The sequence below is a fragment of the Scyliorhinus torazame genome, chromosome 8 (genome assembly GCF_047496885.1).
Source record: "Scyliorhinus torazame isolate Kashiwa2021f chromosome 8, sScyTor2.1, whole genome shotgun sequence".
In the NCBI taxonomy this organism is placed as follows: domain Eukaryota; kingdom Metazoa; phylum Chordata; class Chondrichthyes; order Carcharhiniformes; family Scyliorhinidae; genus Scyliorhinus; species Scyliorhinus torazame.
Genome location: NC_092714.1, coordinates 74,630,831 through 75,207,546, shown reverse-complemented (window position 1 = coordinate 75,207,546; position 576,716 = coordinate 74,630,831). Strand labels below are relative to the sequence as shown.

Below are 576,716 nucleotides of genomic sequence, written 5' to 3'. Positions count from 1 at the left end.
CCCCGTTCTCCATCTTGTGGGACAGGACGGCCCCAATACCTTATGGGGATGCATCACATGTGATGAGCAAAGGCTTCCCAGGATCATAGTGGGTTAGTAACCCCGACGACGACAATTGCTGTTTTATCCACTGGAAAGCGGTTTCGTGTGGCTGACCCCAAACCCAGGTGTGATTGTTCTTTAGCAGAAGGTGCAACGGGGCCAGCGTACTTGCCAGATTGGGGAGGGACTTCCCGTAATAATTTACGAGGCCGAGAAAAGAACGAAGATGCGAAGTGTCAGTTGGGGCGGGGGCCTGTTGAATTGGCGCATCTTCTCTGCGACGGGGTGCAAACCTTTGCGGTCCATCCGATAACCCAGGTAGACCACTTCCTTCGCCTGAAAGACGCACTTTGTACGACGTAAACGGACTCCAGGCTCTGAGACGCGTCTAAGGACAGCCTCCAAATTTTCCAAATGTTCCTGCTCCGCGTCCCTGTAATCAAAACGTAGTCTTAGTAGACAGCAGCAAACCTCTCAAGATGCCCTCCATGATGCGTTGAAAGATAGCGCGGGCAGAGGATACCCCAAAGGGCAATCGTGTATATTCATACAGGTCCTTGCGTGTATTAATAGTTATATATGGCCAGGAGGCAGGGTCCAGCTCCAACTGTGGGTAGGCGTGACTCATATCTAATTTTGTGAATGACAGTCCGCCTGCAAGCTTCACGTAGAGATCTTCTATGCGGGGCATTGGATATCGGTCGAGCCGGGAAGCCGTATTCACTGTAAGTTTATAGTCGCCGCACAAGCGAACTGTGGCATCTGGCTTCATTACAGGTACAATTGGCGCTGCCCAGTCAGCGAAACGGACGGGCCTGATAATACCCAAGGATTCCAAATGAGTGAGCTCCCCTTCTACCTTCTCGAGCAAAGCGTAAGGCACCGGACGCACCCGGAAATAGCGCAGCGTGACTCCTGGTTCAACCTGGATACAGGCTACGGCACCTTTTATCTTCCCCAAACCGGGCTGGAATACATCTGGGTACCGTCCTAGTACCTCCGTCAACCCTCCAGAACCTGTTTGAAGGATGTGCTGCCACTGCAGCCGCAAATGGTGCAACCAGTCCTGACCCAACAGGCTAGGCCCGTGTCCGCGCACCACAATAAGTTAGAAACACCCCTCTTGGCGTCCATAAACAACAGGGGTCATCGTAGTTCCAGCGATGTCCAATGGTTCCCCCGTGTAGGTTGCCAACCAGGCCTGTGTATCGGTTAATGTAAGGGTCTGTATACCCTGGGTAAGGGTCTGTATACCCTGTCTGACGTGGTCGAATGTCCTCTGGACGATCACGGAGACCGCTGCGCCAGTGTCCAACTCCATCTCAAGCGGGTGACCATTGACCCGTACTGTCACCTTAATGGGGGCCACACAGGGAGCTGCCACATAATGCAGCTGCAGGCAGTCGTCCTCCATCTCCACATCCTTGGGAGTAGTCCCCGCAGGTTCATCCAAATGGAAGGTACGGCCCCTGGGCTGGCCCCAGTTTCTGTCGGAACGACGGCGCCTCTTGCGCCCCCAGGACCGGTGTCCGCGACGGGGTCGGTGTCCACAAGTCTGACACTGACATGGCTCCACATCCATCGGTTCTCGATGAAGGCTTCCTTCGGGGAGGAAAGTCCGGCGGCCACTGGCGTTGATACGGACGCTGCCCCACCCAAGGTACGGCATGGGTGCGGGGAGACACTTTGGGACGGAAGCGGTTGCGCCCTAAAGCGTGCACCTCCATTCCCTGTAGCTCCTGCACTCCCGTTCTGCGCTCTCTCGGGACAATACTATCAGAATGGCCTGTTGAAAAGTCAACGTTGGCTCAGCTAACAACTTTCTCTGGGTGGCTGCATTGTTAATACTGCAAACTAAACGGTCGCGTAACATTTCTGACAATGTCTCACCATAGTCACAGTACTCCGCAATCCTACGTAGCCTGGATAGAAACTCTGCAAGGGATTCTCCTGGGGTCCTCTCAGCGGTATTAAACTGGTAACGCTGGACTATCGTGGACGGGGTTGGGTTAAAATGTTACCCCACTAAGGTCACAAGTTCATCAAACGTCTTGGTGTTCGGCGCAGCTGGGTATGTAAGGCTCCTTATCACTCCAAACGTATGAGGGCCGCAGGCGGTGAGCAAAATGACCACCTGGTGCTCGTTTTTGGTCATGTTGTTTGCCCGGAAATAGTAACGCAGCCGTTGTGCGTACTGGTTCCAATACTCCAGCGCAGCATCAAAGACATCCAAATGTCCATCAAGAGGCATGGTGTAACAGAAAAAAAACTTCCAACCTGTATCCATCAAAAATCCAGGGAGGTGGCTTCAGCAGCGTAGACAGCTATTCACTTTAACCCTCGTCACCAGTTTTGTGAGGGCCACAAAGAATCCAGCTCGAGTTTGTAGAACAGAAAGAAAATTTTGTTTACAATAACATATAAATATATATATATATATATATATATATATACAACAGCAGCAGCAACTCCCTTGCTGCTCACTCCTCTCTAGCTGGTTCCATACTGGCCAGCTTTATTTATGCAGGGACCTGCTAATGATTTCTCCGCCCCCCTTATTGGGGAAGCTCATACTCCCCTAAGGATTGTGAGATTGCCATTAGTCCCCAGCCAGTGGTAAGCAGGCAGGTTATAACAGAAAGTAATTCATGGAATGTACAAAATGATTTGAAGAGGTTTTTGAAAATGAGGAGCGAAATACCACGGTGCTAAGGTTTAGGCAGTAAAGTTTAATGGTACAGTGGAGTAATTATTGATGGCTCTGCCACTAATGTTACAACAAAGTGAATTGATGGGCAGCACGGTGGCGCAGTGGGTTAGCACTGCTGCCTCACGGCGCCAAGGTCCCAGTTTCGATCCCGGCTCGTGTGAATTTTTCACATTCTCCCCGTGTTTGCGTGGGCTTCGCCCCCACAACCCAAAGATATGCAGGCTAGGTGGATTGGCCACGCTAAATTGTCCCTTAATTGGAAAAAAAATTAATTGGGTACTCTAAATTTAAAAAAAAAAGTGAATTGAGAACTGAAGACAACTATAACAAAAAGAATAGAGGGTGAATGCTGTTAAGAAGAGAAAAAATTACAAAGACTAGAAAACGTTTCACAGATTGAGCTGTGTAATGGAATTTGATCGTTACAGACTATCCACACATGCATACTTTCAGCAAGAAGCACTTTATTTTAGATGTTTCACTTGGAACTAACATACTAAAGCATACCTGTTTGTCAAAGACAACCCACGCTGGTGCATCACTACCCTGTCCCTTTGGGAATACACTGAACTTAGGTTTCAGCTTCTGACCAAGCAGTGGTTCGCCGCCAATGCCTGGTTTTTCCTCTCCCACCATGGTAGGGACATCATTTGGGAAGTCAAAGTGATGAGATTTATGAAATTTTTCCTTTCCTAACTATAATAAGGAAACAAACAACTATTAGCATTGGAAAAAAATCAACACAGGTTTCACTTTCACTTTGAATTCTAAAATAAACACTATTGGGTGACATTTTAACTCAGTCAAAACCCATTTAACTTACATAGAATTCAAATCAAAAATTCAGCTGGTTCTTTGAGGTCCTTTCAGGAAAGAAACACACACAGTATCTTATTCAGTATGTCTGTATATGGCTGCAGTCCAACAATAATTTACTTGACATTTAGCTGGCTTCTGAAGAATCCGATCAAGCCACCCCATTCTATAAAACTGCCTGTCATCTGTCATGTTCAAAAACTGCCATCTCCTAAGGGCAATGAGGGATAGGCAATAAATGCTTACTTTGACTCCCATATCGTGAGTTCCAGATCGTGGGAATCAATTTTAAGAAGTATGCACCTCACCTGTCCAGCATTAGGATTGCCAAGATTTTATTTCCTGAACAATTTCCCCCTTCTTTGTGCTGGTGGATAATTTTGATCTATGCACCTTGTTATTCATCAACCGTCCAAAACACAATCTTTCACATTTTACCCTCTCACAAAAACTTCCAGAATTTTCAAAACTTTCATCAGATCTCCATCATCTTTCTCTGTTCTGGTGGGAAAACTAATTTCCCCCCCATTTTTCAACATATTACTTCTGATAGCATTCTTCTGAACCTTTGTAACCCTTTATAATGTTCTGTAAACAATGGCAGAATCTTGTGGAGGTGACATGGTCTCAGCAGCTGGTTGGAGAGCCAGTGAGACCACCGATCGCCTCTTTCAGGAAAGTCCCATTACATCTTGTGCCACTCTGGCGCTTGACAGGCGAGCAGCAGGCCTTCCCTGAGATCAAGACTCCATGGCCCGAAATGCTGACCGCTGAGAGCTGCCAGCCAATCAGAGACTGGTAGCTGTTATGTACTCAGCAATGCCACTGGGGAGTTGGTGGATGCTGCTGGTACCACACCCACTTGAGGCTTCAGATTGAGGAGGGGGACAGGCTTAGGTGGGTTATGACAGGCAGGGGATTGGACAGCGTAGGTTGCGGGAGAGGGGGCTCGGCAGCAAGGGGATAGAGGTGATTCTCAGCAGGCTCTCTGCTTCCCCATGTCAGAATCAGGATCTAACTGCCCTTGAATGAGGAGAAAAACTGCCCCCCCCCTCCCCAAGGAGTCCACAAGCAAACATGCCAGGGTTTGTTTGTTGTGTTTCCTGAATGGTGAACCCTCCACACGCTGTTGGGTTCATACCAGTGGCAGCAAATCTTTAAGTGGGCATTAACTGCCCACATTCGTGACTGGTCTGGGCCTTGGGTGAATCCCAGTGAAGTTGGAAGTGTAGAATTGTGATTCATGTTGAAAATGTTTTAAGTGCGGTACAGCTGTAAGACCTTACAGGCTTCAAAGTTGGTGCCCCCATTCACTGCAAAAAAATGGATTTCCCACGCTTGCTGCTTTTGATAGACTTTGCAAAATGGCAGCAGCGCACTTCTGGAGGGGCACGGGTCTGCTGATTTGATTTACTCAGCGATGTAGAGTTGTGAGTAGTGAGTCAGGTAAATTAACTGCACATTTACTGTTTAAGGATTTGGACAGTCGCCAGATTCCCGAGATTGAGCAAGTTAATATTCTTCATTTCAACCCAGAGTTGGGAATCGAGATTAGTGCTGGGTTTCATACAAATTTTTTTAAGGGGCTTCTTGGACTGGCTGTAGCCTGGAAGATAAAAAGATTTATCTCACCATTGCAGGTTATAGACTCTGTGTGCTGAAGTTAGACTTCCAAAGGACATTTAATGGTGCCTTCTGTCTCAGTAAAACAGTTCCCTTCAGCTTCTAGACTCTTCTGTCTTGAGCTTTTCTGACAGATTTTCTCAGCATTGGTAACTTCAGTTAGGAGCTTCTATCAGTTCAAAATCTGTGGAATATTTTCTTTTTCTTAGTTTTTCAGCATTCTTGTATGATTGAGGGTTTTTGATCCCAAGCTGACATGACGTAGTAATGGTGTTGGTTATAGAACTTGGCTGTTAAGGGAGTCTTCGAAGTCTTCTGTATGTTCACAGCAAGTTTTTACTAACTATTTGTAACTACATATGTACAATGAAAACTACACGAAAGGATCTATCTCCGTGTCTAGGTCTCAACACATCTCTTGTATACAGCAGGAGTTATCGGTCACATTAAAAGATTAACAAGGAGGCAGCACGGTGGCACAGTGGTTAGCACAGCTGCATCACGGCGCCAAGGTGTCAGGTTCGATCCCGGCTCTGGGTCACTGTCCGTGTGGAGTTTGCACATTCTCCCCATGTTTGCATGGGTTTCGCCCCCACAATCCAAAGATGTGCAGGGTAGGTGGATTGGCCTCGCTACATTGCCCCTTAATTGGAAAAAATGAATTGGGTACTCTAAAAAATTTTTAAAAAAGATTAACAAGGGTTATCTTTTCAGTACATTAAAGTATTAGTTACCTACTATATAACATGTTAGTCATATTGCTTTTAGTTTGTTTGTTACAGTTAGGTTTAAAACTTGAAATCTTGTGAGGTTCCTTTAAGTCTGTCACTGGACAGACTGTTACGGGGATCATAACAGTGTTCCCATGCATATGCTGTCCTTGTCCTTCCAGGTCGTAACAGCCGCGGGTTTGGAAGATGCTGTTGAAGGACATCCATGCTGCCCGCTCCATGGTCTGGAAATGCTTCTTAAAAGATGGCATTACAAAATGGGGCAAAGCATCCTAACTGTGCAGTGGCCAATGATTTGAATAGGCTCAGCATTTCTTTTGACTTTATGTTTTATAATCCAAGAAAGAAACCTGGAATGTTATATCGATGTGATGTTTTGTTTATTTGAATTCCCAAATTTATCTGCTCCTCTGCCTCTTCTAAAGGTTTAGGGCTTGGTCTATATATCCTCCTTTTTTTCTTCCTCGCAGAATGCACCCATCACATTTCTCTCTATTAAAATTCATGACATGTACTAAATTAACATATCTATAAACTTCTGAAGTTACCTGGTCCAGGAAAAATAACACCTAAACAGAGACTATGATCTCTGAGTGTTACACTCCTCCATGGCAATGTGGTAGGGAGAGGGGCCCTTCCTCAGTTCTAATTTCTCTTTAAAATGAGTGGATGGACATGGGTTGTGGCTTAGAACTCTAAAGAGGGAAAGTTTAATTTTTTTCTTGTAAGCTTGTCAAAAGGCCGTGGGCGCGATTTAATAGGGAAAAAGGAATCCCGTTTTGAACCCGTTTGGTGGGGTGTTTCTCGAAGCCTGCAGCGCCGAGAACAACCCCGCTAATAAACGGGATTCTGCTTCTTTTCTGGGTCGCTGTGAGGAATGTCCCGCCGAGGCCACACTTATACTCATTTCCTGAACTGGAGTCGCAATCTCTCGACCTCCCCACCGCTGCCTCTGGACCTCTCCAATGACCCAACTTATCAATTAGGGGGTCCTCAAGGCCCCCTGCACCCCATCTCAAATGGGCAGGGCATTCCAAATCCCATCAGATCCTTCCCAATGACCTGCGGGAGACACACCTCCAACCTGAGCGGCAACACATTAACTAAAATCTTTGCGTCCATGTTCAACAACGAGATTGGTTGATATGACCAACATTCCACGGGGCCCCTATATTCCTTCACAAGGAGTGAAATGGAGGCCTGGCTATTGTTTCTGGGAGCACTCCCCAAGCCACCGCATCCTCAAATGCTTCCATCAGCAGCGAGACCAACCTGTCCATTAACTTTTTATGAAACTCCACCAAGAATCCATCCGGCCCATTGCCTTTCCCTTCTGCATATTCCCAATTGTATTCCTAACTGCCTCTGCCCTCAGTGGCTCATCCAATCCCTCCCAATCATTCTCCACCCTTGGACACTTCAACCCCTCCAAAAAAATCAACCATATCTGTCTTTTTAAAAATAAATTTAGAGTACCCAATTATTTCTTTGCAATTAAGGGGCAATTTAGCATGGCAAATCCACCTAACCTGCACATCTTTGGGTTGTGGGGGTGAAACCCACGCAGCCACGGGGAGAATGTACAAAGTGCTCACAGACAGTGACCTGGGGCCCAGATGGAACCAGGATCCTCAGCGCCATAGGCAGCAGTGCTAACCATTGCGCCACAGTGCTGCCCCGATTGTGTCTGTCTGAATCATCCTCCAGAGGTTCCAAGCTTTACACATTTTGTAAAACCCCTCAAGCACTCTATTCACATTCTCCAGGGCCTAAGCCAACTCATCCCTCTGATCTGATATCCGCCAATTCACCTTATAGAGATCTTTAAGTAATGACTAGCTCTCTATTTTTCATTCATCTTTCTCAACCAATGTCTAGTGCCTTTGACATTGTCAACTACAACACTCCTCTTCCAAATCTCCTCTTCCATCCACTACTTGGATTCTGCTTTTACATCATTTGAGACAGATAATGTAATGTCCCCACAGCTCCCTAAGTGAGATCAACTAAGTCAACACAGACCATGGATTGAATCAGTGAACTTTTTGCTCTATGTGGCCCAGACATTTTCTCCTTAACTGCGGCTTTAGTCTAGGTAAGATTAAACATCCTGCTCTATGATGGTTCAACTGGAATTGCAGGCTAAAAATAAGGAGAAAATCTGACTCTATCAGCTTCCAGGATAGATAGAGATCATTCATACATCAGACGGGGTACCCATGCAAGTAACAATATATTTTGAGCACATGTGGCTGGCTTTCTTGTCACAGGAGGAGGGACTGTACAGGGAAAGGCAAAGGCTACATGTAGAATTTGACTTGCTGACTACAGGCACTGCAGAGGCACAATGGAGGAAGGCACAGGGTGTACAGTACGAATATGGGGAGAAGGCGAGCAGGTTGCTGGCACACCAATTGAGGAAAAGGGGAGCAGCGAGGGAAATAGGGGGAGTGAGGGATGAGGAAGGAGAGATGGAGCGGGGAGCGGAGAGAGTGAATGGAGTGTTCAAGACATTTTATAAAAAATTATATGAAGCTCAACCCCCGGATGGGAGGGAGAGAATGATGGGCTTCTTGGATCGGCTGGAATTTCCCAAGGTGGAAGAGCAGGAAAGGGTGGGACTGGGAGCACAGATCGAGGTAGAAGAAGTGGTGAAAGGAATTAGGAGCATGCAGGCGGGAAAGGCCCCGGGACCGGATGGATTCCCAGTCGAATTTTATAGAAAATATGTGGACTTGCTCGCCCCGGTATTGACGAGGACCTTTAATGAGGCAAAGGAAAGGGGACAACTGCCCCCGACTATGTTTGAAGCAACGATATCGCTTCTCTTAAAGAAGGAAAAGGACCCGCTACAATGCGGGTCCTATAGACCTATTTCCCTCCTAAATGTAGATGCCAAGATCCTGGCCAAGGTAATGGCAATGAGAATAGAGGAATGTGTCCCGGGGGTGGTCCACGAGGACCAAACTGGGTTTGTGAAGGGGAGACAGCTGAACACGAATATACGGAGGCTGTTAGGGGTAATGATGATGCCCCCACCAGAGGGGGAAACGGAGATAGTAGTGGCGATGGATGCCGAGAAAGCATTTGATAGAGTGGAGTGGGATTATTTGTGGGAGGTGTTGAGGAGATTTGGTTTTGGAGAGGGGTATGTTAGATGGGTGCAGCTGTTGTATAGGGCCCCGATGGCGAGCGTGGTTACGAATGGACGGGGATCTGCATATTTTCGGCTCCATAGAGGGACAAGGCAGGGATGTCCTCTGTCCCCATTATTGTTTGCGCTGGCGATTGAGCCCCTGGCGATAGCGTTGAGGGGTTCCAAGAAGTGGAGGGGAGTACTTAGAGGAGAAGAACACCGGGTATCTTTGTATGCGGACGATTTGCTACTATACGTGGCAGACCCGGCGGAGGGGATGCCAGAAATAATGCAGATACTTGGGGAGTTTGGGGATTTTTCAGGGTATAAATTGAACATGGGGAAAAGTGAGTTGTTTGTGGTGCATCCAGGGGAGCAGAGTGGAGAAATAGAGGACCTACCGTTGGGGAAGGTAACAAGGGACTTTCGTTACCTGGGGATCCAGATAGCCAAGAATTGGGGCACATTGCATAGGTTAAATTTAACGCGGTTGGTGGAACAAATGGAGGAGGATTTTAAGAGATGGGATATGGTATCCCTGTCACTGGCAGGGAGGGTGCAGGCGGTTAAGATGGTGGTCCTCCCGAGATTCCTCTTTGTGTTTCAGTGCCTCCCGGTGGTGATCACGAAGACTTTTTTAAAAAGGATTGAAAAGTGCATCATGGGTTTTGTGTGGGCCGGGAAGACCCCGAGAGTGAGGAAGGGATTCTTACAGCGTAGCAGGGATAGGGGGGGCTGGCACTACCGAGCCTAAGTGAGTATTATTGGGCCGCTAATATTTCAATGGTGAGTAAGTGGATGGGAGAGGAGGAGGGAGTGGCGTGGAAGAGATTAGAGAGGGCGTCCTGTAGGGGGACTAGCCTACAGGCTATGGTGACAGCCCCATTGCCGTTCTCACCGAGGAACTACACCACAAGCCCGGTGGTGGTGGCTACACTGAAGATTTGGGGACAGTGGAGACGGCATAGGGGAAAGACTGGAGCCTTGGGGGGGTCCCCGATAAGAAACAACCATTGGTTTGCCCCGGGGGGAATGGATGGGGGATATGGAATGTGGCAAAGAGCAGGAATAACGCAACTGAAAGATCTGTTTGTGAATGGGAAGTTCGCGAGTCTGGGAGCGCTGACCGAGAAATATGGGTTGCCCCAAGGGAATGCATTCAGGTATATGCAACTGAGGGCTTTTGCGAGGCAACAGGTGAGGGAATTCCCGCAGCTCCCGACACGGATCTATTAAAAAGAGGTGCAGGACAGAGTGATCTCAAAGACATGGGTGGGGGATGGTAAGGTGTCAGATATATATAGGGAAATGAGGGACGAAGGGGAGACTATGGTCGATGAACTAAAAGGGAAATGGGAAGAAGAGCTGGGGGAGGAGATCGAGGAGGGGCTGTGGGCAGATGCCCTAAGCAGGGTAAACTCGTCGTCCTCGTGTGCCAGGCTAAGCCTGATTCAGTTTAAGGTATTACACAGGGCGCATATGACTGGAGCACAGCTCAGTAAATTTTTTGGGGTGGAGGATAGGTGTGCGAGGTGCTCGAGAAGCCCGGCGAATCATACCCATATGTTTTGGTCATGCCCGGCACTACAGGGGTTTTGGATGGGGGTGACAAAGGTGCTTTCAAAAGTAGTGGGGGTCCGGGTCGAACCAAGCTGGGGGTGGCTATATTTGGGGTTGCACAAGAGCCGGGAGTGCAGGAGGCGAGAGAGGCCGAATTTTTGGCCTTTGCGTCCCTAGTAGCCCGGCGCAGGATATTGTTAATATGGAAAGAAGCCAAGCCCCCGGGGGTGGAGACCTGGATAAATGACATGGCAGGGTTTATAAAGCTAGAGCGGATTAAGTTCGTTCTAAGGGGGTCGGCTCAAGGGTTCACCAGGCGGTGGCAACCGTTCGTCGAATACCTCGCAGAAAGATAGATGGAATGGAAAAAAGAAGGCAGCAGCAGCAGCCCAGGATCGGGGGGGGGGGAGGAGGAGGAATCAGAAGGACTCTCAGGGTTGTTAATATATACTGTATAATATGTATAGGTCGTTGCGACAGATAATTATATATTGGTCTGTTAAATTATATTTTTGGAGAGTGTTACTTGTGATAAGGCAGTTGCCAATTAGGGTTAGTTTTCATTTTTGTTATTTATTATTTATTCATTTTTTGTTTATAAAATAGGTCATTGTTATTTGTGTTGTTATAATATTGTGTAAAGGATGCACAATGTACTGTGTTGGTTGACCAAAAATTTTCAATAAAATATTTATTTTTTAAAAAAGTTCTTGCAGCAACCGCTCCCGTTCCTTACTCTCCTGCTTCCCTTTATGTGCCCTTATTGATATCAGCTCCCCTCTAACCACCGCCTTCAGCGCCTCCCAGACCACTCCCACCTGGACCTCCCCATTATCATTGAGTTCCAAGTACTTTTCAATGCACCCCCTCACCCTTAGACACACCCCCTCATCTGCCATTAGTCCCATGTCCATTCTCCAGGGTGGGCGCCCTCCTGTTTCCTCCCCTATCTCCAAGTCTACCCAGTGTGGAACGTGATCCGAAATGGCTATAGCCGTATACTCCGTTCCCCTCACCTTCGGGATCAACGCCCTTCCCAGCACAAAAAAGTCTATTCGCGAGTAGACTTTATGGACATAGGAGAAAAACGAGAACTGCTTACTCCTAGGTCTGCTAAATCTCCACGGGTCTGCACCTCCCATCTGCTCCATAAAATCTTTAAGTACCTTGGCTGCTGCCGGCCTCCTTCCAGTCCTGGACTTCGACCCATCCAGCCCTGGTTCCAACACCGTATTAAAATCTCCCCCCATTATCAGCTTTCCCATCTCTAGGTCCGGAATGCGTCCTAGCATCCGCCTCATAAAATTGGCATCATCCCAGTTCGGGGCATATACGTTTACCAAAACCACCGTCTCCCCCTGTAGTTTGCCACTCACCATCACGTATCTGCCCCCGTTATCCGCCACTATAGTCTTTGCCTCGAACATTACCCGCTTCCCCACTAATATAGCCACCCCCCCTGTTTTTCGCATCTAGCCCCGAATGGAACACCTGCCCCACCCATCCTATGCGTAGCCTAACCTGGTCTATCAGTTTCAGGTGCGTTTCCTGTAACATAACCACATCTGCCTTAGGTTTCTTAAGGTGTGCGAGTACCCGTGCCCTCTTTATCGGCCCGTTCAGCCCTCTCACGTTCCACGTGATCAGCCGGGTTGCGGGGCTTCCTACCGCCCCCCCCCCCCCCCCCCCCCCCCCCCGCCCCCCCCTTGTCGATTAGCCATCCCCTTTTTCCAGCTCCTCACCCGGTTCCCACGCAGCTGTATCTCCCCCAGGCGGTGCCCCCCCGCCCATCCCCTCCCATACCAGCTCCCCCCTCTCCCCAGCAGCAGCAACCGAGTAATTCCCCCCTCCCACCCCCCCCCCGCTAGATCCCCCGCTAGCGTAATTACTCCCCCCATGTTGCTCCCGAAAGTCAGCAAACTCTGGCCAACCTCGGCTTCCCCCGTGACCTCGGCTCGCACCGTGCGACGCCCCCTCCTTCCTGCTTCTCTATTCCCGCCATGATTATCATAGCGCGGGAACCAAGCCCGCGCTTCTCCCTTGGCCCCGCCCCAATGGCCAACGCCCCATCTCCTCCACCACCCCTCCTCACCACCTGTGGAAGAGAGAAAAGTTACCACATCGCAGGATTAGTACATAAAACTCCTCTTTCCCCCCTTTTTAACCCCCTTCTTCGCCCCCCACATTCGCCCCACCACTTTGTTCAAACGTTCTTTTTAATAACCCGCTCATTCCAGTTTTTCTTCCACAATAAAAGTCCACGCTTCATCCGCTGTCTCAAAGTAGTGGTGCTTTCCTCGATATGTGACCCACAGTCTTGCCGGTTGCAGCATTCCAAATTTTATCTTCTTTTTATGAAGCACCGCCTTGGCCCGATTAAAGCTCGCCCTCCTTCTCGCCACCTTCGCACTCCAGTCTTGATAAACGCGGATCACCGTGTTCTCCCATTTACTGCTCCGAATTTTCTTTGCCCATCTAAGGACCATTTCTCTATCCTTAAGATGGAGGAATCTCACCACTATGGCTCTGGGAATTTCTCCTGCTCTCGGTCCTCGCGCCATCACTCGGTATGCTCCCTCCACCTCCAACGGACCCGCCGGGGCCTCCGCTCCCATTAACGAGTGCAGCATCGTGCTCACATATGCCCCGACGTCCGCTCCCTCCACACATTCAGGAAGACCAAGAATCCTCAGGTTGTTCCTCCTTGCATTGTTCTCCAGTGCCTCCAACCTTTCCACACATCGTTTCTGATGTGCCTCATGCATCTCCGTCTTCACCACCAGGCCCTGTATGTCATCCTCATTCTCGGCTGCCTTTGCCTTCACGACCCGAAGCTCCCGCTCCTGGGTCTTTTGTTCCTCCTTTAGCCCTTCGATCGCCTGTAGTATCGGGGCCAACAGCTCTTTCTTCATTTCCTTTTTGAGCTCTTCCACACAGCATTTCAAGAACTCTTGTTGTTCAGGGCCCCATGTTAAACTGCCACCTTCCGACGCCATCTTGGTTTTTGCTTGCCTTCCTTGCCGCTGTTCTAAAGGATCCACTGCAATCCGGCCACTTTCTCCTCCTTTTTTCATCCGTATCCAGGGGGGATTCCCTTCTGGTTTACCGCACAGTGTTTTTAGCCGTCAAAATTGCCGTTGGGGCTCCTATCAAGAGTCCAAAAGTCCGTTTCACCGGGAGCTGCCGAAACGTGCGACTCAGCTGGTCATCGCCGCACCCGGAAGTGACAGTGAACATCTTAACAACCATTAATTCAAATACAACCCCCAAAGACTACAACACTAAGTAAACCTTTAAGCTTTCTTTTTTAACATCCATAAGACTTGAAACACCTTTTACCAGAAGCAGATCAGGTTAAAGTCACTACTGTTATTAGTTTTAAACACCAGAATCGATTTACAGTCTTTAGATTGGAGAGAAAGATTCATACACCTTCTGGCTGTGACTGCAGCTATCCAGCTCTGAAAACTAAATTAAAACACACCCTGCAGCAAACAGCCTAAAATGAAAGTAAAAAGCTGACAGACAGCCCAGCTCCACACACTCTCTGACATCACTACAGTAATAAACACCCATTTCTTAAAGGTACTCACACTACAGATATTTATACATACCCATTTATAAACACTCATTTTTTAAAGGCACTCTTACATGACACCTCCCCCCAAGAAAAACAAATAAGCCATCAACTTCAAGATGGTTTCATTTTTCACCTTTTCACTATCCTTTAAGAAATCATAGATTATCATAGAATTTACAGTGCAGAAGGAGGTCATTCGGCCCATCGAGTCTGCACCGGCTCTTGGAAAGAGCACCCTACCCAAGGTCAACACCTCCACCCTATCCCCATAACCCAGTAACCCCACCCAACACAGAATTTACAGTGCAGAAGGAGGCCATTCGGCCCATAGAGTCTGCACCGGCTCTTGGAAAGAGCACCCTACCCAAGGTCAACACCTCCACCCTATCCTCATAACCCAGTAACCCCACCCAACACTTAAGGGCAATTTTGGACACTAAGGGCAATTTATCATGGCCAATCCACCTCACCTGCACATCTTTGGACTGTGGGAGGAAACTGGAGCACCCGGAGGAAACCCACGCACACACGGGGAGGATGTGCAGACTCTGCACAGGCAGTGACCCAAGCCGGAATCGAACCTGGGACCCTGGAGCTGTGAAGCAAGTGTGCTAGCCACAATGCTACTGTGCTGCCCACAGTAAATATACTTTTTCGGTTCAAAAAAACAACACGCGCAAACAGGTATAATAATATAGTCCTTTTTTTTTTGTTTTCCTTCCTCCAACTGAAATCCTTCTCGATTGACAGTCTTTTTGAACAAGAAGGTGTCTGCACGATCCGTCCATTTCTCTACGCCTTGGCATTTCTCTTTAAAGTCAGATACTTTAGTTCAATCTGATCACAGAGTCCCTTGCAATTCTCCAACACAGGAGCATTGGTTATCACAGTTTTCAGGCAGTCAAATGCCTGTTGACACTCCGCTGACCACTGGAATTTGTTACGCTTCTTCAGCAAGTCCAGCAGTGGAGCAGTCACGCTACACAACTTTTGCACAAATGTTCGATCAAATCCACGCATGCCAAGAACTCGCATTATTTCCCTTCGTCTTGAGGTTATCGGATACTCCTCAATAACTGTTGGTTCCACATCCCATGTGACCATTCGATCCTGTCTGATTGTATGGCCAAGGAAAGTGAGTTTGGGCCTTTCCAAATTCACTTTTGGCTAGGTTTATCACCAAACCTGCCTCCTGAAGTCGATCAAATAACTCCATCAGATGTTTTAAATGTTCTTTCCATGTCTGGCTGAAAATTACCAGATCGTCGATGTATACCGCACAATTGAATAATCCTGAAACAACTTTGTTAGTTTTTTTTTTTACAAATATATTTATTCAAATTTTTCAACAAATTTTCAACAAACCGCCCCCCCCAACAAAAATAAAGAAACAAGAACACAACAATCAGAAATTATACATTGGATTTCCCCCATGGACAATAACCCCCCATATAACAATTAAAAACACAAATAGGGGGGAAAAAAACACCTTCACCCAAACGCCACCCCAAGAGAAACCCCCCCTCTTGGGCTGCTGCTGCTGCTGACCTCCTCCTAACGCTCCACGAGATAGTCTAGGAACGGTTGCCACCGCCTGAGGAACACTTGCACAGACCCTTGCAAGGCAAACTTTATCCTCTCCAGCTTGATGAACCCTGCCATGTCACTGATCCAAGCTTCCACACTCGGGGGCTTCGCATCCTTCCAGATCCAAGCTTCCACACTGGGGGGCTTTGCATCCTTCCAGAGTAGCAAAATCCTCTGCCGGGCTACCAGGGACACAAAGGCCAGAATACCGGCCTCTTTCGCCTCCTGCACTCCCGGCTCGTCCGATACCCCAAATAATGCCAATCCCCAGCTCGGCTTGACCCAGGCGTTCACCACCAAGGACATAGTTCTCGCAAAACCCCTCCAAAACCCATCCAGCGCCGGGCATGACCAGAACATATGGACGTGATTTGCCGGGCTCCCGGAGCACCTCCCACATCTGTCTTCCACCCCAAAGAACCTACTCAACCTCGCCCCTGTCATGTGCGCTCTGTGAGTAACTTTGAAGTATATTAGGCTGAGCCAGGCGCAAGAGGAGGAAGAATTAACCCTACTCAGGGCATCAGCCCACAGACCCTCATCTATCTCCTCCCCAAGCTCCTCCTCCCCCCACTTGCCCTTTAACTTCTCCACCGAGGCCTCCTCCTCTTCCTTCAGCTCCTGGTAAATCGCCGAAACCTTGCCTTCACCGAACCATACATCCGAAATGACCCTGTCCTGAATCCCACGTACCTCGGGAATTCCCTCACCTGCCGCCCCCCAAACTTCTCCTCCAGCGCCCTTAGGCTCGCAAACGTCCCATCGATGAACAGGTCCCCCATTCTTCTAATCCCTGCCCGATGCCAGCTCCGAAACCCCCCATCCATCCTTCCCGGGACGAACCGATGATTCTCCCGAATCGGGGACCAAACCAAGGCTCCCACCTCGCCCCTGTGTCGCCTCCACTGCCCCCAGATCTTCAGCGTCGCCGCCACCACCGGACCCGTGGTGTACCTTGTCGGTGAGAGCGGCAGCGGTGCCGTCACCAGCGCCCTCAGGCTCGTGCCCACACAGGACGACATCTCTAGCCTCTTCCACGCCGCCCCCTCTCCCTCCAGCACCCACTTATGGATCATCGCCACATTGGCTGCCCAATAATAGCCACACAAATTTGGCAGCGCCAGCCCCCCCCCCACCCCGTCCCTGCTATGCTCCAGAAACACTCTCTTCACCCTCGGGGTCTTATTCGCCCACACAAATCCCATGATGCTCCTGCTCACCCGTTTGAAAAAGGCCTTGGGGATCATAATGGGAAGGCACTGGAACACAAAGAGAAACCTCGGGAGGACCGTCATTTTGACCGACTGCACCCTACCCGCTAGTGAGAGTGGCAGCATATCCCATCTTCTAAAATCCTCCTCCATCTGCTTCACCAACCGCAAATTGAGCTTGTGCAGGGCCCCCCAGCTACTTGGATCCCTAGGTACAGAAAGCTCCTTTCCGCCCTCTCCAGCGGTAGCTCATCTATCCCCCTTACCTGGTCCCCTGAGTGCACCACAAAGAGCTCGCTCTTCCCTACATTGAGTTTATACCCCGAAAAGTCCCCAAACTCCCTAAGGATCTGCATGACCTCCGCCATCCCCTCCACTGGATCTGCCACATACAACAACAGGTCATCAGCATACAACGACACCCAGTGTTCCTCTCCCCCCCGGACCAGTCCCCTCCATTTCCTGGACTCCCTCAGTGCTTGGCCAACGGCTCAATTGCCGACCTGTAAAACCAATCTAAAGTCCATCTACACTATTCCATTACCATCCATATGTTTATCCAATGACCATTTAAATGCTCTTAATGTTGGCGAGTCCACTACTGTTGCAGGCAGGGCATTCCACGTCATTACTACTCTGAATAAAGAACATACCTCTGACATCTGTCCTATATCCATCTCCCCTCAATTTAAAGCTATGTCGCCTCATGCTAGCCATCACCATCTGAGGAAAGAGGCTCTCACTGTCCACCCTATCTAATCCTCTGATCATCTTGTATGCCTCTATTAAGTCACCTCTGAACATTCTTATAACGAAAACAGCCTCAAGTTCCTCAGCCTTTCCTCATACGATCATACGATCCACATTGCAATGGATCCTTGTCCCACTTCAAGATCAAGGAAATCAGCACCCTGGACATTGTCGGGGGCAAGGTCCCCCCCTCCCTCGCCTTATTAAAAGTCCTCACTAGCAACGGGACCAGCAGGTCCACGTATTTCCTGCAGAATTCAACCGGGAACCCATCAGCCCTGGGGCCTTCCCCGTTTGCATGCTCCCCAATCCTTTGACCAGCTCCTCCAGCCCAATCGGCGCCCCCAAACCAGCCACCTCCTCCTCCTCCACCCTCGGGAACCTCAGCTGATCTAGGAATCGGCGCATCCCCTCCTCCCCTGCTGGGGGGGCTCAGACCTGTACAGATCCCCATAGAAGTCTCTAATTACCTTGTTTATTCTCACCGCACTCCGCACCGTATTCCCCCCTCTATCCTTAACTCCACCGATCTCCCTCGCTGCCTCCCTCTTACGAAGCTGATATGCCAGCATCTGACTCACCTTCTCCCCATACTCATACGTTGCCCCCTGCGCTTTCCTCCACTGTGCCTCTGCTTTCCCCGTGGTCAACAAGTCGAATTCCGTCTGGAGGTTCCGTCGCTCCCTAAGTAGGGGCTACTCCTCGGGGGCCTCTGCATACCTCCTGTCTACCCTTAGAATCTCCCCCACCAACCTCTCCCTCCCCTCGCTCTCCTCCCTGCGGGCCCTAATGGGGATTAGCTCTCCCCTGACCACCGCCTTCAACGCCTCCCACACTACCCCCACCTGCACCTCCCCGTTGTCGTTGGCCTCCAAATATCTTTCAATACACCCCCGCACCCGCCCGCACACACCCTCATCCGCCAACAGTCCCACATTGAGGCGCCACAGTGGGCGCCGGTCCCTCTCCTCCCCCAACCCCAGCTCCACCCAATGCGGGACGTGGTCCGAGATGGCTATGGCTGAATATTCCATTCCCTCCACTTTCTGGATTAGCGCCCTACTCAAAATGAAAAAAATCTATCCGGGAATAGGCTATAATGACGTGGGAAAAGAAGGAAAATTCCCTGGCCAGCGGCCTGGCAAACCTCCATGGATCCACTCCCCCCATCTAGTCCATAAACCCCCTGAGCACCTTGGCCGCAGCCGGCCTCTTACCCGTCCTGGAGGTCCAGTGCTGGGTCCGGCACCGTGTTGAAGGCCCCCCCCCCCCCCCGGCCGCATTATCAAGCATCCTACCTCCAGATCCGGAACCGACCGAACATGCGTTTCATAAATCCGGCATCATCCCAATTCGGGGCATATACGTTCACCAGTACCACCCACACCCTCTGCAACCTACCACTCACCATCACATATCGACCTCCATTATCCACTACAATATTCAGTGCCTCGAACGACACCCGCTTCATCACCAGTATTGCAACCACTCTGTTCTTCGCATCCAGCCCTGAATGAAAGATCTGCCCTACCCATCCCTTTCTCAACCTAACCTGATCTGCCACCTTCAGATGTGTCTCCTGGAGCATAACCACGTCTGCCTTCAGTCCCTTTACGTGCACAAACACCCGGGCCCTCTTGACCAGCCCGTTCAGGCCCCTCACATTCCAAGTTATCAGCCGGATCGGAGGGCTACTCCTCCTCCTCCTCCTCCTCCCCCCCCCCCCCCCCCCCCCCTCCCACCGACTAGCCATCTCCTTTTCTGGGCCAGCCACGTGCCCGTGCCTCCCGCACCCTCCAGTCCCCCAGGCGGTGGACCCCAGCCCCGACTACCTCTCCTACTTCCAGTTCCCTTTTGGCCAATGCAGCAGCAACTCAGTTCCCCCCCTGCCCCCTCCCCCCGCTAGATCCTCATCTAGCCATTTTGCTCCCCCCATGACACTCCCGTAAGTCAGCTGACTCCTGCTGACCCCGGCCTCTCCCGCCATTCCATCGACCCCCCAGTGTGAGAATCCCCCCACCCCTTGGCAGTCAGTGTGCACTCCTCTCCAGCACCGCACTTCCGCCCCCCCCCCCCACCCGCCCCTGCCCCCATCCTTCCCTAACGCTGGAAAAAGCCCGCGCTTTCCTGAGCCGGCCCCGCCCCCTCTGGCGCAGCTCATTTTTGCTGCCTTACCCCAACTCCCCATCCCCGGGCCTCCACCCCCTCTCTTCCTCCGTGGGGCCCTGCCCCTCCAACACCGATGCCCACACTCTCCCACAGCCCCCACATCAAATCCATTCACCCATCCCCACCCAGCACTCAAACAAAAAGAACATTCCCCAAACACGGTAAACACAGTAAACATCCCCCCACGACAAACCCTCAATTTGAGTCCAACTTTTCAGTCTGTATAAAGTTCCATGTCTCATCGGGCGTTTCAAAATAGTGGTGCCGATCTTGGAACGTGACCCACAATCGCGCTGACTGCAGCATCCCGAACTTCACCCCCTTCCGATGGAGCATCGCCTTAGCCCGGTTGAAACCAGCCCTCTTCTTAGCCACCACCGCACTCCAGTCCTGATAAATTTGGATCTCCGTGTTCTCCCACCTGCTGCTCCGCTCTTTTTTGGCCCATCTCAGGACACACTCTCTGTCCATAAGGTGGTGGAACCTCACCACTACAGCTCTTGGCGGCTCGTTGGCTTTGGGTCTCCTTGCCAGGACCCGATGAGCCCCATCCAACTCCAGGGGCCTCGGGAAAGCTCCCGCGCCCATCAGCGAATTGAGCATCGTGCTCATATATGCCCTGGCATCGGGCCCCTCCACTCCTTCAGGGAGACCCAGAATCCGAAGATTCTTCCTCCTCGACCTATTCTCCAGGTCCTCGAATTTTTCCGCCCACCTCTTGTGCAGCACCTTGTGCGCCTCCACCTTCACTGCCAGGCCCAAGATTTCGTCCTCGTTCTCTGAAACTTTTTGCCGCACCTCCCGGATCGCCGCCCCTTGAGCTTTCTGGGTCTCCACAATATTCTCAATCGCCGCCTCCATTGGCGCCAGCATTTCTGTCTTCAGCTCCTCAAAGCAGCGTTTAAGAAACTGCTGCTGCTCCTGCGACCACTGCGCCCATGGTGCTTGGTCTCCACCCGTCGCCATCTTGCTTTTCCTCCCTCGCACTTTTCGCTGCACCAGGATCACTTTTTGAGCCACTCCACTCCTGGTCCAATCTATATAATGTCGGGAGGACCTTGCTGTCACCTTCCCACACTGGAAGCCGTCGAACAACTGTCGTTGGGGCCCCTCTGAAGAGCCCAAAAGTCCGTTCCCGGCGGGAGCTGCCGAACGTGCAACCGACCTCGGCATAGTCACAACCGGAAGTCGACTTTGTTAGTTAACCGTTGAAATGTGGCTGGTGCATTTTTTATGCCAAATGGCATAACTTTTAATTGGTACATACCATCTGTAGTCACAAAAGCTGAAATCTCCTTTGCCCTTTCGGATAAAGGTACCTGCCAGTAACCTTTAAGTAAATCCAGTTTGGAAATAAAAGCTGATTGTCCCACTTTCTCAATCCAATCCTCCAAACCTGGGATAGGATAAGAGTCCGTTCTTGTAACTGCATTAACCTTTCTATAGTGCACACACAACCGTTGGGCACCGTCTGGTTCAGGCTCCATCACTATGGGTGAGCTCCATTGGCTGCAACCCACTTCAATTATGCCATTTTTAAGCATACTCTCAATCTCTGTGTTAACCTGTGCCAATTTTAAAGGGTTAAGTCTATATGGATGTTGTTTGATTGGAATAGCCTTTCCCACATCTACATTTTAGTACATCCCAATTTATCTCCACAAACTTGCCCATGTGATATCAATAACTCTTTCAGGTCAATCCGTTTTTCCTCTGGAAGGTAACTCAACAGTTTATCCCAATTTTTAAGAACATCCTCATTTTCCAATTTAATTTGAGGTATGTCAAATTCACAGTCATCTGGATTTGGTTCGTCACTTCGAGTTAGAATCAATAAAACCTCCTCCTTCTCTCCTTCCCTTTCAAAGTACCTTTTAAGCATATTCGGTGAGGTTTCCTTCTATCTGATGTTTTTACCACATAATTCACCTCACTTAATTTCCTTTCAATCTGATAAGGTCCACAAAAGCTTGGTTTTAAAGGTTCACCTACCACTGGCAACAATACTAAAACTTTATTTCCACTGGCAAAACTACGACCTTTGGATTTCTTGCCCGCTACCCGTTTCACCACATTTTGTCTAGCTAATTCACCAGCTCTATTTAATCCTTCCCTAAAATTTGACACGTAATCCAATAATGTAATTTCTGTATTCACACTGTTGCTCCCTTTGGTTGGCTCTGAATATGGTGGTCAATATGGTCGCCTTCCTTAATCCTAATTATATTTGCTCTAGAGTCGCCAGGTATCTTTCGATACCGCCACAAGGTTCAAACCCGAATACTGATCAAAAGAGCCAATACACCAGTTAGTTAGTTCAAAGTCAATACTATTTATTTACACACACAGTAATATCTACTCATGCACGAAATACTACAGACTAAACTATCACTACTGCTAAAACCTATACTTAGCTTCGGGCGCCCACTCTGTCAGAGGAATAATGGCCGTTGTTTGGATCTGAGGTCGAAGTGGTAGAGGGGAAACAGCTAAGATCGTCCGTCTGGTAGCGAGCGTTGACCTTGGATTTACTTGCTTCTGGTGCAGCTGGTGGACGGGTCTCTCCGCTATGAGAGCCAAGTCCAAGAGAACGATTCTCTCTTGGGGCCTTCTTCTTATACCTGAAGGGGGCTTTGCGCGCTTTTGGGCGAGCCTTGAACTTGGCCCCAATTAATTGGACCGCATCTTGATCATCCGCATTGATCCTGACCAATAAAGGGGTGGGTGCCCCGATGGCTCGGCGTGTCCTAGGTGGCCGTTGGCCTGCTTTGTTTTCTGCTTTCGGTTTGGAGGAACTGGCGCCGCGAAGTCTGGAGCCAGATTGGTTACTTAAGTATCTCCCTTTGTTCACGGAGATGGGCCATCCATATGCTAATGGGCCTACAGTTTCAGTCTTGTCTGGGAGCTACGGCTCCAATATGCAGACAGGCTCTGTGCCTGCTTGCTTTCTTAACATTGTCCATTTTTCCCTGCAATTCCTTTATCCTTACCCTCTGGATAATCGTGACAATAAGCCCTCAACATTGTCTTTAATGTCTGATGCCAACTTTCTAATGCTCCCTGCGATTCTGGATGGTACGCAGTTGATTTAAATTGTTTTATTCCTAAGTTATCCATAACTTCTTTGAATAACCTTGAGGTAAAATTTGATCCTTGATCCGATTGTATTTCTGTGGGTAGTCCATATATAATAAAGAATTTAAGTAACTCCTCCACAATCTTTTTAGTTGTAATATTACGTACTGGAATGGCCTCTGGAAACCTCGTACAGTGTTCTTCAAAGTCGGGGGCTCGACCCGCGGGTGGGTCGCGGGCGGGTGTCGGGAGGGTCGCGAGGCCTTTCTCCGTGGCGCTCCCGATCGCGCAAATCCCCGCGCAGCAGCCGGCTTCTCATAACTCCGGCTGCAAGCGGCGCCGAACATGTAAAAAAAAAAAAATTTGGCCGCATTGCGCATGATGATCGGCGCGCATGCCAGGCACGCATACGTAGTGTGGCCGCTATTTTTTTTAATGGTTGCAGCTTTTTGTTTTACAAGTTCGGTAGTGGTTTTTATTCAATTATTCATTTATTTTACTCATTTAATATTTTTTTTCATTTATTTTATTCATTTTATTTTTTTTACAAGTTCGGAGGGGGGGTTTATTCATTTTTCTAATTTATTTTATTCTTTTTTTTTTTACAAGTTATGGGGGGGGGGGTTTATTTGGAAACATTTTACAGGAAAAAAATTCAGAACGTTGGACAGATGGAGATTCCATACTTTCCGACACCAGAAGGCTTCACCTTCATCCAGCAGGTTCCATTGGAGGAGCGTGTACGAGGTCCAAAGGGACCCAAAACCATTTCCTCCATTTTTGTCAGCAGCAAACAAGGTAAGAGAAAATGGTGGGTCACGCAGGTCGGCCGGCGTGGGTCGCGAAGGTCGGCCGGCGTGGGTCGCGAAGGTCGGCCGGTTGGTAAAAATGGGTCCCCAGAAAAATAGTTTGAGGAACGCTGATCTAGTAGACACATCATTATCGTCAAAAGATATTGATTCCCACTTTTTGTTTTTGGAAGCGATCCTACACAATCAATTAGGACCCTTGTGAAAGGTTCCTCAAATGCTGGAATGGGTATGAAGGGCGCTGGTTTTATCACTGCTTGAGGTTTCCCTATCACTTGACATGTGTGACATGATTGACAAAATTTAACTACATCTTTATGTAGTCCAGGCCAATAAAAATGTTTCTGGATTTTAGCTTGAGTTTTCCTTATTCCCAAATGAACTCCCACTGGTACCTCATGTGCAACTCGCAACACCTCCTTGCTATACCCTACCGGCAATACTACTTGATGAACTTCTGCCCACTTCTCATCCGCCTGCATATGTAAAGGTCTCTGTTTTCTCATCAAGACATCACTTTTACGGTAATAACACTCTGGTATCCACTCAGATTCCTCTTCCGTGTATGCTCTCTGATACATGTGTTTTATTTCTACATCTTTCTGTTGTAACTGCCAATTTTCCTGAATTAAAAATATCCACCTCATCCTCCACCTGTTCTTGTTCTTTTTCAACCATCTGATCAAAAATCGTTTCTGATAATTGCACTTCAACTTCACTCTTTGATTTCTCCTCTAGTCTTAACCTGTGGCTTTGCAACCTTGTCACTACACAATCCGGAAAAATCCCAGGATATTCGTCCTTCAACACTTCAGGTGTCTGATTTTCCACTGGCTTATCAACCACAGTAGGCATCACTCCCACCTGCAATCAAGCTATATCATTACCCAAGATAAACTGTATTCCTGGACAAGATAGTTTCTCTATTACTCCTACTACCACTTCACCACTCTTCACTGGACTTTCCAACCTTACCTTATATAATTGAACACGATTCCTCTCACCTTGAATTCCACCTATTAACACCTTTTTTGGCAACATTCTTCCCAAACTACATAACTCCTCATCTCTTACCACTAAAGATTGACTAGCTCCCGTATCTCTTAAAATTGTGACTTCTTTACCTGCTCTTCCTGATACACGAGTAAACTTTACCCACACAAGTAAATTGTTTAAAGAGATCTGGCACCTTCTTATCAATCACCTCTTGATCAGGCTGTACAATCTTTTGCACCTCCTTCGCTTCACTTGGGCTTCCTTTACCACTTTCACAAACCCCACTGTCTTATCCTGTTTTACCATATCAGCCTTCCCAGTGCTTTTCTTCAACCACCAACACTGAGTTTACATGGCCTAGTTTATTACAGTGAAAACATTTGAAATTTTTCATTTCTTTTCCACCCTCCTGGATTTCTTTTTTAATCTGAGGTACACTCTCCTTATTATCTCCCTTCAGATCACCTTTACCTTTACCACTTGAGTATTTCTCATGTCCCCAGTTTCTATCCCTCACAGGCTGAAACTGATGTCGGAAACCAAGCTTTGATTTATGAACTAATTCATAATCATCTGCCATTTCTGCAGCTAACCTCGCAGTTTTAACCCTCGATTGTTCCACATGAGTTCTCACTACATCAGGAATTAAATTTTTAAACTCCTCCAAAAGTATAATTTCTCTGAGAGCTTCATACGTTTGGTCTATTTTCAAAGCCCTTATCCACCTATCAAAATTACTCTGAGCCTTTCAAACTCCATGTATGTTTGACCAAATTATTTCCTTAAATTTCTAAATCTTTTGTCTGTAGGCTTCAGGCACTAATTCATATGCACCCGAGATGGATTTTTTCACCTCCTCATATGACTCAGATACCTCCTCTGATAGTGTTACATACACTTTACTAGCCCTACCTACCAGCTTTGTTTGAATAATACCCACTTCTCCTGCATTCTCAAATGAAATGGAAAAGGCTTCCACTTCCTTCTCATCAAACCTTGGCAATGCTTGTACATATTTAAATAGATCCCCACCAAGCATTCGACTATGATGCTCTTTCTCACTATCCTCATCACTATCATCCAACTGTATGTTTCCCTTTATGCCTGCCAATTTTAACTGACTGTCATGTTTCATGGCCATTTTCTGAAGTTCAAACTCTCTCTCTTTATCTTTTTCCCTGATCTGTATCTCCCTTTTTCTTTATTTTTATTCTGCTAGGGCTATTCTTTCTGTTTTCCTTTCTTCTCTCTCTTTTTCTTCTCGCTCTTTCTCTTTCCCTTTCTTTTTCCTCTCTCTCTCTTTCGTATTCAAGCTGCTTTAATTCTTTCTCATGTTCCATTTGTTTAATTTGCAACTGAATTTTTGATATTTCCAATGAGTCGAACTGTATCTCAGGCAACTTTAAATGCTTAGCCACCACCATATTACCTCATCTTTTCGCATTTTGTCAAGTAATGTTAACAGCAATGTTTTTGCCAAATCTAACAGTCTGCTTTTAGTCTTGGTCTGTAAGGTACTGCGTGTGACCGTCTCCACCCCCAAAAACCTCAGAGCCTCTGAAAGCCATTGTCCACAATGCACTCACTACTTAAACTAAAATACCACACCAGAAAAGTCTCCACACCCACAATATGCTCACCCCTCACTGTCTTTAGGTTCACTAAGCCAGTCCAATAGATAGACTTTTATCCCGGACGAGCCCCCAATTTGTTATGGGCCAGGGTTTAGAGAACCCCAAAGTGTGTCATGGAGTTCACCTGACACACAAGTTTTACTAGATTGTATTGGGTGCACACGGCCCACTCTACTGGTGTGGTACAGCAGGAATGGGAAAGTATTTTCTAAAGCAAAACAATGTTTATTCTATGAACTCAAGTTTCCCTTTTTAAAACATAGTGAACATCTTAGCAACCATTAATTCAAATACAACCCCCAAAGACTACAACACTAAGTAAACCTTTAAGCTTTCCTTTTTAACATCCATAAGACTTAAAACACCTTTTACGAAAAGCACATTAGGTTAAAGTCACTACTGTTATTAGTTTTAAATCACCAGGATCAATTTACAGTCTTTAGATTACAGAGAGAGATTCATACACCTTCTGGCTGTGACTGCAGCTATCCAGCTCTGAAAACTAAACTAAAAAGCTGACACAGCCCAGCTCCATCCACTCTCTGACATCACTGCAATAATAAACACCCATTTCTTAAAGGTACTCTCACTACAGATATTTATACACATACCCATTTATAAACACCCATTTCTTAAAGGTACTCTCACATGACAGTATAGCACTGGTGGAAATCTGCCCCTTTGTGTATCAGCGATAACCTCAGTGCTGAAACATCATTAAGGCTGTCCATGATGTTGCTTTCCACTGGACATTGGTATCTTGTCGGAAAGCAGTATCCTCAGGGCAGACAGGTACAGTGTGAACCCCAGTGGATGATACACCTTTCCAGCAGCAAATGGAACATCTACCCACCCCCAGTCCCCACAAGAAACTCCAACGCATTTCTCCTAAGAGATAGAACCTGGACATGATCAACACTTAACAAAGAACCCAGCACACGCACCACTGGTCGGTCCGGAGGAAAGACAAGGCCTTTTTACAGTGGTACATTTCAATGTTTCCTGTGCAGTGCTTCCCACACCCACCGCGCTGACCAGCCTGTCACAGCTTCAACACAGCTTCAGACAGTGTTGTGTCAGCTACCCAAACACTTGCAGAAAACATGTCCTATTAGCGCACAGAAAACAAAAGTAAAACTGTAGAATGTCATCAACACATAAAACTAATTAGCAGACAGACAGAAATTTAGATGCCTGTGATTTCCTCCAGAGTTAGGGTTGGGGGAACCCAGTTCGAAAAGCTGTTTTGAAGGAGAAATCAGTTTCTACAACGTGTAGACTTATTAGTTGGAGAAAAGATGTGTGGGTTTGTTACTCACATTCCTGTTGAATGTGTTCCCTGGTAAGAGTGGTAAAGTCATGTTCCCTGTGCTCTGCAGTCTCAGTGGGAGCTTTGTTTGATTCCCCCGTTGCCTCGGTAACGGTGACGTCGCCACGCTGGCTGTTCGCGCGCGCTGCTCCGAGTCGAACATTCCGCCATTAAAGGAAGGGCTTTAAACAAATTCCATTTTTACCCGCAAACTCTTGCGCAGTGACCTCTCTTCCCCGGCTTCAGTTTCTTGCTTGCACCCGATATCTCGGGTCTCATGCTTAACTCGCAATCCGTTGTTGTTTTATTTCTTCGAATGCATGTTTCGTTCGAAAAAGCCGAACGGAGTTGATCGCCATCTTAAGAAGGTCAGTGTATTCGGGCGGGACCTGCTGCCTGGGCTCCTCTCCATTGGCAAACACTCCATCCACATAACTCACCAACTCTTCACTACTCGTTCCGCTTTTACCACACCCGCACTGGAGACGGATACAGCCCCATCTCCAGTTGAGATGAACTGAAAGCACAGGCAATGGATTGAATATTATAAGTTTGAGCAGCAACTTGCATTTATATAGCGCCTTCAACTTCAAAAAAATGTCCAGAGATTCAATGTGACAACTAACAGGACTGCGAGTCAGAAAATAGAATAGTAGCAGGGGTTGAAAAAGCACCGAGACCCAACTACCATCGTGCAAAGGTAAAGACATCTAAAGTGGGAGGATGCAATCGGGATAGGGTCTCTCGAATACAGAGTTCCTGAGGTAATGGGAGAGATGGAGAGATGAAAAGTGTTGAAGTAAAAACATGAGGATGAGAGTTTTAGATTAGAGGCAACGTATGTCACCAATGACAGGCATAGGGTTGCCAATCCTCCAGGATTGCCTGGCGTCTCCAGAAATAAGATCAATCTCCAGGACACAGCTCTGCAAAAAAGACGTATTTTCTTTTGAATTGTTCATACATTTTTGCCCTTCCTCCAGTCGATCGTGCAGCCTGTACAGCTGATGATCTGTGGCTCATCTACGCACAATTTCAGCGGCAGAGAGTCCAACTAATACACTTCAGTGATTACCTCATTCGTGAAATACTCATTAGGCCTGAATGTAAACTCCAGAGTGAAGCTCCACTGCTTGTCAATCTCTGTCCATTTAACACTCATCTCTCAGATGCTTTAATAGGGTTCATCATATCCTCGTTTCATGCCATTGAGTCTATGCACGCTTTTTAAGACTTAACCAGAATTGCGGAATGCTCACCGGCAGTTCTGTCCCTGGTTTGACGTCTTCCACTATGATTTCTTCTAAATCCTCATACACATGCATTCCGTAATGCCTTGCAGTGATTCACTGTGCTCAGGTGACCAGCTATCGCCTAGGAGATTTAGCCGTTCCACTAGATTCAAGGATTCACACGATTTTATGCCAACTACTGAGTCCACATCCAAATCTACAATATGAAAGAGTATTGTGTGCTTTATGCCTGCCACTGAGAGCACTAATTTGCAAACATCAAAGGTGTCTAGAGTTCTTGTGCCGAAGTCTATCATGATCCCTGACCGATTAGCAAAGTCTCACTGCACATTTAGCTTCTGCAAAGCATGTTGACTTACGAGGTTGGCTGTCGCTTTAGGGTCAAAGTCACACCGAACGAAAGTATCATTGAGCATTACCTTCGATTTGAGTACGGACATAAAAGTTTTCAGAACATTCTGATTGTCTTCATACTTTGTTCCGATTATTCTTCCATTTTTGTTTCTGTTAGTCGTGTAGTTTCTGTTAGTCATGTGGTTTCTCAGCACAATGAGAAAAAAAAATGGTTCTGTGTCTATCTCATCTACTGCATGCATCGCCTGCGCATGATCTATGGTGGATTGCGCAAAGCATTGCTTTGCGAAGTGCCCAACACGGCCGCATCTGGAACAAACCTTTCTATACACCGGACATTGCCGTGGGGGATGTCGTGTGCCACATAGGTGCTTAAAATGGCCGCCCACTCTAAGACAACGTTTCTTTATGATGTTCGTCACAGCACTAATGGCGCTGGCTTCCTTCATCCATGTTGGCGCCAAAATTGTTTGAGCAGAGTGCACCTATTCTTTGTGCAGCAACCTCGCTCGCCTGGCAAATCTTCACTGCCTTTTCTAGCACCGAATCTTCATCTCCCAATAATATCGCCCAAAGCTTATCATCAAGCAAACAAAGAAAATTTGGTTGCGGATTAAATCTCCAAAGTTGCATGACTGGGCCTTCAGCCTCAAGTCTGTGACAAAACTGTCAAATGATACGCCAGGTCTCCGAGTACGCATACAAAACATATAGCGCTCAAACGTTTCATTCTTCTTGGGGGAACAATGCTGATCAAAGCACTTTATCAAGTCATCAAAATTCTTCTGATCCCCCTCGCGTTCAAAGACAAACAAGTTATATGGTTTGAGCGCTTGTAAACCTGCCAATGTTAGCAGCAGTGCGATTCGTCTTTCATCAGGGTGGGCCTGCAAGCCCACGGCCGAAACATAAAGTTCAAACTGTTGTTTGAACAGCCACGTTATTGGATATCTGAAGCTAGTGGGGGTCCTCAGTCCATCCATCTCGAGCTTCAGCATTTTTACGCGTTGGTTCGCCTCAGGTTGCAATTCACCAGACCGGTCTTCAAGCTGAATGCCTAACGTTTTCACTGCCGTTGCCAACTTCAAATCTTCAGCACTCGTGGTACCATGTTGTGTTTGGCCCCTTGTACTTTATGAAGTAACTCACCAAATACTTCGATCTGTCCAAACAAGGATCCTTTTATTGTGTCACGTAGGGTAAAATAGCAATCTGATACAGAGCACGTTATCACAGAGTCTTGCTACTCCTCTGGAACTTACACCTAGCACTGACCAATTACATGCACATCTATTATCCTCTCAATCTTCTTCTGAAGATGGCTGGATGTGTCTCCCTTTATATCTGGAGCCCAGGTCATATGACCTTGGTCTGGAGACCACATGGGGTATCTGTACCACCATCTGCTGGTTGGAGGTCGCACACCATTCAAATATGATATAGCCCATAGGCATATCACCACAGGGACATTAAAAAGATTGTTCTTTTTGTCATTGTTACAACTTGCACGGGTCATATGGGGTGGGAATGGTTACTTACAGACTACAAGCTCCTCTGATAAGAGGGCCGGGAACCTTTAACAATGTCTGGCTATAGAGTCGGCCAGTAAGCACTGACTCAGGAAAACCCCAGGAGGGAGATACTGGAGCTGTGTACAATAGTAATTATAAATTAAGTTTTTTGTTTCTACAAAACTCGGTGTGCACTCATTGTGGCATTATTAAAGTCATTTTTCTGAACATTTCTCTTTACCAGATATAAAAATATTGAAATTGGTGGGGGATGGGGAGAAGGCTGTTTGGATGACAATCAAGCATCATCCAATTGGGTAATGAATCTTTTTGCTTGACCAATGGGAATAATCATGTGATGAAATCTCTTCACTCAGAATCATTTACTTTTAGCTCTTTAAACAACATTTTGAACAGGAAGACAAAACTACGGCTTGTAACATATACTCAACAAACATAATGCTGATCTGTCATACTTGTTGAAGGTAGCCGCGATGTGGAGATGCCGGCGTTGGACTGGGGTGAGCACAGTAAGAAGTCTTACAACACCAGATTAAAGTCCAACAGATTTGTTTTGAATCACTAGCTTTCAGAGCACTGCTCCATCCTCGGATGAATGGGGAAGGAGCAGTGCTCCGAAAGCTAGTGATTCGAAACAAACCTGTTGGACTTTAACCTGGTGTTGTAAGACTTCTTACTATATTTGTTGAAGGGATAGGGCGGTACTTGGCACAGTGGTTAGCACTGCTGCCTCATGGCACTGAGGACCCAGATTCCCAGCCCTGGGTCACTGTCCGTGTGGAGTTTGCACATTCTCCCCGTATCTGCGTGGGTTTCACCCCCACAACCCAAAGATGTACAAGTTAGGTGGATTGGCCACGCTAAATTGCCACTTAATTGGAAAGAAATAACTGGGCACTCTAAATTTTTTTAAAAAATATCTTGTTGAAGGGATAAATTGACACAAGCAATGAGGAATATAGGAACAGGAACAACAAAAAATGTTTCCCCAGAAAAACAAATTACAATTTTGTTTTTTCTACATCTTCTAAAGAAAATTAATTTCCTAAGTGCTTTTGATCAGAGTTTTGATTATTTTATATCTGAGATATATTATTTTATCTCTTTCTCCTGACTGCCATGCAAATGTGCTAACAATCATTTAGCAAGGTGCGTAACCATTTTGTGATCGTTATTTGAACTGTACTGGAGAAATTAATCTTAAAAATTAATAACAATTACTTTTTAATAGAGTTAAAGCAACTCTTGTGGGACAAAGGTAAAGGTGGAAACAAAGAAAGTAGCAAGCAATGATTACAGCCAGAAGGATAAATAGGGCAGCACGGTAGCATAGTGGTTAGCACTGTTGCTTCACAGCGCCAGGGTCCCAGGTTCGATTCCCGGTTTGCGCACTGGCTGTGCGGAGTCTGCACATTCTCCCTGTGTCTTCGTGGGTTTCCTCCGGCTGCTCCGGTTTCCTCCCACAAGTCCCGAAAGACTTGGGGCAGGATTCTCCCCTACCTGGCGGGGCGGGGGGTTCCGGCGTATTGGAGTGGCGAGAACCACTCCGGCGTCGGGCTGCCCCAAAGGTGCAGAGCCCTCACCTTGAGGTGCTAGGCCCGCGCCGGAGTGGTTTGCGCTCCGCCGGCTGGCGGGAAAGGCTTTTGGCGCCACGCCAACCGGGGCCGAAAGGTCTTCGCCGGGCGCCGCATGCGCGGGAGCGTCAGCAGCTGCAGGGGAGGGGGTCCCTTCCGCCTCTGCCATAGTGAAGACCATGGCGAAGGCAGAAGAAAAAGAGTGCACCTCCAGGGCCAGATTGCTCCGCGCTCCCCCCAGGACCCTGGAGCCTGCCTGCGCCGCCTTGTCCCGCCGTTCAAAAGGTGGTTTAATCCACACTAGCGGGACAGGCATTTCAGCAGCGGAACGTCGGCCCATCGCAGGCCGGAGAATCGGCGGGGGTGGGCCCGCCGACCGGCGCGGTGCGATTCCCGCCCCCGCCGAATCTCTGGTGGCGGAGACTTCGGGACATGGCGGGGGTGGGATTCACTCCAGCCCCCGGCGATTCTCCGACCCGGCGTGGGGTCGGAGAATCCCACCCATGGTGTTAGCTGAATTGGACATTCTGAATTCTTCCTCCGTGTACCCCACCGGAATATGGTGACCAGGGGCTTTTCACAGTAACTTCATTGCAATGTTAATGTAAGCCTATTTGTGACAAAGATTATTATTATTAAATGTTGCTTGTAGGGGAGGTGGTGTAACTGTGGTATTTTCACTGGACGAGGACTCCAGGTAATGCTCTGGAGATCAAGGTTCAGGTGAAATCCAAATTCAGTAAAACTCTGGAATTAAAAGTCTAATGATGACTGCAAAACTTGTTGATTGTCACAAAAACTCATCTAGTTCACTAATATCCTTTAGGGAAGGAAATCTGCATTTGACATCCTTACCTGGCCGACATGTGACTCCAGACAATGAAATGGTCTAGCAAGACACTAAGTTCAAAGGCCAGTACATGCTGGCCCAGCCAGCACCACCAACGTCTCATAATTTTTTAAAAAATTGACTCCTGGGAACTTTGAGCACCACTTTCTTACATAGCGCTCACACTACTATATTGCAGGTTCTTCCTGAACTGTTTGACACTAACTGATGTACCATCAAACTCAGCTTATCAATGTTTCTATAAACACCACATTATGAGATAAAATTTACCACCTCTTGCTGTGCTTGCTGTAAACTTGGTTTATTTGAAGGATTACGATATAACCTACAAATTGTTACTTTTCTCAGGGTCACCTTCTGCTACGAAGCTTAACTTCACTGAGGCAACAGTCCTAGGAGTTCCACCAGCCATTTTGTCCATTAACAATCTCCAGAAAAACTGCTGCCCTCCCTCTGTTGAGACTACAACACCTTTTAAGGTTGCTCTCCCATTGCCACTCCCCCCCCCCCCCCCCCACCAAAATGTCCCCCACTCCCACCCCCAAACGTTGCCTTGCTTGAAAAATACAAAGATTATTGAAATTACATAAAATAGCTGCCTCTGGAAATTTTACTGAACTGGCCATCCACTAAACCATCATAGGTGTGTTTTATGCTAGAATGTCCACTATGTTTTTTTTGCCTCAATAGTGGATTGTGTACTCTGCTATTCTCCATTTTACTGCTAATAGGGGTCTATCTGTGCTGTTCTAAAGCTATTCCTTAAAATGATGTGTCAACAGCCTGAGAACGCATACTCTCTTACCTTTATCAGCAAGGCCCAGATCAGGAGTTCAGTGTGTAGTATTATAACTTTCAACTAACCTCACTTTGTGCTACAGTGCATTCAAGAATTCGCCAGCCAACTATTTGCTTTCAGAGTTTCCTGTTTTAATGAACTTAATGCAATACCGATTTTAATTAATTTATCACATCCATTATTTGCATATCTGTTTGATCTAGATACAACAATATTTTAAAAATTGTTACAACCACTCATAACCTGAAAGCAAATAGGCAAGTCCATAGAATCCCTACAGTGCAAAAAGTTGCCATTCGTCCCATCAAATCTGCACCAACCCCTCTGAAAGAGCACCCTACCTAGGCCCACTCCCCACCCTATCCTCATAACCCCACACAACCTACACATCTTTGGAGACTAAGGGGCAATTTTAGCATAGCCAATCCACCTAACCTGCACAACTTTGGACTATGGGAGGAAACCAGAGCACCCAAAGGAAACAGACACAGGAAGAAAGTGCAAACTCCACACGGTACCCAAGGTTGGAATTGAGTCGGGTCCCTGGTGCTGTGAGCCAGCAGTGCTAACCACTGTGCCACCATGCTGCCCAAGTTGTACGGATCAGCAAGGTGATGGGTTTGGTTACTGGTGTGCGTTACATAGTATTCAAGGAGGCAGGCAGGAACTTTATAATGGTGAAGAGGCTACAAGCCTCACTGTTCTATTTTTTAATTTTAACTCTGGCCGTCTGGGCTTCTTGATTTTCCTAAACCTGGCGTCTTCATCGAGGTGAGGATTTGGCAGATTTCATACAGGAAGTAAGTGACTTTACACCTTTCTCCTGGATCAAAATGCCTTGCTGATGGGTCTTAGTGAATAGGCATCCCTCTTAATTCCCTCACTGACTTTCCTCCACAGCCTCCAATCCCTCCATAAGGCCTCTGGTTCCACCCTACCATCAACAGACCTCTGATTTTCACCCTTCATCACCAAACTTCCAGTGTCATCCTTCACGACCCGAGGCCTCTGACCTTGTTCCGTATGCAGCCCATTCCCATCCTTCAAAATCCCCCTTGCCTGCCAGAATCCAGCAAGAACCAATCGATGACATCATATGCAATGTGGAATTAAAACTCCATACTCTACGAGAATCCTGATGTACGGGTTTCCCATGACTTTCTGATTCATCTGTTCAGTGCACCAGGTAAATAAGAATTCAATCTGATGTGTGGTCTACTGTACATTGTATACAAGTTAAACATCTCTGCTTTTCAATTCTGTCCCTCCGGAAAGAGACCTTGGTGCTTTGTTTGCTTTTTCTATGGCCTTATTAACTTGTATCGCTTATGTATGTGTACCTCCAGATCCCTCTGCCTGCCTACTTTAATTCCAGAGTATGTGGCTTCTTACTTCTTCCCACCAAAATGCACCATCTCACAGTTGCCCATTCAGCAAGTTTACTCGTATTGTATTTTGCCAGTCTTCCTCTGTAATATCTATTTTGAAGTCACAATTGAGTCCAAAATCAGTTATGTCAATTCTGAACAATTGTGGTCTCAGCAGTGGTCTTTATGAAACATAATTTGGAACCTTTTTCCCATCTGAGAATTACCTTTAAATCTTTACTCACTGTTTTGTAGCTAGTAGGCTATCCAGCCTGCTATCTGTCCCGATTCTACATGTTCTGACCTTAGTCATGAGTCCACTATGTCTTACCAAAGGTGCTGCATGACCTCAGCTGGGATACTGCTCGGAGGGCTAAAACGTTGTTTGACGTGGGAAGGAAATTGGCTCACGTTTCTGCTGCACAACAATATTCACTATTGCTGGAAGAGGATGTGATGAAAATGAAATGAAATGAAAATCGCTTATTGTCACAAGTAGGCTTCAAATGAAGTTACTGTGAAAAGCCCCTAGTCGCCACATTCCGCGCCTGTTCGGGGAGGCTGGTACGGGAATCGAACCGTGCTGCTAGCCTGCCTTGGTCTGCTTTAAAAGCCAGCGATTTAACCCAGTGTGCTAAACCAGCCCCGGTCTGGCTCCCACTCAAATAACTGCAGTCATTCATTAACACTACTTACACCTGAATAATAGTTATTTAGGTAAGAAACCAAAAGTGATCAGTGCCTATAAAGCCACAGCCAGAAAAGCATCAACATCTCAGAAAATTACATGAAAACTTCCTCCTGTTTTGAAATGAGGCACATATAACCATTAAGTGTAACTGATTTAAGCTTTCCTGGCAATTCATGTTTAGTCTTTTATTCCCTTGAAAAACTGTACTTTTTCGAACAAAAAAAATTATTTCTGAAATAAAGAATGAGGGCAGGAAATTCAGTCAAAATAAAATATTGAGATTGGAGAAGATGGACAAATTTACTGGTGAGGAGACATACCATGCCTAACTTCTCCCAGGTCAATTTATAGATATATTCTTGGAATGTGAGCCTTGTTGGCAGGGCCTGCATTTACTGTCCATCCCTAATTGTCCTTGACAAGATAATGGTGCATTGTCTTCTTGAACCTCAGCAGTCCATGTGGTGTAGGTAAACCCACAGTGCTGTTGGGAGCGAGTTCCAGGATTTTGACCCTGTGATCAGTGAAGGCGTAATTTTATGGTCCTCCAGGGGGCATTAAAAACTGAGCACCATGGCAATGGCGCCATGCCCATCTGCCTTCCTCATGTATTTTACCCGTAGTGGGGGGTAGGCAGCTTTGAAACTGGACTTCCTCTTTGAAGAGGCCAGAAGTCCCACTTCAAGCCAATTAAAGGCCCAACAACTGTTAAAATGGCTATGGGGCAAACCGGCCAAGCTCTGGAGGACTCACCCCAACTTAGATTGGGGACTAGTCACCCCACTCCCAAAGTAAAATTTAGCCTGTAGTTCCAAGTAACAATGCTATGTAAATTAGAGGGAAACTTGCAAGTGGTGATGCTTCCCTGCATCTGTGCCCTTGTCCTTCTAAGTGATAGAGGTTGTGGTTTGGAGGTTGCTGTCAAAGAAGCCTTGGTGAGTTGCTGCAGTGCATCTTGTAGATGGTACACATTGTTGCCACTGTTCACCAGTGGTGAAGGGAGTGAACGTTTAAGGTGGTAGATGGGATGCCAGTGAAGCAGACTGCTTTTCCGGATGGTGTTGAGTTTCTTGAGTGTTGTTGGGACTGCACCGGAAAGTAAGAATATTCCATGACATTTCTGACTTGTGCAATGTTAATATATAACAAACACTGGGGAATCATGAGATGAGTTACTCATCACAGAATTCCCAGCTTCTTACCTGTTCTTGCAGCCATAGAATTTATATTAGGTGGTCCAGTTAAGTTTCTGGTCATTGGTAAGCACCAGGATGTTGATGGATGGGGTTTCAGCAATGGTAATCCCATTGAACATCATGGGAGATGGTTAGATCTCTCTTGTTGGAGATGTTTGTTGCCTGGCAATTGTGTGTATGAACATTACTTATCACTTAACAGCCTTAATGTTGTACCTGCACGTGGGTATAGACTCCTTCAGTATCTGAGGAGTTGTAATGGTACTGAACATTACAATCATGAACAAACATCCCCACTTGAGTTTATGATACATATTTACATCACATTATTAGCTCAGGCACCAGCAGTGAAGGAATTAAACTTGCTATGACCTTGAAGTAAGTCTCAGTAACTTTGTGATCTCTCTGATGAGAACTTCACCTCTTATCATCATGCAACCGATTGCAGAATTCTCATGTGGAGCTGGAGTGTTGTTATCAAGCTGTCAAAGAATCCAATTTCACAGACGCCTAAAACAAGAAAAATGCTGCAAAACAAAATAACTTGAATTTTTTTGAAAGATTAAGCTATACAAAGGGATGAAGGTAGATGCTAAAATATCCCAAGGGGCCTTTTTAAAATGTACTAATCTACTATTTACTAAAATCTACTAATTATTCATTTAAATAAGCAGTCCACAAATATACAGTTATGTTTTCACGGCCAGCTCTGTTCTCTGTTGGCTCCACAGCATAGCTGGTGGTGGAGCACGGAGTGCTAGACTGCAATATGCTCAACATTTTCAGAGAGATAAAGATGGAAAATGCTAACAGTTGGCTGCAAAATCAAGGCCATTTTATGTAGTATTTTTAGTTCAACAATATAACTTTTCACTCTGGAACTCCCTCTCCTGTGCTCTCTTTCTCACTTTCAGGTTACTTTCTTCTAATCTCCTTTTAAGTTTTCTGAGCTCCATCTTACAGAAATTCTAACTCATCTATATGTCAGCAGTTTGTATCCAGCCCATGTAAAATCCCTTATTATCCATTCCTAGGGCCTTGGGGAGTCCTGGCCAACATATATGCCGTTTATATATGTTTAATGGTTGCTGGTTGAAGGATTTCATGTTGTACATATATCCTTCGACCAGCAGCCATTAAACAAATGGTTTTATTGTTAATTTATCGCATCATGGTCTGTGGGATCATGCTGTGTGACTATTGGCTGTCACATTTCCTTGCATCACAGCAGTGATACACTTTAAAATGAGCTTATTGGATGTAAAGCAATTTAAGATGTTCTGAGATTCTGAAGTCCACTATGTGAGTGTGAGTTTTTTCTTTCCTCTCTGAAGGACTATAGTGAACCTGTGGAGCTTTTACAACAATCTGGTAGCTTCCTTTGGTCATTTTCTGGTCTCTTGAATTCAGTTTCACAAGTTGCCAATGCAGATTTGAATTCAAGACTGCTACGTTGTTACTACCACTGTCACCACAATATTTCATCAGGCCATTGATCTGAAATGATAATTGTTTCTCTCTACAGATGCTGCCTGACCTGAGTATTTTTAGCATTTTCTATTTTTATTCCAGTATCTGCTTAATTTTGTTTTTGCCTAAAGTGAAGTAGTTCAAACACTGTAACAATGGCTTTGTAACATAACAATTGTTAGTAAAATTGCTGATTAGCAATTAGCTCAGTTAGAACAATTCAAAAGTTAATTATTCCCTCAAAACATTTATAGCTGACAAGTAGGAAGGATACAAATTGAAATAAATTACCAAAATTATATTTTTAATTTAAAATCAATATTCTATGAAATTTGAAGCAGAGTCTTTAATTCATATTCAATCAACTAACTGAATTGTACAAATGTGGAGCTATGACTGACCCGAAGTCCCAATTGCAGCCAAACAATAATAAGGTTTTTATACTTTAATCAGATCCATCATCCTAATTAGTACATTTTGAATAATATATTTACTAAGTCTATACAACAGAAAATACAGCATTTACTTGGCTTGATCTGAAATTGCAAAGAGATTTACAGCATAATAATTATGGATATAGCAGGAGAAACTATACAAAAACTTTTAAAACTCAACTGAGAAAAATTAGCTTTCTTTGACAATATAAGTTGTATAAATTGATGCAAAACAGGCCAAATCGTTTTGTTTTTGTGTCCTTTTAATATTTAGTGGTGTCCATGAACACTGTGATGTTACTCTTAGTGAACTGTTGATACTGATGCGCTAGTTTTGCTCACTGTTTTGGATTTTCAGGACCAAATTGTAGCATTGTCTTCATTGTTGACATTGTGTCTGTACGTTGCTGGAAATTCTTAGGAAGCCAGTCCCAATAAAAAGCCTCCAACAAAACCACTGGTCAGCACGATATTCTTCTTGACAAATTCAGCTGACTACAAGGGGGAAAATGTTTAACAGACTTAGAACCTGGAAATTTTCTTATAAATACATAATATTGCAACATTACCAATAATCCTAGTGTCAAAGAACAAAGAACAAAGAAATGTACAGCACAGGAACAGGCCCTTCGGCCCTCCAAGCCCGTGCCGACCATACTGCCCGACTAAACTACAATCTTCTACACTTCCTGGGTCCGTATCCTTCTATTCCCATCCTATTCATATATTTGTCAAGATGCCCCTTAAATGTCCCTATCGTCCCTGCCTCCACTACCTCCTCCGGTAGTGAGTTCCAGGCACCCACTACCCTCTGCGTAAAAAACTTGCCTCGTACATCTACTCTAAACTTTGCCCCTCTCACCTTAAACCTATGCCCCCTAGTAATTGACCCCTCTACCCTGGGGAAAAGCCTCTGACTATCCACTCTGTCTATGCCCCTCATAATTTTGTATACCTCTATCAGGTCATAAGATTGTTAAACAAAAGGCAGTTACATTCATTTATTAGATAGGTTGCATTACTAATTTTCACAAAGCATACACTGATTTATCTAGTGTTAAGATTATCAAAGTTCTAATAAGTTTTTTATTTTATTTATGTGAATCAATTGTCAATTCAAATCTGGGGATTTAAAGAAACATTGCATTTACAGATGTCAAACATGTTGAGTTAATGACCACAATCCCAGAGGACCATAGCTGATTTAACCCGAGGGTCACCAAAGTCGAGGGGCAAGGCTGAGAACGAATCACCTGAGCTGGTAGGGGAATTGAACCCATGCTATTGGCATCGCTCTGGATCACGAACTGCGCTAACCACAGAGTACAGCCTTTTAAAATAATCTTGTTCATGTTCTTGGTTGAAAAAACATCCTGACTTCCGGTTGCGGCGATGCGGAGCTAAGGTTAATGCGGAGCTCTAGGTTAATCCCAGAGCTGAAGGGGTTGGATTACGAGGAGAGGTTGAGTAGACTGGGACTGTACTCGTTGGAATTTAGAAGGATGAGGGGGGATCTTATAGAAACATATAAGATTATGAAGGGAATAGATAGGATAGATGCGGGCAGGTTGTTTCCACTGGCGGGTGAAAGCAGAACTAGGGGGCATAGCCTCAAAATAAGGGGAAGTAGATTTAGGACTGAGTTTAGGAGGAACTTCTTCACCCAAAGGGTTGTGAATCTATGGAATTCCTTGCCCAGTGAAGCAGTAGAGGCTCCTTCATTGAATGTTTTTAAGATAAAGATAGATAGTTTTTTGAAGAATAAAGGGATTAAGGGTTATGGTGTTCGGGCCGGAAAGTGGAGCTGAGTCCACAAAAGATCAGCCATGATCTCATTGAATGGCGGAGCAGGCTCGAGGGGCCAGATGGCCTACTCCTGCTCCTAGTTCTTATGTTCTTATGTGTCACCAGGAAAAGCTCATTTGCTTGCTGTTACTGTAATTGTGGCTTATGGTTTCATCCTCTTCCATGACTGCTCTTTGTTCTTTAATACCATTTTTTGCATGCTCCTCCAACAGCTTTCAAAGTCCAACTCTGGTTTCAATTGGCTACACTGCTCTATTCCATTTCCACAGCTAAACTCTAATCCATGTGCCTATCACACCAGACTTTGAAATGTCTACTTAACAGCATCCTTCACCATCAGATACTACTTTTTTCAAGGTCAAGTAGGAAGGGCTATAAATAGTGGTCTTTCCATTCAAAGGTATATTCAGAATATGAATAATAAAAAGCCCATATGATTTTTACATTCCCATTTTTATAACCTTGCCTTGACAGGTTGCTGCTGGTAATATGCAGCTTTGTGCAGGAGCTTTAATATGTGGATTGATAAGACTAGCCGGGGAGCATTAGAAAAGTGAAGCTGGGAAGAGCTGATGACAAATACAACCTCAAAAGTGAGACCAGTCTGGATTCAAACCTTACCAGGACAGAGGGAGACAGAAGCAAGATTCAGATTTATTTTGGAAAAAGTTAAAATTATAAGAGCTCAGAGTTAGAGTGATGATGAAGGAAGCAACAAAGCCTGGTGCAGAAGCTTGGAGGGGTCAGCTAAATAGACTGTTATTTCTTGGCAACAGGAATATTAGTGTTTTGGTTCATTTCAACTTAGCGGACTATCCAACTTTGAGGAAAATCATAGCAAGCTTAATTTTGTGTGCACTGTACATCCATTCATGCACTTCCCAGGGGATTGTTTTAAAAAAAAAAATTTAGAGTACCCAATTATTTCTTTCCAATTATTCGCAATTTAGCATGGCCAATCCACCTAACCTGCACATCTTTGGGTATGGGGGTGAAACCCACGCAAACACGGGGAGAATGTGCAAACTCCACACGGACAGTGACCCAGAGCCGGGATCAAACCTGGGACTTCGGCGCCGTGAAGCAGCAATGCTAACCACTGTGCCACCGTGCTGCCCTAGAATGGCAACTATAACTGTTTTCTTCTCCATCAGGTGTGACAGGCCTAGAGGATTAATCCTATTTCAGATGACGAGCTTTTGGATTATATAGGAATATGTGCAATACTGACATTAGTTGCAAACTTCAAAATATCTTCTGTGACTGCTTTCTCGGAGAAAAGACGCAACTGTTCATTGTATGTACATGCCTATTTCAAAGTAAGATCATTCACTCCTGATTATGCAGATTTTGTAACAAATATTAGAAAAACAAAGACTATTAATTGTTTATATTTAATCTACTGAATTTGCAATTATAGCATTCTCTATTGGTCATTCAAGAAGAATCCTGTGAGCAAAAGCCTGTGTGCAGCTTTACTTGGTCCAGAAGATGAAAACTGCTTGAAAAGCTGCTCACATATCTCTAAAATGTTCTTGATTTGACAGCTTTGATTAATTGTGAAATGTACTTTTTAATCTTGTGTTTTGCTATTCTGCAATGTAAGCTGGCAGCAAATGTGGCACTTTCTGGCTTCAGCTGACATGTAAATCTTTTCATCATAGATGCATAGTTTAATGTTACTGGAAAGGACTGCAAAAATATTGAGTTTTAATGCTATTGGAACAAGAGTGAAAAAGTAAGGCAAGTCCTGTAATTTACCAAATGATCTATTTGTTAGATGACAATATGGTCCCTGCCTCAATCGCTAACTCCAGTAAGTGTATTTGAGTCTGACAGCTCACTTAAAAATGTTTCTCCTACTCTTTCTCCTAAATAGCTTTTCATATGATTTTGTATTTATGACATTTCTCTCTCGATCCCTGAACCATTAGAAATTGTGCATTTTTACCTACTTTGTTGCATTCCTTCATAATTTTCAAAACCTCTATTAAATCGTACCAGTGTTTTATGACAGCCTCATTTCCAAAGTGACAGCATTATCCATCATGTAATTGGTACTTCTCACATGTTAAATGAGACTTGGACTAAAAAAAACTATCTAGCATCCCAAAACCGGGCATCCATGAGGTTTTTCAGTTGTCAGTAACAACAGAATTGTGCACCACCACAATCTGCAACCTTGTCACCCCGCACCAAATCTTCAATTGTTATCAGCTCTGGAGTATACCTTTTAGAATTATGAAGATATTTCTGCAGGCTACAGACAACTAAGGGGTCCCATAACAAACGAGCAAAACAAAGCAATCTAGTCTTTTACATATCCAGTTTGGAATGGTGGTGGACAATTAACAGGAGAAGGCTACATGAATATTATTGCTCACTCGGGAGAGGTCAACTCAGTACCAGAAGAGGCAAAGTCCTTTGTTGTGAATGAGAGGGAGAGAGATAGCACGTTACTTTACAATACTTGTGTGGAAAATTTCTAACACACAATTGCTCTATCTTTTTGTTCTAATTATTGAATTTATATTGAACAAGAATTTCATTTTAAAGTTACTTCTTTTAAAAAGGATAATCAAGGGCTGCCTTCAAGATTGTTCTGTATTACTAAACCATATTGATCTAGAAACTGGTAGGTTTGATTTTTGGTCGTGGTAAATTTTATGGTTTCAGTCAGGACGTTGTGTGGGAACTTCTATGGGTTCAACCCCTGACCTTTACAAATTGGCTTTTCTAATTTGAGACGATAATCTAGACACAGAGATGGATGGACAAATAAATGTGTCATGCCTATTGCTTCTATCCATTGGAGCCTACTGCTTCTACCCTTTGGAGCATACAGAATAAACATTTGGTTGAGATACTGGAGGCCTGCCAACAGCTTGTGGAACTGCACCATACAGAAGTCTAGAAATTATGGGAAGAATGAAATAAAAGTTTGTGGGAAAATGCTGCCAAAGCTGTGCATGAAATACCGTACTTGAAACAGAGAAAATGTAAGTGCACTTTTCTCACCTCTTCAATAAAGCTGTTGATTTCAGGAGCAGCTTTATTTGCTTTCTTTCTCAACTGTCGTTTGGCTTTATTTACATCTTTTTCAACTCTTTTCCAATCCACTTTAATATAGCCACTGTAATTTGCAACCTGAGGGAAAATATGCACAAATTAGTCAAGGTATATTAATCATAGAATTTACAGTGCAGAAGGAGGCCATTTGGCCCATCGAGTCTGTACTGGCTCTTGGAAAGAGCACCCTACCCAATGTCAACACCTCCACCCTATTCCCGTAACCCAGTAACCCCACCCAACACTAAGGGCAATTTTGGACACTAAGGGCAATTTATCATGGCCAATCCACCTAACCTGCACATCTTTGGACTGTGGGAGGAAACCAGAGCACCTGGAGGAAACCCACGCACACACTGGGAGGATGTGCAGACTCCGCACAGACAGTGACCCAAGCCGAAATCGAACCTGGGACCCTGGAGCTGTGAAGCAGTTGTGCTATCCACAATGCTACCGTGCTGCCCTTCCAGTATCTAATATTTATAAATAATTTCTATGGATTTTTCAACTAACTTGCTATGTGAGAGAACCAGTACTCTAATTCGCTGCAACCAATGTGATACTAAAGCAGCAAATCATGCTACAGGAGGCAAATATAGAAAATTGAAGGGTTTTTTGCACAATTTTAGTGGATAATTCAAATTTAGCAGATTTAAATTGATGAAGTGATTGCAGCTGGATTTGCACAACAGTGTATACTAGTTTGTAGCTTTAAGTTCTAAACAATTTTAAAAACTGAATTTGTGATAGATCCATAGCATTAAGTTTGGTCCCTCTGATGTAGTGCTGTTCCTTGGCCAACTGGACTGCAGAATCAGAGACTATTGTCCTGCCAACCATATCCAATTGTTGATTTAAAATTAAATTTTATAGATTAGGCACTGGACCTCTGACTTTAGCTCTGGACTCCTTTCTATTGTCTGCTCTCTATTACTCATTATATTTGTTACATAACCAGGCATTTGGGTCTTGTCAGTCTAATGATGACCATGACATCTTTGCCAATTGTTTTAAAAATCCATCTGGTTCACAAATCTTTTTAGGGAAGGAAATCTGCCATCCTTATCTGGTCTGGCCTACATGTGACCCCAGATCCACAGCAACGTGGGTGACTTTTAAATGCTAAGTCGCTGGCTTTGAAAGCAGACCAAGGCAGGCCAGAAGCACGGTTCGATTCCCGTAACAGCCTCCCCGAACAGGCGCCGGAATGTGGCGACTAGGGGCTTTTCACAGTAACTTCATTTGAAGCCTACTTGTGACAATTAGCAATTTTCATTTCAAATGGCCCAGCAAGCCACACAATTCAAGGGCAATTGGAATGGGCAATAAATGCTGGTCCAGCCAGTGATACCCACATCCCATGAAGGAATAAAAACTTAAAATACTAAAAGTCAGGCAGTATCTATGGAAAGAGAAGCCATTAAAATTTCTGGTTGATGACTTGGTCTCAAAACTGAAAATGTTAGAGATGTAACAGATTTTAAGCAAGTACAAAGGACGGAGATGAGGGGAAGAACAAAACAGGATGTTTGTAATAGAGCAGGTGAGGTTAAATGACGAAAAGGATGATGATGTAAGATGGGAGATGCTACGAGGACAAGAAAAGAAATAAAAAATGGGACTAAAGGAGATGTAAAAGGTAAAGCAAAATCATCACCATGGCTTCCATCCAAAAGGAATGGGGGTCGAGGTTATGATTTGGAACTACAGATCTCAATTTTGTGTCTGGAAGTCTGTGCACCTAATTGAAATTGAGATGCTGTTCCTTGAGCTTACGTTGACCTTAATTGTGATAGTGTAGGAGACTGAGGAAAGATAGGCCAGATGAGAAAACAGCAGAGAATTAAAATAATAGGCGAATGGAAGGTCAAGGTTACATTTTCAGACTAAATGTAGGCGCTCTAGAAAGCGATCACCCCAGCCATGTTTTATCTCAATGCAAAGAAAACCTTGTCGCGAGCAGCAAATATGGTATACTAAATTGAAAGTACAAGTAAACTGCTGTGTTGGCTGGAAACATTATTTTGAGCTCTGGATGCTGGGAAGGGAGGAGGTAAATATTCAGGTGCTGCACCTCCTGTGCTTGCATGGGAAGGTACTGCGTAATAGGGTGGGAGTTATGGGAGTGATTAAGGAGTGAACCTGGGTGTCATGGAGGAAATAGTCCCTTTGAAATTCTGAAAAGGGAAGAGAGGGGAAGATGTGTTTGGTATTGGTGGTGGCAGAAATGGTAGGGGAGGGTCCACTTAACAAAAGACCAAGAGTCATGCATCCAATTTTGCTGATGTTACAAAACTAGGTGGGAATGCAAGCTGTGAGGACACAGAGGCTGCAAAGCAATAGAAACAGGTTAAATAAGTGGGCAACAAGGTGACTGATAGAGTACAATTTGGGGAGATGTGAGGTTATTCACTTCAGTAGTAAGAATAGAAAAGTAGAATTTTGTTTTTAAAGGTGTGGATGATTGCATTGACATCATGGCCTTGAAGGACATCTGGCTGAGAGGTAATGGCATCTCTTCCCAAAATGAAAGCTCCCCGCCTGGCTATGCTTTACATCACTTGCCCTACTTAGACTGTCACTCTGATGTTGTGGCTCTTAACATCAAATTGCACTTTGGTTGGACCCCTTACTTCTTTGGCACATTCTTCTCCTGAGCATCTCACATTATTCCACCCTTCCTGCCTCTCGCTTGAAATCCTCATTCGCTACTGCCCAATCAAATATCGTAAAAACTTACTATAGCCATGTTTGCAGATGACATTAAAATAGGTGGGATAGTAAGTTGCAATGAGGAAATAAGAAGCTCGTGCACACTCCCGGGAAGCATGCACTATCTTCATCGGGTTGTTGCACATGACTTGTATGGAGTGAAACCCCTTTCAGTTAACATAGGGCACCCCCATGATGGCCCGGTGAGCGTAGGGCAACATGCATCGCATCTAAGTCCCCCTGGACCTGGGGCATCCAGCGATGGTGGAGAAACCTGCTGCACAGGCATCCTGATGGGATTGGTCCATGTTAAAGTCGATGTAGTTTTCTGCCCGGGCATACAGGGCATCGGTATGCCCGAGCATAAATGCCACACAGGTTGCTGCTCGAACCCTGGAATGATCTTGAGGTGTAAAAGTTCAGGGCTGCAGTTACCTTGACGGCCACCAGGAGCGGGTATCCTCCTCCTCTTCCATGTGGTGCCAAGTCCGCGAGGACATGGCACAGGACCCTCCATTCCCCCATTGATCCCCCTCCCTGTCCGGAACACCCTGGCAACACACACCTGGCTGCAGCTGGCCCCTCTCAGTAGACCCCAGACAACGTCACCTGGACCGGGTTATGGTCCCCTCCCCATGGCATTCGCCCACCCTTGTGGGTTGTGTGAAGTGCTTACTTATCCAAGATTGTCAATTCCCTAATAGCGATAGCCTTCAGCCATGCGGCCAGAGGTCTCGGCGGGCGGCGGGGGTTATAGGTGATCGTTGGAGCAGACGGGCAGGGACAAGGGTTTCCCCCGGAACGGGTACACAATTTCCAGGGGTTGGCCTGGTGGCGCCGTGAGCAGTTGCCTCCGCCACCACCAATCCCATGGTGACCCACCCCTGCGGAGGGCCCCCCCCCAGCCCCACCCGAATGTCGACTCCCACCGAACATGGGGCAGCAAGCCCAGCGCCCTTGGGCTCTTTGCTGTGAGCAAAAATACTCACTCACCTCCTCAGCTCCCCATAGGTTCACGTTTTTAAAAAGGAGTATTAATAGGCGTCAACATGACCACTTGCTGGGAAGGACGATGAATGACAGAAAGCAGTTGGTTATGGGGTGGCTCTCGTTAATTGTATGGAAATATTCTCCCCCTGTCTGTGTGGGTTTCACCCCCACAGCTCAAAGATGTGCATGTTAGGTGGATTGGTCTCGCTAAATTGCCCCTTAATTGGAAAAAAATAATTGTGTACTCTAAAGTTATTTTTTTTTTAATTGTATGGAAATAGGGCTTAAGTGGTGATAATTGGTATCTTGCCACGCTTACGGCAAGATCCCGTTTTCATCGCAAACTGTTTGGCGCCTGGCACGATTCTCATTTTTGGCCACTCCCGCTATTCACCGACCTCGTTTCGCTTGAGTTTAATGAGGCTAGAGAATAACACCCTCTGTCTCCTCTTGCTGGTGGGATTTTCTGATCCCGCTGAAGTTAATGAATTTCTGAATGACTCAATGCATTTCACAGCCCTGCCTCTGTTGCAGCGGGGCCATATAATCCTGTCCCTGGTTTGCAAGTGATTAGAAAATACATTTTGCATTCTCTTATGTTTTTATTACATTGTTTTAGCAATTGCAGTCATTATTAAGGCATAGGCGTGTAAAACAATAGAATTAGCAAAACTGCCATTAGATCTAACAGCTCCCCTCTTCGTAATGCAACACCCCCCACTACCATCTTCTCAATTTAATTTCAATCGAAGTGAAGTCACCGACTGCGTGCCTTCTATTTCTAAAGATTTGTTTCTTGTTGAATCGCTGCCCACTGGCAACATCAGATCATGGTTCCCCAATTTCCTTCATCTCTTCTCTGTCCAGAGGGCCATCTCATTATCTACTGAACTCATTTAAACTGTAGAACACCACTACTTAATTTAAAAAAACTTCCCTTGAGCAGTTGTGCTGTTACGTTTCACAGTTTACAGCACAAATATTACAAAGCTGCAACATTATTGGCAAAATTACCAAGATACATTAAACTCAAGAAAATCAAATGAATAAAATAAAGCCCAATAGCTATTTGTTCCTTTTGAAGTCACCATTTGAAAACATATTACCTACATTTAAATAAATATAATGGAGCCATAATGGAGCCATTAGGATTCAAAATACCTTATCAAGGTGCAAATTAGGGTTTTGCTCTTGTTAAATTTTCTTTCAAGGTATTACTACACTCCCAAATGATTTTACTAATGCTTAGGTGCAAAAGAACCACCTTCTTGGGTTATTTTTGGCACCTCCATAATGATATCAGAACCTTTACGTGCAAAGATTTTTTAAATTCTTTCATGGGATGTCGGTGTTCTTAGGCCAGCATTTTTGCTCATCCCTAATTTCCCTTGAAAAGATGGTGTTAGCCACTTTATTGTATTGTTGCAATTCATGTAGGTACACTCAGTGTTAGGGAGTTCCAGGATTTTGATCTGGTGACAATAAAGGAACGATGATATAGTTCCAAGTAAGCATGTTTTCCATTTGGCGGGTAACTTGCAGGCGGTGGTATTCCCATGCATCTGCTGCACTTGCCCTAGGTAGTAGAGATCATGGGTTTGAAAGGTGCTGTTAAAGGAGCCTTAGTGAGTTGCTGCAGTGCATCTTGTAGATGGTATGTACACACTGCTGCCATTGTGCATTGGGTGTGGTGGGAATGAATGTTGAAGGTTGTGGATGGAGTGCCAATGAAATCCCAGCCAAGGTTTCAAGTCTAATATGACTCTGCTTTGGAATCCAGTTCTGAAGAAACTTCACCTTGAATTTGAAATGTTATTCGAACATGGATTTGAAAAGATGAAAGAATTGTTTGGAGAAGCCATTTATAAAAACACATTTAGTTTGGTCTTTCAAAAGCTATTTGATTTCAACAGGAATTTTGAGTACATTAAGATATATATTTTTTAAACTTTAGAGTATCGTATTCTTTTTTGTCCAATAAGGGGCAATTTACCTGGCCAATCCACCTACCCTGCACATTCTTTTGGGGGTGAAACCGACGCAGACACGTGGAGAATGTGCAAACTCCACACAGACAGTGACCCGGGACTGGGATCGAACACAGGTCCTCGGCACCGTGAAGCAGCTAACCACTGCGCCACCGTGCTGCCCCAAGTACATTAATATTAACCTTTACCATCACACTTTTGATTCAGGCCTCAACAGGGAATGCCCCACCGAGGCTGCACTCAGCCACATATTTTGCACAGGAAGAGATCGGGCGGCATTTTTCAATGGCGCCCCGATCTCTCGACCTCCCTGATGCAACCCCCCAATACCCAGCTCACCTATTGGGAGGGTCTTCGAGTTCCCGCACCCCAACTCACATGGGAAAGACACACCCAGGCCTGATCCCTGGCATGGGCAAAATGCCACTCGGGCAGAGCCAGCCTGGCACCCTGGCAGTGCCAGCCTGGCCAGGAAAGTGGGGGGGGTCTCAGCGAGGCTGGTGGATCCCTGGAGCCGGTTTGATCTGGCACCGGCAGAGTTAAGTGAGTTTTGCAGCTCACTTAACTGAGTCTGTGTCCCACCCAATATGGGCGGGATCCAGATCGCAATGTCTTACAAGGTCCCGCGAGGTGTAACGACCATCGTGAATTCTGGGAGAGGCCTCTCCTGGGATCTACAGTCCACGTCCCGCTCTGATTCCGGTGGGTCAAGTCTGGTAATTCGCACTCTTGGTGTTCTACAATTTAATAGAAACTCAGTAAATGCAAAATGGATGACTTCCCCAATTAAAAGGAACAGATGCCTGGGTTAACATTAAAAATGTTGGGCTGCACAGTGGCGCAGTGCTTAGCTGCTTCTCGGCGCTGAGGACCCAGGTTCGATCCCGGCCCGGGTCACTGTTCGTGTGGAGTTTACACATTCTACCCGAGTCTGTGGGTTTCACCCCCACAACCCAAAGATGTGTAGAGTAGGTGGATTGACCTAGGGGGCAACACTGTAGCATTGTGGATAGCACAATTGCTTCACAGCTCCAGGGTCCCAGGTTCGATTCCAGCTTGGGTCACTGTCTGTGCGGAGTCTGCACATCCTCCCCGTGTGTGCGTGGGTTTCCTCCGTGTGTTCCGGTTTCCTCCCACAGTCCAAAGATGTGCAGGTTAGGTGGATTGGCCATGATAAATTGCCCTTAGTGTCCAAAATCGCCCTTAGTGTTGGGTGGGGTTACTGGGTTATGGGGATAAGGTGGAGGTGTTGACCTTGGGTAGGGTGCTCTTTCCAAGAGCCGGTGTAGACCTCGCTGGGCCGAATGGCCTCCTTCTGCACTGTAAATTCTATGATCTATGACCACGCTAAATTGCCTCTTAATTGTAAAAAAAAAAGAATTGGGTACTCTAAATTCATTTTAAAAACGCATTAAAAATGTAGTAAAATTCTTGAAATTAGCTACTTTTAATAATAATAATCGTTTATTGTCACAAGTAGGCTTCAATGAAGTTACTGTGAAAAGCTCCTAGTCGCCACATTCCGGCGCCTGTTCGGGGAGGCCGGTATGGGAATTGAACCCGCGCTGCTGCCTTGTTCTGCATTACAAGCCAGCTGTTTAGCCCACTGTGCTAAACCAGTCCCTATAACTTTTATAAGTTACTCTGTTTTTGCTGCTGTGGTATTCTTCAGCAATGGCCTGCTGTACCACTGCTTTTCAGGCATTCCCGCAATTGATTTAATTTGAATAACAATGCGCCTTACTAATGTGAAACCAGTTTACCAACATTTATGAAAATTAACATGCTGAATGCAACTAATATTGAAATTAACTTTTATTTACCTGCATCAATAGGAACCCACCACCAATGGCTGTAGCTGCCAGCTTGCCAATCTTCTGAAAGACAAAACCTGCACACCTGAAAGTGAGGACAACAGAACCATGTAAAAGTCCTTCCTGTTTATTTCCTTTGTTTCCATTTCTTTAATGTTATTTTATTACTTTGGTCCGTGCCTTTAAACAGAAGATTGAAATTGAAGCAGCCTACTTGTCAGGACATTGTGCTCCCAGGTTTTGTTTTTGGAAAGGAGAGGTCCGACTCCTCGGCACTGAGTGGATCTTAGGAACCAGAGTTGGATAGATTGGTTAGCAGCCAACCGTTGGGTTGGCCAGGTACAACGTTCTGCTGACAACGGTCAATGACTGATTCCTGGATGTTGCTTTCTAGAGAACTGGGCAGAAGCCTTTATACTTTAGAGGTGAAATGAATGCTTTCTCTCCTGCTTACTGAAGTGAAAGCATTGCTCTATCAGGGCAGCACGGTGGTGCAGTGGTTAGCACTACTGCCTCACAGCGCTCAGGACCCGGGTTCGATCCTGGCCCCGGGTCATTAACCGCGTGGAGTTGGCACATTCTCCCCATGTCTGTGTGGGTCTCACCCCCACAACCCAAAAAGGTGTGCAGGGTAGGTGAATTGGTCATGGTAAATTGCCCCTTAATTGAAAAACAAAATTGGGTAATCTAAATTTTTTTTTTTAAAAAAGAAAGAACTGCTCTATTGTTCTGAACGCGGGTTGTGCCCGGCACATCCTTTGCTGTGAACTTGGAATGATGCTGAGTTTGCAGAAAAAGTAGACAACCTGGCCAGAGAAAACTATCTCAACCTAGCAAGCAGAAAGAAGTATCAAAATTAAAGCTAAACATTGGTGAGATGCTAACCGGAAATCATCCTAGCGCATCAAAGATCTTTACCCTTTTATTATATCAATATTTTCCTTACCTTTCCACCACCTTTTCCCACCTGTGTGTGTGTGGAATGGGATGGTGGGGGGGGGGGGGGGGGGGGGGGGGGGGGGGGGGTTGGGAAAGGTGTATTATATAGTCAGTTATATTTTCTGTCTGTTTAATTATAATACTATACATAATAAAAGATCATTACTTGTTTTAAAGTTACAGACCTTGTGACTGCAGTTTAAGAGGCTCGGCCAAGAACCTTGGGTAATTTAAATAAAATCTAATTTTACCTAGCTTGCAACTCCGGATCCAGTGGGGCTGGAATTGATCGCGCACAAGCCCAGGGTGTCATGACAACGAAGTATTAATTTTCATTGAGGGGAGCGTGAAAGTGGAAGGGAATCTCAAAGCCACAGGAAGGACTGAAAGCAATCATGCGGATCCTAAGAGAGTTTGGAACCTTCTCAGGTTACGAACTCAACATGGGCAAAAGCGAGGCATTCCCAGTGAACCCAAACTGGGGAGGGACAGAGCTGGAGGGACTCCCATTCAAAATAGCCCAAAACAGATGCCGATACCTGGGGATCCAAATAGCCAGAGACTGGACACAGATCCATAAGTGGAACCTAATGCTGAGGACATTGTGGATAGCACGTTTAGCGAGTTGGTCACACCGCAGGTGAAAGGTACTGAGGGAGATAGAAAATGGGTGGCCAAAAGACAGAGCAAGAGTAGGAAGGCAGTGCAGGTGTCCTCTGCGGTTATCTCCCTGCAAAACAGATATACCGCTTTGGATACTGTTGAGGGAGATGGCTCACCAGGGGAAGGCAGCAGCAGCCAGGTTCATGGCACCGTGGCTGGATCTGCTGCGCAGCTGGGCAGGAAGAAGAATGGCAGGGCTATAGTGATAGGGGATTCAATTGTAAGGGGAATAGACAGGCGGTTCTGCGGACGCAATCGAGACTCCAGGATGGTATGTTGCCTCCCTGATGCAAGGGTCGAGGATGTCTTGGAGCGGCTGCAGGACATTCTGGGGGGGGGGGGGGTGAACAGCCAGCTGTCGTGGTGGTGCACATAGGCACCAACGATATAGGTTTAAAAAAATGGGACGAGGTCCTACAAGCTGAATTCAGGGAGTTAGGAGTTAAACTAAAAGGTAGGACCTCAAAGTTAGTAATCTCAGGATTGCTACCAGTGCCATGAGCTAGAGTAGGAATGTCAGGATAGATTGGATGAATGCGTGGTTCGAGAGATGGTGCAAGAGGGAGGAATTCAAATTCCTGGGGCATTGGAACCGGTTCTGGGGGAGGTGGGACCAGTACAAACCGGACGGTCTGCACCTGGGCAGGACTGGAACCGATGTCCGAGGCGGGGTGTTTGCTAGAGCTGTTGGGGAGAGTTTAAACTAATGTGGCAGGGGGATGGGAACTGATGCAGGAAGTTGGAAGGTAGTAAAACAGGGACAGAAACAAAAGGCCGTAAGGGGGAAAGTGTAAGGCAGAGAAGCCATAGTCAAAAATCAAAAAGGGCGACAGTACAAGGTACAGTGACTGAGGGGAGCTCAGTGAATAGGACCAGGAATACTAAAAGGAATAAAACGGGAAGTGAAAACATTAATGGGAAGCAACGCGGCAGGTTGTTACATGAAGATATGGGTTCAACGACAAGGAAAATTAGGAGAAAGGTTAAGAGGAAATATAACTTAGGAGAGGTTACTGATCGAGGTGTTAAGATTCAGAACAGAGGTAAAAAAAAGCCAACATAAGTGTACTTTACCTGAATGCTCGTAGTATTCGGAATAAGGTAAATGAGTTGATGGCGCAAATCATCGTGAATGACTATGATTTAGTGGCCATTACTGAAACATGGTTAAAGGATGGTCACGACTGGGAGTTAAATATCCAAGGGTATCAAACTATTCGGAAGGACAGAGTGGATGGTAAGGGAGGTGGTGTAGCTCTGTTATTTAAGGATGACATCCGGGCAACATTAAGGGATGACATCGGTGCTATGGAGGATAAGGTTGAATCCATTTGGGTGGAAATCAGGAATAGTAAGGCGAAATAGTCACTGATAGGAGTAGTCAATAGGCCACCAAATAGTAACATTATGGTGGGGAAGGCAATAAACAAAGAAATAACTGATGCATGTAGAAATGGTACAGCAGTTATCATGCGGGATTTTAATCTACATGTCGATTGGTTTAACCAGGTCGGTCAAGGCAGCCTTGAGGAGGAGTTTATAGAATGTATCCGCGATAGTTTCCCACAACAGTATGTAATGGAACCTACGAGGGAACAAGCGGTCCTAGATCTAGTCCTGTGTAATGAGACAGGATTGATTAACGATCTCATAGTTAGGGATCCTCTCGGAAGGAGCGATCACAATATGGTGGAATTTAAAATACAGATGGAGGGTGAGAAGGTAAAATCAAGCACTAGTGTTTTGTGCTTAAACAAAGGAGATTACAATGGGATGAGAGAAGAACTAGCTAAGGTAGACTGGGAGCAAAGACTTTATGGTGAAACAGTTGAGGAACAGTGGAGAACCTTCCAAGCGATTTTTCACAGTGCTCAGCAAAGGTTTATACCAACAAAAAGGAAGGACGGTAGAAAGAGGGAAAATCGACCGTGGATATCTAAGGAAATAAGGGAGAGTATCAAATTGAAGGAAAAAGCATATAAAGTAGCAAAGATTAGTGGGAGACTAGAGGACTGAGAAATCTTTAGGGGGCAACAGAAAGCTACTAAAAAAGCTATAAAGAAGAGTAAGATTGATTATGAGAGTAAACTTGCTCAGAATATAAAAACAGATAGTAAAGGTTTCTACAAATATATAAAACAAAAAAGAGTGGCTAAGGTAAATATTGGTCCTTTAGAGGATGAGAAGGGAGATTTAATAATGGGAGATGAGGAAATGGCTGAGGAACTGAACAGGTTTTTTGGGTCGGTCTTCACAGTGGAAGACACAAAAAACATGCCAGTGACTGATGGAAATGAGGACCATGACAGGTGAGGACCTTGAGAGGATTGTTATCACCCACCAAGGAGGGAGTGATGGGCAAGCTAATGGGGCTAAAGGTAGACAAGTCTCCTGGCCCTGATGGAATGCATCCCAGAGTGCTAAAAGAGATGGCTAGGGAAATTGCAAATGCACTAGTGATAATTTATCAAAATTCACTAGACTCTGGGCTGGTCCAGGCGGATTGGAAATTAGCAAACGTGACACCACTGTTTAAAAAAGGAGGTAGGCAGAAAGCGGGTAATTATAGGCCAGTGAGCTTAACTTCGGTAGTAGGGAAGATGCTGGAATCTATCATCAAGGAAGAAATAGCGAGGCAACTGGATGGAAATTGTCCCATTGGGCAGACGCAGCGTGGGGTCATAAAGGGCAGGTCATGCCTAACTAATTTAGTGGAATTTTTTGAGGACATTACCAGTGCGGTAGATAACGGGGAGCCAATGGATGTGGTATATCTGGATTTCCAGAAAGCCTTTGACAAGGTGCCACACAAAAGGTTGCTGCATAAGATAAAGATGCATGGCATTAAGGGGAAAGTAGTAGCATGCATAGAGGATTGGTTAATTAATAGAAAGCAAAGAGTGGGGATTAATGGGTGTTTCTCTGGTTGGCAATCAGTAGCTAGTGGTGTCCCTCAGGTATCAGTGTTGGGCCCACAACTGTTCACAATTTACATAGATGATTTGGAGTTGGGGACCAAGGGCAATGTGTCCAAGTTTGCAAACGACACTAAGATAAGTGGTAAAGCAAAAAGTGCAGAGGGATTTGGATAGGCTAAGTGAATGGGCTAGGATCTGGCAGATGGAATATAATGTTGACAAATGTGAGGTTATCCATTTTGGTAGGAACAACAGCAAAAGGGATTATTATTTAAATGATAAAATATTAAAACATGCTGCTGTGCAGAGAGACCTGGGTGTGCTAGTGCATGAGTCGCAAAAAGTTAGTTTACAGGTGCAACAGGTGATTAAGAAGGCAAATGGAATTTTGTCCTTCATTGCTAGGGGGATGGAATTTAAGACTAGGGAGGTTATGCTGCAATTGTATAAGGTGTTAGTGAGGCTACACCTGGAGTATTGTGTTCAGTTTTGGTCTCCTTATTTGAGAAAGGACGTACTGGAGGGTGTGCAGAGGAGATTCACTAGGTTAATCCCAGAGCTGAAGGGGTTGGATTACAAGGAGAGGTTGAGTAGACTGGGACTGTACTCGTTGAAATTTAGAAGGATGAGGGGGGATCTTATAGACACATATAAAATTATGAAAGGAATAGATAGGATAGATGCGGGCAGGTTGTTTCCACTGGCGGGTGAAAGCAGAACTAGGGGGCATAGCCTCAAAATAAGGGGAAGTAGATTTAGGACTGAGTTTAGGAGGAATTTCTTCACCCAAAGGGTTGTGAATCTATGGAATTCCTTGCCTAGTGAAACAGTAGAGGCTCCTTCATTAAATGTTTTTAAGATAAAGATAGATAGGTTTTTGAAGAATAAAGGGATTAAGGGTTCTGGTGTTCGGGCCGGAAAGTGGAGCCGAGTCCACAAAAGATCAGCCATGATCTCATTGAATGGTGGAGCGGGCTCGAGGGGCCAGAAGGCCTACTCCTTCTTCTAGTTCTTATGTTTTGACCACCCTGGTGGAGGAAGTCAAAAAGGACCTACAGAGTTGGGCCGCACTCCCACTCTCCCTGGCAGGGAGAGTGCAGATGATCAAAATATACGTGCTGCCGAGGTTTCCCTTTCTGTGTAGGTCCATACCGATCTTCATCCCCAAGGCCTTCTTCCAGAACCTAGATAGCTTAATTATGGTGTGTGTGTGTGTGTGGGGGGGGGGGGGGGGGGGAAGGACCCCAAATCAACACTGCAGAGGAGGAAATTTAAGGGAGGCCTGACACTGCCAAACCTGCAGTGTTGGGGCCACAGCTGTTCTCTTTATATATGAACGATCTAGATGAATGATCCCAGAAATGGTAGGCCTAACATACGATGAACGTCTGAGGATCCTGGGATTATATTCATTGGAGTTTAGGAGGTTGAGGGGAGATCTAATAGAAACTTACAAGATAATGAATGGCTTAGATAGGGTGGATGTAGGGAAGTTGTTTCCATTAGCAGGGGAGACTAGGACCCGGGGGCACAGCCTTAGAATAAAAGGGAGTCACTTTAGAACAGAGATGAGGAGAAATTTCTTCAGCCAGAGAGTGGTGGGTCTGTGGAATTCATTGCCACAGAGGGCGGTGGAGGCCGGGACGTTGAGTGTCTTTAAGACAGAAGTTGATAAATTCTTGATTTCTCGAGGAATTAAGGGCTATGGAGAGAGAGCGGGTAAATGGAGTTGAAATCAGCCATGATTGAATGGCGGAGTGGACTCGATGGGCCGAATGGCCTTACTTACGCTCCCATGTCTTATGGTCTTATGGTCTTATTACCACGGGGCAAAAGCAGCGGAAAGAGTGAGGCGATGGGTGCAAGAATCCAACTCGGAGTGGGTACAGATGGAGGAGGCCTCCTGCAAGGGAACGACCCTCTGGGCCCTGACCACGGCAGCACTCCCATCCCCCTCGGCAAAATACACATCGAGCCCATTGGGTAGCGGCCACACTGAAAACATGGGGCCAACTAAGACCAGAATGGCCCCATCTGCATTAACCACACATTCCCACCAGCCATGTTGGACACAATGTTTTAAAAAATGGAAACAGGATGGGGGAATGCTGACAGTTAGGGACTTCTAGGTAGGGCACAGACTAGCAACGCTGAATAAACCGACAGAGGAATGGGAATTGCCAACAGGAGAGGAATTGAGACACTTACAGATAAAACATTTCCTCTGCAAAGAGACAGTAGGATACCCCTGGGCCCCGGAGGCCAGGGGTATCCTATTGAGTGGTGGCATGAATTCCATTTGCATCTCATGAATGCTTATTAAAACAGTCGCCCGCCAGCATCCCGCCAGATCATCCAATCTTGCGCCACACTAGCGTGAAGTTACATTGGTCTAAAACCCGATTGCTAAAGAATGGCATGCACAAGACAGTCCTCAGTTCACAAATGACTTGAGGTGAAGGTAAAAAAGCCTTTCTGCCAGAGTGCTCCGCTGCACCTGATGTGCGGTTCACCACTCTGTTGGGGCCTACGTCCCCATGCCAAGCTGGACTTCATGAACAGCATTGTGCTCCTGGACCTATGGACCCTCCTATTTCACCATCTTGGATCAGTACTGCACCTGGAGTTGGGGAGTGTAGGGATCTCCTTTCCCCCAGTGCCATGCACCAGTGTCTATCTGGACAGAACTGTACTTACACAGCCACCACAATGAAGGTCTGAATTTTGACCAGGGTGGTGGCCTGATGAAGCCAAGGGAGGTAATGTGGAAGGAGGGCTGTGCAAGGAGAGATGGTGTGCGGGCTCATGGCAGGCAGAAGGGCAAGGAAGTGGATGAAGACAATGGAAGGTAGAGGGAAGACCGAGAGGATGGAAACTGGACCCCGACAAGGCTGCATGAAAATGTCACAAACAAGGGGTCAAAAGAATACCGGATTGTTCACTGGAAAGGGATGGGAGAAGACTCCAGATGCAGTGGGTAAAGGTCCAAGTGGGGCTTGGGCGTCTCGCATATGATGGGCTCAGGGAGAGGGTGGCTGAATCAAGGAACAGTCTTTTTCTTGAAGTTGCTAGCCTTTTCCTCAGGGTTGCTGACATCCTACACGATCTGGTGAAGACAGATGGGCTGGAGAAAGTGACGAGGGTGCTGGACAAGTATTTAAATATGGTGCCGGGAAGTAACTGGAATGCTCTATACAAACTCTGGCGTGGACTCAATGAGTCAAATGGCCTCCTTGTGTGCTGTTGTAACTCTGACCTTCAGGAGGGAAAAAATACACTGCGAGAAAGCTAGCTAGAAATATGAAGACGGATAGTCAGAGTTTCTCTGGATATTTAGAGAAGAAATGAGTTAACAAACGAGTGTTGGTCCCCTCCCCTCCCGCTGGCAACAAATAGATCCTCAAATAGGAACAGAAAGAGCCTCCGTCTCACATAGAACAACTCTTCTGACCCCCGAGAGGGAACTTGATCTTCTCCAGTTTTAAAAATTCATACAAATTCCCCAGCCATGCCGAAACCCGCTGCGGCACTGCTGACATCCAACTCAGTAAGATTCACTGCTGGGCAACCAGAGAGATGAAGGCCACGACATTGGCCCCCTTCCCCTCCAGCAGATCCGAAACACCAAAAATCGCCACCAAAGGGTACGCCGACATCCTCATCCCCACTATTTCCGACAGAGTCTCGAAAACCACTGCCCAGAAACTTTGTGCATCCCCAGAATATATGAGCGTGATTCCCCCTCCCCCTCCCATATGTCTCTCATTCAAAGAACAATACAACACAGGAACAGGTCCTTCGGCACTCCAAGCCTGTACCGGTCATGCTACCTCCACTTCCAAAAGAAACCGAGCCCGATCATATGAGCCCTCTGCACCACCTTGAACTGCATAGCACAGAATTAGGTTGAATTTATCTGGTGCATTATTTCACTCCAGGATCCCCCCCCCTCCCCCCGCCCAAGCCATATCCCCAGTTCCTCCTCTGGCGTCTTATCTTCTCCAAAAGCCATTCATAAATATCCCCAATCCTCCCCGCCCCTCCCAGCTCATCCTGAGTGAACAACTTATCTAACAGCGTATGCTTTGACAGCTGAAGGAACAAGGGCAGCTCCTTACATGCAAAATCCCAGACCTGGGTGTCTTACCTGCCCAAACAAATTCCAAAATTAATTTACCCACCCTCCGGAAAAACACCATGGGAAGGAATATTGGAAGGAACTGAAAAATAAATAAAAACCTCGGCCAAACATTCATCTTCGCGGTCTGTACCCTCCCTGGCAGAGAGAGTGGCAGGGCTTCCTACCTCTTCAAATCCGTTTTGACCCCTCTATCATTTATGCATTGTGGCCCAATCATGGGCCACTTAAATACCCAGATACTGAAATCTTATCCTGGCCACCTTGAATGGCAGGGCACCCACATTTGCACTCCTCGCCTGGGCGTTCACCGGACATACCTCACTTTTCACTACCCAGTTATACCCTGAAAATGCACCGAAATTCCCCAGTCGGTCCATTATTTTCCCCATACACTCCAGCGGGTTTGAGATGTAAAACAATAAATCATCCGCATACAATAGCACCTTGTGCTCCCTACCTCCCCTCAGAATGCCCTTTCACTCTTGAAGCCCTTAGCGCAATTGCCAAGGGCTCACTAGCCAACGCAAATAACAATGGGGACAGCGGACTTCCCTACTTTGTTGCCCTATGCAACCCAAAATATCCCAAATTCTTCTTGTTCGTTCTCACATTCGCCGTGAAGGATGCAGACAACTGCACCCATGCAACAAACGTCAGTCCAAACCCAAACCTCCTCAGGATCTCGAACAATTACCTCCATTCTACCCAGTCAACAATTTTCTCCGCGTCCATTGATATGATAACCTCCGGCGCTCTACCCCTTGACAGGGTGTTTATCACATTCAAAATCCTCCTGATGTTGCTTGAGAACTGCCTCCCCTTGACAAACCTCTGTTCCTCTGAGACCACATCTGGCACATACACGTCCAACCTCCTCGCCAGCATCGTAGCCAATAATAATAATCTTTAATGTTGTCACAAGTAGGCTTACATTAACACTGAAATGAAGTTACTGTGAAAATCCCCTTGTCGCCACAATACAGCGCCTGTTCAGGTACACTGAGGGAGAATTCAAAATGTCCAATTCACCTAACAAGCACATCTTTTGGGACTTGCAGGAGGAAACCGGAGCACCCGGAGGAAACCCATACAGACAGGGGTAGAAAGTGCAGACTTTGCACAGACAGTGACTCAAGCTGGGAATCGAACTCAGCACTCTGGCGCTGTGAAACAACAATGCTAACACTGTGCTACTGTGCTGCTCTTTCATACCTCCACATTTGTATTCAGAAGGGAGATGGACCTGCAAGACCCACACTTTGTTGGGTATTTATCCTTCTTTGGGATCAACAAAATAGAAGCTTGCACAAGTGTGGCCGGCAACTCCCGCTTCGTCAACAATTCATTATACATCTCCAGGAGATGGGGCATCAACTCGGCCAAAAACAGGGTTTATAAAATTCTACTTGAAAGCCCCGGTGCCTTTCTCAATTGCAACAAACGCCATACACTCCATTATCACCTGCAACCCCAATGGTACCTCAAATCCATGTCTCTTCCCATTCTCCACCTTCATAAACACCAACCCACCCCCAAAATGCCCCATATTATCCCCCCCCCCCGGGACTCAGACGTATACAGCCCCTGATAGAAGGCCTCAAAAAGCCTCATTGATTTTTTTCCGGCGTCGTCACCAACCCTCCTCCTGCCTCCCTCACCTGCACAATCACCCGCGCAGCCGCCTGTCGCCTCAACTGATGGACTAGCAGCCGATTAGCCTTCTCCCAATACTCATACTGAACCCCTCTTTTTTTTTTTTAAGAATATTTTATTGAAAATTTTTGGTCGACCATCACAGTACATTGTGTATCCTTTACACAATAATATAACAGTATAAATAACAATGACCTGTTTTATAAACAAGGAATAAATAATATATAACAAAAACTAAAACTAAAACTAAATGGCAACTGCCTTGTCTCAGAAAAACACTCTCCAAAAATATGGTTTAACAATCCAATATACAATTATTTATAGCAATGACCTATACATATTATAAATATATATTAATAACCCTGAGACTCCTTCTGGTTCCTCCCCCCCCCCCCCTCCCCCCTGGGCTGCTGCTGCTGCCTTCTTTTCCATTCCCTCTATCTTTCTGTGAGGTATTCGACGAACGGTTGCCACCGCCTGGTGAACCCTTGAGCCGATCCCCTTAGGACGAACTTAATCCGTTCCAGCTTTATAAACCCTGCCATGTCATTTATCCAGGTCTCCACCCCCGGGGGCTTGGCTTCCTTCCACATCAACAGTATCCTGCGCCGGGCTACTAGGGACGCAAAGGCCAAAACATCGGCCTCTCTCGCCTCCTGCACTCCCGGCTCTTGTGCAACCCCAAATATAGCCAACCCCCAGCTTGGTTCGACCTGGACCCCCACTACTTTCGAAAGCACCTTTGTCACCCCCACCCAGAACCCCTGTAGTGCCGGACATGACCAGAACATGTGGGTGTGATTCGCTGGGCTTCTCGAGCATCTCGCACACCTATCCTCTACCCCAAAAAATTTACTGAGCCGTGCTCCAGTCATATGCGCCCTGTGTAACACCTTAAATTGAATCAGGCTTAGCCTGGCACACGAGGACGATGAGTTTACCCTACTTAAGGCATCCGCCCACACCCCCTCCTCAATCTCCTCCCCCAGCTCTTCTTCCCATTTCCCTTTCAGCTCATCTACCATAATCTCCCCCTCGTCCCTCATTTCCCTATATATATCTGACACCTTACCGTCCCCCACCCATGTCTTTGAGATTACTCTGTCCTGCACCTCATACGTCAGGAGCTGCGGGAATTCCCTCACCTGCTGCCTCGCAAAAGCCCTCAGTTGCATATACCGGAATGCATTCCCTTGGGGCAACCCATATTTCTCGGTCAGCGCTCCCAGACTTGCGAACTTCCCATCCACAAACAGATCTTTCAATTGTGTTACTCCTGCTCTTTGCCATATTCCAAATCCCCCATCCATTCTCCCCGGGGCAAACCTATGGTTGTTTCTTATCGGGGACCCCACCAAGGCTCCCGTCTTTCCCCTATGCCGTCTCCACTGTCCCCAAATTTTCAAAGTCGCCACCACCACCGGGCTTGTGGTGTATTTCTTCGGTGAGAACGGCAATGGGGCCGTCACCATAGCTTGTAGGCTAGTCCCCCTACAGGACGCCCTCTCCAATCTCTTCCACGCCGCTCCCTCCTCTTCCCCCATCCACTTACTCACCATTGAGATATTGGCGGCCCAGTAGTACTCACTTAGGCTCGGTAGTGCCAGCACCCCCCTATCCCTACTACGCTGTAAGAATCCCTTCCTCACTCTCGGGGTCTTCCCGGCCCACACAAAACTCATGATACTCTTTTCGATCCTTTTGAAAAAAGCCTTCGTGATCACCACCGGGAGGCACTGAAACACAGAGGAATCTCGGGAGGACTACCATTTTAACTGCCTGCACCCTCCCTGCCAGTGACAGGGATACCATGTCCCATCTCTTGAAGTCCTCCTCCATTTGTTCCACCAATCGCGTTAAATTTAACCTATGCAATGTACCCCAATTCTTGGCTATCTGGATCCCCAAGTAACGAAAGTCCCTTGTTACCTTCCTCAGCGGAAAGTCCTCTATTTCTCTGCTCTGCTCCCCTGGATGCACCACAAACAACTCACTTTTCCCCATGTTCAGTTTATATCCTGAGAATTCTCCAAACTCCCGAAGTGTCCGCATTATCTCTGGCATCCCCTCCGCCGGGTCCGCTACATATAACAAATCATCCGCATACAGAGATACCCGGTGTTCTTCTCCTCCTCTAAGTACTCCCCTCCACTTCTTGGCACCCCTCAATGCTATTGCCAGGGGCTCAATCGCCAGTGCAAACAGTAATGGGGACAGAGGGCATCCCTGCCTTGTCCCTCTATGGAGCCGAAAGTATGCAGATCCCCGTCCATTCGTGACCACACTCGCCACTGGGGCCCTATACAACAGCTGCACCCATCCAACATACTCATCTCCAAAACCAAATCTCCTCAGCACCTCCCACAAATAATCCCACTCCACTCTATCAAATGCTTTCTCGGCATCCATCACCACCACTATCTCCGCTTCCCCCTCTGGTGGGGGCATCATCATTACCCCTAGCAGCCTCCGTATATTCGTATTCAGCTGTCTCCCCTTCACAAACCCAGTTTGGTCCTCATGGACCACCCTCGGGACACAATCCTCTATCCTCATTGCCATTACCTTGGCCAGAATCTTAGCGTCTACATTTAGGAGGGAAATAGGTCTATAGGACCCGCATTGCAGCGGGTCCTTTTCCTTCTTTAGGAGAAGCGATATCGTTGCCTCAGACATAGTCGGGGGCAGCTGTCCCCTTTCCTTTGCCTCATTAAAGGTCCTCATCAGTAGCGGGGCGAGCAAGTCCACAAATTTCCTGTAAAATTCAACTGGGAATCCATCCGGTCCCGGAGCCTTCCCCGCCTGCATGCTCCTAATTCCTTTCACTACTTCCTCTATTTCAATCTGTGCTCCCAGTCCCACCCTTTCCTGCTCCACCACCTTGGGAAATTCCAGCCGGTCTAGAAAGCCCATCATTCTCTCCCTCCCATCCGGGGGTTGAGCTTCGTATAATTTTTTATAAAATGCCTTGAACACTCCATTCACTCTCTCCGCTCTCCGCTCCCCGCTCCATCTCTCCTTCCTCATCCCTCACTCCCCCTATTTCCCTCGCTGCTCCCCTTTTCCTCAATTGGTGGGCCAGCAACCTTCTCCCCATATTCGTACTGTACACCCTGTGCCTTCCTCCACTGTGCCTCTGCAGTACCCGTTGTCAGCAAGTCAAATTCTACGTGTAGCCTTTGCCTTTCCCTGTACAGTCCCTCTTCCGGTGCCTCCGCATATTGCCTGTCCACCCTCAGAAGTTCTTGCAGCAACCGCTCCCGTTCCCTACTCTCCTGCTTTCCTTTATGTGCCCTTATTGATATCAGCTCCCCTCTAACCACTGCCTTCAGCGCCTCCCAGACCACTCCCACCTGGACCTCCCCATTGTCATTGAGTTCCAAGTACTTTTCAATGCACCCCCTCACCCTTAGACACACCCCCTCATCTGCCATTAGTCCCATGTCCATTCTCCAGGGTGGGCGCCCTTTTGTTTCCTCCCCTATCTCTAAGTCCACCCAATGTGGAGCGTGATCCGAAATGGCTATAGCCGTATACTCCGTTCCCCTCACCTTCGGGATCAACGCCCTTCCCAAAACAAAAAAGTCTATTCGCGAATAGACTTTGTGGACATAGGAGAAAAACGAAAACTCCTTACTCCTAGGTCTGCTAAATCTCCACGGGTCTACTCCTCCCATCTGCTCCATAAAATCTTTAAGCACCTTGGCTGCTGCCGGCCTCCTTCCAGTCCTGGACCTCGACCTGTCCAGCCCTGGTTCCAACACCGTATTGAAATCTCCCCCCATTACCAACTTTCCCACCTCTAGGTCCGGGAGGCGTCCTAGCATACGCCTCATAAAATTGGCATCATCCCAGTTCGGGGCATGTACGTTTACCAAAACCACCGTCTCCCCCTGTAGTTTGCCACTCACCATCACGTATCTGCCCCCGTTAACCGCCACTATAGTCTTTGCCTCAAACATTACCCGCTTCCCCACTAATATAGCCACCCCCCTGTTTTTCGCATCTAGCCCCGAATGGAACACCTGCCCCACCCAACCTTTGCGTAGTCTCACCTGGTCTATCAGTTTCAAATGCGTTTCCTGTAACATAACCACGTCTGCCTTAAGTTTCTTAAGGTGTGCGAGTACCCGTGCCCTCTTTATCGGCCCGTTCAGCCCTCTCACGTTCCACGTGATCAGCCGGGTTGGGGGGCTTTTTACCCCTCCCCCCCTTGTCGATTAGCCATCCCCTTTTTCCAGCTCCTCACCCGGTTCCCACGCAGCTGTGTCCCCCCCAGGCGGTGCCCCCCCGCCCATCCCACCCCATACCAGCTCCCCCCTCTCCCCAGCAGCAGCAGCCCAATAATTCCCCCCTCCCACCCCCCCCGCTAGATCCCCCACTAGCGTAGTTACACCCCCCATGTTGCTCCCAGAAGTCAGCAAACTCTGGCCGACCTCGGCTTCCCCCCGTGACCTCGGCTCGCACCGTGCGATGCCCCCTCCTTCCTGCTTCCCTATTCCCGCCATGATTGTCATAGCGCGAGAACCGAGCCCGCGCTTCCCCCTTGGCCCCGCCCCCAATGGCCAACGCCCCATCTCTTCCACCTCCTTTCCTCCCCCCACCACCTCCTGTGGAAGAGAGAAAAGTTACCACATCGCAGGATTAATAACATAAAACTCCTCTTTCCCCCCTTCTTCGCCCCCCATACTCGCCCCACCACTTTGTTTCAAACGTTCTTTTTTTTTAATAACCCGCTCATTCCAATTTTTCTTCCACGATAAAAGTCCACGCCTCATCCGCCGTCTCAAAGTAGTGGTGCCTCCCTTGATATGTGACCCACAGTCTTGCCGGTTGCAGCATTCCGAATTTTATCTTCTTTTTGTGAAGCACCGCCTTGGCCCGATTAAAGCTCGCCCTCCTTCTCGCCACCTCCGCACTCCAGTCTTGGTATACGCGGATCACCGCGTTCTCCCACTTACTGCTCCGAGTTTTCTTTGCCCATCTAAGGACCATCTCTCTGTCCTTAAAACGGAGGAATCTCACCACTATGGCTCTAGGAATTTCTCCTGCTCTCGGTCCTAGCGCCATCACTCGGTATGCTCCCTCCACCTCCAGCGGACCCGCCGGGGCCTCCGCTCCCATTAACGAGTGCAGCATCGTGCTCACATATGCCCCGACGTCCGCTCCCTCCGCACCTTCAGGAAGGCCAAGAATCCTTAGGTTGTTCCTCCTCGCGTTGTTCTCCAGCGCCTCCAGCCTTTTCACACATCGTTTATGGTGTGCCTCGTGCATCTCCGTCTTCACCACCAGGCCCTGTATGTCGTCCTCATTCTCGGCTGCCTTTGCCTTCACGACCCGAAGCTCCCGCTCCTGGGTCTTTTGCTCCTCCTTTAGCCCTTCGATCGCCTGTAATATCGGGGCCAACAGCTCCTTCTTCATTTCCTTTTTGAGTTCTTCCACGCAGCGTTTCAAAAACTCGTGTTGTTCAGGGCCCCATATTAAACTGCCACCTTCCGGCGCCATCTTGGTTTTTGCTTGCCTTCCTTGCCGCTGCTCTAAAGGATCCACCGCAATCCGGCCACCTTCCTCTCCTTTTTCCATCCGTTTCCAGGGGGGATTCCCTTCTGGTTCACCGCATAGTACTTTTAGCCATTAAAATTGCCGTTGGGGCTCTTATTAAGAGCCCAAAAGTCCGTTACACCGGGAGCTGCCGAAACGTGTGACTCAGCTGGTCATCGCCGCACCCGGAAGTCCATACTGAACCCCTCTTGAGCAGTGAAGCTGACCCACCAACTTCCCTGTTGTCAATAGGTCAAAGTGGGCATCCGGTGGCAGCCATGGAGTAGGAGGTTGCGTATTTGGTAGCTCCCACTCGCGACGGACCTTTTCTCCCGACCCTTTTGGAATGTTATTGGAAAAATCGGTGGCAGGTGAGGCAGTGAGGAAGAATCCCCCACCAGTATATGGAGACGTGGACTAGAAGTGGTCTTATAAGAAGAAATAGCCAAGCAAAGAAGGCGCATGCAGAACCTACAGCACAGGAAAACATGGCGGAGGTGCAGGATCCTGGCTTGGCGGCCCAGTGGTCAACCGTACAGTTGGTGAAATTCATTCAGGAGAGTTTCGCCAAGCAAAAGAAGGAAGGTTTAGACCCGATCAAGACACCAATCGATCAGGTGGAATCGGATCTAGAAGCCCACGGACTGGCGATCTAGAAGGTGGAGGAGAAGGTGGCTGAGCACGAGGACCAGCTAACCGCACTGGAGGCGGAGGTGGGGCTAATGAGGGACCACCAGGAAAGGCTGCAGGAGAAGGTGAAGGACCTGGAGAATAAGTCCGTAGGCAGAATATGAGGATCGTCAGCCTCCCGGAGGGCAGCGAGAGATAGGATGTTTGCACGTATGTGGCAAGTATGCTTGAAAAGTTAATGGGTGATGGGGCATTTGCTCGACTCTTGGAAGTGGACAGAGCGCATAGAGCGTTTGCGAGGAAGCCGCGTGTGAATGAGCCGCCGAGGGCGATGGCGGTGCGAATGCACCAGTTCCTGGAAAAGGAACAGATTTTGTGGTGGGCCAAGCAACATGGAGCTGCAAGTGGGAAAACAGCGAGCTGCGCATCTACCAGGACCTGGGTGCGAAACTGGCCAAATGAAGAGCAGGATTTAATAGAGTAAAATCGGCCCTCTTCAAGAAGGGGGTGAAGTTTGGAATGCTACATCCAGCCCATTTGTGGGTCACCTATGAGGGTCAGGAGCATTATTTTGGATCGCCGGACAAGGCGATGGACTTTGGTAAAGATAAAAGGCTGGCAGGTGACTGAAGACTCTGAACTCTGGGGGCGGGTAATGCTGTATCAATTCTGTAAAAGTTATTTTTGTTTTGAATTGTACATAGAGTGCTTTCTGTATCAACGTTTGGGCCGTTGCTCAGTTTTGGAGGTCAACTTTGTTCTTGTGGGGGGAAGGGGGTGGATTTTTTTCTTTGTGTGTTTGTTGGGGACTGTGCTGTTTTGAATATGTATGTTCGAGCGGGGGGTGGGGGTGGGGGTGAACAGTAGTGGGTAGGATGTTTAGCGCCATGGGCGGGGGCTACCAGGCTAGCTGGGCGGGCTAGCCCACGAAAGCGCAGTGGGGGGCGAGCAGGTGATATGTTTGTTGAGGGGATTGTTGTTCTGTTAATGGGGGGGGGAATTGTTGTTGGGAGACAAATGGGAGGTCGAGGATGGTGGGGGCCTGAGGGCGGGCCTGGGACGTGAGCTGGAGGCTGACCTAAGAAGGGTGATGGTTGATCGGCCGGGTGGGGGGGGGGGGGGGGGGGGGGGGGGGGATGCCTCCCGACCAGGCTGATCCCATGGAACGTCAGAGGGCTGAATGGGCCAGTTAAGAGGGTTCGCGTGTTCGCACATTTGAGGTGATTGAAGGCGGACGTGGCAATGCTACAGGAGACACACCTGAGGGTGATAGATCAGACCAGATTGAGGAAGGCGTGGGTCGGGCAAGTATTTCACTCGGGATTGGATTCTAAGACAAGGGGGGGTCGCGATCGTGATCAATAAGCGGGTCTCATTTGAGACAGGGAATATAGTTGCGGATGCGGGGGTAGGTATATCATGATGAGCAGGAAGCTGGAGGGGATGCCGGTGGTGTTCGTGAATATTTACACACCAAACTGGGACGATGCGGAGTTTATGAGACGGGTGTTAGGGAAGACCCCGGACTAAGCTGATCATGGGGGGGCGGAACTTTAATACGGTCATTGATCCAAGGTTGGACCGGTCAAGGTCAAAGACAGGGAGGGTGCCTGCAGTGGCGAAGGAACTAAAGGGGTTCATGGAGCAGATGGGGGCGGTAGACCCATGGGAGGTTCGGGCGGCCAAGAGCAAAGAAGTTTTCTTTCTTTTCCCATGTACAAAGTATACTCACGGATCGATTTTTAAAATCTTGAACAGGGCTTTACTGGAAGGAGTGGTTGATACAGAGTATTCGCCGATTGAGCAAGGAGAGTGGTCAGCGCCCGCAATGGAGATTGGACGTAGGACTGTTAGCGGACGAGGGAGTGTGCGGGCATGTGAGGGATTCCATCCAGAACTATCTGGAAATAAATGACACGGGGGAGTTTCAGCAGCAACGGTTTGGGAAGCGCTGAAGGCAGTGGTTAGGTGGGAGCTAATATCGATACGGGCCCATAGGGAGAAGGTGGAGCGAGCAGAGATAGATAGTTTGGTTGGGAAAATACTCCAGGTAGACAGGAGATATTCTGAGGCCCTGGAGGCAGGATTATTGAAGGAGTGGCAGAAGCTACAGATGGAGTTTGGTCTGTTGTCTACAGGGAAAGGGGTGGAGCAGTTGAGGAAGGCGAGGAGGGCGATATACGAGAATGGAGAGAAGGCCAGGAGGATGCTTGCACATCAGCTAAGGAAAAGGGAGGTGGCCATGGAGATAGGAAGAGTGAAGGACAGAGGAGGGAATACGGTCTTGGACCCAGCAGGGGTGAACGGGGTGTTTAAGGAGTTTTATAGTTGGCTATATGAGTCGGAACCCCCAGCTGGGGTGGAGGGGATGAGGCAGTTTTTGGGAGAGTTGAAGTTCCTGAAGGTGGAAGAAGGGTTGGTGGAGGGGTTGGGAGCCCCGATCGAGATTGATTGGAGTCCATGCTGGAGTCGGGTAAGGCCCCAGGACCGGACGGCTACCCAGTGGAATACTACAAAAAGTTCTGAGATGTTGGGCCTGCTGCTGGTGAGTGCATTGAATGAGGTAAGGAAGCGGGGTGTTATTCCCCAACAATGTCACAGGCCTCGATCTCACTGATCCTGAAGCAGAAGGACCCAGAGCGAAGCGGGTCATACAGGCCAATCTGCCTATTGAATGTCGATGCCAAATTGTTGGCTAAAATCTTGGCCTCAAGGATAGACGATTGTGTCCTGGAGGTGATAGGGGAAGACCAGAAGGGGTCTCGTTATACGCTGACGACCTGCTCTTGTATATTTAGGGGGGGTGGGGGAGATTATGCGGATCTTAGGGGAATTTGGCCGGTTTTCAGGGTACTAATTGAATATGGGGAAAAGTGAGATGTTTGCGATCCAGGCAAGGAGGCAGGAGAGGAGACTGGGAGAGCTGCCGTTCAGAGTGGTGGGAGGGAGCTTCTGTTATTTGGGAATCCAGGTGGCACGAGAATGGGAGCTGTTACATGAACTAAATTTGACCCGGCTAGTGGAACAAATGAAGGAGGATTTTCGAAGGTGGGACATGCTCCCGCTGTCATTGGCGGGGAGGGTACAGACCGTGAAAATGACAGTCCTCCCGAGATTTCTGTTTGTTTTCCAGTGCCTCTCCGTCTTTATCCCAAAGGCCTTTTTAAACGGGTAAGTAAGGTGATTTCTGGTTTTGTGTGGGTGGGTGAATCCCCGTGAATGAAGAAATTGCTGCTGGAGCGTAGTCGGGGGGAGGGTGGGTTGGCGCTGCCAAACTTTAGCAACTATTACTGGGCGGCAAACATAGCCATGATTAGGAAGTGGGTAGTGGGGGGGGGGGGGGGGGGGGGGGCGTCGTCGGTGTGGGAGCGAGTAGAGGCGGCATCATGTAAGGACACAAGTCTGGGGGCATTGATAACCACACCTCTGCCGTTCTCGCCAGCCCGATACTCTACAAGCATAGTGGTGGTAGTGGCGGCCCTGAGAGTCTGGGGGCAGTGGAGGAAGCATATAAGAGTGGAGGGCGCATCGGTCTGGGCTCCAATTTGTAACAATCATCGGTTTGTTCCGGGGAGGCTAGATGGGGGGTTTCGGAGATGGCAGGGATCGAGAGGATGGGAGATGTATTCATAGATGGGAGCTTTCCCTGTTTGGAGTTTTTAAAGAGGAGAAATTTGAATTGCCGAGAGGGAATGGGTTTAGATATCTGCGGACACGGGATTATTTGCGATTTTCAACCTTTCCGCTCCTAGCGCCACGGGGGATACAGGACAGGTAGTTTCTAGAAGGGGGGTGGGAGAGGGGAGGTCTCAGATATTGATAGATCTGTACTTGGTTAATATATCTTATGTGTCGCCGCACTATATATCACTCGACAGAACTTAAAACTGAGCTTAATTCGTGAAGTAAATTGTAGCTTTATTCAGTTAGTTTCAAATGTCTCTTGATCAGGTCAGTTTGCTTGCAAATACAGAGCTTTTAAAAAGTTTGTTTTGTCCAAGCAAATACAGATGACTCAGTTGAATTCAATACAAATTACAGTTCTTGATGATTTCTTCAAATTAAAATACACAATACAGAGAAATTGGAAATAGACAAAATGGCGGCTTTCAGAGCAAAGTGCAGGAAATAGTTAAAGAAATTAAGTAAGATGATTCCGGAATGAATTGTTCAAATTCGGCACCTCTGTTTAAGGTAATTGCTATTGTTAATGTTCTGTCCCCTTGCTGTCTGTGATTGGGCCATAATAACTATAGTTCATTCAATTTGATAGAAATGGCTGTCCATCAAATTTTGATATGGTGTGACTGTGATATTCCGTTCCAACCAAACTTTATCCGTTGTCATGAAAACTGAGCTAGGAACGCTGCCCAGATTTACATACTAACGAATGTGTCCTTGCTTTTGTCTGGAGTTTTAATCTGATCATTCTCATGCTATTCAGCAGTTTTCACTGTCTGTCTGTTTGAACTGTGTGACCTTAATAAACCATTTTAATTCTGAATAAACCATTTTGATTCTGAACCATTTCTTCCTTTAAACGTATTATATATTAAAAGTTATATTTCTATCAGATATCTATAAAGAACTCATGGAGTCGGAAGTAACTCAGATAGAGGACCTAAAGTCCAAATGGGGGGGACTAGGGGGAGGGGGGAGATAGAGGCGGGTCTGTGGGCGGATGCTTTGATTAGAGTCAACACATCCTCATCATGTGTCAGGCTCAGCCTGGTACAATTCAAGGTGGTACACTAGGCACACATGACGGTGGCCCGGATGAGCAGGTTTTTTGGGATAGAGGACAGGTGTGCGAGGTGTGCGGGAGGGCCAGCAAACCATGTCCATATGTTTTGGGCATGTTCGAAGCTGAGGGGATTCTGGCAGGGATTTGCAGAGGTCATGATCCCGGTGCTAAAAACAAGGGTGGTGCCGAGTCCAGAGGTGCCGATTTTTGGAGTGTCGGAAGATCCGGGAGTCCAGGGGCGAGAGAGGCTGACGTCTTGACCGCTGCCTCCTTGGTAGCCCAGAGATGGATATTGCTAGCGTAGAGGGACTCAAAGCCCCCAAAATCAGAGATCTGGGTTAGTGGCATGCCCAGATTTCTCAGACTTGAGCAAATTAAGTCCGCCCCAATGCTCGGGTTCGTCTGGAGGTGGCAGCTGTTTGTCGACTTCTTCGGGGAAAACAAACTATCAGCAGAGGCAATAAGAAAAAGGGAGAGTAGGGGAGGGGAGTTAGACTATTTTCTGTTTAGGGTAGGTGGGATTTGTTAGGGATGGAGATGGTTTATGCACTGTTTATTATTATTATAAAATTATGAATACCCTAATAAAATGTTTTACAAAAAAAAAGTGTCGAAGTGTCCCTATAGTTTCTTCCTTTCCGCTAAAAACTCCCGAGTCCGATCCACCTCAACAATAGCATCCACCAACCTCTGCTTCTCATCTTTCTCAACTTTATCCCTGTCGGCCTGATAAGAAATAACCTTCCCCTGGATCACCACCTTCAATGCCTCCCAGAACGTAGAGGAGGAAACCTCCCTCTTCTGATTAAGCTCCATGTAGTTCTTTATCGCCAATGCCACGTTCTCACAGAAGCCTGGTCTCTGTGCCCCGCCCATTTCGCACATCATATCCACAAAGTATGATGCATGGTCCGTAATTACTATCCTTGAGTATTCCGCCCCCAGGACCACTGACAGCACCGATTTCCCCATCACAAAAAAAATCCATACGGTAGTATTCTCAATATACATGATGAAAAGGAATACTCCCTCTCTCCCGGATGCCTAAACCGCGACAGATCCACCCCCTCCCCATCCCCCCATCTGATCCATAAATGCCCCCAGCTCCTTTGCCACTCCCGACCTGACCATTGAATTGGTGCTAGACCTATCCACCTTAGGGTCCATCACACAAATAAAATCGCCCCCCATCCCCTCATTATCAACTGATGTGAATCCAAGTCCCGGATTTGTTAGCTTCTTAACAAAATCTGCGTTGTCCAAATTGGGTGCATATACATTACCTGAGACAACGACGCCCCTGCCCAGGACCCCACACCATCACGAACCGGGTCCTGCACCTTCATGATCACCACAAATGTCACCTTTTTACTAAACAGGACCGCAACCCCCCTTGACTTAGAGTCAAACCCTGAAAGAAACGTTCGCCCCACCCATCCCTTCCTTAACTGCATCTGGTCCTTCACCTGCAGATATGTCTCCCAAAGGAAAACCACAGCTGCCCTTAAACTTTTTAGGCGCACAAACATCTAACCAGACCATTCAGACCGTACATGTTCCACATTACAATCCTTATTGGGGGCTTCTAACCTTCCCCCTTAAGGTCCGCCATCCCCTCCTAACACAGATCCTGCCCAACCATCTGGTTCCCCTCTTGTCTGGGTCCACCCAAAATCCTTTCCTAAATTCTCCCTGAGTACCTCAACAGGAGTTGGAATGTGGCGACTAGGGGCTTTTCACAGTAACTTCATTGCAGTATTAATGTAAGCCTACTTGTGACAATAAAAAGATTATTGTTATTAAACCCAGCCAGCAAGTCATCTGCGTCACCAGCCTCCACCCTCCAACCACTCCCCCCCCCCCCCCCCCCCCCCAAACCCCTCTGGCTACCCACTGCACCCCCTTCCTCACACTGCTTCCATTTACTACCATTCCCTGCTATCACGTGACTCCCAGCTGGAGATCATTACAAACTACCCCAACCAAACCGCCCAAACTACACCATCCCCACTATCCTTCCACCAGCTTACTCTTTCAAAATGTCCCTCCCCAGGTCCGCCCCTACCAGAGTCCCCTCCCCCCTTCGCTCCAGCAGGAACACGCAACTCAAAACTCTGTATTGTTCCCTCATCGACCCAGAACAATGCATAACCAACATGTGCAAAGACAACCAAACACTTACACGCAAGGGGGCGGCATGGTGGTGCAGTGGTTAGCACTGCTGCCTCACGGCGCCGAAGACCCGGGTTCGATCTCGGCCCCGGGTCACTGTCCGTGTGGAGTTTACACATTCTCCCCGTGTCTGCGTGGGTCTCATCCCCACAATCTAAAGATGTGCAGGCTAGGTGGATTGGCAATGTTAAATTGCCCCTTAATGGGAAAAAAAAGAATTGGGTACTCTAAATTTATATTTAAAAAAACACTTGCACATATTGCATACACATATCACTTCATAAAAGAAGAAAAAGGCAGCACGGTGGTGTAGTGGCGAGGTCGCAGCTTCGATCCCGGCTCTGGGACACTGTCCGTGTGGAGTTTGCACATTCTCCCCGTGTTTGCGTGGGTTTCGCCCCCACAACACAAAGATGTGCAGGGTAGGTGGATTGGACGCGCTAAATTGCCCCTTAATTGGAAAAAATTAATTGGGTACTCTAAATTTATATTTAAAAAAAGAATAAAAGAAGAAACTTGAAAGTTCCAACCAAACTAAACCCAAAACTCAGAACAAACCCCCCTTCAACCTACCCCAATACAAAACCAACATGCAAAAGAGAGAAAGACAACACACCAATTACAAAATTTGTATATACATAAAAACTGTTTAAAAAAAAAAAAGAAAAAAATCCCAACATTAGCCCCCCCCCTCATGCTCCTTGACGCAGTTATCTGCCTCCTCCAGCGTTGTAATGTAATGTACCCTGCCCTTAAACGTTGTCCATAGTTTGGCCAGACCTTGCTCCAAAAGAGCACCACCGTGGCCTTATTAAACCCTGCCCTCCGTTTGGCCACTTCTGCACCAATGTCTTGGTAAATTTGGATCGGATTTGCCTCCCAGCGACAGTCTCGCGTTTCCTTCGCCTACCTCAGAATATTCTCCTTCTCCTGAAATGTGATCATACGCACAATCACCACCCATGGCGGCTCACCAGCTCTCGGCCTCTGTTGTAGTGACCGATGGGCACAATCCACCTCCAGGGCTTTCTCAAAGACCCCCGCCTCGATCAGCTGCTCGAACATATTAGAAATGTAGTCTGTGGCACTCATTCCCTCCACACCCTCCGGCAGACCTGCAATTCATAAATTCTGCTTCCTGGACCGATTCTCCTGGTGGTCCACCTTTGACCTCAGCACCTCAGAGATGTCCCCCAGCATCTCTGCCTCCGACGTAATCTGGTCGCTATGGTCCGATACCACCCTTTCCACCTCTTGGATCGTTGCACCTTGCAACTCCAGGCGCTTCTCCATCTGATCCAAAGTCCTACGAAGAGGGGCTACTGCTCTCTCAGATACTCTGGACCAGTCCTCCTGCATCTCTTTTCTCTGTTGCCGAAACTCCCCCTTGATAAGCACAGTGGTTAGCACTGTTGCTTCAAAGCGCCAGGGACCCGGGTTCGATTCCCGGCTTGGGTCACTGTCTGTGCAGAGTCTGCACATTCTCCCCGTATCTGTGTGGGTTTCCCCTGGGTGCTCCGGTTACCTGTCACAAGTCCCAAAAGACATGCTTGTTGGGCGAATTGGACATTCTGAGTTCTCCCTCAGTGTACCCGAACAGGCACCGGAGTGTGGCGATTTGGGGATTTTCACAGTAACTTCATTGCAGTGTTAATGTAAGCCGACTTGTGACACTAATAAAGATTGTTGTTATAAAGTCCATCGACCGCTCCACAGGCAGGGTGACAAATGAGGGCGACTCTTCCCCCTCTGCCATTTTCTTCGTTAGTGCTGCGCCACGTGTGTCCTCCAACTCTTGAGCTAGGGCACTTACCAACTTTTGCTGGGTAGTACACTCGGGGAGAAACCAACACCCTCTGCTCATTTCACACTTTTTGCACAAAAAAACCCATGAACTAGGTAGAAAGGGCCAAAAACAACTCCTCCAAGCAGGAGCCACTTTGTGTGCGACCAATCAGCTCATGGCCGCCACCAGAAGTCGACAGTATCTGTTCTTTTTTTTTCAAATTTAGAGTACCCAATTCATTTTTTCCAATCAAGGGGCAATTTAGCATGGCCAATCCACCTAGCCTGCACATCTTTGGGTTGTGGGGGCGAAACCCACACAAACACTGGGAGAATGTGCAAACTCAACACAGACAGTGACCCAGAGCCGGGATCGAACCTGGGACCTCGGCGCCGTGAGGCTGCAGGGCTAACCCACTGCACCACCGTGCTGCCCTGACAGTATCTGTTCTTGAAGCAAAGTACCAAAAGTATAAGGTAGCAGAGCAAACAGCCTGGGAACTGTACTTCAGGTAGAACAAGTAACTTCTAAAGTGGAACTGGAACAATTAATTTTAAGTAATCACTCCTGGTAACACTAATGCAATCATAGAATTCCTACTGTGCAGAAGGAGGCCATTCAGCCCATCGAGTCTGCACCGACTCTCCAAACTGGCACCCTACCCAGGCCCACTCCTCTGCCTCATCCCTGCAACCTACCTGCACATCTTTGGACACTAAGGGGCAATTTAGCATAGCCAATCCACCTAAACTGCACATTTTTGGACTGTGGGAGGAAATCCACGCAGACACGGGAGAATGTGCAAACTCCACACAGTCACCTAAGGTTGGAATCGAACCTAGCCCTGTGAGGCAGCAGCATAAGGTATAAACCTTGCAGAACAATGTTGCCTGTGATAAAATGCATAAATGAAAGCTAATACTATTGACAGAAGACTTCCGGTTGCGGCAGGGATGAGCTAGCCGCACGTTTCGGCGGCTCCAGCTCCGACGGAACTTCGGGCTCTTTTAAGAGCCCCAACGGGGACTTTGACGGCCGAAAAACCCGGTGCGAGGCGCGAGGGAAGGGAGTCCCCCCCGAACGATGGAGGGAAAAACCGGCGGCGGCGGCTGCAGCCCGAAGAATCTGCAACCAGAAGGTCAGAGGGAGTGGAACAAAATGGCGGCGGAGAAACCACAGGTGACATGGGGGCCTGAGCAGGACGAGGTGGTGAGACGGTGCGTGGACCTGTTGAAGAAGGAGGTAATGACCCCGTTGTTACAGGCAATTGAGGGGCTTAAGGAGACTTTAAAGACCCAGGAGACGGAACTTCACGTGGTGGAGCAGAAGGTGTCAGGTATTGAGGACGAGGTCCTGGGCCTGGCGGTCAAGACTCAGACGCACGAGGCACTTCATAAAAAGTGTGCTGATAGGATTGAGGCCCTTGAAAATGGAGCGCGAAGGAAGAACCTCAGGATACTACGTCTCCCGGAGGGTGTGGAAGGAGTGGACTGTGGAGCGTACGCAAGTAAGATGCTGAGCTCACTGATGGGTGCTGAGGCCCCTGCGGGCCCCATGGAGGTGGAGTGGGCAAATCGGATCCCGGCGAGAAGACCAAAAGCGGGAGAACCACCGAGGGCGATAATCATGCGATTCTACCGCCTTAAGGACAGAGAAGAGGTCCTGAGATGGGCTAAAAAGGTGCGGAGTAGCAGATGGGAGAATGCGGTGGTAAGGATCTACCAGGATTGGAGTGCGGAGGTGGCGAGAAGGAGGGCGAGCTTCAACCGAGCCAAAGAGGTTTTGCACAAAAGGAAGGTGAAGTTTGGGATGCTGCAGCCGGCAAGACTATGGGTCACGCATCAGGAGAGACACTATTATTTCGAGACGGCGGAGGAAGCATGGTCCTTCATCAATGAAGAGAAACTGGACAGGAACTGAGGGACTGATGCTGCAGGGAACTGTTATTGTTGTTATTATTGTTTTTGTTAATGGGATGGTGAAAGTTAATCGAGAAGTAAACAGGGAAGGTGGGGGACACTGGGGAAATGTGGGCGCCGGTGAGGGGGGAGAGGCGGGACATAGTCGGAGAATGGGGAAGGAGAGGGGGAGGGGAAAGGGAGCTGCGCCATAAGAGGCGGGTCAGGTAAAGGGATGTTCCCGCGCCAGAAAGAATAAGGCGGGAAAACGGGCGCAAGGCGGATGGGAGTTCCCTCACATCGGGGGGGTCGAGGAGCGAGCAGGAGTAGCCGGGGTCAGTTGAAGTCAGCTGACTTACGGAAGTGATATGGGGGGAGCAATCAAGCTAGATAGGGATCTAGCGGGGGGGTGGGGGGAGGGGGGAAGGGGACAACTGGGTTGCTGCTGCGGAAATCCAAAAGGAAATGGCTAAAGAGAGGGTGGTCGGGGGCGGAATGTGACGCTGGGGGAGCGAGCGGGAGCGCGGAGGCGGGATATGGGACTGGCCTAGAGAAGGTAATGGCTAGTCGACACGGGAGGGGGGCAGGTAGCCCCCAGTGAGGCTGATCACGTGGAACGTGAGAGGCCTGAATGGACCGATAAAAAGGGCCCGAGCGCTCGCGCATTTGAAAGGACTAAGGGCAGACGTGGTTATGCTCCAAGAGACGCACCTAAAGGTGGCGGACCAAGTTAGGCGAAGGAAAGGATGGGTGGGACAGGTGTTCCACTCAGGACTGGACGCAAAGAACAGAGGGGTGGCCATTTTGGTGGGGAAACAGGTAGCATTTGAAGCAAAGACCATCGTAGCAGATAGTGGAGGTAGATATGTAATGGTGAGTGGTAGGCTGGAGGGAATGGAGGTCGTGTTGGCTAATGTGTATGCCCCAAATTGGGACGATGCGGGGTTCATGAGACGGATGCTGGGGCGTATTCCGGACCTGGAGGCAGGAAATTTGATTTTAGGAGGGGACTTCAATACGGTGCTGGACCCGGGGCTAGATAGATCCAGCTCAAGGACTGGAAGAAGGCCGGCAGCGGCCAAGGTACTTAAGGGGTTTATGGACCAAATGGGGGGAGTGGATCCATGGCGATTTCTTAGACCCAGGGCTAGGGAGTATTCCTTCTTCTCCCACGTCAATAAAGTGTACTCCCGGATAGATTTTTTTGTTTTAGGAAGGTCGTTGATCTCTAGGGTGGAAGAAGCTGAATACTCAGCCATAGCGGTTTCGGATCATGCCCCACATTGGGTGGACCTGGAAGTAGGAGAGGACAGGGAGCAGAGAACACTCTGGCGATTAGATGTGGGACTGGTGGCGGATGAGGGAGTGTGTGCAAGAGTGAGGGGGTGTATCGAGAGATACCTGGAGGTCAATGACGACAGCGAGGTCCCTGTGGGAGTGGTCTGGGAAGCACTAAAAGCGGTGGTCACAGGAGACCTGATTTCTATTGGGACCCACAAAAGGAAAACAGAGGCCAAGGAAAGGGATAGATTACTGGGGGAGATTTTAAGGGTGGACAGGGAATTTGCAGAGACCCCGGAGGAGGAGCTGTACAGGGAGAGGAGACGACTCCAGACCGAGTTTGACCTTCTGACCACCAGAAAGGCGGAGGTACTGTGGAGGAAGTTAGAGATGAAAGGGGAGACACTGTGCGAAGGGCAGGAAAGATAAATGAGGTGTTTAAGACCTTTTATGAAGAACTGTATAGGTCTCAGCCCCCAGAGGGAGAGGAGGGGATGCGGCAGTTCCTGGACCAGTTGAGGTTCCCGAAAGTGGAGGAGCAGGCGGTGGCAGGCCTGGGGGCGCCGATTGAGGTGGACGGGGTTGTTAAGGGACTGGGAAGCATGCAAGCAGGGAAGGCCCCGGGGCCGGACGGGTTCCCGGTGGAATTCTACAGAAAATATGTGGACTTGTTGGCCCCGTTGTTGGCGAGGACGTTCAATGAGGCCAGGGAAGGGGGGACACTACCCCCGACAATGTCAGAGGCGACGATATCGCTAATTTTGAAGAGGGACAAAGATCGGATGCAGTGTGGGTCCTATAGACCTATTTCACTATTGAATGTGGACGCCAAACTGCTAGCAAAGGTGCTGGCATCGAGGATAGAGGACTGTGTCCCAGGGGTGGTGCACGAAGACCAGACAGGGTTCGTAAAAGGGAGACAATTGAATGTTAACGTGCGACGGCTATTAGGGGTGATAATGATGCCCTCAGTGGAGGGGGAGGCAGAGATAGTGGCGGCAATGGACGCAGAGAAGGCATTTGATAGGGTGGAGTGGGAGTATTTATGGGAAGTGTTAAGGAGGTTTGGGTTTGGGAACGGATTTATTCGCTGGGTTAGACTACTTTATGGGGCACCAACGGCAAGCGTAGTTACAGGTCGACATAGATCGGAGTATTTCCGATTATATAGGGGAACAAGACAGGGATGCCCGCTGTCTCCATTGTTGTTTGCGCTGGCAATTGAACCTCTGGCCATGGCGCTGAGAGACTCCAGGAAATGGAGAGGGGTGACTAGAGGGTGAGAAGAACACCGAGTCTCGTTATACGCGGATGACCTATTGCTATACGTGTCGGACCCAGCGGGGGGGATGATAGAGGTTATGCGAATCTTGAGGAGGTTCAGGGAATTTTCGGGGTATAGGTTAAACATGGGGAAGAGTGAATTATATGTGATACATCCAGGGGACCAGAGTAGAGAGATAGAAGGCTTACCGCTAAGGAAAGTGGAAAGAAACTTCCGATACTTGGGGATTCAGATCGCTAGGAGCTGGGGAACCTTGCACAGACTTAATCTGACACGGCTGGTAGAACAAATGGAGGAGGACTTTAAGAGGTGGGACATGCAGCCTTTATCGCTGGCGGGCAGGGTGCAAGCAATTAAGATGATGGTCCTCCCGAGGTTCTTATTTGTATTTCAATGTCTCCCTATTTTAATCACCAGGACCTTTTTAAATAAAATAGATAGGAGCATTACGAGCTTTGTGTGGGCAGGGAAAGTTCCGAGAGTAAGGAGGGGGTTCCTTCAGCGCAGTAGGGACAGAGGAGGACTGGCACTACCGAACTTGGGAGATTATTATTGGGCCGCCAATGTGGCAATGATACGTAGATGGATGATGGAGGGTGAGGGAGCGGCGTGGAAAAGGCTGGAGAGAAGGTCCTGTAAAGGGACGAGTCTAGAGGCGCTGGTGACGGCACCGCTACCGTTCTCACCGAAAAAGTACACCACGAACCCGGTGGTGGCGGCAACACTGAACATATGGGGACAGTGGAGGCGACAGAGAGGGGTGCGGGGAGCCCTGGTGGGGTCCCCTATCAGGAACAACCATAGGTTCGCCCCAGGAAGAATGGATGGAGGATTTCAGAGCTGGTACCAGTTGGGAATTAGGAAGATGGGAGATTTATTCATAGATGGGACTTTTGCGAGCTTGGGAGCACTGGAGGAAAAGTATAAGTTACCCCGGGGGAATTTCTTGAGATATATGCAGGTGAGGGCGTTTACTAGACAACAGGTGAGGGAATTTCCGCGGCTTCCGACACAGGGGATACAGGACAGGGTGCTTTCAGGGGTGTGGGTCGGAGAGGGCAAGGTGTCAGAGATTTATAGAGAGATGAGGGAAGAGGGGGAGGAGTCGGTGGGCGAACTAAAAAGAAAGTGGGAAGAAGAATTAGGGGAGGAGATAGAGGAGGGTATGTGGGCTGATGCCCTAAGCGGGTTAATTCCTCTTCCTCATGCGCCAGGCTTAGCCTGATTCAATTTAAGGTGCTACATAGAGCACACATAACGGGGGCAAGATTAAGCAGGTTCTTTGGAGTGGAGGACAAATGTGGGAGGTGTGGCGGGAGCACACCACGTGGCAAACCACGCACATATGTTTTGGGCGTGCCCGGCACTGGAAGGGTATTGGACGGGAGTGACGGGAGTGATTTCGCAGGTGGTGAAGGCCCGGGTCAAACCAGGCTGGGGGGTAGCTCTATTTGGAGTTGCGGAAGAGCCGGGAGTTCAGGAGGTGAAAGAGGCCGATGTCGTGGCCTTTGCGTCCCTCGTAGCCCGGCGCAGGATCCTACTCATGTGGAAGGAGGCGAAACCCCCCCCGGACTGGAGGCCTGGGTAAACGATATGGCGGGGTTCATTAAACTGGAGCAGATAAAGTTTGCCCTGAGAGGATCGGCTCAAGGGTTCACCAGGCGGTGGCAGCCATTTCTCGACTACCTAGGGGAACATTAGAGGGAAGACAGATGACCAGCAGCAGCAACCCAGGGGGGAGGGGGGAGGGGGGGAGGAGGCTTAGTTGGGTATTGGTCAATAGAGTACGAGGTTTTGTTACTTGTATATTATTATTATTATTGTTAAAAAGTTTTTAAAATTCTGTTTTGTTATTGTTATCGTTTCGCTTGTTTTGTAAGCGGGAAAAATGTTGCTCAGGGGAAAAAAATTTCAATAAAATATATATTTTTTTTAAAAATACTATTGACAGAAAAGAGGAAATGTTACCTGAAAACAGTCAATATAAATTAAAGAACTCCTCTACTGTAATAGTAATTATTTTCCAAGACACATACCAGCAACCTAGCAATCTCATTTGAGGGAACATTTTAGTGCAAATTGATACCAAGTTAGACACAGTTTTGTGCTATGTACCCAGGAACTGAATTAATATTATCCGACTTCGAATAGGACTTTAAAAGCCAGCAGTTTCAGGAGATTTTCATCCTTCAATTTGGGTTTAATTCAAAGTGAAATGATAAAGTTAAAAGGACAGAGCTTTGATCACTGTGTGACCCTAAAATCCACAAGGTTAGAACATTTGCAAAGTTCTACTGGGCACTCCATTTTAAAATTCATGTGATTATTAACCATATTAAAAAATCTCACTTTTTATTCAATTTATATATTCCAAGGTTTTTGGTTTGCAGTTCCTTCTTAATTGTGCCTGTGCAGTGGGGGGAGAGAGAAAGAGAATTACAGTGGTACATATAGCTTTGGCAACATACAGAAGAGTACACTCACCAGCCAGTTACACCACCCATCATTAATTGAGTAGCTACTGAATATTTCTCTGCAACTGGTCCAGAATTCTGTCCAAAAATACGACCCCACCACTCATGTCGCCCTGAATATTCCAACAGATCTACGACTTCATAGGAATCATCATCACCGTTTTGACCTAAGGAAAGTGAATAGTACAAACAGTGGTGTATTTTTCGAATGCACAATAGGCAAGCTCTTGTGAGAAAAAAGAGGTATGATAAAGAGAAGCTAAAGGTAGAAATATGGTATTGGTTTCAGTTTGGCCAATTCTTTTGATCTCCATCGCTCGCACTGAGATAAGGAGAGAACAAAGATAACACTAAATTATTCTGGCTTATATCAGGTAAGCACAATCTTGATCATTATGTTGTTGTACTTTTCCACTCCATTGGTGGGGTCAAGGACCTTTTTCTTTTACTCAAAAGCTATGTCCTGGACTTCCTGATGGTTTATTGAGATTACCATGCTTTGATTACCATCTGCAAAACTGACCGAACCAAGGGCAATATGAGTGGTACCAGTTAGTCTTAGTGTCTTTGATTAGGGAAGGGACACTTTCAGGCTTTCTGCTCCTAATGCTACTTGTATCTACTGTTAAATAATGTGCACTGGGAAATGGATCAAAAACAAAATCAGATTTGGCCATATCCCTGAAGCTGTGAGACTATCCTCAAGCAAGGAGCTTACATTTCCAAGCAAGAAAATATATTAAAAACAGGATTGGTGAAAAGGGGATTAAGCTCAGCCGCTATGTTTCCCATAATCAAATGACCTGCCAACATTCACCAGAAAAGGGCTAATTTATAAATAATGGCCAAGTGGACAACATGGCAGTGGCACCCAACATTCATACAAATACATCATAGAGTCAATTCCATGTGAAAGAGTGGGGTAAGAATTGAAGAGAACATTTTAAAATGTTATGTCCCTTAAATTTTCTTAATTTAGGGCGGCAGTGGTTAGCACTGGGACTACAACGCTGAGGACCCGGGTTCAAATCCCGGCCCTGGAACATTGTCCGTGTGGAGTTTGCACATTCTCCCGTGTCTGCGTGGGTTTCACCCCGGCAACCCAAAGATGTGCAGGTTAGGTGGACTGGCCACGCTAAATTGCCCCTTAATTGTAGAAAAAAATAATTGGGGGGTACTCTAAATTTTTTTTAAAAGTTTTCTTAATTTAATAAGTTAGACGGGGTGGCACGGGCGCAGTGGTTAGCACTGGGACTACAGCACTGAGGACCAGGGTTCGAATCCCGGCCCTGGGTCACTGTCCATGTGGAGTTTGCACATTCTCCCCGTGTCTACGTGGGTTTCACCCCCACAACCCACAGATGTGCAGGTTAGGTGGATTGGCCATGCTAAATTGCTCCTTAATTGGAAAGAAATTATTGGGTACTCTAAATTTTAAAGCAAATGAATAAATTACTCAAGAAAATGAAACCTTGCTTTAGTATGAAAACTATAGTGATGTCATAATTTACAATATGGATTTGTTTATTGTCACGTGTACCGAGGTACAGTGAAAAGTATTTTTCTCTCGAGCAGCTCAAACAGATCATTTAGTACATGAAAAGAAAAGAAAATACGTAATAGGGCAACAAAAGGTACACAATGTAAATACATAGACATTGGCATCGGGTGAAGCATACAGGGGTGTAGTATTATCATATATCATATAATTTACAGTGCAGAAGTAGGCCATTCGGCCCCTCGAGTCTGCACCGGCTCTTGGAAAGAGCACCCCACCTAAGGTCAACATCTCCACCCTATCCCCACAACCCAGTAACCCCACCCAACACTACGGACAATTTTGGACACGAAGGGCAATTTATCATGGCCAATCCACCTAACCTGCACATCTTTGGACTGTGGGAGGAAACCGGAGCACCCGGAGGAAACCCACGCACACATGGGGAGGATGTGCAGACTCCGCACAGACAGTGACCCAAGCCGGAATCGAACTTGGGACCCTGGAGCTGTGAAGCAATTGTGCTATCCACAATGCTACCGTGCTGCCCTTAATCAGGTCAGTCCATAAGAAGGTTATGTAGGAGTCTGGTAACAACAGAGAAGAAGCTGTTTTTGAATCTGTTGTGCGTGTTCTCAGACTTTTGTATCTCCTGCCCGATGGAAGAAGTTGGAAGAGTGAGTAAGCCGGGTGGGAGGGGTCTTTGATTATGCTGCCCACTTTCCCAAGGCAGCGGGAGGCTGTGTTCACGACTCTCTGAGGTTTCTTGCGGTCTTGGGCCAAGCAGTTGTTATACCAGACTGTGATGCAGCCAGATAGGATGCTGTCTATGGTGCATCTGTAAAAGTTGGTAAGAGTCAGCATGGACAAGCCAAATTTCCTTAGTTTCCAGAGGAAGTATAGACGCTGTTGTGCTTTCTTGGTGGTAGCGTCGACGTGGGTGACCAGGACAGATTTTTGGTGATGTGCACACCTAGGAATTTGTGCACACCTATCAATATATGAATACGCAAAGGTAAATACAGCAAAGAAATTAATAGTTACATTTTACCACTCCCAAAATGACATACTGCACAGTAGCATCAGAAAGTAAAAATAGAAAATGCTGGAAAATCTCAGCAGGTCTGACAGCATCTGTGGAGAGAGAACAGAGCTAATGTTGCAAGCCTGGATGACTGTCAGAGCACCCAGCTCTGGATTCTAACTCCGACAGTCATCGAGACTCAAAATGTTAGCTCTGTTCTCTTTCCACAGACATTAGCTCTATTCTCTTTCCACAGATGTTGTGACTTGCTGAGACTTTCCAGCATTTTCTGTTTTTGTTTCAGATTTCAGCATCCGCAGTAATTTGTTTTATCTTAGCATCAAAAAGTAATTTGGTTCCCACCTGTTGTGTAGGATCAAGGTTTCTAAATATTTTAAAGGAGAAGGATGAGCAAATCATTTTTTCTTTCATGTTTCGGCCCAGCACATTGGTAACACTTAAGAATCATCTTGAGGTTCTGTGTTCCAGCTCCACTAGGTGTTCACTTTGTTGCAGTATTAAGCAAGTGCTGTGTTGGAGGTGTTACCTTTTAAATGAGACATCAAACTAAGACCCTGTCTGCACATTCAGCTGAATATAATCCAACAGAACATTCCCCATGCTTTCCTATACTCTTAGTTTTTTTTGTAAATTTAGATGTTTTTTTCCCAATTAAGGGGCAATTTAGTGTGGCTAATTCACCTACCCTGCCCATCGTTTTGGGTTGTGGGGGTGAGACCCATGCAGACACGGGGAGAACGTGTAAACACCACATGGACAGTGACCCGGGGCCGGGATCGAACCCGGGTCCTCAACACCGTGAGGCAGCAGTGCTAACCACTGCACCACCATGCTGCCCTTTTCCCTATACTCAAGTACAAACACTGTAGCAGTTTTTGTTACTATTTTCGTTGGTGTGAAGCAACCATTTGACAGTGCTCCAGTGCCCTTGGTCATTTATGTTGAAACACTTGAAAAAAAACCATCAGGGTTTCTGCATTTTAATAATAACTTACATTTACATAGCACCAAAATATAAGATCCCACTGTACTTCACTGAAGCATTATTAAACAAAAGTTTATATATCAGCCACTTATAGAACGATTAGGGAAGATGACTAAAAGCTTGGCCGAAGAGGTAGGTTTTAAGGGATGTCTTAAAGGAGGAAAGAGAGGAATGGTATATAGGGAGGGAATTCCAGAGGTTAGGACCTTGACAGCTGAAGGTATGACTACCAATGATGATGTGATTAAAAGCAGGAATGGTCAAGAGGCCAGAATAAGAGGAACACAGGTATGAAGATTGTAGAGCTGAAGTTGGTAACAGAAATCGAGAGGAGTGAGACCATGGAGGAATTTGAAAACAGTGCTGGGTATTTTAAAATGAAGATGGTGTTTATCTGAGAGTCAATGTATAGGATAATGGATGAATGGAACTTGGTGCAAATTAGGATACAGGTTGCAGATTTTTGGATATCCGCCTTTTTTAACATAGAATGTCGGCTTACAACACTGATGTCCTCACTTTCCATTTTGTCTTGCTTCATACACCAGGCTCACAGTTCACAGCTACACAGGTGTCAATACTTTCAGATCACAATAATTCAATGATTTCTCATTAAAATAAGGTGTTAAAATACATATTTAGTATTTCAACACCTATCTAATATTAACTCTGAATGTTTCTATCCACAGAAATCTTCAATAAAAGGTGGATGTTTTATACGATCTGAAGATTCTACTCTAGACAGCCAGGTGGCGAGAGTTAGAACTGGAAACAATCTTTACACCACATTAATTTAGAGAACTACATTACAAACATACACCTTCTTAGCAAACAATGGCAGTTTTAATCTATTCCTTTTTATAGGGGCACAAGTGAATATTTAGTTAATGTCCAACACCAGCACACAATTTTACAGATGGACAGCTTTATTTAGCTTTTTACAGAGTGAGAAATGTTTATTCTGTTATATCTTTGGTAAAAGAATAACTAGAAATCCTACAGTGAAAATGCAACTGCAATAAAGCTATTAATTTGGCTGCAATGTTTTGTGGGCCTCTGCAGGTATACAAGTAATGCTGTGCACTATCATCTGTCCCACCATTTACCCAAGGCATTCTTCCAATTAAACCCAACTCCAACCACAAGTGTCGTATGTACTGACAGCAACAAGACATGTTACTGTACTATTCAGAAAAGCTACATAACAAAGAAAAATGTGTAAATGTTGGTTTCCCTTTACAATCAAAGAGGGCTGATTTTTGCATGGATTGAATCATCTGTTGTGCGTTCTAACACGGCCGTGGAGCCTGATTTCAGACCTGCATGGCTTTCCACAGTGTGGACAAGGTTGAATTGTCCGATTTTGTTGAGATTACCTGTTTTTTCGAGCTTGCCTTTTGTCCTTAGCTACCCACATTTGCTTTTTGAAGGAAACAACAGAACTACTTGAGACTGCTCCGTGGTTAGTTTTTGAGCATTTGTATCCCAGTCTGGTGGATATGCCACAATTCCTGATGTTCACCTTCAAAGATTACTTGTACCTTAATCTTGCCCTATTTTGTATGCAGTGTCCAAGTTTAAGTTGTGAATACATTCAGGGATTTTATAATCAGTCTTACATACTGCATGTCCACTCCATCTGAGCTTGGCTCTGATGATGAATTCTTAAATTACAACCATTTCTGCTCTTTGAAGTACCTCAGTGTTGGATACTTTGTACTCCTATTTGTTACCCATGATGTTTCAAATGCATCTCGTGTGGAACAAAAACAGAAACAAAGAATCATCCAGACTCGAAACGTTAGCTCCCTTTTCTTTCCACAGATGCTGTCAGGCCTGTTGAGATTGTACAGTATTTTCTGTTTTTGTTTCAGATTCCAGCATTCGTAGTAATTTGCTTTTAGCATCTCATGTGGAACCTGTCCAACTGTCTAATATGTCTAGAGTTGGTAGTCTGTCTCACAGGCATATTGGAGGATAGCTGACCACAGCTTTGTACACAGCAAGTTTTGTTATAAGTTTGATACCTTGTTTCCTCCACGGTGTCTTGGGTAAATCGGTAAATGCTGAGTTTGCTCTGGCAATTCTATCTGCCACCTTCAATCAATGCAGACACTTCCAGAGACAGCTTTCGGCGCCACGGTGGGGCAGTGGTTAGCACTGCTGCCTCATGCAGCAGGGGCATGGGAACCTGGATTGTAGTTTTAGGGTAAGGGAGAATGAGAGTATAGAGGTCAGGAGCACAGATTTGACGTCGCAGGAGGGGGCCAGTGTTCAGGTAGGTGGTTTGAAGTGTGTCTACTTCAATGCCAGGAGTATACGAAACAAGGTAGGGGAACTGGCAGCATGGGTTGGTACCTGGGACTTCGATGTTGTGGCCGTTTCGGAGACATGGATAGAGCAGGGACAGGAATGGATGTTGCAGGTTCCGGGGTTTAGGTGTTTTAGTAAGCTCAGAGAAGGAGGCAAAAGAGGGGGAGGTGTGGCGCTGCTAGTCAAGAGCAGTATTACGGTGGCGGAGAGGATGCTAGATGGGGACTCTTCTTCCGAGGTAGTATGGGCTGAAGTTAGAAACAGGAAAGGAGAGGTCACCCTGTTGGGAGTTTTTTATAGGCCTCCTAATAGTTCCAGGGATGTAGAGGAAAGGATGGCGAAGATGATTCTGGATATGAGTGAAAGTAACAGGGTAGTTATTATGGGAGACTTTAACTTTCCAAATATTGACTGGAAAAGATATAGTTCGAGTACAATAGATGGGTCGTTTTTTGTACAGTGTGTGCAGGAGGGTTTCCTGAAACAATATGTTGACAGGCCAACAAGAGGCGAGGCCACGTTGGATTTGGTTTTGGGTAATGAACCAGGCCAGGTGTTGGATTTGGAGGTAGGAGAGCACTTTGGGGACAGTGACCACAATTCGGTGACGTTTACGTTAATGATGGAAAGGGATAAGTATACACCGCAGGGCAAGAGTTATAGCTGGGGGAAGGGCAATTATGATGCCATTAGACGTGACTTGGGGGGGATAAGGTGGAGAAGTAGGCTGCAAGTGTTGGGCACACTGGATAAGTGGGGCTTGTTCAAGGATCAGCTACTGCGTGTTCTTGATAAGTATGTACCGGTCAGACAGGGAGGAAGGCGTCGAGCGAGGGAACCGTGGTTTACCAAGGAAGTGGAATCTCTTGTTAAGAGGAAGAAGGAGGCCTATGTGAAGATGAAGTGTGAAGTTTCGGTTGGGGCGATGGATAGTTACAAGGTAGCGAGGAAGGATCTAAAGAGAGAGCTAAGACGAGCAAGGAGGGGACATGAGAAGTATTTGGCAGGAAGGATCAAGGAAAACCCAAAAGCTTTCTATAGGTATGTCAGGAATAAGCGAATGACTAGGGAAAGAGTAGGACCAGTCAAGGACAGGGATGGGAAATTGTGTGTGGAGTCTGAAGAGATAGGCGAGATACTAAATGAATATTTTTCGTCAGTATTCACTCAGGAAAAAGATAATGTTGTGGAGGAGAATGCTGAGCCCCAGGCTAATAGAATAGATGGCATTGAGGTACGTAGGGAAGAGGTGTTGGCAATTCTGGACAGGCTGAAAATAGATAAGTCCCCGGGACCTAATGGGATTTATCCTAGGATTCTCTGGGAGGCCAGGGAATAGATTGCTGGACCTTTGGCTTTGATTTTTATGTCATCATTGGCTACAGGAATAGTGCCAGAGGACTGGAGGACAGCAAATGTGGTCCCTTTGTTCAAAAAGGGGAGCAGAGACAACCCCGGCAACTATAGACCGGTGAGCCTCACGTCTGTAGTGGGTAAAGTCTTGGAGGGGATTATAAGAGACAAGATTTATAATCATCTAGATAGGAATAATATGATCAGGGATAGTCAGCATGACTTTGTGAAGGGTAGGTCGTGCCTCACAAACCTTATTGAGTTCTTTGAGAAGGTGACTGAACAGGTAGACGAGGGTAGAGCAGTTGATGTGGTGTATATGGATTTCAGCAAAGCGTTTGATAAGGTTCCCCACAGTAGGCTATTGCAAAAAATACGGAGGCTGGGGATTGAGGGTGATTTAGAGATGTGGATCAGAAATTGGCTAGCTGAAAGAAGACAGAGGGTGGTGGTTGATGGGAAATGTTCAGAATGGAGTACAGTCACAAGTGGAGTACCACAAGGATCTGTTCTGGGGCCGTTGCTGTTTGTCATTTTTATCAATGACCTAGAGGAAGGCGCAGAAGGGTGGGTGAGTAAATTTGCAGACGATACTAAAGTCGGTGGTGTTGTCGATAGTGTGGAAGGATGTAGCAGGTTACAGAGGGATATAGATAAGCTGCAGAGCTGGGCTGAGAGGTGGCAAATGGAGTTTAATGTAGAGAAGTGTGAGGTGATTCACTTTGGAAGGAATAACAGGAATGCGGAATATTTGGCTAATGGTAAAGTTCTTGAAAGTGTGGATGAGCAGAGGGATCTAGGTGTCCATGTACATAGATCCCTGAAAGTTGCCACCCAGGTTGATAGGGTTGTGAAGAAGGCCTATGGAGTGTTGGCCTTTATTGGTAGAGGGATTGAGTTCCGGAGTCGGGAGGTCATGTTGCAGCTGTACAGAACTCTGGTACGGCCGCATTTGGAGTATTGCGTACAGTTCTGGTCACCGCATTATAGGAAGGACGTGGAGGCTTTGGAGCGGGTGCAGAGGAGATTTACCAGGATGTTGCCTGGTATGGAGGGAAAATCTTATGAGGAAAGGCTGATGGACTTGAGGTTGTTTTCGTTGGAGAGAAGAAGGTTAAGAGGAGACTTAATAGAGGCATACAAAATGATCAGGGGGTTGGATAGGGTGGACAGTGAGAGCCTTCTCCCGCGGATGGATATGGCTGGCACGAGGGGACATAACTTTAAACTGAGGGGTAATAGATATAGGACAGAGGTCAGAGGTAGGTTCTTTACGCAAAGAGTAGTGAGGCCGTGGAATGCCCTACCTGCTACAGTAGTGAACTCGCCAACATTGAGGGCATTTAAAAGTTTATTGGATAAACATATGGATGATAATGGGATAGTGTAGGTCAGATGGCTTTTGTTTCGGTGCAACATCGTGGGCCGAAGGGCCTGTACTGCGCTGTATTGTTCTATGTTCTATGTTCTATGGCGCCGAGGTCCCAGGTTCCATCTCGGCCCTGGGTCACTGCTCGAATGGAGTTTGCACGTTCTCCCCATGTCTGCATGGGTCTCACCCCCACAACCCAAAAGATATGCAGGGTAGGTGGGTTGGCCACGCTAAATTGCCCCTTAATTAAAACAATTAAAAACAATTTTAAAAGACAGCTTTCATGATAGGTACTTAACAAGCAAGAATGCAATACAATGCAAAATGTGTAAAACAAAAAACACGTTATAAAGATCACATGCAAGATAGATGCTTGTTAATGAAAAAAATATTTACTTTTTAAATCAAAATAGAGCAAAGAAAAATTTTAATAGAAAACAGTAATTTAAAATATCAACACATCCACCTTCTTAAAACACTAGTTCGGCTTGAACTAGGGTATTGTGTCCAATTCCGGAGAATGTGAAGGATGTGAAGGCATTAATGAGGGGGCAGAAAAGATTTATGACAATGGCTCTAGGGATGAGGGACTTCCGTTACCTGGATACACTGAAGATCTGAGGCTGTTCTCTTGAGAGAACATAGAACATTACAGCGCAGTACAGGCCCTTCGGCCCTCAATGTTGCGCCGACCTGTGAAACCACTCTAAAGACCATCTACACTATTCCCTTATCGTCCATATGTCTATCCAATGACCATTTGAATTCCCTTAGTGTTGGCGAGTCCACTACTGTTGCAGGCAGGGCATTCCATGCCCTTACTACTCTCTGAGTAAAGAACCTACCTCTGACATCTGTCTTATATCTATCTCCCCTCAATTTAAAGCTATGTCCCCTCCTGCTAGACATCGCCATCTGAGGAAGAAGGCTCTCACTGTCCACCCTATCCAATCATCTGATCATCTTGTATGCCTCAATTAAGTCACCTCTTAACCTTCTTCTCTCTAACGAAAACAGCCTCAAGTCCCTCAGCCTTTCCTCATAAGATCTTCCCTCCATACCAGGCAACATTCTGGTAAATCTCCTCTGCACCCTTTCCAATGCTTCCACATCCTTCCTATAATGCGGCGACCAGAACTGCACTCTAAATGTGGTCTAACCAAGGTCTTGTATAGTTGCAGCATAACCTCATGGCTCTTAAACTCAATCCCCCTGTTAATAAATGCTAACACACGATAGGCTTTCTTCACGGCTCTATCCACTTGGGTGGCAACTTTCAGAGATCAATGGACATGAACTCCGAGATCTCTCTGCTCCTCCACATTCTTCAGAAGCCTGCCGTTAACCCTGTAATCCGCATTCAAATTTGTCCTACCAAAATGAATCACCTCACACTTATCAGGATTAAACTCCATCTGCCACATTTCAGCCCGGTTCTGCATCCTATTAATGTCTCTTTGCAGCCTACAACAGCCCTCCACATTATCCACTATTCCACCAATCTTGGTGTCATCAGCAAATTTACTAACCCAACCTTCAACCTTTATGAAAAATTAAAGGGGGACAAAACTTCTTTGAATTAATGCCAATTGCAAGGACGTTTCTGAGATTTTGAATTAGGAGTTGAGGTTTGGTGAAATGGTGATATGAGTTGTAGAACATAGAAAAATACAGCACAGAACAGGCCCTTCGGCCCACGATGTTGTGCCGAACCTTTGTCCTAGATTAATCATAGATTATCATTGAATTTACAGTGCAGAAGGAGGCCATTCGGCCCATTGATTCTGCACCGGCTCTTGGAAAGAGCACCCTACCCAAAGTCAACACCTTCACCCAACACTAAGGGCAATTTATCATGGCCAATCCACCTAACCTGCACATCTTTGGACTGTGGGAGGAAACCGGAGCACCCGGAGGAAACCCACGCAGACACGGGGAGGATGTGCAGACTCCGCACAGACAGTGACCCAAGCCGGAATCGAACCTTGGACCCTGGAGCTGTGAAGCAATTGTGCTATCCACAATGCTACCGTGCTGCCCTTAAGAACAAATAAATCTACACTATATCATTTTACCATAATCCATGTACCTATCCAATAGCTGCTTGAAGGTCCCTAATGTTTCCGACTCAACTACTTCCACAGGCAGTGCATTCCATGCCCCCACTACTCTCTGGGTAAAGAACCTACCTCTGACATCCCCCCTATATCTTCCACCATCCACCCTAAATTTATGTCCCCTTGTAATGGTTTGTTCCACCCGGGGAAAAAGTCTCTGTCTACTCTATTCCCCTGATCATCTTATAAACCTCTATCAAGTCGCCCCTCATCCTTTTCCGTTCTAATGAGAAAAGGCCTAGCACCCTCAACCTTTCCTCGTAAGACCTACTCTCCATTCCAGGCAACATCCTGGTAAATTTCCTTTGCACCTTTTCCAAAGCTTCCACATCCTTCCTAAAATGAGGCGACCAGAACTGTACACAGTACTCCAAATGTGGCCTTACCAAAGTTTTGTACAGCTGCATCATCACCTCAAGGCTCTTAAATTCAATCCCTCTGTTAATGAACGCTAGCACACCATAGGCCTTCTTCACAGCTCAATCCATTTGAGTGGCAACTTTCAAAGATGCATGGACATAGACCCCAAGATCTCTCTGCTCCTCCACATTGCCAAGAACTCTACCGTTAACCCTGTATTCTGCATTCATATTTGTCCTTCCAAAATGGACAACCTCACACTTTTCAGGGTTAAACTCCATCTGCCACTTCTCAGCCCAGCTCTGCATCCTATCTATGTCTCTTTGCAGCCGACAACAGCCCTCCTCACTATCCACAACTCCACCAATCTTCGTATTGTCTGCAAATTTACTGACCCACCCTTCAACTCCCTCATCCAAGTTGTTAATGAAAATCACAAACAGTAGAGGACCCAGAACTGATCCCTGCGGTACGCCACTGGTAACTGGGATCCAGGCTGAATATTTGCCATCCACCACCACTCTCTGACTTCTATCGGTTAGCCAGTTTGTTATCCAACTGGCCAAATTTCCCACTATCCCATGCCTCCTTACTTTCTGCAGAAGTCTACCATGGGGAACCGTATCAAATATGTGTGCTAGTGCATGAGTCGCAGAAAGTTGGTTTACAGGTGCAACAGGTGATTAAGAAGGCAAATGGAATTTTGTCCTTCATTGCTAGAGGGATGGAGTTTAAGACTAGGGAGGTTATGCTGCAATTGTATAAGGTGTTAGTGAGGCCACACCTGGAGTATTGTGTTCAGTTTTGGTCTCCTTACTTGAGAAAGGACGTACTGGCACTGGAGGGTGTGCAGAGGAGATTCACTAGGTTAATCCCAGAGCTGAAGGGGTTGGATTACGAGGAGAGGTTGAGTAGACTGGGACTGTACTTGTTGGAATTTAGAAGGATGAGGGGGGATCTTATAGAAACATATAAGATTATGAAGGGAATAGATAGGATAGATGCGGGCAGGTTGTTTCCACTGGCGGGTCAAAGCAGAACTAGGGGGCATAGCCTCAAAATAAGGGGAAGTAGATTTAGGACTGAGTTTAGGAGGAACTTCTTCACCCAAAGGGTTGTGAATCTATGGAATTCCTTGCCCAGTGAAGCAGTAGAGGCTCCTTCATTAAATGTTTTTAAGATAAAGATAGATAGTTTTTTGAAGAATAAAGGGATTAAGGGTTATGGTGTTCGGGCCGGAAAGTGGAGCTGAGTCCACAAAAGATCAGCCATGATCTCATTGAATGGTGGAGCAGGCTCGAGGGGCCAGATGGCCTACTCCTGCTCCTAGTTCTTATAAATGCCTTACTAAAATCCATGTACACTACATCCACTGCTTTACCTTCATCCACATGCTTGGTCACCTCCTCAAAGAATTCAATAAGACTTGTGAGGCAAGACCTACCCCTCACAAATCTGTGCTGACTATCCCTAATCAAGCAGTGTCTTTCCAGATGCTCAGAAATCCTATCCTTCAGTACCCTTTCCATGACTTTGCCTACCATCGAAGTAAGACTAACTGGCCTGTAATTCCCAGGGTTATCCCTAGTCCCTTTTTTGAACAGGGGCATGACATTCGCCACTCTCCAATCCCCTGGTACCACCCCTGTTGACAGTGAGGATGAAAAGATCATTGCCAACGGCTCTGCAATTTCATCTCTTGCTTCCCATAGAATCCTTGGATATATCCCGTCAGGCCCGGGGGACTTGTCTATCCTCAAGTTTTTCAAAATGCCCAACACATCTTCCTTCCTAACAAGTATTTCCTCGAGCTTACCAGTCTGTTTCACACTGTCCTCTCCAACAAAATGGCCACTCTCATTTGTAAATACAGAAGAAAAGTAGAGTTACATCATACAGCCATTCAGCCCATCAAGTCCATGCTGGCAATCTGTAGAGGCACCCAGTCAACTCTATCCCCATAGCCCTGCATATATATTCCCCTAAAGTGCCTATCCAATTTAGTTTTGCAATCATCAATTATCTTCGCTTCCATCACCCTCGTAGGCATTTATTTCCAAGTCATTACCATTTGCTGTGTAAAAAATGTTCTTCCTCTAATCCACGTGACAAAGGAGGAAGTTTGAAAATGTGGATATCAGAAACTTCAGCTGGACTAAAACACCTTTGCTAACTATAATAATTTGAAAGCATGATAGATTAAAATCACACAAGCATGGGATTGATTATATGTTAATGAAAAGCTGCATAAAACATAGTCATGTCATGTGTTCTCTGCTCGAAGGCAGGTCTTTGGATCATTGTCTGCTGATGCTTCATCATGATTTGTTTTCTTAGCAGCTTTTGTCAGTGGTGATTTGCCACTGCCTTCCACTCTCAGGGGCAGGACAAGAAGGCAGGTCCTAACTCTACTTCAGCCAGAACGGGAATCAAATCCGCAATGTTGGTGTTATTCTGAACCACACGCTCGGCATTTAGCGAAATATGAGCTAACTCCGGCCCCCAAAAGCCATGTTTCAAATGAATGATTACAAAGAAAGTAGTTGCTGTATACTTGTCAGACTTACTAAGGATTAATTTTGCACAAAAATGATGCACCACCAACACCCAGTGAGACCTGATCAGACAGATGAAGTAGTTTTTAAAGATTCTTTCCTGGGACATGAGTGTCGCTGGGAAGCGCACATCTATTGCCCATCCCTAATTATCCTCGAGAGGACGGTGAACCTTTTACATTGTTGTGGAGAACAAGTACAATAAAGACAAACACCCTCCACAGCCTCTTTTATGTCTTCAAGGTTTTTGTATGTCTGTTACCAACACAGAGGTAATAGAGAAGGGCGGCCAAGGGGTGCAGTGGTTAGCACTGCTGCCTCACTGAGCCAAGGATCTTGGTTTGATTCTGGCCGTGTGGAGTTTGCACATTCTCCCCGTATCTGCGTGGGTCTCACCCCCACAATCCAAATATGTACAGGGTAGGTGGATTGGCCACGCTAAATTGCCCCTTAATTGGAAAAAAATGGGCACTTTAAATTTTTTTTAAAGTACTCGAGATAGTAAATATAATCTATTATCATTGGCTGAAAAGATTATGATCCATAAGCCTCAGATAGTTAACAACTTCACAACATCCTATTCAACTCCAAGGTTTCAATCCATACGCTCTCTACCACCAACTGCCATCATAAACAACATTTACGTCTGCCTCCGAGCTGAAATTCCCATCTATGTCTCTGTCATGTTCAGAATTAAGTATTTCAATGCTCCCCTGGATGTCCTCCTAGTCTCTACACTCTAACGTTCCAGCTCAACTCTGCTTCCCTTATCTCATCCTTCGCCAAGTTTGTCACACTATTACTCTTGTCCTTTAACATCGCATAAGCTCCTGGCCCCAATATTAACTTTTCATCCTTCTGTTTAAATCCCATCATGACCTTGTCACTTCCTATTTCTATCACCTCTTCTAACCCACCAACTGCCATCACCACCACACTCCTACCATCTAATTTTCTTTGTGCAAACTTTTGCTCTTTATGCAAATAAACTTGCATTTCTTCAGCACCTTTCATTACCACTGGATGTCCTAAAGCAGTTTACAGCCAATGAAGTACTTTTGAAATGTAGTCACCATTGTAATGTACAACAGTGACAGCCAAATTGTACAAAGCAAATCCCCACAAACATGATAATGGCCAGATAATCTATTTGTGTAATGTTTATTGAAAAACAAGTATTGGTCAGGACACTAGGGATACCTCCTTTGCTCCTCACAAGATTATGTCATGGGATCTTTTATGCCCACCTCAGAGAGAAGATTTAATGGCTCAGGCATTTCTGACAGTGCAGCACCCCTTTAATAATGCACTGGAGTGTCAGCCTAGATTGCTGTGTCCATGTCTTGGAATGGAACCTAAACCCATAACCTTCTGATTCAAAGGCATACTACTGTAACTAGTGATGGCTGACATACTGCATCACTTTGCCTCACAACTGGCAGCTAGCTATGCCTTCAACCACTTGGGCCCCATGCTTTGAAAGTTCTTCTGAACATGCCTTCAGGAACTTCCTTAAATCCATCTCTGATTAAGGCTACCCCAGCTAATATCCTCCTCCTTTGGTTTGGTGTAAATTTTTGTCTGATTATGTGTGTGACTTGTCTTGTGATGTTTCATTAATGGCCCTATCTAAATGCAAGTTGTTGTCATATCTGTGTAACAATCACCAATTTGGCTTAAATTTGGAACATACCTGCCTTAAAATACATTTCTATATGTTTAAATGTTTGCAAATGGTATTTTTTCTTTTCGTTACTGACTATGCCATCTGTTCACACCAAAAAGCTTAAATGACCTACCTACAAAGCTTTGTTGAATATTTAAGAACCCAAGATGAAGAGCCCGAAGACAACACAAAAGAAACTAATAAGATATTAGATAGCAGTTCAATAGGCTTGAGCTTTTAAAACCCGAAGATTGTAGAAAGAAACAACAACCGAGTGAACAAAGAGTTTGGCAGTTTTGCGGTCCTGGGGTGAAAAAAACCAAATTTCGAGTACTGTAGGCTTCACTTCAACATCGAAAAACATCTAATCAGGCTAAAGAGCATCTGGCACTTGGAAGAAAATGCATTGATCACACAAACTGCTCAATATGACACCTTTCCTTCAATGAGCAAACATCGCATTCAATCAACAACTTTCTGTGCAGATCCTCCAGGTTGTCAGATTTATAATCCACTGGAGATTTCATTGGGGGGTGGGCACTCTCAAATGCGAAGGTCATGTTAAATTGCTGCCCGCATCTTCACGCCTATGACCTGAAATACATTTTAAATCCTGATTTATATCAGAAACTAACTGTTGTAATTTTGATAGCACGTCTAACAGTGGGGGATAAACTTCACTTTCCATGGCAAATGTGAGGGGCTCCGAGATCTGTTTGCTATGAACTCAATGGAACGGTCTTTAGAAAACAGTGAATTGCATGTTTCGTGCATTATAACTGAAATTAAAACACGCATCTACTTAAAAGCCAAGGATCAGACCGAAAGCGGACATATTCCGCCTGATCATCGCCAAATTAATCCGAGCAGATGCACCTTCTCCATTCTCAATCCGGCCTGTCCAGCCACTCCGCATAAACCCCCTGACACAGAAATACATTTAACCGACTGGAGGAGCTCGCTGCTTCCAGCCCAGCTTACCTCCACGGTCCGCCATACTGTAGCTGGTCTTAATGCTGATAGATCAATAACTCCAGCTCCTCACCCGGAAACACATCCTGTATGGGGTCAGAATGACGGGCCCAGGCACCATGGTGATGGGGCCTGGCACCACCCGCGCAGTCCAGGCGCACCTCAGCTCGGAAGTGTAATTTTAAAAAAGTACATTCCTGTTGGAATATGCGTAAAAATTGTGATTTTTAAACCCCATGTTTTCAAGGGAGCTACCTCGAGACCTAGTTCCAACGAGTAACTGGTCAGTGCGATATTTCACCATTACTTCTAAAACTCTGCTGCCTGTGTTCTAACTTGCACCGTCCAATTTGCCCATCACTCCCATGCTCCCTGATCTACATTGGTTCCTGGCCCAGTAATAAGACCATAAGACATAGGAGCAGAATTAGGCCACTCAGCGCATCGAGTCTGCTCCGCCATTCAATGGTAGCTGATATTTTTCTCATCCCCATTCTCCTGCCTTCTCCCCATAACCCCTGGTCCCCTTGTTAATGTCTTAGTATTTTTTTAAGTGCCTTTGTTTTCAAATCTGTCGGTGGCTCATCACTAATTTCCTCCATCCACATCTCTGGGTAACTCAAATCCTGACTTCCTGTGAATCCGATATTAAATTTTTTTTAAGAGTACCCAATTCTATTTTGGATGGATTGGATTGGATTTGTTTATTGTCACATGTACCGAGGTACAGTGAAAAGTATTTTTCTGCGAGCAGCTCAACAGATCATTAAATACATGAGAAGAAAAGGGAATAAAAGAAAGTACATAATAGGGCAACACAACATATACAATGTAACTACATAAGCACTGGCATCGGATGAAGCATACAGGGTGTAGTGTTAATGAAGTCAGTCCATAAGAGGGTCATTTAGGAGTCTGGTGACAGTGGGGAAGAAGCTGTTTTTGAGTCTGGTCGTGCGAGTTCTCAGACTTCTGTATCTCCTGCCCGATGGAAGAAGTTGGAAGAGTGAGTAAGCCGGGTGGGAGGAATCTTTGATTATACTGCCCGCTTTCCCCAGGCAGCGGGAGGTGTAGATGGAGTCAATGGATGGGAGGCAGTTTCGTGTGATGGACTGGGCGGTGTTCACGACTCTCTGAAGTTTCTTGCGGTCCTGGGCCGAGCAGTTGCCATACCAGGCTGTGATGCAGCCCGATAGGATGCTTTCTATGGTGCATCTGTAAAAGTTGGTAAGGGTTAATGTGGACATGCCGAATTTCCTTAGTTTTCTGAGGAAGTATAGGCACTGTTGTGCTTTCTTGGTGGTAGCGTCGACGTGGGTGGACCAGGACAGATTTTTGGAGATGTGCACCCCTAGGAATTTGAAACTGCTAACCATCTCCACCTCAGCCGCGTTGATGCTGATAGGGGTGTGTACAGTACTTTGCTTCCTGAAGTCAATTACCAGCTCTTTAGTTTTGCTGGCATTGAGGGAGAGATTGTTGTCGCTACACCACTCCACTAGGTTCTCTATCTCCCTCCTGTGTTCGGACTCATCGTTATTCGAGATCTGGCCCACTATGGTCGTATCGTCAGCAATCTTGTGGATGAAGTTGGAACCAAGTTTTGCCACGCAGTCGTGTGTGTACAGGGAGTAGAGTAGGGGGCTAAGTACGCAGCCTTGCGGGGTGCCGGTGTTGAGGACTATTGTAGAGGGAGGTTTTGTTGTTCATTCTTACTGATTGTGGTCTGTTGGTCAGAAAATCGAGGATCCAGTTGCAGAGTGGGGAGCCAAGTCCTAGGTTTTGGAGCTTTGATATGAGCTTGGCTGGGATTATGGTGTTGAAGGCGGAGCTGTAGTCAATAAATAGGAGTCTAATGTAGGAGTCCTTGTTTTCGAGATGCTCTAGGGATGAGTGTAGGGCCAGGGAAATGGTGTCTGATGTGGAGCGGTTGCAGCAGTATGCCAGTTGCAGTGGATCAAGGCGTTCTGGGAGTATGGAGGTGATGCGCTTCATGATCAACCTCTCGAAGCACTTCATTACGACTGAAGTCAGGGCCACTGGTCGGTAGTCATTGAGGCACGTTGCCTGGTTCTTCTTTGGTACCGGTATGATGGTGGTCTTCTTGAAGCAGGTGGGGATCTCGGAGTGGAGTAGGGACAGGTTAAAGATGTCCGTGAATACCTCTGCCAGCTGGTCCGCGCAGGCTCTTGAGTGCACGACCAGGGATCCCGTCTGGGCCCGTCGCCTTCCGAGGGTTCACTTTCAGGAAGGCCAATCTGACTTCGGAAGCTGTGATGGTGGGTATGGGTGAATCTTTTCCAATTAAGGGGCAATTTAGCATGGCCTATCCATCTAACCTGCACGTCTTTGGGTTGTGGGGGTGTGGTATTATAGGTATTACGGTACCTGATAGGCTGGAGCACCATTGGTGGAAACTGTATGCTTTCTATTGGTTAGGATGTATGGTAGCTCTGCCCTGCTAGGCGGGGTATAAGAGCCCATGCTGCCCCAGCAGCCTTCATTCTGTACCTAAGCTGCTGGGGGAAACATCTAGCTTATTAAAGCCTTCAGTTGGACTACAACCTCGCTTTAGTGGTCATTGATCGTGCATCAATTTAATAAGCTATTTTTTTTTTAAGATGAAAGGATGGAGCTCCGAATCAAGCCGGAGTGTCTGCAACTCAGCCCCCACGCGGCGAACTCAGCGGCAATCTTCAAGCACTGGCTGGCGTGCTTTAAAGGGTATCTCGGGACAGCCGAAAACACACCCACGGGAGAGCAGAAACTGCAAGTCCTGCACTCAAGGGTGAGCCCGGAGATTTACACCCTCATCGAGGAAGCGGAAGACTTTGATGCAGCAATAGAGCTGCTAAAAGGACACGATATTCGCCTGGTAAACCAGGTCTACGCCCGGCACCTGCTTGCAACAAGACGACAAACCCCTGGGGAAATCGCTGGAAGAATTCTACTGTGCACTCCTGTTGTTGGGGAGAAGCTGCAGCTGCCCGCAAGTTTCGGCGAGCGAACACATTGAACTCTTAGTCCGGGACACTTTCGTGGCAGGTATGCTATCCTCACAAATCCACCACCGACTTAGAAAAAGACACTCTGGGTCTCAGTCAGGCACGGGCCCTTGCAGGCTCCCTGGACGTGGCCTCCAGGAACGCTCGCGCTTACGTTCCCGACCGCGCGGCAGCCCCCTGGGCAGCGTGGAACCCCTCCGCGGCCGACCCCGAGACTTCCCCCATCCCCCCACAGGCCTGCGCTGCAAGGCGGCCTGGCAACCCTGGGGGACTCCGCTGCTACTTTTGCGGGCAGGCCAAGCACCCCCACCAGCGCTGCCCGGCCTGCGCATCCACCTGCAAGGGATGCGGCAAAAAGGGCCATTTCGTGGGGGTATGTCAGGCCCGTGCGGTTGCCGCGGTCTCTGGCGGCGAATGCGGACCGCAACCACAAACCTCTCCACGGTCCCCATGCGGCCAGCGGTCGCCGCCATCTTCTTATTCCAGGGCCACGTACGGACCCCGGGCGCCGCCATCTTGTTCCGCGGACGCCACGTTAGAGGAATGGGCGCCGCCACTTTGTGCACCCCCAGCCATGTGTGACCAATGGGAGCCGCCATCTTGGATGCACCCCCAGGGCCCCAGCTCGGCTGACCACGCACTGCCCCAAGAGAACGCTCAACTGCTGCGATTAGCCTCGGTGACCCTGGATCAGTCCCGGCCTTGAACACTCTCAATTGCTACAACGACCATATTCATCAACGGGCACGAGACGTCCTGCTTAATCGATTCTGGGAGCACGGAGACCTTCACACACCCCAACACCGTAAGGCGCTGTTCTCTCCTCATCCACCCCGTTAATCAAAACATCTCCCTGGCCTCTGGTTCACACTCAGTGGAGATAAAGGAGTTTTGTATAGCAAACCTCACAGTCCAGGGAAGGGAGTTCAAAAATTTCCGTCTCTACGTCCTTCCCCACCTCTGCGCGGCTACACTCCTGGGTTTAGACTTCCAGTGTAACCTCCAAAGTCTAACCTTCAAATTCGGCTGCCCTATACCCCCCTTACTGTCTGCGGCCTCGCGACCCTCAAGGTCGACCCGCCTTCCCTGTTTGCGAACCTCACCCCGGATTGCAAACCCGTCGCCACCAGGAGCAGACGTTACAGTGCCCAGGACCGGATCTTTATTAGGTCAGAGGTCCAAAGGCTACTGAGGGAAGGGGTCATTGAAGCCAGTAACAGCCCCTGGAGAGCTCATGTAGTGGTGGTAAAGACTGGGGAGAAGCATAGGATGATCTTTGACTACAGTCAGACCATCAACAGGTTTACGCAGCTGGACGCGTACCCTTTCCCCCGCATATCCGACCTGGTAAACAGGATCGCGCATTATAAAGTCTTCTCCACGGTGGATCTCAAGTCCGCCTACCACCAGCTCCCCATCTGCACTAGTGACCGCAAACACACTGCCTTCGAGACAGATGGGCGGCTCTACCACTTCTTAAGGGTTCCCTTCGGTGTCACCAATGGGGTCTCGGTCTTCCAGCGCGAGATGGACCGAATGGTTGACCGGTACGGTTTACGGGCAACATTCCCGTATCTCGATAATGTCACCATCTGCGGCCATGACCAGCAGGACCATGTCACTAACCTCCGAAAATTCCTCCAGACCGCAAAAATCCTTAACCTTACATACAACAAGGATAAATGCGTGTTTAGCACCGACCGCCTAGCCATCCTCAGCTACGTAGTGCAAAATGGAGTTATAGGCCCCGACCCTGAACGCATGTGCCCCCTTGTGGAGTTCCCCCTCCCTCACTGCTCCAAGGCCCTGAAACGTTGCCTCGGGTTTTTCAGCTACTACGCACAGTGGGTCCCCAACTATGCGGACAAGGCACATCCCCTGATCCAATCCACAGCTTTTCCCCTGTCGATAGAGGCCCGCCAGGCCTGCAGTCCGATCAAAGCAGACATTGCCGTGCATCGTGGCCTTTGCATCGACGAGTCCCTCCCCTTCCAGGTCGAGAGCGATGCGTCCGACTTAACTCAGGCGGCCACCCTCAACCAAGCGGGCAGACCGGTGTCCTTCTTCTCTCGTATCCTCCATGCTTCCGAAATCCGCCACTCCTCAGTCGAAAAGAAGGCCCAGGCCATAGTAGAAGCTGTGCGACATTGGAGGCATTACCTGGCCGGCAGAAGATTTACTCTCCTCACGGACCAACGGTCGGTGGCTTCCATGTTTGATAATGCACAGCGGGGCAAGATAAAAAACGACAAGATCTTGCGGTGGAGGATCGAACTCTCCACCTACAACTACGAGATCTTGTATCGTCCTGGGAAGCTAAATGAGCTTCCTGACGCCCTGTCCAACGGCACATGTGCCACCGCACAAGTGGACCGCCTCCGAGCCCTCCACGAGGACCTCTGCCACCCGGGGGGGGGGGGGTCACTCGATTTTTCCATTTGTCAAGACCCGCAACCTGCCCTACTCCATCGAGGATGCCAGGACAGCCACCAGAGACTGCCAAATCTGCGCGGAGTGCAAACCGCACTTCTACCGGCCAGAGAAAGCGCACCTGATAAAGGCTTCCAGTCCCTTTGAACGCTACAGCATGGACTTCAAAGGCCCCCTCCCCTCCACCGACCGCAACACGTATTTCCTGAACGTGATTGATGAGTACTCCCGGTTCCCATTCGCCATCCCCTGCCCCGACATGACCGCAACCACCGTCATCAAGGCCCTCCATAGCATCTTTGCACTGTTCGGGTTCCCCGCTTACATACATAGTGATAGGGGGTCCTCTTATGAGCGACGAACTGCGTCAATTCCTGCTCAGCAAGGGCATCGCCTCGAGCAGGGCGACCAGTTACAACCCCCGGGCTAACGGACAGGTAGAGAGGGAGAACGGAACGGTCTGGAAGACTGTCCTAACTGGCCCTACGGTCCAGGAACCTCCCAGTCTCCCGCTGGCAGGAAGTCCCCCCGGATGCCCTCCACTCCATCCGGTCACTGCTTTGTATGACCACCAACCAGACACCTCACAAACGTCTCCTTGTCTTCCCCAGGAAATCCTCCTCTGGGACCTCGCTCCCGACCTAGCTGGCAGCACCTGGACCCATCCTGCTCTGAAAACACGTGTGGGCGCACAAGTCTGACCCTTTGGTCGAGAGGGTCCATCTGCTCCATGCTAACCCCCAGTACGCCTACGTGGCGTACCCAGACGGCCGACAAGATACGGTCTCCCTACGAGACCTGGCACCCGCCGGAACCCCACACACAACCCAGCCTCCAGTCCCACCCTCCCCTCCACCAGGGCATCTTACAGGAGGATCGGTCCTTCCGCCGGCCCTGTCTACGCCCCTCCCACCCACCGACGCTCCCCGCAGGGGCTTCTTTCCCAGGTCAACCGTTTTCCCCACCAGCGCTGTCTAGGGGTGCCGAAGCTGCTATGGAGATCAAAGCCACGCTCCTGGAGTCACAGACGCCCGAGCCTCCACCGGAGTCACCGCTGAAGCTCTGACGATCATAGAGGACGACCAGGGCCCCCGATCGACTGATTGCTTCATTTTAAATTGTATACTGTAAACTGATTGCTCCATTTTAAATTGTAAACTGTAAATCATCAAATGCACATCGCTATCAGAATTGTAAATAGTTACAAAACACTATACGGAGGTATAACGGTACCTCCATAACTAATTCTACTGTAGTATCAGGCCAACATCACCGCCGGACTCTTTTTTAACGGGGGGTGAATGTGGTATTATAGGTATTACGGTACCTGATAGGCTGGAGCACCATTGGTGGAAACTGTATGCTTTCTATCGGTTAGGATGTATGGTAGCTCCGCCATGCTAGGCAGTGTATAAGAGCCCGTGCCGCCCCAGCAGCCTTCATTCTGTACCTGAGCTGCTGGGGGAAACATCTAGCTTATTAAAGCCTTCAGTTGGACTACAACCTCTCTTTTGTGGCCATTGATCGTGCATCAGGGGGTGAAACCCACGCCGATACGGGGAGAATGTGCAAACTCCACACGGACAGTGATCCAGGGCCGGGATTCGAACCTGGTCCTCAGCGCCATAGTCCCAGTGCTAACCACTGCGCCACCATGTCGTCCATGAATCCGATATTTTGGAACGCTTCCATCTATTTCTGGATATCTCTCTCCTGACCTCTCATCTGCTTTGTGATGTTCCTGGTAAAACCTATCTGTTTGACTAATCTTTTGGTCATCTATCTGAATATGTGTGTGGGTCAGTATCAAGTTTAGTTTTAAAATCATCCTCCTGTGAAGCACCTTGGATATGTTTTACTGTATTAAAAGGTGATATATAAATTCACCTGATGAAGGAGCTGCACGCCAAAAGCTAGTGATTCGAAACAAACCGGTTAGACTTTAACCTGGCGTTGCAAGACTTCTTACTGTGCCCACCCCAGTCCACACTGGCATCTCCACATCATATAAATTCAACTTATGTGTAGAAAATAAGTGCTTTCCTTTAAGGTAGTGTCAAGGTTGTGTCTTGCTCTTATCAGTAGACACTGCTGCTACTCCGAAATTGTGAACAAATTGGCAAGAAATAGATGAATTTAGCAAACCTGATTAATCTGAAATGAAATATTTATTTTGATTGAAAGGTATCAAAATGTCTTCACTGCCAAAAGTATCTCACATATTCTTAAATGTTCACTGACTCTAATATTTATAGGATTACCAAAATTACCAGATTGTCTTGGAATGGGCTGTGATTTTCCCATGCATTTCTGCCAGCAGCATCAGAACTTGTTAAATCTATTGCACTCCCATATACTTTATCCTCCAGTACTACTTCATAACATAGTCAATTGGTGCAGGGCACAAAGGCTTTTATAAATATGATGAATCACACATTTTCTGCATAAATATGTGGGAAATATGTTTCTAACAGCAACTGTGCTTTTCTGAAATACATTTTTGAAAATCATATTTCTCTTTTTGATCCTATTCCAAGTGCTAGAAAATGGGATTAAAATAGATAGGTGTTTGATGGCCAGCACACACACGATGGGCCAAATGGCCTCTTTCTGTGCTGTAAACTGACTCTTCAAGAACAAGTACCTCTTTAAGGGTGGCACGGTAGCACAGTGGTTCGCACTGGGTTAACACCCATTTATTGCTTATGCTTTGTTTGGCCCCTTGTTCCGCACTGTAACCAATCACTGTTTGTCGATGTACCATTTGTCAATGTTCTCTGTCGATTATCCTTTTTTTGTCTACTATATACGTACTGTGTACGTTCCCTTGGCCGCAGATAAATACTTTTCACTGTACTTCGGTACATGTATCAATAAATCAAATCAAACTATCGCTCCGCAGTGCCAAGGTCCCAGGTTCGATTCCTGCCGTGGGTCACTGCCTGTGCGGAGTCTGCGCGTTCTCCTGGTGCTCCGATTTCCTCCCGCAAATCCCAAAGACGTGCTTGTTCGGTGAATTGGATATTCTGAAATCTCCCTCCGTGTATCCGAATAGCTGCTGGAGTGTGGCGACTAGGGGATGTTCACAGTAACTTGCAGTGTTAATGCAAGCCTACTCGTGACAGTAATAAAGATTATTATTTTGTTTGCTTTCTCTGTACAATCTTCCACTTAAGTTAACTTATGGCAGGAGATTGGGAGAACTTCCATGGAGATTCCAGATGACTATTGTTGGCTGCTATTTTAATTTGGATTTTTAATAAATTAGGGGCTAATTTAGCACACTGGGTGTAATAATCCACAGGAGGCAGGGGTTCTGTCACCACACCAGTATTTATTTGCAATAACTTATATACACGAGCAGCTCCAAACAGTGTGCTAGCATTCCAGTCAACTTAAGAATGCCTCACAAAGCCTGCACAGGTGCTTATATGGGCACCCTCAATGAGCTATCATTGAGGGAGCCCATACTCCAATAGGCCAACCAATAATGCCAATTGGAGGTCATTACACCCCTTCCCCCCAAGGTCCGAGGAATTCCTGCCAGCTGGCATTCCTCGGAGCTTCTTCCAGCTCCTTCTGTCCGGGTCGGTCACCTCTGTGTCGTCCGCTGGGTCGTTCTCCGACGTGGGTGGGGTGTACCTTATAGGTGTCCGTCTTTTCCTTGACGACCTCCTTGGAAGTTGTACTTCCTCCTCCTCAGGAAGAGGTGTCGCGGCGGCCTCGTCAAACGTGTCCATCTCCGGCTCTGATGACTGGATGACGGGGTCTGGAGAAATTGCTCGGGGCTGGGGTGTGGGTATCCTTCCCGGCTGAGCTATCCCAGCTTGAGGCGGTCCTGCTTCAACTGCCTCCAGGTGTGGTTCCGTTGCCCTTATTTGGTCTAGGTGTTTCTTCAGCATCTTACCTCCTATTGAAACTTCATATGATATGGACCCTGTTTGGGACTCTACCGTGCCTTTGACCCATGTTGGTCCATTCCCATAATTCTTGACCCAAACCGGTGCCCCCACCTGGAAATGTCTCTGCTGCCGACTATTATCATGCCCCCTGCGTTGGATCTCCTGTTGTTTCTCCACTTTCCCCGCTAAATTTGGCAAAAGGAGACTCAGCCTCATTTGCAGCCGCCTTCCCATTAAGAGTTCAGCTGGCGGTATGCCCGTTGTGGAATGCGGTGTGGTCCTGCAATCAAACAGCCAGCGGGAGAGCTTTGTGTCCATTGATGCTGCCGGCTGCTTCTGGAGTCCCGCTTTTAGTGTCTGGACCGCTCGCTCTGACAGGCCGTTGGATGGTAAGGGGCCGTTTTGATGTGGCAGACTCAGTTTCGCTTTAGGAGTTTTCCAAATTCCCCACTTGTGAATGCCGTTCCGTTGTCCGATACCAATACCTCCGGAAGTCCATGTGTTGCAAACGAGGCCCTGAGCTTTTCAATTGTCGATGCTGTGCTTGCCGCGTTTACCCGGTGGACGTCCAACCATTTGGAGTGAGCGTCCACTATCACCAAAAACATTGAGCCCATGAAAGGGCCGGCGTGGTCAATATGCAGGCGGGTCCACGGTCTGCCTGGCCATTCCCACGGGTGCAATGGTGCAGCTGCTGGCACTCTTTGCCCCTGTTGGCACTCCTGGCACCGACGTACCAAGGCTGCTATGTCTGTGTCCAATCCTGGCCACCAAACGTAGCTTCGAGCTAGCATCTTCATTTTAGACACCCCTGGGTATCCGTGATGTAACTCGGTTAAGATTGCCCAACGGCCCTGAGCTGGGACTATTACCCGGGCTCATCATAATAGGATATCGTCTTCTACGGTTATTTGGTCCCTTCTGCTCCAGTATGGGTGCAACTGGGGCTCCACTGGACTCTCCAGTTCCCCTGTTAGCAGTAAATGCTTCATCTTGGCTAAAACTGGGTCTTTTTGCATCCACAACCGAATATGTTGTGCGTCCACTGGTAGGGTGTCCAAAAAATTTAGAGTCATTACTGTCTCCTCTACTTTCGGTATTAACGGCGGCGTGTCTGGGAGGGGAAGTCTGCTCAAGGCATCTGCATTTGCTACTCGCGTTCCCGGTTTGTGTTCCAGAACGTATCTATACGCCGCCAGTAGCAACGCCCAGCGTTGGATTCTAGCTGATGCAATCGGGGGGGTATTGACTTGTCTTCTTTTAATAACCCTAATAACGGCTTATGGTCCGTCACTATGGTGAATTTCCGCCCGTACAGATACTGGTGAAATTTTTTTACTGCAAATATCATCGCCAGTCCTTCCTTCTTGATTTGGGCGTACTTTCTCTCAGCCATCGCCAAGGTCCTCGAAGCATAGGCTATTGGCCGTTCTTCCCCATTCCTTCCTCCATGGGCTAAGACGGCTCCTACCCCTCAAGGTGATGCATCACACGTGACCACCAACTCCTTCCTTGGGTCATAATGCTCTAGGACATTTTCGGGTGACAGCTGTTCCTTAATGTCCCTAAATGCTCGGTTTTGGCGGGCGGACCATTTCCATTCTTGTCCCTTTTTTAGTAGCTGGTGGAGGGGTTCTAGGATGGAAGCCCTATTTTCAATAAATTTGCCATAATATGTTACCAATCCTAGAAATGATCGTAGCTCCTGGACCGTGGTGGGAGCTGGGGCTTCTTTTATTGCCCTTACTTGGTCTTCCAATGGGTGTAAGCCCGACTCGTCTACTTTACATCCCAGGTACGTCACTTGTGGGGCCAGAAAAACACATTTTTCTCTTTTCAGCCGTACGCCTGCCTTTGCGAAACGCCTGAGCACTTCCTCCAGGTTCCTTAAGTGTTCCCTGTTTGTCCTACCCGTGATTAAGACATCGTCCAAATAAATCGCCACCTGCGGTAGTCTCTGCAGAATATTTTCCATCGTACGCTGGAATATAGCGCAGGCTGATGACACTCCAAAGGGTAGCCTAGTATAACGAAAAAGTCCCTTCAGGGTGTTGATCGTAGCAAACTTCTGGGAGTCCTTGTCCAGTTTTAACTGCAGGTAGGCGTGGCTCATGTCCAGTTTCGTGAACAAAAGCCCACCTGCCAATTTGCCATATAGGTCGTCTATTTTCGGGATCGGGTATTTGTCCAGCAGTGCATATATGTTTACCGTCTGTTTGAAATCTCCACAAGAGACGTATCGAGCCGTCTGGCTTCAAAATTGGTACCACCGGCGCTGTCCATTCCGAGAACTACACTGGTCTGATAATGCCGTCGCGCCGTAACCTTTCTATTTCGACATCTACTTTCTTCCTTAATGCAAAAGGTACCGGCCTGGCCTTACAAAATTTCGGAAGGGCTTCTGGGTCCATGTGAAAACTTGCTTTGGCGCCTATAATTTCCCCCAAACCTTCTTGGAAGACCTCCGGATTTTTGGAGTACTCCACTCAACTGCCCGCTTCCACTCTGGAAAATTTTCACCCAATCTAAGTTTAGGTCTTTCAGCCAGTTCAGTCCTATTAAGTTTGGTCTGGAGCCCTCTACTATAGTCAATGGTAATCTGAGCAATTGTTTGTCATATTCCACGGGTACATAAGTCGTGCCTAGAACTTCCAGGGGTTCCCCGGTGTAGGTTTTAAGTTTTGTCGATGTTTTTGTTAGGGTTAGTGGCTGGAGTCCATCTTTGATTTTTAAAAATGCTGCCACTCCCATTACTGATACGGCCGCACCCGTGTCTATTTCCATTGTCGGCCGACCGTTCACCCGTGGGGTAATCTTAATAGGTTCTGCTTTCTTCGTCGCAAAATTATATAACTGTTCCCCTTCGGAGGAGGATGGGGCATCTAGGTTGTGTACTTCCCTGCGTCCCCACCTGCTATTCCTCTTTTGCCACCTCCTTCTAGGGTTTCTGTCACTGTTACCCCACTCTGTCTGGTGCCAGAAACGGTCCTTCTCTGTTGGGGGAGCCTCAGCCGGTAGTTCCCTCTGTCTCCAGTTAGTCCTAGCAGACTTGGGGAAGTTCTGGGGTTTTCCTTTGGCCCTCTGTTCCTCAGGCTTTTCCTGAGGGCGGCTATCTGGTAGCTGGACCCATTGTGGTAGTCCCTCTCCCAGCTATCTACCTCCATTGGCGTGCCCTGTAGTTCCTGCGCCCCACTTGCTGCCTTTTCTAGGGACAGTGCGAGCTGTAACACCCGCCTGCAGTCTAGCTGCATTTCCGCAAACAGGCATTTCTGTATTGGGAGGTCATTTATGCCACACACTAACCGGTCCCGAAGCATTTCATTTAGCATCAGGCCAAAATCACATTTTTCCGCCAGCCTTCTCAGGCGAGTCAAGAAATTTGTGACTGATTCTCTGTCTTCCCGCTTCGTTGTGTAGAATCTGTACCTACGCAAAATGAGGGGTGGTTTTGGGTCATAGTGCTCTTCCATCAATTTTGTTAATTCTTGGAAAGGTATCGTGTCCGGCGTATCGGGATAAGTTAGACTACGTATAATGGCGAAAGCTGAGGGTCCGCACGCCAACAGCAGTATAACCCGTTTCCTTCCGTCCTCCGTTATCTCATTGGCTAGGAAAAAGTAACACATTCTCGCCACATACTGGGACCAGTCCTCAATAGTCGGGTCGAATGCATCCAACTTCCCAAAAAGAGGCATTTTTTTGGGAAGTGCGGCAGCTGGTCTCCGCAAGGTTCTTTGTTTACCTCGTCACCATGTAATAATCCACAGGAGGCAGGGGTTCTGTCACCACACCAGTATTTATTTGCAATAACTTATATACACAAGCAGCTCCCAACAGTGCTGCTAGCATTCCAGTCAACTTAAGACTGTCTCACAAAGTCTACACAGGTGCTTATATGGGCCCCCTCAATGAGCTATCATTGAGGGAGCTCATACTCCAAATGGCCAACCAATAATGTCAATTGGAGGTCATTACACTGGGCTAAATCACTGGCTTTTAAAGCAGACCAAGGCAGGCCAGCAGCATGGTTCGATTCCCGTACCAGCCTCCCCGAACAGGCGCCGGAATGTGGCGACTAGGGGCTTTTCACAGTAACTTCATTGAAGCCTACTTGTGACAATAAGCGATTTTCAATTTCATTTCATTTCAAATGGCTTCCTCACTCAAATGGATTGATAGTTCCATTGACAGTTTCCATGCCTTATGAAATAAAATCTTTATTGTTTTCTTTCAGAATTAATAAATCTAACAATTGATACTGATTGAACAGAATGAGTGAATTATCAAAAGTTATTCTGGTTATAAACTCTTAATTCTTTGCAGATAAGGCTAAAATCAGTGTGATCAAAGTGACACAATTTGCATAGATGCTCATCTGTTTGAAGGTTAAACACAATATCATTGTTAAAAAGCTCAAGGTTTGGAGCCTAAATTTGTTTTAACACTACAATCCCAGGATACCTAAAATTAGCTCTTAATAACAATTCTGATGGAAAAATCTTTGACCTAAAACTACTGTCACTTCGTAGAGGCTGCCTGACCAACTGAGTTTTTCACCAATTTTATACTTTTAGTAACAATTTAAAACTCCAATTCATACATAAAGGTAAATTTAGGAGATTAATTGGCTGTAATTCACATGTTAATTCTGAGCACACTTATTGAATCTAAGATTGTGGTTTGAAATCCCATTGCAGAGACTGGACTACAAAGGTTGATACTTTGGTGCAGTAGTGCGAAAGTTATTTATTCTTCCATGGGATGTGGTGTTGATAGCTAAGCCAACATTTATTGCCCATCCTAACTGCCCTTGAGAAGGTGGTGATGAGCCACCTTCTTGAACTGTTGGAGTCCATGTGATGTAAGTACATCCACAGTGTTATCTGGGAGTTACATGATTTTGATCCAGTGACAAATATTTTAAAATTCATTTGCTGGATGTAGGCATCGCTGGTTAGGCCAGCATTTATTGCCCATCCCTAGTTGCCCTTCAGAAGGTGGTGGTGAGTTGCCTTCTTGAACCGCTGCAGTCTTTGAGGTGTAAGTACACCCACTGTGCTGTTCGGGAGGGAGGGATGTTGCCCCAGCGACAGTGAAGGAACGGCAGTACATTTCCAAGTCAGGGTGGTGAGTAACTTGGAGGAGAACCTCCAGGTGGTGGGATTCCCAGGTAGCTGCTGCTCTTGCCCTAGATAGTATTAATCTGATGTGAAATATTTATTTTGATTGAAAGGAACCTTGGTGAGTTATTGCAGTGCATCTTGTAGATGGTACACACGCCTGCCACTGTTCTGTAGTGGTGGAGGGAAGGAGAAATAATCAAGCGGACTGCTTTGTCCTGGATGGTATTGAGCTTCTTGAGTGTTGTTGGAGCTGCACACATCCAGGCAAGGAATAGTTCCAAGTCAGGATGGTGTGTGGCTTAAAGGGGAACTTTGAGGGGCGGTATTCCCATATATCTGATGCCCTTGTTCTCCTCAGTGGCAGAGATCATCGGTTTAGAAGGTGCTTTCGAAGGAGAAGTGCTGCAGTGTTAAAGGTGCCATCTTTCAAATGAGGCATTAAATGGACAGAAATGTGCTGTTCATATTTCCTTCTCAGGTGGGCATAAAAGATTCTTGAAGAAATGAAGGAAAGTTTTCCTTGTGTTTAGGTCAGCATTTACCCTTAAACTCACACCTTAAAATTCAGAAGATCTGGTATTTCATTTCATTGCTGTTTGTGAGAGTTTGCTGTGTGCAAATTGCCGAAGATGTTTCCTACATTACAACAGTGACTACTCTGCAAAAGCACTTAATTGGTTGTAAAGTGCTATCGGACATCCTGAGGTCAAGAAAAATCCGCTATAAACACATTTCTATTTAGATTTTGACAAAGTTAGTGAAATCTAGCCTAGCTTTGGATTCCCACATCTTTTATGCATTCTGTTAAATGTTAAACCCATTTAGTTGTATTCAACACAGTAGTGCAGCACTTTGGAGCAGCAACAAATGATATCACCGCAACGGAAGTTAAGATTTTTCTCACCAATCTCTTGTGGGGATGTTCCTGAGCAAAAGAGTTGGATTGAGATAGAAAATCAGGATAGCCGAGCCTTGGCTACTCTTATTTCTAAAGTGTCATTAGCAAAGATTTTGGAGTAAGTCTCATATTATCATAGATAATAGCTCTCAGCTAAAAAGGTTAGACCAGAATGAGAACCTTATGCATCCTCAAAAACATTATATAATGATAATACAGAGGCATTATGTCAGTTGAGTGCACTCATTTGGCTTGGAATTTACACACTTTTATTCCTAAGATGTTGTGATTCTCTCATCATCCATTGTTAACCTTCACAGTGGATTTATACAGTGGTTAGCACTGTTGCTTCATAGCGCCAGGGTCCCAGGTTCGATTTCCGCCTGGGTCATTGTCTGTGTGGAGTCTGTACGTTCTCCCCGTGCCTGCGTGGGTTTCCTCCAGGTGCTCTAGTTTCCTCCCACAAGTCCCAACTGAGGGTGTTGCCTCAGGATCAATGTGGATTATTGCTTTGATATCCTGTATCTTGCCCAGTATATTCTGAGATACGTATTGGTATTTCCTTATATTCCATGGAAATTGCCTTCATTAATGCTGAAAATGTCAAACCATTTCAATTTGATTTGACAAAGCCAGTCTCAGCCCATAAAACTGGGTTCTTCGCCCTTTACCACGATGATGAACTACTGGGCTGACTGATGGCATGTTATTGTTGGTGCTGTTGTCCCCAATATCCTTAAAGCTTCTCCAGTGTTCATGGCCAGTCTGACCATTGTACATTTTAATTTCAAGGCTGGATCCACCTTGCAAATATCGATACATCTGCTCTCCTATGACAATGGCAAAAGTTCCTGTATCCACTTACATACTTAGTGGTCGACCATTCGCCATTAACACTATTGCGATTGAGGCTGACTTGTTTAATGTTGTTCAATCTATAAATTTCAAACTCTTTGGAGTAATTCTCTAAACTATGCACTGGAGTTGGAGTTTATCCCTAGCAGGCTTTGTTTGGCTCTGCTTTTAATCCTGCTGTGTCCTTTTGCTACAGACAAAATGAATGAATGAAAATCGCTTTTTGTCACAAGTAGGCTTCAAATGAAGTTACTGTGAAAAGTCCCTCGTCGCCACATTCCGGCGCCTGTTCGGAGAGGCTGGTATGGGAATTGAACCGTGCTGCTGGCGTGCCTTGGTCTGCTTTAAAAGCCAGCGATTTAGCCCAGTGTGCTAAACCAGCCCGTCACGTTGCAGCTTTAAATTTATATCTTTCTTGGTGGGTGCATTCTCCTGCATTGGGAGCATTTGACTAAGCTCCAGGTCTGCTGACCTGATTTTCTATAACTCTGCTTATTACTCTTCTGATGTGGAGATGCCGGTCCTTCCTCAGGTGAGGAAGGAGCAGCGCTCCGAAAACTAGTGACATCGAAACAAACCTGTTGGACTTTAACCTGGTGTTGTAAGACTTCTTACTATTACTCTTCTGCTCAGTTTTCTGCCTCCTCATCCTTGGCGCCATGACTACCAGCAGTTTCCCGCCAAAGTTGGTTTACCTCGCCTGCCTGCACTCTTTGCAAATCTAATGTACCTCCTTGAGTGCTTTCTATAGCCTGAGCAATTTCCAATGCTCCAGCCAAGTTAATTTGTCTCTGCTAATTTTTTTTTTTGTATATTGAGGTTATTCACACCACAAGCTCATCTATCTGTCAACATATCATTGAGTATTGACCTGAATTTACACTACTCAGCCAAATGACCTAAACCGTGCCATGAACGCTGCGATCGTCTCCTTTGGATTTCTCATTGTCAAATTAAATTTATATAGCTGCATAATCACTGATGGTTTTGGCTTGAAGTGTTCCTTGACTAATGCAACAAGTTGCTCGAATGTTTTTCGGGGGCCTCTAGAGATGTTAGATTTCAAATAATATTGTAAGTCTGAGCCCCACAGGATGTTTGCTCATTATCTTGGACCCAGTTCTATTTCAGGGTTAAATTGTTCGAATTTCCCGATCAATGGCATTTTAGCACTTACAAGTTGTTGCAGAAATGTTATTTAAAGATGTTCAATGCAAGGACTGCTCTCCCGATTTGTAGCAGACGACAGAAAATGCTCTGATTTACCTCTTTGCCAGTTGTAATAGCTGCAAAGTGAAGCCGCCAGCTTGGCAGATAAATTAACGAGGTGTTTATTGGGGGAAACTATATACGGGACAGAGATAAGAATGCTTCTGAACTCCACGACTCCCAGACTCCAACTGTAAAAGAATCGCCTCTCCCAATTGACCTGATGGGTCATGTGACCCACATTAACTCTCCCCCCCGACAAAGGACACATCACCACAATTTCCATCAAAGCTTTTGTTTTTTGTTAGTGCCCAAAAAGGGCACTTCATAATCATAGAAATGCTACAATGCAGGAGGCCATTCAGCCCATCGAGTCTGCACCAACCCTCCAAAGGAGCATCTCACCAGGCCCCCCCCTATTGCCATAACTCCACTTAACCTGTTTTTTGAGACACTAAGGGGCAGTTTAACTTGGCCAATCCACCTAATCTTTGGACTGTGGGAGGAAACCGAGGCACCCTGAGGAAACCCACACAGACACGTGGAGAACTTACAAACTCCAGTCACCCAAGGTCGAAATTGAACCTGGGTCCCAGGTGCTGTGAGGCAGCAGTGCTAACCACTGTGCCACCGTGCCGTTCCTCTTAATTGGCTACATTCTGGCTGGAGCAAAAAGAGGCAAGGTAGGACTTTTGGAATACATGTAAATGTCTTAAATCATGACCTTTTGAATGCTGTGGGGTAAATCTTAATATGTATACTTGGATTTTTAAATTTGTGATAAATTTACGAAAGCATGTTTTCATACTATTCCAGAGACACAGGAAATGGCCCATATTTGCCTCTTTTTATATTTAATCTATTCCCCCTCCATACTGCTTAATCCTGTCCCTCCAATCAACACTAAAGCTGCAAGCTCATGTAGTAAATGCCCAAGGAACTTAATAGGAGCATTGTCAGATAAAATTTGACACATTCACTTTGAAAACTCCTGTCTCTTGTTATGTTTGGATTATTCTAGGCCAGCATTGCTCCTGGCTTTGCTGGGCCTGAGCCATTTCTTCACTACTGCTATGATGTGATGTGTCAAAGCTAATTTCCACTCTCCAATTCAAGTATGGCACTGGCCTGTTACGAGTCTATTTTCAGTGGGCATTGCTACTTACGCCCATCCATTCTCTTTTATCCACCCAACTCAGTCTAATTGTCTGATAATCAGACTGCCAGTTCCGAAAATAAAGTGTTGGTTGTTAGTTTACTGTTGAGTAATGCTTACCAATTAGAAGGGACATATATAAAAGAGCTTGTCCAATACCTTATGCTTTACACAAAAAAGTAGAAGCTGAGCTCAAACTGCTGGAGGACTTGAGAATAATTAAGCCTGTGCAGTTTTCTGATTGGGCTGTCCCAATTGTACCTATGGTTAAGTCGGATGGGACTGCCAGAATCTGGCAGATGACAATCAATCAAGCTGCGAAATTGGATTGGTACCCAATACCTAGAATTGAAGACCAATATGCCAAATTAGCTGGGGGTTTCACTTATATGAAACTTGACATGAGTCATGCCTACCGCAGTTGGGAGTTAGACAAGGCATCGAGGGAAGTCATGACAATTAACACCCACAAAAGCTTATTTCAATTTACCCGGCTGTCATTTGAAATATCTTCAGCGTGTCCAATATTCCAATATACAATGGAAAGCCTCTTTCAGGATTTAATAATAATAATCTTTATTAGTGTCACAAGTAGGCTTACATTACACTGCAATGAAGTTACTGTGAAAATCCCCTCGTCGAAACACTCCGGCACTAGTTCGGGTACACAGAGAATTCAGAATGTCCAATTCACCTAAAAAGCAGGTCTTTCAGGACTTGTGGGGGGAAACCAGAGCACCCGGAGGAATCCCATGCAGACACAGGGAGAACGTGCAAACTGTGCACTTACAGTGACCAAGCCGGGAATCGAACCTGGGACCCTGGCGCTGGGAAGCAACAGTGCTAACCACTGTGCTACTGTTTACCCAAGCTAGTAGTCTATTTAGATGACGTGTTAATTACAGGAGCTTTTGAGGAAGAACATTTAGCAAATTTTGAGGAAGTCCTGCAAATTTTTTAAAAAAAGGAATAACACTAAAAAATGCTCAAGAAGTCACTTGTCTTGGATTCAGGGTCGGCACCCAGGGACTTCATCCTAAGTGGTGGTGGGGGGGGGGGGGGGGGGGGTAGATTTGGACAATCAAGGAAGCACTGTCCCCCCAAAACATATCAGAATCAAAATCTTTCTCAGGCATGGTGAATTATTATGACCAATTCATCCCCGACCGTTCAACATTGCATATGCTTCTTAAAAAGTACCAGAGCAGGTATTGGAGTGAACCTCAAAAAGAAGCCTTTGAACGAGTCTAATTAGAGTTGTAGCCATCAAACCTCATGGTTCATTTTGATCTGTTGAAAGAAATAGTTCGAACCTGCGATGCTTCACCCTGTGGGATAGGAGCAGTATTGTCCCACAAAATGGAAGACGATATGGAGAGACCTATTGCTTATCCTTCTTGAACACTGAAAGATGTTGAGACGATTCTCAAATAGAAAAGGAAGGTTTGGCTGTTATTTATGGAATGAAAAATTTTCATTAATACGTTTTATGGATGTCACTTTGGGATAGTTACCAACCATAAGTCACTCTTTTGACCATTTCATCTCAGAAAAGTTAAGTTACGACTTAGACCGGCTTGTTTCCTATTCACATACAAAACACCTTGTGCAACTACAGGTGTGACCCCGCTGAGTTGCTCATGGGAAGGCATCTTCGAACAAGATTTGATTTAACATTTCCGAATTTGGCGGTGAGATAAAGGCAAAACAGAATGCACAGAAGAAATACCATGATTCTACAAAGCGTGAGAATGCTTTTGTGGTAAATGATTTAGTATATTTAAGAAACTTCAGTGCTGGTCCTGATTGGGTCCCTGGGAAGATCGCGGCCAAGACAGGTCCAGAATCATATGTGGTTGACATACAAGAAAAGAAAATGAAGAAGCATGTGGACCATCTGAGGAAAAAGAACCATGTACCGCAACAATTGACCAGTCTGTTCCTGCTACGCCTGTTAATGTGACTCCAGCAATTGTAAGTGGAACCAAATCCAGTAACCCTGAGGAGGGGTCGAGTAACATTCCGGTGGGAATTGGAGAGGTTACCAGTACTAGAGCACCTGTGCAAACTAGAAGCCTTCCTACTGTCATTTCAGATGAAACTACTTCGACTGCTAAAGAATTGCAACACTCTAAATGATTTAGAAGATCGAGATAGACATACTTATTGAGAGACTGTGTTCAGGTTTCCCCCCTTTTGCTGTGTAATATTGTAAAGTTTATTGTAAAAAATTAAGAAATTGAAGGGGAGGGATGTGGTGAGATGCCCCTTTTCTTTTTTGGGGGGGGAGAAAAGGAAAGAGTTCAGGCATCACATGACCCATCAGGCCAATTGCAGAGGCGATTGTTTGACAGTTGGAGTCTGGGAGTCATGGAGTTTGGAAGTATTCTTAACTCAGTCCTGTAATTCGTTGTTTCCTCCAATAAACCCGTTAGTCTATCTGTCGAGTGAGTGGTCATCTTTGCAGCTATTACAGCAAGTTAGCTTAATCAAATTAAGACAATATTTCCAAGGGCGATGATGCACTCCTGTTCCCGATGCCACTAGTTGTGGAAGACCTCAAGCATGTTGGCGGACACTGTCTGTTCCCTAGTCAGGGACATGCAGGTGAGACATAGCCGTGGGAGAGAGTCAAACAAAAGTAATTGACCCACTCAAATGCCTACTGCCTGGAACTGCTGATGGTTCAGTAGCCAGCCACTCCAAGCCATCTGAATGTTACCAAAGTCAAAGACTTTCATAAACAGAGCTTTGCACATTCTCAGGTCAGCACATGACAGCCGATGAAGTAATTATGTTCTGATGGTCATCAACCTCAAATGTTAACTATTTTCCACCCTAGATGTGGCCTGACCTGCTGGGTATTTCCAGGATTTTGTTTTTAATTTTGAAATGTAGTCAGTTGTATACAGGAGGATATAGATAGGCTGAAAAATTAGATGGAGAAAGGGCAGATGGAAATTAACCCGGACAAATGCAAGGTGATGTGGCGACTAGGGGCTTTTCACAGTAACTTCATTTGAAGCCTACTTGTGACAATAAGCGATTTTCATTTTTCATTTCATGATGCATTTTGGGACATCCAATTCAGGTGGGAGCTATAAAATAAATGGCTGAACCATCAGGAGCATAGACACAGAGCCATGGGCGTGCAGGTCCACAGTTCCTTAAAAGTGACAGCACAGGTAGAAATGGTGGTAAAGAAGGCATATGGCATGTTTGCCTTCATCGGACAGGGTATAGAGTATAAAAGCTCGCAAATTATGTTAGTTATATAGAATGTTGGTTAGGCCATGTTTGGAATACTGTGTCCAATTCTGGTCACCACATTGCCAGGACGTGGAGGCTTTGGAGAGTACAGAAAAGGTTTACCAGGATATTGCCTGGTATGGAGGGTATTAGCGAAGAGGAGAAATTGAATAAACTGGAATTGTTCTCCCTAGAGAGACGGAGGCTGAGGGGCAACCTTATAGAAATTTATAAAATTGGGGGGTCTAGTTAGGGTGAACAGTTGGAAATGACAATTACAAGGGGGCACAAGTTCAAGGTGAGGTGGGAATAGGTTCAGTGGAGGTGTGGGAAGTTTTTCTTTTTTTTAAAAACAGAGGGTGGTGGTGGCTTGGAATGCACTGCCAAATAATAATAATCACTTGTCACAAGTAGGCTTCAATGAAGTTATGGTGAAAAGCCTCTAGTCACCACATTCCGGCACCTGTTCGGGGAGGCCGGTACGTGGATTTTGATTACAAGTCAGCTAATTAGCCCACTGTGCTAAAACAATGAGGTTGAGGCAGATACGTTAGCAACCTTTAAGACTTATCTGGATAGACACATGAAGGATATAGGCAGTTGGCCTAGATAGGACACGTGATCGGTGGAGGTTTGGGAGGGCTGAAGGGCCTGTTCCTGTGCTATACCGTTCTTTGTAATGCAAGGCTATACAGCCACCAATATGCACGCATATCCAACTAACAGCAATAAGATAAATTTTAGTCGTTCGTGGACCGCAAATTACTGGAGAAACATCAATGAGAACCCCTACACTTCTTTGAATAATGCCACCATACCTTTCACACAAATTGGAGGGACCAAATGGGGACTGGTAGAACTTCTGAAAGATAGAACTTGGCAGTGCACCTCCAACCACAGTACTCCCCTCACTATTGAAGTGGGGTAGAGCTCGATTCCAGTCATTCATGCTGACCGGAGGGGGGGGGGGGTCACCGTCCATGTGGAGTTTGTATATTTGCCCAGTGTTTGCGTGGATTTCACCCCCACAACCCAAAGATGTGCAAGGTAGGTGGATTGGCTATGCTAAATTGCCCCTTAATTGGAAAAAATGAATTGGGTACTCTAATTTTTTTAAAACCATGCTGACCCAGGACTCTGCCCCAAATGATGGTTGAATTTGTGTATTCCATAAATCCTAAGTCAGTTTTTCTAATAGGCCTAAACAGAGGCTATCCAATGACTTGCTGGAAAAATGTTTGACATTTTGTTTTGAGGTCAAGACAGTTTTGCGATGCTCAATCAATTACAGAATGTACAGATTCACCTAGAGATGGTTTAATAGCATCCCAGATTATACCAGTGTCTTTCATAATATATCGAGTGCAAATGTACATAATCAAAAATAACTTTCACCTATACAGCACCTTGAACAGTAAAAGTCAAGATGCACTTCTTGGGAAGGAGACATCTCAAGCCATGATGGAGCTGAAAGTTTTGCAAAAATAACTAGGTAGGATGCAATTATACACCCTTTTAAAAACAAGACATTAAAACTGCATTAATTCCCAACACGTCAATACAAGTACCACGGCAAAAAGGCTCTGATGCTCGACAAGACCGATGTTCACACTAATCAGGGTGAATAAAAACCAAACCATCATTCTGAAAGGCATATGGCGATGGATAGAATAAGTAGAATTTGTTCAGGACAACTTGAGGCATTGAAGTCAATCATGGGGAGCAGCAAAACTAATGGCTGGCAAAACAAAATCCATCGCCCGCCACCGCAAAGAAACGGAGACGCAAACATCTTAGAAGTACAATTAAAAATATACATTTTCCATCGCCTGAAATTAAACCTTCTGCTGATCTTACTTCCAGGGAACACAGGTTAACTTAAATTATGCTAGAACATTCCCGACTGTCGGACGCGCGCTCCGGGTTAGACGGGGGTGGGGTGGAAACGATCAAGACTCAAATTTCACAAGGCGACTCCCTGTTTGTCGGATCCCATTTTGTGCCGCGTCACCCCTCCCGTTTAATATGAACAGTTGGAGAAACGAACGAAATAAATTTATTAAGTCATCAAACTGCAACAGTGATTTACTTTGGAAAGTGTGGGGGACCACATCGCTTTTGTTGGCAGGCAATGTTTCTTCCCCCCCCCTTTGAAAATAAATCCCCACCGCCAAAACATTACCGCTGCTACCACTAACTGTCCGACTGAAGGAAGCAGCAAACACACCTAACCGTTCCCACACATCGTGCCCCGCTCCCTCTGTGCCACCCACCGGGCCCCAATCACAACCAAACAAACATGGAGCAAAACTAAAGTTGTGCGTAGCGAACATTCCTTTTATATCCCGACGAACCCTAACCTTGCTGACGTGAGTGGTGGTCTCGGTGATTGGCAGCCGCGCAGCCCAATGGGACGCCGGCTGACCCCGGTGCTCCTCCCAAAGGTGGCCGGGCGCTGGGCGATGGGGCCAATGGGAGCGGGCGGAGGCCGGAAGGGGCGGTTCCTCGTGCCAGTTGATCCCGCAGCACGGACTGACGTAAATCAACACAGCGGCACGTGGGGCGGGCCGCCGCTGCCCATTGGCCGGGAGTGGGTTTGCTGTTTGTGCGCTTACGGCGTGGATTCGGTGTGACACAATTACAACTTTCTGCTTTGAAGTTTTTTATTTTTTTCCCTAATATCCTTTCAATGCTATTTTAATTCTTCCCCTTCTGAAAATAAGGACTCCAGCAACGCATGATAGGAAGGAAGCAAGAGCCTGAAGGATGTGAAAAAAACCAAAAAAATCCACGGAAATAATAAAGCATAACAAAAATAAATTGCAAATTTTTTTTTTCATCTCTGTCTGTAAACCCATGAAATCCTGTGGAGTATCATTCGGTGATGAGGAAAAGAAAATGGCGGCGGGAAAACCGAGCGAAATTGAGGATGACTTTCCAACTCTGACGCCCCAGGAGAGAGACTCTATTGCAACTCTCGATAGGTTAGAAAATTCTGCAAGTTTTGTCTTGTGTTTTTGATTAAGTTTTAGTGTTTGTGCATAAATTAAAACAGATTTTAACGTATGTCATCTGTCTGTCGCTATCGCACAGCCGACTGTTTGGATTTCTGAAGGTTCATGAAGATGGCGCCAGAACGAAGGCCTTGTTAATAAAGGTAAGAGCTGAGAGATATCAGTCTTTAAAAAAAATATTTTGCATTTTTGTTCCTATGTAGTAATACCAAACTAATGCAGTAACCGCCCTCCCACCATAAAGCAAGGTTTGTGAAAGCCTTCCCACTTTACATGGGGTTAGGCTCATTGAGGGGTTTTCTTTTATATATGTACTAACTTGAGAAGCAAGGGTGCATATGAGCAGAAACGTCCACATATATTGACCGTGTAGTATGAACGACGACTTTTCATTTTTGCCTGTGGTGTGCATTACATTTGGTTACACGTTGCGCATGTCCTCCCTCTATATGCTTTGCCTCTCAAGTCTCCAAGCTCTATCGTGTGGGTTTTGTGTTGTGTATGGGTTGAAGTTTTGCTCCGCGTTAAAAATGGCTGCTTCTCTCCAAGATGGCGGGACAGGGAGGAGAGAGAAAAATAGTGAGTGATTGGTAGGAGAGGACAACAAAAAAAACTCGGGCCAATTTCAGCAGTAACTGATCTGAAATCTGCATTGTGTTGTGTGAAAGAAATTTACTTATTAAAGTGCCGAAATAAGGCCCGTTGACGAGATTGTTTATGCGTTTTTGAGAAAAAATACACAATGTGGTTCACTCAACCTGTAGCACCAAGCAGTTAAATGTAAAACATAATGAAATGGCTGTTATGCCACAGAATGTGTGTGACATTGCATGAAACATACGTATTTTAAGTCGCCTATATATGTATTGGTTGCAATTGCTCAGATGATGGGACTATATTTGTTCCAGGAAAACTTTTGTTAAAAAAATGGATATTTGCAGGACTCTGGCTATCTGCACCGCAGTATACGCGTTTTTAAACCAATTTTGTAATTGATAATTTTCGTATACGTTGTGAACAGAATGTCCGTTTTCTCCAGTTTTTTTTTATTGTATACTTGAAATGTTTCTTTCCGATTAGAATTGCGTCTGTTTTTGTTTTTAATCGGGTGGCAGAGGTAGAAACCTAGTTTACGTAAGTGCTGTGCCCGGCATGTTCCTATCGCGCTATAATGGCTTCCATTGGTTCGATTTTAGTTAAATTGTTTTTTTTTTGTTGAATTCATGTTTTGTCCTAGTGCGTTTTTGTAATGTGTTTGAGACATCACTCGTTTCTTAATTCACCTTCCAAATGATCAATGTATACCATCAAAGTTTTATTCACTCACTAGGTAATCCTTTATAGGGGGTCACTTCATTTAACTGTAACACAGTGTAATGTCATTGTGTTAGCTAATTAAAACAATTGTCATTGTGAGCCTATAAACAAAAAAAATCCATTAACTGTCAATGACAGTTGTGTGTGAAAATTGACACACTGGACACAGTATTAAGGTCTGGTTGAAAGCGTTTGACTGTTTGCCTTGTGTAATCAAAATGCTTTTTTGATAGAATTCTGTGAGACTCCTTTCATGTGAATCATCGCATTGCACCCATACCTGACTAGTCTGTTCTAAGGAAATCATAGATATTCCAGTGCATTGGATGCAAAACTTCCTTTTGTCCTCTTAACTGTTCTGGTTGGAAAATATGAAGTTTCCATGTGACTTATTGCGCTTGTCTAGTCATACAAATAAGCAAGGTTCCAAGTTTGATCTTGAATTTGTGCTAAATATGCTATTAATCATGGTTGAGGTAGTGGTGCTACAGATATTCTTACTGAGGAATGATAAAAATAGTCCTGCATCTGACAGCTATTCAGTGACTCTGCTTGTTCTATGGATGTTGGATAAGATGGGATTGTATTATGATACACTCTTGTCATTCAGTTAGTTCAGAGGCTCCCCTCCCAAGTCTCACCACCCTGCAGGAATAAGCCATATGGCTTGTCGAGTCTTTTCTGTCATTCAGTACTAATGTGGCTGCTCTTGGGCTTCAACTCCATTTTCCTGCCCATTCCCCATATTCCTTGAATCACCAAAGATCTGTCTATCCCAGCCTTAAATGTTTTCAACAATAGAGTATTCACATCCCTCTGGGGCAGAGAATTCCAAACATTCACAACCCTTGAATGAAATAATTTTTCCTCATTGAAGTTCTAAATGATCCGCCCCTTATCCTGAGACTGTGCCCCCGGACATCTACCTTCAAAATCTTGACTGTTTAATTGGGATCACCTCTAAACCCCAGAGAAAATAGACCCAATTTGCTCAGTCTCATCATACAACAGCGAACTCATCACCAGGACCAATTTAGTGAGTCTTTGGTATACGGCCTCCAATGCAAGTATATCCTTTTAGTTTCAAAGTTATTCACTTTGGTCAAAAGTGTAAAAGAGTTCAATGTTTTTTGAAAGATGAGGCATTTGTAAGTGTCGATGCTCAATGAGACTCATGTGCTCGTACAAGGAATGCAAAAAGTTAGCATGCAGGTATATGTGAAGATCAAAAATATGCACACTACTCTAGATGCAGTCTCGTGAAAACGCTGTACAACTGTGGCGAGAGTTCTTTATATTTGTACTCCAATCCCCTTGCAAGAAAGGCCAGAATGCCATTTAGCTTCCTTATTGCATGTTCCAACTGAATGCTAACATTTTGTGTTCATGTACAGTGTCTCATTGAACATCAACACTTAACAAGTTTCTCACTTTTCAGAAAATATTCAGCTCTTCTATTCTTTCGACCAAAGTGAATAACTTCACACTTTTTACATTATAATCCTGTCTATAGCTCTTTGCAACCTCTGTCTGTCTTCCCACAGTTTGCCTTTCCATCTTGCTTTGTGTCATCAGCAAACTTAGATACCTTTCTCTCTCTTCATCTAAGTGATTAATAAAGATTGGAATTAGCTGAAGCCCCAGCACTGACCCTTGCTGTTCTTCACTATTGAATACTTGCTAACTTTGAAAAAGTACCATTTATATCCACTCTTTGCTTCCTACCCGTTAACCAATCCTCTATCCTTGCTAATATATTACCTCCGACTCTGTATGCATGCTTATCTTGTCCGTTAACCTTTTGTGTGGTACCTTATCGATCCATTTTGGAAAACCTAGGTATATTACATCTACCTTACTGGTTACAGCCTCAAAAAAACACCTTTTATTAAACGGGAATTTCCTTTAGTAAAACAATGCTACTTGTTTTAATCGCACCCTGCTTTTATTTCCTTGAAATATATTGCTGCTGTTTCATTGTCAGTGTTAAAATGTTGAACTCCCTTCTTGTCATTTACTACATGGATTGCAGCAGTTCAAGATGACTTGCCATGACCTTCTTGAAGACAATTGGGAATAGGCAGTAAATGCTGTCTTTGCCAGTTACATCTACATACCATGTATGAATTAAAAGAAAGTAACTTTAGACTTGCACATGAAGAATGGCATCAAAATGCAATGCCCATGGAGTCATACTCCCATCAAGGAGTCAAACAGTTGCGAAGAAAAATAATTTTCAGAAGCAGTTTTACATAACCAACTACATGTATAAAAAAAACAAAAAATAACATTGCATTTGTTGAGAATCGGTACAGTGTATTGTTCTTTATACTTCTCTCTTTAATATATCCTTAGTCTAACTTTCATCACTGCCATTGACAATTTAGTGGTTTCAAAAATATACTGCTCCGTGTAGACTAGTCAAATTCATTAGTGAGTTGTCCAATATTTGAAACTTAACTGCGAATGTAAAATTCTAATCTTTGTAAGTTATCTATTGTATATAGTTGTGGCATATTTTTGTTTATCCAAGTAGTGTAGTGCTGTTTACGGGCAGCACGGTAGCATAGTGGTTAGCACTGTGGCTTCACAGCGCCAGGGTCCCAGGTTCAATTCCCCGCTGGGTCACTATCTGCGGAGGCTGCACGTTCTCCCCATGTCTGCATGAGTTTCCTCCGGGTGCTCCGGTTTCCTCCCACAGTCCAAAGACATGCAGGTTCGGTGGATTGGCGATGGTAAATTGTCCTTGGTGTCCAAAAAGATTCGATGGGGTTATTGGGATACGGGGATAATGTGGAAGTGAGGGCTTCAAGTGGGTCAGTGCAGACTTGATGGGCCGAATGACCTCCTTCTGCCCTCTTATGTTCTTTGCTAGTTGTAAAATTATGGCAATATATCCAAGTTTTGATTCAGCATGTGCAGAAGAGACCTAAATTAAATTTTTTTAGTTTTACAGGGGGATTTAAAAAAAAATTGAGTACCCAATTATTATTGTTTTTCCAATTAAGGGGCAATTTAGCGTGGCATATCTGCATAAACTGCACATCTTTTGGGGTGTGGGGGGGGGGGGGGGGGGTGAGAACCATGCAGACACGGGGAGAATGTGCAAACTCCACACACACGCTGAACCTGGGCCTGGATCGAACCCAGGTCCTCCGGGCCATAGGTAGCAGTGCTAACCACTGCACCATCGTGTCGCCATTCACGGGAAATAGATGGTATTTTGAACACTTATGTTTGCTTAGTTTAAGTATTTTCTGAATACTGCTTTGTTCACTGGCACATTTTCTGTGTACACATATATAGCTCCTATTCCATGTGCAGCTGCCTAATAGCAATAAATCAATAACAGTGTCTTAAGGGTAAAAATTCAGATACTCTGATAGGGGTGAAGGGAAATGGTGGGATGTTGCATTTTTTTTTAGGGAACCTTCTAGAGTGTCCCTGTAGCATTTCATCTGCCCTCCTAGTGATTGCTTACCATTGCGGAATTCGGAGTAGAACATTTGCTTAGGGAGTCTTGTGTCACGCATGCGGACAAATGCTGGGGATATTAGCCTGGGAGAGGGTGGTCACGTTGTTACGCCTGTCCTGCCAGTGGATTTGCAGGTTGTTCTGGCGGCAACGCTGGTGATATTTCTCCAGGGATTTGAAGTGTATGCTGTCGATTGTCCATGTTTCTGATGCATACAGGAGGGCGTGGACCATGGCTGCTCTGTATAACATGAGTTTGGTGCTGGGTTTGTGGTCTTCGTCTTGTGGTCTTCGTCTTGGAACACTGTTTGTCAGGTGTCCGAAGGCTGCACTGGCGCATTAGAGTCGATGTTGGATTTCATTGTCGATGTCTGCTAACGCTGTGACGAGACCTCTTGAGGTATGGGAAATGGTCCATGTTGTTTAGGGGCTCGCTGTGGATCTTAATGGCCGGGGGCAGTGTTCATGGAATTTACAGTGCAGAAGGAGGCCATTCGGCCCATCGAGTCTGCACCAGCCCTTGGAAATAGCACCCTACCCAAGCCTGCACCTCCACCCTATCCGCGAAAACCAGTAATCCCACCTACCCTAAGGGCAATTTACCATGGCCAAGCCACCTAACCTGCACATCTTTGGACTATGGGAGGAAACCCGAGCACCCAGAGGAAACCCACGCGCACACGGGGAGAACGTGCAGACTCCTCACAGACAGTGACCCAAGTCAGGAATCGAACCTGGTACCCTGGAGCTGTGAAGTAACTGTGCTAACCACTGTGCCGCCCGTGTTGCATGGCAGGAACGGGCTGGTAGAGAACCTTTATTTTCTGGATGTTTAGCCTGAGGTCCATTCCCTCATAAAGCCTCGGTGAATGCGTCGATGATGGTTTGTAGTTTGACCTCTGAGCAGACGCAGACATTTACGCACTGCAACTTGATGGAAGAAATTGGGCTGCTGTTGGTTCAGTCCTCTAGACTTCGGAGCTTGAACAGTTTTCCACTTGTCCTGTTGGTTAGCTCCACTCCAGCAGGGAGCTTCTTGGTGATGGGATGAATGTTGGAATGAGGAAGACTGGAGAAGAGCATTAGTGCAACGATGTAGTCTTGCTTGGATTCCACTTTGCATTCGTATTGGGTCTGTGGTGGATCTGTTGGTGAGGATCACTGCTTGCATGTCATTGTGGAGTAAGCGGAGGATGGTGACTAATTTCTGCTGGACCCAGATTTGAGGAGGATGTTCCGCAATCACTCGTGGTTGGCAGTGTCTAAAGGCCTTTGCGAGATCCAAGAAGGGTTGGTCCTGCTCCCTGCACTTTCATGATTTGTTGCATGCTGAAGATCATATCCATTGTGCTTCTTGATATTTAGAAGCCACATTGAGACTGAGGGACTCGTCAGCTACAGGGAGGAGGCAGTTGAGGAGGATTCTCACTTATCCTGTGATGAAATGCTTTTGTAATATCTGCAGGCGGACCTGTCTCCTTTCATGAAGATGGTCGCAGTTACAGCATCTCTCAGAACTCCCGGCAGGCTCTCTTTTCCCAGACAACGGTGATGAGTTTGTGCATTTGAGTGTCTCTCGTCCGTGCTTTAGTACTTCAGCGGGGATTCTATTTGTGGCAGAAGCTTTGTTGTTTTTCAGCTGTTGGATGGCTTTTTTGACCTCTTGGTGCGCTGGTGTTGTGCTGAGATGGTGGCAGGTAGTGATTTGTAAGATGTCGCTAGCGCTACGTCTTGATTGAGGCAGTCTGCGAAATACGCTCTTTGGCGGGCTTGACTGCCTCCTCTGTCTTTGAACGTCTCTCTGTTTTCAGCTCAGTGGGGTAGGTCCCTGCGTACGCTGACAGTAGGTGACTTTAATTGCATGGAAGAAGCTGTGCACCTTATGGATGTCGGTGAGTTGTTGAGTCTACTGTGCTCCTTCCACTCACCATCTGTTCTTTAGGTTCCTTTGTTTCGGTTGCCTGTAGGCCTGTTTCCTCGCTTGAGCTTTGGTGGAGCTGCCAATTCAAGAACGCCTTGCATTTGCGGTCTAGAAGATTCTGGATCTCCTGATGGTTCTCGGCTAAACAGTCTTGGTCGGGAGACCGAGCATCTCCTTGAAGGTGCTGACTAAGGTGGCTTATAAGATGCTGTAGGTCGTCACCAGGTTGACTTGTGAGGCATCGGCTGAGTAGGTCTTCTCCAGGTGAGTCCAGTGACATTGAGTCTCCTGCTGTAGTTTGTTGCCTCTGCAGGTTTTGGGCCAGGTTGATGGAGATGGTAGAGCGGATTAGTCAGTGGTCAGTCCAGCAGTTGGTGGCTCTGGTCATGGCTCGGGTGTTGTGGGGCATCTTTGCGGGCCCTCATTCGGATGATGATGTAGTCGGTTAGGTGCCGGTGCTTGGAACAGGGATCTTGCCTTGAGGTCTTATGCTTGTCTCGCTGGCGGAACAGGGTCATCGTTATGACAAAGTCATGTTCGAGGTATTTTGTCAGGAGGAGGACTTGGGTGGGGTTGTTTTCCCCGAGCCTTCCCTGCCTATGGTATCACAGTGGTTAGCCCAGTTGCTTCACAGTTCCAGGTTTGATTCCTGGCTTGGACACTGTCTGTGAGGAGCCTGCACGTTCTCCTCATTTATGCGTGGGTTTCCTCCGGGTGCTCCGGTTTCCTCCCAGTCCAAGATGTGCAGGTTAGGTGGATTGGCCATGATAAATTGCCCTTCATATCCAAAAACGTTGGGCTGGGTTACGGGGATAGGGTGGCGGCGTGGGTTTAAGATGGGTGCTGTTTCCAAGGGCCGGTGCAGACTCGATGGGCTAAATGGCCTCCTTCTGCACTGCAAATTGTAACATATCTTTCTAAAGGTTTGCGTCGCTACCGACTCTGACATTGAAGGTGTTGAGGAAAATCGTCTCGTCTCCCATTGGGATGTTGGACAGTGTTTCTTCGAGGCTGGAGTAGAACTGCCCTTCAGGTGCACGTAAAAGATCCTGTGAAAGTAGATTGATGAAGAGTGGGTTTTGATGGTCAATATTTACCCCTGAATTAATATCATAAAAACAGATTGTCACTATCACATAGCTGTTTTTGGGACCTTTATATAAGTAAATTAGCTAGTTTTATATATTTGTTCACGGGATGTGGGTGTCGCTGACTGTACCAGCATTTATCGTCCTTGAGAAGGTGGTGGTAAGCTGCCCTCTTTGAGCCATTACAATCCATGTGGCATAGGTACACCCACCGTCCAATTTAGTTTCTGGTCCGTGGTACTCCTGCAGGATGCTGATAAAGCATTCCGCGATGGTAATGCTGCAGAATATCATGGGGGAATGGTTGGAGGTGATCATTGCCTGGCATTTGTGTGGTGCAAATGTTACTTGCCACTTAAGCAGCCTAAGACTGAATGTTGTCCTGGTCTTGCTGTGTATGGACACGGACTGCTTCAGTATCTGAAGTGAATGGTGTTGAGCAGTATGCAATTACCGCACCACTTCTTCCCTTATGATGGAGGGAAGGTCATTGATGAAGCAGCTGAAGATGGTTGGTCCTAGGACACTCCCTGAGGAGCTCCTGCAGCCATGTTCTGCGACTGCTTTGATTCACCCCCAATATTTGCAATCGTTTTGTTTTGCACAAGTAATGACTCCAATCATTCGAGAGGATTCCCATTGCCTTCAGTTTTGCGAGAGCAACTTGATGCCACGCTCAGTCAAATGCTACCTTGATGCCCAGAGCAGTCACTCTCACAGCACCTCTGGCATTCAGCTCTTTTGTCCATGTTTGAATTAAGGCTGTAATGAGGTCAGGAGCTGTTTGTCCCTAGCGGAACTATGAGCATTATTGCTGGGTGGCGCAGAGGTTATCACTGCGGCCTCATGGCGCTGAGGACCTGGGTTCGATCTGGACCCCTATCCGTGTGGAGTTTGCACATTCTCCCCGTGCTTGTGTGGGTCTCACCCCCACAACCCAAAGATGTGCAGGGTAGGTGGATTGGCTACTCTAAATTGGCACTTTAAAAAAAAACAAAATTGGGTACTTTAAATTTATAAAAAAGAAGTGAGCAAGTGAGAATGATTGCTGAGGAAGTGTCGCTTCAGAGCGCTGTTAATGATCCCTTCCATCACTTTGATAATTGGTTAAATTGATTTCTCCTGCCAATGGTGGACAGGACATAACTGGGCAGTTTTCAAGGCTTGAGGGGCGGGCAGATAGGGCTACTCCTGCTCCTGTTTGTATGTCCCAGAAGCATTTTACAACCAGTGAGACATTCTGAAGCATAGTCATTGTTGTAGCGAACACAGCAGCAAATTAGAACATAGAACATTACAGCACAGTACAGGCCCTTCAGCCCTCGATGTTGCACCGACCTGTGAAACCTCTCTAAAGCCCATCTACACTATTCCCTTATCGTCCATATGTCTATCCAATGACCATTTGAATGCCCTTCGTGTTGGCGAGTCCACTACTGTTGCAGGCAGGGCATTCCACGCTGTTACGACTCTGAGTAAAGAACCTACCTCTGACGTCTGTCTTATATCTATCTCCCCTCAATTTAAAGGTATGTCCCCTCGTGCTAGACATCACCATCCGAGGAAAAAGGCTCTCACTGTCCACCCTATCTAATCCTCTGATCATCTTGTATGCCTCAATTAAGTCATCTCTTAACCTCCTCCTTCTCTAACGAAAACAGCCTCATGTCCCTCAGCCTTCCCTCATAAGATCTTCCCTCCATACCAGGCAACATTCTGGTAAATCTCCTCTGCACCCTTTCCAATGCTTCCACATCCTTCCTATAATGCGGCGACCAGAATTACACGCAATACTCCAAATGCGGCCGCACCAGTTGATACATAGCAAGATCCCATAAATGGTCATGCAATCACAACTGACCACCCATGTTAGTTAAGTGAAAAACATTGACCACACTGAATGGTGTCTTTTGGTTCTCTTGTAACCCCTCAAACAGTCGGGGGATAGGGGGAGAAGCTGTCTCACCTGAGAGATGTTACTTCAGACAGTGTTGCAAACTCTTAGCACAGCCCAGGGGTGAGTCTAGATTCCATGCTCAAGCCCTGGAATGGTTCTCAAACCTGTAATCTTTGAACTGAGTAGCAAGTGCCACAGCCAACCACTGATGGGAACAGTTGATAGAGAGAGAAAAATATATAATGACTAAAGTAGGAGAAGATTGAAAAAAGAAGAAGAATAAAACATTGGGGATCATAAATCAATAAACTATGGTTCAGGTAGGAAATAACTAAAACAAGAGGGAAATTAGAAAATCATCTTTAAAATTTATATTACCCAATTTCTTTTCCAATTAAGGGGCAATTTAGCATGGCCAATCCACCTAGCCTGCACATCTTTGGGTTTTGCGGGTGAAAACTACGCAGACACGAGGAGAATGCAAACTCCACATGGACAGTGACCCAGGGTCGGCATTCAAACCGGGGTCCAGTGCCGTAGGCAGCAGTGCTCACCACTGAGCCACCGTGCCGCCCTGGGAAATTATTATAATAATATAATTGCTTATTTTCACAAGTAGGCTTCAATTAAGTTACTGTGAAAAGCCCCCAGTCGCCACATCCGGTGCCTGTTCGGGGAGGCCGGTACGTGAATTGAACCCGCGCTGCTGGCATTGTTCTGCATTACAAATTCGAAAATCAAAGACAAATTAAGCAGTAAAAATAAAATGGGATGAATAATAGTCAGGGTTTGGAAAATGAGAGTGAGTGGATAGACTTTATACACTCAAAAGGGTTTTGAATCTTTGGTATTCTCTTCCTCTAGGGTTGTGGATGCTCCATCAATGAATATATTTAAGGCTGGAATCGGCAGACATTTGGTTTCTTAGAAAATTAAGGGGAATGAGGAGTGGGTGGGAAAATGGAGTTGAAGCCCAAGATGGAGATGATTGTATTGAATGGAGGAACAGGCTCGATGGGCCGTATTGTCTATTCCTGCTTTTATTTCTTGTGTTCTGTATAAAAGAAAATTAAACTCATTTCTGTTGTCAGGTAGATGCTGGTATTGTAGCTGTAGTGGGCAGTTTGCCTAAGTGTGTGGCAGGTTCTGGAGCACAAGCCTTTACTACTATTGCTGGAATGTTGTCTGGGTCCATAGCCGTTGCATTATCCAGTGCCTTCAGCCATTTCTTAATATCATGCAGAGTGCATTGAATTGGCTTAAAACTGGCATCTGTAATGCTGGGAATTTTGGGAGGGGGCTGAGATGGATCGTCCAATTGGACCCTCTGACTGACTATGACTGCAAATGCCTTGCCTTTTGCACTGATACGCTGCTGCTGCACCAAAACTACCCCCTGTTTTGTTTTGCAGGTAGCCCTTTTGTAGCTTCACCAGGTTGACACCTAATATTTATATATTTGTGGTGCTGCTCCTGGCATGCTCTCCTGGTCTATTCTTTGAATCCGGATTGAGCCAGCAGCTGGGTGGTAATGGTTGAGTGGCAGATATGTAGGGCCTACAGATTGTGGTTGAATACAATTCTGTTGCTGATGGCCCACAGCACCTCGTATGTGCCTTGTTTTGAGTCAAAATCTATCTTATTTATCATAGTGGTAGTGCTGCGCAACACAATGGAGGGTATACATCTTCTATGTGAAGGCAGAACTTCAGCTCCACAAGGACATTTGCCGTGGTCACTCCTACTAGTACTGTCTAGGAAAGATGCATCTATGACAGGCAGATTGGTGAGGAGGAGATCGAGTAGGATTTTTCCTCTTGGTTCCCTCACCACCTGCCGCAAGACCCTGATGAAGCAGCTGTGCTCCGAAAGCTAGTGACTCCAAGCAAACCTGTTTGACTTTAACCTGGTGTTGTAAGACTTCTTACTTTTGAGAAGGTGATGTCATCTTGAATACAGCTGCATTGCTTGCTAGAAAGTTTGAGGGCAAGAAAGAGTCAACCACATTGCTGTGGGTCTGCAGTCACGTTGGTAGGTAGGCCAAGTAAGGATGGCAGATTTCCTTCCCTAAAGAACATTAGTGAACCAAATGGGGTTTTGTTTTACAACAATCCGGGGATTTCAACATTACTTTAAAAAAAAAAATATAGAGTACCCAATTCAATTTTTCCAATTAAGGGGCAATTTTAGCATGGCCAATCCACCTACCCTGCACATCTTTGGGCTGTGGGGGTGAAACTATGCAAACACGGGGAGAATGTGCAAATTCCACACGAACAGTGACCCAGGGTCGGGATCGAACCTGGGACTTTGTGAGGTAGCAATGCTAACCACTGCGCCACCGTGCTGCCCCGGATTTCAACATTACTGATGCCAGGTTTTTAAAAAGTTTTAGATTTAACTAATTCTGTGCCTACTAGTATGTGAACATTTCCAAGGCAGAGATATTAGATTTGTTCACTGGCTTTTTTTTGAGAAAACTGTTACTGCAATAGTCTTTCATATGACTTATTGTGGTGTCAAAAATATTTTGTATTCAAAATAAATGCAATATTTTGAAACTCTGAAAGGTTAAATGGAATTAATAGAATGATAAACATAAATATGGTACAGATACCTGGGCCATTTTGAAAATGATACTTTTTGATGTTTAATACACTTGTGAATGATTGTTTTCTGTATATTTGTTCAATTTTAGGGAATTATTTGTGCTTTTTTTGTTGCATTTTTATCTAGCGAACTTAAGTGGGGACTATAAATGAAGATTATTATGTCGAGCGACAAATTCTTGTTGAAATGACTAATTTCTGGCTATTTAGCGACTTCATTCATAGAGTAAAATTAACCCTGCTTGAAGATTAAGTGGCACATTAGTACCTGCATGAACTATTTGCTTGACCAATTCTATTGATTTTAAATCTGGCAAATTACAATGGAATTGAAATTCTTGTTTTGAAATTCTAGATGATTGTGAAAGTTAGTTTACATCAATGAAATTGAAGCAATTCCTACGATGCACAAAATTGCATAAAGCAAATGCTCATATTCATTGCGATAAGAGGGGAGGATAAGTTATATTGTTTATATTCTGAGGTTATGTCTCTAGCAGCTGGATCTATAAACTTCAAAACATTGGCTCTGTTGCTGGAGAAGGTTTGTGTGTGATTAAGATGGGTAAAGTTGCTTTACCGACCTGTTCAGGGCAGCTTGAAATACTGTTTAACTAGCTGCAACAGCATGTAAATTGGAATCTGACCTACTGAAAATAGTCCGGTTTAGTGCATGTTGCCATAAGCAGTTGAAATACAACTTTATTTCATCCTTTACTTCAGAAGTAACCTCAGTGAACTTTTAAATAATCTATTAAAAACTGTTGTTTATCTGTAATAGTTCAGATAGCCTGAAAAATGTCCGTATGTCAGTTGTAGTGGTTGGTAAGTAAATGTAAAGTCGCCATAGACTGCTTTCCACTTTGAGGGAAGGAGCTGACTAGTGGTGATTTAACCTGAGGATTACCACATCTCGGCTCGCCGGGCAAGGTTGAGAAGGTTTAGGAATAACCTCAGCCGGTGCAGGGATTGAACCTGTGCTGTTGGCCTTGCTCTGCATCCCGAGCCAGCTGTTCAGCCAACTGAGCTAAACCACCCTCTTTGATAAGTAACAAGATGTCAGCCACTCCATTTTTGAAAATAAAGAAGGGTGTGTGGTGCTTTCATTGTATAAAATTGTGCACTTAAATAAAAATCACAATTAACACTGAAATGCTCCTATTTTCTGTTTTGAATATTTTTATATTAATGCAAGCAATCGAGTACAAGTCAAATTTTGTCAAATATCCCAGTTTTAAACACAGCAGTGAAGATTTGTTAACCTTTGCATCACTTGCTTTGAATTTACTCACTATTGTTGATGGTTGAAACTTAATGGAGAATTGTGACCAACTGAAATAATGTAGGCCGTGACTGGAAATGATTGGACAATCCTTACCATTGGATTTTTTTCGTCAGCTTTATTTAAATAGTTTATATATATATGGGCAATGCTATCTTTGCAGATAAAGTGGAATGGAGTAGATGGCATGAGGAAAATGGATGGGATTGGATGGCAGGTGTGAGAGAGTGATGGCATGGAGAGTGAACATGAGAATAGAATTTATGAGCAGCAGTAAACCATTTGGCCCTTTGAGTCTCCTCTGTCATTCGATAAGATTATGGCACGTCATATTGTGGCCCCAACACTACCTTGCCTGCCCCCCATAATCCTCAACTGTCCTCTCTATCAAACATCTATCTAATTTAGCCCTGAACTTACTGAAATGACCTAACCTCCACTGCTTTCCGGGGAAAGAATTCCACAACGTTCCTGAGGAAATATTTTTTGCCATGAAAGGGAGACTTGTTTCTAAATGGTGTCCCCTAGTTATAGTCTACCCCACAAGAGGAAAACCCTCTCAGTATTCACCCTATCAAGTCGCGTCGGGATTTTGTATGTTTCAAGAAGATCACCGCTCATTCTTCTAAATGCCATTGGGTCTAGCCCTAACCTGTTCAGCTTTCATAAAATAAGCCCTTAACTCCAGGGCTTGAATGGCATGGGATGGCTGGATGATGGAATTGGTTAATTATACTAATCCAACTGCAAATGTTTTGAGGGCCTCTATTAGTCTTTCATGTTTCTCTCTTCTATAACAGGCCCGACTCCACCATTACTGCCCTGGTATTGGCAGGATGAGTCCGGTACTGCTTGTGTTTTTTTCCTATGCAGTCTAGTACACTCCTGACCACATTTGTAGCTACATTGCTTGATATTGAACAACTGACGTATGGAACTTGTGGCTGATTCATGTTCTTTTCCATGCACTAATTGGTGGTTGCATATATTCTTCACAAATGGAGAATCATATGATTGTATTATTGAGCTCAGGCAACATAATTCATGGACTGTATAACTGGACAACCGAGTGGTACTATAATGCACTTTATTAATTGACTCCAAATTCCTTTAATTTACAGTTTGAAGTTGTTCAATTAGGTCTTTGTTTTGGACACGAGGTGCAAACTTGATTTCCAAAATGGTCAGTTTGACATGATGCAAAGTTTGATAGCTGTGAAAAGGACATGGTGTTTGGCTGAAATATGGTCTAGACTGATCAATTTTATTGAAAACTTTACTTTTCATTGTTTAAATGGTTTTTAAAAAAAAAAAAGTCTAGGTAAATCAACTTTGTTTAAAAGCATTTTTTGAACCTGTCGAGGAATGTTTCCTTCAGTGCTGTAATAAAGCTTTGACTCAATGCAGCAATGTTATTTTGGATCCTGTCCTGATCTGCACACCAGAGCTAGAACCGGTTGTTACTTTTAAAGCAAAAGTATTTTACAGGAACACCTGTGCATATTTTTTTGAAATATAGTGATGCCTTAAAGTGTGACTTCCGAATTGATGTGGTGTACCTCTTTTAGGAGCAGTGGAGTATCTTGAGACCTATGGAGCATCTAAAACTGTGAATAATTGCAAATAATTTGAAAATAATAGTGACATATGTAGACCTAGTTTTCAGGAGTTCCAGAACGCATTTTGGATCAGGACTAATTTGATTCCTGCTGTTTTAATTCCAACAGTGTTTTTGCCTCCTGTAACTTTTTCTTTCATGCAAATATTGATCTTAATACTTCTTCTCACTATCTTATTTGTTCTTCAGAATGTTCTCTTTGAACAATTCTCCCATATATACATTTGCAAAACAGAATTGTCTATGAAGTGTCTCATGATATCATAAAATCATCAAAAATGGTATATAAATGAAAGTTCTTAGGGCAGCACGGTGGTACAGTGGTTAGCACTGCTGCCTCACACCGCCTAGGTTTGATCCCGGCCCTGGGTCACTTTGTGTGGAATTTGCACATTCTCCCTTGTTTGCGTGAGTCTCACCCCCACAACCTAAAGATGTGCAGAGTCGGTGGATTGACCACGCTAAATTGCCCCTTAATTGGGAAAAAATGAATTGGGTACTCTAAATTTATTTATTTTTTAATCAAATTTTTATTGTCGTATTTTCATTTAATCCCCTATCTATGTGTCTTTAATTATTTTTTTCTTGTTTTCATGATTTACATGTTTATGTAAATGTATAAACTCTGAATTGTGAGAATCTGGAATGCTGCACCTGTAAAGTTACTGGAAGCTGATTCAATTAATTTAAAAAAGAAACTTGACTTTTTCAAGGGACGTAATTACTACACTGTTTTTAAAGAAAAGTGAGAGGCAGGTGCCACATAGCACCATTGCGAAGACTGGGTGAGTCACCCCAACCTCATTATCTGCAGAATGGGTAGCTCTTCTGAAAGGTTTTTCTCTCTCTCCTTCCTATGCTTTTCCGGCTTCTCTTTAATTTTAGACTTTGCCTTTTATTTGTGTCTCCCCCCTATCATTACTCTTCCTTCTTAGTCTTGATTTGCTGTTACTTCTGATGAGAGGGTGGATCACGTTAGTTTTCTTTTTCTGGAATGATTATTTGTAAAAAAAAAAAGCAGGGTAGTCCTTTCAAATGGAATTCAAGGAGTGAGCTACATTATAAAGTTTCTACTCTCCATCATCAGCAAAGTGATGGAAGGAGTCATCAACAGTGCTATCAAGTGGCATTTAACAGCAATAACCTACTCACGGACACTCAGTTTGGGTTCCGCCAGGGTCATTCTGCTCCTGACCTCATTACAATCTTGGTTCAAACATGATCAAAAGAGCTGAATGCCAGAGGTGAGGTGAGAGTGATTGTCCTTGACATCTATGTAGCATTTAACCTAGTATGCCATCAAGGAGCCTTAGCAAAGTTGGAATCAATGGGAATCAGGGGGAAAACTCTCCCACTGGTTGGAGTCATACCTGGCACAGGAGCTCCTCAGGATCGTGTCCTAGGCCCAACCATCTTCAAATGCTTCAGCAGTGATCTCCCTTCCATCATAAGGTCAGAAGTGGGGGTGTTCGCAGATTACTGCATAATGTTCAGCACCCTTCGTGACTCTTCAGATAATTTAAAAAAAAAAAAATTCTTCTCCTTTTTCAAATTTTCTCCCAAATTTACACCCACCAACAATAATCAGTAATAAATATGTCAATCCCCATATCAATAACAATGATCCCATCCTCCCACCAAACCCCAAGCATTAGCCAGCATGTTCACACAAACAAATGACAAAAAGGAATTAGGGATCACCCATAGTCGCCATTAACACACACCGCCCCCCTCCCCTCAACCCTCCCACCGACACACCCCAACTAATGTTCGATGTTATCCAGTTCTTGAAAGTGCATAATGAATAATGCCCATGAATTGTAGACCCCCTCCATCCTTCCCCTCAGTTCAAACTTAACCTTCTCAAGAGTCAAGAATTCCAACAGGTCCTCCCGCCACGCCAGGGCACAGGGTGGAGAGGTTGCTCTCCAATCTGTCAGGATTCGCCTTCGGGCAATCAACGAGGCGAAGGCTACAACATCTGCCTCCGCACCCGTTTCCAACCCTGGCTGGTCCGACACCCCGAATATGGCCTCCCGGGGGCCCGGGTCCAGTGCACCACTTTAGAAATGACCCTAAAAACCTCCTTCCAGTAATCCTCTAGCTTTGGACAGGACCAAAACATATGAACGTGATTTCCCCCCCCCCACCCCACCCCGGTGCAACGTTCACACACATCTTCTGCCCCTTCAAAGAATTGGCTCATCCTCGCCCTCGTGAGGTGTGCTCTGTATACCACCTTCAGCTGTATCAGCCCCAACCTTGTGCACGAGGTGGAGGTATTCACTCTCCGCTGCACTTCCCACCAGAACCCCTCCATATCCTCTCCCAACTCTTCCTCCCACTTTGTTTTGATCCCTTCCAGTGGTGCCTTCTCCTCTTCCAAAATAGCTCCGTAAACCGCTGACACTACCTCCTTTTCCAGTCCCCCTGTCGTCAGCACCTCCTCCAGCAATGTGGAAGCCGGCTCCACCGGGAAGCTCTGTATCTCCTTTCTGGCAAAATCTCGAACCTGCATGTATCTAAACATTTCCCTCTGCTCCAGCCCATACTTCGCTTCCAGCTCCTTCAATCCTGCAAATCGACCCCTAAGAAACAAATTTTTAGTGTCTTAATCCCCTTCTCCCATTTCTGAAAATTTCCATCCCACCTCCCTGGCTCAAATCTGTGGTTCCCCCGAATCGACATTTCCCTTGACCCTGCCCCCAACCTGAAGTGTTGACGAAACTGCCACCAAATTCTCAATGAAGCTATTATTACCGGACTCCCTGAGTATTTCCCCGGGGCTATCGGGAGCGGTGCTGTTGCTAGTGCTTTCAATCCCGACCCCCTGCACAAACACTCCTCCATTCTGACCCACTGGGAATCAACCACTCTGACCAGGGGGCTGGTTTAGCACACTGGGCTAAATTGCTGGCTTTTAAAGCAGGCCAGCAGCACGGTTCAATTCCCGTACCAGCCTCCCCGAACAGGCGCCGGAATGTGGCGACTAGGGGCTTTTCACAGTAACTTCATTTGACGTACATAAAAAGCAAGAGGGTAGCCAGGGAAAGGGTTGGCCCACTGAAGGATAGGCAAGGGAATCTATGTGTGGAGCCAGAGGAAATGGGCGAGGTACTAAATGAATACTTTGCATCAGTATTCACCAAAGAGAAGAAATTGGTAGATGTTGAGTCTGGAGAAGGGTGTGTAGATAGACTGGGTCACATTGAGATCCAAAAAGACGAGGTGTTGGGTGTCTTAAAAAATATTAAGGTAGATAAGTCCCCAGGGCCTAATGGGATCTACCCCAGAATACTGAAGGAGGCTGGAGAGGAAATTGCTGAGGCCTTGACAGAAATCTTTGGATCCTCACTGGCTATTCCCCAGTCCTCTGGGACATCCCCTGAAGACAATGTTGTTCCTCTGTTTAAGAAGGGTAGCAAGGATAATCCAGGGAACTACAGGCCGGTGAGCCTTACTTCAGTGGTAGGGAAATTACTGGAGAGAATTCTTCGAGACAGGATCTACTCCCATTTGGAAGCAAATGGACGTATTAGTGAGAGGCAGCATGGTTTTGTGAAGGGGAGGTCGTGTCTCACTAACTTGATAGAGTTTTTCGAGGAGGTCACTAAGATGATTGATGCAGGTAGGGCAGTGGATGTTGTCTATATGGACTTCAGTAAGGCCTTTGACAAGGTCCCTCATGGTAGACTAGTACAAAAGGTGAAGTCACACGGGATCAGGGGTGAGCTGGCAAGGTGGATACAGAACTGGCTAGGTCATAGAAGGCAGAGAGTAGCAATGGAAGGATGCTTTTCTAATTGGAGGGCTGTGACTAGTGGTGTTCCACAGGGATCAGTGCTGGGACCTTTGCTCTTTGTAGTAAATATGAATGATTTGGAGGAAAATGTAACTGGTCTGATTAGTAAGTTTGCAGACGACACAAAGGTTGGTGGAATTGCGGATAGCGATGAGGTCTGTCAGAGGATACAGCAGGATTTAGATTGTTTGGAGACTTGGGCGGAGAGATGGCAGATGGAGTTTAATCCGGACAAATGTGAGGTAATGCATTTTGGAAGGTCTAATGCAGGTAGGGAATATACAGTGAATGGTAGAACCCTCAAGAGTATTGAAAGTCAAAGAGATCTAGGAGTACAGGTCCACAGGTCATTGAAAGGGGCAACACAGGTGGAGAAGGTAGTCAAGAAGGCATACGGCATGCTTGCCTTCATTGGCCGGGGCATTGAGTATAAGAATTGGCAAGTCATGTTGCAGCTGTATAGAACATTAGTTAGGCCACAGGAGTATAGTGTTCAATTCTGGTCGCCACACTACCAGAAGGCTGTGGAGGCTTTAGAGAGGGTGCAGAAGAGATTTACCAGAATGTTGCCTGGTATGGAGGGCATTAGCTATGAGGAGCGGTTGAATAAACTCGGTTTGTTCTCACTGGAACGAAGGAGGTTGAGGGGAGACCTGATAGAGGTCTACAAAATTATGAGGGGCATAGACAGAGTGGATAGTCAGAGGCTTTTCCCCAGGGTAGAGGGGTCAATTACTAGGGGGCATAGGTTTAAGGTGAGAGGGGCAAGGTTTAGAGTAGATGTATGAGGCAAGTTTTTTACGCAGAGGGTAGTGGGTGCCTGGAACTCGCTACCGGAGGAGGTGGTGGAAGCAGGGACGATAGTGACATTTAAGGGGCATCTTGACAAATACATAAATAGGATGGGAATAGAGGGATACGGACCCAAGAAGTGTAGAAGATTGTAGTTTAGTCTGGCAGCATGGTCGGCACGGGCCTGGAGGGCTGAAGGGCCTGTTCCTGTGCTGTACATTTCTTTGTTCTTTGTTGGTTCTTTGACCCAGCTCCGCACCTTCTCCACATTCGCCGCCCAGTAGTAATACATCAGGTTTGGGAGACCCAAACCTCCTGCCTGCCTTCCCCTCTGTAGCAGCACCTTTCTAACTCTGGCCACCTTCCCTCCCCATATGAACGAAGTAATCCTTCCCTCAATCTCTCTGAAAAAAGCCTTTGGCAGGAAATGTGGAAGCCGGCATTGAAAAATATACAGAAATCGCGGCAACACGCTCAATTTAACTGCCGGTACCTGACCCGCCAGTGATAGAGGGAGACCATCCCACCTTGCCAGATCAGCTTTCACTCTCCCCACCAAACTAGAAATGTTGTACCTGCGGTGCCGCCCCCCCACCCCCACCCCAGGGCAACCTGCACCCCCAGGTACCTAAAGCGAGTCCCTGCCCTATGGAATGGCAGGCCCCCCACCCCTGCCCCCACCCCCGGCCAAGACACCACAAAATACTCACTCTTTTCTAGATTTAGTTTGTACCCCGCGAAAGACCCAAACACTCGAAGCAGCTCCAATATTCCCCCTATCGACACACTCTGTTCCGACACGTATAACAGCAAGTCATCGGCATATAAGGACACCCTATGCTCTATCTCCTCCTCTCCTCCCCCCCCCCCCGCACTATTCCTTTCCATACCCCGGAACTTCTTAATGCGATGGCCAACGGCTCAATTGCGAGTGCAAATAGCAGGGGGGACATAGGACACGGTGGAGACAAAAGTATCTCGAGCTGATGTTGTTTGTGCGGACACTCGCCCTCGGCTCCTTATATCGTAGCTTTACCCAGTTCACATATCTTGGTCCAATCCCAAACCGCTCCAGAACTGCCATCAAGTACCCCCATTTTATCCGGTCAAACGCCTTCTCAGCGTCCAGTGCCACAACCACCTCTGTTTCCTTCCCCTATGCCGGTGCCATAACGACGTTCAATACCCTTCTAACGTTTGAAAAGAGCTGCCTCCCTCTCACGAACCCCGTCTGATCTTCACCTATCACCTTCGGGAGGCACTCCTACAGCCTACCCGCCAGTACCTTCACCAATACTTTTGTGTCCACATTCAGAAGTCATATGGGCCTATAAGACCCACACTCCGTATGATCCTCATCTTTTTTTAGCAACAGGGAAATAGATGCCTTCCCCAAAGTTTGTAGCAACACCCCCTTCCCTATCGCCTCTTCAAACATCCCCACCATCAGGGGTGCCAGCTTATCCTTGAATTTTTTATAATATTCCACCGGAAACCCATCCGGCCCTGCCACCTTCCCCGACTGCATCCTCCCAATTGCAACCTTTATCTCCTGCTCCACTATCACTCCTTCTAATGTAGCCCTGTCCCCCTCTCCTAACCTCGGGTCCTCCAACCCATCCAGAAAATGACATACTCTCCATGTTCAAAAACTGCTCCCCTTGCTCGTCTCAGTTGGCGCACCGCCTTCCTGGTAGATATTCGGTCAAAGCTCGCCTGTAGTTCCTTCCTCTTTTCCAGCTTCGCTGGGTCCCCATCTTTTGCATAACTCCTATCTACCTCCAACATCTCATCTATTACCCTCTGCCCCTCCAACCTCTCCTCTTTGTCCTCCCTGGCCTTAAACAAAATCACCTCACCGCTCACCACCGCCTTTAGAGCCTCCCAGACAACTGCCTTCGACACCTCGCTCGCACAGTTGAAACCTACATATTCCTTAATTACCTTTTCAATTTTGTCACAGAACCCTTGGTCCCCCAAAAGTCCCACATCTAATTTCCACCCCGGCCTCTGCGCTCCCCCCTTCCCCTTCTCCAGTACCATAGCCACCCAATGTGGAGCATAATCTGACACTGCAATTGCCGAGTATTCCGATCCCTTAACCCCAGCCAGCAAAGCCTTCCCCACCACGAAAAAGTCGATCTGCGAGTATACCTGATCGCCTGCTGAGAAAAACGACTACTCCTGTTCTCTCGGGTGCAGAAACCTCCAAGGGTCCCCCCCCCCCTCCTCCCCTCCACCCCCCCCAAACACACACTTCCACCATTAGTCCAGCCAATGCCTTCGGCCCCCCTGATGGGACCAGCGAGGGCGGCTGGGACCTGTCCAACCTCCACACTATCAGTTGACTCTTCAGATAATGAAGCAGTCCATGTCCAAATGCAACAAGACCTGGACAATATCCAGGCCTGGTCTGACAAGTGGAAGTTTACATTTGTTTCACACACATACCAGGCAATGACCATCTCCTACAAGACCATTGCCTCTTGACATTCAATGGCCTTACCATCACTGAACCCCCCGCAATCACCATCCTGGGGGTTACCATCGATCATAAACTGAACTGGACTAGCCATATTAATAGTATGGCTACCAGAGCAGGTCAAAGGCTAGGAATCCTGTAGCGAGTAAAAAAAACACCCCCCCCCCCCGGGCTATACTCCTATACACCAGTCTGCTCTCTACTGTAGCCATTCCCCTAAAGGTCTGTTACTCCTATTCAGCTATCTCTCTTCCACCCCCACCCTCCACGTCTCGGCTTGTATTCCTCCTGCCCTTTTCGATCTCTTGCAGGCCGCGTTCTGGCCCCTGCCCAGTCCATTTTTCTGGACAAACCTGTTAGCCTCCTCCAGTGCGTTAAAATAATGCTCTTTCCCCTGATTAGTGACCCATCGTTTGGCAGGGTAGAGCATGCCAACCACACACCACTTTTGTAGTGCACGTTTGGCACCGTTGTATTCTGCCCAGTGCTTGGCGAGGTCTGCACCAATGTCCTGTTACAAGCAGATGGAACGTCCTTCCCACTTGCACTCTCTCATGCTTTTCGGCCACCTCCGGATCCACTCTTTATCTTCATAACTGTGGAGCCGCACGATTATCGCATGTGGTGTTTCCCTGGCCCACTGTCGAAGCGACATTTGGGTACGGTTACTTCCAGGAGATTGGCGAGGCCCTCCTCGCTGACCAGTTTCCCGACCATCGCTGCTACATATTCTGTGGGGTTTCTCCCCTCCATTCCCTTTTGCCGTCTCACGTTTCTCCGGTTCTGCTGATGTGATCGGTCCACCTGGTCATCGATTTTGTCCGTTAGCGTCTTCTCACCCCTGACCAGGCTCACTACCTTGCCATTGAGTGCCGCGATCTAGTTCGCTTGGTCCGTGGCAGATGTTTTAAGGTCCCTAGTCGTCCTCTCCTGGGCCTCTAGTCCCCGCTCCATATTTGTTCTTGCCTCCTTTATGGGGGCTGCCGCGGCTTCCACTGCCGTCTCGAAGGCTGTCAGGAGGTCTTTTCTCATCTCCTTCCTGTGTCTCTGGAGCTCCAAAGTGATGAGGTTTGTCAATCTGTCCATCAGCGGCTGGGAGCTCTGTAGGGTCGATCCTCACCAACTACGCGCCTCCACGTGCAGTTCCCTGCTCCGAGTTTGAAGTTTCCCTCCCCTTGTTTATTGGGGTTAAAAGAATGTAGTCGTGATTCTCCATTACAAGCATGCCGGTTTAGCGCAGTTGGCTGGACGGCTGGTTCGTGATGCAGAGCGAGGCCAACAGCGTGGGTTTAATCCTCGTACCTGCTGAGGTTCCTTATGAAGGCCCGGTCATCTACCTGAGGCATGCTGACCCTCGGGTTAAATCACCACCAGCCGGGGCAACACGACGCCGAGGACCCAGGTTTGATCCCGGCTCTGGGTCACTGTCCGTGTGGAGTTTGCACATTCTCCCCGTGTTTGCATGGGTTTTGCCCCATAACCCAAAGATGTGCAGGGTTAGGTGGATTGAGCACGCTAAATTGCCCCTAAAAATCGGAAAAAATTAATTGGGCACACTAAATTTGAAGACATTTTTAAAAAAAATCACCACCAGCCAGCTCTACCCCTCAAAGAGGAAGCAGCCTATGGTCATCTGGGACTATGGCGACTTTATTTACTTACTAAAGGCCACAAAGTAGTTTACCTATTAGCCAGGATGCTAAGATCATTGCCAAAATGCCCCATAGATAAAAATGTGATGGTTTTAAAATGGTTGAGAAGTGCCCAACTACAATGTGGCCGGTCAAATTCTTGGTTGGTATGGTCACAGATGTTATGGTGTACTATCCACTCCATGCAGTGAGTTGGCAAGGAAAAGTCAAAGAAACCAGGACTTGTAGCTGTTCGCAACGTGGATGGAGTATTTTTCAGAATTCAAATTCAACCATCTACTGTGGTGAGATTTGAACATGGAACCCCAGAGCATTGCTCTAGGTTTGTGCTTTACCAGTTCAGTGACCTATACCTTCTGGGCCACAGGAGGAACTAAAGCCAACTGCAATTCTGATTAATTCACAAATCAGTGGTTTCTCTGGGGAGCTGAGGAGCCAATCTCACACGCTGCAACCAGGAAAGGTTTGGCAATATTAGGTGATTTTAAAAGAGCAGTCTAACTAGCTAATAGAACAAATCAGTGAATTGGCAACATAATTATGTCACAAAGTCTCCTCACTAATTTTGTTACCACAAGCGAGTGCTAAAGATTTGGAGAAGCTGTATTGTGGAGGAGTGATATTCCACTGGGGAGTAGAGCATAATGTGTTTTACGAAATGCTTTGTAGCTTGCAGTTGAGTATTCACTAGCTTAGGGTGTGACGAGCGAACCCAATGGGAACGATGAGTGAACCCAAACAGGAACATGGTATTCTGCAATTGTATAAAAAATTGCGAGTAGAAGTGTTAAATGGGAGACATTTGCCCTCTCGCTAGAATTGGCAAGTTTAGCGATTGGCACTTGCTCAGCTGTTTTCAGTAGATTTCTTTTGTAGGTTAATGACTGAGGGTGTACTAGGAAGGTGGAGGTGCAGTGGAGGAAGGCCCAGGGGGTGGTCTACGAGTATGGGGAAAAGGCCAGCCGGATGCTGACGCATCAGCTTCGGAAGCGGGACGCAGCTAGGGAGATCGGGGGAGTTAAGGACAGGGGAGGGAGCATGGTGCGGAGTGGGGTTGGCATCAATGGGGTCTTCAGGGACTTCTACGAGGAATTGTACCGATCCGAGCCCCCACGGGAGGAGGGAGGGATGGGCCGTTTCCTGGACCAATTGAGGTTTCCAAAGGTGGAAGAGGGACTGGGGGCCCCGATTGAGCTGGAGGAACTGATAAAAGGGATAGGAAGCATGCAGGCGGGGAAGGCACCGGGGCCGGACGGTTTCCCGGTCGAGTTCTATAAAACATATATGGACCTGTTGGGCCCGCTGTTAGTTAGGACCTTTAACGAGGCAAGGGAGGGGGTGGTTTTACCCCTGACAATGTCCCGGCACGGACCTCCTTGATCCTGAAGCGGGACAAGGATCCCCTGCAATGTGGGTCTTACAGACCGATTTCCTTGCTAAATGTAGGTGCCAAGGTGCTGGCGAAGGTCTTAGCCACGAGGATTGAGGATTGTGTGCCGCAGATCATCCATGAAGACCAGACAGGGTTTGTGAAGGGAAGACAGTTGAATGCGAATGTGCGGAGGTTTTTGAACGTTATCATGATGCCGGCGAGGGAGGGGGAGGCGGAGATAGTGGTGGCGATGGACGCTGAGAAAGCCTTCAATAGGGTAGAGTGGAGGTACCTGTGGGAGGTACTGAAGAGGTTCTGATTTGGGGAGGGGTTTGTCAGGTGGGTTAGGCTGTTGTATGAGGTCCCGATGGCGAGTGTGGCCACAAATAGGAGGAGCTCCGAGTACCTTTGGTTGCACCGAGGGACGAGACAGGGGTGTCCCCTGTCCCCCCTGTTCTTCGCACTGGCGATTGAACCCCTGGCTATGGCACTGAGAGAGTCGAGGAACTGGAGGGGGTTGGTGTGAGGTGGGGAGGAGCATAGGGTGTTGCTTTATGTGGACGACCTGCTGTTGTATGTGGCGGACCCGGTGGGAGGAATGCCAGAGGTAATGAGGATCCTTAGGGAATTCGGGGACTTTTCGGGGTACAAGCTCAATATGGGGAAGAGCGAGCTGTTCGTAGTTCAGCTAGGGGACCAGGAGAGGGGGAATAGGCGAGCTCCCACTAAAAAGGGCGGAGAGGAGCTTCAGATATTTGGGGGTCCAGGTGGCCAGGAGCTGGGGGGCCCTGCATAGGCTTAACTTTACAAGGCTGGTGGAGCAAATGGAGGAGGAGTTCAAGAGGTGAGTCGCGTTGCCGCTGTCCTTGGTGGGTTGGGTGCAGTCAATCAAAATGACGGTGCTCCCAAGGTTTTTGTTCCTGTTCCAGTGCCTCCCCGTGTTTATCCCAACGGCTTTTTTCAGGCGGGTCAATCAGGAGTATATTGGGGTTTGTGTGGGCGCGAGGGATTCCGAGGGTGAGAAGGGTGTTCCTGGAGCGGAGTAGAGATAGGAGGGGGGGGGGGTTGGCGCTGCCCAACCTCTGGATACTACTGGGCCACCAATGCGACGATGGTGCGCAAGTGGGTGATGGAGGGGGAGGGGGCTGCATGGAAGAGGCTGGAGACGGCGTCCTGTGTGGGTACGAGTCTGGGGGCGCTGGTAACGGCGCCGCTGCCGCTCCCTCCAAGGAGATATACCACGAGCCCGGTGGTGGTGGCGGCCTCAAAATTTGGGGGCAGTGGAGGTGGCATAGGGGGGAAGTTGGGGCCTTCGGCGTGGACCCCATTACGGGGGAACCACCAGTTCGCCCCGGAAGAACAGGGGGACGGTTTTCGGGGTGGCACAGGGCAGGGATACAAAAGTTGGGGGACCTGTTTGTGGACGGGAAGTTCGTGAGCTGGAGGAGAAGTACGGGCTCCCATCGGGGAACACCTTCAGGTACTTACAGGTAAGGGCGTTTGCCAGGCGGCAGGTGGTGGAATTCCCACGGCTACTGCCACACACAGTACAGGACAGTGTGCTCTCGGGGGGGGGGGGGGGGGGGGGGGGGAGAGTGGGGAAGATCTCGGAAACTTACCAGGTGATGCAGGAGGAGGAGGCCTCGGTGGTGGAGTTGAAAGGTAAGTGGGAGAGGAGATCGAAGAGGGGATGTGGGCAGATGCCCTAGGGAGGGTGAATTCTTCCTCATCGTGCGCGAGGCTCCGCCTCATACAGTTTAAGGTGCTGCACAGGGCACACATGACCGGGACAAGGATGAGCCGGTTTTTTGGGGGTGAGGACAGGTGTGTTAGGTGCTCAGGGAGCCCAGCAAACAACTCCCATATGTTCTGGGCATGCCGAGCACTGGAGGAATTTTGGAAGGGCGTAGCGAGGACGGTGTCAAGGGTGGTAGGATCCAGGGTGCTGGGGGCTCACAATATTTGGGGTGGCAGAGGAGCCAGGAGTGCAGGAGGCGAAAGAGATCGGAATTCTGGCCTTTGCGTCCCTGGTAGCCCGACGAGGGATTCTCCTTCAGTGGAAAGATGCGAGGCTCCCAAGCGTGGAATCCTGGATCAGCGATATGGCAGGGTTCATTAAATTGGAGAGGGTGAAATTCGCCTTGAGAGGGTCGGTACAAGGGTTCTTTAGGCGGTGGCAACCATTCTTAGACTTTCTGGCAGAACGCTAGACATTGGTCAATGGCAGCAGCAGCTCTAGGGGGGGGTGGGGGTTTGCTTTATTTTTGTTTATGTTATTTACACTGGAGGGTCTGAGGGGGTGTATACACCTGTTGTGTTAAGTCGGGGTGTTAATGTTAATTTATTATTTATGTACAGGGGGGAGGGGTTTGGGGGGTTGCTTTTTTAGATTGTGTTTTGTACTTAACCCTGTTGGGTTCTTTGTTCTTTCTCATTTTGTTATTGATATTTTATGAAAACTTTTAATCAAAATTATTTTTTTAAAAAATGACTGAGGGTCATGTTCAAGTAAATTAGGTGACAGCATGTTTGAGATGTTAACCACTTAGGATAGTAGTATGTTCATGAGAGACAACTGTCATGTGCAAGTGAAAAATGGAAGCTGTGGTCTTTGTTTTATTTGATTGTAGGTGTAATTTCAGTCATTATTCTGCTATATAATTAGTGACCAGCATTTTGAATAGCATCAGTATTGAATTTCTGCAATTAAAACGCAAGTGGATAATTTATGCATAGGTTAAAATGTAGTGCTATAGTTGATCCTTGATGGAGGCAATTAATCTATCTTCATCTATTAGATGTGGCTGGCCATGTGTACTCTGAAACATTGTCCCACAGCAGTAATTCAACCAAGTATCTTGCACTCTTAGCAGAACTTTCACCAGAAGACCAGGATGGCACACGCAATTAATGTTAAGATTATTCTGAAAGGTATTTGGGGCAAGTTTTTGGTCACAAGTGCTGTGACCATGGCAGAAACCAGGTATGATTGGGCTACTTTTGGAGGCCTGTGACCTATTGCTTAAGCCTCTGAGAAACAGAACACCCGGAGGCCTTGTTCATTGTGGCCGGGGACTTCAACAAGGCCAACCTCAAGAGTGTACTGCCAAAATTCCACCAGCACATCTCCTATCCCACCTTCGGCGACAACACTCTTGACCACTGCTAGTCAAAAATCAAGGGCTCCTACTGTTCCATCCCTCAACCGCACATTGGGAAGTCAGACCAGACGACTGTGCTCCTTCTCCCAGCATACAAGTAGAAATTCAAGCGGGAGAATCCAGCTAAGAAGGTCGTCAGTGCTGGTCTGAGGAAACCAAAGAGCTCCTACGTGACTGCTGAGAGACAGTGGACTGGTCCATATTTAAGAACTCAGCGACCAACTTAAATGAGTATGCCACCACCGTCACAGACTTCATCAGCAAATGTGCGGACGACGGCGTGCCAAAGAAAGCAGTATGTACGTTCCCCAACCGGAAACCATGGCTCAATCGCGGGATTGACTCCCTACTGAAGGACAGGTCTGAGGCATTCAAGTCAGGCAACCTGACCTATACAAGAAATCCAGGTACGACCTCCGCAAAGCCATCCGAGATACCAAGAGAGAATATCAGACCAAGCTAGAGTTACAGACTTTCGGGTGTTTTGGCAAGGCCTAAACAACATACCTACATAGCTACAAAGTGAAGCCGAGCAATATCTCCAGCAGCAGTTGACCCCTCCCCGATGAACTCAATGCATTTTATGCTCGGTTCAAGCAGTCAACCAACGATCCGCTGTCGAGTGCCACAGCAGCCCATAACACACCCATACCCACCATCACAGCTTCCGAAGTCGGATCAGCCTTCCTGAAAGTGAGCCCTCGGAAGGCGACAGGTTCGGACGGGATCCCAGGTCGTGCACTCGGAGCCTGATTGGACCGCTGATAGATGTGTTCGCGGGCATCTTTAACCTGTCCCTACTCCACTCTGAGGTGCCCACCTGCTTCAAGAAGACCACCATCATACTGGTGCCAAAGAATTACCAAGCAACGTGCCTCAATGACTACCGTCTGGTGGCGCTGACTTCAATCGTAATGCAGTGTTTTGAGAGGTTGGTCATGAAGCGCATCAACTCCCCATACTCCCAGAACGCCTTGATCCACTGCAATTCGCATACCGCCATAACCGGTCCACAGCAGACGCCATCTGCCTGGCCCTACACTCATCCCTAGAGCATCTCGGCAACAAGGACTCCTACATCAGACTCCTATTTGTTGACTACAGCTCTGCCTTCAACACCATAATCCCAGCCAAGCTCATATCAAAGCTCCAAAACCTAGGACTTGGCTCCTCACTCTGCAACTGGATCCTCTACTTTCTGACCCACCGATCACAATCAGTAAGAATAAACAACAACACCTCCTCCACAATAGTCCTCAATACTGGGGCCCCGCAAGGCTGCTTACTTAGCCCCCTATTTTACTCCCTGCACACGACTGCGTGGCAAAATTTGGTTCCAACTCTCATCTACAAGGTTGCTGACGATATGACCATAGTGGGCCCGATCTCGAATAACGACGTGTCAGAATACAGGAGGGAGATAGAGAACCTAGTGGAGTGGTGCAGTGACAATAATCTATTCCTCAATGCCAGCAAAGCTAAAGAGCAAGTCATTGACTTCAGGAAGCAAAGTACTGTACGCACCCCTGTCAGCATCAACGGGGCCAAGGTGGAGATGGTTAGCAGCTTCAAATTCCTAAGGGTACACATCATGGAAAATCTGTCCTGGTTGACCCACGTCGACGCTACCACCAAGAAAGCACAACAGCGCCTATACTTCCTCAGGAAACTAAGGCAATTCGGCATGTCCACTATAACTCTTACCAACTTACAGATGCACCATAGAAAGCACCCCACCTGGCTGCTTCATAGCCTAGTATAGCAACTGCTTGCCCCAAACCGCAAGAAACTACAGAGAGTCGTGAACTCAGCCCAGTCCATCACATGAACCTGCCTCCCATCCATTGACTCCATCTAAACCTCCTGCTGCCTGGGGAAAGCAGGCAGCTTAATAAAGATCCCTCCCACCTAGCTTACTCACTCTTCCAACTTCTTCCATTGGGCAGGAGATACAAAAATCTGAGAACACCCACGAACAGACTCAAAAACAGCTTCTTTCCCGCTGTTACCAGACTCCTAAATGACCCTCTTATGGACTGACCTGATCAACACTACACCCCTGTATGCTTCATCCAATGCCGGTGTTATGTAGTTACATTGTGTATCTTGTGTTGCCCTATTATGTATTTTTCTTTTCTTTTCATGTACTTAATGATCTGTTGAGCTGTTCGCAGAAAAATTATTTTCTCTGAACCTCGGTACACGTGACAATAAACCAATCCAATTCAATCTTGCGGCACAGATTCTCAGGGCATGTGTGCAGTAATTTGCTACTTTTACTCAATGTAGAGATGTTTATAGATAGAACAGGGGCAACCTCGGGTAAACTTAATTGTATTTTTCATCACTGATTAGACATGCATTCCAAGAGTTGCTGAATAACCAACACCACGTGTGTCCAAATTTTCTTTTCTCAAGACATTTGTGCTGGGGTTAATAGTGTATTCCATTTGAAATTGCAAATTCACCAAAAGTATGTGATTAGACCATGCTATATGCTGTACAGCTCAGTGCAATGCCACATGTTTCTGCAAAGAGCTAAGAAACTAATTTTAAATTCTCTGAAACTGCGATTGGAACACGTGACCTGTATTGTCTAGTACAACATACAAAAGCTTCATGCTACCAGAAAAATGAAAGTCCCTGATTTGTGGCTAGTTGGTTGGGGTTTCAGTGGAGGAACTGCATGTGGCCTAATTGCCGCTAGCTTGCATGGGAGAAAAACCATTGAGGGTTCCCTGGTCCTGATTGCTGCCAGTAACATTCTTTCTTTGTTTGCAGTTGTGTGAGGGCAGGTTGGTGCTTGACTGATGGCTTCCCGTGTTTGGATTGTATTATCGGCAGTCTTGATTTTTATTGCTTGCAGGAAGAATAGAGTTAGACACTAGAGGGTTGTCAGCACCTGTGACATTTCAATAAAAATACTTACCTTCAATTGAGGGTGGGGGGAAAACTGTGTACCAAATCTGTTTTGTTGTGTGTCCTCACCTGCTTACTTTTGTCCTGGTTCCAATTTCTTGATATTTATACCCACCAAAAATGTGATGATATTTTAGATGGTTGTAAGTTTGGGGCTCCAGGCTTGAGATGGATTTGTTAAATTTGGATCAAATCAACACACTTCCAAGAATTGAATTGATGTGGCTGTAATTTTGTCTCATCGTCCATTTTAATGAATTACTTAGTTGCATTGACCAGGATGATATGTTCAGTAATGGGGATTATGATGTTTGCCTGCATTCTGAAAGTTAATTTGTGCTGATGAATATTTTGCCACTAGTCAGTGTGAACACTTTTAAATAAGTGTAATTCTTTGAGTTTTTTTGCGAGTCTAAATTGTAGGGTTGAAAGTTGACTGTATAATTGTTGATTGTGGCTGATTTCCAATTGCATTAATAGGAATAGTAGACTAGCTACATGGCGTAAAGCACTCCGCTTTCCTTTCATCGGTTGGTCTCTTGCTCAACCTGTCCTATGTCACAGTGCATAGAAAATTAATGTAAGTATACCTTTTGAGAGTATGAAAGAATAATGGCACGACACATGAATTTCTTCAATAATTTAATTGCACTTTAAACAATTAAAACATGGATTCTTGTTACATAACGGTAGAATTTTTTAGTGTTCAACTGAAAATATTGACATGTATTCATAGATACATATATAGAAACATAGAAGATAGGAGCAGGAGGAGGCCTTTAGGCCCTTTGAGCCTGCTCCGCCATTCATCACAATCATGGCTGATCATCCAACTCAATAGCCAAATCCTGCTTTTCCCCGTAGCCCTTGATCCCATTCTCCCCATGTGCTATATTCAGCCGTCTCTTGAATATATTCAAGGTTCTAGCATCAACTACTTCCTGTAGGCTCACCATTCTGTGTGTGAAGAAATGTCTCCTTATCTCTGTCTGAAATGGTTTACCTTGAATCCTCAGACTGTGACCCCTGATTCTGGACACACCCATCATTGGTAACATCTTCCCTGCATCTACCCTGTCTAGTCCTGTTAGAATTTTATAAGTCTCTATGAGATCCCCGCCCTCATTCTTCTGAACTCCAGTGAGAACAATCCCAACCTAGTCAGTCTCTCCTTATATGACAGTCCCGTCATCCCTGGAATCAGTCTGGTAAACCTTCGATGCACTCCCTCGAGAGCAAGAACATCTTTCCTCAGAGAAGACTAAAACTCACACAATACTCCCAAGTGTGGCCTCACCAAGTCCCTGCATAAATGCAGCAATACATCCCTGCTTCTATACTCAAAACCTCTTGCAATGAAGGCCAACATACCATTAGCAATCTATACCGCCTGCTGCACCTGCATGCTTACCTTCAGCGAATGATGCACAAGGACACCCAGGTCCCGCAACACACTCCCCTCTTCCAATTTACAACCATTCAGGTAGTAATCTGCCTTCCTGTTTTTGCTTCCAAAATGAATAACCTCACACTTATCCAAATTATACTACATCTGCCATTGGTTTGCCCACTCGCCCAACCTGTCCAGATCTTGCTGTAGGATCCCTGCATCCTTGTCACAATTCACCCTCCCACCTAATTTGGTATCATCTGCAAACTTTGAGATGTTACAGTTTGTTCCTTCATCCAAGTCAGTAATATATATTGTGAATAGCTGGGGTCCCAGCACCGATCCCTGTGGTACCCCACTGGTTACTGCCTGCCAATTTGAAAATGACCCATTAATCCCTACTCTTTGTTTCCTCTCTGCCAACCAGTTTTCTATCCACCTCAATATATTTCCCCAGTCCCATGTGCTTTAATTTTGCACAGTAATCTCTTATGCGGGACTTTGTCAAAAGCCTTCTGAAAGTCCAAATATACCACATCGACTGGCTCTCCCTTGTCGACTGTACTGGTTACCTTTTCAAAGAATTCCAACAGATGTCAAGCATGATTTTCCCTTCAGATGTCCATGCTGACTCTGACTGATCCTGCCACTTTTCTAAATGTTCCGCTATAAAGTCCTTGATAATGGATTCAAGCATTTCCCCCACTACCAATGTTAGGCTTACTGGTCTATAATTCCCTGCTTTCTCTCTACCAACCTTTTTGAATATTGGAGTGATGTGAGCTACCCTCCAATCTGCAGGGACAGTTCCAGAGTCTTCAGAATCCAAGAAGATGACCACAAATGCATCCACTATTTCCAGAGTAACCTTTTTTTAAAAAAAAAAACAAATTTTTATGAAAGGTTTTCATAAAATATCAATAACAAAATAAAAAAGGAACCCAACAGGGTTAAGTACAAAACACAGTCCAGAAAAACAACCCTCCATACCCCCCTCCCCCCCCCCCCCCCCCCTGTACATAAATAATAAATTCACATTAACACCCCGACTTAATACAACAAATATATACCCTCAGACCCTCCAGTGTGAATAACAAAAAAAAAAAAATAATAAAGTGACCCCACCCCCCCAGCCCCGAGTTGCTGCTGCCATTACCGCTCTGCCAGGAAGTCTAAGAACAGTTGCCACCGCCTAAAGAACCCTTGTACCGACCTTCTCAAGGCGAATTTCACCCTCTCCAACTTAATAAACCCCGCCATATCGTTGAACCAGGATTCCACGCTTGGGGGCCTCGCATCCTTCCACTGAAGAAGAATCCTTCGCCGGGCTACCAGGGACGCAAAGGCCAGAATTCCGGCCTCTTTCACCTCCTGCACTCCCAGCTCCTCTGCCACACCAAATATTGCGAGCCCCCAGCCCGGTTTGACCCTGGATCCTACCACCCTCGACACCGTCCTCACTATGCCCTTCCAAAATTGCTCCAGCGCTGGGCATGCCCAGAACATATGGGTGTGATTTGCCGGGCTCCCTGAGCACCTAACACACCTGCCCTCACCCCCAAAAAACCGGCTCATCCTTGTCCCGGTCATGTGTGCCCTGTGCAGCACCTTAAACTGTATGAGGCTGAGCCTCGTGCACGATGAGGAAGAGTTCACCCTCCCCAGGGTATCTGCCCACGTCCCTTCCTCAATTTCCTCTCCCAACTCCTCCTCCCACTTACCTTTTACCTCCACCACCAAGGCCTCCTCCTCCTGCATCACCTGGTAAGTTTGCGAGATCTTCCCCACTCCCACCCACCCCCCCCCCCCGAGAGCACCCTGTCCTGTACTGTGTGTGGCCATAGCCATGGGAATTCCGCCACCTGCCGTCTGGCAAACGCCCTTACCTGTAAGTACCTGAAGGTGTTCCCCGGGGGGAGCCCGTACTTCTCCTCCAGCTCACCCAGGCTTGCGAACTTCCCGTCCACAAACAGGTCCCCCAACTTTCGTATCCCTGCCCTGTGCCACCCCGCAAACCCTCCACCTGTTCTTCCTGGGGCGAACCGGTGGTTCCCCCGTAATGGGGTCCCCGCCGAGGCGCCCCCCCCCCCCCCGTGCCGCCTCCAATGCCCCCAAATTCTGAGGGCCGCCACCACCACCGGGCTCGTGGTATATCTCCTTGGAGGGAGCGGCAGCGGCGCCGTTGCCCGCGCCCCCAGACTCGTACCCACACAGGACGCCGTCTCCAGCCTCTTCCATGCAGCCCCCTCCATCACCCACTTGCGCACCATCGTCGCATTGGCGGCCTGGTAGTATCCACAGAGGTTGGGCATCGCCAGCCCCCCCCCCCTATCTCTACTCCGCTCCAGGAACACCCTTCTCACCCTCTGAGTCTCTCGTGCCCACACAACCCCATTATACTCCTGTTAACCCGCCTGAAAAAAGCCTTTGGGATAAACACGGGGAGGCACTGGAACAGGAACAAAAACCTTGGGAGCACCGTCATTTTGATTGACTGCACCCTACCCGCCAAGGACAGCGGCAACGGGTCCCACCTCTTGAACTCCTCCTCCATTTGCTCCACCAGCCTTGTAAAATTAAGCCTATGCAGGGCCCCCCAGCTCCTGGCCACCTGGACTCCCAGATACCTGAAGCTCCTCTCTGCCTTTTTTCGTGGGAGCTCGCCACTCCCCCTCTCCTGGTCCCTTGGATGAACTACGAACAGCTCGCTCTTCCCCATGTTGAGCTTGTACCCTGAATTCCCTAAGACTCCTCATTACCTCTGACATTCCTCCCACTGGGTCCGCCACTTACAGCAGCAGGTCGTCCGCATAAAGTGACACCCTGTGCTCCTCCCCACCGCGCACCAACCCCCTCTAGTTCCTTGACTCCCTCAGTGCCATAGCCAGGGGTTCAATCGCCAGCGTGAAGAGCAGGGGGGATAATGGACACCCCTGTCTCGTCCTTCGGTAAACCGAAAGTACTCTGACCTCCTCCTGTTTGTGGCCACACTCGCCATCGGGACCTCATACAACAGCCTAACCCACCTGACAAACCCCTCCCCAAACCCGAACCTCTTCAGCACCTCTCACAGGTACCCCCACTCTACCCTATCGAAGGCTTTCTCAGCGTCCATCGCCACTATTATTTCCGCCTCCCCCTCCCTCGCTGGCATCATGATAACGTTCAAAAGCCTCCGCACCTTTGCGTTCAACTGCCTCCCTTTCACAAACCCCATCTGGGCTTCGTGGATGATCTGCGGCACACAATCCTCAGTCCTCATGGCTAAGAGCTTCGCCAGCACCTTGGCATCTACGTTTAGCAACGAAATCGGCCTGTAAGACCCACACTGCAGGACATCCTTGTCCCGCTTCAGGGTCAAGGCGATCAGTGCCCGGGAGATCGTCGGGGCAAAGCCCCCCCTTCCTTTGCCTCATTGAACATCCTTACTAACAGCAGGCCCAACAGGTCCATATATTTTTTTAGAGAATTCGACCGGGAAACCGTCCGGCCCCGGTGCCTTCCCAGCCTGCATGCTTCCTATCCCTTTAATCAGCTCCTCCAGCCCAGTCGGGGCCCCCAATCCTGCCACCAGTCCCTCTTCCACCTTTGGAAACCTCAATTGGTCCAGGAAGCGGCCCATCCCTCCCTCCTCCCATAGGGGCTCGGATTGATACAATTCCTCGTAGAAGTCCCTGAAGACCCCATTGATGCCAGCTCCACTCCGCACCACACTCCCTCCCCTGTCCTTAACTCCCCTTATCTCCCTAGCTGCGTCCCGCTTCCGAAGCTGATGCGCCAGCATCCGGCTTGCCTTTTCCCCATACTCTTAAATCGCCCCCTGGGCCTTCCTCCACTGCTCCTCCATCTTCCTGGTGGTCACCAGGTCGAATTTGGCCTGGAGGCTACGCCTCTTCCTCAACAATCCTTCCTCGGGCTCCTCCGCATACCTCATGTCTACTCTCACCATCTCCCCCACCAGCCTCTGCCTCTCCCCCCGCTCCTTGTGGGCCCTAATGGAGATCAGCCCTCCACTCACCGCCTTCAGTGCCTCCCATACCATCCCCACTCGGACCTCCCCATTGTCGTTGGTCTCCAGGTACCTCTCTATACTTCCTCGGACCCGCTCGCTCACCTCCTCGTCCGCCAACAGCCTCACCTCCAAGCGCCACAGCGGGCGCTGGTCCCTCTCCTCCCCCATCTCCAAGTCCACCCAATGCTGGGCGTGGTCCGAAATGGCTTTTGCCGAATACTCAATATCCTCTACTCTCGCTATCAGCAGCTTACTCAATATGAAAAAGTCAATTCGGGAATAAGCCTTATGGACATGTGAGAAGAATGAAAATTCCCTAGCCCCCGGCCTTGCAAATCTCTAAGGGTCCACCCCTCCCATCTGGTCCATAAACCCCCTCAGCACTTTAGCCGCCGCCAGCTTCCTACCTGTCCTAGACCTGGAACGATCCAGTGCCGGATCCAGCACCGTGTTAAAGTCTCCCCCCTTTATCAGGCCCCCACTTCCAAGTCTGGGATGCGACCCAACATATGCCGCAGAAAACCCGCATCGTCCCAGTTCGGGGCATACACATTGACCAGTACCACCCTCTCTCCCTGCAACATACCACTTACCATTATGTACCTGCCACCATTATCTGCCACAATGCTCGACGCCTCAAACGACACCTTCTTTCCCACCAAGATCACCACCCCTCGATTTTTAGCATCCAGCCCCGAGTGAAACACCTGACCTACCCACCCTTTCCTCAATCTTACCTGGTCTGCCACCTTCAGGTGTGTCTCTTGAAGCATAGCCACATCCACCTTGAGCCCCTTCAGGTGCGCGAACACGCGGGCCTGCTTAACCGGCCCATTCAGTCCCCGTACATTCCAGGTTATCAGCCGGATCAGGGGGCTACCCGCCCCCCTCCCCCGCCGACTAGCCATGACCCCTCCTCGGCCAGCCACGTGCCCGCACCCCACACCCGGCCCGTTCCCCACAGCGGCATACCCCCCCCCCACTCGCTCCAGCTCCTCCTTGACCATAGCAACAGCAACTCGATTCCGAACCTTCGCGTTCTTCCACCTGCTGCTGCTCCTCCTCCTTGGCCCATCTGAGCACACACTCCCGATCGACGAACCGCTGGAACCTCACCAGCACCGTCCGCGGAGGCTCGTTAGCCTTGGGTCTCCTCGCCAGCACTCTATGGGCCCCTTCCAGCTCCAGGGGCCCCTGGAAGGACCCCGCTTCCATCAGCGAGTTCAACATGGTGACCACATAAGCCCCCACGTCCAGCCCCTCCAGGAGGCCCAGAATCCGCAGATTCTTCCGCCTCGACCGATTCTCCATCTCCTCGAACCGCTCCTGCCATTTCTTGTGGAGCGCCTCGTGCGCCTCCACCTTTACCGCCAGGCCTAAGATCTCGTCCTCATTGTCAGAGATCTTTTGTCAAGCCTCGCGGATCGCCACTCCCTGGGCCATCTGTGTCTCCAGCAGCCTATCAATAGACTCCTTCATCGGCTCTAGCAGATCCGTTTTAATCTCTCTGAAGCAGCGCTGGATACCCTCCTGCTGCTCTTCCGCCCGCTGCAACCACGCTGCCTGGTCTCTGCCCGCCGCCATTTTGTCGTCCTTCCCTCGCACCTTCTTCGGGTCCACCACCACCTTTTTTGTCGCCCCTCTCCTAGTTGAAACCATATACTGATGGGGAGCTGTTGTAGACTCCTTCCCACACCGGGAAACGTCGAAAAAGTGCCGTTGGGGGCCCTGAAAAGAGCCCAAAAGTCCGTTGTTGCGGGAGCTGCCGAATGTGCGACTTAGCTTCGCACAGCCGCAACCGGAAGTCTCAGAGTAACCTTCTTAAGCACTCTGGGATGCAAATTTTCAGGCCCTGGGGATTTATCCGCCCTGTAACCCAATAGGTTGCACACCTCAGGTCAAATCCAGGTGTTTTTGAAATGTGATGAGGGTTTCTGCCTCTACCTCCCATTCAAGCAGTGAGTTCCCGAAACCCACCACCCTCTGGGTGATTTAAAAAAAATAGCTCCACTCCCTTCTAATCCTTTTATCCTTTGAAGTTCCTCCCATTTGTTCTTTCTAGGTCCCTTATAATTTTGTATACCTCAATTAAAATCTCCCATTGACCTTCTCTGTTCCAAAGGAAATAATCCTAACCTATCCAATCTTTCTTCAGCGCTACAATTCTCCAATCCTGGCAACATCCTTGTTAATTTAAGAAATAATAAATTTTTTCACAATTACAGGGCAATTTAGCACGGCCAATCCACCTAACCTGCACATCTTTGGGTTGTTAAAGTGAAACCCACGTAAGACCCTTGTTAATCTTGTCTGCACCTTCTCTAATTTGATCACATTCTTCCTGTGTTGACAGAAATGTGTGGCTGTGGTTTGAAACCGACCAAAGCCTGCTTTTCCCTTTTGAGGGGGATAGCTGACTGGTGGTGCTTTAACCTGAGGATCACTACACCTCGGGCAAGGTTGAGAAGGCGGGGCCTTCATGAATAACCCAGCTGGTATGGAAATTCAACCCGTGGTGCTGTCCTTGCTCGAACCAGCTGTCTAGCCAACTGAGCTAAACCGGCCCCCACACCCCATTGGAAACAACATTTCAGTCACAAAAGCTCTGTCAACCATTATCCTTTCCTTCTTGCCACTTTATCTTGGATCCCATGGATTTATAATTTTATGTCCAGTCTGCCATAATTTGTCAAAATCCTTGCTAAAGTCCATGGAAATTATATCAACTGTGTTTCCCTCCTAGAACCACTTCTGCAAAAATACCACGGTGGTCAGACATGACCTAATAATCTATGCTCGCTGCTCTATGCCCCTCTCAATGTTGCACATAATTTGCCCACCAACTGACCTATAATTATTCCCACTTTAAACGGTGCAATGTTGGCAATCCCCTGGCACCATGTCTGTAGCCAGGGTGGATTGGAAAATGATGGTCAGAGCTTCCACTATTTCTTCCCTTGATTCACTTAGCAGTTTTAGGATTGCTTTATAGAAAGTAAAAACATTGAGAAACCATGTATAGAATTCTGTTGGAGAAAACGGTTGCTTTTAGAACACTTGGGCGATTCATCTTTCGATTAGAAATGACATTGAGATGTGTGTAACTTGCATTTATATAATGCTTTTATCATAGGAAGACATTTATCAGTGCTCCATAGTGGTATGAGGGGAAAATGGATGTGAACCAAAACAGGTTTAGGAGAGGTGACTAAATGTTCGGTCAGAGCAGGCGAAAGGGAAAGCGGATGAAGAATGGAAATTTCATATATTGGGACAGAAGCCGATATGAAGGCATTGTCCACCAGTATGTACACAAGGTCAGAGTCTGAGGAACAGTGTTTGGCTGTATGGAGTTTAACTTCGTGCAAGATCAAGGAGGAGCTTAAAACATTTTTTAAAACAAAAGTGTTTTTATGGAATTTTAACACTTAATATCAAATTTACACAAAACATAAGTATAACAAAAAAAAATTCAGAGCAACAGCTCCATCAACAACATATCACAGGTTGTCAAAGCGTCTGTGATCATGGTCTTCATAATTATGTTTCTTTATTTACAATGGTGTACATAGTTACATAGAGGATATTTTATTTACATTAGAATCATGTCGAACTGTTGACTTTAGAGAATAAGTAGGAATTCTGCTTCCCCGGTTTGTTACATGTGGGAGGGGCCGGTACCCCTCCAGGCACAGCCCCAGTTGCAGGTTACGCACAGGGCGGTTGGTAAACCTTCTCCACGTGTTGTGAAATCTCTCCTCTAACTCCCTGATTGAGAATTTTATTTTTTCTAGCTTCAGGAATTCAGCCAGACCTGAGAGCCATTCTGATGCTGAGTGATGCTGCCGACTTCCAACCTAGCAGAAGTCTCATGCTGGGCGATCAGAGAGAAGCGAAGGCCAGGGTGTCCGCCCCTTTCCCTGTGAAGAGCTCTGGATGCTTTGACACCCTGAAGATTGTTACAAGTGGGCATGGCTCCATTTTAACCCCCACAACCCTGGACATGGCCTCGATGAAGGCTGTCCAGAACTCCGGGGCAGGACCAGAACATGTGGGTGTGGTTGGCCAGGCCCCCTGACACGTCTTGCACTTGTCCTCCACCTCCCAGGAAGAATCCGCTCATCCTTTTCTTAGTTCGATGCACTCTGTGCACCACCTTGAGCTGCACCAGGATTAGCCCTGCACATGAGGAGATGAAGTTGATCCAGAGCATGCCCAGCTCTCTTCCCCCCCCCCCCCCCCCCCCCATTTCACGTGTTTTGTCTAGTGGGGTCCTGACCATTTCTATGAGTCGTCCGTGTATGTTGCCACATTAACATTCCCCTAGCAAGTCCAGCCCTACCATTGTGTCCAAATCTGTGTGTCCAGGTAGCTGGGGGGACTTTGACTCTGCGGAGAAAATCTCTCAGTTGCAAGTACTGAAGCTCATTCCCTTTCGGGAGTTGGAGCTTCTCCAATAGTCTTCCAGGATTGCTACTCTACTGTAAATGTACAGGTCCTTTAATCTCAAGGTCCCTCTCTCCTCCTTCCATGTCCTAAACGTGGTGTCAATCCTAGCAGGTGTGAACTTGCGATTATTGCAGATGGGGGCCTCTATAAACTTACCACTGAATTTAGTGACGCCTGAACTGGTTCCAGGTCTTTAATGTGGCTACTACCACCGGGTTCCTAGAGTACGTGTGCGGCGGTGGACAGCGCCGGGAGAGAAGTCCCCATGCAGGAGGCCTCCTCCATTTGGACCCAGTCCACCTCCGGGTTCCTTCAGCCACCCCCTCACCCGCTCTGCTTTTGCTGGCCAGTGGTAGAATAGGAGGTTTGGCCAGGGGGTTCGACACGCAGAGGAGCAGGTCATCTGCATAGAGGGAAACTCTGTGCTCCCTGTCCCATCTACGATTGCCGGTCCACCACTCTGCCGATTTAAGGGCGATTGCAAGTGGCTCAGTTGCCAGTGCGAACAGGAGCAGGAATAACGGACACCCCTGGCTAATTCCCCCGTGCAGCCAAAAGTACTCTGAGCAGATGAAGTTCGTCTGCACGCTCGCCATGGGAGCTCTGGACAGAAGTTTCACCTACGTGGTGAACCCTGCTCCACCCCATTCGAGCACCTCCATATGAGGTACCTCCATTCTACTCGATCAAAGGCTTTTGCGGTGTCCAGGGAAATGATCACCTCTGGTGTCTCCTCCCCAGATGGGGTCATTATTTGCGTCATGTAGCACAGTGATTAACACTGTTGCTTCACAGCACCAGGGTCCCAGATTCGATTCCCGGCTTGAGTCACTGTCTGTGCGGAGTCTGCACGTTCTCTCCGTGTCTCCGTGGGTTTCCTCCGGGTGCTCTGGTTTCCTCCCACAAGTCCCGAAAGACCTGTTTGTTTGGTGAATTGGCCATGCTGAATTCTTCCTCTGTGTACCCGAACAGGCGCCGGAGTATGGTGACGGGGATTTTCACAGTAATTTCATTGCAGTATTAATGCAAGCCTACTTGTGACACTACTAAAGATTATTATTTTTATTGCACTCAACAGGCACCTGATATTTTCTGTTGGCAGTCTTCCCTTGACAAACCCGGTCTGATCTTCTTGGCCATTTCTGGCAGGCAACTCTCCAGGAGCCTCGCCAGTGCTTTCGCCATGACTTTAGTGCTGGTGTTTAACAGAGAGATGGGTCTGTATGACCCACACTCTTCGCGTCCCTGTGTTTTTTTTGGGATCGGTGAGATTGAGGCCTGTTCCAGCGTGGGTGACAGGGCGCCCTTTGACAGTGAATTGTAGAACATCTCCAGCAGGTGCGGGGGTAGCGCTGTTGAAAACTTTTTGTAAAGGTCTACCAGGAACCTATCTGGTCTCGGCGCTTTCCCTGACTGCATGGAATTAATGCACTTCCTGATCACATTGAGCCTATCGATGCTTCCAGCCCTTGTTTCTGATCCTCCCCCACCACTGGTATTCAGTCCATCGAGGAATTGTTAATCTCTCAGTCCCCTTCCTCGGGCTCAGGTGTACAGTTTGCAACTGTCTCATTAACCTCGTTCAGGATCACAACGATCCTACCATTCCTGTCCCAGACTGGCACTAATTATTTCATTGCAGCCTGCTCCCTTAGTTGGTGCAGAAGTATTCGATTGGCCTTGGCACGTTCGCAAAAGGCCACCACAACTGCTGGAGATAGTGGACTGGATACATGGAGAGCAGATCAAATTCCATCTGCAGCTTTTTCCACTCCGCCAGCAGTTCCATGGTTGGGGCCGTGGAGTACTGCAGATCCACCTCCAGTATGGAGTTGATCAGCTGCTGCCTGGTTATCCTGTCCTTCTTACCTCTAAGGGTCCCAGAATCTATTATTTCCCACCTGATCACTGCCTTCAGTGCCTCCCAGAGTGTGAAGGGGGAGACCCACTTCAGCATGTTTCAGCTCACCTGCTAATCACACTCTTCTGAACTTCTTGGAAAGAAACTGCTAATCTAGCTACATACATATCTTTTAACTGAGCTCAAATGCTTGACTTCTGTTCGCATCTCCAACTAACGCTCAGCTAACACTGCTTTTCTGCAAAATGCCTTTTTTTGAAAATGTTTTTTTATTAGGGTTTTCTTTTCATACAAAACAAAGATGAAAGTGAACATATTCAAATTTTTATACATGGGTTACATTTCACATTTTTTTCAAGTGCCCAGCTTTGACTTGGTCTCTTAAGCCCAACTCCCCTTTCTTCCAAATCCCCCTCCCTTTGCTATCTAGTGTGTTTTCTTTGTTTGTTGGTTCATCAAACCTGGAACTGTTGGGGTAGCCTAGTGGTACTTATGCTGCTTTGTGTTAGTCTGCTCGTGTGGGGTACGGTTGGGTTCTTTGCCTCTTTGTTCCCTCCCTCCCTCCCTCCTTCTCCCTACCGTTATCTTTCTGTTTGTGCCTGTGGTTCTTCTGTGGATCCCCCCCTCCCCCTGGATTATTGCCTGCTGGCTACAAATGGGTCTTGAAACAGGTTGGTGTCCACATGTCCTGTGGAAGCCCTCTTTCCATCTCCGGATGATTAATTTGGTTTTCTCCATTTTGAGAAATCCCAATAGGTTGGACAGCCAGTCTGCAACTTTGGGTGGTGCTGCCGAACGCCAGCCGAGCAGGATTCCTCGGCAGGCGATTAGGGAGGCAAAGGCTTGGGCGTCTGCCCTCCTCTCCATAAAGAGCTCTGGCTGTTCTGATAACTCGAAGATTGCCACTTTCGGGCATGGCTCCACCCTCATCCCCACAACCATGGACATCGCCTCGAAGAAGGCTGCCCAGAACCTAACAAGTCTTGGGCATGACAATATGTGGGGGTGTTTGGCTGGGCCTACCTGGCACCATCCACATTTGTCCTTCACCTCAGGGAAGAACCTGCTCCTTTGGGTTCTGGTTAAGTGTGCTCTGTGTAACACTTTCAGCTGCATTAGGATTAGCCTTGCTCAAGATCCCGAAAGGGCTATAGATCGCAAATCCACTCAAGTACCCCTATCTCTGGATCTGTAAAGACTTTATTACCTGCAAATGCTCGCATTCAAAGCATTGTCTTGCATCTTTGACTTTGTCGATATATATGTTTCTGGAACCTACCTCTTCATTCACCTCAGGAAGGAGCAGTGCTCTGAAAGCTAGTGATTTGAAACAAATCTGTTGGACTTTAACCTGGTGTTGTAAGACTTCTTGCCTTGCTCAAGTGGTGGTGGAGTTGACCCATGCAGTGCTTTGCTCCAGAGTCGCCATCCTATTTCAAACCATGGGTCTTCTCCAATTCTTCTCTTGCCTTGTCCAATGGAGAGCATGCCTTTCCCAGAAGTTGCCCTAATAGGTCCCCACAGTCCCATCCCTCCCCCCAGTTTGTCCGCATCCAATAGGTCCTCTAATAACTGGATGCTGTGCCCGTGGGTATGTCTTTTTTTCCCTACGTAGGAAGTTGTAATTTGCATGCATCTTAATTTGTTTCCCCAGCTAGTTGTAACTTCTCTGTCAGTTCCTTTCGTATTGTCAGTCTGTTGACTATATAGAAGTCCCTAACTGTAATTGTTCTCCCGTCCTGTCTCCATCTTTTGAAATGATGTCCATTTTGGCTGGCGCGATCCTGTGGTTGTTGCAGATGGGGGCCTTGATGGACATTGCGATTAGACCGAAGTGCTGTCTTAGTTGGTTCCACGACCCGAATGTGGCTACCACCACTGGGCTCTTTGTGTGCTTAGTCGTTGGGGAGGGCAGCGCTCCTGTAGCTCGGGCCTGGAGAGATGTCCCCATACATGGGTCCCCCTCCATCTCTATTTCAATGAAAATGTGACCAAAAGAATAAACTCCCTCTCAACTATCCTCCCAACTATCTGATTCAATTTCTTTTGCTCCTTAATAATTTATGCCCAAGTTTATTGGCAGCCACCAGACCAGCCTGTTCATGAGGACTTCTGGTTTTCCACTTGTTCCAAGATTATTCTGTGGTCTTTATTCAATTATGGGGAATCTATTCAAGCTATGGCCTCTACTGGCACCTGTGTTTTTTTGGAACTACTATGATGAGATCTCCCTTTTGCGCTATCGGAGGCTCTTTCTCTGATCTGTGATCATTTTCTGATGCAAGAATCACTTGCACACTCCCTATCCGGACTTGCATTGTACTTATCCACTCTTTCATCCTTTTTTGCCAGACGTATTACTTGTCATTAACATGAACATTCAACCGATATTTAAACTTGTCTGTACCTTTTTCTGTGCATTTCAGTTGTCACATCTTCCATTCACTTAACCTCTCTGGAATGTATGTAACCCGAATACACATTCTAGATAATTGTACTTTGGACTGGATCATGATCACTTATCCTTTGATTTGCTGTATTCTGATCCTCCGGACCTTCATCACAAAACAAGTTAGCAGTTGAGTTAAAAGATGCCCCTTTTTGTTTGATCAGTTGCTCAGAGTCTGGAGTTTTGTAATTAGTTTGGATTAATTATGAGAAATTCAACTTTAACAGTTTAATTGCTGTGTTTGATTAGTACTGCCTTGACATCTTGATCTGTTCTCTTATCAGGGTCTTTGCATTCCCTATAACCCACTCCTTTTATAATGCACCAAATCTGGATTAAATTACATCTCAGATGGTGCTTAAAGGATGCCTCGTGCTCTTTAGCACACTGGGCTAAATAGCTGGTTTGTATTGCAGAACACAGCCAACATCATGGGTTCAATTCCCGTATCAGCCTCCCCGAACAGGCGCCGGAATGTGGCGACTAGGGGCTTTTCACAGTAACTTCATTGAAGCTTACTCGCGACAATAAGTGATTATTATTATTATTTTAAGATCCAAGCCTTCATTAAAGTCGATCATCCTACATGCAAAGCATTCAAAAGTGATAAAAGCTAGTTGTTGTAACTGTTAGAATGGGAAGACAATTTCACGGCACACAAGGCTTTTGGGGATTTCAGCATAGGTTAATTGTTAATGACTGTCCCGTCGACCATCTAAAGTAAATTCTTTGAACCGCCCATGCCAGGAGAGCATCAACTTGCAGTTTGGTTAACCAGCTAAAATTTGATGCAGCGATTCATTCGTTACTGCCTTAAAACATTGCTTAAAGGATTTTAAGCTGTGATAGCCATGACTTTGATGATCATGTTTTCATGTGTCTCTGAACTTATAATTGGCAAATTTCCTTCAATAATCAGTCAGAAACATTTGCTGGTGTCCCAAGTCCAGTTCCTATTCATTTCTCCATAATGTTGTCTATTGTAACCCTATTATACTTAGCAAGTATTATATTGGAAAGACTAAATCTGGTTGCCTGGTCTTCAAAATGTAGAATGAAAATATTTCTGTTTTTGCCCCATAGATTTTGGATCCATTGTACCTCAAAAAAAAGTTGCATGACAATGCTTACTGTAGATGCACCACGTCCTTCATTATGTTTTACAGATTTCGCACTAACCTTTATAAACCCTTGTGTGTTCTTCTACTACACATGCATCTTTTAGTAGGTTTTAAAAAAAAAAATATTTAGAGTACCCAATTATTATTTTTTAATTTTCCAATTAAGGGGCAATTTAGCGTGGCCAATCCACCTAATCTGCACATCTTTGGGTTGTCAGGGTGAAACCCACACAGACATGGGGAGAATGTGCAAACTCCACAGGGACAGTGACCCAGGGCCGGGATTCGAACCCAGGTCCTCAGCGCCGCAGTCCCAGTGCTATCCACTGCGCCACATGCCGCCCCCTCTTTTAGTAGGTTTTAAACTTTGATAAGTATGGTGAGCAGATTTTCGTAGCTTAAGATAATTTGCTTCCCCCCATTTGATTCTTATCACCTGATGCCATTAATACTTGTCTAACACTCTTAAGGGATACAGTAATATCCTAACTGGGTAAACTGCAGTTTTACTGAATTTCAAAAATTAATTGCCTCTCCTTGCTGCAGGGCAAGTTTCATTTGTGCCTTCTTTATCGAAGGTTTACTCAACAGCATAGATGTCTAACTAGAGACCATATAATTGCTTTAAAAATGGTTTACTGCAGCTATTTTACATGAAATTACAAACCTAAAGTAAGTAGTACTTTTATATTCCTTAACTTTGCTTGGATCCTCACTACTTCATAAATCAAGTTAACATTTTAACCGGTCTGTTGCACAAACTATCAATTTAGAATCCCACAGTTAAAGAAATCCACAGCGAACAAATTCTTCCAAGGGCTAAAACCCCTTCTGACCATTATAGTTTATTTCTATCTGTGACACACCTGAAGCATTTATTTGCCCATGGGCATTCCTGGGATTCATTTGTCTTTATTGCTGTTCCAGTTCCATCTTTTGTTGTAATAACCAGACCTCCTAAAGATGTTTTAATTCTGCCCGTTTTTAATCATTCCATTGTATTGAGGCCTGCATCCAGTTGAAATCTGGCAATCATTGAGTCGCTTTGTGTCACTGCAGATTGTCCCATTTGTTCCATGAAGGCATAAGGAAATGACTGCTGCCTTTAATAAAAAATAAAGAAACAGACATCTGATCCTTTGGATTTCCTTTACCAAGAACTTAATACCAGTTAAAACCAGTAACCTGACTATAGAAAACATCATAGCAAATCAAGCAATCCAGTTACTAGCACTGATTTCATTTTTTTTTCATAGAATCTGTTAAAGTCCATGATCTATTCCTTGTTGGCCATCGTTTTTCCAAAATTTATCAAAGTCTGACTATGCCCCATGAGCATTTAACAATTCCTTTTAAGAAGAGATGAATTTTCCAGCAACCGACGGAAAGAACCAAACGAAGAAATTTCATGTTTTAAGTATTTTACTGAACAAACTAGATTCAACATAAATCGTGCACTACTCGACAGGATACCAGTTCATCAAACTAAAGAAAAGGTACTTCCGCATTAACTGACGCATACAAAATATATCTTCACCATGCCAGATTTATAGCATCCCTGGAACCATCCGACAGCCATTCCCAATGTCCTTGCATCATCACTTCTCATAGATCATAGTATCGTAGAATTTACAGTGCAGAAGGAGGCCATTCGGCCCATCAAGTCTGCACCGGCTCTTGGAAAGAGCACCCTACCCAAGCCCACACCTCCACCCTATCCCCATAACGCAGCAACCCCACCCAACACTAAGGGAAATTTTGGACACTAAGAGCAATTCAGCATGGCCAATCCACCTAACCTGCACATCTTTGGACTGTGAGAGGAAACCCACGCACACATGGGGAGAACGTGCAGACTCTGCACAGACAGTGGCCCAAGCTGGGAATCGAACCTGGGACCCTGGAACTGTGAAGCAATTGCGCTAACCACTATGCTACCGTGCTGCCATGTTAAAATTTCCAGTATCCTTCCATTCTCCAACTGAAGTTTACAGATCTAATTATCATCAGGAAGACGTACCTCAGTGACTCCCCATTCCCTAAATCTTCAAGAGTCTTGTCTGTTCTGTTCCCTTTTGTGTCTTTTTTTGGGAAATCCAGTGAAAGGTGTTAAAACTGGCACGCAATATTTCCGTGGCTTTGTTTAAGCTTCACTCACCAAGCAAACCAGATCACATGGGCACGTCTCTGAGAAAGGTGTTTTACCATGACTCCATCATCCTGTTTTTCAGAACATTCTGTTTCACCTTGAAGTAAAGGGAACATTTTAAAACTGTTTTATAAAGTTCAGTGTTCATGACACATCACCTTTGGTCTCATCCAAGAACTCAAATAGGAGATTCCCACTTTCATTATTATCCAACTGAGAGGTATCCATTTCCTATCAGAAATATCAAAGCCTCTACTACCTTTCATCTTTGGTAGAAATAAATCCATAAGCTGTCCACCAATCCACACAATGGTCATACAGTGAAGTCATATGGTTTAAACTCAGAGAACATTGGAGAGTAATTATAACGTATCAGTTTACATTTGGTTTCTGCCGTGTCTATTACGGTAGTAGCTTTCAATCTTATTTTCTTTAGCTTCCAACTTTCCAACCATCACCTTTTATGCAACCATCCTCTGCTACCATGTTATAGTTCAGAATGCTAGTTGGTGGATAGAACTTCAGTTGATCTTGATACGTTTTGAGCATTTATTTAAACTGATACTGATCAAAGGCAAGTACTTCCTAGTCCAGCAATCACAATTGAGTCAGTGTCTAACTAGAGTTACAAATGAATCCCACAAATTGCCTATAGTTAGAACTATTTTGCATTTAATAAATATTATGGACTGGAAGCCAAGCCGTCAACAATAGAGATGATGTGCCGTCACGGGGTTTGAAGCTGAGTTTGGGATGAAACGTCCTCTCCAGTATTCTGCTCATCTTTTAAAATCTGCTGTTATCAGCCCTCTTCAAAAACCAACCCTGGACCTCTCCGCTCTTGCAATCTATCGTTACATCCTCGAGCTGTCTTTTCTCTCAAGTCCTTGAACGTGTTTAGTGTCTTCCCAATTCATGCTTATACATGCAGGAACACCAGTTTTTGATCCCTCAATTTGGGTTTCCATCGTTACCACAGTTGCCAGTATATTGGAGTCACAGATGATAGCTATTAATATCCCTGTGAGGGAAACCATAAACCAAAACAACCAAATAGATTCCAATCTTTGTAACTTTTACTTTAAAATAAATCTGAATCAACATAAATTGCACATGAATTAACAGGCAAATGACAATTCAAATAAAAAAACTATAAATAGTTGAAACAACGAAGATGTGTCTTCAGCAGCCACACAGGTGTCAGTCTTCAGCCAGTTTGATTCACTCCACGTGATATCAAGAAACGGCTGAAGGCACTAGATACTGCAAAGGTTATGGGCCCTGACAATGTTAGAATCAAACAGTGCAGAAGAGGCCCTTTGGCCTCTTCTGGCCAAATTACTCGGAATTCTACACTAATCCCACTTCCCAGCACTTGGCCCAGAGCCTTGAATGTTGTGACATTTCAAGTGCTCATCCAAGTATTTTTTAAAAATTGTGAGGTTTCCTGCCTCAACTACCTTCCCAGGCAGTACATTCCAGATTCTCACCACCATCTGAGAGGAAAGAAAATCCTCAAGTCCCCACTAAACCTCCTGCTTATCACCTCAAAATTAATGTTCTGGCAAGAATGCTGAAGACTTGTGTTTCAGAACTTGCCTCGCCCCCCTAGCCAAACTGTCCCAATACCTTTCAATGTGGAAAATTGCCCAGGATGTCCTGTTTCTTGTGTACAGGACAAATCCAACCTGGTCAATCACCACCCCATCAGTCTACTCTCCATCATCGTTAAAGTGATGGAAGGGGTCACCAGCAGTGATATCAAGCAGCACTTATTTAGCAATAGCCTGCTTAGGGTCACTCTGCTCCTGACCTCATTATAGCCTTGGTTCAAACATGGACAAAAGCTGAACGCCTGAGGTGAGAGTGATTGCTCTTGACATCAAGGCAGCATTTGACCGAGTATGGCATCAAAGAGCCCTAGCAAAATTTGAGTCAATGGGAATTTGGGGAAACTCTCCACTGGCTGGAGTCATACCGGGCACAAAGTAAGATACTTGCGGTGGTTCGTGGTCAATCAACTCAGCTCCAGGATATCACTGCAGGGTGGTGTCCTAGGTGCAACCATCTTTAGCTGCTTCATCAATAACCTATCGTAAAGTCAGTCGTGGGGAATTGAAGCAGTCCAATGGCCAAATGCAGCAAGACCTAGACAATATCCAGGCTTGGGCTGACAATGGCAAGAAACCTTTGTGTCACACAAGCACAAGAAAATAGACATCTCAAACAACAGAGGATGTAACCATCACCCCATGATATTCAATAGCATAACCATCACTGTGTCCCCTAGTATCACCATCCTGGGGGTTACCATTGACCGGAAACAAAACTGGACTACTAGCCATGGGTCAAAGGCTAGGAATCCTTCAGCGAGTAACTCACTCTTGACTCCCCAAATCCTGTTCACAATTTATAAGACACAATTCAGGAGTGTAATGGAAGGGCAGCACGGTGGCGCAGTGGGTTAGCCCTGCAGCCCCATGGCGCCGAGGTCCCAGGTTCGATCCCGGCTTTGGGTCACTGTCCGTGTGGAGTTTTCACATTCTCCCCGTGTTTGCGTGGGTTTCACCCCCATAACCCAAAGATGTGCAGGGTAGGCGGATTGGCCACACTAAACTGCCCCAAAATTGGAAAAAACGAATTGGGTCCTCTAAAATTTTTTTTTTTTTTTTTTAAAGTGTGTAATGGAATACTCTCCACTTGCCTGCATGAGAGCAGCTGCAACTACACTCCGCACCATCCAGTACAAAGCAGCCCACTCGATTGCTTCCCCTTCTACAAACATTCAATCCCTCCACCACTGACTAACAGTGGCAGCCATGTACCATCTACAAGATGCACTGCAGGAACTCACCAAGGTTCCTTCAGTAGCATTTTCGAAACCCAAGATCACTACCATCTAGAAAGAAAAGGGCAGCAGATATATGGGAAACAACAGCGCTGTGGGTGTACCTCCGCAGCAGGGACTGTAGCGGTTCAAGAAGGCAGCTCACCACTACCTTAAGAAGGGCAACTAGAGATGGGCAATAAATGCTGGCCTAGCCAGTGATGCCCACAGTGATTAAAACATTCTCATCACTCCCATGGAAATATCGCACACTTATAGCTACACAGTTCCACAATATGCTGTTCTTTGTTCATTCAGGGTAGCACGGGAATCTTATTCGACAATAGCTTTCATCTTGAAATTTTGCAGGTGCAATTATCATCAGTAAGGCACATTTCTTCAGACACACTCTCCCTCGGATCATGACAGCCCTGATGGTATAGCTTTCCAGAGTTTCTTTTCCACCAACCGACCATTAGCACCCTGATTTATGATTGATCACTTCTGGGAAAATGCCCAGCTCTTTAGCGTCTGCGAGCTATTCACACAGCTTTCCAGGTTTTAAACGTTATTAACCAGCTTGCACAGTGTATCCAAGTACCCTGTTGTTTTTTCTCCCAAACTAAAACTGACCACTTCCCGAGAGTGATTTGCTGCTTCTCCTCATGAGTTTTCTTTGCCCCACTTTCTGTCTCTGCTGCTTTCTCTTTGTGTCTGCATCTGTGCGCTGATTGCCTTCACCCTCCATCTCCTCTGCTTGTAGCATCCCTTTGAGTCTGGCCACACAGCTTTTGGTTATAGCATCCTGTTGGTACTGCTTCCAAGTCAAGGGTCATGAGACCACAAGGGGCAGTATCTTAAAAAAATTACAATTGATCCAATCTCCAAACAAGTTCTTTTTCAAGCATTCTTAAAAAAAAAGCAATTACAGATTCCACAGACATTTTGAAGAAATTGTATATGTTTCTTCCCATATTGCTTCTGGGTGAAAGGTCGCCACACATGGCATAATCTCCCTCGTTTGCGCTCTCAATCTGTCTGCAGCCTTTGATGCGGTTGACCGCCCCACCCTTCAACGCCTTTCCACTGTCGTCTAACTTAATGTGACCAAACTTGCTTGCAGTTCTTAGCTATCTAATCGTAGACAGAGAACCACCCTCAATTCCTACTATTTACTTTTCTGTGGTGTTCACTGAGAAACCATTTTAATCATCCTCCTACTTATCAGCTACACGCTGCCCTTCAGTACCATCATCTGAAAACAAGTATCAGTTTCCATATCTATGCTGATGGCACCCAGCTTTACTTCATGACCACCTCTTTGATTTGTTCACTGCCTCTAAATTGTCAGATTGCTTGTCTGACTTCCAGTAGTGGATGAACAGAAAATTCTTCCAATTAAATATTGGGAAGACTAAAGCTTTGACTGTCAAAAACTTGAATGACTCCAGAAAGCCAGTTGATAAAGCATTGAATTGGAGCCAATCTTTACTCTGTCTGACACTGATTACAGGATAAAACATTACAAGCATATACCTCCTAACTGAATCACATAAGAACTAGGAACAGGAGTAGGCCATCTGGCCCCTCGAGCCTGCTCCACCATTTAATGAGATCATGGCTGATCTTTGTGGACTCAGCTCCACTCTCCGGCCCGTACACCATATCCCCGAATCCCTTTATTCTTTAGAAAGGTATCTATCTTTTTCTTTAAAAAGTTTAAAGAAGGAGCCTCAACTGCTTCACTGGGCAAGGAATTCCAGAGATTCACAACCCTTTGGGTGAAGAAGTTCCTCCTACACTCCGTCCTAAATCTACTTCCCCTTATTTTGAGGCTATGCCCCCTAGTTCTGCTTTCCCCGACCAGTGGAAACAACCTGCCCGCATCTATCCTATCTATTCCCTTCATAATTTTATATGTTTCAATAAGATCCCCCCGCGTCCTTCTAAACGCCAATGAGTACAGTCCCAGTCTACTCAACCTCTCGTCATAATCTAATCCCCTCAATTCTGGGATCAACCTAGTGAATCTCCTCTGCACTCCCTCCAGTGCCAATATGTCCTTTACACAATACTCCAGATGCGGCCTCACCAACACCCTATACAATTGCAGCATACCCTCCCTAGTCTTGAACTCCATCCCTCTAGCAACGAAAGACAACTCGATTAGCCTTCTTAATCACCTGTTGCACCTGCACACCAACTTTTTGCGACTCGTGCACCAGCACACCCAGGTCCCTCTGCACAGCAGCATGTTTTAACATCTTACTGTTTAAATAATAATCCATTCTGCTGTTATTCCTCACAAAATGGATAGCCTCACACTTGGCAACATTATATTCCATCTGCCAGACCCTAGCCCATTCACCTAACCTATCCAAATCCTTCTGCAGACTTCCGGTATCCTCTGCACTTTTTGCTTTACCACTCATCTTAGTGTCGTCTGCAAAATTTGACACATTGCACTTGGTCCCCAACTCCAAATCGTCCATGCAAATTGTGAACAACTGCGGGCCCAACACTGATCCTTGAGGGACCCCACTAGTTACAGGTTGCCAACCAGAGAAACACCCATTTATCCCCACTCTCTGCTTTCTGTTAGTTAACCAATCCTCTACCCATGCTACCACTTTACCCTCAATGTCATGCATCTTTAGTTTATGCAGCAACCTTTTGTGTGGCACCTTGTCAAAAGCTTTCTGGCAATCCAGATATACCACATCCATTGGCTCCCCGTTATCTCCTGCACTGGTAACGTCCTCAAAAAATTCTACCAAATTAGTCAGACACGACCTACCCTTTGTGTACCCATGCTGCGTCTGCCCAATGGGACAATTTCCCTCCAGGTGACCCGCTATTTCCTCCTTAATGATCGATTCCAGCATTTTCCCTACAACCGAAGTTAAGCTTACCGGCCTATAATTACCCGCTTTCTGCCGACCTCCTTTTTTAAACAGTGGTGTCACGTTTGCTACTTTCCAATCCTCTGGGACCACCCCAGAGTCTAGTGAATTTTGATAAATTATCACTAGTGCGTTTACAATTTCCCTAGCCATCTCTTTTAACACTCTGGGATGCATTCCATCAGGGCCAGGAGACTTGTCTACCTTTAGCCCCATTAGCTTGCCCAATACTGCCTCCTTAGTGATTACAATCATCTCAAGGTCCTCACCTATCATATCTTTATTTCCATCAGTCACTGGCATGTTATTTGTGTCCTCCACTGTGAAGACTGACCCAAAAAACCTGTTCAGCTCCTCAGCCATTTCCCCGTCTCCTATTATTAAATCTCCCTTCTCACCTTCCAAAGGACTAATATTTACCTTAGCCACTCTTTTTTGTCTTATATATTTGTAGAAGCTTTTACTATCTGCTTTTATGCTCTGAGCCAGTTTACTTTCATAGTCTACCGTACTCTTCTTTATAGCTTTTTTATTAGGTTTCTGTTGTCCCCTAAAGACTTCCCAGTCCTCTAGTCTCCCACTAATTTTTACCACTTTGTATGTTTTTTCCTTCAATTTGATACTCTCCCTCACCTCCTTAGATATCCACGGTCGATTTTTCCCCTTTCTACCGTCTTTCTTTTTTGTCGGTATGAACCTTTTCTGAACACTGTGAAAGATCGCTCGGAAGGTTCTCCACAGTCCCTCAACTGCTTCACCATGAAGTCTTTGCTCCCAGTCTACCTTAGCTAGTTCTTCTCTCATCCCATTGTAATTGCCTTTGTTTAAGCACAAAACACTAGTGTTTGATTTTACCTTGTCATTCTCCAACTGTATTTTAAATTCCACCATATTGTGGTCGCTCCTTCCAAGAGGATCCCGAACTATGAGATCATTAATCAATCCTGCCTCATTACACAGGACCAGATCTAGGACCGCTTGTTCCCTTGTAGGTTCCATTACATACTGTTCCAGGAAATTATCCCAGGCACATTCTATAAACTCCTCCTCAAGGCTGCCTTTACCAACCTGGTTAAACCAATCGATATGCAGATTAAAATCTCCCATGATAACCGCTGTACCATTTCTACATGCATCCGTTATTTCTTTGCTTATTGCCTGCCCTACCATCTTGTTACTATTTGGTGGCCTATAGACTACTCCTATCAGTGACCTTTTCGCCTTACTATTCCTGATTTCCACCCAAATTAATTCAACTTTGTCCTCCATAGCACCAATATCACCCCTTACTATTGCCCGGATGCCATCCTTAAACAACAACCCCAGTTTCAGTGAGTGTCTCTTTATACTCTTTGTAAAAAAATAAAACAAAGCCCTTTACAGGGCATTTCAAACAAAAACATACTTTCAAAGGCACCTTAAGATTTAATTAAAATATGGTTTTCAGGGCTGATGATGCAATCCAGCCCCTGCGAGGTCCACTGGTTGCAGAAAGCCTCAAGCGTACCAGTGGACTGAGTCCTCCTCCTCTAAGAACATCCAGGTGCAAACGGAAGAGAGGCAGTCTGTTGGGTCTTTTGACGTTTTCCATGGTCTACTGCCTAAACCTGATAGTGGCCACCTTGGTCAGGCCGAGGAACAGATTCTGAAAGAGTGTCCTTTATATCTGCTCATGCAAAACCCAAATCGATGCCCTCCACCTTCATGTAATTAAACGTGGACTGCTTCCTCACCACTGACTCCCACCCTTCTCTTTTACAACTTTGAGGTGGAACCAGATTGTTTGCATCCTCTATTGCTTTATTTTGTTATTTTCGATTCCTGTAGTGTTAGTTGCCTCTCCCATTCCTTTGTGCATCTTGATACTGCTTTCTAATGCTGCAGCCCCTTCTAAGTTCATCATCTGGCTTAATATCCCCCTATGTGGCTTAGTATCATGTTTTATAACGCTCCTGTGAAGCACCTTGGGATATTTTATTACATTAAAGGTGCAATATTAATGCATGTGGTCTTTATTGTAACAAATACTGCTACTACAGGATGCCAGTCCCTAACAATATGGTTCAACTTGAGACAATGACCAGGAAATTAGATGGTAGTCAGTAAGGATCAAAGGCATTGGCTTTTGTATTCTCAGTGCTGGAGGAAAATCTGGCACTTAGACAGGGTATTGAAAAGGTGCCTATGAGTGCATATGGGCAATGGAGTGGATGGTAATGGTGATTATGTGAAAGCTAACATCATGTCTGTGGGGAATGCTACTGAGAAGGATCATGCATAAGGAGAGGTGAGATAACCAAAGGTGAATCCTTGGGAGACCTTGAGGTGACGTTGCAGTGGTTGAAATTCATTTGTTAAAGCTATCTTAAAGAATACCAACAATTTGTTCCTAGAATCTAAAATGGCCCTGTACAACCTGCAGGCCTTTTCTGACGATGTGTGATCATGGCTGATCTGTGACCTAACCCCATATAGCCACCTTTGCCCCTAAATATCTCTATGTTTTGGTTGACAAAACGTCAGTCGACAAAACGTCAGTCTATCTCCAGTTTAAAAATAACAATTGATCTAGCATCAATTGCTGTTTACAGCAGAGTTCTAAAATTCTTCTTCCCTGATTTGTGTAGTGATTTCCTAATTTCACTACACTGCTTCTTGTTTTTAAACTATGTCCTCAAGACCCAGAATTAACAATCCTCAAAAATAGTGCTTCTCTATTTAACATCAGTTCCCCAGACTTTGATTAACTCGGACCTTAATCGGGAATACAACCCTGGTTTATATAGACATAGACATAGAATTTACAGTGCAGAAGGAGGCCATTCGGCCCATCGAGACTGCACCGGCTCTTGGAAAGAGCACCCTACCCAAGGTTAACACCTCCACCCGATCCCCATAACCCAGTAACCCCACCCAACACTAAGGGCAATTTTGGATACTAAGGGCAATTTATCATGGCCAATCCACCTAACCTGCACATCTTTGGACTGTGGGAGGAAACCGGAGCACCTGGAGGAAACCCACGCACACACTGGGAGGATGTGCAGACTCCGCACAGACAGTGACCCAAGCCGGGAATCGAACTTGGGACCCTGGAGCTATGAAGCAATTGTGCTATCCACAATGCTACCGAGCTGCCCCTATGTAATCTCTCCTTGGGTATTCCTTAGAATCTAAGTATGATTACAGTAAATCTACTCTGCATGCCCTCAAAGATAAGTATATCCGTTCTAGAGTGTAGTGCCCAGAACCTCTGTGTTCCAGGTGTGGTCTAACCAGACTTTTGTACAGCTGTGGCTGTATTTTAATTTTCTCGATAAAGTTCATTAGTCATCTGATTATTTTATGGACCTATTCTTGACATTTAAAAAAAAAAAAATTTAGGGCATCCAATTCATTTTTTCCAATTAAGGGGCAATTTAGCGTGGCCAATCTACCTACCCTGCACATCTTTTGGATAGTGGGGGTGAGACCCACGCAAACACGGGGAGAATGTGCAAACTCCACACGGACAGTGACCCAGAGCCGGGATCGAACCTGGGACCTCGACGCCGTGAGACAGCAGTGCTGCCCTCGTTTCTTGACATTCTAATTATCTGTGTACATGGACCTCTAAGTCTCTGTGGACCTCAACTGTTTCTAGATTTTGACTATCTAAAGAGTACCCTGTTCTAGCGCTTTTAGGTCCACTGGGTGACCTCCCATTTGCTTATTTTGAAATTATTTGCCATAATTTTTCCCATTTACTTAATCCCTTTGCAATGTTATGCTTCCATCTACACTTATGGAATGTTGCCTATTGTGCTATTGCCAAACTTGAAAATGTGGCTCCCCTATCAGCTAAGTCATTATTTGAATTTTACCAATGTTCATATTTATTAAAGTAAGCTCAGTAAGCCAAAGAAAGAGAGAGAGAAAAAGTTAAATATCATGACAATCCACAATTATTTACCCTATGTATAAGATGTTGAAGGCTCAGTTATACCTTTTTTAAAAATGGAATATTGGCATACATTTCCTTCAAAATAAATTTGTAAACGCACCTGCACCGTGTTGTTTTCCATTATTTTAAGACAATGTATAACTTGTCGCCTGTGATTGGAAAAAAATATTTTTAGAGGACACAAACAAAACTCCCATGAAATCCTCATGAAGTTTCTTAAGCTAACTTCCCTGAACGACATGATTTTCAGTACCAAGGCTATGGATAGTTCTACCAATTCATCAAAGACAGTCGCGGCATGGTTGCACAGTGATTAGCACAGTTGCTTCACAGCTCCAGGGTCCCAGGTTTGATTCCCGGCTTGGATCACTGTCTGCGGAGTCTGCACGTTCTCCCCGTGTCTGGGTGGGTTTCCTCCGGATGCTCTGGTTTCCTCCCACAGTCCAAAGATGTGCAGGATAGGTGGATTGGCCGTGCTAAATTGCCCTTGGTGTCCAAAAAGGTTCGGTAGGGTTACGAGGATAGGGTGGAGGTGTGGGCTTAGGTAGGATGCCCTTTCCAAGGGCTGGTTCAGACTCGATTGGCCAAATGGCCTCCTCCTGCACTGTAAATTCTATGATTACATGAAATTATTATCTGTGCCATCTTTGATGCAGGCAGCAGTTGTCAGTGATGTCACAGGCACTAACATTGCATTTACAGGGAGTATACCCTCTGTAGTTGTGGCATCAGCAAACACAACCCCCCCCCCCCCCAAACCTTCCATTGCACTTTGTTTTAAGAAGAGGAAAAGACCTTTAAGTATGAGACATCTTCAGACACTCATTTCAAATTTTGCTTGTCTTGTAACTAGTTCAATTATTTTTTAGAATGACCGTACATTTATATGTTAAAGCCCATCAGGGTATCCTAAGAAGATTCTTGTACAAATTTGTGAAGGGACGAAGAATAGTTACTTTGGTTATGTAACTTCGTGATTTGGTTTTAGTTATCTCCGTCTGCCTTTAGCTAAATTGGTTGACCTTTGGGTGCAGCCATGACATATCAATTTGATGCTTCCGAAGACATTTTTGTAAAATTAATTCAGCAGTGGAAGAGCAATGTATAGACTAGCAAACTGTCAGTGAATTAGAATTTTATTTTGTGTATGAATTAGATTTCAGCTGGCAAAGGATTTTGTGACCAAAATGAACGGGCTTTGTTGCAGACATGAAAGCTCATTGAACACAGGGCGCAGACATGAGACACAGCATTGTGTTCGTTTCAGTGCCCCAAACTCGTCTAATGAGGCTACACTTTGACAGCAAAATATTGCAATTCTTCTGTTTTGTCTACAATTAACCATAGATAGAGTCATAGATGTTTGCAACATGGAAACAGGCCCTTAGGTCCACCTTGTCCATGCCGCCCAGTTTCTATCACTAAGCCAGTCCCACTTGCCCGCATTTGGTCCATATCCCTCTATACCCTCCCTGCCCATGTAACTGTCAAACTGCTTTTTAAAGGAAAAAATTGTACTTGCCTCGACCACTGCCTCTGGCAGCTCGTTCCAGATGCTCACCACCCTCTGTGAAAGTTTTTCCCTCTGGTCTCTTTTGTATCTTTCCCTACTCACCATAAACCTATGCCCTCTAGTTCTAGACTCCTCTACCTTTGCAAAAAGATGTTTACTATCTACCTTATCCATGCCCCTCATTATTTTATAGACCTCTTTAAGATCACCCCTAAGCCTCCTACGTTCCAGGGAAAAAAAAGTCTCAGCCTATCCAGCCTCTCCTTATAACTCAGACCAACAAGTCCTGACAGCATCCTCGTAAATCTCTTCACTCTTTTTAGTTTAACAATATCCTTCCGATAATAGGGTGACCAGAACTGAACACCGTATTCCATGTGTAGTTTTTCCAAAGTCTTGTACAACTTCAACAAGACATCCCAACGCCTTAATTGAATATTCTGACCAATAAAACCTAGCATGCTGAATGCCTTCTTCACCACCCTGTCCACCTGTGACTCCACCGTCAAGGAGCTGTGAACCTGTACCCCTAGATCTCTTTGTTCTGTAACTCTCCCCAATTCCCTACTGTTAACTGAGTAGGTTCTGCTCTGATTTGATCTCTCAAAATGCATCACCTCCCATTTATCTAAATTAAACTCCATCTGCCATTCATCGGCTCACTGGCCCAATTGGTCAAGATCCTGTTGCAATCTTATATAACCTTCTTCACTATCCACTATGCCCCCAATCTTGGTGTCATCTGCAAACTTACTAACCATGTCTCCTACATTCTGATCCAAATCATTAATATATATAACAAATAACAGTGAACCCAGCACCGATCCCTGAGGCACACCGCTGGTCACAGGCCTTCAGTTTAAAAAACAACCCTCCACAACAACCTTTTGACTCCGGTCGCCACGCCAATTTTGTATCCAATTGGCTACCTCACCCTGGATTCCGGGAGATTTGACCTTTTGCAACAACCTGCCATACGGTTTTCAAAGGCCTTGCTAAAGTCCTTGTAGACACCGTCGACTGCACTGCCCTCATCTACCTTGGTTACCGTATCTTCAAAAAACTCAATCAATCAACCATGAGTTGCCAAGAAGGCTGTTTAGTCGGGAACATATTTGCCTTGATTGCATTTGATGTAAATTTTCAGCGAAGGCAGCTGTGCTTACTCAGCACGTAACTGGAGCTCCATAATGAAATTGACAATTTGAAAAATTTTACTACTGCTGCCTTGTCTACTGTAAAGTGGCCCTCTTTTCTGCCCCACCTCCTTCAAATTCACAGTCATACCTGTTTTCCAAATTGTCCCTCAATTTTATTGTGGTACTTCAGCCTAGTCCGTTTCTCTTCAGCGCTCCTTGCCTTGTGCTGCAGCTACTTCAAATGGTCGATATTGGGAATCTCCCCATTCATCATGCATCCAGTTAAATCAAATGAACAGGATGTGGGGATTAGCAGGGTGAGAGAAGAAATTTGGAGCTGTGCTGGAAATATTCCCAAATGGCATGTCAGTCAGCTATGCACAAGTTTCCTATGATATTGCCGGTGGTTCAAGATTATGTCCCATAATATAGGTTGTTATACCAGAAGGGGATAACATCAGGATGATTTGAGTAGACAAATTCTCCTTTAAATAAATGGTTCTACAGAGGTTTTGATGTTGCTTTGGAGATTGAATTCCACGACTGTACTGTGTGCTGATGTGAAGTTTTAATTTATCTTTGGGCGCCTAGATAGTTTTTCAAAAATAAATTTAAAGTACCCAATAATTTTTTTTCAATTATGGGGCAATATAGCATGGCCAATCCACCTACCCAGCACATCTTTGGGTTGTGGGGGTGAGGCCCACGCAGACACTGGGAGAATGTGCAAACTCCACACGGACAGTAATCTGGGGCCGGGATCGAACCTGGCCCTCGGCGCCGTGAGGCAACAGTGCTAACCACCGCCACCGTGCTGCCCTGGTAGTTGATGCCAGGGAACTTCGTTGGTGCATTTTGGACATACAAGATAGGAGAGCAGCCGCAACCTCATCCCAGAAAGGCTGAGCGCCATATTTTGTGATGAGCAGTTATTTTCTTTGGGGGGGGGGAAATCGCTGGACACAACCGAATGAGACTGTGATACAAGGCCCTCATTGAATGTGACTTTCATTTAAACTAGGTTTTGTGCAGAATATTACAATTGTGGGCACTCTGTGAGTGATTACATTGGGAGCCTAGCCTGTTCAAGTAAGTAGCTTGAGCATTGAGGCTAAGAAGTTGCTGCTGTGAGTGATTACATTGGGAGCCTAGCCTGTTCAAATAAGTAGCTTGAGCATGGAGGCTAAGAAGTTGCTGAAGTGTGTTCATTTTTTGTGCTCAATTATATTTTGTACCAGGTTGTAAATTGGTTTTAGAGTAGTTTGCAATTTGGTTTTATTTCTACCGCTACTTCCTTTCGTTACTTTTGGTCGCAGCTTCCATTCAGTTAGCATTGAAAGAGTGAGAATGAAAATTCCTTTGGGAGGTTTCATAATGCAACATGATATATTTTAAATGAGGAAGAGAAATTTATGGGGAACAACATATATGGGTGCAACAATACCCATAGTCAATTAGCCTAGGTCCTGCCTTCATGGCGATTCCAGATTCTCTCTTCATTGTTGCTGCTTCATAAAAGGCTATCACAGAGCAGTATTATTTGTTGCAGGATGGCTGCACAATATTTTTAACGGGGGAAGACACTTCCAGTAAAATTAAAAATTACTTCAACATGAGATAGACAAATAAGCCGGTCCAGGGCTAGGGAAAAAGAGGTAGAGAGTCAAGGAAAGGAGCAAAAGGGGAAGATCTGTGATTGTTTGGAAGGTGTGAATGATTAAATAACAAAAGGCATTTATGCATTTAAGGAAGCAAAGGAGTATGAAAAAAATGGGATCACGAAGAAAGAAAAGATTGCTCCAGAGAATGTGTAAATGGCAACAACGGAACCATTACCAGAACTCTGAGAAAATGGAGTGGTTGTTATGATCTGGAATTGTTAAATTCGAAGTTGAGGTTAGAAGGTTGTAAAGTGGCTAATCAAAAGATGAGGTTCAGTTCCTTGAGCAGCTTATGTTGAGTTTCATTCGCTTAGCGTTGAAGGCTAAAGACAGAAATGTGGCAATTGGATGGATGATTAAAATTGCAAGCTATTAAAAGCTCAGTCACGGTTATGGACTGAACAGTGGTGTTAACTGTATGATCATTCTGCATTTATTTATCACAAAGTAGCAGAGCCAGATTGTCAATAGTGAATACAGTTTACAGAAATACAAGTATTGGAAATTTTTCCTTTGTTCACAACTTTTTTGTGACTTCGTATTTGCTTACTAAATGTTCAGTATCTTAGCTACTTTCAGTTCTGATGAAAGGCTGGACCCTGTTTCATGCTCAGCTGGTGCTGAGTTTTCTAGCAATTTTGTTTTCATATCTAATTTCTAGCATTGCAATATTTTGCTTTTGAAGTTTTCATGTTGGATCCTTCCAAACCACTATAAGGACTATTTGCTACTCAAGATGGTCTACCATGCACATACATTGAGCAAGTGAAAACATTCCTCTTTCCAGAAGACAAAAGCGTCAATGCTTTTCCTGTGTAAAGAAGATATCAACTGGGAAAGATGCAGAGCTTTCATCGGATGGCCAGATACGCTTGAGTGTATGGTGTTGTAGATGGGTACCAGTATGGGGTGCAGGGGTCGATCCATGATCTTCTTGAATAGAACGTTTACACTTCATTAATTTGCTAAATGACCATAGAAATATCAGTGTACAAGTAGCCCATATCTGTAGAGCAACCTTAAATTTGCACAGATCTATTTGAAGGATTGAAAGCAAACACTGTGGTTGTAGGTGTGTGAGTAGTGTTGGGTGGTTGTCGGTGAGGTTAAGTATAATGGCTCATTTTTCTATTGACCATATGGTCTAGGAGCTTTGGAAATCTGCCATCCTTACCTGGTCTGGTCTACATGTGACTCCAGACGCACAGCAATGTGGTTGACTTTTAAATGCCCCCTGAAATGGCCTAGCAAACCACTCTACTATATTCAACTGCTACGAAAACACAGTAAAGAAATGTAACTGGATGGACCGCCCTACATCGACCTAGACACCAGAACCGACAACAGCAAACCCAGCATGGTTGATCCTGCAAGGTCCTCCTGACTAACATCAGCTGCCTCGCGGCGCTGAGGATTCAGGTTCGATCCCGGCCCCAGCGGTTCACTGTCCGTGTGGAGTTTGCACATTTACCCCCACAACCCAAAGATGTGCAGGATATGTGAATTGGCCACGCTAAATTACTCCTTAATTGGAAATAAAAAAGAATTGGGTACTCTTTTTAAAACATTTTTTTTAAAAAAATGGTTGAAGGCACTGGGTACTGCAAAGGCTGTGTCCTGACAGCATTCTGGCAATAGTACTGTAGACTTGTGCTCCAGACCTTTCCACAGCCCTAGCCAAGCTGTTCCGGTGCAGCAGCTACAACACGGGCATCTAGTCGACAATGTGGAAAATTGCCCCAGTGTGTCCTGTACACAAGAAACTGGACAAATCCAACCCAGCGACTACTCTCCATCAGCAAAGTGATGGAAGGAGTCACAACAGTGCTATCAAGTGGCACTTAATCAGCAATAACCTGTTCACGGACGCTCTGTTTGGGTTCCATCTCGTTACCTCATTACAGCCTTGGTTCGAACATGGACAAAAAAGCTGAATGCCAGAGGTGAGGTGAGAGTGACTGCCCTTGACATCAATCCGCTGGTTGGAGTCTTACCTGGCACAAAAGAAGAGGGCTGTGGTAGTTGGAGGTCAATCATCTCCGCTCCAGGACATCACTGCAGGAGTTCTCAGTAGTGTCCTAGGCCCAACCATCTTTAGCTGCTTCATCAATGACCTCCCTGCCATGATAAGGTCAGAAATGGGTGTGTTTGACTGTTCACCATTCGTGACTCGTCAGATAATGATGCAGTCCATGTCCAAATGCAGCAAGAACTGGACAATATCCAGGCTTGGGCTGACGAGGGGCAATTAAAGGTAAGCGAACGTGATGTTGGGTGTGAAGGTAGGCCGGCGGGAGCGGCGGAAGTAGGCTGGATGGCAAAAGTGAGTGCAGGAGAATATTCTAGGAGCAGCACTTAAAAAGGTGCTAAACCGGTTAAGCTAACACATGTATGCTAAAAAGAGGAAGCAGCATCCAATAGACCGAGAAGCTCTGCAGACCTGCCACATCCAGTCACGAATAGGAGGTGCACAATTAAAAAAAATAAAGTACCCAATTCATTTTTTGTCCGATTAAGGGGCAATTTAGCATTGCTACCCCACCTACCTGCACATCTTTGGTGTGTGTGTGTCATTGCGCCGCCACCGTGCCGCTCCAGGCGTGCACAATTAAACAACTAATTGGAGAGCACGGTCTGCAGATATCCTTGATAGAATGCTCTTTCAGAAAGCCAGTGCAGACTCGATGGGCCGATGGCTGCATCCTGTGCTGTAAAGATTCTGTGAATCAACGGGCAGCACGGTGGCGCAAATGGTTAGCACGGTTGCCTCACGGCGCCGAGGTCCCAGGTTCGATCCCAGCTCTGGATCACTGTCCGTGTGGAGTTTGCACATTCTCCCTGTGTTTGCGTGGGTTTCGCCCCCACAACCCAAAGATGTGCATGGTAGGCGGATTGGCCACGCTAAATTGCCCCTTAATTGGTAAAAATGAATTTGATATTCTAAAATTTACAAAAAAGTTTCTGTGAATCTATCCTCTATGCTGGGGAAGTCGAGACCAAAAGATGTGCAACCATTTTCAGTTAGAAATGGCAACTGGATGATCTATCGTGGCGGCCTCCTGAAGTCCGAGCATCACAAGTATTCAGCCAATTTAGTTCACTTGCCCGATATCAAGAAAAGGCTGCAGGTGCTAAATACATCAAAGGCAAAGGGGCTTCGTTATTCTTTAATGCCCCACTTATTGACAAGGTCTCAGGTTCTGTGTCAGGTCAGTCCTGACAGAACAACCAGCTATAGTGCTGAAGACCTGAACTCGAGAACTAGCTGTGCTTCTAGTCTCACTGTTCCAGTGTGATTATGACACGAGAATGTCCCTGACAATGTACAAAATTGGCTTCACATTGAGGATACCCTCCATCCTGTTGTGTGGCACTACTACTATTCTAAACTTGAGATTCAACACATCTTTGTTCAATATGTCCTTTGTCCAAAGCCCAGGAGAAGTTGTTGGAGGTGTGACACATAGAATCATCATAGAACTTACAGTGCAGAAGGAGACCATTCAGCCCACCGGACCTTGGAAAGAGCACCCCAATTAAACCCACACCTCCACCCTATCCTCTTAACCCAGTAACCCCACTTAACCTTTTCTGGACACTAAGGCAATTTAGCATGGCCATTGCACCTAACCTGCACATCTTCGGACTATTGGAGGAAACCCACGCAGACACGGGGAGAATTTGCAGACTCCGCTCAGACAGTGACCCAAGCCAAGAATTGAACCTGGGACCCTGGAGCTGTGAAGCAACAGTGCTAACCACTGTACTACTGTGCCCACCCTCGAGCTGCTAGGACCTGTAATTTTGCCATGTAAAACTGAACCAGGTAGTCTACCATTTGACCACCCAACAGGTGGCAGCAGAAAGAGCCTCTGTTCAGGTACGTTGACTGGCACTCATTTACAATGTGTGCGACTGGAACATCGATACTCCTGTATTGGCGCCTATTAGACTAATTCATCTTGGTGCATGCCTTCCATTGTGCAAGTCCCAACTTCTGGAAAGGTAGATCATCCTGCAACAAATTAATCCCCCTCCTGTCCGTTCAGACAGGACTTTGGAGCATTCATGGTTTAGACTAAGCCAGTTATTTTATCTGGAAGGAACATGTTTGAACTGCTGTTCATGAAAATGAAGCATCTCCAATCTTCTCTTCCATGTATTAGGACACATATGCAATGTTAAGATATCTTTGAAATCGTGCTAGCATTCCATGTTCATTTTGTACATTAACTGCATTCATGGTGATTTTGAATATGCAGCACTTTGGTTTTGCCAATGTTCTCTTTCATTCCAAAATTCAAGCCTTCTATTACGAGTCTATCGACTAGTTCTAGTAATCCTCCTCCTGTGCTTGTTTCAAGTGCTTTGTTACCTGCAAATCTAACCATCATCATTCTGCCCTCAATTTTAACACCAAATTCTGTCTTTGAATGCTTCCGAGATCATTGTTCCTGTATTTGATGAGGACTGGTGATGAACAATACCCTTGTCGAACTCTTCTTCCAATGACGCATGGTTTGAACTCCCCATTGGCTACTTTCACTGTTGCTGTTTGTGCTATGTACAGGTTTCTTGCATGTCATCCAACAATTCAATAAATTATTTATTAACACAAACTATGGGTCAACAATATACAAAACGACAGATGACTAACCGTATGATCGTGCACAAGCAACCTCTCCAGTCAGTCTGAGGTCACCTGACTCCAACATTCACTTATATACTAGTGAGACTCCTAGTGGTCAGTCGGTGAATTACAACACAACCATGATATCACTACACACACACACACACACACACCCATGTATAATTCCTGTCCAAACTCTGAATTGTAATCACTCATTAATCTTATTTTTCCTCTTGCCCCTCTTCCCTGGAAACCAAAGTGGTCAACTCCAATGTAGTTCTGCCTTGATCATTTTTCTTTAAAACCGTGCGCTATTTGTACTTTCTTCCTTTTAAAAAAAAAGTATTTAGCGTGCCCAATTCATTTTTTCCAATTAAAGGGCAATTTATCGTGGCCAATCCACCTAATCTGCGCACAGGACAGTGACCCAGAGCCGGGATCGAACCTATGATCTCGGCGCCATGAGACAGCAGTGCTAATCACTGCGTCACCGTGCTGCCCCTTGTCCATTCTTCCTTGACAGATTCCATTTAACCCGTTTCCATTGCTCACCCATATTTAATAATGATAATCTTTATTATTGTCACAAATAGGCTGACATTAACACTGCAATGAAGTTACTGTGAAAATCCCCTAGTCGCCACACTCTGACGCCTGTCCGGGTACACTGAGGGAGAAATCAGGATGTCCAAATTACCTACCATATTGGTGGTGTCCTTACTTTTTCTAGTTGGTGCTTTATTTACAACATTTACAAATTGTTCCTTCACTTATTTTAGCCTCTGGGTTTCGCTGTTTTCTGTACACTCTGGATCATCTTCAGCTGGAATACTGTTTCCATTTTTACAAGATGCGTATACACCTGGCTGGTACTTTTGAGTTCTTAACACTAGTTCTGTATCTTTGTCTCTCCATGATGTAGCCCAGTTGATAATCTTCCTATTGTTACGATCTGGACCAGACCCCAACATTTGCTAGAATACTGGACAGAAACCCAAATCACTTTTTAATTTGTAAGAACTGAGAAGAAATTTTACTTTGTTCCAGGAGTGGTTCCACACATATATAGCGATATGGTATATTAAAACAAACTTTGTTATTAACACTGTATTAAACTACCTTAACATCACAGAAATATAGCTTACAATTCCAATTAAACAATACTTAACAACAAAAGGAAACACGTTAACTTCTAACTGATACCTCCTTTATCTACAATCAAGCAAAACCCATCCCAGGTTAAAAAAAAAAACATTTTAAAATAAAAACACAGGATTACTTGCCATTCTTTGGATAGGGCCTTCCTTGAAAGACAGCTTGGACAGAGGGAGATCCTTTCAGTAAACAGCCTGCAGATCCCTGTCAGTCAGATTAATGCTGAATCTGGCATCCTTTTGCAAAAACTGTTGTTCAGTTCACAGTTTCCAGAAAATTAACTAAAACTGACTGCTACAGACCTGGCTCCCCCAATTACTTACATCACCTTTATTCCACTCAAATCCCATGACTTACTTAAGTTTCAACACTGTCTCTAATTGCCTACTCCCCAGAAATCTAACACAATCCCATTCGTCCTCGAGCATGGCTTGAACAGATTATCATCTCACTTTTACAGCATTTTAATTGCACATTGTGCAGCCACAAAGAGTGTCTGACTTTTAAACTAGAATTTAAACAAATATATTACTAGCAGATATATGCACCCTGACCCAGGCTTTTAAAAGATTATTGCAACAAATACATATACCATATAGATACACATTTCTTGGATTTATCACGCTGTATCGTCAAACCTTTTTCCATGTATATCGTGTCTTTTATGATGCGTAAACCATGTGTTTGTTATCATGAGACCAAGTCTGCAAAAATGACCAGTTTTTGGCCTTGCCCTTTTATTTTTCCAATGGTCCTGCTACTTTGTCATCACTCCTTGCTTGAACAATACTGTCCAATCTCCCATAACAGTCACATCATTCTTTCCACTCTCCTGTTCAATTAGTTTTCCAATTCTGTCACTTTTCACCAGCCTTCTCATCTAGATCTTTACTGATGTATATTTGAATGATAATGTCCACTGGTTGCCACATTAGTTTCGACAGCTTCAGCCAATCTGAATCATATTCACACTCCTATTTGACATTCTTTGTCTCTCATTACTACCGCTCTTGTTCCTTTTCATATCATTTGCATTTCATCACTCGTGGAGTCACCTTCTGTCTGCCATATTTCACATAAACGTAGGATTTTGAATTACTCCTTTTCCACTGCTTATTTTAGGTAATTTGGCTTTCCTTTCCTGTTAATTGTTCATGCATTCCATATTCCTATTTTGATACAACCAAGCTTGTATATATGAAGATTTCGCAGGATGGCAACCTGGGAGACCTCGTTCCCTCCCTTGCTGAACATGGCAACATCTGCCCTTTGACAGGGGCTTATGTCTATGCCATTGGTGTTTATTTGTGCTGATGCCACTCTGAGCTGTCTTATTCACTGATTTTAGTGGCCTTCCACTGTGGTTCGGTTTAGTGGTGGATAATTAACCATTAGGACAAGTAGTACTGGACTACAGTGATGCCAGCAGCAGACCTCGCATGTCTGACCTGACACGCAATTTGACACCTCGAAAAGACAATACTCCAGTATTTCAGTTGAATCTCCCAATTTCGCATCCCCTAGATTAAGATCTGCAAGTACTTTTTCATTAGATGCTGCTCTTTTGTTTAGTTTGAATTTTACAATTGCGGCAATATATAATTAAGTCCTTGTTTTAAGTTGATTTGCTTCAATAGGCTGGTATTCATGTTTAGCATTAATGTTGTTTTGCACCGCATCTGACATAGGATTGTGTAACCAAATCTATGCCACCAGGCCACCGTCTCCCTCTGTTAATGAGAAGAGTGAGCTGCTCTTGCCAGATAATTGCCTACAATGGTTTTCTCTTCGCACTCTTCCATTACCTCCACCAGGACCTATCTTTCGCCCCTTGCTGCTCATCTACATGCTGTCCCTAAGTGATATCCAAAAATACGGTTAAGTTCCACATATTTGCTGGCAACATATAACTCAATGTTAGCACTGCCTATTCGACTCATCCATCATCTCTGAATTGTCAGACTGCTTGTTCAACATCCAGTACAAGAGCAGAAATTTGCTCTCATTAGATATTGGAACGTCTCTGTGCCAGAAGCTCCTGAGCCACTGGTGAATCCCTCCAATCCTCTCCCTGCCACCTGCCTTGAGGGTGAACTGGACTGCTTGTAACATTGGTATTGTATTTGACACCAAGGTGAGCTTCTTGGAGGCATTGAGTTTTACAGCACAGAAAGAGTACCTTTAGTCCATCATGTCTGTGCCAACTATCAACACCCATCTATTATCCCATTTTCTATAGCCTTGTATGCAATGGAATTTCAGGTGCTAATCTATATACTTCTTAAATGTAAGGGTTCCCATCTCTACCACTCTTTCAGGCAATGAGTTCTAGATTCACACTACCCTCTGGGTGAAAAGATTTTTCCTCAAATCCCCTCTAAATCTCCTCCTTGACGTAAATCTTTGCCCCTTGATTATTGCCCCCTCTACTAAGGAGAAACGTTTCTCTACCGTAATCCCTCACAATTTTGTACACCTCGATGAGATCCCCACTCCGCCTTCTCTGCCCTAAGGAAAACAACCCCAGCCTATAGAGCCTCTTCTGACCACATTTCTGCTCCATCACTAAGACTGTTTTCCCTTCAGTAACATTGCCAGACTCTGCCCTGCCCCATTCATCTGGTGCTGAAACCTCATTCAGGACTTTCTTAACTCTAGACTTGACTATTTCACCGCCACCATGCATGTTGACCTATGGTCAAGCAACATCTTGACTTTTAAATTCTCATCCTTATTTTCAAATCTTTCCATGAACTTGTCCCTTCTTGTCTCTAATCTATTCCACTTAGGGAAACCTCTGAGGTAGGTATCTGTGCTCATCTAATTCTAGCCGTTTAAGCTGGAAGCAAGTTTTCATAAATTGTGCTTAAGGATATTGGGGTTAAAGCATTTTAGGGACCCAATGTTTTTAAATCTGAGGCATTAGGAGCAAGAGGTCATAAGATAGCAACAGAAGTAAGCCAATAGACTTTCACCATTCAAGAGGTTTCTAATGATATCCATTCAAGTGCCTGATAAGTGAACTCCATTGTTTTTTTTCCGTAGAATATCATAGAATTTACAGTGCAGTAGGAGGCCATTCGGCCCACCGAGTCTGCACGGGCCTTGGAAAGAGCACCCCACCCAAGCCCACAACTCCACCCTATCCTAGTAACCCCCCCCCGAATCTTTTTGGACACTAGGGGAATTTAACCTGCACATCTTTTGACTGTGGGAGGAAACCAGAGCACCCGGAGGAAACCCACGCAGCCACGAGGAGAATGTGCAGACTCCGCACAGACAGTGATCCAAGCTGGGAATCTAACCTGGGACCCTGGCGCTGTGAAGTAACTGTGCTAATCATTATGTTACCGTGCTAGCCCCTATTGATCTTCTATCTTCCAGCAATTTCAGATAATTTAAACAAATTATATCGTGGTAGTTGTGTGGAATGTTATCGAGCTGGCATTGTGGACTCATAACCTAGGCAATGGATGCAGTGGCATCCCTGACTCACCTCTTCACTTAGGACAGCTGTTCAGCTGTTTCCAGTGAGTTAATTTGACATGCATCATTGACATTCTTTTATGTCTGTTGCTTCTGTGACAGCATAGAAGGGGCTGATCTGCAACTGTCTTTCTGTTTCATTGCTGACCTGTTTCATTTAACAGGATGGTGATAGTTGTGTGCTACCTGGTATTGTAGAGTCAATGAGATCTGAGCACTTGAAATCAGGCTAAAGTCGCAGAATGGATAGGAGGCTGGCAACATAACAGATCTGGGGTTAAGGTAGTACTTAGGCCGACTGAAGGTGGGAAGTCATGTTCCTCAGAGACCTGTGTTAGGAGCAGTGCTGTGCACCATTAATTTAACTGACTCTGGTTCGGCAATTGGAAATACAAGATCAAAGTTGTAGACTTTACAAATTGAAACGTACTGTAATTACTGAGCAAGATGGACATTTGGCAAATTAATTCATTATAGGTAAGTGCAGGTTTATGCTACCTATTTCGATAGAAATAAGGAAGACAACTACTTCACAAATAGAGTCTAATTGGGGTACAGCAGCAAAGGGATCTGGGGTGCAGATTCACAACTTCACAAATCATCAAAAGTAGTAGTGTGGGAAACAAAGCCAGAAAAATGCACTCGAAAGCAGTCTGGTTCACTTCTCGAGGAATTAAATTGTGAGGAAGAGAAGTTATGTTAAAGTTGCATAGACCCTTGGTTAGCTAGATCATATGGAGGAGTCATGTGCTCCATTCTGATCTCTCGGTTACAAATAAAGAGATACTAAAGAAGATGCAAAGAAATATTTGAAAGGCTAATATTAGAATAATATCCTAATTATAATTAGAATAACATACATTAGGGGGGCAGCATGGTAGCTTAGTGGGGAGCACTGCTGCCTCACGGCGCCGAGGTCACAGGTTCGATCCCGGCCCTAGGTCATTGTCTGTGTGGAGTTTGCACATTCTCCCCGTGTTTGCATAGGTTTCGCTCCCACAACCCAAAAGATGTGCAGGGTAGGTGGATTGGCCACGCTAAATTGCTCCTTAATTGAAAAAATGAATTGGTACTCTTAACTTTAAATTAAAAAAAAAAAAAAGAATATACATTAGAATGATATTAGAACAATATACATTAATGATTTAGACCGAGGAATTGCATGCAATATCTCCAAATTTGCAGACGGCACTAAGCTGGGTGACTGCTGTGAGGAAGATGCAAAGAGGCTGCAGGGTGATTGAAATGCAATATATTGTGGGCAAATGTGAGGTTATCCACTTTGTTGGCAAAACAGGAAGGCAGATTATTATCTGAATGGTGGCAGTTTAGGAAAAGGGGAAGATCAACAAGACCTGGGCGTCATGGTAGAACAGTCGCTGAAGGTTAGCATGCAGGTGGTGAGGAAAGCTAAGGGCGTGCTGGCCTTCATAGCGATAGGATTTGATTATAGGAGTAGGGATGTCTTGCTGCAGTTATATAGGCCCTTGTTGAGGCCACACCTCGAGTATTGTGTGCAGTTTTGGTCTCCTAGTTTGAAGAAGGACATTCTTGCTATTGAGGGTGTCTAGCGAAGGTTCAGCAGACTAATTCCAGGGATGGCAGGACTAATATATGAAAAAAGACTGGATCGACTGGGCTTGTACTCCCTCGAGTTTAGAAGAATGAGAGGGGATCTCATAGAAACATATAAAATCCTGATGGGACTGGACAGGCTAGGTGCGGAAGAATGTTCCCGATGTTGGGGATGTCCAGAACTAGGGGTCACAGACTAAGAATAAGAGGTAAGCTATTCAGGACTGAGTTGAGGAAGAATTTCTTAAAGTTGTAAAATTGTGGAATTCTGTACCACTGAAAGCTGTTGGGGCCAGTTGGTTGGATATGTTCAAGAGGGAGCTGGACGTGGCCCTTGCAGCTAAAGGGATCAAGGGCTATGGAGAGAAAAGGAGTGGGATACTGAATTTGCATGATCAGCCATGATGATATTGAATGATGGAGCAAGCTCGAAGGGCCGAATGGCATACTCCTGCACCTATTTCCTATGTTTCTATGTTTAGAACGGAGTATCCTAACTATCAGGAAAGGTTGAACAAGTCAGGGCTCTGTTCTCTAGAAAAGGAAGTTTGAGAAGTAATCTGATGTGTCATGGATGTGCCACACTCATGGTATCTGTGAGGGCATCTCAACTTTAAACACCGGTTCGTATAGTTTTGTTTTTGGAATGGTGTGAGGAGTCTCGAGAACCCCCAGTGAGAATAACCAGCCCAGTCATGTAAGAATTACTAAAGACTATTTATTAAATTAAATAAATGGCAAATACACACTAACAGAACTAAATATTCTAAGACAGTTAAGTATATGAATCACTAAGCAACTTGGATACCGCACAATACAGGACTGATAATCAGCTCTTGAGAAACTTCTTTTCTTGGTCCAGTAAAGATATTTAAACTGCCTTTACAAAGGTTTCTGTATGGCCTTGGTTCTAAGACTTCGATGCAGGCCTAGCCTCCTGGCTGTGAGTGGTGGACAGGCCTCGAGCTGTTGAATGTAAACTGGCCTGTCTGCTTCTGAGGGTGATGGCAATTATACTATTTCTCCCCTTTTGCTTCTTCATTCTGTGTATTTGGCTATCTGCCTGTCTCAAATTCCTTGATTCTAGAATTGGCATGAGAATGCCTCCACTGATCACTCAATCGTCAAGGTAAGCCGTTGCTACTAAAAGGACGATGTACACCTGATGCTGTCTAGGTAATTGCTAATCTTGTTACTGGAAAAGTTGATTCTTTCTATACCCTTTGAAAGCTGACTATTCCTGTCGCTAGGCAGATTTCTTCCTATTGCTGGGCAGCTCGCATCCCATCATATCTTGTTAAATTTGTTTTACTGCTGTGACTCAACAGGTCCAAAACAAATGGAAGTCTTTATAATTATGACGAAGTTCGATAAGGTGGACGTGGAGAAGGGTGCTTCCATTTGGGGTGGAGCCCAAAACTAGGGATCACATAAGATGGTCACCAATAAATCCAATAGAGAGTTCAGGAAAAGGTTACTTAAGAGAATATTTAGAATGTGGAATTGTCTACCACATGAAGTAGTTGGGGTGAATAACATCGATGCATTTAAAGGCAATTTAGGTAAGAGGATATATTGATGCAGTTAGATGAAGTGAGGTGGCTTGTGTGGCGTATAGTATTACCATAGAACACTGTTAATTTTTTAAAAATCTTTTAGTTTCACTGCAATGAAGTTACTGTGAGAATCCCCTAGTCGCCACACCAAGGTGCCTGTTCCGGTACACTGAGGGAGAATTCAGAATGACCAATTCACCTAACATGCACGACTTTCGTTACTTGTGGGAGGAAACCAGTGCACCCGGAGGAAACCCACACAGACACTGGGAGGACGTGCAGACTCGGCAGACAGTGGCCCAAGCTGGGAATCGAATCCGGGTCCCTGGCACTGTGAAGCAACGGTGCTAACCACTGTGCTACCGTGTCACCCTATTCTGTGCTATATATGTACTATGTAGAATTTAGGTCATTTTTAATGAAAACTATGGCAACAGACTGGTGTCCACACTGGGGCAGTGCTTGAACAACGTGTGCAATTTGCACATTGCACTTCTTTTCCTAATTAAGAGTATGTTTTGTTGATCTGTATCCAGGTTCCTCTTAAGAGTGTTGAACTGATTAATAAGGTTCAACCAGTACATATTTGCTTAACTTGGTTTATATTTACAGCCTTGCTTTTTCCTATGGAAACTACTAACTTCTGTTTAAACTAAGATTAAAAGCTTGCAGTACAGGCTTATAGTACAGGGTATCAGTGGGAGAATGAGAGCTACGTTTCCTATCGTGTGGCATGCTCTATTTGGTTGACACATTGCAGCAGATATTGGCTGTACCATTCTTGCCTTTACACTGTCTCTGACGTAATTTAGGACTACAAATAGCTATTCAAAAGAGCAGATCTGTCTCTGCTTTCTCAAACACTTATTTTAATGTGATAACATTTATTTTAATATGATAGTGTACTTCTAGGAAACGCCAAACCTTCAAGCTAAAATCAGTGACGAGAAATCTAATTGAACAATGCTGGTGCCCTCAAACTTAAATATCCCATTACCCAAGCCTAGTTTTGTTTATGAGAAAAAACAAATGCAGAAATGTTATATGTTTTTGTGATGTAACGTCCTCCCTCTCAGTGCCATTTATGTGGGATTGACAAGTACCATTGCCAGTATTTTGATTGAGTGAAACAGTGGTCATAATTATCTGTAGTTCTGTTGCTTTATGGGAAGGTAGAAAACTCCTGAGGGGAGCTTTACCTGCACCCAACATGTTCTACACATCACAATTCTTGTGATCGCTACATTGTGTTGCAGGAACTACAGGTGTTGGCTGGTGTCGAGCTATTTTTGACTTTGGCATGAAAGATCTTGTATTTTTTTGATCTGTCAAATTACAGTAGCTGTAAGCTTTGCAAGTACCTCATGGCCAGCTATCCAAAACTGTATGTCCTCTTTATCGCTGAGGCAGTGATGTCTTCTGAGAAGCGTAACAGTCCCTGCTGATGTATCATATGCAACCCACTTCTTTGAGTTTGCAAGAAACAAAAAGGCTATCTTGTGGATGAAATGTAGCATGAAATTGTGGTGCCTTAGATGAACTTAAGAGTCTTGAAGATAAATGCCCATGGGAGCGAAGTCCGTGCTTTCTGGCGATGTCCACCTGAATCCTTTGTTTGATGATCTGTTGAATCTTCCTCAGCTTGCTAGACTCATTTACTCAGGTTCTCTTGGACAATTCCAGGTGACTTGCTGTTGACTTGAACATTTGTATTATGCATTAAAGGACTCTGCCCTGGCACTAGACAAGCCTGGCTGACAATGTTTTCAGTAAAGCCTCTGCTACTGCACACTGTTCTTGATGTCCGATTTTCCAGGCTTGGCATTCTCTCAGTTAAGCAAAGTGGATTCAAGTTAATAGCTTTAATCCTTTTAGCTAATAAGCATTGTATGGATGGCTACTGAAACTTCTGATTTATTTACACCTGTCCAAATCTAATACTTCACCAGTATTTAAGTGGAGAATGAATATGAGAAATTCTTGTTTCATTGTATGAATTTTTTTGCACAAAACATGCGTATCAGTTTAAAAACTGCACCCAGTATTGTGTAAACCTTTATGCTGGTACACATGTACAGTCTTGTGGAAACATAAAAAGTAGAAGCAGGAGTAGGCCGTTCGGTCCATCAGGCCTGCTCTGCCATTCAGTGTGATCATGGCTGAACATCTATCTCAATGCCATACTCCTGCTTTCTCCCCATATCTCTTGATGCTTTGTGTCTTGAAATTTATTTCTTCCTGAAATACATTCAGTGACTTGGCCTCCACAGCCTTCTGAGGTGGAGAATTCCATAGATTCACCGCCCTCTGAGTGAAGAGATTTCTCCTCATCTCAGCCCTAAATGGCCTACCCCATATCCGATGACCCCTATTGCCAGACCACTCATCATGTCTTTCTATCCCCTATCTATTGCAGCCAACTCGCCCCTTATGCATTTGTAGTGTCATACTGCATCACTAGTCGTGTCCAGTCTTCCTGACTGTACCAAAGACATTCTTCCAGAGTTGTGGTTGCTTACTTAGTTTCCCATTTTACTGCATCTTTATTATTTATTTCTTTATTTATTTTTTTCAATATAAATTTAGAGTACCCAATTCTTTTTTTTCCAATTAAGGGGCAATTTAGTGTGGCCGATTCACCTACCCTGCACATCTTTTTGGGTTGTGGGGGTGAGGCCCATGCAGACACTGGGAGAATGTGCAAACTCCACACGGAGAGTGACCTGGGGCCGGGATCGAACCTGGGTCCACGGTGCCGTGAGGCAGCAGTGCTAACCACCACCGTGCTGCCCTTGCTGCACCTCGATATCATTTAATTTCCCTTGTATTGCTCCTCTGATTAGTTTGACATTTTTACAGGGGACAGTTTGATCATTCTGATCTGCTAAGGGAAGGCATTTAAATTCCATACAGCCTGACTCCTCAGTGCTTAAAATGCCACTTAATGATTAGCTCAGCCAATGAGCTTATTCAGGTTCCTGTGATGGAATTACTTCCAGAAAACGATGTAACACCATTTTTTTTGTAAGACATGAAAAGTTATCCTCCTAGTCATTCTGTTCATATCATCCATTTTTCTATGACAGTTCTCTGACGACATTGCAGAGCTTTCTATAAACCTTAAAATTTCTACCTGTAAGCTTCTAGTGTCAAGTCTTAAACCACAAGCATCACTTATTTTACAGCATCATAATCTGCATTGTCAATCCAGTCTTTACTATTAATTATGGAGAACAGGGAAAATGGTGGAGTAGTGGTATTTCCCTCGACAATCCAGTGGCCAGGCTCATTCCCACCATGGCAGCTGGTGGAATTGAAATTCAATTAATTAATACATTCAACAAAAAAGGTCTAGAATTGAAAGCTAGTTTCAGTAAAGGATAGCTGCTGTCCTGAACTGTCTAGCATACACGTATCCATAGCAATGTAAAAGGCGAAAGATTTATACGATCTGAAGAGAAACCAGTGTACTATCCATAGCAATGTAGTTGACTCTTAGCTGCCCTCTGAAATGGCTCAACAAGTCAGTCCATTATGCCAATTAGGGGATGAAAATATTTTTTTTAATTTAAAAAAAAAAAAAAAATTATTAAAGGTTTTCATAAAATATCAATAACAAAATGAGAAAGAAATAAACCCCAACAGGGTTAAGTACAAAACACAATCTAAAAAAGCAACCCCCTCAAACCCCCCCCCGTACCTAAATAATAAATTAACATTAACATTAACACCCCGACTTAAGGCAACAGGTGTATACACCCCCTCAGTCCCTTCCAGTGTAAATAATGTAAACAAAAATAAAGTTTAAACCCCACCCCCCGAGCTGCTGCTGCCATTGACCAATGTCTATCGTTCTGCCAGAAAGTCTAAGAACGGTTGCCACCGCCTAAAGAACCCTTGTACCGACCCTCTCGAGGCGAATTTCACCCTCTCCAATTTAATGAACCCTGCCATATCGCTGATCCAGGATTCCACGCTTGGGGGGCCTCGTATCTTTCCACTGAAGGAGAATCCTTCGCCGGGCTACCAGGGACGCAAAGGCCAGAATTCCGGCCTCTTTCGCCTCCTGCACTCCCGGCTCCTCTGCCACCCCAAATATTGCGAGCCCCCAGCCCGGTTTGACCCTGGATCCTACCACCCTCGACACCGTCCTCGCTACGCCCTTCCAAAATTGCTCCAGCGCTGGGCATGCCCAGAACATATGGGTGTGATTTGCTGGGCTCCCTGAGCACCTAACACATCTGTCCTCACCCCCAAAGAACCTGCTCATCCTTGACCCGGTCATGTGTGCCCTGTGCAGCACCTTAAAATGTATGAGGCTGAGCCTCGCGCATGAAGAGGAAGAGTTCACCCTCCCTAGGGCATCTGCCCACGTCCCCTCTTCGATCTCCTCTCCCAACTCCTCCTCCCACTTACCTTTCAACTCCACCACCGAGGCCTCCTCCTGCATCACCTGGTAAGTTTCCGAGATCTTCCCCACTCCCACCCACCCCCCTGAGAGCACCCTGTCCTGTACTGTGTGTGGCAGTAGCCGTGGGAATTCCACCACCTGCCGTCTGGCAAATGCCCTTACCTGTAAGTACTTGAAGGTGTTCCCCGGGGGGAGCCTGTACTTCTCCTCCGAAAACCCTCCCTCCACCTGTTCTTCCTGGGGCAAACCGGTGGTTCCCCCGTAATGGGGTCCACGCCGAGGCCCTAACTTCCCCCCTATGCCGCCTCCACTGCCCTCAGATTTTGAGGGCCGCCACCACCATCGGGCTCGTGGTATACCTCCTTGGAGGGAGCGGCAGCGGCGCCGTTGCCAGCGCCCCCAGACTCGTACCCACACAGGACGCCGTCTCCAGCCTCTTCCATGCAGCCCCCTCCCCCTCCACCACCCACTTGCGCACCATTGTCGCATTGGCGGCCCAGTAGTACCCACAGAGGTTGGGCAGCGCCAGCCCCCCCTATCTCTACTCCGCTCCAGGAACACCCTTCTCACCCTCGGAGTCCCTCGCGCCCACACAAACCCCATTATACTCCTGTTAACCCGCCTTCGGGATAAACACGGGGAGGCACTGGAACAGGAACAAAAACCTTGGGAGCACCGTCATTTTGATTGACTGCACCCTACCCGCCAGGGACAGCGGCAACGCGTCCCACCTCTTGAACTCCTCCTCCATTTGCTCCACCAGCCTTGTAAAGTTAAGCCTATGCAGGGCCCCCCAGCTCCTGGCCACCTGGACCTCCAAATATCTGAAGCTCCTCTCCGCCCTTTTTAGTGGGAGCTTGCCATTCCCCCTCTCCTGGTCCCCTAGCTGAACTACGAACAGCTCGCTCTTCCCCATATTGAGCTTGTACCCCGAAAAGTCCCCGAATTCCCTAAGGATCCTCATTACCTCTGGCATTCCTCCCACCGGGTCCGCCACATACAGCAGCAGGTCGTCCGCATAAAGCGACACCCTATGCTCCTCCCCACCCCACACCAACCCCCTCCAGTTCCTCGACTCTCTCAGTGCCATAGCCAGGGGTTCAGTCGCCAGTGCGAAGAGCAGGGGGGACAGGGGACACCCCTGTCTCGTCCCTCGGTGCAACCGAAAGTACTCTGACCTCCTCCTATTTGTGGCCACACTCGCCATCGGGACCTCATACAACAGCCTAACCCACCTGACAAACCCCTCCCCAAACCCGAACCTCTTCAGCACCTCCCACAGGTACCCCCACTCTACCCTATCGAAGGCTTTCTCAGCGTCCATCGCCACCACTATCTCCGCCTCCCCCTCCCTCGCCGGCATCATGATAACGTTCAAAAGCCTCCGCGCATTCGTGTTCAACTGTCTCCCCTTCACAAACCCCGTCTGGTCTTCATGGATGATCTGTGGCACACAATCCTCAATCCTCGTGGCTAAGACCTTCGCCAGCATCTTGGCATCTACATTTAGCAAGGAAATCGGTCTGTAAGACCCACATTGCAGGGGATCCTTGTCCCGCTTCAGGATCAAGGAGATCAGTGCCAGGGACGTCGTCGGGGGTAAAGCCCCCCCCTCCCTTGCCTCATTGAAGGTCCTAATTAACAGCGGGCCCAACAGGTTCATATATTTTTTATAGAACTCTACCGGGAAACCGTCCGGCCCCGGTGCCTTTCCCGCCTGCATGCTTCCTATCCCTTTGATCGGCTCCTCCAGCCCAATCGGGGCCCCCAGTCCCGCCACCAGTCCCTCTTCCACCTTTGGAAACCTCAATTGGACCAGGAAACGGCCCATCCCTCCCTTCTCCCGTGGGGGATCGGATCGGTACAATTTCTTGTAGAAGTCCCTGAAGACCCCATTGATGCCAACCCCACTCCGCACCATGCTCCCTCCCCTGTCCTTAACTCCCCCGATCTCCCTAGCTGCGTCCCGCTTCCGAATCTGATGCGCCAGCATCCGGCTTGCCTTTTCCCCATACTCGTAGACCGCCCCCTGGGCCTTCCTCCACTGCACCTCCGCCTTCCTGGTGGTCACCAGGTCGAATTCGGCCTGGAGGCTGCGCCCCTTCCTCAACAATCCTTCCTCAGGTTCTTCCGCATACCTCCTGTCTACCCTCACCATCTCCCCCACCAGCCTCTCCCTCGCCCCCCGCTCCCTCCGCTCCTTGTGGGCCCTGATGGAGATCAGCTCTCCCCTCACCACCGCCTTCAGTGCCTCCCATACCATCCCCACTCGGACCTCCCTGTTGTCGTTGGTCTCCAAGTACCTCTCTATACTTCCTCGGACCCGCTCGCTCACCTCCTCGTCCGCCAACAGCCCCACCTCCAAGCGCCACAGTGGGCGCTGGTCCCTCTCCTCCCCCATCTCCAAGTCCACCCAATGCGGGGCGTGGTCCGAAATGGCTATTGCCGAATACTCGATATCCTCTACTCTCGCTATCAGTGCCCTACTCAAAATGAAAAAGTCGATTCGAGAATAAGCGTTATGGACATGTGAGAAGAATGAAAATTCTTGCAAATCTCCAAGGGTCCACCCCTCCCATTTGGTCCATAAATCCCCTTAACACTCTAGCCGCCGCCGGCTTCCTACCCGTCCTAGACCTGGAGCGATCCAGTGCAGGATCCAACACCGTGTTAAAGTCTCCCCCCATTATCAGGCCCCCCACTTCCAAGTCTGGGATCCGACCCAACATACGCCGCATAAAACCTGCATCGTCCCAGTTCGGAGCATACACATTGACCAGTACCACCCTCTCTCCCTGCAACTTACCACTTACCATTATGTACCTACCGCCATTATCTGCCACAATGCTCGACGCCTCGAATAACACCTTCTTTCCCACCAAGATCGCCACCCCTCGATTTTTGGCATCTAGCCCCGAGTGAAACACCTGACCTACCCACCCTTTCCTCAGTCTTACCTCGTCTGCCACCTTCAGGTGTGTCTCCTGGAGCATAACCACATCCGCCTTGAGCCCCTTCAGGTGCGCGAACACGCGGGCCCGCTTAACCGGCCCATTCAGTCCCCTTACATTCCAGGTTATCAGCCGGATCAGGGGACTACCCGCCCCCCTCCCCCGCCGACTAGCCATGACCCAGCTGGAGTGACTGCTGCTTCCGGATGTGGAAAGGGGGGGAAGAATTGGGGATATGTACAAGTGGCTGGGGAAGCAGGGAGGTGAGCGGGTGATGAAGATCAAGGAGAAATGGGAAGCGGAGTTGGGAGGAGAGATCAATTGGGAAGCATGGAATGAGGCACTGCGTAGGGTAAACGGGATCTCCTCTTGTGCAAGGATGAGCCTGATACAGTTTAAGATGGTGCACAGGGTGCATATGACTCTGGCGAGAATGAGTGGGTTCTTTCAGCTGGTAGCAGATGAGAGGTGTGGGTGGGGGCCAGCGAATCACGCACGTATGTTTTGGGGTTGTGAAAAATTGGGAAGATTCTGGGCGGGAGTGTTCGCGGTCTTAGCCAGGATAGTGGAGGAGGAGGTAGACCCGCACCCTTTGGTGCTGATATTTGGGGTTTCAGAGAAGTCGGAGCTCATGGAGAGGAGGAAGGCCAATGTCTTGGTCTTTGCCTCTCTGATTTCATGGCGGCGAATTTTGCTCAAGTGGCGGTCGGCATCGCCACTGGGGTAGCGGCTTGGTTGGGTGACCTGTATGACTTTCTGTGTTGCGATTAGGGAAGTTAAAGTACGAATTAAGGGGCTCTTCACGGGGATTTGAGGAAAGGTGGGGAGTGTTTGTGACTGTGTTTGAGGGGCAGTTTGTCGCGGGGGAGGGGTGGGGGGTGAAAAAGGGGAAAAATCTATAGTTTGTTGTTGGGAAGTATGTTTCCCGGGGTGTTTATTGGCTGTAACCTGTTTCGATACATGTTTGTAAGAAAATACATTTTTAAAAAAAACAAAAACAAATGAAGTTCAATATAGATCAGTTTTCAATAGTATGGTTTGGGAGAAAGAATAGGAAGGCCACACACTCCTTGGAAAATAAGCCTTTAAATGAGATAGAGAAGCATTGGAATGTGGTACCACAGGTAGCACAAACCACTAAAATGAACAACGTACTTTAAGAAAGCATTTTAAAATCGCAAATCACTTGTGTCATTTCCAGAGGGATAGAATTAAAAAGCAGAGTTGTATTCAATTTGTATAGAATCTTTTCAAATAGGGGTGCAGTGAACAGTTCTGATCTCCATATTATGAAAAGTACACTGAAGCACTGCTGAGTTGCAGATTCAATTTACTGGAATGATATTGGAACTGAGAAGTTATATCTATCAAGCAAGCTTTTTATAGAAAGAGTAACCCGAGAAGTTTTTCAGGTTCTGAAAGGGTTTGATAGGGTAAATGTGCAAGACATGAATGTACTAAAACGTTACAAAGCTCTTCACAGGTACATTATAAAATAAAATATGTCACTCAGCCACGTGGCATATGTTTCATAAGCTTGATGGTCAAAGAGGAGGAGTGTTTGAAAGGAGGAATGGACAGTATTCGAGAAGGAGAAACCTAAGGGCCTTGGCAGCTGAAGGCACCACCTGCCTACCATTGATGGAGGAAGTAAAATTATTGATGTTCAAGAAGCCTTCATTAGGAATGTAAATATCTGAGGGCTGTGGGACTGGAGGAGATGAGAGATGGTGAGGTCACGGAGGGAATCAAAAACCGACATGCGAATTTTAAAATAGAGGTGTTTCTTAAACTGCAGTCAGTGTAGGTCAACAAGCATAGGAATAGATTAAGCACAAGTTTTCGCTTGTGAGGAAGAACAGAAACTGAGGTCCTAAGTATAAGACTAAGGCTAATGAATCCAATAAGGAATTTGGGGTTAGAATATGGAAATATCTACTGCAAGTGTTTTTTTAAATTGTTCTTTCATGAGATGTAGGTGCTGCTGGTAAGGCCAGCACTTGTTGACCGTCACTAATTGTCCTTGAACTGAATTTCACCAGGCAGTTAAGAGCACCCACGTTGTTGTGGGTCTGGAGTTACAGGTAGGCCAGACATGATAAGGATGGCAGATTTCATTAAAGGACATCAGTGAACTAGATGTGTTTTTACAACATCAGTGTTTTTTTCACAACTCTTTGATCGCATTCCAGATTTATTAATTGAACCACCAGCTGCCATGGTGTGATTTGAACCCCATGTCCCTGGGGCATTAGCCTGGATATCTAATCCGATGATATTCCCACTATGCCACCATGACTTGTATCACATTCAAGTGGAAGCTGATAACCATGAGTGAGAAAGGAATAGAAAGATGTGCTGATGGAGTTAAATAAAAAGAGTTGAGTGCAACATAAACACCCTGTGAACTTGTTGGGTCAACTGTCCTACTTATGTGCTGCTGAAAATATATAATGCATATGGCTAAAAATAGCTTTGCAACACCAGGTTAAAGTCGAACAGGTTTGTTTTGAATCACTAGCTTTCGGAGCATTGCTCCTTCCTCGGGTTCCATTCACCTGAGGAAGGAGCAGTGCACCGAAAGCTAGTGATTCGAAACAAACCTGTTGGACTTTAACCTGGTGGTGTAAGGCAGCACGGTAGCACAAGTGGATAGCATTGTGGCTTCACAGCACCAGGGTCCCAGGTTCGATTCCCCGCTGGGTCACTGTCTGTGAGGAGTCTGCACGTTCTCCCCGTGTCTGCGTGGGTTTCCTCTGGATGCTCCGGTTTCTTCCCACAGTCCAAAGATGCGCAGGTTAGGTGGATTGGCCATGATAAATTGCCCTTAGTGACCAAAAAGGGTAGGAGGTGTTATTGGGTTACGGGGATAGGGTGGAAGTGAGGGCTTAAGTGGGTCGGTGCAGACTCGATGGGACAAATGGCCTCCTTCTGCACTGTTCTGTGTAATTTGTAGGGCAGCATGGTAGCATAATGGTTAGCACTGTGGCTTCACAGCGCCAGGGTCCCAGGTTCGATTCCCTGCTTGGTCACTGTCTGTGCAGAGTCTGCACGTTCTCTCCGTGTCTGCGTGGGTTTCCTCCGGGTTCTCCGGTTTCCTCCCACAGTCGAAAGACGTGCAGGTTAGGTGCATGCTAAATTTCCCTTCGTGTCCAAAAAGGTTAGGAGGGGTTTGTGGGTTAAGGAAATAGGGTTGAAGTGAGGGCTTAAGTGGGTCGGTGCAGACTCGATGGGCCGAATGGCCTCCTACACTGTGTTCTATGTTCTTACTGTGCTCACCCCAGTCCAACGCCGGCATCTCCAAATCATAAAAATAGCTTGTGGGAGATATCCTCTTAGCAGCATTGTTCGCACTGCTGCTCCAGGGAGTTGCATTCATGGTGTAGGTTATGGATGTATTGGGTTTGTGGCTTTGTTGGAAAAATGGAATTACTGTTCGAGTCTGGCTTGGATATTTTCATGGAGATGTCAGTCTGAAGGAGTCATTTTTGGCTGATTATGCAGTAAATATATGCAATTGGTACAAGCTTCAAATTTTATGCCCTTCAATTAATTCCAACCACTGACCTGGTCTTCTGTTTAGAATTTATCTTAACACACCTGTACTTTGCAGAGATGAAATTACATTATGGGGATATCTAAAACAATAGGTCATGGGAGGAAAGGGAGATGAAATCGTAGTATATGAAGATTTTGTCCAACAGGAAGGAAGTCACTTTGCATTGCCATTTTACTAAGTTATTAGTCATTGCACACTATAATGGCCCAAAAGGGAACAAACTATTTTGGTAATGATAAACCCTTTCAATTTGTCTTGGAAATAGATTCTCACAGAGCATGTACTTTTTTGTTTGCAGTTGTAAGAACTATTTAGTGCAGTTTTAATTAACTTAATTAACACCATCTCAATATAAATATTTCACTTGCAGTAATGATATCCACATGAACTAAACTTAATTATTGCATCAGCGTAAAATATAAAGAACTAGTACCACAAATAGATCAGATTTCACTGGAACAACTGCAGCCCATACATATCCGTTTAGTTTCCCTCTAAAATTTTTATAATTTTAATTTCTCTAATATAGTGTGAAGGATATGTTGGTTAGTGTAAGATGTAATTTATTAACTCGAATACTGACCATAACTCATCATTTTGAATGTGCCATTAAGTGCAGTTCACTGTCTTCCCAATTTGTCATTTATGTACAACTTTTAATCTACTCTCAATAAAAATTCTGGAAATAAAGTCTAAAATATGTTTTTAAGGACTCCATCCAGAAACAATTGCTATGTTACTCATGATAGACATTTTGGATTGAGTAAACCTAGGCATACAGCCATTTCTCTGAGGTGACAAGTGAATTCAAATCTTTTAAGTATACACTATTTGTAAATGCTCCATTCCTTTGGTCCTTTAAACACCTTCATAGTGAAGAGATCCCGAATTCTGGAATTAAATCATTGTCCCTAGCTTATGTACTCTGTGCATTAGCATTTAAATACTGACTTGCTCCTAAATTGTTAACCTTAACTCTGAAGGTAGGATTATTGCAATGATCTTTCATTACTCTCAATTCTCATTTTTCATTCTTGTATTGTTTTGTTTAGGCTATTCACTGCTTTGAGTCAGTGATCAAGAAGTGTGAGGGAAAAGTTGACCCTGACTTGTTTTGCCAGCTTGGCCATTTCAACCTCCTGTTGGAGGATTATCCAAAAGGTAAGCAATATTATTTCTTAAATTTACATTCCTGTTCAATTTTTGGGGGGTTACAAACTGCAAGGAAAAGAGGCCACTCTAACTTTCCTCAAATAAGGGGACCAAAACTGTGTACAATACTCAAGGTGCGATCTTACCAATGCCTTGTATAGTTGCAACAACACTTCCTGACCGTTGTACTCAATTCCTATAATGACAGCATTCCATTTTCTTTCCTCATTACCTGCTTCACCTGCATGCTATTTTTCTGTGACTCATGCATGAGGGCACCCAGATCCCTCCGCATCGGAGCACCCCGAAGTGTCTCCCCATTCCGATAACAAGTTGCCTTTCCATTTTTTTTGTCCAAAATGTATGACCTCAGATTTATCGACGTTAAACTCCATGTGCCACATCTTGGCCCACTCTCCTAACCTATCTATGTCCATTTGTAAGGTTCTCATTTCCTCATTGTAACTTTTTATTTATCTGCAAATTTGGCTATAGAACCTTCCATCCGTGTATCTGAGTCGTTAATATAGATTGTAAATAGCTGGGCACAAGGACAACCCTGTGGCACCCCATTAGTTATAACAATAATAATCTCTTATTGTCACAAGTAGGCTTCAATGAAGTTACTGTGAAAAGCCCCTAGTCGCCACTTTCCGGAGCCCGTTCGGTGAGGCCAGTACGGGAATTGAACCCGCGCTGCTGGCCTTGTTCTGCATTACAAGCCAGCTGTTTAGCCCACTGTGCTAAACCAGTTATACCTTGCCTTCCAGAAAAAAGACTTATTTCTCCCGACACACACTCTCCTGTCTGTTGACCAGTCTTCTATCCAAGCGAATAAGTTTCTCCTAATCCTATGTGATCGCGCCTTCCGGAAATCCAGATATCTACCAGATCCCCATCATCCATGTTGCTTGTTAAAGGGACAGAGCATACAAACAAGTATACACCAGCAAATAGTGTCATTGGAGAATGCTAAAAAGACAGAATTAAAGGCTCTTCATCCGAATAAATGACTCATTAATACTGATAGATGAATTGATGGCGTAGACCGAAATAAGTAGACATGGCATGGTAGCCATTACAGACATGTGTCATAAAAAGTGACCATGGCTGGCAACTTAATATTCAAGTACATTGGACTTCTTGTAAGGATGGGAAGAAAGGGCAAGAATGTGGAGTAAGCCTGTTATTAAAGGATGAGATCAGTGTAGTAGTGATAAATTATCTTAACTTTTAATCTATTTTCCCAGTCAAGATGGTAGATAGGTCGTGATAGACAATTATATCTGTTCTAAGGATCTGTTCTGGGGCCGTTGCTGTTTGTCATTTTTATCAATGACCTAGAGGAGGGCGCAGAAGGGTGGGTGAGTAAATTTGCGGACGACACTAAAGTCGGTGGTGTTGTCGACAGTGCGGAAGGATGTAGCAGGTTACAGAAGTTCTTGGAAGTGTGGATGAGCAGAGGGATCTAGGTGTCCATGTACATAGATCCCTGAAAGTTGCCACCCAGGTTGATAGGGTTGTGAAGAAGGCCTATGGAGTGTTGGCCTTTATTGGTAGAGGAATTGAGTTCCGGAGTCATGAGGTCATGTTGCAGCTGTACAAAACTCTGGTACGGCCGCATTTGGAGTATTGCGTACAGTTCTGGTCACCGCATTATAGGAAGGACATGGAAGCTTTGGAGCGGGTGCAGAGGAGATTTACCAGGATGTTGCCTGGTATGGAGGGAAAATCTTATGAGGAAAGGCTGATGGACTTGAGGTTGTTTTCGTTGGAGAGAAGAAGGTTAAGAGGAGACTTAATAGAGGCATACAAAATGATCAGGGGGTTGGATAGGGTGGACAGTGAGAGTCTTCTCCCGCGGATGGAAATGGCTAGCACGAGGGGACGTAGCTTTAAACTGAGGGGTAATAGATATAGGACAGAGGTCAGAGGTAGGTTCTTTACGCAAAGAGTGGTGAGGCTGTGGAATGCCCTACCTGCAACAGTAGTGAACTCGCCAACATTGAGGGCATTTAAAAGTTTATTGGATAAGCATATGGATGATAATGGCATAGTGTAGGTTAGATGGCTTTTTGTTTCGGTGCAACATCGTCGGCCGAAGGGCCTGTACTGCGCTGTATCGTTCTATGTTCTATATGGCGATTCAACAGAAGAAAAACCCTGGTCACCATAAGCAATCTACTGATTAATTAGCTTCCTCCGTCGTCTTGCAGAAATGATCTCTGGAATTGTGAGTGGCTCTTGAGGAAAGGTTGCGCAGGTTGGTCCTGTATTCATTGGAGCCAAGAAGAAATAGAGGTGATCTTATTGAAACATAAAATTCTGAGGGATGTGGGCAGGGTAGATGTTGAGAAGGTGGTTCCCCTAGTTGAGGGATTTAGAACTTCGGGGCATAGTTTCAGAATGAGGGTGTCCCATCTAAGATGAATATGAGGAGGCATTTCTTCTCTCCAAGAATCGTTAACCGCTGGAAATCTTTACCCTACTGAGCAGTGGATGCTGGGTAATTGAAATTCAAGGCTGTGTTAAAGATTTTTGATCGGGGGGGGGGTGGGGTGGCAGGCAGGAAAGTGGAGTTGATACCACAATCAGATCAGGTATTAATGAGTAGTAGAACTGGCTTGAGGGTCAAAATGGCCTACTATTCCTCCCCCTCCTCTGTTCTTGTCAGCATGTTTGTAGTGCCACATTACATGTACATAAAAATGTAGAAGCTCTTTGCTCCTTTCGTAAGCTAATTGTCTTTGTGTTTTGCCTGTTTGCATGGGCTTCTAAATACCCAAGCCTTTGTTGATAATGCTGTGATTGGTCAGATTGAGCTGCTCCTTGGTCTTGCACCATCTTCTGGAAGCCTTGCTTCCCAGCAAAACACTTGAACATCTGTGAACCCCGACATAAAATTGTTGCCAAATCCAGAAATTCCATCCTTGGTTTCAAATGGTGCAGAAATATGTTATGTCTGGGGATTGGACTTGTCAATCTCAGGTTCTGTATAAAATCATATATCCAGGGTTTTGTGCTCCCGTGATTCGGTTATAGAGAAGCTGTTATACTGTCTTATGTCTAACCTCTGTACATACAGAACTGAAAAATGTCCTTCCTGAAACAATGGTTTGCTTTCTTGTATGTTGTACACTCATTTGACCAGAAAATAAAGTGGCAGAAGTGTCCTAATACTTTAATCTACGTGGAAAAGCTGCCAAAAGTATTGATTCCCCGCCCCAAAAATAGATTTTCTATTGCCATTGTAGTCCTCTGAGAAAATTGAAATCCAAAAAAAGGCATCTGCTTGAACTCCTGCCTTGTGCTGCAGACTTGCTCACAGACAGCCTGCTCTAACTAATTTTCATCTTCCAGGAATGCTTTACTGCACAGCGCACTGCCACATGATGTTTGTGGGAGCTTGCTTTGTACAAATTGTTTGCCATATTTTCTACAATGCAATAGTGACTACACTTCAAAGACACCCCATTAATTGTAATGCACTTTTGAATGTCATCTGTAGTTGTGTAAGGTGCTATATCAATGGAAGCCTAGTTCTTGACCTCCGGCATTGTCTACTTTGTCTAGAGCCCCTTGCCTCCCCGCCCATGTCATTTGCTGCGATCCATTCATGTTCGTTCAGTGCTGATCAACCTATGTACAGCTGCTTTGTTTCTTGAATTCCAGTTCAGGAACATAGTGAACATTTCTTCTCGGCCTCAACTTCTCTTCTGATCCTCAAGTTATTCTTTCACCTGTGTGTTTCCTCCATTACAGATAAGTAGACATGGAATAGATATTTGAATCTGGCTCAATTGCAATGAGATGACCATGCTTGAGTGGACATTCAAATTCTTGTGTCCTTCCCCACTTTTTTCCGGCGCTAGCCCTGTCCTCAAATATAAATGAGTGAAAGAGACATGAAAGAGAGAGAGAGCAGGGAAAAAGTGAGTCAAGATATCGAATCAGTGAATCGTTCCGAAGCATACAGATAAATTAACAAAGAAATGAGATTGCACACAATCGGCGATGTTCGCTGGGAAAGTTTCTAATATTTTTTTACCATGTAAAATCAAATTTATTTTGCAGCATAGACCAAGTGGAATGTTACATCATTCTTGCTCTATTTCAGCTTTAGTTTTGCTTTTCATTTTGTCTTTTCAACCATCGTGGTTTTCAGTTATCGCAGGTGAAAGGTTATTGGTAAAAGCAAATTACAGTGGAATCTGAAACAAAAACAGAAAATACTGGACAATCTCAACAGGTCTGACAGCATCTGTGGCGAGAGAAGGGAGCTAACGCTTCGAGTCTGGATGACTCTTTGGTTGTTTGACATTTGAAGAGATTCTTGAGAATTCATGTGCTGGTGATATTTTCAAGGATTCTTGAATCCCTCCGGTGCAGAAGGAGGCCATTTGGCCCATCGAGTCTGCACTGACCCTCTAAAAGAGCACCCTACCTAGGCTTAATCGCTGTAACTCTACCTAGGGGAATTTAGCATAGCCAATCCAACTAACCTGAATATCTTTGGACTAGAGAGGAAACCTAAGCACCCGGAGGAAACCCACGCAGACACCGGGAGAAAGTGCAAACTCCACACAGACAGTCACCAAGGCTGGAATTGAATCCGGGTCTCGGATGCTGTGAGGCAGCAGTGCTAACCACTGTGATACCATGCTGCCAACGTTTTTGAGAGCCAAGCAATGTAAAACTGGGACAAATTGCAGGATTGTTTTATAATGAACAACTGTCTGATCTTTAAGGTACAGTTGTAAAATATTCAGCAATTAATATTTCAGTTGCTCACTTTGTTGCTAAAATATTTAGTGCTGTGCTTGGTAGATAAATGACAACAGCAATTATGAAGACTATGTCTCCTCTTGAAGACATTCCCAATTTAAATGTATGTCTTTTCAATGTTTGTTACTTAAATTGATTGTGGGGGTATGCAGTTTTGAATATCCTCCCAACTACCACTTCTGAATCCATATGCTAACTGATGCAGTTTCCCAAAGGCCCCATCCCTCTTCTTTTCAAAATGACTGGTGTCACCTCATAATTGGATATATATATCGCCGTTCCTTCACTGTCGCTGGGACAACATCCTGCAACTCCCTTCCTAACAGCACTGTGGGTGTACCTACACCTCCGGGACCGCAGCGGTTCAAGAAGGCAGCTCGCCACCAATTTCTGAAGGGCAACTTGGGAAGGGCAATAAATGCTGGCCTAGCCAATGACACCCGCATCCCATAAATGAGTAAGAAAAAAAATACACAAAATACCCCCTTTGACCCATTATGTAGTAATGCTTTAACTCTTCTGTAATAGTTGAATCTCTAACCTTTACTTTTGGGGGTTAGGTAGTGTTATAACCTCCCTGCTGTGTTCCCACCTCAATGGATTTTCGGGTTCAAATCGCTCCAATCTGCCTTTTGTAATGCAGTGCTGAGGCTGCCCTGGCCAAAATTCTGAATGATGTTTTCTGTTGGAACCATGACATATTGTGTTTCCTAACCTTCCACTATTATTTCACATGGTTTATTTTGTTATCTTCCACCACTCCTCAACCACCGAGCTGATTGTACAGTTCCCCCTCCTCTCTCTCTCCCCCAAACCCCTCCCTCCTTTCTCTCTCTCTCTCTCTCTCTCCCTCTCTCTCTCTCTCTCTCTCTCTCTCTCTCTCTCTCTCTCTCTCTCTCTTCTCCTTTTCCTTCTCTCTTTCCCCCCCCCCCCCCTTGGGACAAGTAGTCGATGACCGGCTTCTACTTCTATCTCCGGGCAAACCACTCCGCAGTCCCTCTCAAGACGAACTTGATCTTTTCCAATCTTAGGAATCCTGTGAGGTCGCTCAACAAAGCCCCTGGTTTCGGCAGCCCCAAGTCCCTCCATTCCACAAGATCCGTCTTCGGGATACCTGGAAGGCCAAGGCCAAGACATCAGCTTCTCTCGCCCCCTGGAACCCCGGGTCTTCCGACAGTCCAAAGATTGCCACTTCTGCACTCTGAATAAAGATCGGGAGGTCCTGGAAGACGAATAAGAACCCCAGAAGAACCATTATCTTCACAGACTGCACCCGCCCCACCAGTAACAGTGGGAGCACATCCCACCTCTTAAGATTCCCCCCTCATCTGCTCCACCAGCTGAGCCAAATTCAACTTGTGTAACTGCACCCACCCCCGTGCCACCTGAATGCCCAGATACCTGAAACTCGCCCCACTACCTTGAATGGCAACTCACCCAACCTCTCCTGCCCCCTCGCCTAGATAGGGCAAACCTCACTCTTTCCCATGTTTAATTTGTACCCAGAGAACTGGCCGAATTCCTTCAGTATGACCATAATCCCCTCCATACCTTCCAGTGGGTTTGATATATAGAGCAACAAATTGTCTGCATACAGCGAGACCCTATGCTCCACCCCGCACTATCCCCTGCCAACCCCTTGACGCTCTAAGTGTCATTGCCAATGACTCTTTTCACCAAGGCAAAGAGCAATGGGGAGAGCGGGCATCCCTGCCTCGCCCACGATGCAACCCAAAATACCCTGAACTCACCCGGTTCGTCTGCACACTCACTGCTGGAGCCCGGTACAACAGCCGGACCCAATCGACAAACCCCTGCCCAAACCCAAACCGCCCCAGCACCCCTATCACTCCCGGCATACAGTCCTCAATCTGTGAAGCCATGATCTTGGCCAGCAACTTGGCATCCACATTCAGCCATGACATTTGGTGGTAGGGCCTGCACTGCTCCGGGTCCTAACCCCTCTTTAAAATTAAGGAAATAGAGGCCTGTGACAACATTGGGTAGGGGGGCTCCTCCTTCTTCTTTGCCTCATTTAATGCTCTTACCAGCAGAAGCCCCAGGCCCCCCCCAAAACTTTTTATGAAATTCCACAGGGAGGTTGAGGGGCGACCTGATAGAGGTATACAAAATTATGAGGGGCATAGACAGAGTGGATAGTCAGAGGCTTTTCCCCAGGGTAGAGGGGTCAATTACTAGGGGGCATAGGTTTAAGATGAGAGGGGCAAGGTTTAGAGTAGATGTACGAGGCAAGTTTTTTACGCAGAGGGTAGTGGGTGCCTGGAACTCACTACCGGAGGAGGTAGTGGAAGCAGGGACGATAGGGACATTTAAGGGGCATCTTGACAAATATATGAATAGGATGGGGATAGAAGGATACGGACCCAGGAAGTGTAGAAGATTGTAGTTTAGTCGGGCAGTATGGTCGGCACGGGCTTGGAGGGCCGAAGGGCCTGTTCCTGTGCTGTACATTTCTTTGTTCTTTGTTTTGTTCTTGGAAGCCATCCGGGCCTGGGGCCTTCCCTGCCTGCATCGCCCCCATACTCTTCAGCACCTCCACCATTCCAATGGGCGCTCCCATCCCCTCCACCAGGCCGTCCTCCCCCTGGGGAACTCCAACCCATCTAAGAAACGCCTCATTCCCTCCATCCCGGCTGGGGGTTCCGAATCATATAGCCTCTGATAAAAATCCTCAAAAACCCATTGACCCCTACCGGGTCTACGACCGTATTACCTCTCCTATCCTTCACCTTTCCAATTTCCCTCGCCGCCTCCTGCTTCCTCAATTGGTGTGCCAACATCCTACTCGCCTTTTCCCCCATATTCATAGACTGCCCCCCTGGCCTTCCTCAGCTGCCCCATCGCCTTACCTGTAGATATCCAAGCTCCATCTGGAGTTTCTGCTGCTCTTTCAACAACCCAGCCTCTGGGTCCTCCGAATACCTCCAGGAGTAACTGCAGGAGCTTATCCACTAACCTAGCCATCTCAGTCCGCTCCATCTTGTCCCGATGAGCCCGTATCGATATAAACTCCCCCTGAACACTGCTTTGAGCGCCTCCCATAGTGTAGCGGGCGAAACCTCCCCCATGTCATTCAGCTCAACATACCCCCAATTAACAGCCCTGACCTGCTCACAAACCTCTCCATCTGCTAATAATTCCACATCTAACCTCCACTGCAGGCGCTCAAATGTGCAAACAAGTGGGACCTGTTGACCGGCCCTTTCAGCCCTCTCCCAGTCCAGTGATCAGCCTGGTCGTCTCTTCTTCTCTCTCTCTCTCTCTCTCTCTCTCTCTCTCTCTCTCTCTCTCTCTCTCTCTCTCTCTCTCTCTCTCTCTCTCTCTTCCCCCCCACCACCACCACCACCACCACATAGTCCCTCTTGGGTCAGCCTGCGTCACACGACCCTCCAGGCCCGCCCTCAGATGTCTACCGTCATCAACCTCCCTCCCATCGTACTTCAAAATCCCCACCCCTGCCAGCAGTCTCCCCCTCCCCCAAACAAAACAACAATCCCAGCCCTCACTATCTGCCTGCTTAGCCCCCCTCTCCCCCTGAGCTCCTGTGAACTAGCTAGCCTGGAAGCCCCCGCATTTGGCACCTAACATCCTACCCCCCACTGATTTTCTCCCCCCTCCACCTCGCACACTCCCATGGTGCAAACAACAATAACAAGAAGGAACGAGAAAAAAGGAAAATAACACCCGGAGAAGAAAAAACATAGGGTGCACTCATCCAGCTTGCCCCCCCAGCGTCCCATCAAATAACTCAGAGTAAGGGGGGGGGGGAGGGGGGGGGGGAGAGGAGAGGGAAAGCAAAGAGGGTTCGCTGTTGACACGTCCAAAGTGTGGCTACTTTTATCTTATCCTGGACTAACTCCTGCTTGTCCATTTACTTCTCTCCTATAAACCTGCATTAGCCTTGCCTCCTGACTTCCAACGTTTTAAATTTAAAATCCTCATCTTTGGAAGAATCTGGTCTCTTTAGATTCTGGCTGATCTGTTGTAGGACTTCTTTAAGTTTCTGCCATTTTGCTTTTTCTTATTTCATACCATTTTCGCATAATTAGATCTTTTTTCTCTTTTGTCTTTCAGCATTATCTGCATACCAGAGGTACTACAGTTTGCAATCTGACTACTGGAAGGTTTGTAGCATTTGAAAGATTCTTACTGCAATTTAATCACTTGCTATTTATTGAACAATGTTTTGTGTTCAGCATTCTCAAGTCACAAAGTAGTTAGTGCTGGTAGCTGAAGGTTCTTTTTCTTCTCCCACCCCTTTGATCCCATTATTTGTGCGACTGCATTTTTTCATTTTATTTGTTAAAAATATAAAGAAATGGTAGCACAGAAGATCATCGTTAAGCATTGGAAATTCTGTATTATTACATGGCACATACATAGCAGCTTTATCTGGTTTGTTATGCATGGTGATTGCAAATGCGCTGTGAACAATTGTGCTAATCTTTGGACATGAATATTTTACTAATTTTATGATTTGGCAAGTGAGACAAGCTTTGAGTTGCCATGCATCAAGGAAATGACAGGTCTCTTTCACTCTCTACTCAGTTGAGGGACCCAAGCTCCAATCCCAGTCTCAATTTTGGGCATCATGGCAGAAAAGAAAATGGTGCATAAATTTAATTGTGCTTTAATTGTCTTCAGTTTGTTCAATTTTTAACTCTTATTGACCGCACAACCGGAAAAGAATACTTCAGTATATATTTACACAGTAGATGTGAAAGCTCATCACCAATTTCAGCAGATGGATGTCTGAAAATTATGTAATTATCCAGATTAGCCATTGGAATCTCAAAAATTACTGGAGTCACATTATGAACTCAACTGATTATCTTAAATTGGTTGTTAATGTAGCTATTAGCGCATGCAGGATTGTTCATTTATGCTTGATAGAAGCAATATACATTCTTAGCAAAGAGAAGAAATAATGTGCAAACCGTGTGCCTTTTTTGAATTACCCAGGAACTTGAAGCTATATTTTCCCATTGCTTTCTCCATGGCAGCACCATTGACCAATTAGTCGGCTTGCCAACCAGTCAGCTCCTGTAGTATTAAAATGTTGTGATTGTTTGAAATTTGTCATTTTTTGCATTCGTCCGAATGAGTGCAAGATGGAAATGTTTGGCAATATGTCTCTCTTTTCAGCAATATCTTATTTGGTAAGAATGATAAATCAATTAAATAGATTTAATGTATCTATTAATGTTTATTGGTAAAGGAACAGACTGCACGTCCATCAAAATTGTATTTGTATATTGCTGATTTTTCAGAATGTTGCTTTTCCCCCTCGATTCTAGGTTAGAGATACAAATGTCGATACAGATGTACAATGATTGAACAACTTTGTACATTTAATATAATGTAGAAATTAGAAAGTATAAAATTAAATCATCTAATGTAAGTCACAGAAAGCCCAGCAGGATATACATTTTTTGGTGTCAACTTTTCCGATATAGAACATACAGTGCAGAAGGAGGCCATTCGGCCCATCGCGTCTGCACCGACCCACTTAAGCCTTCACGTCTACCCTATTCCCGTAACCCAATAGCCCATCCTAACCCTTTTGGCCACAAAGGGCAATTTATCATGGCCAATCCACCTAACCTCCACATCTTTGAACTATGGGAGGAAACCGGAGCACCCGGAGGAATCCCACGCAGGCACTGGGAGAACGTGCAGATTCCGCACAGACAGTGTCCCAGCGGGGAATTGAATCTGGAACCCTGGCGCTGTGAAGCCACAGTGCTATCCACTTGGTGGGGTCGATTGTATTTTGAGTCACCGAATAAAGCTATTGAAAATTTATACATGTCTCTGTTTACCCAATGTGCAGTGTAAACACTCCCATCTAGCAAGGGAATGTGGGAGTACTGCTGGACATAACTATCTAAAACTGCACAATGTACCAGCACCAAATACTCCAAGCTTGCTGTTCAGCAATGTGTGTCCTACTGTTTAGAGCATTCATTAATGAATTATTTGCACCAGTGAGAAGAATTCCAGGCTGAGGCATACTCTGCCCCTTTAAATTCTAATAATGATCCACCAGACTTGTTGGTCACTGATGTGCCCTTGACTACTATGGATCATGATGTGGAGATGCCGGCGTTGGACTGGGGTGGGCACAGTAAGGAGTCTTACAACACCAGGTTAAAGTCCAACAAATTTATTTGGAATCACTAGCCTTTGGCGAGTGACGAGGTAGGTTACACAAACACGCATATAGACAAAGCCAATGATGCAAGATATTTTGAATGCAAGTCTTTGCAGGCAATTAAGTCTTTACCGGTCCAGACGATACGACTGGAGAGAGGGATAATCACAGGTTAAAGAGGTGTGACATTTATTTCCTTTGGATCCATGGCGAAGAATCATTGAAACAACTACACAATGACATCAATACGTTCTATCCCACCATCAGACTCACCATGGACTCTCTCCAGGATCGATTTCATTCTTGGACACACGCATCTCCATCAAGGACGGCCACCTCAGCACTTTGTTTTACCGCAAGCCCACAGATAATCTCACGATGCTCCATTTCTCCAGCTTCCACCCTAAACACATGAAAGAAGCCATCCCCAATGGACAAGCCCTCCGTATACACAGGATCTGCTCAGACGAGGAGGAACGTAACCGACATCTACAGACGCTGAAAGACGCCCTCGTAAAAATGGGATATGGCGCTCAACTCATCAATTGACAGTGCCAATGCGCCAAAGCAAAAAACCGCACCAACTTCCTCAGAAGATAAATTTGGGACACAACCGACAGAGTACCCTTCGTCGACCAGTACATCCCCAGAGCAGAGAAACTACAACATCTTTGGAACCTTCCATCGATGAAGATGAACATCTTGCCAAGGCCATCCCCACACCCCCACTACTTGCCTTCAAACAACCGCGCAACTTCAAACAGATCATTGTTTGCAACAAACTACCCAGCCTTTGGAGAACAGCGAACATGACACTGCACAACACTGCCATGGCAATCTCTGCAAGACGTGCCAGATCATCGACATGGTTGCCACCATTACACGTGAGAACAACACCCACGTGGTACATAATTGTGCGGCTCGGCCAATTTTGTCTACCTCATACGATACAGGAAAGGATGTCCTGAGACATGGTACATTGGCGAGACCATGCAGTTGCTGCGAGAACGGATGACTGGACATCGCACGACAATCGCCAGGCAGGAATGTACTCTTCCAGTCAGGGAACACTTCAGTAGTCAAGGGCATCCAGCCTCTGATCTTCGGGTAAGCTTTCACAACGCAGGATTGCAGAGCAGAAACTGATGGGCAAGTTCCGCACACATGAGTACGGCCTCAACTGGGACCTTGGATTCATGCTGCATTACATTTAAACTCCAACCATCTGGCCTGGGCTTGCAAAATCCTACCTACTGTCCTGGCTTGAGACAATTCACACCCCTTTAACCTGTGATTATCCCTCTCTTCAGTCGCACCGTCTGGACCTGTAAAACATTTAATTACCTGCAAAGACTCGCATTCAAAAGTATTATCGTGCATCATTGGCTTTGTGTATATATGTGTTTGTGTAACCTACCTCTTCACTGACCTGATGAAGGAGCTACGCTCCAAAAGCCACTGATTCCAAATAAACCGGTTGGACTTTAACCTGGTATTGTAAGACTTCTTACTGAACTATGGATCAGGTATTGAATTACTGTTTACATTACAGAGAATCGATTTGGTTCAGAATTTGTATAATAAGGTATATTATCTTGGAGGCGTTTTGACTCAAATGAAATCCTGCCTGCCCTCGTCCTCAAAGGTGGTCATTAGCTGGCCATTTCACAACTGGACCTATGGTGTTGAGCCCTTCCCAGGTAAACGAAGATACCAGAAAAGCAGGACAGCTTGAGAAATAAGAGGGCATTGTCACCAATCTCCTTGTCTATGCCAAGAACACACACCATATCCTATTGAATAACAGCACCACCTGTTGGAAAGCCAAAATTTCAGCCGGAGCTGCCAACCAGTGATATGCGCGTCTGCTTTCATACCAAATTTGCTCTTGAGCCTTCCATGAAAACATGGCAACCTTTATGATGATATAATACAGGTCTCTTAATTAAGGCTGACTGCAGTCAACTCAAAGGAACATCAAATGGAATTCTTTAATGGAAATAATATATTTGAGGTCGAACTAATGAATTTGGTACAAGGTTATTTTCTGACTTAATGTGATGGGAGATCACATTAAGCACAGCTTACAGGTAAGCCTAGTTCTTGCAAAAATCAAGAAAGCATCAGTAGTATCAAAATACTGTTATTGCGAGGGAATTATTATTTTATAATTAAATTTCAGAATTTTGAGTGAAAACTTGGACGATTTTGCATAGGGAAATTAAAAGAATAAAGGAAAAATTACACGAATTGAATAGCAATTTAAATTATCTTTTCTAGCTAATACATCTACAAAATATTCAATTATTTCAATTACTGTTATGTCTCCCTGTAAACTTGATTGCCTCTTTTGCCTCAAGATGACTTCTATTAGACCTTTCCACTATATTGATGCAGAAAGAACTCATTAACCTTACCTTCACTGATGTTTTCTCTTGAATGTATCCCTGCACAACTAATGCATTGAATACCTCAGTATTCAAGATCAAAGGTCTTCTGCAACTTGTCTATCCTGACCCTAAATGGCAAATATGAGAAGTTCCTGAATTCTTGGTACTGAATATTAAAACCATCCATGCACCTTCCTCCTCATTCTCTTTTTAAAAAAAATTTAGAGTACCCAATTCATGTTTTCCAATTAAGGGGCAATTTAAAATAGCCAATCCACCTACCCTGCACATCTTTGGGTTGTGGGGACGAAACCCATGCAAACACGGGGAGAATGTGCAAACTCCACAAGGACAGTACCCAGAGCCGGGATCGAACCTGGGACCTTGGCGCCGTGAGGCAGCAGTGCTACACACTGCGCCACCATGCTGCCCCCCTCCTCATTCTCTTGTCCCCATTGCAACTTCCCGTTTCCTGCCCACTTACTCCTTCATCCTCAACATTTTGCATTTTACCCTCTATTTCACAATTTACAAACTCGCCTCCAGAAACCCATCACTTGCTCACTCAATCCCTTCAGTACTGAAATACAGGTTTAATGCCTTTAACAATTTTACTATCTTTTCTTGCTCATGGGCAGATATTGTCAATGTTGCCCTTTATGTGGGCAATATCTCCTTTTAATCACTTGCGCAGTTAATATTTAAAAAAAATAAACCAACTTACTTTTTTCTAGTTCCCACATGCTTCCTCTTGTGGAGTATTCTAAAATGCGAGGTCATAATCTTGGAATAAGAGGTAGCAAATTTAAAACAGATTTGAGGAGAAAGTACTTCTCCCAAAGCGTTGTGTAATCTGTGGAATTTGCTACCCCAGATTGCAATGGATGCAGTGGATGCAGGGGCAGTGAGTAAATTTAAGGAGGAGTTAAGACAGATTTTTAATTGGGAATGGATTGAAGGGTTATTTAGAATGGGCAGGAAAGTGGAGTTGAGGTCATGGATGTGATCAACCATGATCACATTGAAGGTGTTTAGGTTTGCCTACTCCTGCTCCTATTTCATGTGTTCGAGGGAGGAGATGTCCTGGCTGATTTTGCAATCCACCTCTTGGTAGCATTGCAGGGAACAGATAAGGAACATATCAGCCATGATAAAATGGTGGAGCAGACTCAAAGGGCTAAATGGTCTAATTCTGCTCCTATTTCTTATGAACTCATGAACATTTCTTCTCCAATTAAAGGCCTCTGAATGCACAATCACCATTTAACTCTTTGCCTCTCAGTTTAAACGTTCATTGCTGCAATCTGGAGTCTACATAAAATTGCATAGGATATACAGCACAGACGGGTGGCATGGTGATGCAGTGGTTAGGACTGCTGCCTCACCCGGGTTCGATCCTGTCATTGTCCGAGTGGAGTTTGCACATTCTCTCCGTGCTTGCGTGGGTTTCACCCCCACAGCCCGAAGATGCCCCACAGCCCAAACAAAACAGTACAAAAATTTTCCCTTTTTACAACAATAAAACAATATAAATAATAGTGACCGTTTTTTAACAAATAAATAAATAATATATAAACTAAATGGCAACTGCCATAACAAAGTATTAACTCTCCCAAATAATAAAGTCAAACAAGCCAATATACATATCCAAGTAAAAATATCCATACAAAAACACCCCTGAGGACCCCCCCCCCCTCCCCCCCTGGGTTGCTGCTGCTACTTTCCCAGCTCTTTTATCGTTCTGCGAGATAGTCAATGAACGGTTGCCACCGCCTGGTGAACCCTTGAGCCGAACCCCTTAGTGCGAACTTTATCCGTTCTAGTTTTATAAACTCTGCCATGTCATTTATCCAGGTCTCCACGTCCGGGGGTTTGGCTTCCTTCCACATAAGCAATATCCTTCGTCGGGCTACTAGGGACGCAAAGGCCAAGACATCAGCCTCTTTCGCCTCCTGCACTCCCGGCTCTTCTGCAACCCCAAATATAGCCAACCCCCAGCCTGGCTCGACCCGGACCCCCACCACCTTCGAAAGCACCTTTGCCACCCCCACCCAGAACTCCTGCAGTGCCGGACATGACCAAAACATGTGGGTGTGGTTTGCTGGGCTTCTCGAGCATCTCCCACACCTATCCTCTACCCCGAAAAATTTACTGAGCCTTGCTCCGGTCATATGTGCCCTGTGCAAAACCTTGAATTGTATCAGGCTTAGCCTGGCGCACGAGGACGAAGAGTTTACCCTACGTAGGGCATCTGCCCGCAGCCCCTCTTCAATCTCTTCCCCCAGCTCTTCTTCCCATTTTCCCTTCAGCTCATCCACCATGATCTTCCCCCTCGTCCCTCATTTCCCTGTATATATCCGACACCCTACCATCCCCCACCCATGTCCCTGAGATCACTCTATCCTGAACCTCCTGCGTCGGGAGCTGCGGGAATTCCCTCACCTGTTGCCTCGCAAAAGCCCTCAGTTGCATGTACCGAAATGCATTCCCTTGGGGCAACCCATATTTTTCCGTCAGCGCTCCCAGACTCGCAAACGTCCCGTCTACGAACAGATCTCTCAGTTGCACAACCCCAGCTCTCTGCCATGCTCCAAATCCCCCATCTATTCTCCCCGGGACAAACCTATGGTTATTTCGTATCGGGGACCGCACCGAGGCTCCCGTCCTTTCCCTATGTCGTCTCCACTGCCCCCAAATTTTTAGTGTTGCCACCACCACTGGACTTGTGATGTATTTCTTCGGGGAGAACGGCAACGGCGCCGTCACCATTGCTTGTAGGCTGGTTCCCTTGCAGGACGCCGTCTCCAATCTCTTCCACGCCGCTTCCTCCCCTTCTCCCATCCACTTACACACCATTGAGATATTGGCGGCACAGTAGTATTCACTTAGGCTCGGTAGTGCCAGCCCCCCCCTATCCCTGCTACGCTGCAAGAACTCCCTCCTCACTCTGGGTCTTCCCGGCCCACACAAAACTCATGACACTTTTCTCAATTCTCTTGAAAAATCCTTCGTGACCATCACCGGAAGGCACTGAAACACAAAGAGGAATCTCGGGAGGACTACCATTTTGACCGCCTGCACCCTACCCACCAGTGACAGGGGCACCATGTCCCATCTCTTAAAATCCTCCTCCATCTGTTCCACCAAACTTGTTAAATTAAGCCGGTGTAAGGTTCCCCAACTCCTGGCTATCTGAATCCCTAAGTACCGGAAATCTCTTGTTACCTTCCTCAGCGGTAAGTCATCTATTCCCCTGCTCTGCTCCCCCGGATGCACCACAAACAACTCACTCTTACCCATATTCAATTTGTACCCCGAAAATTCCCCAAACTCCCTGAGTGTCTGCATTATCTCAGGCATCCCCTCCACTGGGTCCGCCACATACAGCAATAAATCATCTGCATACAAGGATACCCGGTGTTCTTCTCCTCCCCTGAGTACTCCCCTCCACTTCCTGGAACCCCTCAGTGCTATGGCCAGGGGCTCAATCGCCAGTGCAAACAGTAACGGAGACAGGGGACACCCCTGCCTCGTCCCTCTATGAAGACGGAAGTAATCAGACCTCTGTCTGTTCGTGGCCACGCTCGCCACCGGGGCCCTATACAGCAGCTGTATCCATCCAATATACCCTTCTCCAAAACCAAATCTCCTCAGCACCTCCCACAAATAATCCCACTCCACTCTGTCAAATGCTTTCTCGGAGTCTATCGCCACCACTATCTCCGCCTCCCCCTCTGGTGGGGGCATCATCATTACCCCTAGCAACCTCCTTATGTTCGTGTTCAGCTGTCTCACCTTAACGAACCCAGTTTGATCCTCGTGGACCACCTCTGATACACAGTCCTCTATCCTCGTCGCCATCACCTTGGCCAGGAGCTTAGCATCTACATTTAAAAGGGAAATGGGCCTGTAGGACCCACACTGCAGCGGGTATTTTTCCTTCTGCAAAAGGAGCAATATCGTTGCCTCCAACATAGTCGGGGGCAGCTGCCCCCTTTCCCTCGCCTCATTAAAGGTTCTCGTCAAAAGCGGGGCCAGTAAGTCCATATACTTCCTATAAAATTGCACCGGGAATCTCCGGTCCCGGGGCCTTCCCCGCCTGCATGCTCCCAATCCCTTTTACCACCACCTCCATCTCAATCTGTGCTCCCAGTCCCGCCCTCTCCTGCTCCTCCACCTTAGGGAATTCCAGCTGATCCAAGAAACACATCATTCCCTCCTTCCCTTCCGGGGGATGAGCCTTATATAGCCCCTCATAAAATGCCTTGAACACCCCGTTCACACTCTCCGCTCCCCGTTCCATCTCTCCCTCCTCATCTCTCACCCCACCTATCTCCCTCGCTGCTGCCCTCTTCCTCAATTGGTGGGCCAGTAGCCGACTCGCCTTCTCTCCATACTCCTACTGTACACCCTGTGCCCTCCTCCACTGTGTCTCTGCCTTACCCGTGGTCAGCAGGTCAAATTCCACATGCAGCCTTTGTCTTTCCCTGTACAGTCCCTCCTCCGGTGCCTCCGCATATTGCCTGTCCACCCTCAGAAGTTCTTTCAGCAATCGCTCCCTTTCTTTACCCTCTTGCTTCCCTTTATGTGCCCTTATGGATATCAGTTCCCCTCTAACCACCGCCTTCAACGCCTCCCAGACCACTCCGACCTGAACCTCTCCATTGTCATTAAGCTCCAAGTACCTTTCGATGCACCCCCTCACCCTTAAACATACCCCCTCATCCGCCAATAAGCCCATATCCATTCTCCAGAGTGGGTGCTGTTCTTTTTCCTCTCCTACCTCCAGGTCTACCCAATGTGGAGCGTGGTCCGAAATAGCTATGGCCGTATATTCCGTCCCTGTCACCTTCGGAATCAGTGCCCTTCCCAAGACAAAAAAGTCTATCCGTGAGTATACTTTGTGGACATGGGAGAAAAATGAGAACTCCTTACTCCTAGGCCTACTAAATCTCCAGGGGTCTACCCCTCCCATCTGCTCCATGAAGTCCTTGAGCACCCTGGCCGCTGCCGGCCTCCTCCCAGTCCTGGACCTCAATCGGTCCAGCCCTGGATCAAGCACCGTATTGAAGTCTCCCCCCATTACCAACTTTCCCGCCTCCAGGTCCGGGATACGTCCCAACATACGCCTCATAAAATTTGCATCATCCCAGTTCGGGGCATATACGTTCACCAGAACCACCGCCTCCCCTTGCAATCTGCCACTCACCATCACATATCTACCCCCACTATCTGCCACTATGGTCTTTGCCTCAAACAGTACCCGTTTCCCCACTAAGATAGCCACCCCCCTGTTCTTCGCATCCAAACCCGAATGAAACACCTACCCCACCCATCCTTTACGTAGCCTGACCTGGTCTATCAGTTTCAGATGCGTCTCCTGCAACATAACCACATCTGCCTTTAATTTCTTTAGGTGTGCGAGTACCCGTGCCCTTTTAATCGGCCCGTTCAGCCCTCTCACGTTCCATGTGATCAGCCGGGTTGGGGGGCTCTTTACCCCCCCCCCCCATTGTCGACTAGCCATCCCCTTTTTTAACCCAGCTCCTCACCCGGTTCCCACGTACCCGTGTATCCCCCGACGGCGCCCCCCTGCATCGACCACCCCATCCCATAACAGCTCCCCCTTCTCCTTAGCAGCAGCAACCCAGTTAACCCCCCCCCCCGCTAGATCCCTTTCTAGCGTAGTTGCACCCCCATGTTGCTCCCAGAAGTCAGCGAACTCTGGCTGACCTCGGCTTCCCCCCTTGTCATCGGCCCCCACTGTGCGAGGCCCCCTCCTTCCTGCGTCCCTGTTCCCGCCATAATTACCACAGCGCGGGAACAAAGCCCGCGTTTCCCACTCGGCCCCGCCCCTAATGGCCGGCGCCCACAGTTCCTCATAATCTCTCTCCCCCCCCCCCCCCCCCCCCCCCCCCCAACATGGGGAAGAGAGAAAAGTTACAGGATCGCAAGATTAACAAATTGAAAAATCATCACCCCCCCCCCCCCCCCCCTTTTCCCTCGCCCCACATAATCACCCCACCACTTTGTCCCAAAAGTTCTTTCTCTCGCCAGACTATTCCAGCTTCTCGTCCACAATGAATGTCCACGCCTCTTCTGCCGTCTCAAAGTAGTGGTGCTTCCCTTGGTGTGTGACCCACAATCTCGCCGGTTGTAACATCCCAAACTGGATCTTCTTTTTGTGAAGCACCGCCTTAGCCCGATTAAAACTTGCCCTCCTTCTCGCCACCTCCGCACCCCAATCCTGGTATACGTGGATCACCGCGTTCTCCCACCTACAGCTCTGAGTTTTCTTCGCCCATCTGAGGACCGTCTCTCTGTCATTATAGCGGAGAAACCTCACCACTATAACTCGAGGTATTTCTCCAGCCCTCGGTCTTCGCGCCAAAACTCGATAAAGCTCCCTCCACCTCCAAAGGGCCCGTCGGGGCCTCCGATCCCATTAGCGAGTGAAGCATCGTGCTCACATATGTCCCGACGTCCGCCCCTTCTGCGCCTTCGGGAAGACCCAGAACCCTTAAATTCTTCCTCCTCGAATTATTCTCCAGTACTTCCAGCCTTTCCACACACCTTTTATGCTGTGCCTCGTGCGTCTCTGTCTTCACCACCAGGCCCTGTATTTCGTCTTCATTTTCAGCAGCCTTTGCCTTCACGACCCGAAGCTCCTGCTCTTGGGTCTTCTGCTCCTCCTTTAGCCCTTCAATCGCATGTAATATCGGGGCCAACAGCTCCTTCTTCAACTCCTTTTTCAGCTCTTCCACACAGCGCCGCATGAACTCTTATTGGTCCAGGCCCCATAACAAACGGCCACCTTCCGACGCCATCTTGCTTTGAGCTTGCCTTCCTTGCCGCTGCTCCAGAGGATCCTCCGCAATCCGGCCGCTATACTCTCCCTTATCCATGCGTGTCCGGGGAGATTCCCTTCTGGTTTACCGCACAGTGTTTTTGGCCGTTTAAATTGCCGTTGGGGCTCCTGTTAAGAGCCCAAAAGTCCGTTCCACTGGGAGCAGCCGAAACGTGCGACTTAGCTGGTCATCGCCGCACCCGGAAGTGCCTTGGGCTTTTTAATCAAACATTACCACCCCTCACCCTGTTCTAGCCTGATGTATGGTTTTGAAGCTTGGCATATATAAATCACAATACTTTATATGAGTATTAACAGTAATTTTCATTACTGATCTGCGTACCTGTTGGCGGATTCATTGAAATATTTTTGAAATAGCAAAGTGTCATCTTTTGAGAATTCCAAGATGATCCAAAACATTTCAGGTACAGACAGGTTTAGGTGGATGAATTTAGATTAATACTTTACCCCTTCTGTTTGTCCAATCCACTGCAACATTTCTGAATAATATGTCTGGCACAGTATTGTTTATCCTAGTTCTGAACTTTAGAAATATAAATCTCTGGAATATATACCACATTGCCCTAGGGTGACCAGATGGTTTTGAATGGGCAAGAAGTGTAAGGTAACAACCTGAAATCAAGTTCTGTCAAGCTATGACTACAAGCATCTTATAACCCAAATAGCCTGCATGTATTAGAATCCTATAACACAGGAGGTCATTCAACTCAATATGCCTGTGTTAGCTCTTTGGTAGAGCTATGTAATAAATCCGAATCGCTTTCTCCACAGCCCTGTTAATTATGTCCCCTTTGTGTTTATCCAGTTGTTTTTGTGAATGTTATTATTTACTTCCACCTCCCTTTCAGTAGTGCATTCCAGATCACAGCAACTTGGTTTTTCTTGTTGTCCCTTCCTCTTTGTCCAGCACTGTGGTTGCTAACACGTCCACGGGCACAGTTGTAAATCAGATATAGAACATACATAGAACATAGAACATACAGTGCAGAAGGAGGCCATTCGGCCCATCGAGTCTGCACCGACCCACTTCAGCCCTCTCTTCCACCCTATCCCCGTAACCCAATAACCCCTCCTAACCTTTTTGGTCACTAAGGGCAATTTAGCATGGCCAATCCACCTAACCTGCACGTCTTTGGACTGTGGGAGGAAACCGGAGCACCCGGAGGAAACCCACGCAGACATGGGGAGAACGTGCAGACTCCGCACAGACAGTGACCCAGCGGGGAATCGAACCTGGGACCCTGGCGCTGTGAAGCCACAGTGCTATCCACTTGTGCTACCATGCTGCCCCACATCGGCCAACACATTCGTAAAAAGTTCACAACCCAAATAGAAATGCATTGGCATTCTATTTAGGACATTCGGCTACTTGACACTGCCCAGTGGCCAGGCCCTACTTGTAACAGGTTTGTTTCGAATCACTAGCTTTCGGAGCACAGCTCCTTCCTCAGGTGAATTCACTTTAACCTGGTGTTGTAAGACTTCTTACTGTGCTCACCCCAGTCCAATGCCAGCAACTCCACATCATGGCTTTTATTTATTTATTATTATTTTTTAAAATTTAGAGTACCCAATTCATTTTTCCTATTAAGGGGCAATTTAGCGTGTTCAATCCACCTACCTTGCACATCTTTGGGTTGTGGGAGTGAAACCCACGCAAACACGGGGCGAATGTGCAAACTCCACATGGACAGTGCCCCAGAGCCGGGATCGAACCTGGGACCTCGGCGCCGTGAGACTGCAGTGGGATTAGACTGGGTGGGATATTATAGGGTGCGGCCCCCATCATCATGGCTTTAATACTTGGGACTTTGAATGTCATTCACTTGACATGTTGTATGTTTGCCGTTGGCTGTCACTTTGTTCATGTAGTTGATGCAAAATCTAACCTTTCTAGATTTTGACCACAGAAAGTACTTATGAGTCTGAGGATTGCCCATTAATATCATCTTGCAATTTTTCAACATACTGGCCTACTATGCTTATGCAAATTTCACTAAGAGGTTGTGTCAGTGGGTCACTATAATGTAATTGGGTCACTCCATCCTGGTTTGTCTGAAAACACCATTGAAACATCCAAATTAATCCTTCAATCTTTATTTTACGCTAGTACATTGCCAGGGTTCCAGAAGGTGAAGCAACTGACGTGAAATTATTTCTCCAAATAATTGCCTGGCTACCATGTGATGCAATTCTCATGCCTGTTATGGAGTAACTGTAGCAGTTGTTTGGTGTATAGAACATAGAACTGTACCGCACAGTACAAGCCCTTCGGCCCACGATGTTGTGACAAACTAGTCTGAAACTAAGATCAAATCACCCTACTCCCAATCATTCTAGTGCACTCCACATGCCTATCCAATAACCGCTTGAAATTTCCTAAAGGGTCCACCTCCACTACCATAGCTGGGAGTGCGTTCCACGCCCCAACCACTCTCTGAGTAAAGAACCCTACCTCTGACATTCCTCCTATATCTTCCACCATGAACTTTATAGTTATGCCCCCTTGTAACAGCTACATCCACCCGAGGAAAAAGTCGCTGAACGTCCACTCTATCTATCTCTCTCATCATCTTATACAGCTCAATTAAGTCACCTCTCATCCTCCTTCGCTCCAATGAGAAAAGCCCTATCTCCCTCAACCTTTCCTCCTAAGACCCACCCACCACACAGGGCTAAATCGCTGGCTTTGAAAGCAGACCAAGGCAGGCTAGCAGCACGGTTCAATTCCCGTAACAGCCTCCCCGAACAGGCTCCGGAATGTGGCGACTAGGGGCTTTTCACAGTAACTTCATTTGAAGCCTACTTGTGACAGTAAGTGATTTTCATTTCATTTCATTTCAATCCAGGCAGCATCCTGGTAAATCTCCTTTGCACCCTTTCCAATGCTTCCACTTCCTTCCTATAATGAGGTGACCAGAACTGCACACAATACTCCAAATGCGGTCTAACCAAGGTCCTGTACAGTTGCAGCATAACCTCACGGCACTTAAACTCAGTCCCCCTGTTAATAAATGCTAACACACTATAGGCTTTCTTCACGGCTCTATCCACTTGGGTGGCAACTTTCAGAGATCTATGGACATGATCTCCGACATCTCTCTGCTCCTCCACATTCTTCAGAACCCTGCCGTTAACCATGTAATCCGCATTCAAATTTGTCCTACCAAAATGAATCACCTCACACTTATCAGGGTTAAACTCCATCTGCCACTTTTCAGCCCAGCTCTGCATCCTATCAATGTCTCTGTCTCTGTGCAACCTACAACAGCCCTCCACATTATCCACTACTCCACAATCTTGGTGTCATCAGCAAATTTACTAACCCAACCTTCAACTCCATCATCCAAGTCATTGATAAAAATCACAAATAGCAGAGGACCCAGCACTGATCCTTGTGGTACACCGCTGGTGACTGGGCTCCAGGTTGAAAATTTACCATCTACCACCAACCTCTGTCTTCTATGTGATAGCCAGTTACTGATCCAATCGGCCAAATTACCCTCTATGCCATGCCTCCTTACTTTCTGCATGAGCCGACCATGGGGCACCTTATCAAACGCATTACTAAAATCCATGTATACGACATCAACTGCTCTACCTTCATCTATGTACTTGGTTACCTCCTCAAAGAATACAATCAAACTTGTGAGGCAAGACTTACCCCTCACAAATCCGTGCTGACTATCCTGGATTAAGCTGTATCTTTCCAAATGATCATAAATCCTATCCCTCAGGACCCTTTCCAATAATTTACCGATGACCGAAGTGAGACTAATCGGCATATAATTCCCAGGGTTATACCTATTCCCTTTCGTGAACAAGGGGACAACATTCGCCTCTCTCCAGTCTTCTGGCACTATTCCTGTAGACAGTGAGGACATAAAGATCAAAGCCAAAGGCTCTGCAATCTCACCCCTCTCCTCCCAAAGAATCCTAGGATATATCTCATCAGGCCCAGGGGGACTCAGGTTTCTCAAAATTTCTAACACATCTTCCTTCCGAATATCTACCTCCTCCATCCTACCAGCCTGTATCGCACTATCCTCCTCAACAACATGACCCCTCTCCTTTGTGAACACTGAAGAAAAGTATTCATTTAGGGCCACTCCTATATCTTCAGTCTCCATGCACACGTTCCCACTACTGCCCTTGACCGGCCCTAACTTCACCTTGGTCATTCTTTTATTCCTCACATCCTTGATCCTACCCGCCAAGGACTTCTCATGCCCCCTCCTAGCTCTCCTAAGCCCTTTCTTGAGCTCCTTCCTAGCTATCGTGTATCCCTCAAGTGCCCTAACTGAACCTTGTTTTCTCATCCTTACATAAGCCCCCTTTTTCCTCATGACAAGACATTCAACTTCTTTTGTAAACCATGGTTCCCTCACTCGACCATTTCCTCCCTGCCTGACAGGGACATACATATCAAGGACATGCGGTATTTGCTCCTTGAACAGCACCACATCTCAATTGTGCCTATCCCTGACAGTTACTGATTCCATCTTGTGCTCCCCAATTCTTGCCTAATCGCATCGTAATTCCACTTCCCCCAGTTATAAACCTTGCCCTGCCATATGTTCCTATCCCTGTCCATTGCTATAGTGAAAATCACCGAATTGTGGTCACTATCTCCAAAGTGCTCTTCCACAACCAAATCTAACACTTGGCCCGGTTCATTACCCAGTACCAAATCCAATGTGGCCCCGCCTCTTGTCAGTCTATCCACATATTGTATGAGGAAACCCTCCTGCACACACTGGATAAAAACAGCCCCATCCAAACTATTCGAATTATAGTGGTTCCAATCAATATTTGGAAAGTTAAAGTCACCATGCCAACTACCCTGTGACTACTGCACCTATCCAAAATCTGCATTGCAATTTTTTCCTCCACCTCTCTGTTATTGTTTGGTGGCCTATAGAAAACTCCTAACCAAGTGGCTGCTCAATTCCTATTTCTAACTTCAGCCCACACTACCTCATTAGACAGATCCTCTCAAACTGCCTTTCTGCAGCCATTATGCTATCCTTGATTAACAATGTTACTCCTCCACCTCTTTTACCACCTTCCCTAATCTCACTGAAACATCTAAACCCCGGAACCTCCAACAACCATTCCTGCCCCTGTTATATCCACGTCTCCGTAATGGCCACAACATCGTAGTCCCAGGTACCAGTCCATGCTTCAAGCTCACCAACCTTATTCCTGATGCTCCTCGCATTGAAGTAGACACACTTCAAACCACCTTCATGCCTGCAGGTCCACTCTTGTGACCTTGGTACCTTCCTCAGTACTGCACTACCCTCAACTTTGTGAACTCCAGCAACGCTATCTCCTGGACTACAAATCAGTTTCCCATCCTCCTGCCAAATTAGTTTAAACCCCGAAGAGCTGTAGCAAATTTCTCTCCCAGGATATTGGTGCCACTCTGGTTCAGGTGTAACCCATCCTGTTTGTACAGGTCCCACCTTCCCCAGAATGTGCTCCAATTATCCAAGTAACTGAAACCCTCCATCCTACACCATCCCTGTAGCCATGTGTTAAACTGCACTCTCCCCCTGTTCCTCACCTCGCTAGCACGTGGCACTGGCAGCAAACCATAGATGACAACACGGTCTGTAGTGGCTCTCAGCTTCCACCCTAGCTCCCTGAATTCCTGTTTTACATCCCCGTCCCTTTTCCTTCCCATGTCGTTGGTACCGATGTGTACCAAGACTTGTGGCTGCTCTCCCTCCCCCTTAAGGATCTTGAAAACACGATCAGCGACGTCACGAATCTTGGCACCCGGGAGGCAACACCAACCTTGAGCCTCTATCGTTGCCACAGAACCACCTATCTGTACCTCTAACTATAGAGTCTCCAATAACTGATGCTTTCCTGCTCTCTCCCTTCCCTTCTATCTGAGGAACCTCCTTTCTCTGCAAGAAGCCCCCTACCTTATTGAATTGCCCCTTATTGAATGGTCATATGGTCAAACCAGGATTCTTTAAGGACAATTTAAATCATACAGTGACGCAATAGGTACTGACTAGTTCCGAAGTAAAGATGGGATTTATTTTGGGATTGTCCCAGTAGCATGCTAATTACCCTTCTGGGCCTGGCACTCATGGGTTCAACTCCAACATTGGCAAATACAATGTAAGATGTTGCATTGAAACCTGTAATATCATATAATCCTTCCCTGGTATAAAGCTGGTATACATGCCCAAAAATGACTCTCTAATTGGCCCGAAAGTGGCATATTTGAATTCTGTTATCATGGATGGCCATTTTGCATTAACCCCCACAGCAAACCTTTATTGGGGATGAATTGCCTTTTCGAGTTTGGCTTCCCTGATTTATTGGTATCTGTGGGGGAAAAAAGGTTTTTGAAGAATCAGTGTAGACTGAAGTTGAGCACTCAGTAGTAGTTCAGCTTATCCCTTGTCAAAGTTGCATATCAATTATTGATATATTTTCTTCCCATGTGCGTGTAAAACCTAATTACATTTACTCTTGAACAACATCAGTTTGGGCAGGGTTGCCAAATCCATAAATTTGTGTGCAATTTGGTGTTTCTTGATGAGCCCTCTTAAATCACTGACATGTGATACGAGTTTGAAAAAACTAATTTTGAGCTGTGCTGCCATGGAGTACATGAATGTTGAATAATGCTTCCTCGGACCAATGTATTCGAACTAAGATTTTCTGTTGGGTAAGATTATCCCTTATCAGTAGGTAAGCATGCAGACAACTTGGGAGAGTTCATCCTGGTCCTAATTGTCTCTAGGAAAACTACTGAACACGATTGAGGATCCCCTGCCATAGAGTAATGAATTTGGTAAATTATCCCTGTCACGCTTCACCATTCTTTACTTGCTGATATACAATTCAGACGGTCACTGCCACTATGCCCCATCATTGTTAAATATTATGGACTCTTTCTTAAATATGTTTCTGACAGAGAAGAGCAATTGTCACTTCTAACAACAGTTTTCTATCACGTGCCTTGTTTCCCATTTCATTTTACTGCTGTTCTTTGGGATATCTGTTGCAGTACTGTAACTCATTGTTTCCTGATTACACTTCAAAAAGTATTTCATTGGCTGTGAACGTGTTTTTGAGACGTCTGGTGGTTGTAAAAAAACACTGTAAATTCATGTTTTAGTTTCTTGCTTTTCGTTGATTAAATATTCCCTTGTCCAGTTGCCAAATCAAGACGGCACAGAATGACTTGGACTTGCTTGATGATGTTCGAAACAACTTCCAAAAAGAACCAAATTACCTTCTCTCATTTCCACTCCGACCACCTTTTTTACTCTAGGTAGCTTGAATCGGTGTCTCACTTTTTGTGCATCTTAGATTGACTGAAATTCGCATTTTGTTCAAACTGTTTAATTCTTCAAAATGACTTGTGCACTTTTAATGCAAGATCAAGAATTCCTCCCCCACCCTGTTGAGCAAAGAAATAAGAAACAGCCTTGGTGCTACAGGAGAAGTACAATATTAGATCTCCTGTGGCGTTATCAGGAAAGTAAGAGGACATGTTGTTTAATAACAGTAAGATGTTATGCCATGTAATGCACCATGTTGTATCAGTGCCATTTATTTATGATATAGAATATGGTCATTCTACCTTTTTTAGTAATGTGAGATTATTACCTCCGTTTTGGGGAATTGATTTCTGGATTCTCCATTTATTCTGTTTGAAAGGAAAATTAAATTAGATTTGTCTGTATCTAGTGTCTCATCCCCACTTGTATATCTGCCTGCTCTCATTCTCCCAGTTGCCCTCATGCCAATGTTCATCTCTCTCGCCATAACTCACTTTGGTTCTTTCTTTGTGACCTTTTATGCCAGTTAAAATCATTGTAGAATCCATAGAGTGTAGAAGGAAGCCATTCCGCCCATCAAGTCTGCATCGACTCTGAAAGAGCACCGTACCTAGACCCAATCCCCCGTCCTATCCCGCAAGCTCACCTAACCTTTGGACACTTGACGGGAAATTTAGCATTGCCAATCCACCTGACCTGCACATCTTTGGACTGAGGGAAGACACTGGAGCACCCAGAGGAAACCCACAAAGACACAGGAAGAATGTGCAAACTCCATGCAGTCACTCGAGGTCGCAATCGAACCTGGGTTCCTGACGCTGAGAAATTTGTGACTCACTTTCAATGCATTTTGCTTCATTCTCCATTGATCCATCACATCCTCTACTCGTTTGGCTACTCAAAACATTCCTCCTTAACTGCAGCTCACCCCATTGCTTCCCTACTCCTTATTGAAATATCTGTTCAATCTTTATATCCTCCCTCTTCCATCCCCTTTTGCCCAGTCATTTAATTGATCATTTTTGGCTTCCATTCAACACTTGCTTTCCTCCTTGAGGTTTGATAACTGGAGCTACCCTCATCACTACCCAGCTTTCATGATGTCCTTTGTCCCCATTATCTATTATGATTCTCATATTGTCCCTCCATTTCTCCCTCCGCTTCAGTACTAAGCGACTTTGAACGGTGATTTTAATCACGATTGCTGGTCTTCTTTGCCCCCTTCTCTAATTTTGCTGCTTTCTCTGAACCCATTCCTCCATGTGAACTCTCCTACCCATTTTTACTTCCACCCTCTCAACATTGTATCTCGTGCAACTGCTTTACTCCCAGGGTCTTAAGCATAGGGTCATCTCCAATGACTTATTTTTATTTATTACCACCCACACCCCATTTCCTTTTGCATCGACTGCTGGAAAAGATCGCTCATCAAGTGACTTCGAATTGCATTTTGAAATTCCCAGCTGCCCATCCTTTGACCTGCCATTAACCACAATATTTTTGGAGTGGTCAGTCTGCTCAACCATTGATTTTTTTTATTTTTACGCCATCTCCTGCTATCCTTGTCAGTTTAGCTGATTTGCCTTCATTCTTGCTCATGTACAATGGAGGTGCAAACTTGAGCATATCGTGCAACTAGTTTAGCTATCCATCACCAGATCTGGTTGGGCCAAATTAAATGTCATCAGATATCACACTCTCTTGCTAAGTTTGTTCAATACTAAGGCCGATCCTGGCCTTTCCATTCGAAGATCAGCCATCTGCATAAAACCTACCCTTTCCTCAAACAAGAAGCTTGGGGAGCTCATGGACTTTGTCCGAAAGAATGAGACCAGAGCTGCTGCATTCCCCCAATGCCAGCTTCTCTATCCAAGCTCAGATCGCAAATATTTCTTGCTCCTCCAAATGGTCTGTCATCAGCACCCTCCTTGACTGTATTGCCTTGAAAATCTGTGTCCCTCTTTCTACAACAACATATTTGAATTTCCCTATTGAGGTTTTGCCATTGTCTTTGACTCTTGACAGAAACTCTGTACACTGGCCTCGCATTTAATCTCTCTGCCTGACCGCTGCTCCAGGATGTTATTTTGCAGTCCTGTTTGACCACAAGCTGAGCTTCTGACTATATCCATTTCGTCAAAGACTACCTCCACATTCTTTGCTTTCCTGTGCCCCTGCTTCAGTTCTGTGTGCCACTAAATTCTCTCACTCATGCTTTTGTTACCCTTCAAGCTCGATTATCCTAATGCTTTCACATTCTGTAAACTAAATTGTTTGCAATATTTTAACTGTCATGACGTCTACCTCATTCACATCCTGGGTGAGAAGCATTGGCTCTAGTTATCCAATTTAACATTCTGATTTTGGTTTTGAAGCCTTACGTCTACAGTCCGCAGGAAACTCTCTTATTCTGTTTTGTTATGCATCACTCCCTTATTGCCATTGCATCTTCATCTGCCTGTCCCCCATAATTAGTGGTTGTCTCCCTAAATCCTCTTCACCTTCCCATCATCCTTGAAGGCTTTCCTTAAAGCATTTCTTTTTATAAATGAATTTTAAGTCATCCTTTTCATATCCCTTTTGGCTTATCATTTATTTTTGTCTGATCATGGCTATATGGAACACTGGGATGCTAATTATGCTATATACTTGCAACTTTCCGGTGAGTTGCCTAATGTTGACCTAATGCACGATATAACTTCTCAAAATGCTGCATTTGCTGCTCGTTTGAAATGCAGTGACACTGTTATATAATTATTTTGCATGTAGATTCTACATAGAGAAATCAAATGAATAAGTTGATCCATATATGATAGTGTTGGTCTGTTGCAACAAATCATAAAGCGAAAACTGGAGTTTGTTGACTTCATTACATTGTTAAAATTTTTCTCCCCATAGAATGCTGCCTTTTTATATGGCCTTGGTCTTGTCTACTTCCATTATAATGCATTTCAATGGTGAGTAAAATATTTATCGTTCTTTAGTTGCAAATACACGCATACGTACAATAAGATAAAATCTGGACATTAGTTAAATCTGTTTATTTAGGGCAATGCATCTGCTTTTGTGTGAGGTATACAAGTTTCTGTTTTGCTGTTGCCGTGGATATGTCCCTTGTAAAATAGTCTAACTGGAGTTTCTAGTCTGCTTGTGTTTCAAGTTGAAAATGTGGGTACTTCTACCATTTTTCCTTGCCCAATTCTGGCTAATTTGACATGCCGCTACTACTGTAAGCCTGTTAAGATGGGAAGCAGTATTTACTGCATTAATTTTCCCATTTTTGCTCCCTTATCCTATCATCTTCCTCTTTTAATCACTGGAAATGGGGCTAGGAAGAAACATTGGATTGAATCTTGCCCTCCATCCTTCTACACTTGTACTCTACTCTCCTTGCCACCCTGTCCTCCTTTGCATACCCACATTCCTTTTTCACACTTCTCTTTCAATCTCACCTCCATCTCCAACAGATCCACCTTCTACTTCTGCTTGAAGTAAATAGTGCATTTTGTCTTTGGTGGAACATCACCGGAATCAACTAAAAATTAAATAAAGACTGCTTGTCTAGTATTTCTCAGAATAATGGTCAGTTATGGCATTCAATCCCTAAAGCAGCAAATGTCCTAGAAAACAAAATTAAATTTGAATTCATCAGTCACTACAAATGGCTTTGTATACATGACACAAGCACCTCATTGTTGTGCCACAGCATGTCCTTCGATATGTGTGAGATCTGCTATATTAACAAAATTTGTGTGAACCAAATCAAATCCTACAAACTGCAGAAATTCCATATTACCCAGCTATTGAAATATTTACTGACTTCTACACAAATTGCAGTTAGTCTTGATTGGGTAAAATTGTTGAATCTGCATTGTTCAAGTCTGTTAGATTGGCGGCCGGGGTGGTTTCTGGAACTGAACATGTATGTGCTGTGTAGGAAGGGTTAAGAGTACTGTATTAGTACAATATGAGAAAATACTCCCAATAACAATTGGACACTGGAAATCAGCAAAATGAGAGATCCCCATTCTCTGCTATATTTGCAGGATATTCCCACCATTGGCACGTAATGGAAATAGGTAAATAATTGAGATTCTGGTGTTCTGTATGTAATTATCTGTCTCCAATAACTCTTGCATTTGATGCTTTAATTTTGTGGAAAGTGAGCAAATATGTTTGATTATTTTTTACATAGTTGAAGGTTAGCATGCTGCATTTTACTGCACACTCAATTTCAGACTGATTTTATGATTACTCATTTTGTGGATGTAAGCAATGTGAATAAAATATATCTTTATTCCAAACCAGTTGCTTGAGAAGTTAGATATTGACAAATTTCATTAACCTTTGTATTTGAAGAACTGGTTGCCCTTGCTGACGGTCATGTAGGCTATCTAGTGGAGGTTGTGGTACAGTGAAAACATTGTAGTGCACAGGGACTTCGCTTTCCAGAATTGCCAGGGCTGTCTACTGATATAACTTGTGGCGCTTTTCCCTTAGATGGAGTCACTACCACATTCAACAGTCACCTAATATTGCTAGACAACTGCCGCCCCTTAACAAAACGTATCTTTGATTCTTAGCGACAACCTCTGGCATGCACACCTCCTCGCCATCACCTTACGCACGAGGAGGCATTTCGGCCCTTTGAGCCTGCTCTGCCATTCATTATGATCACGGCTAATCATCAAGTTCACTGCCCTGATCTCTCTTTCTCTCTCCCCCCCCCTCTCTCCCCCCCCCTCCCCTCTCTCCCCCCCTCTCTCCCCCCCTCTCTCCCCCCCTCTCTCCCCCCCTCTCTCCCCCCCTCTCTCCCCCCCTCTCTCCCCCCCTCTCTCCCCCCCTCTCTCCCCCCCTCTCTCCCCCCCTCTCTCCCCCCCTCTCTCCCCCCCTCTCTCCCCCCCTCTCTCCCCCCCTCTCTCCCCCCTCTCTCCCCCCCTCTCTCCCCCCCTCTCTCTCCCCCTCTCTCTCCCCCTCTCTCTCCCCCTCTCTCTCCCCCTCTCTCTCCCCCTCTCTCTCCCCCTCTCTCCCCCCCTCTCTCCCCCCCTCTCTCCCCCCCTCTCTCCCCCCCTCTCTCCCCCCCTCTCTCCCCCCCTCTCTCCCCCCCTCTCTCCCCCCCTCTCTCCCCCCTCTCTCCCCCCCTCTCTCCCCCCTCTCTCCCCCCCTCTCTCCCCCCCCTCTCTTCCCCCCCCTCTCTTCCCCCCCTCTCTTCCCCCCCCTCTCTCTCCCCCCTTTCTCTCCCCCCCTCTCTCTCCCCCCTCTCTCTCTCCTTTCTCTCTCTCTTTAGCCTCAAGAGCTATACCTCTCTCTCTCTCTCATTAGCCTCAAGAGCTATATCTAATTCCTGTTTTGAAATTATGCAACGTGTGCCTACAAGACCCACACTCCGTCCTTAGTTGGGATTAAAGAGATCAATGCCTGAGTCACCATGGCCGGCAACTCCCCCTGCACCAACCAATCAATCATTATACATCCCTAGGAGATGGGGCGTCAATGCTGCCTAGTTGTTTATAAAATACAATCAGAAAGCCACCGGGCCCCGGTGCCTTCCCTGACTTCATCAACTCGATGCACTCCATTGTCCCCTGCAGTCCCAATGGCGCCTGCAATCCCTGACCCTCCCCCCTCTCCACCTCTGGGAATATCAACCCACCCATCTAAATAGTGCCCCATTTCCGCTTCCTCCCATCGGGGCTCGAACCTGTACAGTCCCACAGTACAGGAGGCCTCGAATGCCTCGTTAATTTTCTCCGGCATCGTTGCCAATCCTCCTCCCCCATCCCTTGCCTGCGCTATCTCCCGCCTGTCGACTTGACTGATGGGCTAACAAGGTCGGCCCCAATGTTTTGGTAGATCTAAATCCGCTGACCCTCTGAACTACAGCTTTGCGTTGATTTCACCCACCTCTAAATCCTCTCCTTTTCTTGAAACCTATGCATCTGGACGATCACCGCCCGTGGCGGCTGCCTTTGTCACAGCGATCGGTGGGCCTGATCCACCTCTAGGGATTTCTCGAAGACCACTGCTCGAGCAGCTTCGCGAGCATTCTCGACAGGTAGTCTATGGCACTCGTTCCCCCTACCCGCACGAGCAGTCCCATGATTCCTAAGTTCTGCTTACTGGGCCGTTTCTCCTGATCTGATTTGCCTTAAACATCTTGCAGACCTTTCCCAGCACCTGCACCTCTGCCTCCAACAACACAACCGAGTCACTGTGGTCAGATACCACCATTTCCACCTGCTGGATCGTCGCACTTTGCGACTCCATTTCTCCACCCGTTCCAAAGTCCCATGAAGAACTACTGCTCCCTCAAATCACCTTGGACAAGTCCCCTTGCATCTCTTGCCAATGGTGCCTAAACTTCACCTTGATGAACTCTATTAACTGCTCCACAGGCAGTGGGGTAGGCGATGACGAATCTCCCGACTCTGCCATACCCCTGCGCCACACGGATCCTCCACCTCTTGAAGCCAAGGCTTTACTCGACGTTTGCCGGGTGTTGTAACCCACCGACATTGCACTTTGTAGGAGAAACCAACTCCCTCCTTGTGTGCGACTGGATCAGCTCATGTCCGCCACCAGAAGTCTTATCATGTTAATAAGGGAGGCGTGGAATTTATTTTTTGATTTTGAAAATTGGGCAAAATGGAAAAATTGCACTGGGAAAATGAATTTTGCTTCTATACCATATTTATTTTTAAAAAATGAATGTTTTGTTTTGTAGCTGTGATTGTGTTAAAGTTCTGATAAGATCTTTTACATTAATGTGAAATGCAAATTGTGTTGTCCTTGCTGAGTCAGTTATAGTATTAAATTGTTGTGACAACAGTCAGTCTGAAATCTTACTGAATTTTCTTGATGTTGCTGTGAACATGGCAAGATTCAACTAAATCTCTAATTAGCACAGTATTTAAGTTGAGCTCTTGACTTCCTTAAAAACTTTGCACTGAAACCGTAGAATTAAGGAACTATCGTTTGCAGTCTGTTTTGAATCCAGCTGACATTCATTAGGCGAAAGATGCTTTCCTTCTTGATTGTAATGGTCCTGCATGAAACGTTTTTGAAAGATGCCTGCATAACATTTTAATGATCACTGACATCTAGCCTGCTATCTAGCAGTTGTTGATACTAATGTAGTGCATACCCAACTAATTTTTGTCGGGCTACCTATTAATGATGACTCGCCCATTAGAGATATTAGCCTGGATTTTGTGGTAGTTAAAACCGCAAAATTGTCAGCATTTATCATTATTACTCTAAAACCAACAGAAACTCCTAGAACCCAAACATTCTATCAGTACACCTGAAATCTCCACAGATGGAAATTAATTAGAAATCACTGAACTGACAAGGACTTTACCTTTTACATTGTGAGATACACCTTGTTATTGAACCTCACTGGCCCTGGCAAACTAATTTAATATTTTTATAATATCAGTTTTTTCCATTGATTTCATGGCTTTGTAATTTTCAAAAGTTTGTTTGATATTTCAGCATTAAAATGTATGTCCCAATCTGTATTTTGCTCTGTATTTAAAATTATATAAAAAATGCAGGGATAATTGGTGAATTTTGCTTTCTGGTTTGCTGTCTGAGAATTTGTCAGTGTTTCTGCTTACCCTGATTGATGACATCACTGTTGCTGGATACCTGGAGAGCATATTAAAATTTTTCTTTATTAATCAAAACAACCTGAAACAATCATAGCAAAATGGAAGAGAAAAACTTAAAAGCTAAAACACACATAGCATCTAATTAATTTTGATGCAAAAACTAATGTTGACACAAAAACTAACCTCAACCTCCTAACAGTTGACAGTGACTAACTCCTTAAAAAAAAGAAAATGAATGCTTGCCATCTTGGGTAGAACCTCTCCACCGACCCCCTGATGGTGTACTTGACCTTCTCCAAATGCAGAAATGACATGAGGTCACTCAGCCAAGTCGAGGCACTAGGTGGAGTAGGAAACCTTCATCCACGCAGAATTTGCCTCCGGGCTATCAACGACGTCCTCGCCTTTGCGTCTGTTTGCACCCTAGACTCGAGCACCGGCCAATCTGACACCCCAAACATTGGCACCAATGGGCATGGATCCAAATCTACACGGAGTATCTCCGATGTGGTTTAACGAAAGAAGCCTAGATGTTTATGAATTTGGGACAGGACCAGATCATGTGGTTAGCTGGCCCCCGAGAGCAGTGCTCACATTTATCCTCTAATTGTCTTAGCTCTGGTCAGGTGTGTCCTATGCAAAACCTTGAATTGAATCAGACTCCGCCGGGCACGTGAAGATGGGGAGTTGGAGTTGACCCTGTGAAGGGCCTCACTCCATACCTCACTATTAAGAATGTGACCCAATTCGCGCTCCCATTTCATCCTCGTATCACTCAACGGAACAGAATCCATTGTAAGGATATGGCCATATACGTCTGAAGTAATAGACCCCTCTGTTTTGCACAAAAAGTCATGAATTTGAAAATACCCGTGAAGACTGGAACCAAGCAGTTGGACTTTTGCAGCTTTACTCCTTAAAGGTTGAAAACCTCCCCTCCACGAACAGGTCCCCAAACTTCTCCAGACCTTTCCCCTCCCAAAACTTAAGCATTGAATCCAAACCAGTTGGTAGGAAATGGTAGATATTGCAAATGGGGGCTAACAAAGTCCAGAAAAGGAGTTTGAAATGTTGCCCAAACTGCTTCCAAATTCTCAAGGTGTAGACCACCACTGAATTAGAGGAAATTCGAATTGAAGAAAAAGGCAATGGTGCAGTTTTGGCAAGGCAAAACTATAACGTCCCCAGTTGGGCTTTTCTCCAAGGGATTTTCAGGGAAACATTCACCTTTGTCAAAGTTCAGCTTTAACCCAGAAAAGATGAGAAAAATGCTAAGCAGCTTTACTATGTCATCCATGGAGGTACTGGGTCTGTAATATGGAGAAGTAGGTCATCCGTGTAAAGGGACACCCCTCCCCTGATTTATCCGCCCCCAATTAACAGAGGACCTCAGCGCGATAGCAAGTGGCTCTATTGTCAAAGCAAACATGAGCAGGGGCAGCGGACAGCCCTGCCTAGTGCCCTTGTTCAATGGAAAATAACCAGAGTTCAGGACGAACACCTGCAGTGGGGGCCTTATACAATAGCCAAATCCAAGAAATAAATTTGTAGCCAAAACCAAGCCACCCAAGATTCACAAATAGATACTCCCACTTCATTTTATCAAATGCCTATTCGGCATCCAGAGAAACAATCACGTCTGTTTGGGCACCGAGCAGGGCAGAAGGACACAATTTAACAGGCTGTGTATATTGGCCGACAATTATTGACTCTTCACAAAGCCGGTCTGATCTTCTGAGATTACCTTTGGGAGGCAAGGCTCTCGCTGAAGCACCAACACCGTGGCAAATAACTTGATCTCTGCGGTCAACAGTGAGTTAGGCCGGTACGATCCACACTCTGTTGGGTCTTTGTCCTTCTTCAGAATCAAAGAGGCAAAGGCCTGTGTGAGGGTTGAGGTCAACGAACCGCAGGATAAGGAGTGATTAAACATATCCAGAATTAAAGGCACGAGCTGCTCCGAGAACTTTTGATAAAATTCAGTTTGGATGCCCTCTGGACAAGGCACTTTGCCAGCTTGTATGAATCCAATGCATTTCAAAATTTCATCAGGGTTTAACGGTGATTCCAACTCACAGCTCCGCTCCACCTCACTGCTCCGCTCCACCTCAACCGTTGGGATGGTTAGGCCATCCAAAACGTCAGACATGGCTGATCCATCTGCCGGAGGTTCTGATCTTTAAAGATCACGATAGAACGATTCAAAAGTTGCGGTAACCTGAGGAGGGGTGAAAACGAGGTTACTGCTCGAATTGCATATTTCTGTGATCTCCAGGGAGGCAGCCTGCCATTTAAGTTGGTGAGCCAAAAGACGAGTGGCCTTCTCCCCATATTCATAGCACATGCCCCTTGAGTGTCACAACTTTCTTACCGCCATGCCAGCCGACAGTAATTCGAACTGTGTTTGCAGCTTTTTCCTTCTTGTCAGCAACTCCTGGGTAGGATCAAGTGAGTACTGGTGGTCCACCACAAGAATGGAATCCACCAGCCTCTGCTGCTCCACCCTTGCTATCCTTGCCAAATGTGCTTTATAGAAGACCATTCCCCCCCCCCCCCCCCTCCCCTCAGGACCACCTTGAGGAACCCCCAGAGGTGGAAGGTGATATTGACTCTTTTTTTTGTTAAATTTTATAAAGTCTTCTATGGCAGTGGGCATACGCTCACAAAATGTCTTAGTCACTAATAGAACATAGAACATTACAGCGCAGTACAGGCCCTTCAGCCCTCTATGTTGCACCGACCTGTGAAACAACTCTAAAACCCATCTACACTATTCCCTTATCGTCCATGTGTCTATCCAATGACCATTTGAATGCCCTTCGTGTTGGCGAGTCCACTACTGTTGCAGGCAGGGCATTCCACGCCCTTACTACTCTCTGAGTAAAGAACTTACCTCTGACATCTGTCTTATATCTATCTCCCCTCAATTTAAAGCTATGTCCCCTCGTGCTAGACATCAGCATCTGAGGAAAAAGGCTCTCACTGTCCACCCTATCCAATCCTCTGATCATCTTGAATACCTCAATTAAGTCACCTCTTCACCTTCTTCTCTCTAATGAAAACAGCCTCAAGTCCCTCAGCCTTTCCTCATAAGATCTTCCCTCCATACTAGGCAACATTCTGGTAAATCTCCTCTGCACCCTTTCCAATGCTTCCACAGCCTTCCTATAATGCGGCGACCAGAATTGCACGCAATACTCCAAATGTGGCCGCACCAGAGTTTTGTACAGCTGCAACATGACCTCATGGCTCCGAAACTCAATCCCATTACCAATAAAAGCTAACACACCGTATGCCTTCTTAACAACCCTCTCAACCTGGGTGGCAACTTTCAGGGATCTATGTACATGGGACACCAAGATCTCTCTGCTCATCCACACTGCCAAGAATCTTACCATTAGCCCAGTACTCTGCCTTCCTGTTATTCCTTCCAAAATGAATCACCTCACACTTTTCTGCATTAAACTCCATTTGCCACCACTCAGCCCAGGGCTGCAGCTTATCTATGTCCCTTTGTAACTTGTAACATCCTTCCGCACTGTCCACAACTCCACCGACTTTAGTGTCATCTGCAAATTTACTCACCCATCCTTCTACGCCCTCCAGGTCATTTATAAAAATGACAAACAGCAATGGCCCCAAAAGAGATCCTTGTGGTACACCACTAGTAACTAGACTCCAGTCTGAACATTTCCCATCAACCTCCACCCTTGGTCGTCTTCCAGCTAGCCAATTTCTGATCCAAACTGCTAAATCACCCTGAATCCCATGCCTCCGTATTTTCTGCAGTAGCCTACCGTGGTGAACCTTATCAAATGCTTTACTAAAATCCATATACACCACATCAACTGTTTTACCCTCATCCACCTGTTTGGTCACCTTCTCAAAGAACTCAATAAGGTTTGTGAGGCACGACCTACCCTTCACAAAACCGTGTTGACTATCTCAAATCAAATTATTCCTTTCCAGATGATTATACATCCTATCTCTTATAAACCTTTCCAAGATTTTGCCCACAACAGAAGTAAGGCTCACTGGTCTATAGTTACCGGGGTTGTCTCTAGTCCCCTTCTTGAACAAGGGGACAACATTTGCTATCCTCCAGTCTTCTGGCACTATCCCTGTAGACAAAGATGACTTAAAGATCAAAGCCAAAGGCTCAGCAATCTCCTCCCTAGCTTCCCGACGAATCCCATCCGGCCCAGGGGACTTATCTGTTTTCACACTTTCCAGAATTACTAACACCTCCTCCTTATGAACCTCAAGCCCTTCTAGTCTAGTAGCCTGAATCTCCGTATTCTCCTCAACAACATTGTCTTTTTCCTGTGTGAATACTGATGAAAAATATTCATTTAGCACCTCTCCTATCTCCTCGGACTCCAAGCACAACTTCCCACTACTGTCCTTGACCGGCCCTACTCTTACCCTAGTCATTCTTTTATTCCTGACATATCTATGGAAAGCTTTAGGGTTATCCTTGATCCTACCTGCCAAAGACTTCTCATGTCCCCTCCTGGCTCTTCTTAGCTCTCTCTTTAGGTCCTTCCTAGCTAACTTGTAACTCTCGAGCGCCCTAACTGAACTTTCATGTGTTGTGTCTATTCTCCATGATGGACTTTGGGAGGAGCCAGATTCTAGTGGCAAATCAACAAAGTGCAGGGCATGGTCCAAAATAACAGTCGCTAAGTACTCAGCCGCCAACACTGAAGGAAGGAGAGACCTATCTACAAGAAGAAAAATCAAACCGCGAATATCTGTTTTTGTAAAAAAAAAAAAAAATAATTTGTATTCAAAAATTTTCACAGATTATCACAACAGAAAAATAGAAACCCCCCCCTTTACACAAATGATAAAACAACAAGAACAAAAATGAATAAATAGACAGATAAATGTTAAATAGTAAACAATAGTGCACCCCCTACCAGACACAACCCCCCCCCCCCTCTTCCGGGTTGCTGCTGCTGACCATCTCCTAACGCTCCACCAGGAAGTCTAGGAACGGCTGCCACTGCCTGAAGAACCCTTGCACAGACCCCCTTAAGGCAAATTTCACCTTCTCCAATTTAATAAACCCTGCCATGTTGTTAATCCAGAATTCCACGCTTGGGGGGCCTCGCATCCTTCCACTGAAACAGAATCCTTCGTCGGGCTACCAGGGACGCAAAGGCCAGAATACCGGCCTCTTTCGCCTACTACACTCCCGGCTTGTCCGACACCCCAATTATTGCGAGCCCCCAGCTGGGCCTAACCCTGGAATTCACTACCCTTGACACCGTACTCGCTACCCCCCTCCAGAACTCCTCCAACGCTGGAACTGCCTAGAACATGTAGGTGTGGTTTGCTGGGCTCCCCGAACACCTCGCACATCTGCCCTCACTCCCAAAAAAACGGCTTAGCCTTGCCCCGGTCATGTGCGTCCTGTGCAGCACCTTAAATTGTATCAGGCTGAGTCTCGCGCAAGACGAGGAAGAGTTTACCCTTCCCAGGGCATCCACCCACATACCCTCGTCGATCTCCTCCCCCAGCTCCTTCCACTTACCTTTTAACTCCTCCGCCGAAGCCTCCTCCTCCTCCTGCATCACCTGATAAGTTGACGAGATCCCACCCTGTCCTGGACCCTGCGCGCCAGCAGCAGCGGAAACGCCACCACCTGTTGCCTAACGAACACCCTTACCTGCATATATCTGAAAGCATTCTCGGGGGGAGCCCGAATTTCTCCTCCAGCTCGCCAAGGCTCACAAACTTCCCATCTATGAACAGGCCCCCCCCATCTTCCTAATACCTGCCCTGTGCCAACTCGGGAACCCCCCAACCATTTTCCCCGTGACAAACCGATGGTTCTCCCGTATCGGGGACCACACCGAAGCCCCCATCTCCCCCCTGTGGTGTCTTCATTGCCCCCAGATTTTGAGGGTCGCCGCTACCACCGGGCTCGTGGTGTACCTCGTCGGAAGAAGCGGCAGCGGTGCCGTCACCAGTGGCCCCAGGCTCGTGCCCACACAGGACGCCATCTCCAGCCTCTTCCACGCCGCCCCCTCCCCCTCCATTACCCACTTGCGTATCATCGCCACATTGGCAACCCAATAGTACCCACATAAGTTTGGCAACGCTAACCCCCCCCCCCCCCCTGTCCCTGCTCCGCTCCAAGGACACCCTTCCCAACCTCGGGGTCTTCTTCGCCCATACGAACCCCATAATAATCCTGTTAACCCGCTTAAAGAAGGCCTTGGGGATCAGGATGGGGAGGCACTGAAACAAAATCAAAATCCTCGGGAGCACCGTCATTTTAACCGACTGCACCCTACCCGCCAGGGAGAGCGGCAGCATATCCCACCTTTTGAAGTCCTCCTCCATTTGCTCCACCAGCCTCGTTAAGTTGAGCTTATGCAGGGCCCCCCAGCTCCTAGCCACCTGAACCCCCAGGTATCTAAAACTTCTTTCTGCCCTTTTTAGCGGAAGCTCACCAATACCCCTTTCCTAGTCTCCCTGGTGCACCATGAACAGCTCGCTCTTCCCCATGTTGAGCTTATACCCGGAGAAATCCCCAAACTCCCTAAGGATCCGCATCACCTCCGGCACTCCCCCCACCGGGTCCGCCACATACAATAGCAGATCGTCCGCATACAACGATACCCGGTGTCCCCCGCACCAACCCCCTCCAGTTCCTAGACTCCCTCAAAGCCATGGCCAGGGGCTCAATCGCCAGCGCAAAGAGCAGGGGGGATAGAGGACCCCCCTGCCTCGTCCCTTGGTATAGCCGGAAATATTCCGACCTCCTCCTGTTCGTGGTCACACTCGCCACCGGGGCCTCGTACAGCAACGTCACCGAGCTGACGAACCCCTCCCCGAAGCCAAACCACCTCAACACCTCCCACAGGTACCCCCACTCCACCCTATCAAAGGCCTTCTCCGCGTCCATAGCCGCCACTATCTCTGCCTCCCCCTCCACCGCTGGCATCATAATTACATTCGGGAGCCTCCGTACGTTGGTGTTCAACTGCCTCCCTTTCACAAAACCCGTCTGATCCTAGTGTATGACCCCCGGAACACAGTCCTCAATCCTCATGGCCAATACCTCTGCTCGCAGTTTCGCATCCACATTAAGGAGTGAAGTCGGCCCATACGATCCGCACTGTACAGGGTCCTTGTCCCGCTTCAGAATTCGAGAAATCAGCGCCCTAGCCCTTGACCAGTTCCTCCAACCCAACCGGCACCCCAGCCCTGCCACCTGCCCCTCCTCTACCCTCAGGAACCTCAGCCAGTCCAGAAAGCGACCCATCTCCCCCTCCTCCGATGGGGCTCAGACCGATACAGTCCCTCGTAAAACCCCATTAATACCCACCGCACTTCGCACCGTGCTCCCCCCTCCATCCCTAACTCCCCCGATCTCCCTCGCTGCCTCCCGCTTCCGAAGCTGGTGTGCCAGCATCCGGCTTGCCTTCTCTCCGTACTCGTACACCGCCCCTTGCGCCTTCCTCCACTGCACCTCCGCCTTCCTGGTGGTCAACAGGTTGAACTCGGCCTGGAGGCTTCGTCGCTCCTTGAGTAGTCCCTCCTCGGGTGCCTCTGAATACCTCCTATCCACCCTTACCATCTCCCCCACTAGCCTCTCCCTCTCTCCTCTCCTTTCCCACTCTGGGCCCTAATGGAGATCAACTCACCCCTGATCACCCCCTTCAGCGCCTCCCAGACCACCCCTACCTGCACCTTCCCATTATCATTGGCCTCCAGGTACCTTTCTATACACCCCCGGACCCGCCTGCTCATCTCCTCGTCCGCCAACAACTCCACCTCCAAGCACAACAGCGGGCGCTGGTCCCTCTCCTCCCCCAGCTCGAGGTCCACCCAATGCAGGGCATGGTCAGAGATGGCTATCGCTGAATACTCCGTGTCCTCCACCCTCGGAATCAACACCCTGCTCATTACAAAAAAGTCAATCCGAGAGTAGTCCTTATGAACATGGGAGAAGAATGAGAATTCCCTGGCCCCCGGCCTCGCAAACCTCCACGGATCCACTCCTCCCATCTGGCCCATAAACCCCCTCAGCACCTTGGCCGGCCCATCCCAGACCTAGAGCGATCCAATGCCGGATCCAGCACCGTGTTGAAGTCCCCCTCCGATTATCAAGCCCCCTGTCTCCAAGTACGGGATCCGGCCCAACATGCGCTGCATGAACCCCACATCGTTCCAATTCGGGGCGTATACATTTACCAAGACCACCCGCACCCCCTGCAGCTTACCACTCACCATCACATACCTACCTCCATTGTCTTCCATGATGCACAACGCCTCAAACGACACCCGCCTCCCCACCAAAATCGCCCCCCCCCCCCCGATTTTTTGCATCCAGCCCCGAATGGAACACCTGCCCTACCCACCCCTTTCTTAGCCTTACCGGATCTGCCACCCGCAGATGCGTTTCCTGGAGCATGACCACATCTGCCTTCAGCCCATTCAGTGCGCGAACACACGGGCCCGTTTGACCGGCCCGTTCAGGCCTCTTGCATTCCAAGTTATCAGCTGTATCAGGGGGCTGCCCGCCGATTAGCCATAACCCTTTCTAGGCAAGCCACGTGCCCGTGCCCCCCGCACTTCCTGTTCCCCCCCAGCGGCAGACCCCCCCCTCCTCCTCCTCTACAGACTCCAGCTCCCCCTTGGCCATTCCAGCAGCAACCCCCCCCAGCTAGATCTCCCCCTCGCAGCATTGCTCCTCCCATTGCACTCCCGTGAGTCAGCCGACACCTGCTGACCCTGGCCGCTCCATCGACCCCCCCCCCAATGTGGGAGTCTCCCCTCCCCCTTCGGACCCTCCCCTCCCCCTTCCATGCTCAGCGCGGGAAAAAGCCCGTGCTTTCCAGCACTGACCCTGCCCCTTTCCACCCTTAGCACGGGAAAAAGCCTGTGCTTTCCACCCACTCGACCCCGCCTTCTCTGGCGCAGCTCCTTTTTCAGGCCCAGCCCCAATTCCCCCGGCTCTCTCTTTCCTCCTTCCCCCACCCCCCCACCCCCCAATGCAGGGCCCCACCTCCATTTCCAGCCACCGACGCCCACAGGCTTTTACCTGCCCCCCCCCCCCCCCCCCCCCCCTCGAACCCACCCGACAGACAGAGAAGAAACCTTGCCCAACCAACCGCACAATCCCCCCAAAACACAACACAACAGTCCCAACCATCCCCCTTCAGCATCGCCTTGTCCCCAGCCCTCAATCCGAGTCAAATTTTGCGGCCCGACTAAAGGTCCACGCCTCCTCCGGCGTCTCGAAGTAATGGTGACGGTCCCTGTAGGTGACCCACAGTCGCGCCGACTACAACATGCCGAACTTCACCCCTCTCCGATGCAGCACCGCCTTAGCCCGATTGTACCCGGCCCTCTTTTTAGCCACCTCCGCGCTCCAGTCCTGATAAATCCAGACCTCTGCATTCTCCCACCTGCTGCTCCGCTCTTTCTTGGCCCACCTTTTGTGAGGGCCACGAAGAATCCAGCACGAGTTTTAAGGATACAAAGTAATAACATTTATTTACAATAACATATATATATAACAGCAGCAGCAACTTCCCTTGCTGCATACTCCTTCCTGCTGGTTCCTGAACTGGCCAGCTTTATTTATACGAGGAGTTTACTAATGGTTTCTCCGCCCCCCTCATTGGGGAAGCTCATACTCCCACAAGATTGTGGGATTGTCATTCGTCCCCAGCCAATGGTAAGTAGGCAGGTTATAACATCCCTCCCCCCCAAAGTCCAAGGAATCCACCGAAGACCTGGCGAAGGAGGGCGTCAGACTCGTTTGGCCGCAGGCCGGACACCATTTGCACGCGGCGCTGGATCAGGCGGCGTGTAACGAGACGGAGACCGGCGCTTCCGTGATGAACGGCGCAACGGTTGTACATCCACGGCCCGTGGACCCGAGGATTCCCCCTCTGATGCATCCTATGTCTCCATCTCGGACTCAGAGTCTGCTGCCTCTGTCATGTCAGCGTCTCTATCTCCATTCGGTTCCGTAACGACCTGCGCAGGCTTCGAGTGAGGCACCAGTGGAAGATTGTGAGAACTCCCTTCCCTTGTCTCTGGTCTCTGCGGCTGTAGAAATGAGCTCCGGGGGCGAGGAATTTTTTGAGGGGATGGTCTTCTGGACCGAAAGTGGTCCACATGGTTGCGCTGGAGACGACCCTGGGCTTGCACCTGGTAAGATATAGGGCCCGTTTGGCGAAACATTACACCAGGAACCCATTGGGCACCACCAGCAAAATTCCGAACGAACACTGGGTCACCGGGCGCAAACTGCCGAATCGGCCGATGCCGAGAAAATCCCTGTCCCTGCCGTTCTTGTGTGCGGCGTACTTTTGCGCCAATGTCCGGGAAAACCATACTAAGGCGGGAGCGAAGTCTCCGGCCCATTAGGAGTTCTGCGGGAGCTACCCCAGTCACCGCATGGGGGGTGGTCCTATACGTAACCAAAAAGCGAGCCAGTCTCGTGTCCGTTGATCCGGAAGACTGCTTCTTTAGGCCTCTTTTGAATGTCTGCACTGCGCGCTCTGCCAACCCATTTGAAGCCGGGTGGTATGGGGCAGTGCGGATATGGCGTATGCCGTTCATCTTCGTGTACCTCGCAAACTCCTCACTCGTGAATGGAGTGCCGTTATCCGTGACCAGCACCTCGGGGAGGCCATGCGTACTAAACGACAAACACATCTTTTCAATTGTTGCGCAGGACGTTGTCCCCTGCATCTTATGCACCTCTAGCCATTTAGACTGGGCGTCAATTAATAGAAGGAACATGGATCCTTGAAAAGGGCCTGCGAAATCTGCATGCAAGCGTGCCCAAGGCCGCCCTGGCCATTCCCAGTGATTCTCAGTGAGCTTCTGATGCTCCTGGCAAATGGAGCAGTTTTGGGCCATCTTCTCAATGTCGGTATCGAGGCCTGACCACCAGACATAACACCGGGTCAACATTTTCATTTTGGTCACACCTAGATGCCCATTGTGCAAGTCTCTTAGTATCAGCTCCTGGCCTTTTTCCGGGACAATCACACGCATCCCCCACAAGAGGATGCCGTCTTCCACACTGAATTCTGACAGCTTGGAGGAAAATGCCTGCAACTCGCCTGGGAGCTGTCTATGATGCCCACCATACAGGACTATGTGCCGAACCTTTGACAGGACTGGCTCCAGCTGGGTCCACTCACGGATCTGTGATGCCGTAACAGGCAAGGTGTCCATAAAATTTAGGGTTGCAACCACCTCACCGGTCGTGGGGGTCGACATGGGGCCGGTCGATAAAGGCAATCGGCTCAGTGCATCGGCATTTGCTATCTGCGTTCTTGGTTTGTGCTCCAGAGAATACTCGTATGCAGCAAGCAACAAAGCCCAGCGCTGGATCCGTGTGGAAGCAATGGGCGGTATTGGCTTATCCTCTCTGAAAAGTCCCAGCAGAGGCTTATGATCAGTCACGATAGTGAAATGGCGGCCATACACATACTGGTGGAAGTGTTTCACCGCAAAAACCACTGCCAGGCCCTCCTTCTCGATCTGCGCGTACTTTTTCTCCGCTGCAGTCAATGTGCGGGAGGCGAAAGCTTTCGGTCGTTCGGCCTCGTTCTCCATCTTGCGGGACAGGACGGCCCCAATACCATACGGGGATGCATCACATGTGACGAGCAAAGGCTTTCCAGGATCATTGTGGGTTAGTAACTCAGACGACGACAATTGTTGCTTTACCCGCCGGAAAGCGGTTTCTTGCGGCTGACCCCAAATCCAGGTGTGATTTTTCATTAGCAGAAAGTGCAACGGGGCCAGCGTAGTTGCCAGATTGGGGAGGAACTTCCCGTAATAGTTTACGAGACCGAGAAAAGAACGAAGATGCGAAGTGTCAGTCGGGGCGGGGGCATGTTGAATTGCACGCACCTTCTCTGCGACGGGGTACAAACCTTCGCGGTCCACCCGTTAACCCGGGTAGACTACTTCCTTTGCCTGAAATACGCACTTTGTGTGACGTAAGCGGACTCCAGCCACCGAAAAGCGTCTAAGGACAGCCTCCAGATTTTCCAAATGTTCCTGCTCCGACGTCCCTGTAATCAAAAGGTCATCTAAGTAGACAGCAACACGTGGTAAACCTCTCAAAATGCCCTCCATAACACGTTGAAAAATAGCACAGGCAGAGGATACTCCAAAGTGCAACCATGTATATTCATACAGGCCCCGGTGTGTATTAATCGTTACATATGGTCGGGAGGCAGGGTCCAGCTCCAACTGCAGATAGGCGTGACTCATATCTAATTTTGTGAACGCGAGTCCACCTGCAAGCTTCGTGTAGAGATCCTCTATGCGAGGCATTGGATATCGGTCGAGTCGTGAAGCCGTATTCACTGTAAGTGTATAGTCGCCACACAAGCGAACTGTGGCATCTGGCTTCATTACAGGTACAATTGGTGCTGCCCAGTCAGCAAAACAGACGGGCCTGATAATACCCAAACTCTCTAAACGAGTGAGCTCCCCTTCTACCTTCTCGAGCAAGGCGTAAGGCACCGGGCGCGCCCGGAAATAGCGCGGCGTGGCTCCTGGTTCGACTTGGATACGGGCTACGGCCCCTTTTATTTTCCCCAAACCAGGCTGGAATACATCTGGGTATCGTCCTAGCACCTCAGTCAACCCTTCAGAAACTGTTTGGAGGATGTGCTGCCATTGCAACTGCAAATGGCGCAACCAGTCCCGACCCAACAGGCTGGGCCCATGGCCGCGCACCACGATAAGTGGGAAACGCCCCTCCTGACGTCCATAAACAACAGGGGTCATTGTAGTTCCTGCAATGTCCAGTGGTTCCCCCGTGTAGGTTGCCAACCTGGCCTGTGAGTCGGTTAATGCAAGGGTCTGTATACCCTGCTTGATGCGGTCGAATGTCCTCTGGGCGATCACGGAGACCGCTGCGCCAGTGTCCAACTCCATCTCAAGCGGGTGACCATTGACCCATACTGTCACCTTAATGGGGGCCACACGGGGAGCTGCCACACAATGCAGCTGCAGGCAGTCGTCCTCCGTCTCCACGTCCTCAGGAGTAGTCGCCGCAGGTTCATCCACATGGAAGGTACGGCCCCTGGGCTGGTCCCAGTTACGGCCCCTGGGCTGTTCCCAGTTTCCGTCGGAACGACGGCGCCTCTGTCGCCCCCAGGACCGCCGTCCGCGACGGGGTCGGCGCCTACAAGTCTGACACGGACATGGCTCCTCATCCATTGGTTCTGGAGAAGGCTCCCTTCGGGGAGGAATGTCCGATGGCCACTGGCGTCGGTCCGGACGTTGCCTCGCCCAAGGTACCGCAGGAGTGCGGGGGGACGTTTTCGGACGGAAGGGGTTGCGCCCCAAGGCATGCACTTCCATTCCCTGTAGCTCCTGCACGCCTCGTTCTGCGCTCTCTCGGGACAATACTATTTGAATGGCCTGTTGAAAAGTCAACGTTGGCTCAGCTAACAACTTTCTCTGTGTTAATACCGCAAACCAAACGGTCGCTTAACATTTCTGACAAGGTCTCACCATAGTCACAGTACTCCGCAATCCTGCGTAGCCTGGATAGAAAGTCGGCAAGGGATTCTCCAGGGGTCCTCTCAGCGGTATTAAACCGGTAACGCAGGACTATCGTGGACGGGGTTGGGTTAAAATGTTGCCCCACTTTATTCCCAAGTTCATCAAACGTTTTGGTGTCCGGCGCAGCTGGGTACGTAAGGCTCCTAATCACCCCAAACGTATGCGGGCCGCAGGCGGTGAGCAATATGACCACCTGGTGCTCGTTTTCGGTGATATTGTTTGCCCGGAAATAGTAACGCATCCATTGTGTGTACTGGTTCCAGCTTTCCAGCGCAACATCAAAAACATCCAAACGTCCGTACAGAGGCATGGTATAATAGAAAACAACTTCCAACCTGTATCCAACAAAAATCCAGGGAGGTGGCTTCAGCAGTGTAGACAGCTATTCACTTTAACCTTCGTCGCCAGTTTTGTGAGGGCCACGAAGAATCCAGCATGAGTTTTAAGGATACAAAGTAATAACATTTATTTACAATAACAACAGCAGCAGCAACTTCCCTTGCTGCACACTCCTTCCTGCTGGTTCCTGAACTGGCCAGCTTTATTTATACTAGGAGTTTACTAATGGTTTCTCCGCCCCCCACATTGGGGAAGCTCATACTTTCACAGGATTGTGGGATTGTCATTCGTCCCCAGCCAATGGTAAGTAGGCAGGTTATAACACCACCTTAAGACACATTCTCTGTCCACGAAATGGTGGAACCGCACCAGCACCGCCCGTGGCAGCTCGCTGGGCTTGGGCCTCCTTGCCAGCACTGGATGGGCCCCCTCCAGCTCCAGGGGCCCCTGGAAGGCCCCCGTGCCCATCAGCGTGTTCAACATGGTGACCACATAGGTTCCGACATCCGATCCTTCCAGCCCCTCCGGGAGTACCAGAATCCGCAGATTCTTTCTTCTCGACTGGTTCTCCATGTCCTCGAACTTCGCCTGCCATTTCTTATGGAGCGCCTCGTGCGCCTCCACCTTCACCGCCAGGCCCAAGCTCTCGTCCTCATTCTCAGAGACTTTTTGCCGGAAATTCCGGATCGCCGCCCCTTGGGCAGCCTGAGTCTCAAGCTTGTCAATTGACGCCTTCATCGGCTCCAGCAGCTCTGCCTTCAGCTCCGTGAAGCAGCGCTGGAGAAACTCCTGCTGCTCCTGTGACCACTGCGCCCAAACTGCCTGCTCTCCACCCGCCGCCATCTTGGTCTTCCTCCCTCGCATCTTTCTCTGCTCCAATTCCACTTTTTTCACCGCTCCGCTCCTGGTCCAATCCATACAGTGCCGGGGGAATATTGCTGTCCCCTTCCCACACTCGGAATTGTCGGAAAAGTACCATTTGGGGACCCTAAAAGGAGCCCAAAAGTCAGTTTCCAGCGGGAGCTGCCAAACGTGCGACTTAGCTCCCCATAGCCGCAACCGGAAGTCATCCGTGAATATCTCTGATGAACATACGGAGGAAAAAAAAATCTTTATCACTTGGATACAAGATACACCAGGAATCTAAATCCCCCCCCCCCCCAAATCTGCTCCATGAAAGACTAGGCCACCCCGATGGAGCAAGAGATTCGGGCTTGAAACGATCCAATCTAGGGTCCAAGACACAGTTCGGGTTCCCACGCAAAATGAATTGATGTGAGTCTAAATCTGGGAGGGAGGCCACCAGGGTATTAATAAAATTTGTATCCTCCCAGTTCGAGGTGTAAATATTAAACATAACCACAACCAGTGGGGTGCCCACCAGGGAGCCACAGACAATACCGTGTCTGCTGTTGGGGTTGGCCAAAATCTTAGAGGCAGGAAACGGAACACGTTTATTTATTTATATCGCTGCACCTCTGGCCCTACCATTGAAACCTGAATGAAAGACCTGTCGTATCCACCCCTTTCGATTTTTAAAATAAATTTAGAGTACCCAATTCATTTTTTCCAATTAAGGGGCAATTTAGTGTGGCCAATCCAACTACCGTGCACATCTTTGTGTTGTGGGGTGAAACCCACGCAAACCCAGGGAGAATATGCAAACTCCACCGGACAGTGACCCAGAGCCGGGCTCAAACCTGGGACCTGTTAAATTAAAGGTTGGACATTTTTATTTAAAATTACAAACGATAACGATTTGGAGTTGGGGACCAAGTGCAATGTGTCAAAGTTTGCAGACGACACGAAGATGAGTGGTAAAGCAAAAAGTGCAGAGGATACCGGAAGTCTGCAGAAGGATTTGGATAGGTTAGGTGAATGGGCTAGGGTCTGGCAGATGGAATTCAATGTTGCCAAGTGTGAGGCTATCCATTTTGGGAGGAATAACAGCAGAATGGATTATTATTTAAACGGTAAGATGTTAAAACATGCTGCTGTGCAGAGGGACCTGGGTGTGCTGGTGCACGAGTCGCAAAAAGTTGGTGTGCAGGTGCAACAGGTGATTAAGAAGGTTAATCGAGTTTTGTCTTTCATTGCTAGAGGGATGGAGTTCAAGACTAGTGAGGTTATTCTGCAATTGTATAGGGTGTTGGTGAGGCCGCATCTGGAGTATTGTGTTCAGTTTTGGTCTCCTTACCTGAGAAAGGACATATTGGCACTGGAGGGAGTGCAGAGGAGATTCACTAGGTTGATCCCAGAGTTGAGGGGATTTGATTATAACGATTATGACAATCCATGATACTAAGAAAAGGGGCAAAAAGTGCAGTACACTGGCAGGAGCCACCTTGTGTATGTCTTCCCTCTACATTACTCCACCAGAAGTCACCACCTGGAGATCAAATTAATGTTGCAATAGGTGAAATAGGTTGGCAGCTTTCTTTGAGGTCAGTGATGAAAGTCTTTGCATTGCTGCTGATTGCAAAATTCAGGCCAACAGTTATAGCTGTAAGCTTGCATTCTATTACACCCATATAACAAAAAACAATAAATAATATTCCTTTCAAACATCCAGTTGATGGACAGTTCAAAAACTTACTAGGGTATTAAAAATTGTAGATCCAGGTGATAAACAGCAGCTTAGATTCCATTGTGTGTAAAATTACTTTTTAAAAGCTGAAGGTGGCCTAGCTTATTTATAATGGGGGATAAAATAATTTAGAATGAAGAGAAAAATAACATGAAGCAGGTTGGAATCCACTCTGTCATAATCTACTTTGAATGTTGCATACCACGATGATGATTTTTCAGTCATCACAGCCTGTGATCTTTGGAGATTATCATAGATTATCATGATGGGCATACATTACAAAAGATGAGTTTCTAACCTGGGCATAGGAAACTGCAAATTAAACCGCTGTTTGCACATCCTTTTATTTTTCTTTCAGACTCCTCCTACTATCCCTCTTCTAAATGCAGTGGTTTATATTGGAGTGTGGTTCCATATATAAATGACTGCCAATGATGTGCCAGCTAATCCGATGAACTGAATCTGCATCCCATCCCCAGTATCTATACATGTGAATGTGACCATAGCTGAGTTCAAATACTGTATTCTCCCACCATGCATGCACGTTCATATACATACTTTAGGGATTTTCTAGACATTCATCTAGTAGTAAAAGCTGACCTACGATTTCTATGTTCGAGGCAGAACAATTGAACATTTTCATTCAAGATTTTGGCAAGAATTTGGGATCATGAATTGCAAATATGTTGCTGACATCAATCTCAGGATTTGACGAATAGTGTACCTTGAAATTCCGTTGTCTGATTTTGATTATGTGCATCGAGGTAAACAGGCTGGAATATGGCCAGTCCCTAACCATGTGAGTACCCTGTGTTATTCTCGGCATCTTTGCATTGCTCCAGTAGGGCATTCTAAAAGATGTAGTCAGCACTAATTGGTGAAACAAATCAATGTGACGCAAAGTAAGTAAACAAGGGACAATCAATTAATTTATAATTTGTTCATACATTTTATTCGGATTACTCTGAATTTTATATTAGCACAACATAGAATGCTGACAACTATCCCGTCTAAGCTCAAATTAATTAGTTTTTCACACCTAGTCCATTTGAATTGAATCACGATGCCCAAACTAGTGTCTCTTACCATCACCACCAACTACTTGCTTTTATATAGGCCTTTAATGTAATAAACTGGTCAAAGACACTTCACAAGAGTGTTAAAACAGTTCGACACAGCCATATAAGGAAATACTCGATAAATCTACCCCTTTGACCAAGTTTTCAGGGGGGGTCCTAAAGGTAGGAAGGCAAAATTTTGTGGAAGAAATTCCAAAGCTTAGGAACTTGGCAGTTGAAGGTACAGTCATCAATGATCGAGTGACTAAAAATAGGGATGCACAAAAGGCCAGAATTGACAGTACTGTTATTTTGAGGGTTGGGGGTTATAGAGCTGCAGGTTGTTAGAGATTGGAAGGGATGAGGCCATGGAGGGATTTGAAAACTACGGTCAGAACTTTAAAGCAGTGATGTTGCTCAGCTGGGAACAGTCAAAGAGATCGGTGAATAGGACTTGATGTCAGTTAGAAAGCGGGTAGCTATGATTTGGATATGTTTCAGTTTAAGTATGCTGGATTATATGCCCGATCTGAATACTGTTACATATATTTTAACACTGCTATCCTTTGAATTTAACTCGAGCAAAGTTTAACTTAATTTTAGCATATAGGAGCATATGCAAGCAAGACTTAAAGGTCACCCCATGGCGGTGGGTTTGATTGTCTTGTCTTGAAGCACTTTGCATATGCTCCAAAGCATGGAACTGCCAAACTAACAGCATTGTGGACATATCTCACTACAGAGTGTTGTGGTTTAAGAAGAGGATCGCCACCACAAAGTCAATTAAGGATGGGTAGTACATGCTGGGCTTGCTAGAGGTGCTCACATGCTGACGGCAAATAATTTAGAAAGGACACTGCTTTCCTTTGCCACATTTTTTGGAATGAGCACTTCTGTAACCTGGTCATCAATTGGTGTGTAAGACCTGGATACCTTACCTTACATTTTGCAACAGGATGACATGGCTAACCATGGTTTGCTCCTCTCTGCACAAATTAAATATTTCATGGCTCTCAAATCATTTAGCAGCTGATTAGCTCAATGATGACTTGGCTAGTCCATTGATTGGCTTGGTGTGCTAGAGTTATAGTATAGAATTTTCTCCTGCAGTTTAAGCAGCAACATTAGGGAGTTAAAGGGAGGAATACATTTTGGAAGCTGTCAGTAACCCACCAGTAATCTCCAAATAGCTCAGCAACAATAATTCCAGGCAAGTGTTTCTTCAGATTGCTTCTAAACAGATCCGGTTGTTTTTGCTTCGACTTAATTGTAAACCACTGGTGAATAAGAAGAACAAGGTGCACAGCTTTGCGAATAGAGTATTGGCCAACAATATTAAGTACCCGTTCCCGCCGGCGCAGTACTCCACCAGCCCTGTGGTGGTGGTGGTCTTGAGAGTCTGGGGGCAATGGAGAAGGTATGTGGGAGCATCGGTCTTGATCCCAATTTGCGATAATCACCGGTTTGCCCCGGGGAGGATGGACGGGGGCTTCCGAATATGGCAGAGAGCGGGGATTGAGAGGATGGGGGACTTGTTTATAGAGGGGAGCTTTCCGAGTACGAGGGCGCTGGGGGAGAAGTTTGCGATATCTGCAGGTGCGGGACTTTCTGCGTAGACAGGTATCAACCTTCCCACTCCTGCCGCTAAGGGGGATTCAGGACCGGGTAGTTTCCAGAGGTTGGATAGGTGAGGGGAGCGTTTCTGACATTTACAAGGAACTTATGGGATCAGAGGAGACGCAGACCGAGGAGTTGAAGAGAAAGTGGGAGGAGGAGCTGGGGGGAGAGATAGAGGATGGTCTATGGGCGGACGCGTTGAGTAGAGTCAACGCGACCGCAACTTGTGCCAGACTCGGCCTGATTCAATTCAAGGTTGTTCACCGGGCCCACATGACAGTGGCCCGGCTGAGCAGATTCTTTGGGGTGGAAGACAGGTGCGCAAACTGTGCGGGAGGACCAGTGAACCATGTCCACATGTTCTGGGCATGTCCAAAGCTGAGGGGATTTTGGCAGTGGTTTGTTGATGTCATGTCCAAGATATTAAAAACAAGGGTGGCATTGAGTCCAGAGGTGGTGATTTTTGGGGTGTCGCAGGATCCGGGAATCCAGGAGGAGAAAGAGGCAGACCTTTTGGCCTTTGCTTCCCAGGTAGCCCGGAGGCGGATATTACTAGCATGGAGGGACTCGAGGCCCCTGAAGTCGGAGACCTGGCTATCGGACATGGCTGGCTTTCTCTGGAGAAAATTAAGTTCGCCTTGAGAGGGTCACTGTTCGGGTTCACCCGGAGGTGGCAACCATTCATCGACTTCTTCGAGGAGAATTAATCGTCAGCAGAGAGGGTGGGGGGGGGGGTGGGGGGAGAGAGAAGAGAAGAGAGAGGGGGTTAGGTTAGCGGAGAGTATGTTTATATTGCTGCTGTTACAATGCCAAAAATATACCTCAATAAAATGTTTATTTAAAAAAAAAAACAATATTAAGTACCTCCGCAATAGTGATTGTTCTAATTTGGAAATTAATTTGATGAGATGTGCTGTTGATGCATAACTCTAGCATATTGGACATATAGCCACCCTCTTTTAAATTATTCTAAAAATGCTCTATTCGCCCACACGCACTATGCTGTCTTTTGAGGGTACTGGACCCCTTTCCTGATTGTAGTATACTTCTGCAGTGGCTCCAAGAATGGATGTCAATTGTCGTCAGTGCAAAGAAACAAAGCCAGTTATTTCCATAAATGTGTGACAGATCAGTCAGCATCTTTAAAGGGGAAAAGCATTGTCTATTGTGTTCATTTGAACTGGTAACTGAAAAATAGACATTATAGTAGGGTTGAGGTGGGAAGTTAATGGGTTGAATGGCTTTTCAACTACCTAAAAGTTAGTACTGTTAAGAACCATGCTGATGCTATCTGCAAAGGTGACTCAAAACCCTGAAGGATAGCTTGAAATGCTGGTTCTTAGTGGTGTATTTTTGTTCAGAATAATGACGGAAAAATGTACAACGCAATGAGGAACCAGTCCTGTCGTTTAGGTAAGCAATTAATAAAGGATATTTATTAAAGTAAAAGAAAAGAAAGAAAACACACAACAAAAGACTGATATACATCATGGCACTTAAGTATATGAATAACTAAATAGGCCGTGCTATTTGAAGTTACCTCTTGTTCCCAAAATATACCTACGCTCCCTGAACTCTGTGTCATCTCTTTCCCCAAGCAAAATCCAATTTTACTCTACAGGCCAACTTCAGTTAATAGTTACCACACAATACCGCTTAGGTGACCAAGCCTGAGAGACCATCACTTTCTGGTTCAGTGAAGGCACAAAGCTGCATCTTTTAGAGGAGAATAGCGACAATCTGCCGTTAGATCGAACAAGACCCCATTGTCAGGACTGTCATATGAGGAGAGATTGACTAGGTTAGGATTGTTATCGCTGAAGTTCAGAAGAATGAGGAGAGACTTATAAAATTCGAATAGGACTAGACAGGGTAGATGCAGGGAAGATGCTCCCGATGGTGGGTGTGTCCAGAACCAGGGGTCACAGTCTGAGGATTCTGGGTAAACTATTTCGGACAGAGATGAGACATTTCTTCACCCAAAGAATGGTGAGCCTGTGGAATTCATTACTACAGGAAGTAGTTCGTGCTAAAACAATGAATATATTTGAGGCAGCGAAATATAGCACTTGGGGCGAATGAGATCAAAGGTTATGGGGAGAAAGCAGGATTAGGCTATTGAATTGGATGATCAGCCATGATCGTGATAAATGGCGGAGCAGGCTCAAAGGGCCAAAAGGCCTCCACCTGTTCCTTTTTTCTATGTATCTACGTATTGGCTTGGATCCTCGATGGAATTGGCCTGTCAGACTGCTGGATGGAAAACTAGACCTCCTTCCCAGACAGTGCTTAGTCTCTTTGATATTCCTCTTGGGATTCTGCTGCCTGCCTCCTAAATTCCTTACCTTTAGAAGTTATCATCTCTATAGCCCCACGATCTCTGGTAAACTGTTTCTGATATGGCCGTTTGTGCCTCAATTTCTCTAGACTCCTCATCTTGTCACTGGGAAAATCACATCTCGTTATTCCTCTGGATGCCTGCTAGTCTTGTTACTTGACTTTTATTTTCAGCTCAAATTTACTGTTAATCTTGTTATTTTCCCACATTCCTAATAGTATTTTTTAAATTAAGGAGCAATTTAGCATGATCAATCCCCCTGCCCTGTGCATCTTTGGGTCGTGGGGGTTGTTTGTGTTGTAGTCCTGCTAAAGATGCACACAGACCATCTAGTTTGTTGACTCGTAACATAGTTTATTAACAATGTGAGTGCGCGGATAGATAACTAACGAACTATCATACAAGCAGTAACAAATAATTGAACTCTCGTGGAACTATTTGTAATGCGACTGTCCTTTAGTATAACTTAGCGCCAACTGCCATATCTCTAGCGCCACATGGTGTATCTCTATTGCCACTTGCTGGTCAGAGGTCGTATAGATAACTATAGACATAATTATTTATTACTATAGACATAAATGTGTACATATCAGTACAGGGGTGAGACCCACGCAGACACTGGGAGAATGTGCAAACTCCACACAGACAGCTGGGCAGCACGTTAGCACAAGTGGATCGCACTGTGGCTTCACAGCGCCAGGGTCCCAGGTTCGATTCCCCGCTGGGTCACTGTCTGTGCGGAGTCTGCACGTTCTCCCCGTGCCTGCATAGGTTTCCTCCGGGTGCTCCGGTTTCCTCCCACAGTCCAAAGATGTGCAGGTTAGGTGGATTGGCCATGCTAAATTGCTCTTATTGTCCAAAAAGGTTAGGAGGGGTTATTGGGTTACGGGGATAGGGTGGAAGTGAGGGCTTAAGTGGGTTGGTGCAGACTCGATGGGCCGATTGGCCTCCTTCTGCACTATGTTCAATGTTCAGACAGTAACCCGGGGTCGGGCAAACCCGGGTCCTCGGCTCCGTGAGACAGCAGTATAGAAAAGTTATGTGAGACAATAAAAAGTCATTAAGAAATGGAGAATGTGAAAATAACTGATCGGCGTGGAGAGGCCCACACAAGGGAATGGCGCCAATCAGAGTAAGAAAAATAACAGGAGATCTAAAATGAAAGTTTGTTGAGTAGAACAAAGCCAATTTTTTCACTCCCCTCAATATTTAATAGGTTTAATAATGCATCCTGATTGGGATGTGTTAAGCAATACTTCCACTTTAAAAAAAAAAAAAAAAAATTATTAAACTTGTGCATATGGACTAATGGAGTCTCTGCTTGCCAGAACATATTTACACTGCATGGACTGCTAAGGTACAACTTGACTTGTCACGTACAGAAGGAGCCATTAAACTGGGGATTCCTCCCTTTCCCCATTAAAAATCAATCAGTGCAGCAGATGTATGCTGGGGTGAGCACTTTACATGAAAATTATCCCATTACTGGTGTTTCTTTTTAAAGAATGAAGTATGTGTATATGCACAAGCATCAGTCTTTTCTGCATGTTGGCATCCATATTGACATGCATTTAATAGCTGGTTTAGCACACTGGGCTAAATCTCTGGCTTTTAAAGCAGACCAAGGCAGGCCAGCAGCACGGTTCAATTCCCGTACCAGCCTCCCTGAACAGGCGCCGGAATGTGGCGACTAGAGACTTTCCACAGTAACTTAATTGAAGCCTACTCGTGACAAGCAATTTTCATTTCATTTCATTTCATTCAACATATACCTTTTTTAAAAAATATATATTTTATTCAAAAAAAAATTTCCGGCCAAACAAAACAGTACAAAAATTTTCCCTTTTTACAACAATAAAACAATATAAATAATAGTGACCATTTTTTTAACAAATAAATAAATAATATATAAACTAAATGGCAACTGCCATAACAAAGTATTAACTCTCCCAAATAATAAAGTCAAACAAGCCAATATACATATCCAAGTAAAAATATCCATACAAAAACACCCCTGAGGACCCCCCCCCCCGTCCCCCCCTGGGTTGCTGCTGCTACTTTCCCAGTTCTTTTATCGTTCTGCGAGATAGTCAATGAACAGTTGCCACCGCCTGGTGAACCCTTGAGCCGAACCTCTTAGTGCGAACTTTATCCGTTCCAGTTTTATAAACCCTGCCACGTTGTTTATCCAGGCCTCCACGCCCGGGGGTTTAGCTTCCTTCCACATTAACAATATCCTTCGCCGGGCTACTAGGGACGCAAAGGCCAAAACATCAGCCTCTCTCGCCTCCTGCACTCCCGGCTCTTCTGCAACCCCAAATATAGCCAACCCCCAGCTTGGCTCGACCCGGACCCCCACCACCTTCGAAAGGACATTTGCCACCCCCACCCAGAACCCATGCAGTGCCGAGCATGACCAAAACATGTGGGTGTGGTTCGCTGGGCTTCTCGCGCATCTCCCGCACCTATCCTCTACCCCAAAAAATTTACTGAGCCTTGCTCCGGTCATGTGCGCCCTGTGCAAGACCTTGAATTGTACCAGGCTAAGCCTGGCACACGAGGACAAAGAGTTTACCCTGCGTAGGGCATCTGCCCACAGCCCCTCTTCGATCTCTTCCCCCAGCTCTTCTTCCCATTTTCCCTTCAGCTCATCCACCATGATCTCCCCCTCGTCTCTCATTTCCCTGTATATATCTGACACCCTACCACCCCCCACCCATGCCCCCGAAATCACTCTATCCTGAATCTCCTGCGTCGGGAGCTGCGGAAATTCCCTCACCTGTTGCCTCACAAAAGCCCTCAATTGCATATACCGAAATGCATTCCCCTGGGGCAACCCGTATTTTTCCGTCAGCGCTCCCAGACTCGCAAAGGCCCGCCTAGGAACAGATCCCTCAGTTGCACAATCCCAGCTCTGCCATGTTCTAAATCCCCCATCTATTCTCCCCGGGACAAACCTATGATTATTCCTTATCGGGGTCCGCACCGAGGCACCCGTCATTCCCTTATGCCGTCTCCACTGCCCCCAAATTTTCAGTGTTGCCACCACCACTGGACTTGTGGTGTATTTCTTCGGGGAGAACGGCAACAGCGCCGTCGCCAATGCTTGTAGGCTGGTTCCTTTACAGGACGCCATTTCCAGTCTCGTCCACGCCGCTCCCTCCCCTTCTCCCATCCACTTACACACCATTGAGATATTGGCGAACCAATAATAATCACTTAAGCTCGGCAGTGCCAGTCCCCCCCTATCCCTGCTACGCTGCAAAAACCCCCTCCTCACTCTCGGGGTCTTCCCAGCCCACACAAAGCTCATAACACCCTTCTCAATTTTTTTGAAAAAAGCCCTCGGAACTATCACCGGGAGGCACTGGAACACGAAAAGAAATCTCGGGAGGACTACCATTTTGACCGCCTGCACCCTACCCACCAGTGACAGGGACACCATGTCCCATCTCTTAAAATCCTTCTCCATCTGTTCCACCAATCGTGTTAAATTAAGCCTATGTAGGGTTCCCCAGCTCCTGGCTATCTGGATCCCTAAGTACCGGAAATCTCTTATTACCTTCCTCAGCGGTAAATCATCTATTCCCCTGCTCTGCTCCCCCGGATGCACCACAAACAACTCACTCTTCCCCATATTCAATTTGTACCCCGAAAATTCCCCAAACTCCCTGAGTGTCCGCATTATCTCAGGCATCCCCTCCACTGGGTCCGCAACATACAGCAATAGATCATCTGCATACAATGATACCCGGTGTTCTTCTCCCCTGAGTACTCCCCTCCACTTCCCAGAGCCCCTCAGTGCTATGGCCAGCGGCTCAATTGCCAATGCAAACAGTAACGGGGACAGGGGACACCCCTGTCTTGTCCCTCTATAAAGACGGAAGTAGTCGGACCTCTGCCTGTTCGTGATCACACTTGCCACCGGGGCCCTATACAGCAGCTGTACCCATCCAATAAACCCCTCTCCAAAACCAAATCTCCTCAACACTTCCCACAGGTAGTCCCACTCCACTCTGTCAAATGCTTTCTCAGCGTCCATCGCCACCACTATCTCCGCCTCCCCCTCCGGCGGGGGCATCATCATCACCCCTAGCAGCCTCCGTATATTCGTGTTCAGCTGTCTCCCCTTAACGAACCCAGTTTGATCCTCGTGGACCACACCCGGGACACAATCCTCTATCCTTGTCGCCATCACCTTGGCCAGGAGCTTAGCATCCACGTTCAGGAGGGAAATAGGCCTGTAAGACCCGCACTGCAGCGGGTCTTTTTCCTTCTTTAAGAGTAACGATATCGTCGCCTCCGACATAGTCGGGGGCAACTTCCCCCTTTCCCTGGCCTCATTAAAGGTTCTCGTCAAAAGCGGGTCCAGTAGATCCATGTATTTCCTATAAAATTCCACCGGGAGCCCATCTGGTCCCGGGGCCTTCCCCGCCTGCATGCTCCCAATCCCCTTTACCACCTCCTCCACCTCAATCCGTGCTCCCAGTCCCGCCCTCTCCTGCTCCTCCACCTTCGGGAATTCCAGCCGATCTAGGAAATGAATCATTCCCTCCTTCCCTTCCGGGGGCTGAGCCTTATACAGCCTCTCGTAGAATGCCTTAAACACCCCGTTCACCCTCTCCGCTCCCCGTTCCATCTCACCTTCCTCATCCCTCACCCCACCTATCTTCCTCGCCGCTCCCCTCTTCCTCAGTTGTTGGGCCAGTAACCGGCTCGCCTTCTCTCCATACTCATACTGTACTCCCTGTGCCTTCCTCCACTGTGCTTCTGCCTTGCCCGTGGTCAGCAGGTCAAATTCCATATGTAGCCTTTGTCTTTCCCTGTACAGTCCCTCCTCCGGAGCCTCTGCATATTGCCTGTCTACCCTCCGAAGTTCTCTCAACAGTCGCTCCCTTTCTTTGCTCTCTTGCTTCCCTTTTGGGCCCTTATGTATATCAGTTCCCCTCTGACCACCGCCTTCAGCGCCTCCCAGACCACTCCCACCTGGACCTCTCCGTTATCATTAAGCTCCAGGTACCTTTTGAGACACCCTTAGACATACCCCCTCATCCACCAACAACCCCATATCCAATCTCCAGAGTGGGTGCTGCTCCTTTTCCTCTCCTATCTCCAGATCTACCCAATGTGGAGCGTGGTCCGAAATGGCTATGGCCATGTACTCTGTCCCTGTCACCTTCGTAATCAGTGCCTCTCCCAGGACAAAAAAGTCTATCCGTGAATACACCTTGTGAACATGGGAGAAAAATGAAAACTCCTTACTCCTAGGCCTAATAAATCTCCAGGGGTCTACTCCTCCCATCTGCTCCATGAAGGCCTTAAGCACCTTGGCCACTGCCGGCCTCCTCCCGGTCTTAGACCTAGACCGGTCCAGCCCTGGATCAAGCACCGTATTGAAGTCTCCCCCCATTACCAGCTTTCCCGCCTCCAGGTCCGGGATACGCCCCAGCATACGCTTCATGAAGTTTGCATCATCCCAGTTCGGGGCGTATACGTTCACCAGAACCACCGCCTCCCCTTGCAATCTGCCACTCACCATCACGTATCTACCCCCACTGTCCGCCACTATGGTCTTTGCCTCAAACTGTATCCGTTTCCCCACTAAGATAGCCACCCCCCTATTCTTCGCATCTAAGCCCGAATGGAACACCTGCCCCACCCATCCTTTACGTAGCCTGACCTGGTCTATCAGTTTCAGATGCGTCTCCTGCAACATGACCACATCTGCCTTTAAGTTCTTTAGGTGTGCGAGTACCTGTGCCCTTTTAATCGGCCCATTCAGCCCTCTCACGTTCCACGTGATCAGCCGGGTTGGGGGGCTCTTTACCCCCCCCACCATGTGACTAGCCATCCTCTTTTCTAACCCAGCTCCTCACCCGTTCCCATATATCCCACCGACGGTGCTCTCCCGTCCCGACCACCCCGCCCCATAACAGCTCCCCTTTCCCCTTAGCAGCAGCAACCCAGTTAACCCCCCCCCCCCTCCCTCGCTAGATCCCTTTCTAGTGTAGTTGCACCCCCCATGTTGCTCCCAGAAGTCAGCAAACTCTGGCTGACCTCGGCTTCCCCCGTTTGTCCTCGGCCCCTCATTGTGCGAGGCCCCCTCCTTCCTGCGTCCCCGTTCCCCACTCTGCCCCGCCCCTGATGGCGCAGTTCCCTTCTCCTTCCCCTTTCTTTCCCACCGGCGCCCACAGTTCCCCATACCCCCCCCCCCCACGATGGGAAAAGAGAAAAGTTGAAAAATTGTATTAAAAATTTTTTTTAAAAATAAAATTTTAAAAAAAAATTCCCCCCCCCCCCCTCCTCGTCCCACATAATCACCCCACCACTTTATTACAGAAGCTTTTTCTCTCACCAGACTATTCCAGCTTCTCATCCACAATGAATGTCCACGCCTCTTCTGCCGTCTCAAAGTAGTGGTGCTTCCCTTGGTGTGTGACCCACAGTCTCGCCGGCTGCAAGATTCCAAATTTAACCTTTTTGTGGAGCACCGCCTTGGCCCGGTTGAAACTTGCCCTCCTTCTCGCCACCTCCGCACTCCAATCCTGGAACACGCGGATCACCGCATTCTCCCACCTGCAGCTCCGAGTTTTCTTCACCCATCTTAGAACCATCTATCTGTCATTGTAGCGGTGAAACCTCACCACTATGGCTCGAGGTACTTCTCCTGCCTTTGGTCTTCGCGCCAGAACTCGGTAAGCTCCCTCCACCTCCAAAGGGCCCGTCGGAGCCTCCGATCCCATTAGCGAGTGAAGCATCGTGCTCACATATGCCCCAACGTCCGCCCCCTCTGTGCCTTCGGGAAGACCCAAGACTCTTAAATTCTTCCTCCTCGAGTTATTCTCCATGGCTTCCAACCTCTCTACACACCTTTTGTGCTGTGCCTCGTGCGTCTCTGTCTTTACCACCAGGCCCTGTATTTCATCCTCATTCTCCGCAGCCTTTGCCTTCACGACCCGAAGCTCCAACTCCTGGGTCCTCTGCGCCTCCTTTAGCCCTTCAATCGCCTGTAGCATCGGGGCCAACACCTCCTTCTTCAGCTCTTCCACACAGCGCCGCAGGAACTCTTGTTGCTCCGGGCCCCATACCGAACAGCCACCTTCCAACGCCATCTTGCTTCGAGCTTCCCTTCTTTGCCGCTGCTCCAGTGGATCCACTGCAATCCGGCCGCTATCCTCTCCTTTATCCATATTTATCCGGGGGGATTCCCTCCTATTTCACCGCACAATGATTTTGGCCGTTAAAATTTGCCGTTGGGGCTCTTAATAAGAGCCCAAAAGTCCGTTTCAACGGGAGGAGCCGAAACGTGCGACTTAGCTGGTCATCGCCGCACCCGGAAGTCCCATATACCTTTTTTTAACTGTAAAGTTCTACTTTGATTGACAAAAATATACTTTTATGATGTATTTCTTGAGTGTGAAAATGAGGATTTGCCTGAAGAAGGATAAGGTTTTTCTAAAATTAGTAATCGGGTTGCAGTGGAGGGCAGTGAGAGCATATGCTAAGGGTTGCAATGTGTTTGAAAGGTTTGAGATTATTACAGGATGAGTAGCTTTGAGATGTGTGTGGGAAAGCAGAGTGAGTGAGGGAGGGATGGGAAAGCAGAGTGAGTGTGGTAGGGAGAGCGAGAGTGGGAGGGAGGGAGGGAGGGGGGAGGGAGGGGGTGGTGGGGGGGTTGGGAGGGAGGGGGTGTGGGTGGGAGGGAGGGAGGGAGGGGGTGGTGTGGGAGGGAGGGAGTGGTGTGCCATGGATCCGTGCTGGGCCTTAACCTTTTACTATTGATATAAATGACGAGATGAATGGACGAAAATTGTTGGTGACGCACATAGGTAAGAAAGTAAATTGTGAAGCGGGCATAAGGGGCGCGATTCTCTGAAATGGAGACAGAGTGTTCGCGCCGTCGTGAACGCCGTCGAGGTTCACGACAGCGCGAAACAGCCCCTATCCCAACTGATTCAGGGCCCGAAAATGGGCTAGGAGCAGCGCCGCGTCATTTATGCGCGGCCAGGCCTTGGCGCCGCGTAAAGGCCGGCCGGCGCCGCATAACTGCCGTCAGCCGAGCATGTGCGGGTTGGCCGGCGCCAACCCGCGCATGCGTGGTTGCCGTCCTCCCCGAGTCCGCCCTGCAAGAAGATTTTGTTCAGACCCTGATCTTGCAGGGCTGCGGAAGAAAGGAGGTCTGCCTTCAGAGAGGCCGGCTCGACGGTCGGTGGGCACCGATTGCGGGCCAGACTGCATTTGAGGCCCCCCCCCTGTGCAGGATTCTCCCCCCCCCCCCCCCCCCCTCCCAGCGTTCCAGGTGTGGATGGCGCCAGGGGGAACCCGCCGTTTTGGGCAGGCCGCTCGGCCCATCCGGCACTGAGAATCGCGGGGGTACCGGTGAATCGCCATTTTGGCTGTCTCGGGCGATTCACTGGACCGCGCCGCGCAAAACGCGATTGTGCCGATCTGGCTGCTTCCGTGAATCGCGGGAGGGGCGTCGGACCGGCGTCGCGGGAAAATTTGGCGACCCAGTCGATTCTCTGAAACGGCGCGGGAGCAGAGAATCACGCCCAAGGAGTCTACAAAGGGACATCCATTTTGGCATAAAGAATATAAAATTAAGCAAATTACCTAAATGGTTGCAGAGCTCTGAGATTCGGCCCATTGAGTCTGCATCTGCCCTTAGAAAGAGCACCCTACTTAAGCCCACACTTCCACCCTATCCCAGCAACTCACCTAACCTTTTGGACACTGAGAGGCATTTTACCATGGCCAATCCACCGAACTTGCACATCTTTGGACTGTAGGTGGAAACCGAAGCACCCTGAGGAAACACACGCAGACACGGGGGCACCTCTCTCTCTCTCTCGCGCACCTCTCACTCTCTCTCGCGCACCTCTCTCTCTCGCGCACCTCTCTCTCTCGCGCACCTCTCTCTCTCGCGCACCTCTCTCTCTCGCGCACCTCTCTCTCTCGCGCACCTCTCTCTCTCACGCACCTCTCTCTCTCGCGCACCTCTCTCTCTCGCGCACCTCTCTCTCTCGCGCACCTCTCTCTCTCGCGCACCTCTCTCTCTCGCGCACCTCTCTCTCTCGCGCACCTCTCTCTCTCGCGCACCTCTCTCTCTCGCGCACCTCTCCCTCTCGCGCACCTCTCCCTCTCGCGCACCTCTCCCTCTCGCGCACCTCTCTCTCTCGCGCATCTCTCTCTCTCGCGCATCTCTCTCTCTCGCGCATCTCTCTCTCTCGCGCATCTATCTCTCTCGCGCGCATCTCTCTCTCGCGCGCATCTCTCTCTCGCGCGCATCTCTCTCGCGCGCATCTCTCTCTCGCGCGCATCTCTCTCTCGCGCGCATCTCTCTCTCGCGCGCATCTCTCTCTCGCGCGCATCTCTCTCTCGCGCGCATTACTCTCTCGCGCGCATCTCTCTCGCGCGCATCTCTCTCTCTCGCGCATCTCTCTCTCGCGCGCATCTCTCTCTCGCGCGCATCTCTCTCTCTCGTGCGCATCTCTCTCTCTCGCGCGCATCTCTCTCTCGCGCACCGCTCTCTCGCTCGCACCTCTCTCTCGCTCGCGCACCGCTCTCTCGCGCACCGCTCTCTCGCGCACCGCTCTCTCGCGCACCGCTCTCTCGCGCACCGCTCTCTCGCGCACCGCTCTCTCGCGCACCGCTCTCTCGCGCACCGCTCTCTCGCGCACCGCTCTCTCGCGCACCGCTCTCTCGCGCACCGCTCTCTCGCGCACCGCTCTCTCGCGCACCGCTCTCTCGCGCACCGCTCTCTCGCGCACCGCTCTCTCGCGCACCGCTCTATCGCGCACCGCTCTCTCGCGCACCGCTCTCTCGCGCACCGCTCTCTCTCTCGCGCACCTCTCTCTCTCTCGCGCACCTCTCTCTCTCTCGCGCACCTCTCTTTCTCTCGCGCACCTCTCTTTCTCTCGCGCACCTCTCTTTCTCTCGCGCACCTCTCTTTCTCTCGCGCACCTCTCTTTCTCTCGCGCACCTCTCTTTCTCTCGCGCACCTCTCTTTCTCTCGCTCACCTCTCTCTCTCTCTCGCGCACCTCTCTCTCTCTCGCGCACCTCTCTCTCTCTCGCGCACCTCTCTCTCTCACTCTCGCGCACCTCTCTCTCTCACTCTCGCGCACCTCTCTCTCTCACTCTCGCGCACCTCTCTCTCTCACTCTCGCGCACCCTCTCTCTCACTCTCGCGCACCTCTCCCTCTCACACTCGCGCACCTCTCTCTCTCACTCTCGCGCACCTCTCTCTCTCTCGCGCACCTCTCTCTCTCTCGCGCACCTCTCTCTCTCTCTCGCGCACCTCTCTCTCTCTCTCTCTCTCGCGCACCTCTCTCTCTCGCGCACCTCTCTCTCTCTCACCTCTCTCTCTCTCTCTCTCTCGCTCGCGCACCTCTCTCTCTCTCCGCGCACCTCTCTCTCTCTCGCGCACCTCTCTCTCGCGCACCTCTCTCTCTCTCTCTCGCGCACCTCTCTCTCTCTCTCTCGCGCGCACCTCTCACTCTCGCGCACCTCTCTCTCTCACTCTCGCGCACCTCTCTCTCTCACTCTCGCGCACCCCTCTCTCTCACTCTCGCGCACCCCTCTCTCTCACTCTCGCGCACCTCTCTCTCTCACACTCGCGCACCTCTCTCTCACACTCGCGCACCTCTCTCTCACACTCGCGCACCTCTCTCTCTCACTCTCGCGCACCTCTCTCTCTCTCACGCACCTCTCTCTCTCTCGCGCACCTCTCTCTCTCTCGCGCACCTCTCTCTCTCTCTCTCTCGCGCACCTCTCTCTCTCGCGCACCTCTCTCTCTCTCGCGCACCTCTCTCTCTCTCGCGCACCTCTCTCTCTCTCGCGCACCTCTCTCTCTCTCTCGCGCACCTCTCTCTCTCTCGCGCACCTCTCTCTCTCTCTCTCGCGCACCTCTCTCTCGCGCACCTCTCTCTCGCGCACCTCTCTCTCTCTCGCGCACCTCTCTCTCTCGCGCACCTCTCTCTCTCTCGCGCACCTCTCTCTCTCTCTCGCGCACCTCTCTCTCTCTCGCGCACCTCTCTCTCTCTCGCGCACCTCTCTCTCTCTCTCTCGCGCACCTCTCTCTCTCTCTCTCGCGCACCTCTCTCTCTCTCTCTCTCTCTCGCGCACCTCTCTCTCTCTCACTCTCGCGCACCTCTCTCTCTCACTCTCGCGCACCTCTCTCTCTCTCTCTCGCGCACCTCTCTCGCGCACCTCTCTCGCGCACCTCTCTCTCTCTCGCGCACCTCTCTCTCTCTCGCGCACCTCTCTCTCTCTCGCGCACCTCTCTCTCTCTCGCGCACCTCTCTCTCTCTCGCGCACCTCTCTCTCGCGCACCTCTCTCTCTCTCTCGCGCACCTATCTCTCTCGCGCACCTCTCTCTCTCGCGCACCTCTCTCTCTCGCGCACCTCTCTCTCTCTCTCTCGCGCACCTCTCTCTCTCTCTCGCGCACCTCTCTCTCTCTCTCGCGCGCAACTCTCTCTCTCTCGCGCGCAACTCTCTCGCGCACCTCTCTCTCTCTCTCGCGCGCACCTCTCTCTCTCTCTCGCGCACCTCTCTCTCTCGCGCACCTCTCTCTCTCGCGCACCTCTCTCTCTCGCGCACCTCTCTCTCTCGCGCACCTCTCTCTCTCTCTCGCGCACCTCTCTCTCTCTCTCGCGCACCTCTCTCTCTCTCGCGCACCTCTCTCTCTCTCGCGCACCTCTCTCTCTCTCGCGCACCTCTCTCTCTCTCGCGCACCTCTCTCTCTCTCTCACCTCTCTCTCTCTCTCTCTCGCGCACCTCTCTCTCTCTCTCGCGCACCTCTCTCTCTCTCTCTCTCTCGCGCACCTCTCTCTCGCGCACCTCTCTCTCTCTCGCGCACCTCTCTCTCTCTCGCGCACCTCTCTCTCTCTCGCGCACCTCTCTCTCTCTCGCGCACCTCTCTCTCTCTCTCGCGCACCTCTCTCTCTCTCTCTCTCTCTCTCTCGTGCACCTCTCTCTCTCGCGCACCTCTCTCTCGCGCACCTCTCTCTCTCTCTCTCGCCCACCTCTCTCTCTCGCGCACCTCTCTCTCTCTCTCTCGCGACCTCTCTCTCTCTCTCGCGCACCTCTCTCTCTCTCTCGCGCACCTCTCTCTCTCTCTCGCGCACCTCTCTCTCTCGCGCACCTCTCTCTCTCGCGCACCTCTCTCTCTCGCGCACCTCTCTCTCTCGCGCACCTCTCTCTCTCGCGCACCTCTCTCTCTCTCTCGCGCACCTCTCTCTCTCGCGCACCTCTCTCTCTCTCTCGCGCACCTCTCTCTCTCTCTCGCGCACCTCTCTCTCTCTCTCTCGCGCACCTCTCTCTCTCTCTCGCGCACCTCTCTCTCTCTCTCGCGCACCTCTCTCTCTCTCTCGCGCACCTCTCTCTCTCTCTCGCGCACCTCTCTCTCTCTCTCGCGCACCTCTCTCTCTCTCTCGCGCACCTCTCTCTCTCTCTCGCGCACCTCTCTCTCTCTCTCGCGCACCTCTCTCTCTCTCTCGCGCACCTCTCTCTCTCTCTCGCGCACCTCTCTCTCTCTCTCGCGCACCTCTCTCTCTCTCGCGCACCTCTCTCTCTCTCGCGCACCCCTCTCTCGCGCACCTCTCTCTCTCTCGCGCACCTCTCTCTCTCTCTCTCTCTCGCGCACCTCTCTCTCTCTCTCTCTCTCGCGCACCTCTCTCTCTCTCTCTCTCGCGCACCTCTCTCTCTCACTCTCGCGCACCTCTCTCTCTCTCTCGCGCACCTCTCTCTCTCTCGCGCACCTCTCTCTCTCTCGCGCACCTCTCTCTCTCTCGCGCACCTCTCTCTCTCTCGCGCACCTCTCTCTCTCTCGCGCACCTCTCTCTCTCGCGCACCTCTCTCTCTCTCTCGCGCACCTCTCTCTCTCTCTCGCGCACCTCTCTCTCTCTCGCGCACCTCTCTCTCTCTCTCTCTCTCGCGCACCTCTCTCTCTCTCACTCTCTCTCGCGCACCTCTCTCTCTCTCTCGCGCACCTCTCTCTCTCTCGCGCACCTCTCTCTCGCGCACCTCTCTCTCTCTCGCGCACCTCTCTCTCTCTCGCGCACCTCTCTCTCTCTCGCGCACCTCTCTCTCTCTTGCACACCTCTCTCTCTCGCGCACCTCTCTCTCTCGCGCACCTCTCTCTCTCGCGCACCTCTCTCTCTCTCGCGCACCTCTCTCTCTCTCGCGCACCTCTCTCTCTCTCGCGCACCTCTCTCTCTCTCACCTCTCTCTCTCTCTCTCTCTCGCGCACCTCTCTCTCTCTCTCGCGCACCTCTCTCTCTCTCTCTCTCGTGCACCTCTCTCTCGCGCACCTCTCTCTCTCTCGCGCACCTCTCTCTCTCTCTCACTCTCGCGCACCTCTCTCTCGCTCTCTCGCGCACCTCTCTCTCGCTCTCTCGCGCACCTCTCTCTCTCTCGCGCACCTCTCTCTCTCTCGCGCACCTCTCTCTCTCTCTCGCGCACCTCTCTCTCTCTCTCTCGCGCACCTCTCTCTCTCTCTCTCTCGCGCACCTCTCTCTCTCTCTCTCTCTCGCGCACCTCTCTCTCTCTCGCGCACCTCTCTCTCTCTCTCGCGCACCTCTCTCTCTCTCGCGCACCTCTCTCTCTCGCGCACCTCTCTCTCTCGCGCACCTCTCTCTCTCGCGCACCTCTCTCTCTCTCTCGCGCACCTCTCTCTCTCGCGCACCTCTCTCTCTCGCGCACCTCTCTCTCTCTCGCGCACCTCTCTCTCTCGCGCACCTCTCTCTCTCTCGCGCACCTCTCTCTCTCTCGCGCACCTCTCTCTCTCTCGCGCACCTCTCTCTCTCTCGCGCACCTCTCTCTCTCTCTCTCTCTCTCTCGCGCACCTCTCTCTCTCTCTCTCTCTCTCGCGCACCTCTCTCTCTCGCGCACCTCTCTCTCTCGCGCACCTCTCTCTCTCTCTCGCGCACCTCTCTCTCTCTCTCGCGCACCTCTCTCTCTCTCTCGCGCACCTCTCTCTCTCGCGCACCTCTCTCTCTCTCTCGCGCACCTCTCTCTCTCTCTCTCGCGCACCTCTCTCTCTCTCGCGCACCTCTCTCTCTCTCTCTCGCGCACCTCTCTCTCTCTCTCGCGCACCTCTCTCTCGCGCACCTCTCTCTCTCTCTCTCTCTCGCGCACCTCTCTCGCACCTCTCTCTCTCTCTCTCTCGCGCACCTCTCTCTCGCACACCTCTCTCTCTCGCATCTCTCTCTCTCGCATCTCTCTCTTTCGCACATTTCTCTCTCTCTCGCACATTTCTCTCTCTCTCGCGCACCTCTCTCTCTCTCGCGCACCTCTCTCTCTCTCTCGCGCACCTCTCTCTCTCTCTCTCGCGCACCTCTCTCTCTCTCTCTCTCGCGCACCTCTCTCTCTCTCTCTCTCTCGCGCACCTCTCTCTCTCTCGCGCACCTCTCTCTCTCTCTCGCGCACCTCTCTCTCTCTCGCGCACCTCTCTCTCTCTCGCGCACCTCTCTCTCTCGCGCACCTCTCTCTCTCGCGCACCTCTCTCTCTCGCGCACCTCTCTCTCTCGCGCACCTCTCTCTCTCTCTCGCGCACCTCTCTCTCTCGCGCACCTCTCTCTCTCGCGCACCTCTCTCTCTCTCGCGCACCTCTCTCTCTCGCGCACCTCTCTCTCTCTCGCGCACCTCTCTCTCTCTCGCGCACCTCTCTCTCTCTCGCGCACCTCTCTCTCTCTCGCGCACCTCTCTCTCTCTCTCTCTCTCTCTCGCGCACCTCTCTCTCTCTCTCTCTCTCTCGCGCACCTCTCTCTCTCGCGCACCTCTCTCTCTCGCGCACCTCTCTCTCTCTCTCGCGCACCTCTCTCTCTCTCTCGCGCACCTCTCTCTCTCTCTCGCGCACCTCTCTCTCTCGCGCACCTCTCTCTCTCTCTCGCGCACCTCTCTCTCTCTCTCTCGCGCACCTCTCTCTCTCTCTCTCGCGCACCTCTCTCTCTCTCTCTCGCGCACCTCTCTCTCTCTCTCGCGCACCTCTCTCTCGCGCACCTCTCTCTCTCTCTCTCTCTCGCGCACCTCTCTCTCGCACACCTCTCTCTCTCGCATCTCTCTCTCTCGCATCTCTCTCTTTCGCACATTTCTCTCTCTCTCGCACATTTCTCTCTCTCTCGCACATTTCTCTCTCTCTCGCACATTTCTCTCTCTCTCGCACATTTCTCTCTCGCACATCTCTCTCTCTCTCGCACATCTCTCTCTCTCTCGCACATCTCTCTCTCTCACACATCTCTCTCTCTCTCACATCTCTCTCTCTCGCACATCTCTCTCACAAATCTCTCTCTCGCATCTCTCTCTCTCTCTCGTATCTCTCTCTCTTGCATCTCTCTCTCTCTTGCATCTCTCTCTCTCTCTCGCACATCTCTCTCTCTCTCGCACCTCTCTCTCTCTCGCACCTCTCTCTCTCGCACCTCTCTCTCTCTCTCGCACCTCTCTCTCTCTCTCGCACCTCTCTCTCTCTCTCTCTCTCGCACATCTCTCTCTCACATCTCTCTCTCGCACATCTCTCTCTCGCACATCTCTCTCTCGCACATCTCTCTCTCGCACATCTCTCTCTCGCATCTCTCTCTCTCGCATCTCTCTCTCTCGCATCTCTCTCTCTCGCATCTCTCTCTCTCGCATCTCTCTCGCACACATCTCGCATCTCTCTCGCACACCTCTCTCTCTCTCTCTCTCTCGCACACCTCTCTCTCTCTCTCTCTCTCGCACACCTCTCTCTCTCTTTCTCGCACATCTCTCTCTCTCTCTCTCTCTCTCGCACATCTCTCTCTCTCTCTCGCACATCTCTCTCTCTCGCACATCTCTCTCTCTCTCGCACATCTCTCTCTCTCTCGCACATCTCTCTCTCTCTCGCACATCTCTCTCTCTCTCGCACATCTCTCTCTCTCTCGCACATCTCTCTCTCTCTCGCACATCTCTCTCTCGCACATCTCTCTCTCTCTCGCACATCTCTCTCTCTCTCGCACATCTCTCTCTCTCTCGCACATCTCTCTCTCTCTCGCACATCTCTCTCTCTCTCGCACATCTCTCTCTCTCTCGCACATCTCTCTCTCTCTCGCACATCTCTCTCTCTCTCGCACATCTCTCTCTCTCTCGCACATCTCTCTCTCTCTCGCACATCTCTCTCTCTCTCGCACATCTCTCTCTCTCTCTCGCACATCTCTCTCTCTCTCTCGCACATCTCTCTCTCTCTCTCGCACATCTCTCTCTCGCACATCTCTCTCTCTCGCACATCTCTCTCTCTCTCGCACATCTCTCTCTCGCACATCTCTCTCTCTCGCACATCTCTCTCTCTCGCACATCTCTCTCTCTCGCACATCTCTCTCTCTCGCACATCTCTCTCTCTCGCACATCTCTCTCTCTCTCGCACATCTCTCTCTCTCTCGCACATCTCTCTCTCTCTCGCACCTCTCTCTCTCTCTCTCTCTCGCACCTCTCTCTCTCTCTCTCGCACCTCTCTCTCTCTCTCTCTCGCACATCTCTCTCTCTCTCTCGCACATCTCTCTCTCTCTCGCACCTCTCTCTCTCTCTCTCTCGCACCTCTCTCTCTCTCTCGCACCTCTCTCTCTCTCTCTCGCACCTCTCTCTCTCTCTCGCACCTCTCTCTCTCTCGCCCATCTCTCTCTCTCTCTTGCACCTCTCTCTCTCTCTCTCGCACATCTCTCTCTCACATCTCTCTCTCTCTCTCTCACATCTCTCTCTCTCTCGCACATCTCTCTCTCTCATCTCTCTCTCTCTCATCTCTCTCTCTCGCATCTCTCTCTCTCGCATCTCTCTCTCTCGCATCTCTCTCTCTCGCATCTCTCTCTCTCGCATCTCTCTCTCTCTCGCATCTCTCTCTCTCTCGCATCTCTCTCGCACACATCTCGCATCTCTCTCGCACACATCTCGCATCTCTCTCGCACACATCTCGCATCTCTCTCGCACACCTCTCTCTCTCTCGCACATCTCTCTCTCTCGCACATCTCTCTCTCTCTCTCTCGCACATCTCTCTCTCTCTCTCTCGCACATCTCTCTCTCTCTCTCGCACATCTCTCTCTCTCTCTCGCACATCTCTCTCTCTCTCGCACATCTCTCTCTCTCTCGCACCTCTCTCTCTCTCTCGCACCTCTCTCTCTCTCTCTCTCTCGCACATCTCTCTCTCTCTCTTTCTCACCCATCTCTCTCTCTCTCTCTCGCACACACACACGGGACCTTATCAAACATTTCCTCCCCGAACAGGCGCCGGAATGTGGCGAGTAGGGCCTTTTCACAGTAACTTCATTTGAAGCTTACTTGTGACAATAAGCGATTTTCATTCATTTGATTCATCTGACCTATTTGAAAATTCAATCAAGTTGGTCAGACATGACCTCCTTTTAACAAAACTATGCTAACTGTTTTTAATTATTCCCTGCCTCTCCAAAAGCAGATTAATTCTGTTCCTCAGAATTACTTCCAATAGTTTCCCCACCACTGAGGTTAGACTGAGTGGCCTGTAATTTTCTGGTTTATCCCTTCCTTCCTCCTTGAATAATGGTCCCACATTGGCTGTCCTCCGGCAACTCACCTGTGGCCAGAGAGGAATTTAAGATTTTTGCCAGCGCCCCTGATATTTCCTCCCATGTGTCACTCAACATTTCATCTGGCCCTGGAGATGTATCTAGACCACTCAGAACCTGCTCTCTGTCTGTGTTAATCTCTTTAATTTTATTGCAGTCCCTCACCCTGATTTCTGTACCCACGCTGTCCCTTTCATGAGTGAACACCGACACAAAGTATTTATTTAGAACCGTATCTCATGCTCTACACACAAATTACCATTGTGGTCCTTAACAGGCCCTATTATTTCTCTAGTTATCCTTTTACCCTTAATGTATTTGTAAAACAGCTTTGGATTTTCCTTTATTTTACCAGTCACGAATCTCAATGTTAGTATGCAGGTGCAGTGAGTCATGAGGAAAGCTAATAGAATGCTATTGTTTGGGGCAGTACAATGGTGCAGTGGTTAGCACTGTTGCCTCACGTCGCTGAGGACCCGGGTTCAATCCTGGCCCTGGGTCACTGTCCGTGTGGAGTTTGCACATTCTCCCCGTGTCTGCGTGGGTCTCACCCCCACAACCCAAAAATATGGGCAGGGTAGGTGGTTTGGTCACACTTCATTGCTCCTTAATTGAAAAAAAGAATTGGGTACTCTTAAGTTTATATTTTTAAAAAAGTACAATTGTTTATTGCAAGGGGAATTGATTGCAAATGTATCAAGGTTATTCTTCAGTTGTACAGGGTATTGGTGAAGCTACATCTGTAGTACTCTGTACAGTATTGGTCTTCTCATTTAAGGTGATAGTAATGCGCTAGAAGCCATATGAATTGGATGGGTTGTCTTGTGAGGAAATGTTGCACAGGTTAGGCTTCTATTCATTGGACTTTAGAAGAGTTAAGAGGTGATTTGATTGAAACTCAAGATCCTGAAAGGTCTTGACATGGTAAATGTGAAGAGGATGTTTCATCTTGTGGGAGGATCTCGAACTAGGGGTCAAATGTTTAAAAATAAGGTGTTGCTCATTTAAGACAGTGAGGAGAATTTTGTTTCTGAGGGCTGAGAGTCTGTAACTCTTCCTCAAAAGGCCATAGAAGCAGTGTCTTTATTTTTAAAGCAGAGCTAGATAGATTCATGATGAATAAGGGAACAAAAGGTTATCAGGGTAGGCAGGTATGTGGGATTGAGGTCACAATCGGATCAGCCATGGTCTTATTGAATGGCAGAACAGGCTCGAAGGGCCGAGTGGCCTACTCCTCATAATTCCTATAGTCATATGATCCCAATAAAAGCTTGGTGTAAATGTGAAATCTTGCAACAAGTGTTTCTTGTGATCTCTTGAATTTGGTTAAACTTATACATTTGACAGTAATTTTTGGGATCGTATAGTCTCACAAAATCACTTCAGATACTTTTCTTTTGACGCTACAGCTTTCAGCAGACCATGAATTGATCATGCAAAGGTTACAAATTCACTGCATGATGTTTGGCAATTACATTTTAATTACAGTTCAGCCTTAATGAGATCGACATGGCACCTGTTTCTTTAACCACTCTGCTTTTGCTCCATCAAAGAAACCCGTCCGACTTGTGTATTTGATGGGGGTATGCTTAATGCAAATTGACCATAGGTATGGATTTCTCAAATGCTTGCCTGCTCTAAATATCTGCATCCATTGCTCCGAAACTGGTTTGTCCTGATGAACATCCTTTAACAGGTGATGTAAGAATACATTATTCATCGTGAACAACATCAATTTACTGTGCCTTGAAGCTGTCTTCCATATATTCAACTACAAAGTCAAACTTGAGATATTTATTTAAGTTTAGACATCTCTGACAAAACAGTGTAGTGTTAGTTGTCGGGTCAAACCACTTTTCAAGACACTAACATGCTGCCTGGATGCAAACCCCAGTCCAACGCCGGCATCTCCACATCATGGCAAATAATAAAGTTTTATTATTTCTTCCTGTCAGGAAGCTGAGCTAGTGTTTGGCAACCATTGATTCTTGAAAGTTCTTTCATGGGATGTGGACATCAATGACTCGGCCAGCATCCCTGATTGTCCTCGGGAAGGTGGTCGTGAGCCGTCTTCTTGAACTGCTGCGGTTCATGTAGTGCAGGTACTGTTAGGATGGGAGCTCCAGGATTGTGACCCGGCGACAGTGAAGGAACGGCGATATAGTTATTTGTCAAGATGGTGTGTGGCTTGTGGGGGGAGCTTGCAGGTGGTGCTCTTATACAACTGCTGCTCTTGTCCTTCTAGGTGATAGAGGTTGTGGGTTTGAAAGGTGCTGGTGAAGAAGCCTTGGTGAGTTGCTGCAGTGGTACTGTGCATTGGGAGAGGGAGTGAACATTTAAGGTGGTAGATGGGTGCCAATCAAGTGGGCTGCTTTGTCCTGGATGGTACCAATCATCCTGTGTTGCTGGAACAGCATTTATCCAAGCAAGTGGAGAGTATTTTATCACACACCTGACATGTGCCTTACAGGTGGTGGATAGGCTTTGTGAGTCAGGATGTGAGTTACTTGCAGTTCCTCGCTTCTGACTTTCTCCTGTAATCACCGTATTTATATGACTCGTCCAGCTCAGTTTCTGGTCAATGATAACCCCAGGATATTGATAGCGGGTATTCAGCGATGGTAATGCCATTGAATGTCATGGGAAGATGTTAGTTCCCCTCATGTAGGCAGTGGTTACTGCTTGGCGGTGTGTGGCACAATGTTATCTCTGTGGAGCTTACTATATAATTGCTGAATGACATTGTGAAGCTCAGGTGTGGATGTTTCCATGGGCTGTAGCTTTGTTGGTTTCATCAAACTCTGGGGATAAGTTGCCGCAGAACAGCAGGTAGATGTTCTAGCTCATTCGTTATCACCTTCATGATCCTCTTCATTTGTAAATGTTGTGTACAATCTGTACTGCTGAAGCATAAGAACAAAGAAAGCCACACTTTCAAGAAACCTTTTCTGCTTCTGCGGACTCTTTGGTGTGGGTCAAAGCTTAGATTCCTTGCCCTCAGCTAACAGTCACCCTTACTTTTATTTTGTGCTGCTTGACTTTTCTCAACCCTCCATGACTTGTGGAGAAACTTTTGGAACGAGCAGTGCAGTATGCTTCATGCTCATTTTCAGTGTAGAATTTCAGCCTGCCATTACAGTCGCTCCATTCCTCCCGAAGCATAAACTATTAATTTTTTGTGGTGGGGCAGTATAATCACAGAAAAATACATGATGTGGAGATGCCGGCGTTGGACTGGGGTGGTCACAGTAAGAAGTCTTACGACACCAGATTAAAGTCCAATAGGTTTACGTGGAATTACTAGCTTTCGGAGCGGAGCAATCAGGTGATTGTAAATGAACTACGCTCCCTGGCCAACTGTGTTTTCGAGAAGTATTGACTGGCCATATCTGGAAGAAACATCCGTGGATATATGGCTTGTATTTGAAAAATGGTTGCGTAATAAAATATTTTGAAGTCTTAAAATTGTTTTCTGTCGCAATAGTTCACAGATGAGCATTCAATAACATTGCTTCATTCATTTAGAGATGGTGTGACTTTTATTTCTTTGTGCAACTAGACATATCTCTCTGCTGTGCAGATTTTGGCCACATGGTGTCACTAAATCACATGCTGTTTTGTGTCTGTGTGTCCAATATGTGTGGAAGTTTGTGATTTTGTGCTATAACCATGGTAGTATAATCTAACAGTTCAATCGTATCTGAAAGATAGTCTCATGCTCCAAAGAAAAGATGTGCAGACTTTGATACCAATATGGTACTAAACCTAAAAGGTAATGGTAAAGGAACAAAAGCTGCCTCTAGATGTTGTGTGAATGGATAGAGATCAACTGTCCGAATGCAAAGCTCTATTGCTCACCCCTAATTGCCCTGGAGAAGATGGTGGTGAACTGCCTATAATGCTAATAAGTAGTTCCAGGATTTTGACCCATTGTCAAAATCTGCACACCAGAGAAATATGTATATTTGCACAAAGAAATAAAAGTCACACCATCTCTAAATGAAAGAAGCAATGTTATTGAATGCTCATCTGTGAACTATTGCGACAGAAAACAATTTTCTATATTACAAAAACAAACAAAACCCATCCCAACCAGGTTTTATACCAAGCCCCCCGCCTCCCACCGAACACAAAAACGACCCCATTAGACTGACCTAGCACCCCCCCCAACAGCTGACTGTAACCAGCTCCCTGAAAAGGACAATGAACCTCTCCCACCCGAGTAAAACCCGTCCATTGACCCCCCCTCATTACTTACTTTATCTTCTCATAGCACAGAAATTCCTCGTGGGGGTTCTGACCCCCAGTCATAATGCCCTGCCAACCCAAGGGGTCTTACCCACTAAAACAAAAGTAAATATTAACTTTTAAAAATATATTTATGGAGTACCCAATTTTTGTTTTTCCAGTTAAGGGGAAATTTAGCGTGGCCAATCCACCTACCCTGCACATCTTTTGAGTTGTGGGGGTAGGACACATGCAGACACTGGGAGAATGTGGAAACTCCGCACAGGCAGTGATCTGGGGCCGGGATCGAACCCGGGTCCTCGGTGCTGTGAGACAGCAGTGCTAACCACTGTATATTCAGCTTCACTGTCTGTACTCTTCCTGCCAGGGTCCGAGGACGGGCATCCCACCTATTCAAATCTGTCTTCACTCCATCCACCAGACTAGCAAAGTTTAAGTTTATGGAATGAGGGCCAATCATGGGCATCCCAAACTTCTAGATACCGGAAACTAGTCCTTGTCAGGCGAAACGATAGCCTCCCCAGATCCTCTCCCCTCCTTGGGGGGGGGGGGGGGGGGGGGGGGGGTCACCGGAAACAATTCACTCTTGCTTATACCTTGAAATTGAGCCAAGCTCCCTGACCACCTCCATTATCTCCACCACATTGGAAAGTGGGTCAATGATGTATAACAGCAAATCATCCGCATACAAGGGCAGCCTATGTTCCTTCCCACCACGCTGTTTCCCTTCCAACTGGTAGAGGATTTCAGCGCGATGGCTAGCAGCTCAATCGCGATGGCTAGCAGCTCAATCACGAAGGCAAACAGCAATGCAAATAGTGGGCACCACTGCCTTGCATCCCTGATCAGTTTAAAGTACCCTGAGCACAGGCCATTGTATGGGCACTCGCAGTGAGGGCCCTATACAGAAGTCTAATCCAAGATATAAATTTTGTCCCAAGGCAAAACACCCCAAAACCTCAAAGAAGGACCACCACTGAACCCTGTTGAACGCTTTTTCTGCGTCCATCAAAATAATGGCCTCTGGCCCGGCCACTGAGGAGGGCGACAACACCACATTCAATAATCTCCTAATGTTGGCTGACAACTGCCGGCCCATAACAGATCCTCTCTGCTCCTCTGAAATCACCCCTGCCTGCACGTTCTCCCTGTGTCTGTGTGGGTTTCTCGGGTTTCCTCCCACAAGTCCCGAAAGACGTGCTGTTAGGTGAATTGGACATTCTGAATTCTCCCTCTTTGTACCCGAACAGGTGCCGCAATGTGGCGACTCGGGGCTTTTCACAGTAACTTCATTACAGTGTTAGTGTCAGCCTACTTGTGACAATAAACATTATTATTATTATAATAACACCTGTCATGGGAATGTCACTTTAAGAAATGTTTGTCTTCTTAAGTGGCTGCAGTGATGTCAGTATGTGGGTTGAGCTGGGCTCTGGCTCTGCTTTGTACTTTCATTTTGAGCTGGAAACTGTTTTGGCTCTGTGATTTAGTTTCGTTTTCAGTTGGAAAGCTGCATTCAAACCAATAAGGTATATTTGGTGTCTCTCTACATGCTAAAGAATGTCTCCAGATCACTTGCTGATTTCAAAGTAATACCTGTTTCTGTAAAGAATGCAAACCTACGGTCCTTGTTAAAAAGGGTCTTTGACTTATGGATGTTGTTAGGAAAGTTACTAAGGGTTACCTATAGTACTGTATCTTTGCGGGGGGGTATCAGTGTTGGTAGTTGATAAGATGTTTACTGTGTGTTTATAAAATGTTAACTGGATTTATAGAATAAACATTGTTTTGTTTAAAAATACTTTAGATCTCTGTTGCATCGCACATGTAAAGTGGGCCCTTGTGCTCCCCATAAACAAAATCTATTAAATGTTGTGGGTCAGATGAGCTCCATGATACACTTTGGTGTTCTCTAAACCCTAACGCATAATAAATTGGGGGCTCGTGGGGTAAAAGTCTATCTTTCGTGATTGGGTTGGCTTAGTAAACTTAAAGACAGTGAGGGGTGAGCATATTTGTGTTTGCTTTTCAGGTGTGGTATTCCAGTTTAAGTAAGGAGTGTGTTGTGGACAATGGCTGTTTCAGAGGCTCGGAAGTTTTTGGGGGTGGAGAAGGTCACACGCAGTACCTTACGAACAGAGACTAAAGAAAGGCTTTTAGATTTGGCAAAAACATTGCAGTTAACGTTACCTGACATCACACAAAAAGAAGAGGTACTTAAGGGGGCAACTGAGCATTTAAAATTGCCTGAGATACAGTCTGACTCATTAGAAATGGCAAAAATTCAGTTAAACAACTTGAACATGACAAAGAATTAAAGCAGCTTAAATATGAAATGAGGGATAAAGAAAGAATAGTCTTAGTAGAACACCAAGAAAGAGAAAGGGAGGTACAGATCAGGGAAAAAGAAAAAGAGAGAGAGTTTGAACTTCAGAAAATGGCCATGAAACATGACAGTCAGTTAAAATTGACGGATGGAAAGGGAAACGTACAGTTTGAGGATAGTGATGAGGATAAAGAGAAAGAGCGTCATAGTCAAAGGCTTGGTGGGGATCTATTTAAATATGTCCAAGCATTGCCAAGGTTTGATGAGAAGAAGGTAGATGCCTTTTTCATTTCATTTGAGAAGGTAGCTAAACAAATGAAATGGCCACAGGATCTGTGGGTATTACTGATTCAAACAAAGTTGGTAGGTAGAGCTAGTGAAGTGTTTGCATCACTATCAGTGGAGGTATCTGGGACGTATGAGGAGGTGAAAAAATCCATCTTGGGTGCATATGAACTAGTGCCTGAAGCCTATAAACAAAGGTTTAGAAATTTAAGAAAATAACCTGGTCAAACATGCATCGAGTTTGAAAGGATCAAACTGAGTAATTTTGATAGGTGGATAAGGGCTTTGGAAATAGACCAAATGTATGAAGCTCTCAGAGAAATTATACTTTTGGAGGAGTTTAAAAATTCACTTCCTGATGTAGTGAGAACTCATGTGGAAGAGCAGAGGGTTAAAACTGCGAGATTAGCAGCAGAAACAGCAGATGATTATGATTTAGTTCATAAATCATAGCTTGGTTTCCGACATCAGTTTCAGCTTGTGAGGGATAGAAACTGGGGACATGAGAAATACTCAAGTGGTAGAGGTAAAGGAGATCTGATGGGAGATAATAAGGAGAGTGTACCTCAAATTAAAAAAGAAATCCAGGAGGGTGGAAGAGAAATGAAAAGTTTCAAATGTTTTCACTGTAATAAACTAGGCCATGTAAAGTCACAGTGTTGGTGGTTGAAGAAAAGCACTTGGAAGGCTGATGTGATAAAACAGGATAAGTCAGTGGGGTTTGTTGAAGCGAAGGCGGTGCAAAAGATTGTACAGCCTGATCAAGAGGTGATTGATAAGAAGGTGCCAGATCTCTTTAAAGAATTTACTTGTGTGGGTAAAGTTTACTCCGGTGTAACATGAGGAGTAGGTGAAGAAGTCACAATTTTAAGAGATACGGGAGCTAGTCACTCTTTGATGGTAAGAGATGAGGAGTTACGTAGTTTGGCAGGAATATTGCCAGAAAAGGTAGTAATATGTGGAATTCGGGGTGAGAAGAGTAGTGCTCCATTATATAAGGTAAGGTTGGAAAGTCCAATGAAGAGTGGCAAAGTGGTAGTAGGAGTAATAGAGAAACTATCTTGTCCAGGAATACAGTTTATCTTGGGGTAATGATATAGCTGGATCGCAGGGGGGAGTGATGCCTACCGTGGTTGATCAGCCAGTGGAAAATCAGACAACTGAAGTGTTGAAGGACGAATATTCTGGGATTTTTCCGGATTGTGTAGTAACAAGGTTGCAAAGTCACAGGTTAAGACGAGGAGAAATTCAAGAGTGAAGATAAAGTTGAAGTTCAATTATCAGAAACCATTTTTGAGCAGATGGTGGGAAAAGAACAAGAACTGGTGGAGGATGAGGCGGATATTTTTAGTTCAGGAAAATTGGCGGAGTTACAACAGAAAGCTATAGAAATAAAACGGATGTATCAGAAAGCATACACGGAAGAGGAATCTGAGTGTCTACCAGAATTACCGTAAAAATGATGTCTTGAAGAGAAAATGGAGACCTTTACATGTGCAGCCGGATGAAAAGTGGGCAGACGTTCATCAAGTGGTATTGCCGGTAGGGTATAGAAAGGAGGTGTTGCGAGTAGCACATGAAGTACCAGTGGGAGGTCATTTGGGAGTAAGGAAAACTCAAGCTAAAATACAAAAACATTTTTCTTGGCCTGGACTACATAAAGATGTAGTTAAATTTTGTCGATCATGGCACACATGTCAAGTGATGGGGAAACCTCAAGCAGTGATAAAACCAGCACCCTTGCTACCCATTCCAGCATTTGAGGAACCTTTTACAAGGGTCTTAATTGATTGCGAAGGACCACTTCCAAAAGCGAAAAGTGGGAATCTATATCTTTGGACTATAATGGATGTGTCTACTAGGTTTCCAGAGGCCATTCCAGTACGCAATATTACAGCAAGATTGTGGAGGAGTTACTTAAATTCTTTACTCGATATGGACTACCCACAGAAATACAATCTGATCAAGGATCAAATTTTGCCTCAAGGTTATTCAAAGAAGTTATGGATAGTTTAGGAATAAAACAATAGAAATCAACTGCCTACCATCCAGAATCGCAGGGAGCGTTAGAAAGGTGGCATCAGATATTAAAGACAATGTTGAGGGCTTATTGTCAAGATTATCCAGAGGATTGGGATAAAGGAATTCCATTTGTACTGTTTGCAATTAGGTCAATGTTTGTAATGAGTCTACCAAATTCAGTCCTTTTGAACTAATTGTTGGTCATGAGGTAAGAGGACCACTTAAATTGATTTGAGGAAAAATTGGTGAGTGAGCAGTCGGAACTTACATTATTGGATCACATATCAAATTTTAGGGATCGATTAAATAGAGCAGGGGAATTGGCTTGGCAACATTTAAAAGTTGCACAGCATGTGTTGAAACGGGTAGCGGACAAGAAAGCAAATGTTTGCCGTTTTGCCAGTGGAGATAAAGTTTTAGTATTGTTACCAGTGGTAGGTGAACCTTTAAAAGCAAGGTTTTGTGGACCTTATCAGATTGAAAGGAAATTAAGTGAGGTGAATTATGTGGTAAGAACGCCAGATAGAAGGAAAACTCACCGAGTGTCATGTGAATATGCTTAAAAGGTACTTTGAAAGGGAAGGAGAGCAATTAGAGGAGGTTTTAATGATTCTATCTCAAAGTGAGGAACCAAATCCAGATGACTTTGAATTTGACATCCCTCAAAATAAATTGGAAAATGAGGATGTTCTTAAAAATTGGGATAAATTGTTGAGTTAGCATCCAGAGGAAATACGAACTGACCTGAAAGAGTTATTGATATAGAATTATAGAATTTGCAGTGCAGAAGAAGGGTATTCAGCCCATCAAGTCTGCATCGGCCCTTACAAAGAGCACCCTACTCAAGCCCACGTATCTACCCTATCCCCTTAACCCCCACTTAACCTTTTTGTACACGAGCAATTTGGCATGGCCAATCCACCTAACCCGCACATCTTTCGACTGGGAGGAAACCGGAGCACCCGGAGGAAGCCCACGCGCACACAGGGAGAACGTGCAGACTCCGCACAGACAGTGACCCAAGCCGGGAATCGAACCTGGGACCCTGGAGCTGTGAAGCAACTGTGCTAATCACTATGCTACCGTGCTGCCCTCCTTTATCCCCATATCACATGGGCAAATTTGTGGAGATAAGTTGAGAAGTACTAAAATGGCTATATATGGTGTAGATGTGGGAAATGCTGTTCCAATTAAACAACATCCATATTGACTTAACCCTTTAAAATTGGCACAGGTTAACAAGGAAATTGAAAGTATGCTTATAAATGGCATAATTGAAGTAGGTTGCAGCCAATGGAACTCACTCATAGTGATGGTACTGAAACCGGACGGTACCCAGCGGTTGTGTGTGGACTATAGAAAGGTTAATGCAGTTACAAGAACGGACTCTTATCCTATCCCACATTTGGAGGATTGCATTGAGAAGGTGGAACAATCAGCTTTTATTTCCAAACTGGATTTATTTCAATGTTACTGGCAGGTACCTTTATCCGAAAGGGTGAAGGAGATTTCAGCTTTTGTGACTCCAGATGATATATACCAATTCAAAGTTATGCTGTTAGGCATGAAAACGCTCCAGCCGCATTTCAACAGTTAACTATCAAAGTCATTTCAGTATTATCCAATTGTGCGGTATACAACGACGATCTGATAATTTTTAGCCAGACATGGAAAGAACATTTGAAGCATCTGATGGAGTTATTCGATCGATCGAGGGCAGTACGGTAGCTTATGGATAGCACAATTGCTTCATAGCTCCGGTTCGATTCCGGCTTGGATCACTGTCTGTGTGGAGTCTGCACATTCTCCCCATGTGTGCGTGGGTTTCCTCCGGGTGCTCCAGTTTCCTCCCACAGCCCAAAGATGTGCAGGTTAGGTGGATTGGCCGTGATAAATTGCCCTAAGTGTCCAAAATTGCCCTTCGTGTTGTGTGGGGTTACTGGGTTATGGGGATAGGGTGGAGGTATTGACCTTGGGTAGGGTGCTCTTTCCAAGAGCCGGTGCAGACTTGATGGGCCGAGTGGCCTCCTTCTGCACTGTAAATTCTATGATAATCGATGACTTCAGGAGGCGGGTTTGGTGATAAACCTAGCCCAAAGTGAATTTGGAAAAGCCCAAGTCACTTTCCTTGGCCATACAATTGGACAGGGTCGAATGGTCCCACGGGAAGTGAAATCAAAAGTTATTGGGGAGTTTCCAATACCCTCGACACAAAGGGAAATAATGCGATTTCTTGGCATGAGTGGATTTTACCAGAAATTTGTGCCGAATTTTAGCAGTGTGGTTGCTCCACTGACGGACTTGCTAAAGAAGCGTAGCAAATTTCAGTGGATAGCGGAGTGTCAACAGGCATTTGACTGCCTGACGGTTGTGTTACCAATGCTCCTGTGTTGGAGAATTACATGGGGCTCTGTGATCGGATTGGACTAAAGTATCTGACCTTGAAGAGAAATGGCGAGGTGTAGAGAAATGGATGGATCGTACAGAGACCTTCTTGTCCAAAGAAACTGTCAATCAATAGGGATTCCAGTTGCAGGAAGAAGAACTAAAATGGACTATGTTATTATAAATGTTTGAGTGTTTTGTTTTGTTGAACAAAAAAGTATCTTAAAGTTGATGGTTTATTATTTTTTTCTTGGGGGAGGTGGGGGGGAAGGTGTCATGGGAATGTCACTTCAAGAAATGTTGGTCTAAGTGGCTGCAGCGATGTCAGTGTGTGGGTAGAGCTGGGCTCTGGCTCTGCTTTTTACTTTCGTTTTGAGCTGGAAGCTGTTTTTGGCTCTTGAGTTTTAGTTTCATTTTCTGTTGGAGAGCTGCATTCAAACCAAGGAGGTGTGTTTTGGTCTCTCTGCATGCTAAAGAATGTCTCCAGATCACTTGATGATTTCAAAGTAATACCTGTTTATGTGAGGAATGCAAACTTACTGTCTTTATTAAAAAGTGTCTTTGACTTATGGCTGTTGTTAGGAAAGTTACTAAGGATTACCTATAGTACTGTATCTTTGCGGGGGGGTATTAGTGTTGGTAGTTGATAAGATGTTCACGGTGTTTATATAAAATGTTAACTGGATTTATAGAATAAACATTGTTTTGTTTAAAAATACTTTAGATCTCTGTTGCATCACACCTGTAAAGTGGGCCCTTGTGCTCCCATAACTAAAATCTATAAAAAGTTGTGGGTCAGGTGAACGCCGTGATATACTTCGGTGTTATACTTTGGTGTTCTCTAAAGCCTGGCCCATAATACACCATAGCCAACAACTTAGTGTCAGCGTTTAGCTGAGAAATAGCTTGGTGCAACCATACATTGTGGGATCTTTGCCCTTTTTCAGAATCGAGGAAATCTATGCCTGACCCCGCAGAAGTCGAACCAACAGACCTGCAAACTGTTTATAAAGTTCAATAGGGAATCCATCGATGGGCGGTACGGTGGCGCAGTGGTTTGTTTGTCATGAATGGTAGTTGTCAATTATCAGTCCAATTTCAAATGCCCTACATGTCTTATTGCAAGTGGATATGGACTGCTTTGGCATCTGGGGAATTGTGAATGACAATGACACAGCACCCTGGAATCATCAACAAACATCTGGACTTGTGGCTTTATGGTGGAGGCAAGATCATTTATGAAATAGTTGATAATGGCTGAGCTGATACCACCTGCAGTGGTATACTGGGACAGAGATGATTGACATCTACAATGACCACCGGATTCTCATTGACTTCAATTTTACTAGAACTATTTAATGTCACATTGGGTCAAATGCTGCCTTGATCTCAGGCAGTCACTTGTGCCTGATCTCTAGAATTCAACTCTTTTGCCCATGTTTGGATCGCAGCGAAAACAAAGTCTAGAGCTGTGTGGTCTTGGCAATGTCCAAACTGGACTTCAGTGAGCAGGTTATTGATGGATATCTGCTGCTTGAGAGCAATGCTGACATTACCTTCCATCATTTGCTGATGATTGAGTGTACACTGATGGGACAATAATTGGCTGGATTCAATTTGACTTGGTATTTGTGGACAGGATATACTTGGGTGAGATTCTACTTCGAGTAGATTCCACCCTTGTAGTTGTACTGACACAGCTTGGCTGGGGGCCCAGTTTTCAGGGCCTGTTGCCTTTGCTGTAAACAATGTACAGAACTGCTCCTTGACATCACTTGGAGTTAAGAGCATTTCCTGAAGACTGCCAGCTGTGATGGTGCAAACCTCAGGAGGAAACGGAGGTGGATAATCCACTTGGCATTTTGGCTGATGATAGTTCCAAGCTCTTCAATATGGTCTTTTTCACTCTAGTGGACACTGATCTTTGAGAATGAGGATGTGACTTCCGGGTGCGGCGATGACCAGCTGAGTCGCACGTTTCGGCAGCTCCCGGTGAAACGGACTTTTGGGCTCTTGATAGGAGCCCCAACGGCAATTTTGATGGCTAAAAGCACTGTGCGGTAAACCAGAAGGGAATCCCCCCTGGATACGGATGAAAAAAGGAGGAGAAAGTGGCCGGATTGCAGTGGATCCTTTAGAACAGCGGCAAGGAAGGCAAGCAAAAACCAAGATGGCGTCGGAAGGTGGCAGTTTAACATGGGGCCCTGAACAACAAGAGTTCTTGAAATGCTGTGTGGAAGAGCTCAAAAAGGAAATGAAGAAAGAGCTGTTGGCCCCGATACTACAGGCGATCGAAGGGCTAAAGGAGGAACAAAAGACCCAGGAGCGGGAGCTTCGGGTCGTGAAGGCAAAGGCAGCCGAGAATGAGGACGACATACAGGGCCTGGTGGTGAAGACGGAGACGCATGAGGCACATCAGAAACTATGTGTGGAAAGGTTGGAGGCACTGGAGAACAACGCAAGGAGGAACAACCTGAGGATTCTTGGTCTTCCTGAAGGTGTGGAGGGAGCGGACGTCGGGGCATATGTGAGCACGATGCTGCACTCGTTAATGGGAGCGGAGGCCCCGGCGGGTCCGTTGGAGGTGGAGGGAGCATACCGAGTGATGGCGCGAGGGCCGAGAGCAGGAGAAATTCCCAGAGCCATAGTGGTGAGATTCCTCCGTTTTAAGGATAGAGAAATGGTCCTTAGATGGGCAAAGAAAACTCGGAGCAGTAAATGGGAGAACGCGGTGATCCGCGTTTATCAAGACTGGAGTGAAGGAGGGCGAGCTTTAATCGGGCCAAGGCGGGGCTTCATAAAAAGAAGATAAAATTTGGAATGCTGCAACCGGCAAGACTGTGGGTCACATATCGAGGGAGGCACCACTACTTTGAGACGGCGGATGAAGCGTGGACTTTTATTGTGGAAGAAAAACTGGAATGAGCGGGTTATTAAAAAGAACGTTTGAACAAAGTGGTGGGGCGAAGGTGGGGGGGCGAAGAGGGGGGTTAAAAAGGGGGGAAAAGAGGAGTTTTATGTACTAATCCTGCGATGTGGTAACTTTTCTCTCTTCCACAGGTGGTGATGGGGGGGGAGGAGGGGAGGTGGAGGAGATGGGGCGTTGGCCATTGGGGGCGGGGCCAAAGGAGAAGCGCGGGCTTGGTTCCCGCGCTATGATAATCATGGCGGGAATAGAGAAGCAGGAAGGAGGGGGCGTCGCACGGTGTGAGCCGAGGTCACGGGGGGGAAGCCGAGGTCGGCCAGAGTTTGCTGACTTCTGGGAGCAACATGGGGGGAGTAATTACGCTAGCGGGGGATCTAGCGGGGGGGGGGGGGAATTACTGGGTTGCTGCTGCTGGGGAGAGGGGGGAGCTGGTATGGGAGGGGATGGGCGGGGGGGCACTGCCTGGGGGAGATACAGCTGCGTGGGAACCGGGCGAGGAGCTGGAAAAAGGGGATGGCTAATCGACAAGGGGGGGGTAGGAAGCCCCCCAACCCGGCTGATCACGTGGAACGTGAGAGGGGTGAACGGGCCGATAAAGAGGGCACGGGTACTCGCACACCTTAAGAAACTTAAGGCAGATGTGGTTATGTTACAGGAAACGCACCTGAAACTGATAGACCAGGTTAGGCTACGCAAAGGATGGGTGGGGCAGGTGTTCCATTCGGGGCTAGATGCGAAAAACAGGGGGGTGGCTATATTAGTGGGGAAGCGGGTAATGTTCGAGGCAAAGACTATAGTGGCGGATAACGGGGGCAGATACGTGATGGTGAGTGGCAAACTACAGGGGGAGACGGTGGTTTTGGTAAACGTATATGCCCCGAACTGGGATGATGCCAATTTTATGAGGCGGATGCTAGGACGCATTCCGGACCTAGAGATGGGAAAGCTGATAATGGGGGGAGATTTTAATACGGTGTTGGAACCAGGGCTGGATAGGTCGAAGTCCAGGACTGGAAGGAGGCCGGCAGCAGCCAAGGTACTTAAAGATTTTATGGAGCAGATGGGAGGTGTAGACCCGTGGAGATTTAGCAGACCTAGGAGTAAGGAGTTCACGTTTTTCTCCTATGTCCATAAAGTCTACTCGCGAATAGACTTTTTTGTGCTGGGAAGAGCGTTGATCCCGAAGGTGAGGGGAACGGAGTATACGGCTATAGCCATTTCGGATCACGCTCCACACTGGGTAGACTTGGAGATAGGGGAGGAAACAGGAGGGCGCCCACCCTGGAGAATGGACATGGGACTAATGGCAGATGAGGGGGTGTGTCTAAGGGTGAGGGGGTGCATTGAAAAGTACTTGGGACTCAATGATAATGGGGAGGTCCAGGTGGGAGTGGTCTGGGAGGCGCTGAAGGCGGTGGTTAGAGGGGAGCTGATATCAATAAGGGCACATAAAGGGAAGCAGGAGAGTAAGGAACGGGAGCGGTTACTGCAAGAACTTTTGAGGGTGGACAGACAATATGCGGAAGCACCGGAGGGACTGTACAGGGAAAGGCAAAGGCTACATGTAGAATTTGACTCGCTGACTACGGGCACTGCAGAGGCACAATGGAGGAAGGCACAGGGTGTACAGTACGAATATGGGGAGAAGGCGAGCAGGTTGCTGGCACACCAATTGAGGAAAAGGGTAGCAGCGAGGGAAATAGGGGGAGTGAGGGATGAGGAAGGAGAGATGGAGCGGAGAGCGGAGAGAGTGAATGGAGTGTTCAAGACATTTTATAAAAAATTATATGAAGCTCAACCCCCGGATGGGAGGGAGAGAATGATGGGATTTTTGGATCGGCTGGAATTTCCCAAGGTGGAAGAGCAGGAAAGGGTGGGACTGGGAGCACAGATCGAGGTAGAAGAAGTGGTGAAAGGAATTAGGAGCATGCAGGCGGGAAAGACCCCGGGACCAGATGGATTCCCAGTCGAATTCTATAGAAAATATGTGGACTTGCTCGCCCCGGTATTGACGAGGACCTTTAATGAGGCAAAGGAAAGGGGACAACTGCCCCCGACTATGTCTGAAGCAACGATATCGCTTCTCTTAAAGAAGGAAAAGGACCCGCTACAATGCGGGTCCTATAGACCTATTTCCCTCCTAAATGTAGATGCCAAGATCCTGGCCAAGGTAATGGCAATGAGAATAGAGGAATGTGTCCCGGGGGTGGTCCACGAGGACCAAACTGGGCTTGTGAAGGGGAGACAGCTGAACACGAATATACGGAGGCTGTTAGGGGTAATGATGGTGCCCCCACCAGAGGGGGAAACGGAGATAGTAGTGGCGATGGATGCCGAGAAAGCATTTGCTAGAGTGGAGGGGGATTATTTGTGGGAAGTGTTGAGGAGATTTGGTTTTGGAGAGGGGTATGTTAGATGGGTGCAGCTGTTGTATAGGGCCCCAATGGCGAGCGTGGTCACGAATGGACGGGGATCTGCATATTTTCGGCTCCATAGAGGGACAAGGCAGGGATGCCCTCTGTCCCCATTATTGTTTGCACTGGCGATTGAGCCCCTGGCGATAGCGTTGAGGGGTTCCAAGAAGTGGAGGGGAGTACTTAGAGGAGGAGAAGAACACCGGGTACCTTTGTATGCGGACGATTTGTTACTATATGTGGCAGACCCGGCGGAGGGGATGCCAGAAATAATGCGGATACTTGGGGAGTTTGGGGATTTTTCAGGGTATAAATTGAACATGGGGAAAAGTGAGTTGTTTGTGGTGCATCCAGGGGAGCAGAGTAGAGAAATAGAGGACCTACCGTTGAGGAAGGTAACAAGGGACTTTCGTTACCTGGGGATCCAGACAGCCAAGAATTGGGGCACATTGCATAGGTTAAATTTAACGCGGTTGGTGGAACAAATGGAGGAGGATTTCAAGAGATGGGATATGGTATCCCTGTCACTGGCAGGGAGGGTGCAGGCGGTTAAGATGGTGGTCCTCCCGAGATTCCTCTTTGTGTTTCAGTGCCTCCCGGTGGTGATCACGAAGGCTTTTTTTTTATATAAAGGATTGACAAGAGCATCATGGGTTTTGTGTGGGCCGGGAAGACCCCGAGAGTGAGGAAGGGATTCTTACAGCGTAGCAGGGATAGGGGGGGGCTGGCACTTCCGAGCCTAAGTGAGTATTATTGGGCCGCTAATATTTCAATGGTGAGTAAGTGGATGGGAGAGGAGGAGGGAGCGGCGTGGAAGAGATTAGAGAGGGCGTCCTGTAGGGGGACTAGCCTACAGGCTACGGTGACAGCCCCATTGCCATTCTCACCGAGGAACTACACCACAAGCCCGGTGGTGGTGGCTACACTGAAGATTTGGGGACAGTGGAGACGGCATAGGGGAAAGACTGGAGCCTTGGGGGGGTCCCCGATAAGAAACAACCATAGGTTTGCCCCGGGGGGAATGGATGGGGGATATGGAATGTGGCAAAGAGCAGGAATAACGCAACTGAAAGATCTGTTTGTGGATGGGAAGTTCGCGAGTCTGGGAGCGCTGACCGAGAAATATGGGTTGCCCCAAGGGAATGCATTCAGGTATATGTAACTGAGGGCTTTTGCGAGGCAACAGGTGAGGGAATTCCCGCAGCTCCCGACACAAGAGGTGCAGGACAGAGTGATCTCAAAGACATGGGTGGGGGATGGTAAGGTGTCAGATATATATAGGGAAATGAGGGACGAAGGGGAGACTATGGTAGATGAACTAAAAGGGAAATGGGAAGAAGAGCTGGGGGAGGAGATCGAGGAGGGGCTGTGGGCAGATGCCCTAAGCAGGGTAAACTCGTCGTCCTCGTGTGCCAGGCTAAGCCTGATTCAGTTTAAGGTATTACACAGGGCGCATATGACTGGAGCACGGCTCAGTAAATTTTTTGGGGTGGAGGATAGGTGTGCGAGGTGCTCGAGAAGCCCAGCGAATCATACCCATATGTTTTGGTCATGGCCGGCACTACAGGGGTTTTGGATGGGGGTGACAAAGGTGCTTTCAAAAGTAGTGGGGGTCCGGGTCGAACCAAGCTGGGGGTTGGCTATATTTGGGGTTGCACAAGAGCCGGGAGTGCAGGAGGCGAGAGAGGCCGATGTTTTGGCCTTTGCGTCCCTAGTAGCCCGGCGCAGGATATTGTTAATGTGGAAAGAAGCCAGGCCCCCGGGGGTGGAGACCTGGATAAATTACATGGCAGGGTTTATAAAGCTAGAGCGGATTAAGTTCGTTCTAAGGGGGTTGGCTCAAGGGTTCACCAGGCGGTGGCAACCGTTCGTCGAATACCTCGCAGAAAGATAGATGGAATGGAAAAAAGAAGGCAGCAGCTGCAGCCCAGGATCGGGGAGGGGGGGGGAGGGGAGGAGGAACCAGAAGGACTCTCAGGGTTGTTAATATATACTGTATAATATGTATAGGTCGTTGCGACAGATAATTGTATATTGGACTGTTAAATTATATTTTTGGAGAGTGTTACTTGTGATAAGGCAGTTGCCAATTAGGGTTAGTTTTCATTTTTGTTATTTATTATTTATTCATTTTTTGTTTATAAAATAGGTCATTGTTATTTGTGTTTTTATAATATTGTGTAAAGGATGCACAATGTACTGTGTTGGTTGACCAAAAATTTTCAATAAAATATTTATTAAAAAAAAGAGAATGAGGATGTCACTTCCAGTTGCGGCTATGCGGAGCTAAGTCGCACGTTCGGCAGCTCCCGCAAAAAACTGACTTTTGGGCTCTTCTCAGGGGCCCCAACGGCATTTTTTCGACGTTTCCCACTGTGGAAAGCAGAGTACAATAGTTCCCCAACAGAAAATGGCTTTTGCCAGGATCAGGGCAACTAAAAAAAAGTGGTGGTGGACCCGAAGAATGTGCGAGGGAAGAAGAACAAAATGGCAGCGGGCGGGGACCAGGCAGCGTGGATGCAGTGGACGCAGGAGCAACAGGAGGTTATCCAGCGCTGCTTTAGGGAGATTAAAGCGGACCTGCTTGGGCCGCTGAAGGCTTCTATCGATAAGCTGCTGGAGACCCAGACGGCCCAGGGGGTGGCGATCCGCGAGGCCCGACAAAAGATCTCCGACAACGAGGATGAGATCTTAGGCCTGGCGGTAAAAGTGGAGGCGCACGAGGCGCTCCACAAGAAATGGCAGGAGCGGTTCGAGGAGATGGAGAATCGGTCGAGGCGGAAGAACTTGCGGATTCTGGGCCTCCCGGAGGGGCTGGAGGGGCCGGATGTGGGGGCCTATGTGGTCACCATCTTGAACTTGCTGATGGGAGCGGGGTCCTTCCAGGGGCCCCTGGAGCTGGAAGGGGCCCATAGAGTGCTGGCGAGGAGGCCCAAGGCTAACGAGCCTGGTCAGGCGGTGCTGGTGCGGTTTCATCGGTTCGCTGATCGGGAGTGTGCTCAGGTGGGCCAAGAAGGAGAGGAGCAGCAGGTGGGAGAACACGGTGGTTCGAATATACCAGGACTGGAGTGCGGAGGTGGCGATGAGGAGGGCCTGGTACAATCGAGCGAAGGTGGTGCTGCACAGGAAGGGGGTGAAGTTTGGCATGTTGCAGCCGGCGCGACTGTGGATCACCTACGAGGACCGGCACCATTATTTTGAGTCTCCGGAGGAGGCGCGGACCTTTGTTCAGGCCGAGAAGTTGGACACAGATTGAGGGTCGGGATGGGCGTTTGGGGATTGCGGTTGATATGTCACTTTTTGAGGGGGGGTCCTTTGCTCTTGTTTTTTTCTTTCTGGTTGGGTGAGGGTGGTTAGGGCGGGCTGGGCACTGTTTTGGTTGGGTTGGTCGGGGGGGCTCTTGGAGGGGGGGTAAGCAAATGGAACAGGGGTGGATGGCCGGCAGTGTGATGGCGGGGAGGGGAGGTCCGAGTCGGGGGTGAGGGGACTGGGCTTGTAAAAGGAGCTGCGTCAGAGGTGGCGGGGCCGGGTAGGTGGTAAGTGCGGGCTTTTTCCCGAGCTGAAGACTGGAGGGGGCGGGGCCGGGACGGGGAAGCGAGGGTTGTTACCTGTGCTTGGGATGTAAGGGGGAGGTGGGGAGCCTGCGGATGGGGAATGGAAGAGGAGGGTGTGTCAACAATGGGGGGAGTCGAAGGAGAGGCGGGAGTGGCCGGGTTCAGCAGGAGCCAACTGACTTGCGGAAGTGCAATGGGGGGAGTAAAGCAGCTAGGAGGGGTCCAAGCCGAGGGGTGTGTGGGTGGGGGGGAATAGAATTGCTGCTGCTATGGTCAAGGGGGGGGGGTCAAGGGGGAGTAGAGACGGGGGTCTGCCGCCGTGGGGAACGGCTCGGGCGTGAGGTGCGGGCGCGTGGCTGGCCAAGGAGGGGTTATGGCTAGTCGGTGGGGGAGGGGGCGGGTAGTCCCCTGATCCGGATGATAACCTGGAATGTAAGGGGACTGAACGGCCGGTCAAGCGGGCCCGCGTGTTCGCACACCTGAAGGTGCTGAAGGCGGTTGTTGTCATGCTCCAGGAGACGCACCTGAAGGTGGCAGACCAGGTAAGATTGAGGAAAGGTTGGGTAGGTCAGGTGTTTTTCGGGGCTGGATGCCAAAAATTGAGGGGTGGCGATCTTGGTGAGGAAGAAGGTGTCGTTCGAGGCGTTGAGCATTGTGGCAGACAATGGCGGTAGGTACGTAAGCTGCAGGGAGAGAGGGTGGTACTGGTCAATGTGTATGCCCCGAACTGGGACGATGCGCGTTTTATGCGGTGCATCTTGGGTCGGATCCCAGATATGGAAGTGGGGGGCCTGATAATGGGGGGAGACATTAACACGGTGTTGGATCCGGCACTGGATCGCTCCAGGTCTAGGACGGGTAGGAAGCTGGCGGCGGCTAAGGTGCTGAGGGGGTTTATGGACCAGATGGGAGGAGTGGACCCTTGGAGATTTGCAAGGCCGGGGGCTAGGGAATTTTCATTCTTCTCACATGTCCGTAAGGCTTATTCCCGGATCGACTTTTTTATTATGAGCAGGGCGCTGTTAGCGAGAGTAGAGGATACTGAGTACTCGGCGATAGCCATTTCGGATCACGCCCCGCATTGGGTGGACTTAGAGCTGGGGGAGGAGAGGGACCAGCGCCCGTTGTGGCGTTTGGAGGTGGGGCTGCTGGCGGACGAGGAGGTGAGTGAACAGGTCCGAGCCAGCATAGAAAGGTACCTGGAGGCCAACGATAACAGGGAGGTCCGAGTGATGATGGTATGGGAGGCGCTGAAGGCGGTGGTTAGGGGTGAGCTGATCTCCATTAGGGCCCGCAAGAAGAGGAGGGAGCAGAGGGAGAGGCTGGTGGGAGAGATGGTGAGGGTAGACAGGAGGAATGAGGAGGTGCCTGAGGAAGGACTGTTGAGGAAGAGGCACAGCCTCCAGGCCGAATTCGACCTGGTGTCCACCAGGAAGGCGGAGGTACAGTGGAGGAAGGACCACGGGGCGATTTATGAGTATGGGGAAAAGGCAAGCCGGATGCTGGCGCATCAGCTCCGGAAGCGGGACGCAGCTAGGGAGATCGGAGGAGTTAAGAACAGGGGAGGGAGTTTGGTGCGGAGTGGGGTTGGTATCAATGGGGTCTTCAGGGACTTTTATGAGGAATTGTATCGGTCCGGTCCTCCACTGTAGGAGGGAGGGATGGAACGCTTTCTGGACCAATTGAGGTTTCCGAAGGTGGAGGAGGGACTGGTGGCAGGATTGGGGGCCCCAATTGGGTTGGAGGAGCTGACCAAAGGGATAGGGAGCATGCAGGCGGGGAAGGCACCGGGGCCGGATGGTTTTCCGGTCGAATTTTATAAAAAATATATGGACCTGTTGCGGCCGTTGCTAGTTAGGACCTTTAATGAGGCAAGGTGGGGGCGGCATTGCCCCCGACGATGTCCCGGGCACTGATCTCCTTGATCCTGAAGCGGGACAAGGATCCCCTGCAGTGTGGGTCTTGCAGTTTCGCTGCTAAACGTAGTTCCAAGGTGCTTGCGAAGGTCTTAGCCACGAGGATTGAGGATTGTGTGCCGCAGGTCATCCACGAAGACCAGACTGGGTTCGTGAAGGGGAGGCAGTTGAACGCGCATGTGCGGAGGCTTCTGAACGTTATCATGATGTCGGCGAGGGAGGGGGGAGGCGGAGATAGTGGTGGCGATTGACACTGAGAAAGCCTTCGATAGGGTAGAGTGGGGGTACCTCTGGGTGGTGCTGAAGAGGTTTGGGTTTGGGGAGTGGTTTGTCAGGTGGGTCAGGCTGTTGTATGAGGTCCCGATGGCGAGTGTGGCCACGAACAGGAGGAGGTCTGAGTACTTTCGGTTGCACCGAGGGACGAGGCAGGGGTGTCCCCTGTCCCGCCTGCTCTTCGTGCTGGCGATTGAACCCCTGGCTATGGCACTGAGGGAGCCGAGGAACTGGAGGGGGTTGGTGCAGTGTGGGGAGGAGCATATGGCATCGCTCTCTGCGGACGACTTGCTGTTATATGTGGCGGATCCGGTGGGGGGAATGCCAGAGGTAATGAGGATCCTCAGGGAATTTGGGGATTTCTCTGGGTACAAGCTCAGCATGGGGAAGAGCTATCTGTTCGTGGTCACCCAGGGGACCAGGAGAGGGGGTTTGGCGAGCTCCCACTAAAAAGGGCGGAGAGGAGCTTTAGATATTTGGGGATCCAGGTGGCCAGGAGCTGGGGGGGCCCTGCATAGGCTTAATTTCACAAGGCTGGTGGAGCAAATGGAGGAGGAGTTCAAGAGGTGGGACGCATTGCCGCTGTCCTTGGCGGGTAGGGTGCAGTCAGTCAAAGTGACGGTGCTCCCAAGGTTTTTGTTCCTGTTCCAGTGCCTCCCCGTGTTTATCCCGAAGGCCTTTTTAGGCGGGTCAAAATGAGCATAATGGGGTTTGTGTGGACGCGAGGGACTCCGAGGGTGAGACGGGTGTTCCTGGAGCGGAGTAGAGATATGGGGGGGGGGGGGGGGGGGGGGCTGGCGCTGCCAACCTCTGTGGGTAGTACTGGGCCGCCAATGTGACAATGGTGCGTAAGTGGGTGATGGAGGGGGAGAGGGCTGCATGGAAGAGGCTGGAGACGGCGTCCTGTGTGGGTACGAGTCTGGGGGCGCTGGCAACGGCACCGCTGCCGCTCCCTCCAAGGAGGTATACCACGAGCCCGGTGGTGGTGGCTGCCCTCAAAATCTGGGGGCAGTGGAGGCGGCACGGGGAAGTTGGGGCCTCTGTGTTGACCCCAATATGGGGAACCACCAGTTCGTCCCAGGGGATGGATGGTTTTCAGGGTGGCACAGGGCAGGGATACGAAGGTTGGGAGACCTGTTTGTGGACGGGAAATTCGCGAGCCTGGGTGAGTTGGAGGAGAAGTACGGGCTCCCCCCGGGGAACACCTTCAGGTACTTACAGGTAAGGGCGTTTGCCAGACGGCAGGTGGTGGAATTCCTGCGGCTGCTGCCACGCACAGTACAGGACAGGGTGCTCTCGGGGGTGGGGGGGGGGGAGAACTCGGAAACGTACCAGTTGATGCAGGAGGAGGAGCCTCGGTGGTGGAGGTGAAAGGCAAGTGGGAGGAGGAGTTGGGAGAGGAGATCGAGGAAGGGACGTGGCAGATGCCCCTGGGGAGGGTGAACTCTTCATCTTCGTGTGCGAGGCTCAGCCTCATACAGTTTAAGGTGCTGCACAGGGCACACATGACCGGACAAGGATGAGCCGGTTTTTTGGGGATGAGGACAGGTGTGTTAGGTGCTCAGGGAGCCCAGCGAACCACACCCATATGTTCTGGGCATGCCCAGAGCTCGAGGAATTTTGGAAGGGCGTAGCGAGGACGGTGTCGAGGGTGGTAGGATCCAGGGTCAAACCGGCTGGGGGCTCGCAATATTTGGGGTGGCAGAGGAGCCGGGAGTGCAGGAGGGGAAAGAGGCCGGTATTCTGGCCTTTGCGTCCCTGGTAGCCCGGCGGAGGATTCTTCTTCAGGAAGTTCGCGAGGCCCCCAAGCGTGGAATCCTGGATCAAGGATATGGCGGGGTTTATTAAGTTGGAGAGGGTGATATTCGCCTTGAGAGGGTCGGTACAAGGGTTCTTCAGGCGGTAGCAACCGTTCTTAGACTTCCTGACAGAACGGTAGACATTGGTCAATGGCAGCAGCAACTCGTTGGGGGGGGTTTACTTTATGTTTATTTACACTGGGGGATCTGAGGGGGTGTATATATTTGCTATGTTGGCTCTGTGTTAAGTTGGGTGTTAATTTATTATTTTCGTACATGGGGAGGGAGATATGGAGGGTTGTTTTTTCACTGTTTTGTATTTAACCCTGTTGGGTCCCTTTTTCATTTTGTTATTGATATTCTGTGAAAACCTTAATAAAAATTATTTTTTAACAACAGAATGAGGATGTTCATGGTGCCTCCTCCTCCCATTAATAGTTTGACTGTTAACTAGACATGACAGTACTGCAGATATTTGATCTGATTTGTTGGTTGGGATCACTTGCCTCTGAACAATTGAATCCGATTATTCATACCGGATTTCCCATCACAAATCCATATTTAGTCCTTAATCAGCGGATACATGTCCAAGTGCTAATCGCTCCTCTGATAGATTACTTTAACTTCTCAAACTGATGGGTGTGTAGTTACCGCATTGGTGCTCATTCCATGCTATTAAAATAATCAGGTCTCGGGCGTTTGTGTAGCTTTAGCCCCATTTTCTCTATTTACCATTTTGTAATGCACTGAATTCGCTAAGTTCTTTGTTAATTATTGTTTAGATTTCCTTTGTACCACTGGAGTGAGAGACTTGAAGGGGCAATTTTATCTACCTACCTACTCATCATCTGCACATTACTTCAAAGGATCTTAATGGAAATCATTATGCAAAAAGAATTTCAATCCCTTTCATATTGCTAAATAATAAAGAATTTGAATCATTTCCACAGTTTTCAGTTTCCGTCACATTATGGCCACTATTTGCAAGATGTTCTCTTACCTTTGGATTGTTAACCACTTCTGGTTTATTACCCAGCACCACTACCTAGTAGTACATCGTGTTGTGTTTTAACATTCTAAAACATATATTGTCCAAAAGCACGAGCGAGGGTACAAAGAAGATTTATGAGGACATTGGCAGGAATGAAGACTTTTATCTACAGGGAATGGTTGGAAAGGCTGAAGTTGTTTTCTTTTGGAACAGAGGGGATTGCAAGGAGATTTAATTATGAGGCCCTAGATAGAGTGGCTATGAAGATCAATAACCTAGGGCCAGATATAACTAACTGGTACGATGATTAGAAAGGAGTTGAGAAATGTTTTCACCCAAAGGGTGGCAGGGACAGAGAACTTGAACGGGTGGCTGAAGCAAGAACTCATTGCAATTACAAAGTATTTTAACATGCAATTGAAGTTCCATAATCTTGAAGGCCTTTAATCAAGAGCTTTAATATGGGATTTGGTTGGATAGCTCAGCACGATGGGCTGTATAGCCGCCTGCTGTGCTGTGAATGTTCTATGTCTGTTTGTTTCTAATATACTCTAGATATTAATTTTGTTTCTTAAACAGTTGCCTGGTCTAGATGTATATTAAGATAACCTATTGCAAATGTATTGGTTTGTTGCATGTTTCCTTGGTCTCTCTATACATCTTCCCCAAAACTACATCACTAATACAGGGGCTCCATAGGCAACTTCTATCAGAGTATTGTGTCCTTTTCTTTTTCTTTTGACCTGCCCGTGGTGTTTCTACTGCGTGTTTGCCCTTATTGGTATATTCAAGGGGCTGCATGACCTTCTTTGCTCTTTTGCTTGCTGAGATTGTATTCTAGCAATGTCTATTCCCCTCCATTTTTAAAGACATGGTCTCGTCAGTCAGTCCTTGCAAATTGCAGAATCTGTACTCTCGTAAGAAGTCACAGCTGCTCTTTTGACAGAACACATCCTTAGGAGTCCCAATTTCAAATAAGAAGGGCTTGATTGCGGTCTTTCTGGTGCAGTGAATTGAGCTTGGGTTCTTCACAGCATGCCCACGTTGTGGGGCTGTTGCCCACTGCCATTCCTCAGCTACTGTACAATTGGTCATGGGATGCTGGCTGTAGATTAGATACATGAGATGTGGTAGCACTCTATATACTTGTATTGTGAGGTTGAGCCAGTCAGGAGAATGGTGGAGGGGTTTTTCAAACTGTGGGTCGCGACCGGGTGGGTGTCGGGAGGCACGTGCCATTCCCGCTCGCTGGAAAAACGGCCAATCGCTGCGAGAGGTTGAAATTAAGAATGCCGGCCGCGACCGGCTTTTAAATTGAGAATGTTGGCCGCCACCAGCTTTTAAATGGAACGTTGCAGTCTTCTGGGCAGAAGCAGCAGCAGAGAGCATGTTACTCACCCAGCACATGCACTGATGTCATGTGCCCTATACGTCTGTACTTTTAAGAGGTTCCTCCATTTTCTTGCTGCGAGCAAGCAAGGCAACAGGCCTGTGAAGAACTAAAAATGGATAGTTTTAAACAAAGAAAAACATTAACATTGGAAACAAAGCAGGATAAAGATGATTTCTCGAAGTATGGCTTTGTTAATTGTTAATTGTGCCAATGCAAATCAGGATGTTATATGCAGGGAAGTACTGGTAAATGAAAGATTAAAGCCCTCAAAACTTCAACGCCATTTGAAGATTAAGCATGGCAAATTGGAGGACAAAGTTTTCAAAGGATGCAACGAGAATTTAAATTATCAGCTGAACAAAGAACTGGCCCTTCGACCCTCCAAGCCTGTGCCGGCCGCGTGTCCTATCTAGACCAACCGCCTGTAACCTTCTATACCCAGTCTGTTCATGTGTCTGTCTTGATAAGTCTTAACGGTCGCTAACGTATCTGCCTCAACCACCTCACTTGGCAGTGCATTCCAGGCCACCACCACCCTCTGTGTAAAAAGACTCTTTCACCATCACCACTACAACCACCACCACACATCTCCACTTAACCTATTCCTCTGCCCCCCCAACCTTGAACTTGTGCCCCCTTGTAAGTGTAATTTCCGCCCTGGGAAAAAGCCTCCCATTGTCCACCCCTTCTAATTTTATAAACTCCTATCAGGTCGCCCCTCAGCCTCCATCTTTCTAGGAAAAACAATCCCAGTTTGTTCAATACCCTCCATACATCCTGGGAAACCTTTTCTGTACTCTCTCCAAAGCCTCCATGTCCTTCTGGTAGTGTGGTAACCAGAATTGGACACAATATTCCAAATGTGGCCAAACTAGCGTTCTATATAACTAACATAATTAGTGAACTTTTATACTTGATGCCCCATCCAATGAAGGCAAGCATGCCGTATGCTTTCTTTACCACCATTTCCACCTGTGCTGCCACTTTTAAGGATCTGTGGACCTGCACCCCCAGATCTGTCTGTGTGTTTATGCTCCTGATGGTTCTGCCATTTATTTTATAGCTCCCACTTGAATTGGATGTAACAAAATGCATCACCTCGCATTTGTCCGTGTTAAATTCCATCTGCCATTTCTCCGCCCAATTTTTCTGACAATTCCTGCTGTATTCTCTGACAATCTTCATCACTATCTGCAACTTCTGCAATCTTGGTATCATCCGCAAACTTGCTAATTAGACCAGCTATGCTTTCTTCCAAGTCATTTCTGTATGTATATATATATTATATATATATATATATTACAAACAGCAGAGGTTCCAGTACTGATCCCTGTGGAACACCATTAATTGCAGACCTCCATTCGGAAAAAACACTCTTCCATTGCTACCCTCTGTCTTCTATGGCCAAGCCAGTTCTGAATCCATCTAGCTGTTCACCCCTGACCCTGTGTGAGTTAATCTTTTGCAGCGGCCTGCCATGAGGGACCTTGTCAAATACTTTAATAAAGTCCATGTCGGCAACATCCACAGCCCTTCCCTCGTCAATCATTCTGTCACCTCCTCAAAAAACTCAATTAAATTAGGGAGACATGACCACCCTTGTACAAAACCATGATGTATGTCGCTAATAAGACCATTCACTTCCAAATGTGCATAGATCCTATCACTGAGAATCTTTTCCAACAATTTCACTACTGCTGTCAAGTTCACTGGCCTATAAATAGCCGGGTTATCCTTGCCACCCTTTAAAAAAAAATTTTTTTCATTAAAGGTTTTCATAAAATATCAATAACAAAATGAGAAAGAAAAAAGAACCCAACAGGGTTAAGTACAAAACACAATCTAAAAAAGCAACCCCCCAAACCCCCCCCCCCATACATAAATAATAAATTAATATTAACACCCCGACTTAACACAACAGGTGTGTACACCGCCTCAGACCCTCCAGTGTAAATATCATAAACAAAAATAAAGTAAACCCCCCCCCCCCCCGAGCTGCTGCTGCCATTGACCAATGTCTATCGTTCTGCCAGAAAGTCTAAGAACGGTTGCCACCGCCTAAAGAACCCTTGTACCAACCCTCTCAAGGCGAATTTCACCCTCTCCAATTTAATGACCCCTGCCATATCGCTGATCCAGGATTCCACGCTTGGGGGGCCTCGTATCTTTCCACTGAAGGAGAATCCTTCGCCGGGCTACCAGGGACGCAAAGGCCAGAATTCCGGCCTCTTTCGCCTCCTGGCTCCTCTGCCACCCCAAATATTGCGAGCCCCCAGCCCGGTCTGACCCTGGATCCTACCACCCTCGACACCGTCCTCGCTACACCCTTCCAAAATTCCTCGAGCGCTGGGCATGCCCAGAACATATGGGTGTGATTTGCTGGGCTCCCTGAGCACCTAACACACTTGTCCTCATCCCCAAAGAACCCAGTCATGTGTGCCCTGTGCTGCACCTTAAACTGTATGAGGCTGAGCCTCGCGCACGAAGAGGAAGAATTCACCCTCCCTAGGGCATCTGCCCACGTCCCCTCTTCGATCTCCTTTCCCAACTCCTCCTCCCACTTACCTTTCAACTCCACCACCGAGGCCTCCTCCTCCTCCTGCATCACCTGGTAAGTTTCCGAGATCTTCCTCACTCTCTCTTCCCCCCCCCCCCCCCCCCCCCCCCCGAGAGCACCCTGTCCTGTACTGTGTGTGGCAGTAGCCGCGGGAATTCCACCACCTGCCGTCTGGCAAACGCCCTTACCTGTAAGTACCTGAAGGTGTTCTCCTCCACCTCACCCAAGCTTGCGAACTTCCCGCCCACAAACAGGTCCCCCAACTTTCGTATCCCTGCCCTGTGCCACCCGAAAACCTTCCACCTGTTCTTCCTGGGGCGAACCGGTGGTTCCCCTGTAATGGGGTCCACGCCGAGGCCCAACTTCCCCCCCTGTGCCGCCTCCACTGCCCCAAATTTTGAGGGCCGCCACCACCACCGGGCTCGTGGTATACCTTCTTGGAGGGAGCGGCAGCGGTGCCGTTGCCAGCGCCCCCAGACTCGTACCCACACAGGACGCCGTCTCTAGCCTCTTCCATGCAGTCCCCTCCCCCTCCATCACCCACTTGCACACCATCGTCGCATTGGCGGCCCAGTAGTACCCACAGAGGTTGGGCAGCGCCAGCCCCCCCCATCTCTACTCCGCTCCAGGAACACCCTTCTTACCCTCGGAGTCCCTCGCGCCCACACAAACCCCATTATACTCCTGTTGACCCGCCTGAAAAAAGCCTTCGGGATAAACACGGGGAGGCACTGGAACAGGAACAAAAACCTTGGGAGCGCCGTCATTTGATTGACTGCACCCTACCCGCCAAGGACAGCGGCAACGCGTCCCACCTCTTGAACTCCTCCTCCATTTGCTCCACCAGCCTTGTAAAGTTAAGCCGATGCAGGGCCCCCCAGCTCCTGGCCACCTGGACCCCCAAATATCTGAAGCTCCTCTCCACCGATTTTAGTGGGAGCTCGCCAATCCCCCTCTCCTGGTCCCCTAGCAGAACTACGAACAGCTCGCTCTTCCCCATATTGAGCTTGTACCCTGAAAAGTCACCGATTTCCCTAAGGATCCTCATTACCTCTGGCATTCCTCCCACCGGGTCCGCCACACCATGTCGTCCGCATAAAGCGACACCCTATGCTCCTCCCCACCCCGCACCAATCCCCTCCAGTTCCTCGACTCTCTCAGTGCCATAGCCAGGGTTCAATCGCCAGTGCGAAGAGCAGGGTGGACAGGGGACACCCCTCTCCCGTCCCTCGGTGCAACCAAAAGTACTCTGACTTCCTCCTATTTGTGGCCACACTCACCATCGGGACCTCATACAACAGCCTAACCCACCTGACAAACCCCTTCCCAAACCCGAACCTCTTCAGCACCTCCCACAGGTACCCCCACTCTACCCTATCGAAGGCTTTCTCAGCATTCATCGCCACCACTATCTCCGCCTCCCCCACCCCTCGCCGGCATCATGATAACGTTCAAAAGCCTCCGCACATTCGCGTTCAACTGTCTCCCCTTCACAAACCCCGTCTGGTCTTCATGGATGATCTGCGGCACACAATCCTCAATCCTCGTGGCTAAGAGCTTCGCCAGCACCTTGGCATCTACATTTAGCAAGGAAATTGGTCTGTAAGACCCACATTGCAGGGGATCCTTGTCCCGCTTCAGGATCAAGGAGATCAGTGCCCGGGACATCGTCGGGGGTAAAGCCCCACCCTCCCAGCCTCATTAAAGGTCCTAACTAACAGCGGCACAACAGGTCCATATATTTTTATAGAACTCGACTGGGAAACCGTCCGGCCCCGGTGCCTTCCCCGCCTGCATGCTTCCTATCCCTTTGATCAGCTCCTCCAGCCCAATCGGGGCCCCCAGTCCCGCCACCAGTCCCTCTTCCACCTTTGGAAACCTCAATTGGTCCAGGAAACGGCCCATCCCTCTCTCCTCCCGTGGGGCCTCGGATCGGTACAATTCCTCATGGAAGTCCCTGTAGACTCCTTGATGCCAACTCCACTCCGCACCACGATCCCTCCCTTGTCCTTAACTCCCCCGATCTCCCTAGCTGCGTCTCGCTTCCGAAGCTGATGCGCCAGCATCCGGCTTGCCTTTTCCCCATACTCGTAGACCGCCCCCTGGGCCTTCCTCCACTGCACCTCCGCCTTCCTGGTGGTCACCAGGTCGAATTCGGCCTGGAGGCTGCACCTCTTCCTCAACAATCCTTCCTCAGGCTCTTCAGCATACCCCCTGTCTACCCTCACCATCTCTCCCACCAGCCTCTCCCTCTCCCCCCGCTCCCTTCGCTCCTTGTGGGCCCTAATGGAGATCAGCACTCCCCTCACCACCCGCCTTCAGTGCCTCCCATACCATCCCCACTCAGACCTCCCCGTTGTCGTTGGTCTCCAAGTACCTCTCTATACTTCCTCGGACCCGCTCGCTCACCACCTCGTCCGCCAACAGCCCCAACTCCAAGCGCCACAGCGGGCGCTGGTCCCTCTCCTCTCCCATCTCCAAGTCCACCCAATGCGGGGCGTGGTCCGAAATGGCTATTGCCGAATACTCGGTATCCTCTACTCCTGCTATCAACGCCCTACTCAAAATGAAAAAGTCGATTCGAGAATAAGCCTTATGGACATGTGAGAAGCCCCCGGCCTTGCAAATCTCCAAGGGTCCACCCCTCCCATTTGGTCCATAAATCCCCTCAACACTCTAGCCGCCGCCGGCTTCCTACCCGTCCTAGACTTGGAGCGATCCACTGCCGGATCCAACACCGTGTGAAAATCTCCCCCCATTATCAGGCCCCCACTTCCAAGTCTGGATCCAACCGAACATACACCGCATAAAACCTGCATCGTCCCAGTTCGGAGCATACACATTGACCAGTACCACCCTCTCTCCCTGCAACTTACCACTTACCATTATGTACCTACCGCCATTATCTGCCACAATGCTCGACGCCTCGAATGACCCCTTCTTTCCCACCAAGATCGCCACCCCTCGATTTTTGGCAGTGAAACGCCTGACCTACCCACCCTTTCCTCAGTCTTACCTGGTCTGCCACCTTCAGGTGTGTCTCCTGGAGCATAACCACATCCGCCTTGAGCCCCTTCAGGTGCGCGAACACGCGGGCCCGCTTAACCGGCCCATTCAGTCCCCTTACCCGCCAACTAGCCATGACCCCTCCTCGGCCAGCCACGCGCCCGCACCCAACACCCGGCCCGTTTCCCACAGCGGCACCCCCCCCCCCCCCCCCAAACTCGCTCCAGCTCCTCCTTGGCCTTAGCAGCAGCAACTCGTCCCCCCCCCGGGGGCTAGGACCCATCCAAGCTAGTTTACTCCCCCCATTGCACTTCCGCCAGTCAGCTGACTCCTGCTGACCCCGGCCACTCCCGCCTCCCCTTCGACTACTCCCATTGTTGCACATCCTCCTCTCCCGCGCCCCATCCACAGGCTCTCCCCTACCCCCTCCGTTCTAAACGTGGGAAACAATCCTCGCTTCCCGGCCCCTCCCCCACCCCAGTCTTCGGCGCAGAAAAAAAGCCTGCGCTCTCCACCTACCAGGCCCCGCCACCAACCAAAACAGTGCCCAACCCGCCCCATCCACCCTTCCCAACCCGAAAGAGAAAAACACAGAGAAAAAGAAACCCAAAACAATGTAAAGGCCCCCCCCCGAACCAAAAATAGGCATAACATATCCACCGCAGTCCCCAATCGCCCATCCCGACCCTCAATCTGTGTCCAGCTTCTCGGCCTGAACAAGAGCCTCCTCCGGAGACTCAAAATAATGGTGCCGGTCCTTGTAGGTAACCCACAGTCGTGCCGGCTGCAACATGCCAAACTTCACCCCCTTCCTGTGCAGTACCGCCTTAGCTCGATTGTACCCGGCCCTGCTCTTCGCCACCTCCGCACTCCAGTCCTGGTATATCCGTACCTCTGCGTTCTCCCACCTGCTGCTCCTTTCCTTGGCCCACCTGAGCACACACTCCCGATCGACGAACCGATGGAACCGCACCAGCACCGCCCGCGGAGGCTCGTTAGCCTTGGGCCTCCTCGCCAACACTCTTTGGGCCCCTTCCAGCTCCAGGGGCCCCTGGAAGGACCCCGCTCCGATCAGCGAGTTCAACATGGTAACCACATAGGCCCCCACGTCCAGCCCCTCCGGGAGGCCCAGAATCCGCAGATTCTTCCGCCTCGACCGATTCTCCAGCTCCTCGAACTGCTCCTGCCATTTCTTGTGGAGCGCCTCGTGCGCCTCCACCTTTACCGCCAGGCCTAAGATCTCGTCCTCATTGTCAGAGATCTTTTGTTGAGCCTCTCGGATCGCCACCCCCTGGGCCGTCTGTGTCTCCAGCAGCTTATCAATAGAAGCCTTCATCGGCTCTAGCAGGGCCGTTTTAATCTCTCTGAGGCAGCGCTTGATACCCTCCTGTTGCTCCTCCGCCCACTGCCTCCACGCTGCCTGGTCTCCGCCCGCCGCCATTTTGTCCTTCCCTCCCTTCTTCTGGTCCACCACCACCTTTTTAACCTCTCCTAGTTAAAGCCATATACTGACAGGGAGCTATTGTTAACTCCTTCCCACACCGGGAAACGTCGAAAAAGTGCCCTTGGGGGCCCTGAAAAGAGCCCAAAAGTCCGTTTTTGCGGGAGCCGCCGAATGTCTCGAGAGGGAATCCTTTTGGCAGTGTTCGCTTCACCAATCTGCCCCAAAATGTCTGTGGAAACTCCTGAAAAAGGTCTGAGAGTCCGTTCCAGACGGGAGCTGCCGAATGCGCGACCTACTCCTCCATGGCCGCCACCGGAAGCCTCGTCCCCGCTTCGTCAATGGCCTTGGTAGATCTTTTCACAGTTGATCCCTCTGCTGCTAGAATTCACCTTTGATAAAGGCCCTCAGGTCAGCTTGCAGCCTCTAAGCTTGCCCTTCCCCCTCCTGCATGCTGGAAGAGGCTTTGTTTATCCTGCAGTTAAAGCCAAATCTTTTACTGTTTCTGCCAGGTCTGGTAACCAAGAGACGTACCATTCCTGGGGGACACTGTCGGGGGAATGTTGCAGTCTTCTTCCCACACCGGGAAATGTCAAACAAATGCCGTGGGGGCCCTGTAAAGAGCCCAAAAGTCCGTTCCAAGCGGGAGCTACCGAACATGCGCCTTGCTCTGCATAGCCGTACCCGGAAGCCTTGCCACCCTTCTTAAACAACAGGATAACATTGGCTATCCTCCAATCCTCTGGGACCACATGTGGCCAACAGGGAAACAAAGATTTCTGTGAGAGGCTCAGCGAGTTCATCTCTCGTTTCCCTCAAAAATCTGGGATAGAAGCCATCTGGCCCTGGGGATTTGTCTAATCTTAATGTTTTTTAACACACCTAACACTTCCTCCCTCATAATAATGACTTGTTCTAAAGTGTTTACATATCCCTCTGAGACACCACCAATCAACGCGTCCCTCCTTTGTGAATTCCGATGCAAAGTAGTCATTAAGGATCTCGCCTACGTCCTTTGGTTTTACGCATAATTTCCCTCCTTTGTCCTTGAGTGGACCAACTCTTTCTCTAGCTACCCTCTTGTTCCGAATATACATTTATAAAATGCCTTGGGGTTCTCCTTAATCCTGTCTGCCAAGGACATTTTGTGACCCCTTTTTGCCCTCCTAACTCCCTGTTTGAGCTCTTTTCTACTTTCCCTGTATTCTTCAAGTGCTTCATCTGTTATTAATTGCCTAGATCTCATGTATGCATCCTTTTTCTTTTTGACTAGATTCCCAATTTCCCTGGTTATCCACGGTTCCTGAATCCTGCCGTTCCTATCTTTCCCTTCTTCGGCACATGCCTGTCCTGCACTCCCATCAACTGCTCCTTAAAAGACTCCCACATGCCAAATGTGGATTTAACCTCAAAACAGTCTCTCCCAAACAACTGTCTCTAAATTCTGCCCAATCTGATTGTAGTTAGCATTCCCCCAATTTAGCACCTTCACCCTAGGACAACACTCGTCCTTTGCCATGAGTATCCGAAAGCTTACGGAATTGTGGTCTCTGTTCGCCACACAATCTATTATTATTGTCACAAGTAGGCTTACATTAATACTGCAATGAAGTTACTGTGAAAAGCCCCTAGTCGCCACACTATGTTGCCTGTTCGGGTACACAGGGTGAATTAAGATGTACAATGCACCTAACAGCACGTCCTTCGGGACTTGTGGGAGGAAACCGGAGCACCCGGAAGAAACCCATGCAGCCACTGGGAGAACGTGCAGGCTTCGCAGACAGTGACCAAAGCCTGGAATTGGACCTGAGACCCTGGTGTTGTGAAGCAACAGTGCTAACCACAGTGCTACCGTGCTGCCCACATGTTCCCCCACTGCAATTTTGATGACCTGGATGGGCTTGTTCCCTAGTACTTGGTCTAGTATAGCCCTCTCTCTAGTCGGACTACCCACATATTGTTCCAAAAGACTTTCCTGGACACACTTAACAAATTCCTCACCATCCAAACCCCTAGCCCTAATGGCTTTCCAGTCAAAATGGGAAAATTGAAGTCTCCCACTACAACAACCCTATTATTTCTACATCTATCCAGAATCTACTTAGCTATCTGTTCTTCAACTTCCCATGGGCTGTTGGGAGGCCTGTAGTACACCCCCATCATAGTGACTGCCTCCTTCCTGAGTTCTACCCACCGTGTCTTGTTACTTTATTCTTCCAAGGTGTCCTCCCTCTGTACAGCTGTAATATGTTCCCTAACCAGTATTGCAACCCCCCCACCTCTTTTACCTTCCCCTCTGTCTCGCCTAAAACACCTATATCTGGAATAGCTACCAGTCCTGCCCCTTTTTTAACCAAGACTCCGTTACCCCATCACATCCAAGTTCTGCGCATGAATCAAGGCTCTTAAATTCACCTGTCTTACCTGTCATACTCCGTGCATTGAAGCAGATGCACTCCAGACCTCCAGGCCACTGAGTTTGACCTCTCCCAGCCTGCACTTCCTCTTAGCCAACCTGACCGTTGCACCATGCTCATCCCGTTTCTGGACTTGCTGGCTTACTGTTCTGATTCCCACCCCCCTGTCACATTAGTTTAAACCCACCCGGACCATACTCGCAAACCTCCCAGCCAGGATATTGGTGCCCCTCCAGTTCAGGTGTAACCTGTCCTTCTTGTACAGGCCCCACCTTCCCTGGTATATATCCCAGTCATCCAAAAAACTGAAGCTCTCCCTCCTTCACTGGTTCTTAAGCCACATATTCAACTGCATTATCTCCCTGTTCCTAGCCTTACTAGCACGTGGCATGTGGAATAATCCTGAGATTTCTACCCTTGAGGTCCTGATTTTTAATCTTCTACCTAACTCCCTAAATTGACATTGCAGGACCTTGCTACTCTTTCTACCTATGTCATTCGTGCCACTGTGGACAATGACCGTTTATATGACTTCCCTCCCATTTTAGGATGCTTTGCACCCGCTCACAGACATAGATACACAGAAGATAGGAGCAGGAGGAGGCCTTTGGCTCTTCGAGCCTGCACTGCTATTCATCACAATCATGGCTGATCATCCAACTCAATAGCCTAATCCTGCTTTCTCCCCATAGCCTTTGATCCCATTCTCCCCAAGTGCTATATCCAGCCCCTCTTGAACATATTCAAAGTTTTAGCATCAACTACTTCCTGTGGTAATGAATTCCACAGGCTCACCACTCTGTGTGTGAAGAAGTGTCTCCTGACATCCAGGATTCTGGCACCAAGGAGGCAAACTATCATCCTGGAGTCCCTTTCACGGCCACAGAGCGCCTATTTGTGCCCCTGACTATTGAATCCCCTACCACTATTGCTTTGCTGTGCATTGTACCACCTGTCTGTGCAGCAGGGCTCTGGCCACTTCTGCTGTCCTTTGCAGAAATGTAACATTGAATGACAAAGCAAGTGAGATTGTGAGGACCTGCCGTATTTAAGGTAGGTGAAAATGGTGTGTTGCGAAGATCGCCCGGCTGGTGTGGCTTGCGAAGGTCAGCTGGTTGGTAAAAGTGGGAACCCCGGGGGGAAATCCACTGGTGTAGAGTAGTGCAGATATCATTGGACTACACTATAGCAGTGGTTTAATACATAAAAGACATGGTGAGAGTGGAAGAAAGACTTTGAATGTGATACTATCCTTCACTTGTGCAGAAACATTGCAAATCTGACACTGGTACAGTCAGGATTCATTAACCCTATTATTACAAACAGATGTAAACGAGATTACAGACAGTGGGGTTCATATGTATATGCATAAGTGAACCTTTCACAAGCAGACAACAAACACCTAGTACAGGTGGGTTTATATGTCATCGTTGGCAGTTCCCCAGCACAAACGACAAATGTTTTTGGGGTCTCGGGTGGACTGTTGATCTTCTTGCGGACAAGATTCCAGAAAACTATTCCCAGTTTTGCTCATAAAATTAGATTTTTAAAAGCTTTGCGAGCAAACGATGGTGATATTTATTGGATATCAGCAGAGGTAAATTTGTTCTTGGATCTGTTATGAGCTGTCCTTGGAAGGTTCCATACAGCGATGATTCCTTGACCAATATAAACAAATGAAGTGGCATGTTGAGTAGTACGTCTTCCGCGTGACTACAAAAGAGACACGCACGTTTGGAGGGAACTAACTTGGAAGAAACCAACGCAAAGAGAAATAGAAGAAATTTAAGAAGATAGTCAAATTACACTCAGTAATCCTGGGATCATTTCTATTTTCATAAGTGTATTGCTTCCTCTGTTTCCTCACTCCTTGGCAATACCCTCTCCTAGCCAACATACAAACCTAAGCTTACATTTCCTGCTGTTGCCAGCAGTGTCGTATCTGTATATAGATTGTGGGATCTTGCTGTACAGAGTGTTACTTTTGGAAAGGAAGGTTGAGTAGCTACAATTATTTTACCAATGACGCTTGTTCTCTTGAATACACATGATTAGCATTGGACTATTTGGAACAGAATCTCCATTCCCCTTCAAAACGTTAACTGCACAGTCTGGTTCAACAAATACCAAGTGCTATAAAATAATGTGCTCATATAATTGCTATTCTTATATGAGCATAGACAGAGAATAATTGCAGATCAATCAGCTATTAGGGCATTGCAGCCAAACTAAAGTATGTTCTCAATGACACCCTTGCGTAGGCAATGGTGAGCCATCTTCTCGAATGGCTGCAGTCCATGAGGTTTTGGTACACCCACAGTGCTGTTGGTAATTGTGGACATGAAGAAAATATACTTTTCCAAGTCAACATGATCAGTGAATTGGAGGGAGATTTGAAGGTGGTTGGACAGCATGTTCTCTCTTAATGCTCCTACAGACACAAACTGTGAAGAGGTGCAGAATTCCAAGTGCATTGCCCCCTACTGAGATTGCCAAAGCGTATGCCTCTTACGCTTGCATTCTAGCAAGTAACAGTTAGCATAGCACAGTCAAAAGATCAGTGCAGATATGTTCCTTGCTGTTGTGGTTCATTTTTAATACCTTCTGAGCATGTGATGGAACTGGGTGTTCGATTTGGAATGCAATGTCCTTGCATAGATTGATTCACACTGATGCTAGCCAAGAAGATAGGAAGTAACCTTCACCAATGTACTTTGAATTTCTCTGTTACTTGTGCTCTATGGGGATGTGCCCAATTTCTGCTTGACACTTAATATTTTTCATTTTTAAAAAAAATTAACAGTTGAAGGGAAATGCTGAGTGAAATGTACAAATCTGGATCTAGTCTCGCCCATGATTCAGTTCTTGAAATATTTTACCTTTAATATTGTGTTCTTTTGTTATTTTTCATTTCCTCTGAAACAAATTATAGTTTTGTTTGATCTAATCTGAATGCAGCTTTGATACAGCAACGAGTACCTGTGGCTTTTCTTTATGGTTTTACTGTTAGGCACAGATGGTGTTAAGCAGATGTGAGGTTGACTGCAGGAGGTGAGCAAGCAGGTATTTATTTTGTTATATGTGACATGTTTACCAGCCTGAAGCAGTGTGTGTATAACGTATTGGGGAGGAAGAAGTTGCAGCTCAACACCCAAATTATAAAATTTAGAAGCATTTCAATTTAGACAGCAGGTGCAGCATTGTTATGTTAACATGTCGGCTTGAAACAAGGTTTATTCTCCAACTTTTGTAATAGTATAGTTGAAATGGTTGAGCTGGGTGAAGAAAATGAGGTTAAGGCATATGTGCTGTCCCCATCACTTGCACTGCTTCTACTATATTGGGCAAATGAGGCTAATCATTTGTCAGTACAATAGGTGTCCATTTTAAGCACCCAACTATTTCAGCTAGTTCATGCAGCTGTTTTTACTTGTTCTAAAGTGCTGTCAGGTAGCCCCACTGAGGCCCCATGTCCTCCAGAACTCCTGAAATTGCTGCTCACAAGTAAGTAACAATGATAAACCCACCTTATGTCAAAGCCTACTGAAACTTGAGCTGTGCTTGTCAGTTGCAGTGGTGAAACTGACCAGACTACTGCTTAGTTCTTCTCTCTTCAGCATCCTAAAGTTGAATTAGATGAAAAACTCCCACAGTACATATCATGTCTATAGACGGGAACACTCTTGATTATCAAAAAAATTGAGAAATAAAGAAGTTAAGTGACTTGATGCTCTTAATTAAATTTTGCACACGTGATTCTTTGGAACATAAAGTACGAAGTTAAAGCTTTTTTGTTAAGCCGTACAGCAGAATTTAATGTATATCTGTGAGAACAGTTATATATAATTGCTTTGTTCTACAGTGGCTAGGAGCAGAAAAGTGGAGGTACAAAGCTCCATGTTTCACGACTGCATATAATGGACAACTAATATTTGTACGAATGAATCGCCAATAAATGGTGGGGGCTGTACCTCTGCATATATATTTACGTATTACAGTTTAGGAAATGTAATGTTAACCAGAAGCCTGGTATTTCACTTCCATGTTCAAAGGTTTATTTTGCTCAAGAATTTGTTTAGAACCTTCTAGAAAATAGATACTGTGGATGCTTTGATTAGCTTTAACTGTTGTTACAGAATTCATATTGGGGGAGAAAAAATTCTGTTATCCTGTTCATTATTAATGGAGACAAAGCTATGAAGAAAATTCCTCCTTTAAATAAATCTAACAAAAAGAATACTAAGTTATTTTTGTTCTACTTTCAGGGCAATTAAAGCATTTCAAGAGGTGCTTTATATTGATCCCAGCTTCTCTCGGGCCAATGAGATTCACTTGCGTCTTGGGTTGATGTTTAAAGTGAACACGGACTATGAGTCAAGTCTTAAGGTAAGTAAAGAATGCAATGTAACTGCAGAAGATTATTTCGGGTGAAACTGTGAGAACATTTCCATTAAAGTTCCTGTAAAGTGGCAAAACTTCAATTTTTCAGGCGATTAGTAGCCTTTTTGTATATTAAAAAGCTGATTCGATTCGTAGGAAATCTTCAGTTTTGCAGGGAGCCCTCCTTTTTTCTGGCATTTGTCATCCCCCGCAAAGACTTGTTTTTAAATATTTATTAAACACATTGTTATCACTTCCCCAGTTCCAATTGGGATTTACATATGACAGACAGCTTGTTCAGTGGAATTGGACTGTAGCTGGAATGGTACTTTAAACATGTAGCCTAACTTTTATTTTTGTTGCACGTTAAAGAGAGCTTGATCATGTTCATTCAGATGGAGAATTTACATTATTAAATGGGGAAATGAAATTAATGTATTCACCGTATTCTTTTAAATTAATTTCTAATTTCTGTGCTATCAATTTCTTAAGTATAGATGAGAGCTCGTCGTGGCAATTAATATTGCTTATGATTTGGGAAACTGCAACATTTATAGAACTCCTTTAAGCTTGTATATCTACAGAGAACGATGTCTGTGTTTTTAGATTGTTTCAGGGTTTTGTTTTGAATTGGTTTTCTTAATTATCGACCAATGTGGTACCTTCAATTTTTTATTTCAACGTTGAACTCTTGGGTACAATATACAGACGCAAATACAAAGTAAAATATAGTGTTATTGCAGTTATGAGAGTGGGATGAAGATGGTGGGTTTTAATATATTAAAGGATATATTTTACATGCATTTTTCTGTGGGGGTGAAATTGAAAAATCTCATTATTATTGATTGGAGTACACTTTGTTGAAGATTATTTCAGATTTCTATTGTAGGCATAATGCTGTTCATACTTTTGCTTCCTCTTGTGCGCCCTTTGATTATGCAGTATCAGAGAATCCATTAGATTTGAATTTATTTCACTGTTAAAATAAAATAGTTTTATCCATATGTACAGTTTTGGGACAAAGTTAGTTGATTTTAGTTGAAAGAAAATACTGCAATTTGACTTCAGGAGATAAACATACATGTATCAAATATTGCAGTTCATTGAAACAAAAGTCACTCTATCTCATTTCTGAGCTGAATTGGATGAGTAATTTACTAATGCTGCATCTTCAGAATTGTCACATTTTTGACAACTGGCAGGTAACATACTCGCCACATGCTTACCTTAAACAAAAGAAGCCCAGCTATCTTGTTATCGCTGAGTGCTCATCCATATTGGGCATACTATGGGGTGGGGACTAGAAACTGGTTTGACATTGAAAAGGACTAGCCACATCAACACTGACTACAAGAGCAAGATGGAGACTGGGTGTTTTGTGATGAGTGGCTCACCGCCTGAGCTGTCAACCTCATCGCCATGTGCAAGGCTCCAAGTCAAGAGTGTGAATGTTTTTTTAAAATAAAATATTTTATTGAAAATATTTGGTCAACCAACACAGTACATTGTGCATCCTTTACACAATATTATAACAACACAAATAACAATGACCTATTTTATAAACAGAAAATGAATAAATAATAAATAACAAAAATGAAAACTAACCCTAATTGGCAACTGCCTTATCACAAGTAACACTCTTCAAAAAATATAATTTAACAGTCCAATATATAATTATCTGTAGCAACGACCTATACATATTATACAGTATATATTAACAACCCTGAGAGTCCTTCTGGTTCCTCCTCCCACCCCCTCTCTCTCTTCCCCCCCCCCCCCCCCCCCCCCCCCCCCCTCCCACCCCCTCTCCCCCCATCCTGGGCTGCTGCTGCTGCCTTCTTTTTTCCATTCCATCTATCTTTCTGCGAGGTATTCGACGAACGGTTGCCACCACCTGGTGAACCCTTGAGCCGACCCCCTTAGAACGAACTTAATCCGCTCTAGCTTTATAAACCCTGCCATGTCATTTATCCAGGTCTCCACCCCCGGGGGCTTGGCTTCTTTCCACATTAACAATATCCTGCGCCGGGCTACTAGGGACGCAAAGGCCAAAACACCGGCCTCTCTCTCCTCCTGCACTCCCGGCTCTTGTGCAACCCCAAATATAGCCAACCTCCAGCTTGGTTCGACCCGGACCCCCACTACTTTTGAAAGCACCTTTGTCACCCCCATCCAAAACCCCTGTAGTGCCGGCCATGACCAAAACATATGGGTATGATTCGCTGGGCTTCTCGAGCACCTCGCACACCTATCCTCCACCCCAAAAAATTTACTGAGCCGTGCTCCAGTCATATGCGCCCTGTGTAATACCTTAAACTGAATCAGGCTTAGCCTGGCACACGAGGACGAGGCGTTTACCCTGCTTAGGGCATCTGCCCACAGCCCCTCCTCGACCTCCTCCCCCAGCTCTTCTTCCCATTTCCCTTTTAGTTCATCTACCATAGTCTCCCCTTCGTCCCTCATTTCCCTATATATATCTGACACCTTACCATCCCCCACCCATGTCTTTGAGATCACTCTGTCCTGCACCTCTTGTGTCGGGAGCTGCGGGAATTCCCTCACCTGTTGCCTCGCAAAAGCCCTCAGTTGCATATACCTGAATGCATTCCCTTGGGGCAACCCATATTTCTCGGTCAGCGCTCCCAGACTCGCGAACTTCCCATCCACAAACAGATCTTTCAGTTGCGTTATTCCTGCTCTTTGCCACATTCCATATCCCCCATCCATTTCCCCCGGGGCAAACCTATGGTTGTTTCTTATCGGGGACCCCCCCAAGGCTCCAGTCTTTCCCCTATGCCGTCTCCACTGTCCCCAAATCTTCAGTGTAGCCACCACCACCGGGCTTGTGGTGTAGTTCCTCGGTGAGAACGGCAATGGGGCTGTCACCATAGCCTGTAGGCTAGTCCCCCTACAGGACGCCCTCTCTAATCTCTTCCACACCGCTCCCTCCTCCTCTCCCATCCACTTACTCACCATTGAAATATTAGCGGCCCAATAATACTCACTTAGGCTCGGAAGTGCCAGCCCCCCCCTATCCCTGCTACGCTGTAAGAATTCCTTCCTCACTCTCGGGGTCTTCCCGGCCCACACAAAACCCATGATGCTCTTGTCAATCCTTTTTAAAAAAAAAAGCCTTCGTGATCACCACCGGGAGGCACTGAAACACAAAGAGGAATCTCGGGAGGACCACCATCTTAACCGCCTGCACCCTCCCTGCCAGTGACAGGGATACCATATCCCATCTCTTGAAATCCTCCTCCATTTGTTCCACCAACCGCGTTAAATTTAACCTATGCAATGTGCCCCAATTCTTGGCTATCTGGATCCCCAGGTAACGAAAGTCCCTTGTTACCTTCCTCAACGGTAGGTCCTCTATTTCTCTACTCTGCTCCCCTGGATGCACCACAAACAACTCACTTTTCCCCATGTTCAATTTATACCCTGAAAAATCCCCAAACTCCCCAAGTATCCGCATTATTTCTGGCATCCCCTCCGCCGGGTCTGCCACATATAGTAACAAATCGTCCGCATACAAAGGTACCCGGTGTTCTTCTCCTCCTCTAAGTACTCCCCTCCACTTCTTGGAACCCCTCAACGCTATCGCCAGGGGCTCAATCGCCAGTGCAAACAATAATGGGGACAGAGGGCATCCCTGCCTTGTCCCTCTATGGAGCCGAAAATATGCAGATCCCCGTCCATTCGTGACCACGCTCGCCATTGGGGCCCTATACAACAGCTGCACCCATCTAACATACCCCTCTCCAAAACCAAATCTCCTCAACACTTCCCACAAATAATCCCACTCCACTCTATCAAATGCTTTCTCGGCATCCATCGCCACTACTATCTCCGTTTCTCCCTCTGGTGGGGGCACCATCATTACCCCTAACAGCCTCCGTATATTCGTGTTCAGCTGTCTCCCCTTCACAAACCCAGTTTGGTCCTCGTGGACCACCCCCGGGACACATTCCTCTATTCTCATTGCCATTACCTTGGCCAGGATCTTGGCATCTACATTTAGGAGGGAAATAGGTCTATAGGACCCGCATTGTAGCGGGTCCTTTTCCTTCTTTAAGAGAAGCGATATCGTTGCTTCAGACATAGTCGGGGGCAGTTGTCCCCTTTCCTTTGCCTCATTAAAGGTCCTCGTCAATACCGGGGCGAGCAAGTCCACATATTTTCTATAGAATTCGACTGGGAATCCATCTGGTCCCGGGGTCTTTCCCGCCTGCATGCTCCTAATTCCTTTCACCACTTCTTCTACCTCGATCTGTGCTCCCAGTCCCACCCTTTCCTGCTCTTCCACCTTGGGAAATTCCAGCCGATCCAAGAAGCCCATCATTCTCTCCCTCCCATCCGGGGGTTGAGCTTCATATAATTTTTTATAAAATGTCTTGAACACTCCATTCACTCTCTCCGCTCTCCGCTCCATCTCTCCTTCCTCATCCCTCACTCCCCCTATTTCCCTCGCTGCTCCCCTTTTCCTCAATTGGTGTGCCAGCAACCTGCTCGCCTTCTCCCCATATTCGTACTGTACACCCTGTGCCTTCCTCCATTGTGCCTCTGCAGTGCCCGTAGTCAGCAAGTCAAATTCTACATGTAGCCTTTGCCTTTACCTGTACAGTCCCTCCTCCGGTGCTTCCGCATATTGTCTGTCCACCCTCAAAAGTTCTTGCAGCAACCGCTCCCGTTCCTTACTCTCCTGCTTCCCTTTATGTGCCCTTATTGATATCAGCTCCCCTCTAACCACCGCCTTCAGTGCCTCCCAGACCACTCCCACCCGGACCTCCCCATTATCATTGAGTTCCAAGTACTTTTCAATGCACCCTCTCACCCTTAGACACACCCCCTCATCTGCCATTAGTCCCATGTCCATTCTCCAGGGTGGGCGCCCTCCTGTTTCCTCCCCTATCTCCAAGTCTACCCAGTGTGGAGCGTGATCCGAAATGGCTATAGCCGTATACTCCGTTCCCCTCACCTTCGGGATCAACGCCCTTCCCAGCACAAAAAAGTCTATTCGCGAGTAGACTTTATGGACATAGGAGAAAAACGTGAACTCCTTACTCCTAGGTCTGCTAAATCTCCACGGGTCTACACCTCCCATCTGCTCCATAAAATCTTTAAGTACCTTGGCTGCTGCCGGCCTCCTTCCAGTCCTGGACTTCGACCTATCCAGCCCTGGTTCCAACACCGTATTAAAATCTCCCCCCATTATCAGCTTTCCCATCTCTAGGTCCGGAATGCGTCCTAGCATCCGCCTCATAAAATTGGCATCATCCCAGTTCGGGGCATATACGTTTACCAAAACCACCGTCTCCCCCTGTAGTTTGCCACTCACCATCACGTATCTGCCCCTGTTATCTGCCACTATAGTCTTTGCCTCGAACATTACCCGCTTCCCCACTAATATAGCCACCCCCCTGTTTTTCGCATCTAGCCCCGAATGGAACACCTGCCCCACCCATCCTTTGCGTAGCCTAACCTGGTCTATCAGTTTCAGGTGCGTTTCCTGTAACATAACCACATCTGCCTTAAGTTTCTTAAGGTGTGCGAGTACCCGTGCCCTCTTTATCGGCCCGTTCAGCCCTCTCACGTTCCACGTGATCAGCCGGGTTGGGGGGCTTCCTACCCCCCCCTTGTCGATTAGCTTCCTACCCCCCCCCCCCCCCCCCCGCTAGATCCCCCGCTAGCGTAATTACTCCCCCCATGTTGCTCCCAGAAGTCAGCAAACTCTGGCCGACCTCGGCTTCCCCCCCCGTGACCTCGGCTCACACCGTGCGACGCCCCCTCCTTCCTGCTTCTCTATTCCCGCCATGATTATCATAGCGCGGGAACCAAGCCCGCGCTTCTCCTTTGGCCCCGCCCCCAATGGCCAACGCCCCATCTCCTCCACCTCCCCTCCTCCCCTCCATCACCACCTGTGGAAGAGAGAAAAGTTACCACATCGCAGGATTAGTACATAAAACTCCTCTTTTCCCCCCTTTTTAACCCCCCTCTTCGCCCCCCCACCTTCGCCCCACCACTTTGTTCAAACGTTCTTTTTAATAACCCGCTCATTCCAGTTTTTCTTCCACAATAAAAGTCCACGCTTCATCCGACGTCTCAAAGTAGTGGTGCCTCCCTCGATATGTGACCCACAGTCTTGCCGGTTGCAGCATTCCAAATTTTATCTTCTTTTTATGAAGCACCGCCTTGGCCCGATTAAATCTCGTCCTCCTTCTCGCCACCTCCGCACTCCAGTCTTGATAAACGCGGATCACCGCGTTCTCCCATTTACTGCTCCGAGTTTTCTTTGCCCATCTAAGGACCATTTCTCTATCCTTAAAACGGAGGAATCTCACCACTATGGCTCTGGGAATTTCTCCTGCTCTCGGTCCTCGCGCCATCACTCGGTATGCTCCCTCCACCTCCAACGGACCCGCCGGGGCCTCCGCTCCCATTAACGAGTGCAGCATCGTGCTCACATATGCCCCGACGTCCGCTCCCTCCGCACCTTCAGGAAGACCAAGAATCCTCAAGTTGTTCCTCCTTGCGTTGTTCTCCAGCGCCTCCAATCTTTCCACACATCGTTTCTGATGTGCCTCATGCATCTCCGTCTTCACCACCAGGCCCTGTATGTCGTCCTCATTCTCGGCTGCCTTTGCCTTCACGACCCGAAGCTCCCACTCCTGGGTCTTTTGTTCCTCCTTTAGCCCTTCGATTGCCTGTAGTATCGGGGCCAACAGCTCTTTCTTCATTTCCTTTTTAAGCTCTTCCACACAGCATTTCAAAAACTCGTGTTGTTCAGGGCCCCATATTAAACTGCCACCTTCCGACGCCATCTTGGTTTTTGCTTGCCTTCCTTGCCGCTGTTCTAAAGGATCCACTGCAATCCGGCCACTTTCTCCTTTTTTCATCCGTATCCGGGGGGATTCCCTTCTGGTTTACCGCACAGTGTTTTTAGCCGTCAAAATTGCCGTTGGGGCTCCTATCAAGAGCCCAAAAGTCCGTTTCACCGGGAGCTGCCGAAACGTGCGACTCAGCTGGTCATCGCCGCACCCGGAAGTCCAAGAGTGTGAATGTTAACTGCTTGCCCGATGGTTGCAGTGCAGTAACACTTTGAAAGCACTACACTATCCAAAATAGAACAGTTTGTCTGTTAGCACTGCTGCCTCATGGCGCCGAGGTCCCAGGTTCAACCCCGTATCTGCGTGGATTTCGCCCCCACAACCCTAAAATGTGCAGAGTAGGTGGATTGGCCACGCTAAATTTCCCCTTACTTGGGAAAAATTAATTGAGTACTCTAAATTTATTTTTAATAAAGAAAAGTTTGTCTGATTGATGCACCTATCACTGGACTTACCCCCACCACTGTTTCAGTGTGCCTGCAGAATATACTACAATAACTCAATGACCATGAAAGCATTCCATCCCCTGCAATCTCTACATCCGGGGAGAATAAAATGACAGATGTGAAGCTATTAAAGGACTCTCTTGCAATATTTTTGAGGGGATCATCCAAGATTAATCCTCAATCTGCTGAGTTAGTTGGGATAGTGAGTTATAATTGGCCTCAAAAGCTTTCAGTAAGAGAGAACAAAATTGGTTAAGATTCTAGCTCCTAAAACAATCCAGATATTTCAAATTCAAATGTGGGGCCAGGTTGAACTTCAATGTGATGTTCCTCATGACCATGAAATTGTTTCTACCAATGGGTTGACCTCAGAAGACTGGAATAATTCTTTTTTTTAAAAAAAAATATGCTAATTGAAAATTTGTCATTATCAACAAAATAATATAAACAAGAATTTCAAGTTACAATGACACACAACATTACAAACAATCAAAAGCACTAATTAACTTAGCCCCCCCCCCCCCCAAACTAAACAAAACACCTTAACAATTGACAGTGACAAGTGCTTTAAAAAAGGAACTGAATGGCTGTCATCTTGGGTAGAACCTTGTAATTGCCCGTCTCCAAATGTCAGAATGATATGAGGTCACCCAACCAGGCCGAGGCACTGGTGGAGCAGGAGACCTCCACCCAAGCTGAACTCCTCTCTGGGCTATTAACAAAGCAAAAATGAGGACATCTGCCTTCAACCCCGTCTGCAGCACCGGTGAGTCAGATAGACCGGAAATGGCCACCCGTGGACATGGTTCCAGATCGGTATTAAGTGTCTCTGACATGGTGTAGAGGAAAGAGACCCAAAAGCTTACTAACTTGGGTCAAGAGCAGAACGTATGAGTGTGGTTAGCCAGTCTCCGAGAACAGTGCTCACACCTGTCCTCCACTCCGGCGAAGAATCCTCGCCTTGGTCAGATGAGCCCTGTGCACCTCCTTGAATTGGATCAGACTAAGCCGAGCACACGAGGGTGTGGGGTTGACCCTATGAAGGCCTTGCCCCATATCTCATGCAGAATGGGACCCAACTCACCCTCCCTTTTCACCTTTTCTTCATTCAACAGAGCCGATTCCACTAATGTGATCTGGCCCTATATGCACAAAATAATCTCCAAACAGACCTGGTCAAAGAAAAATCCTCTTCAACAGGGAGAAGGGTGGTGCCAAGGGGAAAGAGAGAAAAGTCTTGCGTGAAAGATCACGTATCCGAAAGTATCTGAACGGATTGGAAGCAGGAAACTGAAATTTTTCCGACAGCTCTTTAAAGTGGTCAAACCTTCCCTCCACGAACAAAGAACAAAGAAAAGGACAGCACAGGAACAGGCCCTTCGGCACTCCCAAGCGCTGCCTATCTAAACTAAAATCTTCTTCACTTCCGGAGTCCGTATCCCAACCTATTCATGTATTTGTCAAGATGCCCCTTAAACATCTCTATCGTCTCTGCTTCCACCACCTCCTCCGGCACCGAGTTCCAGGCACCCACTACCCTCTGTGTAAAAAAAAAAAAAAAAAAAAAACCTTGCCTCGTACATCTCCTCGAAACCTTGCCCCTCGCATCTTAAACCTATGCCCCCGAGTAATTGACCCCTCTACCCTGGGAAAAAGTCTCTGGCTATCCACTCTTATCTATGCCCCTCATAATTTTGTAGACCTCTATCAGGTCGCCCCTCAACCTCCTTCGTTCCAGTGAGAACAAACCATGTTTATTCAATCTCTCCTCATAGCTAATGCCCTCCGTACCAGGCAACATCCTGGTAAATCTCTTCTGCACCCTCTCTAAACAGGGCCCCAAATTTCTCCAAACCCTTGCCCTCCCAAGACCGAACATAGAGTCCAAACCCGCTGGGAAAAAAAGGTGATTATTGTAGACCGGGACCAGCAAAGACATGGAACTAAGTTTAAAATGCTGTCTGAACTTCTTCCAGATTCTCGGCTACCGAACACTACTACCAGATTCGAGGAGAATCATAGAATGTATATTGCAGAAGGAGGCCATTCGGCCCATCGAGTCTGCGCCGGCCCTTGGAAAGAGCACCCTACTTAACCCACACATCCACCCTATCCCATTAACCCCAGCTAACCTTTTTGGACACTATGGGCAATTTAGCATGGCCAATCCACCTAACCTGCACATCTTTAGACTGTGGGAGGAAACCAGAGCACCCGGAGGAAGCCCACGCAGCCACAGGGAGAACGTGCAGACTCTGCACAGACAGTGACCCAAGCCGGGAATCGAACCTGGGACCCTGTAGCTATGAAGCAACTGTGCTAACCACTGTGCTACCACACTGCTCAAAATTTGTGAATTATTACAATGGTGGCTCAAACCCATGATGAATGAAATGGGTCATGCAGATTCTGAATGTTAAGATTGAAATGAATTGGGGAAAAAGAACTTCTGATTTGTCTTACGACTAGTAGCAAGCAACAGTAGTTTAGAGGCCATTTTCAAATAGTACTCCGCTTGTGTTTCAGGCCGAAGCAGTGTTTCACTTTAGTCTGACTTGGATTTTGGATTTCCCGATGAAAATATCTTTCTTTTTCAAGTCACTTTTATTTACTAAATTTCTAATAATATTGCAAGACTTCAGTGGTATTTTAATTTACATTTTAAAAACTTGTGTAAAATAAACTTGCAAGAGGTAGGTGCAGTAATTATATTAATTACTCATGCAATTAAAGCCAAGATGAATGGATTAATGTTAATTGTAGTTAATACTCTTTATCACTTGCCAGTGCTAGTTACTACCATATCCGAACACTGAGAATAGGTGATAACTGATTCTATCTTCAGATATGAAACCAAAGGATCTTCCAGGATTTCGGGTATGGCTTTGTGATATTAGTGATGGATGCTACCAGACAGATTAAGGATTAATTCTTGTACTGCTCGGTAATATTTCTGAAGTCCATATTCATGACTATGTTAATGGAAAAACTGTTCCCCTCGATGCTCAAGAACGTACAAATTTAAGTAGTGTGATTAACCAATTTGCTGGCCTGTGATGCATCAAAATACAAATAAATGGATAAGCTGTTCAGGAATGACTGAAATATTTTCCAAGTTTTGTGAATTATAAAGAGGTAGATTGTTTCTATGCTGACAAACAACTTGGTTCTCATATTGCATAAGGGTAAAAGGCAGGCTGACGTGCATGCTTAACAATTTGTTTGAAGAGTGCTATAAAGATTAGAGTTAGATAGTTCTAATAATCGCATGTTCTCTCTGGTCTGAAAGTCTGAGTTTTGAATACTGCTGATCCTATCTCACTTGTGTAGAAGTTTATTGTTCAGTAACTAAATAGGAAAATGACTGCTCTGTTAGCTGTGTGATTGAAGAAAGTTTCAGAATTCCAAAATGATGTTAGATTCTTGTACTAAATTACTGAACTGATTTCTTGAATCTGATTATGCCATATTCAGATCTTTTCTCTTATTCATAGCTCTGTATAACTTGCATAAACAGATGGAGTTCCTTCGCATTGAAACTTGTGTCTTCTCTGTTGTAAACATGGAATATTCACCATGATCTCTTGTCTCAGGAGATAGAAATCTTAAATGACACACATCTTGTAGGTTAAGCTGCTTGACTGGGACCCAATTCAGCTGAATAGTTTGACAGTGGAGCTTCTTGGCCAGTAAGTATTCCGTGGGTGTCAACGTAGACCACACATACTGTAAAAACTTTTACTCCACCATAATGTCACATGCCAAGTCACTTTGGTTTGTGTCCTGATTCCCTTTGCTGCTGCATACTGACTGACCAGACTGAGTCATGTAGAAGCGTTTCATATGTCCCATCAATTCACATTTGTTGAGATCTCCCCTTCCCACCCTCTGCTCTTGTCCTTCTTTGAAATGACCATCACTCATGCTTGAACCTAGCTATTTCTTCGTGAGCACATCAGAGCCAACTTCATGATTCAATAGCTTGAGTAACTTAATAGCTGTGGGAACAGTGGCTTTCCATCCAATAAAATAGGCCATGATGATGTGACGAGGTTGCTCATGTTGCAGTATGTAAAATGGAGTTTACTCATGGGTCACAGCCCTCCACCATGTAGCATTTCCACTTGCTTCCATCCTACCCCTTCTTTCATACTGTCAAGTTGTACTGACTTTGGCTTTGACATTCATTCATTCACTCTTGTTATAACGCGTGAAAATTAAGACCAAATGTTGGAGGAAAAACCTAAATCTATCAGTGCTACTAGTGGAAGAAATGCAAATTATAATTTTCAGCCCACATGGCATTGGCTTCTCTAAAAAGATAAGAGTACAGCCCCTTCCAGTTATGTAACTGTGCTAGTCTCCAACTTTGCATTGCCTCATCCTCACCATCCTGCATCTAAATTTCACTTTACTCTCCATGTCTTTGGCTGCAAATTTTAGGAAATATCTTTGTACAAAGAACCAGATTTAAAATATTTAAATAATAGTAATGGCTAATAATTCTTACGGTTCCCACTCCGGATTAATCCCAGTTTAACGACACAAAGCAAATTGCCAAATCATTTAAAAACAGAAGGCTTTGCAGTGTGATATTGGATTTGTTGAGTACTTCCAAATTTGTTCACTTGGACTATATTTAATTAACCAAGTAAGCGGAATAATTTTCTTGCGGTGCAAGCATTGTAACTACAGTAAATGCATTATGGTTGTTGAAAATATATTAGACTGCAGTATGAACTACAATTAAGACGTCAACGATTGCATGTAAGATACTGCTTTGCAAATAAACTAACATTTGCCTTTGTGTGGTGGGAGACTTTGATTTTCTAATGACCACGTGAAGTGAGGGGCTGTGTTACTGAGGCCTGTTTCTTGAAAGACAAACAAATCTTGATTTGTGAGGACCCAAGAGAGCTTAATAATGAGACAGTTCTGCTGCACGTGCTGCACGTCCTCCCTCCCTCTTTCCCTCCTTCTTTCTCTCTCTTTCTCTCTGCTAAATGGAGCTTGGCTGACTTCCAGCAGTGTGATTACAAATAGCTTGATGTCCTAGTCATTTGAACAAAGAGTAATCTTGAACAAAAAAGGAGTATCGCTCTACAACCGAATATGCAGTAAAAGCTCTCTCTGGTGACAGATTCAGCTTCCTCCTCCTCCCCTGTGGTAAGTTTGAATAAACATTGTGTGCCATTCTTCTGGTTAGAGCAAACATTATGTCTCTGTTCATTTGACAAAGTGTCCCTTTATTTTTTAGGTAGTTGCATGAGTGTTCACAATCAAATCTGAAATCACCTGTGTAATGAAATGATCCTTAAAAAGTATTTTTTGGATTTGTTTTGTGGTGTTGACTCCATGGAAAACTAGTACATCTGTAATGGAATAACAATTTACTGATCTGTTATTTGTGATCAGTCAGATTGAACATATAATTTTTGTATCATGCTATACGGTAAAGTACTGGTATAATCTGTAATGTTTAGTGGCGGAGAAAAACCTAGTTTTATCGGTAGGATTTATAGATTTTGAAGGTTTGCCTTGTTAATGTGGCCGAAAATGATGTAATTGGGACTGTTTGCACAAGGAAAGGTGCACAATCAAATGGTTTACTGTGCGTGTTATAAGTGATGGGCGGTAAAATGTATTATCCGTACTTGCTCTGGGAATGCGAGGTGCCAGTTAATCAAAAATGGCAGTTAACTAAGATGCAAGATGAGTTCTGCGTTTTCATCCAGTTGGAAAAATCCTGGGTGATCTTGCAATGATGCGGGTGTTGAGGTCTTGCGAGAGGTGCAGAAACAGAACGAGGGTAGGCCACGGATAACTATCTGTGAGTTTCACAATTATTAATCATTGTGAGAGTGGAACTGATGGGAAGTGATGAACATATAACCACTTAGCAACAAGAATTAGCATCAAAGATGAGATACATCTCCGTCGGAAAGAATTTCTGTTACTAGAGAGTGCTGATTGGTACAATGCCAGGTAACAGAAATTTTACTGTAATTGGAATGCTTGGGCTTCATGCAACCATTCCGTACTTGTTATAGTGATATTTTAACGGGCATTTTTTATTCTTATGCAGCTGTGCTACACAGGTGTGTAAACTGTGATCTCCTCCATTGACCATTGTCTGCTTAGCTAGAAACGCTATACACAAACTTGGAATTGCTATTGACCTCTTTCTTGACACATTTTTGAGGAATCAAAAGACAACTTCCTAATTGAAATACTTTTGTATATATGGCTGTTGCATAGTTGGGCTGCATATGATGTAAAAGGTGCCTTTTGTTCAATTATAAAAAAATTAACTGTTGATCTAGTAATCTACAACTTTTTATCAGCATTTTATAAATTTTTATCTGCCCAATACCTTATTGCTGCACAGCATGATCTATCAGCAGTAGAATGAAAATAAAGATGCAACACTGGCCATGTGTTGTTTATAGTGATTCCCAATGTTCCCTCTGAGATATGCATGACCAGGCAGCAATCTGAGATGTATCATGCATTGAAATAAACAGGCTGCTCAGAACTTTTAAATTGGTCAGGATAAATTCCAAGCTTAATGTAAATCATGCAAACTGCCCTTTGGAGAAAAAAGTAGTGCTCGAAGGAGTTTGTAGCCTAACTAGTATAGAATAAATTAGAGGGAACGTTGGTGATCTCTTTCCCCCCCCCCCCTAAAAGTCTGACCTGTTGAATCCTACTCTGAACTGCCAGACCCGATTTCAGGAACCAGTGGAGGAATGCAGTTGCTGTAGGGTTCTTATTAAGGCATGTGGCTGCCAGGGACATCACCCATTAACAGAGCTTCTAGAATTACAAACATTTCAGTCTCTGTCAAATATAGTTTTGTTTGAAAGACATTAAAACCTGAGTAGTGCAAGGTGGAATTACTTCAGTGCTCTCTTTCCTTCCATCCATGTGGTCTGTATCACCTGAATGGAAAGTGCTGTTTGGAGATTGGACACTTTTTCATTGATAGAATTTTGGTGCCACGACATTAAGGGGGGGGGGGTACTTTTTTGCACGGGCAGATACTGTGTCAGTCACAGTGACTTTACCAATTGCAACTAAATAGCCACCCTAAATTAAGTTTTGAGAGACAAACTGAAATTTGGTATTACAAAATAAATTAAAACAGAATCATAATAGGATTAACTGTTCCCCAAATTTTGTTCATCTGTCAGTCGTTATTAAAATTCTCAACGTGAATACATGAGGATATTGCTTTTTTTAAACAGAATTTTTGTAGGGATGCTATCAGGTTCTATTTTCCACAAATTAATATATTCTTCAGTAAATAAATAAACAATATTAAATAAAAATGACTGACCAATGTGGGGGTTGAGACCATGACTCTGGACTTGGGATCCCCATTAACTAACTGAGTTAGCCAGCAATTGTTTCCATACAGTATTTCCAACTTGCTTCAGAGAATTGCAATCACTATTTACATTTTGTATATCTATATTGCACTGCAAATTCAGCAAGTAATAATAATAAATTAGAAATCCAGTGGAATTTGATGTGTGAAAGCCGCTGATGCTGGTGCCAAATGAAAAGGCATCAGGATCAGATGTGCATGCACCGATGGCCGCAGTGCTGGCAAGTGTACATGCACAACCGTTCTTGGCTCCTTTCTGATTAGCAGCAAGAGTTACAGTTATGTTTGCTTGAAGGCTGCTCTTGCACACTTTGAAGCTAGTGGGAAGATAATTGCTGTGAACATACCCACTTGGGAAAGAGTTGGAAATTTTGTGAATATTACTCTCTCTGCTATGGATGGATAGAGTGCTGGGTGATGGACCAACTTGCTATTTCGGTTTTGGTCATTGTTCGCAGACTGAGTGGAAATTCTGTATTTTTTAAAAAAGTGTATTTCTATTCCAAATTTTCCAACGTTTTGCATTTTACAACAGCAATAAATCCACCCAGCACATTAAACACCCTCCCTCCCACCCATATCTCCCTCCGCAGTCAGCGGTAACCATACTCCAAAATGCAGAATGAACAAACACCAACTTTTGTAGAACCCATCACCCCCCACCCCAAAAAACAAAATAAGCAAATTTCACCTTCTCCAGGGCTAAGAATTCCAGCAGGTCCCCCCGTCATCATAGAATTTACAGTGCAGAAGGAGGCCATTCAGCCCATCAAGTCTGCACCGGCTCTTGGAAAGAGCATCCTACCCAAGGTCAACACCTCCCCATAACCCAGTAACCCCACCCAACGCTAAAGGCAATTTTGGACACTAAGGGCAATTTATCATGGCCAATCCACCTAAACCTGCACATCTTTGGACTGTGGGAGGAAACCGGAGCACCCGGAGGAAACCCACGCACACACGGGGAGGATGTGCAGACTCCGCACAGACAGTGACCCAAGCCGGAATCGAACTTGGGACCCTAGAGCTGTGAAACAATTGTGCTATTCACAATGCTACCGTGCCTCATGCCGAGGCACAGGGTGGAGAAGTTGACCTCCTCCCCAGCAAGACCCGCCTGCGAGCAATTCTAGCCAGTCCGACATCCTGAATATGGCTTCCAGGGGACTAGGCTCCACATCTACATGCAAAACCCTGAAATTATCATAGAATTTACAGTGCAGAAGGAGGCTATTCGGCCCACCGAGTCTGCTCTTGGAAAAAGCACCCTACTTAACTCCATACCTCCACCCTATTCCCGTAACCCTGCAACTGCAACCGCATCTACCCTAAGGGCAATTTGACCTAATCCACCTAACCTGCACATCTTTGGACTGTGGGAGGAAACCGGAGCACCCGGAAGAAACCCATGCACACACTGGGAGAACGTACAGACTCCACAGTCAGTGACCCAAGCTGGGAATCAAACCTGGGACCCTGGTGCTGTAAAGGCATAGTGCTAACCACTATGCTACTGTGCTGCCCCTTATGCTGAAAACCCGCCCTCCAAAACCTTTCCAGCTTCGGACAGGACCAAAACACACATGCACTTGATTAGCAGGGCCCCTCCCACACCACTCACAAATGTCCTCTACCCCCTCAAACAGCCAGCTCATCCTTGACTTTGTCAGGTGTGCCCTCTACACCACATTCAGCTGCATCAGGCCCAGCCTCGCACATGGAAGTCGAGGCATTCACCCTCCAAAGCACCACTCAACACCGCCCCCAGCTCTTCCTCACATTTCGCCTTAACCCCTCCATGGATCCCTTATCCTCCTCCAAAATTGTCTCATAATTTGACGACCCTCCACTCTGACAGCACCCCCTCCAACAATGAAGAGGCAGGCACAATCGAAAAGGTCAGGAAGCGGTAAAGTCCCGCACTTGCGGTTACCGGAAACTCCCCGCACCAGCCCAAACTTCTCACTCGCAAACCACCCTCCCAGAAACAGATACTTCATCTCCCTGATTCCCCTCACCTCCCATCCCTAGAACCTCTCCTCCAACCTCCCCAGCCCAAATCCGTGAGTTGCCCTGATTGGCAACCTCCCTGACCCCTCTCCCAACCTAAAATGCTGCTGAGACGGCCTCCACCACCAGACGGTGGCCACCACCACCAGACTCACTGAATACTTGCCTGGGGTCAGTGGGAGTGGCACCATTGCCAGCGGCCGTAACCCTGACCCCCTCCATCCTTACCCACAAAGCCCCCACCTCCCTATTCCATCCCTGAACCTTCTTTGCATTCACCACCCAATAATAGTGCATCCGATTCGGGAGCCACCATCCGACAGCCATCTCTTCTGCAGCACCACCTTCCTTATCCTGGACACCTTCCCTACCCTTACAAACAAAGAGATCAGCCTATCCCTTGAAAAACACTTTCTGCAAAAAGACCGTCAGGCACTGAAACAAAAACAAAAATCGCGGTAGAAAATTCATCTTCATTGCCTGTACCCAGCCCACCAATGACACAGGAAGATTATCCCACCTCAACAAATGAGTCTTCATGTTCCCCACCAGGCTAGAGAAATTCTTCTTCTGAAGACCTGCCCCCTCCTGAGCCACCTGCACCCCAAATACCTGAAGTGAGACACTGCCACATGGAATGGCAACCCACCACCCCAGCCCCTGCCCCAGGAGAGGAAACCACAAAATACTCACTTTTCCCCAAATTCAGCTTCTACCCTGAAAACGTCCCAAATCTTTGAAACAAACCCACCAAGGATCCCGACTCCGAAATGAAAAACAACAAATCATCTGCGTACAAGGACACCCTATGTTTCACACCCTCCCTCAATATCCCCTTTTACAACTCCGAGCTCCTCAGCAGAATGGCCAAGGGCACTACTGCCAACGCAAACAGAAGGGAGTTCATGGGACACCCCTGCCTCATTCCCTGGTGCAATGAAAAATACCCTGAATTCATATCATTCGAGCGTACGCACACCATTGGCTCTTTATACAGCAACTCCAACCATGCCACAAACTTTGTCCCAATCCCAAACTTCTCCAACACGCAATCCGATAACTCCACTTCACCCTTCTCCGTATGTAATGCCACCACCATCTACAACCCCCTTCCCTCTGCGGGAGAAAGCATCACATTCAGCAGCTGCCTTACATTCAATGACAACTGTCTGCCTTTAATGAACCCCGCCTGATCCTCCACAATCACCCTCTGAAGACACACCTCCAACCTTAACGGCAGCACCGTTGCCAATATATTGCCGTCCACATACAGCAGAGATGATCCACACTCCACCGATCTTTATCATTCTTCAGCAGGAACAAGATGGAGGCCTGTCCCATCGTTTTCGGCACGGTCCCCCTGACTATCACTTTCTCGAGCATTTCCATTAGCAACGCCGCCAGTTTATCCTTGTGTATCTTGTAAAATTCAACCGGGAAACCATCCTGCTCCACCGCCTTCCCCGCCTGCAGCTTCCCGACTGCCACTTTCACTTCCTCTACACCCACCTGCTCCTCCAGCCGCGCATTCTCCACTTCATCCAAACCCAGGCACACTAAATCCCCCACCCCCCAAACAAAAACTCCCTCATCTCCTGCTCATCCTTTGCTGGCTCCAACTTGTACAAGTCCCCATGGAACTCATCAAGCACCTTGTTAATCTGCTCCACGGCCACCACCAACTCCCCCGACCTATCCCGAACCTGAACTATCTCCCTCGCTGCGGCCTGCCTATGGAGCTGACCTGCCAACATACAACCCGCCTTCTCCTCGTACGCATAGACAGCCCACCTCACCCTTCTCAGCTGACGCACCGCTTTCCTGGTGGATAGCATGTCGAATCTCGCCTGCAGCTGAAAATTCTGTTTTGGTTGTACTGGCTAGTCTTGATGTAATTTCTTCTAGGCTATGTAGCTACAGCATAAAATTATCCATAATAGCCTTGATGTACCGATGCAGGCTGTCACCAAAAAGGCAACTATTTGAAAAAAGTTACTGATCTCAACGCCATTCAACGTTTCCGTCACCATCCGTTTCCTGCTTGGACCTATGACCCATTCGCCACCTCTTTTGATTTCCTTTCCAATTAAGTGCTGATTTGAGAACTATTGCCTTCCTTTGCCCTGAAAGCCAAAGCCCCCTTACTGGCCTGCTGCCTGGCAACACCCAGTAGGTGCTGATTGGTAATTGGGCTCATTTAAATGAGATCTGAAGTCCAATATCTGGTGCAACTTGGGCCAGGTTCTCTGGGTGCAGGGTGTGTTTCTCTGCTCCAAATCAATTAAGACTAAAATTTTGAACAATGCCATCATAATTTATTCATCATAAAGTAGCTTTCAAAATCTTCACAGGCAGACCCTTTGACAAAGGGTCATCTGGACTCGAAACGTTAGCGGGGAAGGCGGTGGAGCAGGATGGTTTCCCTACAGATGCTGCGAGACCTGCTGAGATTTTCCAGCATTTTCTCTTTGATTTCAGACTCCAGCATCCGCAGTAATTTGCTTTTATGCAAATATTGGTTACTAGCTGGTCTCCTGTAGCATTGCTACAAAGCTGAAACCTGATGTATAGTTGCCAGCATTAGCTGTTAACCTATCCCTTTGTGGTGACTGATTGATTAGGTGCTCCTAGAGGAAGAGTCTGAACAGCCATATTTTCAGTCAATTAAAGGCTGTCCTGGTGATTGAAGTCCCTGGAGTGACGGGTACTTTGTTTTCTCTCACTGGGAAGGGATTAAATTATCTAATTTTTTTTAAAAAAAACAAAGTAACTGAAGATGATATCTTTTTTTAAATATCTTTTTAAAGTTTGTACAAATTTGCATGCATGACAAAATGAGCTGGACTCTACGGTCCCCCAGCCACGTGTTTCTCAGCGACGCACCGTAGTGATGGTGGGATTCACTACTCCTGCCACCTGTCAATGGGATTTCCCATTGAAACCACCCCACGCTGCCAGGAAAACCGTGGATGGGGATGCGTTGCCAGCGGGAACAGTGAATCGCAGTGGCCGGAGAATTCTGGCCAATGTATCAGTTAAATGTGGTAGATGAATGTTTTGGATTTAGTATTGTGTAATGAGATGGGATTAATTAACGATTCGGTACTAAAGGATCCTCTGGGGAAGAGTGATCATTGCATCATTGCTTAAATTGCAAATTTCGTTTGAGGGCATTAAACTTTCCCCCACTAGTGTTATGGTGTTAAACCAAGGAAATTGCTTAGGCATGAGGACAGATTTAGCACCAGTGGATTGGGCAGAAAGACTAAAAGGTAGGACAGTTGATGAACAGTGGCAAATATTTAAGGAGATATTCAATTCCTCCCAACTAAAAAATATTCTCGAGAGAAAGATGGATTATAAGAGGGAGAAAATGCATCTGTGGCTCAGCAAGGAGGCTAAAGATAACATAAAGGCAAAAGCTAAGGCATAGCATATTGTAACGGTCAGTGGTAGGATGGAGGATTGGGAATCGAAGATCAACAGAAGGTTACCAAAAAAGTAATGAAAAGAGAAAGGTAAATTATGAAAGAAATTAGCGCAAAATAGAAAAACAAGCAAAAGATTCTCTAAGTATATAAAAAAGACGAGTCGCTGAAGTCAATGTTGGTCTCTTAAAGCAATGTTTTTCAAACTTTTACCAAATGGCTGGTGCTTGCGACTCATGCTATGTTCATTCACTACTTGGGTGAGCCTGTCCTCACTTTTATGCATTTAAAATTAATATAATTGATCTTCCTCACTTATGATGCAAATTGCATTCAGTTCTGCATACTTAAAACCAAGATGTTGTATGGCAACAAAATAATTCCACCTTGTATATTGCAAATTTCACTAACCAACAACCAGTTTCACATCCCTGACACTGAAATCGCTGGTTTTGCCCAATCGAACGTTTCCAACTGTTGCCTTTTTTTACCTGCTATAAATATGGCAATCAATAAGGTTGCACTTCTTTCTTTAGATATCGATAATATATTGCTCAGAGTCGCCAGGTATCAAATGATACCACCACAAGGTTCAACCGGATATCAATCAAAGAGCCAAACACTAGTTAGTTAGTTCAAGATCAAAATACTTTATTTACACACAAGATTAATCATGCAACATAAACACTACTAGTTAAACTACACCTAACAACTATGACAACCTGTACTTGCCTTCAGGCACTCGGCTTAGGTCTTTTGAATCTGGATCTACTGGGTCTGGAGAAGTAACTGCTGCTCAGCTGGGCTCATCCGTCTGGTAGTGGGCATTGAACTTGAACTTGCTTCTGGTGGTGCTGCAATTGGAGGTGGACGTTGCCGGAGCGCCAGGTCCAAGAGAGGTCGAACACATGGCAGTGCCTCTCTTTATCCTTGGGGAGTTTCGCGCTCTTTTGGGCGGTCCTTCGGTTTGGACCCCACTAATTGGGTAGTTCTTGATCACTGTGTGCGATCTGAGCCAATAAAGAGGCAGGTGCCTTGATGGCTGGGTGTGTCCTAAGCGGTCATTGAATCTGTTGTTTACGCTTTCTGAGTACCGCAGTGGCGCCGAAATGTCTGGGCTTGTATCGGTTATTCAAGTATCAGTCCTTTGTCTTACGGAGATGGGCCATCAAAATGCTAATCGGTTGGGGGTTTTGATGCTGTCTGGATTCTTTGCTCACAAATATACATTCAGGCTCTGTGCCTGCCTGAATCTTACATTGTCCATATTTCCCGTTAGGCTTTGCAAATCGTCCATGTTTCTTGTTGTGAGTGGCCATCCCAGATGGCTACAGTCCATCCTCTTGATCCTCAACGCGAAGCGTGAAGGATCACACCACTGAATCGTCTCCTGTTCTCTGGTATGCCGGGTACCCTCAATTAAGGACAGGTTCTATCCTATTCTGTCCTATGGGTCGAAACATTTACCTAAGTTTTGCCTAATACAACACATATCTATAAAAATTCTAAGGGGGCACTATAACATTCGAATGTACATTTCAGTTTCTTTACACAAAAGGGGAACCTCTAACTGTCCGTAACTAAACTACACTCATGCTACTACCTAATAATCAAAGGAACTTGTATTACAGTACAAAATAAACAATAGCAGCATCACATTCCTACTTAATACTTATGTCAATTTACAGAGAATGTAATTTTATTTTTTAAAAATGCAGAATTTATTAGGGAGGAAAAGGTTCAAAACGAGTGTGGGGTCTGCTGAAGTCTGAGAAAAGGGCGCTGAGTGTGTATACTGGAGGGCGGGAGGCTCTCCTTTGCCATTTCCGAAGTCTGATTGCCTGGATGACACTGCAAAGTATAACTATAATCAGTAGGGCTTCTGCCGTGTACGAAAGGGAATACCACTTTATGATATCACACCATGTGGGGGTATCAGTGGCTGTGTCTATGTGTGGTGTAGTGTCCGGGCTAGGGGTATCGTGTAGGGCCTGTGTGGTGAGGGGTGTAGGGGCGGATAACGTGCGCAACTGTATTGATCCAACGGTGATCATAATGCAGATCATCGTTTCCGGGTGCGGCGATGACCAGCTGAGTCGCACGTTTCGGCAGCTCCCGGTGGAACGGACTTTTGGGCTCTTGATAGGAGCCCCAACGGCAATTTTAACGGCTAAAAACACCGTGCGGTAAACCAGAAGGGTGTTCCCCCTGGACACGGATGGAAAAAGGAGAGGAAAGTGGCCGGATTGCAGCGGATCCTTTGGAACAACGGCAAGGAAGGCAAGCAGAAACCAAGATGGCGTCGGAAGGTGGCAGTTTCATATGGGGCCCTGAACAACAAGAGTTCTTGAAACGCTGCGTGGAGGAGATAAAAAAGGAAATGAAGAAAGAGTTGTTGGCCCCGATATTACAGGCGATTGAAGGGCTGAAAGAGGAACAAAAGACCCAGGAGCAGGAGCTTCGGGTCGTGAAGGCGAAAGCAGCAGAGAATGAGAACGATATACAGGGCCTGGTGGTGAAGTCGGAGATACAGGAGGCACACCAGAAACGATCTGTGGAGAGGTTGGAGGCACTGGAAAACAACGCAAGGAGGAACAACTTGAGGATTCTTGGCCTTCCTGAAGGTGTGGAGGGGGCGGACGTCGGGGCATGTGTGAGCACGATGCTGCACTCGTTAATGGGAGCGGAGGCCCCGACGGGTCCGTTGGAGGTGGAGGGAGCATACCGAGTGATGGCGCGAGGACCGAGAGCAGGAGAAACTCCCAGAGCCATAGTGGTGAGATTTCTCCGTTTTAAGGATAGAGAAATGGTCCTTAGATGGGCGAAGAAAACTCGGTGTAGTAAATGGGAGAACGCGGTGATCCGCGTCTATCAAGATTGGAGTGCGGAGGTGGCGAGAAGGAGGGCGAGCTTTAATCGGGCCAAAGCGGTACTTCACAAAAAGAAGATAAAATTTGGAATGCTGCAACCGGCAAGACTGTGGGTCACATATCAAGGGAGGCACCACTACTTTGAGACGGCGGATGAAGCGTGGACTTTTATTGTAGAAGAAAAATTGGAATGATTGGATTACGAAAATGAACGTTTGGACAAAGTGGTGGGACGAGTGGGGGGGGGGGCGAAGAGGGGTTTTATGATTTAATCCTGCGGTATGGTAACTTTTCTTTCTCCCACAGTTGGTGATGGGGGGAGGTGGGGAGGGAGAGGAGATGGGGCGTTGGCCATGGGAGGCGGGGCCGAGGGAGAGGCGCGGGCTTGGTTCCCGCGCTATGATAATTATGGCGGGAATAGAGAAGCAGGAAGGAGGGGGCGTCGCACGGTGCGAGCCGTGATCACGGGGGGGAAGCCGAGGTCAGCCAGTGTTTGCTGACTTCTGGGAGCAACATGGGGGGAGTAATTACGCTAGCGGGGGGGGGGGGGGAGGGGGGATTTACTGGGTTGCTGCTGCTGGGGAAAGGGGGGAGTGGGTACGGGAAAGGATGGGCGGGGGGGCACCGTCTGGGAGAGATACAGCTGCGTGGGAACTGGGTGAGAAGCTGGAAAAAGATGATGGCTAACCGGCAAGGGGGGGGGGGGGGGGGGGGGGGGGGGGGTGGGAAGCCCCCCAACTCGGCTGATCACGTGGAACGTGAGGGGGCTTAACGGGCCGATAAAGAGGGCACGAGTACTCGCACACCTTAAGAAACTTAAAGCAGATGTGGTTATGTTACAGGAAACGCACCTGAAACTGATAGACCAGGTTAGGTTGCGCAAAGGATGGGTAGGGCAGGTGTTCCATTCGGGGCTGGATGCGAAAAACAGGGGGGTGGCTATATTAGTGGGGAAGCGGGTAATGTTCGAGGCAAAGACTATAGTGGCGGATAACGGGGGCAGATACGTGATGGTGAGTGGCAAATTACAGGGAGAGATGGTGGTTTTGGTAAACGTGTATGCCCCGAACTGGGATGATGCCAATTTTATGAGGCGAATGCTAGGACGCATCCCGGACCTAGAGACCGGAAAGCTGATAATGGGGGGAGACTTTAACACGGTGTTGGAACCAAGGCTGGATAGGTCGAAGTCCAGGACTGGTAGGAGGCCGGCAGCAGCCAAGGTGCTTAAGGATTTTATGGAGCAGATGGGAGGGGTGGACCCGTGGAGATTCAGTAGACCTAGGAGTAAGGAGTTCTCGTTTTTCTCCTATGTCCATAAAGTCTATTCACGCATAGACTTTTTTGTGTTGGGTAGGGCATTGATCCCGAGGGTGAGGGGAACGGAATATACGGCTATAGCCATTTCGGATCATGCCCCACACTGGGTAGACTTGGAGATAGGGGAGGAAACAAGAGGGCGTCCACCCTGGAGAATGGACATGGGACTAATGGCGGATGAGGGGGTGTGCCTAAGGGTGAGGGGATGCATTGAAAAGTACTTGGAACTCAATGACAATGGGGAGGTTCAGGTGGGAGTGGTCTGGGAGGCGTTGAAGGCGGTGGTTAGGGGGGAGCTGATATCAATAAGGACACATAAAGGGAAGCAGGAGAGTAAGGAACGGGAGCGGTTGCTGCAAGAACTCTTGAGGGTGGACAGACAATATGCGGAAGCACCGGAGGAGGGACTGTATAGGGAAAGGCAAAGGCTGCATGTGGAATTTGACTTGCTGACTACAGGCACTGCAGAGGCACAATGGAGGAAGGCGCAGGGTGTACAGTATGAATATGGAGAGAAGGCGAGCAGATTGCTGGCACACCAATTGAGGAAAAGGGGAGCAGCGAGGGAAATAGGGGGGGTGAGGGACGAAGATGGAGAGACGGAGCGGGGAGCGGAGAGAGTGAATGAAGTGTTCAAGACATTTTATAAAAAATTGTATGAAACTCAACCCCCGGATGGGAGGGAGAGAATGATGGATTTTTTGGATCGGCTGGAAATTCCCAAGGTGGAAGAGCAGGAAAGGGTGGGACTGGGAGCACAGATCACGGTAGAAGAAGTGGTGAAAGGAATTAGGAACATGCAGACGGGAAAGGCCCCGGGACCGGACGGATTCCCAGTTGAATTTTACAGAAAATATTTGGACTTGCTCGCCCCGCTACTGACGAGGACCTTTAACGAGGCAAAGGAAAGGGGACAACTGCCCCCGACTATGTCAGAAGCAACGATATCGCTTCTTTTAAAGAAGGAAAAGGATCCGCTACAATGCGGGTCCTACAGACCAATTTCCCTCCTCAATGTGGATGCCAAGGTCCTGGCCAAGGTAATGGCAATGAGAATAGAGGAATGTGTCCCGGGGGTGGTTCATGAGGACCAAACTGGGTTTGTGAAGGGGAGACAGCTGAACACGAACATACGGAGGCTGTTAGGGGTAATGATGATGCCCCCACCAGAGGGTGAAACGGAGATAGTAGTGGCGATGGATGCCGAGAAAGCATTTGATAGAGTGGAATGGGATTATCTGTGGGAGGTGTTGAGGAGATTTGGGTTTGGAGAGGGGTATGTTAGATGGGTGCAGCTGTTGTATAGGGCCCCAGTGGCGAGTGTGGTCACGAATGGACGGGGATCGGCATATTTTCGGCTCCATAGAGGGACAAGGCAGGGATGTCCTCTGTCCCCATTACTGTTTGCACTGGCGATTGAGCCCCTGGCGATAGCGCTGAGAGGTTCCAAGAGATGGAGGGGAATACTTAGGGGAGGAGAAGAACACCGGGTATCTTTATATGCGGATGATCTGCTACTATATGTGGCGGATCCAGCGGAGGGGATGCCAGAAATAATGCGGATACTTGGGGAGTTTGGGGATTTTTCAGGGTATAAATTGAACATGGGGAAGAGTGAGCTGTTTGTGGTGCATCCAGGGGAGTAGAGTAGAGAAATAGAAGACCTACCGTTGAGGAAGGTAACAAGAGACTTTCGTTACCTGGGGATCCAGATAGCTAAGAATTGGGGCACATTGCACAGGCTAAATTTGACGCGGTTGGTGGAACAGATGGAGGAAGATTTCAAGAGATGGGATATGGTAGCATTGTCAATGGCAGGGAGGGTGCAGGCGGTTAAGATGGTGGTCCTCCCGAGATTCCTCTTTGTGTTTCAGTGCCTCCCGGTGGTGATCACGAAGGCTTTTTTCAAAAGGATAGAAAAGAGTATCATGGGGTTTGTTTGGGCCGGGAAGACTCCGAGAGTGAGGAAGGGATTCTTACAGCGTAGTAGGGATGGGGGGGGCTGGCACTACCGAGCCTAAGTGAGTATTATTGGGCCGCTAATATTTCAATGGTGAGTAAGTGGATGGGAGAGGAGGAAGGAGCGGCGTGGAAGAGATTAGAGAGGGCGTCCTGTAGGGGGACCAGCCTGCAGGCTATGGTGACAGCCCCATTGCCGTTCTCACCAAGGAACTATACCATGAGTCCGGTGGTGGTAGCTACACTGAAGATTTGGGGACAGTGGAGACGACATAGGGGAAAGACCGGAGCATTGGGGGGGTCCCCGATAAGAAACAACCATAGGTTTGCCCCGGGGGGAATGGATGGGGGATATGGAATGTGGCAAAGAGCAGGTATAACGCAATTGAAAGATCTATTTGTGGATGGGAAGTTCGCGAGTCTGGGAGCGCTGACAGAGAAATATGGGTTGCCCCAAGGGAATGCATTCAGGTACATGCAATTGAGGGCTTTTGCGAGGCAACAGGTGAGGGAATTCCCGCAGCTCCCGACACAAGAGGTGCAGGACAGAGTCATCTCAAAGAAATGGGTGGGGGATGGTAAGGTGTCGGATATATATAGGGAAATGAGAGACGAAGGGGAGACTATGATGGACGAACTAAAAGGGAAATGGGAAGAAGAGCTAGGGGAGGAGATCGAGGAGGGGCTGTGGGCAGATGCCCTAAACAGGGTAAACTCGTCCTCGTGCGCCAGGCTAAGCCTGATTCAGTTTAAGGTATTACACAGGGCACATATGACTGGAACACGGCTCAGTAAATTTTTTGGGGTGGAGGATAGGTGTGCGAGGTGCTCGAGAAGCCCAGCGAATCATACCCATATGTTTTGGTCATGCCCGGCACTACAGGGGTTTTGGATGGGGGTGACAAAGGTGCTTTCGAAAGTAGTAGGAGTCCGGGTCGAACCAAGCTGGGGGTTGGCTATATTTGGGGTTGCACAAGAGCCGGGAGTGCAGGAGGCGAGAGAGGCCGATGTTTTGGCCTTTGCGTCCCTAGTAGCCCGGCGCAGAATATTGCTAATGTGGAAAGAAGCCAAGCCCCCAGGGGTGGAGACCTGGATAAATGATATGGCGGGGTTCATAAAGTTAGAGCGGATTAAGTTCGTCCTAAGGGGGTCGGCTCAAGGGTTTACTAGGCGGTGGCAACCGTTCGTCGAATATCTTGCGGAAAGATAGATGGGGGAAAAAAAAGAAGGCAGCAGCCCAGGACTTGGGGGGGAGGGGTGGGGGGGGTGTGGCCTGAGACAAGGCAGTTGCTAATTAGGGCTAGTTTTTATTTTTGTTATTTAATATTTATTTATTTGTTGTTTTTTTTTCTTTTTGTTGTTCTTGTTTAAATAAAAAAGGTCATTATTATCTGTATTGTTACAATGTTGTGTAAAGGATGCACAATGTACTGTGTTGGTTGACCAAAAATTTTCAATAAAATATTATTTAAAAAAAAAAAAATAAAAAAAATAATGCAGATCATCAGGTCCGTCTTCATCTTGGCTATGTCTTCCTCTGTCTCCTGGTCTATTCGTATCTTCCTGGGGGTACAAGCATAATATCTGTTATTATCTTCTTGTTTAATATCTCGTTTGTCTGTCTGTTTCTCCTTAACGTCAATTTCCCATTTAGGATCGTCACATATGTGACTCCCTCTTTTTTTTTTAAACCAACCATTTGGGAGACAAGACATCCGAAAAAAAATTCTGTCACAGTGTGAGCGCTCTCGCAGCCTGTGTTTAATGGGCTGAGTGGGCGTACAATTTCTCTGCCCAGTGCAAATTAATTTCAACCAAGTGTTTTAACATGTAAATAGCAGGTGGGGGTTAGCAACCGAACGGTTGCCGGAAAGGAAACAAAGGTTGTGGCAAAGTGCATTCTTTAAACCACATTTTTAAAAGAACAGCATAAGAGTTTCGAAAAGAACTATCCGAATGGGGTGCGTACGAGCCGCAGCAGGGCAAGAATGGGTGGAATCCCCCGGTAGGGTGGTGATCAGTGCCGTTGCTCCACTAACCGAGCTTGGCTGATGAAATACATAGGGGGTCCTCAGGCAGGGCAGGGTTAAGTGCTGTTACTCCACTGCCTGAGTGACCTTACAAGAACGGTAAGAATTTGAATATTTGTGGACCTTCAACAAACTTGTGCCTTTTACTACTATGTAGCGTCAAAGGAGTAGTCATAACTGTATCAAGAAATTTGCATGAGATCGACAAATAAAGTCGTATGAGAGAGAACCATTCAACATTAAAAAAACAAACTAAAGAAGAAAGCGGGCAGGTTCCATCAGGGAATAGGACACCGTAAATCTCAATCGGTTCCTTTCTCTCATCATCTGTACACCTCAGGGTTCCATTCCAAACAGGGTCTCAAAGGGGTTAGCATGGTGGAAGTCAGACTCTGAGTCATCACCATCACCCGGTTGCCAAACTCGTGACTGGAGTTTCAGTGCCAATGCGGCGTGGGCCGATATGGGATCCATCTCGTTGTTTCTTATCAGTCGATAAGAATTGTCGCAGTGCCATTGTTTCTTATCCTGTAGGGCAGTAGGGGCAAGGGCGGTGTCGCTATCATCGGGCGGTGGGTCAGGTTCTGGTGACAGCAAATAAATTGTGTCTGAAGGGCCGAACATATCGAGGTTGGTGTCACTGGGGCTGTAGTGACTGGGGCCTGGTCTGTTTTTCCATTGGTGGGGAATATCAGGGGCGTTCGTTGTGGTTTCGCTGTCGCTATCGCTATCGCTGTCGCTAGCAGACGAATCAAGTGCGAGTTAGAAATTCGTCTCTGGGGGCGTGCTGTCCTGGCTGGGGGAGGGCTGGATTGGGTTGCCAGTGGGCGGTCTTTGTTGTCTGCCATTGCCAGTGAAATGTGGTGTGAGTGGCTGCACTGCGTTCCATAAACCTTAAGCTGGTTTATATGGAATCATCCTGATTTTCCATTTGGATATGTAATCTTGTAAACTGAGGGGCTTACTTTATCGGAAATTGAGTAGGGTCCGGAAAATTTGGGGGAGAGGAATGAACTAGGGTCGTACAGGGAGATCATGACTTGCTGTCCGACTGTATACTTTATCGGGTGTACTGTCTTATCAAAGCAGGCCTTACTCTGCTTTCTTCTAGCACCTAGTCGAACAGCTGCAGCGAGCTGTGCTGCTTTAATATTCTCCATTATGTTTTGGACCGCTTTTTCGTGGTGAAGGGCGGTGACTGTGGGGCGGGCCAAATCAAGTCCAAATACATACTCGGTACCCTTCATGGGACGTCCGGTCATGAGGGTATGGGGGGGGGGGGGGGTGGCTGTATCCTGTCAAACTCGATACCGTGTTTCTAATAAACATCAGTGCGAATGGGAGCACTGTGTCCCATGTCGTATTATGCTGCGGTACCATCTTCCTAAGTGTTGCCTTTAGGGTTCGGTTCATGCGTTCCACAATGCCGCTGGACTGTGGGTGATAGGCAATGTGAAACTTCTGTTTTATTCCGAAAATCAGCAGTACATTTTTCATTACTCTGCCTGTGAACCTTGATCCGACTCAATACTACGGGGGAGTCCCCATCTAGTAAAAATGTGCTCGGTCAAAATTTTCACTGTTGCTTTGGCTGTGTTTGTTCTTGAAGGGAATGCTTCTACCCATTTTGTGAATGCGTCGATGACGACCAACACATATTTAAATCCATTTCTGCAGGGGTGGGAGGGGACCGATATAGTCTAACTGCAAGTTCGTCCATGGGCCATTAACAGGGCGGGTGTGTCTTAGCTGATCTTTCTTTGCATATCTGTCCGGGTTCTGGGCGCAAATCAAACTATTCTCAATGTAGTGGGTTACATCAGTTTTTAAATCGGGCCACCAACAGAGAGGCCTGTGGTGGGCAAGGGTGGATTCTATCCCTTGGTGTCCATGTCCGTCATGGAATTGACAAATAATCTGGTTCCTGTCCTGGGTGGGAACCACATAAATACCATCCTTTAATATGATTCCCTCGTGTATCGTTAAGTGTCTTTAAACCTATCATAGGGATCTGGGAAGTCTTCTTTTAAAATTTCCTTTAGCGTGTCATCTTCCTTCTGTGCCTGTGCTAAATCTTGAATATTGGTCTGTGAGACCTGGACCGCGTGTACTGGGGCACTCTCGGGGGAGGGGGGGGGGGGGTGTTGCCAAAAGTGACCATGTCGTGAGCCTGCTTTAGCACGTTACCGGGTGGGGAGGAACGATGGTGGCTTTTATGGAAGTTTTATGATTCAGTATTTATGACCTTTCGCTGTCTGGAGAATGTGTAGGGGCTTTCCGTCGGCGGATATAAATTGTCTAGATTCCAACAGGGGCTGGAATTCTGTCAAGCTGGTGCAAACATACAAACTGTCCGACTATATGTCTGTTGGGGTTCGGAACGAATCTGGGTGCTGCACAATGTAAGCAATGGCTGCTAACTTGGCTGCCTGTGAACCTAAATGTCCAGGCAACTTGACCGAGATTTCCTCTAAAGTGCGTCCCTGCCCGTCCTCTACATAAATTCCACATCCTGTGATCCTTTTTCCATCTAGAACTGTGGAGGAGCCATCTACATAATTTTTAGAGCTGTCTGTGGGCTGGGTCGTCTGTGGTCGGATGCCTGTCTTTTTCGGTACTGATTTGGGAACAAAGGGGCCTGTGTTGTGCTTGGCTGCAATGATCTCACACTCGTGTGGTTCCTGCATATTGTAAATTGTCGGCCAGAAACATGTGCGTCTTTGTCCTTTTGACCGTAATGTCACGTCCTTGTAGGAGTAGGGTCCAGCGCGCTTCGCGAATTTGGCTCACTGTGCCGTCCTTGAGCCTACCGTCTAATAGCTGTGTCGGGGGGGTGCTCGGTCAAAATGGTTACGGGGTTGAGTCCTGTTATGTCTGAGAAGTATTGGACAGCCCAAAAAACTGCGAGCAAATGACTTTTGCAGGCTGAAAATCCTTGCCCTACGGGATGTAAAACTCGTGAGGCATAGGCTACGGGTCCTAAATGATCGTGCCTTTCCTGTAGAAGTACGGCCAAAAGGGTTCGGTCGGTGGTCGCTACCTCTATTGCGTATGGAGAGTGTGGGTCTGGAGCCTGTAAAGCGGGGGCTGTGATTAGGGCGCTTTTCAATGCATCTACGGTATCCGTGTGCTGTGGAAGCTATTTCCATGGGGCCTGTTTCTTAAGGAGCTCAGAAAGTGGGGCTGCTTTTGTGGCGAAACCGTCTATGTAGCTCCTGCAGTGACCGACCAGTCCTAAAAATGACCGGAGTGCTGTAATATTTTGGGCAGTGGCAATTTTACAATTGATTCAATCTGTTTCTGGTCTATCTCACGCTTACCATGTGTAATGACCGTACCTAAATAAGTGACCTTCTCTTGGAGAATTTGGGATTTTTTGGGGTTGATTTTGCATCCAATTTCTTTTAGGAGTCCTAATAGTTCCGAAAGAAGCGAAATGTGCTCTTCCTTGGTGTCAGTCTGTAGGAGCAAGTCATCCAAATACTGAACAAGGTATTTGGGTCGGAAAAATTTTGCTAATCCGTTCGCCAATTGTCTGTGAAAAATGGAGGGGGAGTTGTGGAAGGCATGTCCACGTGTACTGCTGTCCCTGGAAAGTGAACGCAAATTTGTACTGGCACTTTTTGTCCAATGGAATGGACCAAATGCCATTGCTAATGTCCAAAACCGTGAAAACTTTTGACTGAAGTCCCTACTTTAACATGGCCTCGGGACTCATGGCAATAGTGGGGGCTGATAATGGAGTTACTTTGTTTAATTCTCTATATTCGATGGTCAGTCGCCATGAACCATCTGGTTTTCTTACGGCCCAAATCGGAGCATTGTTCGTTGAGGCTACGGGCCAAATTACTCCTTGGTCCAATAAACTCTGGCTTACTTTAGCTATCTCTCCCTCGGCTTGCTGTGGAAAACCGTATTGTTTCTGGGGCTTGGGATTGGGACCTGTAATGTTGACTATTCCCGGAATTTTACCGCAATCGTGCTTGTGCTGGGCAAACGATGCTTTATGTCTTTTCAAGACTTCTCTAACTGTTTTGTCTGTGGTAATGGTTTGTGGATCAAACCAGTACTCTCCCACTGAGCTAATCCTCTGTGCTTGGTCTCCTACTGTGAGTGTGGCGTTGGCTCGTGCTGCTCTGGCCATTTTCCACGCACATTTATTTACAGGGTTGAAAGAAAGGTTGTGTGAGCTCATAAAATCTATTCCCAAGATGTGTTCTGCTGTCTGTGGTAAATCTATCAAAATGACTGAGTGCTTACTTTTAATGTTACCGATCTGGGATAGCCACAGGGGCCATAATGTGTCCCTGCTGGAGGTGACCTATAAAGCCACTAAGGGTGATGGTGTCTGTAATGGGCCATATATCTCGCTGGTACATCGTGGAGGAGTTTAACGTGGTTCGGGACCCTCCTGTGTCCAAAGGAACTCTACTGGGTGTCCCCGGACTGTGTCTGCAACTACCGGTCTTCTGGACTTGTCCCAAAGTGTGTTGCAGACCCAAGTTGGGGAGTCCGAACACTGTCAATCGGTGCCATTTATGGCCAAACTGTCTGCACGGGCGCTAACGCTGTGGATAGGTCTGGCATTGTTCCTAGGTGGGGCATTTGTGGGTTGATTCCGTTGCTGTTTTGGAGGGGTGTTGCATTCTCGGGCATAATGTCCCTCGTGTCCACAATTGTAGCATCCCTGTGCTTTAGGGTGCTGCGTGTTACTTCTACCTTCACTTACCCATGCGGGGTCTTGGTGCGCCCTTACTGGATTCATGTTGGCGTCTATTCTCTCCTGCTCTGTCTTTTTCTGTAGGAATTGTTCCCAAGCCCTAGTTAGTCGCTTCAGTACTCACACTTTGTTGTGTGCCGGGTCTGAGGGGTCGTAATTCGCACATGCCTTTTGTCCTGTCTCCGTGGCGTGGGAGACTAAAATAAGGGTCCATTTGGCCGCATTGTCTGCAGATAAATGGGCACGTGTTAAATCACCGAATACTGCGGTGAAGTGGATCCAGAGGCGTCCAGCAAATGCTGTTGGATGCTCTCCCTTTTTCTGTCTGCACCGGTTGAGTCCTTCTACTGGATCTCCTCTATTGTAGCCAATGGCGTCTAAAATGGCTGTTTTCATATCTTGGAGGCTACCTCCTCCTACATTTTGTGGGTCGGGAAGGGCTGAACTAACCGACGGGTCAAGGCTCATTACAATGAGTTTTACTTCTTCCTGCTGGTCCAGACCGTACATGATGGTCTGTTAACTAACTCGTTCGAAGAAGTGGTGTGGGTCTGACGTGGGGTGAAAAGTTTCTATTTTGTCGCGGGCATCTCTTAACTGGGTGATGGTTAGTGGGGTGGTGTACACAAAATCGGGTCGGTCTTCTGTTGTTACTCTACGCTGCGTGGTAATGGGGTTCATAGGGTTGGGTGCTGCCTGTGCAGTCGGTGGTGCGGGTGCTTTCCTTTTCGGGGCCTGGGGGGCTCTATTCTGACTTTCTGTTTCGCTCACATATCAGTGGGCCGTTTCATTAAGTTCCTGCCAATCGGGGCCATCTTCCTGATCTAACTGTGGGCCAAAGGTATCTTTGAACCCATTCTGAACTGAGAGCAGTGATTGCAACCTTGCAATTTGCTGCCTGCACTTTGCATGGTCTACGGAACTCTGCCTCTGTTCCGTGGTGGAACTATGGAGTGCTCGTAGGGCTGCCTTTTAAGTCCTCACATTGCTTTTTCAGCTGTTCTGCTTGTTGTTCTGCTTCCTCTCTTACCAAAACCGCATGTTGCGTGTCCTGGTAGGCCTTATCATATTGGAGCTGAAGCTACTTAGGTGGGCGACACAAGATTGGTGTGCCCGTTTGACATCAGCCATCTCCTTGTCCTTCGCCACTAGCTGCTCTCGGAGTTGCTCATTTACTCTCTCACCCTCGCTAACATTTCCCTCTCTACTCTCCTCCTCAAGCTGTCTATGGAGCGTCCTCACGACCTCCTCTATGCCTCGCAATTGTGCCAAGCAGGACACGATTGCCATTGGCTTACAAACTCTTCTCAGATTCTTCTTGTGGATCTCGGTCAGGTTATCCCACCAAGTTTGTCCTATACTACCAGGACCTGTTTCCTCAAAGGGGCCATCCTTTCTCCTTTAGGTACTTCTTAATTCCCTCTTCCCATATGGGACACTGTTCTGCTCTGTTGGTCGCTGCTACCTCGGGTTCTTGTGGGTGAATAAGGCGTTCCATTGCCATCTCTATGATTATATTTATTTCTACCGGAAATTTGGGACTGGGTGCAAACAGCGGGTGCGGCTTAAGCTATTTTCCGGTTTACACAACTCCCGAAAGTTTCACGCAACAAAATCTATCGAGGTTACCTTATATCCCTTGTTAGTACGCATGTAAATTACACACTTCCGAATCTTGGAGGTTTGATCAATACTGGTCTTACGCTTGTGATTTCTTTTACTTTTCCAATTTGGATTTCAAATTCAAACGTTTTGTGGGTTCTCTCGGAGTGACACACTCCTGGGTCGAGTCCCAGCGGAGTCGCCAATAACTTGCCTTTTTTTACCTGCTAGAAATCTGGCAATCAATAAGGTTGCCCTTCTTTCTTTAGATATCGATTATTGTATTGCTCAGAGTCACCAGTTATCAAATGATACCACCACAAGTTCAACCGGATATTGATCAAAGAGCCAAACACCAGTTAGTTAGTTCAAGATCAATGATACTTTATTTACACACAAGATTAATCATGCAACATAAACACTACTAGTTAAACTACACCTAACAACTATGACAACCTGTACTTGCCTTCAGGCACTCGGCTTAGGTCTTTTGAATTTGGATCTACTGGGTCTGGAGAAGTAACTGCTGCTCAGCTGGGCTCATCCGTCTGGTAGTGGGCATTGAACTTGAACTTGCTTCTGGTGGTGCTGCAATTGGAGGTGGACGTTGCTGGAGCGCCAGGTCCAAGAGAGGTCGAACACATGGCAGTGTCTCTCTTTATCCTTGGGGAGTTTCGCGCTCTTTTGGGCGGTCCTTCGGTTTGGACCCCACTAATTGGGTAGTTCTTGATCACTGTGTGCGATCTGAGCCAATAAAGCTGCGGGTGCCTTGATGGCTGGGTGTGTCCTAAGCGGTCATTGACCCTGTTCTTTATGCTTCCTGAGTACCGGGAGTGGCGCCGAACTGTCTGGGATTGTATCGGTTACTCAAGTATCAGTCCTTTGTCTTACGGAGATGGGCCATCAAAATGCTAATTGGTTGGGGGTTTCGATGCTGTCTGGATTTTTTGCTCACAAATGTACATTCAGGCTCTGTGCCTGCCCGAATCTTACATTGTCCATATTTCCAGTTAGGCTTTGCGAAACGTCCATGGTTCTTGTTGTAAGTGGCCATCCCAGATGGCTACACAACTCTAAACCGAGATCGAACTCTGGGCTCCAAAGTACTGAAAGGCTGCTTAATAAATGAGGATTTGACACCCTTGTATACCATCCAACCTACCTGAATACATTCCTTGACCTGGTAATGAGAGGAATAAGATTTATCTAGATACGTGAATTCAGCTTTAAAGAAATACGATAAATCTTATTCCTCTCATCAAGGGTAGCACAGTGGGTAGCACATTGCTTCACAGCTCCAGGGTCCCAGGTTCGATTACCCGCTGGGTCACTGTCTGTGCGGAGTCTACACATTCTCCCCGTGTCTGCGTGGGTTTCCTCCGGATGCTCCGGTTTCCTCCCACAGTCCCAAATGATGTGCTGTTCGGTAATTTGGACATTCTGAATTCTCCCTCTGTGTACCCAAACAGGTGGGTTTGGCGACTAGGGGATTTTCACAGTAACTTCATTGCAGTGTTAATGTAAGCCTACTTGTGACAATAAAGATTTTTATTATTATCATCATTAACATATAAATTCAAAATAAATGTCCAAAATCAGACAATACAATAATTTACTTGTGCATCAGCAATCTGCGAATTTCAGATGTCATCTCCTTTTGAAATTGATTCAATAACAGAATATTTCAATGCACAATGCAAAAATAATGAGTTAGATTGTAAGATAATGACGATACTCGTCAAACTCTGAAGCAATAGCCTGCCGCCACAGCGGGAAATTAGTGACACAGGCGGAGTGCACTGACCAGGCAAGCTGCAGTACTGCTGCTATAGTCTCAATCTAAACGGGATTCCCTGTACATTTAAAAATACACCTCTCTCCCAAATCTTACCTTTTCTTTTCATAAAGTGCACGTAACTTGAATTGTATGAGGCAGTATTAAGGTCTTCCTCCACATTGAATGATCATCAAATGACCTCATGCTGGCTATGTCATCGTTTGCGAGATCCTCATTGTAATAACTCCTTCTACAAAATGCACGCTATAAACAGAACAGAATCAGATCTATATGTAACGCTACAACAGTATTGATCCCACAGCCATTCCAAATATTAGATTTCATAATGAAACATTGTATTTGTGTATTAGCTAGGTATTAAATTTAACCGTATAAATGTGGACGTACTTTTGTACAGGATCAGTTTAGGGCCTCCGTTTTCATGGTGCAAGATGCTAGAATCATCCCAATAGTAACAGGTAATGCAGAAGTTGTGGAAAAGGAGGAACTTGAAACAAGGGGAAGGTATTGAGCAAGTTATCGGGATTAAAGGCAGACAAATCTGGGGCCTCGTGGCCTACGTCCTAGAGTCTTAAAGGAAGTGGCACGGTGGCGCAGTGGTTAGCACTGCTGCCTTATGGCCCCTGACCCAGGTTTGATCCCGGCCCCGGGTCGCCGTCCGTGTGCAGTTTGCACATTCTCCCTGTGTCTGCGTGGATCTCACCCCCACAACCCAAAGGATGCGCAGGATCGGTGGATTAATCATGCTAAATTGCCCCTTAATTGTTGAAAAAAATGAATTGGGTACTTTACCTTTTTAAAAAAAAAACAACGCCCCCAAAAAAACTAGAGACCAGTTAGTTTAACAAAACTTGGAATCCGTTATTAAGGAAGTAGTAAAAGGACGTTTTGAAAGTCAAGAAGCAATCCATCAGAGTCAGCATGGTTTTATGAAGAGTAAATAGTGTTTGACTAATTTGCTGGAGTTCTTTGAAGATGTAACAATCAAAGTGGGTTATGAAGGTCCTGTTGATGTAGTGTATCTGGACTTCCAGAAGGCATTTCATTAGGTGCCCCACAAAAGGTTAACACACATGGTTAGATTCCACAGGGTTATGGGTAATATATTAGCTTGGATAGAGGATTGGCTAACCAACAGAAAGCAGAGTGTGAGGATAAATGGGTCTTTTTCTGGTTGACAAGTTGTAACTAGTGGTGTGCAACAACAGGGTTTGGTGCTCGGGGCCCCAACTATTTACAATCTAAGCCAAATTTGTAATCGACACTGAAATAAGTGAGAAAGCAAGTTGCAGTGAGGAAATAAATAAACATGTATAGGTTAGGGGCGTTGGTCAAAATGTGGCCGATGGAATTTAACGTGGAAAAGTGTGAGGTTATCCATTTTGGTCAGAGGAATAAAAAGACAATTTATTATCTAAATGGAGAGAAACATCAAAATGCTTTGGTGCAGAGGGATCTGGGTGCCATCGTGCACAAACTGCAGGAAGTTAGTATACCGAACAGGCGCCGGAATGTGGCGACTAGGAGCTTTTCACAGTAACTTCGTTGAAGCCTACTTGTGACAATAAACTATTATTATTATAATAAGAAAGGTAAATTGAATTTTGGCATTCATTGCTAATGGAATATAGAAGTAGAGAGATGCTGTTGCAACTGTATAGGATATTCCTGAGACCACATCCGGAGTACTGTGCACAGTTTTGATCGCTTTACTTGAGGAAAGATGTAAATACATCCGCAGCGGTTCAGAGAAGGTTCACTAGATTGATTCCAGATTTGAAGGGCTTGTCTTATGAAAACAGATTGACCTGTTTCGGCCTATACTTGCTGGAATTTTGGAAGAATGAGAGGAGACCTAATTGAAGATGCTAATGGGGACTGACAGGGTAGACGAAGAGCAGATGTTTCACCTTGTTGGATGTTCAAGAATGGGAGCCCGTAGTTTGAGGCTAAAGGATGGCAGATTTAAAACCGAAATGAGGAGCAATTGCTTCACTCGGGGGGGTCATGAATCTATGGAATTCTCTACCTCAGAGTGCAGTGGACTCCAGAAAACACAACAATTCTAAGGAGGAGATAGATTGGTTTGTAATTAGTTGAGGGATGACGGGTTATGGGGAGAGGGCAGGAAGGTGGAGATGAGGCCGAGATTAGATGAGCCATGATTACATTAAATGGCGGAGCAGGCTCTACAGGCTAAATTGCCCACTCCTCCACGCTCTTATGTTCTTGATCTTCGTGCAGTGCTCATTAGGTTTTTTTCCCCCTCAAATTACTTTGTCTATACTTATAATGGAAACAGTGTAAGCAAATTGTCACACTACAATTACTCCCACTGGCTAGTTCACAAGATCTTAAGAAATAGTAGTAGTCCATTTGGCACCTTGAGCCTTCCAGTGGGATCATAGAGTTGTAGAATACAGAAGAGGTCCTTCGGCCCATTAAGTCTGAAGCAGCAAAACTACACTAAATTTACGTTAATCTCACTTTCCAGCACTGGGCCCATAGCCTTGAATGTTATGACATTTTAAAGTGGACATCCACATACTTTTTAAAAATATTTTTTTTTATTGGCATTTTCCTGTTTTTACAGTGTAACAGTTTAACATATAGTGCACCTGATATTTACACGGTATGACATTTATTTACGAATTTTACATGCCCCACTCCTCATAGTCTTATAAACTTCAATTAGGTCCAGTCTCTTCCCCCCCCCCCCCCCCCCCCCCCCCCCGCCCGCCTTCTCTGCTCTAAAGAAAATAACCCGAGCCTGAAGAAAATAACCCAAGCCTATCAGCCTGTTTTCATAGCTCAGATGCACCATCCCAGGCAACATCCTGGTGAATCTCCTCTGCACCCTCTCCAGTGTAATCATGCCCTTCCGATAGTGAGACAACCAGAACTGCACACAGTACCAGCTGTGGCCCAACCAAAGTTTTGTACAGTTCCAACATAACCTCCCTGTTCTTATAGTCTACGCCACGACTGATGATGACTGACCTGATTGTGACCTTAATCCCACTGTCCTGCCTGCCCCCCTTGACTCCCTTGTAACCCAAAAATCTGTCTAACTCAGCCTGGAATATATTCAATGACTCAGTTCTCTGGGGACGAGAAATCCAAAGACTAATGACTCTGGGAAAGATGAAATTCCTCCTCATTCCCACCTTAAATGGTGGACCCCCTTATTCTGAAACTATAACCTTTAGATCCATATTTCCCCAAGAGAGGAAACATCCTCTCAGCATCTATCCTGCCAAATCTCTCCGGATCGTTTGTTTCAATAACATCAACTCTCATTCTTCTGAACTCCAATGATATGGGCACAACTTTTCCTCATAAGGCAATCCCTTCATCCCAGGAATCAGACTAGCAAAATTCTCTGAATTGCTTTTAACGTAAGTCTATCCCACCTTGAGTAAAGAGACCAAAATTGTACACAGTACCCTGTGCGGTCTCACCAACATCCTCCACAGTTGGAGCAAGACTTCCCTACATGCGATAAAGGCCTACATTCCATTTTGCCTTCCTAATTACCTGCTGTAGCTATATGCTAACTTTTTGTTGATTCATGTAGAAGAAATCCCAGATCCCTCTACCTCAGCATTCTGCAGTCTCACCATTTAAATATTGCTGATTTTCCATTCTTGCTACCAAACTCAACAATCTTTACATTTTTCCACATTATACTCTCATCTACCAATTTCCCCCCTACTCATTTAACATATCTATTGTAGTGATCTCTATGTGTGCACGTACACAAGGGGTTAATGTGTCATCAGTAGCACCACATGATCACTAGAGGGCCGGACCAACAGGGATATAAAAGTCAGCCACATTGGGGCGCTCTCTCTCTCTGGGTGCACGGTGATCAAAGCAACAGCAGACTAGTTTAGATAGCCAGTGGAGTTACGTATAGTTACCATAGTTAGACCTTGTTAACCTTATTAGTATCAAAGTTAAAGTAAAGAACTCATGTAAATATTGTTGTAGTTATTCAATAAACCTTTTGTTACTACTGGAAGAGTTCGAATCTTCTTCATCGGGATTCGGAATACCTCATTACTAACCAAGGTTTGAGTAGCACATGTTACCTACCAGACAGGTAACAAAACATGGTACCAGTTGAGTGGCTTTAACAGAACTAGTTAGATTAAGTTAGACAAAAAGAGAAGACTGGACATTCGACTGTGGAAGACTTCGTAGCAAATGGATCCTTGACGACTAACTATGGGACTCATTGGACCTCTAGGGCAGCTGGAAACAACCGGTAATTAAGTTATGATTGGAAAAGATTTGAACAGATATTCCAAATATTTATCACAGCTAATGGTTTAAGCACAGTCTCTAATGCAACAAAAATAGCACTACTACTCTCAATAGGAGGGCATGAAGCTAGAGAAATCTATAATTGCTTTAATTACTTAGAAGGTGAAGATGACACCAAAATAGAAGTAATACACAAAACATTTGATGAACACTAAGAGTCTGTCTGGTGAGAGGTTGGAAAGATTTAACAATTGTCATAAATGCCAGAGAAACGGAGGGCCCATCACTGATTTTATTACAAACCTCAAGTTAATACCACAAGGCTGTGATTATGCTGCTTTCAGAGACTGTGATAATGAATCAATTAATTTCTGGACTTTCTTATAAAAATTTGAGGGAAGAACTATCACAAAATAAGCATCTAACTCTAGAAATCGCTATATAAAAATGCCTTGTTTATGAACAAAAACGAAATCAATACTTTGAGTCTCCACAAACAGAATCCTCATTTAGAAAACAAAATCGGTAAAAGAGGCGCCAAAACTTACCACGAGGCAGAGGCAGGGTTGAAACAGAAGACGACGGAAGGCCTGAACGACAGCCATCTTAAGAAAGGAGCCGCACATGCGCAGTTGTGCAAAAAGTGCACAGTAAAGGAAACTCTAATTGCGCATGCGCAATCGATTCCTACGCATGACGTCACGAGCAATAGAGTCCTACGCATGACGTCAGAGGACCAGGACCACGTCCACTTAAAACGGAAATGCATGAAAATTAACAAAAAGAAATTTAAAGCTGCAAAACCCAATTTTCTTACCTCAAAAGACAGAACAATGCCTGAACTTACACAGCAGTTGAAAATAACTTTCACAACACCCTGGAACAAGCAGTCTGCACCACCCAAAGTGAAGTGCACAATGAAAAATCCGAAACCAAAGAAGATGATTTGTTCATTGAACATGAAGAGAACGATAACATCTCCAAAACAAAAAGGGATGATTTGTCTATCGAACAATACACACAATACTGCTCAGACATCAGATATGCTGAGCACAGCATCAGTAACACGGTTGAAAAGCTCAACACTATTCTTCTCATGGTAGATGAATCAAATGCCATGGCAGATCGTCAATACATTGGATGACAGCAATACCCAAGAAGAAGATGACGCCACACAGCGAGCACAGAACATTGAGAGAGCACAGATCGACTCTACAGCGAGAACGCTGCACAACTCCACAAAGAGAGCGATGACAGACTCCACCAAGAGAGCGATGACAGACTCCACAGAGAGAGCGATGAAAGACTCCACAAAGGGAGCGACGCAAGCCTCCACAAAGAGAGTGATGCAAGCCTCTACAGACAGCTCGGTGACACTCAAAAATGGAAGCAAGCAAACACTCCATAGCGAATGCCATGCATGAAGAAGACTATGAAAGTCTACACCAGCTCATTTAACCAACAAGAAGACACTGAATGTCTACTCGCTGTGTGTGAGACAAGTGACGAAGAAATCACAATTCCCATACAGGATGCGCAGGATAACAGCGAGACTGACCTATCTCAGCTCGTCTGCACAGAAGCACTCAATAATCAGAGGACGGCCACTCATTAGTCCAGAGAGACCACGTCAATAGAAATTCTGAAGATTTTGACTCCAGAAGAGGAGCACAAAGAGATCACAGATGATTCAAGTGAACCAGAAATGACTCTAGAAGAAAGTACCAAGGAAACTAAGCAGAGGAATCAAATCCACCACAAATGACTGATGTCACCAACATCAATGCAACATCAGATCATTCTCACAATTCTCAAGAGGAAACGCTCAATGTAACAGATACCACAAAGGACACTGACACCAATAACTGTGACAATGACTCACATCATCCAAACGGAACACTCATTGAGCGCAACAGCAACAACGAAAACAACATGCAGCGCAACAGGAGCAACAACACGAAGCGCTGCAGAACCAAGAACAACGACAGCAACATCAAAAACTACAAGCACAACAAAAACTACAAGAACAACAACAAACGCAACAGGAAGCACAACAAAAATAGAAACAACGAGCATGATGAGAAAAACAACAAGAACAACAGCGAAAACAACAAAAACAGAAACAACAAGCATGACAAAAACAACACGAAAACAACGACGAGAACGAAAACGGCCATGACAGAAACGACAACAATGAAACAACGACCTGTACAACATGGTACAACTCCGCACATGAAGGACAATGCCACAGCACACTGCAAAACAATGGCAAGAGTACAAACATACAATGGCATGTCAACAAACCTCACATTCACATTTGTTCCACAACAAACGAGCAAACCAGCTGTCAAGGAAGATGCCATACAGAATCAACACCACAAACACAGGAAAAAGTCCAGGTCAGACAACAAAGATGACATGCAGAATCAATACCACAAACACAAGAAAAAGTCCAGGTCAGACAACAAAGATGTAACACCGAATCGCTACCACAAGCATAGAAAAAATGCATAAATCAGACTCACAATTCTTTTTTTATTAAGGCTGGACTCATAAATATTAATTGACTTTGTATAATCGTCAAGATCATCCCAACTTGTACATAACATCATTTGTCTACCTATTTTACGCAAGCAAAAAACAAAAACTTAAGAGACTAAATGTATTAACATTTGACGGACTAACTCATTAATTTTCTGTAGTGCATTTGCAAGCTGCATCCATTATGTTTTGTTCAATTTTCTTTACAGCGTACAGAAAATATGTAACACGAAAAAAAGGGGGATGTGGTGATCTCTATGTGTGCATGTACACAAGGGATTAATGTGTCATCAGTAGCACCACATGCTCACTAGAGGGCCGGACCAACTGAGGTATAAAAGGCAGCCATATTGGGGCTGTCTCTCTCTCTCTTGGGTGCACTGTGATCAAAGCAACAGCAGACTAGTTTAGATAGCCAGTGGAGTTACGTATAGTTACCATAGTTAGATCTTGTTAACCCAACTCATGTAAATATTGTTGTAGTTACTCAATAAACCTTTTGTTACTACTGGAAGAGTTCGAATCTTCTACATCGGGATTCGGAATACCTCATCATTAACCAAGGTTTGAGTAGCACGTTACCTACCAGACAGATAACAAAGCATCTATATCCTTTTGCTGACACTTTGTTTTCTGTTCATAACTTGCCTGCCTACCTATTTTTATAAGCATCTGTCTGTTTCCATGTGAAACATTCAATCTTCAATGGAATGAGACCTGACCTGCTTTCTGATACATAGATGACACATTTACTATATTTGAATCTGCAGCTGCATGCAAGAACTTCCTTGTACACTTCAATGGGCTTCATCCTGCGCTCCAGTTCAACTTTGAAATGGAGCAATCAAATAAGTTTCCTTTCGACATGTAATCTGCCAATGGGTTCTCGTCTACTGTGCACCACAAGCTTACCTTTACAGGTCAATCTATGCATTGAGATTCCGACATCTCCACATGCTATAGGTTTAGCCTTTTAGGTAACATTGTAAATCTGGCTTGAGCCATGTGCTCACCATATAAGCTTGATGCTGAAATAGCGTGTATCAAAACCATCCTGCGAGATAATAGCTAACCTGATCAGCTCGCTGTATATTGTGCAAACTCATGAATGTGCCTAGGGTCACCAATTTTGGTCCTGAAGAGTGAACTGTATACTGTGGAAGGGGTTGCATTAAAATGTTGAGCAACAGGTGAAGCTAGCTGTTGCATGCTGTTACTATGTAGTAGCAACACGAGTGGTACTCTCTCCTAACAGGATGTTGCCATCAAGCCAAAAAGATCTTCTGTCCATCTCACAAATGAGCAATGTGGTATATACATGTCAGTTCCAATGTGATGCCTGGTATATCGGCGTACATTCCAATGATTGGCAGACTTTATCAAACAGCATGTCCCTTCTACTATTTGCAATAGACAAAGTACTGACCATACCTAACCAGTTCTTGCTTGCAAAATTCAAAATAGTTTTCAACATTCGATGTGATTCCACAGTTGGACAACACTTGTTAAGAATTACACTGAAAAACAATGTAAGATTGTCAGTTGAGCTTCATTTGTGCTTCATTTATGGATGCTAGAAACATGTATTCAATTTTGGGGTGTCGGGAAGGGCGCTTTCCTTTGCAGACAGAAGAAACATATCCACATATCACATTTAAATTTGAAGAAGGTGGGACAGTTAACTGTTCCATGTTGCATTTTGCTCCACCAATCAGCACACACTCTTCTCGTGCAACATAAATTGTTCTCTCTCCCCCCTCCTTTACTGTTGAAAATTTTTTGTAAACTGTCCTGATGAGTGCATGACAAAAAGCTTTGCTAGCATGCCTTTTTTCTCAGCAATATTAGAGAGAATTTTGGAACATTGCATTCCATGCATCCATCATCTCTACAGCCCCTTCTCTGCAGGATGAAAGTCAGCATACCCAGGGGACTTGTCAACCTTTAGTCCTCTTTGTTTTTCAGTTCTTTTTTCTCAAGTGATTGTGATTGTGATTGTTTCCTCCGTCCCTTTGGCCTCTTGATTTTCTCCTATTCTTGGAATGCTTTTTGTGTCTTCTACTGCAAAACCACTTACAAAATACTTGTTCAGAGCCGTTGCAATTGCTTTGGTTCCCATTATTAATGACCCAGTCTCATCCTCTAAGGGGCCAAGGCTTACTTTAGCTATTCTGTTTCCTTACATTTTTACATTTCTTGCTAGTTTACTCTCATACTCTGATTTCTTGGTCATTATTTTTTTAAAATCATTCTTTGCTCGTTTCTATAGTTTTCCCAATCTTCTGGCCTACCACTAATCTTCGTAGCATTGTGTGCCTTTTCTTCCAATTTGATGGCATCCTGAACTAACTTAGTCACAACTGGTGCATCTTTTTCATAGAGTATTTCTTTCTCAATAGAAAATCTTTGAAAGTTATGACTATCTCCTTAAATGTCTTTCAATACTTCTCTGCTGTCTCATCTTTTAACCTGCTTTCCCATTCCACTTTGGCCAACACTGTCTTCACACCCATAATAAAGATTATTATTGTATTTAAGACACTAATTTTGGACCCACGTTTCTTGTCCTAAAACTGAATGTGAAATTCTACCATGTCATCACCTTTGTCTTACTTTGAGGTAATTAATTAATCATGTCTTGTTACATATTACCAGGTCTAAAATAGCCTGATCCCTGTTTGATTCTAAGAACTGTCTGGACTACCCTCTCTGAACCATCCTCCAGGCTATCTTTGCCAATTTGAATTATTCAATCTAAACTAAGATTAAAATCACCCAAAATCATTGCAGCTTTTGTACAAGCTTGTTATTTCTTGATTTCTATTAAGCCCTAGAGTGTAGCTACTGGAAGGGAACCTAGAAACTGCTCCCACCAGTGACTAATTTTCTTTGCTATTATCTCCACCCACACTGAGTTTACATCATTGCTTTAGCTTTGCATTTCAAGAAACTCAGTTCATACAGCATAGAATCTCCTATGCTGGAACCATTCCTAATTCATTGCATCCCAATTTACTGTAAAGTTTAGCTATTTCACCAAAATTTTAACTCAACGTATTACATAGATATATGGACATGCTGTATGACTTAATGGGGATTTAAATACCTTTTGGTGTCCTGGTAATTGTTCCCTGTTTTTAACCTGCATTTGATAACTACATTTGGTCTAGATTCAATGTGCAGTGCCCTAGAAGATTTTTTTAAAGGTAATTCTTGATGTGGTCAGCAGTGTATGGCTGTCATTTATTGCATTTCCATAATTTCCCAGAGAAGACGTTGAGATGTTGTAGTCCATCTGGTGAAGGTGCTTCTACAGCAGAGCAAGTATTAGGATTTTGACCCAGCCATGATTAAGGAACGGCAATGTATGTTCAAGTCCGGATGATGTATAACTTTGGATGTAATGTTTCTCATGTATCATGGGGCAGCATGGTAGCATTGTGGATAGCACAATTGCTTCACAGCTCCAGGGTCCCAGGTTCGATTCCGGCTTGGGTCACTGTCTGTGCGGAGTCTGCACATCCTCCCCGTGCTTGCGTGGGTTTCCTCCGGGTGCTCCGGTTTCCTCCCACAGTCCAAAGATGTGCAGGTTAGGTGGATTGGCCATGCTAAATTGCCCTTAGTGTCCAAAATTGCCCTTAGTGTTGGGTGGGTTTACTGGGTTATGGGGATAGGGTGGAGATGTTGACCTTGGGTAGGGTGCTCTTTCCAAGAGCCGGTGCAGACTCGATGGGCCGAATGGCCTCCTTCTGCACTGTAAATTCTATGATAATCTATGATCTCCTATCTTTGTCCTTCTCAGTGGTGGAAGTCAGGAGGTATTGCTGAAGAAGCTTTGACAAGCTGCTTCTGTAGATGGTAAATGCGGCAACCACTGCACAGAATGAATTGTATGTGTGATGTCAGTAACTGTATTTTTTAAAATAAATTTAGAATACCCAATTCTTTTTTTTTCCCAATTGGGGGGCAATTTAGTATGGGTAATTCACCTACCCTGCTAATCCTTTTGGGTTGTGGGGATGAGGCCCACATAGACACGGGGAGAATGTGCAAACTCCACATGGACAGTGACCTGGGGCCGGGATCGAACCCGGGTCCTCCACGCCATAAGGCAGCAGTGCTAACCATTGCACCGCCGTGCTGCCTATCAGTATATATATGTATTTATGTGGGTGCATCGATGTCGACCTTGAATGCCTGTTGAGCTGCATTCACAGGATTAACTGTCTTTCAGATTAATAAAATCCAGAGTTTACAGACATTCAGGCTCATGTCTCAAGTGGTGGCTTTTTTCCTGGGTGTGGCAGATTGAAATGAAATGAAATGAAAATCGCTTATTGTCACAAGTAGGCTTCAAATGAAGTTACTGTGAAAAGCCCCTAGTCGCCACATTCCGGCGCCTGTTCGGGGAGGCTGGTACGGGAATTGACCCCGTACCATCGAGGCAAGTTGATCACCGTGCTGCAATAACGTCTCCTCCACTTCCTTCAGCGCCTCCCCTTGCTCTCGCACCTCCGCGCTCGCCACCGCCATCATCACCGGGGAAACCGCCTCCTCCACCAGCGCACTCAAAACCTCCCTCATTTCCTTCCTCACCGTCTCCATGCATTTCGCAATCTGCTCCAACTGCTTTTCGAATTCCGCAGCCATCACCTTAGTTATTTCTTCAGCCGTAAGTACTGCGGCCTCCCCTGGTGCTCCAGCCTCCATTTTCTTTGCTGACCCCGCGGTGACCTTTACACTTCCCAACGGACTTTCAGCCGCTTTTTTCACGGCCGTTTCTTTACTGTTTTCTGACATCCTTCTTCTCTGTGCGCTGTCTCCCGACTTTTACTGCCGCCGCTGGCCCTAGGACTGGGCGTTGCTCCCCGACAATTCTGTTCCCGAACGGGAGCCCTCCAACCCGCGGCTGCCTCCTGCCCGCCGTCACCGGAAGTCAGCCTGAATTTTGAATTCTATCATACTATGGTCACTATTCCCTGGACGATCCTTAACTATGAGTCATCAATTAATCACTCTTCATTACACAATACCAAATCCAGAGTCGCCTGCTCATTGGTTGGTTCCACAACATATTGTTCCAAGAAACAATCTCAAATACATTTAATGAACTCTCCCTCGAGGCTACCCTTGCCAATTTGATTAATCCAGTCTATGTGCATATTAAAATTGCCTATGATTATTGTTGTATCTTTCTTACAAGCTCCCGGTATTTCCTGGTTTAAACTATGCCCCACTGCGGAACTACTATTTGGGGACCTATAGATTACGCCTACCTGGGACAACTTCCCTTTGCTATTTTGTATTTCTACACTGACTGATGCCATATCTTGACCTCCAGTGCTCACATACTTTCTCATTACATCGCTGATCCTTTTCTTCATCAAAAAGCTACACCACCTTATTTTCCTTTCACTCTATCATTCCAAAATACTGAGTACACTTGGATATTCAGTTCCCAGACCCGGTCTCCTTGTAACCATGTCTCAGTAATAGCCAACAAATCACACCCTATTGTCTCTATTTGCGCCGTTAACTCATTAATTTTGTTCTGAATGCTTCGTGCATTTAGATACAAAGCTTTTAAATTTGTTTCGTTGTCAAATTTCCCTGCTGTTTTATAATTAATTGGTGCAAAAAGACATTTGCCCTTTCTGTCCATCACCTTTATTTTCTGGTAACCACCTGCCACGTCGCTAATCTGCACTCCTACCTCCTGCTCTAATTTTAGTTTCTAATTTCCCCTGCATTGCCAAGATTTGATGAGAAAGATGTGGAAACCATTTTCATCTCAATGTTATGTTAATAATAAAGCTTTGTTTTAAAATACCAAATCTTTATTTCTTTATGCAATCACTCCTGGAGCAAAGTATTCTTTCTGCCCAGTCTTAAAAATAAACTAAAATATTGGGGTTCGGTCCAGTACCCTAGCCTATATAGTACCCTATATGATCTGGGTTCATAATAAATGAAATAATGGATGCATAAACCAGAGAACACACCAATAAAGTAACCAAGCAATGTGCACATGCCGAATCAATAATTGGAGTATCAGACATTGGTGAACTCATATCAAAGCTGCAGACATAACAGCAAATATATAAACTAAATGATCAATGGGTAATGTGAATGAATGAACTAATGCGGCAGCAGGCACAAGTCAATTTGAGACATTAATGAATGCAATAGGGGATATACTGTACATCGATAAATTAACAGCAGCAGGTACAAGAGGAGAGGTGAGAATAACTACCCTTAATATCAAAGCTGCTTTTGGCTGAGTATGACACAATATGGATGCTAACAAAACTGATTTCATAGAATTTACAGTGCAGAAGGAGGCCATTTGGCCCATCGAGTCTGCATCGGCCCTTGGAAAGAGCACCTACCTAAGCCCACACCTTCACCCTATCCCAATAACCCCACCTAACCTTTTTTTTGGACACTAAGGGCAATTTAGCATGGCCAGTCCGCCTAACCTGCACATCTTTGGACTGTGGGAGGAAACCGGAGCACCCGGAGGAAACCCACGCAAACACCGGGAGAATGTGCAGACACCGCACAGTGACCCAAGCCCGGAATCGAACCTGGGACCTTGGAGCTGTGAAGCGACTGTGCTAACCATTGTGCTACCATGTCACCCATTTAGTTGGGTTGCCAGGAAAAGCCCTCTAGTGTCTGACTTCTTCAGCCCTTGGAAGTAGGTCCAAATCCCTTTGGCTGTTTCCTCCTTCATGAGGGCAGAGGTTATGCATAGACAATTGAATTAGTGTTCAGCTCAATATTTAGTTCCTTTAATAAAGCAACATACACCTGTCATGGATCTGGATGCAAAACTCTCATCTCGTCCTCCTTTATTAATATAAATATTATATATAATTTACATAGGCAAGTGACCAGTGGTGCTGGTGACAATTAACTGATGGTGGCTCTGTTTCACAGTGGTTAGCATTGTTGCTTCACACCACCAGGGACCTGGGTTCGATTCCCGGCTTGGGTCACTGTCTGTGCGGAGTCTGCACGTTCTCCCCGTGTCTGCATGGGTTTCCTTCGAGTGCTCTGGTTTCCTCCCACAAGTCCCGAACGACATACTTTTTATGTGAATTGGTCAGTCTGAATTCTCCCTCCGTGTACTCTGAACAGGCGCCATAGTGTGGCTACTAGGGGATTTTCACAGTAACTTGACTGCAGTGTTAATGTAAGCCTACTTATGACATGAATAAAGATTACTATTAACTGTGATGGAAGGATTACCTGGAGTATGATTTATTTTTATAAAGTTTTTGCTTCTGTTTCATATTTAACTTTTAACACACCTCCGGAAACGTTGCATGCCTTGTACATAATTAATTATATTGCATATATTTCAGTTATTTGAATGTAAATGAATCCGTTATTTAAGAAGCAATTCAACATGACTTGAATTTATGAGTCCTGTTTTTGTCATGAATGCACACTGATCCAATTAATGATTAGGAGGTAAACTGGAGCCAAGCTTTCAATGTTGAGGAGGAGGAAGATGAATCTCTTTAGGTTGATGATGCATTAGAAGCAGCCAGCAAAATGACTTGTGAATGGAGAAGTTTTGGCAATATTGCCGTGTTGGGTGTTCCGATGCACAAATGATCCAACACGGCTGTAGATGGTACAACTCTGTTTTATTGTCTTAAACAACGACAACTACTAACTGCTGGCTTGGGTACGTGCTTCACCAGCTGACCTGTGGACCCAGCCCTATCACTATCTTAGTGAGGCACTCAGCACATGGTCTATGTCTGAGTGGCACGCTGTGAGCTCTGTGCTCTGAGCTATCTCCTGGTAGAATGAGCGGGAACTGTGGTGCTCCCTGTTGTATAGTGCGTGTGCTCTCACTGGTGATTGGCTGCGATGTTATGTGTGTGCTGGTTGGTCCAACTACCTGTCCGTCAGTGTGTGTGTGATTGCACCATGATATGCTGATGTGGATATCATGACAAATATGACATGTTATGTTTGTTGAAATTGGAGGGCAGCACGGTGGCGCAGTGGTAGCACTGCAGTCTCACGGCGCCGAGGTCCCAGGTTCGATCCCGGCTCTGGGTCACTGTCCATGTGGACTTTGCACATTCTCCCCGTGTTTGCGTGGGTTTCACCCCCACAACCCAGAGATGTGCAAGGTAAGTGGATTGAACATGCTATATTGCCCCTTATTGGAAAAAATGAATTGGGTACTCTAAATTTAAAAACACAATGCTTGTTGAAGTTGGACACTGCATATCATGATTGGGTTTGGCATAAAATTTGATCGAGAGTTAATGTAGAAGTTCTTGATTGGAGCAAAGCAGGTTTCAAAAAGACTAAACAGAAATCAACATTTGGCCCAACTATGGGAAATGTCCGATAGGAAATGGTAACAATACAAATAAGACCCACTCTTCCGAGAAAGAAAAGGGATGCTAGAAATGTTGGAGTTTCTTGAATGCGTAGAAAAATTAAGCTAAAACATTTAAATGTAGCAATTGGAATTCTAGAGAAATAAATGGAAATAAAATTAAGTGGAACGTTAAGGAAGGTTGGGAAGGTTTAAAAAAAAAAAAAAAAAAAAAAAAATTTTTTAACTAGCCAGTTCGTTGTTTTTCCAATTAAGGGCCGATTTACCGTGATCAATCAACCTACCCTGCAAATATTTTAAGTTTGGGGGTGATGGATCTCTGTGTCTATTCGTAACCCTAGGTATGCGTTATCCCTTCTTAGTTCCCAAATAACAGAAATTCAGGCTGTGCTTCTTGGCAAAGCTATGTTGAACTTTATTGTCAGCTTTAGTGTCTGCTGGTAAATATTTGGTTACAATACAAACTTAGGTCAGATTGATTGTCTTTAGCGAATACAGTGGTTGAGTTTAAAATACAACTCTTAATTCTTGTAAGGGGCTTACACGTTGTAAGGGGCTGGTTTAGCACAGGGCTAAAGAGCTGGCTTTTAAAGCAGACCAGGACAGGCCAGCAGCATGGTTCAATTCCTGTACCAGCCTCCCCAACAGGCGCCGGAATGTGACGACTAGGGTCTTTTCACAGTAACTTCATTGAAGCCTACTTGTGACAAGCGATTTTCATTTCAATTCTTCAAATCATAATACACAGTACAAAATTACGGATTGATTTTAAACAAAAGAAAAATGGCGATAGCAAAGGCAGCAGCAAGACATAGGTTTCATAAAGTGATAGATTGATTCCAGAATGGAATTTTCCATCCCGACAAGTGATTTTTAAGAAGACCATTATATTAAAGTTTCACCTTCTTTACAACTGTGATTGGCTTCAACTAATTTATAATTCACTCAATTCAACCAAAATGTCAGTCTGTCAATTGAAGAGATAAATGTTTTAGTGTAATTTTCCATACCCTGCCTTGCCAATTATGCCTCTAACATTAATTAGATTAACACAGTTTTCGAAAAGCCATTATGACCCCGACTGACTGTTACCATGGAAGCGCAACTGTCCAGGCTTGGGAAGACAGCTGCATACAATGGAGTCTTTTGTCACTGGCCTTGGTCTCTGGCCAGTCTTGAGCTTATCTGATTAGTTCCCAGCTTGTTGGCTTTCCTCACTCTCATGGTTAATATGATTTTGTCAATTACTCTTAATGATTTCTCAATTAAACCTTTATCTCATCTATAACTAACCACAAAATCCGATTTCTATCAGGGGGTGAGACCCATGCAAACACTGGGAGAATGTGCAAACTCCACACGGTCAGTGACCTGGGGCTGGGATCAAACCACGGTCCTCAGTGCCATGAGGCAGCAGTGTTAACCACTGCGCCACCGTGACGCCCTGGGAGGAGGGTTCTGACTATAATTTTTCAAACATTCTTCTTTATGGAGTTCCCTATTTATTAGTTCTACTAATCCCGAGTCCTGTAAAGAGAGAGAGAGGCCAAAATGGGTAACATCAGCAGTAGGCAGGTTTCTAGAGGCCGTGATGCTCATTTGAAAAAAAAAAAGTTAATTAAGGACAACTAGCAGGGATTTTAAAAGCTGTTTTTGGCTGACCGTTTCAGTTATTTAAGGAAATGACAATATGAGTTCTCAAATTTTTTTGTCTTGGTATATTTTTATCTGGCAGATTAGTGTCTCTAATTCATACTTTCCGATAGTAAAACATTTGCGAAAGCTAAAACTCTGAAATCCGTTTCATGAAATTTACCCTTTAACTGACACAAATATACTTTTGCTGAGGAAAGGGACATGATGTTGAAGCTTTTTGTCTTGCACTCATCAGGATAGAATCGCAAGAATATAAAATCTCAAAATAGAGCAACAATTTATACAGAATGAAAGTTGCCAAAACAGAACAACATTAGATGTGATTCCACGATTGGGCAACACTTAACCATACAAATCCAATTGTGCTAAGAATTGCGCTTACAACCAATTTAAGATTATCATATATTTACACTCTTGAGCCCTACCCTATGCAAACAGAAATAATATGATCCCTCATTATGTATTTTTCAACTAAACAAAAGCTTGGGGAACAGCCATGCCCTGGTTCATTCCCTGTGGCAGAGTCTTGAATCAGTCGATTCGGCTGGTTTGAATGGAAACTAAAACTTGGTTCCCTGTTGCATTCTCCATGGCATTCTCAATGGCAAAATGCAATATCTCTACAAATCAGAATCCACTTGCAGCCTGAGGAAGGCTCTCACTCATGGTAGTGATAGCTGTCTCAGATATTTTTTTACTTATGTTTGTGTTATCCAAGGAATGTTCCTGGGAAGACCAGCCCCAAAGGTTACCATGGCAACATACTTGTTTTTACAGAGAACCCAGGGGTTTATTATTTGGCTGTTTAAGAGTACCACTTGAAGGGAGGCACATGTGTATAGTGGTTAGCACTGCTGCCTACGGCGCTGAGGACCCGGGTTCAAATCACGGCCCTGGGTCACCGTCCGTGTGGAGCTTGCACATTCTACCCGTGTCTGCGTGGGTTTCACCCTCACAACCCAAAGATGTGCAGGTTAGGTGAATTGGCCACACTAAATTGACACTTAATTGGGAAAGAAAATAATTGGGTACTCTAAATTTTTTTTTTAAAGAATACCGCTTGGGTGTTGCAATTGGGAAAGGTAAATATGCATGGGGTTCATTTATATACTCCTAAGAGAAAACACCTAGAACAACAAGAACAATTTGTATTTAAATATTTCCGTAACAAGAAATCATGCCAAGATGCTTCATACAGATGTAATTGGATAAAAGTGTGTGTGCCAGGCTAAAGGTGGAGATATTCGAAGGGGTGATTAAAAGCCTTTTTTTGTAGAAATATGGGTTGTAAGGTCTGTGAATGAGGTAGAGAAATGTAATGATGTAATTTCTGAACTTTTAGTCTAGTCGGCTGAAGCATGGTCACCAAGGTTAGAATAAAGGGAGTTGTTTTTTGTGGGAGAGACCAGGAGGTTACGGGACTGCAGAGTTGTCAGGTTAGAGGGTTGGAGATTAGGAAAAGCAAGGCTATGAAATAACTTAATGAAAAGGGAAATTTTAAATTTTGAGGCGGGGGGGCTGGAGCCAAGTTGACAGAAAAACAAATTATCTGCAGACTATACACAGAACTCCCAGTTCAAGTGCAGTTCTTATGCTGGTTAATTGAAATATAATGTCTCAATATCCAGCGCTCTGGAGGCTGGAACTTCTTGGCTCTGCTTTACTACAACTTGCCACTACCAGAAATTCCAATGCAAATCCTTTGGCTTCAAAATTGCCCTTTTTTTTTGCCAAATATTGTACTGCAACTTTGATTAATGTGGAGTATTACTTTAATTATTGAATAACATTCCATATGTTTTTTTTTCTCTCAAACTTTTGAGACAGCTCTACTGTTAGAAATATGTTTCTCCTCATTTGTAATGGGAACCACCTTTGAAAACTTGTCACTAAAAATTACATACATGGCCACAATGTGGCACTATGTTATCAAAGAACAGCATTGGAACAGGCCCTTTGGCTCTCCAAGCCTGTGCCGATCATGTGTCCTATCTAGACCAACCGCTTGTATCCTATACCCAGTCTGTTCATGTGTCTATCTAGATAAGTCTTAAAGGTTGCTGACGTATCTGCTTCAAACACCTCACTTGGCAGTGCATTCCAGGCCACCACCACCCTCTGAATAAAAGAACTTTGCCCACACATCTCCACTGAACCTTTTCCCCTCTCACCTTGAACTTGTGCCCCCTTGTAATGGTCATTTCCGCCCTAGGAAAAAGCCTTCAATTGTTCACCCCGTCTATATCCCTCATAATTTTATAAACTTCTATCCGTCGCCCCTCAGCCTCCGTCTTTCTCGGAGAACAATCCCAGCTTATTCAATTTCTCCTCAGAGCTAATATTATTATTATTATACTCTCCATACCAGGCAACATCCTGGGAAACCTTTCCTGTACTCTCTCCAAAGCCTACCCGTCCTTCTGGTAGTGTGGTGACCAGAATTGGACACACTATTCCAAATGTGGCCTAACCAACGTTCTATATAACTAACATAATTTGCGAACATTTATACTCGGTGCCCCGTCCGATGAAGGCTTTCTTTACCACCATTTCCACCCGCGCTGCCACTTTTAAGGATCTGTGGACCTGCACGCCCAGATCTCTGTGTCTATGTTCCTAATAGCTCTGCCATTTATTTTATAGCTCCCACCTGAATTGGATGTACCAAAATGCATCACCGTACATTTGTCCAGGTTAAATTCCATCTGCTATTTCTCCGTCTAGGTTTGCAGCCTATCTATAGCCTGCTGTATTTTCTGACAATCTTCATCACTATCCGCAATTCCAGCAATCTTAGTATCATCCGCATCTTGCTAATGAGACCAGCTACGTTTTCTTCCAAGTCAATTTATATATATATATATATATATATATATATTACAAACAGCAGAGATCCCAGTACTGAACCCTGTAGAACACCACTAGTTGCAGACCTGCGTTCGGAAAAATACTCTTCCACTGCTTCCCTCTATCTTTTATGGCCAAGCCAGTTCTGTGATCTAGCTAGTTTGCCCCTGACCCAGTGTGATTTAATCTCTTGCACCAGCCTGCCATGAGGGACCTTGTCAAATACTTTACTAAAAGTCCATGTCGGCAACATCCACAGCCCTTCCCTCATCAACCATTTTGGCACCTCCTCAAAAAACTCAAATTAAATCAGTGGGACATAGCCTCCCTCGTACAAAACCATACTGCCTGTCGAATAAGACCATTCACTTCCAAATGTGCATAGATCCTATCACTGAAAATCTTTTCCAACAATTTCACTATCATTGACGTCAAGCTAACTGGCCTATAATTACCCGGGTTATCTTTGCTACCCTTGAATAAAGGGACAACATTGGCTATCCTCCAATTCTTTTATCACAATCTCTCGTGCAATATTTGATCATTCCTTACTTAGTAACTTAAATTTTAAATGTCTAAAATAAAGATTTAAACAAAATGAAGTGTTAAAATATTTCACAAGAACGTGGTTAAATGTCAATTGATTATTTTTCTGAATGGCTTGGATTTTATAGAAGGCCCCTGCTTTTCACTTAAGGTTGGATTTGGAATTGGTTCTTACTTCACAGCTGTGACTCTGGAACCTGAGTTTTGCTTGTGTAGTCAGAGAATATGTAGTTCGTGGAGATGGGACAGAAGTGCCGCTAGAAAGACTTGGCTTGTGGGATGATGAGGTGGGGGACTTGCAAGAGAGTTGAGCCACTGAGGGGTACACTTGCCCTCAGTTTAAACTCCAGATGCAATATGCAGCTGTTACTGTGAAACATTTTAACACTTCAAATTTTTTTAATAACCTGCTGCCGATTAATTCTCCGCGAAGAAGTCAATGAATGGCTGCCACCTCCGGACGAACCCCGATAGTGAACCTCTCAAGGCGAACGTAACCTTTTTTGACCGACAAAGCTCGCCATGTCCGATAGCCATGCTTCGGTCTTCGGGGGCTTTGAGTCCCTCCATGCCACCAGTATTCGTCGCCGGGCTACCAGGGAAGCAAAGGCCAAGACATCGGCCTCCTTCTCCTCCTGGACTCCCGTGTCCACCGACACCCCAAAGATTGCCACCTCAGGACTCATTACCACCCCAATTTTCAAAACCCGGGACATGATGTCCACAAATCCCTGCCAGTATTCCCTGAGTCTAGGGCACGGCCAGAAAATGTGCACGTGATTAGCTGGCCCACCGGCGCATCTGGCACACTTGTCTTCCAGTCCGAAAAATTTACCCATGCGGGCCCGGTGCACGACCTTAAACTGGATCAGACTGAGCCTGGCATACGTTGCGGTCATGCATACTCTGCCCAGAGCTTTTGCCCAAATACCATCCTCCCATTTAAGCTTCAGGTCATCGGTCTGTGTATCCTCTGCTCCCATTAGTTCTTTGTAAATATCTGAGACTCTACCCTCACCTACCTCTCCCCTAGAAACGACCCTGTCCTGCCTCCCCTTTGGCAGGAGGCGTGGGAAGGATGGCACCAGTCTGCGCACAAAATCCCGCACCTGTATCTAAAGTCATTCCCTCCTGCCAGCCCGAACTTCTCCTCCAACGCCCTCATGCTCGGAAAGCTCCCTTCCAGGAACAGATCACCCACCCTCACAATCCCCGCCCTCCGCCACAGTCGATACCCACCGTCCATGTGCCCCGGGGCAAATCGGTGATTGCCGCAGATTGGGGTCCACACCGATGCTCTCACTTCCCCTATATGCCTCCTCCACTGGCCCCAGATCCACAAAGCCGCCACCACTGTAGGGCTGGTGGAGTACCGAGCCGGCGGGAGCGGCAGAGGCGCCATACCAGGGCCGCCAAACTGGTGCCCCCGTATGAAGCAGCCCCCATCTGCTCCCAGACCGACCCCGTGCTCACCATCCATTTCCTTATCATCGCTATGTTGGCCGCCTAGTAGTAGTTGCTAATGTTCGGCAACGCCAGCCCCCCTCCTTCTGTTCCTTTCAAGCATCACCTTCCTCACTCGCGGGGACTTCCCCGCCCAGACAAATCCCAGGATAATTTTATTCAGCCTCTTGAAGAAGGACCTCGGGATGAAAATGGGGAGACACTGAAATATGAACAAGAATCTCGGGAGAATCGTCATCTTGACAGTGTCCACCCTCCCCGCTACTGACAGGGGGACGCATCCCAACTCCGAACCTCCTCCCTCACTTGTTCCACCAATCGGGACAGGTTGAGCTTATGCAACCTGCCCCAGTCCCGTGCCACCTGTATCCCTAAGTATCTAAAGCTTTCCCGTACCAGCCTGAACGGCAACCCCTTCAGCCTAGTCTCCTGCCCCCTCGCCTAAATTACGAACAACTCGCTAGCCATGTTCAATTTATATCCTGAAAACCGGCCAAATTACCTCAGGATTTCCATGATGTCGTCCATCGCCGCTATTGGGTCCGCTACGTATAACAACAGGTCATCTGCGTATAACGAGACTTTATGTGTGTGTGTGTGCGCCCCCCCCCCCGGACCAGCCCTTTCCAGTCCTTTGAAGCTCTCCGAGCAATTGCCAGCGGCTCTAGGGCCAGCGCAAACAGCAGTGGGGAGAGAGGGCAACCCTGTCTTGTCCCGCGGTGTAGTCTGAAGTAACCTGATGTCGTCCTGTTTGTCCTTACACTAGCCTCTGGGGCCTGGTATAACAGCCTAGCCCAGTCAATGAACCCCTCCCCGAACCCAAACCTTCCCAGCACCTCCCACACTCGACCCGGTCGAAAGCCTTTTATGCATCCATAGCTACCAGTATCTCTGCCTCCCTGCTCTCCAGGGGCATCATGATCACATTAAGCAGCCTTCTTAGATTGGCCGCCAGTTGCCTACCTTTTACGAACCCAGTTTGGTCCTCCGCAAATACGTCCGGTACACAGTCCTCAATTCTAGAGATCTTGGCCAGTAACTTGAGCGTCTGCATTGATCAAAGAGATCGGCCCATAAAACCCACAGGCCTCCGGGTCTTTATCCCGTTTCAGAATAAGCGAAATAGTGGCCTGCGACATCGTCGGGGGTAGGACCCATCTGTCTCTTGCCTCGTTAAAAACCCTGACTAGCACAGGCCCCACTATCTCGGCAAACGAAACCACACATAAAAGAACAAGAAAAACACATCGCAACCAAAATACATCAACCTAAATACATCAACCTAAAAAGGTTGAAAAAACAAAAAGAACAGATCCAAGCATGCAGGCATCTCTCAAAGCGAGAGAGAAACAAAATAGACTTAAGTTCTACCATGAGTCCTCAGCTCAGAGCCAGCCCTTGCTTCTTAACAAAGCCCATCGCCTCCTCCGGTTCCTCGAAATAGTGGTGCTGGCTCTCATGCGTAACCCACAGTCGCGCCGGAAAAAGCAGCCCGTATTTCACCTTGTTCTTGTACAAAAGCTCCTTCACCTGCCTGTAGCCTCCCCTCCCCCTGGCCACCTCAGTGCTCAGGTCTTGGTAAACACGTAGGGTGCTATTGTCCCATGTACAGCTTTGTGTGCTCTTGGCCCATTGCAGAACCCGCTCCTTGTCCAGGCACCTGTGGAACCGGACCACCATTGCTCGTGCGGGACCTCCTCGTCGCGGCTGCTTCACCTGCACTCTGTGTGCCCTGTCCACCACCGGCGGGCGAGGGAACACCTCGTTCCCCAGCAGCTTCTGAAACATACCCTCCACATACGCGACGGCATCCAGCCCCTCAGCCCCCTCCGGGAGGCCAACAATTCTTACATTCTGCCGGCGAGATCTGTTGTACAGGTCCTCCAGCCTTTCCAGGAGCATTTTTTGCTGATCCCTCAGCCTCCGAATCTCCACGTTCGCCACCGTTTGAAAGTCTGCCTGCTCCTCCACCATCTTCTCCAGCTTCTGGAGCTTCTCAGCCTGATCATCCAGCCTTTTTCCCAATCGGTCCATTGACTTCTGGAGCGGCTCCAAATTATCGTGCTTCAGAGCTAATAAGCCCTCCTGCATGGCCTGTAGCAGCTGCTCCATTGTAGGCTGGGCTGTCGGCGCCTTGCTCTGGACACCGGCCATATTGGTCTCTCTCAGCCTCCACCGTGCCCTTGTTTGACCATTTCTTCTGCTGTTTACGGTCCCTCCGGCTTCTGAAGTCCATACAACTCTGTATGGGTTCAGTGCCTGAGTACTATTGCTTTCCAGTTCCGCGCTCAAAAGCGCAAAAAAGCCGGGGAGAAAGGTCCAAAAGTCCGACTAAAATGGGAGCCACCAAATGTGCGACCTACTCCCTCATAGTCGCCACCGGAAGTCCTCCTTAACACTTCATTTTTGTTTAAATCTTTAATTTGGACATTAGAAATATCAGTTACTAAGTAAGAAATTATCATAACTTGCACATGAGAAATTTACAAAGAATGAGTTGTGGTAGAGGAATAACATAGTGCCCCATAGTGGTCATGTATGTAATTTCATAGTGCTCTTCCACCTTCCACCTCAATGGAAAGAAAAAAAGGAACGGAGACAAATTCAAAACAGATGAGAAGCAGGGAGGGAGGGAGAGACAGATGTGGAAGAGGAAAATATAGAAATGACAGCATAAGATGAAATATAAAATCAAAATAATAATTATTTAAAAAGGGCGATCTATGACAAAATGGAACTTAAGCTACGCCTGCATTTCCTGGTCTCGGTGTTCCCTATTCTCCAACTCTGTTTCACCTAAAGATGGCACTTCACAGCCACTCCACCCACAGCCTTCCTCCTAACAGGAAAGGAAAAGTGTTATCAACAATGCAATGGCCAAAATAATTTTGCTGGATCAAGGCATATTTGGCTTCCCATGTTTTTCCTGCACTCTTCAGCTGGAAGACATCATTTGCTTGAAATTCTGATAATTGGCCAAAACAAAAGGATATCTGGGACCTTCATGAATGTCAGGATCGACAGTGCATCTCAAATTATCAAATGAGATTCAAGGCTCGAGAAAGAAACTGAAGAGCAGCAGAGAAGGAATTAGTTGAATCAGGTACAGAAAGAAGGAATGAAGAGAGGAAGAAGATAGAAATTGATTGGCATTGCATTAACAATTGTTGAATGGGTAGTTGGCGTTATTCATTGAGCCTCCAGCTTTTGCGGCTGGTTTATGGGCAATTCATGTGAGAATTCAACACATTGTTAAAAATAATGAGAAAAGGAGTGAGCTGCTGTTTGATATATTTTTTTAAAATTTAGCATACTCAATTATTTTTTTTCCAGTTAAGGGGCAATTTAGCGTGGCCAATCCACCTACTCAGCACATCTTTGGGTTGTGGAGGTGAAACCCACGCAGACATGGGGAGAATGTGCAAGAGCTGCTGTTTGAGCAAGTACACAGTTGAGGTGGCGTCAATAGACCGGAGAGTTCTGGCAATTCACAATTCATTGCCGTCACTTCACTCCCTGAATTTGCTTACTAATCCGTTCATTAATAACTGCAAGCATTATTAATACACCATTATTTTTGGTAGAAAGTCTGACCCCACATTTATTGATCAGCAAATCACTTGCATGGTTACAGTTTCCTAAAATTCCAAATTAATTGATCATCAAATTTTCATATTTTAAATGGTTTTCCTATAATGTTCTGTCTAGGTGTGTACATCCAGTTGCTTGATTTTTATCAGCGTATTAAAGTTTCCACCATTTGATTCCCAATTGTTTTTACTCTGGAAGAGTGACCATAATACGATCAATTGATATTTAGTTCAATTCAAAACTAGTATCCTAAATCTAATTGATGGAAATTACAAAGCTGAGGGGCTAGTTGGCTATGATAGATTGGGGGGAACTTCATTAAAAAGAAATGATGGTGGACAGGCAATGGCTAATACTTAAGGAACAAAAATATGCACTGTAACAGTTATACATTCCTTTCTGTTGTAAAAACGTAACAGGCTATGTGGCCCAACCATGGCTAACGAAATAAATTAATTCTAGTATTAAATCCAAAGAAGAGTCATATAAGGTTGCTAAAGAAAGTAGCAAACCCGAGGATTGGGAGCAGTTTAGAATTAATGTTTAACAAACCTATTGGAGTTTTCTGAGGATGAAATTAATGGAATAGATAAAGGAGAACCAGTGGATGTGGTATATTTGGATTTTCAGAAAGCTTTTAATAGCATCCCATACAAGACGGTAGTATGCAAAATTAAAACACATGGGATTGAGGTAATATATCGGCCTGGATTGAGAATTGGTTAGCAGACGGGAAACAGCAAAGGAATAAATGGGTCTTTTTCGGAGAGGCAGGCAGTGACTGTGGGGTACCAAAGGGATCAGTGCTTGGATCCCATCTATTCACTATATATATATCAGTGATTTGGATCTGAGAACAAGGGGTCATGGTCTCAGGATATGGAGTAGGTCATTTAGGACTGAGATGAGAAATTTCTTCATCAGAGGGTAGTGAACCTGTGGAATTCTCTACCACAGAAGGCTGTGGAGGCCAAGTCACTGAATATATTTAAGAAGGAAATAGATTTCTTAAGACATCTAAAGGACATCAAGGGGTATGGGGAGGGAGCAGGAGTATGACATTGAGATAGAGTATCAGCCAGCCATGGTTATGTTGAATGGCGGAACAGGTGCTGAATGTTTCTATGAATTCCACACTTTGAAATCCTTCTCTGACCTCTGCTTTTGCAAGTGTATTTAAAAAATATTGTGTATTTAATATTTGAAAAAGAGCACATGAGACTCGGCTTCTGAACACAATGACAGAATGGGAACAGGCTTGCTATTGATTCTGGCCGAGGGGGATGTATGCAGTGTGCCTGCACCTAGTTGTCAGTGCAATGTGTTGCCATATAGCTTTGCCAAATGTACCAGAATGGAAACTGTCTGGTGAGGGGAGATTGGTTGTGGGGTACGAACATCACAAAGCATTGATTCCAGGCACAGTTCTGAGATTGTGGCCCAGAACACACAACAGCAAGGCTGGACATTCCCGAGCAGGACTGCAAACTGAGATGAAAGCAGGAGGTTTACTTGATAGAGAGCACATTTGCAAGCACCATGCAGAGATGCAACCCTGCAGCTTTTACTTCCCCTTTCCCTTATTGATGACACCTACTCTCCAGGTCATACCTGCCCATAAGGCTGAATTTTAAGGCGCGCAGATACCTTGGAGGGTTGTGGAATGGACGAAGATTATAAGGCCATGGAGAGTAGACTGTTTGGAGACTGGCCAGAAGTGTTAGAATAGTTAAATCAAAGACATGTGTGTGGAATTCAACAGCAGGTGAGCTGAGGCAAGGGTAAAGATTGTAATGTTACAGAGGTAATGCCATAGTTTTGTGGTTGGAAGTTTATCAGAACAGTCTGGTTCATCCTCAAGAGGGATGAAATCGATGTGAAGGGAACGGCTTTGTCATGTGGACCAAAGACGATGACTTGTGGCTCCCTGGCTCCCCACCAGCATTTAGTTTCTTGGATTTTTTTCCTACTAGTAAAGTAGTTATATATGGGATTCCAAACCAAGTCTGTTCATATTGCCTTGGCTTGATAGTCAAGGTCAGTAAAAGGAAATGCATTGATGATGTTTTCAGTATGCTTTGTAGGTGTTGCACTGGGGTTTGCTGTTTGTGCATAAAGTATGAAATATAATTTTAAACTATTTCTTTACTGTTAAGTTGTAATCTTGTAAGTGCAGTATTTTAAGTACAGTTATTTAAGGCTGCTGCAGTCATGTATTTTGTACAGTGCACCATTCAGCCTTTGTTTTTCCTTTCGTGGCAATCATGAATGATAGAAAACTTATGGCCCCTTTTATGATTTTCCCTCATTTCCATAATTAGTTCAGTACTGCTTGACTTTTGTAATAAGTTTGTTTTGACATTGTTTCTTTATTTTCTTCCAGCATTTTCAGTTGGCGTTGATTGATTCCAACCCTTGCACTCTGTCCAAAGCGGAAAGTAAGTAATTATCTTTTTTGACAAACTTGGGGGTGGTATATGAATTCTCTAATGTCCATAACTGATATAGAACTAAGGATTACTTATTTCCTGTAATTGCACCATTCCTTACGTTTAAATCCCAATCAAATGTAGACAAAATTTGTGAACATGGTGTTCAAATTGAGGGTTTCTCAGTTGACATGCGAGTGTACTGTAAGTTTTTGCTTGGAATGCTCTCATCCCCAATAATTAAGAAATGGTGTGCATAATATGTTACTTCTATCCAAGAGAATCTGGAAATCTTGGTTGTTCATTGCTGTGTGCAACAGCTTTAACATAGATGGTATCCCTAAGATTCACTGAAAATTATTTTTTGTTCTTGATGGGAGGGCAGCACGGTAGCATAGTGGTTAGCACAATTGCTTCACAGGCCCAGGGTCCCAGGTTCGATTCCCGGCTCGGGTCACTGTCTGTGCGGAGTCTGCGCGTTCTCCCTGTGTGCGCGTAGGTTTCCTCCCACAGTCCAAAGATGTGCAGGTTAGGTGGATTGGCCATGATAAATTGCCCTTAAGTGTCCAAAATTGTCCTTAATGTTGGGTGGAGTTACTGGGTTATGGGGATAGGGTGGAGGTGTGGGCTTGCATAGGGTGCTCTATCCAAGAGTCGGTGCAGACTCGATGGGCCAAATGGCCTCCTTCTGCACTGTAGATTCTATGATTTAGTGGCATCTCAGTTAATCCAGAATAAGATGACAATCCTTATTGATCAGCAAAGCATTGCTACCAACATTACATTCCTGATCGAATCTACTGTTGGGGCTGCATAAATTTATTTTAGGATGCACTCTTCTGAGCACTTGCAGCAAATATTATTGCAGATGATGGAGTCTGTTTTGAATGTGTGTGCAGGTAACAATTATGCACCATGTATTTCAACATCAAACATTTCATTCCCAATAGTACTGATGGAAACCAGTTTTCTGGCAGGTGATAGATACACTTGTAAAACATGTCAGATGTCAGTGGATAAGATCCATGTTTATGCAGTACAATTTAAAAATGAATCATTGGCACTTTGGCACTGGTTTGGTATGATCAACAAAAACTATATATCTTTGAAGTTAGCAGGGAGATTCTGTTCAATTCTAATGCAGGAGTCTTTCCCCTAGTTTCTGGATACTTTAATTGATGTTTTTTTTCTCTTAGCCAGATATGTAGGGGTTAAATTTCACACCAAAAGCATACAAGGAAGTGTCAGAACATTAACGTTTAAAGAATTATCAGAATATTTTTGTTTTCAAAACAGAATATTTTGCAGGTCTCTATTTAAAGGTATTTTGGGAATGGTGCTATAATGTTTGACTTGAGTACTTTATGGACAATATTCATTTTCCTTTTTACAAGCAGTTTGGAAAGTAAGAGTAGGTAGAGAAATGGGCGTTTCTCTGCGTGCCTTGGTGATTGTGCAAAATGATGCCTCAATTGGGTTGTAAGAATTGTTAAAACTTTGAAAACTTGATTCCTGTGCTGATTGTCCAATGATGGCTTATTGAAATACTTCAAATCTATTCTGCCCAAAATTATTTCATTGATAAATGGCATTTCGTAACTGTTTGCAGACCTATTTTTATAGACTTAGATCATGCATATTAAGTATGCACCTCTCACCTTCGATCGCAAACTTTCCGAAAAATGTATTATCTGTGTGTAGTATAATCCCTACTATTTGAATGCTGAAATATATTCATTATTTGTCCATGTGCCTTTGCAAGAGCATTAGTGCAGCAGAGAAACTCAAGATTGTTGGTACACTGAGATGCGTAGAAGAAAGTAACTGGATCTCATTTTCAGGAGAATGACGTTAACACAGCTGTGCAAAAAACATCGAAAACATCTCTTAAAGGAGTTGGAATGAAAGATTAAAGTGATTAAAGTATGTTAAAACTATGATTAGATTTTCCTTCGTGGGAAATCCAGCTCTTATACCACTGGATAAAAGGGAAAGCAGTTAGAATACTGCGTACAGTTCTGTTTGTTGCATCAGAGGAAAAATGTGTGATCACACTAGAGAGGATGCAGAGGAAATTGAAGAGTATGTTCCCAAGAATATGAAGTATTTTATCTGAGGAAATTTATTTTTAAATTTGATGGGGAAAAGTGAATTTTGTTTGGATGTTCCCCAAAAGTGATTAAAGGAGTTTCTGAGGGCTTTTTTAAGAAAGGTCTGTTGCTGTTATCTTCTAAAGATGGGGTTGAACATTTTAGAACTGGGGATTGGATCTGACAGTGAACGAGTGCTTTGAGCTGCATGTGATCAAATTGCTTTGGGTCAGCCAATGTCGGGGTAAACAGCATGTGTGATAATTCATTTACGAGGTTGTGTTTTCATATTTGTTGGAGAAGAATTTCTCAACACCGGTAAACTGTTATTTGCACAACAACACTTCAGAGGCTGGATTTAGTCCCACAGTCATAGAATCTACAGTGCAGAAGGAGGCAATTTGGCCCTTTGAGTCTGCACCACCCTTGGAAAGAACACCCTACCTAAGCCCACACCTCCACCCTACCCATGTAACCCAATAACCCCTCCTAAACATTTTGGACACTAAGGGTAATTTAGCATGGCCAATCCACCTAACCTCATCTTTGGACTGTGGGAGGAAACCGGAGCAGCTGGAGGAAACCCACGCAGACACTGAGAGAACGTGCAGACTCCGCACAGACAGTGGCTCAAGCCAGGAATCGAACCTGGGACCCTGGAGCTATGAAGCAACTGTTCCAAAAGACTTCAATAATGTAAACGAGGAGGTGTGAGCTAATAATTGAACCATGTGTTACTATTTAGTCTGTAATAGGCTGGATGATTGCCAATCTTGCTGTGATCTGTTATGTTGCATAGTACAGTCCTAAGACATAGTAAGCGACTTATTTTGGTTTATAGTCCATTATTATGGAGAAAACTACCTTGATGCTTCTGTGTTGGATAAAAGGACAATTGCTGTCCAAGTAATATGTACCATTTTCACTTATTGAAATAGTATATATTTTTATTTTAAAGTTCTAGTGTGTTCATCACCCGAGGCAGGTGTGATTATAGAAGAATGCTTTAAAGTATTCGTTCTTGCACAAAACTGCACATTTTCAGAGTTCTGTCAATTACAGTATTGGGGCTTGCAAACTGACCCACAATGTTTGTTCCTATTTTTTTAAAAATAGAAACCAAAATACTTCCTTTCTGCGAATAAGTATTTAATAAATCATTTCTGCAATTGCTGAAATATATTTTTATTTATTTGCTGTTTGTATAATGATTAATTTGGGACTTGCAAAATGCTATTTGCATTCTCGGTGTCAACAAGGTGGTCGGACCCTGTTCTTCTATCACCTTGCCTCGCTGCCTCAGTAATCTTTTTACTTTGCCACACAACAAAATCATCTTTCTTGGACATGACTAGGCATGTTTATTGTTCTTTAGGTTATTTCTGTGCAAATGAAAAATCCATTCTTGATTGCGGCTGGGAATATCAAGGGTGCAATTTCCCTGAAGGGTTCCTCCCGTGCTGGTCTAGACGAATCACTGCTGCTTAAAGCGCAAACTCCTTTTGTAATTGTATCTATTAATTCTTTGCGCTTCCTTCACCTCGCCATCAGTCACCTCATTTCCATTTCATCCTGCATTAAACATGCATCTCCTTATCTCACTGACTTGACTCATTCCTCTGTTCCTCCCCCATGCTAATTTGCTTCTGGGAAAACCACTATGATTGCAGTCAAGATTGTCTTTAAAAACACTTTTTATGTTCTTGAAAATGCTTGGCCTTTTCTAAAAAAGTAAATGTGCAGTATTGATTTCAAACTTGCAGCCCTGGCGGCCCTGCTTTGATTAAATGGCACTCTGCAATGGCACTTTCTGTTCACAACAGCATTCCATTTCCCTTCTCCCATTCCTCCCACAAACCTTTCCAACATCAGCAAAACATAATCTCTCACGCACCTATAGACACTGCAACATCTTCCTTAACATTCTTGTGGAATGTGAATTTTTCATGACCTAAATATAGCAACGAAATTCAGTACATAAATCTGGAATGCAGCTAAACCAAAATGAATCTATGGTAAGGATTTGCAGTTTCTACAAAAATGTAAATATAATTTGGACCTGAAACTTGCCTATAGTTGCATAATAATTTGAAAGAATATTATTTCACTTGGATACCATTGAGTCATATTGACTAGATTGTTATATCACCCAGTAGTATGCTTTCTGACTCATTGAGGAATGCCGTGGGAAATCCACTGGTATATTTTCAAATTAATAAGAGATCACAGAATTGTTACGATGCAAAAGGAGGCCATTTGGCCCATTGTGTCTGCACCAGCTCTCCAAACGAGCATCATTCTGGATTCTCCCTCCGTGTACCCGAACAGGAGTCATAGTGTGACGACTAGGGGATTTTCACAGTAACTTCATTGCAGTGTAATGTAAGCCTACTTGTGACACTAATAAAGATTATTATTATTTCGACTTGGTGCCATTCCCCTGTCTTTTGCCCATACCCCTGGACATTGTTTCTATTCAAGCAATCAGCTGATGCCCTCTTGAATGCCTCTCTTGAACCTGCCTCCATCACACTTCCAGGCAGTGCACTCCAGACCCTTTTTCCAAAAGCTTTTTCTCACGTCACATTTGCTGCTTTTGCAAATCTGTGCCCTCAGTCTTGTTCCTTTTACAAACCGGAGCAGTTTCTCCCCATCTACTCTGCCCTGTCCCCTCATGACTTTGAACTTCTCTATCATAGATGTTACTATACTAGCATTTAATCATCTTTGGTGCTTGAATGAATTCCCCAATCTTGTCTAGAAATTATTTTCCTTGACCGTCTGTGCTATTGTCATAGTTTTAAGAACAAAGAACAATACAGCGCAGGAACAGGCCCTGCGGCCTTCCAAGCCTGTACCGGTCATGATACCAACCTTTGTCAAAACCCTCAGCACTTCCTTGTGCCCCATCCCTTTATACCCATCCTACCCATGTGTTTGTCAAGATGCCTTTTGAAGGCTGTTAATGTATCTGCTTCCACCACCTCCCGCACTCGCCACTCCAGGCACTCGCCACCCTCTGTGTAAAAAAAACCTGCCTCGCACATCTCCTTTAAACTTTGCCCACGGACCTTAAACCTATGCCCCCTGGTGACTGAACCCTCCACCCTGGGAAAGAGTGCCTGCCCATCCACTCTATCCATGCCCCTCATAATCTTGTAGACCTCTATCAGGCCACCGCTCAACCTCCGTCTGTCTAATAAAAATAGTCCGAGTCTATTCAGCCTCTCCACATAGCTAACACCCTCCAGACCAGGCAACGTCCTGGTAAACCTCCTCCGCACCCTCTCCAAAGCCTCCACATCCTTCTGGTAGTGTGACAACCAGAATTGTGCGCAATATTCCAAGTGCGGCCGTACCAATGTTCTATACAACTGTAGCATGACTTGCCAGTTTTTATACTCAGTGCCCCGTCCAATGAAGGCAAGCATTCCGTATGCTTTCTTGACTACCTTGTCCACTTGTGTTGCCATCATCAAAGATCTGTGGACCTGCACGCCCAGATCTCTCTGAATTTCTATATTTCTAAGAGTTTTGCAATTTATGGTATATTTCCCCTCTATGTTAGACCTACCAAAATGCATTACTTCACATTTGTCCGGATTAAAGTCCATTTGCCATTTCTCTGCCCAAGTCTCCAAGCTATCTACGTCCTGCTGTATCTTCTGACAATCCTCAACACTGTCTGCCACTCCGCCAACCTTGGTGTTATCCGCGAACTTACTAATCAGATCGGCTACATTTTCCTCCAAATCGTTTATGTACACTACAAACAACAGAGACCCAAGCACAGATCCCTGTGGAACACGACTAGTCACAATCTTCCATTGAGAAAAACGCCCTTCTACTGCTACCCTTTAAGTTCTGTGACCGAACCGGTTCTGTATCCATCTTACCACCTCGCCTCTGATCCCGTGTGATTTCATCTTTTGTACCAGTCTGCCATGAGGCACCTTGTCAAAGGCTTTACTGAAGTCCATATAACGAACGTCCACCGACCTCCCCTCATCAATCCTCTTTGTCATCGCCCCAAAAATTCGATCAAGTTAGTGAGGCACGACCTCCCCTTCGCAAAACCATGCTGTCTATTGCTTATGAGCCCATTTGTTTCCAAATGGGTATAAATCTCGTCCCTGAGAATTCTCTCCAATAATTTACCTAAACCGTAGTGAGGCTCACCGGCCTATAGTTTCCAGGATTATCCCTGCTACCTTTCTTAAGCATTGGTACCACATTAGCTATTCTCCAGTCCTCTGGGATCTCACCTGAAATGAAAATGAAATGAAAATCGCTTATTGTCACGAGTAGGCTTCAATGAAGTTACTGTGAAAAGCCCCTAGTTGCCACATTCCGGCGCCTGTTCGGGGAGACTGGTACGGGAAGGCTGCAGCCAATGAGGATACAAAGATGTCAGTCAAGGCCCCAGCAATTTCCTCCCTTGCTTCCCTCCGTATTCTGGGGTAAATCTCATCCGGCCAGGAGACTTAGTCATCTTGATTTGATATTGTTCTTGTACTGTCAAATGAATATCTTGCTAATTGAATATATATTATAATACAAACTATAATATATTGAAAAAATAAAATGGTTTATAGTGTCCACTACTAAAATTAATTTCTCTTTTGTTGCAGTTCAGTTCCATGTTGCTCACTTGTATGAAATCCAGGTAAGCAATCCTCATATCCATCAAACTGACTGTCTTCAATGGCCTCTTCAGTTGCCTCTTCAGTTATATTGAGGGAGAATCTGCTACACTATCTTTACAGGAAGTATAAATGCGTTTGTTCAGGGAGTATCTTTATAGGAAGTATAATGGAGGGTGTTCAGGGAGGGTAAGTGGATGAGTTAATGAGGTTGGAGGAGGCTTTACAGAGCTGAGGTCTGTGGGGGATAGGGCTGGCTGTGAGGTGGGGGTGACTGAGGTGGTGGAAGGGAGGGTGAGTGAGACAGGTAGAAAAAAGTGTGAAGGGAACGAGGTTGAGATTGTGGAGAGAGAAAAGTGTTTTGACACTTGCCAATCTGCAGGACCAGTGGTAAGTTCGCTCAGCTGTTTGTTTTGAGTTGTCAGGGTGTCATTGCTATTCTGACTCTAGACGAAGTTTTCATGCTCCACCGATTTTTGTATAAATTTGTGAAAAGAGACTTGAATTTATTTAACACTTTATTCTGTCTCTGAAATTCATTTGTGCTGTGTGTACCAAGTCATCTGACTCAAGTTTACCTAAATAGTTTAAATTAAATTCTATACACAAGAGAGGAAATCAAGCATGATGGCAGATCCAAATTGATTTAGAATCCTAATATTTCAATGTCTTCAAAATACAGTTGTGCCATGTTGATATAGTAGAGTTTTCTTAGTGGAACCATTTCATAGCCAGTCTTTATATAAGCAGGTAGTGAGGACACCAACAAGAGGGAAAAACATACTTGACCTAATCCTCATCAACTTGCCTGCTGCATCTGTCCCTCACAGTATCAGTAGGAGTGACCATCTTGTGAAGACCCGTCTTCATATTGAGGATGCCCTCCACTGTGTTGTGTGGTGCTGCCACTGTGCTAAATGGAATAGATTTCAAATACATTAGCAGCTCATTCATTACTGGGCAACCATGAGGCACTGTGGGCCAACAACAGCGGCAGTAAAATTGTACTCGACCACCATCTGTAACTTCATGACCTGGCATATCTCTCACTCTACCATTATCACCAAGCCAGGGGATCAACCCTAGTTCAATGAAGATCCTAGTTCACCAGGAGCAGCACCTGGCACATCTAAAAATGAGTTGTTAACTTGGTGAAGCTACAACACAGGAGTACTTGCATGCCAACAGCATAAGCAACAGTGGTTAGCATAGCTCCAGGGTCCCAGGTTCGATTCCCGGCTTGGGTCACTGTCTGTGCAGAGTCTGCACGTTCTCCCCGTGTGTGCATGGGTTTCCTCTGGGTGCTCCGGTTTCCTCCCACAGTCCAAATATGTGCAGGTTAGGTGGATTGGCCATAATAAATTGCCCTTCGTGTCTAAAAAGGTGAGGTGGGGCTACTGGGTTAAGGGGATAGGGTTGAGGTCTGGGCTTAAGTAGGGCTCTCTTTCCAAGAGACGCGATGGACCGAATGGCCTCCTTCTGCACTGTAAATTCTAAGATTCTATGATCGCAGATGCCAGTCTTCAACGAATTGGATTCACCCCACATTATATTTTTTTCATGGGATGTGGGTGTTGATGGCTGGGCCACCCTTGAGGGGGCATTTAAGAGTCAACCACATTACTATGGATCTGGAGTTGCATGTAGGCCAGACCAGGTACTGGCGGCAGATTTCCTTTTCTGAAGGTCATTAGTGAACAAGATGGATTTTTATGACAATTAGCAATGGTTTCATGGTCATTATTAGACCTTTAATTTCAGACTTTTATTCAATTCAAATTTCACCATCTACCATGGTGGCATTTGAACCCGAGTCCCCAGACCATCACCCTGTGTCTCTGGAATACTAGTCCAGTGATAATACCAATATGCCACTGCCTCCCCAATATCAAAAAACAGTTTAAGGCACTGGATACTGGAAAGGCTCTGGACCCTGACAATATTTCGACAGTAGTACTGTAGACTTGTGCTCCAGAACTGCCACACCCCTAGTCAAGCTGTTCCAGTACAACTGCAACACTGACATCTACCTGGCAATGGAAATGCCCTGTACACACACAACAGGATAAAACCAACCTGGTCAATTAGCGCCCATCAGCCTACTCTTGGTCATCAGTAAAGTAATGGAAGGGGTCCTCAACAGTGCTATCAAGCAGCACTTGCTTAGCAATAGCCTGCTCACTAACACTCACTTTGGGTTCTGTCAGGTCCATTGAGCTCCTGATCTCATTACAGCCTTAATTCAAATATGAGCAAAAGAGCTGAACACCAGAGGCAAGGTGAAAGTGACAGCCCTTGACATCAAAGCAGCATTTGACTGTGTGTGGCATCAAGGAGCCCTAGCAAAACTAGAATCAATGGGAATGTTGACACGGTGGCAGAGTTGTTAGTACTGCTGCCTCACCCGAAAGGGACCCTGGTTCAATTTCAGCCTTTGGTGACCGTTTGTATGTTCTCCCCGTGTTTGCATGGGTTTTCTCTGGGTGCGGTTTTCCCCCATCATCCAAAGATGTGCAGGTTTTCCCCCATCATCCAAAGATGTGCAGGTTAGGTGGAATGGCCATGCTACCTCTTAGTGTCCAAAGGTGCAGATTAGGTGGAGTTAAGGAAATCGGGTGGGAGAGTGAGCCTAGATAGCATGGCCAGAGTGTCGGTGCAGACTTGATGGGCCAAATGGCCTCCTGCACTGTAGGAATTCTATGAATCGAGGGGGAAATGCTCTGCTAGTTGGAGTCAAAGATAGGACAAAGGAAGGTAATTGTGATGGTTGGAGGTTAGTCATCTCAGTCCCGGGACATCACTGCAGGCGTTCATCAGCTTCAGCTGCTTCATCAATGATCATCATTCCATCTTAGGAGAGCTAAGAGAGGGCATGAACAATCTTTGGCGGGTAGGATCAAGGAAAACCCCAAGGCCTTTTACACATATGTGAGAAATATGAGAATGACTAGAGCGAGGGTAGGTCCGATCAAGGACAGTAGCGGGAGATTGTGTATTGAGTCTGAAGAGATAGGAGAGGCCTTGAATGAGTATTTTTCTTCTGTATTTACAAATGAGAGGGGCGATATTGTTGGAGAGGACAGTGTGAAACAGATTGGTAAGCTCGAGGAAATACTTGTCAGGAAGGAAGATGTGTTGGGCATTTTGAAAAACTTGAGGATAGACAAGTCCCCCGGGCCTGACGGGATATATCCAAGGATTCTATGGGAAGCAAGAGATGAAATTGCAGAGCCGTTGGCAATGATCTTTTCGTCCTCACTGTCAACAGGGGTGGTACCAGGGGATTGGAGAGTGGCGAATGTCGTGCCCCTGTTCAAAAAAGGAACTAGGGATAACCCTGGGAATTACAGGCCAGTTAGTCTTACTTCGGTGGTAGGCAAAGTAATGGAAAGGGTACTGAAGGATAGGATTTCTGAGCATCTGGAAAGACACTGCTTGATTAGGGATAGTCAGCACGGATTTGTGAGGGGTAGGTCTTGCCTTACAAATCTTATTGAATTCTTTGAGGAGGTGACCAAGCATGTGGATGAAGGTAAAGCAGTGGATGTAGTGTACATGGATTTTAGTAAGGCATTTGATAAAGTTCCCCATGGTAGGCTTATGCAGAAAGTAAGGAGGCATGGGATAGTGGGAAATTTGGCCAGTTGGATAACGAACTGGCTAACCGATAGAAGTCAGAGAGTGGTGGTGGATGGCAAATATTCAGCCTGGATCCCAGTTACCAGTGGCGTACCGCAGGGATCAGTTCTGGGTCCTCTGCTGTTTGTGATTTTCATTAATGACTTGGATGAGGGAGTTGAAGGGTGGGTCAGTAAATTTGCAGACGATACGAAGATTGGTGGAGTTGTGGATAGTAAGGAGGGCTGTTGTCGGCTGCAAAGAGACATAGATAGGATGCAGAGCTGGGCTGAGAAGTGGCAGATGGAGTTTAACCCTGAAAAGTGTGAGGTTGTCCATTTTGGAAGGACAAATATGAATGCGGAATATAGGGTTAACGGTAGAGTTCTTGGCAATGTGGAGGAGCAGAGAGATCTTGGGGTCTATGTTCATACATCTTTGAAAGTTGCCACTCAAGTGGATAGAGCTGTGAAGAAGGCCTATGGTGTGCTCGCGTTCATTAACAGAGGGATTGAATTTAAGAGCCGTGAGGTGATGATGCAGCTGTACAAAACTTTGGTAAGGCCACATTTGGAGTACTGTGTACAGTTCTGGTCGCCTCATTTTAGGAAGGATGTGGAAACTCTGGAAAAGGTGCAAAGAAGATTTACCAGGATGTTGCCTGGAATGGAGAGTAGGTCTTACGAGGAAAGGTTGAGGGTGCTCGGCCTTTTCTCATTAGAGCGGAGAAGGATGAGGGGCGACTTGATAGAGGTTTATAAGATGATCAGGGGAATAGATAGAGTAGACAGTCAGAGACTTTTTCCCCGGGTGGAACACACCATTACAAGGGGACATAAATTTATGGTGAAAGGTGGAAGATATAGGAGGGATATCAGAGGTAGGTTCTTTACCCAGAGAGTAGTGGGGGCATGGAATGCACTGCCTGTGGAAGTAGTTGAGTCGGAAACATTAGGGACCTTCAAGCAGCTATTGGATAGGCACATGGATGACGGTAAAATGATATAGTGTAGATTTATTTGTTCTTAAGGGCAGCACGGTAGCATTGTGGATAGTGCAATTGCTTCACAGCTCCATGGTCCCAAGTTCGATTCCGGCTTGGGTCATTGTCTGTGCGGAGTCTGCACGTCCTCCCCGTGTCTGCGTGGGTTTCCTCCGGGTGCTCCGGTTTCCTCCCACAGTCCAAAGATGTGCGGGTTAGGTGAATTGGCCAATGATAAATTGCCCTTAATGTCCAAATTGCCCTTGGTGTTGGGTGGAGGTGTTGAGTTTGGGTATGGTGCTCTTTCCAAGAGCCGGTGCAGACTCAAAGGGCCGAATGGCCTCCTTCTGCACTTTAAATTCAATGATAATCTATGATTAATCTAGGACAAAGGTTCGGCACAACATCGTGGGCCGAAGGGCCTGTTCTGTGCTGTATTTTTCTATGTTCTATGTTCTATACGGTCATGATGATTGCACAGTATTCACCGTTTGTGACTCCTCGGATACTGAAGTCGTCCATGCCCAAATATAGCAAGACCTGGACAATATCCAAACTTGGACTGACAAGTAATATTTGCACACGTGTATTTCCCCTTCACATTCAGTGGCAAAACCATTCCCCAATATCAACATCCTGGGGTTACCATTGACCAGAACGTGAACTGGACTAGCCATCTAAGCACTGTGGTTACCAGAGCAGGTCAGAGGCCAGAAATCCTGTGACGAGCATTTCACCTCCTGACTCCCCAAAGATCGTCCACCATCTGTAAGCCCAAGTCAGGGGTGTGATGGAAGATACTCTTCATTTGCCTGAATGAGTAAAGTTCGAACAGCACTCTATAAGCTTGACACCATCCAAGGCACAGCACCTCGCTTGATTCACACTCCATCCAAAAACATTCACTCCCTCTACCACTGACACAGTGGCAGCTGGTGTACCATCTACAAGATCAATTGCTGGAATTCACCAAGCCTCTTTAGACAGCACCTTCCGAATCCACAACCACTACTATCTGGAAGGGCAAAGGCAGTAGATACATGGAAACACCGCCACTTGGAAATTCCCCGCCAAACCATGCACCACTTGGAAATATATATAACCTTCATATATTTCGCTGGGTCAAAATCCTCCAACTCCTTCGCTAATTGCACTGAGAGTGTACCTACATCACATGGACTGCAGTAGTTCAAGAAGGCAGCTCACCCCACCTTCTCGAGGGCAATTGGGGATGGGCAATGAATGCTGGCCTAGCCAGAAAATTACACAGCTCCTTGAATTCAAAAATAAATCTTTGAAGTATAATTTGGTGCCTGAGGATATGGTTCTTTGAAAATGCCATGATGTGGCACTGCATTGTTTAAAACTTTTGAAAGTTTCTAAGATGTTCAGTAATTGAACAACCGATTCTGTGAAAAGTCAATAGCAGTTAGCTGGTATTTATTTGGCTTGTTGATGTCTTTGTTAAAACAAGGTTAACTTGCGGTAGCACAGTGGTTAGCACTGTTGCTTGATAGCACCAGGGACCCGATTTCGATTCCCAATTTGAGTCACTGCCTGTGCGGAGTCTGCATGTTCTCCCCGTGTCTGCGTGGGTTTCCCCCGGGTGCTCCGGTTTTCTCCCAGAAGTCCCAATAGACATGCTTGTTGGGCGAATTGGACATTCTGAATTCTCCCTCAGTACCCAAACAGGCGCCATAGCGTGGCGACTTGGGGTTTTTACAGTAACTTCATTGCAGTGTTAATGTAAGCCTACTTGTGACACTAATAAAGTATATTATTAACTTAATCAGGCAATGGTAACATTTAAGGTTTGTGTTTTTTGCGAAATTCAGTAACTGGAGAAAGTGATTTTCAAAATGGATAGGGTGGAGGCGTGGGGTTTAAGTGGGGTGCTCTTTCCAAGGGTCGGGCAGACTCGATGGGCCGAATGGCCTCCTTCTGCACTGTTAATGCTATGAAAATGGTCACCTGGGAAAAATAAGATTGCACAAATGTGTATCAAAAAACAGACCTTAAAAGTTTCTTTCTGCGAATGACTTTCCCCTAAAAAAAGAATGAAAATGATCATGTCATGCTTAAGTTGTTAGCAAGATTAGAATTTGTCACAAAGTAAAATTGTTATAACCATAAAGATTTATTACTTGTACACAATTAAAGCTTTCAAATGGATGTCTAATTGCAATTTGTAACCAAATCCACTTTAGTGCTGTATTTGTGTTGATTGAAACTCTATTTTTATCAGGAAACAACGTTTACTAGCACCCATGGGGAAAAGTAGAGGGGCCATCATTGTAACAGACAGAACAACTTTATGGCATTTGCATATCTTCCTCATTACACTGTCTAGCTCTGAGAGCATAATGGTGCTGCATTAGGCAATAAAGTCTGGAAATGAGTGCTGACCAGCACTCTTCCTTTGATAATCTAATCATTCCAAAAGACTAATAAGCGCCCAATAGAAACAAAGCAATGATTAATTGAAACAAAATTTCCTGTTTTTGAAGATTTTGTTCACCTTTTTCTTCAATTTTAGTTATTGATGTATTCTGCTTTATTCAGATCACCACTTTAAGTTTAAAAAAAACACTTTACGACAGACTCTAGCATTTAAGTTGTTTTGCAAGATCACCCACAGCAGTAAAGTAAACTTCTGAAAATGGTTGCGCTCTTTGCATGCTCAGCCCAGCAGGACAAACACTACCAGAATTGTACTTGATTTTCAAAAAGTGTTATTTTTTGAACATAAAAGGAAGGAATAGAAATGTGAATTTTCAGTGAAAATGTTACCCACACCATGGGTATTTTATATCTTAGGTGCATCAAAGTGGTGTATATGCAGAAACATGGTAATAGAAAATATAATTCACAGAATGAAACACACTGCTTAATTGGGACTTGTATTACAAATAGGAATTGCAACAGCCAAAATACTATTGAAAATGTTGTTGCATGCTTGATTACTTTAGAAATCAACCTCTAATTTTACTCTTATACCGGGCAAATTGGCAGATGTCCTACTTTTTCATGTTTTCTCTTCCCTCAAGAATTTGATTCCTTGTTGGTGTGCGATTCCACAAGTGCCAATATCCTTGCAGTAGTTTGGTCAAATGGCCATTATATACATGAATCTAGAACATGAGTCAACAGGCTAAATGACCCCCAAAGGAAAGGCATCACACCCTTTCCCAGTATATTTGTATGAGTATTTTGTTTGCTAATGAGCAATCAAAATAGGAATCCTGATAAATGTACTTTCCCCCTTACTTTGGATTAGTTATAGCATCATACCGCCTAAAGCCTGGCCTCCTCTTATCACAAACCCTGCCTGCTGCGTTCTCCCCCTTTTCTATAGTACTGAGTGCATGTCAGTTGTGAGCCTAAATTACTTCCCACTGTGCAGTTGCTTCCTCTAAGTTGCTCTATTCCAGATGTGTGAGACTCAACTACTGTTGCCAAAAGCCATTGCAGGCACAAAATATTTCTCAATTTCCTCAAGTACTTCAATTGCCTTCCTGCCACTGCTGTATACATAGCCAACAAGGCACCCAACCCACCCCAAGCAAGCAGGAGGAGGTGGGATGACATTGGGATTCTGGTCCGACGTTTTATTCCTATTTTTTTAATGTCCTCTCCCCCCCACACCTCCAATGGCCTGGGAACATTTTATGCAGTAGGAGGAAATGAAATATGGCTTAGTTAATCATGACTAATGATTAAAAGTCATTAATGAACCCTAGTTGGTTGGATGAATGAAGGACTTCTAGGAACGAAAAGGAGAGTTATTGGTTTATTACTGACACATGGTGTCTTTTCCTATATGGGGCGAGATAATTAGACCTGCGTTAATGTCCTTTAGATGGCAGCACAACTATTGACCAAGCTAACCAAGTCCTGAATGATATATCTGCCAGAATCTGCCTGCAAGAGATGGGGAAATAACCAACAAAAGGATAAACCTATTTTGCCTCACCCCATCAATCTTATCGGTCACAGATATTTCTATCATTGACAGTGTGATTGGGAGTGACCACTGTACAGTCCTTGTGGAGACAAGTCCCGCACTCTTGCTAAGGGTATCCTCTATCGCACTCTGCTAAATGGAATAAATTCAGATCTGACCTGGCTGCTCAAAATTGGGCATCCATAAAGCACTGTGGGCCATCAGTGGCAGAATTGTACTCCACAGTGTTAACCTTGCGACCCAGCAGCAATCGCTCTCTACCATTACCATCAAATCCAGAGGATCAACCCTGCTTCAGTGAAGAGTGCAGGAGATCACGCTCGAAGTGACACCAAGCATAACCGAAAATGAGGTGCGAACCTGGTTAAACTACAAAATGGGCTTGCATTCACACTTAACAGTGGAAGTAACATGCTATAGACACAGCTAAGCAATCCTGCAATCAAGAATCTAGATCAAAGCTCGAGTTCTACCACATTTGGACAAAAACATCACAGTGGGAGAGGTTACAAGAACATTCTCACCTTCAATGATAGAACCCAGCATGGCAGTGTAAAAGTCAAGGCCAGAACTTTACCAACCATCTTTGGTCAGTGCGCCGAGTAGCTGATATGTGTCAACCGCCTCCTGAGGTTTCACACTTCACAGATGTCATTCTTCAGCTCATTCAATTTACTCCATGAGATAACAAGAAACAGCTGATTGCATGGGCTGCAATAAAGGCAGTGGACCCCAACTACATTCTGGCTGTAGTGCTGAAGGCTTGTACTCCAGAACTAGCCACGTCTCTAGCCAAACTCTGAGTCATAGCTATCATAAAGGAAGATGGTTGTGGTTGTTGGAGGTCTCAGCCTTGGAACATTGATAATCTTTATTAGTGTCACAAGTAGGCTTGCATTAACAATGCAATGAAGTCACTGTGAAAATCCCCCACACTCTGGCGCCTGTTCGGGTACACTGAGGGAGAGTTCAGAATGTCCAATTCACCTAACAAGCACGTCTTTCGGGACTTGTGGGAGGAAACCGGAGCATCTGGAGGAAACCCACGCAGACACTGGGAGAATGTGCAGACTCCGCACAGATAGTGACCCAAGCCCAGACTCGAACCCGGGTCCCTGGTGCTGTGAAGCAATAGTGCTAACCGTGCCAACCGCCGGACTTCCTCGGGCCAACGATTTAGCCATCTTCAACTGTTCCATCAATAATTTTCCTCCCATCATAATGTCAGATATGGGGATGTTTGCTGCTCATTGCACAGTATTCAGTTCCATTTGCAACTCATCTGCTAATGAAACTGCCCACATGTAGGGACAGCCTTCAGGCTTAGACTGGTGAGTACATTCGTGTCAGGCAATGACCATCTCTAACAAAAGAGAATCTAAGTAATTCCCCTTGCTATTCGGTGGCATTGCCAATGCTATATCCCCATCATCAACACCCTGGTGGCCACTGTTGATTGGAAATTTATGTGGACCGGCCCATTAAAAACTAGCTACACGAGCTAGTCAGAGGAATGGAATATTACTGTGACTAACTCATCTCTTAACTCGTCAGAACACTTCCACCACAACAGGTACAAGACATGGCTATTATTTCTTTAAAGGATTTTAGTTGCTGTATTGAAACTTTCTAAGCAGTGCATATGCTGAACTGTTTTTACCTATCATGGTGAACATAAAATAATTCACAATAATGGAATTGTTAAAGCTGGGTATTTCAAAAAATAGTTCTGCACATTAGAGAAGCATGCAGATATGATTAGTATTGAAAGCAGTGCAGGAGTTTATTTGCATTTTGAACAGAATGAGAATGTGACACTGTAAAATACTGATTTCCTTTGTCTATACTGCACTTTAAAAGTTAATTCTTAATTCTTACCTGACAGGGTTTCAGTATATTAAGGTACTTCTTCAATATAGTTGTAGAAATAAATTATGACGCTGATGTCATTTTTTATGAACTCCAAAGGTCCCATGGAATTTGAAGCCTGTATCTTTATTGATTTGCTTTTTAAGGAAATTTTCATTTGGTAATTTATGCCTCTCATTTTTAAGCGGGGAGCCGAGGGTTGTGAGAGACAAATGCAAAATGGAGTTGAAACGCAACCAGATAAGCAATGATCTTATTGAATGGTGGAACAGGCTCGTAGGACTGAGTGGCTTATTCCTGCTCTTAAGTCACTGTTCCTGTGATGACTGCAATCGCTATTATCGAACGACAATTATTTTAAACTCATTCGTCCTGTTTTGAAGAAAGTGCAGCTTGACAGACATTTGCTCATGAAAGGCCACCTAAATGCAATGCTGGAAAAAAAGTGCAGCTTCTGTGTTCCATCACCCATTACACCATATTAAAGGGCTAGCAATAGTGCTGTTAAGTGGCACAACCTGTGAACTTATATTATTTGTCTCTATATGAAATGTTTCTGTTGAGAATGTTCAATTAAATGATCAAAGTAGAAGCTTAACTGTTGTGATCTCATTTTACTTGGACTAGAACTGTGCACATCTATCTTTTCCAACTGTTAACTACTGGCTCATGTCCCATCTTGAGCTACATGCAGAGCACAATAGACCCCTAAATATGTTGTGAAATCCTGTTTTGCCCACAAGAGTCCCCTCCCCCTTACTCCATGTTTTCTGTTGGACGTGGTTTTCTAGTCTATGCAATTGTCATTTCCTTGTTCTCTTTGTGACAGCAGTGTTCAGAAAGCATCTTTCACTCCTGTTTATGTGGGGTTCCAGCTCCAAGAACAAAAGCTGTAAAAGTTTTAGTTACTCGGAGCTTTAGGGTTGTTTCGATTGAAACTTGTTTTAAATAGTTTCTTTTTTCCTCCCCTTGCCACCGCAACTACAGAGAAAGTATCGTGCTGCAAAGGAAGCCTATGAACAACTTTTGCAAACTAAGAATCTTTCCGCACAAGTGAAAGCAAATATACTGCAGCAGCTCGGTAAGTGTCTTCGGCTCTTTTGTTTTTAATTGCCTTTTGTAATCGAAAATTATCAAATTTCTGTATAGGAAGACGGTGTTGAGACAGTCACAGGGTGTTGCATATTGACAGTAAAGTGTGTTTCAATCCAGATGCAAATCATTAAAATTAATTTAAATTTAGGATATTTTGCATACGACTTATTGCAATAGAATTTGTATTTTAATTTCATTTTGTTTATTAACATTTTATTTATTTGTAAAGCCATATGGCTGATCAACTCCAAATATGGACAATGAAGTAGCTCAGTCAAAATGAGTACAGTGTTGAGTTGGAGTAATATGTATTTCTCTCTTTTGAGAGATCTATACCATCAGGCCCATCTTGTTCGCCTTTCCCTGGGCCTCTATATGACCATATCTGTCCTGTTCCACAGCCTTAAATTACAATGAAGTGATTTACAACCTGATCTAGCTAGGCTACACCTCCCAGTTAAATATAGTTTTGGAGGAACAAAATAAAATGTTTACTTATCAGGCAGTTAAACTTTCCTTCTTTCAAAATGGTGTTATTGTACATAAATAACTTCTGTAACTTCACTTTAGAATTACATCTACAATGTTTGAAACCTTTGAAAAGAATATCTGCACATGTGTTGGAAATCCTTTGCTTTTCTGTGATGATCTTCTATTGGTCATTTTGTATGATTCAGATAATGTTTACTTCAAATGCATATTGTTTAATTACATTGCGGATGACTTAACTTGGCATTACTGCACCCACATGTGGAATTCTTCCTTCATTTTCTAGCATTACTTTGGCATTCAATATTATTTAAAAATTGGCTTTCAGTGGTATTTAAAAATTGGTTATGTAACTGGTAGGTAAATATTTGGTAGTGAATTTTAAAATAGTTTTTCAGTTATGGAAAAGAAGATGCATGCCATTCACATAAGCTTTAAAATGTCTGTACACCTCTTGAATATTTAGGATATGGTCTTCTCTTCATAAGATATATGGCAATGTGTTCACACCAACGTTTGTTCCAGAACCATATTCTGTGAACACTTTAGTTTGTTTTAAATCATGCTGTTCACTGTTCATTTTGTATAATTTTATGTTTGGGCCCTTTACACTATTATATTAGCAGAAACCATGAGTATAACTTCGCTAATGTTGGTCTTACAATAAGTAAGTTAAATTGTTATTTTCCTTTAGCTTCAGTACTCAACAACTGATTTTAATTTCTAATTTAACTTATTTACTGCAATTCATATTGGCCTGTGCTTTCAAATCTCTTCTCCAAAGTAAATTCTGTTGTAACTTTATTTTAAAAGTCTCACCAGACACACTTGGCTCTTTGGCCACAAGTTGGGGATTGATTGCAGTTTCCATTAGCTGGGAACTAATCACACCAGAGTGGTGTCCTGTCATAAATCTATTCACATTGCTTTTGGAGCTGTTTTGCCTCCTATCTCTGCCATGTTGCTATGGCAATTCCATTGTTGACTTCTAACCACAGGTGCTTAAAATGCTGGCTTCTTATTGAAGCAGTATCTTCCAAAGGAACTTGGGAAACATTTTATGCTTGGTTGCTGCCTCTGTTCTCTACCCACTGTGTTTTTATGTCTGTTTCACAAGTTGGGTTGTTTATGTTAAAGTGATGGCTTTAATCAGGCTAACCTTTAAACACCAAACTGCAAATGTACTAAACCTTCATATTAATATTCTTCTACGTAAGTTCTTCCAATTCCGTTCTGCTTATGTAAGATTAAATAATTTTACGTTTTGTCTTCAGAGGCTTTTTAACCTTTTAAATTATCTATGTTTACTTCTAGCTCTGCTGAAAAACTGTTAGTTGTGAATCGGAAGCTTGCTGTGAAGTGCACTTTTTCCATGTAGTGTGCATGCCATGTGTTTGCTTTCTCTGTATATGGATTGACTAGGCGGACAGCTTTCTTCATCTGCTCAGAAAGCGATTACATAACTGTGCATTATGTTGTTAAAGTTTCATATCTGAAGACTTCTGAATTTCATAGATTATATAATTTGATAGCCCAAAGCAAGTGGTACATTTTTCATTACTGATTTCTTATGGGTGTTATTGCATTGGTGTGATGAACATCCCAATTTATACTGAAATGGCTGTTTTATGGTTTACCAATATTATTGATTGGGGTAAATACCTATTTATCTTAATCCTCTGTAAAAGGAACATTCAAATTTAGTTTAAATTCCAAAGAAAAAATTATATTAATGCCAGATGCATCTGCAAACATTCCATCCTTTCCTCCTTCATCCCCATTGCCCATGGGTAAAATTTCCATTAACTGTATTAGGCTCCACCTGTTTTATTCTCGGAATTGTATATCAGATAAATGGAAAATGGTGCGCAAAGCTGAAAGAGTTGTAAACTGGAGGATGGAATTGTTCTTCAAACAGGAAGATGATCCGTTTTCTCCCCCTCATATAGAAAAGGACAACGAAGCAGATTGGAAGTGTACCTCCTGTAATATCCAAAAAGACGAAGGCTTATGGACCATAAACATATGCAGAAATAAGGATGAGGTTTAATCAGGAAGTATAGAATATCTTAACCAATTGTGTATGCTAAATTGCCCACTACTTCTCCAGTGCGAATTTGTCTACCCTATTGGCAAGTGTCTGAATGACGTACTGAATCATTCCTGTTTCATGGAGCCAAAATGTCTCCACTATTTGTTGCTCTTTCAGAGAGCAGGCATGGTCGGCCAACAAAATGGCCTCAACAGATTCTATGATTTTATTAGCTGTCTTGGAATACTGCAGATCTCTCTGGTTTTAGTAACAGATTCTTGTTTGCCGTAGAGAATTGACTTTGTTTCAGCCTTCAGTCATAGGTTGGTCACATTTGAACCACTTTAACTCCAGAGAGAAACTGCTTGCCTGTTTTTTGCACCCACTGCCAGAAATGTCGTCCATAATTGTGTGTTGTCGTTGTGACCTGTCGGTGTTGCACATTTCTGCCATGGGTGATCTTGCGACCGAGTGGGCAATTATCGACCTGCATATCTTTCGGCATATGGTGCAGGATGTTCCATGAGATAGTGGGATCCGAAGTACAGGATTTGCTTTCTTTTATTTAATCTCAGCAGGATTTGCTTATTTTTATTTAGTCTCTGCTTGCATTCTGTCTCATTATTAAGGTGTTGGGACTCAAAACATGATGCAGCTTTATGGGTACTGTTACCATTGAGGTTTATACGGTTATGATGTTTTGGGACTGTATCTTTAAATTCAAGGTGAAATGAATGGGGTCAAGAGACCCTTTCTGCAGCCTGTCTGACAGCAAGCCTGGGTAGTTTGATTTTAAGAGATTAAAGTGGGTTCCAGATTGTTTTACTAGGATGGAGTTGTAAGGAACTTGCACTTCAATGGCACCAGCCTGTGTGTTAACAGCGGAGACCAGAAAAGTGATGATAATTGTCAGGCTGTAAACAATTGCGGTTTAAACTGTCCATTTAATTCCGAGATGAAAATGTATTGCATATTCTTTTTTTTTAAATTTTAGAGTACCCAATTCATGTTTTCCAATTAAGGAGCCATTTAGCGTGGCCAATCCACCTAGCTTGCATATCTTTGGGTTGTGGGGGTGAAACCCACGCAAACACGGGGAGAATGTACAAACTCCACACGGACAGTGACCCAGAGCCGGGATTGAACCTGGGACCTCAGTGCCGTGAGGCAGCAGTGCTAACCCACTGCGTCACCGTGCCACCCTTTGTATTGCATACTCAAGGACAGCTAATTGCATCTCTACCTAGATGCACTGACTATATCTTTCAGGTTTCAATGGGGAAGAATGCAGAGGAAGTCATTTTCAAGATCAGGTTACAGGCGTTCCCAGAATATTTATGAATATCACAGATGTGTTTTTAATCTGACTGGATCCAGGGGCGAGGAAGAAACTAGAAACTAAAATGTTTCTGGTTTGCCACACAGGAATGCGGGAGTGAGCTTGCATTCCGGTGGAAAAGACCAACTTTATGAGGAGTTTAAAATAAGACCGGAAGAGTAGCCTAGCTTTGGCCGCAAGGAGAATATTCACAGGGGAAGAGAACTTCACTGTGTACGGCAGTTCTGGAGTTAGATGCGAGCAGACCAAAAGGAAAACAGGAATAAACCCTTGGAAGCTATGTGCGTGCTACAGCTCTCCTGTGAATGGTAGTCACTCGTGGATTCTACCACAGGGTATTGGAGGATTTCCTGCAATGTGTCAGCTGTCACTGTGGATTTGTGATTGAGGAATTGTTCAAAATGTTCTTTCCAGTGTTGATGGATGGTATTGTCATCTTTAAGAAGAGAAACACCATCCTGCGTGTGAAGGGGATTTTGCTCATTTGATCTTGGTCTATAGATTGCCCTGGTGGCTTCAAAACCTCATAAGACCATAAGATACGGAGCAGAATGAGCCCTTGGCCCATTGATTCAGCTCCGCCATTCAATCATGGCCGATATATTTCTCATCCCCATTCTCCTGCCTTCTCTCGATAACTGCTGAAACCTCTTAATCAAGAATCTATCTTTGCCTTAAAGACACTCAGTGACTTTGTCTCCACCGTCTTCTGCGAAAATGCATTCCAGAGATTCACCAACTCTGGCTGAAGAAATTCCTCTTCCTCGCTGTTTTAAAGGATCATCTCTTCAGATCATAAGACATAGGAGCAGAATTAGGTCACTCGGCCCATCGATTTTGCTCCGCCATTCAATCATGGCTGATATTTTCTTCATCCCCATTCTCCTGCCTTCTCCCCATAACCCCTGATCCCTTACTGATCAAAAACCTATTTATCTCTGTCTTAAAGACAGTCAGTGATTTGGCCACCACAGCCTTCTGCGGCAAAGAGTTCCACAGATTCACCACCCTCCGGCTGAAGAAATTCCTCCTCATCTCTGTTTTAAAGGATCGTCCTTTAGTCTGAGATTGTGTCCTCTGCTTCTAGTTTTTCCGAGTCTGAGGCTGTTCACGGGTTCTAGTCTCTCCTAGTGGAAGCATTCTCTCCATGTCAACTCTATCTAGGCCTCTCGGTATTCTGTAAGTTCCAATTAGATCCCCCTTCATCCTTCCAAACTCTATTGAGTACAGACCCAGAGTCCTCTACTGCTCCTCATATGACAAGTCGTTCACTCCCGAGATCATTCTTGTGAACCTCTTCTGGACACTTTCCAAGGCCAGTGCATCCATCCTTCAATACGGGGCCCAAAACTACTCTGTGTTCCAAACGGGGCTGACCATAGCCTTATACATCCTCAACTGTACATCCCTGCTCTTGTATTCTAGCACATTTGAAAAGAATGCTAACATAGCATTTGCTTTTCTAACTGTTATAACCTGCCTGCTTACCATGGGGGTGGGACTAATGACAATCCCACAATCCTGTGGGAGTATGAGCTTCCCCAATGAGGGGGGGGGGGCGGCGAAATCATTAGCAGACTCCCTGTATAAATAAAGGTGGCCAGTTTGGAACTAGCAGGAAGGAGTAAGCAGCAAGTGAGGTTGCTGCTGTTATGTATATATATGTTATTGTAAATAAATTTTATTTCTTGTATCCTTGAAACTCGTGCTGGATTCTTCGTGGCCCTCACAAAACTGGCGACGAGGATTAAAGTGAATAGCTGTCTACACTGCTGAAGCCACCTCCCTGGATTATTGTTGGATACAGGTTGGAAGTTTTCTATTACACCATGCCTCTGTACGGACGTTTGGATGTTTTTGATGCTGTGCTGGAAAGCTGGAACCAGTATGCACAACGGATGCGTTACTATTTTCGGCAAACAATATCACTGAAAATGAGCACCAGGTGGTCATATTGCTCACCGCCTGCGGCCCGCATACGTTTGGGGTGATTAGGAGTCTTACGTACCCAGCTGCGCCGGACACCAAAACGTTTGAGGAACTTGCGAATTTAGTGGGGCAGCATTTTAACCCAGCCCTGTCCACGATAGTCCAACGTTACCGGTTTAATACCGCTGAGAGGACCCCAGGAGAATCCCTTGCCGATTTTCTATCCAGGCTACTAAGGATTGCGGAGTACTGTGACTATGGTGAGACCTTGTCAGAAATATTATGCGACCGTTTGGATTGCAGTATAAACAATGCGGCCACCCAGAGAACGTTGTTAGCTCAGCCAACATTGACTTTTCAACAGGCCATTCAAATAGTATTATCCCGAGAGAGTGCAGAACGAGGAGTGCAGGAGATACAGGGAATGGAAGTGCATGCCTTGGGGCGCAAGCCCTTCCGTCCGAAAATGTCCCCCCGCACCCCTGCGGTACCTTGGGTAAGATGACGTCCGGATCGACGCCAGTGGCCGTCGGACATTCCTCCCCGAAGGGAGTCTTCTCCAGAACCAATGGATGAGAACCCATGTCCATGTCAGACTTGTAGGTGCGGACGCCGGACCTGGGGGCGCCGGAGGCGCCGTCGTTCCGACCGAAACTGGGACCAGCCCAGGGGCCGTACCTACCATGTGGATGAACCTGCGGCGACTACTCCTGAGGACGTGGAGACGGTGGACGACTGCCTGCAGCTGCATTGTGTGGCAGCTCCCCGTGTGGCCCCCATTAAGGTGACAGTACGGGTCAATGGTCACCTGCTCGAGATGGAGTTGGACACTGGCGCAGCGGTCTCCGTGATCGCCCAGAGAACATTCGACCACATCAAGCAGGGTATACAGACCCTTACATTTAAAAAAAAATATATATATTTTATTAAAGTTTTTCAATCAGTTTTTTCCCCCTTACAAATCAAAAAAGATAAATTTAAAGTACAAGTAACATGATAACTACAATCTAACATTGAGTAACTAACTAACATGGTAAACTAACCAAACAACATAAAATGAACCCGTCCCCCATCCCCCTCCCAGAACCCGAACATCTTACACCCCCTCTCCCCTGGGTTGCTGCTGCTGGTCACCTATCTTCCCTCTAACGTTCCGCTAGGTAGTCGAGGAACGGTTGCCACCGCCTGGTGAACCCTTGAGCCGATCCTCTCAGCGCAAACTTAATCTGCTCCAGTTTTATGAACCCCGCCATATCGTTTATCCAGGCCTCCAGTCCGGGGGGTTTCGCTTCCTTCCACATAAGCAAAATCCTACGCCGGGCTACTAGGGACGCAAAGGCCGCGACATCGGCCTCTTTCGCCTCCTGCACTCCCGGCTCATCCGCAACTCCAAATAAAGCTAACCCCCAGCCTGGTTTGACCCGGACCTTCACCACCTTCGAGATCACTCCCGTCACTCCCCTCCAATACCCCTCCAGTGCCGGGCATAACCAAAACATATGTGTGTGGTTCGCCGGGCTTCCCCCGCACCTCCCACACTTGTCCTCCACTCCGAAGAACCTGCTCAACCTTGCTCCCGTTATGTGTGCTCTATGCAGCACCTTAAATTGGATCAGGCTAAGCCTGGCACACGAGGAAGAGGAATTTACCCTGCTTAGGGCATCAGCCCACAAACCCTCCTCAATCTCCTCCCCGAGCTCTTCTTCCCATTTTCCTTTCAGTTCGCCCACCAGCTCCTCCCCCTCTTCTCTCATCTCCCGGTATATCTCTGACACCTTGCCCTCCCCGACCCACAACCCCGACAGCACTCTATCCTGGATCCCCTGTGTCGGGAGCAGCGGAAATTCCCTCACCTGTTGTCTTGTGAACGCCCTCACCTGCATATACCTAAAGAAATTTCCCCGGGGCAGCTTATACTTTTCCTCCAACGCTCCCAAGCTCGCAAATGTCCCGTCTATAAATAACTCTCCCACTCTCCTGATTCCCAACTGGTGCCAGCTCTGGAATCCTCCATCCAGCCTCCCTGGGGCAAACCTCTGGTTGTTCCTAATTGGGGACCCCACCAAGGCTCCCAGCACACCTCTCTGTCACCTCCATTGCCCCCAGATACTTAATGTTGCCGCCACCACTGGGTTCGTGGTAAATCTTTTTGGTGAGAGCGGTAGTGGCGCCGTCACCAGCGCCTCTAGACTCGTCCCTTTACAGGACTTCATCTCTAGTCTTTTCCACGCCGCTCCCTCTCCCTCTATCATCCATTTACGAATCATCGCCACATTGGCGGCCCAGTAGTAGTCGCCCAAATTCGGCAGCGCCAGTCCCCCTCTGTCTCTACTACGTTGTAAGAACCCCCTCCTTACCCTCGGGACCTTCCCTGCCCACACGAAGCTCGTGATGCTCCTGTCTATTTTTTTACAAAAGGCCTTAGTGATCAGTATAGGGAGACACTGGAACACAAATAGGAATCTCGGGAGGACCATCATCTTAATTGCCTGCACTCTGCCCGCCAGTGACAGCGGCTGCATGTCCCACCTTTTGAAATCCTCTTCCATTTGTTCCACCAGTCGTGTCAGATTAAGTCTGTGTAAGGATCCCCAGCTCCTGGCTATCTGAATCCCCAGGTATCGAAAGTTTCTTTCCACTCTCCTTAGCGGTAGGCCATCTATCCCTCTACTCTGGTCCCCAGGGTGTATCACAAAAAGTTCACTCTTTCCCATGTTAAGCCTATATCCCGAGAAATCTCCGAACTCCCTCAATATCTGCATGACCTCTGTCATCCCCCCCCACTGGGTCCGCCACATACAGCAGTAGGTCATCCGCGTAGAGTGACACTCGGTGTTCCTCTCCCCCTCTAATCACCCCTCTCCATTTTCTGGAGTCTCTCAGCGCTATGGCCAGTGGTTCAATTGCCAACGCGAACAGTAATGGGGACAACGGGCATCCCTGTCTTGTTCCCCTGTATAGTCGAAAATACTCTGACCTTTGCCGACCCGAGACCACACTTGCCGTTGGGGCCCCATAGAGGAGTTTGACCCAGCTAACAAACCCGTCCCCGAACCCGAACCTCCTCAGCACCTCCCATAGATACTCCCACTCCACCCTATCAAATGCCTTCTCTGCATCCATTGCCGCCACTATCTCTGCCTCCCCCTCTACTGGGGGCATCATTATCACCCCTAATAGCCGTCGCACGTTGACATTTAGTTGTCTCCCCTTTACGAATCCTGTCTGGTCTTCGTGCACCACCCCCGGGACACACTCCTCAATCCTCGTTCCCAGCACCTTTGCTAGCAACTTGGCGTCCACATTTAGCAGTGAGATTGGCCTATAGGACCCGCACTGCAGCGGATCTTTATCCCGCTTCAAAATTAGCGATATCGTCGCCTCCGACATTGTCGGGGGTAGGGTCCCCCCTTCTCTGGCCTCGTTAAAAGTCCTTACCAACAGCGGGGCCAGCAAGTCCACATATTTTCTATAAAATTCCACCGGGAACCCATCTGGTCCCGGGGCCTTCCCTGCCTGCATGTTCCCCAGCCCCTTGGTAACCTCGTCCACTCCAATTGGTGCCCCCAGGCCTTCCACCTCCTGCTCCTCCACCCTCGGGAACCTTAATTGGTCCAAAAAATGCCGCATCTCCTCTTTTCCCTCCGGGGGTTGGGACCTATAAAGTCTTTCGTAAAAGGTCTTAAACACCTCGTTTATCTTCCCTGCTCTCCGCGCCGTAGCTCCCTTTTCATCTCTAATTCCCCCTATCTCCCTCGCCGCTGTCCTCTTTCGCAGCTGATGGGCCAACAGGCGACTCGCCTTTTCCCCATATTCATATCTCATCCCCTGTGCCTTCCTCCACTGCGCCTCCGCCCTCCTAGAGGTCAAAAGGTCGAACTCCGTCTGGAGTCGTCGTCTCTCCCTGTATAGTCCTTCCTCCGGGGCCTCCGCGTATTCTTTATCTACCTTTAAAATCTCCCCCAGTAATCTTTCCCTTTCCTTGGCCTCTATTTTCCCTTTGTGGGCCCTGATGGAGATCAGCTCTCCTCTGACCACCGCCTTTAGTGCTTCCCATACTACTCCCACTCGGACCTCCCCGTCGTCATTGGCCTCCAGGTATCTCTCGATACATCCCCGCACCCTTCCACAGACTCCCTCAGCCGCCAGCAATCCCACATCTAATTGCCAGAGTTCACGCTGCTCCCTCTCCTCTCCTAGTTCCAGGTCCACCCAATGTGGGGCATGATCTGAGACAGCTATGGCTGAATACTCAGTTTCTTTCACCCTCGAGATCAGTGACCTTCCCAAAACAAAGAAATCTATCCGGGAATACACCTTGTGAACATGGGAGAAGAAGGAGAACTCTTTGGCCTTCGGCCTAACAAATCGCCATGGATCCACTCCCCCCATTTGGTCCATAAACCCCTTAAGCACCTTGGCCGCTGCCGGCCTTCTTCCGGTCCTAGATCTAGATCTATCTAACCCTGGGTCCAGCACGGTGTTGAAGTCTCCCCCCATTATCAGGTTTCCTACCTCCAGGTCCGGGATACGTCCCAGCATCCGCTTCATGAATCCCGCATCATCCCAATTCGGGGCATATACGTTAACCAACACGACCTCCGTTCCCTCCAGTCTGCCACACACCATCACATATCTGCCTCCGCTATCTGCTACAATGCTCCTAGCTTCGAATGATACCCGTTTCCCCACCAGTATGGCCACCCCTCTGTTCTTTGCATCCAGCCCTGAGTGGAACACCTGTCCCACCCATCCTTTCCTTAACCTAACTTGGTCCGCCACCTTCAGGTGCGTCTCCTGAAGCATAGCCACGTCTGCCCTCTCCTTTCAAGTGCGCGAACACTCGGGCCCTTTTAATCGGCCCATTTAGGCCTCTCACGTTCCATGTGATCAGCCGCACTGGGGGGCTACCTGCCCCCTTCCCGTGTCGACTAGCCATCACCCTCTCTAGGCCAGTCCCACGTCCCGGTTCCGCGCTCCCACCCGTTCCCCAGGTGGCGCATTCCAGCCCCGACCACCCTTTCTTTAACCAGTTCCTCTTTGATTTCTGCAGCAGCAACCCAGTTATCCTCTCCCCCCCCCCCCCCCCCCCCCCGATAGATCCCCATCTAGCCATGATTGCTCCCCCCATATTACTTGCGAAAGTCAGCTGACTTCAACTGACCCCGGCTTCTCCCGCTCACTCCTTGACCCCCCCCCCCCCCCGGTGTGGGGAACTCCCATCTACCTTGCGCCTATCTTCCCGCCATCACCTTTCTGGCGTGGGAACAAGGACAGTAAGCCCCGTATTCTCTATAGTTGTCCCGCCCCTTGTGGCGCAGTCCCTCTACCGCCCCACTCCCATTCCCCATCCCCCGCCTATGTCTCTTCTTTCCCCCCACCGGCGCCCACATTTCTTAGTGTCCCCCCCTTCCCAATTTACATCCCTATATACATCGGCATTGTCATGTCCCCTCTAACATCAGTCCCTCAGTTCCGACCCAGTTTCTCGTTTTTAATAAAGGTCCATGCTTCTTCCGCCGTTTCGAAGTAGTGATGTCTCTCCTGGTACGTGACCCACAGTCGCGCCGGCTGCAGCATCCCGAACTTCACCTTGTGTAGCACCTTCTTGGCTCGATTAAAACTCGCCCTCCTTCTTGCCACCTCCGCACTCCAATCCTGGTACACCCGTACCACCGCATTCTCCCATCTACTACTTCGTACCTTTTTGGCCCATCTCAGAACCACTTCTCTGTCATTGAAGCGATGAAATCGCACGATCGTCGCCCTAGGTGGTTCTCCCGCCTTTGGTCTCCTCGCAGGGACCCGATGAGCCCCTTCCACTTCCAAGGGGCCCGAGGGGGCCTCCGCTCCCATTAGCGAGCTTAGCATCGTGCTCACGTAAGCCCCGCAGTCCGCTCCTTCCACTCCCTCGGGGAGACCCAGGATCCGAAGGTTCTTTCTCCGTGCTCTATTTTCTAGGGCTTCAATCCTTTCAATGCACTTTTTGTGGAGCGCCTCGTGCGTCTGCGTTTTGACCGCCAGGCCCAGGATCTCGTCTTCGTTGTCCGTCACCTTCTGCTCCACCACGCGGAGCTCCATCTCCTGGGTCTTTTGTACCTCCTTAAGCCCCTCAATTGCCTGTAGCATCGGGGTCAGCACCTCCTTCTTAAGCAGCTCCGTCTTAAAAATTCGCCTTGGTCCGGCCCCCATGTCGCCTGGGCTTTCTCCGCCGCCATCTTGTTCCTTTTTTCCTCCTGTCCCTATCTTCGAGGATTCTTCGCGATCTGGCCGCCGCCGCCGGTACTTTCCTCTTTCGTTGGGGGGGGACTCCCTCTTGTCTCACCCCACACCGGGTTTCGTCCTGAAAAAATCCCCGCTGGGGCTCTTAAAAGAGCCCGAAGGTCCGTTTGAGCTGGAGCCGCCGAAACGTGCGGCTTAGCTGGACATCGCCGCAACCGGAAGTCCACAGACCCTTACATTAACCGATACACATGCCAGGTTGGCCACCCACACGGGGGAACCATTGGACATCGCAGGAACTACGTTAACCCCTGTTGTTTATGGATGCCAGGAGGGGCGTTTCCCACTTATCGTGGTGCGCGGCCATGGCCCAGCCTGTTGGGTCGGGACTGGTTGCGCCATTTGCGGCTGCAATGGCAGCACGTCCTCCAAACAGTTTCTGAAGGGTTGACTGAGGTGCTAGGACGATACCCAGATGTATTTCAGCCCGGTTTGGGGAAAATAAAAGGGGCCGTAGCCCGTATCCAAGTCGAACCAGGAGCCACGCCGCGCTATTTCCGGGCGCGCCCGTTGCCTTACGCCTTGCTCGAGAAGGTAGAAGGGGAGCTCACTCGTTTGGAAACTTTGGATATTATCAGGCCCGTCCGTTTCGCTGACTGGGCAGCACCAATTGTACCTGTAATGAAGCCAGATGCCACAGTTCGCTTGTGCGGCGACTATAAACTTACAGTGAATACGGCTTCCCGACTCGACCGATATCCAATGCCTCGCATAGAGGATCTCTACGCAAAGCTTGCAGGTGGACTCTCATTCACAAAGTTAGATATGAGTCACGCCTACCTACAGTTGGAGCTGGACCTTGCCTCCCGACCATATGTAACGATTAATACACACCGGGGCCTGTAAGAATATACACGTTTGCCCTTTGGCGTATCCTCTGCCTGCGCTATTTTTCAACGCGTTATGGAAGGCATTTTGAGAGGTTTACCATGTGTCGCTGTCTACTTAGATGACATTTCGATCACAGGGACGCGGAGCAGGAACATTTGGAAAATCTGGAGGCTGTCCTTAGACGCTTTTCGGAGGCTGGAGTCCGTTTACGTCGCACAAAGTGCTATCTTTCAGGCGAAGGAAGTAGTCTACCTGGGTTATCGGGTGGACGCGAAGGTTTGCACCCCGTCGCAGAGAAGGTGCGCGCGATTCAACAGGCCCCCGCCCCGACTGACACTTCGCATCTTCGTTCTTTTCTTGGCCTCGTAAACTATTACGGGAAGTTCCTCCCCAATTTGGCAACTACGCTGGCCCCGTTGCATCTTCTGCTAAAGGAAAATCATACCTGGGTTTGGGGTCAGCCGCAAGAAACCGCTTTCCGGCGGGTAAAACAACAATTGTCGTTGTCTGGGTTACTAACCCACTATGATCCTGGAAAGCCGTTGTTCGTCACGTGATGCATCCCCGTATGGTATTGGGGCGGTCCTGTCCCACTAGATGGAAAATGGGGCCGAGCGGCCGATAGCTTTCACTTCCCGCACATTGACTGCAGCGGAAAAAAAGTACACGCAGATCGAGAAGGAGGGCCTGGCAGTGGTCTTTGCGGTGAAACGTTTGCACCAGTACGTGTATGGCCGCCACTTCACTATCGTGACTGATCATAAGCCTCTGCTGGGACTTTTCAGAGTGGATAAGCCAATACCGCCCATTGCTTCCGCACGGATCCAGCGCTGGGCTTTGTTGCGCGCTGCATATGAGTGTTCTCTGGAGCACAAACCAGGAACGCAGATGGCGAATGCCGACGCATTGAGCCGATTGCCTTTATCGACGGGCCCCATGTCGACCCCCACGACCGGTGAGGTGGTTGCAACCCTAAATTTTATGGACACCTTGCCTGTCACGGCATCACAGATCCGTGCGTGGACCCAGACGGAGCCAGACCTGTCAAAGGTTCGACACATAGTCCTCTATGGTGGGCAGCATAGACAGCTCCCAGGCGAGTTGCGGGCATTTTCCTCCAAGCTGTCAGAATTCAGCGTGGAAGACGGCATCCTCTTGTGGGGGACGCGTGTGATTGTCCTGGAAAAAGGACAGGAGCTAATACTAAAAGACTTGCACAATGGGCATCCAGGTGTGACCAAAATGAAAATGTTGGCCCAGAGTTATGTTTGGTGGCCAGGCCTCGTCGCTGACATTGAGAAGGTGGCCCAAAGCTGCTCCATTTGTCAGGAGCATCAGAAGCTTCCGCCGGCCACGCCCCTACATTACTGCGAATGACCAGTGCGGCCTTGGGCACGCTTGCATGCGGATTTCACCGGCCCTTTTCAAGGATCCATGTTCCTTTTATTAATCAACGCCCAGTCTAAATGGCTAGAGGTGCATAAGATGCTAGGCACAACGTCCTGCGCAACAATTGAAAAGATGCGTTTGTCTTTTAGTACACATGGCCTCCCCGAGGTGCTGGTCACGGATAACGGCACTCCATTCATCAGTGAGGAGTTTGCGAGGTTCATGAAGATGAACGGCATACGCCATATTCGCACTGCCCCTTACCACCCGGCTTCAAATGGGTTGGCGGAGCGCACAGTGCAGACATTCAAACGAGGCCTAAAAAAGCAGTCTTCCGGGTCAATGGACACGAGACTGGCTCGCTTTTTGTTTTCGTATAGAACCACCCCCCATGCGGTGACTGGGGTAGCTCCCACAGAACTCCTAATGAGCCGGAGACTTCACACCCGCCTTAGTATGGTTTTCCCAGACATTGGCACAAAAGTACGCCGCACACAAGAACGGCAGGGACAGGGTTTTTCTCGGCATCGGCCAATTCGGCAGTTTGCACCCGGTGACCCAGTGTTCGTTCGAAATTTTGCTGGGGGTGCCCAGTGGGTCCCTGACGTAATCTTTCGCCAAACGGGCCCTATATCTTACCAGGTGCAAGCCCAGGGTCGTCTCCAGCGCAAACATGTAGACCGGCTATCCCTTCCAAAGATTCCCCGCCCCCGGAGATCATTTCTACAGCCGCAGAGACCAGAGACAATGGCAAGTAGTCCTCACAATCCTCCTCTGGTGCCTCACTCAAAGTCTGCGCAGGTCGTTACAGAACCACACGGAGATAGAGACGCCGAGATGACAGAGGCAGCAGACTCTGACTCCGAGATGGAGACACAGGACGCATCAGAGGGGGAATCCTCGGGCCCACGGGCCGTGGATGTACAACCGTTACGCTGTTCATCACGGAAGCGCCGGTCTCCGTCTCGTTACACGCCGCCCGATCCAGCGCCTCGTGCAAATGGTGTCCGGCCTGCGGCAAAACGAGTCCGACGCCCTCCTTCGCCAGGGTCTTCGGTGGATTCCTTGGATTTCGGGGGGGAGGGATGAAATAACCTGCCTGCTTACCATTGGCTGGGGACTAATGACAATCCCACAATCCTGTGGGAATATGAGCTTCGCCAATGAGGGGGGTGGAGAAATCATTAGCAGACTCCCTGTATAAATAAAGGTGGCCAGTTTGGAACTAGCAGGAAGGAGTAAGCAGCAAGTGAGGTTGCTGCTGTTGTGTGTATATATATGTTATTGTAAATAAATGTTATTTCTTGTATCCTTGAAACTCGTGCTGGATTCACCCTCACAAAACTAACTATCAACTGAACCTGCATGCTGACCTTCAGATAATCCTGAATTAGGGTTCCTTGAGCCCCTTTGTGCTTTTGATTTCCAAAGCATGTTCCCATTTGGAAAATAGTCTACGCCCCTATTCTTCCTACCAAACTGCATAACCTCACACTTATCCGCATTGTATTCCATCTGCCACTTCTTTCTATCTGATTTAGCAGCCCCCTGTACGGCACCTTTTCAATGGCCTTCTGGAAATCTAAATAGATCATGCCCACTGGTTCCCCTTTCTCTAACTTCCTTGTTACCGCTACAAAGAATTCTAACTGATTTGTCAGACATGACCTCCCCTTGACGAATCGATGCTGACTCAGTTCTATTTTAGCATGCACTTCTAAGTACTCCGCAATATCATCCTTACTAATAGACTTTCAAATCTTACCAATGATCGAAATCAGGGTAACCGGCCAAAAATTTCTTGTCTTATGCCTCTCTCCTTTCTAAACAGGAGTGTTTACATTAGCCATTTCCCAATCCTCTGAGACCCTCCTTGCCTCCAGTGATTCCTGAAAGATCACCACCAATATACCTTTACGATCTCCAGTGCAGCCCATCCGGTCCGGGTGATTTAGCCACCTTCAAACCTTTCAGTTTCCCCAGCATCACCGTCTTAGTGATGGACACTAGACTCGCCTCTGCCCCCCCTGACTCTCTTAGCACTCGTGTCGTCCACTGTGAAGACTGATGCAAAGTACCTATTTAGTTCCTCTGCCATTTCTTTGTTTCCTATGACTACTTCTCCAGCCTCGTTTTCCAGTGGTTCAATGTCCATTCTTGCCTCCCTCTTACCTTTGATATATCGGGGGGAAAAATCTCTTGCAATCTTCATTTATATTGCACATATTATGAGCTTACACTAATATTTCATCTTCATCCTCCCCTTATTGCTTTTTAGTTGTCCTCTGCTTGCTTTTAAAGGTTTCCAATCATCTGACTTCCCACTAATTCTCACCGCCTTGTATGCTTTTTGTTTTACTTTTATGCTGTCCTTGACTTCCCTTGTCAGCCATGGTTGCAATGTCCCCTCTTAGCATGTTTTCTCCTCCTTGGGATCAATTTCTATTGTGCCTCCTGAATAACTCCCAAAATTCCTGTCATTGCTGTTCCACTGTCATTCCTGCTAGGCTCCCCTTCCAAAGAAGTCTGGCCAGCTCCTCCCTCATATCTGTGTAGTTGCCTTTACTTAATTGTAAAACCATTGCATCTGATTCCAGCTTCTCTCTCTCAAATTCTATCATATGGTCACTTCTCCCTAAGGATTTATTCACCTTAAGTTCCCTAATCAAGTCTGCCTCATTACACATCACCAAATCCAGAATTACCTGTTCCCTAGTGGTCTCTACCACAAACTGCTCCAGAAAAACATCTCTTAGACATTCCACAAATTCCTTTTCCTGGGATCCACTACCAACCTGATTTTCCCAGTCCACCTGCATATTGAAGTTCCCCATGATTATTGCAATTATGCCTTTTCTATCTCCTGATTTATTTTCTGTCTCACATTCTAACTACTGCTAGGAGGTCTATACATAATTCCCATCATGGTCTTTTTTCCTTTGCGATTCCTCAACTCTATCCATACAGATTCATAGAACATTACAGCGCAGTACAGGCCCTTCGGCCCTCGATGTTGCACCGACCTGTGAAACCACTCTAAAGCCCATCTACACTATTTCCTTATCGTCCATATGTCTATCCAATGACCATTTGAATGCCCTTAGTGTTGGCGAGTCCACTACTGTTGCAGGCAGGGTATTCCACGCCCTTACTACTCTCTGAGTAAAGAACCTACCTCTGACATCTGTCTTATATCTAACTCCCCTCAATTTAAAGCTATGTCCCCTCGTACTAGACATCACCATCCGAGGAAAAAGACTCTCATTGTCCACCCTATCCAATCCTCTGATCATCTTGAATGCCTCAATTAAGTCACCTCTTAACCTTCTTCTCTCTAACGAAAACAGCCTCAATTCCCTCAGCCTTTCCTCATAAGATCTTCCCTCCATACCAGGCAACATTCTGGTAAATCTCCTCTGCACCCTTTCCAATGCTTCCACATCCTTCCTTTAATGCGGCGACCAGAATTGCATGCAATACTCTAAATGCGGCCGCACCAGAGTTTTGTACAGCTGCAACATGACCTCATGGCTCCGAAACTCAATCCCTCTACCAATAAAAGCTAACACACCGTACGCCTTCTTAACAACCCTCTCAACCTGGGTGGCAACTTTCAGGGATCTATGTACATGGACACCAAGATCTCTCTGCTCATCCACACTGCCAAGAATCTTACCATTAGCCCAGTACTCTGCCTTCCTGTTATTCCTTCCAAAATGAATCACCTCACACTTTTCTGCATTAAACTCCATTTGCCACCTCTCAGCCCAGCGCTGCAGCTTATCTATGTCCCTCTGTAACTTGTAACATCCTTCCGCACTATCCACAACTCCACCGACTTTAGTGTCATCTGCAAATTTACTCACCCATCCTTCTACACCCTCCTCCAGGTCATTTATAAAAATGACAAACAGCAGTGGCCCCAAAACAGATCCTTGTGGTACACCACTAGTAACTGGACTCCAGTCTGAACATTTCCCATCAACCTCCACCCTTGGTCTTCTTCCAGTTAGCCAATTTCCGATCCAAACTGCTAAATCTCCCTGAATCCCATGCCTCCGTATGTTCTGCAGTGGCCTACCGTGGGGAACCTTATCACTTTACTGAAATCCATATACACCACATCAACTGCTTTACCCTCATCCACCTGTTTGGTCACCTTCTCAAAGAACTCAATAAGGTTTGTGAGGCACGACCTACCCTTCACAAAACTGTGTTGACTATCTCTAATCAAATTATTCCTTTCCAGATGATTATACACCCTATCTCTTATAAACCTTTCCAAGATTTTGCCCACAACAGAAGTAAGGCTCACTGGTCTATAGATACCGGGGCTGTCTCTACTCCCCTTCTTGAACAAGGGGACAACATTTGCTATCCTCCAGTCTTCTGGCACTATCCCTGTAGACAAAGATGACTTAAAGATCAAAGCCAAAGGCTCAGCAATCTCCTCACCAGCTTCCCAGAGAATCCTAGGATAAATCCCATCCGGCCCAGGGGACTTATCTATTTTCACACTTTCCAGAATTGCTAACATCTCCTCCTTATGAACCTCAAGCCCTTCTAGTCTAGTAGCCTGAATCTCAGTATTCTCCTCGACAACATTGTCTTTTTCCTGTGTGAATACTGACGAAAAATATTCATTTAGCACCTCTCCTATCTCCTCGGACTCCAAGCACAACTTCCCACTACTGTCCTTGACGGGCCCTACTCTTACCCTCGTCATTCTTTTATTCCTGACATATCGATAGAAAGCTTTAGGGTTATCCTTGATCCTACTTGCCAAAGACTTCTCATGTCCCCTCCTGGCTCTTCTTAGCTCTCTCTTTAGGTCCTTCCTAGCTAACTTGTAACTCTTGAGCGCCCTAATTGAACCTTCATGTCTCATCTTTACATAAGCCTCCTTCTTCCTCTTGACAAGTGTTTCGACTGCTTTAGTAAACCACGGTTCCCTTGCTCTACCACTTCCTCCCTGCCTGACAGGTACATACTTATCAAGGACACGCAGTAGCTGTTCCTTGAACAAGCTCCACATTTCCATTGTGCCCATCCCCTGCAGTTTTCCTCTCCATCCGATGCATCCTACGTCTTGCCTCATCGCATCAAAATTGCCTTTCCCCCAGATATAACTCTTGCCCTGCGGTATATACCTATCCCTTTCCATCACTAAAGTAAACTTAATCGAATTGTGGCCGCTATCACCAAAGTGCTCACCTACCTCCAAATCTAACACCTGTCCTGGTTCATTACCCAGTACCAAATCCAATATGGCCTCGCCTCTCGTTGGCCTATCTACATACTGCGTCAGGAAACCCTCCTGCACACATTGGACAAAAACGGACCCATCTAAAGTACTCGAACTATAGCGTTTCCAGTCGATATTTGGAAAGTTAAAGTCCCCCATAACAACTACCCTGTTGCTTTCGCTACTATCCAGAATCATCTTTACAATCCTTTCCTCTACATCTCTGGAACTTTTCGGAGGCCTATAGAAAACCCCTAACAGGGGGACCTCTCCTTTCCTGTTTCTAACCTCAGCCCATACCACCTCAGTAGACGAGTCCTCATCAAACGTCCTTTCTGCCACCGTAATACTGTCCTTGACTAACAATGCCACCCCTCCGCCTCTTTTACCACCTTCCCTGAGCTTACTGAAATATCTAAACCCCGGCACCTGCAACAACCATTCCTGTCCCTGCTCTATCCATATCTCCGAAATGGCCACAACATCAAAATCCCAGGTACCAACCCATGCCACAAGTTCACCCACCTTATTCCGGATGCTCCTGGCATTGAAGAAGACACACTTTAAACGACCTTCCTGCCTGCCGGTACACTCCTGCAACTTTGAAACCTTACTCATGACCTCACTACTCTCAACCTCCTGTATACTGGAGCTACAATTCAGGTTCCCAAGCCCCTGCTGAACTAGTTTGAACCCTCCCGAAGAGCATTAGCAAATTTTCCCCCCAGGATATTGGTACCCCTCTGGCCCAGGTGTAGACCATCCCATTTGTAGAGGTCCCACCGACCCTAGAATGAGCCCCAATTATCCAGAAATCTGAAACCTCCCTCCTGCACCATCCCTGTAGCCACGTGTTCAACTCCTCTCTCTCCCTATTCCTCGTCTCGCTATCATGTGGGACGGGTAACAACCCAGAGATAATAACTCTGTTTGTCCTAGATCTAAGTTTCCACCCTAGCTCCCTGAATTCCAGCCTTACATCCCTATCCCTTTTCCTACCTATGTCGTTGGTACCTATGTGGACCATGACTTGGGGCTGCTCCCCCTCCCCCTTAAGGATCCCGAAAACACGATCCGAGACATCACGAACACCTGGCACCTGGGATGCAACACACCAACCGCGAGTCTCTCTCGTTCCCACAGAATCTCCTATCTATCCCCCTAACTATGGAGTCTCCAATGACTAATGCTCTACTCCTCTCCCCCCTTCCCTTCTGAGCAACAGGGACAGACTCTGTGCCAGAGACCTGTTCCCCATGGCTTACCCCTGGTAGGTTCTGTCTCCCCCCCCCCCCCCCCCCAAACAGTATCCAAAGCGGTATACTTGTTACTAAGGGGAACGACCACAGGGGTTCCGTGAACTGACTGCTTCCTCCCAGTCCCTCTCACCGTCACCCATCTATCTTTATTCTTCAGAATAACTACATCCCTGAAGCTTCTATCTATGACCACCTCTGCCTCCCGAATGACCCGAAGTTCCTCCAGCTCCAGTTCCCTAACGTGGTTTCTGAGGAACTGGAGATGGGTGCACTTCCCAAGATGAAATCAGCAGGGACACTGACGGCATCCCTCATCTCTGACCCTGTATCTCTTCTTGCTATCTATTTAATTTAATTTCTTACAAACAATGCAACCCCGCCCCCTCTGCCTATCTGCCTGTCTTTTCGATAGGCCAAATATCCTTGGATATTTAGATCCCAGCCCTCTTCCCCTTGCAGTCACTTCTCTGCCCAAACATCGAACCCGCCAATTTCATATGCTCAACAAGCTCATTTACCTTGTTTGGTGTACTGCGAGCATTTAGGTACAACACCCTCAGTCTCTCTCTCTCTCCTTTCCCCCCCCCCCCCCCCACCCCCCCACTATTTAGTTTAAAGCCCTATCTACAGCCCTAGTTATGCGATTCGCCTGGACTCCGCTTGATTCAGGTGAAGACCATCCCATCGGAACAGCACCCTCCTTCCCCAGGACTGGCGCCAAGTCTCATGAATTCAAACTCATTTGTCCCACACCAACCTAAGCCATGCATTTCCCTTTTGAATCTTATTGACGCTGTGCCAATTAGCTCGTGGCTCAGGTAATAAACTGGAGATTATTAGGGGCTTATTAGATTATTAGAGATAAACAGGGGCTGTTTAGCACAGGGCTAAATCGCTGGCTTTGAAAGCAGACCCAGGCAGGCCAACAGCACGGTTCAATTCCCGTAACAGCCTCCCCGAACAGGTGCCGGAATGTGGCGACTAGGGGCTTTTCACAGTAACTTCATTTGAAGCCTACTTGTGACAATAAGCGATTTTCATTCATTTCATTACTTTTTGGTTCTGCTTTTTAATTTAGCCCCTATCTGCTCATATTCATTCCTTCAGAAGAACCTCTATCCTTGTTCTACCTATGGCTAAAAATTGTTGGCTCTCTTGGGCTGTCTCTTCTTACCGGAAGTCCTTCATCTTTCAGATTTGTCTTTGGGCATCAGTCTTGAGCTGTTGAAACACTGCCTCCTTCATACTTTGTCAACAGCAGGACAGAATTTGCATTGGCTTTTCCCACACCATTTTCCCAGTTGCTCAGACCCCCATTTTCCCAGTTATTCTGCTCGGGCACCAGTCACTGCCAACCCTGGAATTAAAGTACCCAGGAGGATGATTTTTCTTTTGGGATGGCAGTGAGGATTTCATCAAGATCAGAATAGAACATTTTCTTGACACCTTCACTGGAGTCAATGGTTGGGCATAGGCGCTGATGGTAGTGGCATATTGGTTACAGCAGAGCTGTGGGTGAAGTGTCATGAATCTTTCATTTCTACATTTAGGGAGCTCTGGCAGTGCATCCAAGATCCCATTGGCAAAAGCCAATTCTATGAACATGAGGATTGCTGTTGGCCTCTCCTTTCCAGTAGAAGCTGGAAGCCGTAGTCAATATGCCACCTGCTTGTTCCTTCAGCTGCCCTCTCTAGGAAGAGAGGTCTCACTCAGGGACATGATGTTAATTCGGGGACTTGATAGCTGGTATGGTACAATTGCAATTCTTCTTTCTGGGCTGTCGCTCTTGAGATTATTGATGTTGAAAAGTTGAAAAATTTAAAGTTCTCTTTCTTTGACCATAAAGATGGAGATCCCACGGTATGTGGTTCCCTCGCCAGCAGAAAGTGGGACAACATATTTTTGGACTTTTCTGCCCCCCTGAACATTTAGGGTGAGCAGAGGGTATCGTGAAGAGCCTATTCAGTCACAAATGCTGTTGCCCAAAGATGACACTGTCTCAACATGCCACTTCTGTGCAAAAAGATGACTAGGTACTCTTGGGTTCACTGTATCCCTGTCGCCAATTCTCTATCGCCACAGGACTTGGCAGATGAACCCTGGTAGAAGCCTGTACATGACTTTGTTTAGGAGCGGTGCTGTCATTGTCAACACAAACATTTTAAAAATTCATTTACAGGATGCAGATGTCGCTGGCTAGGCCAGTATTTGTTCTTCGTGAGAAGGTGGTAGTGAGCTGCCGCCTTGAACCACTGCAGTCCCAATTGATGATCAGATTTGAGAGAAGTGTCGAACCTTGACAACCTTGCCACTGCAACCTCCTTCTACCTTCACAGCCAGCGAAACACATGGCCTTCGTTCACCTGTTCTGCTGTTGAGGACTTCTGAACTGGACTTTTATTTGGCACCCTGCTGTTGAGGTCCTCTGAACTGGACTTTTGTTTGGCACCCTGCTGTTGAGGTCTTCTGAACTGGACTTTTGTTTGGCATCTCCAACCCCACCCTAACCTTGCTGCTATGGGTGGCCTTATCAGGCGCAAAGAGCTCCTGATAGGTCAGGGGATCGTTGGAGCGCACAAGCCCCTCCGCCATGTTGTGGTTGTTATCTATGGAGAGTTGTGCGTTAGCAGTTGACATGCGTGGGTTTGAATCCCTGGTGGAGAGCATCAGCCCAGCTGCTCGTAGTTACCAAACCCTCAAAAATTGTTTGTTCTCTTCGCAACTCAACTCATGCCTTCAGGCTCAACGCTGAAAGAACAGAAATCTGTCTTGAGCATTGGGGAATATGATCTCACCGTTCAACCATTTAACTTTTTTGCCAAAAATCTACCTCTCAGCTTGGTGTGATGCATCTCAAATGGGCTGGAGAAGGTTCTTTCTTTTTATTTCTTGGAATTCTGCAAAGTAAAGAACAACTGTTTGGATACATTTTACACACTACCAGTTTAACTTGAAATAAAAGCAGAAAATGCTAGATGTACACAGGTCACTAAACATCCACAAGGAATAAAAGAAAGTTATGAATCAGTATAGCAAGCTTATTCTACAATGGGGGAAAAAGAAGAAAATCCAAAGAACTTTAAGCACACGTGGCCCTGAAGGCTATTCATGATCTCCAGATACTGATCTATATCACCAATTGGGCGAGACCTCTGTATCTTGCAGTCAATGCCATGAACTTGTCTCTTGAGACATGATATTTGGGAGCACCAACCATAAAAGGTACTAGGTGCCAATGTCAACAGCGCTATCTTCTGGGAGGGTGTGTTACAATAATTTCAGAAAAATTCAGCTCTTAAGATGCTGTCCAACGCATCATTGGTTGCATTAATGAATATCAAATGAGTAACCTTTGTTATTGCTCTTGTTTTGAGAGGCCTTCAGTAAGTCTTGCTAAACATGGCAATTTGTTTAGCCTCTCCCTATCTCTGTAATTTCCTTCAGTCTTCTGAGATTTCTGCACTGCTCTAATTCTGACGTCCTGAGCATCCCTAATTTTAATCACTGAATCACAGAAAAATATAGTGCAGAAGAGGCCCTTTGGCCCATCGAATCTGCACCGAATAATGAAAAACACCTGACCTACCGACCTAATCCCATTTGCTAGCACTTGGCCCATAGACTTGAATGTTCTGACGTGCCAAGTGCTCATTCAGGTATTTCTTTAAGAATGTGAGGCAACCTGCCTATATCACAGTCCAAGACAGTGTATTCCAGACTGTCACCATCCTCTGGGTAAAATATCTTTTCTTCACCCCCCCCCCCCCCCCCCCCCCCCCCCACACACACCAAAAAACCTCATCCCCTCACATGTCTTCTCGTGACTGATCCTTCAACTTAGGAGAACAGCTGCTCCTTATCCACTCTGTCCATGCCTTTATAATCTTGTACACCTTGATCACGTTGCCCCATATTCTTCTCTGCTCCAACGAAAACAACCCAAACCTATCCAACCTCTCTTCATAACTTAAAATGTTCCATCCTAGGCGACACCCTGGTGAATCTCCTCTGCACCCCTCCAGTGTAATCACATCTTTCCTATAATGTGGTGACCAGAATTGAACACAACACTCCACCTGTGGCCTCACCAAAGTTCTATGTAACTCCAACATGACCTCCCTGCGTTTGTAATCTATGTCTTGTTTGATAAAGGTATGTCCCATATCCCTTTTTCACCACCCTATTAACCTGTCCTCCCACCTTCAGATCTATAGACAAGCATGCCAAAGTTCCTTTGTTCTTTGAAATTTCCCAGTGTCATGCCATTTATTAAATATTTTCGTGTCCAATTATTTCTTCCAAAGTGTGTCACCTCACACATTTCAGGGTTAAATTCCATCTGCCACTTATCTGCCCATTTGACCATCCTGTCTATATCTTCCTGTAATCCAAGACACTGTTAACAACCCGACCAATCTTTGTGTCATCCACAAACTTACTGATCCCATCCTCCACATTGTCATATACATTGTTTATATTGTTTATATAAATGACAAATAATAGGAGACGCAGCACAGTTCCCTGTGGAAAGCTAATGGACACTGGCTTCTAGTTGCGGCTTCCAGGGGTAGCACAGTGGTTAGCACTGCTGCATCACAATGCCAGCCTTGGGTCACCTGCCTGTCTGTGGAGTTTGTACGTTCTCCCTGTATCTGTTTGGTTTCCTCCGGGTGCTCCGGTTTCCTCCCACAGTCCAAAGATGTGCGGGTTAGGTGGATTGGCCATGATAAATTGCCCCTTAGTGTCCAGGGATGTGCAGGTTAGGTTATAGGATTATGGGGATAGGGTGGGTGAACGGGGGAGTGGGCATGGGTGGTGTGCTCTTTCGAAGGGTTGATGCAGACTCGATGGGCCGTATGGCCTCCTGCACTGAAGGGATTCTATGTTAAAGCAGCCATCTGTAATCACTGTCTCCTACAACTAAGCCAATTTTGAATCCACCTTATCAAATTACCCTGTCTCCCATGGGCATTTGCCTTCTTCAAAAGTCTCCCATATGGGACCTTGTCAAAGGCTTTGCAAAAATTCATATAAAGTACATCAACTGCACTATACTCATCTATACACCTGGTCAAAAAATTCAACCAAATTTGTTAGGCATTATCACCCTCTGACAAAGACATGTTGACTATCCTTGAACAAACCTTGCCCTCCAAGTGGAGATAGATTCTCTCCTTCAGAATTTTCTCCAATAGTTTCCCTACCACTTATGTGAGACTCTCTGTTCTATCTCTGCAACCTTTCTTAAATAGTGGAGCCGCAGTAACTGTTCTCCAGTTCTCTGGCCCCTCCCCTATGGCCAGAGAGGAATTGTTTGTGTCAGAGCCCCTTGGCTCCCACAGAATTCTGGGGCACAATTCATCTGGACCTGGAGTTTTGTCCACTTTTAAGCCTGCCAGCACCTCCAATACCTTTGTCACTCCCTATGTCAATTTTCTTAAGAATCTCGCAGTCTCTCTTCCTGAGTTCCATACGTACCTCCTCATTCTCTTGGTTGGAAATCACTCCTGCCATTGTGGCCAGGCTTCCAGTTGTCAAGCCCCAAACGCTGAAATTTCCTCGCTAACATCTCCACCTCACTTTCCTCCTTTTAAGATGCTCCTTAAAATTTCCCTCTTGACCACATTTTTAGTAATATTGTTATGGGCCAGGGTTTAGAGAACCCCAAAGTGTATCATGGAGTTCACCTGACCCACGACTTTTAATAGATTGTGGTATGGGGAGCACATGGCCCACTCTCTAGGTGTGGTAGAGCAGAAATGGAAAAGTATTTTTAAAAACAAAACAATGTTTTTTCTGTGGACTCAAGTTAACCTTTTTAAAAAACATACAGTGAACATTTTAGCAACCATCAATTCAAATACAACCCCCAAAGAATACAACACTAAGTAATCCTTAATAACTTCCCAAACAACATCCAGAAGACAAAAGAAACCCCTTTTAACAGAAGCACATTAGGTTTACATTCACTACTGAGAACATTTATAATTCTAAATTCACCAAATGATCAAGAGATCGTCTTTTCATGGCAGAGAGATCAACAGTACACCTGCTCTGTCTGGCTTCAGCTCCAACACTAAAAATGAAACTAAAACACCCTGCAGCAAACCGCCTAAATAAAATGCTGACAGACCGCCCAGCTCCACCCACTCTCTGACATCACTGCAGTAGTAAACACACATTTTTTAAAAAGATACTCTCACTACAGATATTTATATACACACCCATTTATAAACTCCCATTTCTTAAAGGTATTCTCACATGACAATATGCACTAACATTCACTGATGTGGCTCTATGGTGTATTTTGTTTTCAATGGACCCCGTCAAGCACCTTGAAATGTTTTATTACATTAAAGACGCTAAGACAAGCTGTTGGGTCAAACATCAATTTAACATGGTGCTCCTTCCATATTCAAAATGTAGTCTCACAGGTTTATTTCCGAGCTCTAGACATAACTGTTAGTATTAATCCAGGGGAACATTTCAGTTCACAGTTGATAATAGATTTCAGACAGTGGAAAAATATCATTTTGAGACATTCCAGGATGCCATCGAAGATGGAGTAGATGAAGAGGAGGGGACATGGAAAGGAGCCAAAGTCTGAGGAGTGTAGGATATTCATGGCAGTTAGAATTAAGTAGCAGTGAGAATGTGGAGATGATTGGAAATGAGGGTAAGGATTTTCTCTATATTAATAAATGCTTTCACTATTCACTTCTATGTTGCCCATTAATCTTAATGATTTTATCTGTTTCAATGTGCAATTTAAACAGCAATAGGGGCCATGTTGAACTATTACATTATTTGCTTGAGCTATTTGCCTCAAATAATTTCAGGAACGCTTCCAAATGAGTGTTTATACACAAATCTATTATCACCACCTATATGTAAAGTTCAGTTGATTCTTTCCCCAAATACTCCCACACAATCCTGGAATATATCTTGGTTGTCTGTGACCAAGTTAATTAAATAGTTTGTCTTTATTCTAATTTATTTTAGATTTCCTACTGAACTGAATAATTCAAAATGCTATTACATTTATACAGGGGAGGCGGGGGGACCCTGGTTTGAATCCCGTCGTGGCAGGTGGTGAAATTTAAATTCAATAAAAAGCTGCAATATTAAGCCTGAAGGTGACCATGAAATCATTGTCGATTGACGTAAAAACTCATCTGGTTCACTAATGTCCTTTAGGGAAGGAAATCTGTATTCGTTGCCTGGTCTGCCCTACATGTGACTCCAGATCCGCAGCAATGTGGTTGACTCTTAAATGCCCTCCGGGATGGGCAATATATGCTGGCCCAGCCAGTGATGCCCACATCCTATGAACGAATTTTTTAAAAAGCACATCTTCACAAGTGTCACCAGACAAATGAGGAAATGTTAGCAAAGAGCACTGAAATTGCTGAAGGAGGTGACTTTTAAGCCATGATGTGGAGATGCTGGCATTGGACTAGGGTGGGCACAGCAAGAAGTCTTACAACACTGGTTAAAGTACAACAGGTTTGTTTCGAATCACTAGTTTTCGGAGCGCAACTCCTTCCTAGTGATTCTAAACAAACTTGTTGGACTTTAAACTGGTGTTGTAAGACTTCTTACTTTTAAGCAAACTCTTAAAATAGGAGAGAAACCCATAGAATCCCTGTAGTACAGGAGAAGGCTAATCAGCCCATCGGGGAGCACTGGCCCCCTGCAAGAGCACCCTACCTCGGCCTGCTCCACTGCCCTACCTCCATAACCCCGCCTAACCCGCGCAAAGGAGCAATTTAGCATGGCCATTCACCTAACCTGCACACCTTTGGACTGTGGAAGGAAACCAGAGCACCTGGTGGAAACTCTCGCAGGCACGGGGAGAACACGCAAATTCCACACAGTCGCATAAGACCGGAATTGAACCTGGGTCCCTGGTACTGAGAGGCAATAGTGCTAACTACTATGTCACTGTGCCGATAGGGCAGAACTGAGAATTATAAATATTTATTGCAACACCACATACTGTTGCATTACATGTTATGTTAGAGCAATTATAGGGCAGCACGGTGGTGCAGTGGTTCGCACTGCTGTCTCACGGCGTCGAGATGCCAGGTTCGATCCCGGCTCTGAGTCACTGTCCGTGTGGAGTTTGCACATTCTCCCCTTGTTTGCGTGGGTTTCGCCCCCACAACCCAAAGATGTGCAGGGTAGGTGGATTGGCCATGCTAAATTGCCCCTTAATTGGAAAAAATCAATTGGGTACTCTAAATTTACAAATAGAAATGTTAGAACAATTATAAAAAAGGTGTTTATAGATTTTTGCCTTGTACTTGATAGGATATTCTGGTGGTTTTCACCTTTAATGCCAACTAAGAAAGCCAAAGCTGTCCGGCAGGCGGTGTGCCTGATATGCCATCTTATTGTACTCCCTAACTTCCCATTTCTTTGGTAGCAGAGATTTGAGGAACTGCACTGCAGTATTTGTGAGGCTCATTAGCCGGGCGATTGTAGCAGTCAGCAGGAAATCCGCTCATGGAGTTGGTGACCTGTGAAATAGAGAGGTTAATGAGGGCATTCCAGACTGTAGGGCCTAGATGACTGAAGAGGCAAACGTCAATGCCAGAGTAAAAGGAATGCAGTTCTTCAAAGATTGTACGGCTGGAGGAGGTTACAGGAATGGATAGCGAGACATGAGGCCAAGAAAGGATTTCAACACAAGCTTGAAAATTTTAAGTTGACGGTTCCTGATATCCAAATTTCATTTCCTGTTTCAATCCAATCCATATGAATGAATGAAATGAAATGAAAAATGAAATGAAAATTGCTTATTGTCACAAGTAGGCTTCAAATGAAGTTACTGTGAAAAGCCCCTAGTTGCCACATTCCGGCGCCTGTTCGGGGAGGCTGGTACAGGAATTGAACCGCGCTGCTGGCCTGCTTTAAAAGCCAGCTCTTTAGCCCTGTGCTAAACCAGACCCTAGTTGTTTTAAACTAGAAATGTAAAGAAATATAAGACTTTTCATAGATACTTAAATATGAAAAGAGTTACTAAACTGAGAATTGGTCCAATATAGAAAGTGAGCCTGTGGAATTAATAATGGAAAAAAAGGAGATGGAAAAAAATTAAATTTTGGATCAGTCTTCACGAAAGAGGATGAAATGAATGAAAATGAAAATAAATTGCTTATTGTCACAAGTAGGTTTCAAATGAAGTTACTGTGAAAAAGCCCCTAGTCGCCACATTCCGGCGCCTGACCGGGGAGGCTGGTATGGGAATTGAACCGTGCTGCTGGCCTGCCTTGGTCTGCTTTAAAAGCCAGCTATTTAAATAGCCCAGTGTGCTAAACCAGCCCCTGCTGCTGCAAGTAACTATCCCTTAAAATATATCAGAAACTGGAAGGGAGGGAAGAACTCAGGAAAAATGCAATCACCAGGGAAGTAGTATTTAACAAACTGGAGTTGCAGGCTGACAAATCCCCAGGTGCTGATGGACTTCATACTAGGATCTTAGTGGGTTAGTGAGATAGTTGGTGTGTTGGTTTTAATTTTGCAGCATTCTCTGGATTTGGGGAAGGTGCTATTGGATTGGAAAATAGCAAATCCCTTCATTAAAAAAGGGAGGGAGGAAGGAGGGAGGAAGAAACCAGGAAACTACAGGCCAGTTAGTGTAACACGTCATCGGGGAAAATGTCATGAACTATTATTAAAAATGCTGCGGCAGGATCCTTGGTAAATTCAAGGGAGGCACGGTGGCACAGTGGTTAGCACTGCTGCCTCAGCCCCAGCGTCCCGGGTTCAATTCGGGCCTCAGGTGATTATGTGGAGTTTGCACTTTCTTCCCATGTCTCCGTGGGTTTCTTCCGGGAGCTCTGGTTTCCTCCCGCAGTCCAAAAATGTGCAGGTTAGGTGGTTTGGCAATGCTAAATTGCCCCTTAGTGTCCAAAGGTTAGGTGGGGTGACTGGGTTACGGAGATAGGGTGGAGGCGTGGGCTTAAGCTTAAGTAGAGTGTTCTTTCCAAGGGCCGGTGCAGACTCGATGGGCTGAATGGGCCTCCTTCTGCACTGTAAATTCTACGATTCTAATAAAGCTTAGTTAACGTGATATTATGAAAGGGGATGAATGTTTAACTAATTTATTGGAGTTCCGTGAAAGAGTCATCTGTGCATGAATAAAGGGTAACCTTGGATATACTGTATTTAGATTTTCAGAAGCCATTTGATAAGGTGCCGCATCAAAGGTTATTGCGGAGAATAAAAGCTCATGCTGGAGGGGGTGACATATCATAGATAGGGGATTGGCTAGCTAACAGGAAACCGAACAAATTGGTCTTTTTCTGGTTAGCAGGATGTAACTTGTGGTGTGCCATGGATCAGTGCTTGGTCCTCAACTTTTAAAATGAATATACATGACTTGGATGAAGGGACCAAAGATATGGTTGCTAAATTCATCTATCTCCTGGGATGATCCAGCCACCACTACTTCTCTCACTCTTACTCTCTCTCTCCTCTCTTCCCCCCCCCCCCCCCCCCCCCCCCCCCCACCCCCCCCTCCCCCCCACCACCACCATAAGCAAACTGGGACTCATTCTGGCGTGACTCAGTGCAAACCCTGACATATTTGGCGCCTTTTATTCCTGGGGGAGGGTGTGTGGGAGCAGTGGCAGGAAGGCAAGAGGGTACCCTTCCTCTAGGCCTGCCTCCAGGGTGCCTATGGGGTCCTTCAGGGGAGGTGAGGTGGTTTCTGGATAGGAGGGGCTCATGTTGGGGGTCTTTCCCAGGATGTTGGGGGTCTTTCAATATATAAAAGGTAAGAGAGAGGCAACAATAGACATTGGACCACTGGAGAAAGTGGCTGGAGAAGTAATAATAGGAAACAAAGAAATGGCAGACAAACTGAATAGTTACTTTGCATCAGTCTTCATGGTGGAAGACACCAGTGGGATGCCGGAGAACCGGGGGCAGAGGTGAGTACAGTGACCATTACTAAGGAGAAGGTTCTCTGGAAACTGAAAGGTCTGAAGGTGGATAAGCCACCTAGACCGGATGGACTACACCCCAGGGTCCTAATGAGATAGTTGAGGAAATTGTGGAAGCATTAGTGATGATCTTTCAGGAGTCACTGGAGGCAGGAAGGGTCCCAGAGGACTGGAAGGTGGCTAATAACACCACTGTTTAAGAAGGGAGGGAGGCAGAAGATGGGAAATTATAGGCCGGTTAGCCTGACTTCGGTCATTGGTAACATTTTAGAATCTGTTATTAAAGATGAGATCGCGAAGGGACTTCCGGTGACGGCGGGCAGGAGGCAGCCGCACACTGGAGGGCTCCCGCTCGGGAATAGAAATTTTGAAGTTTTAACGCCCGGTCCCGGGGGCAACGGAGGCTGAAAATGCTGTAAGAAGGCACAGTGAGGAGAAATGTCCAAGTTTGAGAGAAAAACGGCTGAAAAAAGGGGGTTAACGAAAGTCCGCCGGTGAGTGAAAAAGACAGCGCAGGAACTGTAAGGAAAGCGGAGGTTGGAGCACCAGGGGAGGCCGCATCGGTCACAGCAGAAGAAATGACCAAGGTGATGTCTATGGAACTTGAAAAACAGTTCACAAAACACATGGAAATGATGAAGGAGAGATGGGGTGGTATTGAAAGTGCTGGTGGAGGAGGCGATTGCCCTGGTGAGGGCGACGGTATCAAGCGCAGCGGCGGAGGTGTGGGAGCAAGGTGAGACACTGAAGGAAGTGGAAGAGGCATTATCGCAGCACAGTGATCAACTCACCTCGATGCGGAAGGAGTTGCGGGGTGTGATAGAGACCAACAAGGGCCTGCGAGCCAAAATAGAAGACTTGGAAAACCGATCCAGGCGACAGAATCTGAGGATTGTGGGTCTGCCCGAAGGGGTGGAAGGCCCGAGGCCGACTGAGTATTTTGCCATGATGTTGACTATTGGGGGAGGGGGACGATCCCTCCCAATATGAACTGGATCGGGCTCAGCGGTCGTGGAGGCCTATACCAAAGGCGAATGAGCCGCCAAGAGTAGTAACTCTGCGTTTCCGTAGGTATAGCGTGAAGGAGACGGTCCTGTGCTGGGCAAAGCAGAAGTGGGTGGTGCAGTGGGCTGGAGCTGGTATACGCATATACCAGGACTTTACGGTGGAGCTGGCGAGCTGGGCTTCATTCAGCCGGGTGAAGAAGGCACTGTACATCAGCAAGGTGCAGTGCAGCATAGTATATCCAGCTAAGTTGAGGGTGACCTACAAATCCAAGGACTTTTATTTTGGGACGGCGGAAGCAGCGGAGGAGTTTGTGAAGGCAGAAGGACTGTGGCAGAATTGAGAAATGGTCATGTACCCATGTAGCCTCATGTAACTTTAATTTTTCACTGCATGTTGGTGTATGTATTAAATGAGTCGACACTGTATATATTTGGACAAGGGAAGAGATGGGACTTTCATTTTCAATGATGGTGTCTTGGGTGTGTATGCAGGAGTTGTGTGCTAAAGGGGATTTCTTGGTTTTCCTGGGACCGGGCAAGGGGGAAGGAGACCCGGGCGGGGGCCTCCATGCTGGCTGGTCTAAGCCGGCCAGTGAACGGGAGTGAGGTGGGGGAGGGGCTGCGGCCATCGGAGCCTGGTAGAACAGCTTTCGGTGACTCTAGCCGGGGTGAAAAGTTGGAGGGGGGGGGGGGGGAGTTTACAAGAGAAAGTGGAGCGGAGGAGTCTAGGAGGGGGGGGGGCGGGGGGAGGTGTCTACGATTCATGGGTGTCATTCACGTTACTCTTTTGGGGATTGGATGGCATTGAATATTAGGGTGGGGGGGTGGACCGTGTATGTCAATGGTGATCATAGGCGATTCCTAATTCTTTTTTTCCACCTTGGGAGGGTTTGTTTTATTTGATGCTTATACTGTCAGGTGGGCCGTTGTTTGGGGTGGTGGGAGGATGGGATCGTTGTTGATAAGGGGATTGACATTATATTCATTACCGTTTACTGTTTGTTGGCGTGCCAGGGATGTACTTCTGAGGCAGTATAATGCTCTGGGCAGACCCCATTTGGAGTATTGTGAGCAGTTTTGGGCCTCGTATCTAAGGAAGGATGTGCTGGCCTTGGAAAGGGTCCAGAGGAGTCCACAAGAATGATCCCTGGAATGAAGAACTTGTCGTATGAGGAACGTTTGAGGACTCTGGGTCTGTACTTGTTGGAGTTTAGAAGGATGAGAGAGGATCTTATTGAAACTTACAAGATACTGCGAGGCCTGGATAGAGTGGACGTGGAGAGGATGTTTCCACTTGTAGGACAAACTAGAACCAGAGGACACCATCTCAGACTAAAGGGACGATCCTTTAAAACAGAGATGAGAAGAAATTTCTTCAGCCAGAGGTGGTGAATCTGTGGAACTCGTTGCCGCAGAAGGCTGTGGTGGCCAAATCACTGACTGTCTTTAAGACAGAGATAGATAGGTTCTTGATTAATACGGGAATCAGGGGTTATGGGGAGAAGGCAGGAGAATGGAGATGAGAAAATATCAGCCATGATTGAATGGCGGAGCTGACTCAATTCGATGGGCCAAGTGGCCTAATTCTGCTCCTATGTCTTATGGTCTTATGGGGATCAGCAGATTTTTTTCCATCTGAGCCTTGAAAATCATGAAATTGCCTTTCAGTATGTCAAGTTTCAGTTTAAAGGTCTTACCTCTGATGTTGGAACCCTTTGATGTCTCTCTCCCAACATGTCAACTTCATAGATCCGTTAGAAGAAAGTGAAAGTTTTCCCTTTGTTGCCTTAAAACCGTTAATCTCCCCCAGCGTGACAATATCAATGATCAGTCAGAAGAAAGTGAAAGTATTCCCTTTAATGTGGAAACCTTTGAGGTGCTTTTCCCACAGTCAATTTAGTTCCCTTTAGGTTTTACAAGCGCCTGTGCATGCTTTGAGCTAAAAGCTTTGAACTGCATTGTTTCCATTCAATTTCATGGTCCATTGTCTTTTACAAGCCTCATCATTGATCAGCCCATTCAAAAGATAAGCAAATTCAAAGGAGGGTTACTGTTTATTTTTACAGCTCCACAGGGGTCCATAAACTCTGAAGTGCTTCCCCTTTTGAGCAGGTGTTCTTTCTAACTGCAGTTTTGTTTAAAGAGGCTGTCTCTTTGTTCTGAAGAGCTTCCTAGAAAGGGCAGGTATGGGGGCAACACTCAGACAGAGCACTGTGTGGAGAGTTTTTGGGGAGAGATGTGGAACTCAACATTATTCTGAGATCGCGGTCCCTTTAAAAATGGCATCCCCATTTCTAAGGAGCGGGATCTTTCAGCGAGTTTTGGCCCCGCCCCCTCAAGACCAGCCTAAAACTCGATCCACTGAAAAATTGTTTCTAAGTGCCATTGAATGGCATGTGAGCGGTGCTTCTAATGCCAGTGGGAAACAGTCCCAATTCCCTGCTGGTGGGAGCACGTAGATTCGAAACAGGAGAATTGCGCCCATAGATTGGTTTTTGAATAATGTGCAAGGAAAGGAGAGAAATCAATCGGGTATGAAAATATATTCTGAAACTCATTCCTACAGCTCAAAAGCTATATTGTACACCTTCCGTTGTACTTAACTTTTGAATAATTTGAGGACCATGCCTTTATCCAGACAAAGATGTTTCCTCTTGTGAATGAGTCAGAACAAGGGGCACTGTTTTAAAATTAAAGGTTTCTCTTTTAGGACCGAGATTTTAAAAAATTTACGTTTGTGTGACTTTGGAACTTGCCTCAGAAGGTGGTGGAGGCAGGGGTCATATTTTTAACGTGGATGTGGGTCCATTCTTGTTAGGCAAGGGATCAAAGGTTATGGGACTAGATGGGATTGTGGAATTCGAAACACAAACAGATCAGCCACAACCTTATTGAATGGCCGACATCTATTTCATATGTATGTATGTTCATATAAACTTAGTTGATTTAAATCTTCTCTGATTTTGGCATTCCATTTAAGAACACGTGCACATAGACCATACTTTAATATTTGAAAAAAATATAGTAGGAGCTTAATGTTCCAGACAGACTGAAACTGAAAGTAACCCTGAAATGTTGCTGAATGTAGTGATTATTGTGCATTACAATAAAGGTTTAAGATTGGGGGAAGAAACAAGGTCCTCATGACAGTGATGTTCCATTGCACAGTCCATTAAATTCATGTAGGTCTAAGTTTTTAATATATTTTCATGAATATGTTTTCACTAATTCACAATGCTTACCAGATTAAACTGCATTTGTAGCTATCCTCTTTCATTAATGCAGCATCATACAGATTTTAAAATGTCTCAAGTCTGCCTTTTTATTCAGAATTTCTTTTTTCTTGCAAGAGAAAAATTGGAATATAAAGCAATTTAAACAATTGTGTTGATAATTTGAAACATCTTATCCATCAAAAATTGTATTGCATTAAAGCAGTATTTTAACACTCAGACATATGGTCCAGAATTGTTTATGACAAAAGTATGGATATAGTTCATTAATTAATGTTCACCTTATTGCAGGCTGGATGCATCACACAGTGGAGCCACTAGGAGACAAAACAACTAAGGAAAGTCTTGCTATTCAGTGTCTCCAGAAATCTCTAGAGGCAGACCCAAACTCTGGCCAATCTTGGTACTTCCTTGGCAGGTAAAAATAAAGTAACTCAATATAATGTTGATTTTATTTTTTGGAATTAATTATTTTAAGAAGTCTGGTATCCTGAATCTAACTATTTATCGAAAGATGACAACCTAAAACTCAGTTCTGATGCAGCTTTATAACTTGAATATCCACGGGTATGTGACCTATCGAAAGGACAGGCAGATGGGCAGAGGGGGCGGGGTTGCATTGTCAGTAAGGAATGAAGTTAAATCCATAGCAAGAAACGATATAGGATCAGAAGACATAGAATCTGTGTGGGTGGAATTGCAAAGGTAAAACCCAGATGGGAATTATGTCCAGGCCTCCTAGCAGTAGTCAGGATGTGCTGCAGAAAATAAATCAGGAAATAGAAAAGGCATATAAAAAAAGACCATTCTACAATAATCATGGGGGACTACAATATGCAGGGGGATTGGGAAAATCAGGTTGGTAGTGGATCCCAAGAAAAGGAATTTGTGGTATGTCTAAAAGATGTTTTTTTGGAGCAGCTTGTGACAGAGCCTACTAGGGAATAGGTAATTCTGGATTTGGTGATGTGTAATGAGGCAGGCTTGATTAAGAAATTTGAGGTGAAGGAACCCTTAGGAAGCAGTGACCACAATATGATAGAATTTACCCTGCAGTTTGAGAGGGAGAAGCTGAATTAGATGTAACGGTATTACAATTAAATAAGAGCAACTACATAAACATGAGGGAGGAACTGGCCAGGGTTGATTGGAAGGGGAGCCTAGCAGTGAAGACAGTGGAACAGCAATGGTAGGGGTTTTTGGGGGTTATTCGAGAGGCACAACAGAAATTCATCTGAAGGAGGAAACGTACTAAGGGGAGGACAAGGCATCCATGGTTGACGAGGGAAGTCGAGGACAGCATAAAAACAAAAGAAAAAAAACATACAATGTGGCGTGAATTAGTGGGAAGCCAAAGGATTGGGAAGCCTTTAAATGCGCGCAGAGGACAACTAAAAAAGCAATAAGGGGGGAGAAAACAAAATATGAGTGCAAGCTAGCTAGTAATATAAATAAAAGGTAAGAGATATATTGAAAGGTATTTCAATATATAAAAGGTAAGAGAGAGGCAAAAATAGCCATTGGGCCACTGGAAAATGAGGCTGGAGAAGTAATAATAGGAAACAAAGGAATGGCAGAGGAACTGAATAATTTCTTTGCATCAGTCTTCACGGTGGAAGACACCAGTGGGATACCAGAGCTCCAGGAGAATCGGGGGCACAGGTGAGTGTTGTGGCCATCACAAAGGAGAAGGTTTTGGGAAACTGAAAGGTCGGAAGGTGGATAAATCACCTCGAGCAGGGTTCTAAAAGAGATAGCTGAGGAGATTGTGGAGGTATATTGGTGGTGATCTTTCAGGAACCAATGGAGGCAATGAGGGTCCCAGAGGACTGGAAAGTGGCTAATGTAACACTGATATTTAAGAAGGATGGGAGGCAGAAGACGGGAAATTATAGGCCGCTTAGCTTGACATTGGTAAGATTATAGAGTCTATTATTAAAGATGAGATCGCAGCGTATTTGGAAGTGCATGATAAAATAGGATTGAGTCAGCATGGCTTCGTCAAGGGGCGGTCATGTCTGACAAATCTGTCAGAGTTCTTTGAGGAGGTAACAAGGAAGTTAGACAAAGAACAACCAGCGGACGTGATTTATTTTGATTTCCAGTAGGCCTTTGAAAAGGTGCCGCACAGGAGACTGTTAAATAAGTTAAGAGCCTATGGTGTTAAGAGTAAGATCCTGGCAGAAGGCAGACAATGGGGATAAAGTCACAGTCACTTTTAGTCTTGTGTCACTTTTAAAGTCACTTTTCACAGTAACTTCATTTGAAGCCTACTTGTGACAATAAGCGATTTTCATTCATTTCATTTCATAAAGGGGTCTTTTCAGGGTGGCAGGACCACAGCTTTTCACAATATACATTAACGATCTGGAAGAAGGGACTGAAGGCACTGTTGCTAAGTTTGCAGATGAACAAAGATATGTGGAGGGACAGGTAGTATTGAAGAAGCAAGGGGGCTGCAGAAGGACTTGGACAGGCTAGGCAAGTAGGCAAAAAAATGGCAGATAGAATACAATGTGTAAAAGTGTGAGGTTATGCACTTTGGAAGGAGGAATGAAGGCATAGACTATTATCTAAATGGGAGATGTTTAGGAAATCAGAAGCATAAAGGGACTTGGAAGTTCTTGTTCAAGATTCTCTTAAGGTTAACGTGCAGGTTCAGTTGGCAGTTAGGAAGGCAAATGCAATGTTAGCATTCATGTCGAGAGGGCTAGAATACAAGAGCAGGGATGTACTTCTGATCAGACCCCATTTGGAGTATTGTGAGCAGTTTTGGGCCCCTTATCTAAGGAAGGATGTGCTGGCCTTGGAAAGGGTCCAGAGTAGGTTCACAAGAATGATCCCTGGAATGAAGAGCTTGTCGTATGAGGAACGGTTGAGGACTCCGGGTCTGTACTCGTTGGAGTTTAGAAGGATGAGGGGGGGGATCTTATTGAAACTTACAGGATACTGTGAGGCGTAGATAGAGTGGATGAGGAGAGGATGTTTCCACTCGTAGGAAAAACTAGAACCAGTGGGCACAATCTTAGATTAAAGGGACGATTCTTTTAAACAGAGATGAGGGGGAATTTCTTCAGCCAGAGGGTGGTAAATCTGTGGAACTCTTTGCTGCAGAAGGCTGTGGAGGCCAAATCACTGAGTTGTCTTTAAGACAGAGATAGATAAGTTCTTGATTAATAAGGGCATCAGAGGTGATGCGGAGAAGGATGAAAAAAATATCAGCCATGATTGAATGGCGGAGCAGACTCAAAGGGCCGAGTGACCTAATTCTGCTCCTGTGTCTTATGGTCCTTCTCTTTCAGATGCTCATTGACCTGCTGTACATTTTAAATATTTTCTGTTTTTATTTTGGTATTATCTGTCATTTGTGTCAAATTCCTTACTTTTGTCTGTGCTTGCATTCAGCTGAGATGGCAGCAGGTGCCATCCATTCCTTGTTCTTGAACTTTAGATTATAACATTCATTTAACTGAACGACACACTGGCTTATGCCATTTTAGAGTCTCAAGTACAGTACTGAAGACAAAACTGTCAGTACAGTACAAGATCAATACTGGAATAAAATAATATTGTCCTTTCTGCCATGATAAATTGCTTAATCTTACCATTGTGCATTGATCCTGTTCTCTGTGAAATAACTACCATCTTTACCACTTGATGGTGATGCCTATGAAACAGCAGCCCCCCCCCCCCCCCCCAAATTATTGCCCCCAAAAAGTGTTTCTTCATGCATCGTCTGCAGCAGTAGCTGCTGACAATCAACTACTGGGATTCCTGTTTTACCCATGTTTATTAGATTTGTCTGAAGACAACTTGGTTGTGTAAAATTTCTGACCTTAACCTCAAGTTAGCCTGATTTAGACAATGCATAGACCGAATGAGGAATTTCAGAGATTAATAATCTCCACTCGGACCTATTTGATCTTAAAAAGAGAATAGAGGCAAACAGGATTTCCAAGGAAGGTGGGGTAGAATTAATACTCGGTTGAATTTGACGAGTTTCTAGAGATAAGATCGAAGTACTCGCGAGCAAAGGGGAGATGGTAGGTTTAGCCAAAAATCAGGAAGACTGTTGTATGTTGACATAGTGTATAACATATACAGCAAAATAATAAGCCATTCAACCCATCCAGTCCATACCAATATTCATGCTGCACCTAAATCTCTTCTCACTTCCATTGGGCTATAGCAGGGCTAAAATTACTTCATCACATGGCCTCTGCCCTCCAAGCGCCAACACTCCTGCTGTTGGTTTTTTTGAGATGTATTGCTTCCACACCAATTGGAAAGCAAACTGCTCTTTATTCCACATTCCCATCTACCCCCGTAACCATTATTACCCAATTGGATCATCCCTGTAAGTCAAAGAGGTATTTTTCTTCCACCATTCCCAGTTATTAGCTAATAAGCTAAAGTATTCACGAAAAATGGAAAGCATTCTTTTTCCATGTCCTTATGATATCTGAGGTTGTTAGCAGCAGTACCCTGGAGATGTATCTTCAATGAATGGAGACTGCAGGAAAATTTTGGACAATTGGCAACCCTACTCCTGAATTGTGTTGCATATTCTGATGGGGTTTCTGCTTTTTGTTAAGAGACTGTAGTTTAAGAAGTGGGCAACACAGCAGCATGGTGGTTAGCACAATTGCTTCACAGCTCCAGGGTCCCAGGTTCAATTCCTGGCTTGGGTCACTGTCTGTGCGGAGTCTGCACGTTCTCCCTTGTGTGCGTGGGTTTCCTCCGGGTGCTCCGGTTTCCTCTCACAGTCCAAAGATATGCAGGTTAGGTGGATTGGCCATGCTAAATTGCCCTTAGTGTTCAAAATTGCCCTTAGTGTTGGGTGGGGTTACTGGGTTATAGGGATAGGGTGGAGACGTGGGCTTGTGTAGGGTGCTCTTTCAAAGAACCGGTGCAGACTCGATGGGCTGAATGGCCTCCTTCTGCACTGTAAATTCTATGATAAGTCAAGTAAGAAAGGTTGTATTACGACCGCAAAAGTTCCATGTGCACGCTATTTGCAAGGCAACTGCTCAAAATAATTTTCATGCTTTATATAGTGTGATTAAAAAAATTTGACTAAGAATTTGGCCTCAACATGAAGAAAGTGTTCCCACTTCTCTCTTGTCATTTGGGTGTACTACACTCATGAAACTTGAATGGGCAAAAGTGTTCATTTGCCTATGTTTGGTGTCGCTTTCCTCATTATTTAGATGCATTTTAACTTCCATGAACAAAGCTGCCATCCTGCCACTTCACTCAGATGGTGCAACTTGGAGATTTCTTGTTTTGCATCTAATTTTATTCTATCACTTGCTCTGAAAATTGCTTCCAAGCTATGTGCACGCTACATATTGGACTATGGTTGGACAGATAACTGACCAATGTAAACCACAAATTTGAAATCAAGCAATTCTTATTCCTCTGTCTCCACTTGCCCTCCCCTTGCAACTAGGGGTACAGTGGTGTAATGTTATTTTGCTAAACTAATAATCCTGAGGGCTGAATTAATTTATGTGAATTTAAAACTTCCAATCCCAGCACTGTAGTGATGAATTTAAATTCATTTTTAAAAATCTGCCAAAGTAACCATGACATTGGATTGTCATAAAAACTTCACCCATGGTGTCAGCAGTAGATTGGTGGTAGCATTCTTGCTTCTGAGCTGAGGCTCTGGGTTCAGTTGACCCTCCATACACTTGAGCACAATTCAGACTGAAGCTGGTACTGAGAGAGTGCGGCGTTGTTTGAGGTGCTGTCATTCGGATGAGATGTTGAACTGAGACAGTCTGCCGTCTCGGGTGAATGTAAAAGATCCCATGGCATGATTTAAAGAAGAGGAGGTCTCTCCTGTCTCAGCCAACGCCACTGAAGTTGATTATCTGATCATGATCACAGATTTGTGAGACCTTGCTATGCACAAGCTGGCTGCCACAGTAACTACTTTCAAAAACGTAAAATGCTTTAAGATGTCCCGAGTCCTTGAAAGATGCTATGTAAATGTACATAAAAATGCAAGTTTTTCTTATCCACTCTGACCACCTATGTCACTCCAGTCCCACGGCCAATGTAATTGGCTCTTAATTGCCATTTGTGAAAATGAAGCAAACCATATCTCAAAGTAAATCATGTTTTGTGCATCAATTAGTAACCCTCCTGTTAAAACGTTTTAAATAACAGTTTCAGTGGAGTTTCATTAAGCATTGTACAGGTAGGTTGCAATACCTGGGTGGGAGGGGGATCTATCTATTTGAACTCCATCATTATCTAAAATACAAAGACTTTGAGTTGGAAAAATAACATCTGATTTGATTGAATATATTCAGAATTGTGTTATTTTTGTTACAGGTGCTATTCAAGCATTGGCAAAGTTCAGGATGCCTTCTTATCATACAGGCATTCCATTGATAAATCAGAAGCGAGTGCTGATACATGGTGTTCAATAGGGTAAGAAATGGCAGATACTTAAAGCTAGATGACAAGATAGAAACACAGGAATGCTCCGGTAATTTTAGTTTGTTATCTCATCAGTTCTGCATCAGTTCAGTCCTGTTTGCCATTTTGTTTACTGTCTTAGGGTGTTGTATCAGCAACAGAACCAGCCAATGGATGCTTTACAGGCCTATATCTGCGCTGTTCAGCTGGACCATGGACATGCTGCAGCCTGGATGGACCTGGGAACACTCTATGAATCCTGCAATCAACCTCAGGATGCAATTAAATGTTACATAAATGCAACTAGGAGCAAAAATTGTAGTAATACTTCTGCACTCACAGCAAGGATAAAGTACTTGCAGGTAAACTGGTTTGGGGTGTGGTATCCTAAATGCATATTATTCATTTTAAAAATGAAATGGATTATTTCGAATGAATTTAAAGAATTTACATCATTGGATTAGGCACAAAAAGCTTCTATATGGTTTGTTATTGACTAACCATATTGCACAGAATTAGAAAGATACTTCTAAAGCAACAATGTTTAGTTTAAACTGGTTAGTTAACCAGAAACCATGCAGACAGAATTCCAAGGAATATAATTTGAATGGGCAATTTAGGCATTGTAAGAAGTTAATTATAAGATATGTCTTCTGCTTTAATTCTATTTTTGAATTAGAAGTTACCGTTAAAAAATTTGTAATCAAATTAGCTTTATGCAGTACCGCATAGCAGGTTATATGAATTACATTGTTAAAATTATGTTCAACTTAGAACTTGAAGATCTGAAGAAAGCAGTCAGTTGTTTTTCACTGCTTCAGGTCTAATTGGAAGGGACAATTGCTGTATGTCCCATTATATTTTTTTTTGCCAAAATTGCCTGCTATATGGTATCTTGAGTGCAAAGCTATTCTTTTCTTTAAGTCCTACCTGCCTACACAGTATTTCTACATAAGCCAATGCTGATGCAAGTGACATTTAATTCTTCTGTTAAAGCTGCAGTATCTTTCTTTGTTTGACTTCATAATCTGAGGACATTTTTCAGATCCATTTGATGAAATTTTCAAATGGCCTAGGAGGTACAAATATGCTTGGTGTAGAATTAGGCCACAGGAAGCTTCCAAATTACATTCCTAGTCTGTGTTGAGATAATTGCTGACAACCAGGGTTTTAATTGGAGGTCTCGGGGTCAGCCAGGGTTTTGCACTGGATTGCAATTCTGTAACCTCTCCCAGAAATGTTGTGGATACCAAGTGACAATAAGATTGAGTTTAGGTGTGGTGACCTCGGAGTGAATGGCATGCCAAACAAATTTTCAAGCTCGAAGAATAATAATCTGAAGAATAATAACTTTGCAACTCTGCTGAAGGATTGCTGGCACTTGCAGAATCATGTCTCAGCAGGATTTAGCACCTATGGGAGGCAAGGAGAAGAAATTAAGGATGGGAAAGATTCATTATTTTATAGTTCACATTCTGTGGCTTATGGGTCTCAGATACTCTAACATACATGCATAACATAGTGCTACTGACCCTGTCAGCTGCCCAATCTTCACGCTTGGCAAGAATGATCTTGGACGTTATCGGTAAGGCTGTCAAGAAGTGCGGGTGGAAGAAATATCAGATGAGGAAGATACCAGTCGTCACCTAAACAATTCAGGGAGTGGGAGAAATCATTGGATAATAATGGGGAACAAAAGTCCTGGCTGGGTTTTTTGCCCATTTTCTCCTTCACCTAGTCATTGAGGCAATTTGTAGAGTTTGTACTGTTGTCCTTTCTGAACTCGGCCAACTCAGCACAGACCAGCGGTTATACTTGGGATCTTCTATCCTGTATGGCAAGGTAAAACACCAAGCAGTGCATTTACCCATGGAACTATCACATCATGTACTGATGGTGGTTTATTTTCCATAAAATGTAGCTCGCAATGTGCTTGACCTTACCATTGCACCAAATAATTGGATTGATATCTTCAATGCAACTTCTTTTTTTTCTGCATGACACCTGTACCACATTATCTGCATAAGCACTAATATTAAACATTGCTTATTTTTAAGCAAACGGAATCATGAAGGTTTATAGCATGAAGGAAAGCTATTCGACTCAATGCATCTATGTAGTCGCCTTGTCAGAGCAAAGCAAAATTAATACTACTGCCCTGTTTCTTCCCTGTGATCTTGTACCTTCAGCTGCTTCAGATGCTTGTCTCCCCTGAAAAGATCTAATATCTCTGTCAGCTCTGTCAAAGTATTTCATACTGCATAGCAATGTCTCAAGAATTGTTTCCTAACTCCCTCATTCTGTAACTATTTAACTTCCTAATTAGAGGAACTAGCCTTTCTTTATTCAGCTTGATCTCCTTCTTGGCCGTCTCTGCTCCACTGGAAACACCTCAAGTCTGTTTTATTGTAACAAGATTTTTGTCCCTGTATTTTATCAATAATCAATATTATCAATAATCTATAAACAAATAGCAAAGTTATCATGTTGAGTTTAAACATTTGTTACAAATTATTACTATTAGAAGTAAAGATTTTATAAACTATAAAATTCCTGGAAAAAACACAACTTATAGGAAAGGGTGGCATGGTAGTGCAGTGGTTAGCACTGTTGCTTCACAGCGCCAGGGACCCCGGAGCGATTCCCAGCTTGGGTCACTGTCTGTGCGGAGTCTGCATGTTCTCCCCTTGTCTGCGTGGGTTCTTCCGGGTGCTCCGGTTTCCTCCCACAAGTCCCGAAAGTGTTTGTTAGGTGAATTGGATATCTGAATTCTCCCTCAGTGTACCCGAACAGGCGCCGTAGTGTGGTGACTGGGAGATTTTCACAGTAACTTCATTGCAGTGTTAATGTAAGCCTACTTGTGGCACTAATAAAGATTATTACTATCAAGAAGTCCTTTGATGAAGCAAAGACAACATAATATTGCATTTCTGATATAGTTTCCTTGTTGCAAATATAATTTTGGTCGTTATTGCGATAATTAATTTTCTCTTGCCATTTATATTAGTACTGTTTTTAATCCATATCCTGCTGCTGTACATTTTTCCAATTTCTCTTGGCCTTTCCCTCAGTGTTCTTTAGTCTGAGTGCAGCACAGGTTATTGACTTGTTTGCAGTTGAGTCATTGTAATTTCCCTCTTGACAATCATGAGTAGGATGAGAGAAAAATAGTAATGGGATTTCCACTTTTATCAATGCTTGCTTGACTGTCCTTTTCTGTGTAGGTGGAAGTGCTTTAGATTCTTTTGAGCCTTTTAATTAGTTTGCTGTTTATAAAAAATATGAAGTTTACTTTAATATGCATGAGTCAACTAAAAGGAAACTGCAGCTTTTAAAGACTTTTATTGAGCATTTAGTTTAATTTTGAGTTTAAGTAGAATAGAAAAGAAGGAAATGGCAAAGATATTAATAACACCATCCATCCCTGGGAGGTTTGATCACTATGGTGTACCATATTACTGAGAGAAAATTGTTACACATAAACTCAAAATCATATATTTGTATAAAATATATTGTATAAAAGTTAACATTCGTTTTTGTTCTGATTTTGCTGATTTTTTTCACCGCACACAATGCAAAATTAACAAATTAAAACCTGGGCAAGTTGCTTAAATTTCACACAGATGTGTTCTATCACAAGTTTAACTGAAATTTTAGTGTGATCATAAAGCCACAAGTGTTACATGATTGTTGAGCAATTAGGTGGTTTGTATGACTGATCAGTTAGCTTTCATTTACATAATCGCATCACATACTTTTTACAGGCCCAGTTGTGCAACCTTCCACAAGGTAGCCTACAAAGTAAAACCAAAATGCTTCCCAGTATTGAGGAGGCATGGAGCCTACCAATCCCAGCAGAACTTACCTCCAGGCAGGGTGCCATGAATTCAGCTCAGCAGGTGAAAATTATTTGTACCTCAATTGTACTTAAGCATTTTAGCTTTATAGTTTTAAAGGTACTTTTTAGTGGCTAATACATTTGCACGCACACATACACACGCACACAAAACAGTAACTGCAAAACCTCATCAGTGGTAGGATTTGAAGAAATATGTTCTTGGGATTACAATTATTTGGGACTGTGAGATTACCAAAATATTTTTAAAGATCCTAGAGCTGTTGAGATCAAAATTGGTGATTTCTCAAGCTGTTGGAAAGTAATTGTTGAACCATCCAATTGTATGCAATACTTTGCACTATTCATACATAAAGCTGTATTTATAGATAACTACAACAACTATTGCCCAGAACTGCTCAGATTTGTTTTCCTTGGTACTCAACTCTGTCAAAAATGGAAATAAAAAATTAGTCTAAACAACACAAGTCATTGTTCAGCTGGTGAAAAATATATTCTGTGATTACTACTGCACAACAACGGGGAATCAAAAGCAAAAAGAAAAGATATCTTGAAAGTACTTTGAAATGTTACCTAAAGATTTTATTTCCAATGCTCTTCTTTTGTGTGTAGGCTTGTAAACCTCACCATCACAGTAATGAACCATTAGTAGGCCTCAGTCAGCAGCCACAGCAATCCTTACCACTACACATGGTTCCTTCTAACCAAGTAGATGACCTATCCAGTCCTGCTAAAAGGAAAAGGATGTCCAGCCCTCCTAAGGTAGTAATTCCAGTTGGTTGGTTCTATTGTTGTCCTTTTGAGGACTGCAAGATGAGTTCAAATGAAAGGGGGACTGGAGGAAAATTAGTTTGTTAAATAAATGCTTCTAAAAGGTTTAAAATTACCTGTGATGACATGCATTTCATTTGTAATGCACTCTATTCAACATGGAATGTGCACTATGTTTTGTGGATGTTCTGTAATGGAGGACAGGTATATCTTTTTAACATTTTAATGATGGCTCAGTATTCAATGTATCCACTGTGAATTTACAAAAAAACGAATTGCCAAAATGGCTTCAATAATAACATGAACTTTGCACCATCCAGTTAAGACAGTTAATGTGGCAAGTGCATGTCCTGTTGGTATAATGCACTCTAATGGATAACAACTTCCATTTTTATAGTGCCTTTAACATGAAATATCGCAAGGCACTTCACAAAAACATAATCGGACAGAAATTGATTGCGAGCCAAAGGAAGAGAATTTGAAACAGTTACCCCAAATCTTGACCAAAGAAGTAGGTTTTAAGGAAGCTTTCAAGGTTAAGAGAAGTTGAGGAAGATGGTTCCGGAGCTTGAGGACTAGATAACTAAAGACACAGCTGCGAGTGTTAGAACAAAGGAAATGGGACATTCATAGTAGGCCAGAATTGGCAGAACACAATTCTTGAAAGATTGTGAGCTGGAGGAAGTTGTAGAGACCGGATACGCCACGGAATGAATTGAGCATAAGGATGAAAACTTTAAAATTATGACATTTGGGGACTGGAAGCCAATGTAGGTTCTCCCAACAGAGTGGTGATGACAGGGCGGAACTAGTGTTAGGACTTGGCAGATGTTTTGAATGAGCTTAAGTTTATGGAGGATAGAAGTAGGGAGGCTGGTTGGAGAGCATTGGAATAGTTGAGTTTGGAAGTAACAAAAACATGGATAAAGATTTCAGGGGCAGATGGATTGAGTCAGGTGATGTTATGGTGGGATGAATGTGATCTTAGTGACGGACAGGATAACGAGGTTGGAAGCTCAGCTCGGGTGAGTAGAACTCGGAAGAAGCAAACTGGCTGGTTCAGCATGGGACAATAACCAGGGAGAGTGGAATTTGTGGTGGTGTCCAAAGCCGGTGGTTTTGGTCTATCCATTGTTTGGTTTGAGGAACCTGTGGGTCGTCCAGTCACACAGCGGAAGAGTGAGATGGTGGTCAGATGGCATAACTTAGTGTTGTTTTTTCGGATGCTGTTGTCAACCAGCATCATGCAATACAATAGGGAGGTTATGCTTTAGTTATACAGGGCATTGGTGAGACCAATTGATTTTCTTATGAGGAAAGGCTGGGCAGGCTATGCTTGTTATTCTTTGGAGTTTAGAAGCTCCAGAGACACTGGTGTTTGATCGGGAAAATAAGTTGTTCCAGGTGACATTTTTGTTACAACTAGGTGTGCAAGAATGGATATAGGGAGACAGGTTGCCCCGTTCAACTGGACAACAAAGGGCAAGCATTGCATTTTAAATAGTCTCAAAGGTTACAGACAGGTAAAGAAGGATAAAAAGTGTGTATGTTGCAGTCACAACGGACATCATTTGTGACTTTGATTAGGACTGTTTCTATGCGATGGCAAAGATTGAAGTTTGGTTGGAGAAGTTCAAGTATGGAGTAGAAGGGAGAGAAGAATTTGGGAGACAGCATATTCAAGAACTTCTGAGAGATTTTAAAAATTGTTACAGATGGTGTGGAGGTTTGCAAGGATTGGGTTGGGTTTTCTGAAGTGCGGGTGATATCAGATTTGAAAGGGTGGTGTCAGTAATTGAGAGAACAGTTTACTGCTAGCAAGGAAAATGGAGGTCAGCTTAGTGGGAACCGAATCAAGAGGTGGATCTCATCAACAAGATGAGTTTGGAGAGAGTATGAGGGTAAATGGCAGAGAAACCAGAAGAAGATATGGCTTCAGTGTTCTAGGAGGTAGGAACCTTGGAAGTTTGACACAGTGAGCTAGGGCAATGGAGGAATCAGGCAGAGACACCTGAACGGATGGATTCCGTCTGTGAGCTCCTTGTGTTTGTGGAGAAGGCAGGTGGAGGTGTGTAAAGAGTTAACTGGTAGTGAAGAAACGGATTATTTCACAGATGATCCTGGAATAGGGAGCAGAGGAGAATATGACCTAATAGTACTTTATATGATTCAGCTAGGTTTGGGCTTAAGCCAGTTATGCATCAGATGTTTGAATCTGCAAGTTTTGGACATTAAGGCCATGAATATGAAGTCTGTACCAAGGGAATTAACCAGGAAGGGAAAGAGTAAGGTTTTAACTAGTGACAAGGGCCCCAGAAGAGGAAATTAGGGTGTGATTGAGCAGATCGGTAGCTGTAGAAGTATCGTGGCAAATAGAAGGCCAAAGTTGGGAATTAATAAGTGACTTTTTCAGTGACATGTTACCAAGTAAAGTACCACATGCTTTTTTTCTAATTAAGTCTACATGATAATGTATTCAACAATTTATGCAACGTGGTCTTCAAAGTTTTTGCAGGGTTCCAGAAATATATTATTGCAGGTGTATAGTTTAAAATTTCTGTTTAGGTACATTCCTATTTGCTCATCTATTTTCTGCATTTGACGTTTACTGATGCTCTATTCCGAGATGGTACAGAAATGTTAATCAATTAAATTGGAAATAATAAGTTATTCTGTTGAGGCAGTTCCAATCTGTTCGTTCTTTTTTCTATCTTCAGCTAAATGCTCCAGATGTCTGGTCAGGTGGTCACACACCACACCATCCAGTACAACAGCAGGTTCCATCATGGTACCTGACCCCTCAAAAATTACAGGTATGTGATTTCATTATAATGTTTGGTTGTACACTAATTATGAAATATTGAGCACTATTTTCAGAAACTTAGACGTAACATGCACACCAGTGGGCAGCCTGTGTCTGCCAGGACTGCTCAGCTCCAGATCTTATTACAGTCTTGGTGCAAGCGTGGAAAAGAGTTGAATTCCAGAGCAACATGGCATCAAAGCAACATATGACTACTAAAAAAGTATGGTTTTTAAGGTTTTACATTTTGACAAACAAGGCAACAAAATCACAAGAATGATATAGCACAGTGAGCAAATAAATGCTCAGCACACATGAATACAGAGGGGGATAGGAGAACAGTATAACTAGCTCGATCTAATCATTGGACATTGTACCTCTATCAGCTCAACGAAGAACAAGGGAAAGGCCATTAAAACATGGTAAAATGATGCACACCTTCCCATCCAGCAAATGCTCGCAATTGTCATCTTTCATTCTCTCACCCCACAGTATAAATATTTCCCACTTTTAGCTTTGACAAAGCGTCATCTGGACTCAACGTTAGCTCTTTTCTCTCCCCACAGATGCTGCCAGACCTGCTGAGATTTTCCAGCATTTTCTTTTTGGTTTCAGATTCCAGCATCTGCAATAATTTGCTTTTAACCACTTGGAGGAGGGCGTTTAAATTCCCCCATCAAACCTTCCACCGCTTGAGGGAAGGGTTCCAATAATATAGAGGCCTGGTAAATGTCTCTCTCCAACAAACCAGTCAAGGGTTGACCAAACCTACCTTGCTGTGCGCCGTCACTCAATTCCTCCTATTCTAATACCTGTAAAGAAAAAAAAACACACCGATCTCGAGGAAAAGTCAGAAGGAACCCGTCCTCCCCAGGATACATAATCTGCTTAGGCCATCGAAAGAGATGAACAGGGATTCTTAAATTATTTTTTTTTTAAACCTGATATGATTAGCTCTAACAGGGGGGCTATCCTCAATCTCAGTGAGCACTTAGCTAACCTTACCACCTAACTCCACACCAACTAATCACCCAGCATCCTGCTGTGGTTCCACACCTCTTCATTATAAATGAAATAATGGATGTCCAAAATGCACTCCTTCCCATAATCACAAGGATTACAGCACATTTTAAAAAAATGGAGTAAAACTGCGCACAGACCATATTTCACATAAACTGCTCAATATGGCTTTTGCTGGAACAGGATAACAGGTGACTCACCCTCGTGCCCACACCTCGTATGCCCTTGCAGGAGAAAAGACAACAACAAATAACAACATAATTACAAGGGAGTAACGTCCAGGATTATTGAAAAATGACAGGATAATAACACCATTTATATTGTTCGAAAAAGGCCAAAGAGCCATGACCAGATCATCGAACACTCCGAGCCTCTGAAGGATACCAATGAACAAAGCAAGTTTATGCTGCCATCCCAAGGCCGAAGCGATCCACAGCCTAGGCCCCGGCCAGGGGATGACTTATCAGGATTGGCCACCTCCAACCTCTTATGACGAGCATGAACAGGATAATATAAGGCCAGTTGTCCCAGTGGTGGGGGGGGGGGGGGGGGGGGGAGGAGGGTTGGCAGGGCTCAAAGACAAGATACACTGCTTCATCGAACCTGATATGCCCTGCCTCCAAATCAGGATCGCTAAAGCATGGCAACCAATTTTCAAACTCAATCGGGAAGTCGCCTCCCACTTCTCATCATGGACCAGGCTCACCGATGCTCGTTGTCCGACCCCTACCTCCCGAACTTGCCATGATAGACGACACACCATATAACAAGTCAATGGCCCTTACCAGGGAATGTGCTCTCCCAGGGAAGGATTCTCTCCGCGCCTCCACCATTCTCCAAAGGATTCTTTATAGTTCCTCAAAGTGAGCTTCAAAGACCTGCACCTCTGAGCTGAGACCCTCTTCAACAAGACTTTCTGTGGCGGCTGTCATCCCATCACACAGCAGCGCTCGGTTGAAGGCCTGCTCAGCAGCAGCAATGCCACTGCAAGCTGAGCCCCAGCCATCTTTGACCACTGCGGTCAAACTAGGATTCTCTACGATCTAACTCTGCTTCTCATCACAAAACTCCAATCAGGATAATCCAGGGACATAGTGCAAGACACATAGCCCCAAAAAAGATAATTATGAAATGTCCATTAGGATAATAATCTTTATTATTGTCACAAGTAAGCTTACATTAACATCGCAATGAAGTTACTGTGAAAATCCCCTAGTCGCCACACTCCCGTCGTCTGTTCGGGTACACACAGAGAGAATTCAGAATGTCCAATTCACCTAACAGCACGTCTTTGGGACTTGTGGGAGGAAACCGGAGCACCTGGAGGAAACCCATGCAGACACGGGGAGAACGTGCAGACTCCGCACAGACAATGACCCAAGCCGGAATCGAACCTGGGACCCTGGCGCTGTGAAGCAACAGTGCTAACCACTGTGCTACCGTGCCTCCCATATGAAATAAAGGATGAAAAGATGAGCAGAGCCAGAGCTCGCAAAAACACAGCTGCTCCTGCGCTCTCATCACGTGACCCCCATGACTGTCTTTATTCATCTTACATGGGTGTTGTGGGCATTACCTGCAAGCCATCCCCATTTGCCATTGAGGCACCTTTTGAAATACATCTGAGAGACTTGGTAAGCCACTTTAGATGACACTTCAGAATCAGCCACATTGTGATTAGGGGCCACAGACGGGCAGCATTTTCTTCACTAAAGGATATCAGTGAACCAGATGTTTTTTTATGGCGATTAGGTAGTTTCAGGGTCACTATTACTAACACTAAATAAAAACCTGATTAAGTTAGTTTAAATTCCTCAGCTGCTGTGGGAGAAGTTGAACATGTGTCTCTAGTCCATTAGTCCACATCTTTACTAGCCCAGTTATGTACCACTGTGCTACAGTATCTCTACAATGTGTGGCATCAGGAAACCATAGTAAAATTGAAGTCAGCTGAGAAGGTGAAAACTCTGCATTGACTGGAGTCATATCTAGCACAAAGTAAGATGGCTGTTGGAGGCAAATCATTCCAGCCCCAGGACATTGTTACAGGAGTTCCTCAAGGTATTGTCCTAGGAGCTTCATCAATAACCCTCCATAATGGCAGAAGTAGCATTTTCGCTGATGATTACGCTATGCTGACCATTTGTGACACCTCAGATTCTCGAGCAGCCTGTGTCCTTATGCAGCAAGACCTGGAGAACATTCAGGCTTGGGCAGATAAGTGGCAAGTAACACAAGTGTCAGGCAATGATCATCTCCAACGAGAGAATCTAACCTCTCCATGCGGTTAAATGGCATTACCAGCACTGAAGCCTCCATCAACATCCCTGAGGGTTGGATGTGCGGGGGGGGGGGGGTGGGGGTTCGATGTTAATAATGGATAGGGGTGGGTCAGGCTCGGGGGGGGGGGGGGGCAGGGCCTGGTAGTATGATGATGGTGGATAAGAACGGTGGGGGGTGAGACACCCCCAGTTAAGATAGTCACGTGGAACGTGAGGGGGTTAGGAGGTCCAGTCAAGAGGTCACGGGTGCTTGCGCATCTTAAAAGTTTGAAGGCCGATGCAGCAATGCTGCAGGAGACTCACTTGAGGGTGAAGGACCAGGTGCAACTTAAAAAGTGGGGGGGGGGGGGCCTGAACTTGGTACAGGAGCCAAGGTTCGACAGGTCACAGCCACGCTCGCTGGTCCTGTCAGGTGGGCGCAAAGGCGTTGGCTGGTCTAATGGTGGAAATGGCAGGGGTGGACCCTTGAAGGCTTCTGCACCCGAGGGAGTGGGACTACTCGTTTTTCTCGGCAGTCCATAAGGTATATTCGCGGACCGACTTTTTTGTGGTGAAGAAGGCTCTGCTGGCTGGGGTTAAGGGGTCGGAGTACTCGGGAATTGCAATATCAGATCATGCTCCGCATTGGGTGGATATGGTATTGGAGAAGGGTACAGAGGCCGGGGTGGAAATTAGATGTGGGGCTGTTGGGGGACCGAGGGCTCTGTGACAAAATTGAAAAAGTAATCGAATATGGAGGTTTGAACTGCACGGATGAGGTATCGAAGACAGTTGTCTGGGAGGCTCTAAAGGCGGTGGTGAGGGGTTTAAGGCTAGGGTGGTCAAAGAGGAGAGGTTGGAATGTCCAAGGGTAATAGATGAGATGCTGGAGGTAGCAAGGAGTTAATAATAAGAATAATAATCGCTTATTGTCGCAAGTAGGCTTCAATGAAGTTGCTGTGGAATGCCCCAAGTTGCCACATTCTGGCGCCTGTTCGGGGAGGCCGGTACGGGAATTGAACCCGCGCTGCTGACATTCTTCTGCATTACAAGCCAGCTATTTAGCCCACTGTGCTAGTTATGCAGAAGATGGGGACCCAGTGAAGTTGGGAAAAGAGGAAGGAACTACGATCGAACTTTGTCCGACTACCAGGAAGGCGGTACGCCAATTGAGGCGAGCAAGGGGTGCAATTTACGAGCATGGAGAGAAGGCTGGTCAGCTACGGAGGAAATTGTCCACGTGCGGGATAGGGCAGGGAAGTTGGTGATAGCTCCAGATCAGATTAACAACATCTTTAAGGAATTCTATGAGAGGTTCTACAGGTCAGAGCCACCTGGGGGAGTCCGGGAGATGCCGGAATTTCTAGATGGACTGGAGTACCCAAGGTTAGGGGAGGGGGACAAGGCTACATTAGAAGGGGTGATAGTGGAGCAGGAGATAAAAGATGCGATGGGGAGGATGCAGTCGGGGAAGGTGGCTGGACCTGATGGGTTTCCGGTGGAATATTATTAAAAATTCAAGAATAAGCTCGTACCGCTGATGGTGGGGATGTTTGAGGAGGCGATAGGGAAGGGGGTGTTACCACAAACTTTGGGGCAGGCATCAATTTCCCTGTTGCTTAAAAAAGATGAGCATCCGACAGAGTGTGGGTCGTATAGGCACATATCACTTTTAAACGTGGGTGCAAAGATATTGTCAAAGGTACTGTCAGGTAGGCTGGAGGAGTGCCTCCCGAAGGCGATAGGTGAAGATCAGATGGGCTTTGTGAGAGGGAGGCAGCTCTTTTCGAACATGAGGAGGGTATAGAATGTGGTTATAGCACCGGCGGAGGGGAAGGAAACAGGTGGTTGTGGCATTGGTCGCCAAGAAAGCGTTTGACAGGGTAGAATGGGGGTACTTGATGGCAGTTCTGGAGTGGTTTGGGATTGGACCACGCTTTGTGGACTAGGTAAAGCTACTGTGCAAAGAGCCGAGGGCCCGTAGCAGTAGCTCAGGATACCTTTCTCTCCAACATGGGACTAGACAGGGATGTCCTATTTCCCCCCTGCTGTATGCACTCACGATTGGGGCATTAGCCATCGTGTTAAGATGTTCGGGGGTATGGTATGGAAAGGGATAGTGGGAGGGGGGGGTTAGAGGATAGGGTGTCCTTGTATGCCGATGACTTGTTCTTGTACGTGTCGGAACAGAGTGCGTCAATAGGGGGAATATTGGAGCTGCTTCGGGTGTTTGGGTCTCCCGGGGTACAAATTAAATCTGGACAAGTGAATATTTTGTGGTGTCTCGGCCGGGGGTGGGGCCAGGGGTGGGGGGGGGCTGCCATTCCGTAGGGCAGGGACTCAGGAAGCTGGGGGGTGCAGGTTGCTTGGGATTGGGGGAGACTCCGTAGGAACAACATTTCTACTTAGGTGGGGAGGGTGAAAGCTGATCTGGCAAGGTGGGATGGTCTCCTTCTGTCACTGACGGGTCAGGTATAGGCTGTTAAAATGAACGTGTTGCCACGATTTCTGTTTATTTTCCAATGCCTACCGATTTTCCTGCCAACGGCATTTTTTAGAGAGATTGAAGGAATGATTACCTCGTTCATATGAGAAGGTGGCCAGAATTAGAAAGGTGCTACTACAGAAAGGAAGGCAGGCAGGGGGTTTCTGCTTTTTGTTAAGAGACTGTAGTTTAAGAAGTGGGCAGCATTGTGGATAGCACAATTGCTTCACAGCTCCAGGGTCCCAGGTTCGATTTCGGCTTGGGTCACTGTCTGTGCAGAGTCTGCACATCCTCCCCGTGTGTGCGTGGGTTTCCTCCGGGTGCTCCGGTTTCCTCCTGCAGTCCAAAGATGTGCAGGTTAGGTGGATTGGCCATGATAAATTGCCCTTGGTGTCCAAAATTGCCCTTAGGGTGGGGTTACTGGGTTATGGGGATAGGGTGGAGGTGTTGACCTTGGGTAGGGTGCTCTTTCCAAGAGCCGGTGCAGACTCGATGGGCCGAATGGCCCCCTTCTGTACTGTAAATTCTATGATAATCTATGAATGAATTATAAGAATGCACATTTTGAAAGCAACTTTGTAGGGTATTCGCAAGGCATGTGCTAAGACTATGTGGGCATATTGTGATTGCATTCCATAATCGAACCAATTGGTTTCCAATTGCTCTATCTTTTGTTGATTTGACTTTAATTGTATTTTGGTCGGGAAAAAACAAACACAGCCATTTTTGCATGCAAAAACATGCCTGACTCATGTTTAACTTTGTACAAAAGGCAAAACATTCTTAAGCTTCTATTGAAACAAATGTTGCAATAGAACAGCATTTTTGTTCTTTTGGCTGTATAAGTATGAATCTTGGAGCCTCGGGACAGAATAGTTGCTTTCTTGTTCCAACTAATTTACACATTTCTGAAAATAACAGAACCTAACACTAAATAAAGATTTACCTGGCAAAAGGATTTCTTGCATAGCATGAATACCCCAAAAATTCAAACAGGACAAACTAGCAAACATGAAATATTGATATAAATAAGATCACTTGCCTGTGTTTCTCTCATCAAGGTGCCAGGCTTGCAACAATCCATAGGACACTGGGTGGATACTTCCACATTATTCAATTATCATTGGTTGAATAGGATTAAACTTGCTCTCAACGTTTGCAATTTCATTTTCATATTGTTTGTGAAATCTGATCACGTTGAATTTTTTTTTTACAATGGGGATCATTATGGGCATCCTTTTTAAAAAACGTTTTCCAATTCAGGGATAATTTAGCATAGCCAATCCACCGACCCTGCACTTCCTTTTGTTGTGGGGGTGAGACCCACGCAGACACAAGAATGTGCAAACTCCACATGGAAAGTGAACTGGGGCCGGATCGAACCCCGATCCTTGATGCCGTGATGCAGCAGTGCCTAACCACTGCATCGCCATGCTGCCCCCATTATGGATATCCTGGTAATGATTACCAGGTCCTGTACTCTTGTGTTACACACAAAATAATACTCAAAACTGCTACATAATGGAAATGTTCCAATGACACTCAAATTACACATTTTATTGACCATTTAGTAAGATCATTTGTGATTGAAATATCCCTCCCTATATCTCTTGTTTTCCTTAGAGTCTAAAAATCTGTCAATCGCATATCCACAGCCATTCTGCGGATGTAAAACAAATACTCAACTCAGTGAATAAATTCCTCCTCAATTCAATCCTAAATGGTTGACTCCTTATTCTCAGACTATGACCCCTAGTTATAGATTCTCCAACTTGGGGAAACAGACTCTCCGAATCTGTCCTGTCATGCTGTCTCAGACTCCTATGTTTCTTGAGATTGCCTCTCATTCTTTTAAACTCGAGAGCATATAGGCCCATTCTATTTGACCTTTTCTCATAGAACAACCCTGTCTTCCTCTGAATCAATGTAGTGAATCTTCGTTGCAAATCTTTTAAAGCAAGTATATCCTTACTTGGGTATGGAAACCAATTCTGTGCACCGTACTCTGGGGGTTGTTTTGCCAAAGCACTGAACAATTATAGCAAGACTCCCTTAGATTGGTTGAGAATTATGAAATGTTTATTTACCTACCTGCCATCGGTCATACATTGTCATGCCTTTTAATCTAATTTCCACTCTAGCCAACTTACTCTTCAACCCTATTTAATTGGCTTCAAGTTTAATACTCTAGTTTCGAACTTATGCACATCACCCTCAGTCTCAATGAAATTTATTATGCTGTGATCACTCCCAGAGGATTCCTTACCAATTTCTAATTAAGGCTGTCTCGTGATGCAAAATGAGTTCTAAAATAAATTCTTTCCTGGTTTGGTTGATGTATTCTTCTGGGAAACTGTCTCAAATGCATTACACAAGCTGCAAACTACTTTCGCCTATTTTACTTGTCTAACATGTGTGAAGATTAACCTGTGTTGTGTTTGTTACATTTCATAATTGTCAACTAACCATTACAAAAAACTCCAAATTCCCTAGATTCTGGACCGTCCCTGTGGATTGCAAAGTAGGACATGTAACATTATTATTCAAGAACTGAAGACAGGGAACAATAGGCCTGTTGGCCTCACAGTCATAGGAAAATGCTATTTCTTGATAGATATTCTTATCTAACACAGTTTTTGCTACTTAGGGGGCCTGTTAATCTTTCCCACCACCGTTTTTGATCCTTGTTATTTCTTATAATTGCCCATATGATTCTATTTCCTGCTAACCTAAACCAAGATTCTTCCTAATTTCTGACCTTGTATTCTGTATTTTCGTGACTGCTCCCTCTCCTCCATTTTGTCTGTCTTTTTAAATTTCAGTATTCTGGAATATTTAGCACCCAACCATGACCTCTGTGCATCTGGTTTCTGTAATAGCTGTTGAATCAAATCCATTTATCTTTATTTAAGCCATTGTTATGAATGTTTTATGCATACAGATAAAGCGCCTTTAATTTTAATATGTCACATCAAGGAAAAAAGTTACTTGCATCTTTTTGTCCCAACCAAACTCGCTACACTGCCCCATGGCCTTGAATTTACTCTTCAGATTTGTAAGTTTCATTTCACTTGAGCCCCCTGCCCTTTTTAGTTTGAACAATCCTAATTCTAAGATTTGCCATGACACTGACCGAGCCCATTCAGTGGAGCCAATTCCAACAGAGCAGCTCCCTCTTTCCCCAGTGCTGTGCTCGTGCATTATGAATTGAAACCCATGTCTCCACAACATTCTTTAAGCCACACATTAAATTAATTGTTCTGATTGGCGCTCTCTCTCTCTCACACATCTCTCTCCACACCCCCCCCCTCCCACCCCTCCACCCCCAACCCAGCGGTACTTGCTTCTCTAGCTGCGTTCATCAATCCTGAATTGAAGTTCCTTGAAGTACAAACACTCACTGCAGATGTGGTTGTACAGCATTGTAGTTCTCTCCACGTGCTGCTGTTGCAACACAGCACCCGGCATTGTTTTATTTATTTAACTAATCAGTCCATGGCTTATAATTCTTGGCTTATAATTTTTGGTCTTTAAATTAAATAATTATTTAAATGAACCATAACTGAAATGTTTAAGTGCACCACAAACCACTTGCAAGTATTGGAGGCAAATAACCGCATCAAATTCCTTACTTCAGCACAATTTACGATACATCTTTGACCAGTCTGTGCTGACCATTCACCCTATTGATTTTCGCCACATATATTCTTTGTTTCTTCCAATTGTATTAGCTCAAATTTATGTAGATTAATTTGCATTTCCATTTAATATGTCCTGCACAAAAACTCAGGCCTCCCCTATTAGAAGATGACTTCTCTTCAGGTTAATTAAGTCATGACATTCAAAGAAACCTTAAGGTGAAGCTACTTCAGATCATATCTACATTGGTAATGGTTGCTCTGGCTTAAGAACAACGATTCAATTGAAAATTTCCATGTCAGATTTCCACATAAAAGTTAGGCATGGTCAACCAAAAAGCATTTGGGCAGAAGGAAAAATTATAGACCTAACATTTGATCAGCGTTCCCCAAGTGGTAAATTTTGTCTTTGGCAACTTACTATTGTTTTTCTCTGTTACGTAAATAGTAGAAATATTCTACTTCAATTTTAATTGTGTCTTAGCCTGGAACATTGGAGAAGTAATATCAGATTTAGAATACAAGTCGACTTTTATGTGTTGGGCATGTGTGTTATTCCAATTATGCAGGAGTAAAGACTGCTGAGTAAGGTGACCTGCATTATTGTGGTTAATGTGAATTTTATTCCTCCAGTGGAATTTGTCATCCACCTTCAAAGTCCCACCTTTAGTTTTAAAGCGAGAAATTAAGGGAATGTACAATCCCAATTAACATATTCTTCAAAAATTGTCAGCTTTTAAATAAAAATCTAAGCTCCTCTAATGGTACATTGTGTTTATCCAATGAGTGTGTGAGTAATATAGACCAAGAAGGTCCCAGTCTTGATCCATTGCATTTAGATAGCCTAGAAGCATATGCACCCTTTTTGGAGTGGCATGCCAGCTGCAGAGATGCTAATAGTAAGTAGGTCATGTCTAATCAAAGGTACAGGTAGATTATAACATGAGCGGCACGGTGGCGCAGTAGTTAGCGCTGCTGTCTCACAGAGACAGGGACCCGGGTTTGATCCCAGCCTTGGGTGACTGTGTGAAGTTTGCACTTTCTCCCTGTGTCAGCGTGGGTTTCCTCCCACAGTCCAAAGATGTTCAGATAAGTTCAGAATAGTGCGGGGGATTGGGCTTGGGTAAGGTGGTCTTTTGAAGGGTTGATGCAGATTCAATGGGCTGAATAGCCTTCTGCACTGTAGGAATTCTATTCGCTGATTGTAGAATAAAAACAGTTTTCCATCAATGCAAAACTACTGAAAATGCATCTCTTTGTTCATTTATCAGTCTCTCCTTCCCTGCCACCCCCACCAATCTTCACTTGCCCCACTCTTCCTCCACTTCCAGATTGTTTCTCTCTCTTTGCCTTCATCACTGTCTCTTTTTTTTTCCTTTCATAGTCTGAGGAGAGGTACTTGGGCACCAGCTGGTGAAAGCAGCATCAGTACTCTTAAAAAGTGAAGAGTTGTTGATCACAGCATATAAAAGGGGAATGGTGTAAAGGGATGTCAGTTTTGGAAAAATGTGCTGGATGAGCTTATCTTCTGGAGGGATTGGAGGAATTAAAAAAACACCAATGGCTTTTAACCAGGCTCCTCAGCAGGACTATATTGAATTGACGTCATTCTTGCAGTGTTGCTCTCCTCCTCCAGTTAGGATTTAGCTCTTATATTTTGTGCTTTACTTACAACCTAGAGCCAGTACAACAAGAGGAAATTTTAAACTAACATTAAGACCCATGATAAAGTAGTTTTTGGACCATTATTGAGCTATTTGTAGAGATAGTTGAGTAGAAGAAATTAGTTCCAGCCCCTGCATCTGACTATATGATGATAAATGCAAAAATGAACAATTATTCAGAAGTGTATACTCCACAGAATTGGAATAAATAATGTACATACATGAAACAAAACAGAAAATATAGTTTTACATCTTGGATTTGATTATTCCTGCTTAGTTTTTGTAGTGATTTTAGATATGCAATATAATCCAAATTTTACAATTATCAGTAGTTCACTCGGGATTAGGTAACATAAGACTGAATATCTTTTTCGGTTATTCCAGTTTTTGGAGCAGTTACGTGCAAACAGAAAGAATCTGAATCAGCTTCAGCTTCAAATGCTGGAACAGCTTGAGGGACAGTTTGCCTTGATGCGACAGCACCAGCAGCAGGTAAGAGTGTTTGGTGCCCTTCAGGAAAGGGATTACATAATTAATATGCATGGGACTAACTTATTAATGCTGCTAAGAAATAATGCTGAAATATTGATATACTAATAAAGCTACTCAATTTGTCCAACGTTATTCTAACGTTGACGTACAACAAACAATTTTTAATGAAGCTTGCTGTCTTTTTCTTCATTCTTTTGATTATACTTTTGTATTTTGTACTTATTTTTAATGTAAAAGCTGCTTACCTTATTTTTAAGCTTTTAAAACATTTATTTTCTGCATCTGCTAGTTCTACTATCAGGCTAGGTTTCTGACGTTTAGTTTGCTGAAAACAATTCTTTGGAGTTGGTTTGAACCATAGGTTGTTGATCTAGGATGGCACAGTGGTTAGCACTGATGCTTCACACCGCCAGGGATCCAGGTTAAATTCTGGACTTAGGTGACTGTCTGTCTATGTCGCGTTTGCACATTCTTCCTGTGTCTGCGTGAGTTTATAGAACATAGAACACTACAGCACAGTACAGGCCCTTCGGCCCACGATGTTGTGTTGACCATTTGTCCTAATCTAAGATCAACCAAACCTTCAATTTACTGCTTTCCATCTGCCTGTCCTAGAGTCACTTAAATGTCCCTAATGATTCTGACTCCATCACCTCTGCTGGCAGTGCATTCCACGCACCCACCACTCTGTGTAAAGAACCTACCTCTGACATCTCCCCTATGCCTTCTTCCAATCACCTTAAAATTATGTCCCCTCGTGACAGCCATTTTCGCCCTCGGGAAAAATCTCTGGCTATCCACCCTATCCATGCCTCTCATCACCTTGTACACCTCTATCAAGTTGCATCTCTTCCTTCTTCGCTCCAGTGAGAAAAGGCCTAGCTCCCTCAACCTTTCTTCATAAGACATGTCCTCCAATCCAGACAGCATCCTGGTAAATCTCTTCTGCACCCTCTCCCAAAGCATCCACAGCCTTCCTATAATGAGGCGACCAGAACTGGACACAATATTTCAAGTGTGGTCTAACTAGGGTTTTATAAAACTGCAACAAAATCTCACGGATCTTAAACTCAATCCCCCTGTTAATGAAAGCCAACACACCATACGCCTTCTTAACAACCCCATCAACCTGGGTGGCAACTTTGAGGGATCTATATACGTGGACCCCAAGATCCCTCTGTTCCTCCACACTTCCAAGAATCCTGCCTTTAACCCTGTATTCAACATTCAAATTTGACCTTCCAAAATGAATCACTTCACATTCATCTAGGTTGAACTCCATCTGCTACTTCTCAGCCCAGCTCTGCATCCTGTCAATGTCCTGTTGTAACCTGCAACAGCCCTCGACACTATCTACAACCCCACCAAACTTTGTGTCATCGGCAAACTTACTAACCCATGCTTCCACTTCCTCATCCAAGTCATTTATAAAAACCACAAAGAGCAGAGGTCCCAGAACAGATCCCTGCAGGACACCACTGGTCACCGACCTCCAGGCGGAATACTTTCCATCCACTACCACTCGCTGTCTTCTTTTGGCCAGCCAATTCTGTATCCAGACAGCCAGATTTCCCTGTATCCCATGCTCCCTAACTTTCTGAATGAGCCGACCATGGGGAACCTTATCAAATGCCTTACTGAAATCCATATACACCACATCCACTGCCCGACCTTCATCAAATGTGTCTCGTCACATCCACAAATAATTCAATGAGACTTGTGAGGCATGACTTGCCCCTCACAAAACCATGCTGACTATCTTTAATCAAACTATGTTTTTCTAAATAATCATAAATCCTATCTCTCAGAATCTTTTCCAATATTTTGCTCACTACAGACATAAGATTGACTGGTCTGTAATTCCCAGAGATTTCCCTATTCCCTTTCTTGAACAGGGGAACAACATTCACCTCCCTTCAATCATCTGGTAGCACTCCAGTGGAGAGTGAGGATGCAAGGATCATCGCCAACGGCGCAGCAATCTCCTCCCTCGCTTCCCGTAGTAACCTTGGGTATACCCCGTCAGGCCTGATCTATCCTGATGTTTTTCAAAATTTCCAGCACATCCTCCTTCTTAATATCAACCTGTTTGAGTCTATTAACCTGGTTTACGCTGTTCTCATGAGCAACAAGGTTCCTCTCTCGAGTGAATACTGAAGCAAAATATTCATTTAGGGCCTCCCCTATCTCCTCAGACTCTCGGCACAAGTTCCCTCCACTATCCCTGATCGGCCCTACTCTCACTCTGATCATCCTCTTATTTCTCACATAAGTGTAGAACGCCTTAGGGTTTTCCCTAATCCTTCCCGCCAGGGCTTTTTCATGCCCCCTTCCGGCTCTCCTAAGTCCATTTTTCAGTTCCTTCCTGGCTACCTTGTAACCCTCTGGAGCCGTGCCAGATCCTTGCTTCCTCAACCTTGTGTAAGCTTCCTTCTTCCTCTTGACTGGAAGCTCCACTTCTCTTGTCATCCAAGGCTCCTTCACCTTACCATTCCTTCCTTGTCTCAGTGGGACAAAACTGTCCAGCACTCACAGCAAGTGCTCCTTAAATAACCCCCACGTTACTGCTGTGTATTTCCCGAAGAACAACTGTTCCCACTTTATGCTCCTCAGCTCCTGTCTAATAGCAGTATAATTTCCTCTCCCCCAACTAAATACCTTCCCATACGGTCTGTACCTATCCCTCTGTTGCTCTTATTAGCCTTAGTTTTATTAGCTCTAATTCTGTCACCTTTGCTCACGAGTCGCCAGGTATCTTTCTGATACCGCCACGTGGTATGATGAATATTGCAGCACACTGCTTAGTAAATGTTAAATCAACGATCATTTATTATATACAGCAATAAATACTTATACAATAATCCTACTTCTAGACTATTACCTACCACTAAAGGCCAATACTTAACTTTGGTGATGGCCCACCAGGTCAGGTCAGGGAAACAAATGGTCTATCGAATTGGGTCTGGCCTGCGGGATTCAAAAAGGCTGGTACGGGTCGATAGTCTGTAACACCTATCTGGTAGCGATCGCTGGAGTAAGACTTACTTGTTTCTTCGCCGGAGGGTCTCGAAGGTTGCGAGTAGGAGAAGAAGGGTTGATCTGAACTTGGCCCCTTATTTTTATAGTTCTCAGGGGCTTCCCGCCTCTCGGAGCGGACCTTGACCCTGGTCCCAAGTGATTGGACTTGGTCCCAATCACTGGGTTCAATATGCTCCAATAATGGGGCGATGTCTTGATCGGGGGGTGGTCGTCCACCTTTCTTTGTCTCAGCCACTGCTGGCGCTGAAAGGTCTGGATCGGCTTTCAATTGCTAATTTGTAGCAATTGTTCCCGGGGATGGCTGATTAAAATGCAGATGGCTGGGTTGATGTGGAGAGATGATTTCACATTCATGGGAGGTTCCGGGGTACTGCAAATTGTCCGCTAAGTATGTGTGAGTCTTTGTCCGTTTTACTGTGATGTCCCGTCCTTGCAAGAGAAGGGTCCACCTAGCTGCGTGTATTTGGCTGAAGGTACCGTCCTTGAGTCGTCCGTCCAGTAAAAGTTGGGTGGGGGTGTGTTCGGTCAAAATGGTGATGGGGTTCAGTCCAGTAATGTATGAAAAGTACTGGACTGCCCAGGAAACTGCGAGCAGGTGCCTCTTACAGGCTGAAAATCCCTGCTCCACAGCATCTAAAAGTTGGGAAGCATAAGCCACGGGTCTTAACTGGTCGTGCCGTTCCTGCAGGAGCACGGCTGAAAGGGTGCGGTCTGTGGTCGCTACCTCGATTGCGTAAGGGGAAAGCGGGTCTGGAACTTGTAGTGCGGGGGCGCTATGAGCGCCTGTTTTAATGATTCCACAGCATCCGTATGCTGCGGAAGCCACTCCCAGGGGGCTCCTTGCTTTAGGAGGTCTGAGAGGGGCACTGCCTTGCTGACGAAACCGTCGATGTGGTTTCGGCAGTAGCCAACCAGTCCTAAAAACGACCGGAGGGCTGAAACGTTCTGGGGAAGGGGCAATTTAGCGATCGAGTCAATTCTTTCATGCTCGATCTCGCGTTTGCCGTGTGTGATAATTGTACCCAAATATACCACTTTTTCTTCCAATATCTGGGCCTTTTTGGGGTTGACTTTATAGCCAATGGAATGTAATAATTCCAGGAGTTCGGACAGAAGCTCAATGTGCTCTTCCTTAGTGTCTGTCTGCAGTAGTAGATCGTCTACATACTGTACCAGACATTCGGGGCGAGAAAATTTTGCTAGTCCATTTGCCAGCTGTCGGTGGAAAATGGAGGGGGAGTTGTGGAAGCCTTGTGGCAGGCATATCCACGTGTACTGCTGCGCTCTAAAAGTGAAGGCAAATTTGTACTGGCACGCCTTTGCCAATGGAATGGACCAGAATCCATTACTGACGTCCAAAACCGTGAAATATCGGGAATTGAGTCCCTGTTTGAGCATGGTCTCGGGACTTGTTGCTACGGTGGGGGCTGCTGCGGGGGTGACTTTATTGAGTTCCCGATAATCAATGGTCAAGCGCCATGATCCGTCGGGTTTCCTTACTGGCCAAATCGGGGCATTATTAGTTGAGGCTACCGATCTTAGGACGCCCTGCTCTAATAAGCTTTCTATGACCTTTAGGATTTCTCCCTCTGCTTCTAGGGGGGATCCGTACTGCTTTTGGGGTCCAGGGTCCGGTCCTGTTACTTGTACGGAGCCAGTCATCCGTCCACAGTCGTGCTTGTGGGTCGCGAATGCTGCCCGGTTCTTTTGCAGGACTGCCCTAACCTGCCTGTTCGTGCTAAGCGTGCTGGGGTTGAACCAAAACTCGCCTACTGCGCTAATTTTGTTCATGTAGTCCCCTATGTTGAGCGTTGCGGGGGCTCTAGCGGATTTCGCCATCTTCCAGACACACTGGTTGACTGGATCGAAGGATAGGTGGTGGGAATTCATAAAGTCGATTCCCAGAATGTGTTCTGCTGTGTGGGGCAGGACTACTAAAACTACGGGGTGTTTTGTGGTAATGTTGCCTATTTGAATGGGTACAGGGGCTGTGATGTGTCCCTGCTGTGAGTGGCCTGTAAAGCCGCTGAGGGTGATAGTGGCTGTAGTGGGCCACGTGTCCTGACAAAGGGTGGAGGAATTTATGGTGGTGCGTCTCCACCTGCTTCTCTGTTTCGTCCTTTGCTGCTAATTTCCGCCTTAATTCCAGATTCTCTTTCTCCACCTCGCATACATCGACTTTACTCATACGATGTATGCCCTCTACTTCTTTGCGGAGCGTCCTGACGACCACCTCTGTGCCTTGCAATTGTGCCAGACAGGACACAATTGCCATCGGCTTGCGAGCTTTTGTTAAGTTCTTTTTGTGGATCTCACTCATGTTCTCCCACCAAGTATGCCCTATACTTCCGGGACCTGAGTCGTCATTATTACAGAAATCATTCCACATGGGCCATCCTTTGCCCTTGAGGTATTTCCGGATTTCCTCTTCCCAAATGGGGCACTGTCCCACTCTACTGCTACTGGTCGCTGCGACCGCAAATTCCTCTGGGTTCATGAGGCGTTGCATTGCCTGCATGGCCATCTCTCCTATCTGCTTGCTTCGGTTGAATTTGGAACAGGGGGCTAAGGTGGTGTCGTAGATGCGGGTACGGCTTGCGCTAATTTCCGAAAATACAGACTTCCGACAGTTTTGACGCAACAAAATCTATCAGTTTTACCTTATAGCCCTGTTAGTTACGCATGCATACACACACTGCCGAATTATGAATTATTAATCAGAACTGCTTGAACACATGTCGTTTTTTTGTTTCCAATTGGATTCTAATTCAAAATTTCTTGGGTTCTCCCGGAGTGGTTTTCCACTTCTAGATCGGGTCCCGGCGGAGTCGCCAAAATGTTGCTCTTATTAGCCTTAGTTTTATTAGCTCTAATTCTGTCACCTTTGCTCACGAGTTGCCAGGTATCTTTCTGATACCGCCACGTGGTTCAAGCTCAAGTAATGATGAATAATGCAGCACACCGCTTAGTAAATGTTAAATCAACGATCATTTATTATATACAGCAATAAATACTTATACAATAATCCTACTTCTAGACTATTACCTACCACTAAAGGCCAATGCTTAACTTTGGTGATGGCCCACCAGGTCAGGGAAACGAATGGTCTATCGAATTGGGTCTGGTCTGCAGGATTCAAAAAGGCTGGTACGGGTCGATAGTCTGGAACACCTATCTGGTAGCGATCGCTGGAGTAAGACTTACTTGTTTCTTCGTCGGAGGGTCTCGAAGGTTGAGAGTAGGAGAAGAAGGATCGATCTGAACTTGGCCCCTTTTTTTTTCTAGTTCCCAGGGGCTTCCCGCCTCTCGGGGCAGACCTTGACCCTGGTCCCAAGTGATTGGACTTGGTCCCAATCACTGTGTTCGCTATGCTCCAATAATGGGGCGATTTCTTGATCGGGGGGTGGTCGTCCACCTTTCTTTGTCTCAGCCACTGCTGGCGCTGAAAGGTCTGGATCGGCTTTCAATTGCTAATTTGTAGCAATTGTTCCCGGGGATGGCTGATTAAAATGCAGATGGCTGGGTTGATGTGCTGTTAATGGTTGCAGGTATCGGTCTGGGCCGACTACCCCAGAGCCGAATATATTGTTCTGCCTGCAGCTGTCCGTTTGAGTCCTGTTGGCTGATTTTCCCATCAGCCTCTTTCGTTCGCCATTTTAGATCGAGGTTTGGCCATTTTACTCGGGAATCAGCCAATTTAGGTGGCTACACCTCTCCATGACTCTGGTAAAGGTCAGGGGTTGTGGTCACTGCTACCAAAATCCTCTCCCACCGAGACATCAGACACCTGGCCTGGATCGTTGCAAAGCACCAAATCCAATATGGCCTCTCCCCATGTCATCCTATCTACATATTGAGTCAGGAATCCTTCCTGTGCCCACCTGACAAAATCTGCTCCATCCAAACCATTTGCAGTAAGGAGGTTCCAGTCAATATTAGGGAGGTTGAAGTTACCCATGACAACAACTCTGTTACTTCTGCACCTTTCCAAGATCTGCCGCCCAATCTGTTCCTCTATCTCTCTGCTGCTATTGGGGGATCTATAGAAAATTCCCAATAAAGTGACTGCTCCTTTCTTGTTTGTAACTTCCACCCATACTGACTCAGTAAACAAACCCTCCTCGACTACCTCCTTTTCTGCAGCTGTGATGCACTCCTTAATTAACCATGCCACTCCCCCTCCTCTTTTACCTCCCTCCCTATTCTTCTCAAAACAACTAAACCCCGGAACATCTAATAACCATTCCTGCCCATGTGAAATCCATGTCTCCATATTGGCCACAACATCGTAGTTCCAAGTACTCATCCATGCTCTAAGTTCATCTCCCTTAGTCCTGATACTCCTGGCATTGAAACAGACACACTTTAACCCATTCCACTGAGTGCAACTTTACCCTATCAACTGTCTCTCCTTCCTCTCAGACTTGCTGCACACTATTTCTGCCTGTTCAACAGCTACCCTATCCTCTGATCCATAGCTCTGGTTCCCACCCACCTGCCAAACAAATTTAAACCCTCCCGAAGAGCTCTAGCAAACTTCACGCACAGGAGCCCTGCCGTGTCTGCCCTTTTCTTTTCCTTCCCCTGACTGTAACCCGGATACTCTTGTCCTGTACCTTGGGTGTGGCTACCTCTCTGTAACTCCTCTCTATCGCCCTCTCTGCCTCCCGGATGATCTGAAGTTCATCCAGCTCCAGTTCCCTAACGAGGTCCGGGAGGAACTGGAGTTTGGTGCACTTCCCGCAGGTGTAGTCAGTGGGGACACCAGTGGTGTCCCTCACCATCCACATCCTACAGGAGGAGCATGCAACTGCCCTAGCGTCCATCCCCTCCGATCTGAATTCCCAAAGAGATTTAAAAGGAAAAAAAAACATTAAACGCCTGTTAGGCCCTTAAAAATATACATATATATTATATACTGCTGTTACTCTCTCAAGTGAATCCTCTAAAATTGGTTGTTCTGCTAAATGATACAAAGATAGCTTGCTGCCCCCCCCCTCCCCCCCCCCCCCCGCAAAAAAAAAATCTCTCTTCTTACAGAATGTAGCTGCCCTGTGAACCAACTGGAACTCCGCCCACTGACTCTGCTCCCAGTCAGCTGCACTTTCTGTAACCTCCCGGCTCCTTTCACGCTCTTTGAGGAAATGTAGGAAATGAAATGAAAGGAGCACCTTATTCCCTCCTCACCTAACTCCCTCAGTCACAAAACTCTCATTACAGCACTCTAATGCACACAAATTCAGCACTCCAGTTTCCTCTGGGTACTCCGGTTTCCTCCCACAGTCCAAAGATGCGCAGATTAGGTGGATTGGCCACGCTAAGTTATCCCATAGTGTCCAAAGGTTAGATGGGGTTATGGGGTTACAGGGATAGGGCGGGGGAACGGGCCGAGGTAGGGTGCTCTTTCGGAGGGTCGGTGCGGACTCAATGGGCTGAATGGCCTCCTCCTACACTCTAGGGATTCTATGAATGTGATCATTCAAAGCCATTTTGGTCATGTCAAAGATGGAAAGTGTTAATGAAAATTAACAATACAAGTAAATTAATTGTTTCTTCTATTGTTTTTCCTCCAATTCATCCATCTTCTCAGTTTATATTTTGTCAGCTGAACAATTGTCTTTGATTTTAGAATAGAAATTCCTTCCTTTTTCCCATTATGTACAAGATAACCAAATTATTTCATCAATGTGCATGCTTCAGCTAAAAGTATGTAGCCAACTGTGACAAATTAACCTTACATAGGCTGTACTTTCATGAACTAACTAGTGCAGTTTGAGGGACCTAATTTGTATTGCTCAATTCCTGAATAATGGCAGGTCAATCGCATGAAAATTGCTTACAATATTAACATCGGTAGTTAACGTGTGCTCTATTTTTAAAAAAAGTTAATGCTACTTGCTTCCTTCACATTCTCTGTTTCCAATCACCAAAATTATGAAATTCTGATCTTATAACCTGAAGAAATTAAGTTGTATTGATCTCTTTGGTTGGCTCTGAAAATGGCGGTCAATATGGTCGCCTTCCTTAATATTAATTACGCTTGCTCTAGAGTCGCCAGGCATCTTTCGATACCGCCACAAGGTTCAAAACCGAATACTGATCGATACACCAGTTAGTTAGTTCAAAGTCAATACTTATTTATTTACACACACAATTAAATATACTCATGCACGAAACTCTACAGACTAAACTATCACTACTGCTAAAGCCTATACTTAGCTTCGGGGGCCCACTCAGTCAAAAGAACAATGGCCGTTGTTCGGTTCTGGGGGTCGAACTGATAAAGGGGAACAGCTACGGTCGTCTGTCTGGTAGTGTGCGTTGACCTTGGACTTACTTGTTTCTGGTGCAGCTGGTGGACAGTTCTCTCCTTGGTGAGAGCCGGGTCCAAGAGAGCGATTCTTCTTGGGGGCTCCTTATACCCAAAGGGGCTTCGCGCTCTTTTGGGCAGGCCTTGAACTTGGCCCCAATCAATTGGGCCGTTTTTTGATCATTCATATTGATCTCTTCCAATAAAGGGGTGGATGCCCTGATGGCTGGGCGTGTCCTAGCTGGCCATTGGCCTGCTTTGTTTCGGTCTCTTCTGACGCCGGGGTGTCTGCCTTAGTATCGGTTACTCTTTTGTTCCCGGAGATGGGCTAATAGACCTACAGTTTTGGTCTTGTCTGGGAGCTGCAGCTCCAATATACAGACAAACCCTGAACCTGCTTGTTTTCTCAGCATTGTCCATTTTCCCTGCAATCTTTGCAAAGTGTCCATTTTGTAATCGGGAAGTGGCCATCCCAGATGGCTACAGTTGTACCTTTGGGTTTTCTAGTTTGAGTCACTTTTACTGCCCTCAAAAAATAATTTGGTAGGCCTATATAATTACAACTAAATAATAGAACATAGAACAATACAGCGCAGTACAGGCCCTTCGGCCCACGATGTTGCATCGAAACAAAAGCCATCTAACCTACACTATGCCATTATCATCCATATGTTTATCCAATAAACGTTTAAATGCCCTCAATGTTGGCGAGTTCACTACTGTAGCAGGTAGGGCATTCCACGGCCTCACTACTCTTTGCGTATAGAACCTACCTCTGACCTCTGTCCTATATCTATTACCCCTCAGTTTAAAGTTATGTCCCCTCGTGCCAGCCATTTCCATCCGCGGGAGAAGGCTCTCACTGTCCACCCTATCCAACCCCCTGATCATTTTGTATGCCTCTATTAAGTCTCCTCTTAACCGTCTTCTCTCCAACGAAAACAACCTCAAGTCCATCAGCCTTTCCTCATAAGATTTTCCCTCCATACCAGGCAACATCCTGGTAAATCTCTTCTGCACCCGCTCCAAAGCCTCCACGTCCTTCCTATAATGCGGTGACCAGAACTGTACGCAATACTCCAAATGCGGCCGTACCAGAGTTCTGTACAGCTGCAACATGACCTCCCGACTCCGGAACTCAATCCCTCTACCAATAAAGGCCAACACTCCATAGGCCTTCTTCACAACCCTATCAACCTGGGTGGCAACTTTCAGGGATCTATGTACATGGACACCTAGATCCCTCTGCTCATCCACACTTTCAAGAACTTTACCATTAGCCAAATATTCCGCATTCCTGTTATTCCTTCCAAAGTGAATCACCTCACACTTCTCTACATTAAACACCATTTGCCACCTCTCAGCCCAGCTCTGCAGCTTATCTATATCTCTCTGTAACCTGCTACATCCTTCCACACTATCGACAACACCACCGACTTTAGTATCGTCTGCAAATTTACTCAACCACCCTTCTGCGCCTTCCTCTAGGTCATTGATAAAAATGACAAACAGCAACGGCCCCAGAACAGATCCTTGTGGTACTCCACTTGTGACTGTACTCCATTCTGAACATTTCCCATCAACCACCACCCTCTGTCTTCTTTCAGCTAGCCAATTTCTGATCCACATCTCTAAATCACCCTCAATCCCCAGCCTCCGTATTTTCTGCAATAGCCTACCGTGGGGAACCTTACCAAACGCTTTGCTGAAATCCATATACACCACATCAACTGCTCTACCCTCATCTACCTGTTCAATCACCTTCTCAAAGAACTCAATAAGGTTTGTGAGGCATGACCTACCCTTCACAAAGCCATGCTGACTATCCCTGATCATATTATTCCTATCTAGATGATTATAAATCTTGTCTCTTATAATCCCCTCCAAGACTTTACCCACTACAGACGTGAGGCTCACCGGTCTATAGTTGCCGGGGTTGTCTCTGCTCCCCTTTTTGAACAAAGGGACCACATTTGCTGTCCTCCAGTCCTCTGGCACTATTCCTGTAGCCAATGATGACATAAAAATCAAAGCCAAAGGTCCAGCAATTTCTTCCCTGGCCTCCCAGAGAATCCTAGGATAAATCCCATCAGGTCCCGGGGACTTATCTATTTTCAGCCTGTCCAGAATTGCCAACACCTCTTCCCTACGTACCTCAATGCCATCTATTCTATTAGCCTGGGGCTCAACATTCTCCTCCACAACATTATCTTTTTCCTGAGTGAATACTGACGAAAAATATTCATTTAGTATCTCGCCTATCTCTTCAGACTCCACACACAATTTCCCATCCCTGTCCTTGACTGGTCCTACTCTTTCCCTAGTCATTCGCTTATTCCTGACATACCTATAGAAAGCTTTTGGGTTTTCCTTGATCCTTCCTGCCAAATACTTCTCATGTCCCCTCCTTGCTCGTCTTAGCTCTCTCTTTAGATCCTTCCTCGCTATCTTGTAACTATCCATCGCCCCAACTGAAACTTCACACCTCACCTTCACATAGGCCTCCTTCTTCCTCTTAACAAGAGATTCCACTTCCTTGGTAAACCACGGTTCCCTCGCTCGACGCCTTCCTCCCTGCCTGACCGGTACATACTTATCAAGAACACGCAGTAGCTGATCCTTGAACAAGCCCCACTTATCCAGTGTGCCCAACACTTGCAGCCTACTTCTCCACCTTATCCCCCCCAAGTCACATCTTATGGCATCATAATTGCCCTTCCCCCAGCTATAACTCTTGCCCTGCGGTGTATACTTATCCCTTACCATCATTAACATAAACGTCACCGAATTGTGGTCACTGTCCCCAAAGTGCTCTCCTACCTCCAAATCCAACACCTGGCCTGGTTCATTACCCAAAACCAAATCCAACGTGGCCTCGCCTCTTGTTGGCCTGTCAACATATTGTTTCAGGAAACCCTCCTGCACACACTGTACAAAAAACGACCCATCTATTGTACTCGAACTATATCTTTTCCAGTCAATATTTGGAAAGTTAAAGTCTCCCATAATAACTACCCTGTTACTTTCGCTCTTATCCAGAATCATCTTCGCCATCCTTTCCTCTACATCCCTAGAACTATTAGGAGGCCTATAAAAAAACTCGCCAACAGGGTGACCTCTCCTTTCCTGTTTCTAACTTCAGCCCATACTACCTCGGAAGAAGAGTCCCCATCTAGCATCCTCTCCGCCACCGTAATACTGCTCTTGACTAGCAGCGCCACACCTCCCCCTCTTTTGCCTCCTTCTCTTCTGAGCTTACTAAAACACCTAAACCCCAGAACCTGCAACATCCATTCCTGTCCCTGCTCTATCCATGTCTCCGAAATGGCCACAACATCGAAGTCCCAGGTACCAACCCATGCTGCCAGTTCCCCTACCTTGTTTCGTATACTCCTGGCATTGAAGTAGACACACTCCAAACCACCTACCTGAACACTGGCCCCCTCCTGCGACGTCAAATCTGTGCTCCTGACCTCTATACTCTCATTCTCCCTTACCCTAAAACTACAATCCAGGTTCCCATGCCCCTGCTGCATTAGTTTAAACCCCCCCAAAGAGCACTAACAAATCTCCCCCCAGGATATTTGTGCCCCTCAGGTTCAGATGTAGACCATCCTGTCTGTAGAGGTCCCACCTTCCCCAGAAAGAGCCCCAGTTATCCAGAAATCTGAATCCCTCCCGCCTGCACCATCCCTGTAAATAATAATGCATTTTATTTACTCAAAATCTTTTTTTGTAAAGTCAAGATGACAGTAATGTCTGATGTTGAAGTTATTTACTTTGAACATTTTTTCTGCTTTATCCAGATGAGACAGGCAACAGTTGCACAGGTACGGCCTACAGGAATTCCTAATGGGCCAACGCTTGGATCATCACTGCCTACAAACTCTATTTCTGGTCAGCAGCCTCATGTCACTCTAACCAGAGTGCCTGATCGCATTGTTCAGCCTGGAATCCGTCCTGTCCCTCCTGGACAGTTAATGGCTAATGGACCTTTTCCTGCTGAAACATCTAGAGGCCCAGTAACATGCAGCACTATGGGAATGCTGGGTAATACAGACACTATTTCTATAGGCAATAATCATGTGACAGGAAGTGGAAGCAATGGAAATGTGCCTTACCTGCAGCAAAACGCACTAACTCTACCTCATAACCGCACAAACCTGACCAGCAGCGCAGAGGAGCCGTGGAAAAACCAACTTGTTAACTCCACTCAGGTAAACAATTGCTTAAACAACCTTAAAACCTTAGTATTATTTTGTTTAAGCACTGATTTTGTGTCATCTGTTCAATTCAAAAGATTGTTTCACCCAGTTTAGCAGTGGCCCAGCATTGTAAATGTTTGACAAATGTATACATTTTTTTGAGGCTGCAGCTAGTAGGGTAGACAAATGATACATTTGTATTTCCAAAAGACATTCAATAAGATGCCACTCGAGGTTAATACGCAAGAGATGGGTTAATGGAGTTGGTTAATAAGTTAGGGTGCATGGAAGATTAGTTGACTGACAGGAAGAAAGGACTAGGCACATGGGCAGCATCGTGGCACAGTGGTTAGCACTTCTGCCTTACAGTGCCAGGTTCAATTCCAGCCTTGGGTGACTGTGTGGAGCATGCACATTCTCCCCGTGTCTGCGCGGATTTTATCCACGTGCTCTGGTTTCCTGCCACAGTCCAAGGATGTGCAGGTTGGGTGGGCTTATGGGGATAGGGCAGGAGAGTGGGCCAAGGTAGGGTGCTCTTTCAGAAGGTTGGTACAGACTCGATGGGCCGACTGGCTTCCTTCTGCACTGTCGGGATTCAAGGCATTTTTGAGTTGGCAGACTAACTAGTAAAGTGCCACTAGCATCAGTTCTGGGGCCTCAACTATTTGCAAACTATGTTAATAAAATAGACAAAAAGATTGAGAATATTATATTCATGTTTTTTGATGATACATTTTGGTGGGAATATGAGTTGTAATGAGGATGCAAAGAGGCTTCAAAAGAATATAGACAGGTTAAGTGAGTGGACAACAAGGTGGCAGATGGAATATTATATGGGGATTCTGAGGCTATTCACGATAGTAAGAATTGATTTTTTTTTCAGAGGTACTAAAAGTTAACATTCAAGTATAGCAAGTAATTATGAAGGCAAATGGTGTGTTGGCCTTGCAAAGGGACTGGAGTACAAAAACATGGAAATCTTGCTACAAGGCTTTGGTGGGACCACAACTGGCGTACCGTGCACAGTTTTGGTCTCCATATTTAAGGAAGGATATGCTTGCCTTTAAGTGAGCGCAGTGAAGGTTCATTAGGCTCTTGAGTGGGTTGCCCTATGATGAGAGACTGAGTTAATGGGGATGGGAAGAACCTATTTCTCTTAGCAGAAACGCCAGTGACTAGGGGGTGTAGATTTAAAGTGATTGATAGAAGGATTAGAGGAGAGATGAGGAAAAATTATTTCACTCAGAAGGTGGTAGAAGCCTGGAACACTCTGCTTGAAAGGGTAGTAGAGGCAGGAATTCTCAGAAGTTCTGTAACCTCCTGCGCTACGGTTCAAATACTGGAAAATGGGTGGCTCCTTTTTATGGCCGGCACAGATATGATGGGCAGAATGGCCTCCTGTGCCAGAAATTATTGTACATTTTCTGAATATCTAAACAGGAGGAATGTGTAGAAATTTGGGGGGAGGGCAGGGGAGTAGCAATACAGGAATTGCTCCTTGGGAGAGCCTGCATGGCCATTATGGGCCGAATAGCCACTTTCTGTGCTGTAATGATTCTAAATTTGGCCTATACCTACTGGAGTTTGGAAGAATGAGAGGTGATCTCATTGAAGCTTATGTATACTGAAGGGGCTTGATGAGGTGGGCACTGCAAGTTGTTTCTCCTGGGTGGGGAATCTAAAAAATGGGACACAGTGTCAGCATAAGGGGTCAATAATTTAAGACTGATGAGAAATGTCTTCATTCAGTGGTTGAAAGCGTTTGGAATTGTCTATTACAAAGGATTTTGGATGTTCTGTTGTTGCGTATATTCAAGGCTGAGATAGACTGATAGATGTTCGCTCTTGCAGAATTGAAGGATATGGGAATGATTGGGAAAGTGGACTTGAGGCAGAACATAAGCCATGACCTTTTTCTGCAGCAGAACAAATCTTTCCTTAATTGGCAGATAGGTTTGTTTTGTTGTTATCCCAAATACCAAGGTTTGTGTATAGCAATACATTGATCTTAATTCTTTGAAAAGCAAATATTTTAATTTATTGTATTTTGGCTGGCCTCTACCATGTCCCCATAAATTTGAGCTCATCCAAATCTCTGTTACCTGGAACTTGCACCAAGTCCCTTTCACCTATCATCTTGGTGCTTACTGATCTACATTGGCAACCAGTCCAACAACACCTCAATTTTAACATTCTCATCGTTGTCTTCAAATCCCTCCACCTTCGAAAGCCACACTTTCTGCTGCCAAAGCCCTAAGCGCTGGAATTCCATCTCTAAACTTCACCCTTCTTACCTTTCTTTTCCCCCTAAATCCTACATCATTGGCCAGACTTTAGGTCATCTGCCCTAATATCCTCCTGCGATTTGGTGTCACGCTTTAAGTGCCTTGGAACGATGTGCTATATTCAAGGTGACATATAAATGCAAGTTGTTGAGTCACATTATTCTCTCTCACCCTCAACCCAAAAGTTTTTATTAGTAGAAAATGAATTAAAACATTTTTACTTCAGATATTTAATATTTTGTTGCATTTTAATATTGAAAATATAACTGCACTATGTTTCAGAAACAACTCTTACACTTATACAGTATTAATGATAAATGATTTGTGTAACTCAACCAGTTTCCTAAATGAGCAGGTAAGTGGCAAGGATATCTCTCTTCTCCAGCCAAATGTATTTAATATGCTCATTACATTTCCAGTGAAAATGCAGCATTCCCATTTTACCACCTCCTGAACCATCTGGTCACCTAACTTCCCTTCTGGCCACCTAACTTCCCTTCTGGCCCTCAAAGCTAGTTGACATTGTCAATGGTTTTGTAGTAATGGCCCCCTTAAAGGGGTGAGGTTTCTAAGGGTCCTGTGGCCTGATCGACCAGTCAGGCCATAGCACGGTGTGAGAGGAGGGGGGCTGCTGTCCCAGCACAATCGACCTTGGAGCTCTAGAAGTCGGTAGTACATCTTATCACTCAGAATAACTGTATACAAATAAATAGTTTTTTTTAAATAAAATATTTTATTGAAAATTTTTGGTCAACCAACACAGTACATTGTGCATCCTTTACACAATATTATAACAACACAAATAACAATGACCTATTTTATAAACAGAAAATGAATAAATAATAAATAACAAAAATGAAAACTAACCCTAATTGGCAACTGCCTTATCACAAGTAACACTCTCCAAAAATATAATTTAACAGACCAATATATAATTATCTGTCGCAACGACCTATACATATTATACAGTATATATTAACAACCCTGAGAGTCCTTCTGGTTCCTCCTCCCCCCCCCCCCCCCCCCCCCCCCACCCCCACCCCCACCCCCATCCTGGGCTGCTGCTGCTGCCTTCTTTTTTCCATTCCATCTATCTTTCTGCGAGGTATTCGACGAACGGTTGCCACCGCCTGGTGAACCCTTGAGCCGACCCCCTTAGAACGAACTTAATCCGCTCTAGCTTTATAAACCCTGCCATGTCATTTATCCAGGTCTCCACCCCCCGGGGCTTGGCTTCTATCCACATATCCTGCGCCGGGCTACTCGGGACGCAAAGGCCAAAACATCGGCCTCTCTCGCCTCCTGCACTCCCGGCTCTTGTGCAACCCCAAATATAGCCAACCCCCAGCTTGGTTCGACCCGGACCCCCACTACTTTTAAAAGCACCTTTGTCACCCCCATCCAAAACCCCTGTAGTGCCGGGCATGACCAAAACATATGGGTATGATTCGCTGGGCTTCTCGAGCACCTCGCACACCTATCCTCCACCCCAAAAAATTTACTGAGCCGTGCTCCAGTCATATGCGCCCTGTGTCATACCTTAAGCTGAATCAGGCTTAGCATGGCACACGAGGACGACGAGTTTACCCTGCTTAGGGCATCTGCCCACAGCCCCTCCTCGATCTCCTCCCCCAGCTCTTCTTCCAATTTCCCTTTTAGTTCATCTACCACAGTCTCCCCTTCGTCCCTCATTTCCCTATATATATCTGACACCTTACCATCCCCCACCCATGTCTTTGAGATCACTCTGTGCTGCACCTCTTGTGTCGGGAGCTGCGGGAATTCCCTCACCTGTTGCCTCGCAAAAGCCCTCAGTTGCATATACCTGAATGCATTCCCTTGGGGCAACCCATATTTCTCGGTCAGCGCTCCCAGACTCGCGAACTTCCCATCCACAAACAGATCTTTCAGTTGCGTTATTCCTGCTCTTTGCCACATTCCATATCCCCCATCCATTCCCCCCGGGGCAAACCTATGGTTGTTTCTTATCGGGGACCCCCCCAAGGCTCCAGTCTTTCCCCTATGCCGTCTCCACTGTCCCCAAATCTTCAGTGTAACCACCACCACCGGGCTTGTGGTGTAGTTCCTCGGTGAGAACGGCAATGGGGCTGTCACCATAGCCTGTAGGCTAGTCCCCCTACAGGACGCCCTCTCTAATCTCTTCCACACCGCTCCCTCCTCCTCTCCCATCCACTTACTCACCATTGAAATATTAGCGGCCCAATAATACTCACTTAGGCCCGGTAGTGCCAGCCCCCCCCTATCCCTGCTACGCTGTAAGAATCCCTTCCTCACTCTCGGGGTCTACACGGCCCACACAAAACCCATGATGCTCTTGTCAATCCTTTTTTTAAAAAAAAAGCCTTCGTGATCACCACCGGGAGGCACTGAAACACAAAGAGGAATCTCGGGAGGACCACCATCTTAACCGCCTGCACCCTCCCTGCCAGTGACAGGGATACCATATCCCATCTCTTGAAATCCTCCTCCATTTGTTCCACCAACCGCGTTAAATTTAACCTATGCAATGTGCCCCAATTCTTGGCTATCTGGATCCCCAGGTAACGAAAGTCCCTTGTTACCTTCCTCAACGGTAGGTCCTCTATTTCTCTACTCTGCTCCCCTGGATGCACCACAAACAACTCACTTTTCCCCATGTTCAATTTATACCCTGAAAAATCCCCAAACTCCCCAAGTATCCGCATTATTTCTGGCATCCCCTCCGCCGGGTCTGCCACATATAGTAACAAATCGTCCGCATACAAAGGTACCCGGTGTTCTTCTCCTCCTCTAAGTACTCCCCTCCACTTCTTGGAACCCCTCAACGCTATCGCCAGGGGCTCAATCGCCAGTGCAAACAATAATGGGGAAGAGGGCATCCCTGCCTTGTCCCTCTATGGAGCCGAAAATATGCAGATCCCCGTCCATTCGTGACCACGCTCGCCATCGGGGACCTATACAACAGCTGCACCCATCTAACATACCCCTCTCCAAAACCAAATCTCCTCAACACTTCCCACAAATAATCCCACTCCACTCTATCAAATGCTTTCTCGGCATCCATCGCCACTACTATCTCCGTTTCCCCCTCTGGTGGGGGCATCATCATTACCCCTAACAGCCTCCGTATATTCGTGTTCAGCTGTCTCCCCTTCACAAACCCAGTTTGGTCCTCGTGGACCACCCCCGGGACACATTCCTCTATTCTCATTGCCATTACCTTGGCCAGGATCTTGGCATCTACATTTAGGAGGGAAATAGGTCTATAGGACCCGCATTGTAGCGGGTCCTTTTCCTTCTTTCAGAGAAGCGATATCGTTGCTTCAGACATAGTCGGGGGCAGTTGTCCCCTTTCCTTTGCCTCATTAAAGGTCCTCGTCAATACCGGGGCGAGCAAGTCCACATATTTTCTATAGAATTCGACTGGGAATCCATCCGGTCCCGGGGCCTTTCCCGCCTGCATGCTCCTAATTCCTTTCACCACTTTTTCTACCTCGATCTGTGCTCCCAGTCCCACCCTTTCCTGCTCTTCCACCTTGGGAAATTCCAGCCGATCCAAGAAGCCCATCATTCTCTCCCTCCCATCCGGGGGTTGAGCTTCATATAATTTTTTATAAAATGTCTTGAACACTCCATTCACTCTCTCCGCTCCCCGCTCCATCTCTCCTTCCTCATCCCTCACTCCCCCTATTTCCCTCGCTGCTCCCCTTTTCCTCAATTGGTGTGCCAGCAACCTGCTCGCCTTCTCCCCATATTCGTACTGTACACCCTGTGCCTTCCTCCATTGTGCCTCTGCAGTGCCCGTAGTCAGCAAGTCAAATTCTACATGTAGCCTTTGCCTTTCCCTGTACAGTCCCTCCTCCGGTGCTTCCGCATATTGTCTGTCCACCCTCAAAAGTTCTTGCAGCAACCGCTCCTGTTCCTTACTCTCCTGCTTCCCTTTATGTGCCCTTATTGATATCAGCTCCCCTCTAACCACTGCCTTCAGCGCCTCCCAGACCACTCCCACCTGGACCTTCCCATTATCATTGAGTTCCAAGTACTTTTCAATGCACCCCCTCACCCTTAGACACACACCCTCATCTGCCATTAGTCCCATGTCCATTCTCCAGGGTGGGCGCCCTCCTGTTTCCTCCCCTATCTCCAAGTCTACCCAGTGTGGAGCGTGATCCGAAATGGCTATAGCCGTATACTCCGTTCCCCTCACCTTCGGGATCAACGCCCTTCCCAGCACAAAAAAGTCTATTCGCGAGTAGACTTTATGGACATAGGAGAAAAACGAGAACTCCTTACTCCTAGGTCTGCTGAATCTCCACGGGTCTACACCTCCCATCTGCTCCATAAAATCTTTAAGTACCTTGGCTGCTGCCGGCCTCCTTCCCGTCCTGGACTTGGACCTATCCAGCCCTGGTTCCAACACCGTATTAAAATCTCCCCCCATTATCAGCTTTCCCATCTCTAGGTCCGGAATGCGTCCTAGCATCCGCCTCATAAAATTGGCATCATCCCAGTTCGGGGCATATACGTTTACCAAAACCACCGTCTCCCCCTGTAGTTTGCCACTCACCATCACGTATCTGCCCCCGTTATCCGCCACTATAGTCTTTGCCTCGAACATTACCCGCTTCCCCACTAATATAGCCACCCCCCTGTTTTTCGCATCTAGCCCCGAATGGAACACCTGCCCCACCCATCCTTTGCGTAGCCTAACCTGGTCGATCAGTTTCAGGTGCGTTTCCTGTAACATAACCACATCTGCCTTAAGTTTCTTAAGGTGTGCGAGTACCCGTGCCCTCTTTATCGGCCCGTTCAGCCCTCTCACGTTCCACGTGATCAGCCGGGTTGGGGGGCTTCCTACCCCCCCCTTGTCGATTAGCCATCCCCTTTTTCCAGCTCCTCACCCGGTTCCCACGCAGCTGTATCTCCCCCAGGCGGTGCACCCCCGCCCATCCCCTCCCATACCAGCTCCCCCCTCTCCCCAGCAGCAGCAACCCAGTAATTCCCCCCCCCCCCCCCCCCCCCCCCCCCCCCCCCCCCGCTAGCGTAATTACTGCCCCCATGTTGCTCCCAGAAGTCAGCAAACTCTGGCCGGCTTCCCCCCGTGACCTCGGCTCGCACCTTGCGACGCCCCCCTCCTTCCTGCTTCTCTATTCCCGCCATGATTATCATAGCGCGGGAACCAAGCCCGCGCTTCTCCCTTGGCCCCGCCCCCAATGGCCAACGCCCCATCTCCTCCACCTCCCCTCCTCCCCCCATCACCACCTGTGGAAGAGAGAAAAGTTACCACATCGCAGGATTAGTACATAAAACTCCTCTTTCCCCCCTTTTTAACCCCCCTCTTCGCCCCCCACCTTCGCCCCACCACTTTGTTCAAACGTTCTTTTTAATAACCCGCTCATTCCAGTTTTTCTTCCACAATAAAAGTCCACGCTTCATCCGCCGTCTCAAAGTAGTGGTGCCTCCCTCGATATGTGACCCACAGTCTTGCCGGTTGCAGCATTCCAAATTTTATCTTCTTTTTATGAAGCACCGCCTTGGCCCGATTAAAGCTCGTCCTCCTTCTCGCCACCTCCGCACTCCAGTCTTGATAAATGCGGATCACCGCGTTCTCCCATTTACTGCTCCGAGTTTTCTTTGCCCATCTAAGGACCATTTCTCTATCCTTAAAACGGAGGAATCTCACCACTATGGCTCTGGGAATTTCTCCTGCTCTCGGTCCTCGCGCCATCACTCGGTATGCTCCCTCCACCTCCAACGGACCCGCCGGGGCCTCCGCTCCCATTAACGAGTGCAGCATCGTGCTCACATATGCCCCGACGTCCGCTCCCTCCGCACCTTCAGGAAGACCAAGAATCCTCAAGTTGTTCCTCCTTGCGTTGTTCTCCAGTGCCTCCAACCTTTCCACACATCGTTTCTGATGTGCCTCATGCATCTCCGTCTTCACCACCAGGCCCTGTATGTCGTCCTCATTCTCGGCTGCCTTTGCCTTCACGACCCGAAGCTCCCGCTCCTGGGTCTTTTGTTCCTCCTTTAGCCCTTCGATCGCCTGTAGTATCGGGGCCAACAGCTCTTTCTTCATTTCCTTTTTGAGCTCTTCCACACAGCATTTCAAGAACTCTTGTTGTTCAGGGCCCCATGTGAAACTGCCACCTTCCGATGCCATCTTGGTTTTTGCTTGCCTTCCTTGCCGCTGTTCTAAAGGATCCACTGCAATCCGGCCACTTTGTCCTCCTTTTTTCATCCGTATCCAGGGGGGATTCCCTTCTGGTTTACCGCACAGTGTTTTTAGCCGTCAAAATTGCCGTTGGGGCTCCTATCAAGAGCCCAAAAGTCCGTTTCACCGGGAGCTGCCGAAACGTGCGACTCAGCTGGTCATCGCCGCACCCGGAAGTCCACAAATAAATAGTTAATTGTACTTCAAACCTGATGGCCGCCAATCAATCAGATATTACATTGGCGACGAGAATCATCGGAAGCGTCTTGGAACCGCTGTGCAAAAGAGGAAACTGACTGTGTTCAATAATTAATGTCAAGCCAGTGAATCACCAAAATGCATTTTTATGGTAAATTAGAGCGTAGGATCCTAACTCCGAAGAATGTCTGCAGTATTTTTTTTCCAGGCAAACGAGATGGGGGAGGAAAAGGGAAAGATCATATTACTTGCAACCTGTGGAGCCCAACTTTATAATCTAAGCAGGAGTTTGACATCTCCAGATGCCACAGACACAGCATTTCACAGAGTTAGCAAGTCTTGTGTAAGGACATTTCCATCCGACTACAAGAGCTCCTGGCCTTTATGGCCAGTTTAAGGCAAATAGCAGAACACTATGATTATGGACTCTAAATGACACGGTAAGAGACCAGCGTGTGAAGTGAATAACACTGCAATACAGAAAAAACTGTTGGCAGATTCCGAGATAATCCCTAAAGAAGGCACTGGAGATTGCTCTAGCTATGGAAAGTGCAGACAAAGGTGCTCTAGGATTTCAAAGCACACAGGGCGATGACATCCACCAGGGCACGTACAGTGCAAGTTCAGGAATAAGCGGGGCCTGCTCAGTGAAAGCAGGTCAGCAATCCGGCTCCATTGTACAGCATAGAAGGTAACCCCGAGAAGAGACCAAACGTCTTTAGATTGAATAATATAAAGCTGGGCAGAGTAGCCCCATTACAGTCATGTTAATGGTCATCCACTCAAGATGGAGGTAGACACTGGAACCTCCGCTGCAGTGGTTGGAGAACAAACCAACTGATACCTCCAGGAAGTGGTTCAACCCCTGTGATTAAAGGACACTGCAGCCAAACTGGCCTTCATACACAGGTGAGGCTATCAAGATCATGGGGACAACAACAAACCCTCTGTTATAGGCAACAAATGCCAGAAATGGTATTGGAAAACAATGCAGAAGGAAGCATTCAAACAAATTACTATATTTTGATCCTTCTAAAGAAATAATGCATCCCCATGTGGAGTTGCCGCTGTTTTGTCGCATACAATGAATAATGGGATAGAAAGTCCCACTGGCACTTCCAGTGGCGGCTATGAAGGAGTAAGTCGCACATTTGGTGGCTCCCGCTCAGGTCGGATTTTTGGACCTTTTCCCCCCCGATTTTTTTTTTTACCGGACTTGATTTGAAAAATCGATGATAGAGGCAATTGTCTACTGGATTCCCACATCGGTGCATGGAGAGGAGGGCTAGAAGTGCTCGCAAAGGCTGAAACAGACGGACAGAGAAGGCTTGGGCTGAAGCTGCAGTGGGAGAAAGCATGGCGGATGACTGGACCTCTGGCTTGTCGACCCAGCGGTCAACAGAGCAGCTGATGCAAGTTATCCAGGAGGGCTTCGCCAAGCAGAAGCAGAACTGCTTGGACCCGAGTAAAGAATAAATTGCGCGGCTGGAGCTTAGATTGGATGTCCAAGATCGGGCGATCCAGAAAGTAGAGAAGGCGCTGGCTGACCAGGAGGAACATCAAACTGCGGTTGAGTTGGAAGTGAGGATGCTGAGAGACCAGCAGAAAAGGCTCCTGGAGAAGATGGAGGACCTAGAGAATAGGTCCCGCCGGCAGAACTTGAGAATCGTTGGGCTCCCATAGGGGTCCGAAGGAGCAGACGCTGGGGCATACATAGCGGGCATGTTCGAGAAGCTGCTGGGGGATGGGGCATTCCCCCGGCCCTTGGAGGCGGGCAGGGCTCACAGAGCGCTCGCGAGGAAGCTGCGAATGGGAGACCCCCCGAGGGCAATGGTGTGAGATTCCACAGGTATTTGGATAAGGAGCGTATTTTACAGTGGGCCAAGCAGACATGGAGCTGTAAATGGGAGAACAGTATCCTGCGGATCTACCAGGACCTGAGTGTGGAGGAGGCCAGGAGAAGAGCGGGGTTTAACCAGATCAGGTTGACCCTTTTTAAGAAAAGGGTGAAGTTTGGACTGCTGTATCTGACTCGTCTCTGGGTCATGTACGAGGAGCAACATTTTTATTTCGAGTCGCTTGAGGACGCGCTGGATGTCACGAAAAGGAAAGGACTGGTGGTGGACTGAGAGCTTTTGAACTTTGCTGCAACGTTCATGTTTTACAAAGTTTCTGTTTTTTTGTTTTGTGGATGCTATTTGTAATGCCTTCTGTATTGATTTGGGGCCAGTTGCAGAGCTGAGTGAGTTAAAGTTTACATTTGCACTGTTGGGGGATGGAGGTGTGTTTGTTTAGATGCTGGATCTCTTGCTTGATCTTTTCTTTATTTCGCTTTTTTTTCTGTCGGGCAATTGTGTTGGGAATGTTTGTCATCTGAATATGTGTGTATGAGCGTGTGGGAGGGTGGGGAGAGAACAATAGGTGGGAGAATGTCTGGCGCCAGGGGTGGGGGCCACCAAGCTAGCTAGGCGGGCTAGCTCACGGAAGCGTAGTGGGGGGTGAGCAGATGTTAGGCTGATCAAAGGGGTCGATTTACATTGTGCTGTTACTAGGTGGGGAGGGGGCAAATTGTTCTGCTGACGAGCGAGGGACTGTTGCTGAGGGACAGAGAGGAGGTCGGGGCAGAGGCTGCCTGGGGGCGGGCCAGTGGAGGCGCGGGGCGCGGGTTGGAGACTGGCCCAAGAAAGGTGATGGCTGATCGGTGAGGGTGGGGAGATGAGCCCCCCAACTAGGCTGATCACCTGGAATGTACGAGGGCTAAATGGGCCAGTTAAGAGGGCATACGTGTTCGCGCATTTGAAAGGACTGAAGGCGGACGTGGTAATGCTGCAGGAGACGCACCTTAGAGTAGCTGACCAGATTAAATTAAGGAAAGGTTGGGTCGGACAGGTTTTTCACTCGGGACTGGACTCGAAGACTTGAGGGTCGCCATCCTGATCAACAAGCGGGTGGTGTTTGAGGCGGGAAGAATAGTTTTGGATGTGGGAGGCCGGTACATTATGGTCATTGGTAAATTGGAGGGGGTGCGGGTGGTACTAGTAAATTTGTATGAACCAAATTGGGACAATGTGGAGTTTATAAAGAGGATGCTGGGGAAGATACCGGACCTGGATTGGCATAAGTTGGTCATGGGAGGGGACTTCAACACAGTTATTGACCCTGGCTTGGACCGGTCAAGCTCGAAAACGGGTAGGGTGCCAGCAATGAAAAAGTTACTAAAAGGGTTCATGTGCAGATGGGGGGGGTGGACCCATGGAGATTTGGGCAGCCGAGGGTGAAGGAGTTCTCCTTCTACTCACACGTGCATAAAGTGTACTCCCGGATTGATTTCTTTATTCTGAGCAGGGCTTTACTGACAGGAGTGGTGGACACGGGGTACTCGGCGATCACAATCTCCGACCATGCCCCACACTGGGTTGACCTACATATTAGTAAAGACAGTAACCAGCGCCTGCACTAGAGGCTAGACGTGGGTCTTTTAGCTGACGATGAGGTGTGCGGGCGGCTGAGGAAATGTGTTCAGAACTACCTGGAAGTCAATGACACGGGGGAAAATTTCGGCAGCGGTGGTCTGGGAAGCATTGAAGGCGGTGCTTAGAGGGGAGCTGATCTCGATACGGGCCCACAGAGAGAAGGTAGACAGGACGGAGACGGACCGACTGGCAAAGGAGATACTACAGGGCGACAGGAGGTATGCGGAGACCCCAGAGGCAGGGCTTTTAAGGGAACGGCGGAGGCTACAGGCAGAGTAGAATACTTGCATAGCAGCTTAGAAAGAGGGAGACAGCCAGGGAGATAGGGAAAGTAAAGGATGGAGATGGGAACCTGGTTGGAGACTCGGCAGGGGTGAATAAGGTGTTTAAGGAGTTTTATAGTAGATTGTATGAGTCGGAACCCCCAACGGGGCCGGAAGGATTGAGGCACTTCCTAGGGGGGCTGAATTTCCCGAAGGTGGACGGGGAACTGGTAGAAGGGCTGGGGGCCCCAATCGGGATGGAAGAGATGGCGGAGGGTCTGAAGGCCATGCAGTCGGGTAAAGCCCCGGAGCCGGACGAGTATCCGGTGGAGTTCTATAAAAAGTTCTCTGGGATATTGGGGCCGTTGGTGATGAGGACATTCAATGAGGCAAGGGAGAGAGGGATGCTTCCCCCAACGATGTCACAGGCCACGATTTCACTGATCCTGAAACGGGACAAGAACACGGAGCTGTGTGGGTTCTACAGGCCGATATCCCTATTGAACGTGGATGCCAAACTGCAGGCCAAAATTTTGTCCTCTAAGATTAAAGATTGTGTTCCGGACGTTTTGGGGGCGATTCAGACGGGGTTTGTTAAGGGAAAGCAGTTGGTGGCTAATGTAAGAAGGCTATTAAACGTGATCATGATGCCCCCGGAAGGTAGGGAGTTAGAGGTAGTGATCGCAATGGATGCAGAAAAGGCCTTTGATCGGGTGGAATGGGAATATCTGTGGGAAGTACTGGGATGGTTCGGATTTGGGCGGGGCTTTATTGACTGAGTCAGGTTGCTGTATCAGGCTCCTGTGATGTTTGCGGTCCAGGCGAGGGGACAGGAGAGGCGACTGGGGGAGCTGCCGTTTAGAGTGGTAGGGGGAAGCTTTCGGTATCTAGGCATCCAAGTGGCGCGGGATTGGGAACGGCTGCACAAACTAAATCTGGCCCGACTAGTAGACCAAATGAAGGACGATGTTCGGAGGTGGGACGCGCTCCCGTTGTCACTAGCTGGGAGGGTGCAGACGGTGAAGATGACGGTCCTCCCGATATTCCCGTTTGTGTTTCAGTGTCTCCCCATCTTTGTTAAAAAGGATAGACCCTTTTTAAACGGGTCAACAAAGTGATCACTGGCTTTGTATGGGCAGGCAAGACCCCACGAGTAAAGAAGGGGATGCTTGAGCGGAGCCGGGGAGAGGGCGGGCTGGCGCTACCAAACTTCAGTAGCTATTATTGGGCGGCGAATATAGCCATGATCAGGTGGTGGGGGGAGGGTCGGCATGGGAGCGTGTGGAGGCGACTTCATGTCAGGGCACTAGCTTAGGGGCGTTGATAACTGTGCCTCTGACGTTCCCGCTGGCACGGTAGTCCACCAGCCCCGTGCTGGTGGCGACCCTGAGAGTCTGGGGGCAATGGAGGAGACGTGGGAGCAGAGGGAGCATCGGTTTGGTCTCCAATCTGTAATACTCACCGGTGTGCCCCGGGAAGGATAGACAGGAGGTTTTGGAGATGGCAGAGCGCAGGGATTGAGAGGATGGGGGATATGTTTATAGAGGGGAGCTTTCATAGCTTGAGGGAGCTGGAGGAGAAATTTGGATTGGCGAGGGGAAACTAATTTGGGTACCTGCAGATGCGGGACTTCCTACGTAGGCAGGTTTTAACCTTCCCGCTCCTACCACCAAGGGGGATACAGGACTGGGTAGTTTCCAGAGGGTGGGTGGGAGAAGGGATGGTCTCTGACATTTACAAAGAACTTATGGGGTCAGAGGAGATGCAGACTGAAGAGCTGAAGCGAAAGTGGGAAGAGGAGTTGGGAGGAGAGATAGAGGATGGTCTATGTATGGGTGGGCGCATTGTGTAGAGTCAACGCTTCCAAAACATGTGCCAGGCTCAGGCTGATACAATTCAAAGTCGTTCACTGCGCTCGCATGACAGTGGCCCGGATGAGCAGGTTCTTTGGGGTAGAAGATAGGTGTGCAAAGTGTGCAGGAGGGCCAGCGAACCATGTCCACATATTCTGGACATGTCCAAAGCTTAGGGGATTCTGGCAGGAGTTTGCAGATGTCATGTCCACGGTGTTAAAAACAAGGGTCAGAAGATCCGGGAATCCAGGAGGAGAAAGAGGCAGACGTTCTGGCCTTTGCTTCCCTGGAAGCCCAGAGACGGATATTATTAGCTTGGAGGGACTCAAAGCCCCCGAAGTCGGAGACCTGGCTATCTGACATGGCTAGCTTCCTCTGTTTGGAGAAAATCAAGTTCACCTTGAGAGGGTCAATGTTAGGGTTTGCCCAGAAATGGCAACCGTTCGTCGATTTCTTTGCAGAAAATTAATCGTCAGCAGAAAGGGGGGGGGGTTAGTTTAGATTAGAGTAGGGGGTTAATAATGGTTGGACCTGTAAGGGAGGAAGACCGCTTTTGCACTATCTTTTTAGACTCATGTACATTGTTTATTTTGTTGTTGTCAAACCAAAAAATACCTCAATAAAATGTTTATTAAAAAAAAAGAAAGTTCCACTGGCTTTGTTTAAACGACCTTGACTGATGCAGAGAGGCGGTATTCACAAATGGAGAAGGAGGGCCCAACTGTCATCTTTAGTATCAGAAAATTTCATCAGTATATTTATAGCAGGCGATTCAGGCATCATCGATCATAAACCTTTACTTGGATTTTTCAAGAAAGACAAAGCAACATACTTGCATAGCAGCTTAAAAAACATCTGCGAGGATACAGAGTTGGGCTTTGTTATTGGCTGCTTACGAATACACTTTCCAACACTGACCAGAGGCACACACATCACCAACGCAGACGCCTTAAGTCATCTTCCGTTATCAGAAAGTACACCATCCCCATCTGTACCTCATGAAATCGTCTTAGCCTTAGTTTTTCGTGATACATTACCTGTATCTGCACAACCCTGAGAGACCTGATATTGTCAGGGATATGACTACATGGCTGGCGTCATGACAGGATACTAGAACAGTTGAAGCCTTATCAAATAAGGAAGAATGAACTTAGCTGTGAGGACAGTATTGGGGAGTGAGAATTACCTGGAAAAAAGCTATTACCTGATGAATGGCACAGTGACCACGCTGGAATGTTAAAGATGAAGATGTTGGCTCTAGTTACATTTGGTGGTACGGGATAGACACCGATATTGAAGGAATAGTAAAACAGTGTGTCTAATGCCAACTGCAACACAAATTACCAAATGCAGCACCAATGCACCCTTGGGAATGGCCAGGTTGGCCTTGGGTACGAGTTCATGTCAATTACCTAGACCCATTTATGAGTACAATGTTCCTGCAATTAGTGGATGCGCATTCAAAGTGTTTAGGCATTTACAAGATGAAGTCCACAACTGCCTATGCTACAGTGGAGAAGCTATGTCACGGTCTGCCAGAAGTACTGATTTTGGACAATGGGACAGCATTTATCAGTGCTGAATTCAAACACTTCATGCCATCAAATGAAATTAAATGAATACATACCGCACCTTACCATCTCTCCTCGAATGGACTTGCTGTACGTGCTGTAACTTTTAAGGCAGCCATGAAAAACCAACCATCAACATCCCTGGAAACAAAATTGGCACGTTTCCTCATTACTTACAGAACCTTGCCACACATGACCACTGGTGTAACATCTGCTGAGTTAATGTTAGGTCATTGGTTAAGAGCCAGGTTGGGCCTGGTTTTTTCCAAATTTGGCAGGGAGGGTGTACTGGAGGCAAAGTGTTCAGACGAAGGATCACAATGCATCAGCGGGTAAGACGATATTTGAAGTAGATGATCCAGTGTTTATCAAAAATTTTGGAAGTGGACAAAGTTGTGTCCCAGGTGTTGTGGCCAGAATGGGCCTGGTATTATAGGAGGTGGGGCTACAAGACAAAATCCCCAAAAAAGCATGTGGATAATTTGAGGAGACAGGAGTCACTTTGAGAACCAGTGGGGCAGTCTGCTTTGGTTTGGTTATATTGGCAGTAATGTGTCTGTTATTCAAGGAACTGGAGAGGCGAGTCAGCCTGAAGAAAGTCCAAGTACTGTTCCAGTGGGAACTCTTAAGAAGTAAGAAGGCACTGGATACTGCAGACTATGGGCCCTGACAATATTCAGGCAATAGAACTGAAGACTTGTCCTCCAGACCTTCTCTAGCCAAGCTGTTCCAGTACAGCTAAAACACTGGCATATATCTGGCAATGTCGAAAATTGCCCAGGTGTGTCCTATGCATTAAAAACAGAGCAAATCCAAACGCCAATTACAGCCCTATCAGTCTACTCTCCATCAGCAAAGTGATGGGCGAGTCATCAGCAGGGTATTAAGCGGCACTTACTCAGCAATAACCTGCTCACAGATGCTCAGTTTGGGTTCCACCAGGGTCACTCAGCTCCTGACCTCATTACAGCTTTGGTTCAAACTTGGACAAAAGAATGCCAGAGGTGAGAGTGACTGCCTTGACATCAAGGCAGTATTTGACCTAGAATGCCATCAAGGAGCCTTAACAAAGCTAGAGTCAGTGGGAATCGGGGGGGGGGGGGGGGGGGGAAACTCTCCCACTGGTTGGAGTCATACCCGGCACAAAGGAAGATGGTTGTGGTAGTTGGAAGTCCATCATCTCAGCTCCAGGACATCACTGCAGGAGTTCCTCAGGGTAGTGTCCCAGGCCCAACCAACTGCTTCATCAAAGATCTCCCTTCCATCATAAAGTCAGAAGTGGGGATGTTTTCAGATGACTGCACATTGTTCAGCACCCTTGGTGACTCTTCAGATAATGATGCAGTCCATGCCCAAATGCAGCAAGAACTGGACAGTATCAGGCTTGGGCTGACGAGGGGCAAGTTACATTCATGACACACAAGTGTCAGGCAATGATCATCTCCTACAAGACTACCGCCTCTTGACATTCTATGGCCTTACCATCACTGAATCCCCCACAATCAACTTCCTGGGGGTTACCATTGATCAGACACCGAACTGGACTAGCCATATTAATACTGTGGCTACCAGAGCAGGTCAAAGGCTAGGAATCCTACGGCGAGTAACTCATTTCGTAAACCTCCCCCCACACCCAAAAAAAATCCTGCCCACCATCTACAAAGCACAAGTCAGAGTGTAATGGAATACTCTCCACTTGCCTGGATGAGTGCAGCTCCAAAAATACTCAAGAAGCTCGACACCATCCAGGTCAAAGCAGCCTGCTTGATTGCTCCTCCTTCCACATACATTCAAACCCTCCAGTGGCGAACAGTGGCAGCCATGTGTACCATCTACAAGATCCACTGCTGTAACTTGCAAAGGTTCCTTAAGTAGCACCTTCCAAACCCACAACCACTACCATCTGGAAGGACAAGAGCCGCTGATACCTGCGAACCCTTTCACCTGGTGAGTCCCCTCCCGGACTTGGAAATATATCACCATTCCTCCACTGTTGCTGGGTCAAAGTCCTGGGACTCCCTCCCTCACAGCACAGTGGGTGTACCTGCACCTCGAGGACTGCAGTGGTTCACGAAGGCAACTCACCACCATCTTCTGAATGGCAACTAGGGATGGACAATAAATGCTGGCCTAACCAGCGGCCCCCACATCCCGTAAATGAATAAAGAAAAAGTAAGGAGCACTACTGCACCCTTGCAAGAAGAAAGTCAGGTTTTGGGGAATCCAACCGAGACTACCTCTACTGTTGATACACAGCCTGTTGAGCTACGTTGCTCCCAGAGGAAGTCACCAAATAGAACAAGTTTATAATTAACTGTTAAAAAATTATTTTTGACGTTGCTTTGTAAATAGATAAACTTTTTATAGGGTTTTATGGTAAGGGACTTGAGTGGGGAGGGATATAGTAGCGGGCCCTTTAAAGGGTGAGGTTATGAAGGGTCATGTGACCCATTGGCCAGTTGCGCCTCAGAATGTGGATGCGAGGGCAGAGCACGGGCTTTCCCAACAGAATCGCATCTCGAGGTATAGAATATCTTAGCACTTTGTATTGTTGTTCAAACCATGTGGTCGCCAATTAATCAGATATTACAGGTTTCCTCTGCTTAGGCACTGACTCTGCTTCATAACTGATAGAATCACCTCCTTATCAAAAGAAAGGAGATTCATGTTACTTCCATCCTCTCCAATTACCAGCCCATCTCCAACCACCTTGATGAATTTGTGATCATCTCTCCATTCCATGCTTGTTTTTTTGCAACTCTTTGTTTAAATCTCACCGCATCTGCTTTTCCCTATCACACAAAACCAAAACAGCTTCAAGTAGAAGATATGAATGGCATCCTCCGATTGTTGCATTCCCCCCCAATCATAAGAGTTGATACATTTATTCTATCCCTCTCCATCGCTTTTCTTCCATTTCCATGGAAATGATCTGTTGTTCCCCTCCTATCTATCCAAAATTAGCCAGAGCATCGCCATTTTATACTGTCACCTCTGAGCCTCTCCAAGGAGGATTATTTGACTCCTTCCTCCATAAGTCCATACAGTGCAAAAGGAAGCCATTCGGCCCATCGAGTCTGCACGGCCCTCCAAAACAGCACCCTACCTAAGCTCAGGCCCCTGTCCTATCCCCGAAACCCACCTAACCTGCACATCTTTAGACTGTGGGAAGAAACCCATGCAGACACGAGCAGAATGCAAACTCCACAGTCCCCCAACACTGAATCAAACCTGGTCCTTGGCTAATCACTGTGCCACCGTGCTGCCCTCTTCCTTCCTACATCCTGTTCCCCTCAAACATTAGATGGCGACACTGACCCAAACCCCCCAACCACTGGACTGAGTCAGTCGTGGCATACAGTTTGATGTGGATTTGATCCTCGGCCTCATCGCAAACTTTCCTCGTGTCTGCTGATGATGATGCAGAGTAGCAGCATATGCATAAGAAGGAGAAGAGAGCTAAATATAGATTGGTGAGAAGGGTCAGACATGACAGTGTTGTCAGTCGCAACATTAACTACTCCTGCTTCATTCCACAGCTGAAAGTTTCATCACTCTTCATAAAGTTCACCGTAGCCAGAATTCTGCTGTTGCATGTATATTTGTCCTGCTTGCCTATTACCTGCAGTGGCTTCCTCTAGCAGCATTTTGAATCATATTCTCACCTTCAAGTACACATCCACCACCCCCTCTCCACCCTCAGCTTTCTAGTCTTTTGACTGTGGACCCCTTGTGTGATACCCTTTTTTCTTTTTCTCAACACCCTTGCCATTGTTAACAGAGACTTTAGATTAAAGAGTGTTACTCTTTGTAATTGCCTCCACAAACTCTCATCCTGTCTAATCTCCTGAAAGAATTTCATAATTTGTCTTCAACCAAGGTTGTAGTCACTTTTCTGCTAGATCCACTTCTCTTTGTCTCCTCTACCTTGACTCCTGTATTCCTGTCTGTGAAGCGCCTGTTTTTTAATATTAGAGGCATTAAAAAGTAGAAATTGTGAAACTCAATTTAAGTAAGTGTCTGCTGCTTCTCTTTCAGGGGCTGAACAAAGGTCAGAGTTCACATTCGGCAGGTCCTAATGGTGAACAACCTCTCTCTTCCACTGGGCGTTCCCAGCATTTCCAGGCAGCTGGCACTGGTATTCAGAATCAGGTCGGACATCCTGCCATGCCTAACAATTCACTAACAACACAGGGGGCTGCTCTCAATCACCTCTCCTCTTACACTGCTACCTCAGGTGGACAACAAGGCATTACCTTAACCAAAGAGAGCAAGCCTTCAGGAAATGCATCAACAGTGCCTGAAACAACCAGGCATTCTGGAGGGACACCAAACAGCACTGCCAGCATAGAGGGACTTCCTAATCATGTCCATCAAGCTATAGCAAATGCTGTTTCAAGTTCAAGTCATGGAGAGTCCAAGTCACCAGGTGTACTTAGTTCAGACAATCCTCAGCTCTCTGCCTTGTTGATGGGGAAACCCAGTAATAATAATGGGGGTTCTGTGTCTTGCGATAAAGTTAATAATATCCATCCAGCTGTTCACACAAAGACTGAGAATTCCGTTGGTTCTTCACCATCATCAGCTGTTTCTACTGCAACTCCATCTCCTAAATCCACTGAACAAACTACTGCTAACAGTGTTACCAGCCTTAACAGCCCTCCGAGAGAACTGGGACATACGGTTAATGGAAAAGGTGTAGGTGAGGACTCTCAAAGTCCCTGTAAAATGGACCCACCATTAACTGCTCACAAATCTAGTCCTCAACTTGCATCTTCAACCTCTGTTTCTATATATCCCAGTTCATCAGAAGTGCTAAAGGCATGCAGGTAATTTGGTTTATTTAAAATACTGCTTTAACAATTAAGTTTTTATAAGAAAATGTTGATATTACTGTTATTGCTAAACTGACAATTTAGAAATATCTAAAAGAATTGTAACCGGTGTGGGCAAGAATTTGGCAGCATCAAAATAAAATACCGTTGAGTTTCATTTACAATGTCAGTATTGATGTAACAGCGCAATTCAGCCTCATGAAGAAATGCATCTGGGGGAGATGGTGTCGTTGTGGTAATGTCACGACTAGTAATCCAGACATGAATACAAATCCCACCACAGCAGCTGGTGGAATTTGAATTTGGTTAGTAAAATCTGGAATTAAACACTAGTGTAATTAATAATCATGAATTTGCCACTGATTATTGTAAAAACCCATCTTGTTCACTAATACCAATTAAGGAAGGAAACTGTCATCCTTACCTAGTCTGGCCTCCATGTGACTCCAGACCCACAGCAATGTGGTTAACTCTTAACTGGCCCATGAAATGTTGCAAAGGCGAAGGACTCAGCAGACATTTTCTTCAAAGTCTGAGTATGATAAACAAGGTAAGGAAGAGCAGGAACAAGCACCTGGTGGAAGAGACAAAGTGTAAAATGACACTGTATATTTATATTCTAGACCTGTTTGCTCTACTTTTTTGCAATGGACCCAGTGAAAGTTTCTTTATCAATATAGAAAGGCATGGAATGTTATTTTAGTAAAGGTGCAGGAACCCCGAGCCGAATATATTTATTTTGAGGTTGCTGTGTTCTTCCCCTATCCAGCCTAACCAAAATGAAATAATTTAATTTGAGCACGCACAGTTGCATTTTGAGTCTTTATCGTGTACTTTTCTTCCCCGGTTCCTCCAGCTTGCCTATTTTTGTATCACTGTTCTTTTTCTCTTCTTCATTAGTTTGATATTCTATTTTCTTAACAGCTTCATCTATTCTCCCTTTGTTTAAATCTTGATGGAGTACATCATTTGATGTACTCAATGTCTTTATTGCTAGGAGTCTTGCAGAAAATATTAATTCTCGTGTGGCTAAGGAAACCTTAGTGTGATTTATTTTTCTAGATTGTGACCACTGAAACTCCTGTGGATTTGGAGTATATGCTAATGTTTTGTCTAAGGTGTGATTTATCTAATGTCATGTTATATAGATGAGTAGAACAGCACTTTGGGGAACCTTTTTTAAACATATATTTTCTCTACTACAGTAGGAGAAAAAAATTCACAATTTTGTCACATGGTCGAGAAATTTCTTTATTGCAGGTCTGCATCTGAAAACCTTCTATCTAAATAGACTGCAGTTTACGTACGTTGTCAAACCCTTATTGATTAACAGATGAAAAATTTGTTTCTGCTGGAAACAGTATATAACGTTAAAAATGTTAAGACAATTATTAGATTATGTTCGTGCAGAAATTCTTTCAACTGGAAACCTCAGCAATGTTATAGCTAACAGCCTCCAGGATTTGTGTGATGGTGAGTGCTCTATTTGGATGAAAAATAATAGTTGGGGGGGAAAAAAAATCCATATTTAGATTTTGCTAAGTTTTCCTGCAAATGTGTTTACTTCAACATCCACCCAACTTCCTTCCCCACCCCATCCCCATCCTGAATCTGGAACCCCTTTTTGAAAACCTTGCTTTGGAGAATAATTTATATGGAAGAAATACAAAATATACAACGGGCATATAGAATTAGAGACTATAATCTCCTCTGTTCAAAGATAACTTGTGGAAATGACTACTGTAAATAAAGAGCCATCACAATACAACTGCAATAACTCTTTAATATTTCTCGAGCCGCTAATGATCCTTTAACCAGTTTAATTGAGACAAGAGATGGTTATTTGTTAGTGCCCTGTCCAATATTTGTATGTAATAGCAAAATGAGAAGGTTCCAATTTACTCAAGACCTTGCATGTAGAAATAACTGATAAAATAACAACGAGTGGATTTGTTAAGAATAAATTGCATAACGATGTATTTCTTTTTCTTGTGCAGTAGTTTCCATGTTTGAAAGTTACATTTTTTTAAAAAGAAATATTTCCATTTAAAGCACAAAACTTGGCTGGGTGGATAATTTTGAGGCGGATGAGTGCAGTATGAATTAATTGTAAAAAAAAAAATAAATGTGCATCTTTTCACAATGTTTTTGAACAAATGATTTAAATAGCAAATTGCAACAAAAATACAACTTGAGAAGCTATTGTGCTCCTTGCCGTAATATTCTGTTTAAAATGTGGTCATCACTATCATTAATCAAATGTTTTTTTTTAAGAAGCTGCCTTCAGAAAAATCTTTAACAAGGTTTTATAGCTGGTGTTACGCACTCAGCCCAAATCAAATAATTATATTAAAACAATATATTAAATTCCGGTTTGGTTCCTTATGAGAAATATTCTTGAAGTCAGTTGGTCTGTTTAAATAAGACTTAAAGTATACGTTTTGATTTCATGGCTTTTCATTGATATTAGTCAATCCATTCATTTGTTCATTTTTGCTTTAAGATAGGATCCAATGGCACTAGCTGATGTCTTCGACAGACTGTTTGAAATAGTTGAATTTGCTTTAAGCATCCATATTTGACAGTGTTTTATTTCCATGTTAAAATTGTTGTCCTCTAGCAGCTTTCGAAATTAAACACCCATTAACTAATCTGCAATCAGAGGCAGCATTGTGGCACAGTGGTTAGCACTGCTGCCTCACAGCACCAGAAACCCAGGTTCAATTCCGGCCCTGGGGTGACTGTATGGAGTTTGCACGTTCTTCCTATGCCTGTGTGGATTTCCTCTGGGTGCTCCGGTTTCCCTCCGCAGTCGAAAGATGTGCAGGTTAGATGGATTGGCCATGATAAATTGCTACTTAATGCCCAAAGGTTAGGTGGGGAGCCCTTTCAGAGGGTGGGTGCAGACCTGTTGGGCTGAATGGCCTCTTTCTGCACTGTAGGGATTGTCTGATATACCAGGCACTGATCTATATCTGGCTACAGTGGTGTACTACTGTGACTACAACTTAACTCATTTAAATGTTTTTGCAGAATAACAGTAACTTGAAAAAAATGGTGCCTACAATCTAACATTTTAGCAAGCTTTGTGGAAATAAATTCAACATAGGTCTTGAAGGTAGCAGTTCCATATTTCATAAATGACAATAATTAGTACCTCAATTATATTTTTCAAGTTAGAATTATTCCTTTGTGGTGAGAAATTTATAGTAGACTATACGATTTTGTCTTTTAAAAAGCAGTTAAACAGTAACAAGGGCAGGGTGGGTATAGAGGGATATGGGCCAAATGCAGGCAAGTGGGACTAGCATAGTGACAGAAACTGGGCCGATGGGCCTGTTTCCATGCTGTCAACATCTATGACTATTAATCATTACAAATGTTACCCTCTTCCAGCCTCACATATTGATCGAGATAGGGTGGACATTGTTTTCACTGTATACAGTGTTGTCTTCTGTATTAAGTTCTTTATGATCAAAGATAGTTTTGTTTTTGTTTGCTATTTTTTCAACTTGTTTTGGAGAGGCGAGTTCTCACAGCAATGCTAAATGCAGATGGATAGTCTATATATGCATTCTACCTGTATTGTGTCACTGCTTATATAGTCATAAGCTTTTATTAAAATTAGCAAGCAATGGAAATTGTGGCTGTGAATGACTTTCTGTTTGATCTGTAAATGTGAAACCCTCTTTCTATAATCCTGTTGTAACATGTTTTTCTGCAGAAAATTCAGACGTTGATCTGATTATACGAAGGAGGTCAACATGTAACATTAAGGTTAAAGATGTATTTTTGACCTCTGCCTTAGACAAGTGGTCTGGTGGGCAGTATGTTCTGTACTCCATAATTGAAAGCAGTCATTTGAAAGTGCACAACAATTCACTGTCCTTGCTCGCAACTTCACCATGGAGGAATGGTTAATCTGGATTTCTTTTCAATTATTGTATGATCACTAATAATACATTTGTCTGTTTTGGTAGATCTGGGTTAGAAATGCTACAATTCTATTTTAAATGTAATGTGTTTCAAAAGGTTTAATTGACCTCAAATGCTTTAGGGGCTATGTGTGTTGGTTGTAGGGAGGCTGTAACATATGTTTCACTTTTTACAACAACTTTGAATCCTCTGTCTGTACTACACAAAATATGCGTGTCAAATATATTTTTGTTTTGGCAGGGAAGAGTCAGATTATGTGTATTACAGTAATGCCACATACATTACACCGTAATGAATTTCAATATAAGTTTTTCAACATTGAATGTGTTTGTAAACTAACAAATAAGGTTATTCATGAAGGCCCGCCACACCATCTCAACCTTTTCCCTTGCCGTGAGGTGTGGTGCTTCTCGGGTTAAATCACCACCAGTCAGCTCTCCCCCTCAAAGGGGAAAGCAGCCTATGGTCACCTGGGACTATGGCGGCTTTATCTTTACCTTAAACTGACAAAACAATGAACACTATTCCCTTTCATAAAAATTACCTTTTCAACAACATTTTCTGTATTAGAAGTATTATAATCGGTTATTAACTTTTCCACTTGAATTTACCCCAAAATGGGCAAAAACAAATCTGAATTTGTGTGCTTATCAAGTTAATGGATATTTGTGTTGGACAATGGGGATTTTCCATTTCATATCCACTTGATCATTATTGAGCATTTCCAAGTTTGGTTTAGCATAGTAACTTGGAAAGTTAAGCTCAAAACTCTTGCTCTAATAACATGCCCATTTTCCACCATGCACCAGTGTGAGATTTCCCCATTTCTTGTTTCACTGAATGAGATTGGTCAGTCAGTGCTGGATGAGAAACCGATTTGTGCTTTGCAACTGTCAGGACTTGAAAGCAGACTGTTTCATGTCACATTGGACCTTCGCAGCCAACAAACTGAAGGGACATTTATCCCATCAGCGTGGGCTGATGTTTATCCTGACCCAGGAGGCCCAAGATCATCGCAGTACCATGCCATCTCAAATCCTGTATCTTGCTTACATTTTAAGCCCTTGACAAATAATTACTGGTTAACTTATGTTCAAGTTGGCTTTGAATAGTCCTTGAGTGTGACCTATATCCCTTCTTGAAATTATTTAAAGAAACTGTTCTGTTAAATTGTGTGCAGATTTATTTTCTGCATTATTTAAGTATCATATGCATTTGAATCTTTTATTGACTGTATTGCCTTTTATTCTGTACTTTTTTCAGAACTTGCTTAATCAATACAAGAACATTTGGGTAAAAGCTCATGGAGAATGTCTTCATAACATTGCATTTTACCGCTAAATGTGCGCACCAAATACAAGTGGAGCTAATAAATGTAATATCACAAAATTAATACCTCTTTTTCAGAAACCTGGGGAGAAATGGTTTATCTAATAGTAGCATTTTACTTGATAAGTGTCCACCTCCTCGACCACTACCACCACCATACCCACCGCTGCCAAAGGACAAGCTAAATCCTCCTACACCTAGTATTTATGTAAGTAGGACTTAACTTGGGGCCAGTAATATATGATCTTTTCTGTATTTTTGTGTTTGTTTCTAAGTGACAAATCAAAGCAAAACCATTAGATGTTTGTCAACTCAAACTACTGTTGAATCAAGATCTGTACAGTGAAATCAGTAGTTAATGTAATTACTAGGTTTTGATTGTTTAAATATAGTTTTGAACACTGGTTGCAGATTTTGTTTTGATCATTCAAGGTATTCAAAAAAGTTGTCAAATATAACTCTTTGGATTTCTTATATTGTGAAGCTTAATTTTTATTTAAAAACCTATTGTAAAACTTTTTTTTGTGCAGTTGGAGAACAAGCGTGATGCTTTCTTTCCTCCACTTCATCAGTTCTGTACAAACCCCAACAACCCTGTTACTGTAATCCGTGGCCTTGCTGGGGCTCTCAAACTAGGTAGGTACTGTAGTCTGATTGCAAATACCGCAGTATTAAAATTCCTTTTTCATAAAACTCTTATTCCTCACTTCAGGTTGGTTTTGCAGATATTAGTTACCATCTGGGAAAATTCTTTAGTTCACTTTAAGTTTCACTAACAAATTGAAATCTAAAGCAAGACAAAAATATTTTGGCACATAGGAACAAAAGTAGGCTATTTTTGCTGGAAAGTAATTTAGAATCATTCCATCTCTTTTATCTCATCATCTCTGTATGCTAAAGTGTTCCTCTTCTCTAAGAGAAAAAGTTTATGGTATCAATATGCTCGTGCTACATACATCACTTCACAAAAAACTTTAAATTAGTTTTCTGCAAATAGTTTCATTTTGTCAAAAATTGTTACAATAGCTATGTGACTGAGAAATATGTCCCCTATCCATAAATGTAAATATCTTCACAGTCCTGCCAGCCATCAAGATGAATGGCATGATGCTCTAAACTTGGCCACAATTCTTTCACTTTAACATATTTAGCAAATTTGTGTTGGTACTTCCAAAAATTATTGTCTGAACAAAATAATTTTACCAAATGAAAAGGTATGCACTGAGGGTGTGATTGAGTAAGAGGGCAGCATGGTAGCACAGTGGTTAGCATTGCTGCCTCACGGCGCCGAGGTCCCAGGTTCGATCCTGGCTCGGGGTCACTGTCCATGTGGAGTTTGTACATTCTCCCCATGTTTGCGTGGGTTTCGCCCCCGCAACCCAAAAGATGTGCACGGTAGGTGGATTGGCCATGCTAAATTGCCCCTTAATTAGAAAAACGAATTAGGTACTCTAAATTTATTTTATAAATTTTTTTTTAAAAGAGTAAGAAAGCAATAAAGTTTTCACTGGTGCTGCTCCAATTCCATGCTCAATGCAATGTGCTTTGTAGCTAAGATTTTTTTCTCCCATCAGAAATGGGGATTATTTTTCTACTGGGATCCTACTCTATCTTGCAACATAATCCAAGCAGCAGAAAGTAACGAAGGTGAAATCTAGAATTCTAACCTGTTAATGGGCTATCTTTCAATAAGTAGCGCTGGAAAGACGTTAGCAAGCTTTTTTGGTGGGCAGAAGCCAGAGAAATATTTTGGAATTAATCTAGGTGTTGAGAACCTTTTCTTCATGAACCGATTTCTACAAATATACACCTAGATAGCAGCATAAATCTTGTGCTCATAAAATGATTCCTGATAATTCAGGAGCTGATCAAAGTTAAACAATGGTAGCATTTACCATGATGGCAAAGGAGTAAAATCAAAGTAGCTGGTTCAAAAAATGAATTCCAGAGGGAAGAAACATTGGAAAACCTGATTCATTTTTAAAATTTTGTATCACATCAATAGTTTTGAGAATAATTTCCACTTGAGGCAACTTTACTCCATAACCATCTTGGTTTCACGGATTGATGTTTATTTTTAAAATGTAGCGAATTGTCAATCACCGTTATATAAAACGAATGTGCATCCTGAATTTGTACTTTTTGTGTCAATTCACTGCATACAGGTATAAGAAAAAAATCATTTTGCATCACTGACCAGTAGCTGGCTCACAATATATTATTTAATTTTGTGTATCCTGTCATGTATTTCTATTTCTCTGTAATTTATTATTTCTTGTGTAAGTGCCAATGAATTTCAAATTTGACCTAATCTCCCTATTTATCCATCAGTACACTCCCTTCCCTATATAGAATATGCTTGATTTCTACCAGTTCCATTGATCTGTTTCATTCCTGTTGCTGATCAATTCTGTTCGCAATTTTCCCCCATTTAATTTGGAAAACTCTCATTTTATCAGGCCGTAAATTGCTTTTTTCTTTTTACAAAATATCTTTGTCCTTGAATTCTCTTTCTCTTAGTGTATGCTGAACCTAATTGAATTTTGGAACTAGTTCCAGATTCTTAGTCCGCATGACGGGATTTTCAAATCCTTAGCCAATTAAAAGCCAAGATCACAGCCTATTCAGATATAGCAGATGGGCTTCCATCATTGGAGAGTCCGTGAGAGGCCCACCTGCACTCGATCAGCAGTCCCACCAGGCAAGTTGGGAGCTGATGATGGAGATTGTGAGAGACAAGAAAAGGAGCATGTGTATTTATTTTGTAAGAAGCCACAGCTGCCTAGCCTTGACGAGGAGTAACCACCCCAGAGGATGGCCGGTGGCTGTAGCTATGGCTCAGCTTCCACTATAGGTACATTAGTGTGTTAGGGGAGGGGGGAGGAGCAGGCATCATCAATCAGGTTTGCACCTCCTGTTCTGAGCCCATCACGCAACCTGCACTGCAGTTTCCAGTTGATCTCAATATGTTCAAAAATTAAATATTGAAAGTTGGTGATAACTTTGTAAGTCAGCAGTTATGTAATGGTTAAAGAAGGTAGGGTTTCCCTGTTGATTCTTGGCAAAAGTCAATGTGCAGTTCATTGTCACTTCCAACTTGCTTCCGCTGTCCGGAAGTGTATATTCAATTTTGAGTTTTGGATGAACTTTCGATGATTATTCATGCACACATCAATTTTAATAGTTTCTTTCGATTCTAGATTTAGGTCTTTTTTCCACGAAGACTTTGGTAGAAGCAAATAATGAACACTTAGTAGAAGTGCGGACACAACTATTGCAACCAGCAGATGAAAACTGGGACTCCACTGGAACCAAGAAGATCTGGCGCTGTGAGAGTAGTAGATCACACACCACAATTGCCAAATATGCACAATACCAGGCCTCATCATTCCAAGAATCATTGCGGGTTAGTCTTCTACTATCTGAGATTAAATGTACCCCAAAGCATAGTAATAAAGGTGGAATTTTACAATGTTTTGTCAGTGTCAGGCTCTGACTGAAGCCCAGTGTGTAGCTCTCAATTGCTCAGCTGGAGAGAGGGACCCTATAAGCATCGGAGGCTCTTTTTTTCCTCCCACCCTCACCACAAGCATCAGCATTGACAAACCTTTGACAGGAGGCATGTCCCTCTCTCCCAGGGGGTATAGGATCCATAGAATCCTTACAGTGCGGAAGGAAGCTATATGGCCCAGAGGGTCTGCACCAATTCTGCCAAAGAGCACTCTACCTAGGCCCACTTCCCATGCCCTATCATTGTAACCTCGCGCAGTGATCATGACCAACCTGCACATCTTTGGAATGGGGGAGGCAACTGGAGCACAAAACCTGTTGTAAGCCTGGCCAATGTGACCTCACGTCGGCGAGGTTTGAATATTCAGTGAGGGGGGGTGGGGGTCATGTGCCAGGTGGGAGCTCGCTAATTAATGTATGAAAATGAGGTTCTCGCCCTTTGTGGGCATGAAACTTTGTTACATTGGCACGGGGTGTGGAAAATCAGGAAATGTGATTTTGATGATGAGAATCTCGTTTTCTGATTCTTGCGAGATTTTGTGCCCCCGTTGCCGTTTTCACTGACTGCGGACACCGGCGCAAAATCACCCGTAATGTATTTTACAAGCATTTGATTAGAAATATATAAAAGATCGTTTGGTATTTTCTCCTTTACTTCTATCTCCATGGTAAGCTTGGCTCCTTCATCTATTAGCAGGGTTATCATTACTTTGTCATCCTCTAATTACTAACATGTCTATTTGAATCTTTCTAGATTTGTCAATGTGTTCCTACTCTCTGTGTGTCTCTCTCTCACACACTTTACGAATTCACTCAAACTAATTCTAAGGGAATTTTCAAAGCTGGTTATTAAAAAAACAGTTTTGCTTATTTGAGAAACAGGCAGATGTTATGGTTAGTATTGGAAGCAATGCAGGAACCTATCTGCATTTAAAACCGAATGTGACACTAATTACAGATTTTTGTCTTTAAAACTTTATTCTGAGAGGTTTTCGGTATAGGTAATTCTTCAGTATAGTATTTAGAAGTAGTTCATGGCATTGATGCGTTTTTTTTAATGAACTCTACTGTTCCCTTGGAATTTGAAGCATGTTTAAGGATTTAATTTAAGGAAATGTTCATTTGGTGGTTTATGACTTTCACCTTTTAAATGGGGAGCAAAGATTATGAGAGGCAGGTAGATATGTGACGCAACCAGAGCAGCCGTGATCCAAGTGGAGTAGGTTTGCTGACCACACCTCGATAAAATGACTACAGTTACATAGCAAGCACAAGTGCAATAAAACATAAAAATACAGGTACAGTGAAACTGAATATAGTGCCAGAAATATTTATTATTAGTGTTGATCAGTTCAATAGTATTCACTGGAAAATGTATTCACACAATTCTGGAGGAGCTGCTCAAATAGTAATTATCAGGACATGTAGAATACAGCAAAGGCTAAAAGGCAATTCAGTATAATATATATATTTTAATTTGTTGATTTGAAATAAGCTTCTTTACTTACAGGAGGAAAATGAGAAAAAGAGTAGTCATCACAAAGACCAATCAGATAGTGAATCCACATCCTCTGATAAGTAAGTTTTGCCACTCAAGGATAACTAATGTTTAACAAATGATAAATGTTTTTGGAAACATATACAATTATCACTTTTTTTTTTTAAAACAGCGGTAGCAAAAAAAGGAGAGGTCCATTTAAAACCATCAAATTTGGGACCAACATTGATTTGTCAGATGAGAAAAAGTAAGTCTTTGCGTTTATTGTTTGAGTGAGATGTTCAAACTTTGTGTGAGATCATTGCAGACTGACATTTGATGCTTTATGATGTCAATAGCGTTTGTAATTACGATAATGTAAAGCATAATATGTGGACAGACTACAAATTATCACAAAAGGACCACTAGTGTGAATGTATCTTTGCTTGTGAAGTATTCCAAAGCCTATTTTATCAGTGAATAATTTAAGTGGCAATGAAAGGTCAGGACAACATATTTGAAAGGGAACCTATTTGAGTAAACTGCCGAAAGAAGAATGTCTTTCATTGGAGGAGAATATCATTCAAATCTTCTGCTTTAGACACAATAGTACAAATTCAGCTTGCTTTAACCATCTGCCTTCTAAACTAGTTCATCAACAGTCAAAATTGCACAACATTTTTCAATTCAATCTTGAGTGGCAGTGTGAATTAGATAAAGTCTTTGTCGGATCAAAGTTATTGTGATCAAATTTTAGTGAGTGGCAGCTAATTTTTTTAAGAATTTCTTCATGGGGTGTGGGCTCCGGTGGCTAACCTACCACTAATTACCCATTCCTACTTGCACTCGAGAAGATAGTGACGCACTGCTTCATGAGCCACTACAGTCCCGATGGTGAAGGTACTCAGTGATGTTAGAGTGGAAGTTCCAAAATTTTGCTCAGCAGCAATAAGAGAACGGTGGCATATGTCTAAGTCAGGGTGGTGCGCTGGATAAACCATAGAATTCCTACAGTTCAGAAGGTGGCCATTCAGCCCATCGGGTCTGCATCAACCATCTGAAAGAACACCCTATCTAGGTCCGCTCCCCCGCCCTATCCCCGTAACCCAACCTAAACCTTTGGACGCTAAGGGGCAATTTAGCATGGCTAATCCACCTAAGCCGCACATTTTTGGACTGCCAGAAAACCGGAGCACCCAGAGGAAACCCACACCGACACGGGGAGAAAGTGCAAACTCCACACACTCACCCAAGTCTGGAATTGAACCTGCGTCCCTGGCACGGTAGGCAGCAGTGCTAACCACTGTGCCACCTGTAGAAGAGAACTGGAAGCAGTGGTATTCCCATGTGTCTGTTGCCCTTGTCCTTGGTAGAGGATTTTGTATTCTTTCCTGGGATGTGAAAGTCACTGGAAAGGCCAGCATTTGTTGCTCATCCCAAATTGCCTTTGAGAAGGTGCTGGTAAGCTGCGTCCTTGAAACACTGCACTTCATCTGGTGTAAGAACACCTACAATGCTGAAGGACGGGATTTCCGGATTTTGACCCGGAGATGGTGAAAAATGACGATATAGTTCCAAGTTGAGATGCGTGTAGCTTGAAAGGGAGCTTGTAAGCGGTGGTGTTTCCATGCATTTGCTTCCCTTTTCCTTCAAGGTGGTAGAGGTCACCGGTTTGGATGGTGCTGTCTGAGGAGCCTTGGTTAATTCCTGCAGCTCATCTTGCATGGTAGACTAGTACAAAAGGTGAAGTCACACGGGATCAGGGGTGAGCTGGCAAGGTGGATACAGAACTGGCTAGGCCATAGAAGGCAGAGAGTAGCAATGGAGGGATGCTTTTCTAATTGGAGGGCTGTGACCAGTGGTGTTCCACAAGGATCAGTGCTGGGACCTTTGCTCTTTGTAGTATATATAAATGATTTGGAGGAAAATGTAACTGGTCTGATTAGTAAGTTTGCAGACGACACAAAGGTTGGTGGAATTGCGGATAGCGATGAGGACTGTCGGAGGATACAGCAGGATTTAGATTGTCTGGAGACTTGGGCGGAGAGATGGCAGATGGAGTTTAATCCGGACAAATGTGAGGTAATGCATTTTGGAACGTCTAATGCAGGTAGGGAATATACAGTGAATGGTAGAACCCTCAAGAGTATTGAAAGTCAAAGAGATCTAGGAGTACAGGTCCCCAGGTCATTGAAAGGGGCAACACAGGTGGAGAAGGTAGTCAAGAAGGCATACGGCATGCTTGCCTTCATTGGCCGGGGCATTGAGTATAAGAATTGGCAAGTCATGTTGCAGCTGTATAGAACCTTAGTTAGGCCACACTTGGAGTATAGTGTTCAATTCTGGTCGCCACACTACCAGAAGGATGTGGAGGCTTTAGAGAGGGTGCAGAAGAGATTTACCAGAATGTTGCCTGGTATGGAGGGCATAAGCTATGAGGAGCGGTTGAATAAACTCGGCTTGTTCTCACTGGAACGAAGGAGGTTGAGGGGAGACCTGATAGAGGTCTACAAAATTATGAGGGGCATAGACAGAGTGGATAGTCAGAGGCTTTTCCCCAGGGTAGAGGGGTCAATTACTAGGGGGCATAGGTTTAAGGTGAGAGGGGCAAGGTTTAGAGTAGATGTACGAGGCAAGTTTTTTACGCAGAGGGTAGTGGGTGCCTGGAACTCGCTACCGGAGGAGGTAGTGGAAGCAGGGACGATAGGGACATTTAAGGGGCATCTTGACAAATATATGAATAGGATGGGAATAGAAGGATACGGACCCAGGAAGTGTAGAAGATTGTAGTTTAGTCGGGCAGCATGGTCGGCACGGGCTTGGAGGGCCGAAGGGCCTGTTCCTGTGCTGTACATTTCTTTGTTCTTGCAAATGGTACACACTACTGCCACTGGCAAAGGTGGTGGAGGAAATTAATGTCAAAGGTGGTGGATGGGGTGCCAATAAAGCAGGCTGCTTTGTCCTGGATGGTGTCAAGCTTCTCAAGTGTTTTTTGGAGCTGCACTCATCCAGGCAAGTGGAAAGTATTCCAACTTGGGCCTTGTGGATGGTGGCCAGGAGGTGAGTTACTCACCACAGAATTCCCAGAACCTGACCTCTTGTAGCCACAGTATTTATATGGCCGGTCTTGTTTAGTTTCTGGTTAATGGTAACCCGAGGATGCTGACAGAAGGGGAATTTTGTGATGGTAATGCCATTAAATGTCAGATTCTCTCTTGTTGGTGATGATCATTTCTTGACACTTGATTGGTGCAAATGTTACTTGCTACTTACCTGCCCAAGCCTGAATATTGTCCACATCTTAATGCTTACGGACACGGACTGTTTCAGTATCTGAGGGGTCATCAGCAAAAACTCCCACTTCTGACCTTATGATGGAGGGAAGGTCTTTGATATAGCAGCTGAGGTTGGTTAGGCCTAGGCCACTACACCAAGGAACTGCTGTAGTGATGTCCTGGAACTGAGATGATTGACCTCCTGCAAACATAACCACCTTCCTTTGTTAGGCATGACTCCCTGGTGGAGAGGCTTTCCCCAATTCCCATTGACTCCAGTTTTGCTCTGACTCCTTTGTTAACACTCTTGATGTCACTCTTGATAGCCTTCTCTCTTGAGTTCAGTGTTTTGTCCATGTTTGAACTAAGCTATAACGAGCTCAGGAGTCAGTGGCCCTGGTGGAGCCTAAACTGAACGTCAGTGAGCTGGTTATTGCTGACTCGATAGAGGTACTTGATAGCACTGTCGCCGACACCTTCCATTACTTTTGCTGAAGATTGGGAGTAGACTGATGGAGCGTTAATTGGCTGGGTTAGAGCTATCCTGCTTTTTGTGTGCAGGACACACCTGGGCAATTTCCACATAATCTTTATTGTCACAGGTAGGGTTACATTAACACTGCATTGAAGTTACTGTGAAGAGCCCCGAGTCACCACACTCCGGCGCCTGTTTGGGTACACCGAGGGAGAATTCAGAACGTCAAATTCACCTAACAAGCATGTCTTTCGGGACTTGTGGGAGGAAACCGGAGCACCCAGAGGAAACCCACGCAGACACACGGAGAATGTGCAGACTCTTCAGACAGTGACCCAAGTCGGGAATGTGACCCTGGCGCTATGAAACTACAGTGCTAACCACTGTGCTACCATGCCGCCATATTGCCAGTTGGTTGTTAGTGTTGTATCTTGGCTGGGGCACAGCTAGTTCTGGAGCACAAGTCTTCAGTACTATTGTCAGAATGTTCGCAGCCCAAAATCTTTCCAGTACCCAGTGTCTTCAACCATTTCTTGGTGTCTTGTAGAGCAAATTTAATTGTTTGATGACTGGCACTCCGTACGTCTGGCTGAAGGTTGCAAATGCTTCAGCCTTTTGCGCTGACATGCTAGACTTCCCCATCCTTGAGGATAAGGATATTTGTGGAACCTCCTCTCCGATTCGTTGTTGAATTGTCTTCTACTATTTACGCCTTGCTGTGTCAGGACTGCAAGCATTAGATCTGATGTGTTGGTTAGGGGATTGCTTGGCTCTCTATGCTGCTTATACATTTTGACACACAGTCATTCTGTGTTGTAGCTTCACCAGATTCACATCTCATTTTCAGGTGTGCCTGGTGTTGCTGCTGGTACGCCTTCTTGCACTCTTCCTTTAACCAGAAGTTCTGTTTTCTATGCTTTTTCCCTTGGTTAAATTATTAGTGAAACCTTGTGATTTTGCAGATAATTAAGTACTGTGTCGCTTGATAGTGCATAAAATTAAAATAATTTTGTTTTTATTCTATTTCCCCATTCTGTACAAAGTGAAAAATGTAAGTGTTATGACGCCCATTCTTTCAGTAAATGAATAAATAACAGGTGCAGTAATTGTTTTCCAAAGTCATTACCAAAGTAGCTTTTATCAGAAAATGAAAAATCTGTACTAAATGTTATCTGAGCATTTTGGGCTTCGATGTCACTGCATTGATCTAACATTGTGACAAGAAGGTAAATCCCATGTATCTAAAAGATAGATCTTTTCCTTCTCTGCATTTCCGATACCCAACCCTTTTTGTTTTGAGCTTTTGTACTTCAGACTTTTTTAGTGCAGTGATGCATTACTTTTCTGCACAAGACTTCTAATTTGGCCACATCATATGCTGCTTGTCAGAAATATTTGGAAATGAACCACTCTGACGAACAAAGAACAGTACAATACAGGACAGGCCCTTCGGCCCTCCAAGCCTGCGCTAAACTAAAATCTTCTGCATTTCCTGGGTCTGTATCCATCTATTTCCATCCTATTCATGTATTCGTCAAGATGCCTCTTAAACGCCAACAGCGTGTTCCAGGCACCCACCACCCTCTGTGTAAAAGATTTTTTAAAACCTGCCTCGCACATCTCCTCTAAACTTTGCCCCTCGCATCTTAAAGCTATGTCCCCGAATAATTGACTTTTAACACCCTGGCAAAAAGCATCTGACTATCCACTATGTCCACGCCACTCATAATTTTGTAAACCTTCTATTAGGTTGCCCCTCAATCTCTGTTGTTCCAGTGAAAACAATCCAGGTCATCCAACTTCTTCATAGCTAATACCCTGCATACCAGGCAACATCCTGATAAACCTCTTCTGTACTCTCTTCAAAGCATCCACATCCTTCTGGTAGTGTGACAACCAGAATTGTATTTAATATTCCAAATGTGACCTAACTAAGGTTCTGTACAGCTGCAGCATGTCTTGCCAATTTTTATACTCCGTGCCCCAACCAAACAAGGCAAGCCTGCCGTTTGCCTTCTTGACTGTCTTATCCACATGCGTTGCCACGTTCAGTGATCTGTGGACCTGTATGCTCATATCTCTCTGCCTGCCAATATTCCTCAGGGTTCTGCCATTTACTGTATAATTCCCACCTGTGTTAGACCTGCCAAAATGCAATACCTCTCATTTGCCCATTTCTCACCCAAGTTTCCAACCGATCTGTATCCTCTGATAATCGTCTTTACTATCCGCATCACCGCCAATCTTTGTGTCGTCCGCAATCTTACTCATCAGACCAGCTACATTTTCTTCCAAATCATTTATATATATATATATATATTTATGAACAACAAAGGTCCGAGCACTGACCTCTGCAGAACACCTCTAGTCACAGCTTTCCATTCAGAAAAGTACCCTTCCACCGCTACCCTCTGTCTTCTATGACCAAGCCAGTTCTCGATCCATCTTTCCAGCTCACCTCTGATCCTGTGTGAATTCACCTTTTGTACCAGTATGCCATGAGGGACCTTGTCAAAGGCTTTACTGAAGTCCATGTTGACAACATCCACTGCCTTTCCTTCATCAATTATCTTTGTCTCTTCCTCAAAAAACTTGATCAAGTTAGTGAGTCATGACCTCCCCTTCACAAAACCATGCTGCTTATCACTAATAAGTCCCATTTGTTTCCAAATGTGAGTAAATCCTGTCCCTAAGAATGTTTTCCAATACTTTTAATACCACTGACGTAAGGCTCACGGGCCTATAATTTCTTGGATCATCCCTGCTACCCTTCTTAAACAAAGGAACAACATTGGCTATTCTCCAGTCCACTGGGACCTCACCTGAAGTGAATGAGGACACAAAGGTTTCTGTCAAGGCCCCAGCAATTTTCTCCAACAGTATTCTGGGGTAGATCCCATCAGACCTTGGGAACGCATCTACCCGAATGCTTTTGTAGATGCCCAACACCTCCTTTTTGATATCTACATGACCCAGAATATGTACACACCCTTCCCTAGACACCTCATCTACCAAGTCCTTCTCTTCGGTGAATACTGATGCAAAATACTCATTTAGTACCGCGCCCATTTCCTCTGGCTCCACATGTAGATTTCTTCCTCTGTCTTTGAGTGGGCCAACCCTTTCCCTGGCTACCCTCTCACTCTTTATATAGAACATAGAACAATACAGCGCAGTACAGGCCCTTCGGCCCACGATGTTGCACCAAAACAAAAGCCATCTAACCTACACTATGCCATTATCATCCATATGTTTATCCAATAAACTTTTAAATGCCCTCAATGTTGGCGAGTTCACGACTGTAGCAGGTAGGGCATTCCACGGCCTCACTACTCTTTGCGTAAAGAACCTACCTCTGACCTCTGTCCTATATCTATTACCCCTCAGTTTAAAGCTATGTCCCCTCGTGCCAGCCATATCCATCCGCGGGAGAAGGCTCTCACTGTCCACCCTATCCAACCCCCTGATCATTTTGTATGCCTCTATTAAGTCTCCTCCTAACCTTCTTCTCTCCAACGAAAACAACCTCAAGTCCATCAGCCTTTCCTCATAAGATTTTCCCTCCATACCAGGCAACATCCTGGTAAATCTCCTCTGCACCCGCTCCAAAGCCTCCACGTCCTTCCTATAATGCGGTGACCAGAACTGTACGCAATACTCCAAATGCGGCCGTACCAGAGTTCTGTACAGCTGCAACATGACCTCCCGACTCCGGAACTCAATCCCTCTACCAATAAAGGCCAACACTCCATAGGCCTTCTTCACAACCCTATCAACCTGGGTGGCAACTTTCAGGGATCTATGTACATGGACACCTAGATCCCTCTGCTCATCCACACTTTCAAGAACTTTACCATTAGCCAAATATTCCGCATTCCTGTTATTCCTTCCAAAGTGAATCACCTCACACTTCTGTACATTAAACTCCATTTGCCACCTCTCAGCCCAGCTCTGCAGTTTATCTATATCCCTCTGTAACCTGCTACATCCTTCCACACTATCGACAACACCACCGACTTTAGTATCGTCTGCAAATTTACTCACCCACCCTTCTGCGCCTTCCTGTAGGTCATTGATAAAAATGACAAACAGCAACGGCCCCAGAACAGATCCTTGTGGTACTCCACTTGTGACTGTACTCCATTCTGAACATTTCCCATCAACCACCACCCTCTGTCTTCTTTCAGCTAGCCAATTTCTGATCCACATCTCTAAATCACCCTCAATCCCCAGCCTCCGTATTTTTTGCAATAGCCTACCGTGAGGAACCTTATCAAACGCTTTGCTGAAATCTATATACACCACATCAACTGCTCTACCCTCGTCTACCTGTTCAGTCACCTTGTCAAAGAACTCAATAAAGTTTGTGAGGCATGACCTACCCTTCACAAAGCCATGCTAACTATCCCTGATCATATTATTCCTATCTAGATGATTATAAATCTTGTCTCTTACAATCCCCTCCAAGACTTTACCCACTACAGACGTGAGGCTCACCGGTCTATAGTTGCCGGGGTTGTCTCTGCTCCCCTTTTTGAACAAAGGGACCACATTTGCTGTCCTCCAGTCCTCTGGCACTATTCCTGTAGCCAATGATGACATAAAAATCAAAGCCAAAGGTCCAGCAATCTCTTCCCTGGCCTCCCAGAGAATCCTAGGATAAATCCCATCAGGTCCCGGGGACTTATCTATTTTCAGCCTGTCCAGAATTGCCAACACCTCTTCCCTACGTACCTCAATGCCATCTATTCTATTAGCCTGGGGCTCAGAATTCTCCTCCACAACATTATCTTTTTCCTGAGTGAATACTGACGAAAAATATTCATTTAGTATCTCGCCTATCTCTTCAGACTCCACACACAATTTCCCATCCCTGTCCTTGACTGGTCCTACTCTTTCCCTAGTCATTCGCTTATTCCTGACATACCTATAGAAAGCTTTTGGGTTTTCCTTGATCCTTCCTGCCAAATACTTCTCATGTCCCCTCCTTGCTCGTCTTAGCTCTCTCTTTAGATCCTTCCTCGCTACCTTGTAACTATCCATCGCCCCAACCGAAACTTCACACCTCATCTTCACATAGGCCTCCTTCTTCCTCCTAACAAGAGATTCCACTTCCTTGGTAAACCACGGTTCCCTCGCTCGACGCCTTCCTCCCTGTCTGACCGGTACATACTTATCAAGAACACGCAGTAGCTGATCCTTGAACAAGCCCCACTTATCCAGTGTGCCCAACTCTTGCAGCCTACTTCTCCACCTTATCCCCCCCAAGTCACGTCTAATGGCATCATAATTGCCCTTCCCCCAGCTATAACTCTTTCCCTGCGTGTATACTTATCCCTTTCCATCATTAGCGTAAACGTCACCGAATTGTGGTCACTGTCCCCAAAGTGCTCTCCTACCTCCAAATCCAACACCTGGCCTGGTTCATTACCCAAAACCAAATCCAACGTGGCCTTGCCTCTTGTTGGCCTGTCAACATATTGTTTCAGGAAACCCTCTTGCACACACTGTACAAAAAACGACCCATCTATTGTACTCAAACTATATCTTTTCCAGTCAATATTTGGAAAGTTAAAGTCTCCCATAATAACTACCCTGTTACTTTCGCTCTTATCCAGAATCATCTTCGCCATCCTTTCCTCTACATCCCTAGAACTATTAGGAGGCCTATAAAAAAACTCGCCAACAGGGTGATCTCTCCTTTCCTGTTTCTAACTTCAGCCCATACTACCTCCGAAGAAGAGTCCCCATCTAGCATCCTCTCCGCCACCGTAATACTGCTCTTGACTAGCAGCGCCACACCTCCCCCTCTTTTGCCTCCTTCTCTGAGCTTACTAAAACACCCAAACCCCGGAACCTGCAACATCCATTCCTGTCCCTGCTCTATCCATGTCTCCGAAATGGCCACAACATCGAAGTCCCAGGTACCAACCCATGCTGCCAGTTCCCCTACCTTGTTTCGTATACTCCTGGCATTGAAGTAGACACACTTCAAACCACCTACCTGAACACTGGCCCCCTCCTGCGACGTCAAATCTGTGCTCCTGACCTCTCTACTCTCATTCTCACTTACCCTAAAACTACAATCCAGGTTCCCATGCCCCTGCTGCATTAGTTTAAACCCCCCCAAAGAGCACTAACAAATCTCCCCCCCCAGGATATTTGTGCCCCTCAGGTTCAGATGTAGACCATCCTGTCTGTAGAGGTCCCACCTTCCCCAGAAAGAGCCCCAGTTATCCAGAAATCTGAATCCCTCCCGCCTGTACCATCCCTGTAGCCACGTGTTTAAATGCTCTCTCTCCCTATTCCTCATCTCACTATCACGTGGCACGGGCAACAACCCAGAGATAACAACTCTGTTTGTTCTAGTTCTGAGCTTCCATCCTAGCTCCCTGAAAGCCTGCCTGACATCCTTGTCCCCTTTCCTACCTATGTCATTAGTGCCAATGTGGACCACGACTTGGGGCTGCTCCCCCTCCCCCCTAAGGACCCGGAAAACACGATCCGAGACATCACGTACCCTTGCACCTGGGAGGCAACATACCAAACGTGAGTCTCTCACGCTCCCACAAAATCTCCTATCTGTGCCCCTGACTATAGAGTCCCCAATTACTAATGCTCTGCTCCTCTCCCCCCTTCCCTTCTGAGCAACAGGGACAGACTCCGTGCCAGAGGCCCGTACCCCATGGCTTACCCCTGGTAAGTCGTCCCCCCCACAAGTATCCAAAGCGGTATACTTGTTTCTCAGGGGAACGACCGCAGGGGATCCCTGCACTGACTGCTTTTTCCCAGTCCCTCTTACAGTTACCCACCTATCTCCAATCTTTGGTGTAACTAATTCCCTGAAGCTGCTATCTATGACCCCTTCTGCCTCCCGAATGATCCGAAGTTCTTCCAACTCCAGCTCCAGTTCCCTAACTCGGTCTTGGAGGAGCTGGAGATGGCAGCACTTCCTGCAGGTAAAATCAGCAGGGACACTAACTGCATCCCTCACCTCAAACATCCTGCAGGAGGAACATTGCACTCCCTTCCCTGCCATTCCTCCAACTTTCTACCAAGATCTGGCTAACAACTAAATTAAATTTTTTATTAAAAAAAAAATAATAATAATATAAAATATGGTACTTACCTCAGACCAATGGGTTTTATTATTAGGTTAGAGGAGGAGGGCGGGTGGGAGACACTACACGTGTAGTGTCTCGGGTTTCCTCTCCACCAGAATTTATTGGTGAGGGTCTTCCCAGAAGTCCGCGGGTCGACTTCCTGTTCCCGCCTAAAACACTAATTTAAAAAAAAAAAAAAATTCTCAGCTCCTGCTGAAATTGACTAACCAGCCAGCTCCCGCCGAAATCGACTGGCCTGCCCCTGCAAAGACAAGTGCTTTTAAAGGACAGACTTAGCTCCCAGCAACCACTTCCGCACTGCTCCCACTGAAACTGACTCACCAGCTGATTCTCCCGCCAAAATCGACTGGCCTGCCCCTGCAAAGACAAGTGCTTTTAAAGGACAGACTTACCTCCCAGCAACCACTTCCGCACTGCTCCCGCTGAAACTGACTCACCAGCTGATTCTCCCGCCGAAATCGACTGGCCTGCCCCTGCAAAGACAATTGCTTTTAAAGGACAGACTTACCTCCCAGCAACCACTTCCGCACTGCTCCTGCTGAAACTGACTCACCAGCTGATTCTCCCGCCGAAATCGACTGGCCTGCCCCTGCAAAGACAAGTGCTTTTAAAGGACAGACTTACCTCCCAGCAACCACTTCCGCATTGCTCCCGCTGAAACTGACTCACCAGCTGATTCTCCCGCCGAAATCGACTGGCCTGCCCCTGCAAAGACAAGTGCTTTTAAAGGACAGACTTACCTCCCAGCAACCACTTCCGCACTGCTCCCGCTGAAACTCATATACGAATAAAATGCCTTGTGATTCTCCTTAATTCTGTTTGCCAAGTGCTTTTCATATGATCCTTTTCGCCTCCGAACTCCTTGCTTAAGTTCCTTCCTACTTTCTTTATATTCTTCAAGGACTTTGTCTGTTCTCAGCCTTCTAGACTTTACAAAGGCTTCCTTTTTCTTTTTGATTGGGCTCACAATGTCCCTTGTTATCCACGGTTCCTGACATTTGCCATACTTATCCTTCATCTTCATAGGAACATGCCAGTCCTGAATTCTAATTAACTGACGTTTGAAAGACTCCCACAAATCAGATGTTGATTTATCCTCAAACAGCCACCTCCAATCTAAATTCTTCAGTTCCTGCCCAATATTGTTGTATTTAGCAGTGCCCCAATTTAGCGCTTTCATCCAAGGATTACTCTTATCCTTATCCACAAGTACCTTAAACCTTATGGAATTATGGTCACTGTTCAAGAAATACTTCCCGACTGATAATTTAACCACCTCGCCAGGCTCAGGCCCCAATATGCTAAGTGACACTAGCAAACCTCCTGGCCAGAATATTGGTGCCCCTCCAGTTTAGGTGCAACCTGTCCTCGTGAAGGTCCCACCTACCTGGAAGAGATCCCAATGATATAGATATCTGAAACCCTCCCTCCTACATCAGCTGTTTAGCTGCACTATTTTCCTATTCCTTGCCCCATTGCCACATAGGGAGTAATCCTGAGTACAACCCTAGATGTCCTGTTTTTGAATTTACTACCTAACTCCCTGAAAAGCCCCTTCAGGATCTCGTCACTCTTCCTGCCTATGTTGTTAGTACCAATGTGTACCACAACCTCTGGCTGTTCATCCTCCCCCTTCAGAATGCTCTGTACCATTCAGAGACATCCTCCACCCCGGCACCGGGAAGGCAACATCCATCCTGGAATCTCTTTCACACCACAGAACCGCCTATCTGTGCCCTGACTATAGAGTTCCATATAACTACTGCTGTTCTTCTTTGACCCTCTCTGCTGAACAACAGAGCCATCCATGATTTCACCACTCTGGCTCCTGGTGTTGTTTTCCCCTGATAGACCAGTATCCAACACAGTATACCTATAGAGAGGGCGACAGCCACAGGAGATTCCTTGCACTGACTGTCTGCCCCTTCTAACAGTCACCATTTATCTGCTTGCACCTTGGGTCTGACCATGTCTCTAAAACACATGTCTATGATGCTTTTCGGCACCTGCATACTCCTAAGTGCGTACAGCTGATGCCCCAACCGATCCATGCAGTCTGTGAGGAGCTGCAATTGCATACACTTCCTTCCGATGTAGTTGGCTGGAACGCTTGAAGCGTCGTGGATTTCCCACATCTCACAGGAAAAGCACATTACCCCGCTGACTGACATTTCTAGCACTAATTTTTTAATACTTATTAAATTCTTATTAAATTAGGTTACCATTAACAATATTAACCTGGCACTAGATTTCCACTATAAATATTAAATGTTAAATATACTCGTCTCCACCTTCTAGTCGGTTAAGTTCCAGTCCCAGCCCCTCCTCTCAGGTAGGTCCTGTAACTGAAAAACAAGTCGCGCAAAGCCCCATGCCAACTTTTATATCTTCGAGTTTCGGTCCCAACCTCTCCTCTCGGGTACCTGTAACTGAAAAATGAGGCCGCGAAAAGTCCCACGTGAAATCCATCAAATACTCCTGGAGACTTTTGTTATATTTTGGATGATTAACTTATGTTGTTTAAATTTCTGACCCAAAGTGACCTCAGACCAGTCACTTATGAGTGATGGACAGACTAGTATTTAGCAATGGCATCTGGATCCACTGAGTGTCCAACCCTTTCATCTGTGATCTGAAAGTTGTTGGACATGCTCTCTTCCTTGCTTGGTCATAAAAGGCAGGACTGGAACAATACTATATCTCAAAATTCTATCCCTGTGCTCCAACCACAAAGAATGCTTGCATGATGCAGGTGTATTTCATAAAATAGATTGGTTGCAGACAGGAGACCCTTCAGAGGAACTCCACTAATACTATCAGGCTACTCTATCCTTGTAATCCTGCAAATTATTTATCTTTAGACGCTTATGCAATTCCCTTTTCAATGCCACAACTGAAACTGTCGTCACCGCACTCTCAGGCATTCTAACTACATTACAAAAAGTTTTTCCTCATGTTGCATTTGTTTCTTTGACCATTCATCTTAAGTTGGCAGAGGTACGAAAATTGAGCTGTTGGGCAGAATTCTGACTTTCAGATAATGGAATTGCGCCATTTTATTTTCTTATCTCTGCCTCTCCTTCGCTGCTACCATCTCCAACCTGGCCAAAGCTAGAAGGAGAGCAGCTCAACATGAAATATTTCCCATCAGTAACAAGGCCGGTGGGGTGTGGGGAGTGGGATGTCGCCACTCAGCCTTGTAACATCCCAGACCCATCTGCCACCATTCACCCCACTGAATGGATGCTGCTAGTCACGGTGGAGCCTTGAAAGTCGGTCTGTCTGGGGCAGGGGGAGAACAGAGCTCGAGTCCCATCAGGTTCAGCAGAACTGAGATGGGCAAAACCCAAAACAAAACATACATTGTTAGATGTGATTCCACAATTGGCCAAGAGTGGGAAAGAGGGGTTCCTTTTCATGGGACACTGGCATCAGTTTTGGGACAGGGGGGACCTATACCGTTGGGATGGTCTCCACCTGAACCGAGCTGGGACCAGTGTTCTGGCGAAAAGAGTAAATAGGGTGGTCAATAGGACTTTAAACTAGAGATTGGGGGGGAAGGGAAAGTCAGGGAACCAAGAGGTGAAGTAATTAGTGGGAAGCATAGCTGCTTAGGAATACAAAAAAGCACGAAAAGACAGAACTCATGAGAGGTTACGATAGTCCCCATCCCACAAAATATGACTGTATGGAAAGGCTCAGTAAACCAAGGTCCACCACACTAAGAAAACAAAAAGGGACGGTCAATGGAGAATTAAAGGTGCTATATTTAAATGCGCGCAGTGTACGGAACAAGGTAGATGAGCTTGTGGCCCAGATTGTGACTGGCAGGTATGATATGGTAGGCATCACAGAGTCGTGGTTGCAGGGGGTTCAGGACTGGCATTTAAACATCCAGGGATTCACAACCTATCGAAAAGACAGAGCGGTGGGCAGAGGGGGCGGGGTTGCCTTGTTAATTAGGAATGATATTAAATCAATAGCACTAACCGACATAGGGTCAGATGATGTGGAGTCTGTGTGGGTAGAGTTGAGGAACCACAAAGGCAAAAAAACCAGAATGGGAGTTATGTACAGGCCTCCTAACAATGGTCAGGACCAGGGGCACAAAATGCCCCTGAAATACAAAATAGAAAGTGCATGTCAGAAAGGCAAGGTCACATCACAGTAATCATGGGGGACTTCAATATGCAGGTGGACTGGGTAAATAATGCTGCCAGTGGACCCAAGGAAAGGGAAGTCATTGAATGTTTACAGGAGGGCTTTTTGGAACAGCTTGTGATGGAGCCCACAAGGGGACAGGCCATTCTGGACTTAGTGTTATGTAATGAGCCAGACTTGATTAAAGATCTTAAAGTAAGGGAGCACATAGGAGGCAGTGATCATAATATGGTTGAATTCAATCTCCAATTTGAAAGAAAGAAGGTAGAATCAGATGTAAAGGTGTTACAGTTAAATAAAGATAACTACAGGGGCATGAGGGAGGAACTGACGAAAATCGACTGGGAGCAGAGCCTAGTGGGAAAGACAGTAGAACAGCAATGGCAGGAGTTTCTGGGAGTAATTGAGGACACAGTACAGAGGTTCATCCCAAAGAAAAGAAAGGTTATCAGAGGGGGGATTAGGCAGCCATGGCTGACAAAGGAAGTTAGGGAATGCATCAAAGCAAAAGAGAAAGCCTATAATGTGGCAAAGAGTAGTGGGAAGTCAGAAGATTGGGAAGGCTACAAAAACAAACAGAGGATAACAAAGAGAGAAATAAGGAAAGAGAGGATCGATTATGAAGGTAGGCTAGCCAGTAACATTAGGAATGATAGTAAAAGTTTCTTTAAATACATTAAAAACAAACGGGAGGCAAAAGTAGACATTGGGCCGCTCCAAAATGACACTGGTAATCTAGTGATGGGAGACCAGGAAATAGCTGAGGAACTAAATAAGTACTTTGCGTCAGTCTTCACAGTAGAAGACATGAGTAATATCCCAACAATTCCGGAGAGTCAGGGGGCAGAGTTGAATATGGTAGCCATCACAAAGGAGAAAGTGCTAGAGAAACTAAGAGGTCTAAAAATTGATAAATCTCCGGGCCCAGATGGGCTACATCCTAGAGTTCTAAAGGAGATAGCTGAAGAAATAGTGGAGGCGTTAGTTATGATCTTTCAAAAGTCACTGGAGTCAGGGAAAGTCCCAGAGGATTGGAAAATCGCTGTTGTAACCCCCCTGTTCAAGAAGGGAACAAGGAAAAAGATGGAAAATTATAGGCCAATTAGCCTAACCTCGGTTGTTGGCAAGATTCTAGAATTCATTGTTAAGGATGAGATTTCTAAATTCTTGGAAGTGCAGGGTCGGATTAGGACAAGTCAGCATGGATTTAGTAAGGGGAGGTCGTGCCTGACAAACCTGTTAGAGTTCTTTGAAGAGATAACAAATAGGTTAGACCAAGGAGAGCCAATGGATGTTATCTATCTTGACTTCCAAAAGGCCTTTGATAAGGTGCCTCACGGGAGACTGCTGAGTAAAATAAGGGCCCATGGTATTCGAGGCAAGGTACTAACATGGATTGACGATTGGCTGTCAGGCAGAAGGCAGAGAGTTGGGATAAATGGTTCTTTTTCGGAATGGCAACTGGTGACGAGTGGTGTCCCGCAGAGTTCAGTGTTGGGGCCACAGCTGTTCTCTTTATATATTAACGATCTAGATGACTGGACTGGGGGCATTCTGGCTAAGTTTGCCGATGATACAAAGATTGGTGGAGGGGCAGGTAGTATGGAGGAGGTGGGGAGGCTGCAGAAAGATTTAGACAGTTTAGGAGAGTGGTCCAAGAGATGGCTGATGAAATTCAACGTGGGAAAGTGCGAGGTCTCGCACTTTGGAAAAAAGAATAGAGGCATGGACTATTTTCTAAACGGTGACAAAATTCATAATGCTGAAGTGCAAAGGGACTTGGGAGTCCTAGTCCAGGATTCTCTAAAGGTAAACTTGCAGGTTGAGTCCGTAATTAAGAAAGCAAATGCAATGTTGTCATTTATCTCAAGAGGCTTGGAATATAAAAGCAGGGATGTACTTCTGAAGCTTTATAAAGCATTAGTTAGGCCCCATTTAGAATACTGTGAGCAATTTTGGGCCCCACACCTCAGGAAGGACATACTGGCACTGGAGGAGGTCCAGCGGAGATTCACACGGATGATCCCAGGAATGGTAGGCCTAACATGCGATGAACGTCTGAGGTTCCTGGGATTATATTCATTGGAGTTTAGGAGGTTATGGGGATATCTAATAGAAACTTACAAGATAATGAATGGCTTAGATAGGGTGGACGTTGGGAAGTTGTTTCCATTAGCAGGGGAGACTAGGACCCGGGGGCACAGCCTTAGAATAAAAGGGAGTCACTTTAGAACAGAGATGAGGAAAAATTTCTTCAGCTAGAGAGTGGTGGGTCTATGGAATTCATTGCCACAGAGGGCGGTGGAGGCCGGGAGGTTGAGTGTCTTTAAGACAGAAGTTGATAAATTCTTGATTTCTCGAGGAATTAAGGGCAATGGAGAGAGAGCAGGTAAATGGAGTTGAAATCAGCCATGATTGGAAGTTGGAGTGGGCTCGATGGGCCGAATGGCCTTACTTCCTCTCGTATGTCTTATGGTCTTGTGGTCTTAATACATGCTGAAAATTCTGAATGCCCTGACAGCTATAATAACTAATTTAAGATGAGCAATTGAGCTCGCATATATCTTGTATATACTTGGAATGGCAGTGGCATAGTTGTCTTGTCACTGAAATGAATGAATGAATGAAAATCGCTTATTGTCACAAGTAGACTTCAATGAAGTTACTGTGAAAAGCCCCTAGTCGCCACATTTCGGCACCTGTTCGGGGAGGCTGGTACGGGAATTGAACCATGCTGCTGGCCTGCCTTGGTCTGCTTTCAAAGCCAGCGATTTACCTGTGTGCTAACCAGCGGACTAGTAAACCATAAACCTAGGGTAATGCTCTGGGGACCCAGGTTCAAATCCCACCACTGCAGATGGTGAAATTTGAATTCAATAAAAATCTGGAATTAAAAGTCTAATGATGACCATGAAAATTGTCGATTGTCATTAAAACCCATCTGGTTCACTAATGTTCTATAGGGAAGGAAATCTTGTCCTTACCTGATCTGGCCTTCATGCGACTCCAGACCCAATGTGGTTGACTGTTAACTGCCCCCTCAAGGGCAATTAAGGATGGGCAATAAAAGCTGGCACAGCCTGCGATGCCTACGTCCCATGAACAAATAAGGAAGATATATATGTTCTAGCTAAGAGTGACATATCAATTTTTCCAAAGGCATTACAACATTATCAAATTACCCAGCAGTTTGGGGAGACTGTTGTACCACTTTGATTTCTCCGTGGCAACATATGGGCCAGGCTTGTCCAATGAGTGGCCGTGGCCCCCAGAGGTAGTTTTCAAAATGCTAGTTAGTGGAGTGGAACATTCTAAATGAAGCTGAAAGATTCTGGAAGAATCACATGCCGCTCCTCTCCCGTGCTTGCGGCTGAATAGATAAATCAACTGAAGAGACCTGCTGCCTGGTAGTGTGGGAGGGGGTTGTAAGTGAATGAAGAGGAGGGAGTGTGGATCTCTGGCTCACTTGCTCTCACGCCAACACACAATCACACCCACACTCAGTGGGTGAGCATCAGGAGATTGGCAGTGAGCCCGATTTATAAAAAAAAACAAAACTCTGCCCCTCTCACACTCGAATGGTGATCTTTATTAATTACTTGTTATGATCCCGGCTGATGTCATAACTGGAGGGGAGATTCCAAAGTAGAACCCTGGCTCAAAAGACCATAACTGATATGGACAACCAGCGTTGTCTAGGTCAATCAGATTGTGTGTCATTTGAAATTTGGCATTGTTGCATTTCTCCTGATGAGTGTGATGAAAAGCAGCAATATTCAAATCAGATGAGCCTTGTTCTAATTGAATGATGGAGCAGGCTCGTTGGGCCTAATGGTCTACTGCCTATATTTATAATGATCTTTGTTAATCACCTTCCACATAGGGGTTAGAAACATGGCACGGTGATTGTTTTTTAAAAAATTAATTTACGGGATGGAGTGTCGCTGGTTAGGCCAGCGTTTATTACCCATCCCTAGTTGCCCTTCAGAAGGTGGTGATGGGTTGCCTTGAACCGCTGCAGTCCTTCAGGTGCAGGTGTACCCACTATGCTGTTCGGGAGCGAGTGCCAGGATTTTGTCTCCGCGACAATGAAGGAACAGCGATATATTTCCAAGTCGGGGTGGTGAGTGATTTGGAGAGGACCCTCCAGGTGCTGAGGTTCCCAGGTATCTGCTGCTCTTATCCATCTAGATGGTAATGGTCGTGGGTTTGGAAGGTGCTAAGGAACCTTGGTGAGTTACTGGAGTCCATCTTGCAGATGATACACATGGCTGCCACTCTTTGTCGGTGGTGGAGGGTTTGAATGTTTGTGGAAGGAGGAGAAATCAAGCGGGCTGCTTTGTCCCGGATGGTGTCGAGCTTCTTGAGTGTTGTTGGAGCTGCACTCAAGTGGAGCGTATTCCAATACACTCCTGGCTTGTGCCTTGTAGATGGTGGACAGTCTTAGGGTGGGGGTCAGGAGGTGAGTTACTCTCCGTAGGATTCCTAGCCTTTGACCTGCCCTGGTCGCCACAATAATTAATGTGGCTAGCCCAGTTCAGTTTCTGATCAATGGTAACCCCCAGGATGTTGATTGTGGGAGATTCAATGATGGTAATGCCATTGAATGTCAAGGGGCAATGGTTAGATCCTCTCTTGTAAGAGATGGCCAATGCCTGGCACTTGTGTGGCGCAAATGTAACTTGTCACTTGACAGCCCAAGCCTGGATATTGTCCAGGTCTTTCTGCGTTTGGACGTGAACTGCTTTGTTATCTGAGGAGTCACAATGGTGCTGAACATTGTGCAGTCATCCGCAAACATCCCCACTTCTGATCTTATGATGGAAGGCAGGTCATTGATGAAGCAGCTGAAGATGGTTGGGCCTAGGACACGAGCCTGAGGAACTCCTGCAGTGATGTCCTGGTGATGAGATGATTATCCAACAGAAGACGTTTTTCCTTTTTTAAAAGGAAAACTCCATTTGATCTTGCTATTTTTGCAGGCTCAGGAATTGGGAAGCGTTGAAAGCCAACCCCCCAATCCTTTGTCAGCGACCCTCTGTCCTGCCACCCCACTGATCTGTTTCCAGGGTTCTAATAGTGATCTTGGTCTGGGCCTCAGAGTGCTACTGTTGCCAGTGTTGCAGTTCTCAGTGGAATTTCTGTCCCACTGATGGTTTGATTGCATGGAAGATCTGGCACGGGCCAGTTAAGGGCCTGATGATAGAGACATGGGGCTCCGATTGGTTCCGCAAATGGTTATGAGAAATGGGGGTGGGTACCTTTTATATCCCAGTAGTAGCATTCACTACCCTGGCTTCTATATTAAATTGTCCAGTGATGTATTTAGAAGGTACATGGATTCCTAAATGGTTTTTATTTGAACAAGCAGAGTGTGTCTAATTACGTGCATAATTTTTAAACCATCAGTGATGTATGTGCATTTTTGGACATTTCACAAATCTTTGCTGTTTGTTGCTTCAGGTGGAAATCGCAGCTCCATGAACTAACAAAATTGCCTGCTTTTGTGCGTGTGGTATCGGCAGGAAACCTGTTGAGCCATGTGGGGCACACCATTCTTGGAATGAACACTGTCCAGTTGTACATGAAAGTTCCAGGAAGCAGGACTCCAGGTTAGTACCATAACGTTTAAAAAGTGGAATTATGTGACCAGTAAAAGTGGATGAATAAATGGTGAAATAAGCCTTTTTTTGGTATGTTCTGGAAACAGCCAATTGACCTAGAATTTTGATAATGGAATTATGCATTCTTATGTTCATTGATTCCTATGCAACATGAACTGGAGTGTTGTTAATCTCTGGGTGAGTGCCACCAGATGGAAGCAGAGTTGTGTCTCACTCATGAATGTCTTTGACCACTTTTCATGCTCGATGTGCTGCCAGTGCAGTATTAAATATTTAACTTATGACAATTTTAATACAATCTGGACAGAAGAACGAAGAACATTACAGCACAGGAACAGTCCCTTCAGCCCCCCAAGCCTGTCCCGGTCATGATACCAACCGTGGCCAAAACCCTTAGCACGTCATTGTGCCGTATTCCTCTATCCCCATCCTATCCATGTATAAAGAACAAGGAGAGCACGGAGGTTTAATATCTTCATCTCTTACATAAAGCTGCTCACCTGTTTCAAGAGGGTATTAGGCAGTATTATTAAAAGTAGTACTGTGCAGATTAAAATTAGAAATCAAGGAGAAAACAGATGAGAAAATTCTGACTTGTCAATTATGGAATTCCACCGTTTGAAATGTTTTTCCAGCCTCCCCATCCCACTTTCTGTAATCATTTGCTTAACATGTCCAGGGCATTGTTATAGGAAATACTCAAAAGCATCTTAGCACCAAATATATTTAGTTGCTTCATTAATGACACTTTTACATGATCATGCTGTTTGCTGCCAAATCCAGTGTTCAGTTCTTTCAAAGCTCCCTCCATCAATGAAGGTGTCTGTCAGACACAGTAAGCTTGGACTAACAACATTCATATCACACAAGTGTCAATTAATGACCATCTCCCGGAAAATAAAAACCCACTGACCTCCCCGACTTTCATAGCGTTGTCAGCCGATAAGTGCCATGATGGTTACTGTAGCTCAATCCAACTACTCCCATCAATACAATGGCTCTAACAGCATTGAACAGATGAATGCTCAGCATGGAACAATTGAATACCCTGTGCTGAGTGACTGAAATTGCCTTTCAATGCTCCATCTACAAGATTCATCAAGAATGTGATTGAAACCTGAACATGGCTGGATGGATGCAGCGACAACAGCACTCAAAAGGTGCTGGGACAGAGTCGGCGTCTTTGATTCGAGCTCCAGCTGTTTGACTCTGTATCCAGCTCCTTGTTACCATCACATTGTATTTACAATAGGTTCCATATACAGGTTCTCATGAGAAACCTGTCAAGTGTACTTGAGCAGCCTCTCTCAGGTCTGCAACTTCTAATACCAAAATGAACAAGGACAGTAGTATGTTAGTGCAAGTTCTGCAAGCTGCTCACCATGCTTACTTTCTGACTTAGATGTGTGTTGTGATTTCCTACCCAGGACAATCATGAGATCACCATCAGGGCTGTGACTTAGTGTTTGGGGTATAACATCCCACTAATCCTCCTCCAGTTTGAAACTATCATATAATTTCTAATAGTTCAATTATCAATCTTCCTTGACAAGAAGTTGAGAGAATATACTTACTGTCCAGATTTTTGATGCATCTGAGAGATTGATATATTTATGTACATCTAGTACTTGAGCATTATTCTTCAAGTTTATTTTTTCACTCATTTTGAGCCCCTGATTATGTTTTTGCTTTAGACCTTCACTTTGAAAGCTATAATATTTCTTGCTACCTTCCACACACTGAATAAGCTTAATGCATCGGACTTTTAGGACTAAATCAAGGACATTCGCTTAAAGTTGCTTGTTTAATTTGTCCACTGTTACAGTCCTACAATTTAACTCTATGGAATGCTCCACTCAAGGAAGTAATCACTATGTGCATTCTACATAGTATAATAATAATAATAATCGCTTCTTGTCACAAGTAGGCGTCAATGAAGTTACTGTGAAAAGCCCCTAGTCGCCACATTCCGGCGCCTGTTCGGGGAGGCCGGTATGGGAATTGAACCTGCGCTGATGGCATTGTTCAGCTGTTTAACCCTCTGTGCTAAACCAGAGATGTTAAAAAGAGGAACTGTTTGGGAGAGCTCACAGAGAGTCTCCATGCTCTGGCGCCATCTAGCTCCGGGTCACTGTCGAGTGGCCACTGCTCTAAGCATTGCCGCACTAACGTATACTTAATTGCCTGAGTGATCTAAGGTGGCCTTTAATATTATGTCATAGAGATCAGCAAGCTTAATTTCCACGTAACTGGGACATTTTAAACATGTATATGTGGAGGTTCGGGAATTAAGAATGTGAAATAACCTACCAGCATAATTGTCATCCATCAAATATCCAGTTTATTTGCCCCTCTGTCTCTCAGACCATGCATATCAAGAGCTTTAGGATTTGCTTTTGAGAGTAATTATACTCTTTATGCCAATATACTTTCCTTTTACTGCCACTATCAAAGAACTGGGGAAATGTGGAATGAAGCTTAAAACAAAGTGTCAGGTTGCAAGGCCATTGAGAATAAAAATCTGAAAGGGGCAGTGTTCTATTATTGTTCTCGAAAACAGCAACATCTTTTATACTCTCAGATAATGAATGGGAAGAGGCATACTGTAAAAGTTGATCATTTAACTAAATAGCATTTTGTGTTTGAGTGTTATGCAAGTTGAAAATCGAACCAGTGTCATTAAAGAACCGAGATGGACAAGAAAAGGAAAAATATGCACAAACAAAAAATGTATTATGACTAAGTGAGTTTGGGCTGTAGAGGATTTTCAGAGAACCCTGTGCTGACTGTATTGTGCAAAGTAGAGATGAATAATTTCAAGTGTAGCTCTTGGAACCCAACAGAAGTCAGGCCCCGGACAATGATGATGCACAGAGCTTACCACTTATACAGTGATTATGTGCAGGCATTGGCAGAAGTATCAGATTTCGCAATGAAATGTTACCAAAATATATAACACTGTGCAGTCCATTGAGAGTTAATTGGGAAAAATATTACACTAAAACGAATTGGAAATTCAAGAGGGGTTTGTGACTCATAGAACCATGCCATTTTTTAAAAACTGAATAAATGGCAGAATGCAAGCAGTAATTTAGTTTGTGGTATTGGAAAATTAACAAACCACTTAAGTTGAACATTGATTTATAATATTAAAATTTTGCTTGGTGTCACTCCCTTGTAATCAACTCCCACTCATCAAAAGTTATATTCGAACTCCAACCATTGGAAAACTTAAGGGCTTGATTTGGAAAATATATTTGAATTTACTAGAGTTAATTGAACCCCAGTATGGTGGCAAAAATACTCCTGATTGATACCCATCTTCAGAATAACTTGCAGGTTCATGTTACTGAATTCTGTACTATTTTTTTTAAGAAAGCCGAGAACATAATTCAATACACCACAAGAAACTCTTTAATTGGATTAGCAGCGAAAATTCAAATATCTGCCATAATAGATAAGACAGCCTGATCTTGTGAGTATGCAATACCTTGGGCACAGAGATTAAATGGCTTTGAATTTAAAACACCAAAAATAGAAGAACCATTGTGTAGCTTAATTTGCCAAGGAAGAATATGAAATTAAAATGGTAGAAGAAGCTATATACTGAAGTGGCAATGTTTGAAACAAAAGAATAGTTGCATAATTTGTCAGTTTGCAAATACTTTAACCTTTAAATGACAGTGTGTCAAATGCATTTTCATTTTTTAACAATTAATTTCTTTTGTTTTTGTTCACAGGTCATCAAGAAAACAACAATTTCTGTTCTGTTAACATTAATATAGGTCCTGGAGATTGCGAATGGTTTGCTGTACCTGAGTCATACTGGGCAGTTATGAATGACTTCTGTGAAAAGTAAGAATGTTTTGCTAGCTCCTGTTTCACCAACATCTGTTTTAAAATTCTCATCAATGTATTCATAATCCCTTTGTGCTATCATCCCCTTCCTGCCTTTACAACCTTCTCCGGGCCTTCAACCCTTCAAGACCTCTGCGTTCCTCTACCTCTGGCCTCTCATGTGCCCACCATCCCCTTCACCCACCATTGTGGCTCTGCCTTCAGCCAGCTAGGCCCTAAGTTCCAGAATTCCCTCCCTATGCCTGTCCATCTCCGCCTTTAAGAACCTCCTTAAAATTTACCTTTTTAACCACGTTTTTAGAAAATAAAGATCTGCTAAATATTTTGAATTTAGCTGGCATTGAGTCAGTTACCACCCTTTTATTTCTGGGGTGTGGATTTGAACCCAACCTTGATTGATAAGTTGAAAAAGTTGGTCTAAGTTGTAGAGGTGATTTTGTGAAATTAGTTTAGACTTTGTTCCTGAGCCAACCACACATGAATGCCAACATTTTGATAGCAAGCCTTGAGAATGACTGATTTGGATTGTATTGCTACTGCTTTAGCACCTAACCCAACTTGCATGGGCAAAATGGCAAGCAACTTTCAGTTTCCTGAGATATATGAATTACTAGATGAAAACAAAACACGGTCCGTATAATTTCCTTTCTAATATTGTGATTAAAAAGGGAAGACTTTCACTTGTATAGCACCTTTCATCACCACCTAGCTAATGAAATAGATACAACAATAATGGAGTTTCAGTCAAGACTGATTTGGTTCCTCATAATACACTGTTAAAACTCTCATTAAAATTATTATTTTAATAAAATTAGTTATGTGAGACCAGAAATTATTTTTGTAGTTTAGAAAATGGTTAAGTCTAGAAATTTAGCTGTAATTCAAGTCTTATGGAACATCAGTCTTCAGTTGATAGGCTATTTCCCTTAATAAGGGAATCCGATGTATACTGATCTGGGATTTTGGGGGCAAGGTTTTTTATTCTGAAACTGCCTGTTGTACTTATACTGTTACTGAATGCCAAAATGCAAAAGTTGCTTTCCTTGTAGAACTGACATAACCAGTTTAACTAAATTAATATGCTTTTACTTATGGAATACCTCAAGTCAGTGTTTCAATGATAATACAGGTGGTTTGATTGCTGTTTACAAATTATTTTAAGTATGTCAGCTATATCAATTATTCAGAAGTGAGAGAAATAACATTGTTACTGATTGATTGGTTTTGGTTTAAATACCCGAACAGGCGCCGGAATGTGGTGACTAGGGGCTTTTCACAGTAACTTCATACTTATAAAAGATTATTATTATTAAATTGCTTTGAAGCACTGAAGCGTATGGAAAGCCTGTTTTGTTTACTAAATGTTAAGCAGAAAATTACCTTCAGAAGAGATTCATTTTTCAGGCGCATCAAGCATTTGCTATAAACATACAAACACCACAATACAATGTTGTTTTTTTATTTACAGCATGACTTATCCTAGTATGAGATAAAAGGTGGAAACATGCAAAGTATTTCACCCGTCTCTAAGCACAGGCAAAAATCGAAACTTGTTGACTTGGCAGCCTCAAAAATGTGCAATCAGTGTTAGTTTTGGTTACTTTCATTCTGATTTGATGTTTTTGTTTTTAAAAAATGATACAATTTCTGCTTTTATTCTGCTTCTAATATGACAATAGAATCAGTGATCTTATTGTTCAAGTTTCATTCTGTCAATTCAAAATGAAATGTATTTGTTCTGAAGCTGTATAGCATAGCCTGCTCCCTTGGACAGTCTCTTGGGATTGAGGATGATTTGCTTCCACTCTGGTTCTATGGGTTCTGAAATGGCTGATAAATCCAATGTGTAATCTTCAGACTCTGCCGCAGGCTGTGCCGCTGGTGCTTCAAGAGTTTGGTAGATGGGCATTTGGAGGTTTGTGCGCTCTTTTTGACACCTCGACTTCACCTCTGCGCATTCTCTGCAGTCTCTTGATGGGTTTGTTTGCCTTCCTGGATGAGCCTTTTCCATTTTGATCAGTCGCAAGCCCCGAGTCAGCTTGTAGCACAGCCACCACTTATAGAATTGCAAGAAAATTGCAACACAAGCGTTCTGTTTGGTCCAGCATGTCCATGCTCCCATGCACCTGTTCCCTGCCATATTTGTTTGTTCCCCTTTCCTTCAACCGCCTATCTAATCTATTTTTGATTGTTGACATGGTCTCTGCATCAATCATGACCTCTGGTGGTGTATTCCATAGCTCCACAACTATCTATAAAGTTCCTCCTCCCCATTGACGTAAATGTCTTTTATTTAACCTTGTATCTATGCAACCTTGGTCTAACATAGAAAATTTCGAGCACAGAAGGAGGCCATTTTGCCCATCGTGTCTGTGCTGGCTGAAGGAGACCTATCTCACTTTCCAACTCTTGGTCCACAGTCGGTAGATTACAATGCTTCAAGTGCATATTCAAAAACTTTTTATATACAGTTAGGATTTCTGTCTGTACCACCCTTTCAAGTGGTGAGTTTGTCTGTTTTCTCTTATTCGAAGTATACTTTTATTTTAAACCAAAATTTACTACCTTGTATTTACCGACATTGGATTCCATTTTCCACATTTTAGCCCATTTCACTTTCATATCAATGTCATTTGTTACATTTGGCAAAAGCTTTCTGAAAGTCCATTTATGTTTTACCCACTCAGCAGATCAATTGTTTCCTGAAAAAACATTATCAAGTTTATGATAGTTCATTAGGTTTCTGATTCAAATGTAAGTGGCTGAGCAGGCTGCGACTACAATTTCCTGCAGCCTGTTTCTTTTTCACAGATAGCATATCTGCCAAAGCTCCATGCACTAAGTTTATTGTTCTGTCACATCAACTACCTAGAGAAGAACTAAAGCCAAAATATTGAGGCTATATGGGCTAAGCTCTGAAGTAAAAAAAGGGGCAGCCACACTGCTAGAACTGTACTGTAAATCCGCAAATAGTGGAAAGTAGAAGAACAAATATGTAAACAGCTTTCCGAGTGCAAAAACAAAGGGCAGTAATTTTCAGGGGCTTCAGCTACCCTAATATAATTTGGGGTGTAAATGGTGTGAAGGGTGCAAATTTCTTGAACTGTATTTAAGAGAACCTTTTTAGCCAACACATCACGAGAGGGGGCACAATTCTGGATTTAGTCTTGGGGAATGGAGCTGGGCAAGTGGATGAAGTTGCAGTGGGGGGTGATTTTGGAGATGGTTACCATAATATAGTTAGATTTAGCATCATGAAAAAAACAAAGATAGAACAGGATTAAAAGTTCTAAATTGGGGGAAGACAAATTCTACAGCACTGAGAACAGCTGGCAAGAGTGGACTGGATACACCTATTAGAAGGAAAAATTGTGTCAAATCAGTGGGAGGCATTCAAATGTGAGGTTCTACAGGAACACTGTAGACATGTCCCTACAAAGAAAAAGGGTGGTACCAAGATAGAGTCCCAAGATTATGGAGATACACACAGGCCAAGATAAAGCAGAAAGAGAAAGCTTATGACAACCACAAAAGGCTTAATACTGTAGAAACTCTAGAAGAGTATAGAAAGTACAGGGTTGAAATAAAAATGTAAATTAAGAAAGCAAAGATAAGATACCGAAAAATATTGGCAGGTAAGATCAAAAAAATCTTAAGATGTTTTACCGATACATTAAGAGCAAGAAATAACTGTGAAAGGGATAGCTGATCAGAGATGTACATGATAACTTGTTGATTCATTCAGAAGATGTGGGCAGGGTTCTCGATGAGTACTTTGTCTCTGCCTTCACGAAGGAGAGGGGCGATGCAGACGTTCAAGTTAAAGAGTAGTGTGAAATATTAGATACAATAAGCATAGTGGGAGAGCAAATATTTGAGGGACAGGCATCCATGAAGGTGGATAAATCACCAGGGCCAGATGGATTGTATCCCAGGCTATTGAAGGAGACCAGTGGAAATAGTGGGTACTATGACGATCATTTTCTAATCCTCACTAGATACAGGCGAGGTCCCAGAGGATTAGAGGCCTGTGAATGTTGTACCATTATTTGAAAAGGGTGCAAGGGATAGGCCAGCAAACTATAGGTCTATCAGTCTGACTTTGGTGGTGGAAAAAATAATGGAGACAATTCTGGGAGACACGATAAACTCACTTTGAAAGGCACGGATTGATCAGGGATAATCATCATGGTTTTATTAAGGGTAGATCATGTCTTACTAATGTAGTAGAATTTTTTGAGGAAGTTACAAGGAGAATTGATGAGGGTAGTGGAGTGGATGTTGTCTACATGGAGTTTAATCAGGTGCTCGGCAAGGTCCCATAAGGCTTACTGGTCAGAAAAGTGAGATCTCATAGGATACAGGGGAAGTGGCAGGTTGAATCCAAAATTGGCTCATTGACAGAAATCAAAGGGTAATGGTCAATAGACGTTTCTGAGAATGGAAAATGGTTTCCAGTGGTGTTCCACAGAGCTCAGTCTTGGGGGCCCTTGTAGTTTGTTGTTTATATTAATGATTTGGACTTAAATGTGAGAGACACTTACGATCGGGAAATTTACTGATGACACAATAACTGACCATGTAGTTGAAAGTGAAGTGGATAGCTGTTGACTCCAGATATCAATGGTTTGATTGAATTGGCAAAGAAACGGTGAATGGAATTTAGTCTGGAAAAGTGTGAGGTAATGCATTTGGGAAGTGCAAACAAAGCAAGGGAATACTCGATAAACGGGAGATATTGAGAGGCGTTGAGAAAGTGAGAAACCTTGGAGAGCATGTTCACAGCACCTTGAAGGTGATAGGACAGGTGGCCAAGAAGGCATATGGAATGCTTTGCTTTATTGGACGAGGTATTGAATATAAAAGCAGGGATGTCATGATGGAACTGTATAAAACACTGGTTAGGCCACAGCTGGAATTTTTTGTGCAATTCTGGTCTCAACATCACAGGAAAGGCATAATTGCTCAGGAGAAAGTGTAGCGAAGACTTACAAGAATGTTGTCGGGCTTGAAAATTTCAGCTATGACGACAGATTGCACAGGCTAGGGTTGTTTTCCTTGGAACAGAGAAGGCTAAGATGTGACCTATTGAGGTGTACAAAATTATATGGGGTCTAGATAGGGTGGGCAAAAAAACTTTCCTGCCATATCGTTTATCCAGGCCTCCACGCCGGGGGGTTTCGCTTCCTCCCACATAAGTAGGATCCTTTGCCGGGCTACCAGGGACGCAAAGGCCAGAATATCGGCCTCTTTCGCCTCATGCACTCCCGGCTCCTCCGCTACCCCAAATATAGCTAACCCCCAGCCTGGCTTGACCCGGACCTTCACCACCTTTGAAATCACCTTTGCCACTCCCCTCCAGTACTCCTCCAGTGCCGGACACGACCAGAACATGTGTGTGTGGTTCGCCGGGCTTTCCAAGCACCTCCCGCACCTGTCCTCCACTCCGAAGAACCTGCTCAGTCTTGCTCCCGTCATATGTGGTCTGTGTAGAACCTTGAATTGTATCAGGCTAAGCCTGGCACACGAGGACGAGGAATTTACCCTACTTGGGGCATCAGCCCACAGCCCCTCCTCAATCTCCTCCCCCAGCTCTTCTTCCCATTTTCCCTTCAGCTCCTCTACCAGCGCCTCCCCCTCGTCTCTCATCTCCTGATATATTTCGGACACTTTGCCCTCCCCGACCCAGACCCCGGAAATCACTCTATCCTGGATCCACTGTGTCGGGAGCAGCAGAAATTCCTTCACCTGTTGCCTCGTAAATGCCCTCACTTGCATGTATCTAAAGATATTCCCCGGGGGCAACTCATACTTTTCCGCCAGCGCTCCCAGGCTCGCAAACTCCCCGTCAATAAACAAGTCTCTCAGTCTCCTAATTCCTGCCCGATGCCAGCTCTGGAACCCTCCGTCCATCCTTCCTGGGACAAACCTATGGTTGTTCCTGATCGGGGACCACACCGAGGCACCCGTCACCCTCCTGTGTCGCCTCCATTGCCCCCAGATCCTTAAGGTTGCCACCACCACTGGTTTAGTGATATACCTTTTCGGGGAGAGCGGCAGCGGCGCCGTCACCAGCGCCTTTAGGCTCGTTCCCTTACAGGACGCCATCTCCAGCCTCTTCCACGCCGCCCCCTCTCCCGCCCTCATCCACTTACAAACCATCGCCACATTGGCGGCCCAGTAGTAGTCGTCCAGATTCGGCAACGCCAGTGCCCCTCTGTCCCTGCTGCGCTGCAGGAACTCCCTTCTTACCCTCGGGGTCTTCCCTACCCACACACAACTCATAACGCTCCTGTCTATTTTCTTGAAAAATGCCTTAGTGATCAGAATGGGGAGACATTGAAACACAAAAAGAAACCTTGGGAGGACCATCATTTTTACCGCCTGCACTCTGCACGCCAGTGAGAGCGGCAGCATATCCCACCTCTTGAAATCCTCCTCCATCTGCTCCACCAGCCGCGCCAGATTGAGTTTATGTAGAGTTCCCCAGCTCCTGACTACCCGAATCCCCAAATATTGGAAGCTCCTTTCCACTCTCCTAAACGGCAGGGCGTCTATTCCTCTTCCCTGATCCCCAGGGTGTATTATGAAAAGCTCATTCTTCCCCATATTTAGCCTATATCCTGAAAAATCTCCAAACTCCCTCAATATCTGCATAACCTCTGTCATCCCCTCTACAGGATCCGCCACATATAGCAGTAGGTCATCTGCGTAGAGTGACACTCGATGTTCCTCTCCCCCTCTGAACCACCCCCCTCCATTTCTTCGATGTTCCTCTCCCCCTCTGAACCACCCCCCTCCATTTCTTCAGGGTCTCTCAACGCTATGGCCAGTGGTTCAATTGCCAACGCGAACAGTAATGGGGACAGGGGGCACCCCTGCCTTGTTCCCCTATGTAACCGAAAATACTCCGATCTTTACTGATTTGTGACTACACTTGCCACTGGGGCCCCGTATAGGAGTCTGACCCAACTGACAAACCCCTCCCCGAACCCAAACCTCCTCAACACCTCCCATAGATACTCCCACTCTATCCTATCGAATGCCTTCTCTGCATCCATCGCCACCACTATCTCTGCCTCCCCCTCCGCTGGGGGCATCATTATCACCCCCAACAGCCGTTGCACGTTGACATTCAGTTGTCTCCCCTTTACAATCCCTGTCTGGTCTTCATGCACCACCCCCGGGACACAATCCTCGCCGCCAGCACTTTTGCCAGCAGCTTGGCGTCTACATTCAGGAGTGAGATAGGCCTATATGACCCGCATTGCAGCGGATCTTTATCCCGCTTCAGGATTAGTGATATCGTCACCTCCGACATTGTCGGGGGTAGAGTCCCCCCTTCTCTGGCCTCGTTAAAGGTTCTCGCCAGCACCGGGGCCAACAAGTCCACATATTTCCTGTAACATTCAACCGGGAACCCGTCTGGTCCGGGGGGCCTTCCCTGCCTGCATGTTCCCCAGCCTTTCAGTCACCTCATCCACCTCAGTTGGCGCCCCCAGACCTGCCACCTCCTGCTCCTCCACCCTCGGGAACCTTAGTTGGTCCAGAAACTGTTGCATTCCCTCTTTTCCCTCCGGGGGTTGGGACCTACATAGCCTCTCATAAAAGGTCTTAAATACCTGATTTACTTTCCCTGCTCTCCACTCGGTAGTTCCCGTTTCATCCCTGACTCCCCCAGTTTCCCTCGCTGCTATCCTCTTGCGAAGTTGGTGGGCCAGCAGCCGGCTCGCCTTTTCCCCATATTCGTATCTCATCACCTGTGCCTTCCTCCACTGTGCCTCTGCCTTTCCTGTGGTCAGCAGGTCAAACTCCATCTGAAGTCTTCGCCTCTCTCTATATAGTCCTTCGTCCGGGGCCTCCGCATATCTTTTATCCACCCTCAAAATCTCCCCCACTAATCTCTCCCTTTCTTTGCCCTCTTTTTTCTCCTTGTAAGCCCTAATGGAGATCAACTCTCCCCTAACCACCGCCTTCAGCGCTTCCCATACTACCCCCACCTGGATCTCACCATCATCATTGGCCTCCAGGTACCTCTCAATACATCCCCGCACCCTTCCACAGACCCCCTCATCCGCCAATAATCCCACATCCAGTCGCCAGAGTGGGCGCTGCTCCCTCTCCTCTCCTAATTCCAGATCCACCCAGTGCGGGGCATGGTCTGAAACGGCTATGGCCGAATACTCCGTTCCTGCCACCTTTGAGATCAGTGCCCTGCTCAAAACAAAGAAATCTATTCGGGAGTATACCTTGTGGACATGGGAGAAAAAGGAGAACTCTTTGGCCAACGGCCTAGCAAATCTCCACGGATCCACTCCCCCCATTTGCTCCATGAACCCCCGAAGCACCTTGGCTGCTGCCGGCCTTCTTCCGGTCCTGGATCTAGACCGATCTAACCCTGGATCCAGCACAATATTGAAATCCCCCCCCCCCCCCACCCCCATTACCAGGCTTCCCACCTCCAGGTCCGGGATACGTCCCAGCATCCGCTTCATAAATCCCGCGTCATCCCAGTTCGGGGCATATACATTTACCAACACTACCTCCTTTCCCTGCAATCTACCACTCACCATCACATATCTACCCCCGTTGTCCACCACTATATTCCTAGCCTCGAACGACACCCGTTTCCCCACCAATATCGCCACCCCCCTATTTTTCGCGTCCAACCCTGAGTGGAACACCTGTCCCACCCATCCTTTCCTTAACCTAACCTGATCCGCCACCTTCAGATGCGTCTCCTGAAGCATGACCACATTTGCCTTCAGTCTTTTTAAGTGCACGAAATCTCGGGCCCTCTTATCGGCCCATTTAGGCCTCTCACATTCCACGTGATCAGCTGGATTGGGGGGCCACCCGCCCCCCGCCGACTAGCCATCCCCTGTTCTAGGCCAGCCCCCCCGTCCGGGTCCCGCGCACCCACCCATCCCCCAGGCGGCGCCCTCCCGTCCCGACCACCTCTTTTGCCAGCTCCCACTCGCTCCCAGCAGCAGCAACCCAGTTGATCCCCACCCCCGCTAGATCCCCATCGAGCATGGTTACTCCCCCCATGATGCTTCCGAAAGTCAGCTAACTGTAACTGACCCCGGCTTCCCCCGTTCTCTCCTTGACCCCCCTGTGCGTGGAACTCTTCCTTCCTGCACCTATCTTTCCGCCATCTCCTAGCGCGGGAAAAACCCCGCGCTTTCGTGGATCGGTCCCGCCCCCTACGGCGCAGCTCCCCCATTCTCCATCCCCCCCTCTGTCTCTTTTTCCACCGGCGCCCACATTTCTCAGTGTCCCCCCATCAAGAGAAAAAATCCCCGTCTATCGTCTCGATACTATGAACCTCCCATTCCCCAATTTACATTTCTATACATCAACCTCGTTGTCTCCCCCCCAACATCAGTCCCTCAGTTTCTGGTCCAGTTTCTCTTCTTGGATGAAGCTCCATCCGACGTTTCAAAGTAGTCGTGCTTGCCTTGGTGCGTGACCCACAATCGCGCTGGCTGCAGCATCCCAAACTTTATTTTCTTCCTGTGAAGCACCGCCTTGGCCAGATTAAAGCTCGCCCTCCTTCTCGCCACCTCCGCGCTCCAGTCCTGATACACTCGTATCACCGCATTCTCCCACCTGCTACTCCGTACCTTCTTGGCCCAGCTCAAGACAGCCTCTCTGTCAGTGAAGCAGTGAAATCTCACCACTATCGCCCTTGGTAGTTCTCCAGCCTTTGGTCTTCTCACAAGGACCCGGTGAGCCCCTTCCACCTCCAGGGGGCCCGAGGGGGCCTCAGCTCCCATTAGCGTATGGTGCATCGTGCTCACATAAGCCCCAACATCAGCTCCCTCCATTCCTTCGGGGAGACCCAGAATCCGGAGGTTCTTCCTCCTCGAGCTGTTCTCCAGGACTTCGAGCCTTTCGATACACCTCTTATGTAGCGCCTCGTGCGTCTCCATTTTTACCACTAGGCCCTGTATCTCATCCTGGTTTTCGGATGCCTTTGCCTTTACCCCATGAAGCTCTATCGCCTGGGCCTTGTGTTTCTTTTAGCCCATCGATTGCCAATAACATCGGCGCCAGCACCTCCTTTAATTCCTCCACACACCGTCGGAGGAATTCCTGCTGGTCCGGGCCCCATGTCGTCTGGGCTCCATCCGCCGCCATCTTGCCTCTTCCTGCTCTTCTCTGCCGCTGCTCCAGAGGATCCTTCGCAATCTGGCCACTACCACTGGTCCTTTCCATACACACCCGGGGGGGGGACACCTTCCTTCATCACCCCACACTGGGTTTGGTCCGAAAAAATTTCCATTGGGGCTCCCGAAAAGAGCCCAAAAGTCCTTTAGAACGGGAGCTGCCGAAACGTGCGGCTTAGCAGTGCATCGCTGCAACCGGAAGTCGACGTAGATTTAAGTTGATTGGGTCATGGATTAGAGGGGACACGAAAAATCTTTTTCACCCAGTGGGTGGTGGACATCGCAATTACTGCCTAAGTTGGTGGTTGACGCTGAAACGCTCAACTCATTTGGAAGGTACTTGGATCTGCATCTAAAGCGGTGTAACCTGCAAGGCTACGGACCAGGTGCTGGAACGTGGGATTAAAATGAGTGGCTAGTTTCTTTTTCCTCTTTTTTCAGTCAGTGCAGACACAATGGGCTGAATGGCCTCTTTCTGCATCTTAACTTTTCTATGGTTCTACATTAATTCTGGTCATATTTTCTTTAGTGTATACTTAAATCAATTTTGTTGAAGTTTAAGGACCTGGTGTTGGATAAGACCCAACTTTGAAAAAAACTTCAGCCTGAGGATACAAGCATGCTCCAATAAACATATAATGGGAAGATATAGATGTTTCCAAATTCCCAGACTGTACAATTCAAGTTCCCACTCCAGGGCTTAAGCACAAAAATCCAGTTGACACTTCAATGCAGTACTGAGGGAACAATACACTTGGGGGTACCATCCTTTGGATGAGTTGTGAAAACGGGGCTCTCGCATCTCAGGAGGATGTAATAATAACAATCTTTATTAGTGTCACAAGTAGGCTTACATTAATACTGCAATGAGGTTACTGTGAAAATCCCCTCGTCGCCACATTCCAGCGCCTGTTCGGGTACACTGAGGGAGAATTCAGAATGTCCAATACACCTAACAGCATGTCTTTCGGGACTTGTGGGAAGAAACCGGAGCACCCAGAGGAAACCCACATAGACACGGGGAGAATGTGCAGACTCCGCACAGACAGTGACCCAAGCTTGAAATCGAAACGGTGGGGAGTAATCGGCAGCGTCTGGCTAATAGTTACCCCTCAATCAACATCGCAGAAAAAACAGGTTATCTGGTCCTTACCACATTCCAGTTTGTGGAAGCATGTGTGCGCAAATTGGCTGCCACATCTCCATTACAACAGTGACTTCAAAAATACTTCATTGATGTCTGGTTATCATACATAGTCCAAATCAATGCATTTCTGTCAACGAGGAACAAGAAAAAAAGATAAACTGGTTACCCTAAATAACCAGGGTACTGTTGATTCCACGGCAGCCAGAATTGCTTTGACTCAAGTCTTTTGAGTAGAGCACCTGGCTGCTTTCTTACTAGCTCGCTTAAGCTGCCCATTTTAGATTGTAATGATGTGTGTTTGTACTTTTCACAAGGCTGCTAATTGTATGTGGATCAGTTTTATTGTAAATGTTATGGAAACATTTTAAGACATGTAATTTCTTTACCAGGAACAACATTAATTTTTTGATGGGCTCTTGGTGGCCAAACTTAGAGGATCTTTATGAGGCGAATGTACCAGTCTATCGGTTTATTCAGCGCCCTGGAGACCTCGTATGGATAAATGTTGGTACAGTGCACTGGGTTCAGGCCATTGGGTGGTGCAACAACATTGCTTGGAATGTTGGTCCCCTGACAGGTACTATAATTGTATTAACTGAACTAGTACATAGAATTACAATGATTTAGTTAGATCATTACAGGATTGCATAAACTTGTTAACAAAGAAACATTATTTATAGCAAAGAACTATCATTGTAGAAACATTTTTTCCAATTGATTATAAGAAACAATGTGTGTACTTACGTTGTGTATTATTAGCATGAGAGTTTTGGCTATTCATGCAATAAAGTCTGCACCTGTGTTAAGGGCTCACATTGGTTGTTGTAAGGATGTTTCTGCTGCTATCCATGGAACACTGACTTTAAGTAAAAACTGAAAAAATGTTGTATTTCACAGCAAATCAATATAAACTGGCAGTAGAACGATATGAATGGAATAAGCTACAGAGCGTGAAGTCTATTGTTCCCATGATTCATCTGTCCTGGAATATGGCACGTAACATCAAGGTGTCTGATCCCAGACTTTTTGAAATGATCAAGTAAGTGTTAAATCAACAGTGGGAGGATTATATAATTTTCAGAACGTCTAGTATTGTGACTTCAGATACTTTAAACTTTTCTTCTTTGCCCAATGTGTTTATAAAGGAAAATTTTATTTAAAAATTGAAGTTACCTTGTGGATGGACCATTTTCCCTTGGCTAAACTGCATGAGGGTTGTTTCAACAAATTTTGATTTGGATTGTTTTATCTAGAGCTTCCTCAAATAGATTAAAATTACTTATCCCTTCACCATGACACTAGAGTCTTGATCCTCTGGATATTTTGTGGGCATGTGTTAAAAAAATTGTGATCCAATATTTCATTCAGTCTGTATGTAATTAAAATACAAGAACTGTTGGATATTTGTGGGGTAGAAAGAGACGCATTGTCGAGGGTAAAAGTACTGCAAAGAAATTAAGCCATTTGGTAGGTCATTCTTGATATCTAGTAAATTGGCTGTAAACAAACATTGGAAAACTATTTTGCAAAGTAAAGTAAACTGAAATGTTTTATTGATGTCAGAGTCTTCCTGAAGTTAGCACCTTGATACTGTCCTGAAAAATAAATCATTGAACCAAATCATAAATAATTTGCTTCGGCCCATTTTAATGTCGGTTCATTTTTATGTAAACCTTTCCACTTTTTATATCATGCAATTCCTTTTTGTTGAATGAGGTATTTAAGATCATATTTTAACGGTTTGAAAATAGCATGAGTGGCAATATGGCTGTCATCATTGATTATGTAACTGTGAATTACATGATGCATTTCACAGCCTTGTGGTCAAAAAGTGCCAGTTTCAGAAGTAATCAATTGCAAATTTGTCATGCTATTAAACCAAGTTCTATTCTCAGCCCCATAAAATCCACTTTTCTCCAATCTTTTCTTTTAAATATTTTTATTAAGGCATTTGTATATGACACTTTTCTCCAGTCTAGAAACTTGTATTCAGTCATACTTATTTACTGTATGTGTTTTAGGAACTACATGCCCTTACCTTCTTTATCTACCTTAAACCACAAATGTAACACATCTATTCAAGAAAGGAGGAAGACAGCAGGAAACTGTAGGCCAGCTAGCCCAACATCTGTCACTGGGAAAATGTTGGAACTCATTAAGGAAGATGTAGTGGGATATTTAGAAAATTATTACAATAAAGAACATGTCAACATGGTTTTACAAAAAGGAAATCACAATTCTTTGACAAATTTATTCCAGTTCTTTGAGGATGTACGGTGGCACAGTGGTTAGCACTGCTGCCTCACAGCTCCAGGGTTCCATGTCCAAATCCGTACTCAGGTGACTGTGTGCGCGGAGTTTGCACTTTCTCCCCGTGTCTGCGTGGGTTTCCTCCGGGTGCTCCGATTTCCTGCCACAGTCCAAAGATGTGCAGGTTAGGTGGATTGGCTATACTAAATTGCCTCTTAGTGTCCAAAGGTTAGGTGGGGTTGCTGGGTTATTGGGCGGAGTGGAGGCGTGGGATTAAGTAGGGTGCTCTTTCCAAGGGCCGGTACAAACTCGATGGGCCGAATGGCCTCCTTCTGCACCGTAAATTCTATGATTCTCTGTAACATTGAATAAAAGGGAACCAGTAGATATAACATTTCCAAAAGGCATTCAGTAAGGTGCTACATCAGTACTGCACAAGATAAGAGCTCAAAATGTTGGGAGAGGTAATAGTTTGCATGAGTAGAGGATTGGCTAACTAACCATTAACAGTTGAGATAAATGGGTCATTTTCAAGTTGACGAATAGTGACTAATGGAAGCTAGGGCCTCAGTTATTTACATTAATGATTTAAATGAAGGGGCCAAGTTTATTGCAGCCAAATTTACTGATAATGCAAAGATGATGAGAAAACAAGTTGTGAGGAGGATACAAATCTGTAAAGACATAAATAGATAGATTAAGTGAGTGGGCAAAAATTTGGCCAATGGAATATACGTGTGAAATTGTGAGGTTGTCCACTATGGTTGGCGAAGAGAAAAATGGAACATTGGCCTGGATCTGAGAGTGGTTAATGTTTACATGAATTTTTAATTTCCAGAGATATGCCGCCTGGACAGTTCTATGGATGCCTCTTGACACTTCATGGAATTGACCCTGCTATTGGAGACTTGGGGCTATAACCTGCCCAGAAATTTACTTCAGATTGCTCCCATTTGTTAATCACATGCATAGGGCCTGGTTTGGAAGTTATCTGCACGAAAGCCATATCAGGAAGGCCTTTTTCCGATGCAAAATGTATTTTAAATCAAACTTTCAGAACATTTAATTCAGTCTATATTGCCACTCCCTATCCCTTTTACCAAAAACCATTACCTCACACTTCTCTGTATTACATTCCATCTGCAATTTGTCTGTCCATTCTTCTAGCCTATCTGCAATCGATTTTTATCATTTTAATCGTCGGCCACACACCAAACTTAGTATCGGCGGGAAATTTTACTCTATTCCAATATTCAAGTCATTTATCAATAAAAGTAATGGTCCTAACACTGACCCTTGGGGGTCAACACTATCTAACATCCTCCAATCTCCAAAACAACCATTTACACTGCTGTTTTGCTGTTTACTGTCCTTAAGCCATTTTTTAAATCCAACTAACAATGACCCTCCTATTCCATGACATGCAATTTTATTAGCCAACCTTTTATGTAGGACTTTATAAAACCCATATAACAACATCTATTGCATTCTGTTCGTCAAACTCCTCTGTTACCCAAAAATTAAATTAGATTACCTATTACAAATCTGTGCTCTGAATCGTTTTCCTCTATTATTGTTTCTAAAATTTTACCCATCACTGATACATTGACTGACCTGTAGGTATGACTATCCTTTCGACCGTTCTTGAATAGGGTCGATGCTTTAGCCATTCTCCAATCCCCTGGTAACTGCCCTGTATCTAGGGAAGATGGAAAGATTATGGCAAGCCCTTCTGCTGATTCCACCACACCCACTTCCTTTAGCAAGCCACCTGGATCAGGTGATTTATCCAATCTAAATATTCCTCCTTCCCAGTACCTCCTGCCTCTCTATTTTCACTCCCCTGCTTCTCGATTTTCACTCCATCCATATGCCTACCATTTCATCTACTACTGATACTTTGTCAGCATCTTGTTCCTTAGTAAACACATACAAATTAGTCATCAAGTTTTTTGGGCAGCACGGTGGCACAGTGGTTAGTGCTGCTGCCTCACTGCACCGAGGTCCCAGGTTCGATCCCGGCTCTGGGTCACTGTCCGTGTGGAGTTTGCACATTCTCCCCGTGTTTGCGTGGGTTTCGCCCCCACAACCCAAAAGATGTGCAGGGTAGGTGAATTTGCCACACTAAATTGCCCTTAATTAGGAAAAATGAATTGAGTACCCTAAATTTTTTTTTTTTTAAAGAAAATGTTTTTTTAGCTTGCCCTGCACCTCTTAAGCATAGAACACCCTCGTACCTCTGTCCCTTATAGGACCCACCATGTCTCTGATTACCTGTTAGCTATATACATGCCAGTGATGATTTTTGGGTTCCCTATTATGTTGACTGCCAATCGATTCTCATATTCTCTTTGCCAGTTGGGCAGCACGGTAGCACAAGTGGATAGCACTGTGGCTTCACAGCGCCAGGGTCCCAGGTTCAATTCCCCGCTGGGTCACTGTCTGTGCGGAGTCTGCAAGTTCTCCCCGTGTCTGCATGGGTTTCCTCCGGGTGCTCCGGTTTCCTCCCACAGTCCAAAGACGTGCAGGTTAGGTGGATTGGCAATGCTAAATTGCTCTTAGTGTCTAAAAGGTTAGGAGGGGTTATTGGGTTACGGGGATAGGGTGGAAGTGAGGGCTTAAGTGGGTCAGTGCAGACTCGATGGGCCGAATGGCCTCCTTCTGCACTATATGTTCTATGTTCAGTCTTATTTTCAGTTCCCCTCTCATCTCACTGTATTTGGCCTGGTTCTCAGTTGAAGTATTCACCTGACATGCATCTTTACACCCTCTTTGTTTCATTATATTCTCTATCTCCCTCATCAACCAAAGAACCCTGTCTTTGGTTCCCCCATCTTTCACCCTTGTTGGAATGGATAAAACCTGTAACTGAAACATATCGTCCTTAAAGATCATCTTTTGTTTTGTTAGTTTCTTTTTCTGTCAGTCTTTGGTTCCATTTTACCCTGGCTAGATCCCCTCATCCAATTGAAATTAGTCCTCTCAATTTAGAAGTTGTACTTTAGGTTGCTTCTTGCTCTTCTCCACAGGGCCTGGACTGTGCTGTAATGTTCTATTACTAATCTAAGATTTATAATATGATGTTTACTCTTCTTCAAGAGTTCCCTTACAGATATTCGATCCAGTTGGTTTACCTCATTCACCAGCATCAGTTCCAGCAATGCCTCCTTCCTGGCTGGACAAGAACATACTTGTCAAAGAAGTTTTCCTGATCACATTGAAGAAATTCCTCCCCCTCGTCCTTTTTTCTAACATTATGCCAATCAATATTTTGGTAAAGTTCCCCAACATCACCACTCTGTTTAGTTCTTGCACATCTCTCTAATTTCCCTGCAGATTTCCTCTCCTATTTCTCTCACTATTTGGAAAGATCATAGAATACACTCAGCATGATCATACCTTTCTTGTTTCTCAACTCCAACCAAATGGACTCTCAAGGACATCTCTTTCCAACACTACATGTCTTCTCCAATCAGTTGTACCAACCTACCTCCCATTTTTCATTCCCGAACCTTTCTCACAAGTACCAGTTTGAGAGTAGTAAAGTTGTCATAGTCCCATAGGCTGCCTTCCCCTTTGAGGGGGAGAGCTGACTGGTGGTGACTTAACCGGAGAATCACCACACCTCAGGTGAAAAACAAAATTGAGAAGGCGGGGCCTTCATGGGTAACCTCAGCCAGTATGGGAATTGAACCGTGCGCTGTTGGTTTCGCTCTGCAACATAAACCAGCTGTCCAGCCAACTGAGCCAAACCGACCCCTTTGACAGTGGTACACATCCCAAATACTCTTGCACTTCCTGTCTGTTCTTACCCTTTTGGATGGTCACCATCTGCTATCCTGAACTCTTGCTTGTAGGGTGATCACCTCCTGGAACATACTGTACAAGAAACAGTCATTCTTCCTGATGCTTCACAGTGACTCCAACTGCCCCATAAGCTCAGAAATCCTGCATTCAAGCAGCAGGAGACGCTTCCTACGTGTGTGTTTCCCAAGACACATGAAGTGTCCTAAGGTCTTGCATAGTGCAGCAATTGCAAGCAACGGGTCTCGGCTGCCCATCCGTGATCTAAAATTCCTTATTCTTTGTAGCATCTAGTTAGTACCTTGTTTAAACTATTTTTAATTAATGCCTTTGTCTGTTCTGTTAACATTATTACTAATTCATGTGCTGTTTTCGTATCCTGCTCGTACTGACAATATATTTCGGTTTTTTTTACTTTAACTGGTTGAACAATACATTTCCAGTTCTAGTTAGACCATGTAAAGCTTTATTGGGTCTTGTTCGCTATCCCTAAAACTGTTCAGTATTAAAAGATACAGTAATGCAAATATATCCCCAGTTTCCCTTCACCACAAACCACCTGAAACCACTCTACCTGCCTTCTCTAACTTCCCTCCCAACAGTAAGTGTAACACATGGATTTTATTACAAAAGTCAAGACCATTTGTTCAGTTGCCTCTGTTGGTCTCATCCCTTCCCTAAACCACCAGGACAAAATTTCCCACGAATTCCCCATTTTCACAACCCAGAATGTTCATCTTTATCTTGTTTCTTTTCTATTTCCCCATATTCCCTTTCCAAACTCATCTTATCGATGGGACTCACCTGATACTCTAACCCCTTTCCTACTAAACCATTGGCCAGCCAACATCCCTTCTAGGCGGTTAGTTTTGTCACCTCAGCTACTGCTTCCATCCAGTTACAGAGAGGTGATTATCTGCAATAGGCCATCTTTCCTATTACCTCTGTTTCCAATGTGCTATCACTTCCAATTTCTCAACCGCAGGCTGCCCTTCAGTGACATTATTCAAAAACACAGCTTCAGTTCCACTTATGCTCATGATACCCAGCTCCACCTCACATCCACCCCTCTTGATTCATCCCCTATCTTTAAACTGCAATACAGTTAGTCTGACATCTAAGAGTCAATGAACAAAAAGTTCCTTCAACTAAATATTTTCAAGATGGAGCCCATAATCTACGGTCCCCGTTACAAACTATGTTCCCTTTCCACTGACTCCATCCCTCTCCCTAGCAGTTGTCTGAACTGAACCGGATGTTTTGCACCCTTGGTATTATATTTGACCCTGAGATCACCTCTGTGACTTTGCACATCTTTGCCTTCATCTCACCGTACCTATGTGTGAAGTCATCAACCGTGCCTTTGTTACCTCTACACTCGACTATTCCAATGCACTCCTCACCAGCCTTCCTACCTTCTGTAAATTTGAAGCTATTCAAAACTGCTACCCACATTTCATCTCTCATCAAGCCCTATTTATCTATCTCCCCTGTGCTTTGCATTGGCCTGGTTAAACGACGCCTTGATCTGAAAATTGTCGTTCTTGTTTTGAATCCTTCCATTACCTTGTCTCACATCAGCTCTGTGATGTCTCCAGTCACTGCACACCCACCTCTGCCCCAAAGATCTCTGCGCTCTAGAGCATTCATGATTTTGATTATTCCACCATTGCTGGCTCTGTCTTCAGCTGGCAAGGTCCCATGCTCCAGAATTCACCCTAATCTCGCCATTTCTTCACCTTTCTCTTTCTTCCTTAAAAACGCCCTGTCAAACCCATCTCTTTGACCACATTTTTGGTTATCTGTCCTCGTATCCCCTCGTGTAGTTCAGTGTCAGATTTTATTTTAGAATGCTTATAAAGCGCTTGAGAAGATTTCATTACGTTAAATGTGCTTTATAAATATGTTGTTTGATATCAGTTTGACAGTCTAAATTTAGTTTATAAGCTGACCACAGAGAACTATCCCTAATCTTGGAGGTCAGATGGTATAGAGCAAAAGAAAAATATCATACTTGTGCAATGGTGGTGTATTTTTGGAATGAATACTGGACATGAGTAGAGAGGACTTCACATTTAGTGTGATATTCTACCCTGAGTGCTTGGTGCTGGCACTAGATCCCCAGCAATATGCCACACATTGAACGTCAAAATTGCAAAAACAAACCTCCATGATATGCAAGCTACATTTTGTCTAATTTTGTCAAATATTTGAGTGTGTGTATGTGAAATATTTGGGTCAGATCTTCCAATCAGCAGCAGTGCTGCGCGCATCACTACTGATTGCGGAGATTGCTGCATGCTTACCTTTTTGTATCCTTCCAGCCGGGTCATATGATCCCGGCTGGAATAAGAGTCTTGGTGCAGCTACCCATGGAAAAGACTGACAAGAGGAGCAGTGGAGTGGTCATGCCCCCTTATGGCATCGGCTGCCATAAGTTATTAAAGATCTCAAGCCTTTCAGTGGGTGGGGCAGTGGTGCAATAAGAGTGGGTAGTCGGGTCGGGTGTGATGACTAGTTAGGTTGGAAGATTTGGTTGGGGGGGGTGGGGGGGAAGAGAGAGAGAGAGGGGGGGGTCGCGCCAACAGTTTAAATTCTGTGTGGTTGTTATCGATACCAGAAGATCTGGCTCATTATTTCTAGCTTGTCTTTTTAATTTTGATTATGAAACAACTGATTTAATTATGCTTTTCAACCTATGGCCTAAATTAATTTAAAAGTGTGTGGATTTTCTGTCAACACTTCTTAGTTTCCCATGTTACATAATTAGTCTGAATCCTAGACGCCATCCTCTTTTTAACCCAGTTGTGGGATTGGTGACTATGATTCATTAAATGGTTTTCTGAACACCGGGAAAGTGCCAGCGGTTCCAGCTCGAGTTGCACTGTACCTGTTATTGACTTAGTCACTCGGCTGTGGAGGCCATAAAAGGTATTTTATTGCCTGCCTATCCTCTGGAGCCTCCAATCAAAGTATGAGAGGATATCCAAGGATAAAAGGCAGGTGATGGGAAAGATTGTTTTTGCTAAAATTAAAAATCTCTTTTTCTTTCTTTAGGTACTGCCTGCTGAGAACCCTCAAGCAATGTCAGATGTTAAGGGAAGCTCTCATTAACACAAGCAAAGAGATTGTATGGCATGGCCGTACAAAGGAGGAGCCTGCACACTACTGCAGTATTTGTGAGGTCAGTAAAATGTTTAACTTTCTGTTGAGGACAATGGTAGCTTAAGTTAAAAGTAATTTCGTGAATTTTCAATTATTATTGGCCATATTCTAAATTCTATTTTACTTTGCTTCTCCACCAACAAAAATATGTTTAAGCTTTATGAAGCAGACTATAAATAAACATATTTATATGAAATGATAGACTTAATCACACTTTTGCAATTTTTGAAATACCCAATCAAGATTGTATTTAATTGGGAAGCTCACTGACATAGAAACATGACACAAATTTTGCTTGTTGGGAATAATATTAAATGGCTTATTAGTCAAAATATTCAATTTTAAACTTTATAAGATTAGTGATGACTACAAAATCTGGATTCTTGTTTGGACGCAATACTCGAAAATAGTTTCTATTTTTATGATCTTGTGTCAGACATGTGCAGCAAAACAACATGATGCCTGTTAATTTTAAATCGTCTTGCTCATTAAGGTGAGGCAGCATGGTAGCACAGTGGTTCGCACAGTTGCTTCACAGCTCCAGGGTCCTCGGTTCGATTCTCGACTTGGATCACTGTCTGTGCGGAGTCTGCACGTTCTCCCCGTGTCTGCGTGGGTTTCCTCCCACAGTCCAAAGATGTGCAGGTTAGGTAGATTGGCCATGCTAAATTGCCCTTAGGTTAGGTGGGGTTGCTGGGTTACAGGATAGGGTGGAGGTGTGGGCTTAAATAGGGTGCTCTTTCCAAGAGCCGGTGCAAACTCAATGGGCCGAATGGCCTCCTTCTGCACTGTAAATTCTGAGTGCCAGTGCTGGGTAATGGACTACCTTTTCCACTTTTGTCACTTATGTTGAAGCAAACTGCAGGAAGATATGGAATAACTCTCCTTTTATTTACTCAGTGGTGTGCCTTAGCCCAACCCCCGAATCAATATGAATTTTGCAATTTTCCAAGGCAGAAAAACTTAATTCCTAAAACAGACAAAGAAAGAAATAATTTGCATTTATAAAGTACCTCCCCTAATGCCAGCACATCCCAAAGCACTCAGTCAAGTAACTTCTTCGTATAGTCGCTATTTGTAATATCGGGAAACACAAGTCACTTTTCATACAGCAAGGTCCCCCAAATGGTAATGAGATAAATCGTCTGTTTTGGTGAGTGTAAGTGAACGATAAATACTAGCTCTGATCTCCAGTGCACGAGAACAGGGATTAATGGGCAAAAAAACCAAGACCCACCTGGTTCATCACCTCTATTTTAGCAGTCACCTGATGCAATAATGGGGTTGCTGATTAATCGCGGCAATTGATCTATCTCAGTTACTCAGTGCATTGAAGTTTCACTAGACTGGCTCTTAAAGGAGATTGTCCTATGAGAAGAGATTAAGCGGATTGGTCTTGTGTTCCCTAGAGTTTGGAAGAATGTGAGCCAATCTCATTGGAACATTGATTTCTTCAGGGGCTTGAACAGGTTGGTGCTAAGAAAGTAGTGTTTTTCCCCTCATGGGGAAGTTGGAATATTGGACTGAGATGAAAGAGAAATTTCTTCATGCAAAGGGTTGTGAATCATTTTTTAAATTTTCCACTCCAGATAGCTGTGGCTCCTCAGTCATTAAATATATTCCGTACAGGGGACAGCCGGGTGGCACAGTGGTCAGCAGTGCTGCCTCACGGCGCCAAGGACCAGGGTTCAATCCATGTGGAGTTTGCACATTCTCCGTCTGCATGGGTCTCACCCTCAACCCAAAAACGGGCAGGGTAGGTGGATTGGCCACACTAAATTGTCCCTTAATTTAAAAAAATTGGGTACTCTAAATTTTTTTTAAAGTATATTCAGTGCATAATTTGATAGATTTTTGGGTGGTAAGGGAATTAAGTGATGTCTAAGTAGTGTGGAAAAGTAAAGATGATCACTAATGATTGTGTTCAATTGGGGAGTGAGTTTGGAGTGTCTAATGGCCTGCTCCAGTACTTGTTTCTGACACTTGATCCAGACGTGAGATAAAAGAACACCTTTTGTGGAAAGCTTTAGGATCCCGATGTCCAATGTCGCCTGTTCATCACAGGCATGCTATACTAATGATCCATTTTAAATTACATATATTGTATCAGTTGTTTTCTAAATCTACTTAATTTGCAAGAATCAGAACTCTGTGCCACTTGCTCCCCCAGGAGCCGTGTTTCATACATTAATTACTCGCTAATTAGAATGTTTTCTGCAGGTTAGTTTTGAATTGAAAACCTTTATATTGCAGACTGTGTTCTCTGGTTCTGTTCTTTATTTGTTAACATGGTGTTGGCACCTCTGGCCGGCATTTATTGTCCATTCCTGATTGTCCTGGTGAGCTGCAGTCTATGATGTATGTGTTCCAATCGTGCTTTTAGGTAGGGAGTTCCAAAATTTTAACTCTGCAACAATGAAGGGATGATAATATATTTCCAATTCATGATCATGTGTAATTTGCAAGGGAATTTACAAGTGGTGATGTTCCCAAGCAGCTGCTGCTCTTGTGCTGTTAGGTGCTGTCAAAGAAGCCTTGTCCGGGTGCTGCAGTGTACCTTGTAATTGGTACACAATAGTCATGTTGTGCCAGTCGTGGAGGGAGTGAAAGTTGAAGGTGCTGGGAAACAGGGTACTAATCAGATGGCTGCTTTTTCTGGATGATGTTGAGCTTCTTGAACGTGTTCTGGTGCTGCACTCATCCAGGCACCCGATTTATGCCTTTGTAGAAGATAGGCAGGCTTTGGGGAGTCGGGAAGAGAATTATTGCCACAGAATTTCCAGCCTCTGACCTGTTCTTGTAATCACAATATTGTTATGATTGACCCAAGTTTGTTTCTGGTCCATAGTGAGCTTTAGGAAGTTTATGTTGGAGGATTCAGTGATGGTAATACCGTTGAATGCGAAAGTTGATATGGTTAGATATTCTCTCTCGCTGGCGATAGTTATAGTCTGACAGTTGTATGTCCTCAATGTTTTTGTCTCTTATCAGCTCAAGCATGAATGTTGTCCCAATCTTGCTGCACGAGTATGGGTTGATAATCAGTTGTGAATGGAGCTAAACACTGCAGTTATTAATGTCAATCTCCACTTCTGATCTTATGTGAGAGGTATGGTCATTGTTCGGGCCTAGGGCACTGCCAGAGGAACACCTGCAGCAATGTCTCGGGGCTGAGATGATTGGCCTCCAACAGACGCAACCATCTTGCTTTGTATCAGCTATGACTATTCCCACTGAATTCAATTTTATTAAGGCTCCTTGATGCTACCCTCAGTCAAATGTTGCCTTAATGCCAAGGGCAGTCACTTTTATCTCATCTCTAATGCAGAATTTTTGTACCTGCCTGCAGCAGGTAGGATGATAATGACTAGAGCAAGTAAATCAGGTGCCTGGATGAGTGCAGCACCAGAACACGTTCAAGAAGCTCAACATCATCCAGAAAAAGCAGCCATCTGATTAGTACCCTGTTTCCCACCACCTAGAGCAAGTAAACCTTTTCCTTGTGTTGGTCCTGTTGCCATCTGCCACAGGCCAAGTTCGGAATCGATGTCCTTTAAAATTCAGCCAAATTGTCTAATAGTGATCCTACAACATTGAAATGCCCTAGTCAGAGCCTGTAGCCTTGCTATCCTTCCAAGCGGTGTCCATCGTGTGTTATGGACCCTGTAGAGACCATTAACGTTTGAAGAGAAATTTGAACACCCAGTTATTAGCTGAAAAATTAGTAGAGGCAGGAAACCTCACAACCTTTAAAAAGTATGTGGATGAGCCATTGAAATGTCATAATGTTCAAGGATATGGGCCAAGTGCTGGAAAGTGGGATTAGTGTAGTTTTGTCAGTGCAGACCAGATAGGCACAGTTACTTCACAGCTCCAGGGCCCTAGGTTCGATTCACGGCTTGGGGCACTGTCTGTGTGGAGTCTGCACGTTCTCCCAGTGTCTGCGTGGGTTTCCTCCCACAGTCCAAAGCTGTGCAGGTTAGGTGGGTTGGCCAAAACATTGAGGTGTGGGCTTAGGTAGGATGCTCTTTCCAAGGGCTGGTGCAGACCTGATGGGCCGAATGGCCGCCTCCTGCACTGTAAATTCCATGAGCCACTTCTGTATTCTACGACTCTGATTCTATATATTAGGTCACAAGATACCATGTTTTTAAACAAAAACAGCTTTATTGTATACAGAAAAAATGAAACCAAGCAGGGACAACTAACTTAACACTATCGTTGATAAAGACTTATGCTGTGAACTCAGTTCTACTAATTCCCTCCAAGAGTTTCCTTATCTTAGGAAATCTTGACGATTGATTCACTTTTCCTGGAATCAGTCCAAAGCTATGCACAGATCTCCGGAAGTCACTTTGACACCACCTCAGTGTTCTAGCTATTCTCCAATGTACAAGTTTTATTGGGATCCTTCTATTAGCTATTGGCTAAATGATGCACCAAATACTCTTCTAAACCTCACAACTGTGGACTCTTCAGCTCCTTGTCCTGCACATCAGAGATTGCTTTTTCCCAGTCCCACCCACAACTTTTGTACAGCTCTTTCCAAGCTACTTGTTCCAGCTGACTGCTTTCTGCCACAAGGCTTAACTCCCAATCATTGTGAAGACCCCGTGGATTTCTTCAACTAGTTTGCATCTAGGTAATACGTCCAGCTTCCCTCATCTCATGAAATTCAAACTGAGCTTTAGCCTCGCCCACATTCTGAGCAATGAAGTTAGTATTTTATTTTAAATTAAAAAACATGGGATTGGGTTAGTGTATTGAGCTGGATAGAAAACTGGTTGGCAGACAGGAAAGAGTAGGAATAAACAGGTTGTTTTCCAAGTGGCAGGCAGTGACTAATGGGGTACCGCAGGAATCAGTGCTTGGACCCCAGCTTATCACAAAATATATATTAATGATTCCGATGAGGGAACTAAATGTAATATCTCTAAATTTGCAAATGACTCAAAGCTGGGTGGGAGTGTGGGATGCTTCAGTATGATTATGATTTGGACAAGTTAAGTGAGTGGGCAAATGCATGGCAGATGCTGTATAATGTGGATAAATGTAAGTTATCCACTTCGGTAACAGAAACAGGAAGGCAGATTATTATTTGAATGGCTACAGAGTGAGAGAGGGGAATGTGAAATGAGACCTGGGTGTTCCTGTACACCAGTCGCTGAAAGTAAGCATGCAGAAGGTGGTGAAGAAGGCAAATGGTATGTTGGCCTTCATAGTGAGAGGATTTAAGAACAGGAGCAGGGATGTCATGCTGCAGGGCCTTGGTGAGACCACACCTGGAATAGTGTGTGTAGTTTTGGTCTCCTTATCGGAGGAGGAACAGTGTTCTTGCTTTGGAGGAAGTGCAGCGAAGATTTACTAAACTGATTCCTGGGATGAAGGGACTGACGTACGAGAAGAGATTGAGTTGGTTAGGATTATATTCGCTGGAGCTTAGAAGAATGAGGGGGGATCTCAAAGGAACCTATAAAATTCTAACAAGACTACACAGTGCAGATGCTGGAAGGATGTCCCCTATGGTGGGGAGTCCAGAACCAGAGGTCACAGTCTAAGGATACAGGGTAAACCATTTAGGATTGAGATGAGGAAAAATTCCTTCACCCAGAGAGTGGTAAACCTGCGGAATTCTCCGTCACAGAAAACAGTTGAGACCAAAACATTGTATCCATTGTATCTTTTGAAGAAGTTAGATATAGCTCTTGAGGGCTAAAAGGATCAAAGGATACGGGGAAGTTGGATGATCAAAATGAATGGTGGTCTCATTTTCTATGTTTCTCTGGTTGACTTGCTGGTGAGATGAGCAATCAGCCACAAACGTGGAAGAGAATTGGAGGAATGAATCCTTGCATATCTTTCATTCAATTTACATGTAATTTGAAGAGTGAAATCAGGAGCTGGACACAGGCTTCAGGGGCCAGGGTTGGATAAGCCTGTTCTAAAGTATTGTAGAAAGCTTGGTAGAGTGATAGGGAGAATATTAAGCGAACATGTGGAAATGTTTATGAAATATGCATGAAAGTGATTATGACAAAATTGATGACAAAATTGATTTTATTGCAGGAAAACAAACCATGCTGTAATAACATTGTAATATTTATTTCTGTGCAACAGGTGGAAGTTTTTGATCTGCTTTTTGTCACTAACGAAAGTAACTCACGAAAGACCTATGTAGTGCATTGCCAGGACTGTGCTCGTAAGGCCAGTGGAAACCTTGACAATTTTGTAGTGCTGGAACAATACAAAATGGAGGACTTGATGCAAATCTATGACCAGTTCACATTAGTAAGTTTGATCATTACAATGGGCAATAGGTTTGGAAAGTTTTCTTGTTGTAACTATAAAAATTAAAGTTATTTTGTAATTCTAGAATTCTTAGGCATAATATGACCGAGCTATGTAGATCAGAGAAACCAGGTTCAGTCCTTGATCTATGCTAATTTAATTGATCTCATTGTGAATTTAAATATTGACTGTGCTACCCTGGTGCCAGACATGAAAAAAATCAACCCAGGGTTCTTGCTTCTAATCTTTGTACAGTGAACTTTGGTTATTGCATATCGGTGGTGAACCCTCATTTACGGACCACATTGAGCTCAGCTGTGGCATCTTCCACAGTTGCTGACGTGACTGTTGAGGCTGATTAGAATAAAGACCATTTGATCAAGGTACTGGAGCCTGACTAGCATCTTTGGAGTTGTGCCCAATGTGGTAGTCAACACTTGAGTGAAGAAAGCAAATATGGGCAGCATTGTTTTAGGAACTTGCAGCCATGGCTGGTCCTTTCCTCACCAGGATTCATACTTGTACCCTTCCAGCAGGGATTGTTAGATAGCAACTGGCCTCAAAATGCAGTGAACTTCCCTTCCTCACCACCTGGGATGCTGAGCTTAATTTTAGAACCACCAATTTTTTTTTTTTTTTGCTTGGTCAGTTAACTTCGTGAAACCTACAAACCTTTTCACTGCATTTTTCTCATTCTCAGTGGCAGAACACTGATATTTTTGAATAATGCTGTTTGAAATTCATTTATAAGAAATAAATAAATAAATAGAATATGCCAGAAAGATCCAGCAGGTCTGACAGCATCTGTGGAGAAAAAGGAAGTTAACGTTTCATGTCCATATGACTCTTCCAGAAATTCACCTGCCTTGGATCAGAAAGAACTGATGATTTATGGATTACCGTACACATTGTTTTTCATTTAAAATCATCTTTCTGTTGCAGGCCCCTCCTCTGCCTTCATCCTCATCTTGACACATATTGCTTTATGGACAATTAGTGAAACATCTTTGCTGTTCAGGATGTGACATCAACTTCCACTGTGTTACACCACTGAGTTTTGGCTATCCCATGTGGCTGCTGACTGAAAACTGTGTGTCTATGCAACCTTCCAAGTGCGGAGTGTCAACAATACTGGATCGGAGTGGAGCTGCTTCTTTTCCAGGATAAATGAATTCAAGTAAAGCTGTTTTAGCTGTACCTATAAATAACTTTTCATATTTTGTATATATCAGAGAAAAACTGGCAACATCACACAAAGACTACTGACTTGAAGACATTCTTTTTTTGTATTACTCTGTCTTGGGCTGATGAATTGGTTTCATCATCTTTTTTCATTCAGATTTTTCCCTTTAAAAATACTAGCTTAGCTGGTCATTTTTGTATGGTAGTTAGGAATTTTAAGTCTCTCTTGAGGGCAACATCTATTAAGAAAATTTTGTAATGTGAAAAGTTAGAGGAGAGAGATTTTTTTTTTTTTACTGCTTTTATGTTCATCTGTCTTGTTATTTTGAAACCATGATGTTTAAATTTGTTCTGGTTTCCTAGTTAAACTAAACAGCCAAGTCACAGATAAATGGGTTGCACATAGACTAAGGAATAAACTTAAGATTTGTGATTTTTTTTTTTGTTTTGTTTCTAATCTTGATGTAAATTTACACTATTTATAAATGCATATTTATTCCTTGAAAATATTTGTGGATGGAATGCTGTTATTTTTTCCCAGAATACCTGCCATTAAAATTTTACGGAGTTCTGTCATTTCAAACACTACTCCTAATACGTTTTCTATGTATGAAATAAAAACTGTTGAGCATTGTAATCTTTGAAACATTTAACAATTTATATTCAGGGAAAAATTTTCATAAGTAAATTGCATATGTTAGTTTATGTATCTCAATTCAATATTGCATGACTAAACTCAGGGCAAGCTTTCCTTTGTTATCATAAATGTTATGCATTAGCATCTGAAAAGTATAGTGTGCTTCTCCCAGTATTACCCACTGCCAGTTGAAACCGTGGCTTCATTAAGGGAGCCAGTGTGTTTTGGGTTATAAAATTCCTATGCTTACAAATTACTTCAGAATAATTTTAAAACAAAAAAAAGGTTTTATTTAATTAGAGACATAGTAATGTAAAGTTTATTTATCTTTAGAGTTGTCTTGGTACCATGAGCATTACAGATCACTGTTACACCAGAGCCTGTTGTCCTGTGCACTAATGGCTCTAAAAGTTAACTACAAGTTTGTTATATTTCTATGATTGAGCTGTATTGGAGGCTGGTTTGTGATTGTTTTTTGCCCCGTTATAGTGGGAAGTGTTCAAAAATACAGATGTTGCAACTTTGAGTAGTTTTTTTTTAAAGCTGTGATCACTTTGTCAAAATATTTATTCACCTGATCAAGTGAGAGAACTGGTTTGACCTTTAAAAGGCACAAATGTGCACTAACATTGTGATTTAAACCAGTTAAGAAACTCTTACTTGATTTTGGGAGAAATAAATTAACGAGGCTAATGAACATTCAGTATAGGCCTAGACTTGACAGTTGGCTGGAATAAAGCCTCCATATTAACTCCTCCTTGTTTGGCATTCAACTAACTTCAGGTCATTGGTCCAAGCTGGAGCACAATGTACCCTCAGAAATTGTGCTTCTAAATGGTGTCATATCCAAGAAAGGGGACAAGAGAAACAAATGTTTTGGAGTTCGTTAAGCAAAATATCATTGCAGAAAAGTTTCTGAAGTATGAGATGACATTGACAAAAAGAGTAAAGCACAAAATTCCTGAGTCAAAAGGGGTTCAGTTCAGACTCCTGGTCTTGAATCCAGGATGAAAGTCTCTATTTTCTGCATCAGTGCACAGAATGGAATAATTTCAAAGTTTTGGTACTTCCAGATCATGTATAGTTAGCATGTGGTTCAGCCACAAATTCAGGCCTTTTTAATGACCCTAACTTCACCTTTTGTGTTTTGCAGGGACTTTTTGTTAGCACATCCAAACCATCTGTTCTTATTGCTTTGATATAAGCTGCTAATATATACCGTACTGTGGACAATTATGTATTGCAGCCCCTTGCTGATTAAGGCTAGATTTGGACTGCTCAAAGAGTGTCTCGTCTTATCTATTCAAACCCAGACCGTAACGGAAAAGATAATACTCTTGTGAAACATGTGTTTTGTTATTCAGGCCAATATGGTGGAAATAGGAATTACACTGTTGGTCATTCTTAAACAACCTGTGTGCAAGATTGTAAAGAAACTTATAAGATGGCACCTCACACAATCAGGTTACAAACCTTTTGGAATTAATTTGCAGATGGCTAACATGAGGCTTAGCTACCCACAGAAATAAGCCAATTTTTTTTAATGCAAGCTATTTATGGCATTATGACTTTATATAGGTCTTTTAAAGACTAAGAAAATCTATTGCAAAATGCTATCAATCATGATAATCTATGATGAACTGAGCCAAACCCAAACTATTTACCGAACCTTGTTTTTGTGAGGAGAAACTACAATGAGTTATGGGAAGAATGTTTGAATTGGCTTGGATTTTGTTGCATGATTAACAATGGGTGCCAGTTACCACTGTTTACATAAAGCAAAGAGTAGTAATCTCCCTGTACGTGCAACAGAGGACCTAGTATAACAGGACATTTGGGGGGGGGGGCAGGGGGGAGAAACAGTCAGTTGGTGGTGTACATCTGAAAAACAGGCTGCTGTGTTTTTGGGAGGCAGGATTGTGAAGGGTACCACTAGACCTTTGAGAAAATAATCACAGCATTATGTCTGTCCGTCTAATTTCTCGAGCAGGAAAAATTACTGTAATGTGCACCTGTATCTACGGAGTACAAAGAAATACACAAAAGGCAAATGTTTTTCTGATACTTAACTATTTTTGCCAGAAAATACCTTCGCATCCAAGATTATTTTTCCCCATTTTTCATTCAGTGTTACTGCAACTACACATATTAAATCATTAGGTAGATAGGTTTTGTGGCTCTTCCCATACCACGATTTGCGCCCTCTCCACATTTTGAAAAGTGTGTGAACTGTGAATTGTTAAACGTCAAGAGGACATGGGTTGATGGAATGGGCAGGCACATGGCAGATGAAATTTAATGTAAGAGAAATGTGAATTGGGGGGAAAAAAGGCAACATAAAATCAAGAATACAATTTTAGAAGTGGTTCAGCAGCAGAGGGATTCTAGGGGTAGATGGGGTTATGAGAAGAGAAGATTGAGCTGATCTGATAAGAGGTTCAAAAGCATGAGGGGTGTGGACAGAGAAGATGGGGTGAAGCTGTTCCCATTGGCAGAAGGGTCTTGAACCAGAGGACATCGCTTAAGTGAATGGCAAAAGAACCGATGAGGACATGAGGTAAATCATTTATTACGCAGTATGTGGTTAGCATCTGGAATGTATGACTAGAGAATGTGATGCTGGTTGTTTTGATCATGACTTTCAAAAGGGAATTAAATAATTACCTGAAATAAAATTGTAGGGCTCGGGGTAATGGACAGAAGAGTGGGATTAGCTAAATGGTTCTTGCAAAGAACATTCTGGACCTGCAGATCCTGTGGCTGCCCCCTGTGCTATAACTATTCTGTGATTGTATGATTATTATATAATTATTGTTTTGCATACATTCAGTTTAGAGATGAATAGTGGTAAAACTTGAACATTTAAAAAGTGTTACCTATTCAAGTAAATTTAAGACACAATAGCATCCATTTTGACACTAATGATCCTGTATTCAAATTTTACTTAAACATGAATACCTAGAAACTTAAGTTTTACAGTACAGAATATAGCAATTAGCGAACATCTTGAAATGGGCCAAAGCAGACAATTGCTGTCTAAATGACAGGCAAATCCCTTGGTTTTGATTTCCCTCTAGTTACCTCAAGTTAATTACTAATTGCCAACCAGCAGAAAGGTTTTTTTTTAAAATAAAATTTATTATACACTTTATCCAATCCACGCTATTCAATTTTAAACACCTATTTAGGTCTTCTCTCAATCTCTGCTGGAATGAATAAATAGTTTTATGGTCTTCTCACAACTTGGTCTTGCATCTGGTGTTAATTAATCTTTAGAAATATGACTATTTTGCATCAGCTGTGAATTCATGAGTGCATTTGTACATGCCATTGAATCTCAAACTATCTGACAAATACTGGGGCTGGTTTAGCACACTGGGCTAAATCGCTGGCTTTAAAAGCAGACCAAGGCAGGCCAGCAGCATGGTTCGATTCCCGTACCAGCCTCCCCGAACAGGCGTCGGAATGTGGCGACTAGGGGCTTTTCACAGTAACTTCATTTGACGCCTACTTGTGACAATAAGCGATTTATTTCATTTTTCAAATTCAAGATTTAGCCAGATATTAATAGTCCATTGAAATTTTTTAAAATGTTATTAACTTGGGTACTTCAATTATTTTAACCGGTCATTCAATTGGGGCTATTGGTTAACTAGCAAGAATATTTATGAATAAATTTACCCTGATTTGTCGAAATTACTTTGATTGGTTTATACTAAGTCCTGCTACACACATGGCAAGGAACTTCATATATTTTAAATCCAGGCCAACACCACCAATACTGTAATCTTCAAATATGTACATTTTCTACCTGGGCTGAATGCATGTTTGGAGCACTAGATACTGTTGATCTAAATGTTTACTACACCTATGGGTACAAAATCTTGAACTTCAAATCAATTGCTTGTTCAGCATAACATTGTACAATATCACTATTCATTGTAGTCAAAATCAGCAAAGACTGCTTCCTGTGGGAATGTGAAGTTCAGTTTTGGGTAAAGGATCAAACATGGAACTGATTTTACAAGGGTTTTTAGTTTTATGTTGACACAGTAACACATCTGTGTTGGGTCTGCTTATCTTACTTTGTGCAACAGGGAAGTCTGAATAGCATAAGGCTGAAATCATCAGGTTCTGCCTACCATATATTGCAAGAAAACTGAACCTTCATATTATTGTGCAAACAAGGCAACTTTTAAGGTATTATCGATGAATACATTGTGCCACCTTAGATTATATACTTTCACACGCATTTCAGAGTTCTCAATTTCCTAATATTGCTCAGTATCAAAGTTTGTTTGACAGTGCACTCTGAAGTGCCTTACGACATTTTGCAATGTTAATGCTGTTCAATTTAGTCAGACCGATACAGAAAGGAGGTGGTTCACTCATCTTGGTTATCCACAGTTTTTAAAAAAAACATTTTATCCTTCAGCTTTTTGAATGAGTTCAGGGTTTTCACAGCCACTTGCTGGTATGAAATGCTGACCAAACTTTGTATTCTGAAATGTTAATCTGAATCTTGTAGTTTTACTTTCAGCAGTTTTAGGTTCTGTCCCTTGTTCTGGCATCATACATATCTATGCTGTTGAAATACTTGGATATTTACACAAGATTCCTATTCAATGCTCAGGCTTTTCAAGCATTTACTAGTGATGTCATCTCTGATGCAAGGATAGATATCCCTTCACTGCTTTTCTGGTTTCAGTTTCCCATTTGTTGTGATGAGCAAAGCCATACTCAATGTTTTACTGTGGCGTAGTGGAATTGTCACTGGACTAGTAATCCAGAGACCCAGGGTAATGATCTTGGGTTGTAACCCCAGCATAGCAGATGGTGAAATTTCAATGAATTAAAATTTGAAATTAAAAAGTCTAATGATCATTAAATAATTGTCATTTTAAAAAAAACATCTGGTTCACTACTGTTCATTAGGGAAGGAAATCTGCCACTCTTACCCGGTCTGGCCTACATGTAACTTCAGACTCACAACAATGTGGTAAACACTTAAAATGCCACTCGGTTCAAGGGCAATTAGGGACGGACAATAAATGATAGCCTGGTCAGCGACACCCACATCCCTATAACAAATAAAAGTCCAGCTTAATTTAACACCTTTCTTGTTGCTCCAACAGTGATGTAACCTAAATATTCCAAAATTTTCAGATAGCCTTGCATTCATTGTCCAGAAAATACTTCCAATACACATTTTTCCTTGCACTTGAACCAATTTGCAATTTCTGGATCTGCCTTAAATGCAGCTTGAGAATAGTGAACGGTACAAATTGATATACCACCAATCTGACATCGCTGCAGGCATGTTTTAACTTTAATTCGTGTGTGATTTGAATGTCAGTGACAATCTTTCAGAAAATCAAGATTTTTATGCATTTAACTTATCTTTAAAAATTGAAGTGGTACAGATGTTGATGGGTAGTGGAAATATGTTTGAAATGACCAGCAATACAAACATGTTTTGCACTTAATTGACGTCAAGGGCAAAAGAAGATGCTGCTGGAAATCAGTGAATGAGGATATAGTGGAGACGAAATGGACTAGACATTGGTAGATGTGGTGATAGGCTAATGGAGGCAAATTAAAGTTTTTTAAAAGCGAATTCAATATGTACTTGAACAAAAAACTGCAGTGCTTTGGAGAAAGTGCAGAATAGGACTAAACTTGCAGATTCAGCATGGACTTGATGGGCTGAGTGGCTGTCCAAAAACCATTGATTCCTCATGCCAGTAAGGCATAATCCATTGTTTCTAAACAGCATTTTAACTGCTCCGATTGGCATGGCGACTGGTTAAGCACCTGTATGATTTTGAAATCTCATCCTTTTAAATTCCTCCCCAACTGTGGCCTGCTCTTCCTCTGTAATCATTTGAGATATGTAATCCTCGAATTTTGGCCTTTAGCACATTGCTCTACCATTGGTACCCGTGCATGCCTTCACCAGCTATAGGGCCAAAACTCTGGAATCCCCACCTTTCATGTCTCTCTCTAAATGTGCTTGTTAGATGAATTAGACATTCTGAATTCTCCCTCTGCACCCAAACAGGTGCCATAGTGTGGCGACTAGGGGATTTTCACAGTAACTTCATTGCAGTTTGACACATTACTTTTTTTTTAAAGCTACTTCATTTTTTGGGTCATCTGCACTAATTTCTCTGGCTTGGTGTCAAATTTCGCTCTCGCATGAAGCACTTTAGGATGTTTTAATAGATCAATGGCCCTATATAACTACAAGTTGTTGTTTTCACTTTGTGTGTTGAACCAAGACAGCCAAGTGGATGATAGGGACTTTGTCAAATAGTACAATTATATTAACACTAAACCAACAACATTCTGAAGAATGAGTTGCCAATGATTTGGAAAGGCCTTCATTAAAGTTTAATGTGGATTAAGATCAATATGATTTTGGCGGAAATAAAATTGAAGCAACTTCTAATCAGTCGTTCATGTTTTGTGCTGAAATAATTTGAGAGCACAGAATTTAAATAAATACACCCGCATATCGGAATTATTTGCTTGAGGGGTTCTTTGTATGTTTACTTGTCGGAGATTGCTCCAAAACCTTCCTGGAAAGTACATTAGTTTTTTTTTCCTAATGACTGACATTAATTGACCTATTAATTATTCAAGGTGCCACATGGCTTCTTTCGAGAGAAAAAATTAAGTGAATATCTACGGGTGGGTCCAATCTTCGGATCCATGTATAAGAGGTAGTTACTGATAAATAAGCTGCTTTCAATGCGTGATGGGAATGAAACTTGCTACATGGATGAGGTGAAGAACGTAAATACATAAGCTAGAAGGGAATAATAGCAGGCTATGTTGAGGTGAATTGAAGCAAAGACCTATTGGGCCTGTTCCTTTGACAAATTTCACCCCCAAACTCCCTTGGGCCACGTTGGCTCACAGACCGCTCAAGCCGAGAGGAGAGTCTGGAAGTCTGCACTATATGGGAGGAACCAAACTTTGGGGGGGGGGGGGGGGAAAGAGAGAAGCTGCCAGTCCTGCAGGTTCGCAACGGGTTCGTCATTTCGATGGGGGTGGGTGATGAGGATAGCGGCGGGAGCAGCAGAGTGAGTTCGTCAGGTGGGGACGAGAGTGCTGTTCGGAAGAGGGAATGTGTGGCGGGAAAGAAGTTTAACCATTCTGTATCATGTGCTGTGCTGCATTTTTTTTGCGCCCACACTTTTTTTTTACCCTTCGTGGGAAACATTCCAGAGCTGATTATCAGTCCGTTGTACCGCGTTTAACACCCCTTCCGCGGCCAGCCAAGTCCTGGCGTTTGAAGTTGGCTTCTGGTCCAGCTCTGGTAGGGGCTTTTACCAGCTCAAACGCATTTGGTGATGTGACTCAGTTTTGACGGCAATAGCAGGCAAATAAAGGAACAAATGTTTCTACCCACTTAAAATCCAGTGGTCCAGAAATATTTGCATTAAATCAGACCTTTTTTGTCTTCAGCCATTAGTTTTCAGTCCTTTTTGCCATTGGCCGCACTTTCCTGCTGTAAATGTCTATGCAAGGACAGTGACAATATAGCAGGCTGCAGCTGCATAAAATCACCTCCAAACTAGACTGAAATTCGTACTTCCATCCTCTGTTGGAACTCAAACAACTGCACCTCACATCAGTCGAGGTGCATTCCCAGGAAATGGGAAATTTCAAAACATCACGAAATAAGCCACAGCTTCCAAAGTCCATGGACAAACATGATGGAATCCATTTTTACCAAATATGATCAATTGCATCAGATGAAAAGATTTTAAAGCATTTTATTGGGACATGACTCCAATCGTGCCCTGGTCATCACTTTGTGGTTGGCATTCTGTTCAATTGTGGAAGCTGCCACCCAGATTGGAAACGTCATCTCCCTTCTCTCTCCACAGATGCTGTCAGACGTGCTGAGATTGTCCAGTATTTTCTGGTGCAGATTCCAAATCCGCAGTAACTTGCTTTTATCTTTTACAATAAAACCAGGTTCGGTTCGCAGCTGCAACCCGCACATTGTCCAGCTTCCGGCAGGTACCGCACACTACCACTTGAGACCAGCGACAACGCAGACAGGATTCCAAACACTGCCCTTCTGACAAGTTATTGAAAAGGAATGCGTTGATGTATTTATAGAAAGAGCATTGGACTTGGAAATGAACACCAGCAATTTAATTTAGGCAATGGTGTAGCCAGCAGTGGATTATAGCCAAAGCATGCGGAAATATGACTCGGTCGCCGCTTAGGAAATACGCCACCCCTTTTAAGTTCAATGTCGTTTCCTTGTTTCAATATGTACCACCATCACAGCGGTAACAAGGGAAGAGAAAAGGAAAAGTATGAAAAATAAACGATACAGTTGGCTTTCCCTTGCTCCACCTACTGGAGTCACGGGTCATGTGCATTGCGTAAAATAGAAATCCTGCAGCAGTTATGTAAAAGCTGTATTTTTAAATGAAATAGCTCGCGCTGAATGTTAGAACAGGAATAAAAGAGATTGTCGTTTCGAGAATAAAATTAAAATTGTGGGGAAGAAAACGATAACCCCGCGCGGTGGCA

The 576,716-nt window shown here is 45.9% G+C and overlaps 3 protein-coding genes across 10 annotated transcripts in view; 1 reads left to right on the top strand and 2 right to left on the bottom strand.

The window, feature by feature from the left end:
* efhc2 (EF-hand domain (C-terminal) containing 2) overlaps window positions 1–28,259 on the bottom strand; it is a 232,602-nt gene extending 204,343 nt beyond the window's left edge. For 2 of the 3 annotated variants that reach the window (XM_072513841.1, XM_072513843.1), the window contains exons 1-2: window positions 27,749–27,916; window positions 3,260–3,448 (exon numbers count right to left, since the gene is read on the bottom strand). In XM_072513841.1, coding sequence (XP_072369942.1) covers window positions 3,260–3,448; window positions 27,749–27,901 — 342 coding nt within the window. In that variant the 5' untranslated portion in view covers window positions 27,902–27,916. Of the gene's footprint in view, window positions 1–3,259; window positions 3,449–27,748; window positions 27,917–27,943 lie in introns of those variants that run through there. The other variant, XM_072513842.1, reaches the window with a different exon arrangement.
* Window positions 28,260–39,155: 10,896 nt separating this feature from the next.
* fundc1 (FUN14 domain containing 1) lies at window positions 39,156–100,145 on the bottom strand. 2 transcript variants are annotated; one of them, XM_072513839.1, is made up of 5 exons: window positions 100,008–100,145; window positions 83,773–83,929; window positions 51,647–51,722; window positions 44,083–44,211; window positions 39,156–39,753 (listed from the first exon to the last, which is right to left on the bottom strand). In XM_072513839.1, the coding sequence occupies exons 1-5, from the start codon at window positions 100,021–100,023 to the stop codon at window positions 39,676–39,678; spliced, it is 456 nt and encodes a 151-aa protein (XP_072369940.1). In that variant the 5' UTR covers window positions 100,024–100,145; the 3' UTR covers window positions 39,156–39,675. The 2 variants fall into 2 exon arrangements, with proteins under 2 accessions (XP_072369940.1, XP_072369939.1); XM_072513838.1 differs by lacking the exon at window positions 100,008–100,145 and adding an exon at window positions 99,903–99,981.
* A 24,244-nt stretch (window positions 100,146–124,389) lies between these two features.
* Window positions 124,390–568,683, top strand: kdm6a (lysine (K)-specific demethylase 6A). 5 transcript variants are annotated; one of them, XM_072513832.1, is made up of 30 exons: window positions 124,392–124,809; window positions 124,919–124,982; window positions 212,018–212,126; window positions 220,998–221,047; window positions 242,547–242,605; window positions 326,539–326,659; window positions 390,782–390,836; window positions 397,549–397,583; window positions 408,981–409,074; window positions 445,367–445,493; window positions 451,421–451,519; window positions 451,650–451,869; window positions 455,272–455,406; window positions 455,976–456,125; window positions 458,852–458,947; window positions 470,390–470,497; window positions 483,653–484,063; window positions 503,947–504,737; window positions 510,087–510,216; window positions 510,539–510,644; window positions 513,209–513,414; window positions 515,029–515,096; window positions 515,189–515,263; window positions 535,494–535,642; window positions 539,395–539,509; window positions 551,221–551,408; window positions 551,729–551,870; window positions 559,943–560,069; window positions 566,168–566,338; window positions 567,281–568,683. In XM_072513832.1, exons 1-30 carry the CDS (start codon window positions 124,682–124,684, stop codon window positions 567,308–567,310), a joined length of 4,359 nt encoding a protein of 1,452 aa, XP_072369933.1. In that variant the 5' UTR covers window positions 124,392–124,681; the 3' UTR covers window positions 567,311–568,683. The 5 variants fall into 5 exon arrangements, with proteins under 5 accessions (XP_072369935.1, XP_072369933.1, XP_072369934.1 ...); XM_072513834.1 differs by lacking the exons at window positions 566,168–566,338; window positions 567,281–568,683 and adding an exon at window positions 561,460–561,530 and having other exon boundaries at window positions 124,390–124,809; XM_072513833.1 differs by lacking the exon at window positions 455,272–455,406 and having other exon boundaries at window positions 124,393–124,809.
* Window positions 568,684–576,716: the final 8,033 nt, after the last annotated feature.

Coding starts and splice junctions, on each gene's coding strand:
- fundc1 (XM_072513838.1), bottom strand. CDS start 99,966: ATGTATTTCTGTGTCAGGGGGTTTATGCGGAGTGGCTGGACAGGCCGG. Junction 51,723..83,772: donor ATGGGTGGTGTAACTGGCTG/GTGAGTGTACTC, acceptor CCTCACTTTCAG/GTGTGCAGGTTTTGTCTTTC. Junction 44,212..51,646: donor GTGGGTTCCTATTGATGCAG/GTAAATAAAAGT, acceptor ATTTTCCCTCAG/GTTGCAAATTACAGTGGCTA.
- kdm6a (XM_072513832.1), top strand. CDS start 124,682: ATGAAATCCTGTGGAGTATCATTCGGTGATGAGGAAAAGAAAATGGCG. Junction 451,870..455,271: donor CAAGGATAAAGTACTTGCAG/GTAAACTGGTTT, acceptor TACTTTTTACAG/GCCCAGTTGTGCAACCTTCC. Junction 456,126..458,851: donor GGATGTCCAGCCCTCCTAAG/GTAGTAATTCCA, acceptor TTCTATCTTCAG/CTAAATGCTCCAGATGTCTG.